The 556,017-nt window shown below is 45.8% G+C and overlaps 8 protein-coding genes, 7 long non-coding RNA genes and 4 pseudogenes across 34 annotated transcripts; 7 read left to right on the top strand and 12 right to left on the bottom strand.

The window, feature by feature from the left end:
- The first annotated feature begins 3,035 nt into the window (after positions 1-3,035).
- On the top strand, positions 3,036-30,566 carry ALDH5A1 (aldehyde dehydrogenase 5 family member A1). 2 transcript variants are annotated; one of them, XM_058732846.1, is made up of 10 exons: positions 3,049-3,455; positions 7,008-7,091; positions 8,723-8,893; positions 10,251-10,367; positions 15,694-15,837; positions 17,717-17,860; positions 19,905-20,063; positions 24,438-24,607; positions 26,189-26,247; positions 27,226-30,566. In XM_058732846.1, the coding sequence occupies exons 1-10, from the start codon at positions 3,138-3,140 to the stop codon at positions 27,429-27,431; spliced, it is 1,572 nt and encodes a 523-aa protein (XP_058588829.1). In that variant the 5' UTR covers positions 3,049-3,137; the 3' UTR covers positions 27,432-30,566. The 2 variants fall into 2 exon arrangements, with proteins under 2 accessions (XP_058588830.1, XP_058588829.1); XM_058732847.1 differs by lacking the exon at positions 10,251-10,367 and having other exon boundaries at positions 3,036-3,455.
- LOC131513690 (uncharacterized) lies at positions 15,424-34,763 on the bottom strand. Of its 6 annotated transcripts, XR_009262719.1 has the most exons (5): positions 34,368-34,763; positions 32,512-32,641; positions 31,339-31,461; positions 25,568-25,739; positions 24,475-25,288 (listed from the first exon to the last, which is right to left on the bottom strand). It is a non-coding gene; the product is annotated as an uncharacterized LOC131513690 (long non-coding RNA). The 6 variants fall into 6 exon arrangements; XR_009262718.1 differs by lacking the exons at positions 24,475-25,288; positions 25,568-25,739 and adding an exon at positions 15,424-16,146 and having other exon boundaries at positions 34,368-34,755; XR_009262715.1 differs by having other exon boundaries at positions 24,475-25,739; positions 34,368-34,755.
- Positions 34,764-36,846: 2,083 nt separating this feature from the next.
- Positions 36,847-91,651, bottom strand: KIAA0319 (KIAA0319 ortholog). Its single transcript, XM_058732845.1, is given in 21 exon segments — positions 36,847-36,942; positions 37,510-37,695; positions 40,079-40,170; positions 42,424-42,514; positions 44,906-45,014; positions 46,693-46,849; positions 50,254-50,417; positions 50,960-51,085; positions 52,717-52,865; positions 56,573-56,721; positions 57,380-57,512; positions 59,594-59,717; positions 62,454-62,682; positions 82,691-82,727; positions 82,730-82,815; positions 84,255-84,351; positions 85,408-85,513; positions 86,598-86,686; positions 88,155-88,247; positions 91,289-91,475; positions 91,560-91,651. Coding segments are annotated over 20 exon segments (2,406 nt in total). The 5' UTR covers positions 91,569-91,651; the 3' UTR covers positions 36,847-36,942; positions 37,510-37,516.
- Positions 91,652-100,434: 8,783 nt separating this feature from the next.
- Positions 100,435-101,574, bottom strand: LOC131515240 (small ribosomal subunit protein uS15-like; annotated as a pseudogene).
- Positions 101,575-106,621: 5,047 nt separating this feature from the next.
- On the bottom strand, positions 106,622-109,204 carry LOC131513688 (uncharacterized). The gene is made up of 3 exons (XR_009262713.1): positions 109,013-109,204; positions 108,174-108,236; positions 106,622-107,741 (listed from the first exon to the last, which is right to left on the bottom strand). It is a non-coding gene; the product is annotated as an uncharacterized LOC131513688 (long non-coding RNA).
- A 56,595-nt stretch (positions 109,205-165,799) lies between these two features.
- On the bottom strand, positions 165,800-180,662 carry TDP2 (tyrosyl-DNA phosphodiesterase 2). The gene is made up of 7 exons (XM_058732840.1): positions 180,458-180,662; positions 180,293-180,378; positions 176,685-176,858; positions 175,678-175,769; positions 173,850-173,968; positions 172,043-172,213; positions 165,800-166,944 (listed from the first exon to the last, which is right to left on the bottom strand). Exons 1-7 carry the CDS (start codon positions 180,620-180,622, stop codon positions 166,663-166,665), a joined length of 1,089 nt encoding a protein of 362 aa, XP_058588823.1. The 5' UTR covers positions 180,623-180,662; the 3' UTR covers positions 165,800-166,662.
- A 131-nt stretch (positions 180,663-180,793) lies between these two features.
- ACOT13 (acyl-CoA thioesterase 13) lies at positions 180,794-194,497 on the top strand. Its single transcript, XM_058732843.1, has 3 exons — positions 180,794-181,086; positions 191,399-191,583; positions 194,247-194,497. The coding sequence occupies exons 1-3, from the start codon at positions 181,006-181,008 to the stop codon at positions 194,446-194,448; spliced, it is 468 nt and encodes a 155-aa protein (XP_058588826.1). The 5' UTR covers positions 180,794-181,005; the 3' UTR covers positions 194,449-194,497.
- A 2,859-nt stretch (positions 194,498-197,356) lies between these two features.
- On the bottom strand, positions 197,357-213,667 carry C6H6orf62 (chromosome 6 C6orf62 homolog). 2 transcript variants are annotated; one of them, XM_058732842.1, is made up of 5 exons: positions 212,563-213,667; positions 208,711-208,887; positions 207,777-207,899; positions 203,331-203,465; positions 197,357-198,783 (listed from the first exon to the last, which is right to left on the bottom strand). In XM_058732842.1, exons 1-5 carry the CDS (start codon positions 212,602-212,604, stop codon positions 198,658-198,660), a joined length of 603 nt encoding a protein of 200 aa, XP_058588825.1. In that variant the 5' UTR covers positions 212,605-213,667; the 3' UTR covers positions 197,357-198,657. The 2 variants fall into 2 exon arrangements, with proteins under 2 accessions (XP_058588825.1, XP_058588824.1); XM_058732841.1 differs by lacking the exon at positions 212,563-213,667 and adding an exon at positions 211,197-212,554.
- A 111-nt stretch (positions 213,668-213,778) lies between these two features.
- On the top strand, positions 213,779-215,073 carry LOC131513686 (uncharacterized). The gene is made up of 2 exons (XR_009262712.1): positions 213,779-214,142; positions 214,283-215,073. It is a non-coding gene; the product is annotated as an uncharacterized LOC131513686 (long non-coding RNA).
- A 171-nt stretch (positions 215,074-215,244) lies between these two features.
- On the bottom strand, positions 215,245-269,048 carry LOC131513675 (protein numb homolog; annotated as a pseudogene).
- On the bottom strand, positions 239,434-241,938 carry LOC131513677 (AP-3 complex subunit sigma-1-like; annotated as a pseudogene).
- A 24-nt stretch (positions 269,049-269,072) lies between the features above and the next one.
- On the top strand, positions 269,073-278,937 carry GMNN (geminin DNA replication inhibitor). Of its 3 annotated transcripts, none has more exons than XM_058732837.1 (7): positions 269,073-269,181; positions 271,047-271,104; positions 275,028-275,105; positions 275,660-275,807; positions 276,328-276,410; positions 276,719-276,829; positions 278,535-278,937. In XM_058732837.1, exons 2-7 carry the CDS (start codon positions 271,054-271,056, stop codon positions 278,691-278,693), a joined length of 630 nt encoding a protein of 209 aa, XP_058588820.1. In that variant the 5' UTR covers positions 269,073-269,181; positions 271,047-271,053; the 3' UTR covers positions 278,694-278,937. The 3 variants fall into 3 exon arrangements, with proteins under 3 accessions (XP_058588820.1, XP_058588821.1, XP_058588822.1); XM_058732838.1 differs by lacking the exon at positions 269,073-269,181 and adding an exon at positions 269,590-269,692; XM_058732839.1 differs by lacking the exon at positions 269,073-269,181 and having other exon boundaries at positions 271,082-271,104; positions 275,033-275,105.
- Positions 278,938-281,116: 2,179 nt separating this feature from the next.
- Positions 281,117-281,293, top strand: LOC131515648 (U4 spliceosomal RNA; annotated as a pseudogene).
- A 7,336-nt stretch (positions 281,294-288,629) lies between these two features.
- Positions 288,630-295,848, bottom strand: ARMH2 (armadillo like helical domain containing 2). 2 transcript variants are annotated; one of them, XM_058732834.1, is made up of 3 exons: positions 295,711-295,848; positions 291,424-292,931; positions 288,630-289,120 (listed from the first exon to the last, which is right to left on the bottom strand). In XM_058732834.1, exons 2-3 carry the CDS (start codon positions 291,686-291,688, stop codon positions 288,693-288,695), a joined length of 693 nt encoding a protein of 230 aa, XP_058588817.1. In that variant the 5' UTR covers positions 291,689-292,931; positions 295,711-295,848; the 3' UTR covers positions 288,630-288,692. The 2 variants fall into 2 exon arrangements, with proteins under 2 accessions (XP_058588817.1, XP_058588819.1); XM_058732836.1 differs by having other exon boundaries at positions 291,424-291,781; positions 295,711-295,807.
- On the bottom strand, positions 295,677-530,252 carry RIPOR2 (RHO family interacting cell polarization regulator 2). Of its 10 annotated transcripts, XM_058732832.1 has the most exons (22): positions 358,529-358,655; positions 356,730-356,885; positions 355,971-356,049; positions 352,983-353,006; positions 351,841-351,894; positions 348,287-348,436; positions 344,524-344,587; positions 336,049-336,092; positions 334,163-334,288; positions 333,763-333,911; positions 332,112-332,241; positions 331,596-331,745; positions 326,511-327,188; positions 323,107-323,288; positions 320,234-320,405; positions 317,418-317,553; positions 315,222-315,383; positions 314,050-314,208; positions 311,594-311,796; positions 306,023-306,106; positions 301,949-302,039; positions 295,677-297,421 (listed from the first exon to the last, which is right to left on the bottom strand). In XM_058732832.1, the coding sequence occupies exons 1-22, from the start codon at positions 358,627-358,629 to the stop codon at positions 297,321-297,323; spliced, it is 3,195 nt and encodes a 1,064-aa protein (XP_058588815.1). In that variant the 5' UTR covers positions 358,630-358,655; the 3' UTR covers positions 295,677-297,320. The 10 variants fall into 10 exon arrangements, with proteins under 10 accessions (XP_058588815.1, XP_058588807.1, XP_058588811.1 ...); XM_058732824.1 differs by lacking the exon at positions 331,596-331,745; XM_058732828.1 differs by lacking the exons at positions 301,949-302,039; positions 331,596-331,745.
- Positions 409,349-415,308, bottom strand: LOC131513679 (uncharacterized). Its single transcript, XR_009262709.1, has 2 exons — positions 410,605-415,308; positions 409,349-410,352 (listed from the first exon to the last, which is right to left on the bottom strand). It is a non-coding gene; the product is annotated as an uncharacterized LOC131513679 (long non-coding RNA).
- LOC131513681 (uncharacterized) lies at positions 432,103-448,146 on the top strand. The gene is made up of 3 exons (XR_009262711.1): positions 432,103-432,338; positions 439,643-439,743; positions 447,909-448,146. It is a non-coding gene; the product is annotated as an uncharacterized LOC131513681 (long non-coding RNA).
- Positions 518,794-525,000, bottom strand: LOC131513680 (uncharacterized). Its single transcript, XR_009262710.1, has 3 exons — positions 524,371-525,000; positions 518,996-519,169; positions 518,794-518,911 (listed from the first exon to the last, which is right to left on the bottom strand). It is a non-coding gene; the product is annotated as an uncharacterized LOC131513680 (long non-coding RNA).
- A 17,884-nt stretch (positions 530,253-548,136) lies between the features above and the next one.
- Positions 548,137-550,748, top strand: LOC131513673 (uncharacterized). The gene is made up of 2 exons (XR_009262708.1): positions 548,137-548,362; positions 549,898-550,748. It is a non-coding gene; the product is annotated as an uncharacterized LOC131513673 (long non-coding RNA).
- The last annotated feature ends 5,269 nt before the right edge of the window (positions 550,749-556,017 follow it).

The raw sequence follows: 556,017 nt of genomic DNA, 5'->3' as shown, positions 1-556,017 counted from the left end.
TCAGGCATCGTTTCCACACGCGTATCAGGTGCCCTGCCTCCTTGGCCTCCCAAGCCACAAGTGCTGGGAAAGCTTTTATGACAAACAGCTGGCACCAGCTTCTCTTTCAGTATTTGGCAACAGATACCAACACCCGCAAGGGGATTACACAACAGCAACCACTCCTGGTCTCTCCGCTTCTGGTCGCTCTTACGGGGCTTATCTCGAGCCTGTTGCACGGTCAGATTCCTGCACCCCAAGAAAAGATATCGATTCCACCGGGGGCGGGAGACGTGGGACCGATTTAAGACTGGGAAACAAGAATTCAGAAAATGCTAGGCTCAGAATCCACCTGTCACGAAGGATCTAATCTACAGCACTTAATCCATGGGAAAAATTACGTGACGCTCTCAAAGCTCAAATTGTGCATAAGATACGGGAAAAGCAAGGAAGGAGATCCTAAAAGGGTGGGCAGAAACCATGCTCATGCTCAGGTGAGCAAATAGAGAAGAATAGAATGTGGGATGATCTGAGATCCTTAGATGTCTGCCAAGTTTCCTCTGTAACCTTAGCTCAGCCACCGGCAAGCCCCAGAGAAAGGAAGCCCACAGCTGTGGGCTCAGCCATGAGGGCCTTGGGCCGGGCTGCTTCTCACTGCTTTTCGGCCAGAGACCTTTAACTGACATGGTTTGTCTGGCTAACAGGGTGCTTTACAAACCTAGGTCTAGGCTCCTCCTTACTCCAAGTGGGGGAGTGGATGGGCAAAGGGGAGAAGAAGGTGGAGGTGCCCGGGACAAGGGCACGTGACAAAGAAAGGTTCTGGGTACTGATGGTCTTGCCCTCGAGGGCCCTGGTGAGCAATCACACCCATCCAGGCTCTGGGGGACATCCTAGGCAGCCCAGGAGCAAGACAGGAACCAGGGGGGAATGTGCTCCCACTCTGAACGGGGGATTGCACAGGGCACTAGACAGTCAGAGAAGGGGAGGCCAACAGCATGGAATTTCCTTGGCCTGAGGCCTTTATGGGCCCCTTCCTTCATAAAGATAGGCTAATGCCAGTGTAAAATCTAATTTTTCTAAGTATTAATACTTATTACTTATTAATAATTAGCTATTAATGGTTAATATTAATATTAAAGTTCACTTTTTTCCTGATTTTTATAAGAAATAACAGTTTTGTGTGCCCCCAAAAGTATCACGGGCTCTAGGCAGTGTGCCTTTTGGAGAAGTGAGGGGACACTGTTGAAAACAGAACCTTACAAAGATAAGCAGACAGGGGTGCCTGGGTGGCTCAGTTGGTTAAGTGCCCGACTTCGGCTCAGGTCATGATCTCGCAGTTGGTGAGTTTGGGTCCTACCTTGGGCTCTGTGCTGACAGCTCGGAGCCTGGAGCCTGCTTCAGATTCTATGTCTCCTTCTCTCTGCCCCTCCCCTGCTCACGCTGTGTCTCTCAAAAATAAATGTTAAAAAAAAATTTTTTTAAAGATAAGAAGACAAACCGCAAGAGTCTCTGTAAGAGAACTGAGGGTTGTTGGAGGGGAGCTGGGTGGGTGGGGATGGGCTAAATGGGTGATGGGCACTAAGCAGGGCACTTTTTGGGATAAGCACTGGGTGTCATATGTAAGAGATGAAACACTGGATTCTACTCCTGAAGACTATACTGTATGTTAACTTGAGTTTAAATTAAAAGAATTTTTTTAAAAGATAACCAGACTGACTTGGGGTGGAGAGAGGCAGTCACGGTTGCCCTAACAAAACGCGTTGCCCCAAACCCAAGACAGCAAGCTGTCAGTAGGGCTCCCTCTGCAGGCGGCAGGTGGAAATACACCAAGTCCCCAGTCCCCCATGACCCCTACCGGCCAGCACTCCCTTCCAGGGCCCCTCTCTCCCGTTCCTTCGGAATACAGAAGGAAATAGCGAACCCACACACACAAAAGATTAAACTCCGCCGTTCCCACTTCTGCTAGATGTGACGGACTCAAGACTGAGTGACGCCGACTCAGAAAAAACCAGAGTCAAAATCTAAATGCCTGGGCGTTTTGCAAATAAGAACCCAACGTCCTAGAGAAAGGTGAAGGGCCCACAGGCTCCGGAGAGGCCACCAAGAGACTCCACTCGGTAGGTGGGGAGAAGCAGAGAGATGCCAAGACTAGGGGTCCTAGATCAATGCATAGAATGGGGCTTCCCTTGAACCCACAAATTCCGAAGATAGCCCTATTTCTGTTTGCATCCTCATGAATGCGGAGGCTCCCTTGCTGCCTCTGGAGTTGTATGCTCTTGTCTACTTGTGACTCTACCTCGGTTGATTCGATTCTGACAAATGGTCCCACTGACGAGTCGGGGAGGCCTAACTTTAATCGTAGCAGTGGCTTGTCCAAGGGCAGCTAGCAGGACTTTGAACGTTGTGCCCGATTTATTGCAGTAACTCTCCTAAACAATTACGTTATCTCGCAACGAAAGAACTTTCTACCCAAAAAACAAAACCAAAAAAACCTGAGGTTAAGTAATTTGTCTAAGGTCATACTGCCTGTGGACAACAGACTCGGCTTGGGGCCAAGACGGTCTTCAGAGGCACGGCTACAGATCACGGCGGGGGGGGGGGGCGGTGACCCCAATTAATGGAGAGAATATGTAAACACACACCCAGAAAAACGTCCAGGCACAACACGGAGCCACACTCGCCCCGCGCACGGGACCCTCGGCCCAGAGCCCGAGCGGGCTGGGCTGAGGCGACGAAGAGCCGAGATCGCGCCCTCAGCGGTTGGGGCAGCACCGCCGGCGCATCCACGGACTCGTACAAATTCCGGTGGCGGGGGAGGCAGGTTGGGGGGGGGGGGGTGGCTCGCGGAAGAGGGAGCAGGTGTCCTGCAGTAGTTGGGGGCCTAAGGAATAATTACAGAAGAGCACTCGGGGCGGGTAAGGTGCGGCCGGTAGGTGCGTACCCCGGGGAGGCCTCCCAGGTCTGGCGGGGCGCGGAGCTGCTCGTCGCGGAGGACCCGGTGCAGCGCCCAGGGCGCGGGAGAGGGCGCTGCTCCGCGTCCCCGCGTCCCCGCGTCCCGGGCGCGTCCCCGCCGCCGCCGCCTCGCTCCTCCCGCCGCCCCGACCCTTGCACTGGGGCGCGCGCTCGCTTGCCTGCTTCCTGCCGCCGCCTCCGGGGCCATGGCGACCTGCCTGCGGCTGCGGAGCTGCCGGGCCCCGCGCCTCCCGCCCGCGCCCGCGGGCCGCGGCCTGCGCCCCGGCTGCCCCGCGCAGCCCCGCCGCTCTGCCGGGGGCCCGGCCGGCCTGTCCGCGGCGCTGCTGCGCACCGAGGGCTTCGTGGGCGGCCGCTGGCTCCCGGCCGCCGCCGCCTTCCCCGTGCACGACCCGGCCAGCGGCGCCCAGCTGGGCTTGGTGGCCGACTGCGGGGTGCCCGAGACCCGCGCCGCGGTGCGCGCCGCCTACGAGGCTTTCTGCAGCTGGAGGGGCGTCTCGGCCAAGGTGAGCGCGCTCGGGGGCCCGGGCTTGCCCCATAGGGAAACGGGCCGCGTCGCTCCCCCCTCCCCGATGCGCCGGGCACGAAGTCGTAGAAAGGAGAGCAGAGGCGAGCCACGGGGAAGTTTGGAGCGTCGTCGGCGTGGTCCCGACCGCGGTGCGGGGGGCTGGGGCCAGGCGCCGCCCTCCAGCCTCTGGAAACGTCCAGCCGGCCAGGCAGAAGCCGGACGAGTAACATGAAATGAGCAGCGAGCCGAGGGTGGGGTGAGCAGGTCGAGGGGCCTGACCGTGGGCGGGGGCCGGGAGGTGAGCTCAGGTGGCTCAGCCTGGGTCGTCCGGCGTGGTGCAGGACCGTGCTCCAGGTTTCGGCCTGCGTGGAAGGGCGCTGCGCTAGCGGGCATCTCCTGGGCCTGCAGGTGGTCGTCTTCACACGACCTTCCCTCTCTACCTGTGTCCTTACCTTCTTCCTGTAAAGACGCTAGTCGTGTTGGGTGAAGACCCACCTGTATGACCTCGTTGAACCTTGATAACCTCTTTCAAGATCCTGTTCTGAGATACCGGGGGCACAGCAGGGGGAGACACAATTCAGCCTGCGCATCAGGGTAGCTTCCCAGAGGACACGAGCTGCAATGATAAAGGCAGGGGAAGGGAATTCAGCTGGACCAAGATTCCCGAGTCAGGAGCGTGCCTGACCCATTTGTAGAGCAGCAAGGGGGTGGGGAGGCTCTGCAGGCGGGAGAGTCAGGGGATGGCCTGCTGGATCCACAGGGGAGCGTGGACTAGGTTTTACCTTGAGGGAGGTGGGGCACCGTCCCAGGGTTTCAAGCTGAGCGGTGATCGGGTTTGCATTTGGAAAGGGTACTGGAGGCACAGCACGGAGAGGGAGGGGCGGTGGAGGCCCCTTAGGGGGCTGGTGGCAGTGACTGAGGCTTGAAGCAGGGCGGTCCGCGGAAGGGTCTGTTGTGACCGTGCAGGTAACTGGAGTCCCTGGCGGTGACAGGGTGTGAGAGAAAGAGGGGTCAGCCGGGACCCCGGGGTCTCTGGCCAGAATAGTGGGCAGGAAGGAGTGACCACCAGCTGAGACGGGGAAGGGGGTGGGCAGGAGCTGGCGGTGTTACAGGTGTCTGCAGCTCTTCTGCCCCCCTCTCTGATCCGGTGGTTGTTTGAGCCCGGGGCTGGTGCCCGGACCGCTCACTGACACAGTCCCCGGGTGTTCACGTCACCCACCTGACATCAGTGCCCTTGAACGTGAACGCGTGGCATCAGCTTGGCCTCAAGGAGCTCGGGCCTTCTCTCCTTCCTTCTTGGAAGGATCTCGGAGCATTTTCCTGAGGAAGTAAGGGGCTCCGCCTTGCCTAGGAAGACAGGCCCACCTCTGCAGCTATGAGACGTGGGCTCTGATACTGCTTGTGTGGCCACCGTGACCCTCCCTTCTTGTCCCCAGGCCTGTGCCGTCCACCCCCGCCCTCAGCTGCTTTCTGCCCGCTTCCCTAGGCCTTCACGTCCCGCCCGCCCGCCCACCCGTTGCGGAGGTCGAGTTCACCTGTTGATTCTGCCGTTGGGCCCATCCCAGCGAGCTCACAGCCTCACTGTTCTCCCTTCTCTCAATAGCACAGGTCTTGCATTTCCTGTTGACATTTTTTTTGCCTCACAGCTTTCTTTTCACGTGTTTTAGGACCTCCTGGAGGAGCTCAGGGGAGAAGGGAGCTGGGTACTTACAGGCGCCTCATAAGCCGGCGCGTTGGTTTCCTGTGGCCGCTGTAACAAATTACCACAAACTTCGTGACTTCACACAACACAAATGCCCTTACTATTCTGGAAGTCAGAAGGCCAAAATGTGTGGACAGGGCTGTGTTCCTTCTGGAAGCTCTAGGGGTTTCCTCACCTTTCCCAGCTTCTTGAGGCAGCCCCACACTCCAGCCTCTTTTTCTGCTACTACTTGGTCTTTGACCTTCCTGCCTGTCTCTTATAGCGACCTTGTGATTACCTTGGGCCCACCTGGGAAATGCAGGCAACCCTCCTCACCTCGAGGTCCTTAACGTAATCACACCTGCAAAATCTCTTTTGCCACGTAAGGTAACAGGTTGACAGGTTGCAGTGATTAGGGTGAGGCCGTCTCTGAGGGCCCTTACGGTGCCTGCCACATCTGAGTACTGTTCTTGGTGCTTAACAGGTGCTTCCTCTAGTCCTTTCCATGGCTCTATGAGGTAGATACTCTATCCTTGTTTTGGATGAGGAACCTGGCTGCGAGAGGCTCAGAGTTCACCATCCACCACTCACCCCTGCTCAGGTGGGGGTTCTGGGACTTGAGCCTCACGTGACTCCGTGCATCGTGAGCCTCCCTGCCGGAGCCCTGCATGCTCACACAGCTCCTCACAAAGGCTGTGGAAGTTTCTGGGAGCTGCCCCACAAGCCTGATGGTTCAAACAACAGAAACAGATTGGCTCAGTGCTCTGGGCTAGAAATCCAAAGTCAAGGCTGCTTCCTTCTTTTTTTTTAATGTTTGTTTATTTTGAGAGACAGAGTGAGAGTGGGGGAGGGACAGAGGGAGAGGAAGACCGAGAATCCGAAGCAGGCTCCAGGCCCTGAGCTGTCAGCACAGAGCCCAGCATGGGGCTCGAGCTCACGAACCATGAAATCATGACCTGAGCTGAAGTTGGATGCTTAACTGACTGAGTCACCCGGGCGCCCCTGCAACATGTGTGTTTTGGGCGGAGCCCATTAGCCCGTAACACAGGCTGTGCATACTGACGATGGTTCGTCGCCTCCCCTGGTCCCTGGGGTTCGGCCTGGACGTTGTGTTTTCTGCCACCAGCAGAATCCACTTTGTATTCCTGCAGTTCTTCTGCCATTTCCCGTTCTTCTCTCGTTCTCTCTCAGGCAGAGCGTGTGCTTTACATCGAGCAGACCATGTGCTCGGATATTTGATTGCTTTCTCCGAGCTAGGCCCCCTAGAACATAGTCTTTCCTCTCTCACCCAGAGGCAGTGCTGGCCTGTAGTCACCAGCTTCCTACCTGGCAGAGCACAGGGCCAGCAGGAAACTGTACCTGTGTGCGGTGAAATTGTTCATATTTGCACTGTTCCACAGAAGCTGCTTTTCTCTTTCACAGTTTATGACTCTGCATACGCCTTTATGTGCAACTTGAAATGGAATCTCATTACTTATCAAAGAGGGGCCTGCACACCTGAGACTAACATAACGTTATATGTGGATTATGCCTTAAAAAAGAAAGGTCAAGGGGCGCCTGGGTGGCGCAGTCGGTTAAGCGTCCGACTTCAGCCAGGTCACGATCTCGCGCTCCGTGAGTTCGAGCCCCGCGTCAGGCTCTGGGCTGGTGGCTCGGAGCCTGGAGCCTGTTTCCGATTCTGTGTCTCCCTCTCTCTCTGCCCTTCCCCCGTTCATGCTCTGTCTCTCTCTGTCCCAAAAATAAATAAGAAACGTTGAAAAAAAATTAAAAAAAAAAAAAAAAAGAAAGGTCAAGTTGTGTCTCCCCGGGAGTGAGGGGACACGGAAGGTTATTTTGTATGACTGTTGCTCTTTTTATTTCCTCGGCCAGGAGAGGAGTTCATTACTTCGGAAATGGTACAACTTAATGATGCAAAATAAGGATGACCTTGCCAAGATCATTACAGCTGAAAGTGTAAGTTCAAGGTCCTAACTTGTTACCCTAAGAAAATGCCCTGGAATTCTCAGGCAAAAGCTTGGGAAAGCCTCTAACTTCAGGGCTGTTCTGCAGCTAAAGAAAATGGGAATTCTTCACCTAATGGTCAAATACCAACTAATCCTTTTTTTAAATGTTTATTTATTTATTAAAAAAAGTTTTGTTGATGTTTATTTATTTTTGAGATGGCGGGGGGTGAAGGGAGCTGTGGTGGAGGTGGGGAGTACAGACAGAGAGGGAGACGCAGAATCCGAAGCAGGCTCCAGGCTCTGAGCTGCCGGCACAGAGCCCGACGCGGGGCTCGAACCCACGAGCTGTGAGATCACGAGCCAAAGTCAGACGCCTAACAAACCACTCAGGCACCCCCATAGGTACCAACTAATTCTTGTGGCCAGCATCAACAGTTGCTAATGAAGCCAGGCCCTCATCGCTGCTAGAACTGTTTGTATGTTGCACGCTTGAGTGACATAGAGAAACACGGAAGGAGCTAGGGAGTGTTACACTAAGTGAGATAAATCAGTCCAAGAACGACTGGCACATTTTATGATTTCCTTCTATGTGGAATTTAAGAAACGGAACAAACAAAGGAAAAGTAAAAAGGACAAAAAGAGGTTCTTTTTTTTTTTTTTAATTTTTTTTTTTTTTCAACGTTTTTAATTTATTTTTTTTTGGGACAGAGAGAGACAGAGCATGAACGGGGGAGGGGCAGAGAGAGAGGGAGACACAGAATCAGAAACAGGCTCCAGGCTCCGAGCCATCAGCCCAGAGCCCGACGCGGGGCTCGAACTCACGGACCGCGAGATCGTGACCTGGCTGAAGTCGGACGCTTAACCGACTGCGCCACCCAGGCGCCCCAAGAGGTTCTTAAATACAGAGAACAAACTGTACTGAAGGTGGGAGGGGAGGTTATAGTGATAACCATAACACGTGAGAGATAGATTTTGAGTGAAACTACGTGAATAATGCTTTCTCACCGTTCCCAGTTGTTTCCATGTGATTGGTACGGTTGATTTTTTTTTTCATGTTGTTTTTGTACGTTGAAAACGAGCCTGTAGCTTCTGGTAGCTGTAACAGTCATGTGACACCAGGGTCCCACCCTTGGGAAGATGTTAGGAGGAGAATAAAGGAGGAGAGGCACTTGCCACTATCTTGGACGCGAACAGGATTGTGGTTTGGGTGGGGCTCGTTGCTTTCTGTCACCGTTTGTAACTCTGCTTTCTAAGACTTCTGCTGGGGTCACCGGTTTCTCAACAACCACGTGGGTTTTGTGAGGGGCAGGAGACTTGTCTGCCGTGCATGCGGCCTGGAAGAATTTCCAGGCGCGGAGTCAGGCTTTTGTGGTTAGAAGGCAGTGAATGTGTCCTTTTCTTTTTTTAATTTTTTTAAGTCTATTTACTTACTTCGAAAGAGAGAGCACAAGTAGGGGAGGGGCAGAGAGGAGAGACCGAATCCAAGCAGGCTCCATGCTGTCAACACAGCACAAAGCCCAATGCGGGGCTCGAACCCGCGATCCCCTGAGATCATGACCTGAGCTCAGATCGGGAGTTGGACGTTTAACGGACCTTGCCACCCAGGCGCCCCTGAATGTGTCCTTTTCCGATCCGGTCCAGGGGAAGCCGCTGAAGGAGGCGCAGGGGGAAGTTGCCTATTCCGCCCTTTTCCTAGAGTGGTTTTCAGAGGAGGCCCGCCGCGTCTACGGAGACGTCATCTACACCCCCGCCAAGGAGAAGCGGGCGCTGGTCCTGAAGCAGCCCCTCGGGGTGGCCGCGGTCATCACGCCGGTAGGTGGACCGACGGGATGGGCAGGGGCCTGGGGTAGGAGACGCAGCGAGGGACAGCTCGCTCTTCCTCGGGGAGACGTGTGCTCCTGCCGGGGGCTGTCACCTGCCCTTGCTCCCTGATTCCCGGTGTGGGGTGGCGGCTGGGGAGGCCTGTTTCTAATGCCTGCAGAGGTGGGGGGACCCACGGCAGGACCCAGTGGCTTTTCTGACGTGGCTTAAAGTCTGCTTCATGGCAGGGGCTCTAGCACATCTGCAAAGGTCTTTTTTCCTAGAGACAGGATGTGACACATTGAACGTGCTGTGGTTTGGGGACATTTTTGTGCTGAGTTTATGGTTATCATCAACAGCCAAGTGTTTGCGTGCAGTGGGCCGGGATCTGCAGGTGAAAAGGCTAAGAAATACAACATTGTGTCTGCCTGGACAGAGCCACAATACGCTGGTAGGGCACCCAGCCCTGTCTGGGCCACCAGAGGGCCTGCTGCCTGCCAGGCCTCTCGTGTCAGTTCACCTGGAGTGCCCGCTGGTCCCGAGACCGCTTTCTTCCCTGGCTCAGCAGAGTCACAGGCTGACACCCCCCTGTTCCGTGTGACCCGGAACTAGATGTTCACAAGCTGTGTGACCTTGGGCAAGTTACTTAACTGCTCTGTCTCAGTTTTCCCCAACGGATGTCCTCATTGTCCTCCAGGATAGTAATACTGACCTCAGTGGGTGTTGATGAGGATTTCATTATAATTTAAAAGTGCTTAGAAGAGTGCCTGGCACAGAATCGGCACTATGCAAGTATTTGTCAAAATAAAATAGGGAGAGGTCTACAAATATAGATCTGTAAATAGAAGGAAGTAATAAATCGCCTGCCATTTGGAAAATTACCTTTCCTAATGTTTTCTCCTAGAGGGTCAGGCAACTACAGCTTTCAGGCCTAACCCAGCCCTGCTGCCTGTATTTGTGAATAAAGTTTTATTGGGACACAACCACACCCATCCCTGCACGTACTGTCTATGGCTGCCTCCACATTAGAACCACGGAGTACTTGAGACAGAAACTGTACATCCCCCAGAGCCTAAATTTTTACGATCTGGGCCTTTACAGAAAAAGTTTGCCAACTCCTGGTGTGGATACTCTTGTACTGTTTTAAATTCTGAAAATGTTCCCTGTGTTGGCGAGCCTTTGTCCCCAGAGTCGCCCGGGAGGACAGGTGTCAGGTGTTCTGAGAGCTCACCTGTGCAGGAGGAGCGGGAGCACTGCTTTGGGAGTCGGTGTGTGCAATGGCATCTGTTGACTGACTTCCCGACCGCCTGCCTTTGAACGACCGGGCGGTCCAGCGTCTCTCATCTCCTCTCTGCTCTTCTCACCCCAGTGGAATTTCCCCAGCGCCATGATCACCAGGAAGGTGGGGGCTGCCCTGGCCGCCGGCTGCACCGTGGTGGTGAAACCCGCTGAGCACACGCCCTTCTCCGCCCTGGCCCTGGCCGAGGTGAGCCTCTCCCCCGCGGTCGTACGGAGCTGACCAAGTCCAAGCAGCAGATTGAAAACCTGCCCCTTTAGCTGTGTCTCATGCTAGATGGTGTTGGGTTTTAACTGACTAGCAGTTATTTTAAGTCTGACGTTTGAGAAAAAGCAACGATGGGGGACTTTCTGACATCTGTACACATGTTTTAGGCTGCCCTAAAGATGCTCTCTGTCCGGGGCGCCTGGGTGGCTCAGTTGGTTAAGCATCCAACTCTCGGTTTCGGCTCAGGTCATGACCTTATGGTTCATGGGTTTGAGCTCCGCATCGGGCTCCAGGCTGACAGTGCAGAGCCTGCTTGGGATTCTCATTCTCTCTCTCTCTCTCTCTCTCTCTCTCTCTCTCTCTCTCTCTCTTCCCCCCCTCCTGCTCTCTCCGCTCCCCCCACCCGTTCCTCCCCAACTTGTTCTCTCTCTCTCTCTCTCTCACTCAAAATAAATAAACTTTTTTTAAAAAGGTGGGGGCACTTGGGTGGCTCAGTCGGTTAAGCATCTGACTCTTGATTCTGGCTCGTGTCACAATCTGGAGGTTCAGGCTCTGTGCTGGCAGGGCAGAGCCTGCTTGGGATTCTCTCTCCCTTTCCCTCCCCCTCTCCTTCTCCCCTTCTGCCCCTCTGCCCCTCTCCCCCTCTGTCTCTGTTCCTCCTCCACTTGTGCTGTCTCTCAAAATAAATAAATAAACTTTAAAAAGGTGTGGGGCTCCTGGGTGGCTCAGTCGGTTAAGCATCCAATTGCTGATTTGGGCTCAGGTCATGATCTCTCTGTTTGCGAGTTCGGGCCCCACATCAGGCTGTGCCCTTGCAGCTTGGAGCCTGCTTGGGATTCTGCCTCCTGTCTCCCTCTTTCTCAAAAATAAACAAACGTTAAAGAAAAGATTAAAAAATGGTATCTGTCCATCACTTGTATTAAGTCAGCAGGCATACGACTAAAATGTGGGCATTTCTCACATCCAGGGAACCTCTTATTACCTCTCCCTTCTCCAGTTCAATCAGCATCCCATCAGATCTCGCCATTCTTCTGTTTAAAACCCTCCAGTGGCTTCTCCTGTCACTTGGAGTGAAGCCCCAACTTCTGCAGTGGCCTCCGAGGCCCTATAAGATGCCAGCCCCTAGCCCTAGTCCCCTTCCCCTCCCGGACCTTACCTGTCACTCTGGAGCCCCATCCCCCTCTGCTCTAGCTACTGTGGCCCCTGCTGTGCCTGAGACCACGCCACCCAGCTCACCCCGACTCAGCTCTCTCTCTGCACCTGCTTTTCCTCCTTCCAGCAGGTTCTTCCCCAGGCACGCCCAGGACTTGCTTCTTCAGATGTTACTCAAATGCCACCTTCTCAGGGAGGCTCCGCTGGCCACCCTGTTGGGAGAATCACAGCGTTGCGCTCCTGATCCCCTTCTCTGCTTTATTCTTGTTCCCTGAGATGCCGTCCTCCTGCCACAGCCGGCATTTCACTCACCCTGGAACGGAAGTGAAGATGTAGAGATTGGCACCTGCCAGAGCCTGGGACGGTGCCTGGGTCCAGGAGGCACCGGGGACGTGCTTGTGGGAGGCAGGGCTCCCGTGCAGGGAGAGCCACTCGTGAGCATGGCTGTCAGGATGTGGCCTCGTCACCCCCATCCCTCCTGGGCCGGGACCACCTCCCCCGGGGTCCCTGTGCTGCTGTCTCTTGCCCTGCGGTCAGAGGGAGGAGCTTCCCAAAGGCAGTGGCTGTTACCACATTACTGCGTTTGCCATTCGAGGCCCCTGGGACCCGCTGTGGCTCCAGACCCAGTGGCCAGAAGCTCTCATTCTTTAAGGGCGTCCCCCCGCCAAGGGCACCTTATCTCAGAGACCAACAGGAAACATTAACTGAACGGGAGGCTTTTTTTCTAGATGAGCTGTTATAGTTTTCCTTGAAATAATCCTTAAATCTGTACGATGTGTGTACGTGAACCTTCTCATTAGGTTCCTCGGGCGAAGGTATAGGTTAATGGCATGGTTCCTACAAATTATGGTGTTCGGGGCCAGTTCCTATACAGCCAGTAGATCCGTCCTGCTTACGAAACTTATTCAGAAACACACATCTGTGTCGATTGGAAAGGCTCAGGACCACGTTTCTAAAAACCTCTGTAAACTTCGTCCAGACACCTCATCGGACTTGGGTTGGGTCTCCTGGTGTCCTGTTAGGATGCACAGTCGTCTCTGGTCTTGTGAGGTTGGCGGTGGGCGGGGGGTGGGGTGCTGGTCAGTGCCGCCTGGTGTGTTAACTGGTTACGAGTTACAGAAATGGTGATCTTTGAATTCTTTCATTTGTTCTTTTTTTTTTTTTTTTTTTTTTTAAGTAATCACACCCATCATGGGGCTCAAACTCACAACCTGGAGATCAAGAGTCACACACCCCCTGGACTGAGCCAGCTGGGCGCCCCTGAATTTTTCCATTTCATTTATTCACTAGAGCATTTCTGTAACACATCCTCTCGTTATCTCCTGCTTGGTCACCCAGCAGTAAATTCACATAGAAAAAGACCACATACATGCCTGATTTCCTTCTTTCTGTTTACCAGTGTCTCAAATTAATAACCTATTCATTCCTACCAACTGCCGAAGGTCACCAAGTCATCTGTTTTTTTAAGTATCGTGGATTTTAATGTATTTGATGAGTTTAGATCCCTTGCAAGTATTGTCCTTAATGAAGCCCAGGTTGTCACATTTTTGGTCGATGGCGGCCTCCTGGAGTCGGCTCCTGGGCGTTTGCACTGAACTCATGTCGTCTCTGAGAGCTTCCTTCCTGGGCGGTTTTCAGAGTTTGTCCTTCACCCGTGGTCGGTTTACTTCTCCAGAAATTCCTATCATCCCCGTGGTCAGTCTTTTTTGTCACTCTCTTGTACCCTTTTTCATCGTCTCCGTAAACTTTTTTTTTTAAGTTTACTCATTTATTTTGAGAGAGAGAGAGAGCACAAGTAGGGGAGGGCAGAGAGGGAGAGAGAGACATCATTTCCCTAATCTTTAAGAATATCTTCTTCTTGGGGCACCTGGGTGGTTCAGTTGGTTAAGCACTCGGCTTCAGCTAGGTCAGGATCTCACGGTTCATGGGTTCAAGCCCCATGTCGGGCTCTGTGCTGATAGTTCAGAGCCTGGAGCCTGCTTTGGATTCTGTCTCTCCCCCTCTCTCTGCACTTCTCCTCATTCTCTCTCTCTCTCTCCCTCTCTTGCAAAAACAAACACTAAAAGAATTTTTTTTTTTTAAGAATATCTTCTTCACCTTCTGTTTTCCATAAAGGGATTATCCGTTAGGTTGTTCTTGAGTTCCTTCTGGTTTGCTTTTCATTTCTGAAATTAGTTTTTCCTTGTATGTCTAATTCTTTCCTGCGCTCCCTTACCTCATTTCCAAAATTTCTCTAATTTTATGTTGCTGTTTTGTATCTTGTTACAATTAAAAAACTTTTTATTTCATAGTAAATTACAGGTTTTTAAAAAAATTTTTTTCAATGTTTATTTATTTTTGCGAGACAGAGACAGTGTGAGCAGGGGAGGGGCAGAGAGAGAGGGAGACACAGAATCCCAAGCAGGCTCCAGACTCTGAGCTGTCAGCACACAGCCGGATGTGGGGCTCCAACCCATGAACCATGAGATCATGACCTGAGCCGAAGTCAGACACTTCACCGACTGAGCCACCCAGGTGCACCAGTAGTAAATTACAGTTTTAATCTGCTTGTGGGCACATCTTTCTGGAATGCTCTTGTCAAAAAGGAGGCTTTCTGCGCCTCATGCTCTTTCTTTTTTTTTCCTTTTACTAGCGTTGTATGGGATTTGGATATTTTGGTGAGCACTCTATTTTTATATGAAGTTAGTTTCCCTAAACTTTTATTCTTTTTTTAAAGTTTATTTGAGGGGCAGAGAGAGAGGGAAAGAGAGGATCCCAAGCTGACTCTGCACTGTCAGCACAGAGCCCAACTCCGGGCTTGAACCCACGGACTGTGAGATCATGACCTGAGCCAAAGTTGGACACTTAACCAACTGAGCCTCCCAGGCGCCCCTGGTTTTCCTAAACTTTTAAAAGGAGGCCTGACTCTCTAACTCCATAGAGCACCTTTTTTCTCTCGGAGATTCCTGGCTGCACCACTCCTTCCCGCTGTAAACTGGGCCTTCTGCCCCTTATCACACGCTCCCGGGGCCGTGCCCAGCACCTCTCCCCCTCCCGCCCCCCCCCCCGGGGCCCTTTGGTCTTCCCCCGCGCCCGTCGGTCCTCCCGCGCCCGCCCCCCCAACCCCCCTCACCCCCGCCTCCGTCCTCTGTGCGGAGTCTCTGGCCGGCACCTGCTGCTGCGCTGGGCGGTCACAGCGGCTGCTCTGGGGGCGCCTGCCCTGCGTTCCGCGAGCACCTGGGGGTCGCTTGGGCTCCTCCGAGGCCCGCCCGTCGCACGGCTTCCGTCCGCACCCACCGGTGGGGCCGGAGCAAGCCGCCAGGCTCCTGGTTCTCCCACAAGGCTGCGGGGCGGGTGCCCGGTGCCCGCGCAGCGGGCGGGGGCGGCCACGCGGTTGTCCCGACTGCCGTCTTCGCGGCGGACGGCCGGGCAGTCGGACGGGTGAGCGCAGCGGCGCGGTAAGCACGCCGACCGTCCTGCGCACGCCGCTGCCCATCTCGTCCCCGATACTTCGGTTTGGCCGTGTCGTCGCCCTCGCTGGGTTTACGAGGGGACTCAGAGAGGGTGCAGCACTCTGCTGTTCCCACCGTCTTCCCAGAATCCCCAGTCAGGTTCCTGCGGTGTTGACTGTTCAGGAGGTTCGGACGTGACGGTGATTCCTGCAACGGCTGACCCAAGGAGGGTCAGTGTGGAAGGAGCGCGGGGTCCGGGTCCGGGCCCGGGCGCTGGCGGGTGGGCGTGCTGGCTCCCTTCGGCCCTGGTGTGCGGCCCGGACGTCGCCTCCCTTTCCTCGCCGCTGCCCTGCGAGGTCACCTGTGGGCGGCTCTGCCCCCTGCGCGCCTTCTACAGGTGAACCCCAAACTTCTTGAACTCTCCTCCCATTTTTCAGGGAAGAAATCCAAGGGGCTTTTTTCGGTTTTGTTTTTTCTCTTTATTTTTGAAAACAGAAAGTGGCATGAAAACTCATGCCGTAAAATAGCTCAGTGTGTGACAACACAGTATCACCTTGGCATGAATAAGGATCTCATTTCAGGCCCAAATATATTCTTATTCTGTCCCCAAGGTCAATTTAGTATTTCCCCCAGTACGTTTTGGATTTAAACAGCTGTTTCTCTCTTCCCGGTTCCGGTTTGATCACGTGCTGCACCCCCCCCCCCCCCCCCCGCCGTTTCTGTAGCTCGCGGACCAGGCTGCAATTCCTCCAGGCGTGTACAACGTCATTCCCTGCTCCAGAGCGAAGGCCAAGGAAGTAGGAGAAGCACTTTGTACTGACCCTCTGGTGTCCAAAATCTCCTTTACTGGCTCAACAGCTACCGGAAAGGTACGTGACTTAAGTGTCAGAGAAAACAGATGTCGTTCTATTTTCCTTGGAGACTGTGAAAATACTAGTTCATCGTTATCAACCTCTTAAGGAACATTCTCAGCAGAGTGTTGAAAGGTTTGTTGCATAATGTCTGATCATCCTCTGGAGACATTTTTGGATAGTGTCCCTTACTGTGAACCTGACCCAGGCTTCTGACCATACGGAGGGGTTGGCACAGCTGGAGCTCTCAGGATTTGTTGCCTGGGAAGTGGCTGAAATCTATCCGTTGTGTTTCCTCAGTTGTGAGATGCGCATTTCTTTCATGATCTGGAATAAAGTTTCCAGAAACATACAACTGATGTTGGAATGGAGGTCTTGGAATTGAACAAAAATTGTAGGTAGTAGAAAGGTCCTTACAGAAATAGAAAGGCCTTTTTGTTCGTTTCCTTAAAAAGCTTTACAGTTGTGCATCGTTCTACAAATTTATACTGAGAGAATAATTGCAGTGTTATTTTTAACAGCAAGGAATTAGGAAGCTAAATTTCCAACAGATGGGGGCTAAATAAATTTATGAAACAGTCATGCGATGGAATAAAGGAATGTTCTAGGGGTGCCTGGGTGGCTTAGTTGAGCGTCTGACTTCAGCTCAGATCATGATCTCACAGTTTGTGAGTTTGAGCCTCACATCCGGCTCGCTGCTGTCAGCCCAGAGCCTGCTTCAGATCCTCTGTCCCCCTCTCTCTGCCCCTCCCCTGCTTGCGCTCTCCCAAAAATAAATATTAAAAAAAAGAATGTTCTAGAAACATGTACTAACATAAGAGAATCTTCACGTTATAGTGTTACACTAAAGGAATATGGTATAAAGTGCTATGAAAGTGTTAAGATGCTCCAGATACGTGGTTAATTGGGAAGATAAAGGTTACAAAACTGTGTAAAGCTACCATTCTGTTTTCTTTATAAAAAAAAAGAGGAAGTACATATATATGAACTTGTGTGTGTGACCATATTCTGAATCAGTATACCCCAAAATTTTATCAGTGGTAAGCTATGGGCTATGGGATTCTGGGAGATTTTATTATCTTCCCTCTATTATGATTAAGCCAATTGTCCCGTAAAGTTTTTTAATTCTTTTATTTCTTTTAACATTTATTTATTTTTGAGAGAGAGCGAGAGACAGAGTGTGAGTGGGGGAGGGGCAGAGAGAGGGAGACACAGAATCTGAAACAGGCTCCAGGCTCTGAGCTGTCAGCACAGAGCCCGATGTGGGGCTCGAACTCATGAGCAGTGAGATCATGCCCTGACCCGAGGTGGGACACTTAACCTACTGAGCCACCCAGGCGCCCCACCACATAATTTTTTAATAGGTAATACACTTAGATGGTTCAAGAAGCCAGACGATGTAAACACGCTCACATTCAGAAGGCTCTCTCCTGCTCCTGACTCCCTCCCTTCTATAAGTAAATACTCTTTGTTTGTTACCTTCCTACTGTTCATCAAATAGAGATATGTGTTCTGTCTTATTTTTGAGAGAGAGAAAGAATGTGTGAGCACCAGCGGGAAAAGGGCAGAGAGGGAGAGAGGGAGAGAATCCCGAGAGAGAGAATCCCAAGCGGGTTCTACACTGTCAGTGCAGAGCCTGATGCAGGGCTCGATCCCATGAACTGCAAGCCCTGCGCCGAAACCAAGAGTCAGACGCTTAACCGATTGAGCCGCCCAGGTGCCCCTAGAAATAGATGTTCTCATTTCCTCCTTTTCTTATACAGACACTCATCCCACGTACACTACCGTGCGCCTGGCTTTTCCACTGCTGGGGAGTTGTGGGAAACAGAGGCTTACCGGTGCGGGTGGTGGGTGGCTGCTCCTGCCTGGTGCTCACGGAGTCTGTGCTCTGGTGCAGATACTGCTGCACCACGCAGCTGGCTCTGTGAAGAGGGTCTCCATGGAGCTGGGCGGCCACGCCCCGTTCATCGTCTTCGACAGTGCCAACGTGGACCAGGCTGTCGCGGGAGCCATGGCATCCAAATTTAGGAACTCTGGACAGGTGAGTCCTGCGGCGATTTTCAGGGTGTGTGTGTGTGTGTGTGTGTGTGCGCGCGCGCGCGCGTTTCACAAGGATCTTACCACCTGACTCACCTCCTGGAAGGAGACTTGTAGGTTCCTTCCGTAATTCTTTCTTTACTCTTTGGGCACGTATTTCTTAAGGCCCTCTTTTTGCCAGTGACTGTTCTGGGCTCAGAGGTCCAAATGGAAATAAGGTGTAACGAGGAATTTCATGAACGGATTTTTTTTTTTTTTAATCAAACTGTTCTCTTCCTACTCGTCAGTTATTCCCTCACCTTAGTTATTATCTTCAGTTTTCCCTCACCAGGCTTTTCTCTGCTGCGCAGGTAAAGTCATCTCCTCAGACACAAAACAGCCTGAACAGCTGGGGTCTGAGGCCCACAGTCTTAAGAAAAAGAAAGTAGGAAAATGTTGAGATGGTTCTGGAAAAACTCAAAGCCCTGCTGCCTGGGTCTCACTGTCCCTGAGGTGGAGGCGGCGTGACAGGCACACGGTACAGGTGCCCAGGGGGTGTCCAGGTTGCCATCGGAGTGGCGGCCCGAGTTCACACCTCCAAGGAAATCTCGGAATAACACATCTGGTGTGGACCTTCAAAGTGACCTGATACAAACCCTGCATTTTATAGATGAGGCAACGAAACTCTGGAGAGACTGTTTGACTTGAAGTGTTACGTCCCTGGGTCATAGTGCCAGCCAGTACTGCTAAGGAGCTGGGACTGTGGACCAAGGGGCCTGTCTCCTGGTTTCTCTCCAGGCTGTTGCCAGAAACCTGGCTTCTTACAAAATATCCTTAAGCACTTTGTCTCAGAGTACCATCAATAAGTGGTTTTATTTTTTTTTTTAAGTTTATTTATTTATTTTGCAAAAGCTCATGTGAGTAGGGGAGGGGCAGAGAGAAAGAGGGAGAATCCCAAGCAGGCTCCATGTTGGCAGCATGGAGCCCGACTTGGGGCTCGATACCATGATCCATGAGATCATGACCTGAGCTGAAATCAAGAGTTAGACGCTCAATGGACTGAGCCACCCAGGTGCCCCAATAAGTGGTTTTAAATGCATTCCAGAGACAGAATAAAAACTCCCTGAAAGGTTATATTGTGGGGGAAAAAAGGTGAAATCTTGTATAATACTCTGTATCAAATAGTTTTCATCCTTGTGTTGACCTTTGGTAATTAATTTTTCCCCTTTCATATAACCTTAAATAGCTTGGTTGTCTCCGAAATACCTGTGTTTTCTTTTAGAAACATAAAATGCCAATATGTGTAACCTTCAGAGTTATAAAGCTACAACTTTGAGGTATGTTGATTTAAGCCAGTAAAAATGCACAGGATGCAAAATTATCTATCTATATATAAGTAGATAGTTTCTACTAGAAAAATACATGATTAAGAAAAACATACGGGAAGAAAATCTATCAGTGATAACTGCAATTCCTATAATGTGGTTGTATTTTATAATTTTAAAATATTAGGTCTAATTAGGAAAAAATAAGCAAAGGTCTTTTCAATAATTTAGGTTGACATGGAAGAACGGCCATTTTCAAAATGTCAAATTCAGCCAAACCCTTAAATAGTTTAATAAGCTAGGAGATAGAAGTCAGTCTTTGACTGCCTTCCTTCCTGCTCCTGCTCTGTCACTGCAGCATCACTGTCTCTCGTGGAGTTACTGTTTTTTTATGCTCCTTTTTTCTTCCTGTTTGTTTCATAATGGCTTACTTAACCCTTTGGAAAAAACTTGAGTCAGGTGGCTTTCTCTTTTTTGTGCAGATGTTTGTACTTGCTTACTTGTCTAACCTCGAGGTGAGGCAGCTATGGACGAGGTTGGAGAAGAACGAGCACTTTGTGCATTCGTCTTCAGGGCCCCGACCCCATGGGGAGGAATATGGCAGGTTGGACACAGGACAAGAGCCACTTGGGGAAGTGTTTTCACATTGAGTATCTGATAGCAACAGTGACACGTTTATTGGTTGGGTCAGTAGCTTCTGACAAATGGTCTTGTGAATTTGGTGTGGGTTTTTTTTCTGTCCAGACTTGCGTTTGCTCAAACCGTTTCTTGGTGCAAAGGGGTATCCACGATTCCTTTGTGAAGAAGTTTGCCGAGGCAATTAAAACGAACCTGCATGTGGGTAATGGATTTGAGGAGAGAACTACTCAAGGCCCATTAATTGATGAAAAGGCGGTAGAAAAGGTAAGTTCATTTGCTTTTCTGTTAAATTTCATGGTTTCAGTGTCAAGAGCTTTAACTAGCAAAAAACACTTTAGTAAGGTGCCCAGCAAGGCTGTTTTGGAAACAATGGAGAAATCAGAAAAAAGTGAATTTCTGCCCATTTGCATGAATTAAATAAATGATATCATCTGGCTTATAAGCTTTTCTGGCTCTGTCATTACACTGAGCGCTCGTGAGATGTCACTTTATTTTTAATGTTTATTTTTGAGAAAGAGAGAGAGAGAGAACACATGCACGCACATGTTGGGGAGAGGCAGAGAGAGAGAGGCGGACACAGAATCCGAAGCAGGCTCCAGGATCCAAGTTGTCAGCACAGAGCCCAACACGGGGCTCAGACTCGAACCATGAGATTATGACCTGATCTGATGGCAGACGCTTAACCGACCGAGCCACCCAGGCGCCCCGAGCTCTGTTACTTTAGATCTCCTACTGCCCTCCCTAAATTTTCTCTGATAGTGGTGATCATTCTATCCCTGGCTGCCTCAGGAATTAGGATCTTGAAAGACAAAGTTCTTTAAATTTTTGAACAGCTAAAAGGAAAGGAAGACTGGTTTTATTTTTGAAATCATGGGTGTTTCAGCTGAAATGCTGGCTTCCATTGACAACAAAATGCCCTTCAGAAGAATCCTTGGCAAAAGCATCTGGTAGGGAGATGCAGAGGAACAGAAGCCACACCCAGTATTTACAAATGCCAGGAGAGAGAGACTGCTTTTAGAAAGGATCTGTTTGTTCAAAGAAAGTCACGGTCTAGATAGATCACTAGCTGGGCGAGAGTTCTGCCCTTGGTGTTTTAAAACATAATCTCCTGTTTTAAAACATAATCCTTTTAAATAAAGAAGATGTACTACATATATACAACGGCACATTACTCAGCCATAAAAAAAAAAAAAAAGGAATGAAATCTTGCCATTTGCAACAAATGGATGGATCTAGAGGGTATAACGTGAAGTGAAATAAGTCAGTCGGAGAAAGACAAATACCATAAGATTTCAACCATATGTGGAATTTAAGAAAAAAAAACAAAGAAATGACTCAAGAAAAATCAGACTTTTAACCACAGAGAACACACTGGTGGTCACCAGAGGGGGAAAGAGGTGGGTGAAATAGGTGATGGGGATTTAGGAGTACACCGATCATGATGAACACTGGGTGATGTCTGGAACTGTTGAATCACTATATTATATACCAGAAACTACTAGAACGTGGTATGTTAATGACCCTGGAATTAAATAAATAAGGGGGGAAAACCTTATCCTTTTTAGAGTTACTTGCAAGGAACTTTCTTGTGATACGAACATCCAGTATGCTCTTTAGATAAGTCTCTATTAATAGAAAGGATTTTAATGGAATAATTTAAGTTGGACAGAAAATGGAGGCTGGAGATTGATGTGCAGGGAAGAAAGGAGGTGGCCCAAAGACCCACGTCTGTTGCCTCACCCAGCGGGAGCCAAGGGGAGCACTGAGGTTTGACAGAGCTCTGATAACTGTCTAGTGATTGCCTTGGCATTGCCCTAGTAGAGAACATGCGTTAAAGTGTATGCTGGCACCACCTGCATTTTTGATGTGACTTTGGACCCTGTGCCTTGATTGCCAGTGGAGACAATTTGGGTCTGAACTAGCTGTGGCTCGAGGGACAGAGTGCTGGTTCTTAACCCGCCCTGTGCCTTTCACAACTGCAGATGCCAGAGTCCTTCCCGAGGAGACGGGGTGTGAGTAGGGCCTCAGCACTGAGAGTTTTTCAAGTGCCCCCGCTATTTTTAATTTGCCAGCCTGGGAGACCACTGTCCTAGAGATTTTGGTGTTCCTGCCAAAGTGAAGGTGCAACCATTGGCCTCTAGAGGGCGCTGTGTCCCAGGACTTCGAACAAGGAAGGTGAAGGATGTTTTTCAGAGTTTAGTAGAAAACCTCTCGTCTGCAAAAATCCATTGTGCCTGCTTTAGTATACCCACAGTCACAGGGTAAATTTGGGTGGGGGGGGACACTGCACATGACATCTAATATGACCAGAAAAGGGCAGACCATATTCTCTCTGGGGGCAAAGAGGTGGACCTTGTTAAATATATTAGTTTTCGAGCTATAAATCATGGAAGGTAAGCCATGACGGCTAATGGGGTTTGTTGCAGACAGTGGACCCTGAGAGCATGTTAGGGGGCGAGGGATTAAAAAGGGTGGTTCTGGAGGGTGGAGTGTGCCCCAGCCAGTTTTCACCTTTCCTGAAATCCCGTGGCATATTCTGCCAAGAATAAAAGTCCTCCCCTGGGAGGTCTCCGGGGACCAAAGGTTGTGGAGAACTTCTGGAAGGAGGAATGGATGGTGCTAATACAAAAGTCAAAGCAGAAAAAGCATTCCCAGGGGAAGCCTGTAGGGGAAGTGGGTGCCATTTTTTAGGATGGAACTTTCTAGAAGTGGGTAGGGTAGGAATGGGAGCAGGGGAAACATGGCGCCAACTAATTATATTTTGTACAGTTTTCTGGGCCGTCCCTACACCATTGCACCTTGCAGCCACCACCAGGAGAGTGTAGGCATTTGCTCTGGGCAGGAGGTGAGCTACAGCTCCAACCTCAGTTGGTGTGCCTTTGCCCTCTGGGGACAGGGGCTGTCCCTAACGTGAAGCCTGCCAAGTCAGAATAAACCTGAGCTTGCCGTTGTCCCCTTGTTCAGGGGAGAGACCGGAAACTGTAAAGGCCACCCACGTCACCCAGCCAGTCCTTCACGAGGAAGGTGAACAGCCAGGGTTTGGAGCAAACCCTCAGCAATGAGAGGAACACCTGACCCTCAAGGAAGCAGATGAGTCTGGGAACAGAAAGGAATTTTCTGAGGATCTCAGAGCGTCATCCGTGTGCTTCTGAGAAGATAGCGCATCTACAAAACAAAAGCAGGTCCTGTGAAAATTGAGGCAGTGAGAACAAGAGAGTTTTCAGAAATTAAGCACATGATGGCCAAATTTTTTTAAAACATCAGTAGATGAAGACGGAAGGCAGAACCAAGGAGAATTTAAAGCAAAAGATAAAGAGATGAGGGGCACCTGGCTGGTTCAGTCTATAGAGCATGTGACTTGATCTTGGGGTCATGAGTTTGAGCCCCATGTTGGGTGTAGACATTACTTAATAAATACAAGTTGTTTTTTTTTTTTAAAGACAAATGAAAAATATGACAAATTTGAAAAGAAATCAGAATTAATCTGAGGTGAGAGGCATATCCATTTTAGCTACAGGAACTCTAGAACAGACATGGAAGAAGTAGCATTATCAAAAAAATGAGAAATGAAAACTCAGAGCCAGGGGGGAAAGACTTTACCAACTGCCAAGTGGAAGGAAAGCAGAAAGCCCAGATCCGTTCTGCTCGAACAGTGGAGTGTCAGGAACAGAGAAGATCCTGAAAGCTTCCAGAGATGGGGGAAAAGCTACCTGCCAAGGAGCAAGAACAATTTTTGAAGCGCTCTTCAACAACACTAGAAATAGAGACGTGTGCTTAGCGTTCTGAAGGAAAATTGGATGACAATTCCACCACCAACCGACACAAGGTAAAAACATCAGACATGGCAGGCAGCTCTTCCTGCCCATGGGTCCTGTCCCTGTGCTTTCAAAAGCTACTTTTGCACCCCCCTAAAAAAAAAGAAACAAAAACAAAACCGTGAGACACGCAGTGTCAGGAAACTCAGGAAGCACACCATTTTCAGTGCACCTTTTTCAAAATGACCACTTGAGAAGAATGTATTAGAACAAAGTGAAAGTGAAGAGGACAGCATGGCACCCAAGAACTCGGAGCCAACTCAAGAGTGTGAGAACAGAGGCGCCTGGGGGCTCAGTCAGTTAAGCATCCGAGTCTTGGTTTTGGCTCAGGTATAACCTCACGAGCCTTACGTTGGGCTCTGTGCTGACAGCGCAGACCCTGCTTGGGAGCCAGTCACTCTCTCTCACTCTCTCTCTCTGCCATCCCTCGCTCTCTTTCTCTCAAAAGAAATAAAGTTAAAAAACAAAAACAAAAAAGAGTGCAAAGAACAAATGTCAGGGCAACTTCAGGGTGCCAGGCCCAGAAGGACATCAGGTCATACCAGACCCTTCAACAAATAGTAGAATGGAACAGCAAAAAACAAAGAGCAGGGGAAGGCGGCATTGCACCTGCCACATGCCCTCCTCCTGCCTCTGCGTCTCCACGTATTTGGTTCTTTCTACCTAGAAGGCATCAGGGCACCTCGTTCTCAACCTGTTTTTTTAAGAAAAAGAAATGAAGAAAAGCACAGTTTTCTGCAGATTTAACATTCTAAGAGATTGTATCCTCTCCAACGTATCTTCAAGCCCGCTGTCCCGGGCTCCTCCTCTTCTCTTCACGCAGGTAGAGAAACACGTGAATGACGCGGTGTCCAAAGGCGCCACTGTTGTGACAGGCGGGAAGCGACACCAACTTGGAAAAAACTTCTTTGAGCCCACACTGCTCAGCAATGTCACCAGGGACATGCTCTGCTCTCACGAAGAGACGTTTGGGCCTCTGGCACCAGTTATCAAGTAAGACCACCCAGCGGGTGGATTGGGGAAGGAGGACACCAAGAAAGGAATGCGGTTCGAGTGCCGTTTCAAGGCCCTGGGGCTGGGACGGGGGGCTGCAGAGGCAGGGCTGTGTAGTGTCAGCAGAAGAACAACTCCCATTCATGGTTCTAAAATAATTTGTTTTTATCATTGCCTATGCAGAGCACAGAATTCAGCAGCTTCTTTACTTTGCCTCCTGACTTTTGTGTTTTCTGCTGAAATCATTTTTCTTCTCCTCAGAGCACATCCTCAAAGAGTTCTTTCAAGGGAGTTAGGGAAATGCACTCACTGCGCTCTTAGGTGATGTTGTGTCTCACGTTCAAAAGTCAGTAATAATCAACCTGGATAAACTTCTAGGTTCAACGCTGTATCATTTCTCGGTCTCCTTATTTCTGGAGTCGTTACTGAGAAAGTTGGTGTCTGGTTCTTGTTTCTTTGAAAAGGATCTAGTTTTTCTTTTTTGGAGACTATGAAGATTTCTCATGGTCTCTGACGTTAAGTTCTACCGGTGAGGCACGTCATGAGCGTCTGCACGCTGCGGTCCTAATGTCTTCCTTGAATATCTAAGGTGTGTGTCTGGTCCCGGGAAATTGCCGGTCACTGTTTCTCCAGCAGGTTTTTCTCTCCCCTCCATTCGTTCCATAACGGCCTCTAGGAAGTCTGTGATAGAGACACGTCCGCGTCACCCCACTCCTCTTCGCTCTGTTCATCGTACCTCCTCATCTGTTCCCGACACCTTCTGGGACATCCCCTCCCTGCCACCTGCCCGCTGAGCCATCCATTCCTGAGATACATACACTGGGCCACCCAGCCCACCCACCGTGTTCCTTCAGTTACTGTCATCCATGCTATCTCCACTTTTTTGTTCTTCCCCATAATGGAGTCTCCCCACTTCCTCATTCTCCCTTGTTTTGCTGTGGATGCTTATCCGTTTCTTACATCTTTTTCTGTCCCACTGTTGCTGCCTCCTGGCTTGTAGATCATTCTGTTTGTTATCCTTCTCCGTCTCCTCGAGAGAGATGGCTGGCTCCTGCTGCTGGCAGATCTCTGAATTTAAGAACTGGGGTGCTCAGAGCCCTTTGCCCCGGAAGAATGCTTCTCAAATCTTGTTCTGGAAAGAAAGGGATACAGCTGGAAGGGGCCGCAAGGGGCTTTGGTTTCTCTGCTGTTCATCTCAGGGAGGAGCGCACGCACGCAGAGCCCTGCCCCCCCCCGTCCCCCCCCCTTCCTGGGGACAGCTTGCTTCTAAAGTGGTTGCTGATTGTTACAAAGTCTCGGTAGGCAGCAAGAGCAGTGATCCTTTTTGAAGGCATTTGGTTTGACGTTCCCGAGTCGCCGCTGTTCCGTATGGCCAGCCTGCTTGCCTCTCGTTCTCACCAGAGAGGAACCGTGTGTGTTGAGCAGCGGGGCTCTTTGCTCCCGTGCTCGGCCCTGGGGTCTCTGCAGATCTCCCGACTTACCCCGTGCCATTATTCAGGAAACAAGTCAGGAGACCAGAGAGCCGGTTTTCTTTGCCCTCTCCCCTACAGATTTTGCTGACAACCCCTTTAACTCTGGCAGGTTCGACACAGAGGAGGAGGCTGTGGCGATCGCTAACGCAGCTGACGTCGGGCTGGCAGGTAGGCGCTCCCGGCTCTGCGGGAATCAGAACCACTCCTGGAACCGATGCTGGTGTTTGCCTTTCAAACATCCCCCTGGGTTTTGAGTCAGAAACGCCATTGTAGCATGTGTTCTGCTGCTTTTCGGGGCACGAGCGGGTCGGTGCAAGGTCATGGCCTCCTGTCTGGTCCTTCCCACATTTGGGAGCTCCTGGTGAGAGCTGGGGGGCAGCTTGTGGGTGGAGAAGCGCACACCCCAAAATTCCCACGTTCTCAGATGCTTGATGCCTGGAAGTTCACGTCTTTTTCTTCCACTCCGCCTGACTCCTGGCGGCCTGAACCAGACCCAGGGGAGCTGCAGGGACCCTGAAAGTAGCAATGACCGTGCGTGCAGACGGAGCCTGAGTGGCCACCGTCCTTTTAGTTCGGAGATGGTCAGGGTGGCCACGGGACGTATCCCACTGCCGGGACACCAGCGTATGCACATAAATGCACTGGCAAATCTGCATTTAGCATCCGCAGTGAGGGGAGCTGAGGGGAGCGCGCTGAGGAAGATACAAAGACATAGAAACACTGTTGCTCGGTCGCAGCTTCCCCTCTGGGGGTGAGCGAAGTACGTGGAACTGGAGGAAGGCCACGCACACTGGGGAGGCCCTTCCCCCAGCTGCCTGTGCAGACCTGTCACGAGGCTGCAGTAGGACGTGTGCCCGAGTGCCTCGGTGACACTGCGCCCAGCGCGCCTTTCGTCCCTTCCCAACAGGATGCGGGGAGAGGAGGCCGCAGCCTGCACTAGGCCATCTGTGTTAGGCAGAGATGGGAGGAGAGAGATTCTGGGCCCGGGGGCCACATGGGTTCAGTTCGTAAAGGGTGGTGGCGATGGGCGTGATGAAAGGAAACGCTGAAAAGGACTAGACAGAGGTCGCCTGTGGCACCCTCTGCTTTAGACGCGACGTCTGTAACGACTGTATAAGCTGCGTGTGCCCTTTCTTCCCCTGACAGGTTATTTTTACTCTCAAGACCCAGCCCAGATCTGGAGAGTGGCGGAGCGGCTGGAAGTGGGCATGGTGGGCGTGAACGAGGGGCTGATCTCCTCTGTGGAGTGTCCTTTCGGCGGGGTGAAGCAGTCTGGCCTCGGGAGAGAGGGGTCCAAGTACGGCATCGACGAGTACCTAGAGCTCAAATACGTGTGTTTCGGGGGCTTGTAGGACTCGTCAGTGCTTTAAAAAATAAAAAAAGGAAGCTGACGTGCACATACGGGGACATGCCATCCATTATTCTAGGTGAACTTCTAGGTTAGTGGAATTAGGGATTTTTCAAACTCCTCCAATACTCATGATCTTAAGCACAGGTGAGCCCCACCCCTCCCCTTACCTAATGAGGGACCAGCAGATGCCACACGTCTGGGGCGCAGACCCCCCAAGAACCAGCACTGCGTATATAGAGCGAAGCCCTGGGACTCCACCAAGAGCTGGGTGTCCCATCCCAGAGGCTCATCACTGCCTGGGCCATGACCATCTCCCCTGTGGCTCTGAGCTCACACCAGAGAGGGCTGCCCGGAGGACCCCTGAGCATGAGGACAGGCCAGGCAGAGGTGGGCCCACCGTCCCTGTCAATCTCCTGGCTCAGCTCTACACGCCCGTGCCGTGTATTCCTAAATGTTGCCACAGAGACTGAATTGATCATTTTTAAGACTTCGAAGTAGCACAGAATCTCCTGTGTTTCTGTGAGGAAAGAAGGAACACGCCTCTTTTTCTGGACCTTTTTTCTTAAGCTTATTTTTCAGTAATCTCTACACCCAGCATGGGGCTCAAACTCACGACCCCAAGGTCAAGAGTCACGTGCTCCACTGACTGAGTCAGCTGGGCGCCCCGGGACCGTTTCAGTTAAAGCTTCATCATTCTAAATTTACTACTTAAAGACCATGCTCTCATCTCCATCCTGCTTTCCATTTCATTTCCATTTCCATTTCCATTCCATTCCATTCTCCTTCAGGAAGTCAGCCTAGGCGGAAAGCAGAGAGCAGCAGAGGCAGCTGGGAGAAGGGAAGGCACAAAGGCGTGGCCCGGCAGCCCTTGGGGGGTGGGGGGGGAGCTTAGTTCCCGTAGATGCGCCATTCAGCAGTCCGTCCCTCATGCAGAGGAGAGATGCTGTATGTGGCTTGCTTAGTTCAATGGGAGATTGCGAGGCCAACAGAAACCGAAATGTTTGCAAAAAAAGAAAGAAAGAAAATTCGGTGCCAGTAAAGGGACCATTATTCTTAGTAGCGGCAGAGCCCCTCCCTGCCCCCCAATCCAGCTGTGGCTTTGCAAGGTGAGGAAGGCTGGGGCCCACCTGCACTCCTACCCAAGACTGAGCAGCTGTCGCCCGCAGCCTGCCCTTCCCGTCCTCACCCCCAAGAGCAAGCAGCCTCCCCACAGTGATCCCAAGAGGAAAATGAATTTCCATAATTGCCAGTCCACCTAATGGAAGAGGCGCGAGGCCTTTAAATTCAGGCATGTCTTCTCCAGTAAGTTTTTACAGCTCATTATTTGTAACAAAAATGATGGTGTTTCCTTTCACTTGGAAAGAGGAGCTCTGATTAAGAAAATTCTAGGCCTTTCTGGACATGTCTCCCATGCATATGGATACACTGAGGAAAAGGAATAAAGGCTGTTCCTGGCTGTACAGGCAGAGAGGAAGCTCTTTCCCTTCCTACTCTCTGTGTGCAGAATCCACTGACACTCTGTGGGTATTCTGGGTAGTCGAAGGAAAAAGTAGTTCCTACCCCTCCCCCCATTTCCACACTGTGACTTAGCATTTGTCCCTCCGCCACGGGGAAGCCTTGGGTAAGTCACTAGCGGTCCAGAATGCCCATGGGGACGGAGGAACTTAGAGCCGGTGCTGGAGCTCCCTTGACTTAGCCTGCCTCACTCCAGCCACATCCCGATACCCACAGGAGGAAGGACCAGAAATCTGCCTCCTGGTGACATGCCTCCCCCGGGCCCTGTCAAGAGTCACATCCGCAGCATATTGACAGCTTATTTCTACCTTTTGTTTTTATAATTTGGGGCTTGTTTTATAGAACATTCTAATTAGGATTTGGGCATGTCCATCTGTTTTCTGTTAATAAAATTCCTATAATGTTATTTGTTAGAAGTCAGGAACACGGATGCTTGGAGGTGTTGAGAGAATACGCTCAAAGTTACATGTGTCACTTTGCAAAACCAGTGGATCCCTTGGCTGGGTGGCAGATTTGAGTTTTCTTGTATATTTGGCCCACCAGGTAAATTCAGGTTCAGAGACTCATTGCGGTATCTTTGATTAATTTTGTAATTAAAATAATTTGGGAAGGAAATAGGTTGCTGTTTAGTAAAATTGTTCCGGGTTGTGGGAAGAAAGAAAAGTGTCTTTCAGGGTTTGTTTTTCAACAACATGAGCATGTGTGGCCAGGAGCTGGCAAACTACAGCTCACAAGCCAAGTGTGGCCTGCCACCTGTTTCTGTACAACCCGGAGCGGAGGATGGCGTTTGTGTTTCCAAATGACAGGGGGGGGGGGGGGAGGGGGGGGTCAAAAGGACAGTATTTCACGACACAAAATCATGTGGAGATTCAGATTTTCGATTCTATCCATAAAACTCTATTGAAACACAGCCACGCCCATTCGTTTCACATTGGATCCATGGCCACTTTGTGAGCAGAGCTGAATACTGGCGCCCGAGCCAGTAAGGCCTGCAAAGCCTACGTCATTTACTCCGACTCTTTACAGAACACGTTGGCTGTCCCCTGATCTAGAGATCCCGAGCCTGAGGGAGATACTGATCCTCCTGCGTTTACCAGGCATTCTCTTATTTTATTGAACACCTGTGTAAGAAGCACTTTTCTGGGCATCGCTCCAACGAGTTCTCACCAAGAATTTGCCAGCAATTATCGAGGACTCAGGTGAAATTATCCAGATAACACAAGTCTGGCGGCCTAGAGAAAACTCCTCAGTTTCCTTTCCCCAGCTGGGCAAGGATTCTCATTGCAACGACCTATCTTCATCTGTTGTATTTACCCCTTTGAGTGGCTTTCAAACACGATTTTAGGCCACGTGTTGTGTCTTTTTTCCCTTATTCTCATGGAAAGACTCCGTGAAAAGAGATCAGAAGCACAATGCAAAGAAATCTATTTTATTGGTAACTTACTAACTTTCGATTGTAGCACGTGACTGCCTTCTCAGAAGGCTGGAGACCGGGATTTTAATTATTCATGTGCAGCTATGTGAGACAGCATTTTACTTGAATAATAGTTATATGGTGATTTGTGTGTGTGTGTGTGCCATATGTGTGTATGTTTAATTAATAAATGTTGTATGAACAGAATTTCCTGTTTCTGCGTTAGGGTCTCTGGTGGTGGTGGGTTTTTTTTCCTTGCCGGTTCATTTTCAGTTTACATTGGATATTATTAGACCAGTTCAGATATGTATGAAGACTCTTAGCAGACTACACCATCCCAAGCCTGCTGCTTTGGCATAAAGATTATTGTGAGCTGAAGATGCCCTGGAGAAGCAGATGCCAGAAAAGCTCTCTGCCTTCCCCCTATTTTCTTAAAAGCCGGACCTGTTTTCAAAGGTGCCCCATCCTCTAGGAAGGACTGAGGTTGGTCTCTGGAGATGACTCAAGACCCAGTCAGCCTGGAGAGGGCACCAAAGGAATCTATATAACAGATTTTCCCAACTGGCCTTTATCTCCCAACTGGCCTTGAAAGCCTACGACTGCTTCCCTCTGTCCTGCCAATTCTCTGCACACTGATCGTTCTTTGTTGAAGGTGCTCTGTAAGCCAAAGGGTTGAGCCACCTCTCTGTTCCTCATTCTCCCCCGTGTCTCCCATGTTTGCATGAGGCATGCCTGTTCATCAACTTCTGTGTGTTTCTTCCTTGTTCCTGTAGATTTCAGGGCAGGGGGCTCAGCCAAGAACACAGAAGCATAGATGGAAAGTTATTTTTCCCCTCCTTCATGGGTAAATAGAGCTCCCTCCCTGGAGACCTGTAGTCTGTGAATGCCTCAGGCCAGGAGCCTGCAGATGAAATTTTGTATCCCGACCTCTGTCCTGTGTGCCTCATTAGATGTTTGCCAAACTGAACGGAAAACATACCTGGTTTGTAAGCGTGGCCACGTAACAGCATATTCTCCAGCTTTCCACATTTGCCAGCCTCACTCTTCTGCTCTTCCTGTTAATCCATTATGTACTTTTTCCCAAGTTTGGGTTTTTCCGATACTGAAAGGTATGGGGAAGAAATTCCCTGAAACTCTGCTCTTCAGATATAATCACTGTTAATTATTTTAACAATGTATATTTTCACCCACTGTTCGTTTATATTTTAAGAAATTTCATGTGACCTTGCCGAATGTGACATTGAACAAAGGTAGATTTTTCATTAGAAGAAAGAGCAGTGCCACTGGATACGTCTCTTTGTCATTCCACTGATCTCATGCATTTCTTTTCACCTGATTTGATTTTTTTAATGCTTATTTATTTTTGAGAGAGAGACAGAGCATGAACAGGGGAGGAACAGAGAGAGAGGGAGACCACAGGACCCAAAGCAGGCTCTAGGCTCTGAGCTGTCAGTGCAGAACCTGACGCAGGGCTTGATCTCACAGACCATGAGATCATGACCTGAGCTGAAGTCGGATGCTTAACTGACTGAGCCACTCAGGCGCCCCATCACCTGCTTTGATTTTTAAAAAAAATGAACATGGGGGGCGGGGCGCCAGGGTGGCTCAGTCGGTTAAGTGTTGGACTCCTGATTTTGGCTTAGGTCACGATCTGACACTTTGTGGGTCAGGTCCCCACACTGGGCTCTGTGCTGACAGCATGGAGCCTGCTAGGGATTCTCTCTCTCTTTGCCCCTCCTCTGCTCTCTCTCAAAGTAAGTAAATAAACTTAAAAAAAAAATGAACATATTGTAGTATTGTATTTAATTCATTCATGAGGAACCTGGTAAGGGTATTATAACCAGTGGAAAGGAGAAGCCAAAAGCTCCCCAAACTTGTATGGATGCACAACACTGAAACGGACGAGAAATGGAAACACACTGTGTAGGAGGGAAATCAGTCAAATCCTAGGACGGACAGAATTTGCATTTGGCACCTTTCTTCTCTACAATGTTAAAGTCAGAAAATGCCTCCAGGGCAATGAGTGTGAGAAGCAGATAACCCAGGAAATAACCCTTTGCTGTGTATAGACAATGCATAGTTTTCCACTGAAGCTGTTTTTGATTTTGATTTTTAAAATTACTTCATTACCAGCAGAAAACTCTCCACTTACCTCTTAATTTGTGGGGTTTTTACGTGCTCAGCCTAGGCCATTACTTAGAAGCGTTATTTTCCATCTTCCTACCTTTCCTTCCATTCACTCAGTAAAGGTTCACCTGCTACGGCTTTGTTTCTAATTTAGCCTGCAACAAATTAAACAGCAAATTAGTGTGGTCTTCATTTATGAGGTCTGGGAAACCTCTCTGGAAAAACAGCAGGTCCTACTTATTCTGAGAGTGTGGAAAAGCTAACCAACATATGCTATTTGCACATGTTATTTATAAATGAATGGAAATGGGTTTGGAAATCAGCAGTCTGCAAGTTTACTTCTCATCTATTTTTATCAGCTAACGAGAACGGTATCGCCACAGGTTAGGCCACAGACAGTCCTCTGTCCCAGTGTCCGAGGACACGGATGTTTTTGCAGGTACTTGGTCAGATTAGGGAAGACTGAGCTTTCTCTCTGTTGTGCTAACGACTCAGGCCTTCAACTCTGGGCTCATCACCTTCAGGAGGACAGAGGTGATAATACTAAGTAGGCTTCAAATACAGGAAATTTGTCCATTCACTAAACTCATCTCAAAAAGGGAGACTCTCTGTTTAGCTGGAGACAAGCTGGCTTTGCATTTTTGTTTAACCTGTTCCTGACATTAACGGAAAAGCTTTTAGCATTTCCCTGTTAATCATGAATCTGTTTCCTCTCAACATCTTTCCACCCTTTATTCTGAAATAATTACAAATTCACAAGAGGCTGCAAAAGGAACAGATTCCTCTGTAACTTGCACCCATTTTCCCCCAGAGGCTACTGCTTACAGAACCAATAGCAGGAAACTGACATTAATTAGTATCATACTATTAAGTCAGCCCTTCTGCCAGTTTGCCCAGTTTTCATGTATGTTTAGATATGTGTGATCCAACTTAAGCACATTAGTAGGTAGGTTTGTGCAGTCACTGCCATGATCAAGATACGGAGCTGTTTCACCCCCACCAAGGAAATCCCTCCTACTATCTCTTTATACTTAGCTGGCTTTGAAAGTACAGTCACTTGGCCAGGTTTCTTGTTAAATTTTCATTCAAGTGTAACGTGCATGCAAAGAAAAGCGTATGTAAGTGAACTCGCTGAATCTTCACAAACTGGGGACACCTTGTGACTGGGCACCAGAGAAAGAAATGGAGCACTGCCAGGCCCTACCTGCAACCCTTTGGAATGACCAGTTTTTCAGGGAAGTCTTTGGACTACAGCTCTCTCTCTAGATGCCAGAAAATGTTTCACTTTCCCCCAAGATCAAAAGGAAAACATTTCTGCTTTGGGGAAGCTTTAAAGTAAGAGTTTATGCTAAGTTTCAGGTGGGCTCAGACTGAGAGGTTTTTTGTTTTGAATGTATTTGCAATAGTGGAAAGTCATCACTGTTCAGATTATAAAGATTTGACGCAAAGGGCAGTTTGGGTCTCTCAGTGAATGAATACAGAGCTCTCGCAGGACGGAGGGCGACCTTGGAGCCCTGAACCTAGTTTAGGTAACCACAGTAGTCCCATCCCCATTACAGGGCTCTTTTACTTCAGCAAGTATTTTCCTGGTCCAAGTTGCTAATGGATTCATTTAAATGGCTTGGAAAGGAGGAAACGTGACGGATAAAAAGCTCCAAAAGTGGATGTATACTATACGATCCCATTTATATGAAACTCTTGGATACTCCAGCTAATCTGTAGTGACAGTGGATCGGCTTGCCTGGGGAGGGAGAGGTTACCAAGAGTCAGAGAAAATTTCATCTCAACCGTGGTGACGTTTTCCCGGTTGTACACACACCAACACTTACCAAGCTGTACTACGTGTTTGCAGTTATTATGAGTCCGCTATACCTCACGTACCATTTAAGTCAACGAAGCTTTGATGCCAAGACTTCTACCCCAACCCAGTGGCTGGCTCGCTCATAAGCAGCCCATGTAACAGGCAGGCACGGCTGTGAGGCTTTAGGGAACCGACAGGTGACACGCCACCGTTCCAGAGTTCACAGCTGGGAACGCGACCACGCGGGAGGCACACAGTCGAGGTACACAGAAAACACGCGGGTTCCGCGGTGGGGAGAAACCGGGTTGGGGGCTAAGGCTTCGGTCCGCACACCTTCGCCAGCTGCAGGCCTCCTCCGGCAGGGAGCGCTCGGCCGTTAACGTCGGGGCAGAGGTGGGGGCCTCGCGCAGGACGAGCAGGCCCCCTGCGGGACGGGCCCTCCAGCGCCCCAGAACCGGCAGGGAGCTCTCTGCAGGCTCACGAGGGACCAGCCCCGCCCCCCCCCCCCCCGCAGGGTGCCCCGGGGGAACTCACAGCGGGGGCGGGGGCAGAGCTGAACTTGCAGTTCCTCCCGCGGGGGGGGGGGGGGGGGGGGGGGGGTCTGCGGCTGCGCGCATTGTTCCGTGAAGGGCCTGGAAGTGGGTGTGTGAAGTTGGGGCGGGCTCCGGAGACCGCTCTCCGCCTTCTTCAGTCACAGACACCACTGGCCCCGTAATGCGGAGCTCACGTCCTCCTCCACGGACTGGAAGCCAGCGGTGACGGTCTCGCTGGCCGGCTTCTCCATCGCAGCTGCCGGGGAGCGTTCCCTCCATTGGGGACGCGCAGCGCTCCCGCGCCCCGAACGCCGCCCTGCCGGGCCTCCGATGCACCTGCCATCAGGGTCCCCCGTGGTGGAAGGGAGGCAGAGGAGGTCAGGCACAGACCAGGGGCGGCGGAAGCAACTTTGAAACCCAGAGCCGTGGCGCAGGTGTGACCGACCCAGGGCGAGAGACGAAGGAGGCTTCTGTCTTGTGTCCTCACCACCCGAAGAAATTCCTTTGCATCCCAGGAACAGATGGTCCGAAAAGGCCACCGAAAAGTTGCCCTCCTAACAGTTGAGGGTGGGAGGTCTTTGGGTAGTGAGGGAGGTGGGAGGAAAGATGGGCTTTACAGCTTAAAATTTTCACATTCGGTTCCCGGATCTACCACTTTGGGGCTGTGGTCCTTCCAAGGTGGACTGTCAGTCAGGACCGGTTGGGAGTACACAACACACGCATTATGCACACAAAGGTTTTAGCAAATGTGCGCTTCCTTTTTCACCCCTGCCCTCTCCCCCCACCTCCTATTTGGGCTTCATTCCCCGGTGCCAGAAATTTCTGGTCGTGCACAAAATTATGCAACTCTGTTCACGAGGTTATGGCACACATTAACGAAGATAAAGATCGGTGTAAAAAACATCACAGCTTCCTTCCAACATCACAGGGTGTGGCTAGTAACACAGAAAGTGGAAGCATAAGGCAAAGAAATTATTTTTTCAAATAAAATTATAGCCTTAAACTTTTTAGTTGTGCCGTTCCCCATAAAATACAGTAATTAAAAACAAGATGATCTCATAAGGATGACTATTACCAGAGAAAACAAAAGCATCTTGAAAGCTTAAATTTGTTTCAAAGACCCATGGGACCTTTTCTCACTTGTTGCCACCCTGATGGTTTAAACCTGGTGGTTTAATCGTAGTTTTACAGAAACTTGTACATCAGGATATTATTTAGATGCGTGCATTCACACCCAAGGCCATGACATTGGTGCTCTGTGCTGTGATGGATCTCACCTCTCTTCTAATCTTCCCAAAGAATGCCAAGGGCACCAGCCTCAAGACTATGGATGGAGAACAAGCACGAACCAACCAGCTTCTCAGGCTACAGTTCACTCTAGTTCACTGCCCTGGGGTGGTCTGCAGTTGGGGATGGCTTGAGGGTTTTTTTTTCCCATATATTTTAAAAGATTTATTTGGTAGAAAAAGTAAACCACTTTTTCTAAATATACTTTGTAGACATAAATACATTTTTTAAACGTATGAAGCGAATGTCTATATCAATCCGTTATTATGGAAAGTATCTGTAGGGGCCAATTATCATAGCCATAGCATCCTAATTAAGACTGACTGTATTTCAGAGTTTGGGAATATATACAAAGTTGCTGAGTCATTATCACTATCTATGGCCCTCCAAATGCATGGCTTATGTACACACTCAACAAATGTTCCATGAGTTAATCAACACTTTTATCATGTTTAATGGAAACTGGGGCTAAGAGAGGCTTCAGTGTTGTTTGTTTTTCTAGGAGAAAGAAAAGGCCAGGAATGTTAACATGCTACCTTCAACTTTCAACCTACTGGTCATTTCTCCCCACTCCCCTTTCTATCTCCTCTGGACCTCATAATAACGATTCTTACTTAGCTTACAGATTTCTAGGACCTGCTGTCCACAGAGAACACAGAAAGCTGGCTACATAGAAGACAACCCACATCTCAGAGGAACCACTTTAATATAGACAGCCATCTGACTGTATGGGTCCTACCAGAGAAAGCATGTTCCGAACGTCGTCTTGAAAGGCCATCACAGCTCCTAAGAGAAATCAGCCCTCTTTAATCCGTGTTTGACGTTATCTAAGGGTCTGCAGATAGAAACAGGTGTTAATCTTTAACATGGGTAATATAAATACTGTGCCAGCTACAAAACACAAACTCTTTTAAGTATATACCTAGTATCTTACCCAACCTTTATCCCTATTAACAAGCATCTTTGTTAAAAGAGCAATGTTTCGGGGCACCTGGGTGGCTCAGTCAGTTAATCGGCCGACTTCAGCTCAGGTCACGATCTCGCGGTCCGTGGGTTCGAGCCCCATGTCGGGCTCTGTGCTGACAGCTCAGAGCCTGGAGCCTGTTTCAGATTCTGTGTTCCCCTCTCTCTGACCCTCCCCCGTTCATGCTCTGTCTCTCTCTGTCTCAAAAATAAATAAACGTTAAAAAAAATTAAAAAAAAAAAAAAGAGCAATGTTTCTGTTTTGTTTCGTGTCTCAAACACCCCAAGAAAACCAATCTTTTAAATTTAGGGGCACACATCCAGCCCAGTGTGAAAGGACACTGATGCACAATTCTAACAAGAGTTAGTTCTGTGTTTGAACTCCCACTGACTGGTCCTGGATTACAGGGTTCCTGTGCGGGGCCTTCGGGTTTACAACCGCTCCGTCATCTGTCCTCGGAGCCATAGCTGAAGGAAGCCCCGTTTCTGACAGAACCATTCATAGAGCCTTTTGGATCCCCTCTCTCCATCCGTTCTCAGCTGAAGATTGTGTCCCGATCACTGTCAAACTCAGACTCGGACACCATCAGGCTGGAGTTGTGCTCCGTGCTTTGGTGTTTGATACCTGGGGAGCAGCAGACAGACACATCTTGGGGGAAATGGCCTTTCCACTCTCAGCTGTCATTCCGGCTGTAGGTCCCACGTACCCAGCTGTGCTCTCTGCACCTTCAGAGCATCACTCACAACACAGCACGGGTTGGGGTTCCTAGTGAGCATCGACATGGGCTGTGTCACACCTGAGCTTGAGCCCAAGCTGTGACACTTACCAGCTGTGATGCTGGACAAGATGCCTAACCTCTCTGGGCTTTCAGTCTCCTTCTCCATTAAAACCTGGGAGACCACAAAGCATCTACTCCACGGGGTTTTTTTTTTTAATGTTTATTTACTTTTGAGACAGAGAGAGACAGAGTGTGAGCGAGGGACGGGCAGAGAGAGAGGGAGACACATAATCCGAAACAGGATCCAGGCTCTGGGCTGGCAGCACAGAACCCGATGTAGGGCTCGAACTCACGAACCTCGAGATCATGACCTGAGCCGAAGTCGGATGCTCAACCGACTGAGCCACCCAGGCACCCCTGCTCCACAGGTTTATGGTGAGGATTAATGAAACAGTACGTGTGAAGTTGCTGCCCAGTATTTAGTATTTGGTAAGCACTCAATGAAAACTCTCATGATTTTGCTCTTTGGTTCAATCGAATATTTTTGGTAGAATATGTGACTGCTGGGGTCAAAATAAGAAACAGAACTGGTATAAGATCTGATCCCTGCTCTCAGAGAGTTTATAGTGTCTAGATAAGGGTTTAAGACAAAGACTCATGAGAAGATGGTTCAAAACAGGTAAGGAAGTTTTAAAAATAAATCTTACACGCAGCAGTAAGAGGTAAGCATGCACTGGTGTTGCTTCGGTGATATTTCACAAAGGATGCAATGAGGGGAGTAGGGGCTTTGGACAGGAGGACAAGGGAGGCATGGGGTGTGCAGACAGGCCCCAGGAATACTGGGAGAAGCAGACGGCCTGGCCCAACCCACCACGGGCACTCGCCAGCTCTGTTAGGCAGGTGGCTAAATTTTTCTGTGTCTCAGTTTCGTCTTCTGTGAAGTGGGGATAATCATAGTACATCCATCACAGAGCTATTGTGATATTAAATGGGAGAAATTAAATGGGTGATGTGCCTGAACAGGGTGCAGTACAGAGGAAATTCATGATTACCATTAGTGCTCTTAGTCCAGAGGGGAGGCTAGAAGGTCTGCAGGGCGGTAACGACGCTGTGGGCGGAGGGACGAGAGACTAGGCAAGAGGGTGGGTGGCACGGGAACAAGGCACTCCTGACCAAGCACCAGCAACTGGGGCTCAGAGCCTGGTAATAACAAGCATGGGGGTTCTCTGAATAGAAATGGGGATGTCAGAAGGACAGGTGCACGTCAGAAGCAGGGTGGGTGAGATAATCCAAGTGGAAAGCACTCTGCGCTCTTAGGTACAAAGCTGCCTTCTAATAAATGACGTGATGTAAATGGTGAGCACACACACGTACTGCGTGTGCAATCGTCTATACTGCCCATGAAGCCTGCCCCCCAAAGTCGCTAACCACCCTCTGTAGGCCGTCAGTCTTTCTGGGGCATCGTCCGTGCTTTGGTAGGTCTTGTGCTCTGACACGGTCACCCTCTCTGGGCTGTCAGCGCCTATAAAGAGGGGCACTGGGCTTTGTTCCCCCACCTTCTGGGCCGCAGGGTAAGCACTCAAAATTCATCATGGGCGTTTTGCACCTCGCGACTTTGAAAGTGATTATGTCCCTCTGTAGGAATGTAGTTATGACAAAATCCGTGCTAAGCAGCCTCGGGGGGCCAGAGAAGGGTTACTGAGTCTCTAGGAGTTAATGCAGGGGAATCAGAAAGCTAACTGGGGTGAGGCGTTCTAAGCACAGGGGTCTGTTCACTTTGTGAAGAAAGTCCACTTTCTGGGAAAGCTTCGTGTTCGTCCGTATCTGGCTAACCACTAACAGAAATGCCTGACGCTGAAGCCCACGTGTTATTCTGCTGTGTTTCTCAGGGAGCAGACGGGCAGGCACAGCGTGTGGGAGATGAGTTGGCGGGCAACGGCGTCCCATGCCCCACGCCCCCAGCGCGAGGAGGAAAAACCTGTCGGGACATGTGTTTGAGGAGCAGTCTCTGCCTGCAGTCCCCGGGCAGGAGCCCAGCTGGTACCAGGCACTTCACGTCCCTCACGGGTTAAGGCCTCAGAGCACTTCACCACACTTTCGTGCAACTCAGAACACAACACGCCTCCCGGTCACAGACCCTCGGGATTGGTGTGGGCGAAGCCCAGACTCAGCCTTCCTTCCCAAGTAGAGTGCTGGCCCCAGCCTGCTTCTCCCCCCTTCCTCAAGGTAACTCTCAGGCAAACGTCTGGATCTGATGATTTCACGGTGCCCGCCTGGAGCCTGCCTTACCGTTTTTGGGCCTCAGCTCCATTCTGTCCTGGTCATCCATGTTATCCAGGATGGTGTACCTGGTGTTCTTCCTTATTTCGGTCCTCTCTCATCTGCGAGGAAGAGGGAAAAGCTCAGGTCAGATTCTCAGGGAACTGGGAACCAGGAACTCAAACACGTGGAGGAATGAAGAGTCCGCACTTGTACGAATGATGTGCACACATGGCCAGGTCTGGGTTCAGCGGACTCAAGTGCGCCGTGCATCTTGGGGAAACATAGGAGCAGGACAGCCACCAGCACCCACGTGACTGCAGGCTCCCGGCTGAGCCTCGGGCCAGGCCCCTGGTAGGAATCCTCAGCACCTGTGTGTTTGCACAACAAGCTTTTCTTCGTAATTCTTCACTCAGAAAAACCTGGAGGGGCGTCTGAGTGGCTCAGTCAATTAAGCGTCCGACTCTTGATCTGGGTTCAGGTCATGATCTCAAGGGGTTCCTCAGTTCAAGCCTCCTAGATTAGGCTGACAGTTCGGAGCCTACTTGAGACTCTCCCTTTCCCTCTCTCTCTGCCCTCCCTACTCTCTCTCAGAATAAATAAACTTTAAAAAAAAAAAAAAAGAAAGAAAGAAAGAAAGAAAGAAAGAAAGAAAGAAAGAAAGAAAGAAAGAAAGAAAAGAAAGAGAAAGAAAAAAAGAAAGAGAAAAAGAAAGAAAAAGAAAGGAAGGAAGGAAGAAGAAAGAGAAAGAAAGAGAGAGAGAGAGAGAGAGAGAAAGAAAGAAAGAAAGAAAGAAAGAAAGAAAGAAAGAAAGAAAGAAAGAAAGAAAGAAAGAAAAGCCTAGGTGCACATGTTTTCCCCTGAACCTATACTAGCCTGGAATGTCCAAAATGTAGAACGAAAAGGCAACATAAACTAGCAACCAGAAAACAAAATGAAAAGCAAACAAACAAAAAAACCAGAAATACAACAGATCCCCCAAAACTAATTAGCAATAACCCGGTTTTTCATTTTTTCACAAGGCATGAAAACCACTGGGTGTGCGTCATCCTAAGCTGCAGGGGTTCTTTGAAAGTACACTTCAAAGCCATGGGAAGGTGTGCTGAGAACAGTTTCATGGCACTGAATCAGCTTTTTTGATTGGTTGGTGACCAAGACCTTGGGCCTCTAATCCTTGATTTAGTGCTTGCTAGCTGGGCAACTCTGAGATAATTTGATTGCGTCCTGACTCCATGTTCCCACCTGTAAAATGGGAGTAAAAACAGTCCCTTTTTATAAAGTTGGTGGGAGGATTGGGAAATGTATGTAAAGCACTCAGAACCACTCATCACAATGGCAGATACTTAATAAATGGTCACAGTCAACCACTTTATCATGACCGTATCTGCTTGATATGTCACAAAACTGCAGAATTTGTATTTTTTAAAACTTTCAGAGAAGTTTTACTATGGGATTGAGGCCTCTGAATACCTGTACCCACCCCACCCCCTTTCACCAGCCTCACCTTTGGGAAAGTAATCACAAATAAAACCAAGATAATGGAAGTGGTTTCAAAAAGTAACTATTATTTATGATACATTTTTTTAAAATCATACCTCCCTTGGAGAGCATTTAGTGTTTCGTATAGGAAGTTGGGTCATCCCACACTGTCTTCTAAGGACTTGGTTAATCACTGTCTCTACAGATCCCCTCACACAGGGCTGGGCACAGAGTTCTGGAAGATTCAGTCAATGAGGTAGCTCACCGCCTTCTCAGTGGTCAGCTCCATGGAAAAAGAAAGAAAAACCTGAAGTAAAGCTTCTCTTTAGTGATCACATCGCCTTGATGAAAGTTTGGCATCTATTAAATAGAACTCAGATAGATTCTACTGTTGCTTCACACAAAAGAATCAAAATCTAAATTTGCTTGAGTGTTCTAGAACCCCTAACTCTCCTGAGGGCTGGCTGATCAGTCAGGCTGCTCCGGGAGTGTTAGAATGCACACCATGTGAGACGACACCAAGCAACATGAGATTGGATACAGAATTGCTGAACCTTCTAGGAAATAAGAAGCTGCCTCTGCCATTATTCCATTTATCTGGGCACATACGCCTTGTGCGGGGCAGCGCCTCATAAAGGATTTTTTCTAAGTAGTCTCCACACCCAATGTGGGGCTTGAACTCACGACCCTGAGCTCAAGAGTTGCACATTCCACCAACTGAGCCAGTCAGGCACTCCTATAAAGGACTTTTAAAGTCTAGTTTGTCCCATAAAAAATGCGGCTATCGTATGGGTCAGCAGCTGAACAAAGCCCAGCAAAAGCGACTCCAGCTATCAAGTCCCGTTTGATGAGGTGTCTTGATTTCAGGTAAATACACAGACAAGCAGCCCAGGTACCTCTTGCAGCAGAAGATACAAAGCCAGGACAAGCCCCCTGTTAGTGTCAGAAGGGTGAGAACCACGGAGGTTACGGAGACTATACTCCACTCTGAAAAACAAGAAACCCAGAGTGGACGTGGTTACGTACGACTCTCAGAACAATGTTCTCTCAGTGATTCACAAAGAATGTTTCTGAGTTCTTACAGGCACAGGCCATCTGTGGCCTGTGATTACACCTCATGGAGCCAGTGGCAGGGCATGAGCAAGGTCAAATACAAATCAAGAATAACATGAAAGCACCCTACTTTCGTCCAATCGCTTCGGGGACCTCATGGAACGTATTTCATGCTGACTTAAGGTCAGAATTATCTGAAAAAAAAACAAATGAATTAAGAAGTAATTGCCGGAAGCCGAGCTATCGAACCAGCCTGATGGCAGGGCCCGGGCAGTGGACGGATGGGGACTGCAGGGTGGCCCACAAGTACAAGTGAAGCTTCTCGTGCTCCCGCTTTTATGTAATTTGACCTTAGCGTTGGTCAGGGCAGCCCACCTACCAATGAAAGTACCTGGGGAATTGTCAGTTGGGGAATTGCCCATGACGGGCTCTCCAGGAAAAGAACCATTGGGGAAAGAAACTGTCCGCGGGGAAATTGTGCGACCCCACATCCAGCCCTTGCCACCCCCTATAAAGACTTCTCTACCTAAAGGAAGGATGGGCCCATATATTTCCCAGCCAAGGAGGGGGACAAATGGGTTCGAAATCCCCACTCCGGCAACAAAGGAACGTATCTATGGATACAAGTTACTCCAACCCCTAGGCCCGCTTGGCCCCCAGGAGGCATTCCAGATGATAACTGGACCTGGTGGGTTAAGGTACAGAATGGTTCATTAGTTCCTAGGCATACATTGTTTCTCTGGGAATGCATTAAGCATGGGTTCCCAGGGCCCTCTTGGCTCCCTCCCTGCACCCCAGACCAAAGCGAATACCTTTGTTCCTTATACAGCAAATGGTTCAAAGGAACAATTAAGAAGTCATGTCGCTGTAAATGTTCCACTTGAGGTGTTGAGAGCTAGATGACCTTTCATGAAAATAGCAAAGCAAATGCTTTATAGACAAATGTAGATACATAATGAAAATAATATGAAGAAATTAATCAATAAGCAAAAGGGCACAAGGGAACGTTACAAGAAAATAGATATTGTTCCTTAGTGGGTGATTACACAAAGGAATGTTTTTAGAATTAGGTAACGCCGAGAAACACAGATGACGCAGCTACAAGGAAATTGCTAACCAACATAATGCCACGTTTGCCACAATAAAGCGGCCAGTCGAACCCACTGCTGTTGTCTATGTCCATTTGTTATTTTCTGTGACGCCGTTCATCCTTCGGGAACCCCTGGACCTGCTAGGGCTGGACCCCGGCAAATAATGCCACATTGGGCGTCTGGGTGGCTCAGTCGGTTAAGCGTCCGACTTCAGCCCAGGTCATGATCTCATGGTTCGTGAGTTCAAGCCCCGTGTCGGGCTCTGTGCTGACAGCTCAGAGCCTGGAGCCTGCTCAGATTCTGTGTCTCCCTCTGTGTCCCTCCCCTGCTCGTGTTCTGTCTCTCCCTCTCAAAAATAAACATTAAAAAAAAAAAGTGCCACAGACACCTAGGTACGGCGTGTCAAAATAGTCACGCCACAGGCACAAGAAAAACAACCCTCCCCCCAAAGTAGGTCTGACTTGGTTTTCCTAAAGCAAATAACATATCTGTGGGGCTGCCTGTGACACGCAGACACTTTTCAGAGAGCCAGACAGCAACTCAGAAACTACCTGATCTCTATTCCTTCCACATCCTTGCAAATGCCAGTGTAAAAAGCTCGGCCGTGGCAATTCAGGAGCAGAGAAACCAAGGGGCCAAAGACACAGGCTTAATTCCATTAAGTGTTATACCTGCTCCTTGGAATAATGATCCAAGGGCTGACTATTTTCAAATTTTTCTGCCAAATATGTCCATCTGGATCTCCAAGGCAACGGAACTACCCTGAGAAATCGACTGCCATTAACATAGTTTCCTCCCCAGAGGAGACCTGAGGGCACCAGGCTGGCCAGCTAAGAAGGTGGCTCCAATTTTGGGTGCCTGCCCAGCCAGACATCCAGGAAGAGAAGGCCAGATTCTGTCCTTCGGAGATACTTCACCAGAACGCCAGCGGAGCCCAAGCCACGGCGGGTGTGACCTGAAAATGGCCCGTGTGGCCCAAAGCAAGTGTCTCAGCCGAGCTGGGGTCGTTTGCGAAATCAGCTCTGCCAAAGTGACTTTCCCCATCGGAAGTCTTCCGGAAACGCCTAAGCACACCTGCTCTGGTGGCAGGTGGGGAGGATCTTAACTCACTACTCCTCGGCTTCAGGTGAGAAATGGGTGAATTCTACAGCCGCAAAGCGGGGCACACATTTCTGGTATTCCCGAACGGCACGACCCGGCGCCCCTCACCCGCAGCTGCACCCACAGAACTCACCACAGTTGCTCTCCCTGTCCCGGAGGTAACATTCCATCGGGCTCTCCACCCACAGTGGAGAGCACACACAGAGCTTTGTGACGGGGTCACAGTGGCCGTGGCCGGAGGACTCCAGAAGGCAGTGTGCAAAGAGGGGTTGGTGGCTGAGGCTACCAGGGTGGGCAGGGGGTCCCGGCTCCTTCCTCCTGTGGACTTTCACTAGCACAGGCCCTGCAGGGATGCATCCTGCTGACTTGAGAGCCTCTTACGGTACCGCGAGGGTGCCAGGAAGTCTCTCCCATCAGGAAGCAAACGAAAGGAAAGAAAAAACCAATACGTACCAGGAAACAAAAGCCTTAAAAATGTAGCAGAGACGTAGTACCCTCTGGCCTAAGCAAGATAAATTCTAAGAATCCATCCAGTGAAGACAACTGAGATGTGCACAACAACTTACCTATGATTACAGCATTATTTAAAGTCAACCTTAAAGTCCATGAGCACAGGACGGGTTGACCACATCCAGGATCCAGGACCACGCAGCCATAAATATCCTACTGAGGGAGAATCATAAAAAAATCTGAGAAAATGGTCATTGTACGGTTTGAGGTTTAAAAGCAGATTAGAAATATCTATCCAATTATCCTCATTGTGTCACAGGTTTCTGGAGATGGAAGAACTGGACGGAAATGCATCAGAATATTAACAAAAGTTAAGTTTAGAGACAGGGGATTCTAGGCTCTAGAATCTAGAGGATTGTTTTAATTTTTTTGTGTGTGTGCCTTTCTGGATATTCTAAATTTCCTACAACAGATAGATATTCCTTTTGTAGTTAGAAAGAAGGGATTATTAAAAAAATTAAGTCAGTGCATGTCAGCACTGAGGACGTCAACCGCGCACAGACACGTCTCTGACACAAGCTAAGTGTTATGACGCGACGTCGTGTGTCCCTTGTAACGCTCACAGTCCTCGGCACCTGCTAGAGGACGGGTCATGTCCCACATCGTGAGGGAGTCATGTTCCTCCTAAGGTAACAGAGAACGTGAACAGAGAGCACGTTTGCACCCACACCCGTGATTCAGGCTGGTGCTGGGACAGGGCAGAAGCCAGGGACTGTGACAAGGAGGTACAATGGAAGGCACGTAGCGTGTGCCCCCACTTCCAGGGGCGTATGGGACACCATCGTCACCCCACCCCGATGTCCAAGGTAAAAAACCATGTGAACGCAGCTTTTCCGGTCCATAATGCTTCTCTGTCCTTAACACTGTTCTGACGGCTTAAGTACGACATTTCTGACAAAGACCATTGTCTAGAGTATAGTTTTAACAACTGACTCATGAGCCCTTGCTCCTCAGAGACAGAGAGCAGTTGGCAGATGTGCTGGAGGAAATGCCCTGGAGAGATACATGCAAAACAAGTCTCCGGATGCCCATGAGCAAATGCTCGCACGCCACGCTGCTTTCGGTGGCAGCAAAACTTAGCCACGCCTGGCCAGTGTCATTCTTTTAGAATACTCCCCAGAGGAATCATCCTGTAGGGATATTCTTGGAGGAATTAGGTTTAATATTTAATTTCTAATTAGGAAGATAAATTTTGGACTTTGTTCCCACACAGCCCAAAGAGACTATGAGACCTCACCGCTGTCCTGTCACACCGGAAACAGATCTCGCTTCTCCTCCAAGAAATCTGTTGCTTTAACCTCAACGGGCAGTTGTTCATGTTTCTGGGAGAATCTCGCTGCATTTATCTGACCGCATGTCTCGCCCAGCACCGCACAGTTCTGAACGGACAAGTATTTGCATCACGGGGACTCTGGAAAATGCACCTGCTGTGTCAACCCTCAAGACTGTGAAAAGCAAGAAATCCTCCTTCTCCTCGGGGAGCTGTCTGTGCAGACCCTGCACCACATCGGCAGCTTCGAGAACCGTGGACGGCGGCCCGGTCTGTACAGAAAACACAGTCGTGGTGCTGCCAAGGAGACAAGGAGAGAGGACAGCCACGCGGTCAGGCAGAGACCGACGGGACACGTCCACGCTGGCCATGTGACCTGTGAGAAGGGGCACTGTCACAGCTGCGTCGTCTGGCAGGGGCGTGGGGCGCATCTTGTGGGCCAAGGAACTGACCTGTTTGCATTTACAAATGAAGGCTCTTCAGTGGCAGAGCCACGGGGTCACCTGATGACAGACCTTTACATAAGGAATGTGACAGGCATATGGGTACAAACAGACTCACCCATGCACAGGGTGACATTGTTATCTTTCACGGAGGTAGAATTTACTTACTGTGAAAGTCACCTTCTAAAGTGTATCACTCATGGCTTCTGGTCTATCCCCTGCCACCATCTGACTCCAGAACACTGTTGTCACCTCAAGAAGAAAGACTGCGCCCATTAAGAAGCCACTGTTGGGGCGCCTGGGTGGCTCCGTCGGTTGAGCTTTGGACTTCAGCTCAGGTCATGATCTCACACTCTGTGAGTTCGAGCCCTGCATCGGGCTCTGTGCTGATGGCTCGGAGCCTGGACCCTGCTTCAGATTCTGTGTCTCCCTCCCTCTCTGCGCTTCCCCTGCTTGGGCTCTGTCTCTTTCTCTCTTTCAAAAATAAACATTAAAAAAAAATCTAAGAAGTCCTTCTTCATTCCCTCCTCTCTCCAGCCCCTGACAACCACTAATCTACTTTCTGTCTCTCTGGATTTGACTATTCATTCGCTATGAATGAAATACACGTGAGGCATTTTGTGTCTGGCTTCTTCCACTTTGCAGGATGTGTTCAGTGTTTGCCCAGGTTGTAGCATCGATCGGCACTTCCTTCCTACTTTCGAATGATAGTCTACCGTATGGACAAACCTCATTTAATTCACGCATCCATCAACTGCTGACGTTCAGGTTGCACCCACTCTGGCTGTATGAATAATGCTACCGTCCATGTTCACGTGCAAGTTTCTGCGTGGACATACGTTTACCTCATCTCTTGGGCACACAGGAGCGGAATTGCCAGGTCATATGGTAGCTGCATCCAGCATTTTGAGGTACCGCTACACTGTCTTCCACGGTGGCTGCACCATTTTCTATTCCCATCAGCAATGCGGAGGGTCCTGCTCTTTCCACGTAATCACCAACGCTTTGTTATGGTCGGTCTTTTGGATTACAGCTATCCTAGTGGGTGTGAAGTGATGTCTCAAAGGGGTGTTGACTCACATTTCCCGATAAGTTCATGATGTTGAGCATCTTTTCACGTGCTTATCAGCCATTTGTATGTCTTCTTTGGAGAAATTTCTCTTCAAATCTGTATTAGTTTTCAAGGTTGCTGTAAAAAGTACCACAAACCCGGTGACTTATAACAGAAATCTATTCTCTTGCAGTTCTGGAGGCCAGAAGCTCAACATCAAGGTGTAGTCAGGGCCATCCTCTCTCTGAAGGTTCCAGGGGAGAGTATGTTCCAGGCCTTTCTCTCACTCCCGGTGCCGCTGGCAGCCAGCTTTCCGTGCTCATAGATGCATCAATCCAATCTCTGCCTCTGTTATCACATGCTGACCTTCCCATGTGTCTGTCTCTGTTTCTCTTCTTATAAGCACTCAGTCACACTGGATTAAGGGCACCCTACAGCAATATGACATCTCAACTAATCCCATCTGCCACAACCCTATTTCGAAATACGGTCACACTCACAGGTCCCTAGAGGATAGGACATAAATGTGTCTTTTGAGGGGACCCAAAATCGACCTACAAGTTTTTATCATGAAAGGCTGTTGGATTTCGTCAACTGCTTTTTTCTGTGCCTACTAAGATGATCATATGGTTTTTGTCCTTTATTAATACGGTTTATTACATTTGTTGATTGACCCACCCTGCATGCCTGGGATAAATCCTGCTTGTCCATGGTGTCTACTTCTTTTAATATATTGCTGGATGTAGTTTCAAAGCACTTTATAGAGGATTTCTGCTTCTATATTCATAAGGGACAATGATCTGTAGTTTTCTTGTAGTATCTTCATCTGGTTTTGATATCAGAGTAAACACGGGTCTGATAGAATGAGTTGGAAAGTGTTCTCTCCTCTTCTACTTTCTGGGAGAGTTCGTGGACTGGTTTGTAGACTTCACCAGGGAAGCCATCACTCTGGGCTTTATAGGAAGTTATTGATTACTGATTCACTCTCTTCACTTGCTATAGGTCTATTAAAAATTCTAATTTCTTGGGGCGCCTGGGTGGCGCAGTCAGTTAAGCGTCCGACTTCAGCCAGGTCACAATCTCGCAGTCCGTGAGTTCGAGCCCCGCGTCAGGCTCTGGGCTGATGGTTCGGAGCCTGGAGCCTGTTTCCGATTCTGTGTCTCCCTCTCTCTCTGCCCCTCCCCCGTTCATGCTCTGTCTCTCTCTGTCCCAAAAATAAATAAAAAACGTTGAAAAAAAAATTAAAAAAAAAAAATTCTAATTTCTTCTTGAGTCCTTCGTTATAGTCGTGTCTTTCTAGGATTTTGTCCATTTCATCCAGGTTAACTAATCTATTGACACACAACTGTTCATGGTATCAACTTTTTTATTTCTACGTGATTGTAGGAATATCGCCTTTTATTCCTGATTTTAGTAGTCTGAGTCCTCTCTCTTTTTTCTTAACCAATCTAGCTAAAGGTTTATCCATTTTGTTGATCTTTCAGAGAAATAGTGTTTGGTTTTGTTGATTTCCAGATGTGTTTGGTTCAGTGGTTGATAGTTTGTAAGTAAGGGAAATCTGTGATCTGTTTTGAAAGAATTCTATAATAAAAATAAAGTTTTTTTTTTAACTTGGTATTTTTCTAAGTAAACTTTAGTTATCTGGAAAACAAACCCAAACAGAGTGACTGACAATAACTGGCAAATAGATTTACTGTGAACGGTAGGTTTTCATTCCCATATTCTCTCTCCTCCTTCCCTATTCTATTATTCATAGATTGGATAAAAGTTCAAAAATAAAAGCTCAATTAAATACATAAATCTTATAGGAGACAAAGGACCAAAGTTTAGCCTCCCGGGCTCCCAGAAGACAGAAAAGGTAATCAGTGGTCCTCTCGCACCGAGAGAAGCCTCAGTCCTGTGACTATGGGCAGGACTGAAGTCTGGCCATGAGACATCCTCTGTGAGAGCCCCAGGCCATTTGCATGCCCTCTGAAGATAGCAGAGCTAACAACCAGTCCCTGCTGGTGTTTGCTACCTCCTTCATTCAGAATGTTCTTGGTCAACAAACATTCACTGAGACTTGTAGGAAGGACCCGCAGTGATGTCGTCCTCACTGCTGCCCTTGGAGGAAAAGAGCGTATGAACGTGGTACAAGCGCGTGCAAACAACAGAGAAGCAGCAAAGGAAATGAACGGCACGACGCCGGGCTGGTGTGCGGCTCGCACCTGAGACCCGAGTGGGCCTGGATCTCCTGGACCTGAACGTCCACCGTCAGCTGCCTCACGAGCATGTCCTTCTGCTGCCCCGTCAGCTGCCCCACGCACACCTGCAGGACCAGCTTCACCAGGCCACTCTTCCTGGGGTCTGGGAAAGACCGCACACAGGGTCTCTGCCGGGAAGACGATCGAGGGAGCAAGGGCTGTACGAGAGCTTGAAGAGCTTAAAAGGATCCCTGGTGATTTCCTCACTTGCGTTTCAGGACCCGGATATATCTTTGCAAACAGGACAGGGGTTGCTGTCTGAGAGCACGTCTTCCTTGTTGACAGTTTTCTTCCGGGAAGACAATCAGAGTACCTACACGGCCTCTGGGGCTCATAACACCGCACGCCCTGCCCCAGGCCTGGATGGGGAACACTGCCCAGGGCACGAGGCAGGTTGGGCCTCACGCCCCCTCACCGGGGCTGCCTCCCTCCGCGCTTCCCAGCACCAAGGCCCTGTGTCCGGCAGGAAAACAAAAGTGAAGTGAGATTTGCTGCCACATCCAAGCCCCCTCTGTGAGTCTGGAGGCTGAGACCGTTTGGGTCAATGAAGTGTAGAGACAGCCACCAGGTGGCTCTGGCCGGGAGCTGAGGCCGCAGGGGCGTCCCGCCCTGGCTACCCGACAGGGGACCGCCCAGCTCAGTTAACCCAGGGGCAGAAGCCCGTGAGCACCCCGGTGGCAGTGTCCGTGTCCGCGGTCCCCTGGCTGTCAGCCACTTGCAAGTGGAATGTGTAGACGCCCTCCACCAGATTGGTAAGCCGCAGGGCTGCGGTGCGGTCAGAGCCACCAATGGCATCCTGCAAAATCACACGATTCGTGAGCCCATGGTCAGTTCCCAATGACCGGTCTTCTGTCGGTCCCAGGAGGGATCACCCACGACCGCAAGATCATGCCCTGAGCTGATACATCAAGTCAGACGCTCAACCGACTGAGCCACCCAGGCGCCCCGGCATGTGCATGATGTGAAGGGGCAGGCTGGAGGGAAGAGGGGTGATGGGATAGCTGCAGATGGGGGTGCCCCTGCGCTCTCCCGCAGAAAAGACGGGGGACACGGAGCGCTCGCTCAGTGCTTCCTGAGCTGCGCTTAACCAACGGCTGTCCAGTCACTACTAAATCATTCATTTTGTGCAACAGAGGGAAAACCTGTTGGAATCAGGGGGAAGCACCCTGAGGAGTTTTCTGGGCCTTCTCTCCAAACAGAGTTCTCCAAGCATCTCCTCTTGGGCCTCCCCCCAGGATATCACATTCCCCTTCTCAAATGACCCAAGAGCCGGAGTAGATCATTTCTGCTCTGGAGGCTCGAGGCTCCAAAGAGCCAGAGAAGAATGCCAGCCCCACCCCTGCTCTGCACTGGCTCACAGAAGAGGGCGGTAACCAAAGGGGACGAGAGCTGTTACAGGCAGAAGATCCACCCTCTGGCTGACGAGTGTCGGGTCCAGAGGGACTCGTTCAGTTCCTCCCCTGCAACCACTTGTTTGGTGCATCTCCAAGAGCAAACCTGTGTCTCTCAAGTCCCAACAATGGCAGGAATGAAGATGTGCCTACATTTATACCCTAAGAGGTGGAGGAATCTGACAGGGAGAAACGTCAGTAAGGAGCTGAAAACTTGGGTCTGGTTTGGTTAAGGACGAGTTCGCTCACCTTGGCCAAGTCCTCTGCCATCTCTGTGTGAAACGGGGACAGCGCCCTTTGACCTGCTGACCTATCCAGCGGGAAGTGAGGAAAAGGGAAGAATCCACTTGGACCCAAATAAGAACAGTGGGGACGCTGAGGAGTAGAATGACTGCCAAGGGAGGACTCGGCTTCGAAGCACCCCCAGGCGATGATGCCTTTCCCCATCCAAAGTCTGCAGTCTGCTCAGGGAAAACTCAGAAAGGACAGCTTTCATTTGAATCTGAAAGCAGCCCGCTGCCTCCAGCACCCAGAGGAGACCTAGAAACATGAACAGCTTAGTGGGGAACACGAGAAGGGAGACGAGGTCATAAGAGAAACACCGCTACAGACTGAAGTGTGTTGCCTCCAAATGCCGATGCTGAAGCCCAAGCCCCCCAGTGTGACTGACCGTATTTGAAACGGGGCCAGCGAGGACATGGTTAACGTTAAACGAGCTCCTGAGGGTGGGGCCCTGATTCCACGGGGTTAAGGTCCTTACAAGAAGAGACACCACGGCAGAGCCCTCTCTCCCTCTCTGCCATGTGGGGACATGGGGAAAAGGCGGTCACCTGTGAGCCAAATGGAGAGCTCGCCCCACGTATCGAATCACTCAGCACCTTAACCTTGGACTTGATGGGCTCCAGAACTGGGAGAAATGTCTGTCTCATGTGGAAGCCACTTAATTCACCCATTCGTGGTATTTCCTTACAGCAGCCCAAGCGGACTAAATGCACGAAATGACACGTGGGCCTGGGACAACCCGCTGAGCACTCACCCCGGCTGGGCTCTGGCCATCCCGGATCCACATGTGGGACACAATCCCTTGGTCGTCGGTAGACCGTGAACCGTCCAAAGTAATGTGGTTATTGGGAAGCACAAGCACATGCCAGCCACCAGCCTGGGCTCTGGGAAGGCTATTATTTTCTAAGTCAAATACAACAAAAATGAAAGCAAAGAGATCGATTTAAAACACCGGTGGTAGAAACATGCCATAAAATACAAAACTGTTCCACCTCGCAGCTGTGTAGATTTAAAATATCCAGGAGGCATTATTTTTCTACCCATTAGATAATAGACTTTTTTTTTTTTTTTTTTTTTTACATTTATTTACTTTTGAGAGAGACAGAGAGTGAGCAGGGGAGGGGCAGAGAGAGAGGGAGACACAGAATCCAAAGCAGGCTCCAGGCTCCACATGCTGTGAGCACAGAACCTGATGCAGTGCTCGAACTCACGGACCATGAGATCATGACCTGAGCCGAAGTCAGATACTTAACTGAGCCACCAAGGCGCCCCAGGATAAGAGACTATCTTAGAGCTCTGTTTATGCTCGGTTAGTTGTAATTTGGCAGCCTCTATAATGGGAATGTTTCTACTACTGTTATGGTTCTTTTCTTTTTAAAAAAGAGAAATAATGACTTTAGTTACCAGGGTCCAGAAAATGAAAATATTTTAATTTAAAATATATTCTGAATCATTATGTACTGGTCCACACTATGTGGCCATAGAAACATCTACTCCTACTACTGCCAAATCTTGCTTAAGTAAGTTAAAATTCGAGTCAAAAACAATTAGGTCTTGGGGCGCCTGGGTGACTCCTTCGGTTGAGCGTCCGACTTCAGCTCAGGTCATGATCTCACGGTTCATGAGTTCGAGCCCCGCGTCAGGCTCTGTACTGACAGCTCAGAGCCTGGAGCCTGCTTCCAATTCTGTGTCTGTCCCTCTCCCCCTCATGCTCTGTCTCTCTCAAAAATAAACGTTAAAAACAAAACAAAACAAAACAATTAGGTCTTCACTCCTCCGACTGGGTGTTAGATGTACATGAACAACGTAAGAACCATTTCTGGTATTATTGCCTCAGGAGAGAGGGGCCAGGGAGAGTTGGCAGCCTGGGGTGCGGGAGGGAGAACATAATATGACCCAGCCCCGCTTCGGGGGGTGAGGCTGCCATGGGGGAGATCCTGCTTGCTCAGGTGGGGCTCTGGGGCCCTACCGGCCCCTGGCAAACACCCCTCAAAACAAGTCCAGCTACGGACATGGTATGAGAATAGCCACATGTTGATCCAAGGGAGTAATGAGCATCCCGTCAATCCGTTGCCGCTTTCCCCCTAAGACCCCAGAGGTCAGAGCAGAGGTGACGGTACCACTGTCAGCGTTTCCACACTGTTCACCATGCTGCCTTTTGGGGAAAGCCCGTGCTGGCGAGAACCTGTGTGCAGGAGGCTGAATTCTACTGTGGACAGAAGGGGAGGCTGGAAACCCCAGAAATAGACCGGCAGCCGACAGAGTAAGCCCAAAAACGCTTCTGTGAAGAACGATGACTAGACCCTCTCTGGCTTCAAGACTGGACCTTAAGGCGGCCTCTTCCTTTCATGCTTATATCCCCACGATCCTGATCTCCACTCAGGGGGCTGCCCCGGCACCTCTCCGGACACTTGGTCGCCGCAGACCCGCTGCGGCTCTCCCAGGACTGGTGCCCCCACCCGTCCATGTGCTGAAGTCACGGTTCCTCCATCACATAGACACCCTCTTTTTTCCCTCTGGAACCGTTAAGGCATCAAGTCCTGAGAACTCGGGCTCTAAGAGGTCTTGCCAGTCTATCGTTTTTTCTCTGCTCTCCCTGATTTTGGCCCCACCAGACTGGGGTTTCCTTTTGGAAAAAGCCAACTCTCTCAGGTAAAATGACATGACGCTAGGGTTTGCTTTAAAAACTCCAACTAAATATATGCACAATGGAATACTACTCAGCGATCAAAAACGAAACCCTGCCATTTGCAACAACAAGTTCCATCCAGGAACTACAGGGTATTATGTTATGTGAAATAAGTCAGCCAGAGAAAGTAAATATCACAGGATTTCACTCATATGTGGAATCTAAGAAACACAACAGTTGAACATAGGGGAAGGGAAGGAAAAATAAAATAAAAACAGAAAGAGGGGCAAACCATAAGAGACTCTTAACTACGGAGAACAAACTGGGGGTTGCTGGAGGGCTGGGGGGTGTTGAGGGGATGGGTTAAATGGCTGATGGGCATTAAGGAGGGCACTTCCTAGGATGAGCACTGGGTGTCATTGTAAGAGATGAATCACTGGATTCTACTCCTGAAACCAAGACTACACTGTATGTTAACTAACTTGAATTCAAATAAAAAAATAAAATACCGCAACCAAAGTAAAAGAAAGTATGAACTGATAGATGACATAAGATGAGCAAACTGATGATGGCTGTTGAAGCTGGGTGATGGGACATAATCATCCACTGAGACTATTTTCTCTACTTACATATATGGTTGAAAATGTCCACAATAAAACATTTGAAAAAATCAAAATCTATATCACTTTGCTGATCAAACTGCTTCAGCATCTTCCCCGCCGGCGGCAGATACGTCCCAGCTTCCTCAGGACGCGTGACGCACACCAACCTTCACGGGTTGAGGCAGATGCTCAGCCACTCCCCGGGGCACCCAGGCCTGGCTGGTCTACAGTCCTGGACGTTTCCTATGCACCATGCTTTTTTACATCTCTGTACTTCCACACAGCATAATTGTCTGTCCTATCATCCATTCATCCATCCATCTATCCATTCATCAATCCATTGATACATTCATCCATCCATCTATCCACTCATCCATCTATCCATCCATTCATCCATCCATGTATCCACTCATGCATCCATCCAACCATCCATCCATCCATCCATCCACCCATTTATCAGTCCATTGATACATTCATTGATCCATCTATCTACTCATCCATGCATCCATCCATTCATCCATCCAATCATCCATCCATTCGTCCATCCATTCATCCATCCATCCATCTATCCATTCATCAATCCATTGATACATTCATCCATCCATCTATCCACTCATCCATCCATCCATTCATCCATCTATCCACTCATCCAACCATCCATCCATTCGTCCATCCATCTATCCACTCATGCATCCATCCAACCATCCATCCATCCATCCATTCATTCGTCCATCCATCTAGCCATCCATCCATCCATCCATCCATCTAACCACTCATCCATCCATCCATCCATCCATCCATCCATCCATCCATCCACCTATCCATCCATTCATCCATCTATCCATCCATCCATCCATCCATCCATCCATCCATCCATCCATCCATCCATCCATCCCAGTACCCAGCACTTGCAATTTTCCCTGAGCCACAGAGGACACAGAAGTGTCTTGACAAAGGTCCTCGAGCAGCTCACAGCCACAGGACAGGACAGGACAAACAGACGAGTCCCTGAAGCAGAACAGCACAGGACTGGACCACAGATCTAGAAACCACACGGAATGTGAAAGCACCTCTGCTGGTAGGTTCCCGGGCAGAGAGAGAAAGCAGAATGCTGCCACGTGGACACGGTCGTTCACCACCAGTAGTGACAGGAGACTGGCCCCTGGAGAAGAGATACTCGACAAACAAAAGGAGACTCTGTTTCTCTGCAGAGGGAGACGAGGAAACAGCTAACACGGATGGACGGAAGAAGAATGAACTCAGTATCCACTGGGAACAAAGAAGCACCACCATTTCCAAGTAATCACGGCCTGGTTAGGGTCTCGTGAGACCGAAAAGCAGCAACAGTCCCCCTGCCCTACCACTGAGCTGGGACTCACCCTTCCTCACGGCCACAGTGAGTATGCTGGCACTGCTCAGCCCCCGCCGGCCTGTCACCATCAGGCGGAAGCGGTGCATGCCCACTGGAAGCCCGCTCATGGTGGTGACAGCCTTGTCACTATTCCCCATCTCCACCGCCGCTTGACCTCTGTAAAGCAGGGGCGGGAACAACAAAAGCAGAGGTATTCTGACTGCGGCAGGCGGGACATCTGTGTCCTAACACAAGTCCCCCTTTACAGCCAAAACATATGCCGTCTACGGAAGTCTACAGTAACTTTTTATCCACCTAAATTCTCTAGGTCAGCATATGGGTCGTGAGGCAATGCCAATTTTAGACTAAGCCTGGGATTCCTTTGGGAATAGTTATTATTTACTTCTTAAGAGCAGATTCAGGATCCCAGGAGTTTGAGCATGCAAACCACAAAGACTGTCACATGACACAGGACCCCCTTAAGCTCTTTATCTCTTTGGTCTAAAGATGGTTTAAATGAGTGTAGATGGGGGGGCCTCGTGAGGGCCTCACACAGGTCCTCCCCACACCTCTCCCGTCCTGAAGCTCACCCACGGCAAGATGGCCCTTCCGCCTGGCATGGCTCCACTTCCCCCCCAAAGCCAGCCAGCATCTATCCTGTCCGTCCACGCTATTGTGTCCACTCTTCGGCAGCCGTGCTAAGACACTTCCAGAAAGGGGCTGAAATCCCAAGTCCCCGGCACGCTCAAGCTGACTGTTTAATGTGGAGACAGGGTGATGCTAGCCCAGCGCCAGGGTGTGAACCCCACCTGCAGCTCAGTGACAGAGGGACTACCTGACGGGCTCCCGGTGGTAAAGGGCGATGCCCTGGTCGTCTCTGCTCCTGCTGCCGTCCAGAGTGGTGCTCCCCACCGGGAAGACCAGCTCCTTGTCCGGGCCGGCCACGGCCACTGGGGGCCTGTTGATTTCTAGAATTAGAGAAATGCTATGAAAAATGGTGATCTCTTTGCATTAATCTGCAGTCCCCTGATTTTTTTAATGTTTATTTATTTTGAGAGAGGGAAAGAGAGAGCGTGCGCGCATGAGTGGGTGAGGGGCAGAGAGAGAGGGAGTCCCAAGCAGGCTCCACGCTCAGCACAGAGCCTTACGGCAGGGTTCGATCTCACCAGGAGACCATGACCTGAGCCGAAATCGAGTCGGACACGTAACCGACTGAGCCACCCAGGCGCCCCTGATTTCTTGATTTAAGCCAATTACTCATGTCTGGATCAGGCAGTGTCCTGAGGGAACCCTGGGGGGGACCACTGCAGGCCTGCGGCTGAGCCAGGACTACACCGTCCCGAGGGGGAGACCAGGGGTCCAGACAGCAGGTTTGGTTCTTTAAAAGACCTCAACAGTCATGGAGACAAGAGAGAAGGAAAAAGAACGAGGATGGGAAGCTGGAGGGAAGAAGGACTGGGGACAGAGTGGGGGAGGCAGGCAGGAAGGAACTGGACGGAAGTTAGTTGACATCTATGTGAACACACCTGCTTTGTCAGGCAGACTGACCCCGCCTCCCCCGCCCCGTCTTTGTAGCCCCAGGCCTATCACAGTGCCGGCTAAGTGATAAATGCTCAAAACATTTTGGTTACACATTGAACAAAAGGAAAAGACGTAAGGGGCACCTGGCTGGCTCAGTCTGTACAGCACACAACTCGAGCTCAGGATTATAAATTCAAGCCCCACAATGGATGTAGAGATTACTTAAAAACAAAATCTTAAAAAAAAAAAAAGATTAAAAAAATAAAAGGTATAAAGTACCACTGATACTGATATTGAAATAAATAGATTTTCTGTTAAAAAAAAAAAAAGTCAAGTAGTCAAAAACTTTAGTAGCAGTTACCCAATATCTGGACCATGTCCCACCCTCACTGTCCTACTCAGTAAAGTTCAGTGGTCCAGGGGCCTCTCTTGCCCTTAGGATAAAACACGTACATGAACATCCATTTGCAAAGCCCTTGACGGTGGGCCCCTGCCTCCCCACTCCAGATCACCCGCAGGCATCCTAACCCCTGCCCCTCACACGCCCACATCCTCACTGCTTTCTCTTGTTCCACTACATTCTTCTTAATTCTTTGGACTACCAGACTCTCATCCCACAGACTTTCTCCATACTGTTTCCTCTGCCTAAAAAACTCTTCCTCTTGCCCTTCTCTCCCCAAATTCACCTGGCCAGATACAACCCAGAGCTCACCTAAGACTCTGCAGATGCCTCAAGCCCAGATAGGTGTGTCCTTTCCCTGGGCTCCAGAAGCACCGTGTCCATCCGCTAGAAATGCACTGATCATGAGGTTTTTACCCATAAGCCGCAGGAGGACAGAGCCCAAATCTATCTTGTTTAATACCACATCCCCAGCATCTAACCCATAGCACCTACTACGTATTAACTGAAAAAATAAAATTAAGTAAAATAAAAAATAATAAAATAAAATAAAACAATAAAATGCATTGTCTACAAATTGAGTATATTTTCAGTTGCCAGGACACTGGACGGTTTACAGGGACCAGCAGCATTTTCTAGGAAAGTTTGAAAGCCAAGACCATTGGCAAGCAAAAACCCAACTACCCTTAGGTTATTTAAATGTGTAGGAAGGCAGAGTCCTGGATTTCCATGAGACCATTACAGGATTGTGAGGTGACCTGGGGTCAATTCTTCAACATCTGGATGTAAGCCATGTGAGTATCAGGCCACACATCACAATCAGCCTCTGCAGCAGAGTAGAACACATGTGGACATGTCCACCTGGCAGGTGGAGCCCTCGAATGGCCCTGAGGATGTCCATCTGGTCCTCCATACCATGGTGTAGATGCACATTCAACACAAGATTCAGAACCACAATGGAAAACTGGCTTTATATTAAGTTTTAGCTCTTCCAGCCCCTACTTCTTCACAGTTAAAAGATTTAGAGAATTTGCCACCAAATTTGGCTTGTCTGAAGCACAGAGGCCCAGGTGTCATTTCTACCTTAATCTCTGGGGCCAAATCCCTTTCCCATCCCATCCCACCTACCAGGCTGGACAGTCACAGTGACCACAGCAGTGGACTGCTGTCTTGAAGAATCTCTCACCATCAGCTGGAGCGTATAGTCTCCTTCCTGCATTTCAGACAAATGAAGGTATGGTGTCTCGATGCCCTGATACCAAAGAGAAAAGAAAAAAGGAAAGAAAAAAAGGAATTTTAAGAAGTAGTATGACATAATGAAAAATGAATAATGTTGTTAAATATGGAGATCCTGCTTGAAAAAGAAATGTGTGTGCCCCAAGAAAATGCAATCTAAAGTTCACTGTGTATCCTCATGTGCTTCTTGAAGAAGTATAGATTAATATAGCCTTTTTGGAAGCCAATCTGGCAACATCCGTTCGCATGGCAAACGAGCATGCTCTTTAACCAGCAATCCCACTTGTCTCTGCCTCCACCAGAGAGAGCCCACGTGCACAAGGAGGCTCACACCGGACCCTGAGGAAGCATGGGCTCTGATAACAAAAACTGGAAACACTCTCAACGTTCATCAGCGGGGAGTGGCCAGACCCGCCATGATACATGATACAATGCTGGTTTAAAAGAGATTAATTTCGGGGCACCTGGGTGGCCCAGCTGGTAAGCGTTCGACTTCAGCTCAGGGCATGATCTCACGGTTCGTGGGTTCGAGCCCCATGTTGGGTTCTGTGCTGACAGCTCAGAGCCTGGAGCCTGCTTTGGATTCTGTGTCTTCCTCTCTCTCTGCCCCTCCCCCACTCACGCTCTGTCTCTCTCTCTCTCTCAAAAATGAACAAACATTAAGGTAGATTTATAATGAAATGGAAAGATGTCAAAGACATACATCACCAAGCAAAGAGAGAAAGTTGTGGAACAAGGCATATAGTGCGCCAGATACTGTTACGTGTCCGTATACATACACACGCAAGGATTCTGGAAGGACGCACATTAAACTGACCAAAGTAATTTATCTCCAATAAGGGGACTGGGGCGGGATATGGGTTGTATTTGCACTTTATCAGAAGTTCACTTTTTTTTAACCATAAGAAGCAACTCACGTATTATTCTTATAACTAAAAATAATTTTTTAAAATTCTAAAACAAAACTTTTCGATATTTTTTTTCTATTGAGTATATCATAGCTACACTTGTCTCCAAGTTAATAACCTTCCATTTTGTTGCTGTTTTGTTGTTGTTGGTAACATTTCCAATTATTGCTTAGGTCTGAAGTTCATGGCAACAAAGAAAGGATTTTTAATCTTAAATCCTCTTATACTTCACTTACTTTTATAGATCCCGAGATTGACTAAAGATAAATATATCTGCATGTATTTGTTAAAGGTTTTAATGGAAAATTGAAAAAAAGATGATAGAAAACCAACTGTGTTGGCACAAGGGGAACTTGTGAAATTTGAAATATATACTTTTAAGAACTTAAAAAAAAAAACACTGAGGTTTTTTTCCAGTTTTTGTTATCGGCTTTTCTTTTTTAATATTTATTTTTGAGAGAGAGTGAATAGGGAGGAGGGGCAGAGAGACAGGGAGACACAATGCGAGTTGTCAGCACAGAGCCCGACATGGGGCTCAAACCCACGAACCGCGAGATCATGACCTGAGCTGAAGTCAAACATTTCACCAACTGAGCCACCCAGGTGCCCCTAAGTTATCTCTTTTAAACCAGCATTGTATAATGTATCATGGTGGGTCTGGCCACTCCCCACTCATGAACACGGAGACTGTTTCCAGTTTTTGTTACAGCTTTTCCCTACTTTTTAAAAAAAAATTTTTTTTAATGTTTATTTTTGAAAGAGAGAGACAGAGTGTGAGCAGGGGGAGGGGCAGAGAGAGAGGGAGACACAGAATACGAAGCAGGCTCCAGGCTCTGAGCTGTCAGCATAGAGCCCAACGTGGGGCTCAAACCCACAAACTGTGAGATCATGACCTGAGCCGAAGTCAGAAGCTTAACCGATTGAGCCACCCAGGCTCCCCTCCCTACTTTTGACTAAATAAAGTGAAGCATTTTTCTCTGAAAAGCTTTACAGAAGTATAACTTCCTAGTCCTTACTTCAAAATTACTACAGTTACATGAAGGCTTATGTACCCAGCACAGGGAATGTTGTGGCAGACGGGAACTGGGCAGACCAACACGTGTCACCTGGTGCCCACAGAGCCACCCCATCGGAATGCTCCGTGGGCTTCCCCATCCGGAGCAAAGCTGCAGCAGGCTGCCTTGCATGACGTTTCCACGAATATAAGAGTCTGGTTTACAGTCGTCTTTGCGATTTTCCAGTTAATAAAAAGTTCACCCCTTTTAACATCTTAATCTGTCAACCACGAGACAATAACCTTGTTACTGCAGATAAGGAAAAAATTACTGATAACAAAGTTTATATTGGATTATTTCTAAAGTTTCTCCCAATACTAAAATAAAATAGTATTTCCGTAGCAAATGCTGGGTCAGACTTTCTCTAAACTAGCCTCAAGATCAAGCTGTCAACACGGGACCCGCTTAGTTGCTATTCCGGGCTTATAGAGAATGCATGAGGGGAAAGGACGTAAATTTTGAAGATTTGTGAATTCCAGGGCTCTTCCAAGAGTTGTAATCTATCAGATAATCTTGTAAAACATATTTTCTAGATATAACTGCCCCCCACACACATAGCAATACTTTAGGTAGGTAGGTAGGTAAATGTGCGAAGAGATAAACAGATGGACAGATGTACCGATGGATGGATGGATGGATGGATGGATGGATGGATGGATGAGCAGGCAGATGGATAGCTGCATGGGTGGGTGGATGGGTGGATTGATGGACGGATGAGTACACGGTTGGGAGGGCAGGTAGGTGGATGGATAGACAAGTTAAAGACTGAAGGCAGGCTAGAGAACTTGCCTGCATGGCCACCTCTTTGCTCTCACTCCCAGGACCCAGGGACCACTCATAGAGGACAATATGATGATCTTCACTGTTCCAATTTCCATTCAAACAGATGGAGTTTTGGGGCAAAGTTATGGTCTGATTTGGTCCTGCGTTGGCAACCGGCGGATGGTCCACAGCACTGCTGACCATGAGGACTGCAGTCGTGGAGTCAGTGGCTCCATCCGAGTCTGTAACAGTCCATCTACAAGAAGAAGAGGAGGCCATCATGCTGCAGGAAGATGCCAAGTCTGAGAGCAAATGGCCAATTTAGTCGGCTTGTGGCACCTTTCTCAGAACTCAGAACGGGTATAAACAGGAATTTGAGAATGAAGCTGAGAAAAGAAGAGAGACTTGAGGATTTCTTTTTATTTGTTGCTGTCCATTCACTTTATTTTTAGCTAGTGATCTAGTCACATGATGGAGTTTTATCTTATATGGGTTTTGAGATGCTAGATGAAGAAATCTTCCTCAGCCAACACAGGAGCCTCTCTCTCATACCTGAGACTAAGAATGTGTCGGGTTTAGGTCCCACCTTCAGGTCTGGCCATGTAGAGACAGTAGATCACTCATCAATTTTCATCTACAAAGCTTTTGAATTTTTCTTCTTTTATAGAGGACTTAATATAATTATGTTTTCAGGACACTCCTTTCAGGCAATTTTAGGATCAAGCACTTTTAAGTAAAAATGGACGCTAGACCTACACAAGCCAACAACAAAGAGAAGTGTACTGACCCTCATGTGGTAAACTCGCTCCTGATGTGGTAATGGATTGGGAAATACGGTTGCTTCATCCTTTCGGGGTAAAGATGTCAGTTCTGAACAGCAATGAGTGCGATTTAGGTGTTAATAGGAATCTGACCCTGAAGCCACAGGAAGAACACAAGCCTTGCTTGTAGTAAGGGTGTGTGCGGGGTCCGTGTGTACAGGGCCGTGTACTCTGTGCACCCTTTCTCACTATCCTGCAGACTCCATACAACCAAGAGCTGGATGCCGGTTCTGGCTTTGACAGTGAATCAAGCATCCCGAAGTCCTCCCTCCTCAGCCAGGCTGTCAGGACATGTGCTGGGCCCCTAAGGGAATTTCACCCTAGTAAAATGGGGACAGCAGCAGCAACCTGCCTCAAGCAGACGATGAATTTAGTTAAGTATCAAATCATCCTCAACACCCATGAAATCGATCTGAGGACTGACGGAACAGACCACACAACTAGAGGGAGAGAAGAGGCCACATCGTGGAAGGCAAAAGGTGCGGAGACATGATTTGGGAGAGAAACAATCATGGGTGCTGCAGAGGGGAAGAAGCCCTGATCATGGAGAGGGACAGAGAGAGAGAGAAAGAGAGTGAGAGAGACAGAGAAAGAGAGAGAGAGAGAGAGCGTGGCACACAGGGGATCACACAAGAAAAGCACTCCTCCAAAACCACTGACTGGGAAAATGAGAGGGGCTGATTGCTGGGAGTCTGTACAAGCAGGAGAGCTCAAAGACTGGAGTTTTAGTAGAAGTCCGGGTCGTGGCTGGTGTGGAGCCCAGGGGGCACAGCGGCGCTTCTGATGGGGAGTGGAGGCCCGGGAGCAGACAGTGCAGTCTGAGGGTCATGCTGGGAGAGACAGGTCCCCTTCTTGGAGTGCATTTGGGAGAGGCAGCAATGCCTCTCCGGGGCCAAAGAGCCCTTGGGCTCCACTGGGCCGCCCAGTTCATTAGCACAGGTGCAAAGACACCTGCTGAGGGCAGCTAACCTGGAGGCCAGCTTCTTGCCGAGCTTTACCCTAAACTCTAAGTGCCTGTGAGTTTATGTGACTGACCTTCTGGGACAAACCAGTACCAGCCCCAGAGCAGACACCCTCACCCAGAGGGTCAGCGTGGGTCCCTAAAATTCTGGAACTCAGCTGGTGCACTTGAGATAAAACACACGCCTGCTGGGCAGGCAAGGGGCCCGGACACAGACAGGGTGAAGGCAAGGATCTGAGGGATGCCTGGGACACATGAAGGGAGATTGTTCACTCTTCTGTGGAGGCTTCCTGGACAGTGGCAGGTGCAAACTCCCGTCTCTAGCGACAAGGGAGAGGGCAGGTGCCCTTTTTCTCCTGCACCCATCAGCACTGGCAGACCAGGGAGCAGCAGCCCACAGTGCAGGCGTGAGCCACTTACACCAAGCCCTGCCCCGCTGCACTCTGCAGCTGCTTCTGACCTAGGGCTATGGGCCCCTCCCCCAGAAGACCAGCACAAACACCCCCACCTGCACGCACCGAGTCTACTGACCACAGAGCGCTGCAAAGATTCAGCTCTAGTGGAAACTGGGTCTAGCTTCTTTAAGTAAGCAGACCAAAGTACACATACTTAAAACTCACCACACTCTGGCCAAGGGCAAAACATTGCCCATGGCAGGCAAAGAGAAACTCTGCAGAGGACTGACCTGAGGGAAGGAGCAGCCAAAACACAACAGCAGAGTGCACACAGCATACACCAGACACAACTCCTGAAGCACCAAGCTCTGGACAGTATATGACCTCTTCTTATAGCCATTACTTTTAAGAGGAGAAAACATAACAGGGTTTCCTAACACACAGAAGACAGAGACTTAGACAAAGTGCCAAGATGGAGGAATTCATCCTAAAAGAAAGAACAAGAAAAGGTCACCGCCAGGGACCTAATTGAAACATATATAAGTAATATGCCTGATTCAGAATTTAAAACAATAATCATAAGGATACTAGCTGGGCTTGAGACAAGCAAAGAAAACACCAGGGAGCCCCTTACTACAGATAAAAGATGCAAAAACTAGTCAGACTGAAATAAAAAATGCAATAACTGAGATGCAAAACCAACTGGATGCAATGACCACAAAGAGGGCAGAATCAGAGGAACAAATAAGTGATATAGAAGATAAAATTATGGAAAATAATGAAGCTGAAAAGAGAAAGAAAAATCTTAAATCACGAAAGTAGACTTACAGAACTGAGTGACTCCATAATAATAACACTCATTATCATAGGATTCCCAGAAGAAGAAGAGAGGGTAAAAGATGCAGAAGGTTTATTTGAGCAAATAAGGGCTGAAAACTTCCTAATCTGGGGGAGGAAACAGATATCCAAATCCAGGAGGCACAGAGAACTCCCATCAAAATCAACAAAAGCAGGCCAACACTTGCAAAACACAGAGATAAGGAAAGAATCCTAAAAGCAGCAAGGGAAAAGAAATTCCTAATCTACAAGGGAAGAAAAATGCAGTTAGCAGCAGATCTCTCCAAAGAAACTTGGCAGGCAGAAGGGAGTGGCATGATATATTCAAAGTGCTAAAGGGGAAAAGTATGTAGCCAAGAACGCTCTATCCACCAAAGCTGCCATTCAGAATAGAAGAGATAGAATTTCCTGGACAAACAAAAACTAAAGGAGTTCATGACCACTAACCCAGTCCTGATGAAATATAATTGAGGACTCTCTGAGCAGGAAAGAAAAACCAAAAATAACAGAGAAAATCCTCGGAAATGACTTTACAGGCAATATGCTGGCACTAAATTTGTATCTGTCAATAATCACTCTGAATGTAAATGGACTATATGCTCCAATCAAAAGACATAGGGTATCAGAATGTATAAAAAACAAGACTCATCTGTATGATGCCAACAAGAGACTCATTTTAGACCTAAAGTCACCTACAGATTGAAAGTGTGGAATGGAGAAACATTTATGTTAATGGACGTCAAAAGAAAGCCAGAGTAGTTGTGCTTATATCAAACTATATTTTAAATCAAAGGCTGTAACAAGAGAGAAGGGCACTATATCATAATAAAAGGGTTTGTCCAACAAGATCTTACAATTGTAAATATTTATGTGTCCAACGTGAAGGCCCCATATATATAAATCAATTAATAACAAACATAAAGAAGCTCATTGTTAATACTATAGTAATAGTAGGAGACTTTAATACCTAACTTACAACAATGGACAGATCATCTAAGCAAAAAAACAACAAGGAAACAATGACTTTCAATGACACATGGGACCAGATGGACTTAATAGGTATATTCAGAACATTTCATCCTAAACCAGCAGAAGACACATTCTTTCCAAATGTACCTGGCACATTCTACAGAATAGATCACATACTGGGTCACAAATCAGCCCTCAACAAATAAAACAAGATGGAGAACATACCATGCATATTTTCCAACTACAACACTATGAAACATGAAGTCAAACACAAGAAAAAATTTGGAAAGACAACAAATACATGGAGGTTAAAGAACATCCTACTTAAGAATGAATGGGTTAACGAGGAAATTAAAGAAAAAAAAATACATGGAAGGGGGGGAGGGGCCAAGATGGCAGAACACCATGGAAGTTTTTTTTTGCATCTCTCATTCCTGCAATACAGCCAGATCAACACTAAACCGTCCTGCACACCTAGAATACTGATTTGAGGAATAACACAACACTCTGCAGAACCTGAACTAGCAGGTACATGGCACGGAGAGGTGAACTGGGGGAGAAAGCTGAAGAGGGCAGGGAGCTGTTTTTGCTTGCAGAGAGAGGACAGAGCCAGGGGCAGAGTACGGAAAGCATCCCTCATGCCTGAAAGCAGCTCGAGAAATAAGAAGAGTATGCAAGGGACTGAACAAAAGAGGGAGGTACCGCCTGGCAACATGACAGCTTGATCATGGACAGTGTAAAAGCAGGGTGTGGACAGAATCCAGGGACAAAGGAGGGGTGTGCAATTGCTGGTCGGGGAGAACACAGAGTTCTGATACTAGAGACTGGGTAGCTGGGTGACACCATTTTCACCCTTCCTGCACATGTGCATACACAACTACAGGTGCCACAACAATCCACCCCAGTAAGCTAAGCAGCACCATCTAGTGAGAAACAGAGCCGTAACACTAAGCCCTGCCCAACTGGGACAACCTCGCTCTTCAGGAACACCACAAGTCTCTTCTGCCTGCTTAGTTTACGGACTATAAAGTGCTTCCTACTTCCACTTTTAGGGGAAACTGATGTAATTTCAATCATACCTCAGTCTGTTTACTGGTCCATCTATTCAATTTTTTTTCCTTTTTTTCTTATAATTGGATACAGAAACAGAAAAAATTTATTTTTATTTTCCATTTCTATTAAAAATATTTTTCTCTAGTTTTTTACTGTATTTTTTACTGTTTTATAAGTTTTTAAAATTCTATTTTTTACTTCCATCATTTCATTTTGTTCTATCTCATTGTATTTATTTTTTTCAAAGTTTCAAACATTTTCCTTTTTTTTCTTATCTTTCCCTTTTTACTCTAATCTATCAAGCTCCTTTCAACAATCACACCAGAACACACCTAAGATCTAGCATCCTTTATTTTTTTGTGTTTTTAATTTTTTAATTTTAATTTTTTTACCTTATTAATTCCTTTTCTTCCTTCAAAATGATGAAATGAAGGAATTCACCTCAAAAGAAAGAACAGGAAGAAATGACAGCCAAGGACTTAACACAGATACAAGCAAGATGTCTGAACCAGAATTTAGAATCATGGTATTAAGAAGACAAGCTGGGGTTGAAAACAGTTTAGAATCCCTTTCTATGGATGTAAAAGCTAGTCGGGATGAAATAAAAAATGTTATAACTGAGCTGCAATCTTGAATAATGCCACAGCAGCAAGGATGGATGAGTCAGAGCAGCGAATCAGCAATATAGATGACAAACTTAGGGAAAACAATGAAGTAAAAAAACAAGGGAGACTAAGGCAAAAGAGCACGATTTAAGAAAGAGAGAAATTAGTGACTCATTAAAAAGCAACAGCATCAGAATCAGAGGGGACCCCAAAGATGAAGAGAGAGAAGAAATGGTAGATAGGTTTGTGAGCAAATCACAGCAGAAAACTTTCCTAACTTGGGGAAAGACACAGACATCAAAATCCAGGAAGCACAGAGGACTCCCATTAGATTCAACAAAAACCAACCATCAACAGGGCATATCATAGTCAAATTCACAAAATCCTCAAGCAAGGAAAGAATCATGAAAGCAACAAGGGAAAAAATTCCTTACCCTACAAGGGAAAACAGATCAGGTTTGCAACGGACCTATCCACAGAAACTTGGTAAGCCAGAAAGGAGTGGCAGGATGTATTCAATGTGCTGAACTGGAAAAATATGCAGCCAAGAATTCTTTTTTTTTTTTAATTTTTTTTTTCAACGTTTTTTTATTTATTTTTGGGACAGAGAGAGACAGAGCATGAACGGGGGAGGGGCAGAGAGAGAGGGAGACACAGAATCGGAAACAGGCTCCAGGCTCCGAGCCATCAGCCCAGAGCCGGACGCGGGGCTCGAACTCACGGACCGCAAGATCGTGACCTGGCTGAAGTCGGACGCTTAACCGACTGCGCCACCCAGGCGCCCCAGCCAAGAATTCTTTATCCAGCAAGGCTGTCATTCAAAATAGAAGGAGAGATAAAAAGTTTCACAGACAAACAAAAATTAAAGGAGTTCTTGATCACTAAACTAGCCCTGCAAGAAATTTTAAGGGGGATTCTCTGAGAGGAGAAAAGATGGGGGGGGGGGGGAGAAAAAAAGGACCAAAAGCAACAAAGACTAGAAAGGAACAGAGAATGCCACCAGAAACTCCAACTCTATAGGCAAAACAATGGCAATAAATTCATATCTTTCAGTACTCACTCTAAATGTCAAAGGACTAAATGTCCCAATCAAAATACATAGGGTAACAGAATGGATAAGAAAACAAGATCCATCTATATGCTGTTTACAAGAGACCCACTTTAGACCTAAATACACCTTCAGATTGAAAGAAAGGGGATGGAGAACCATCTATCATGCTAACAGTCACTAAAAGAAAGCCGGAGTAGCCATACTTGATATCAGACAATCTAGACTTTAAAATAAAGAGATGAAGAAGGGCATTATATCATAATTAAGGGGTCTATCCACCAAGAAGATCTAACAATTGTAAACATTTATGCTCCAAATGTGAGAGCATCCAAATGTATAAATCAATTAATCACAAACATAAAGAAACTCATTGATAATACCATAACAGTAGGGGACTTCAACACCCCACTAACAGCAATGGACAGATCATCTAAACACAAAATCAACAAGGAAACAATGGCTCTGAATGACACACTGGACCAGATGAACTTAACAGATATATTCAGAACATTTCATCTTAAAGTAGGGGGAATAAGCTTAGGAATTCCCTGAGCCTGCACTGATGGGTTAACAAGGCATAAAGAATTACAAAGCCATAGCATGCTCACACCCAAGCTTGCATAAACAAGATTAGACCCACAGGATAGAGCAGAGGGGGGGCAAAGGCCCCCAGAATAGGGTAGGGGGGGCCAAAGCCCCAAGGATGGGGGGACAAGGCCCCCAGAATAGAGAGGGGGGAAAACACCCCCATACAAATGTATATGAATTGTAAATTTATATGTTTATTTATAAATAACTTTATAAATGCTTATAAATGTATAAGCAAGATTAGGTATTCAGGGCAAAAGCGCCCCCTAATTTAGTGCTATAGCAGAAAGCTGCTTTCATGGGAAGGAAGGACCAAATCAGGTAAATAGGGCTATTAACCACTGCAGGTGAAGCTGCCCAGATGGGAGCTGATTAGTAAAAGAAAAGGTGCCTTGTTAACCCTGAGGTTACTTGCTCTGTCTCATCCCCTAAGCTAGCTAAGACAAACAGACATGGCACCTCCTGTCTGTCATTAACAACCATCTGCCCATCTGCCCAGCACCAGGATTTTTTTTCTATTGACCCAAACCCCAAACACTGTATATCCTCAAAACCCCTTTTCCCTCATACCGTTGAGTTAATGTTCAAAGATTCATTGTCTGTTTGTGCAGGCCCATCACGTTTGTAAGCACTCTGATCTTAATAAATATGGATCAAGGACCCTTATTCGGGGCTCTTGTCTTTTCCCAGGCATTAGCCATCTCTCGGTTTCAATCTCGCATCCACTCTCTTGCTGGACAAGAAAGAAAGAATGTTAGACTAAGAGTCTATGACACTAAAGCAGCAGAATACACATTCTTCTCCAGTGTACATGGGATGTTCTCCAGAATAGATCACATACTAGGACACAAATCAGCCCTCAACAAGTACAAAAAGATACAGATCATACCGTGCATATTTCAGACCACAGTGCTGTGCAACTCGAAATCAAAAACAAGAAAAAATGTGGAAAGATAACAAATACTTGGAGACTAAAGAACATCCTACTAAGGAATGAATGGGCTGACCAAAAAGTTAGAGAGGAAATTAAAAAGTACATAGAAGCCAATGAAAATGGTAACACCACAGCCCAAAACCTCTGGGACACAGCAAAGGCTGTCATAAGAGGAAAGTATATAGCAATCCAGGCCTTCCTAAAGAAGGAAGAAAGGTCACAGATACACAACCTAACCTTACACCTTAAAGAGCTGGAAAAAGAAGAGCAAATAAAACCCCAAAATGGAAGACAGGAAATAATAAAGATTAGAGCAGAAATCATTGCTATTGAAAGTAATAAAACAGTGGAACAGATCAATGAAACCAGAAGCTAGTTCTTTGAAAAAACTCACAAAACCGATAAACTCCTAGCCAGTTTGATCAAGAAGAAAAAGGAAAGGACTCAAATAAATAAAATCAAGAATGAAAGAGGACAGATCACAACAAACACAGCAGAAATATAAATAATAGTAAGAGAATATTATGAGCACTTATATGCCAAAAAAATGGGCAATCTGGAAGAAATGGACAAATTCCTAGAAATATATATACCAAAACTGAAACAGGAAGAAATAGAAAATTTGAACAGACCCATTACAAGTAAAGAAATCGAATTAGTAATAAAAAATCTCCCAAATAACAAGAGTCCAGGGCTGGATGGCTTTCCAGGGGAATTCTACCAAACATTTAAAGAAGAGGTAACACCTATTCTCTTGAAGCTGTTCCAAAAAATAGAAATGGAAGGAAAACTTCCATAGTCTTTCTATGAAGCCAGCATTACCTTGATTCCAAAACCAGACAAAGACCCCACTAAAAAGGAGAACTATAGACCAATTTCCCTGATAAACATGGACGCAAAACTCCTCAACAAAATACTAGCCAACCAGATCCAACAATACATTAAAAAAATTATTCACCATGACCAAGTGGGATTTATACCTGGGATGCAGGGCTGGTTCGATATCCATAAAACAATCAATGTGATACATCACCTCAATAAAAGAAAGGACAAGAACCACATGATTCTCTCAACAGATGCAGAGAAAGCATTTGACAAAATACAGCATCCTTTCTTCAAAAAAACCCTCAAGAAAGTAGGGATAGAAGGATCACCTCAAGATCGTAAATGCCATATATGAAAGACCCAACGCTAACATCATCCTCAATGGGGAAAAACAGAGCTTCCTCCCTAAGGTCAGGAACAAGACAGGGATGTCCACTCTCACCACTGTTATTCAACATAGTATTGGCAGTCTTAGCTTCAGCAAACAGACAACACAAAGACATCAAAGGCATCCAAATCGGCCAGGAGGAGGCCAAACTTTCACTCTTTGCAGCTGACATGACAGTCTGTATGGAAAACCCAAGATTCCACCAAAAACTTGCTAGAACTGATCCATGAATGCAGCAAAGTTGAAGGATATAAAAATCAATGCACAGAAATCGATTGCATTCCTATACACCAATAATGAAGCAACAGAAAGAGAAATCAAGGAATCGATCCCATTTACAACTGCACCAAAAACCATAATAAAATACCTAGGAATAAATTTAACCAAACAGGTGAAAAATCTGTACACTGAAAACTATAGAAGCTTATGAAAGAAATTGAAGAAGACACAAAAAAATGGAAAAAGATTCCATGCTCCTGGATAGGAAGAACAAATATTGTTAAAATGTCAATACTACCCAAAGCAATCTACATATTCAATCCAATCCCTATCAAAATAACACCAGCATTCTATACAGAGCTAGAACAAGCAATCCTAAAATTCATATGGAACCACAAAAGGCCCTGAATAGCCAAAGTAATTTTGAAGAAGAAAACCAAAGCTGGAGGCATCACAATCCCAGACTTCAGGCTGTATTACAAAGCTGTAATCATCAAGACAGTACTGGCACAAAACCAGACACTGAGATCAATGGAACAGAACAGAGAACCCAGAAATGGACCCACAGACGTATGGCCAACCAGTCATATGTCTGTGACAAAGCAGGACAGAATATCCAATGGAATAAAGAATATCCAATGGAATAAAGAATATCCAATGGAATAAATATCCTCTTTGACAAAGCAGGACAGAATATCCAATGGAATAAAGACAGTCTCTTCAGCAAGTGGTGCTGGGAAAACTGGACAGCTACATGCAGAAGAATGAACCTGGACCACTTTCTTACACCAGACACAAAAACTCAAAATGGATGAAAGACCTAAACGTAAGACAGGAAGCCATCAAAATACTAGAGGAGAAAGCAGGCAAAAACCTCTCTGACTTCGGCTGCAGCAATTTCTTACTCAACACGTCTCTGGGAAACAAAAGCAAAAATGAACTATCGGGACCTCATCAAAATAAAAACCTTCTGCACAGTGAAGGAAACAATCAGCAAAACTAAAAGGCAACTGACGGAATGGGAGAAGATATTTGCATATGACATATCTGGTAAAGGGTTAGTATCAAAATTTATAAAGAACTTATCAACTCAACACCCCAAAAATAAATAATCCAGTTAAGGAATGGGCAGAAGATGTGAAAAGACATTCGTTAAAGACATACAGATGGCCAACAGACACATGAAAAGATGTTCAACATCATTCATCATCAGGGAAATGCAAATCAAAAGTACAATGAGTTATCACCTAACACCCATAAGAATGGCTAAGATTAACAACACAAGAAACCACACATGTTGGTGAGGATGTGGACAAAGGGGAACCCTCTCAGACTGTTCGTGGGAATGCAAACTGGTGCAGCCACCATGGAAAACAGCATGTAGTTTCCTCAAAGAGTAAAACATAGAACTACCCTATGACCCAGCAATTGCACTACTAGGCATTTACTCAAGGATACAATAATACAGATTCAATTGAACTCCAATCTTTGTAGCAGCATTATCAACAACAGCAAACTATGGAGAGAGCCCAAATGTCCACCAACTGATGAATGAAGAAAAGGTGGTATATATACACAATGGAATACTACTCAACCATGAAAAAGAATGAAATCTCGCCATTTCCAACGTGGATGGAACTAGTGTTTTATGCTAAGCCATTTAAGTCAGTCAGAGATAAACAAGTATCATGTGTTTCATTCATATGTGAAATTTAAGAAACAGAACAGATGAAGATAAGGGAAGGAAGAGGAAAAAAGAAAGGGAAACAAGCCATAAGAGACTCTTAACGATACAGAACTAAGGGTTGATGGAGGGGGAGGAAGGAATGGGCTAGGTGGGGGATGGGTATTAAAAAGGACACTTGTGATAAGCACTGTGTGTTGTATGTAAGTGTTGAATCACTGAATTCTACTCCTGAAACCAATATTGTGCTCTATGTTAACTAAGTACAATTTAAATAAAAACTTGAAAAAAAAATGAATCAAAAGTACCTCGCAAAGTGACATTTCACTATACATAAATTTTATCCCAACAAATAAGTGCTAGAGAAAGGCTTTTAATAATAATTTTTCTGAAGTTCGCACAAGATTTTATATGATGAAGCTCTCCCACAAGTCTACCTTAGTAAAACCCTCAGATAAAAGTAAGCAATGATTTGGCAACATATGACAAACTCCTTAAAAACATACAGGACTCTGACCGGAGATTTTACTTGTACTCGGATGTTAGCCCAAACACTGAATAATGGGGCCCAATTTTTTTTTTCTTTCCTTTTATTTCTTCTTTCTCTTTATTTTTTGTGTATTTATTTATTTATTTATTTTTCAATATATGAAATTTATTGTCAAATTGGTTTCCATACAACACCCAGTGCTCATCCCAAAAGGTAACGGGGCCCAATTAATAAAATACAATGTATCAGCACAGCACCAAACATGATGTTACAGAATATTTACTGACGTGGATATTCATGATATATGGAATCCAAATGCAGACCCACACACGTGTGAGAAATTGACAGAGTTGTGACCTGCAGACTGGGAAAAGATATGCCCAACCGGCCAATAAACAGTACTGGGACAACTGGCTGATTATGCATATAGGGAAAATTAGACTGGCTCTCACAACAGTATAAAAACTTAGATGGGAAAAATAAAACATTTAAATTTTCATTAAATATAGGGGCACCTGGGTGGCTCAGTCAGTTAAGCACCCGACTTCAGCTCAGGTCATGATCTCACATTTCGTGAGTTTGAGCCTGCATAGGGCTCTGTGCTGACGGCTCGGAGTCTGGAGCCTGCTTTGGATTCTGTGTCTCCCTCTCTCTGCCGCTTCCCCACTCATGCTCTGTCTCTGTCTCTCAAAGATGAATAAACATTAAAAAAAAAAATTTTAAACAATTCCAGAAAATCCTGGAAGATTTGCTCCATGTGCATGTAATCCACACATCAAAAAAAAAAAAAATCTAGAAGATAGCTTCTAAACATCCTATACATTTTGATCTAATAAGAAAAAAAATGTTTTAAGTTCACGTAGGTACAGAAAAAAGACCATAAACATAAATGCCATACAGTTAAGGGTGTTTATTTCCAGACAGACTTATGAGGGATATTTTTTCTTTCTAATTATAGATACATGATGAGTTTTTAAAAATTTTTATGGCAAATGTGCATTATTCTCTTTTAAAGGTTTTTTTTTCCTTAAGTTTATTTATTTTGAGAGAGGGAGAGAGAGTGGGACAGGGACAGGGGGAGGGGGGAGGGAGGGAGGGAGAGAGAGAGAGAGAGAGAGAGAGAGAGAGAGAGAGAGAGAGAGAATATGAATCCCAAGCAGGCTCCACACTGTCAGTACAGAGCCCAATGCAGGGCTTGAACCAACAAACCATGAGTTCGTGACCTGAGCCGAAGTCGGATGCTCAACCGAGACACCCAGGCACCCCTGCTTTATTCTTACCATAAGAAGAAAAGTATATTATTAACTTGTATATATATTGTATATATTAACTTGTATATATAACAGGTATATTATTAACTTGTCTCTTGAAACCCTGTATCTCTTCTGGATCAAGCTGTGACTGCCTTGCCAAGGGGGTAAACTAAAAATAAACACACAGACCCCGCCCCAGAGACATGACGAAGGCAAACAGGCACAGGAAAAGAGGCCCCACCTCACGTCGTCATCGGAGCAAATGCAAATTAAAACAACAATGAGAGAGCACCACACACCTGTGTGGCCAAAGTCGAAACACTGATGGCACCCAGTGCTGGTGAGGGTGTAGAAAAGCTCTCCTTCACTGCAGGTGGGAAAGCCAAAGGTCCAGCCACTTTGCAAGACAGCTTGCTGGTTTCTTTCAAAACCTGAACATATTCTTACCGTATGATCCAGCACTCACACTCCTTGGGATCTGCCCAAAGGAGCTGAAGGCTTAAGCCCACACGAAAATCTGTACATGGATATTTACGGCAGCTTTATTTGCATTGGGTCAATGGAGAAATAAACTGTGGTCCATCCAGACAATGGAATATGACTCAGTGCTAAAAAGAAATGAGCTATCAAGCCATGAAAGGGCAAAGAAGAGCCATAAAGGCACTTTACGAAGTAAAAGAAGCCAATCTGAGAAGGCTACTGACTGCACAATTCTGAGTATATGACATTCTGGAAGAGGCAAAACTATGAAGACAGTAAAAAGATCAGTGTTTACCAGAGAGGGGGCAGGGGAGACAGATGAATTAGTGGAGCACAGAGGATTTTGGGGGAGAGAACACGATAGATACCTGCGCGATATCGATGTATGAGATTATGATAGCCATCTGCCATTGCACATTTGTCCAAACCCACAGAATGTACAACAGCAAGAAGGAACCCTAAGGCTGTAGGCTTGAACTATAGGCTTCAACTGATTAGGATATATTAGTGTTGACTCATCCTGGGTAAAATACATACAATGCTTGCGAATGATGTTCATGATGGGGGCAGTTATGCATAGGTCGGGGCAGAAGGCATGTGGGGAATCTCTGCACCTTCCTGTCAATTTTACTGTAAAACCTAAAACTGCTCTAAAAAAATAATAAAGTTTAAAAAAAAAACAGACACACATGAACATTGGATGCCCCATGTGGCTGCTCACCCAGCTTTCACAGAGCCTACAGATTCCTCGGGATCCACTCTTAATAATAAAATAAGCTTTCAGGGGCGCCTGGGTGGCGCAGTCGGTTAGGCGTCCGACTTCAGCCAGGTCACGATCTCGCGGTCCGTGAGTTCCAGCCCCACGTCAGGCTCTGGGCTGATGGCTCAGAGCCTGGAGCCTGTTTCCGATTCTGTGTCTCCCTCTCTCTCTGCCCCTCCCCCGTTCATGCTCTGTCTCTCTCTGTCCCAAAAATAAATAAACGTTGAAAAAAAAAATAAAAATAAAAAATAAAATAAAATAAGCTTTCAGAACTAGCTAAGTCTGTCTGTCTGTCATTCTTTGTCTCTTTTAGTATGGTGAAGAATATATAAAATAAAAAGTACCATTTTAACTATTTTTAACTATGTAATTCAGTGGTATTAAGTACATTTACACTATTGTGTAATCCCTATGGCCATCCATTTCCAGAACTTTGTCATCATCCCAAACTGAAACTCTGTATCCATCAAGCACTAACTCCACATTTCCCCTCTCCCATCCCCCCCGCCCAGGGCGACCACTATTCTGCTTTCTATCTCTATGAATCCGTCTACTCTACCTCATGTAAGTGGGATCGTCTGTCCCTTGTGAATGGCTTCATTCCCTTCACCTAATGTCTTTAAGGTTCATCCATGTTATACTATATGTCAGAATTTCGTTTTCTGAGGCTGAATAATATTCCATTATATGCGTGTACCATATTTTGCTGACCCCTTCATCTGTGGATGGACATTTTGGCTGTCCCACCTTTTGGCTATTATGAGGAATGCTGCTATCCACATTGGTGCATGTTCCAGACTGAATATTTGTGTCTCCCGCCTCAAATTCGTATGATGAAACCTAACCGTGATGTGATTGGTACTCTGAAGTGGGGCCTTCAAGAGGCGATTGGATCATTAGGGCAGAGAATGGAAACGAGACCTCAGAGAGCTCCCTCACCCCTTTCTCAATCCTTCTGCCATGTGAGGACACAGCGAGAAAGTGGCTGTCTATGAACGAGGAAACGGACCCTCACCAGACACCCAAGCTGCCGGCACCCTAATCTTGGACTGCCTAGCCTCCAGCACTATGAGGAACAAATTTCTGTCATTTCTAAGCCACCCAGACTCTAGTACTCTTGCTGTAATCGTCCAAACAGACTAAGATGGTATGCAAGTACGAATCCTGCTGCCAATTCTTCTGGGTGTACATACCTACAAGTGAGACTGCAGATACGGTCATTCTAGGTTTACTCTTTTGGGGAACTGCCAAACTGTCTTCCAAGCAGCTGCATAACTTTACACTCCTACCAGCAATGCACAAGGGCTCCCATTTCGTCATATCCTCACCAACACGTGCTATTTTCCAGTTTTTAAATGATAGCTATACTAACGCAGTAGAGTGCTTCTTAAACTGATATTACAAATAAACCAAAACAGAAGTTTTCACAACATACAAACAATTTAAAATGCTCCAGAGATGAATCCAGTCAGATGCTTGGGAGCTTCTTAACCTAGTCAGACTCTGGCGTGACTGGGTGGCTCAGTCGGTTGGGCATCTGATTTCAGCTCAGGTCATGATCTTGCAGTCCCTGAGTTCAAGCCCCAGGTCAAGCTCTGCGCGTACAGCTCGGAGCCTGGAGCCTGCTTCAGATTCTGTATCTCCCTCTCTCTGCCCCTCCACCACTAACACTCTGTCTCTGTCTCTCTCAAAAGTAAATAAACATTAAAAAAATATTTTTTAAAACATCCTAGTCAGACTTCAGAAGATTTATAAATATATGGATGCATTGATAGACCCATGGATGGGTTTCACAGAAGTACGAGTATATGCTCTTTCTTTGAAATCATTGGATTCTTAAAGTGGTATATGAGATCTTAAAAATGTAGTAAACCAAAATGTTTATGATACAGGCAAATAGTGGAGGAAAATTATAGTTTTAAAAGCTTTATAGACATTCAAGGAAGATCTAATATGAATGATCCAAGATTCTGGTCTAAGAATTTATAAGAAGAGCAAAGTAAACCAAAGTAAACAGAAGTAAAGAAATAGTAGAGATAAGAGCAGAAATTAACAAATTAAAAAACAGACAAAATAAGCAAAGCTCTAGTTATGTTAATGATTAGTTTGAAAATATAAACAAAATTAACAAAAACCTTAATCACACGGATCAAGAAGAAAAGAGAACACAAATCACCAATGGTGGAAATGAAGATGGGGTTATCACCACAGACCCTACAGACATGAAAGGATAATATGAAAATACTTATGAAATCCTTTGAACCAACAAATCTTTTTTTTTTTTTTTTTTTTTTTAACGTTTATTTATTTTTGAGACAGAGAGAGACAGAGCATGAACAGGGGAGGGTCAGAGAGAGAGGGAGACACAGAATCTGAACAGGCTCCAGGCTCTGGGTGGTCAGCACAGAGCCTGACGCGGGGCTCGAACCCACAGACCGTGAGATCATGACCTGAGCCGAAGTCGGACGCCCAACCGACCGAGCCACCCAGGCGCCCCTGAACCAACAAATCTGACAATTTAGATGGAACAGGCAGAATTCTTGAAAAATGCAACTTACCACAAACCACAAGAAAAAAAACAAAAACAGAAAACCTAAACAGCCTTACTACTATTTTAAAAACTGCATTTGTTACCCAAAACTTTTCCAAAAAGAAGGGCATCTGGGTAGCTCTGTCCATTAAGCATCTGACTCTTGGTTTTGGCTCAGGTCACGATCTCTCAGTCCATGAGATTGAGCCCCACGTGGAGCTCTGTGCTGACAACACAGAGCCTACTTGGGATTCTCTCTCCCCCTCTCTCTCTGCCACTACCCTGCTCACACTCTCTCACTCTCAAAAAATAAATAAACATGTAAAAAAATAATAAATAGCATCCATTTAAAACAAAACCAGAAAAACTTTCCCAAAAAGAAAATTCCAGGCCCAGGTGATTTTACCGGTGAATTCTATAAAATATTCAAGAAGAAATACCACCAGTTGTTCACAAATGTTTCAGAAAGAGAAGAAGGAATGGATCACTAGCCAGCTTGTTTTAATAGGCCAGTGTGATCCTCAGACCCTAAGTTAAGAAAGACATTGCAAGAAGAGAAAGGCATAGACCAATACCTTTCATGAAGACAAAAAACCCTTAGCAAAATAGTAGTAAGTTTAATCTAAGGCTAAATGAAAAGGATATAATGACCATATAGCATTTAACCCATGAACACAAGGTTGATTTAACATTCAAAAATATCACACAATACATAAAAATAACTCAAAATAGATCCTAGATCTGAATATAAAACCTAGGACTACAAAAGTTCTAGGAAAAAACCATACGAAATCTTTGAAGTCTTGGGATAGGCAATGGTTACTTAAAACAGAACACAAAACGCATGAAAAAAAAGAAAAAAAAATTGATGAATCACACCTAATAGAAATTCAAAACTTTTCCTCTTTGAAAGATTAATAAAAAGTCATATACTGGCAGGAAATATCCACAACACATATATAAAATAATAAAGTTGTTTCAGGGCACCTGGATGGCTCAGTCAGTTAAGCAACCAACTCTTGATTTCGGCTCAGGTCATGATCTCATGGTTCATGGGATTGAGCCCTGCATCGGGCTCTGCGCTGACAGTGCAAAGCCTGCTTGGGATTCCCTGTCTCCGCCCCTCCTCTGTTCCCTCACTCTCTCAAAATAAATAAACATAATGCAATAAAATAAAACAAAACGAAATAATGAATGTACTACTTCAGAATGTATAGACTCTTACAACTAAATAGGAACAAAATTACAATTTTATTTATTTATTTATTTATTTATTTATTTATTTATTTATTTATTTATGAGAGAGCACGTGTGCGTGAGTGTGAACAGAGGAGGGGGCAGAGGGAGACTCTCAAGCAGGCTCTACACTAAGCGCAGAGCCCCATGCGGGGCTTGATCCCATGACCCCTGGGATCATGACCTGAGCCAAAATCAAGAGTTGGACCCTCAACCATCTGAGCCACTCACACACCCCAATACAATTTTCAAAATAAGAAAAGGAGGGGCACCTGACTGGCTCAGTCAATAGAGCATTGAAACTCTTGGTCTTGGGGTCATGAGTTTAGGTCCCACATTGGGGTTAGTTTACTTAAAAAAAATAAAAGGGTATTTAAAAAATAAAATAGGAAAAGGATACTTCCCAAAAGAAGTTATACGAATGGGGGCGCCTCGGTTGAGCATCCGACTTTGGCTCAAGTCATGATCTCATGGTTCGTGAGCTCAAGCCCTGCGTCAGGCTCTGTGCTGACAGCTCAGAACCTGGAGGCTGCTTCAGATTCTGTCTCCTTCTCTCTCTGCCCCTCCCCTGCTCACACTCTGTATCACTCTCTCTCTCAAAAACAAATAAATGTAATAAAAAAAAACCTTAAAAAGTTATATGAATGGTCAATAAGCACCTGAAAATATGCTTAATACCATCAGCCATCAGGAAAATGCAAATTAAAACCATAATGAGACACTACCACCCATCAAATTAGATGAAATTAAAAAGAGTAAGTATACCAAGTACTGGTGAGGATGTGGAGACTGGAACTCACACACGGAAGGTGGGATTGTAAAATACTACAGCCACCTCAGGAAAGAATTTGGCCATTTCTTAAAATACTAAACTTAAACTCACCACAGAACCTGACCTTTCCACTCTTGGATGCCTTACCCCCCTGAAATAAAAATATCTGTCCACACAAAGACTTGTAACAAATATTAATGGCAGCTTTATTTGTAATAGCTCAAAGCTGTAAACAGCCTGGGGTGCCTGGGTGGCGTAGTCAGTTAAGCATCCAACTTGGGCTCAGGTCATGATTTCACGATTCATGGGTTCAAGCCTCACGTCAGGCTCTGTGCTGACAGCTTGAAGCCTGGAGCCTGCTTTGGATTCTGTGTCTCCGTGTGTGTGTGTGTGTGTGTGTGTGCGCGCGCGCACGCGCGCGTGTGTGTGTGTCTCTCTCCGTGTGCCCCTCCCCAGCTCATGCTTGGTCTCTCCCTCTCCTTCAAAAATAAACATAAAAAAAAATTTAAAAAATGTTTTTAAGGCTGTAAACAGTACAGATGTTCATACTATCCATACTAGATGGAAGGATAAATACATCGTGGTACATCCGTATGTTGGAATAGTACTCAGGAATAAAAAGGAACAAATCACAGGGGCACCTGGGTGGCTCAGTTGGTTAAGTGTCTGACTCTTGATTTCGACTCAGGTCATGATCTCACAGTTTGTGACTTCAAGCCCCACTTTGGGCTCTGTGCTTACGGCGCCGGAGCCTGCTTTCCCTCTCTCTGCCCCTCCCCTGCACATGCGTGCACGCTCTCTCTCAAAATAAGTACACTTAAAAAAATAAAAAATATGAGTCATGAAAAGAAACAGAGAAAACAGATAAATCATACGCTGCCTCACTTTGACTCTGAAGACACAAACTTTCTCTTACAGAACTCGACACAGCAAAAAGATGTGAGGGGCGCCTGGATGGCTCAGTAGGTTAAGCATCCGACTTCAGCTCAGGTCATGATCTCGCAGTTCATGGGTTCAAGTCCCACGTCGGGCTCTGTGCTGACAACTCAGAGCCTGGAGCCTGCTTCGGATTCTGTGTCTCCCTCTCTCTCTCTGCCCCTCCCCCACTCACACTCTATCTCCCTCCCAAAAATAAATGAACATTACAAAAAATTTTTTTTAAATATGACAGCAACATACCATTCCTGACAACCAAAACCGAACACCTCCAACAAGCCAGCACTTATAATACACATCCATCAGTGAGGACTTCAGTCTCAAGTCGCTGCCACCCAAAACCCCCAAGGAAACCAAATCCACCTCGCCTCACGACTGAAATGAGAAGCAGCACAGTATATTTTATAGGCATCGATCCAAGGAACTACTCAACACATAAGTATGAGAAAGCACAGTAAAGGTGGGGGAACCACTTGCCTGAAAGTATAGTTTCCGGGAACAAGGTTAGACAGACTAAGACGGGGGACTTGGCGGGGGTCTCCTCTCTGAAGGGGCCATTAATTCCTTTCCAGCGATAACTCACTATTCTCATGTCGTCTGTACTTTCTAGAAAGATTTAAAAGTGAAACCTAGAATGAAATGCAAGAACCGTACAATTTTGTAATTTACAGTCCTCATACTTCAATTTGTTTTTCTATGAAATCGCATAATTACACAGAAATCAATGGCCGTGTATTATGTGCTACCAGGGGGATTTCTTCTTCTCCCTGGACTATCATCACTGCTGTTCTCCCGAATTTCCACCAGATTTGAGAGGGCTGTTTGCGCTCGGTTGTGAATCTTAAAAAACACACTGACAGGTGCTATTGCTTTAAAAAAAAAAAACAAAAAAAACAAAAAACAGGAGTCAAACAGATGCAGCACACTGAAATGCTTTTTCTACTCACCCCACCCTAGAACATGATACCCTTCTGATAATCTGACAGAGGTATCTGAACTGACAGATTCATAAAGAACTAAGAGACACTTATACGTACTTTATGAGACACCTTTTACAACCCTAATCATTGAGGTGTAAATCCAAAGAAAGGTAGTACCTTATAAGAAAACTGCCCATTTCTGCTTCGAAAGAGAACAAAACAGCCCACACAGAATCACAGACATTTAGACCCGGAAGGGAGTCAGCTGCATTTAATTCAGTTAAAGAAAGAACTAGTTGGTGCGACACATGAATAATCCCAGTTTCCTGTACCTGAGTCGTCCTGAATTAGAGAAATCAAAATGCAGTACATGTCCTCATGTAAATAGTTTCATCTGAAATATGCTTTTTTTTCAGGTTGTGAAGAGGGAAATGTGGATAGTGATATCTGAACAGACACAAATGATCACGTCAGTGGGAATTCTGTATATTTGCAAAATGGAACAGCATTAGCGGCTGACAAGTACTCTCCTTCCAACAACCAAGGATCTATTCTTCACAGGATCTGGTATTAGCTTTGTGATTAACTGCACACACATGCAAATACCGGTCACGCTGAGACTGATCATACTTTGTCATACGCTGTCCTATATCTTGATCTATCTACACGAACATACTGTCAAACGTAGGGGATGTTTACCATCCACTGTCATTTGCACGAATGCCTCTGGTCACACAGGGGCCCCTTCCACGTGTAAGAAAAGGAATGAACTCTGACTGAATTAACACAACACAACCCACCCTGGACGAAGGCAACCCCTCTTGTGTGCATTAAAGTGATTTTCCTGTTGCTCATCTCATTCGCTACGTCAAAAGGAGATGTGCTAACAGTGGCTTTAATTCCAAATCCAATGGCTGGGCCCCGAAGAAGTTTCCACAGGCAAGTGGGACACACATGAGACAAAGGCCGTGACGAGGCACCTGAAGGGCTGGGAGCTACATGCCCCATGAGGAAGACGCTCACGCATCCACACTGGTGTGCGAGGTCTCCCGGCCTCCACAAGGAGCACCGATAAACCTCGCGGCCCATGGGGCAGAGAGACCGTGACTTGTCCCAGATACCCATGGCTGCCGTCGATGAAGGCTGACGTCAAAGGCAGGGTGAGCACTTGCACCTGGGGAGAAACCACTGCCGTGGGGGGCAGGTTGACTCTTCTGGCTGTATGACAGAGAAAGGGACACTGGCTGAGCCTGCTATGTGTGTGTATATCATAACCCCAGTATAGCGTCTGCTTTTTAAAAGTTGGTTATAGGGGCACCAGGGTGGCTCCGTCGGTTAAGCGTCCGACTTCAGCTCAGGTCATGATCTCAGGGTTCGTGAGTTCGAGCCCCGCGTCGGGCTGTGTGCTGACAGCTCAGAGCCTGGAGCCTGCTTCTGATTCTGTGTCTCCCTCTCTCTCTCTCTCTCTGCTCCTCCCCCACTCACACTCTGTCTCTCTCTCAAAAGTCAATAAACATTAAAAAAAAATTTTTTTTTAAGTTGGTTATAAATGTCCTGTCAAGGAGGTGTCTGGCCCACAGGCCTCAGCTGTGGAGAGTACTTCCTCAAGTTTTGCAACCTTCCGGTCAATTTAGCAGCTTGTCTGCAGGTTTACATTTTTGCAGGCTGAGTCCCGGCTCAGGGGACATGGTGATAACCAGGTAATAACCTGGGAAATAACAACCCAGGGCTTCATCGCGCAACGTGGACAGTAGGTGCCGAAAGGGAGCAACGGAGTACGGTTCCAGCTCCTCCGACAGAGGGGAGTTTTGAGCCCCTGGGGGAACGGCTGGGAGGCAGAGCCGGCACACAGGTGGCCCACCCGGACGAGGGGCCACCTGTCTCTAATTCACACAGATGCACTGACCCGGGGGCTGGTGGCAGCCCGAAAGCCCACTGCGTGCCTCCCCTGACCCCTCGGGGGCTCAGCCGACTCTATCTGAAAAAGCCTTCCGCGGCAGGTAAGGCAGAGTCATGAGGAAGGGGGTGGAGGGGTGACTGGAGCAAATGCTGGACAGAGAAACCTAAGGGCAGCCTTAAATAGCAGAGTTGAGCCAGTACTGAGAATCACACAGAATAGAGAAAGGAAACCAAAAAACACACCACATCGTTGTCGCTTATTTTCTCTATAGTAGAGCCAAATGTAAAAATAAAAAATCCATTACCATTTTATTCGGGCACCAAAAACAGAGATACACCTGTACGACACGAGGCCATTCTCCTACAGGGGCCTACCTGGCCGAACAGTGACACTGACGTATCCTTCTCCAAAGGCATTTTCACCGGAAACTGCTACTTTGAACGCGTCAAGTCCTGCTGACAACTGCAACAGAAATAAAAGCTACACAGGTAAACGCTCAAAAGACATAATGGGACCGTTGCCTCAAAAGTCCTAAGATACTGGAGCACATGGGTGGCTCAGTCGGTTAAATGTCCGGCTCTTGACTTCGGCTCAAGTCATGATCTCATGGTTTGTGAGTTCAAGCCCCACGGTGGGCCCCGTGCTGACAGCTCAGAGCCTGCATGAGATTCTCTCTCCTTCTTTCTCTGCCCCTCCCCCCACTCGTGTCTTCTCTCTCTCTCTCCGTCAAAATAAATATACTTAAAAAAAAAATCCTAAACTATCCACGAAGCCATTCCTCCTGAAGTCAGTACAGCACAGGGGCTCAGGACACAGCCTCATCGGAGCCCTGCAGACATGGCCACAGGTGTGAAGCCTGTGCCCCGTCGCACTGAAGAGGCCATCTGCCCCCCAGAAAGGCCTGCAGCTGAGCTACAGGTGTTCCCGGGCTGTACCGAGGCGTAAGTGAGGGGGGCTGGCCGAGGGGGGCAGTTCTTAAACTCGTGTGCAAGGGAATCGCGCCTTTTTACTCGCTCTGGTGAGTCGGCCATCAGCAGTCTGGGGGCCACACTCAGAGGAACCATGCCCAGTGACTCGAGGCCAACGTGAGCTTGCACAGCACCCACGGCTGTGCGGTCTCGCGAACAAGGACGAGATAATCACAGGTGGGAAACCAGATCCTCTAGCAGCTGAGGCAGTTCATTCATCCTTCCGGGCCAGGAAGGGGGAGCGTTTCCTCTCGTGAGGTGCTGACATCTTGGAACAGTACGTGATGGCCAAAGCATCCGTGTGCGGGAATCAAACCGCTGGCAGTTCTAGAAACGTGGCTGCTCGCAGGGCAGAGATGACCAGAATGCCTCTACCTCTACCAAGAGAGGGAGACTTAGAACACAGGCTTTTTAACCTCAACAGAGATTCTGACATTTCACCATCTGCCATCTACATGGTTGTGACCTGACTCATTTATATCCTCCTTCTGATCTCAATCGTAAAACAGACTTCAGGGTTCAGCAGCTCAAGTGTGAACTGAATTCTGTGGCGTGCTGTCATATCCGGCCAGTCTCCAGGTACTTATTTGAGAGACATTAAGCATTTGCATGTGTCTTTCGTTTATTTCATCTCGGTAGTCTACCGGGTGGCTTAGCAAGCTCCATTCATAGCTGTACGTGGCCTCTGAGAGCAAAAAAGGAATACGAGTGAGCAGTCATAAATTCTGAAAAGTTACTATATACAATCTGGGCAGAGCAAAGGACAGGACGGCCCTAATTCCAGCAGAAGAGATGCCGGACATATCCTGAAACCAGCTTTCAACTAAGAAATAGCAAGTTTCTCTATCTTTCTAATGGAAAATTTCTGTTTTAGTAGGGAAACACACAGCTTACAGAAAATTCATGAAATGTGGAAAGTAGAAAAAAAGAAAAAGGAAAAAAAAAATCTCCCTGATCCCACAGTTAGCATTTGATGACTTTCCTTTCTTTTCAGGGTGACTATAGAAACAAAGAAAGATAGATAGATAGATACATAGATAGATAGATAGATGGATAGATAGATTTCAACACAGTATATAACCCACTGTACTTTTTCTCCTTTTAATAAAAGGCAAGGAGATTTCCATTTGTTTCATCCGTCACGGGGACTTACTGAAGGACGTAGAAACAGATTAAACTCTTCTGTATAAAGATGAAGTTGTCTCCCATAGTGAAATGCTACTTCAAGTACGAAGTATCTCAGTAACAGGATTAAAGGAAATGCCAAATATTATCATCTCTGTTTAAATTTTGACCCATATGTGATGGGGGCAGGGGACAGATGAAGGGACTAACCTGAATGAGAAACCTCCAACACCCTACGAACGAATATACCTTAAGAAAGAATGTCTTTGACAGGTCAGAGGGATGGCTCCCATGTTTGCTGGACAGTAGGGCATAGGACAAGCAGAAGAAAGGGCATTTTGAGAAACATTTTTGGAAGAGCTGGTGTGAGGCATCCTGAGTATCTGAGAGCTCCATTGCCCACACCGCAGTAGCTGAAAACAGCTTCGTGCCCCCTCCCGCCCCCTCTCCGCAGGGGGTTACCACAGGTTGGACTCTGGGATGTGGAAACCTCTCCTGCTCTAACACGTCTCTTGCTTTGCCTCTTCAGTAATGCATGGCTTTCCGTCTGGACCAATTAAGGGGTGTGTCCTATATGAGTTTCCCATACTCTTCCTCCATTTTAAACCACTTCAGTATGGTGTTTATTTTTTTAACATTTATTCATTTTTGAGATAGAGAGAGAGAGAGACAGAGCATGAGCGGCAGAGGGGCAGAGAGAGTGGGAGACACAGAATCAGAAGCAGGCTCTAGGCTCTGAGCTGTCAGCACAGGGCCCGACGCGGGGATTGAACTCATGGACCACAAGATCATGAACCGGGCTGAAGTCAGACGCTTGACCGACTGAGCTACCCAGGCGCCCCTCAACTACTTCAGTTAAGGTTCAATGCTTATGACCACCAAAGCCTCGCCACGACTCCCAAACCTTCAGTCGTGACCTCACACAGTGTTGTGAAAATGAATCCCTGCTGTAAAGTACCTGTAAAGACCGGTTAAGAGCAACCCAGCTAAGGGGCCCCTGGGGTCACACAGGAAAGTCAAACTCTCACCTGCGGGAGGCGCTGGCACAACAAAAGCCTTCAGTTCAACTTCATTTTCTGGTAAAGTTATTAGATTATCTCCAGTGGACACCAGTTGTTTCACTAAAAGTTGGTTAGAAATAGTACATTCCTTTATATATGATAGTGATGTTATACTGCTTCCCTGCAACAGATTATTTCTTGGTAGCCACAAGATAAAATAACATATATTTTTCTAATAGTTCCTCCTGTGATTTATCGAAGACACTTTTTTCCTCTGGCTAGGAACTGAGCCATGACTCACATTCTGTTGCAGAACAGACTTCGTAAATTTTAAGCCATCTGTGAGTTGACAAGCTGAAGAAAATAATGATTTGGATTGAGTGAGCACGGTGTTGGATAACAAGGTTGTACAGAACAGGTCGGGTACTGTGGGTGGAATCTATTTTCCTTCCTACCATCAAGCTCCTCTTACCTCCCTGGTATGTGTTTTTATTAAAAAATGGAGTGTAATCATGAGTGTTTCTGTATCATTAGTCACACACCGCTCAGTTCTTCTGATAGCAGCCTCATGAATTGTCGCTAACGGCCTTGCTCTTGGAACCTTTCTAAGAGTAAACCCGGTCAACCTCCATATGAAAGAGCTATTCTAACTCAGGCAGCAGGAACATTCACTCTCATCAAAAGCACTTACCCACTAGATCAGCACTCAGAACACTATTCATTTACCGTCTCCATAACCAGCAGAACACTGATGTATTCAATTGGTGAGACGCCACTGGACGTTAGTCTCACTTGTACAATACAGCCGAGAGATGTCAGGATGTCACAGGGAGAAAAGTGAAGATTTTTTTTTTTTAAAGCTGAGTGCTCTTTAGAGATCTTAGGTACGTGGAGGCGTTGGATGGGTGGCTCACCAAATCTGCTCCTCTTCTGTCTGTCAGTACCCAGTCCTTCCAGTACCTTCCTGCACCAGCTGCAGGCGCCTCCCGAGCTTCTCTGCAGATCTCCTCTTACCCATCATTTCTACTGATTCCTTGCCCTGAAAGTCAAGCAACTGTGGACCCAGAGGGGACACTGGTCTAAACCTATCATGTTACAGATGCGGGAACTGAGCCCTAGAAAGGCAAAGTAATTACACTGCTCAAGGTTGTACGAATAATTAGTAAAAATAGAGCCACCAGGGGCGCCTGGGTGGCGCAGTCGGTTAAGCGTCCGACTTCAGCCAGGTCACGATCTCGCGGTCCGTGAGTTCGAGCCCCGCGTCAGGCTCTGGGCTGATGGCTCGGAGCCTGGAGCCTGTTTCCGATTCTGTGTCTCCCTCTCTCTCTGCCCCTCCCCCGTTCATGCTCTGTCTCTCTCTGTCCCAAAAAATGAATAAAAAACGTTGAAAAAAAAAAAAATTTAAAAAATAGAGCCACCAAAACTTAATTATTTTAAATGTATTTACTTCAACAAACACACAAAGCAGATCACACTGTACCAGGCACGGTCCCAAGGGCTTTAAAATGATCAATTCGTCTAACCTTCCAGCAGTTCCATGCAATAGTGCTATTAGAACCCACAGATCCGGGGCGCCTGGGTGGCTCAGTCAGTTAAGCACCCGACTTCAGCTCAGGTCACGATCTCACATTTCGTGAGTTTGAGCTTGCGTAGGGCTCTGTGCTGACAGCTCAGAGCCTGAAGCCTGCTTCAGATTCTGTGTCTCCCTCTCTCTCTGCCCCTCCCCTGCTTGTGCTCTGTCTCTCTCTCTCTCAAAAATAAACAAACATTAAAAAAAAAAAAAAAAAAAAAGAACCCACGGATCCTAATTCCCAGCTGGTGTCCTTTCCAATATACCACACAGCTTCTCTTCTGCCATTACCTTCCTGTCTACTGACGCCGAGGACCAAAGTAAGTGAACAGGCAGAGAGGGTCACCCCAGGGTACAGTGCCCACAGAATGGCCTAGGAAACAAGGTCTCCAACACCTTCCTTATTAGGGAATCTCATGGGAGCTTTTCAGCACTCGCCCTGATCCCTGCGGCCTCTGGCTCTTTCATGACCTCTTCCTACTTAGAAGTCTCTCTTTCCTTCCTGCTGTCCATGCCCTTCTCTTGACGTCCTGCTTCTCTGTAGGCTCCTTCTGTTCTTCCAACTCCTAAAGAAGGGAGGTCTCCAAAGTTCCTCGCAGGCCTCTCCCTAGCTCACCCACCAGCCGCCCCGGAAGGTCAGATCTGGGCCCTAAGCCTGCAGTAGTCACCTCTATGCCAATGGCTGTTGGTGCTTCGTCTTCAGCCGCTCATCGGTCTCAGGGTCCTGCTTCTTTTATCCTGCCGGCCAACCACTCGTCAAATCCCACTGACTCCAGCTGATACCGCTCCAATCTGGTTTCTTCTCTTCAGCCCTGTAATCACCCCCTCCGGTCCTCAGGGATCTTCTTGCCTCCAGTCAACTACTTTCTTGAAACAATCTGATCATTTCATTTTCCTGCCTAAAGTCATTCAGAGATTCTCTCTACTTACCCAATGAAGCATAAATTCCTTAGCACAGATTACAGATCTTTCAAAATCTTGCCCTGCTCACCACTGTAGACTCACGCCTTGGTTCCCTCTCATTCGCGTAAATCAGTTCCTGCCAGAACGGCCTCCTTACAGCTCTCCCAAAGTGTCGCCTGAGCCCCCCTGAACTTCGGCTCTCTTCCACAGGCAACGAATGAGGTGATGGGAGGAAATGCTAAGCATGGCTCCCAGCGCTCGGTTAAGTGCTCACTGAACAGTCATCGCTATTATTAGACATGTCGCCACCTTGACCCGAACAATGCAGCGACCCCATTTTAGCTGGCTGGCTCTACCCTGGCGCTACCGCCTCTGGAAAGGCTTCCCGGCCCTTCTGAGAGGGCAGGCCGGGTGCCTCCCCTGCTCCCTCAGCTGCCTGTCACAGCACTTACCAGGTGATAGGAAAACCGTCCATTTCCCTGTCTGTCAGTCTCACTTCCTGCACTGTATATCACAGAGGGAAAAGACAGCGTGTGTTCGTCTTTTCATGCCTGGTGTGTAAGCACCATTTCTAGGACACACTCAACGATGCGCCTGGGGGGAACGAGTAAACTTTAAAGCTGTCACGACTCTCCTACAGCACGTTTTTGTACTTTTCTTCCGGCTGTACTAGGAGCAGTACTGTTACCTGTCCTGGGAGCAGCGGTGGGAGACACAGGTGGCTCAGATGGGGTGGACGCCGGGGACGACGCTAGTGGGAAGGTTCGGGGTGCAATGCTCTGCGCTCCATGGGGGGCCAGAACTGGCCTCTTCTCTATGGAGGCTGGGCACAACTCCGGTCTGGCTGGAGGAGGATCACAGGAAGGCATTAGAACCTAGGAGATCAATTACAAAGACAAATTGTTATGAAAGAAAAAACAAAAATGGCTGCCCTCGTCAAGCAATACAACGTCACTGACCTTTCTCATAAATTGGATTCAGTGGCATTGGAAAAACCATGTCTGATATCACACAACAGTAGAATTCTACACCATCTCTTTAAAATATGCTCATTAAAAATGAAAGAAAAAAGAAAACTGTGGGTTGGACAATTATTGTAAGTGAACATGCACACCCAAAATCACTCAAGATGAAAAGAGAAAAAAAAACCAAAAAAACCCTCCACAGCCCCCGAACTATTCAACAAGGCAGTAACTGAAGACAATCAGAACAAAGACCAGGCTTCTAGAGTAAATGATCTCTAGTCATACCATCTATGTGCATAAACTGTAACTTAAAGTTACAGTTAAAGTTAGCCAACCTAGTTTTTATTTTTATTTTTTTTTTTTTATTTTTTTTTTTTATTTATTTTTGGGACAGAGAGAGACAGAGCATGAACGGGGGAGGGGCAGAGAGAGAGGGAGACACAGAATCGGAAACAGGCTCCAGGCTCCGAGCCATCGGCCCAGAGCCTGACGCGGGGCTCGAACTCACGGACCGCGAGATCGTGACCTGGCTGAAGTCGGACGCTTAACCGACTGCGCCACCCAGGCGCCCCCCTAGTTTTTAAATTAAGCATTATGTGCCAGAGGGGAAAGTCTCATAAAATGATATCAAAATTATCTTCTGAGCTTAAACTGCCAGTGACTATAGGGTCCAGGTAAGTAAAAGTCAGGCTAAGAACACAGGAGACCCAAGGGGGGAGGTGCAGGGAGAAATCCACAGAAAGAAAAGCTGTAAGACCAATATAAACCAGGGAGGGGACCTCAGGTATTTACTGAAATCACAAACTGGTGTCTATTCTGCAGTTGAGGAAAGTAAGGACAGAGACATTTTGTGACTGGGCACCAGATAACTGACTTCACTGCTGATATTAACTAACTACTAGATACTTTAGTTCATACAGTTCAGATATTACGAGGCAACTGGTAAACCCCTTCAACAACAAATTTCAGGAACCAAGGCTGAAAGAAGATGAAGCATAAAATTTTAAATATATTGACCAGACCAAGACAAAATCAACTGACCAACATCTAAAAACTAGGTAGTAGGTTACAGGGAAGGAAAAAGTTCTCCCTCCTGCTCTCCAACCTTTCTGCCCGATACCTCCACTCCCCGTAACAAAAAGGCTGATTAACAGAGGAAAAACAAATTGAAGTCTTGTGTGCCAGACGTACGCCCAGGTGCCCAAGAAAGAAAGGAGGTGCAAAGAAGGGAACAAAACAGGAAGTTTAATACATTTTAGGCAAAGAAACAATAGATTTGTGAACTGAAAGGACAAAGGGATTTGAACTTGGGGTAGTTAATGGTGAAGAAGTAATAACAAGGTGTGTTTGTACAGGCTTCTCCAGCACGGTCTTCTCTCTCTAAATCCCCGTCTTTGGGGCTAAGGGTGCCCTCTCCCCTCCTGGCACAGGGAGGCTACCTTGCCCATGGCAGACTTCCGGCCTGCTTTCGGGGACCACAGTGGGGGCGGTGTTCTTCTTGCACGGCACTTTCCCAGGTACCATCAATTCAAAATAATCAATATGCCAAAGTGCCATGTTGGATACTTTGAATCCCTACAGGGTCTAATTTTGAGATGCTCAGCTTGAGGTTTCAGGCATTGAGGTGTGGAAGGGAGTGCTGATACAGGAGGCTGGGCCTCACATCTGTGCTGACAGTAGTACGAAGTTCAGAATCCCTGCGACCAGAGTGCCAGCACATGGCAGTGGGGCCTCTTACCAAGTCACTACCAAGTTGAAATAAAGAATGGAGTCTACGGACAGTGGTCGGAAACATTAAGGTATCTGTCAAAGGCTTCCCAGTAACCAGGGGCTGGCTGAGGGGGATTACAACTCCTCCCCTCCCTCCTGCCTACACAATCAGCTTTCCACCATGCTGCCTCTCTGGGCTGTTAGAGCAAGCCGGTTTTTTGCTTTCACTCCCTGGCTCCCTCTCCATGACCTTCACAGAGAACTGCTGGCTAAGTTATTGGTACTCAGGTTCTCTCTGACACACCCCACCCAAAGAAAATGGATCCTCCAGGGAAACAATGGACACCCCCACGCCCCCATTACAGCCTAGCCTGGACAACGGGATCCTTGAACGGCTCTTGTTTCTTTTTTTCTACCCTTAACTACTTTGAAACAACTTCTTTTAGGTGCATCTGTCTGGTCTTGCCCACTTCAAAACAAAACTGCAGAAAATGTCATTTATCCTCTACGAATTTAATCTTGACTTGTTTCGAATTTCTTGAATTTTCCTATTCAGTTGCACTACTTGGTGAATAATGCTTCTATATACATTTGTGCACAAGTCTTTGCATGTACCAGTGTTTTGCTTCTCTTGGGTAATTACTTAGCAGTTCAAAGGGGGTTTGGGTCCTAAGGTTTGTAGGGCTCTGTTTATCTTTCTGAGGAACTGCTGGACTGTTTTAGAGTGCCTGTGCCATTTTAGTTCCTACCAGCAATGCCTGAGGGTTCTCATCTCTGTGTGTCCTTACTGACACTTGTTCCCTTTTTGTCTTATTCTAGCCACACTGGGTAAGTGGTATCCCAGTGTGACTTTCATTTGCATTTCCATAAAGATCAATGGTCCTAAATTATTTAAACGAGGAGACCTTTTGACCGAAGACAGAGATGTTGGAGGTGGGGGCCAGTTATGACAGGTTACCTTGAAAAACACCGAAAACAAAGGTAAGGTTGTTACACAGATTTCAGTCCCCTCCTTCTCCAAGGGTAAGAGTTTCTACTGACTTGGAATCATTCTCTTCCTGGCTCAGAGGAAGAGACACTTAACAAATGGAGATTTCCCTTATAAATGTAAATTTCCCTGACAAAAGGGACTACAGATAAATTCTACTGTTTTTAGAGCTTCTCTCCTTAGTGCTTTCTCTCAAAAATAATCAGTTCAAATAATCATTTTACCAAAGAGACATATTTTGGGGTCACATATTCTGATACCCTTCAATCTATTTTGAGTTAATTTATGTAGCTTAAGGTAGGGGTCTAAATTTCGTTTTCATATGGGAGTATCCTGTTGTCCCAGTACCATTTGTTGATGAGACTATTCTTTTCCCCATGGAATTTTCTTGGCGCCTGTATTAAATACAATTGTACTATTTATAATACGTTTTTGGTGAGGGAAGAAATCTTTGGTTTCGTCATTAATTCCAAACTTTGTACTTCGGCAGAATAAAATTATTTATGTCTTATGCTGCAGAAATAATGTTTATCAACACTAATTCAAGGATTATCTATGACTCAGTTCGGTTCAAAAACACATAATGTGACAGTAGGGCAAAATCTGTATTTCAGTGGAAAATAAAACACTGTCTAAAGGATCTCTTGGTTATCTAATTCTAGTCTTTCTTGTATTTCAGCTATTTGACAACTCTATCAGTTGGAGGTGACTTATAACAATGCAAAATAACTTATTTATAGACAGATGTTCCCCTATACGAACCAGTCTGGCCTCCAGTTGCACATTTATTTCAATGTTCTTCACCTATGTTCTTCAGATTCTCTTGTAAAACAATACAACATTGATTAATGACTAGGATAAAAGCTAATGCATGTTCATTTTATATCTGTATAATTCATGACTGTACCTTTCTTTCAAAATTATCTTTTAACATAACCAACTTCAAAGAACTAATGAGCCACGTTTAATACACACTTCCATCCATAGAAGCTATAAAATCAAAGACTTAGCAACATAAAAGAAAGTAAACTGTGTTAATATTTAGTGATAGAAAAACATGGTTAATCTTTGGTAATTTCAGATTATTTTTCAATTGGAAGCTTTTAACATTTTAAGACAATTACAAGTTTAGAAAAATCTAGAAACTTTGAAAAGTAATAGCAGGCAATGCAGTCACTTGCACTAAGCCCCACATCAGCCAAACAAGACTTAACACCTAACCTAACTGTAGTTACAACCCTCCCAGGAATGCAGTCTTAACCTCAGTCTGGAATGTTCTGGTCAACACCAATAGGTAAGCTGCCTGTCCACCACTGGTAAGTTACCTTAGCTTGTAACAACCCATTCTTTTCCCCCTTCCACCTCCAAAAGTCTTCCTTCTTGTACAGCTCCTCAGAGCTCCTTTCTATTGCCGGATAGGGTGCTGCCCGATTCATGAATCGTTCGATAAGGTCAGTTAGATCTCAGAAACTTCCTCAGTTGAATCGTCGTAATTTAGCAGATTTGGCCCAGGAACGGAGGGCTCTGAACTGCACTTCTGAAGGCGTTCAGGGACGACGAGAAACACAGGCGTGGCACCCGTGAGCCCCTTTCTGAGTTGTCTTTCTTGCCTTTCCCAAGGGCCCTGCATACGTTCCTCCCGGTTCTGGGCTCTGCCCTCCTTGCCCTGAGCTCCCGATCTCACTTGCTTTCCAAAGTTCCCCGTTTGTCCGAAATCACTCGCTCCACATGGGGGAACTGCCAGCAGTGTGGACACGATCCCCCAGGTGACTGGAAACCCCGGTCCTCGGCTCTGTCCCCACAGTCCACGTCGGGCGCTGCCGCTGGCAGCTGGAGCCCCCGTTTGTTGGGGTCCTGCCGAGTCAACCCCTTCCCCGGCCCAGACTCCACGCTGGGAAACGTTGGAGGTGCGCACAGGACTTCTCTCGGCCAGGACACGGTAACAGCACTCGGTGACTGCACGTTATTCGGGCGCACAGCCTTGCTTGTCTTGTCAGATGAAGGCTGGCGGAAAGACAAGGGCTCTCTGCATTCTGAAGAGTTAGGCACGTGACCTCTGGCGCACCTGCTTATCTTGCGTCTAAAGGATGGCAGTCCCGGGAGCTAAAGCCATCTCTACAAACGGCAACATCTTACTAAAACCACCTAGAATCGCAGTGGCTGTTACGAGGAACGTTCCAGTTAGAGAAGATCACTTAAGAAGTGCACTTGGGGGGCGCCTGGGTGGCGCAGTCGGTTAAGCGTCCGACTTCAGCCAGGTCACGATCTCGCGGTCCGTGAGTTCGAGCCCCGCGTCAGGCTCTGGGCTGATGGCTCGGAGCCTGGAGCCTGTTTCCGATTCTGTGTCTCCCTCTCTCTCTGCCCCTCCCCCATTCATGCTCTGTCTCTCTCTGTCCCAAAAAATAAATAAAAAACGTCGAAAAAAAAATTTAAAAAAAAAAAAAAAAAAAAAAAAAAAAAAAAAGAAGTGCACTTGGCAGCCAGGATTCCCAAATGAAGCAAACAGGCTGGGATACGTTTTTTAATCGGCAGGCAGAAGCCTCCACAAAGGTTCAAAGTTCCCAAATAGCTTCATTCAAAGATTCACTGTGAAAGGTTATTACAAAATTAAGTAAGTAATTTTTACTGCTTCCCTCTACCCTCCTTTAAATCCTCTTTCTAGTAGTCTTATGTCTGCATTGCCTTTACAGGACTGTAAACAAAAGTCAGCCAAGTTAATGACCTTACAGACACCTTGATTGGCCAAATTGCCAAAGGTGAATACAAAAATCAGGGACATAAGAGGTACCTACAACAAAGACTGTAAGACTGACAGATGTGACTGCCCACAGCTCCCCTCCACCCTCCTTGGTCCGATACCCATTCCGGGGATCCTCTGTCCGGACTGCCTTTCCACTTGAAGAGACAGTCAACTTTCAAACTACCACCACCAATGTCACAGCCTCCTCTCCCGCTATCTTCCTCTCCTAGTTCAAAGGCTGATCTAGACATCATAGTTAATGAATTTCCTAAATCCAAGGAAGATCCTCAAAAGTTTTTAATACACAGATAACCTCCTGAGATTAATGGACTAATAAAAAGGCAGAAAACAGGATAGGAGGCCACCGTTCATGATCATAGCTGAGGACTCAGAAAAGACTTAGAACCAAGCCTGTAAATGGCCAACTTGATGGCCTTACAGACACCCCCATATTTACCTCCCAAGGAAGGCCTCTGCTCGGGTCCACTCCCAGTGTTGACAAGACTATGAAGGGTTTTCGGGTGAACTGCTATGAGTCCCTTAAAACAGCCAAAGGGAAACTAAAATTAAAATTAATTTTTAAAAAACCTTGCCAAATTTTGGTAAATCCCCCAGCTACACTCTCCACTTTAAATTCCACTCAGGACCTACAGGTGGGATCCTAGAAAAACAAGGACCCGGCTAACGGTAAGATTTGTACCACAGTCAGCTCCCCCAGATCTCTGCCTGTGGTGCCCCAGAGAAAAATCAAAATAAACTATCTTTTGCACTGTCTCTGGGAATGCCTCTTCAGTCCAAGGGGTCATCCAATACTCCCAGAAATATTTGTTTGTCCTGACCGAAAACTTCCTGGAGGAACTAACATTCCTTCCCTGTCCCTCTGAGAATCAAACGTTCTATAAACTTCAGTGAGGGAATTATAGGAAAACAAAAAGGGTAATGAAAAATCAAATATTGGTAGAAAAAGTTTTAGCTGTCTGAGCAGATAAACTTATTCCAACGGATTATTCATTGGCCTAAATTTTAAATAACTTTTCCCCCTTCTGATCTTTTATGGTAAATGAGTTTACATTATGATATCTGTCTCGGGACTATATTTTTTAATTTACTTATTTACTTATTTACATACTTACTGATTTATTTATAGGCTCCCTACCCAGTGTGGGGCTTGAACTCACTACCCTGAGATCAGGAGTCATCTGCTCTATTGACTGAGCCAGCAGGTGCCCCATCATGGCTAAAGTTTTAAAACAAACATATGAAGTCTCTGTTTGCATCTGTCTCAGTGTTCATGTAGTGTCATAGATGTGTGTTATTTTCTATCTCTGGATGACAATATCAAAATTTATTTGTAATAGAGCTCTGTTTAATTGGCTTAAACAAATAAACACTTATATAAACTAAATTCTCAAAATGTAATAGAAAATAACCCAAATGCTTTTCAGGTTCATGTGATCTAAGTATTATATGATATAAACGCTAGTTTACGTTTGCCGGTTGATTGAAAATAGGCATGTCTCCAGAGTTAACAGCATTGCAATTCCTTCTGGGTTTAGTAATCGGCTAAGTCTGTGATGTCTTTGTTACAAACTCTGTCACCTAGAAAAATAACCCAGGATGATGACCGAAGTTGTCTAACATCTAATGAAGTGTTTGTAGTTAATCTAAACATAGTTGTTAACAATAAGTAAATTAAACGGATGTAAGTAAGATAAAAAGGTTTTAGGTACATTTCTGAAACAGTGTCTCCAAATTTTTTTGTAACCTAAAACCTTAAAGTTTCACTAAGTTAAATTTGACTATACAGATCATTTCCTAATAAAATAAAAACACTGAAACATTATTACATACAGGTTTATGCACTTTTTCTTCCTTTTGTGGAGGATTAAAGCTATCTTAGTCTAGTACTAAACACGTTTTATTCCACATTGGGAAATTTTCCGTGAAAAACCACGTTTCTAGAAATTATAAAGCAAAGATGCTAATGTAAAAGATAGTTCATTATTGCATATTTCTTAATTTTCATGAAAAATTAAAAGAGGTTAAGGGTTAAAAATCTAATATATGTGATTAAAACTACCGGAAATAATAGGGAAGGGAGTTTTAGGTATGATCAGGACTAAGATTGGAATGAATTTAATTAATGAGTTTTACTTTCATAACTAAAATTAGTACAAAACTAGAATTCGGTTTTCTCTTTGTTAAAAGGACCAAGTTTTCTTGGACAACTGGCCTGCTCTTGTTAAGAGATTATGGAAGGTTTTTCTTTACCTTTTTCAGTCATCTGCCCAGAAGAAAGAAAGATTTTGTGTCTTGTCCAAGCAATTTCCTGTGGTTCATGATCAGGTCTTTTGTTACCTAAGAAAGCTATATCTTCTCTATTAAAAGAGCTAAGTTTAGGGGCTCCTGGGTGGGTCAGTCCGTTAAGCGCCAACTTCGGCTCAGGTCATATCTCACAATTCCGTGGGTCTGAGCCCTGCATCGGGCTCTGTGCTGACAGCTCGGAGCCTGGAGCCTGAAGCCTGCTTTGGATTCTGTGTCTCCTGCTGTCTCTGCCCCTCCCCCACTCACACTCTGTGTGTGTCTCTTTCAAAAATAAATAAACCTTAAAATAATTTTTTTTTAAAGGCTAAGGTTTTTTTTTTAAGTTTCTATATTTGCCTATGAAACCTTTAGTTGTTACTATGGTAATTGGATAACTAAGTATTACTTCATTTAGGATTTGACTAAGTGTTCTAAAACCTTTTGATATTTTTTGACAACCTTCCAAAAATCAAATTCTAAATGAAGTCCTTTTGACCTCAAATTAACATTGGGATTTTTCCAGAGCATCCTTGGAAAAATCACACCAAAAAAGTATTCTCCCTCCTTATACAAGAGAGCTGTTAAACTAATTAGGCTCATTTGATATATTAAATTACAAGTAGTGTCAAATAGTAAGTAATACTAAGCTTTCTTATATTTACACAAATGTTCTGGAAATTTTATGAAATCCCAAAGTCGGATATACCTTTTTTTGGTTTTGTTGTTTTAGAGAAAGAGAGAGTGAGCAGAGTACAGGGGCAGAGGGAGAGAAAGAGAGAGAATCCTAAGCAGGCTCCACACTCAGTGCAGAGTCCAACTCGGGGCTCGATCCCACAACCCTGGGATCAAGAATCAGACGCTCATCCAACTGAGCCACCCAGGTACCCCAAGTCTGATGTATCTTGGTATAATGTTATCAGTCATAACTTAGCTATTATCTTAAAATGTATGTCACAGAAGAAAACAAATTTCCTTGTCAATTCCATTAGAAGGAACTCAATCAGATCTCTTAACAATTACTTTTTAAAAAGGCTGTTCTAAGTTATTTATGACAACTATCGTTCTCTTCTGATACTTTTGTTTTTCTAGGTAGACAATGATTTTATTGCTTGAGTACAAAGACAGATTTATACAACCAGGGCAGAGGCTGAGGCTAACTCGTATTTCTAACTAGGGGAGAGGACTCTTTTGGTCTTATAATACTGAAGCAACAAGTGACTACGGCTCTCGATCAGAATCGGTCGTAACTTAGCATCCTTATCCTTTCTCTTCCTCTCAAGATGCTTTCAAACAGCAACAGCTTTCTTAATCAAATGGTGGAGATCCTCAAGAAGATCAGGAGCAAGTCCTTTAAGAATTCTCAAGATTTTGGGGCTCCTGGGTGGCTCAGTCGGTTAAGTGGCCAACTTCGGCTCAGGTCACAATCTCGCCGTCCGTGAGTTCGAGCCCCACGTCGGGCTCTGGGCTGATGGCTCAGAGCCTGGAGCCTACTTCCGATTCTGTGTCTCCCGCTCTCTCTGACCCTCCCCCGTTCATGCTCTGTCTCTCTCTGTCTCAAAAATAAATAAACGTTAAAAAAAAAAAAAATTAAAAAAAAAAAGAATTCTCAAGATTTTATTGTCACAGAACGTACTCGAGTCTCTCTGGGTCACACCTACTTGTGAGGGAGTCAGGCCCTACTTGCCCACTTTGTGGAGCTGCTCCTTCATGGAGTCAGATGTCAACTTCAACCCGGCAGGGGCACCGCAGTGGTAAGGCAGTAGGGACTGGGACACGCCCTTCCCAGGAGTGAGGATGCGACCCATGATGGTGGCGGTGAGGCAGCGAAAAAGTGATCTTTTGCAAAGGTGTTCCTGCCAAAGTATTTCATCTTGAAGCAGAGTCAAAGAAAGGACTTTGGACAAGCAGAGGTTTCCAACAACCAAAGTTAAAATACCGTAAAGCAGAACTGGTAAGAATTTCCAGAACTGATGGAAAAACCGGATTCAAGCAGAACAAGAATTAATTACATGGAACTGAATGAGCTGAGGAGGATGATTATGATTTTTAGGACTTCTTGTTTGAAACAGTGCTGTCTTTCCAGAATCAAAGAAACCTGTTCTCTGAAGCTACCTACGTGTCTCTTCACCTATAGAATGTATACGGTTTTGTGACTGGTACATTCCATTTGACTGATAACAGACCCCACTGAAAGAGTCACCTTTTTAAGCCAAGTGGCTTGCCCAGTGATCTTAAGGGAGTGAGTTTCAGCACAGACCCCTCCTTGTTCAGCTAAAAGATAATCCAGGCCTCTCCTATTATCACCCATTAACTTTGGCCACAAAGTCTAGCTGTTTTTGCCAGGCAGGCATTGTTTCCAGCAGCAGGCTCTGGAGCGTGTTCAAGGGATGTTCTGGGTCATAGCCCCATCTGCACTTTTTCCAGCCAAGGAAACAGTGATCTACCAACAGAAGCTAATTCTGAACTCTGAATGCCTCCCGGTCAGCCTTTTTATGTCAATGATATAAACTCAGGGACGTTGAGCCATGAGGTGTCTCAGTCTGTTTGTGAATAGTCAGGGGCAACGGGAGATATCCTAAGGGGTGGTGTTTGGTTACGCCACCCACCCAAGCATTCATGGGCCTAAGGAGACTGAAAACCACTCCAGACAAAGACAAACTGTGAGGGCACAGACCATTCCTGCTGAGGTGGTTCTGTGAACAGACTCATTCACCGGGATTGTTACATTTCCCTGTTCAAGCCAGCGGTCAGCCTGGGTTTCAGTGCCTTCAGCCTGAAAGGAAATGTTCTAAGGTTGAGGTTACCCACGTTAGCAGTGGCCGGGGACACACACATGATGGCGTTGTTTTCTGGACCAGTGTCAGAGTACAGGACAGAAAGACAGGAAGGGAGGGTTTCGTTTTAAAGTATGAAATATCTGGGGCACCTGGGTGGCTCAGTCGGTTAAGCGGCCGACTTTGGCCCAGGTCATGATCTCGGGGTCCGTGAGTTCGAGCTCCGTGTCAGGCTCTGTGCTGACAGCTCAGAGCCTGGAGCCTGTTTCAGATTCTGTGTCTCCCTCTCTCTGACCCTCCCCAGTTCACGCTTTGTCTCTCTCTGTCTCAAAAATAAACATTAAAAAAAAAAAAATTAAAAATAAATAAATAAATAAAGTATGAAATATCGATCTGGCCTCTTGGGAGGAAGCAGTCCACCTCGTGTCCACCGCTTCTCTTCCTCATCAAGTCGGTTCAGAGGCTTCAGAGTCTGTACAGAACCAGATGTCAGGCGCGGCCTTCTTCAGCTGTGACACACGTATCCAAAGTGCAAGTCCCTGAACGTCAGTGAGGACGACCTGGTACAGGACCTTTACAGGAGATTCAAGGGTGGTCTTTGTTCTCAGTGGTCCCAAATCAAGGTGGGGGAAAACTGGAAATGGTAGTTTGGTGAGTCCTAGCCAGATATTTGAGGAAACTAGAAGAATTCAGGATCAAATCGCATTTACAGGTACAAAACAAAACCTCAGAGACAATTAACAGGACTACAGTCTAATGTCTACACAAGTGCAAACATAAGTTTTCTCTCTACAATCACCCCCATTTCTTTATCAAAGATAATAGAAAAACTAATTTGTTTGCATTAAACATGACCTAATTATCTACCTAAGTGCAGCAAGAGCAGTGATTGAACATAAAAGTTCTTTTAAAAATTGTTTTGTTGAGGGGCTCCTAGGTGGCTCAGTCGGTTAAGCGTCCGACTTCAGCTAAGGTTATGATGTCATGGTTCGTGAGTTCAAGCCCTGCGTCAGGCTCTGTGCTGACAGCTCGGAGCCTAGAGCCTGCTTTGGATTCTGTGCCTTCCTCTCTCTGTGCCCCTCCCCCATTCACAGTGTGTGTGTGTGTGTGTGTGTGTGTGCGCGCGCGCGCCTCAAAAATAAACGTTAAAAAAATTTTTTTTTCAAAGTATTGTTTTGTTGATACCTTTTAAACAAGGTGCCAGATGGAGGTTCTTTTCACCAAGGGGCTTTACTGGATCCATAAAGTCAATTCCAGTTCTCTAAACCTATCTCGTCCTGAGTCTGTGCACATCTCTTTCAAATATGATAATGCAGTCAAAGCCTTGGTAACATAACCAGTGTTGTCACTTGTGTCCTGTTACAAGGAGAACAGACCTTATGCAAACTTTGTCCTTTTAACAGAGAGAAAGCCAAATTCTAAGTTTGCACCAAGTTAGTTTTGATATTAAAATTTATTTAACTTGTTTAAACGTATTCCAATCTTAACCAGCCAGCCCTGTCCACGCATAAAATCCCTCTCAGAAATTCCTTTTCTACAAACCTTTGACAACTTTTTTCTCAACAAAAATGCATCTCCATTTCTCATACTGTCTTTTACTGAAAAGATACATCCTACTTTCTTTTCACACAGAGATGTTTCCTTTATTATTTCTAGTAGGTTTAAAAATATAGTAGCATGTTTAACCGTAAGTACCCTAGTTTTTAGTAAAAATAAAGAATTAATTATGAACTATTATGTTAACATTCTGTGGCTTAGCAAAATATTTTAAATAGTTTTTATTATTTCTAGAAATACATGCTTTTTCATAGTAAAGTTTTCAGTGTGACAAATGACGTTTACTAAGGGACCCATTTATCCTCTGCTCTTTTGCAGAAGGAAGCCTGGGTTTAGTAAATAGTGTGTTAGTATTTTATCTTATTTGGAAATGATCTGGATAATCAATGACTACCCATTACGTAATTTAACATAGCAAAACTTTAAAGTTTCAGGTTACCAAAAAGATCTGGAGAAACTTTCTAAAAATTTCACCTGCACACTTTTGTATCCTATTTACATCTATTTGCTTGTTCTTAATTATGTTTAGACCACCAGCAGAAACTTCATGAGACATTAGACAAAGTCAGACATTATCCCAAGCTGTGTGTCTCTTTTCCTTTTTTTGAGAGAGAAAGCAAGTGTGCAAGTGGCAGACAGGGGCGGGGGGGGGGGGGAGAGACAGGGAGAGGGAGGGAGAAAGGGAGAGAGAGGAGGAGAGAGGGAGAGACAGGAGGAGAGAGGGAGAGACAGGAGGAGAGAGGGAGAGACAGGAGGAGAGAGGGAGAGACAGAAGGAGAGAGGGCGAGAGGAAGAGGTGGAGAGAGAGGGAGACAGAGAAAAAGAGGGAGAGAGAGAAAAACAGGGACAGAGAGAGAGGGAGGGAGGGAGGGGGAGAAGGAGAGAGAGAGAGGGAGGGAGACAGAATCTTAAGCAGGCTCCATGCTCAGCACAGAGCCTAATGAGGGGTTTGATCTCACAACCCTGAGATCATGAGTAGAGCTGAAATCAAGAGTTAGATGCTTAACCAACTGAGCCACCCAGGTGCCCTCCCCAACTATGTTTCTTGATGACAAATTCCATAAGCAATAACAAGGACTTATTTGATAATAAAACCAGGTAGAGTAAAAGTTGTATGTATTATATTCAACGCTGTTGGTAACTCCAAAGACATGACCATTTTAATTAAACCAACAGACTTAAAATGGCTTTAATACTGAATATTAAATTTATATGAACACTTACTTGTTTAAGCCAATTAAGTAGAGTTCTTTTACAAATTAGTTTTGGCAATAGCATCGGGAGATAGAAAAATCCCACACATCTGTAACATATATGTATGGATACGTATAAACATACAGATAGGGGCATCTGGGTGGCTCAGCAGGTGGAGCGTCCAGCTCTTGATTTTGGCTCAGGTCATGATCTAACGGTTTGTGGGACTGGGCCCCTCATCGGCCTCTGTGATGAGCCTGCTTGGGATTTTCTCTCTCTCTCTCTCTCTCTCTCTCTCTCTCTCTCTGCCCCTCTGCTTGCACATACACGCGCACACACTCTCTCTCAAAATAAATATACATTTAAAAAACACAAAAAGCAACAAACAAAAAAACCATACAGGCAGACATAAACAAAGACTTTATAGCTTCATTTTGAATTCCATGAATCAGGTACAATAATACAAAACTTACCAGTTATGAAAGAACAGTTAGAATAAATTACGATTACCCTGCTCTAATGTTAAACCTTTTTCAACTAATATTTGTGGAGAAGACACTTAAGATTTGTATTTTTCTTTGACAAGTAACCTATGGAAGCCATGGAGAAGTCTGTCTTTTTTTTTAAAGTCTCTCCCTCCCCTCTTTTGCTTCCTTCAGGTAAAAATTACCTCTCTGAAGTTTGATTTCATGATCCCAGGGTCGTGGGATCAAGCCCTGAGCCGGGCTCCACACTGACACCATGGAGCCTGCTTGATAGTCTCTCTCTCTCTCTCTCTCTCTCTCTCTCTCTGTCTGCCCCTCCCCTGCTCGCAGGAACACACTCTCTCTCTTTCTAAAATAAAATTTAAAAGAGAGAGATAGAGAGAGATGATCAAGAGTTCACCTTTATATCTCACAGGCACAGGGAAAGAATCTAAGTTCCTCCAAGAGGAACGTGGGTTCCTAAGGACAATACTTACAAGCCTTTTGAGATAAATACGGGAGGATCTGGGATTGGTAAAAAGGACAGGTTGCCTATGAATTGTGTGTGGGCTGTGTGTCTGGGTTTGCAAAGATCTGTGAGATACAGCGAATGGTTCGCTCTTCCTCAAAGACTTGGGTCTCCTCGCAGCCTAAACGAAAGCCATCGCAGCTTGAACCACCCATCCAACCACGTTATCCTTAGTTTGCTTTTTGTATCAGGGAGATTTCCAACTGGGAATCAAAAGATTTCTATGTTCTGGATTTTTTTTTAATTTTTTGTCTTAACATTTATTTTTGAAAGACAGAGACAGAGAGAGACAGAGTGCGAGCATGGGCAGGGGAGAGAGAGAGAGAGAGGGAGACACAGAATCCAAAGCAGGCTCTAGGCTCTGAGCTGAAAGCACAGAGCCCGATGTGGGGCTTGAACTCATGAACCATGAGATCATGCCCTGAGCCAAAGTTGGAAGCTTAATCGACTGAGCCACCCACGTGCCCCTATGTTCTAGATTTAAGAGTTGTCTGCCTTTGGAATGTTTCTAATCAATTTTCCACAAAGTCTTCAGAATGTTTTCTTTCCCTTTGTCTACATTTAGCTTAAGGAAAAGGCCTAAAAAAAATATCTATCAGGCTCTGAATATCAGTTTCCAATCTGGCCCCCCAAAATTTTTTTTAATGCTTATTTATTTTGAGACAGCAAGAGAAAGCTCCTGCTCTCAAACAGGTGGGGAAGGGGCACAGAGAGAGGGAGAAGAGAGAGAATCCAGCACAGGCTCCAAGCTCAGCATGGAGCCCAACAAAGGGCTTGATCCTAGGACCTCGAGATCATGACCTGAGCTGAAATTAAGAGTTGGATACTTAACCAACTGAGCTACCCAGATGCCCCTCCAATCTGGCCAACTTTCTAATCACAGAGTCATTAAATCTTTTCAAATATCTTGTCAGGTTTCAGTCAGGACAAACGGTAAATATTTCTGGCAATACTAAACAACCCCATGGGCCTCAGAGGATGTAAAAAAATATATATACTATCTTCAAAAACTCTAGAGTCACTCCCAAAGATCAATGCCCAATGGCCTGGATTTAGAAAGGGACACTGTGAAGTTTATTCTCTTTCTCCACCAGGCACTACACTCAGAGATCCAGGAGAGCTGACTCTGGGAAGAATCGTCACCCTTAGCTGGTTTGTCCAGTTTTCCGGGGTCCCATCTGTAGATGTGGTACTTAGCACAATTTGGCAAGATTTGTCACTAATTTTTAATTTCCCTTGGCCGTTTAAGGTAGCACTTTACCAGAATGTAAGAGTTTTGTCAACTCTGGGAGGGTCCCCTATGGGGCCCTCCTTTAAGAGGTGATATCAAGGTGTCTGTAAGGTCATTAACTTGGCTGACTTTTGTTTACAGTCCTGTAAAGGCAATGCAGACATAAGACTACTAGAAAGAGGATTTAAAGGAGGGTAGAGGGAAGCAGTAAAAATTACTTACTTAATTTTGTAATAACCTTTCACAGTGAATCTTTGAATGAAGCTATTTGGGAACTTTGAACCTTTGTGGAGGCTTCTGCCTGCCGATTAAAAAACGTATCCCAGCCTGTTTGCTTCATTTGGGAATCCTGGCTGCCAAGTGCACTTCTTAAGTGATCTTCTCTAACTGGAACGTTCCTCGTAACAGCCACTGCGATTCTAGGTGGTTTTAGTAAGATGTTGCCGTTTGTAGAGATGGCTTTAGCTCCCGGGACTGCCATCCTTTAGACGCAAGATAAGCAGGTGCGCCAGAGGTCACGTGCCTAACTCTTCAGAATGCAGAGAGCCCTTGTCTTTCCGCCAGCCTTCATCTGACAAGACAAGCAAGGCTGTGCGCCCGAATAACGTGCAGTCACCGAGTGCTGTTACCGTGTCCTGGCCGAGAGAAGTCCTGTGCGCACCTCCAACGTTTCCCAGCGTGGAGTCTGGGCCGGGGAAGGGGTTGACTCGGCAGGACCCCAACAAACGGGGGCTCCAGCTGCCAGCGGCAGCGCCCGACGTGGACTGTGGGGACAGAGCCGAGGACCGGGGTTTCCAGTCACCTGGGGGATCGTGTCCACACTGCTGGCAGTTCCCCCATGTGGAGCGAGTGATTTCGGACAAACGGGGAACTTTGGAAAGCAAGTGAGATCGGGAGCTCAGGGCAAGGAGGGCAGAGCCCAGAACCGGGAGGAACGTATGCAGGGCCCTTGGGAAAGGCAAGAAAGACAACTCAGAAAGGGGCTCACGGGTGCCACGCCTGTGTTTCTCGTCGTCCCTGAACGCCTTCAGAAGTGCAGTTCAGAGCCCTCCGTTCCTGGGCCAAATCTGCTAAATTACGACGATTCAACTGAGGAAGTTTCTGAGATCTAACTGACCTTATCGAACGATTCATGAATCGGGCAGCACCCTATCCGGCAACAGAAAGGAGCTCCAAAGGGCTCCAGAAAGAAAAAGGTTTTAAATGCAGGACAAGGAAATTATAAAGAACAAAAACAGGACTATTTCAGGCAAGATGGCCTCCCTTTGGGGAACAAAAGGGTCTCATTAATGGATGACCTCACTGGTGCAGACGGGGGAATTCCAGAATGACCTCTTAAGATCAGTCCTGGGGAAGGGTGAACTGCAACTGGGTTAGATACTAGGTCCCAGTTTGGCAAAGTGGGCCTAGCCCAGGTGACTCCATCTGTGGTAACCACGGGCTATGTATGTGGGCCGGCTCCAGGGACGTCTGCTAAATCATCGTTCCCCTGAGACACTGGCAGAGGCACCCAGAGGGTGAAGCACTAAAGTCATCATTAGGTGGCTGACTGGTGAAGGCAGAAACACCATCTATTCTTATAGTGTCTGGTCCTGACAGGACAGGAGAGGAAGGAGATGTTTTGTTAACCGGGAAGGCGCTGGGAGCCACCTCCCTTGCTGCTGCTGGAGGCGGGTGCCCTTAGGAGGCACCTTCTTTTCTATTCTATTCTATTCTATTTTTTGAGAGAGAGACAGCGTGTGAGTGGGGGCGGGGAAGAGACACTGAATCAGAAGCAGGCTCCAGGCTGCCAGCAAAGAGTGAGGTCATGACCTGAGTCCAAGTCGGATGCTTAATCCACTGAGCCACCCAGGCGCCCCAGGAGGCACCTACTTGTGACGGTACAGCCTGTAGTGGCGACTGGCGACCTCAGCACCCTGTCCCTCAACGACCCCCCCCCCAAGCACCCCCACCCACCTGGTCTCCAGAGCTCTTGCTGGGTGGTTCCTGGGGCAGAGAAATCTCCTTTCCCAACTCCTCTCCTGCAGGTGGAGTCCTCACGAAGGTGGGAAACAGCCTACTCCGGGAAGAGTGTCTGGGGGCCGGGGTCCCTGTGGGCTCACTCAGCGGCGGCCCCCAGCCGAGGAGGAGTCGAGGCCCGCCAGGGCGCCCCCCCCCCCCCACCCCCACCCGGGGCTTCTGCCTGCTGGGGGACACGAAGAGGTCAGGCCCGGGCTCCCCGTAGTCGTCCGTGTCCCGCTCTGTGCCCAGGAAGGGGGGGGTCCTTTCCGAGATCTTTGGGGGGGGTGGTCCCTCGCCCCAGAGTCCCGACGCCGCGTCCCCGGTCAGCAGCGTCTCCCCGCCGTGCAGCCGCCACCCGGGCCTCCGGACAAAGGTGAGCGGGGACCCGACGGGGCCCGCCCTGCGGGGCTCACGGCTCTCCGCGCGAGCGCGGGCGGCTCACCAGGTAGCAGCGGCCCCCCAGCCCAGGTCACAGGCGGGCCGGCGACAGCAAGCGCCCGTGCGGTCCCCCGCGGGATTCTAGTAGTTTCCACGTCGGGCGAAAGGACGGCGTTGGCGTGCTTCCTCCCGTCAGCGCACTGGCCGCGGGCCCCACCTGCAGACAGAGGTCTCCAGTGAGGAATGTGGCGGCAGCCAGCGTCCCCTACAGAAAGCGCCCCCCTTCGGCCGACAGCCCAGCCGCGCCCCCGCCGGCCGCCCCGCCCCGGACTCTCCCCCCTCGCCCATCGTACCTTCCAGGCCCTGCTCGTGTCATTTCACCACGTGAAATTACTAAGCAGTCTTTCCCAGCTGTGTATGGCTTTTACACTATTTGTGGTGCCGTGCGCCTCACCCAAAATTCACGTGTCAGAGGTTTACCTGAGGAACACCACCATATTCCTGTTGTTAAACTGATTTTTTTAGTCTCACAGGGGATTCTGATGACAGATCACTTGCCAGGGAAGTCTCAAAGGAGAGAAAAACCTGTCCTCAGTCTAGGTCTGTAACAACTAGCTCTTTTTTTTTTTTTTATTTAAAGTTTATTTTATTTATTTTTGAGAAAGAGAGAGAGAGGGAGGGAGAGCATGCACACGTGAGAGAAGCAGGGGAGGGGCAGAAAGAGGCAGCCAGAATCCCAAGCAGGCTCCATGCAGTCAGCACACAGCCTGATGCGGGGCTTGGACTCATAAACCGTGAGACCGTGACCTGAGCCGACATCAAGAGTCGGACCCTTAATGGACTGATCCACCCAGCTGGCCCTAAACTGATTTTATTTTTTTGTCTCACGGGTGATTCTGATGATTGATCAATTGACAGGGAAATCTCAGAGGAGAGAAAAACTTGTCCTCAATACATTGGGTATGTAACAACGAGCTTCAATCAGACTCTAAATAACGAGCTACAAATGCTTTCCGTCGGCAAAGACGACAGGTATCAGGGCCGTGCCACCCCCCGTGTGGCCTGCAGACACGGTGGTGCAGGGCCACAAGTGTGGTGACCCGTCCACGACAAAATGACAGAAACCGAGACTTTCAGAACCTTCGGCAGCAGTTTGTCATTCCCTGAAATCCAAGGGCAAAGTCACTTTTTTATTCTTTTTATGTATTGATAGAGATCTCTTTCCTAGTGCGGGCTCTGTCGGGAACCTGTTACTTTCCTCATGGTGATAGTACTTCTAACTGGAGGTAAGAGAAATGGTTAAATACAGTGGAAGAGTCATCTCTACTTTTACCTGTACACACATCAAGTTTTTGACAATTGTTCGGGGCGCCTAGGGCGGCTCCGTTGGTTACATGTCTGACTTCGGCTCAGGTCCTGACTTGGCGGTGGGTGGGTTTGAGCCCCATGTCGGGCTCTGTGCTGACAGCTCAGCCTGGAGCCTGCTTCGGATTCTGTGTCTCCCTCTCTCTCTGCTCCTCCCCTGCTCATGCTCTCTCTCTCAAGATAAACATTAAAAAATGAATGAATGAATGAATGAATCATTCAATGCCGGGGCACCTGGGTGGCTTAGTCAGTTAGCCACCCAACTCTTTTTTTTTTTTTTTTTTAACGTTTATTTATTTTTGAGACAGAGAGAGACAGAGTATGAACGGGGGAGGGTCAGAGAGAGGGAGACACAGAATCGGAAGCAGGCTCCAGGCTCTGAGCCGTCAACCCAGAGCCCGACGCGGGGCTCGAACTCACGGACCGCGAGATCGTGACCTGAGCCGAAGTCGGACGCTTAACCGACTGAGCCACCCAGGCGCCCCCCAACTCTTGATTTCAGCTCAGGTCATGATCTCACAGTTGTGAGATGGGAGTCTCACGTTGGGCTCTGTGCAGAGCATGGAGCCTGCCTGGGATTCTCTCTCTCTCTCCCTCTGCCCCTTTCCTCTGAGCTCGCACGCGTGTACTCTAAGTAAATAAACATTAAAAAAAATTGTTCAGTGACTCTAGAGGAAAGTCTAATTGGTCCCATTTAATAGGAATTAGGTATAATAGATATGCATCTTTCCCCATGAGTAAGCTAGCAACAAACTATTTTTTTTTTATTTTTTTTTAACGTTTATTTATTTTTTTTTGAGACGGAGAGAGACAGAGCATGAACAGGGGAGGGGCAGAGAGAGAGGGAGACACAGAATCCGAAACGGGCTCCAGGCTCTGAGCTGTCAGCACAGAGCCCGACGCGGGGCTTGAACTCACGGACCGTGAGATCATGACCCGAGCCAAAGTCGGACACTTAACCGACCGAGCCACCCAGGCGCCCCCAACAACAAACTACTTTAATTCAACTGAAATGACATTTTCTCCAACGCAAATCTACTTTTTAAAAATTACCTTAATAGTTTTAGCCTTTTATTTTCTGACAAAAAGCTTCACCTCAGATATAGAGAGGGAAACAACCTCCAGTTGAACATAAAACAAAAACTAGCATCTCTAATTAAAATCAGGAGATGGTGAAGGGTGTAGAACAGACAGATAATCTTGGACTCCCACGTCTACTCTGAAAAATATTGCCTTTATTTGTAAAGATACCACTATGTCCCTGAATGGCCTTTAAATGAAGACCCAGTCTAGAAATTTCTTTCAGACACATATGGTAGGATAGACTTTATTTCCCTTGAGAACCTGTTAGGTCATCTCTTGAACAGAGTGATCCCTAGAAGCTGCCCTGTTTCCTTTCTGGCGTGGGCCACCAGGTGGCCCAAATGCCAACTTGTAAAACTGTGTCAAGGAAACCACCGTACAGAAAGAAGGCTGTAATCCTGGAGCAAGTGGCTGAGAAGAACTTTCCAAGGCAGAAGCCTTGACACAGCTTAAAGCAGTTTTCAATCAGGTACAGACTTCCATCCACTCCTCGGGTAGACCACCTGTTTGCTCTGCAAAAACCACCTGAATGGTCTGTATAGACAGACATACCTTCTGCAGAGATCTTAATGCTAAATAAAGAAGTTTGAAAAGGTTTCCAGCAACTAACCATTCTTCCGTGAGGCCAAGTTGCCATAATTACTTCAGACTCTAGAAGACTCACTCAACACAGCTCGTGAAGAGACCAGAGAACACTCTCCCATGTTCCTACGTTCTCCACAGTCCCAGCCCGATCTGTGACGGTAGAAGGAACCCCATGATGGTTGCAAATCAATGAAATCATCATCAGCATTTTGTCAAAGGTACAGAGGATAGACAGGGAAGACAGGCAAACTGCAAATAACATTATGGGGGCTCAGGAACGCAGGAATTTTAAATTAATGGAAGAATCACAAGAAAAAGACAAAGAGGAATGCAAAAGTGGGGATTTGTGAGAAAAAAAAAGAGTGCCTAAACATTAGTAATCCATGAGGAATGACAGGGCTCTTCCAGTGATAGCATTTCCTGCAGTAGCCCCTATATACTCTACAACAGTGCTCGTAATAAGTCAGCTGCTTCATGGGGCGCCTCGGTGGCTCAGTCTGGTAAGCGTCCAACTTCAGCTCAGATCATGATCTCACGACTCATGAGTTTGAGCCTCATGTCAAGCTCTGTGCGGACAGTGCAGAGCCTGCTTGGGTCTCTCTCTCTCTCTCTTTCTCTCTCTCTCTCTCTCTGTCCCTCTCCTGCTTGTGCTCTTTCTCTCTCAAAATAAATAAACTTTTAAATAAATAAATAAGCAAGCAAGCAAGCTGCTTCAAACCCTTGAGCCACACCCTCTAGGCATTCTAGTTCAATAGGTCTGGATGCAGATAAAACATTTTATTTTTTTTTAATTTAAGTTTATTTATCTTGAGAGTGCACGCAAGAGGGGGAAGAAAAGAGATAGAGAGGGAGAGAGAGCATCCCAAGCAGGCCCTGCCCTGTCAGCACAGAGCCCACGGGGCTCAATCCCACAAACCATGAGATCGTGACCTGAGCCGAAATCAATGATTTGGCCGAAATCATTAACCAACTGAGCCTAACAGGTGCCCCAAAGCTGTATTTTAACAAGGGTCACTCTTGGTGTTGACAAGAAACAGGACCCAAATGGAGTCACTTATGTTAAGACCCACTGAGACTAACTACCTAATTTAACTGCAGATTCAGCCTCTTCCACTGAGTATAATTTTAAACCAATCAGTCTGGAACGTCCTGATCCCACGAGTGAGGTCATCTGCATGATAAGATTCCCTGACTTCCCCCAAAGGAAGGTGATCTCACCTCCTCCTGCCTATAAAATCCTTCCATTCTGTACAGCCCCTTAGAGCTCCCTTCGGCCTGCTAGAAGCCTTCTGCCCAATTCATGAAGCCTCAGACAAGGCTAATTAGATCTTTACATTTACTCAATTGAAAAAAAAATAACTTTTTTTAACCCAGGTAAGCCTTACTATGGCTTCACCACACTTTGATAAACTCTGGACACAAAATCGGTTTCCCTGGCCATAGCTCTGCCCTCAGTCCTTGGTAAATTCAAAGGGGCCCTAGCTGGCCTGGCCAGGACGTGGGTTAACAGAACTGCTGCTCAACAGTGACTTCATATCATGAGTGAGTCCACAGTAGGCAAGCAGAATATATGAAAATAAAGATTTAGGATAAAAGAGAGTGTGGTCATTTGCTCTCCAAAAACATCACCTATTGTGATTATTTTAAATAAATATATAAAGTTTTCCTAGTGTACATGAAATGGAACTTTATCTTTTCAAAAATAGTCATGACAGTAAAAAACTATTTAAATTCCTGTTTCCAGAAAACCACGCGTGCGTGAGGGCTGCCTTCCTGCCTTTGGCCAAATGATTCTGTTGCAAAGCAAACACAGAGCCCCTGCATTCCGTGCTGATCTGAGTTGTTTAGGCCAAAGACAGGAAGCTCCTGTGTGATGCTAGCGGCGCCAAGGGAATGGCTTCCTACCTGCGATGGTCACCAGAAACAGCAACGGAGACCGCACACTCGTGGGGGGGTGTCATTCTGTCCCCACACAGCGGATGGATGCAGGCTTCCGGGCACATCCTGAGAGGCCTCTGGTGCAGGCTCCCTTTGATGTTTCCTAGGAACCAGATTCGGCCTCAGGAACCTCAAAGGAAGATCAGAAAGCAGACAAGAAGGAAGAAAAAGAATAGGCAGATGAGGAAACACACAAAATTACTTCTATCGTTTATTCATGTCAGTGGGAAGCCTGCCCTGTTAACACCATAGGGCCCTATCCCAGGCAGACGATCCACCCCAATTCTGTTCAAACAGCAAGGACAGTTCCTAAGAAGAGGCAGAGGGTTTCATGCTCTGATAGGGGCCCACGGCAGGCAGCCCCCAAATGGGCCACTGTGCCATGAACATTATTTTGAGTTAAAAGCAATCCAAACCCAGCAGATTCCGGAAAAGCTCTTTATCCCCCCTCAACTGCCTGCTTGTACCGGGACGAGAGCTATGAACAAAGATTCCTCTTTGCCCGAGAAACTTCTCTACGTGACAGGGCACCTGTGTTTTCCAAACACCTTCCTTCACCCTCCTGCTAATGGTCTTTCTCCCCGTGGTATCCTCAGATCCCTACCCCTCTCTTCAGTTCATCTAAGCCTCATATTGCCTGACTGCCTTTGGAATTTCATTGTCTGTGTGGATTCCCCACATGTACATACACTATTGAATTTGACTTCTTCCTATTAATCTGTCTCATGTCAATTTGATTCTTGGTCTAGCTAGAAGGACCTTAAAGGACAGAGGATTCTTCCTCCACAACACTTTCTCCCCTTACAAGCCCAAACCTATGAAATAATATGAAATGATACTACTGTATTTCATCAGTTCTAACAGGTAAGCATTTCCATATGTGTACCATCCCTGAAATCAAGATGTCTTAAGATAGCCAAGCACTGGACAGGAGACAGATGCCACTGCTTATGTGTGTGTGTGTGTGTGTTGATAATGCAGAACTGGTCTCAAAGGCTCAGAAGAAAGATAATATGAAGCATTCTTTTAAGAAATATTGCATCCCTGGGGTGCCTGGGTGGCTCAGTCGGCTAAGCGTCCAACTTCGGCTCAAGTCATGATCTTGAGGTCTGGGAGTTCAAGCCCCCGTCAGGCTCTGTGCTGACAGCTCAGAGCCTGGAGCCTGCTTCGGATTCTGTGTCTCCCTCTCTCTCTGTCCCTCTCCCACTCGCACTCTGTCTCTCTCTCTCCAAAATAAATAAACATTAAAAAAATTAAACAAAAAAAGAAATATTGCATCCCCAAACGCTCATGATGGTACACAGGCAATACTGTATGGGGGAAATTTGGCACTAACTAGCTTGACAAGTGATACCGCAGAAGTGGGTCAAGATGGTGAGGAAAGTTAAGAATGCCTTAATTTCTATTCACTTACAGTTTCTTTTTATAAATTCGTAAGAATTATTTATGATACAAAACAATCTGCCTAAATAAATCTATTTCAACGTGCAGAAATTTTCTAAATGACAAGAAACTGCTGTGCTGTGTGTAACAGACAGGAGCTTCTTCTTCCTTAGTGTTATTTCAAAAAATGATGCATCTTATAATCACTGCTGTCTTAGAGTCAACGAACTACAGTAACATTGAAACTTTATCTTTGTCTGGCACTTTCTTCAGTGTGATCTTCATAACAACCCAGGCAATATTATTATCTCTGCTTTAAAAATGATGAAATTGAAGCTCAGGAAAGTTCACTGATTTGCCCAAGACTGAAAAGCCAGTACTAGTGTTACCAGTTATCACTAACTCAGGAAAGGAACGGGTGAGCCCTGGTGTGATGCATCAGCCAACTGTTCCCCCACTGAGGGGGCTGGACAAATGGAAAGCACCACTGCAGAACAAAGTCAGATAAACTCGTTGTAAGAGGAGCCAATAACCCAAGAGAGGAGGGTCTGGAAAAGAGAACGGGAGAGATTTACTTTGGGGGAGGTGGCAGGCTCCAGCCTTAACAACTGACCTCTCTGCTGGCAAGATGGACACCAGGAGTTTTATAGGGAGAGGTTCAGGGGGTACACGCAAGAGAGCAGGCAGAGAGCACGTGATCATGGCTGGGAGTCAGTAGATACTCAGCACACGACCATGGGCAGGGAAGGGGACCTGTGGGGTATGGTCTTCTAGGCATCCTCCCCACTACCAGGGCTTTTCTGGCCTGGCAGGTGGAACGTTCTGGTCATTGCAAAACATCATCAATGCCTCAGAAATAAGAATGAGCTTCAGGCAGAGCACAAGTTAAGGGGTCTTGTCTATTCCTGGTTTTAACTGTTGGGGTCTATGGTTGAACAAGAGGACTAGCCGACTAGGAGGTCTAGACTCCCAAGTATTTGTTATTTCAAGTACATAACAAATCCCCCGCGGGTAAGCACACGTGGAAAAGGGCTTCCTAATGAGCGTGTCAGAACCCTGCTGTGGGTTGCAAGTTGCTGTGTTCCTGTGAACTACATTGGAGTTCCAGTCTACACCACTCTTGCCCCACCCACACCTTCCTTTCCTCACTATTCACAAATACACTCAGCCTTTTGTGAGAACACAAGACTCTTCGTCTTCCCTCCTCCCACCACCTTTTCTAGAAGCAACCCAGTACCTTTAGAAATTCATGAGCGTAGGAGGAGGGATAACAAAGAATGGGTCACACCTGGACACTGGCCTCTGCAGCCAGTCATTCAATGATGTGGTAATCTAAGGAAGGTGAGAGATACGAATGACGAAACTACAACAATTTCAAAACAAACTTGATGTCCTTTATTCAAGGGAAAACAGTCCATGGACTAGGGGCCATTTAGTGCCTCACAGGCTCTGGAGCACTCTTCCCGAGGGATTTGGGGTAAGAGCAAGTTTAACAGAGAATGAAGGGGGGCTTTCGGAAATAGGCGGCGTAGGAGGACGCTGGGCTCACCGCATCCTGCTGATCACTTACGTTCCACCCACACCTGCCTAAATAACCCAGAAAATCGCCAGAAGACCAGCAGAACGGAGTCTCCGGAGCCAAGCGCAGATGAGAGGCCCACGGAAGAGGGGAGGAAGGGCGGCGAGGCGGTGCACGCTCCACGGACTGGCGGGAGGGAGCCGGGGCGGAGGGGCGGCCCGCCGGCCAAGGGGAGCCCCCGAGTCTGGCTGGCAAAAGCGGAGGGGCCGGACTGCGTGGGTTCTGACAGCCAGCGGGACTTAACATCCGGAAGGTTATAAGTTAACAGCTCTGCTCAGAGAGCGGGAGGGCTGGAGGACAACGGGTGGGAGAGTTGTGGAGCCCTGGACGACAGAGCTCAGCTTGGCGGGGAACAAAGGCGCTCGCCAGCGCCATCTCCCTCGCCCATCCCCCAGCCAAAATCCCAAAGGGAACCGGTTCCTGCCAGGGAACTGGCTTGCACGGTGCAAACAACGAACGCTGTGCTTCTGCGGATCCATCCCTCCGGCGGCGGGTCTGACTCCCTCCCGAAGCAGATCACCGAAGGAGAAGCGAGCTGAACCTGCCCCTCCCGCCCCTGTGCACCTTGCCTATCCACCCCAGCTAATACGCCAGATCACCAGCACCACAAGCCTGGCAGTGCAAGGTATTCAAGACAGCACAGGGGAAGTGCCCCTCAGTTGGGCACCACTCCAGGGACTATCCAAAATGACGAAACGGAAGAATTCCCCCCAAAAGCATCTCCAGGAAATAACGACAGCTAACGAACTGATCAAAAAGGATTTAAACAATATAACAGAAAGTCCATTTAGAATAATAGTCATAAAATTAATCGCTGGGCTTGAAAACAGTATAGAGGACAGCAGAGAATCTATTGTTACAGAGATCAAGGGACTAAGGAATAGTCAGGAGGAGCTAAAAAAATGCTATAACCGAGCTGCAAAATAAAATGGAAACGACCACGGCTCGGATTGAAGAGGCAGAGGAGAGAATAGGTGACCTAGAAGATAAAATTATGTTAAAAGAGGAAGCTGAGAAAAAGATTAAAAAAATCCAGGAGTATGAGGGGAAAATTAGAGAACTAAGTGATGCACTAAAGAGAAATAATCTACGCATAATTGGTATTCCAGAGGAGGAAGAGAGAGGGAAAGGTGCTGAAGGTGTACTTGAAGAAATCATAGCTGAGAACTTCCCGGATCTGGGGAAGGAAAAAGGCATTGAAATCCAAGAGGCACAGAGAACTCCCTTCAGACGTAACTTGAATCGATCTTCTGCACGACATATCATAGTGAAACTGGCAAAATACAAGGATAAAGAGAAAATTCTAAAAGCAGCTAGGGATAAACATGCTCTAACATATAAAGGGAGACCGAAAAGACTCGTGACCCATCTCTCTACTGAAACTTGGCAGGCCAGAAAGGAATGGCAGGAGATCTTCCATGGGATGAACAGAAAAAATATGCAGCCAAGAATCCTTTATCCAGCAAGTCTGTCATTTAGAATAGAAGGAGAGATAAAGGTCGTCCCAAACAAACAAAAACTGAAGGAATTCGTCACCACTAAACCAGCCCTACAAGAGATGCTAAGGGGGATCCTGTGAGACAAAGTACCAGAGACATTGCTACAAGCATGAAACCTACAGACATCACAATGACTCTAAACCCATATCTTTCTATAATAACACTGAACATAAATGGACTAAATGCTCCAACCAAAAGACATAGGGTATCAGAATGGATAAAAAAACAAGACCCATCTATTTGCTGTCTACAAGAGACTCATTTTAGACCTGAGGACACCTTCAGATTGAGAGTGAGGGGATGGAGAACTATCATGCCACTGGAAGTCAAAAGAAAGCTGGAGTAGCCATACTTATATCAGACAAACTAGACTTTAAATTAAAGGCTGTAACAAGAGATGACGAAGGGCATTATATAATTATTACAGGGTCTATCCATCAAGAAGAGCTAACAATTATAAATGTCTATGCGCCGAATATGGGGGCCCCCAAATATATAAAACAATTACTCACAAACATAAGCAACCTTATTGATAAGAATGTGGTAATTGCAGGAGACTTTAACACTCAACTTACAGAAATGGATAGATCATCTACACACGGTCAATAAAAAAACAAGGGCCCTGAATGATACATTGGATCAGATGGACTTGACAGATATATTTAGAACTCTGCATCCCAAAGCAACAGAATAGACTTTCTTCTTGAATGCACATGGAACATTCTCCAAGATAGATCACCTACTGGGTCACAAAACAGCCCTTCATAAGTATACAAGAATTGAGATCATACCATGCATACTTTCAGACCACAATGTGATGAAGCTTGAAATCAACCACAGGAAAAAGTCTGGAAAACCTCCAAGAGCATGGAGGTTAAAGAACACCCTACTAAAGAATGAGTGGGTCAACCAGGCAATTAGAGAAGAAATTAAAAAATATATGGAAACAAACGAGAATGAAAATACAACAATCCAAACGCTTTGGGATGCAGCGAAGGCAGTCCTGAGAGGAAAATACATTGCAATCCAGGCCTATCTCCAGAAACAAGAAAAATCCCAAATACAAGATCTAACAGCGCACCTAAAGGAAATAGAAGCAGAACAGCAAAGACAGCCTAAACCCAGCAGAAAAAGAGAAATAATAAAGATGAGAGCAGAAATAAACAATATAGAATCTAAAAAAACTGTAGAGCAGATCAACAAAACCAGGAGTTGGTTTTTTGAAAAAATAAACAAAATTGACAAACCTCTAGCCAAGCTTCTCAAAAAGAAAAGGGAGATGACCCAAATAGATAAAATCATAAGTGAAAATGGAATTATTACAACCAATCCCTCAGAGATACAAGCAATTATCAGGGAATACTATGAAAAATTATATGCCAACAAACTGGACAACCTGGAAGAAATGGACAAATTCCTAAACACCCACACTCTTCCAAAACTCAATCAGGAGGAAATAGAAAGCTTGAACAGACCCATAACCAGCAAATAAATTGAATCAGTTATCAAAAATCTCCCAACAAATAAGAGTCCAGGACCAGATGGCTTCCCAGGGGAGTTCTACCAGATGTTTAAAGCAGAGATAATACCCATCCTTCTCAAGCTATTCCAAAAAATAGAAAGGGAAGGAAAACTTCCAGACTCATTCTATGAAGCCAGTATTACTTTGATTCCCAAACCAGACAGAGACCCAGTAAAAAAAGAGAACTACAGGCCAATATCCCTGATGAATATGGATGCAAAAATTCTCAATAAGATACTAGGAAATCGAATTCAACAGCATATAAAAAGAATTATACACCATGATCAAGTGGGATTCATTCCTGGGATGCAGGGCTGGTTCAACATTCGCAAATCAATTAATGTGATACATCACATTAATAAAAGAAAAGAACTTGGGGCGCCTGGGTGGCGCAGTCGGTTAAGCGTCCGACTTCAGCCAGGTCACGATCTCGCGGTCCGTGAGTTCGAGCCCCGCGTCAGGCTCTGGGCTGATGGCTCGGAGCCTGGAGCCTGTTTCCGATTCTGTGTCTCCCTCTCTCTCTGCCCCTCCCCCGTTCATGCTCTGTCTCTCTCTGTCCCAAAAATAAATAAAAAACGTTGAAAAAAAAAAATTTTTTTTAAAAAAAAAATAAAAGAAAAGAACCATATGATCCTGTCAATCGATGCAGAAAAGGCATTTGACAAAATTCAGCAACCTTTCTCAATAAAAACCCTCGAGAAAGTCGTGATAGAAGGAACATACTTAAACATCATAAAAGCCATTTATGAAAAGCCCACAGCTAACATCATCCTCAATGGGGGAAAAACTGAGAGCTTTTTCCCTGAGATCAGGAACATGACAGGGATGTCCACTCTCACCGCTGTTATTTAACATAGTGTTGGAAGTTCTAGCATCAGCAATCAGACAACAAAAGGAAATCAAAGGTATCAAAATTGGCAAAGAGGAAGTTAAGCTTTCACTTTTTGCAGACGACATGATATTATACATGGAAAATCCGATAGACTCCACCAAAAGTCTGCTAGAACTGATACATGAATTTAGCAAAGTTGCAGGATACAAAATCAATGTACAGAAATCAGTTGCATTCTTATACACTAATAATGAAGCAACAGAAAGACAAATAAAGAAACTGATCCTATTCACAATTGCACCAAGAAGCATAAAATACCTAGGGATAAATCTAACCAAAGATGTAAAAGATCTGTATGCTGAAAACTATAGAAAGCTTATGAAGGAAATTGAAGAAGATATAAAGAAATGGAAAAACATTCCGTGCTCATGGATTGGAAGAATAAATACTGTCAAAATGTCAATACTACCCAAAGCTATCTACACATTCAATGCAATCCCAATCAAAATTGCACCAGCATTCTTTTCGAAGCTAGAACAAGCAATCCTAAAATTCATATGGAACCAAAAAAGGCCCCGAATAAGGCCCCGAATAGCCAAAGTAATTTTGAAGAAGAAGACCAAAGCAGGAGGCATCACAATCCCAGACTTTAGCCTCTACTACAAAGCTGTAATCATCAAGACAGCATGGTATTGGCACAAAAACAGACACATAGACCAATGGAATAGAATAGAAACCCCAGAACTAGACCCACAAACGTATGGCCAGCTCATCTTTGACAAAGCAAGAAAGAACATCCAATGGAAAAAAGAGAGTCTCTTTAACAAATGGTGCTGGGAGAACTGGACAGCAACATGCAGAAGGTTGAAACTAGACCACTTACACCATTCACAAAAATAAACTCAAAATGGATAAAGGACCTGAATGTGAGACAGGAAACCATCAAAACCCTAGAGGAGAAAGCAGGAAGAGACCTCTCTGACCTCAGTCGTAGCAATTTCTTACTCAACACATCCCCAAAGGCAAGGGAATTAAAAGCAAAAATGAACTACTGGGACCTTATGAAAATAAAAAGCTTCTGCACAGCAAAGGAAACAACCAACAAAACTAAAAGGCAACCAACGGAATGGGAAAAGATATTTGCAAATGACATATTGGACAAAGGGCTAGTATCCAAAATCTATAAAGAGCTCACCAAACTCCACACCCGAAAAACAAATAACCCAGTGAAGAAATGGGCAGAAAACATGAATAGACACTTCTCTAAAGAAGACATCCGGATGGCCAACAGGCACATGAAAAGATGCTCAACGTCGCTCCTTATCAGGGAAATACAAATCAAAACCACACTCAGATATCACCTCACGCCAGTCAGACTGGCCAAAATGAACAAATCAGGAGACTATAGATGCTGGAGAGGATGTGGAGAAATGGGAACCCTCTTGCACTGTTGGTGGGAATGCAAACTGGTGCAGCCACTTTGGCAAACAGTGTGGAGGTTCCTCAAAAAATTAAAAATAGACCTACCCTATGACCCAGCAATAGCACTGCTAGGAATTTACCCAAGGGATACAGGAGTACTGATGCATAGGGGCACTTGTACCCCAATGTTTATAGCAGCACTCTCAACAATAGCCAAATGATGGAAAGAGCCTAAATGTCCATCAACTGATGAATGGATAAAGAAATTGTGGTTTATATACACAATGGACTACTACGTGGCAATGAGAAAGAACGAAATATGGCCCTTTGTAGCAACATGGATGGAACTGGAGAGTGTTATGCTAAGTGAAATAAGCCATACAGAGAAAGACAGATACCATATGTTTTCACTCTTACGTGGATCCTGAGAAACTTAACAGAAACCCATGGGGGAGGGGAAAGAAAAAAAAAAAAAAGAGGTTAGAGTGGGAGAGAACCAAAGCATAAGAGACTCTTAAAAACTGAGAACTGAGGGTTTGATGGGGGGTGAGAGGGAGGGGAGGGCGGGTGATGGGTATTGAGGAGGGCACCTTTTGGGATGAGCACTGTGTTGTATGGAAACCAATTTGACAATAAATTTCATATATTGAAAAAAAAAAGAATTAAGGGGAGCAGAACCTGTCACCCCAAAGCATGCCACTTTGGCATGAGGATTATTTTAAGCTAAAGGTGATCAATACCCAGCAGATTCACGAAAAACTCTTTACTTCCTCCTCAGCCGCCTATATTTACTTTGGAAAAGGAGCCTCTATGAGGAAGAGAGCTATTACCAGAGATAGCTTTCTACCTAAGAAACGTATCTGTATGAGGGCAACCTTTGTTTTCCAGATAGACCCTTCTCCTTTCCTGTAAATGGCCTTTCTCCCCCATTGTGTCCCTAAACCCTACCCCTTTCCTTACCTCATGATGTTATATAAGTTTTAACTACCTGGCTTGCTTTTGGAGTCTCATATTTTTATGGGGCTCCCACACATATGAAATAAGGTTTTCTCCTATTGATCTGCCTTATATCAATTTGATTATTAGACCATCCAAAGAAACTAGAAGGGTAGAAAGAAACTTTTTCCACCCCTACAGGCATTAGAATGGGCAACAAGAGAAGAGGGCATGATTGGCTAAGAGATGGGCAGACTCCTCCTAAGGCTAGTAGGAACTATTTTCTAGCATAAGGTAAGCTTGCTAAAGCTGTTTGAAGATTGTGATTGGTTTATTAGGTGTTCTTGAACAGATGTTTCCCTAAGTGCAGGGTGACTTAGGTTTAGATTTGTGATGGGCTGGGCCACTGAGGCAGCCTCCATTTTGTGGGTCCTCATAAACAAATTAACTTTACCAGAGGCAACTGGAAAGAACAAGCAGCCTATAAACAATATTGAACACAGCATTCTGTGGAAGGGGAGTTTTGGAACTACCAGACCTTGCTTTTGAGTTTTCATCAGGAAACAAATCACAAGAATGCCTCCTGTTCAACTTCACTGACAGCTGTCCTTGACGACTTGGAACAAGGCTGCTGCCCACCCTACAACCATCACGGGCCAGTCGCGGGGGGTGGTGGTGGAAGGGGGCCTGAAAGGTGTTACTGAGTGTAACTCAGTTACTCAGTAACAGCTAGTGTTACTGAGCTGTTGTGGACTAAGAGACTGGAAAGGAGTGAAGGTGACCTAAGGTAAAGTCAGGAGGTGGCTATAACACTTCTGGATGTCACAATAACAGAGGTCGTCAGAACACTAACTTCCCTAGGACAAAGTGAAGAATGTCAACATTTAGGGGCGCCTGGGTGGCTCAGTCGGTTCAGCGTCCGACTTTGGCTCAGGTCATGATCCCATGGCACGTGGGTTCGAGCCCCGCGTCGGGCTCTGTGCTGACAGCTCAGAGCCTGGAGCCTGCTTCGGATTCTGTGTCTCCTCCTCTCTCTGCCCCTCTCCCATTCATGCTCTCTCTCTGCCTCAAAAATAAAACATTAGGGACAAAAAAAAAAAAGAATGGTCAACATTTAGTTAAGAGTCCCATAAGCTTCTTGCCTAAGACCCCAGAAGAACACCTGGTACTACAAACAATTTGCCATCTCACCACTTGAGAGGCAAGTGGACAGAAGGGTAGACTGGCCATCTTCCATCTGCAGGAACTGACCACTCTCTACTCAAAAGGCAAAAGAACAGCTGCATCTCCGGTGATAGCATTCAGTCAGCTGCCCAAGATCCTGCCCCAGAACAGCAATGCTGCTGGCGGCCAGGGACAGTTGGTCAAGAATCCCATGGATAAAGAACAGTCCCCTACCATAATGCTGGGTACCTCTGGCCAAATTAAGAAAAGGCACCTATCTGGGCAGACACCACTCCAAAGGCACACAGCTTGGCAAATGGACTGTGTACCAAAGTTCCAACCCCTTGGCACTGCGACAGCTACCCTTGTGCAACGTGCTTCCACAACAATGCTGTAGCTGGACAGCAATTCATTGTCATTTTCTCTGTGCAAACTTACAGTGCTCAGCAACAAGAGTGTTTCCTATTCTTAAGATCATAGTTAAGATTCTCTCTCTTTTAAGTTTATTCATTTATTTTGAGAGACGGTGTGTGTGCACAAGCAGCGAAGGGGCAGAGAGACGGGGAGAGAGAGACTCCCAAGCAGGTTCCACGCTGTCAGTGTGGGGTCTGATGCGGGGCTCCAACTCAGGAACCGAGAGATCATGACCTGAGCCAACATCACAAGTCGGACACCTAAGTGACTGAACCCCCCAGGTGCCTCTTAAGGTTCTCTTTATTCAGTACATTTATATGAGCAAACAACGGATCTCCTGTTCTTCAACATTAACAGGCATGTGGATCAGATGTTATCAAAAGTCGTCTGGGCTCTAACAGTTTATAAGTTTTGCTTTTTTAAATACGTAAGTAGTACTTTGTGGGTTAATTCACGTTTTGACACATTTTTCTATTTGATGCCCGTAACAACTCTCTCTGAAATAGTTCCTCTTATTCCTATTTTAATGAAAGGAAACCAAGTTTCAGAGTCAGATCTCAAGCTCTCTCTGTAGCAGCCCCAATCCACCCCTACGGCTCTACAAAGTAAGCACATTCCAGTCCGGGCTCCGTAACAAGACCTTCCCCAGTCTCTGAACCCTCAGTTCCTGGCTGGAGCCAGGCCCTCTCCTGCTGTTTGCCTTATTCCCACCTTCTCGTTGTTTTAGGTCTTCATGGAAGGGGAAGAAAATGATTAAGAATTCACATACAAAGCCTGTCTACCTTCCAAAAACTTTTTCCATTAAAGGTGGAGTTGCTTTTGAATGATAAAATAGGACTTTTAAAGTAAGGCTTCACAAGTTCAAACTTCTCTTAAAAATAATATTTCATGATTTTTTCCTCTTCCTTGCCTACCTGTATTTTCTTTCTTTTTTCTAAATGGAACACATCTTGGGGCGCCTGGGTGGCGCAGTCGGTTAAGCGTCCGACTTCAGCCAGGTCACGATCTCGCGGTCCGTGAGTTCGAGCCCCGCGTCAGGCTCTGGGCTGATGGCTCGGAGCCTGGAGCCTGTTTCCAATTCTGTGTCTCCCTCTCTCTCTGCCCCTCCCCCGTTCATGCTCTGTCTCTCTCTGTCCCAAAAATAAATAAAAAACGTTGAAAAAAAAATTAAAAAAAAAAATTAATAAATGGAACACATCTTACCTTTGCATTAATAAGATACAATTATAATCTTCATTTTTAAAGAAGACTTCGGTATCTTGACAAGGTCGTTCTAACACAGAAGCTTTTTCAAAAATTACAAACAGGTGTATAGAATGGATATTTCTTGCTTTTTTTTTTTTTTTAAGATTTTATTTCTAAGTAATCTATACACCCAATGTGGGGCCTGAACTCACAGCCCTGAGATCAAGAGTCCCTCTACTCTTGATCTGACTGAACCAGTCAGGTGCCCCTAGAATGGATATTTCTGACCCCGACACTGCTGGATTGATCTTGTTCTTAAACCTCACTCCTTCTCTGAGTATCTTATTGTCCGTGACCGCTAGACCATCCTGGAAGCCTCACCCCACCCTCAATCTTTCTCTTTGGATAGTTCAGAGATGGAATAAGTAAGGCTCAGGGACAAGATAGGAGAATGGATAAGATGCAGGAGTGGGGTGAGCCCAGAGCTGGGCCAAGTACAAAAATGTATCCAATAAGCACCAATGGAGCACTTCTTGTGCCAGGATCTGGACAAGAAAGGGGTGATGAGGGCCAAGGGTGCAGAAAGAGAGGCTCAAGATAAGGTGAAGGTGACTATGGTCAAGACGGCTCATGTGTACGCAGTGAAAACGATTCCCTTATTCCTTAGTAATGAGACTCAGGTTGTTATTTGGAGCACCAGGGTACCCAGCTAGAAGACTCCATTTGCAAACCACCCCTCCCCGCCCCCACCAACCTGTAGCTTAATGAGGTCATGTGATTCAGTTCTTCTGGATCACGTATAAAGTCCCATTGGATAGGACTTCCAGGGAAAGCTCTTTTTTGCCTTCCTCCTCTTTCCCTCTTCCTGCTGCCTAGAAAGAGCACGAGGGCTGGCGCCCCAGCAGCCATCTGTAGCTATGAAGAAGCTTTGAGAATGCAAACCAGCGCTAACAAGCATGGACATGGAGCACGGGGGCCACCCTGGGCTGCCAACCTGAGTTTTTCTGAGAAGGAAGTAAAACTTTTATCTCATTTAAGCCACTGCCTCTTATCTTGAACTTTCCGTCATAAGGAGCCAGATGTCCTTTTAGTTGATAAGTGACATCAGTCATTTTTGTTGTTCAGCTTATGAGCTATAAAAGGCTTAGGTTCAGATAAGCTCACAGCAGAGACATAGTGAGTCACACAGTGGAATTTCAAATGACAAAAATAATGCAGTTTGGGGGCACCTGGGTGACTCAGTTGGTTGGGCATCCGACTCTTGATTTCAGCTCAGGTCATGATTTCACGGTTCATGAGATCGAGCCCCGAGTCCAGCTCTAAGCTGACAGTATGGAGCGTGCTTGGGATTCTCTGTCTTCCTCTCTCTCTGCCCCTCCCCCACTCTCTCTCAAAAAAAAATAAATAAACTTAAAAATAATAATAGTGCAATTTAGCAGTAAGTTTGAGGTCCTTAGGTCAAGAGAAAACAATCCACGGATTGGAGGAATACAACGCCTCACAAGCAATGTTCTCAGGAACATTCTTCCTGAGAGACTTTGAGTGAGAGTGAGTTTTATTCAGCATCGGAAGCAGCAATGTGTAAAAGGGCACGAGGGGGTGGGAGGTTAGCTGGGAGGCTGGGCGTCTCCTTCTAAGGCTGGCAGGTCTTGTTTTCTAGGGTAAGGTAAGTTGGCCAAGGCTGAGTTGGAGGACTGTGATTTGTGTGAGAACTCCTGGACAGATGTTTCCTGTAATTTACAATTAGATTTGTGATGTGGGCTGGTCCAGGGGGCAGCCTCCATTTTCTGGGTCCCAGTATATGAATTACCTTTATCAGGCGATTTCAGATACTATATAAGACCAAAACTTTATGATAACTTAGTAATTTTTTTAAGTGGCTGATATGCCCATGAATTCTGAAACCACTTACATGCCAGCTAGCATATGCTTTCTTATGGGGGCAATGAACTTTTCCAGGTATATGCATATTTTCCCTCTAACTAAATGAATAAACTTGAGGAAAGAGATCAATCATAAAACATAAGTTGATGTATTTTGACTTCTAGCCTACAAATTTCTCACCTACTAGCATTAATGATTTAAGGTTTTAAAAAAGTTAAAGTTTATTGTAAGCATCCATTTTATTTAATTTTAATTTTTAATGTTTATTTATTTTTTGAGAGAGACAGAGACAGAGCAGGAGCAGGGGAGGGGCACAGAGAGGGGGAGACAGAATCCGAAACAGGCTCCAGGCTCTGTGCTGACAGCTGTGCTGACAGCTGAGCAGGGTTCGAACTCACAAACCGTGAGATCATGACCTGAGCCGAAGTCGGACGCCCAACCGACTGAGCCACCCAGGCGCCCCGTAAGCATCCATTTTAAATAAAGACATGGTATTTTAGTTAAAAACATTAAAGTGACATTAAATAGGATTAAACAGCGTTGCCGGTATGCATGACAAATAACTTTGCAATCCCTCACGGTGAACAAAGAAGATACCTGTCTATTGTTAAACCTCAAGGAGCAAATGATTAATTTTAAAAACTAAACATAAGATTAAGTTGTGTCTACTTTTTCTTAGAATTTTTACCATTCACAATAATCAGAAGAAATAATGGGAGAATATGGCAACAAGAAAAGAACGTAAATGACATACCATAAAATAGCAACAACAGCAAACAAAAATAATAAAAAACAGAAGACGTAGGAATGAATTCACTACGATATTTGCCCTTTTTAAAACTTTAAAATGGGAAGTTGTTGGGAACACAAGAAATAAATGGAGAAAAACATGAATGAATGTCCATTCATGAATGAACATGAATGGATAGATAGGCTTAACATCAGAAATAGGTCACTTTTTCCTAAATTAATCTATTCATTTCTATCTTCCCAATAAAAATAATGCTGGCAGAAATTTCAATTGAGGGAATAGGAAACTAAACAAAATGGATTATAAAATTCACGTGGACAGGGGCGCCTGGGTGGCGCAGTCGGTTAAGCGTCCGACTTCAGCCAGGTCACAATCTCGCGGTCTGTGAGTTCGAGCCCCGCGTCAGGCTCTGGGCTGATGGCTTGGAGCCTGGAGCCTGTTTCCGATTCTGTGTCTCCCTCTCTTTCTGCCCCTCCCCCGTTCATGCTCTGTCTCTCTCTGTCCCAAAAATAAATAAAAAACGTTGAAAAAAAAATTAAAAAAAATAAAATAAAATTCACATGGACAAATAACAAGAAGGGGAGGCCAGAATTTCTTGGAAAGAGAACTCTGATCTCAGAAGCTAAGCAGGGTCAGGCCTTCTATGGCCATAAACCCTAACCATGTCCAATCTCATCTGAAAGAGAAGAGAATTAAGGGGAAATTAGTCCTACCAGACAGTGAAACATATTGTGAAGTGACAGTCATTAAAAGAGAATGGTATAGGTGCGAAGAGAAATTATTAAATAAATGATACTGGAAAAATGGGTAGCCATTTGGAGGGGGAAAAAAAGTTGTATCCCTACCTCATACCTTACACTACTATTGGTTCCTAATGTAAAAAACAAAACTGGGGTGTCTGGGTGGCTCAGACAGTTAAGTATATGACTTTTGATTTCAGCTCAGGTCATGATCTCTTGATTGGTTAGTTCAAGCCCCTATGTTCTGTGCTGCTGGTGCGGAGCCTACTTGAGATTCTCTCTCTCTCCCTCTCTTTCTGCCCCTCCCCCTCCCCCCACACACGCATGCTCTCTCAAAATAAAGAAACTTAAAAAAAAAAACAAAACCAAAATCATAAAAGCACTATAACAAACCATGGGATTGATTTTTGACAAAGGTACCAGGACAGTCCACTGTGGAATCCAACAAATGGTACCACAATGACCAGGTATCAACATGCAAAAGAATGAAATTGGACTTCTACCTCACACCATATACAAAAATTAAATCAAAATGGATCAAAAACTGAAATGTCAGAGCTAAAATTATAAACCCACTAGAAGGAAACACAGGGGTAAATCTTTGTGACTTTGGGTTAAACAAAGGTATCTTACTACAACAGCAAAATAAAAACAACAAAAGAAAAAAATAGATAAAATGGACATCATAATTTAAAATCTGGGATTGAAAAGACACTAACAAAAAAGTGAAAAGACAACCCATTTTATGGAATGAAATTTTTGTAACTCAAATAATATATTATCTTATTAGATATCTATATCTAGAATACATAAAGAACTGTTACAGCTCAATAATAAAAAGACAAATAATTTTTCAAATAGGCAAGGGTCTGAACAGACAGTTGTCCAAAGAAAATATACAAGCGGCCAATAAGCACATGAAACATGCCTAGCATCATTAGCTATCAGGGAAATGCAAATCCAAAGGACAAGAAGATACTACTTCACACCCACTAGCACAGCTAATATCCAAAAGGCAAACAATGAAAAATGTTGCTGAGGATATGGAGTGAGTGAAACCTACATACACTGCTGGTAGAAATGTCAAATGATGCAGCCACTCTAGAAAACAGTTGGTCAGTTCCTCAAACAGTTAAACATACTTACCATATAAGCAAGCATTTCTACTCCTATGTATATATCCAAGAGAAATGAAAACCTATGTCCACTTAAAAATCTGTACATGCGTGTCCACAGAAGCATTATTCACAATAGTCAAAAAGTAGAAACAACCCAAATGTCCACCAATTGAAAAATGGATAACATAATGTGACATAGTTAGTGGAATATTATTCATCAATAAAAAGAAATGAAGTACTGACCCATACTTGATAACAGTTATGTTAAAAAATGAAAATATTATGCTACATGAAAGAGCCAATCAGAAATGACCACAAATGATGCAATTCCATTTATATGGAACACAGACAGAAAACAAATCACTGGTGGCTTAGACTGGGGAAGAGTGGAATAAAATGGTGAGTGAATTTGGATGTGCACAGGATTTCCTCTGAGGTAATGAAGAAGTTCTAAAATAGACTATGCTGTGGGGCGCCTGGGTGGCTCAGTCGGTTGAGCGTCCAACTTCAGCTCAGGTCATGATCTCACAGTTCGTGGGTTCGAGCCCCGCGTCGGGCTCTGTGCTGACAGCTCGGAGCCTGGAGCCTGCTTCGGATTCTGTGTCTCCCTTTCTCTCTGCCCCTTGCCTGCTCACACTCTGTCTGTCTCTCTCTCAAAAATAAATAAACATAAAAAAATTTTTGAAAGGAAAGAAACTATGGGAGAATACAATCTCTGAGTGAGGAAGACCTAGGCATATGAATTCAGAAGTCACAACAGAAAAAAATAGGTATTGTATTCATTAATAAAAGATATGGATAAATAAAAATTTTCATAGAAGCATCACCATAAAGTCAAGGTGTCAACAACAAAGTGGAAAAAATAGTTGCAACTCTCATCACAAAGAAATAATTTCCCTAATAAATAAGAATGCCTTCAAATCAGTTGCCATCCAATAGAAAAAGTCCATCAATAGACAGAACACGGAAAATATAAATGCATTTTAAAGACCCCAAAAGATGCTCAAAGTCAGTAATAAAAAGGGGAACACAAATTAAAACTAACATAGCACGTTTTCACCTACGAGATGGTCATATATGGAAAAAACGTCCTACTCTCCTGTGTTGAGAATATGGCTACGTGGGCATTCTCAGTCCTTCCTAACGTCATGAATCTAAGTTGGTACAGTCTCTGTGGAGGGCCGGTGGCACTATCCACTTCCAGTGACCCCACTGCTGGGAATTTACTTGGCAGACATGCCTGGGCACTTACGAAATCATGAGCACACTAGGTTGCTCCTGGGCACAACACTGGTTATCAGCAAACTTCTGTGAGCAGGGAACTGGTTCAATGAATTCCAATCTTGCCCCTGTCTTGAAATACCCTAGTTTGTGAAGAAGAAAGAGAAAGCTCGTTGCACGCTGCTATATAGCAAGACCTACTATTAGGTGAAGAAAGAAAACGGTGATTTTGGTATTTACCGTTTGTTCAAAAATGGAATAGGGTGGGGGAGGAATATAAATATGAACTTGCTTGAGAATGAATTACCTCTGGAAGAATATACAAGAAGTCATTAATATTTTTTATGACTAGGGAGAGGGCAGGAACCGAGATCTTTTTTTTTTTTTAAGCAAATAGCCTTTTGTACCTATTGAGTCATGTGAACGTCTTCAATATTTTATAAATAAAGAAATTTAATGTACTTGGTGTGATGCTCGGTCACTGGAGGCTGAGATCCACTCAGTACCAAGAGCCTCAGTAAATCACAACAGCAATAGACATTCAGGAAATGCATGTAACACAGAGGGACAGGGATGAACAAGGCAGCCAGACTTAGCAAAGACGCAAACAACATTCCCGATTAAATGTGAATTTCAGACAAATCACTATTTTTTTATTGTACGGTATTTGGCACATATTTACACTGTACTTTATCAGGCAACCCTAACTAGGAGGAAATAAACGCCCAGGCTGCCCTGGGAAGCTAATTAGCAACACAACTAGTGTATGTCTCTCCCCAGAAGGAGGTCTACACACACCAACACTAGAGAAAAGGGGTGGACATTTATTCTTCAGCCATGGAAGTGACAGCCTGACCTAGTCATTATGCTGAATCCGCACGGATGTGTGAAATCACTTAGTTTATGAAGAAAGGACACAAGGAGTTACCATCATTCTTCATCATTCAAGTGAATGAAAGAACCAAAGGGAGGGAAAGACTTAGGAAACAAGTCCGTGAGAAAAGGCAACGTTTTCATATTTTAATTTTCAACTCAATCCCAATTTCAAAGAGATACAATGACCACGGTTCTCAAAGGCAGCTGACAGCTTTCATCTCAGCTGGAGCTGCAGGTCTCAACAAAGTCAAATCCTGTGTGTGACAGCCAGAACCCAACATGTCTGATGTCTATTTCTTGAGTGTGTTGGGTTTTGGTTAAGGTTTGCCCAGAGATACCCTGTGAAGAACAGGAGGTATCTATTGTTCATATAGTTCTCCTTCCTCTTCCCTGCCGTGGAGTCCACTTTTGATCCTGGGAAATGTCACTGCATTAGCTGTCACCAAAGAACTCGGGTCAAGTAAGAGCAGCCCCACTGGCCCAGCGGCAGGACCCCCAGGACTGGGATGGATCATGTACATGTCACACAGGTTGGCTCAGGTGACAACAAGTCATCCCTGGACAGGACAGCAAATTCTCCTTGGCCTCCTCCTCCCTGTCCTCTTTCTGACATCCACCAAGCTCCCCACGCTGCCTCCCCTACCCTGCCAATATCTGCCTCAAAAGCCTGTTGTAAGATGCGTTCCTCAGCTTCCCAAACACAGCCTCCAAGCTGAAGTCATTGGGAGATGTCCCAGAACTACACTATCACAAGTATAACACTGTATGAAAAATTCAGTTAACACTGTAGAAAGTACCATTTATTTCATAATGTTCCCAACATTGTACCTGCATTATTTTTAGTGCTCTAACCTCCCGTTATGTTATTATCATCCCCATTTCACAGATGATGAAACTGAGGCCCAGAAATATTAAGATGTCAGCAAAACTAAAAGGCCACCAACAGAATGGGAGAAGAGATTTGCAAACGACATATCAGATAAAGGGTTAGTGTCCAAAATCTATAAAGAACTTATCAAACTCAACACCCAAAAAACAAATAATCCAGTGAAGAAATGGGCAAAAGACATGAATAGACACTTCTCCAAAGAAGATATCCAGATAGCCAACCAACACATGAAAAAATGCTCAACATCACCCATCATCAGGGAAACACAAATAAAAACCACAATGAGATACGACCTCTCACCTGTCAGAATGACTAACATTAACAACTCAGGCAACAACAGATGTTGGCGAGGATGCGGAGAGAGAGGATCTCTTTTGAATTGTTGGTGGGAATGCAAGCTGATTCAGCCACTCTGGAAAATAGTATGGAAGTTCCTCAAAACACTAAAAATAGAACTACCCTATGACCCAGCAATTGCACTATTAGATATGTATCCAAGGGACACAGGAATGCTGTTTTGAATGGGCACATGCACCCCAATGTTTATAGAAGCACTATCCATAATAGCCAAAGTATGGAAAAAGCCCAAATGTCCATCGATGAATGAATGGATAAAGATGTGGTGTGTATATATGTGTATGTATGTGTATATATATATATACAGATGTATATATATACAGATGTGTGTGTGTGTGTGTGTATATATATATATATATATATATATATATATATATATATAATGGAGTATTACTTGGCAATCAAAAAGAATGAAATCTTGCCATTTGCAACTACGTGGATGGAAGTGGAGGGTATTATGCTAAGCGAAATTAGTCAGAGAAAGACAAATATCATAGGACTTCACTCATATGAGGACTTTAAGACAGAGAACAGATGAACACAGGGAAGGGAAGCAAATATAATATAAAAACATGGAGGGGGAAAAAACAGGAGAGATTCTTAAATATGGAGAACAGAGGGTTACTGGAGGGGTTGTGGGAAAAGGAAATGGGCAGGAAGGGAAATGGGCTAACTGGGTAAGGGGCATTAAGGAATCTACTCCTGAAAGCATTGTTGCACTATATGATAACTAGCTTGGATATAGATTAAAAAAAATAAAATTAAATTTTTAATTAACAAAAAAGAAATATTAAGATGTCCAAGAATTAGAACCCAATGCAAGTGTGTCTGATACCAGAGAATATGTTCCTTCCGCTACTGTGTGATGCCTTATGTTTCTCTCTGAACCGAAAAAAAACGTTATTGAGATTTCCCATAATTTATGAAAGCGATAAATATTTATAATAGAAAATCTAAGGAACTAGGTATAGCAGAATGAATGAGCCCTCTCCCCATCACTTGCTCTCTGCCAAGTGACCTCACGATGCCATCATCACTTGGCATCCCCAAGCCCAGTTCCCATGCATCACATTGTAAATGACAAGGGCAGGGACTTGGTTGTGGTGCTAACCCCCTGGAAACTAGAAGAGAGGTTAGAACATGGGAGGAGCTCAGATTTATTGAAAGAATGGATGCATGAATCAACGAATGGTAAATCTCTCCTTGAGTAAGTTAACTGCGATACATAACTTTAAAATTCAAATTATTATAGATTTTTAACATTAACTATTTCACATTACACATCTTTTTAATTTTGGTTTTTATTGGCATACATGCAAAATGATACATGTACATTGCAGCACTATTAATAGTAACAAAAGTTTGGAAACACCCCAAATGCCAATGTCAACTGACAGAAGACAATAATTTAACATATTATGATTTATCCAGGTAATGGAATTACTATGCAGCTTTAAAACAGAATTTTACAGACACACTTACATGCAATATATATATATACACTATATGGATACATACATGTATATACACTATATATGCATATATAACATATTATATAGTACATATGCATAGACACGTGCATATATACATATATGTATACATTGTATAATACACATATACTAGATGCAAATATACATAAAATATATATATACAGGGATGCATATACACACACACTAACCTATATATTATATACACGCTGGTATTATTGAAAGATCTTTAGATATGAAATGAAAAAAGCAAGCAAAGTCAGTGTGTATCATACGGCACCTTTGTGAAGAAGACAGGATTCCTACTAGCTTCTACTGGCAAAAAGAAATCACGGACACATACGAAATAAAGAGAAGTGGCATCTGTGAAGGGCGGGAAAAGGAAACGGAGCAGGGAGGAGACGGAGCATACTTCTACACAGAGTATGCTTTCATACACTTTTAATCTAGATCATAGGGTGTTACCTCTTACTGCTTTTTCAGTTAGTTTTTGAGGCAAGGGCCCTACAAAGCAGCCCCCTCCCCATCTCCAAGGCTGGAGGTGCAACCGGCCATTTTGAACACTGCGGCGTTTCTTCCTGGTATTTGCCTTCACCCCTTAAATCTCAGTTTTTATCATTATTTCTTGAGTTTTCCATTTCAAATGATCTTTTTCATCTTTACACTGGTGCACATGCACTTTTACATTCAGCGCACATGCACTTTTACATTCAGCGTAGCAGAGAGGGAGTCCTTCTTCACACAAGAAAGAATATGATAAAAAATACACGTTTCTCCTATAAATCTCATGAACAACTTCTAAGCACAGCAGTGCTTTCTAGGAGGACCAGAAGTGCCAGGAAAGCACGGTCAACGTGAAGAGTTTCCAGACTCCTCCACAGATGACGTTATTTGCTGTATGTTAATGACCCTGTGTCTCATATTGTATTATATGCTTTTGAAAAACTGTTCAGATACAAGGCTTTACAAAATTTGGCATGAAAATTGAGGACTTTTGGGGCGCCTGGGTGGCTTGGTGGGTTAAGCGTCCGACTTCGGTTCAGGTCATGATCTCACGGTCCGTGAGTTCGAGCCCCGCGTCGGGCTCTGTGCTGACAGCTCGGAGCCTGGAGCCTGCTTCAGATTCTGTGTCTCCCTCTCTCTCTGCCCCTCCCCTGTTCATGCTCTGTCTCTGTCTCAAAAATAAATAAACGTTAAAAAAAAAAAAATTAAAAAAAAAAATTGAGGACTTTTTAAAAAATGTTTATTTATTTTTGAGAGAGAGAGAGAGAGAGAGAGAGAGAGAGCAGGGGAGGGGCAGAGACAGAGAGGGAGACACAGAATCCAAAGCAGGCTCCATGGTCTGAGCTGTCAGCACAGAGCCCAACGCAGGGCTCGAACCCATGAGCTGCGAGATCATGACCTGAGCTGAAGTCAGATGCTTAATGGACTGGACCACCCAGGCGCCCCAAGGATATTTTTTAAATTGTATCCATTAATATAAAAGATGAACATGATCTTCTCAAGGTATTCTTTAAAATTCATTATATTCAAACACCACAAAAGCTCAATTTATCTTGATGCTTTTAAGATGGATACTTTATAATTTCTTACTGCATGGATTTAAAAAAAATTTTTTTTAATGTTCATTTTCGAGAGAGAGAGAGCGCGTACGCAAGTCAGGGAGCAGCAGATAGAAAGACGGAGACTGAGGGGCGCCTGGGTGGCGCAGTCGGTTAAGCGTCCGACTTCAGCCAGGTCACGATCTCGCGGTCCGTGAGTTCGAGCCCCGCGTCAGGCTCTGGGCTGATGGCTCAGAGCCTGGAGCCTGTTTCCGATTCTGTGTCTCCCTCTCTCTGGCCCTCCCCCGTTCATGCTATGTCTCTCTCTGTCCCAAAAATAAAAATAAAAAACGTTGAAAAAAAAAATTTAAAAAAAAAAAAAAAAAAAAAAGAAAGACGGAGACTGAGGATGAGAAGTGGGTTCTGCATTGACAGCAGTGAGCCCAACGCGGGGCTTTAACTTAAGAACCTTGAGATCATGACCTGAGCTGAAGTCAGACGCTTAACAGACTGAGCCACCTGGGCGCCCCTGCAGTGGATTTTTAATAAGGTGATTTATGTCAGCTTATTTTCTAAAAACCCATACATGCAAAGTAGACTTTTAAAATAACTTTTATTTTCCATGTGTTTAATTTATCATCACTATGTAAATATTCTTCATGAATGAACTACATATAATAATCGCACATCCTTCTTTTAAAAACTTTTGTCCTTCTGTGGTTAATAAATGTCTTGGTTGCTTGTTTAGTTTACTTTTGTTTTCAATTTTTTTTAACGTTTATTCATTTTTGAGAGACAGAGAGTGAGCACAAGCGGAGGAGGGGCAGAAAGGGAGGGAGACACAGAATCTCAAGCAGGCTCCAGGCTCTGAGCTGTCAGCACAGAACCCGATGCGGGACTTGAACTCACAACCTACAAGATCATGACCTGAACCAAAGTCGACGCTTAACCGGCTGAGCCATCCAGGCGCTCCCGTTTAGTTTCCTATATACCTGTCACTTATCCTTTCCCAAACATGATGACAAAGGTGCAAAATGTTTTGTAGTCAGTGAAACTTATCATTCACATTATGAAGAACTAAAATGCCAAACTAAAAACGAACTTAAATCACAGGGGATTAGACGAAGGGATGGTCAAGCAAAGATATTTAAACAGATGAATAAAAAACCCAGTTTTCTGGGAATGCAAGCTGGTGCAGCCCCTCTGGAAAACAGTATGGAGGTGGGGCGCCTGGGTGGCGCAGTCGGTTAAGCGTCCAACTTCAGCCAGGTCACGATCTCCTGGTCCGTGAGTTCGAGCCCCGCGTCAGGCTCTGGGCTGATGGCTCAGAGCCTGGAGCCTGTTTCCAATTCTGTGTCTCCCTCTCTCTCTGTCCCTCCCCCGTTCATGCTCTGTCTCTCTCTGTCCCAAAAATAAATAAATGTTGAAAAAAAAAATTAAAAAAAAAACCAGTATGGAGGTTCCTCAAAAAACTAAAAACAGAACTACCCTACAACTCAGCCATTGCACTACTAGGCATCTATCCACGGGATACAGGTGTGCTGTTTTGAAGGGACACATGCACCCCCATGTTTATAGCAGCACTAGCAACAATAGCCAAAGTATGGAAAGAGCCCAAATGTCCATCGATAGATGAATGGAAAAGAAGATGTGGTATACAATGGAGTCTTACTCGGCAATCAAAAAGAATGAAATCTTGCCATTTGCAGCTACATGGAAGGAACTGGAGGGTATTATGCTAAGAGAAATTAGAGAAAGACAAATATCATATGACTTCACTCATATGAGGACTTTTAGAGACAAAACAGATGAACATAAGGGAAGGGAAACAAAAATAATATAAAAACAGGGAGGGAACAAAACAGAAGAGATTCATAAATATGGAGAACAAACAGGGTTATTGGAGGGGTTGTGGGATGGGGGATGGGCTAAATGGGTAAGGGGCACTAAGGAATCTACTCCTGAAATCATTGTTTCACTAAATGCTAACTTATTTGGATGTAAATTTAAAAAAATAAAAAGTTAAATTAAAAAAAGTTTCCTATCATTTCATCTAAAAAATTGATAATTTAATAGCATAAAGTAGGAGAGATATAATCTCATAACAAAGAACAACCTTTCAAAGTGAATAAATTTAGTGTTGTTAGTAGTTAAAGCTACATTATTAAGTTGAAATCCCAAATGTCCCATATTAAGGTATGATTATTATTATAATATTCACGTATTACCATGTAGTCAATGACACAATATTAACATGAAAGATGCAGACTGTGAACAGAAAATATATGTATGGAAAAAGTCTGGATCTCTGTGCCTAGCAAAATGGCAGCACAGTAAACTATTGAGGTTGCTGGGGAAAATATAATACAATATGACACATTTTTATTTATTTTTAAGTTTATTGATCTAATTTGAGAGAACAAGACTGAGCAGAGGAGGGGCGGAGCGAGAATCCCAAGCAGACTCCACACGTCCATGGGGCTGGATCTCACGCACTGTGAGATCATGACCTGAGCTGAGATCAAGAGCTGGATGCTTAACCAACTGACCCACCCAGGCCCAACACCCTTTTGAATACATAGCTGCACTCACAGAGAATGAGCCCTAAACCAAACAGGCAGCTGCAAAGCAGAGTGGGAAGCCAATGTTTTTGCAGCAGCTGTCAGAGATATCGCAGATTTCTAGAACCCAGCCGGAGACCTGAGTTTAATAATGCAAAGAAGGCACAAGTCAGAGCCATGGGCCCATTCAAGTCTGGGGGTTGGAAACAAAGTGCCTCATGGAACCAGGGACCTTTGAGAGAGATCCCTGACGTGGGGTGGGGGGGTTGGAGAGGTGAGTGAGAAAGAAAAAAAAAATCTCGCCAGGGGGCTCTGTGAAGAAAAAAATTCTCCCCCAAGAATTAGCAAATGCAGGTAGGTTTGGGCTCAACTTTTCATTGCCAAGTCGGGTCCCTGAAGGGGAGAAATTAACTTGAAGTGGTCCTGGCTTGGTGCTGACCATGGGTACTGGCAGAGGCAATTATAAATCTTTTCTGGAAGAGCTCTCCTTAACTCCCAGAGAGAACCCACACAAACCTGAACTTAGAATTCAAGTTCATCACAAAACACACAGGCACCCTCAAGAGAGGCAACAGAAAAGACCAGAGAATTAGGTTCCTAAGATTTTCAGATACCGGAATTCTGGCATACAAAAAATGTAAAATAAGATGTTTAAAATGTTTAAGGAGGGGCGCCTGGGTGGCTCAGTCAGTTGAGCGTCCGACTTCGGCTCAGGTCATGACCTCACAGTTTGTGAGTTTGAGCCCCACATCGGGCTCTGTGCTGACAGCTCAGAGCCTGGAGCCCGCTTCAGATTCTGTGTCTCCCTCTCCCTCTGCCCCTCCCCTGCTCATGCTCTGTCTCTGTCTGTCTCTCTCTCAAGAATAAATACATATTTTTAAAAAAATGAAAAAATAAAATAAAATAAAATAAAATGTTTAAGGAAACTAAATCAATAATAAGGTATAAGGTTTGTACAACAGGAAGCGCCTGACAAATTTGAAAAATAGCGAAGCACAAATTCTAAAAATAAGAAGACATCGCTTTTGCTATCAACAATTCAACAGATGGGGCGGGGGGGGGGGGGCACCTGGCTGGCTCTGTCGGTAAAGCAGCAGGTGACTCTTGGTCTTGGGGTCATGAGTTCCAGCCCCACACTGGGGGCAGAGTTTACAAAAAACTCAATGGACGGGTTAACTAGCAGATTAGACATAGCTGAAGAATTAAGGAACTTAGAAGGTCAGGCTCCAGCAAAGACTTAAAGAGAATGAATCTTGAGGGGCATCTGAAAGAAGAGGAAATGAATGCGAATACTTTGAGGAGGGAACGCCCCTGCGTTCCAGGGACAGCAAGGAGGCCAGCCTGGAGCGAGGGGAAGAGCAGGAACATGAGGTTAGGGAGGCAGGGGAGGCCACACTGTAGTCTGTAGATCAATGTAAGGGGTCCCTGGCTTTTCCTCTGAGCCGGCAAGTGCTGCAGGATCAGCTCCCGCGGCGGCCACGTCGAAGAGTGGGACAGGGTCGAGGGCATAAGCAGAGGGACAAGGTGAGAGGGCCTGCGGTGATCCAGGTGGATGGGGTCTTGAGGCAAGGTGGTGGCAGTGCAGGTCCTGAGGAGGACTCAGGGCCCACAGCATTAGCTACTGGATGGGGGGAGGGTAGGAGGCGGAGGCCAGAGGCCAGGATGACCGAGCAACTGGGAGAATGCCGTTGCCTTGACCCCAAATAATGCAAGACATCCAATCCGAGCGGGGCTGCCGGAACAGGGCACGCGACAGATCCATCCGGAGCTTAGAGGACAAGGAAGCTGGACGGTCACGACCGTAGAGCTGATGCTCAAAGCCACAAGCCTCGTTAACAGCACCGAGGGCATGTCACTACAGTAGTCCCCCCGTTATTCGCGGTGGGTACGTTCCAAGACCCCCCTCCTTGGAGGCCTGAAACCTCGGACAGTACCAAACCCTACAAACACCGTTTTCTCCTACGCATGCACATTATAAAGTTTAATTGATAAATCGGGCACAGTAAGAGATTAACGACAACTAACTAATAAAACAGGACAATTATAATACACTGTAATGAAAGTTGGGTGAATGTGATCTCTCCTGCAAAACATCTTCTGTGCAGTCCTCACCTTCACCTTCTCCTTGTGATGGTGTGAGACGATAACATGCCCACGCAGTGGGATGAGGCCTGGTGAAAGGCGCTGGCATTGTGACATGCCGTTCGGCCGCTCCCAGCCTTCTGAGGTCACAAGGAGGGGCGCTTGCCTCTGGAACAGGAGGACTGAAACCACAGACAGTGAAACTGCGGAGGGTGGGGTGGGGACCGCAGTAGGGAGAAAAGAGAGGGGAGAACTGCCCCAGCGATGAACTTGCACGCCAGAGAGGGGATGTGTGCGAACAGAGGGACGCCAGGGCCTCAAACGATGCCATTAACAACATTTCTACACTGTCGGATGGACCTGCGGGAACACCTTAATGTGCGGTAGCGGGGGGGTGGGGGGGGTGGGGGGGGACTTAAAGTAATGCCACACGGTGCTGTCAGCACAGTGCAGTTCACACAGCAGCTGCTTCAGCCGGGCAAACCCAACATAGCTCTGGCCTGAGTAAAAGTACCAACTGACTGAAAAGACCATTAAGTGGATTCTAGTCACTGCTAATTTTTTTTTTAAGTTTATTAATTTATTTTGAGGGAGGGATGAAGAGAGCGAGCGAGCGAGCAAGCGAGAGAATCCTAAGCAGGCTCTGTGTTGCCAGCTCAGAGCCCTATGCGGAGTTTGAACTCATGCACCATGAGATCATCACCGAGCTGAAGTCAAGAGTCAGATGCTCAACTGACTGAGCCAAATGCTGCTGATTCAAACACTGCCAGATTAAGTGGTTTAAAACCCTGTTCTGTGTTTCCCCTGATTAATAATATACCCCGGGGTGCGAAGGGGGAAGTTAGCAATTTATTTTCAACCTGTTTTTTCCACATTGTAGTGGGGAGTACCAGAGTCGAACTTCTTGAACTCCACATTCGGACATGCAAAGATCCACAATTCTACTTGAGACTTTAAAAAACAAAACAAAACAAAAAACATTTGTGCAACCAGGGCTGCAGCGTTCCAGAGCTTGGTTTGAATCTTAGCTACTTAGATTCCAAATATGATGGCCTGTTCAGTTTGACCCTGAAGGAAAGGCTGACAATGCAGAATGGTGTTTTGCTTTTCCTACCCTCAACCTATCCCTACGGAACTCCCAGCCTTACGCCTGTCCATGCAAAGGACTCATTTCCCACCGCCACCTCTCTCTGGTATTTTATTTCGCAGCAAGAGACAGACACAGTATGACACCGGCCAGATCTCACACAGGACCCTGAGAAGAATAGAGTTATGCTTATCTCTCCTCACAGGGGCTCTCACTAGGGTCCTCCTCAGCCCCTCCATCAATTCCTTTTGGTTTCTCTAAATCCAAGCTTCTAGGAAAGGTGTTGGCTATGATTACTGTTGTTGTTGTTGTTTTAATTGTTTTTTAATGTTTTTATTTATTTTTGAGACAAAGAGAGACAGAGCATGAGCAGGGGAGGGGCAGAGAGAGAGGGAGACACAGAATCCGAAGCGGGCTCCAGGCTCGAGCTGTCAGCACAGAGCCTGACACGGGGCTCAAACTCATGGACTGTGAGATCATGACCTGAGCCGAAGTCAGACGCTTAACCGACTGAGCCACACAGGCGCCCCATATGATTACTGTTTAAGCCTTATGGTCTTGTTTCTGGGGATGCTAGGTTCCTTTGAGGAAAACTGGCTTTCCAGAGAAATGATGAACCTCATACCATATGTAAAATAAATTATAGATGAATTAAAGACCTAACTGTGAAACACAAAGTAAGATTATTAAAAGAAATTCTAACAGAAATATCTTTACAATTTCTAGTTAGGAATAGTTTTATTAACAAGACCCAAAAAGTAAAAAGTAGGAAGAATATATAAATGACTATATAAAAATGTATTCATCCTCAAATATTTATTGATTCCTCAACTTGATAAACAGAATCTGTGAAGACTCATCACTAACACCATATTCAATGGTGAAAGACTGAAGGTCAGAAACAAGGTAAGGATGTCTGCTCTCCCTACTTCTATTCAACACTGTACTGGAGGTTCTAGGTGGGACATTAGTGAGAAAGTAAAATAAAAGCACCCAGATTGGAAAGAAAGAAGTAACATTCTCTCTACTTGCAGATAACACAATCTGGTATATAGAAAATCCTAAGGCGTCTACTGGAGAACTACTATTAAAGTTCACCAAGGTTGCAAGATAGAAGATAGATATATGAAAGTCAATTATGTCTCTATAGCAATGAACAAGCAAAAATAAAATTAAGAAAACAAGTCTCTTTCCAATAGCATAATAATGAATATTTAGTAAGAAATTTAAAAGGTATAAAATTTGTACAGTGAAAACTACAAAATATTTGAAAGAAATTAAAGAAGATCTGAGTGAATGGAAAGATATGCTATTTTATGAATCAGAGTATTGAATATGATTAAGATAGCAATATTCCCCAAATGGGTCTACAGATTCAACACAATTCCTGTCAAAATCATGACTGTCTTTCCCCCCCCCCAGAAATTGATTCTACCATTCATACAGAAATGCAAGGTACCCAGAAGACCAAAAAAATCTGGCAAAAAAAGGAACAAAGTTGGAGGATTCACACATCCCAAATTCAAAACTTACTACAAAGGTATAGTAATCAGGACAGTGTGGTCCTGTCATAAAGACAGACAGATAGGGGCGCCTGGGTGGCTCAGTCGGTTAAGCCGCCGACTTCGGCTCAGGTCATGATCTCGCAGTCCGTGAGTTCAAGCCCCGCATCGGGCTCTGTGCTGACAGCTCAGAGCCTGGAGCCTGTTTCAGATTCTGTGTCTCCCTCTCTCTGACCCTCCCCCGTTCATGCTCTGTCTCTCTCTGTCTCAAAAATAAATAAACGTTAAAAAAAAAAATTAAAAAAAAAAAAAAAAGACAGACAGATAGATCAACGGGACAGATCTGAGAATCTAGAAATAAACCCTTAGATTTATGGCCAACTAATGTTCCACAAAGGTGCCAGAACAATTCAATAGGGAAAGAACAGCTTTTTCAAGAAAGGGTTCTGGGAACTCTGGATATCCACACGCAAAAGAATGAAGTTGGACCCCTACCTCACACCATATACAAAAATTAACATGAAATGAGTCACAGACCAAAATAGAAAAACTAAACCTATAAAACTCTTGGAAGAAAACATATATATGTATCTTTGTGACCTTGAATTAAGCAACGGTTTCTCAGGTATGGGACCAACAGCAAATGTAACAAAAGGAAAACCAGATAAAATAGACATCACCAAAATGTTAAATACTTATGTTTCGAACCATAGTATTGAGAACATGAAAACGCAAATGACAAATGGGAGGAAATATTTACAGACCATATATCTGATAAAGGACTTCTACCCAGAATTACAACTCAACAATAAAAAGACAAATAGCTAAGTTAAAAAAAATGGGCACAGGATTTGAAGAAACATTCCTCCAAAGATATACAACTGACCAATGAGCCTGTGAAAAGATGCTCAGCATGATTAGTCATTAGAAAAATGCAAACCCATCGCTTCTCAGCCTTTTGGCTAAGATCAAGTGAAAAATGTAAACCCAGCTACAATGAGATACCATTTCACACCCGCCCAGATGGCTATCATCAGACATCTATAATAAAAAAGGCACTATAACAAGTGTGTAAGATGAGAAGAGATTGGAACCCTTGCACATTGGTAGTGAGGATGTAAAATGGTACAGGCACTTTGAAGACAGTTTGGGCCATTTCTCAAATGGTCAAGCATAGTTACTAATTCCATTCCTAGATATATACAACTGGAAATATGTATCCACACACAAACCTGTTCACAAATGCTCATAGTAGCATTCCCAGTAGCCAGAAAGTAGAAATAACCCAAATGTACACAACATAAGAACAGATAAACATGTGGTATATCCATACAATGGAATGTTACTTGGCAATAGAGAAGAAATATGTTACCTGCTATGAGACATGGATGAATCTTAACAACACTGTGTCAAGTGAAAAAAAAGCCAATCACAAAAGGCCTCATACATATTGTATGATCCCATTTATACGAAGTGTCAGAATAGGCAAATCCATAAAAATAGATAGTAAATTAGTGGTGCCAGGAACCGACAGGAAGGACTGCTTCGTGGGTAGTGAGTATGAGGTTTTTTTTTAATGAGGTGATGAAGATTTCTGAAATTAGGGTGATGTGTGTATATCTGTGAATATACTAAAAACTACTGAATTTGTGGTAAGTTATATTTCAATATGGCTGTTATTTAAAAGAAAGTATATCGAGCACCTCCATATGCTATAGCAAAGAACAAAAAGATCCCTTGAGGAGCTTATATTCCAGTGGAAGGTCCAGATAAAGTGTGTCCCAAGATACACAAAGAATTTACAGGTTTGACTGTGCAATCAGTCTTGGTAAATTATGCAGAATTATATAGAAAAAGAGAGGTTCTAGGAGGAAAACAGGAGGTTCTTGGAGGCTTCTAAGATAAAACTTCTGATTTTCAGGAAGGGAATGAAGGGAATTTCTAGAAATTGCAGATTGAGATCCAGATGCCAAACTCTAGCAACACTGTCCAGTGAGACACTGAAGGAATAATTCATGACCACTTCAAAAAGGAGGCAATGACAAACTCATAAGTGTGGTCTTTTTTTTATGTTTATTTATTTATTTTGAGAGAGAGAACCCCAAGCAAGTTCTGCGCTGTCAGCACAGAGCCCCACGTGGAGATTGATCCCACAACCATGAGAACATGACTTGAGCCAAAATCAAGAGTCAGGGGCTTAAAATGACTGAGCCACCCGGGCACCCCCTTTATCTTCTTTTTACTTGGCTATTGTTAAGATGCTGTTAGATCAAAAGAATGCTATAAGCATGATAGGATGACAGGCTATAACAAGATATCCCACGTACGCAATGCAGAAATGCACCGTGGGTGATGTAACAGTGAGAGACAGCTGTCAACTGGAGGTGGTGATTTCCTGTCCAAAATTTCTGCGGATGACTTAGAGCTCAGTCCTGGCCATGGAGGGAACCACAGTGAGAATAAACTGGGAGGGAGGGTGGTTAGGTCTGGGTGAAGCTACGTCTGTCCTTCCGTCTGTCTGTCCTTCTTCCTTCCTTCCTTCCATGAGACATGATCATTGTCTGATAACAGATCAGGATGAAGGAATAAATGATGCAGTCAGGGAACCACAGCAAAGAGCCTACCTAAGTCATGAGGTGTAGCCCTGGCAGAATTAAGTAATCAACAGGATATATAGCCTAAAAACTGGGGTTTACATCCAGGACCATGGTAATTCTGGCGACTCAGTAACTGGAAAAAGAGGCCACGACTCCAGCAATCTATCTGCTAGTTCCAGTTCAGGGACAAACATCATGGTTTTAAAACTACATATAATTATCTGACAAACCACTGGTTAATTCCCATAGATGATCTGGAAGAGGAACGTTTAATTGTGTAGGTCATGTATATTGACTATTCAAAAATATTAAAGACCACAGATAACAGCATCAAAGTTTGCCAGAAGTAATGAAAAAAAAAAAAAACCCTTATCTAAGAGCCTTCCAAATACAGCTCATACTACATGAACTGAGTAATTGTCTTATCTAAAAATGAGATGTTCACCACTGTTTCCAGGTTTTGTACCAATTCTAGCACAGGTAACTGGAAAGCATTAATAACAACTGTAGAAATAAGCAATGAAAACATCACACAGTGGCATCCAGCTTCCTCCTAAAAAGCAATTATTTGTAAATATCTAAACTTCCTATGTAAATAAATTAGTGAATTTTTGCTTTTATAAAGTCTAACTTGTTTTAGAGTAAGTACTGGTCACAAATGTCTGCATTTTAATTTTCACTTTTTATTTTTTTGCTTTCAATGCAATAATTTTTCCAAGTAACCCTGTTTTCCTGTTTCCTAGCTTCAAAGTTCTCTTCTTTAAATTGCTTTAATTTAAGGGGCGCCTGGGTGGCTCAGTTGGTTAGGCGTCTGACCAGCTCAGGTCATCGTCTCACGGTTTTTGAGTTCGAGCCCCACGTCAGGCTCTGTGAGGACAGTTCGGAGCCTAAAGCTTGCTTTGGATTCTGTGTCTCCCTCTCTCTCTGCCCCTCCGATGCTCATGCTTTGTCGCTCTCTGTCTCTCAATAATAAATAAACGTAAATAAATAAATAAATTGCTTTAATTTTTTTACTTTTTTTGTTTTTAATTTTCGTTTGGAGACAGAGCATGAGCAGGGGAGATGGGCAGAGGGCAGGTGGGAGGGGGGAGGGGGAGGGAGAGGGAGAGGGAGAGGGAGAGAGAGGGAGAGGGAGAGAGAGAGAGAGAGAGAGAGAGAGAGGGAGAGAGAGAGAGAGAGAGAGAGAGAGAGAGAGAGAGAGAGAGAGAGAGAATCCCAAGCAGGCTCCGTGTCTGACGCAGGGCCTGACCCCATGACCTGGGGATCATGACCTGAACCAAAATCAAAGGTCAGACGCTCAACTGACTGAGCCACCCAGGCGTCCTTAATATGCTTTCATTTTAATACATCATATTTGATTCATATAAAAAATATGAAACAAAAGCATTCTGCAGGTTCTTAAAAGACTGGCCAGGTCCAGAATGTCTATTTCTCCATCCCCATCAGGTACTCATCAAAGTACTTATTTACTTAATACAACCCTTGCATTTTACCACCTGTTTCCTGCGGCTGCTGTAACAAAGTATAACCAACTGGGGGTCTTAAGACAGGAGAAATCCATCCTGTCAGAGTTCTGGAGACCAGAAGTCCGAAATCAAGGTGACAGCAGGGCCGTGCTCCCTCGGAGATGGGGCAGAACCCTTCCCTGTCCCTTCCCAGCTCCCGGTGCTGGCTGGCAAAGTCCCTCCCATCTCTGCCTCTGATGTCACATGGCATTCTGCCTGGGGGCCTCCGAGTCCAAATTTCCCTCGTTTATGAGGACATCGGTCACACTGGATTAAGGGCCCATCCTCCTGACCGCATCTTAACTTGATTCCATCTGCAAGGGCCCTATTTCCAAATAAGGTCACATTCCACTGGTAGACAGGTTAGGACTTCACCACATCTTTCTGGGAAGACACCGGTCCAACCTGTAACACCATGCTTTGTACTTTTCAAAAGATGGGCTTTCTAAAACTTGCCGCCTTGTCCCGTTACTAACCCCCGGAGTCCCTACAGCAGAGAGCATTTTCTAAGGGTAAAGGTGAAAAAACCCAAATATCTAACGGTGGGAAGAAAGAATACTGGGGGTTTTCTTTCATCTCTACAGGCCAAGTCAGACCAAGGTGGATCGACAACAAAGGACCTGAGCACGTGAGACATCCATTCCAGAACACGGTCCTTTGTCGCCAGAGGCTGTAGGTGCCGAACGGCCATGCTTTAGCATGGCTGCGACCAGTTCTGAAATACAAAGCTAAGCTATGAAAGACACGCTTGGCATTGAAACTTGGCTGTCCTGTGGCGGCTGCATCATATCTGAGCTAACATTCTTGATCAAGGGAGTAAGTATGACTTTTAAAAATTATATTGCAAAACCGTGAGGAGGAATACGCTAGAAACACTGCCTTGTATTGGTTGTATCTGTGTCCCTGGGCTCCAGCATAATGCCTGGATGGAGGTTGAATGGGCGGAATAAATAATTCTTTAAACATCGTAACAAAAATGTACACTAAAAAAATTATAATCGAATCACAGTGACGCACGACCATTTTTTCTTTCAGGTTCTCCTTCAATGTATTCAATAGGTATACACCTACTTTAGCAGAGTGAAATTAATCTTAACATAGTTCTTATTTTCACTTAACATTCGATCTCCGCGTAATTATTCTCGTTATTTTGCAATATTCCATCAGGTGATTTATTATAATTTACTTCACCATTTCCTTATTGCTAAACAATTAAGACTGTTTCTGATTTTTGACTTCTATCAATAAGGCCAGAGTGAGACGCTTCTGCAGGCTCAGTTGCAGTGTTTCCGTCTGAGGGAAAAGAAAACTGCCCGAAGGGGTCAAATGCATTTCTGGGCAGCATTTTCCTACCGGTGGTACCCACAGGCCGGCCCTTCTGTGGTTTACGGACTAACAAAACAGAGTCGGCAAACTCCTACTTTCTGACCCAGTGAGCTGAAGCCAAGTCCAAGCAGTTTCTATTTCGCCTGAGGCTGCCAGGGGCGGTGGCTTCTTTGTTTTGGTCCTCTCTTACTCTCCAGTCTGCCGAGGTGGCCTTTAACCCCAGGGAGGACTGCAGTTCCAGGGGTGTGCCCTGAGCCGCCTGGATTCAAGGAACACGGTGATTTCCTGCTCACACTGGGGGTGACTGGATGAAACAGATAAATGAACAATTCAAGGACATATAGAAACATTCAGTGACAGGGGATAAGCTGGGAGGAAGAAAAGGTAATATTTATTTATGCGTATCTAAGGTATATTTACTTACGTACCTACTGGCCAAATGCTAGAGTAAATATTTTCCCATCTTTTCTAAACTGCTGCAAAATTAAGACACTGCCTCACAGCCTCTACACTGCAAATAACCTCCGTTTTCTCCTCCTGGAGACACTCTTTCTACATTAAGAAGAAAAATTCCATCAGGTAGAGAGCCTTGAGTATGTATCATGGGGCTTTAAATCATCTCCCTCATTATGGGAATAGCTTAGTTCTCAGTTGACTCAGCATTCTATTTCTCTCTGAATTCAATTTCTTCCTAATGGGGTCACCACTGCTACCTAAGTGCTTTGTCCTGTGCTGTAATGATTAAATTAGCACCTTTAGAACACCCGGCAAGGGCAGGCCGGTGACTGTTCGGGGAAGCCTCATCAGTGCTAGGTGACAGCCAGGTCCAGCGGCTCAGTGCCTGGCGTGTCGATGAAAGCGAATCTGCGTCGTGCCAAATTCTGAACACAGCTGGTGATGACTGTTGTCCGAGGGCAAGCTGCCCCAAAATGTGCCACTTACTTTTTTATTTTTGAATTTTTAAAAAAATTCTATTCTGTTCTGTTCTGCTCTATTCTATTCTAGAGATTGAGAGAGAGGGCACGAGCAGGGGCAAGGGGCAGAGGGAAAGAGAGAATCTCAAGCAGGCTCCACACTGGAGATCATGGCCTGAGCCGGTATCAAGAGTCAGACGTTCAGCTGACTGAGCCACCCAGGTGACCTGGCCATTTATTTTCAATGTAAGTTACTCAAGAGACAGCCTACACAACCAAGACCCTCAGACCTTTCTCCATCCACCCGAAAGCAGGAAATAAATGTCCCACGTGAAAGGTCCCCTCTCTGGACCAGGAGGTAGAGAGACAGCCTTATCACCAGAGACGGGGAATTTAGAACCCAGAAGCCTGTATAAACACTCCTTGTTACTTTCTACTCATTTATTACCCCAGCCCAAATTCTGTTTAGGATTCCTTATAATCAAAGCTCCCAGAGTTCAAATTTCTTTGTCCCCTCAATTTCTCAAAGATTTATTGTCTCGTTGTCTAAAAAGCATAAAACCCGCCTACTTTGGTCATTTCTTTAGGGCTCAATTTCATTATTGGGCCTCCATGTACACATGTAATAAAACTTGGATTTTTTTCACCTGTTAATCTGACTCTTGTCAGTTTAATTCTTAGTCCAGCTGGAAGACCTTGAAGGGTAGAGAATTTTTTCCTTCCCTTCGTTACCGAACTTCTGAATCTGGCAAACCATTCATCAATTCTGAGATTGCCTAATCTTTAAATTCTACTTGTCAGCAGGCCTATGATCAGTTAGACAAAAAGTTTTCCTTTAGAACTTAACTTTCTGGGGGAGACTGGCTAGCTCCGTTGGTGGAGGATGAGACAGATCTCAAGGCTGTAAGTTTGAGCCCCATGTTGGGTGTAGAGATTACTTTTTTTTTAATGTTTATTTTTGAGAGAGAGTGAGAGAGAGAGAGAGGGAAGGAGGGGCAGAGAGAGAGGGGGACAAAGGATCTCTGCGCCGACAGCAGAGAGCCTGATGTGGGGCTCGAACTCACGAACCCTGAGATCATGACCTGAGCCAAAGTCTGACGCTTAGCCGACTGAGGCAACCAGGCACTCTGGGTGTAGAGATTACTTAAAAAATAAAATACTAAAAAGAAAAAAAGAATAACTTTCTGGCATTAAGTAAATAATAGTTCACTTATTTCCCTATGGAAAAGGGAAGAAAGTAGAATATTGTCAGCTATTAATCTATCCTGCTAACAACAAAGAAATAAATGGTTTGTAAAATTTATCATCACCATCATCAATATAATAGCCACTTATAATAGTCCTTTTATTCACAGGGCAATTGTATGTATTTCATATTATCTGAGCCTCCCAAGGGGCAAGACAGAGACATATCCCCAACAAGTGCACAGAATATTCTGGCTGAAGTTCTGTGGCTCACCAGTCAGAGGTTAGTTTCCAGTTTCTCCAAAACAAGCCTCCACATTTCAACGGGTAGGGAATATTGCCCTGATCTTCCTCAATTCCAGCACTCTCTCTTGACAAAGCAGGTGGTGACTTGTTCGGGACCCACACCCCTCCACCATTGACCTGCCCAAGCCTGGAGAGAGGTGTCAAGAAAAAACAGCTCAGAGAGCACCTTCAGGAGAAGCCAGCCACTGCTCCTGCATCTACAAGGGGCTCTCAGGCACACAGATCCTCACCAGCAAACAAAGAAGACAGTAGGAAATCCAGACAATACATTCAACTAGGGGCCAAGCCAAGAATTTTAAAACTTAGCAGTTTTTCAGTACTGTATTCTGTGCTCTCACTTTCTCCACTGGAAGCTGATAAAGTAAAATAAGTTAGAGAAAACCTGTGCCAATAAACACAGAGGATTATCCAGGAATTTACTGCCAACAGAGAGAATGCTTTTCAATTACAGTATAAAATGACTCCCTATTAGGAGATCAAGAAGAATTAAGGGAAACGCAATCCTGCGTTGGTTTTTAAGCACAGGGAGAGCACCAGTGTGGAATGGGGAGTAGCAGATCCTGTAGGGCTCCGAAGGGCAGATCAGGGAAGAAGCGGACGAAAATATAGGCAGAGAAAAAGGGACAAACCCCTCCTTTATCAGCTTTCTAAGAATCATACTGGTGAAACAGTGGAAGAGGAGCACAAGAGTTTTCCTCGTCATTAAATCCACCACACCAAGAAGAGAGACACGGACATTAGGGTTAGTACAGCCAGGCTGGAGAAGATTAGCAACTTCCTAGAAGCAGCAGCATCTCTGAACATGGCAGACAGATACACAGACGGAAAGGCACGAAGGAGAGAGGTCCTGTCCCCAGGGGTCGCCAGAAGCATTACAAAGATGTGACAGAGAATAAATCTTTCTTTTATTTTAAGAGTTTATGTATTTAGTTTGAAAGAGGGAGAGAGAGAGAGAGCATGCACATGAGCAGGAGAGGGGCAGAGAGAGAGGGAGAGGGAGAGAATCTCAAGCAGGCTCTGCATTGTCAGCACAGAGCCTGACACAGGGCTCGATCTCACCAACAGTGAGATCATGACCTCAGCTGAAATCAAGAGTCAGATGCTTAAGTGACTGAGCCACCCAGGTGCCCCCCTCAATATCTTTTTAAACATAATTATGAAGACTGTACGGAGAGAGATGATGGAAGAAATGAGTAAATGGGGGGTGAACTGTGGTTTAACCTGGAAGGGTAACACGTCAAAGATGACAACGTGTTACGTTCACAAAGAAATGGAGTATGAATTAAAACTCAGCAGAATGCTTTAAAGTACTTAATAAGATTCATTTGTACTAAATAAACAAGCAAAAATATATAAGGATGTTTGGGGAATGAAAAGAAAAAACAAAGGTAGATTCTAATACTCATTATAAAAAAACATCTAAAATATAAAATTAAAATGACTTTTTTTTTTTTTTTTTTTGGGACAGAGAGAGGCAGAGCATGAACGGGGGAGGGGCAGAGAGAGAGAGGGAGACACAGAATCGGAAACAGGCTCCAGGCTCCGAGCCATCAGCCCAGAGCCTGACGCGGGGCTCAAACTCACGGACCGCGAGATCGTGACCTGGCTGAAGTCGGACGCTTAACCGACTGCGCCACCCAGGCGCCCCTAAAATGACTTTTTCTTATGGCTTACTCAATAACAAAGTAGGAGTAAAAAACCAAATGGGATGGGAATTACGACTTAATACATGCTACCATGACGACTGTATGTTACTAGTCAGGAGGAAGATTTACCTGAATGTTCCAAAGAACAACAAATTAATTAATATGAATAGTTAAAAAAAAAAAAGAAGGAAAGAAAACAATTTGGGTTCCATGTCTATTTATAACAGACAGAGAGAGAGACAGATACAGAGTGTGAGCGGGGGAAGGGCAGAGAGAAAGGGAGACACAGAATCCGAAGCGGGCTCCAGGCTCCGAGCTGTCAGCACAGAGCCTGATGCGGGGCTCGAACCCACAAATGATGGGATTGTGACCTGAGCAGGAGTTGGACACTTAACCAGACCGAGCCACCCAGGCACCTCACCACGGTCTCTGGTGAAAGACAAGCATCCTCCTCTCCAGGACGTACCAGAAGTTCTGAGCAGGTAGAATGAACCTATTCCTACACTCACTGAAACAAAACTGCACAACACCAAAGACAAACAGTAAATCTTAAAAAGAACCAGCAATAAGAGACAGAGTATTTCCCCAGGAACAAGAATTAGAAAGGTGGCGTGTTCCATGGGCAACACCATAGATGCTGAAAGATAAGACAGTCAAAGTACTGAGGACAAAAACTGCTAACCTAGAACTCAGAACTCACCCAACCAGCATTCAAGTGTAACATTCAAGAGTGTCGCTTCCCCAGCACATAGAATACCAAGAAGAGTAGCCTAGCCCATGTGCACAAGGATGATATGCAACTTCACGAAGTATCCCATGTTTTTTGTACTATATTGCATGTTATCGCTTTGAAAAAATGTTAATGACCTCAAATAAAAATTGCAAAACAGACTAACAATGAAACAAAGATTTTTTAGCTAAACACAGAGTATACCACCCATATATCCCCACTAACACAGGTAGAAAAGGGATACTGAACAGAGGGGATGGAAAAAGAATCGGTATGCGAGAAACTGACTAACATGAGTCATAAAAAAAATATCCCAACAAAAATGTTCAATGATAATAAACTGGGAGATGAGGGAGGGGGAAACAGAAATTTTAAATGTATTAAGGTCTTAGAATTCTTTTGAAGAAGAATGGAAATATTTATTAACGAGATTTTTTTAAAAGCAAACATGCATGTTAAAAATAAAACGAGGTGCCTGGGTGGTTCAGTCGGTTGGGCATCCGACTTCGGCTCAGGTCATGATTTCACAGTTCGTGGATTCGAACCCCATGTTGGGCTCTGTGCTGACAGCCCGGAGCCTGGAGCCTGCTTTGGATTCTGTGTCTCCCTTTCTCTTTGTCCCTCCCCTGCTCGCTCTCTCTCTCTCTCTCTCTCTCTCAAAAATAAACATTTAAAAAAATTGTTTTTAAATAAAATAAAACTGGTCCCAGGGCACCTGGGAGACTCAGTAGGTTAAGTGTCTGACTTCAGCTCAGGTCATGATCTCGTCCTTCATGAGTTCAAGCCCCACATTGGGCTCTCTTCTGTCAGCACGGAGCCTACTTCCAATCCTCTGCCCCCTTCTCTCTCTCTGCCCCTCCCCTGCTAGAGTTCTCTCTGCACTCTCTCTCTAAAAAAATAAACAAAAAATAAAAATTAAAAAAAAATACAATTAGTCCTTGCTCTATAAAAACCCATACCGTATGGGAACAGGATGAGGGACACATTGGAAGCACACCCACAGAGCTTGATGCCAGGGGCCGAGGGCAGTAGGAAAGCCTTCAGAAGTGTCACACTTAAGCTCCATCCTGAGATGACCTGCTACGCGCTGAAGGAAGGAAAGCATTCCAGGACGTGGGGAAGGAAGGAAAGCATTCCAGGACGTGGGGAAGGAAGGAAAGCATTCCAGGACGTGGGGATGGCCCGCACACCGAAGCAGGAAACCTCGCAGGAGCTGGTGTGTCCGGCCTGGGTCCGTGCGTCTGGAATGTGGAATGCGTACGGGAAATGAGACGGGAGGGTGAAAACACAGACCAAGAAGACCCAGGGAAGGACCGACCACAGGCTACACGGAGGTCCGTACTTGGTTGGGTAGGCAGTGGAGACACACTAATCTTCTCTTTATTGTGGTGAAACACGTATCACAGAACATTTTCCACCTTAACCGTTTTTGGAATATACGGTTTGACGGCATTAAATACGATCACACTGTTGAGCACCCGTCATCACTGCCTTCAGAAGTTTTCCTTCACTCCAAACTGAAACTGTACACAAACGACATCTCCCCTCCCCCCCCAGTTCTGGGAATCACTGTTCCACTGTCTCCATGAATTTGACTATTCCAGACATTTCAGGCAAACGGATCCACAAAGTTTGTCCTTTTGCCTCTGGGCTCATTTCGCTCAGCATCACGTCCTCAAGACTCATCCAGGGGCGCCTGGGTGGCTCAGTCCGTTGAGTGTCTGACTTGGGCTCAGGTCATGATCTCGCAGTCTGTGAGTTCAAGCCCCTCGTCGGGCTCTGTGCTGACAGCTCAGAGCCTGGAGCCTGCTTCATTCGGATTCTGTGTCTCCCTCTCTCTCTCTGCCCCTCCCCCGCTCATGTTCTGTCTCTCTCTCTCTCTCTCTCTGTCAAAAATAAACATTAAAAAAATAATAAAAAAAAAAGAGACTCATCCATGTCGTGGCATGAGGTAGATTCTCCCTCTTGCGGGAGGCTGAGCAGTATTCTACAGTGTGTGTCTCCTACATTTTGTGCATCCATTCATCCACCGATGGACGTGACACTTCCAAGCGGGGGAGCGACATGCCCTAAGGTAACCCAGGAAGGAGACTGAAGGACGCTCTTATGAACCAGGAGAGGAACTTGTTTCAAGAAAGTGAGGGGCGCCTGGGTGGCGCAGTTGGTTAGGCGGCCGACTTCAGCCAGGTCACGATCTCGCGGTCCGTGAGTTCGAGCCCCGCGTCGGGCTCTGTGCTGACAGCTCGAGCCTGGAGCCTGTTTCCGATTCTGTGTCTCCCTCTCTCTCTGCCCCTCCCCTGTTCATGCTCTGTCTCTCTCTGTCCCAAAAATAAATAAAAAACGTTGAAAAAAAAAATTAAAAAAAAAAAAAAAAAAAGAAAGTGAGTGGTCACCCGAGCGGGAGAAGGCTAGTAAAACAAGGTCAGCAAAAGTCTCTCCGGATTTGGGGACAGTAGGTCCAACACCGCAGGGGCCAGAAAAGCCCAAGCCCGTGGAGTGAGCAGAGACTCCTAAACACGCATGCGCACGGGGAGAAGTCCTTCGCTTCAACAAAACGTGAAGCGTGTGGCACCTAGAATTTGGATGATTCGTAGCTTTTTAAAGTGTATTTATTTGAGAGAGACAGAGACAGTGCAAGTGGGGGAGGGGCAGAGAGAGAAAGAGCGAGGGAGGGAGGGAGGGAGGGAGGGAAGGAATCCCAAGCAGCTCTGCACTGCCAGCACTCAGCCCGAAGCCCTGAGGTCATGTGACCCGAGCCGACCCAAGAACCTAGAGTCCCCCGCTTAACCGACTGAGCCACCCAGGCGCCCCAGGAGGTTTTGCTGAATTAACCAAATATTTCGACTTCCTGATAAATACAAATATACGGAGAGAGATGGTAAAGATAAGGGTTCTTTTAAAGGGAAGACACCTTCAGAGGTTATTTTGAAGAAATCTGGAAGGCAGGCAACTGTGTTGTATTGACCAGAGGGCAGTGCAGCCAGACGTCCTGTACTTCATTGTAAAGACAAAAGCAAAGAAAAAAAAAAAAGGTAAGCTATTCTGACAGTCACAACCCCAGAACAATAGGATCATCATCCCAGAAAGGAGCAATCCTTACTTCCTCATCACATGAAAAAACATATTGCAAAATGGAATACCTAAAACGTGTGGGTGGCAACACTGAGGTTAATGTCCCCCCCCATACTCATCATTCTGGTGCTTTCAATTATGGCATGGAATGACCCCACCTTCAAAAATTCACTTGGAGGTCTGAGTTATCCCCTTACTCTAGCAACACTGCTTAAATTAAACAGACGTGTATTAGAATCCCTTGACTTTTTGGAACTTTGGGAAAAGAATGGGCAGCAGGCTGGACGTACGAAAACTCTCCAACAGGTAGCATAATTCTACCAACGTCATTTGAAAGGGAACAGAGCTAAACCCCCGGCACTTTCTTTATCTACCCGCGTATTATCCAAGAAGCTTTACTCTGAAACTCAAACACCTGTGGTTAAAAGACTGAAAAACGATGCAAAAATAGATGTTATTTTGGCCCAACCCTTTTTACCACTTACTAGACATACAAATAAGATAATTTGTCACTATTGAATTCACATGAATAGTGTCGAAAAATAAAGATTAAAAAACAAAAAATGGAACAAGAACCTACTAATTACTCCAGGGCGGCGCGAGCAAAACTTGGTCCTTGCATCGTTCAACATAATGACCTGGAATGACACGCCTTTAAGACGGTGTTATCTGATGAGGGCTTGTAAGACAGGCTGACAGGCGGCAAACACCGCCCCCAACTAAGTGGGACATGTGTGACATTCCTCGGGCTCCCCTGGCTGCCCAAGAACAAAGGAAAGGGGAGAAACAAGTGGTAACTGACAAGAGATCACAGTCCTGCTGGACCCGGTCTCCATCTAGTTACAAATATCTCCGTAAATCACAAGTAAGAGGCACTCTTATCAACAGCCTAATCTCCAGAAATCTATCGACTCCTTTTCCTGGAGCCCCAACATCACCCCTCCATGGCGAAGTAAGAAACAAAGGCAGAAGGAAATGGCAGGTAGAACTAAATTTCCTTATAACCTGCAGCCCATTGGCAACTACTTGGGGCTGGCAGAGTAAAATGCTTCTCCAGGACTCCCCACGGTCTTAATGCTAATACTTTGCTAGAGGGAAAAACCACCTCAGCTTGACAATAGCTAGGCCTCCACTATCCTGGGAGTCTTCTTTACCATATGAAAACCTCACTGGAAACTTCCCCCGGACTTTACCTCCCCAAGCCCCATAGTATATAACCTGTCTCTTCTCATGGTCCCAGGGCCACAATTCCTGCCCACGATCCTGTCCCCATGCTTCAATAAAATCACCTTTTTGCACCAAAGATAACTTCGAGAATTCTTTCTTGGTCGTCGGATCCAGACCCCGCGAACCCTACTGCCCCCCTCTCCAAAAAAACCCTCATCAATATTTATTATCGCTGTTTTGTTGTTATAATGATGCTGCAAATAAAAATTATGAATTTTATGGGGCGCCTGGGTGGCGCAGTCGGTTAAGCGTCCGACTTCAGCCAGGTCACGATCTCGCGGTCCGTGAGTTCGAGCCCCGCGTCAGGCTCTGGGCTGATGGCTCGGAGCCTGGAGCCTGTTTCCGGTTCTGTGTCTCCCTCTCTCTCTGCCCCTCCCCCGTTCATGCTCTGTCTCTCTCTGTCCCAAAAATAAATAAAAAACGTTGAAAAAAAAATTAAAAAAAAAAATTATGAATTTTATGATGGTTTGACATTATACATCACAACAAGCTTCTGTCACATCAAAATAATTCTATGTTTAGTGCCAAGTTGTTTTTCCTAAGATTTTATTTTATTTTATTTTTAATTTTTTTTTCAACGTTTTTTATTTATTTTGGGGACACAGAGAGACAGAGCATGAACGGGGGAGGGGCAGAGAGAGAGGGAGACACAGAATCAGAAACAGGCTCCAGGCTCCGAGCCATCAGCCCAGAGCCTGACGCGGGGCTCGAACTCACGGACTGCGAGATCGTGACCTGGCTGAAGTCGGACGCTTAACCGACTGCGCCACCCAGGCGCCCCTAAGATTTTATTTTTAAGTAATCTCTACACCCAACGTGGGGCTCGAACTCAAAACCCCTAGATCCAGAGTCGCATGCTTCACCGACTGAGCCAGCCAGGCACCCACCCCAGTGCCAAGTTATTTTGAACACCTAGAAAATATTTCCTGAAAGGAAAACTTATTTTAACAGTACTAATACGTTTTATTGAAGGGTTACTGCATGCCAGGCAGTGACCAAAGTACTCTTACATGTATTATTTAATTCTTATAGGAATTCCACCAAAGAGGTCCTGTTATTACCCCTATTTTACAGATAAAAACCCGAGGGTTAGGGGGGTTAGGGAATTTGCCAAATGTGACACAGCCACTAAGTGGCAGAGCCATGACCAAAACCAGGCCACCTGACCTGGCAATCACATCAAATGCCCCCAGAAAGAGTTATGCCTAGTTCTACAGATTTATTTACAGAGAATGCTTCTTCTCTGCTCGACTAGAAAAAAATTAAGTCGAGAAAATTTAACAGCAAATCCATTCTTTCACATTAATAAGTTACTGAAGCTCCCTTTGACTATTGGTTTTAATATTTATATTGGGGGAGAGTGCAAGCGGGGGCGGAGCAGACAGAGGGGGGACAAAGGACCGGAAGCAGGCTCTGGGCTGACAGGCAAAGCAGGGAGCCCCACGTGGGGCTGGAACTCGCCAACTGTGAGATCATGACCTGAGCCAGCAGCGGAGCCTCAACCAACTGAGCCACCCAGGTGCCCCTTGACTATTTTTAATAAGATTTTGGCTGAATTATTTTTTATTTCTGAACGAAAATTAAGTCCCTGCACTGGCACTGTATACGGCAAGGTGTGATGAGACTACTGTGGTGCTAAGAAGTCTTGATACACGCTCACCCTTCTCTTTCGGATTACAGAGGAATTCAGCTTTCTCCATGATTCAGTCGGTGGCTGAATCGCCATTTCCAGCATTCCTCGTTTATGTGAAAAGTGATGTAAAATAGCAAATACAAAATAAAATACTATATTTGCCGTAATGTCAGTAGTGTCCACGGCCGTGGTCTTCTTATAATAAACATTCTGAGTGTTCGGACAGTGAGCATGCATTTCAGGAATAAAGCAATAAATACGAACGTTCACTTCAAAAATTCTTGTTTTCTTGAGAGAGGGGGTTGTCTACAATTTGGGCTTTTTTATTATCAAAAACATCATCTAACTTCTCTACTTAAGCACTTTTTACAACACTAACATTTAACCCACAAACAAAAATGATTAAACACACTAGCAATAAAAATGGACATGAGTATGCATATAATATTCTTTTCTCTCTCCATAAAAGTAAGAGAATGATGGAAAGAATGCTGACTCTCCTAAGGCTTATGCTCTTGATGAATAATATCTTGATTCCGTGGAGCGAGTTCAACGGGAAGGAGAGAAAAGCCATTCGGGGGGTTTCAGCCTCAGATTACGGTAAGGTCCAGAGACAAAATGAATTTAGCAAATGACAGCAACTATCTCATAAATATCACCGAACGGAGTTTAAAGGACACGACTCTACAGGGCCAAGAGATGCAACTGGCGAGGTTGGGAGGCGTGGTCAACGTCCCCGACCCCGCCCTGCCCAGAAACACCCCAGCCGCGCAGCAGTCGGGTAACGCCTCTCCCCGCGGTCCCGGAGAGCCCGAAGGCACTCACCTCCCCAACTCGGGGCGCCCGCCCCCACCCCCCGCCTCCTCGCCGCCCCCCCTCCCGTCCCTCGGTCCGCGCGCCGCAGGCGGTGCGACGGGCTAGCGGGGAGGTGCCCCTGCCGTCCCACCTGCTCCCCGCCGTCAAGTGCCGGCCTCGCCCACTCACTCACACGCGGTGCCCGCCCCTCGACTGCAGCCCCGCTCCCGCCTTCTCTCCCCGGGGAGAGAGCGCCCGAGGGGCGACCCCGGTCAGGACCCGGGACGGGTGAGGCGGCCGCGACGCGCTTACCTCCAGCCGCGCACGCGAGCCCGGCCGCCGCTCCGGCGCCCCGCCCCGCGCAGCCGGGTCCGCGGGTGGGCAGAGCGGTCCGACGGGGACGCCCGCCCGGGGACCCCCGCCCGACGCCCGCAGCAGCTTCCGCAGCAGCCGGGGCAGCGCGCGCCCGTGATTCCGCGCCTTTCCGCCGCGCGGTTACCACGGCGACACGCGCGCGCGCACGCGCCCCTAGGGAGGGGCGGGCCGCGGGCCCTGCGCAGCTGGCGGCGCCCGGCTCACCTTCTAAAAGGTGGGTTCCCGGGTGGCCCACTCCCAGCAGAAGGCTTTCGGGGTCGAGGGCGACCCGTGTGCCCACCTCCTTTCGTTCGCCAACCTTCTCTGTCGCCATGGCCCTCAACGGTGTAGGGACGAGCCCCCTCCCCCTTCCAAATGCGGGGACCAGGCAGGTTCGAGGCATCCGTGAGCGCACTACCTGGGTTAAAGACCCTTTGCGAATGTGTCCCCCGAAGGAAGTCACCCCACATGCACGGGACCCACTCCTCCAGCGGAAGTTTCTTTGGGTCCAAGACGTCCTGAGCACCTGCTACTTTCTGAGGTTTGCCCAGTCTGGGAGGGGCCCATCACCTCCAAGCTTTCGAAGTGAATGGGGTGCCATTCACCTCAGTATTTACACTCCATTTTGTCTAGGGGATGGTGATGATCTGAACTACAGAAAACTCACGAGGAAGACTCTTGAATTTATTCTGTTTTCTTACAAGATGCCCACGCATCTAGGTAGGGTAACATAGAGCAGAAAAGGAAGCCAGGGCCTTCTGTGAGCATCCCTTGCACATTCCCAGGACTATGAAACACAGCGCCGTACCCAGGAAAGAGTCACCCAGACCCGACGAGCAAGCCCCTACGAGGCTTCTCACTGGCTATGGACAGGCCTTGTAGGAGTTGCATAATCCTGCCAAACCTCAGTTTCTTCATGTACAAGGTGGAGATAATAGCACTCTTAAAGGACGACTGTGGGGATTAAATAAGATAATAAACACTGAAAGAAAAACCCATCCAGGACTGAAACAGTATGTGGGGAAATAGTTTCCACTTACATAAATGGGTCAGAAAAATGCTTAGGGCCGAAAACTGCCACCACTGGGCGTTTTTGCCTGAGGTGAGCTAGCAAGATATTGTAATGGGATCACCAGTAACTTGTTAGATCACCTGCAGGAAGTTACTTTCCATCTGGTGCCAAGGTACCTTGATCACAAACTCCACTTTCCCCCCCAAACCCTTTGCTTCTTACACACACAAGTTAACGATTATTGTCTGATTGTTTTCTCCACATTCACTTGTGTTCACTTGTTTTCTTCACATTCATCACGTGGGTAATATCTTGTGAGCTCAATAAATACACATGAAACCCCTGTTTGGGGCTCTTGTCTCCTCCTGAACATTAGCCTCTCTTGTATTCAATTCTGCATCCACTCTGTTGCTGGACAAGAGAGAACTTGACTCATAGTCTGCGACAAGAATGGAAATCAGGTTGGACCACAGAGAAAAAAAGTGACCTTGCCATTGATGAGGCTGGGAAGACACAGATAAAGCCAGAAGCAAAGTTCACAGGAAATAATGTTTCTCCCAAAGTCATGCAATTGGGATGACTTCCCCAGATGTCCAGAAGAACCTGAAGAAACTCACCTCCTAGGGGCACCCAGGGGGCTCAGTCTGTTAAGCTTCCCACTCTTGACTTCCGCTCAGGTCAGGATCTCAGTTAATTCCAGCCCCACATCCAGCTCTGTGCTGGCTGACAGCCTGAGCCTGCTTGGGATTCTCTTTCTCCCTCTCTCTGCCCCTCTCCCACTCACTCATGGTCTCTCTTTCCCTCAAAATAAATAAACTTAAAAAAACAAACAAACAAAAAAACCCTCCCCTCCCAAGCTCAGGCCATAAAAAACATAACAATCCCCTTTGTGAAGAACTATTACTTTCTCACCACAGAGGCCCCCTTTGCTTTGCTATTCCCACTCCTAACTGGTGGGGCCCAATTGCTAAACTCTCCTCTACTCATGATAGAATCCAATCTTGAGTCAGCCCCTTTCTTTTCCTAGTCTACCTCTGAAACCGTAAGGTACAGGAACCAATCTCCGAATCCAAGACCTCCCCAGAATCCTTCAGCAGGAACCTAAACCTCACAAAAGGCATTGCCCTTTGTCCTCTCACTTGGCCTTCCACAATACCCTCAGAGTGCCCTCTCACTGCACCAACAAATCCAATTTCGACCACAGGCTTGTTCCCAGAGATCTTTAATATACATGGGCTTAGCCCAGAATGTTAGAGTTTAATCTTCTAACTCAAGTGCCATTACAATGAATGCCTATTTTGATATATATATTCATACACACATGTTATATATATATATATATATATATATATATATATATATATATATAAATATATAAAATATATATTTATATATAATTATATTATTATATATTATGTATTTATTATAATATATATAATGAATTTAGTATCTATTTTGGCACTACATGAAAAAGTCTGCCTCCCTAGGACATTAATGTTAGGCCACTGTCTCTGACTTCTCTTCGGGATTTAATGGGCATTTATTGAGCTCCTGCATGTACACCCGCCAGAGACTACAAGAACTATTAAGGTAAAATTAGGTATCCTTAGTATAGCTTTTCTGGCTTCATTTGCTCTTGTTACATGCTGTTGGCTGAGACATTTGTCTTAGCACAAACTGTACAGGAAAGGCAGAATTATCCTGTTTTGAAGGTGGGAGAAACTGAGGTCTAGCAAGCTTCAAGTACATTCCACATCAGTGGCGAAGATGGTATTTAGCCTACTGAAATAAACACAAGATTCTGAGTTGGAATTTCCCCCAAGGAAAGTAAGGCACTCAGATACACCATGCTGGAAAATTTGAAATCCAAAGTAAAAAAAAAAAAAAAAAATCCAAGATATTGCAGATTAGTTCCTTTTTCTTTTTCTTAAAATTTTTTAACGTTTTATTTATTTTTGAGAGAGACAGTGACAGAGTGTGAGCCGCGGAGGGGCAGAGAGAGAGGGAGTCACAGAATCCGAAGCAGGCTCCAGGGTCCAAGCTGTCAGCACAGAGCCCGATGAGGGGCTTGAACTCATGAACTGTGAGATCATGACCTAAGCCGAAGTCGGATGCTTAACCAATGGAGCCACCCAGGTGCTCCATCTTTTCCTTTTTTTTCTTAATGAGCAGGCCATTCTTGGCAATTTTATTTACTTTTATAGTTTTATTTTTTTAATTTACACCCAAGTTAGTTAGCATACAGTGCAATGATTTCAGTAAATTAGTAAGGTCTTAATTCTTGGGAAAGCTGACTAAAATTGGCCTAATTGTTCCTATTCCCATCACATAAAACTTCTTAGATTCTGTCACTATGAACAGCAAATGGGAAGGTATTTCACTTGAATGCTCGGTCATGTAAAGGGATTGGAGTTCCTTTCAAGGTTTTCAAACAATCTGATAACTCTTTATTTATTTTGAGAGAGAGGGTGTGTAGGTGATGGGCAGAGAGAGAAAGAATCCCAAGCAGGCTCTGCACTGTCATCACAGAACCCGATGTGGGGCTCAATTTCACAAACCATGAGATCATGACCTGAGCCGAAATCAAGAGGATGCTTAACTGACTGAGCCACCCAGGAACCCCAGTGAATATGCATTTTATGCCCCAAACATCCTTTTCCTATAAAAATGAACTACTGCCTCCGTAATGTATGCTACAATATTAGCATTTTCATTCTAAATGCCTAAATAAGTAACATATAAAACTCCTTTCCATCGTCACTACAAAGAGAATATCATGCATAAATTGTTTGTCTTTTATCAGGTGGTTTGGTTGTTAATTTTGATACCCCTGCTGAAAATGAGGCTCATGACTTCTCATTCTAACCATTCCCACTGGCTTTCCTTTTTTTATACTGAGGACATCAACGTGTGTTTGGTAGTTCTTGGTGGGAGAAGCTTCATAGAAGCTGTTTTCTTTCTCAGAGAGGTGAGTAGCAGCAGTCAGAAACAGGAAGAGTCAAAAATACGAAGCAGGTAAAAACTTCAATCCCATCGTGGACACAAAAGCATACTAAAACTATAAACAAGTATAATTCTTTATTTAAAGTACACTTCTATTAAAAGTGTTTTTTTAAAGCACAGTTAAAAGTGCTCCTTATCCCTCTCCTGTAAAGTAATTCAATTTTATAAGTAAAACTAAAAACCGATTTCTCTTTACACATTCATTTTTCTCTTAGAAAAGATATCCGATGCAGCTATAAAACTGACTTTAATCATTATCAGGTCTAACTTTGCCTCTGTTGGCAACACAAATGGCGACGCTGACAAACATGAATTTTAAAAAGTTGAGAAATTTCACGTCCTAAGGTTTCACTTAGAGCTTAGCAAATATGTACTGTTAGCTGACGAAAACAAAGTCTATGGTGGGATAGCTATCATCTACTTAAACGTACATAATCATGGCTTTTTCATTTACAATTATCTGAATTTCTAAAACATAATGAAAAGATCTAATCCCCCAAACTCAATAACCTCTTATTTTTATTTTTAAAGATTTACTTAAAATATAAACTCTTTGGTGCCTGATCTTAAAAATCAACAAATTACAAAGGCTAGCCCAGATAGAGACGTGGCCCTGCTTGAGAACCAGCTGGTAACTCTGAGCACTATGAAAAGCTCCAACGGTCCTGGTGGCCTTTTATGAAGTCTCATATTCTGAACACCAGGTAAGCTTTAATGTAAATAAACATCAATATTTACTTCTGAAATATGAGGACACAGTCCACAAAATAAAATCACAGTAGTGTTTTCTTCTGTTACAGTGATCTAGTACATTAATTCCTCCCTATTAAGCCTACCTTTCTAGACAGATAAAATTACATTTGGAAAAACCCAGAATGAAGTTACTCATAAGATGCAAAACTCTTATTTGAAAGGTATTTCACAATATCACATCTAAGTTGCACAGAAGACCCCAGTGATCACTAGGAAATCTGCCACAATCCAGTTTTTCCAACCCAAGGAGGTCCAAACTTTGGGGAACAATATGACCACTTTCTGCTGCTGTTCTGAAAAATATTCGATCAAAACGAAGCTTGCAAGTTGCAGATATTCCAAGATTAGAGTTCATCTGTGTGTCCCACGTATACTGGCAATGCTTAGGTTTGCCCAAAAACTCCCAGACATCCAAAATGTTGCCGGGTAAACCACCACATTTGGTAACCTGAAAAGAAAAAGACAATTCTTTAAGATTCAGTCCTTCTTCTCCTAAATTAAAAAGGTTTTTTTCTATGTCTAAGACCAACATTTCAAATCAGAATGTCATAAATTAATGCAAGACTAGATATTATAATTAAATATATTCTAAAAAATATTTTGCTGTACAGTAATAAGTAGGTAATATAAAAATAATCAAGATAGCCTGAGAGATCTGAAATTTGCCCCTTCTCTTCTGTCATAAATAGACTCCTAACTTTGGATATCAGACAAAACTTAGAAGGTTGCAAGCCCATAGCCTCGGTTATTACTATTTATTTTTTAAAAATGAACACAAGTAAAAAGTAGGCAAAACTGTTACTCTAGTGTAGAAATTTAGACATATCCCATTTATATGATCCAATAATGTGAGCTGCCTTCACAGTGTCATTTGAAATTTACTATCAATTCTTCCTTCTATTCACACTCCAGGATTTAAAGATTTTGCATTGTGGTAAATAAAATAACACACGTACTTCCTCTTACCGCACTCCACCTTACTGCGCTTCACAGATACTGTTTTACAAACAGCAGGTGTGTGTGGCCACTTCGCTGGCAGCGAGTCTATCAGCGCCATTTTCCCAACAGCATCTGCTTACAGTGCGTCTCCGTGTCAGGTTTGGTGATCTTTACATTTCAAACTTTGTTATTATACACCGGCTACGGTGATGTGTGATCGGGATCTTTGCTGTTACCGTTAATTGTTTGGGGATGCCACGAACCGTGCCCATAGAAGACGGTGAACTTAGTATTTGTTGTGTGTGTTCTCCCTGCTCCACATAACCTCTTCTCTCCCCTCAGGTCTCCCTTTCCCCTGAGCCACAATACTGAAATGAGGCTGTTTGATCAACCTACAATGGTCGCTAAGTGTCCAAGTGAAAAGAAGAGTCATTTGTCTCTCACTGTAAATCAGAAGCTAGAAATGATTAAGCTCAGTGAGGAAGGCATATGTAAAGCTGAGACAGACCAAATACTAGGCCCCTTAGCCAAATTGTGAATACAAGGGAAAAGTGCTTGGAAGAAGTTAAAAGCCCTACTCCAGATAACACAGGAATAACAAGTAAAACAGCCTTATTGCTGACATGGAGAAAGCTTGAGTGGTCTGGATAGATCAGTCACAATATTCCCTTAAGCCAAAGCCTCATCCAGAGCAAGGCCCTGACTCTCAATTCCATGAAGGCCGAGTGAGGTAAGGAAGCTGCAAAAGTTTAAAGCTAGCAGAGGTTGGCTCGTAAAGGTTAAGGAAAGACACGGTATCCATAAAAGTGCCAGGGGAGGCAGCAAGTGCCGAGGCAGAAGCCGCAGCGAGTTCTCCAGAAGATCCAGCTAGGAGAATTAATGAAGGTGGCTACGATAAACAACAGATCTTCAACATAGACAAAACAGCCTTCTACTGGGAGATGCCATCTAAGACTTCTACAGCTAGAGAGAAGTCAGGGCCTGGCTTCAGAGCTTCAAAGGACAGGCTGACTTTCTTGTTGGGGGCCAATGCAGCAGCTGACTTGAAGTTGAAGTCAAAGCTTGTTTATCATTCCAAAAATCCTAGGGCCCTTAAGAATTATGCCGAATCTGTATGAAATTGTTGAGGCACTATAATGTACACCTGACACTATATAACACTGTATGTTCACTATACTGGAATTAAAAACTTAATAAAAGAAGGATGAGGCTAAATCTACTCTTCCTGTGTCCTACAAATGGAACAAAGCCTGGATGACAGCACATCTGTTTACAACATGGTTTACTCATTGCTGAAACCTACTGCTCAGGAAAAAAATCCTTTCAAAATGTTACTGCTCATTGACAATGCACCTGGTCACCCAAGAGCTGGTGGAGACTGACAGGAAGATAAATGTTTTCACGCCTGCTGACACAACATCCATTCCGCAACCCACAGGTTAAGGAGTCATTTCCACTTTAGTCTTATTATTTAAGAAGTACGTTTCATAAGACTATAGCAGCCATATACAGTGATTCCTCTGATGATCTGGGCAAAATCAATTGAAAACTTTCTGGAAGATTTTCCTATGATTCATGGGAAAAAGTCAAAATGTCAACATGAACAGGAAGGACTTTGGAACAGGTGATTCCAACCCTCACGGGTGACTCGGAGTTGAGGTTTTCAAGACTTCTGTGGAGAAATTAAGGCAGATGTGGTGGAAACAGCAGAACTACAGTTAGCGTGGAGCCTGAATAAGGGATGGTATTGCTGCAGTCTCAGGACCAAACTTTAACGGATGAGGAGGTGCTTCTTACGGAGGAGCAAAGTGGTTTCTTGAGATGGAATCTACTCGCGGTGAAAACTGTTGAGATGACAACCAAGTACTCAGAATATTATGTAAATTTAGTTGATAAAGCAGTGGCCAGCTTTAACAGAAATGACTCCAATTTTGAAAGGTCTATTGTGGGTAAAATGCTATCAAAAGGCAGAGCAATGGTACAGAGAAGTTGTGAAAGGAAGAGCCCGTCAAGGCAGCAAACTTCATTGTCTTATTTGAAGAAATAGCTACAGCCATCCCAACCTTAAGCAACCACCACCCTGATCAGCCAGCAGCCACCGACATCAGAGCAAGCCCCTCCACCAGCACAAAGATTATGACTGGTTGAAAATTCAGGTGATGGTTAGCATCTTTTACCAATAAAATAATTTTAATTAAGGTATGTACATTGCTTTTGAATGTACATACCTTTTTAACAAGTACATTTCTTTTTAATAAATAGACTACAGCAGTATAAACGTAATTTTTGTACACACAGTGGGAAACTAAAATTCATTTGACTTGCTTTGTTACGATATCCAGCTTAATGTGGGGGTCTGGATCTGAACCTGCACCTCCGAGGTAGGCCTGCATACTACAATTTCCCATTTTAATGTGTACAGTTCCATGGCACTAAGTACATCGCCATAATTGTGCAACCATCACCACCATCCAGCTCCAGAACCTTTTCATTTTCCCAAACTGAAACTCCATACCCATTAAATCCTAACTACCCATTCCATCCTCCCCCAGTCCCTGGCAACCACCGTCCTACTTTCTGTATGAATTTGACTACTTTAGGAAATTCATAGGAGAAAACATAAAACGTGTCCTCTTTGTAACCGGCCTACTTCACCTAGCATAATGTCCAGGACTCATCCATCCCACAGCACGTGTGTCTCCTTCCCTTTTACGGCTTAACGATGTTCTGCTGTAGGCACGTACATTTTGTTTACCCACTCACCTGTCAATGGTCACTTAGGTGCTAGCTACAGTGGATGATGCTGCGATAGGGGTGCCTGGGTGGCTCAGCTGGTTAGACAGCTGACTTGATTTCAGCTCACATCATGATCTCATGCTTCGTGAGTTCCAGCCCCGTGTCAGGCACTGCGCTGACAGCACGGAGCCTGCTTGGGATTTTCTCTCCCTCTCTGCCCCTTCCCAGCTCGTGCTTGCTCTCTCAAAATAAATAAACTTAAAAAAAAAAAAGTAATGCTACTATCAACACAGGTGTACAAATACCCCTTCGAGACCCTGCTTTTACTTGTTTGGGTACACACCCAGAAATGGGATTGCTGGACCACATGGAAAGGGTTTTAATTTTTGGAAGAATCAACACACCACTTTCCATGGCAGCTCTACCATTTTATCCCCATCGCAAGGGTTCCAATCCAAACCCTCACCAATATGTTATTCTCTGGTTTTCTGATAATACTCATGTCAGCAGACGTCAGGTAACACCTCGTGATGGCTTTGATTCACATTTCTCCAATGATCAGTGACGCTGAGCATCTTCTCTTGTGCTCACTGGCCATTTGTAGGTTTTCTTTGAAAAAATGTCTATTTAGGTCTTTTGCTCATTTTTAAACCAGGTTGTTTCTTTATTGCAGAAATTCTTTATATAATATCAATATTAATTATGTTGATATTACTCACTTGCTGGACACATGATTTGCAAAACATTTTTCCCATTCCATGGGCTGCCTTTTCAATCTGTGTGTCCTTTGATGCAGAAAAGTTTTTCATTTTGATGAAGGCCATCTTTTTTTTGTTGTCTATGCTTTTGGTGTCACATCCAAGAGGTCGTTGCCAAATCCAGTATCACAAGGCTTTTCCCCTTTGTTTTCTTCTAAAGGTTTTATAGTTTTAGCTCTTGTAGGTCACTGATCCATTTTGAACACACTTTGTATAGGGTATAAAGTAAGGATCCAAGTGTTTTTTTTTTGCATGTGGATTTCCAGTTTTCCCAACACTTGTTGAAAAGCAGGATTTTTCTTTTAACCCGATCAACCAGGTATCACAAAACAGCTACCATGAAGTCACTGATTTGCAAATAGTCCAATAGACCATCTGATTTTCTTTAATAATCTGTGTACAAGGACACAAAATCACAAAGAGAAGTAGAGCACCACCTTCTTTATTTAGGGTATTGCCCTCACTTTGGAAGTAAGTCCTGACATGGTTTCATTGCTCGTTTCACTTCCTCCACTCCTGGAGCGTTCAGCAGTGAAATGAACACTTCTAATCTGATGTGCGTTCAGCCAGAGTTGGGGGAAAAGGCAAGGCCGGCTTACCATTTAATATGATCTAAGTCTACAGAGGCCCTGAAAAATCCCAATGTGTCTCAACTGAACTAAAGGAAAGGACAGCGTTTCAGACCTAGGCACGGTCGCACCAGGAAAAGGGAGTAAAAAAAAAAAAAAAAGTTGAAAAAAGAAAACCGGAAGAGAAGTAGGGACAACTGTGATGGTCAAATCTTTCTGTTCTTCTCATCTTGCAGCTAGAGACACAGCAGATAAACTGGATCTTTTCTAAACTGTGATTTATTATTTTCTCTATACCCCTCTTTTTAATCAACATGTATTGCTTTGTGTTGTCTGTTTCAAGTGCAGTATTTGTGTTTTTCCCAATAATCTAAGGGCTCCTCCTGCTTCTGCAACGCTAGGCTCACAGCACAGGCTAAGTGAATATTTACTGAATTGCATCTACAAGACCGCTTACACATTTTAACAGCTTTGGTCAGAAGAAACCCAAATTAGTCTCCACAGCAGTAGCGCCCAGAAGCACGGAACATACTTTGTCACTCACTTCGTGATCCCTTAAATTTGTATCTCCTGCAAATATAACTGTAGCTGACGCTGGAACCTCTTGCATTTTCTTTAAAACCATTTTTAACTGATTCATTCGCTCCTTAGCATGCCCTCTGGTGCTCTCCAAGTGAGAAGTCATAAGGCAAAGTTCGTTTCCCGACACACTTGCCTGCAACAGGATAAATACAGTTGTTAAAATTACTCACCAACCACTAATGCAGAAATTTGATAACAGAATCAGCCAAGTACTCGGCTCATTAGTATGTATTTGCTAAAGCAAAACTATATAATCAGCACTGTGCTCATCTTTCTAGGTCAAGGTATAAAGTGCTAATCCTGCTCCCGAAGAAGACTACTTAGCAAACAGCCACTAGTACTTCCAGACCTACCTCAAATGTCACCTCCCCTGTGATCCTTCCTCAGCATCCCCAGACAGTGGCTCCCTCCTCTATACTCCTATAGCATACTCGAAAGACTGTTTTTAAAGTTCCCTAGGCTGAATTACAGCACAGTGATTTCTCTCCTACAAAGTCATGAGTCATCTGAGAGCAAAGATGGTTCTTTTATTTTCTGCTATTATCAACAGCCTGGCACATAGGCACTCGAAAAAGATCAGTTAAATGAATGAATGAAAATCATTTACTACTTAGATACCGACAATGCAGGATCTGTCATTATTCAAACTAAGTGCCCGCAGAATCAAGTCCAAATTCTTTCATACTGGGTATTCGTGACCTTCTGTAATCTGGATCCAACCTACTTTACCAATCTCTTATCACACGACCCCTTTTCATGCTGTCTACACCCAACTGAATACAATGCTTATTTATACTCCTGTATGTTCTTTCTCATATAGATCTACGTCCAACTGAATACAAGGCTCATCTTCGCTCCTGTATGTTCTTTCTCACATAGACCTATGTACACACACACATCCTGCAGTGTGCAATTTGCAAAAGTTTGCTCACGGTGGTTCTGCCACCTGGACTATTCTTAACGCCTACCTCTGACATATTTTTCAGGGCCCAATTCAAATACAACTTCCTTCATGAAACTTTCACTGAACAACCTAGCTGATCTCATCACACACACACAAAACTTTTGTCACTATATATGGGGATAGCTGTTAGCTGGATTTACTGTGGTGATCATTTTACAACATATACAAATATCGAATCGTTATGTCGTACACCTGGAAGTGTATACTGTTGCGTCAATTATATCTCAATGAAAAAACAAAAAACCATCTAGCTTAAGGTTATCTCTAAACTCCCATGGTCAGCATTATATTTCCTCCAGTGGCATTTATGCTTTTCCTTTATTTTAGTTACTATACAACATAATCTCTCTCTTGCTAACCTATAAATGCTACAAGAGCAAGATCTTTGGATTCATTCTTGTAAGGCTTACAGAGTACGGTACACTATCATGTAGAATGCATTTAGGAAAAAAAAGAACCACTTTAGGAAGCAATGTGGAATGCTCCCCGCCTAACACGGGGCTCAAACTTATAACCCCAAGATCAAGAGTTGCGTGCTCTACCTGGCTCTACCCAGACAAGCAGCCCTAAATTCTTAAATATTCTTTGGAAAACATCCAATGGATCAGGGTTTTATATTCACAAATTTGTATTTGTAATTTATGTAAAAACTTAGTTTACAGTGTTCTTTAAGACTATTTAAAAGAATTTAGAAAAGAAAATTTTCTATAAAGGCAGATTATTTTTTTTAAAAAGATACCACAGTGGAACTGTAAGAAACCACTCATTTAAAAAAAAAAAAAGTCAATTTTAAAAAATTACTTACATACACACACAAAAGGTTTCTCATCATTTTTGTATTTGGAAAAGGGATAATCTCCTGGCTTTTAAATTTCACTCTCGATTTCTTCAACATTATAGCTGTGAAATATCCTTCTTCATGACCTTCAAATGTTTGTGGAAAAGAATTTAGGCTGAGAAGTCAAGAATATCCCAAGTTTATCCCAAGTTCTCCTGCTGAAGATTTTATAACAAGTAAGTACAGATATTTAAATGGGTATGAATCTTCAAAGTAAACTATTATTTCAACACAGCTAAAGATGGCCAATCGAGTCCCTATGTTTACCTGCCCCTTCCCAAAATGTAGCTTGATGTATGGAAGAAATATAAAAATAAAAATGAATTCACACAAGTGCCCAAAATAGTCAACGATGCTGGGGGCACCTGGGTGGCTCAGTTGGTTAAGCCTCCAACTTTAGCTCAGGTCATGATCTTGTGGTTCATGAGTTCAAGCCCTGCGTCGGGCTCTGTGCTGACAGCTCAGACCCTGGAGCCTGCTTCGGATTCTGGGTCTCCCTCTCTCTTGGCCTCTCCCCTCCTTGCACGAGTGCTCTCTCTCTCTCTCTCTCTCTCAAAATTAAATAAACATTAAAAAGAAATTTTAAAAATAGTTAATGATGCCAATATCAAATAAAAAATTGAGCAATTTCTGAAAAAGTAGATGAAACTTACACTGAGGCAAACTGACATGCATTTACTTCTCACTCTGGAAGCACCAGAAAAATGATAAATGAATAAGAAATTTAGAAAGGTATAAAGTTGTGAGAAGAGAAGTGAAGTAGAGGGGCAGTGAATAAAAGCTTCCAACTGTTTTTCAGAAAATAAAGTAGCTGAAGAAGCGAGAAGTGGTTTATCTAAACAGAGAAAAACCAGGAAAAGTGGAAAGGGAGAGAAGGGAGGAAGAAAAGGAGGGAGAAGGTCAACAACAGCCACATGGACTAGAAACCTGGCAAGCAAGGGGGCAAGCTGGTAGGGGAAAGAGAGGGGGAGGGGGAGAGGGAAGAGAAAAAGGGACAGAGAAGGAGGAAGGGAAGAAGAGGAAGAGGAAAAGAATTTACCAGAACTGAATGTCACAATCCTCCAGTTTGAAAGTTCCTACCACGTGTTCAAGCACAATAAATCAAACAGTCTAATAAAACGAGGAAGAAAACCAAGAAGGAGGAAAGCATGGGATTCAGAAAACAAGAAATCCAAAACAGAAGAAAGTCAAAAAGAATCCCGAAGAGAATGCAGGAAAGTTGTCCCGTGAAGACAGAGAGAAAGACAAACACAGAGACTGAGAGAGAACCCTCTGCTTAGCAATTATGAATTTAGTAATAAATCAAAATTACAATTACATACTATGTAAAAACGAAAGTCAAAGAAAACACAAGATTTAGCCAAATATCATGGAATGTAGCCGGTCTGGTATATTAAATGTACTCATTAAGAACAAAATAGATGGAAAATCAAAAAACTATTCAGGGCAAAAAAGCTAGGAAAAAAACCCAAATCAATTAAAAGGAATGGAGTTTTTGAAAAAGCAATTATCACACTTCAATTTAATAAATTTATTTTACCAAAAAACTACTCAAGGTCTCATATTTTTGCAATTTATATTTTCCTGAAAAACCATCCATTTCAACCACCACTTTTCACATATATTAAGATGTATAACATATCCTCCTACAGTTTTCCTAGTACCCTGCATCTGGCTTACTTTTCTCAAACTTACTTTTGCTTTTTCCTGTGTGTGCTCCTATGGGCTAACTTTTGATTCACCTCTTTCACTGACTGTTTTCCAGAGACAAAGACAGTAAGACGAAAAGTGTTACCTGTAATAATCTCATAACTACTTGCTCTCTTCTTTAGGTAGCTACAATACGGGGGGATGACTTCCTGGAGAAATATCACATCCGGGCTATACCTAATTCAAAACAGCAATTTATGATAAATACCAGGTAAACGATTTCATGTGCTGCCGCTTAGATTAGCAAAATATCCTGCCCCCTAGGAGATCTAATACTCAATCTTTACACTGACCTTTGAGAACTATAAAATCAGAAAGATCTGTGCCATTTAATAAACACTGTAAACATCAAATTAAAAAAGAAAAACATACATAACACTTTAAACTGAAAAGAAGTGGAACCATAGATAACAGAAATCAGTGTACTGAGAGCCTAATAATGGCCCATGAGATGCTTTATTTTATTTTATTTTTTAATTTTTTTTTTTTTTCAACATTTTTTATTTATTTTTGGGACAGAGAGAGACAGAGCATGAACGGGGGAGGGGCAGAGAGAGAGGGAGACACAGAATCGGAAACAGGCTCCAGGCTCCGAGCCATCAGCCCAGAGCCTGACGCGGGGCTCGAACTCACGGACCGCGAGATCGTGACCTGGCTGAAGTCGGACGCTTAACCGACTGCGCCACCCAGGCGCCCCTATGCTTTAAAAGTTACTAATCCTCAGCAGTTATTATCCACGATGAAGGAAACTGAACTGCAGAGAAGTTCAGCAGCTCACAAGTGATTATGTCAGGTCACAGAGCCAGTGTGTAGCAGATACGGTTCACCTTGGTAATTTTATTTTCACAGCAATAATTACATACAGGTTTAGAAAGGAAAACAGTACTAGAAGGCTGCTAACAAAAATCAGCGTTCCCTCCCCTGCCACCCACGCCGAGAGGCAGTCACTCTCCGCTCTTTCACGTGTGTCTTCGGAGAGTTGGGTTTTGAACTCAGATCTGATGCCAAGGCCCACAACCTTGACCTTTACCCTTTTTGTAGCCGGTAAAACACATGATCATGCTACCATTACATCTAAGTAATGATACTTACAAAGTTAAATAGGAACACACTCCTCGAGCCCTCTCTTGCAGATTGTTTAGATCTAGTCCATCAACATTCCAGGTAATGAAAGAGAGCGTGCTGCCATCCTCTTGCTGAACACCCTCAGATGTGCTGGTTTTAGAGCTAATGGAATCTGTTGTTTCTTCATTTGTTAGATCAACACTGGCAAGATCACAAGGAAACACAACTTTGCAAATCATCTCTATAAACTGATTAATGCGAAATTATTTTCTAACTATTTGTAGCCCTCATTTTACAGACAAATAAATTTTAAGAGCCCTAAAAGTATCTGCCTATATAAGAGAAGAAGCCATACAACTGCGGAAAAAAGATTCTTATTGTTATCTAAATATTGTTCACTTACATAATTATAGCCAACTCAATATCCCTCAATGTCACCAAAATGACTTAAAAAAATTTTTTTTAATGTTTATTTATTTTTGAGAGAGCAAGAGACAGAGCGTGAGCAGGGGCGGGCAAAGACAGAGGGAGACCCAGAATCCAAAACAGGCTCCAGGCTCTGAGCCGTCAGCACAGAGCCCGACGCGGGGCTCGAACTCCTGGATGGCGAGATCGTGACCTGAGCTGAAGTCAGATGCTTAACTGACTGAGCCAGTCAGGCACTCCTAAAATGATTTTTTAAACTATGACCTGAAGTCAGACTGAGCAATATAAGATTTCCAAATGCGGGTTTATTTTACATCGTAAATGACACAGAGGAAACCTATGAAGTAAGATCTCTTTGTGAATAACAGCTGCAAATGTGTTGTTACCCCCTCACTGAAAGGGGAGGTCCAACAGCTCTCTCCCTGAATCTTTGCCTTAGTGATTTGCTTGACCAACAGAATAGGGTGGAAAGGATGTCCTGGGACTTCAGAGCCTTGGTCATAAGAAACTTTGCAGCTTTCACTCGAGCCTTTTAGAACGCTCTCTCGCGAGATACCACATGAGAAGTCTGAGACTACATGCTGGAGAGGCCAAACATATAAGCTCCAGTCCGCAGTCCTGAGAAACCATTTCACACCACCTCCACCAAGGCCCAGATATTTGAGTGGAGGCACAAACCACTATTAAAAGTTGATTGCTAAGCAGTTACATGCCACACATAGATTTCAGAAATAGGCTTTCACATTTACAACTTCAATAAATTTAATGCCAATATTTTAACTTCTTAACTAAAACTTTTTAGTGAGATATAATTGACATATAACATGATGTTAATTGTTGTACAACATAATGATTCAGTATTTGTAACCACTGTAAAGTAACCACAATAAATCAAGTTAACATTACTTTAACATATTTTTAAATAATTTCAGACTTTCAGTAAAACATTAGAAAGGGTAAAAAGAATTCTTTTCATCATTCACCCACACAAACGTTACCATTCACTTACTTAACTTGCTTTGCTTTTTATTGTGAAATGTTTGCATCAATACTTTTGTATGTATTTCCCAGAAACAAGGACAGGCTTACATATATACCCAAGCATTACTAAACGTCAGAAAATTATCATTGATACGACATTATTGTATAATTTTAAGACCTATTCAAATTTCGCCAATTAGTGCTACCAAAATCCCAATTTATAATTCTGAGAGGGACTCCAAATGCCCTTCCGTTCCACCATTACTCAGCTGGATTTCACATTTTTGAGGGACTATTTTAGGGAATCCACTTCCTCTGTTCTGCTTTCAATATTTTATTTTTTTAATGTTTTTTTATTTTATTTATTTTTAATATTTATTTTTGAGAGAGAGAGAAAGTGCACATGCAGGGGAAGAGCAGAGAGAGAATTCCAAGTAGACCCCGACGTGGAGCTCGATCCCACTGGCCTCGAGATCATGACCTGAGCTGAAATTAGAGTCTGACACTTAACCAACTCAGCCACCCAGGAGCCCCTAAGATTTTAAGTAATCTCTACACCCAACATGGGGGCTTGCACTTACAACCGCAAGATCAAGAATTGTGTGCTCTAGGGGTGCCGGGGTGGCAGAGTTAAGTGTCGAACTCTTGATTTTGACTCAGGTCATGAACTCATGGTTTGTGAGTTCAAGCCCCACATGCGGCTCTGTGCTGACCACAGGGATCCTGCTAGGGGTTTTCTTTCTCCCTTTCTCTGCCCCCCCCCCTTTTTCTCTCCCAGCATGGGGCTTGAACTCACCACCCTGAGATCAAGTGCCTCTGTTCCAATTTCTTTATTGGTTACAGTCTAGATTCTAAATGGCATAAATTAACTCAGGCTGGTTTGAGCAAACTAGAGGAATTTAGAAGGAAACAGAAACATGCCACAGAGCCAGGTGCTGGAATGCAGCTGTCTCTCCATCTGACTCAACTTCCCTCAGCCTCATTCTGCCTCTTGCAAACCAGCCTTCTCCTCTTTCCCGCACAAGTTCGAAGTTAGCACGTTATGGTTCCAGCTCCACAGGAAGATTTAGACTGAACTCTCTTTAGCCTAATCTTGAAATCCCAGGAGAGAAGATCTGGCTGGCCAGCTTGGGCTAGGTGAATACTACAACACGGGAGGTACAGCTCTGTCACTGTGGACGGGTGGACAATTCCCCCAGTAAGAAGCTAGGCAGACAGAGGAGCCTAATGAAATGATCACATCTGGAAACTGGTGCAGCCGAAAAGATTATCGGGAGAAATGTGTCTTCGCTATGAAGCTAACTCTACCAGCTGCTCACATACCGGGGAGAACTTTATACATGTTTATGGAGAGCTTATTACATGCCAAATATTGTATTCGACTTGGGAGATTAACAACGTATAAAACAGATACGGGCTTCACCAAATGGGTAGCCTAGTGGGAGATATAAAATATTAAGTAGCAATTAGAATGTGAACTTAGTTACTATGACCGGGATCCTGCAGGATGCTGTAAGATTACCTAAGAGGAAAAGTTTCTTGGAGGTAAGTCATGTCTAAGACGGACCTTACGGTAAATACTACTTAGCATGAAAAGAGTCCAAGAAAAGGTTCAGGGCAGAGGTCATAAATATCTTTACAAAGGTTGAAAAGAGAAAACGGCCCGCTGGAGAAAACGAAAGTCTGATATGCCTGTTAAGTTTTTGTGGGGTCAGAAAGAGAGGGTGAGAGGAGACAAAACTGGAAGGATGGGCAGCGGTCAACCTGGAGGGATGCGTAAGGCATCTGGACGCGAAGGGCAGCAGGGCTGGAATTGGGGAGGCAAGCAGTGGAATTACAAGGCGGGTGTGCATTAAAAAAAACAACTACGTAGGTAAACCGCACCCGAAGCCAGGAGACTTCCAAGTTACCGTCCTTCAACAGAGGATTTTGCCTCATTCATTTATTTCGAACCTCTCACATAGTTCCTAGATCTCGAGTCAAAAAGGACGCTTCGAAGTTTTCCTTCCCGGACTACACTACGTCGGGGTGACGCGTTCGCCCCGCGGCGGGGGCGCCATCTGCACCCCAACCACCTGCACGAGCCCCTCCGAGAGACCACCCAGCCCCGCGCACACTCACCAGGACCCGGGCGCCGCCGGGGCGCATCTCCGCCCGCAGGCAGGTGCTCGAGCTCCCCCGGAGCGCCCGCCCACCGCCTCGGAGGGACCCGCCCGGCGCTCACTCACCAGGACCCGGGCCCTGCCGGGGTCTCAGGGCGGCTTTCCAAGGCGCTGTTCTCCACTGGCGGCTCGAAGTACGAGTTCAGCGCTCTCTGAAAAACAGACACAGCGGTGGGACCCGGGCGCTTCCCGGGCCGAGATATAGAGGGGGGAGAGAGGAGCGAAGCCTACTTCCATCTCCCAGTCGTTCTCGGCCAGGTAGCACTGAGCCACGGCGGAGTCGCACGTCGCGACCGAGGCAAACTCCACACAGAGAAGCCGCCGCTTCTTCGCCTCGGGCTCGCCCTCTTCCCGGTCCGCCTCCAGCGTGACCTCCGAGCCGCCCGGCCCCTCCATCCGTTCGCCGCGGGCCGACGCCCGGCACTGCGCAGGCGCCCGCCGCCCCGGCGCCCTCGCGTCACCCGCCCGGCGGGAAACGCGCTCCGCCCTCCGAGGGCGATGGGCGTGGCCACGCGGGGGGAGGGCGGGCGGCGGCAGGGGCGGGAGCGGATATAACAGCGCTTGCGCGCACGGTCACAAGCAGGGTCGGAACCTCAGAGCGCGAGTCTCTGACGGCTTGGCAGCCGGAGCCCGCGACGCCGGACCCGGAGCGCACAGTGGGCGGGGAAGACGGAGATTTCTTCGCCCTGCTCGCCCTTGGTGTTTTGCGAACACATCGGGGCTCCCGGCTCTTGCAAGGCTCATTCGTGTGCGGTGCCCAGAAGCAGGAACGGTCCACGATGAACCGCTTGACACAGCACGTGCTGGAGCTGTTGAAGAGGATGGGCAGTGGTCGCGATTTTGATAGAGTTTTGGAAAAGGTATTGGAGTCAAAGCCTTGGCTTCTAGCGGAAGTACGATGCTTGGGGCGGGTTGCGCTGAAAATTAGTAGCTCTCGCTAGATTCTGTTGGACGCCCCGGTAAATTCAGCAATGATGATTACTACTGTTATGGAGAGCCATTATGTGCTGGGTCAAGTGCATAGTTTATTTCATCTAAATGTACATAAATACAGGTCTTCATTGATTTCCGAGTGGGCTACGTCCAGATAAACCCATTGTAAACTGAAAATATGGCATGTCCAAAGTGCATTCAGTATACCTAGCCTACATAGCTTACTTAGCCTAGCCTATTTTAAATTTGCTCAGATCACTTCTTAGCCTGCAGTTGGGCAAAACCATCTAACACACAGCCTGTTTTGTGAGAAGTGTTGAATATCTTATGTAGTTTATTGAGCGCTGTACTGAAAGTGAAAAACGGAATGGTTGTATAGGTACAGAGTAATTTTAAGTATAGTTGCTTACCGTCCTGGTGGAGGGCCTGACTGGGAGCTTCCTGCCACTGCCTAGCGTCAGGAGAGCATGGTCCTGCATGCATGTAGCTAGCCTGGGAAAAGATCGAAACTCAAAATACGTCGTCTCTATTGAGTGTGTATCGCTTTCACGCCATCGTAAAATTGAAAAATCCTAAGTCAAACCATCGTAAGTCGGGGACTGTTTGAATGATTATCACTTGTTCTGGAGACACAGTTGCTCGGTTTCAGAGCTAGAAAGGACTTTAAAGTTCAACCCTTGAACAAACAAATGCCTGTAGTGCTCCGGGGGGGAAAGTAATCTATACCATGCACTTGCAGCCTAGAGCGTTTGATAGTAAAAACTTGCAGTCAGGGAGGAAGGACAAGTTCTGGTGGAGTGGCCCTACAGAGTTAGGCAGGCTAGCCCCTGTCCCCTTTGCCACATGAACAGACTAGCCCAGATTCCTAGTTCTCACAGTCTGTGTAGAAATCCTGTTCCATAGGAGTCATTTATAAATAAGCATGAATAACAGAAGCCCTTGGTTATGTCAGATTTGCAAGACATTTAACAACCTAAGAACTTTTAGGTTTTTTTCTGAATATTTTAAAGCATGCATGCCTGTTTTCCTTCTGATTAGGAAAGAGTTTGGGGACATTTGGAAATAGGTCACTTAAAAGTGGAGTTTAAACACAGACCAACTGCATTCATTGGAAGAATGTGGTGCATTAGACCAAGGTCTTCCTCCTGGAAACAACACCTGGGCTGTATTTTCAACATGTAAATAACTTTCCCTAATTATCTGTAAAGGCTTTTGTGAAAAACAGAGGAAATAATACTTAGGCAAATGTATTTAATGTTTTCAAATAGCAAACACGATAAAATAACAAACACAATACACTACTTTATAATTAACCCTTTGAGAGATCTCTTATGCAAAGAAAGAAGTATTGGACTCGGGGGGAAGTTTGAATTCCTTAAAAATTCTGGAGCCATTTTCATTGTTAACCTTTTGGATGTGTGTCCTCTCATGATAATCTTGTCATGGGTTGGATTTGCCTTTGAGTGTCTGATTAAAATTCTCTTAAACTTCGTGTGTGCCTGCCTGAGTCGGCACTGGTGGTAACTTGCCTTCCAAGAAGATATGCCTGTTCAACCAGATGTGTAGAGTTTCTCAGATGTTGCAGTTTAAAGTTGGGTAGTGTTGGGGCGCCTGGGTGGCGCAGTCGGTTAAGCGTCCGACTTCAGCCAGGTCACGATCTCGCGGTCCGTGGGTTCGAGCCCCGCGTCAGGCTCTGGGCTGATGGCTCAGAGCCTGGAGCCTGTTTCTGATTCTGTGTCTCCCTCTCTCTGTGCCCCTCCCCCGTTCATGCTCTGTCTCTCTCTGTCCCAAAAATAAATAAAAAACGTTGAAAAAAAAAATTAAAAAAAAAAAAATAAAAAATAAAGTTGGGTAGTGATACCAATTATTCTAGACCCAGCACTGTCCAACAGAGATACAGTGCAAGATACAAGTGCAAGCCACATGCATCATTTTAGATGTATAAAATTATAAAACAAAAAGAAATAAATAAAATTAATTTTAGTAATATATTTTAAGCAACTCATTATATCCAAGATAGTGTTTTAGTATGTTATCAATACAAAAGAGTATTATTTTGGGGGGACTTCATCTTTGAAGTCCAGTGTGAATTTTACACTCAGAGCACATCTCAATTCATACTGACGATGTCTCAAGTGCTCAATATGGAGTTGTGGATAGTGACTGTCATACTAACTGCACAGGTCAATACCATTGTAGGTGCTCTGTATTAATTTGATCTAAAATAGGATTTGTGGTTGTTTTGTGTGGGCAGAGTTGCTAGGGCTAACATATATATATTTATGCAGGGGGCGCCTGGGTGGCTCAGTAGGTTAAGCGTCAGGCTTCTCACGGTTTGTGAGTTGGAGCCCCGTGTTGGGCTCTGTGCTGACAGCTCAGAGCCTGGAGCCTGCTTCGGGTTCTGGGTCTCCCTCTCTCTCTGCCCTTCCCCTGCTCATGCTCCGTCTCTCTCTCTCTCTCTCTCTCTCTCTCAAATAATTAACATTAAAAAAAAAAAATCCCCCAGTCCAAAGGTCAATAGTGCTGATGTCGAAAAACCTTTTTAATCACTCACTTTGTGCTGGGTTAAAACTAGATAAATTGCTACTCTCTCGTTCCAAGTTTGCACTGAATTTTGAACCGGTTGTTCAGATCAGACTTCCACATGTCTTGGTATAAGACAGAATGTGGTCTCTAAGTCTCTACTAACAATTATTTGTATTCTCTTTGTTGAAATAACCAGTGTGTTTTCTGTTGCGTCCCTGGACCTTGGCTGACAAAAGTATTTTATGTCAAATAGTTGTCCCTTTGGTTAAATATGACACCAGAGATTTTTCAAGGCAAGGATGCTCATTCTTAAGCATTTAATGCAAACGCCTTGTTAAAACTAAATTGGAGTAAGGATGCTATGATCTTTCAGACACGCCTGTGTGCTTACTTCACTGCTTTTGCAAAGATGAAGAGGGATGATGTTTCTTAATATTAACAAGCGTGAGAAGCGGTGGTGCAGTATCAGTGCTCTCCGTCTGTCCCTTGCCCCGTTCCCACAGTGGCCCCACAGGTGTTCCATAGGAATCATTTATAAATAAGCATGAAAAACAGAAGCCCTGGGTTCTACCAGATTAGCTAACTACCCCAAGAAAGAGAAACACCTCATCCAAAGACAGTTGCGTTTTTTTTTTTTTCTTGATTATATGGTAAGAAAATTCTGTCCTAACCTTTGATTCTTTTAATGCCAATGAATTAAATAGAAGAACACTTGAAAATTTGGCTGATAATATGCCAAGGGGAGTTTTGGTTTTTGGACAGATATTGTACCCCAGCATATAGAATCTGCTAAAGGATGGTGACTTTCTGTTCTTCCCAAAATGACCTATTGAAGAAGGCACCTTCCTATCGGTCCTGGTACAGATGTCAACCTTGTGCATGAGATCTTACATTGGAGCTTCTTTATTTTAGCCTGTTCTAAAAACAAAAAAAACCACCTCTGGTTTATTGATGTTTATAGATACCCACAAAACCTATCTTTTGTAAAATACTGATAGAGAAGAACCAACGCTGAAAGTCCTGCTCTTGCTATAAGATCACTTTAAAATCAGTCGACAAACCGAGTACTGTGAGATGATGAAGAACTACCAACCACAGTTCCTTGCCTTCTAGGAGTTTATTATCCAGGAGAGGAGAAAAGTGGGATCTAGGGAAGTACCAGTCCCATCAGCCGTCCCTGAGAAAAAAGAGTCCCATGAATAAAAAAGTTCAGGAAACATTGATGGTGGATCCCCCCACTTTTTTCAGTGTATTTATTTTAATGTTTATTTTTGACAAGAGAGCACAAGCAGGGGAGGGGCGGAGAGTGAGGAGGACCAAGGATCTGAAGTGGGCTCTATGCTTGACAGGGATGAGCCTGGTGGGGGCTTGAACTCACCAAGCACGAGATCATGACCCCAGCTGAAGTCGGATGCTCAGCTGACTGAGCCACCCAGGTGCCCCATATCCTCCCCTTTTTAAAAAAAAATTGCAGCAAAATATACATGACATAAAATTTGTCATCTTAGCCACTTTAAAGTGTACAATTCAGTATTAATTGCATTCACATTGTTGTGCAACCATTAACCACCATCGACCTAAATGTCTAACCATAGGGGAACTGGTGAAAGAAATCCCTTATAGCTCTATGTAAAGAAGGCACATTTTAAAAAATGACTTCTTATCATAGGAGCATGTCATTAAATGATGCGTATGACTTTATAAAATTAGAAATTGTTATATTTATTTACAATATTAGCATTTACTATGTGTCTGGCACTGTGCATTTCACTAATTTAAACTCTTTATGGCAAGAGATACAATAAATGTCGAAATCCAGGGCACCTGAGTGGCTAGCTCAGTTGGTTAAGCATCTGACTCTTGATCTCTGTGTCATGGGTTCAAACCTGGTGTTGGGTTCCTGGCTGGGTGTAGAACCTCCTTTAAAAAAAAAAGTGCATTAAGGAATCTACTCCTGAAGTCATTGTTGCACTATATGGTAACTCACTTGGATGTAAATTAAAAAAAAGAATAAGGGGCGCCTGGGTGGCTCAGTCGGTTGAGCGTCCGACTTCAGCTCAGGTCACGATCTCGCAGTCCGTGAGTTCGAGCCCCGCGTCGGGCTCTGGGCTGACGGCTCAGAGCCTGGAGCCTGCTTCCGATTCTGTGTCTCCCTCTCTCTCTGCCCCTCCCCCGTTCATGCTCTGTCTCTCTCTGTCTCAAAAATAAATTAAAAACCTTTAAAATAAATAAATAAATAAATAAATAAGTCAAACTACAACTATCTGGAAAAGAATTAAGAAAAGTAGTCAGCCAGTAAGCTGAAGGGCTGTTCAGCAGCACCCATAACCTGGCTAATGGCAAACTTAAACCATGAGACACTGTGTTATTTTGCCCATCATATTGTAAAAAGAGCAATTATGAGTAATAATATGCATTCCTGAGGATGAATTAGGGAATGAGGCACTCTTACTCAGTGGTTTTGAAAAGTAATCTGGCAGATTGGTTAAAAATTTACATTACCTTTTACCCAGCTACCTAATTCTGGTAATCTGTCTTCCGCAAATAAAAGCATCTTTGTTTGTAATGGTAAAAAATATTCAAAGAACATATATCAAGCAATACTTTAATAAATCTAATATAGTCAAATACTAGGGAATCCCACAAAGCAAACAAAGAAGATTTCTGTGATATGAGCTACAAGCATGACTAATTCTACCAGGAAGAGAAAAATGAAAGTTGCAAAGTAATGTGTATCATGTGATCCCGCCTTTGTAATTTTATACAAAGAAAGGAAAAAAGCCTTCTATGTGCATATATGTTTGAAAAAGTCTAGAGAATGATATTGCATGATACGTGGCACTGAAGGGGTGGGAGGTAGGAAAATGCATCTCTACACCGTTTATTCATATGAAATGATCGTTGCAGTTAAAAATCTAATAAAGGGGAGGAACGTGGCAATTTAGATGGCTCAGAGATAGAATTTAAGGAGTCAAGATACAATTAGTGAAATCATGGGCTCAAGTCAAGAGTTCATCCTCCTGGCAGTGCTGTGACTGTCATCCCCGTTTTATACATGAGAAAGTCGAAGCTTACCTTTTCTAAGCCCTTATGGCTAGTAATTGGGATCTTAACCGACGTGTCTGCCCCAAAGCCCATGCCATTAACTCTATTATAGTGCCTAACTTTAGAGAACCTGTCCTCTAACCTTCTGAGGGAAACTGAAAGCCAGTGTGGCCTTTGGTGGTCTCATGAGGCCGGATGATTAGATGACCCTAAGACTCGGGTGGGCGGTGCAGAGTAAGAGCCAGCAAAGGGACTGTGTCACTCCACAGAGGAGGAGGAAACCCAGGAGAAGGTGGACGTGGGAGTTCAGGGAAGGCCAGGAAAAGGTTTGGATGTCTCGACATGCTGAGAGGTCAGGTAAACAAAGGCCTGAAAAATATCCACTGAATTTAGTCATGAGGTCATTCAGTGAATGAGTTTAGTAATTGGAGAATTCTAAGTTCCAATCGGGCGATTTTAAGAAAAATCCATGTGAAACTATACAAACCGACTTGGGGTTTCACAGTTGTGTTCGGGTCCCAACTTTACCAAGGATGAGAACTGAAATGTCTTGATCCCCCATGATATGCTGGGCCGTGTTCCAATTGCTTAATTTGAATGTTATCCTGCTCTCGACCACAGTTAAGGATCTTGCCTCAGCCGGGCTCCAGAGCTGATGCTCTTGCCTATTGATCTAAAGCCACCCGTGCGATTAAACTGCTAAAACACACATTATAAAACCCAAGTGCTGGGCGGCTACAGCACACGGTCGAGCCACAGTACTTCTGTAGCATATGCCCTCTTGGGGCCCTTACCGTAACTGGCCTGTTTGCCGCTGTGCCTCCCGCCTCCTTACTCTTCCCTCCTTTCCTGCTTTTATGAAGGTACATTTATACGTTGTCCTCAGACACTTCCTTCTGGTATCTGCACTGCGTCACATACGAAATCCGCAATGTCTGTCATCAGGACAACTTGCTTGAAAACAACCTCTTTCACAAATGCATAAACTTCCCATTCACTGACCTCCTCTGTTCTCGGTGCTTTTGCGTGTTAAGCGCGTTCTTTCGTATTCAGCGTCCTTTCGTGGCTGACTCGCGTGGCTACATACACAGATTTTCTCCGGCCACGTGCCACGCTCCTTTAGGCCCGTGGCAGACACCCTCACTGAGCCAGAGACACACACGTCTTCATTCATTAGCAGAGGCAGGGTGGTGAGCGGCACAGCGATCACCAGCAGTCACAATGATGACTGTGGACCAGGACCAGGACCAGGATGACCGGAAACGTCAAGGCCTAAGGAGAACTCTGGGGTTCGCACGGAGTTTCCTGTTGGGGGCCATCTCCTTCGTGCTGATTATCAGGCATTCCTTCTCCCTGCCTTTCCTGAAAAGGTAAGGGAGGAACAGGGGAGACGGTTATCGGCGATGGAATCGGAGCCTGGGTGTTCGGGGTGAGGAAGGAGGGTGCCGTGGCGGCAGGAGCCATGGGAACTCGTGTGAACGCATGAGGAACCGAGGAGAGGCAGTCCGCTGCAGGCTGTGCAGAAAAGGGACAGGTGATCGTATGTGTGCACACGTACGTAATTTTTCCTATAAACCGAGGAGCCCACGTGTTGGACTGGGCTGAGCCGTAAAGGTTCTTGCCATCGTACCGCGGTGGCCCGGAGAATGGAATATATCTGGGTGCTTCTCAGCATTGTTGGTTTTGGCCTCACTGCATCGTAACAGGCGTGGCAGCTATCCTTCCACGTGACACCCGGCGCATCAGGACCAAGTTGCCCGCAGCAGTCCAGGTGAGCCGTGAAGGGAGGTGATTCTGCAGAGGAGTTAAACCTGAGATGTGGGAGTCCGATGAAAACAACAGGACCCACTTCAGAGATCTGGGCGGGTGGAAACAATGTGTGCAGCGTCGCGGAGTGTGGTCTCGAACCCAAAGTTAGCCGTAGTTAATAACCGAATAAACAAGCGTGTCCCCTATAACCCGTATCTTGACTGAGACCAAGATCATTTATGCTCTCCTTTTTAACAGGCTTCTCCTCATACCCGCCTTCCTCATCAGAGAGAGGTTAGCTCTCCGTGGGCCTCTTCCCCAACAAGACTATTGATTAGCTTTGGGGGCTGGCTCGGACAACCCTTTGTTAGCTTCCAGTGGCTTAATTCCTTTATTTTACCCAGGGAGATGACAGAGGGCGACACATAAAAGCATTTCTTTTGCAGGATCAGGCTGATGGGAACAAAATTCTCTCTACTCCAATGTGTATTTTAAACCACTCGTGTGTACCAGTGTGTCCTTTGGCCTTTCAAGTTGGGGGAAAGAAAAACAGTCAAAAACTGTATTCTGCAGTAGAAAGTCAAGCTGACATTTGCATGGCCTCCTGTCACCCACCCCCGAAGTCAGATAATCACTAACTGATCTCTACTCAACACGCGACGCCTTCACATGGCACCCAACTGCCTTCAGTTCTCTTCCCCTGAACTGTCTGGCTTGTTCCCCATCTTCACTTGGCTCACTCCTCCCTGTCCCTCAGGAGGCCTTTCCTAATGTCTGTTCTCTAAAAACATACTCCATAAAAGTTAGATGCCCTTCAAGCAACCTGTACTCTCTTTTCCAGGAACCCTCCCACTGCAGTGGTCTGCGTACGGTCTCTTCCTTTAGGTTGCGAACCCCTTGCGAGGAGGGATTTGATTTCATTTGTCTTTACGTTGTCAGTGCTTAACATACTCGTGTAAATGCCCGAATGAGGGCAGTTTACATGTTGGTCCTGTTCGATGTGTAGTTTACGAGGACATCTTGTGGCTACATCATTTTTCGTGCGGATAGACTTGATCCTGTCTAACATGATTTGCCATTGACTTACCTGTTATGCAAAACATGACATGATATTGTTTAGGATGGTTTATATTGTGTGGCTGTGTTTGTTTTACCTCAGGGCCTAGTTCTCCAGGGGAAAGACAACAGCAAAATCACTAGAGTTGTGGTTTGTGAAACTCCAAAGCGTCTTCCTGGTGGGAGCTGTTAAAGGCCACTGCAAATCCAGAGACATTATAGTGTCTAGGGAGACTTGAAGATAGACAGACCTAGATCTAAATTTCAGGTCTGTCCCATCACGGGTGACCCCAACAACAAACCACCATGAACTTCAGTTACCTACTTAAAGGGGCAGTGGAAACTACCCCTTCCTTATTACATAGTATTTAAGTGTTTGGCACAGAGCCTAGCATAGGAAAATGCTCAGTTGAGATAGCGGTTATCTAGAACCTAATCATTTAATGCTCGAGACACGCCACACCCCCAAATACAGCAGATACACCAAATACTCCTCTGTGTTCTGCCTGAACACCTCTAGCAACAGCAAAAATGACCATTGCTAAATGTAGCACATCCCATTCACAGCTCAGTTCCAATTTCTCAGTCTTATACTATGACGTTTTTCCTAGTAATTTAACTAGGATATAAAAAACATATTTCTATTATTTTTCCAAAAGCTTTTTTTTTTTTTTTTTAATTTTTTGACAGCGTGCATGCGAGTGGAGGGGGCGGGTGGTGCAGTGGGCAGAGAGAGGGGGAGAGAGGATCCAAAGCAGGCTCTGTGCTGACAGTAGAGAGCCCCATATGGGGCTTAACTCACAAACCATGAGATCATGACCTGGGCTGAAGCCAGATGCTCAACCAACTGAGCCACCCCAGGGTCCCCAAAACTTTCCTTTTGAAAGATTTTGATATAAAAATTGTAATTCATTATTTCCCTTTTTATCTTTTATGTACTTATTTTTCTTTATAATACCATAAATGGGGCAGGATCTTAAAAGTAGCAGTTTAACTTCTGGATTCTGTGAAACTTTGTATAGTAAAATGGGTTTATGGTATAAGTTTGCGAATTCTAGACACTCAGTGAATTACTGAATTTCTTCCAGTCTATTCAAATTATTTTAAACTGTTCATTACAAAGTCATTATAAAAGTTACTCTCTGCAAAAACTAGGGAACGTCCAAATGAAACCTATCGTGGGTTAACAGATCACAGGGACCAGCTAGCTTTCTTGGTCTAAAATTCTATGGAGACATTGAGATGTCAGGTTGTAATACATAAGGCTGGAAAGCTTAGAATATTTGATTTCTGCAGTGAAGATTAACAAAAACTACTGTCTTTCCCCTAAATATTCCTTTTTCTTCAAAAATAATTTATATATGAGGGGCACCTGGGTGGCTCAGTCGGTTAAACATCTCTGATTCCAGCTCAGGTCATCTTATGTTTTGTGGATTCGAGCCCCACGTCGGGCTTTGTGCTGACAGCTCAGAGCCTGGAGCCTGCTTCAGATTCTGTGTCTCCCTCTCTTTCTCTGCCTCTCCCCTGCTCATGCTCTGTCACTCTCTCAAAAATAAGTAAACGTTAAAAAAGATTAAAACAATTTATATTTGGGGTAATTTCTATCAGAGAGAGATTGGCAACTTATTTGAATTTCTGCCCAACTGTTTTGGGGTGACTTAGTTTAAGATTTTAAGTAATCTCTACACCCAATGTGGGGCTCAAACTTACAACCCCAAGATCAAGAGTCACACGCTCCACCAACTGAGCCAGTCATGAGGCCCTGGGGTGAGTCAGTTTAATCGGACGATAATTCTTGATGGGCTGTTTGGGCTTTCCTAATACCAAAGCATGTTCAAAATTCTTTTTTTCTTTTACATTTAGGTGACTCTGGTCTCTGCTACCCCTGGGAAACTGATTTGTGAAATGAGAGTAGAAGACGACCATGCCAATAAGTACGGCACTCTGCATGGTGGCATGATAGCCACCTTAGTGGATAACATATCAACATTGGCTCTGGTGTCCACAGAAAGGGGAGCACCAGGAGTCAGTGTCGATATGAACATAACGTATGTATCCAAACTGTACTACAAATACCTTTTTATAATGTGAAAACTCATTTCAAACAATGAGACTATGTACAATTGTAACATGAATAAAACTGGAGGTGCCCCGAGCTCATCATGCTTAAGGGCAAGTATAGCTGTGCCCAGAATATCCCAGAGCCTTAGAATCTAGAATTGGAGCAACTGATTTCCAAATGCAGTATGTATGTATCCGGAGGAAAGGGGTAATGACCTAAACATTCAAAGAAGCAAACATTTGGCTTCTGTTATGTTATGGGGAAAAAACTCCCGGCTTGTAACCATTGCACAAAGTCCTGAAAAGTGCCACCCGTACAAAGGTCTTAGGAGGGTTGTATTGAGTGCGTATAGAGAAAAGCCTGAATAAAAGTCAGAGTTGGATGAACCTTCATAAAGTATCCATCGCCATTGCCTTGTACCAGAGTGAACACAAAATGGCCAGTTTTGCAATCCTGTATCTCTCCCTGCAGCTGCCACCAGGCTCCATGGGTATAAACTGTGTGGTCAGGAGGCAGCACCCCAGATGTCAGGCTGTCACTCACTCTGGTGAAAATGCCTGCAGGGGTCAGACGTTTCCAAATGTAAAAGATCCAGTTCCAGTTTTAACCAGTACTGGTGCCAGTCCGGTCACTAGAATGCAGGGCGTGGGGGTTTTGTTTCAGTATGACTGCTTTTTCCACCTACACAACGGAAGAATGATTTTTACTGGGGGCACCCGAAAGCCAATGTTATGCAACATGAGGGCAGTGGAAATAACGTTATCAGATTTGTAGACAATCTAAATCTTTTATTAGGCTCACTTCAGAAAATTCAGCCCGCGTCTACTGTGGAAATAAATGGAGGGTGCCATTCACAGGTCACAGGACAAGGGCAAACGGTCTTGAAATTAAGATCCACGGAAAGAACAGTTTCCGTTCGTTGTACTGCCGAGCAGGCTGGGCGGTCCTTACCTTATTCCGTGAGTGGGGGTGGGACCCGCTGATGATTCTACTGGGCCTTGGGTGCCTCTGCCCAGAGCACGGATGCCCCAACCTGGCACCTCGGGATCTTGTGAGATCCTACTGCTGCTATCGTCAGCCTAAAGATTCTTTAGGAAGTCAGACAGCTTCCATCAAGAACTGCCGGAGCTTCAAAAACTGACCCACTTGAGCAGAAAGAGTCTCAAAGGTTTACTGTCGATATTTCATAAAGAAACAACTTATGAATATATACGGCTCATCACCAGCATTCTAAGAAGTTCGCATTAATTAATTCCTTATAGTTCTCACATTAGATCGTTTTAGGTGCCGTAAAGTGCAGAATTTACTCAAGTGCAGTTGAGTGAATTCTAAATATTGATAGAAGATAGAGTAGGCCCCTCTTACCCATGGGGATATGTTCCAAGACCCCAGTGGGTGCCTGAATCCACAGGTGGTACCGAACCCTATACATACACACGCGTGATAAAATTTACTTATAAACTACGCACAGTAAGATTAACAAGGATAACGATAATATAGAACAAGCGTGATATAGTATGTGAACGTGGTCTCTCAAACTACCTTCTTGTACTGTACTCACCATTCTAGTGAGGATGGGAGAGGATGAGACACCCAGAGCAGCAGACGCAGTGAGGGAAAGACGTAGGCAGGGACGCAGCGTTAGGCCACTGTTGACCTTCTGACAGATCAGGAGAATCATCTAATGCTTTATGGACCACAGGTCACCCAAGCTATGGAAAGTCAAACTGCAGGTGAGGGGGAACCTACTGTGTAGACAGACACCAGGAACACTTCACCCAGGACGTTCCCAAATAAAGATGAAAGAGGAAGCTTGAAGAAGGGGGGGGGGGGGCTTCTCATATTTATGGGAAAAGAAACTCGTGGGGATATGAAATGGGGAAGATGAACTTGGTCAAGACCAGCCATTCAAATCTGACAGGACAGAAAGCTTACGGATACCATTCTTAAACTCTTGTAGAAGGAAAATAACATCTAAGGGACGCACACAACTTCCCGTTTTAAAAAATGTTAAGGTGCACCTGAGTGGCTCAGTTGGTTGAGTATCCAGCTTCAGCTCAGGTCACGATCTCAGTTTGTGAGTTCTGCTGTCAGAGCAGAGCCCACCTCGGATCCTCTGCGCCCCTCTCTGCCCCTCCCCTGCTCATGTTTGCTCTTTCAAAAATAAATACAGAATTTTTTTTTTTTTTTTTTTTTTATATTCATCTTTGGGACAGAGAGAGACAGAGCATGAACGGGGGAGGGGCAGAGAGAGAGGGAGACACAGAATCGGAAACAGGCTCCAGGCTCCGAGCCATCGGCCCAGAGCCTGACGCGGGGCTCGAACTCACGGACCGCGAGATCGTGACCTGGCTGAAGTCGGACGCTTAACCGACTGCGCCACCCAGGCGCCCCATTAACATTTATTTTTGAGACAGAGAGAGCATGAACAGGGGAGGGTCAGAGAAAGAGGGAGACACAGAATCTGAAACAGGCTCCAGGCTCTGAGCTGTCAGCAGAGCCCGACGTGGGGCTCGAACCCACGGACCACAAGATCATGACCTGAGCCGAAGTCGGATGCTTAACCGACTGAGCTGCCCAGGCAGCCCAATAAATACAGAATTTTAATAAAAAATTATTTGCTGTTAACTATATTTGTTTCCCTTCAAGGTACATGGCACCGGCTAAAATAGGAGAAGATATAGTGATAACAGCCCATGTTCTGAAGGAAGGAAAAACACTTGCATTTACCTCCGTGGATGTGATGAAGAAGGCCACGGGAAAATTAGTAGCACAAGGCAGACACACAAAACACCTGGGAAACCAGAACACCACCGGCCTAAAGATATCCAACAGCGAACACCAAGTGTAAATTTGACTTGAACAGATGTAACTTTCAAAATAAATTAGCACAACCAGAAGTGGTGAAGAAATCTTTTCTTTGGAGAAAATGACATAGACAGTGAGTGAGATGCTTTTCATCTTAAACCTCTTCAGTCTGTAATCTATGTATGGTAATTGGGTGAAAACATTCTTAGCTGAAAGGGTCTCTGAAAACTTAGGTAAAGCAAAGAAGCTAGCAAGGACATTTTGAAATGAGATTACTTTTTTTTTTAATGTTTATTCATTTTTGAGAGACAGAGACAGAGCATGAGTGGGGGAGGGGCAGAGAGAGAGGGAGACACAGAATCCAAAGCAGGCTCCAGGCTCTGAGCTGTCAGCACAAAGCCTGACATGGGGCTTGAACTCACAGACTGCGAGATCGTGACCTGAGCTGAAGTCGGACACTCAACTGACTGAGCCACCCAGGCGTCCCGAAATGAGATTACTTTTAAACTAAAGTCCAATACTAAGCTATTTTAAGCACTTAGGGAAATATAAATGCTTAATCTGAATTTATGTCCTTCTCAGCTTTTAAAATAACTGCTACATTTTTTTAAAACCCAATTTCAAGACTATGGAACTTCAAAATTAATGAAACATAGCTCATATTGGAAAATAAAATAGATTGAGCTGTATAGCCTAAAATAGTCCTCAACGAAGTCTGAGGCAAAGCACATTAGTGACATAGGAAATAGTCCGATGGATGTGCTGTTTTTCTCTGATGGAGAATTTATTGAGGTGCCTGGGTGACTCAGTCGAGCGTCCAACTCTTAATTTCGGCTCAGGTCAAGATCTCGTGGTTCGTGAGTTTGAGCCCTGCATTGGGCTTCAAGCTGATAGTGCAGAGCCTGGTTGGGATTCTCTGCCCCTGCCCACCCCCCCCCCCCCCAACTCTCTCAAAATAAACTTTAAAAAAAAAAAAAGGAAAAGAAGTTATCATAGGACTGGCATATTTTGTACTAAGGGCAGGGAGAAAAACATACTATTACCCCTTTTCTAGTACCTAGAATAAAACCATGCAGATCACAAAATGGGATCAGAAAGATTAAATCACAAATCACTTAGTCCATTTCTCAAGTTCTGTTGAACGTGGCATTCTTAGTATTTCATTTCTGCATCATGAGGTCTTCTGAACATTTCATTAACTAAACATCAAAAAGAAAGGAAGCAACTTTAAATAAATTTGGAAACACTATCAGCAGTTAAAGGCTGAGTATTCTTTGCTTGTTCAGGAATACGTGCTTCATCTGTGCTCAACAGAGCAGACTTCCCCGGAGCAGTAAGCACACAGGGCACCCAGTTCTTGATTTCCGAGATTTCCCTCTAAAAGCACCCTGGGCTCCTTGGAGAAAATAGTGGATTCCATGGCTACGGGGCTGAGATAGGGAAATTGACATGAACATTTCTTGTGCTTGAAAGTAAGCAAGCGTTCAAGTTCAAATAGAGGCATGCAAACTATGCAGTTTTGGGAAAGAGGAATTGAATCTACACCATGTAGGTAGATAATCCATGGCAGAGCTGGGAGGGCTCTTCCTTACAATAAAATGCTGATATATGTGGAGGGAGGAGTAAATAATGGAAAATTACCAATTTGTAGCTATCCCAGTGAAAGACTGGTTACAGCAAAAATCAGAACTCCTCAGTAGAGCACCTGATGAAAAGCAGGGTACTTCCACGTTGCTCTCCAGATTGCTTCTTGGTTTCAAGGGGGTAAAACATTAACTTTACAATGCAGAAACAGGCCTTGGTCAATCAAAATTAACATTAACAAAGAGCAACTTGACAGTGCACTTCTGGATTGGGTGCTGGCCAGAATAATCCCCAATTTAACTGTGGAAAAAGAAACAGCATTCAAACGCAAAATGAGGAACACCTTATATTTTTTTAAAAAATTAGCCTACTCTTCAAAAATGTCAAGGTTATTAAACAAAGGCTAATGAACTGTTCCAGATTAGAGACTAGAGATGTGACAGCTACATGCAACGGTTTAAAAAAGACTTGAGGATATTAGGACAATTAAAACTGGAATATGGACAGGTGAAGGTGTATCAACACTGCATTTCCTGGATTTGGTTACGTCACTGTGGTTACACAAGAATATCCCTGTGCTTGGGACCTAGGCTGAAGCACTAGGAAGTAAGGAATAAAGATGTACCCATGACATATGTACCAAATGCTCAGATCGTTCAGAAAAGACACATAAATATATATATATGTATCTAGAAAAAGTGGGAAAAAATGTGGCTAAGACACGGGTAAAGGTTATACAGGAGTTTTGTGTATTACACCTTTTCTAAATTTACTCTAAAATAAAATTAAAAACTGACTTACTGAATACATCCAGTATAATTCAACATAGTACAACAATGAAGAGTCTGGATCCTACAGAGTCAGCTGGCCTGGTTTTAAATCTTCCCTGCTCCGCACGTGAGCTTGGGCAAGTTACTGAACCTCTGCACCTCTTTCCACTCAGGCTTGTGAGACCAGAGCTTCAAACAGGACCTGGCCATGATAAACATTCAAAGCCATGATTTCAAGTAGATTCTAAATTTTCAATTGATGAGAAAACGTGGAAGCATTTTGAAATTAGTACTTCTTGGGGCGCCTGGCTGGGTCAGGTGGTGGAGCATGCGACTCGTGATCCCAGGGATGTTGAGTCCAAGCCCCCGGTCGGTGTGAAGCCTACTTTAAAGAATATTTTTTTTTCCATGAAGCAAGGAACAAGGCCAACCTGATACCTGTTAAAGCTTACAAAACGTCTTTGATTCCTATTCTTGAAATTGCAAACGCAAATGGTTTTTGTCCTGAGTTTACCGTGTGCTATGGACTGTAACATAACCCCCAAGGTCATCAGTAACACCACCCAGCGACTTGGAAAAAAAAAGTTACCACTTCAGTTTTGTGTATTCACCTGAATAGTCAGGGAACTTTCACCTATTTTATTTAGGTTTTCATTTTTTTCAAATTCCAACCAGAAGCTAAATACATTTGGAAACCAGTAAGCACTAAGTTTTACTCCAAAGGAGTAGGATCATTCAGATTTACTCCATAAAAGTATGCAACCCTTAAGCAAAGCTTTTCTTCATTAAAAAGAAAAAACAAAAAACTATACAGTAGTCTTTCCTTATGTTCATTGCACAAAATGAGTTCTGCTTTTAGAGCTTTGACACTCAATGTTTTGTTTTTTTGTTTTTTTTTTTTTTTAGCAATTTAAGATGCCAACTTTAGTAACTTTTTTCTATTCCAAGAAACCCTCCTAAGTTTTCTTTTAGGATGGTGTAGAAACCAGTATTTCTGCACAATTCACTGCATTTTCTTTGTAATATAAACCTCTTCTCTTTAAAACCAAAAAACAAAAACCAAAAAGGAAAGTCCTCTCCCTATCATGATTTCTGCAGCTATGCATGGATTTCTCAGTTTTACAGCTGCGTTAGCTACTTCAGACTCCAGATCTGCTTTAATGTGTAGAACTGTATCCACATTCAGCAGAATACTCTTTTATAACAACAACTTGGGGAAAGAGATCTGGAAATAAAATACATACATTTATTTATGAGTACCAGGAAGCAAACGTGGCCCAGTAAAACATGAGGCAAGAATGCCTACAATGAGATGCTTTTTTTTTTCTTAAAAGATTTCTTCCCCGTGGCTGTATTTTTTTTTTTTTTTTTTTTTTTTTTAAACAACCACTTGTCATTAGAATCTGACAGTGCTCTGGAACGACGGTGATTACGGCAAAGCTATTCCGTTTGTTTCAATGCTATGTATACCTTTTACATTCCCTTCTCACCCTCTAAATACTGATGGCAGATGTCAGAGAGGCAAAAACCAGCATAAATGGAAAGACCATCAAAAAAGAGTATCACCTTGTGCTTTCAGATACATTTAAGCATTTCAGTGTACAACTGTCCTTTCACTTCACATTTTTAGCAGAATGCTGATGCAGTGCAGCAAATATGCAAAGCATCTTCTTTCACACAGTCCGTGCAGAAGACACCTAATTTTTTTTAAGTTCTGAGACACAAATAATTAAAAAAAAAAAAAAAAAAAAAAAATCCAGGATGAACACGTTTCAAAATGCATAGTGTTCTGTGCATGAGTCCGTTTTCTTTAAACTCTGAAAGAATAAAGTGTAAGAAAACAAGGAAACAAAATGCTGCTGCGCTCCCTGATCCTTTCCGCTCTGCTGGTCAGTCCCCTACTCCGGCATGTAAGGACGGAGGTGGTCCTCTATGGTGCCAACCGCCCAGTGCGTAAGCTGTTCCTGCGGCAGGTAGAGGCAGATGCTGCATAACTTGAAGATTGTAGCTTTGTTTTTCGGAGTCTGCAAGGGGAATCATTTTAATCTTAATAAAGAAGACCTTTACATAACCCATCAAGTGTCACATGAAGTCAATCTCCCATAATTCTATCAAGCACTTACACACAGCAATAAAGCACACAGATCAAGGGAACAGATTACAGTCTGTACCCACAGGGACCACAGTCTAGTTAGGAAGACACAACCTTGCCATATAAAATACAGAAAGAATAAGCATGATTATAAACTAAACAAACATTTAGAGAGTTTATTCAAACAAAAAACTGAAGTCAGAAAAGTCAACTTGGGACAACTTGCTAAAGGAAAATAAGGTTAAAGGCCATAGAGACAGATCTTAACAGAAGTTTGAAGTCATGTCTGTATATACAAGGACAACAGAAGTGTCATAGAAGTGAGGGCAAAGATTTGAAATAGAAAAAAGAAAGATTGAAGCATAACCAGGGGTAAAGAACTGGAAGAAAGCAAAAATATTACCAGAAAAATAAAACTCGAAGTATTATTTTTAGAAAGTAGTTACTTGGGGACACCTGGGTGGCTCAGTCAGTTCAGTGTCCAACTCTCGATTTCAGTTCAGGACATGATCTCTCCGGTTTGTGAGTTCAAAACCTGCATCGGGCTCTGTGCTGATCATGCAGATCCTGCTTGGGATCCTCTCCCCACCCACCCCCCAACATCTCTGACCCTCCCCAGCTCTCTCTCAAAAAACAAAACATTAAAAAAAAAAAGTCACCATTTACCATCTAGCTTATGGCAAGTGTGCTAGGTGCTTTCACAGATCACCACTGCCAGTAAACGGAAGACGGAATCTAAAACCCTTGAACTGCCCGCCTTCAAAGTTCTTTTCACTTCAGCACCTTTAAAAAAAGCAGTCTCTACATATAAATAAACCACATAATGCACATATATTTTTTTACTTTAAAGACATTTCTTAAGGTTATTTATTTTGAGAGAGAGCATGAGTTAGGAGGGGCAGAGAGAGGGAGAGAGAGAGAATCCCAAGCAGGCTTCACACTGCCAGCACAGTGCCTGACGTGGGGATCGAACTCAGGAAACCACGAGATCATGACCTGAGCCAAAACCAACAGACACTTAACCAACTGAGCCACCCAGGTGCTATTTTTTCACTTTAAATGCTACAACAACCTTATGAATATCGTTTATTCAATTTAACAAAAAAACACACTCTCTGAAGTTACCTGTCCAAGATTTCATAGCCAGTCAGTGGCTGCATGTGGATTAGAACCCAGATTCCAGGCACGTGCCTCTCTACCACATTCCCCTCCAAAATTATCATTTGGTCTAGCTCTTTCCATACATCTTGCATTATGATGAAGGACATACAATCTCTGCTAGATGACTGTGATCAAGTTCTTTAGTTTCCTGATTTCCTCGCCTCTAAAATGGGAGTAAGAAGACCTACGCCTCCCAGGACTGTGGGGAGGATGACGTGAGCTCATGCCTGTACGGCTCCTTGAGGCCGGTAAGTAACGCACCCTGCATCGGCCACCCTGTTGGGTCCCTCGATCCTCTTGACAGGGCAGGTATGGCAACACATCTCCGGGTCAGGAAGACCAGTAATGACCGGAGTGAAAGATGCACCTAAGAGCGCAGGAGACCAGATGCATCTACAGTCAGGGTTGACACCAGCCATCGCACTGCCCACAATTAAGGTTCCTAGGACTTGGGACTTTCAATGCAAAAATCAGGGCATTCCAGACAGACAGACAGACAGACAGACTGCTGGTCACCCTACCTACAACATGAACTTAGCTGACAAGCTTACAACTTTCTTTTCATTAAAAGGATTCAAGCTATTTGCTTCATAAAGCATAAACATCTGACTTTGATATAAAACAGAAGACGATTTCCTACTTATTTAGCAACGTTACTCCTTCAAGCCACTAGCCGTTTCCATATAGTATTATTGACCTGTACATTTGCGTGATAATTGGGGTGTCTGGGTGGCTCAGTCAGTTGAGTGTCTGACTTTTGATTTCCACTCAGGCCATGATCCCAGGGTTGTGACACTGAGCCCTGCGTAGGATTCTGAGCTGAGTGTGAAACCTGCTTAAGATTCTCTCTCCCTCCCTCTGGCCCTCTCCCCAGCTTACACTCTCTCAATCTCTATTGTGGATTCCATAATAGAAGTCAACAGCCTGCTATCCAGTATTATCTAAGTAAGTTACTCAAATGAAAGTACACTACAAGTAATTAAAAAGGAAAACTAAGGCAACTTCAAAATATCCACCATAGGAGAGCTAAGGTAAAGATGAAACAGAAAAGAAAACCCCAAAACCCACCCAAGTCGTATGTTTTTTGTTAGTTTTATGAAATGCCTCCACTGAAATTAAATTTCTTCCCACAGTTCTTACTTGTATCTATAATACCATATGTGTTTTAAAATGTTCTTACAAGATACAAAGCCAACATATAATCTTCCTAAGGAGTCTTCAGTTCCTTGAAGGTAGCAGTATGATTCACCTTCATGTTATTACTGTCACACTCTCTAGTAAAAATAAACGATGTTCTACAATGCATAACTAGTATCATAAATACTTTCTAAATCACCTTCCCGGTGAGGCCTTCTCTGATGACACCATTTAAGAACTCCGACCCAATGGCTTACGTACCCCGCACCATCTTCTCTTAGCACTCATCACAAGTGAGTTGCATACTATACTTCTCTGCTGCTGGGCCTCCCCTACCATGTAGTGGGAGTCCCTGATGACAGAATTTCTGTCTAATGGGTTCGCTGTTGCACAGCACCTGGCACATAGTAGTAGGCATTCATTTGTTGAATGAATGGTAATTAAAGCGATGCTATTTTTAAAGGTTAATAACAAAACATGTTATAAATTCTAAGTGATGATACCCAGGTTTAGGTTGATGAGATAAACAACGTTCTACAGAATAAAAAAGAATCTGGAATACCTGCATCACTTAAATTGAAAGTGCTTATTTAAAACACATTTGGATCTTTTAAATACAGATGTATTTTATCCCTTCAGATTTTTAAAAAAATAATCTTTTTAATTAAGTTTATTTATTTTTGAGACACAGCGTGAGCAGGGGAAGGGCAGAGAGAGAGGGAGACACAGAATCCTAAGCAGGCTCCATGCTCAGAGCTGTCAGTACAGAGCCCGATGTGGGGCTCCAACTCACAAACTGTGAGATCATGACCTGAGCCGAAGTCGGACGTTAAACCCACTGAGCCACCTAGAAGCCTCCAGATTTTTATTTATAAGATCTAAGGCTAGAGCGTCTCAAAACATAATCTGTGTTACTAACCACCTGAAGATTTTGTTCAAAACATAGATTCTGATCGAGTAGGATTGGGGTAGGGCCTGAGAGTCCACATATTTAAGAATCTGCTATGATCTGTTGACTGTACTTTACTTAGAAAAGCTCTACCGCAGGGTTTCTTAAAACACTGTTTTGGGGCGCCCGGGTGGCTCAGTCGGTTGAGCTTCCGACTTCAGCTCAGGTCATGGTCTCACAGTTTGTGAGTTCAAGCCCCGCGTTGGGTTCTGTGCTAACAAAACAGCTCAGAGCCTGGAGCTTGCTTCGGACTCTGTCTCTCTCTCTGTCTCCCCCTCCCCCACTCATGCTCTGTCTCTCTCTATCCCTTGAAAATAAATAAATGTTAAAATTTAAAAACAGGGGCGCCTGGGTGGCTCAGTCGGTTGAGCGGCTGACCAGCTCAGGTCACGATCTCGCGGTGCGTGAGTTCGAGCCCTGCGTCGGGCTCTGTGCTGACGGCTCAGAGCCTGGAGCCTGTTTCGGTTTCTGTGTCTCCCTCTCTCTGACCCTTCCCCGTTCATGCTCGGTCTCTGTCTCAAAAATAAATAAACGTTAAAAAAAAAAAAAAAATTAAAAACAAAAAAACCACGCTGTTTTAAGTTCACTGGAGTTTACTAGAACCATGACTTTTAAAAGCTCTCAGGCAGTTCTAATATGCAGCAAAGCTTGGGAACCACTATTCTAGGGTGAGGCCCAGGGTATCTTTTGATTTTTAAATAACTTCAAAAATAATGCAGTTTTTAAGTGGCAAAACAGAATTAATTAACGCATATGGAAAAATAATTTGCTGGGTGCCTGGGTGGCTCAGTTGGATCTCCCCGTTTGTGAGTTCGAGCCCCACATCATGCTCTCTGCTATCAGTGCAGAGACTTCTTTGGATCCTCTGTCCCCCCTCCTTCTGTCCCTACCCCGCTTGCACTCATTCTCAAAAATAAACATTTTTAAAAAATCTTTTGCTAACAAGTTTTTTTTTTTTTTTTTTAGTTTATTTATTTTGAGAGAGAGAGCATGATTGGGGAAAGGGCAGAGAGAGAGGGAGACAGAGAATCCCAAGCAGGCTCCACATGGCTCAAACTCACAAAACTGTGAGATCATGACCTGAGCCAAAACCAACAGTTGGACACTTAACCAAATGAGCCACCCAGGCACCCCTAACGAATAAGCTTTTTAAATGAGGAGTTAAGTGGAAGGAAGGAAGGCAGGCAGGCAGGCAGGCAGGGAAAAAAAAATTAAAATTAAAAAATGCTTACCTGCAAGTGCTGTCTGTCAATGAAGAGAAACACTGACTGGTTAGGATTGTTGACAACAATTCCAGTCTTGTCCTTGCGGCTCAGTACATGCAGAAACTGTTTTTCATAGTCACCGTGATGAAACTCAAATTTGGCCTAATTAAGAAACACATTTACATGTAAGTACAAAGACGTTACCCTACTTGAAACATCTACCGCATCCATAGGCATCGAGTTGTGCCATCCAATGCGGTAGCCAACTGTGCCTACTCAAGTTTAACATATTAAATGCATTTTAAAATTCAGTCCTTCGCTAACACTAGCCACATCTCAAAGACTCAATAATCACATGTGGCCAGTGGCCACCATTCTGAACAGTCTGTTGAAATATACAGCATTGCCTTTATCACAGAAAGTTCTAGTGAATAGCACTCCATTACAGAATTTGACCTTCAAGAAAAACACTGCATCAGGGTGACTAGATCCTCATTCTCAATGATTTTAGGCCAAATTCTATAAAACTAGATTTTCAAACCTACGTGGCTCAAGACTTCCAACATATGTGGCGTCCCCCAACGTAATGCTTAAATAAGCCAAATGACACCTCCCTCCTTTTTATTATAAAGAACACAGTACAGATAGCTTTTACGAAGAGATGTATTCCAATCTCAGCAGTACATGTCACTACTTACGTGACCTTGTACATATCCCCTAACTTTTCTAAACTTCAGTTTCATCTCAGGTTCTAACCCATCAGGACAGTTAAGGGGATTAAATGATACATAAAGCCCACACCTGAAAGGTATCCAGTCCTAACATAGATGGATTTGAGGATGTTATGAACCCCTCAAAATTTTAAAGATGTTTTTCATGTGGGGTTTTTCAGATTAAAAAAAACTTTAAGTTAGGAAGAAGTATTCTCAAATCAGAACATCCTTTTACTCTTTTAACATGAGGAAAATCAACTCCATCCTCCCACAAAACGTCCGTGGAGACACTAAGTGCTGGGTGAAACAACCAGGCTAATGGAGAATTCAAAAAGCAGAGAAATCTTAAAGATCTCTTTATTTATATAATGTTCAATTATTTTAAGAAAGACTGTTAGTCCATTTGACTCAACTTTTATCTTCTTATGTCAAGACAGCAAGAAACACTGACAAGGAAAAACCAGTTCCTGCGATCTAGAATTTGACTGCCTAGCTTCTCTTATAAGCCATAACACAAAGTGATATGCTACCCCCACACTGGTACATAGAAAAAGGATATTCGACTGTATCTCTGCACAAATTCAAATATTTATGAATATGAAAATAAGGCTACTAAGGCTCTGACACGGCTCAAAAGGACATGCACATGCGAATATAAAACCTAACTTGCTTCAAATCTTTCCTAGAATAAGCTGAGGTTATCTGTAAAACCCTAAACTGAGTTCCTATCTTCAGAGTGCTACGTGAAGAAGGGAGAAATAATTAACACAGCGGGTGCTGTAGGCAGTATTAGCAAATGATTGTGGATTGGGCCTTGAAAGAGGACAGTAATTTTCCCCGGGAAAGCGCTAAGAAAAGGTAATTTGGAAAATGCCATTCCAGGAAACAGGGCCAACATTAAGCACAAATGTGTCAAAATTAAAATACTATTCAAGCAAGTGGGGCACCCGGCTGGCTCAGTCAGTTGTGCATCCAACTTGGGCTCAGGTCATGATCTCACGGATCGTGACTTTGAGCTCCGCATCGGGCTCTGTGCTGACAGCTCAGAGCCTGGAGCCTGCTTTGGATTCTGTGTCTCCCTCTCTCTTTCTGCCCTCCCTGCTTGCACTCTGCCTCTCTCTCTCAAAAATAAACAATTATTAAAAAACTTAAAAAAACAAAAAACAAAAAACAAAAAACTGTTCAAGTAAGAAAGCTTCAAGTATTCCAGTATGGCAAATACCAGGGAGAGACTAGAAGAGGCCAGTAGAACATCACACTGAAAAGAGATTTCAGTGAGACTGAAAAGGGCTTCTATGTTTCTGTGGCATTTCAATTCTATCCTATTGAATACATAAAGGTTTGGGAAGGAAGGAATAGTCCCCACCAAAAAGAAAACCCTAATAAGCAGCATGAAAGCAATGCTGAGAAGTAACAAAATATTTGAACAGTGTGATGAAGAACTAACGCAGCAAGAGCATTTAGGGACAAAGAGGAAAGAAGAGAGATTTTAACGTGTACCTCCTAGTACTTTGAATATAGTAGGAACTTGTTACTGAAAAACAACCTTTACTCTGGTTCCTACTAAATCTCATTACTATTCAAACTTTAAAGTGCTTCAAGGGGCGCCTGGGTGGCTCAGTCAGTTGGGTGTCTAACTTCGGCTCAGGTCATGATCTCGCAGTCCTGGAGTTTGAGCCCTGCATCTGGCTCTGCTGACAGCTCGGAGCCTGGAGCCTGCTTCAGAATCTGTAACTCCCGGGGCGCCTGGGTGGCGCAGTCGGTTAAGCGTCCGACTTCAGCCAGGACACGATCTCGCGGTCCGTGAGTTCGAGCCCCGCGTCAGGCTCTGGGCTGATGGCTCGGAGCCTGGAGCCTGTTTCCGATTCTGTGTCTCCCTCTCTCTCTGCCCCTCCCCCGTTCATGCTCTGTCTCTCTCTGTCCCAAAAATAAATTTAAAAAAATGTTGAAAAAAAAAAAAGAATCTGTAACTCCCTTGCTCTCTGCCCCTCCCCCCACTGACGCCTGGTCTCTCTCAAAAAAAAAAAAAAAAAAAAAGTTAAAGTGCTTCAAGAGTCAAAGAATCAAAAAAACAAAAAAAGTTTTCAAATTAAAGTTTATCTTTCCTTCTTTCATTTACCTCAAGAACTAAATTATTTATATTTATGACCTCTCATTCAGGATACTAATTTACTTTAAATTACAGGGGAAGTAAGTTCATCTTTACACTATTAACTTGTTTCCCGCAGCTGAACTCTAAACTTACCTCTGTCCTATATAGTGCTTATACTCAGTCCACCTCTACCCTATATAGTGCTTACACTCAGTCCATAATATTAGGTTTTTATAATACAGGGCACTTCCCACAGTACAGAGTAGCAAATTCTGAGCGTAAGCTTTACAGGATTTACGTCTTGACTGCCACTTAACTGCATGACCTTGGGCTGTTTAGCTAATCTCCAACTGCCTCAGCATCTTCCTTGGCAAAAGGAGGCTCCTGTCTGCATCGTTATTGTAAGGATGAAGATTAAATGTATATATTCAGGAGACAGCCTAGCACAACTCTCAAACACCATTATTTGAAAAAGTAGTGCTTGACTTGAGACAAGACTATTTTAACACAACTATCCCAAATAAGGTCTCAGAGGAAAAGAGAAGAGAATTGGAAATTTTTAAAAATACAGGGAGAAGTGAACCAGAGTTTCCCAGTGAAAAATTCTGAATGAAAAAAAAAAAAAATCCTTCCAGTGCTTCTGGACAGCAGTTACAGCTGATGCGTAAGACATGCTCTGATAACTACAAACACGCCCCATCATTCCTGGTCTTCCTGCTTGTCACATTAAACTTCTATTCTCCAGCACATTCACGTGAGTTAGTATCATCCATTAAAGGAAAACAAGAATACGCAATACTTTTACCCACATTTAGGGCTGTATGTTAACTTTAGAACTTATTTCTGTCAAATGAATCTTAGAAAAAGAATGATAATTTGAGCTGTTGTGCAGAACATTACCATGGGGACAGGGGGAGTATACCAATTTGTTCATACTCAAAAGCACCATAAAGATATTCATAGTAATGGATAAATGCAAAATTTTTTCAATCATAATTTTCGCTATTTTTATTATAGATATAAGTATGATTGATGTATTTATGACATTTACATATATGTAGAATAAAACTTGGCCACACCTGACCTAGAAGTAACCATATTGGTATTTCAGGGGAGATTACTTTACTTTCTCCTATGCATATAAAGCTACCATACATAAAATTAGGATCACTGCCTCAAGGGCAAATGCTCTTCAACACTAGAAACTAGTACATCAAATGACAAGCCAAAAGTTAGCAGGGATGTCCAGGAAGATTACTTCACCACCACTACCAGATTTACTCCTCTCTTGTATGGTTTTATACACAAATCTACTTTTAGGAGAGGATTTCTTATATCAGACTCCTTTGAGAACCAGATGGTTAGGTATACTATTTTGGGAGTACAATTTCAGAGGAGAGATCACCTGAGTTCATTCATGGGCCCCTCTGTAAATCTATCCTCAAAGATTTTCTCTAGCCGTTATTTCAAAGACACACTGGAGTAGTTAGGACCACCTCTCATTCTCAAGAGATTCTGTCACCCAAATGCTTTCTCCTCTTGCATCACAATATCCAAACAGACGAGAGCAACTCATGAGTTAAAACTGATTAGAACGCATATTCTCAAAAAATTTAAGTTAGGCCCTATTTACTCACTTAAGTGCACACCACACTTAGAATAAAATACCTGAACAGGCCTAAAAGGCTCATCAGATTCCTTCCACCTAGAAAACAGGAGACAGACAATTTTTTCAATATCATTCCGAGGCCAAAGAATGAAATCCATCTCCTGAGTACAGCCAATTACATCCTATAAAATGACCAAAAAAAAAAAAAATTACTTTCAAAGAAACAAAGCTGTAACAAGCAATGAATGTCACCAATTACAGGTTTGATTACAGAGACATTTCACAAGTACAGAAGGTGCGTGAAGTATCATTTTATGTACTGAGGTAAGAGGAATAGAACAGTACCCAATCTGACTAGCCCATGGCCTACTTCTAATCTTTATCTTGCAGAGTCCACATACTCAGTCCAATGTTGCTCATATCAAGACCTAGATTAATCAGCACATGGTGAAAACTCCAACTCCGGCTGATTTTTCTGGTTAAGTCCCAGTATTTTTTATTCCCATTCTTCAAAAGCGGAACCTAGTTAATATATAAGCAAAGCTGTCTTGGTATTTTTATTATATACTTACACAAAACCATTTACTCCATTCTTGTTCCTTATTATCCTAGTCCAGCGTATTAATTTTCAAAGGCCAGGAAACCTTTCAGACCAGTACATGGTTGTTTCTAACCTTCCCCCACGCCACTAATTGTGGGGATCTCCTGTTCAAATAACTTCCAAAGAGTTGCAGAAATTTAGAAGATTGACAGCAGTAATTCCTTCTACTTTAACTTATAAGGAGCACGTCAGTTCTCTCCCCAAAGAAGAAAATCCAATAAACAGTAACATAAAACATTATTCACGGCAATAATACACACCGCTATCAGCCTAACACCACACACAAAAAGTCATCCATCCATGTTTTATTTGAAGTCAACTTCATTCTTAGGGGGGAAAAAATGCAAGTTTAACTTGTAAAAACTTACCAAATCAGGACAAACAGAACTTACCCTTCTCATAGACTGGTATCGAGGAGCATGGAGCTGTACCACATCCTTCTGTAAAAGCTCTATGGAACTTTCCAAGGAATAGCTAGAATCTCGCACACCTTTCAGGATATTTTCTTCGTAATTATTTGTCATAACTGGTATAACCTCAGACACTTCAAAAAGTGCTGATTTTTTCTTCTAAAAGGAAAAAAAAAAGTGTATTAACCCACCAATAGTAGCACATTGTCTTTTAACACCCAGTTCATATTACAATGTCATATATCCTTATTCTAGTATTAACTGAAGTGATTTTTTATAATGAAATGCCAGATTTTCAAATAGGTGGATCCTTCTGTTCTTCCTCCAACCCCCATCACTCCCGTTACCCCTACCACACACAAACAGGCTATAATAAGAATGTTTTACTGCACGCTCTTACAGTATCCAGAACAGGTAACTAATTTTAAACAGTAATATTTCTTAAACATGGTGAGAGATAAACACTAGACGCACCTAATGCTAAAAAAAAAAAAAAAAAAAAAAAAAAAAAAAAAAAAAAAAAAAAAAAAAAAAAAGTGATTTACTCTTGATGTACTTTCATTTAACTGATTCTACATAGTTAAATTAAAATCTCAACAGTTTAAAAACAAAGCTGTACAAACTACTGTTTTTTAACTCCTTAAAAGAGTCAAGTATCATTACCACTTTTACGTATTACATAAAAGTGTCAATATACGAAACAAGAAAAAAAATTAAAAGACGACCAAACTGAGTTTCAAATTTACTTGTAACCAAGCACTCATCAATTTAGGTTATAAAATTCATGAACTACTCAGGACAATTGCCTGGGTACTGTCCATTCAGAGTAAAAATGGGTTTTCATGGTGTTAAAGAACTAAATGGTACAACTCAGGGCATCTTCTATATTAAATGAACTAACCTCACCAAGTATATCTTGGATTTAGTTCTACTGAACTTATAATACCTTCAATTAAAATCTGATCTTCTCAATTCTGCAGTCAACATATTAACAAAAAGACAAAATGGAAAAGTCAATCCCTAGTACTACCCAATCTTGTGATAATCACTTCAAAACAACCACTCTGAAATCACTTTGCAATGCTATATACTCCAGCAGCCAAGAGCATCCTTAAATACAGGCATACCTTGGAGATATCGTGGGTTCAGTTCCTGACCACAGCTATAAAGCTAATATCACAATAAAGCATGTCAAATTAATTTTTTGGTTTCCCAGGGCGTATAAAAATTATGTTTACACTACACTGTAGTCTATTAAGTGTGCAAGAAACATTATGTCTTAAAAAAAATAATGTACATACCTCAACTGAAAAATATTGCTAAAAAATGTTAACGATCCTCCGAGCTTTCAGCAAGTAGTAATAACTGATTGTAGATCACCATAACAAATACATTGATTAAAAGAAAGCCTGAAGTACTTCTAGAATTACCCAAATGTGACACAGAGGCATGAAGTGCACAGATGCTGTTGGAAAATGGCGTGGACAGACTTACTCAATCCAGGGTTGCCGCAAACCATCAATTTATAAAAACCAAAATACCCACGAAGCACAGTAAAGTGAAGAGCAATAAAACCACGGTATGCCTGTACAAATACTCTTCCAAGAGTTAAGAGTGGGGTAAATACCCAGGAAACTTCCAAATATTAAATAGATGCCACACTAAGAATCTATTTCTGGTCTGAAATTAGCTCACAACTTCGGTGCAACAATTAAAGCAGTAGTTCCTTATACTCATAACCTAATCTCATGTCAAACAGATCACGGAAGAAACTGGCCATTTTAAGTTGCAAAAAAATAAATACTGCTTTTATAATGTTCTCTTTGACTACTCACAACTCAGTTGTTTGCTATTTAACTGTGGAGTTAATTCTGATTCCATTCACCACCCCCCCTTGAAATTTCAATGTCTTTAGGTCCTTTTGAATTTTAATAAATTGCATTTCTAAACACAAATTAACCATTACAGTATTTAGTTGTTCCTAAAAATTAAAGTGTATTGTAATCCATTAAATGTACGAAGAGAAAAGGTATCTTTAGCAAGAAGTTGAACAGACTAGTTTCAGCACATAAACATCTTGATTCTAATTTACCACTTTCAAACGTCCTGCTTTATAGACAATCCTTCAATTAATAATGTTCTCCATGTAACTCTACATAAATGTAATTTATTGTAAAACAGATATGCGAGTTTTACAACGTTGCTCCCCCCAGGTTAACTAAAAATAGACCCTACTAAGCTTTAGAGTATTTCCAAACCAACAAGTCCTCCAGCCTTCCACGGGGAGTTACCCGGCCCGGCACCAGCTCGCGCAGAGAATTCCCCATAAGGGTCGAAGTGAAAGCACATACGTAGACTTCTGTCAACCACTCTTTAACCTAACACGCAGGTATTTAAGGGTAACAAATAACTTAATATACACTTACAAAAATCACTTGTGCTAATTCACATTAAGAATTTTAAATTACCTTCTCCTTGAATACAAAGGCAATATACATCTTGAAGTCAAACTGGTCAGCTAGAGATTCTTTTTTCTTTCTAAGCTGAGCACGTAGTCTGTTCAGAGCTTGTTTCTTCCGGGAGTTTGGGTCCCCCATTTTGAAATACAGGTGGTACTAAAGCCTTTGGAAATTGTCACTAAACTATGGGCACTTTTTCTTAAGACTCAAGTACAACAGAAACAAGTCATTTTTTTTCCTGCTAATATGATTGAATAGCTAAAATCACGACTGTAACCCAAAAACTGCACCTTCTGGCAATATTAGCAGACTGTCATATTACAGGGTCAAGAAACAAAAGCTGCTGTCCAGTCATGTTTGGACAATAACGTTTGGGGTTATGGGGAAAGAGGAAGGGGAGGAAGGAAAGACAGAGAGGAGAAAATACTTGGAACTAACTTTTTGGAAAACGCATTTGGCTTAAATGCCAAAATAAAGGCTTTGGGGGGAAATGAAAAGCCTATTATCAGGATTTAGGTGTGCAATAAAACACAGCTGACACCAGTCCAATCCTTCAAATCCATCCGGATTTTTCCCCCTCTTTAGAGAAGGGATTATGATAAGGAACGGGGGGGGGGGAGTGTAATGATCCCTGCTTTCCAAATACCAAAACAAAAAAAAATTATAAAGGGGGGGAAAGAAAAACCCAACCCCCCCCCCAAACACCAAAACAGGGTAGGTGAAGGAAACCGAAATATCCAATTGGGTTTTACCCAGCCAGACCCATGGCTGCAGTACCTAATCAATTCTTAAGTTATTCCAGATTTCACTATTGCTATGTATTGCCAGTGCTTGTTATTGATTACACTTGGTGGTGAGCAAAGAGAAAAGTGCAAAATCGGTAGAGAAGGAAGGGGAGAGGTACAGGGTTTCCCTGCAATCAACTACAGTGTATACCGGGGGCGGACAGGTGGTGCCCAAAGGAGCCGTGAGAAGAAACCGCAGCGGAGTCATTACCAACTTCCCCATCACCCACATTTTCACCCTCAGGCGACTGCTAACGCTGCTGCCATGGAAAATCATGATGGCAGAGAGAAAGGGGGTATATATAACACGATATAACAGTTATTCCGGCTCTGTGGCTGGACCTGATTAATGCCCGGGATCCCAACACCCCCAGCCCTGCAATGAGTCCTACATTCCCCAAGGGAGCCTTCCCTAGGAATCTGGCCCCGTTCAAGATCGTGGGGAGCGCGACTTATCTTCTTGCGAGCATTGCTGAGGCAAAGGCGGTGGGCTCTTCTCCCAGACAGATCCCAGGCAGCGCCCAGGGACCACCTGCCTTCCACCCCCCAGGTCCCACCCCCACCCTTTGCCTTCAGCGGCAGCGACTCACTCGCACCACGGGAGACACAGGATCACTCGGGTTTTCACTCATTTCATCGTGGAAACAATTCCCGCCCGGGTAGAGGAGGCGGGAGAGGGAAAATGGGATGGGTCAGTGGGAAAAAAAGAAAATAGTTGTGTTAATATGAATTACTTTTTAAAGTACGCCCAGCCCACCCCCCCCACCGGAAAAAAAAAAAAAAAAAAAGGCCCTGAAGTTCCCGGATTCCGGATTAAGCTCGCTCGCTCTCTCTCACGTTGAACAGACCATGTTTCCCGAGTTTGGCTAGTTTAGGGTGGGGTCATTAGTTGGTTTCCCGAGGGGGCAGAGGGGTGGAACCGAGGCAGCTGGGACGGGGGCGGGTGACGGGGAAATGCCCTCCCTGTCCCCGCGCAGACCGGGACTCACTGACCGACGCTCGGGCGGGGTTCGGGCCCTCTAGCCGCAGCCTGCGGGCGGAGCGGTGGCGGCGGCAGAAAAGGAGGCGGCGGCGGGGGCGCTGCTCGCAGCACGGGCAGGAGCCATGTCAAGAGAAAACCACCAGCCAACTGAGCCCCTCCATCCCCGCTGCAGTGCGCACTGTGACCGGGCCGCCCGCGCTGCTGCCGCCGCTCAGCCCCCACCTGGGACCCATAGTCTGGCTCGGCGCCCCGGGCGGCGGCGGACGGAAGGACGCGGAGGCGGCGGCGGCGAGAGAGAGAGAAAGAGAGAGGAGAGAGAGAGAGAGAGAGAGAGAGAGAGACCGAGAGAAACGAGAAGTAACGAGGAGAAAGAGGGGTGGGATTGGTACTGGCGGCGGAGGGGGAGGGGAGGAAGGGGAGGGGAGCCCTGCGCTACGGGGTCTGTCAGCGAAGCAAACCCCCCAAAATAAAGTTATTTCAGTTCAAGCATCTGCTCTCGAGTCTTTCTTCCCCCACGGTCGGGTTCCGGCTCTCAGGAAGGAAGGTCGAGGAGACCCGGAGGGGGCAAAGCCGAAGCGGAGGGTGAGAGCCCGCGGTGGCACAGCCTCGTTTCCCCCCCCAACCGCAGGCTGCGGAAACGGCGGCGGCCTCGGGCGCCTCCCGGGTCCGGGGCAGAATCGCGTTTGAGGAGGGGAGCGAGAACAAACAACTTAAAATGGCAGCGACGGCCGCTGCGTCACACGCCCCTCGCCGGCGCCGCCCAGAACTCTCTGCGGCTGCGCACCGCGCGGGCCGCCACCATCTGCACAGAGCGAGGGGGGGAGGGAAGGCTGGAGGCGGAGAGTGTCCCGTGGTTATCAAGCAGAGAGGAAAGAAGGACAGCAGGAGAGAGTATGAAGAAGCTTTCCAAAGGATGAGTCTTTGAAATTAAACTTCTTAGTTGACATTCCCGACTCTAAGGAGAGTTTGAGAATAGAGACTCCCCTCCCGAGCAGCATGGAGTTTCCACGGGGCGTGGCAAGTTGCAACCCATACTCCCGCCGCCCCCTCGGTCTGGCTATCCCAGCTCCTGAGTTGGCTCCTCGCCCCACCCGCTCACGGTCGTCATAAAGCCACGCCCTTCCCGCGCCCGCACAAAGCACCCGGATGGAGTCCCTCTTCCGGGGTCTCGGTCGGCCCCCGCGATAGGTCTGGCGGCGAGTCTGAGCTGAGCCAGCGGGCTGAGAGTCGGCGGAGGCGGGGGCGGAATGAGGGAGGGAAAGGGAAGTGTGATGGGAGGTCGGGGACGATCCCCGTTTCACCTCACTGTGCTTCACTTCTAACTACAGGGTCTGCGCGCAGGGTCTTGCAGCGAGAAGCTGACAACTCCTTTCCAGCGCCTGGAATGTCAGCCGCGCGCTGCGGAGAGTGTCTTCCTCGGGTCCCACGTGGCTCCGTCCCCACCTCGCCACGTGCGCGGGCAGGGAGGGCGGTCCTCAGGCTCTGAGGAAGGTCACCGTTGGACGCCTTTAGAACGTGGCTGCTGTGACTTGGGAGAACGACAGTTGCACCTGCGGATCGTCCCGCGTTTCAGAATACAGTTTCTACTGGGATCCCCCAGGACCTGAGAGACCTAGTGCCCTATGTAGTTCACGGTCTTAGGAAAATAGGAAGAGGGTACTGTGGGACGTTTGCGGATGAATCAAGGGCGTTGAGGCCCATTTTTCAGAGCTCTGATGTGCTGATAACGCAGTTATAAGTCGGTAATCAGCAAAAGTCAATGCTCGACAGAAGTAAAGCTACACTCCTTTATGAACTCTACTCAGTATGATGAAATTTAGAAGTCCCTCGGATTACTGCCCTTCACTTGGGAAAATCAAAATAGAGTACCTGCAATACCCTTTTTTTTCACCCATGACCCAAAAGAATTATTTGTGAGCTACCATTCCATATAAATTCTTGTCCAGAACTGAAAGATGAAATTCCTGCTACTACTTCCCTGATTTTCACAATCACATACTGATAATTGTAAATCATCACTATTGAAGATTTAGGGTAGTTTATGACATTTAATTACCAAAAAAAGATATTAAAAAAATTAACACTGGTTCATGTCTTTTTTTTCCCTACGAAGAACATTTTTTGTTAAAGCAGATTGTAAGTTAAGCTTTTTAAAATAATTTTTTTTTAGTTTATTTATTTTGAGAGACAGAGTGAGCAGAGACAGAATCCCAAGCAAGCTCCATGCTGTCAATGTGGAGCCCAACTTGCCGCTCAAACTCACAAATATGTAAATGCATGAAAATAAGGATTTTGGCTTTTTTGATACAGATTTGTTTATTCTTACTCAAAGTGGAAGCTCAACTTTACACCTACAATATACCTAAAGATACACCTAAAATCTGCTGGACAACTGCTGATGTGACCTCCTGGGAATCCTGGCAGCATAGCCTGCCTATCTCTTGTCCCCAGCCCAAGCGCAGGCCACCACGTTCTTGGGCTCTAAGACAGGCCAGCACTGAGGGGCGGCAGGCAAATGGCATGAAAAACAAAGGGAGATGGTTTTGCTTCCCCTACTGTTTTATATTCCAGTAAATGTGCTTTGAATACAGACTCCTGTCCGTATACTTCTGCCTCTCTGCTGTCCAAGATCTGTGAGGGACTGCAGGAGCAGGAGGTGGACAGAGGGCAACATTTCCTTGACTTCTTTAGCCTAACTGCAAGACATCTTTTCTCTAGAAATGTTCCTGCCCCTTTCTTTTCAAAAACACCCTTCACAGAACCCTGTGCCTGGACATGCTCCTTTGGACCCTTGGGATTAGTGGAAAGTAAACTGACAGGGAAGGCAAAGTTCCCTTTGCTCCTTTGACCTCTGCCCCTGCCCTTGCCTAGGTACACACAACATACATAAGCCATACAGACTGCTTAAAGTTCAATTTCAAACATCTTCTGTAAGTCACTGGAGGAAGGGTTGGTGGGTGAGGGGTTAGTACGCTGCCTGGACTTGCTTCCTAACGCAGCCCACCGGGTTTCGGAAGGATGCACTGGACAGGTGCCTGCAGGAACCTCCGTGTGCTCATCTCATGAGGCCAACCCGCCATCGTCTACACCGCTGAAAGCTACAGAACCGTTGGGGTGCTGAGCAGGAGGCTTAATGAAAGACTGGCAGTGTTGTAGGAAAGTGGGCTTGTCCCCTACTAAGGGAATGTCTGGGGCTTGACCGGGCTGGGAGGCTGATGGGGGTGGGCAGCCTGAGGGTGGCCCACAGTGTCATACACATTGGCTGCCATCGGGAGGGAGTGATGCCCATCACAGACACATGAGGTGCCAGATAGGGCATCCCATTGGCCACAGGATAGGACTGGGCAGGGACAAAGGCTGGCTGCAGGGGTGGGACCAGACCACTGGCACAGGCTGGGAGGTGAGGAATGAGTTCCCTTGGAAAGGCGGTGCTGGTTGGGTGATGGCAGTGGGTGCGGGAGGCTGGAGAACTGACCGCAGAAGGGCAACTGAGCCTGGACACTCTTGAACCCCTCTTCTAACCAGCAGTCCGCCGCAGGGGGAGTGTGTCTGTGAGCAGCCTGGACGAGACCTGGAGAGGCAGCACCGGAAGACTGACCGCCTCCGGCCCCGAGTGCGTGGCTGCAATTCCCCCGTGAACAGCATCAGGGCCCAGGGCTCCAGGGCTGGCTTCATTGCTGTGGCCGCGAGGGCGGTGCGGGCTGGCTGAGCCGCAAGCCCACGGGAGGCCGAGTCAGGGCCACTCACTTGAAAGGCAGGAGATGGTGATGCTACCGCTGTCACCGGCGTGGTCACTGGGGCAGATGAGAAGGGACCCTCGCAGGACATGCTCCATGAGCACAGGGAGCTGATGCTGTCTGCTTCCCACCACTCTGGCCCTTTCTGGACACCTTGGGTCTGTTTCATGATTGCTCTCATTCTGCGTGCTCGGTGGCTGTTGTGACACGGAATGACCCTTCTGTTGTACAAGTGGTGCGACTAGCATCAAAAGTAGCAGTCACCCCACATTCCTTCTCCAGCTTCTGCTTCCTCTCCTTCATGCTCAATCTTGCACCCATGACCTTGACGGCCATGGAGCAATGACAGATCGGCGCCAAGCAGTGCCATCACGACATATGTCAGAGAAGCCTCTATCAAGTTCCTACCCGGGACACAGGAAGTAACTTTTTTTATTGTCTGGTCAACTATGAGGTCCTTAGTATTTTCTTTTCTTTTTTTTTAATTTTTAAAGTTTATTTATTTTGAGAGAGACAGAGACAGTGTGTGCGGGGGGGGGGGGGTGCAGAGAGAGAGAGAGAGAGAGAGAGAGAGAGGGAGAATCTCAAGCAGGCTCTGCACCGTCAGCACAGAGCCTGATGCAGGGCTCGATCTCACAAACCATGAGATCATGACTGGAGTCAAAATCAAGAGTGGGTCGCTTAACCGACTGAGCCACCCAGGCACCCCTTAGTATTTTCATCCACAACTGGGGGTCCACCTGCTGAAACCCACAGGACCGCCTTCCAAAGAAGCCTTTGAAGAACTTCTTTCAGCTTTCAATCTTTTGACAGCATCTTCACAGCTGTGCCTTCCTCTGGACTCCTTAACTTCTATATGGCCAAGGTACTCAACCGGGAAGCTGCATTTTCCAGTACAAACCCCTTCTTCATCCGCCTGCCCCTGATGTGGACGACTGGCTTGTGGATCACAAACATCTTTCTTTCCCCTAAAACTTTGCTGTAGTCTGTTCATTTTAATTTTGACAACCCACTCTAGTCTTGGCTGTGTCCTTTACAAACTGTGTGACTTTGAACAAGTTTTGTAACTTCCCCAGGCCTCAGTTTCCTCATCTGTCTTCCAGAGGCGTCTGAAGATGGCCGGTACACCAATACTCCAATCGAGGGACGAGAAGTAAGATCTTGGGTCTCAACAGCAGCTCTGCTGGACGTCCGCCCTGGAAGAAGCTGCAGAAGCCCCAAATCTGCTGCCGACCCCAACCAAGTCCAGTGTCACTGCCTCTTCCTTGGCCACCGGTAGCCACCAAGTGCCACCACCTCCCCCATGACAACAGGCCCCTGTCTTCTTGATCTGCCCCTGATTTGTACCCTTGATCACTTCCATAGAAGAGTTTTTTAAATAACAGCTACAAGTATGATTGACGTAGCATAAATTCACCTATTTAGAGTGTGCAATTCGATGGTTTTTAGTATTTTCACAGAGTTGTCTAATCACAGTTTTAGGATGTTTTCGTCACCCAAATAAGAAACGCTGTGCCCATTAGCAGGTACTCTCCCTTATCATCTTCCTCAGTCTCAGGCAACCACTAATCTATCTTCTGTCTCTCCAGAGTTGCCTTCTCTTATGGTTCATATCAATGGAATCACACAATATGTGTCCTTTTGTGACTGGCTTCTAAGTGTAATGGTTCATTCATGTTGTGTTGTATTATATCTCAGTACTTACTTCCTTTTTAATGCTGAATAATAGTTCACTGCATATTTCATATTTTTTATTCATGTAAAATTGGTACACGGCATTATGTAAGGTTCAGGTGTACAACATTATAACTCGATATTTGTATACACTACAAAGAGTCTAGTTACTGCCCTTCACCATACAGCTGAGCTCTTTACCCATTTCGTCCAACCCCCAACCCCTTTCCCTTCTGGCAACCACCACTCCATTCTCTATATCTGTGAATTTGTTTTTGTTTTGTTGGTTCGTTCGTTCGGTTTTTTAGATTCCACCTAGAAGTGAAACCACACAGAATTTGTCCTCTTCCATCTGACTTACTTCACTTACCATAATACCCTCAAGGTCCTTTCATGTCGTTGCCAATGGCTAGATTTCATCCTTTGTTATGGCTGAGTAATATTGCATCGTATGTATCTCCACATCTTCTGTATCCACTCGTCTACGGACGGACACTTGGGCTACTTCCAGATCTTGGCTCCTGTAAACAATGCTGCAGTGAACGTAGGAGTACAGAGATCTTTTCAAATTAGTGTTTCATATTCTTCAGATAAATCATCTTTTGTTTATCCACTCACCAGTTGATGGATATTTAAGGTTTTTTTCTGCTCTTTGGCTATGAATACTATTGCTATGAATATGAATATTTTGGCTATGAATAATATTGCTATGAGGATTTGTATACAAGCTTTTGTGCAGACATGTGTTTCCCATTCTCTTTGTCGTGAGAAATGAATTCACCTGGCAGTGACGTTACTGGGGGGCAGATGTTAACTCTATCTTTAACCATCTGAGAAACTGCCAGACTATTTTCCGAAGTGATGGCACCGCTTGACATTCCCACCAGCAGTGTCTGGGGACTCCTTCTCCACATCCTTGTTGTTATCTCTCTTTCTGATTATAGTTACCCTGGTGCATGTGAAGGGGTATTTCACGGGGGTTTGATTTACCATTCCCTGATGGTTAAGGGTGCTAAGCGTCCTTTCATGTGCTTTTGGTCATCTTTCTATTTTCTTTGTTGAAATTTCTACTCAGAGATTTTGCCCATTTTTTAGTTGGGTTGCATTTTTATTACTGAGGTGTATTAGATACATGATTTGCAAATATTTTCTCCCATCCTGTGAGCTGTCTTTTCTCTTTCTTGGTGCTGTTCCTTGAAACACAAACGTTTTAAAGTTTGATGCAGTTCACTTTATGTATTTTTTCTTTTGTTGTCGCTTGTGCTTTTGGTATCTTATCTAAGAAACCACTGAAAAGTTTTTACACTTACCCCAATCATCAATCCTGAAAAACTAGGATGGAGGAGATGTCAAGGTAAAAAATGCAGTTTTCCATTTCAGCTACTATGCCATAGAACTGGAGATTCTTGGTCACAGCTGAACAAATCCTATGACCCTGTGTGCAGGGGGTCCACGTCTGGTCTCAGTGAGATGAGCCAAGAAATATCAGCAGTGTGCTCTGGGGGAAGAAAACACTTCTAGCTCAATCTTCTCTGCAATTTGGAAGGGCTGTAAAATGGGAAGGATAATCAAAGGAAAGAAATCTTTAAAATGCCATGACCATAATGTTCTGATGAAATTCAGATAAAAGTCAGATAGGACTCAGTTAAAATTTAGCTTTAACTACGGGAAAACCACTCAATCACGTTAGAATTGGCTTCTTTGAGTTAGGCTGCTTCAAACAATGGGATTTGTGGAATGATGATGGTGGGCATCTTGATTAAAAATATCTGCTTCAGTGGGGCGCCTGGGTGGCTCAATGGGTTGAGGGTCCGACTCTTGGCATCAGTTCAGGTCGTGATCTCAGCAGGGTCGTGAGATAGAGCCCTTCGCTGGTCTCTGCACTAAGCCTGAGATTCTCTCTCTCTCCTCTGCCCCTCTCTCCTGCTCATTCTCTAAAAATACATTTAAGAAGAAATTTTTTAATCTGCCTAATTTCCCCTTGGAGGGTTTAAATTGCATTAGAGGGTTAAATTTACATTAGATACATTGTAAAACATTTTCTTAGTTGAAAAGCAGGTGCCATCCCAGTTTACATTTTTAATAAAATGACACTTTTTGAAGATTCTGTGCCAGCCTCCTCCCCGAAGAAACAGAATCCAGGGGGCTCCAAGGCTAACCTCCTCCAAGCCAACTCCTGCACGTTCAGTCCAAGTTAGGAAATGATTACTCAAGTGAATGCTTACATTGCCTAAATATATGACAACAAGAAATCCAATAAAGTATTTAACAATTGTTTACTATTCTAAAAAGAACCAAAGAATTTCCCTTTAAGATATACATTGTCTACACACACATTCTTTTCTCTTAGAAAAATCTGGTTTTCTCAACAGCTCTCCTCATATTTATGGTCAGCAAGCATGCTAGATTTTTCAGGAATTCTCAAATATTTTATTCCTTCATAGTGCTATTTAGTTTATCAGATATGGTCTTGACTGTTGGTCATATTTATTATATAAAAATTAATCAGCACAATGAACATCTGCACAGGACAAGTTTATGCTTAGACAATCCAGGCCTGGAGAATTAGCTCTATAGTTTGATCGTATATGCAACAGCACCGCGAACCTGGTCTCCTAAATTCAACCATACAGGCTTATCATTTAAGGTATGTATGATAACATGGGATTTAATAATAAAATCTCACAGTCCAACAGGGATTATTCAAGGCACATACAGCCCTTCCGTCCACAATAGAGTCATACGGTCACTAAACAAACGTGATATAAATTTTTTTTTTAACTTTTTAATTTATTTTTGCGACACAGAGAGAGACAGAGCATGAATGGGGTAGGAGCAGAGGGAGAGGGAGACACAGAATCTGAAGGAGGCTCCAGGCCCCGACCTGTCAGCACAGAGCCTGACGTGGGGCTTGAACCCACAAACTGTGAGGTCATGACCTGAGCCGAAGTCAGATGCTTAACCGACTGAGGCACCCAGGCGCCCCTAAACAAACATGATGTAAAAAGGAGAAAGAGACTATGTTTTGAGGTCTTCGCTGGGGTAGCAGTGAGTTGATGAATTTCTCCTCTAGTCCTGGCCTCATTTCACGGGGGCCCAAGCTGTGGAAGCCAGTACTCATTTGCTGACTGATAGTGGACTATTTATTTCCTGAAGGCCCAAGGGAAGCCACAGGCTTAGAAAATGAGATTTGGCCAGATAACCTGCATTGTCCCCAAGTTTGGAACATGGTTAAGAATCCAAGGACTATGCACGTGAATACTCACATGGCTCCATGGATTTTCTTCATTTTTTAGCCTTTTTTCATTCCCCACTCTCTTTCTTTCTAACTTTCCTTTTTTATTTTCTATTTCTCAGGCTTTATGCCTACCAGTACTATCCAAAAATCGTTTGTTTATATTTTGGGTTAATTTATTTATATTTTGGGTTAAATACATACAAACTGCTATGCAAACTAATCAGCTGATACCATTTGAGAAGGAATTTTTTACCCATTTTCTTTGCCTGTTGGTCTCAATATGCAAAAGAAAAAGCAAATGCCATCAGGAACACTTTTATTCAGTTTTCCTTGAAGCCTGCTTCCTATGGACTTTTGCCTCTTGACTATTCCTTAATTTCATTTCAAAGGTCTTTCTTCATTCCATATGTCACTCTTACAATTCCAAATGTTATTACTAACTGTTCCATTTAATGTATATATAAAGGTTATAGTAGTTAATTGGAAAAACCTGGCTTCTGACACTTTTGCATCATCACTTAGAAATGAAATAATTAAGTACTATGAGCAGTTTGCTCCATTCATTCTACCCTAATCCTGCATACAAAGAACTTAGGGTAAACATGAGCAGTTACCCTATCAAGAAATACTGAAATATTAGGAGTTTCTTTTCCTTCCTTCTCAGAACACATTTCACCTGTATTCCACAAAGGTTCAGTGTTAAAAAGGAAATGGGAGAGATCTATACATGTATAATAATTTCTTCCCCAGGTAAGATAACCTTATCTATATTCACACAAGTATACTATAATTATGGAAGTCCACAAATTCTTTGTCCAGTAATAAAATAGTAAAATAATGTGCATGTGTCTGTAAAATCCCACAAGCAAATACATAGATGTGTAAGTATACAGAGTACGAGGATATTTTTTCATTTGAATATTGCATTAATTATCTACTTCTGAATAGCAAATTACTCCCAAATTTAGTGTTAAAACAACAAATGTGGGGCGACTGGTGACTCAGTCAGTTAAGCACCAGACTCCTGATCTCGGCTCAGGTCACGATCTCACGGTTCGAGTTGGAGCCCCACATTGGGCTCTGAGCTGACAGCGTGGAGCCTGCTTGGGACTCACTCACTCTCTCTCTCTCTCTCTCTCTCTCTCTTTCTCTCTGCCCCTCCCTCTCTCTCTCAAAATAAATATTTAAAAAACTAAAATAAAAAAAGAAATGTTTATTATCTTATAATTTCTTCTAAGTCAGGTCTCCAGGAGTGGCTTACCTGGGTGATTTGGGCTCAGAGCACTCATGTAGTCAACACCTTGGCTGAGGCTGCAATCATCTGAGGGCTTGACCCACATAACTGTTGTCAGGAGGCCTCGTTTTCTCACCATGTGGCTTCTCCCTAAGGCTTCAAGTGCCCTTGGAACATGGTAGTGGCTTCTCCCAGAGTGAGTGGTCTCAGAGAGAGGCAGATGGGAATCACACGATCTTTAATGACCCAAACGTGGAAGTCACACTCCATTACTTCCACATTGGTTACATGAGTCAGCCCCGCTCAGTGTGGGAAGGAAGTGCACAGAGATGTGAATAGCCTTGTGTTCAGGGTTGGGGATCACCGCTGCCATCTTGGAAGCTAGCTAGCTAGGTACTATATCTTTTGTGTTGTGTACAAAACAGGAAGTAGCCGTAAAAGGACACTTATCAAAGACTTTCAGTTCTGTCAGAGTTAGGATACCCTAGGTCAGAGGTCAACAAGCTTTTTCTTAAAGAGTGATAGTAAATATTTTCAGCTGGCAGGCCATATGGTCTCTGTTGTAATTAGTCAATTCAGTTGTAGCATGAACGCAGACACAGACGACACAGAAACAAATGTCTTCCCTACGTTCCAGTAAAATTTTATCAAAACAGGCAACTGGCCCACAGGTGGTGGTTTGATGAGCCTGAACAGCAATCGCTTATACTCAGTGGCTTAAACAACAGAGGTCTGTCTCTCACTCACACTCTTTCCATCACAGATCTGCACACAGACTGTTCACTACGTACTTTCAGGAGTTCAGAATTACGGAGTATCACGTGCTTCCATGATCACTCAGGCAGAAATCAGGAATATGGCAAATCCTTCACTGGCTTTTAAAGTTTCCACCTGAAAGTGACACCACATTCACTCTCATTTCTTTGGCCACAGCAAGTCACATGGCTACCCCCAACTTCACTGGATCAAGGCAGGACAAAACTACTATGTGCCCAGAAGGGTAGGGAAGCAGACATACTTAGTGAACAGTGGTAATTACTACCAGAAGCACATTATTTCTTATTATTTGTTCTTTTTCTACCACTAGACCACTTTCCTTTTTAATTGAAGATGACATTGTTAGCAGTGTTACAGAAATTTAAATCTATAAATAATCGATTTTAATTTATTTTTAACTTGCTTATTATTTTTATTTTAGACAGAGAGAGCAAGCAGGGGAAAGAGGCAAAAGGAGGAGGGGGGAGAGAGAGAGAGAGAGAGAGAGAGAGCGAGAATCCCAAACAGCCTTCATGCTCAGCATGGAGCCCAATGAAGGGTTTGATCCCACAAGGCTGGGACCATGACCTGAGCTAAAATCAAGTCAGATGCTCAGCCCACTAAGCCACCCAGGTGCCCCTAAAGTCTATTTTTAAATCACCTTTTGCTATTTTGCTTTTCCCAAACCCCTCTGACCTCAATTGCTTCAATTTTGGTGGATCTGTCTATTGCCATGGCTTTGAGCAGACATTTATGCTATGTAACTTAATATAGTTATGTATTAACTTAGTGCAGAAAAATCAGCATTCCTTTTGCCTGAAACAGAACATCCCCAATTCAGCTTTCAATTAAAAGACTCATGTCTTACTGTTTCCAGAAGAAAGAAATACAAGCTATTATCTATCTTCTTTCTTGCAAATAGTAGGGAAGCTGATCAATTACAAATACTTATTGAATACCTATTAAAATGCATACTGTGCTGCGTATTTTGAAGGACAGAGAAAACTAAATGCTTGTCCCGAAGACTTTTTAATAGTTACCAACATAATAATAAACATTTGAAATGAGAGTGACCAATACTACACTGTATAATTAAGAGCTGAATTGTGAACAAGAGGCATTGAGTTGAGTAACAGTAAGATAAAAGGAAGGCCAATCAAAGGTACTTTAAATAGATGGGATTCATGGAGGAAGGACGTTCAAATTAGCTTCAAGAGTTGGGAAGAATTTCACTAGGTTAAGGTGGGAGAAAAGAGGGATAAGAAGAAGAAAGTTTCTGGAAAAAGGAACACAATAACTGAGGGCATGAAAGTGGATGCTAGTCTGGCATAGCCACGAGAAAGTAAAGATATGGACCCAAATCCAATGAAAGATGCCATTCAGAAAGAGCAGGAGGGGCACCTGGGTGGCTCAGGTCATGATCTTGCGGTTTGTGAGTTCAAGCCCCGCGTCAGGCTCTGTGGCTGGAGCCTGCTTCAGATTCTGTGTCTGCCCTTCCCCTGCTCATGTTCTGTCTCTCTCTGTCTGTCAATAATAAATAAACATTAAAAAAATAATTAAAAAAAAAAAAGAGCGAGCAGGAAATAAATAATTTGAAAGATAGAATGAAGCTTTAGTTTTATTATTTTTTTTTAATTTTTTTAATGTTTATTTATTTTAAGGAAAGAGAGACAGAGTGTGAACAGGGGAGGGGCAGAGAGAGAGGGAGACACAGAATCCAACAGGCCCCAGGTTCCAAGCTGTCAGCACAGATCCCAACATGGGGCTCAAACTCAGAAACCATGAGATCATGACCTGAATTATAGTCGGTCGCTTAAGGTTATGGCCCTTGGTTTCAGCTCAGGCCATTATTTCAGGGTTCATGAGACAGAGCCCACATCAGGCTCTACACTGACAGTGCAGAGCCTGCTTGGGATTCTCTCTCTCTCTCTCTCTCTCTCTCAAAATAAGCAAATAAACTTTAAAATAGATAGATAAATTTCTCATCTCGTGAGAAATGAGAAAAGGACAATCAGCAGACAATAGCTTTTATACAATACTGATGAACCAATACTAGGGGGGTGAGTGGTAGCAGCCCAGCAAAGCCCTCCTCTCTCTGGCTCTCCATTTTTTCATTGTAACAGGAAGTCTTCCTGTGTAGCAAGCTCTGCTCATGAACACAGAACTTCCTGTCAGCCTCTTCTGGTTTCTGAGTAATTAGCTAGCAGGAAAACCACCCTATATGCAATAGTAGAGGAAACACATCTAGAAAAAAATCAGCTTATTTTGCTTTTTTTAAAACTATAAAAAGCACCCCCCATATCACTGGGCACAGGAGGGAAATCAGCTACATAAGAAAGAAAGAAAAAAAAAAAAACAGAAGAAGCAAAAATAAATCTGACCTCACAAGAACCAATTTAAGTAACAGAAAAATAAATTTTCAAGCCTCTAATTAATATTTTTGGAGATATTCTAGATATAATAAATACCTAAAGTAAAAACAAGATGTTATAAAGAAGAAACAATTAGAGAACAAGAAAAAGTACTTGGAAATTAAAAATATGCTTGCCACACTATAATTGTTTCTAGAAAGGTAGAAATATGACATGAGAAAAATGAGAAAGACAAAAAATAAAGAGAAAATATAAAAGACCTGGAGGTCTAATCCAGGTCCACAATACAACCAAAATGTGTTCTAGAAAGAGAGCCCAGAGAAAATGCAAGGGTAGAAGTTATGACAGAAATCACTGAAGAAAATCTACCAAAGCTAAGATCGCTATGAATCTTCAGATCGAAAGAAGGTACTGAGAGGTTGGCAGGATAATATTAGATGTACTAAGGAAAAAAGAAGATCCAAAAAGCACTTAGAGAGGGAAGAAATCAGTCACCTTCAAGGGAATAAAAATCAGACTTGCAGCAGGCAATCTGCAATTATTAGATATCAGAAAACATTAGAATTTTTGTTAATGTCTTAAAACAACTGGATATCCATAGGGGAAAAAGAAGAATCCTGATCCCTACCTCAAACCATACACATAAACCGAGATGAATTCTTGACTAAACATAATAACTAAAACAAAAAGATGGAAGAGGGGTGCCTGGGTGGCTCAGTTGGTTGAGCGTTTGACTTTGGCTCAGGCCATGATCTCATGGTTCATGAGTTTGAGCCCCGCATCAGGCTCTGTTCTGACAGCTCAGAGCCTGGAGCCTGCTTTGGATTCTGTGTCTCCCCCTCTCTGTCTCTCCCCTGCCCATACCCTCTCTGTCTTTCAAAAATAAATAAAAACCATTAAAAAAAAGATGGAAGAAAACACAGAAGAATATCTTCATGACTTGGGGTAGGAAGGACGCTGAAAGCAAAAACATAAAAGGAAGAAATGATAAATTCATCAAGTTTTAAATAGTTCTGTTTCTTATAAATACATTTATAAGACAATGTATTGTTTGGAAAAAATACTTAAAAAACATACTTGAGAAAGCTCAAAATCCAGAATATATAAAGAACCCTGCCAACAACAAAAAAAGAACTGTACAGTTCAAAAAAGATAATCTGATGCAGCTCTCTCTCTAGCTCGGCTGGTCTCCTATTTTGAGAGTGCACTTTTTGCTTTAATAAACTTTCCCACTTGTGTTTAAAAAAAAAGATAATTCATGTTTTTAAATGACTGAAAGATTTAATCAAATACTACCTAAAGGAAAATACACAAATTGCACATGAAAAACTGCTCAAAATCATTAGAAATTAGGAATTAAAAACTAAAATCAAAATGAAACACTACTATATGACCAATATGACTGAAATTGGGAAGACTGACAACAAATGTTGGCAAGGGCTGTGGAGCAACCAGAATTCTCATGCTTTATTGGAAGGCTGTAAAATAAGATGATCATTCTGGCAGAAGATCTGGCAAGGTCCTCAAAAAATGAAACCTACAGCTACTCTATGACTTCACATCTCCACTCCTAGCACTTTGTCCAAGAAAAATGGAAACTGTGCCTACAAAAAGATGTGTGCAGGGGCGTCTGGGTGGCTCAGTCGGTTGAGTATCTGACTCTTGGTTTCAGCTCAGGTCAAGATCCCAGGGTCTTAGGACTGAGCCCTGAGGTGGGCTCTGTGCCAAGCATGGAGCCTGCTTGAGATTCTCTCTCTTCCTCTGCCCCTCTCTCCTCCACTTGCACGCGTGCTCTCTCTCTCTCTCTCTCTAAAACAAAAAACCAAAACAAACAAAACAAAACACAAAAGATGTGTGCAAGAATGTGTGTAGCAGCTGTATTCACAATAGCTGAAAACTAGAAACAGTCCCCATGTATTTATCAGTAGAAAAATGGATAAATAAACGGTGGTATAGCTATACAATGAAAGGGATGCAGACAACAACATGGATAAGTGTAAAAACATTATGCTGAGTGAAAGAATCCTTACACAAAAGTGCGACTGCTGTATGAGTCCATCTACAGGAAGTCCTAAACAGGCATAATGAATCCACGATGAGAAAAACAAAATTCAGAACAGCGGTTACCTCTGCAAGGGGGCAGGTGCAGGGATTTCCTGGGAAGGGACACGAGGGAAGACGCAATGTTCTATATGTTGATATGGGTTTGGGTTTCAGTGTCAAAACTCACTGAATGGTACACTTCAAATTTCTGCATTTTGTTGTATAAAAATTTTAGCTCAAATGAAAAAAAATTGTAAACAAATATCAAACCGAATTGAATATCGGTAATGATCTGCACGCTGAAGTGTCTGAGAGTAAAGGGCAGCGGTGTCTGTGACTTACTTTGAAATGCCTAGAAAATAAGATGGATGGATAGATGAGCAGAGGGATGGATACGTGGAAAGGTATTTAATAAAGGAAATATAATGTTAATTGTAGAATCTAAGTGACAGATCTATGGGCGTTCAGTATAAAACTCTTCCAATTTTTCTGTACTTTCAATTTCTTTTTGTAATGTTGGGATAAAAGAAAATAATGAGATATTACTGTCAATATTTTGGAAGAAAATTATAAATTTCTTCCAAAATTTCTAGAAATAAATTTCTTCCATAAAATTTCTAGAATTTTATGTACAGCTGTCAATCAAGCTATTGATAAAGCTATTTTCAGTTTTGCAAGGGATAATGTGATTTTTTGCCTACTTAGAATCTCTTAGGACACCATCCCTTCCTCATCCCTGGGGTAGGGTCATCCGACCTCCCAACATTCAGGGCGGGCATGCGACTCAAATTTGGCCAAATAAGCGTACTTCATGCCCTGGGCCACAGTGATTGTTCAGAGATGAGCCAAGCAAAGTCCTTCAGAGGTATTTTACTGGAACCATCAGTAAAGTAGTTTTCATTTTTGCTAGGATCACAATCTGTGAAGAAGACTTGAGCCTGGAGAGATGTTGGAAACTACGTTGTCAGCACATGAGGTAAGCTTGCAGGAAAATGAAGCTGACACAGAAGGAAACAAAGGCAGAGCACGGAGAGAAAGAAACAAGGCAGTGATGACAATGTTTGAGTTCCTGGACTCATTTTGGACCATAACTTCCTCTCACCGTAGCTTGTGGTGGAGAAAATATATATATATATTTTTTGGTAGGCTCCATGCCCAGCATGGAGCCCAACGTGGAGCTTGAACTCATGACCCCTGAGATCAAGATCTGACCTGAGATCAAGAGTCCAACATTTAACTGACTGAGTCACCAGGTGCCCCACAGTAGAGAAAATATTAATAATATAGTGAGAAAATCATGTTTTCCCCTTGTACTGTGTTGAATAGTAGCCCCCCAAAATTCATGCCCACATGGAATCTCAAAATGTAACATTATTTGGGCATGGGGTCTTTGCAGACATAATTAGTGAAGGATCTGGAGATGAAAGCAGCCTGCATGTAGCGGGGCCCTTATAGGAAGAGGAGAGGACACACACAGAGTCACAGGGAAGGAGAGAGAGGCAGCTGTTGGAGTATTGAGGCTGCAAGGCAAGAAATGCCAGGATTACTGGAGCCACCAGAAGCTGGAAAGAAGGAAGGCTCTTCCCCAGGGCCCAGAGAGAGCATGATCCGGCCGACGTGGACTTCCAGCCTCCAGAATGGTAGGACAGCAGCCCTAGGAAACTAACATACTTCTCAATAAGGAAGAAATAAATTACAAACTCTAAGAGCAAAATGTCCAAATGTGAAGGAAACTAAAATGTGGCAAGATTTTTGAGCAACAGGTAGAATGAAAGAAAAGAGGATGTATTTGTACAGATGTTCAGAGCATATTATTTTGAACAGTCCAGGGATGGTTAACAATGGATGTTACAGGCAAAATTTCCTCTGGCACAATATTCACATAGTCATAATAACGTAAGCCCTGTGTATTGACATCACACTTTTAGAATAAACCTATATGCATATAGCTCTTGGATACTGTCATGCACAGGTTATAAATGCAATCACCCTTAACAATGTGAGATTAAAGATCTACCTGACAGAAACCGTTGGTAGAGTGTGCGACTCTTGATCTCGGGGTTGTGAGTTCGAGCCCCACAATGGGTTTAGAGTTTACATAAAAAATAACAATAAAAGTAATAATAGAATTATCCTCAATAAAAAAAATTCTTAAAAAAGAAGTTGAAAAGTGAAAAGAGAGGGAGAAATGGAAGAGCAAGGGCACTAGTAACCTCATTTTACTTTGTGAGGAATTAAGAAATACTCTCAAATGTTGATGGCAAGGACCAAAAATAATTTATAACTATCAAAAATTGGGCGGTGGGATGAGGCAAGGTGGTATGGGGTAGTGCCTCTGAGCCTAACTCTTATTCTTCATAAACAGTAGAATGTCTAGGGGCGCCTGGGCAGTTCAGTCAGTTGAGCATCTGACTTTGGCTCAGGTCATGATCTCACAGTTGATGGGTTCGAGCCCCGCATCAGGCTCTGTGCTGACAGCTCGGAGCCCGGAGCCTGCTTTGGATTGTGTGTCTCCTCGCTATACCCCTCCTCCACTCACACTCTGTTTTTCTCAAAAATTAATAAAAACGTAGAAAACATTGTTTAAAAAAGGTAGAATGTCTAAACTGGTAGATACAATTCGATATTGCACAATATTATTATTGCATAATATTAAATAATATTGTATAATATTATTATTTAGGATTATGGAATAACCAGCATGGCAAGAAAAAAGAGATATGGTGGAAAGTAATTTTCTCAAGCATATTCTAGATCAAAGAAACTACATGAAGGGGCGCCTGGGTGGCGCAGTCGGTTAAGCGTCCGACTTCAGCCAGGTCACGATCTCGCGGTCCGTGAGTTCGAGCCCCGCGTCAGGCTCTGGGCTGATGGCTCGGAGCCTGGAGCCTGTTTCCGATTCTGTGTCTCCCTCTCTCTCTGCCCCTCCCCCGTTCATGCTCTGTCTCTCTCTGTCCCAAAAATAAATAAAAAACGTTGAAAAAAAAAAAAAAAAAAAAGAAACTACATGAAGCCTACATCTGGGCATTGGGCCTGCGTTTAGGGCTGAGGCTGTTTTTTCTTTTTTTTTTTTTTTAATAGTATCATTTCTATTTTTTTTATGTACGATTGGCTTTGGTAAAAATGCCAACAGATGAGGTGGATCAGATTATAGAGGGCCTTATAAAGATGAGGCAGGAAAATTTTTTACTAGATTAAGGCCTGACAACGGCACTTGGGAATGGTGGTAAAGAGATCGATTTAGTATTTAATAGGAAAAGTCCAGAAGACTAAATGTCTGGGTAGAAGATAGAAGTCAGTCAAGAAGACAGTAAAGTTTTTGGCCTGGGTGACAGTAATGGATTGAATTACCCTCCTCCCCATTTTTATGTGAAAGCCCTAACTCCAGTACTTCAGAAGGTGTCTGCGTTTGGAGATAAGGCCCTCAGAGGCACAACTGAGGTTAAATGAGGTCATTGGGGTGGGCTCTAATCCAGTACGACTGGTGTCCCTCTAAGAGGAGAGAGAGGACATCAGGGATGCATGTGGACAGAAAAGGCCATGTGAGGGAGGACACAGCAAGAAGGTGGCCATCTGCAAGCCAACTGGAGGCCTCAGGAGAAACCAGACCTGCCAGCACCTTAATCTTGGACTTCTAGTTTCTTCCAGAACTGTAAGAAAGTAAATTTCTGTTGTTTAAGACACCTTAAATGTCGTTTCTGTGGGTTCTTTTTTTTTTTTATTGTTGCTGTTGTTGTTGTGGTTATGACAGTCCTATTAATGAGGTTTAGGGGTGATGGTGGGGTTCATGGGGTTCAGAGCTGATGGCCAAGAAAGAATTGTTGAAGACGTCTTTGGTACAAAAAGGTGATTTTATTGAAGCATGGGGACAGGACCCATGGGCAGGAAGAGCTGCACTGTAAGTGTGGGGGTGACCAGTTTATGGAATTGGAGGAGACAAAGTCAAGAAAGAGTTTCTAAAGACACGCTGACATTCTAAAGACGTACTGGAGGCCCAGCTATGGTCAAGCTAAGGTTGTTTTTTCCTCTAGCAAAGCATTAACATCAGACAGTAGGGAATTCAGGCTGTGGATGGGATTGCCTTTTTCTAGTAAACTGGTGGAGACACTTATCAGTTTAACCGTTTGTTTTTTTGTGCTTTCCTGTTTTGGGGTAGCTAGGAGTGTCCAAGGAGTAACATACATGTCCCACCTTGGTGGGGGGGGGGGGGCGCGCTGTGAGCCTGCACTTTGCCCTCAGCTAGCCCCACGCTCCTTCATCGCTATCGAACTAACACAGGGACAAAATGACCATGCCATGACCAAAGGCAGGGCAATGGGGAGGAGGAGCCAGTTTGGGAAAGGAGATAGGTCCAAATTACAGTAGCAGTGAAATACCAAGAGTAGATGAACAGTGAACACTGAGGGGCTAACGTGTGAGTGAGAAAGCAGCACAGGCCTTTCTGGCACCGACGGAACAGCCGTAGGAAAGATGCTGCGTGTTAGAGTGAAAGAGTAAAGACCGACTAGAGTGCCAAGGGCTGAAAAAGGGAGTACCCAGTAAAGGGGTGGCAAGAGGGATAGAAGTAATAAAGACAGGAGGAATTGCTAGCAAACAGAACGAAAGCCAAGGAAGAGAGAGAGCATTTGAGGTAGGAGAAATCATTTGTGTGTGTGTATGTGTGCATGTACGTGTGTGTGTGTGTTTAACGTACCAGAGAGGTCAAGAGATCGAGAAACCAGAAAAGAATAATGGATTTAGCTAAAAAGAGGTCATTGTTGACCTTATAAGAGAACAGCGTCAGTGTAGCTGTGGGGAAGGAAACCGACTGCCAAATATGCAGCAGGAGAGACTATGGACAGAGGGAGGTTCAGGAGATGCGGGAAGAAACAGCACCGTGGGTGGTGGGTGTGTGGGGTGACTACCCAGAGCCCCGCTGCAGTAAACGGGGAAGAAAGTGGTGAGGTGGCTCCCAGAAAAGCTGGGAGCACGAAAAATGAATCTATTTTAGAAAGGAGGGACAGAGAGCCAGTGGGGAAGAGGGCCTGGAGATCTTTGGAACTAGGAGTGAAGACAGTCGTAGAAGCTTGAGCCTGATTAGGAAGTCAATGAATGCCAGGGAAAGGGAGGGAGGAGGGGCCTCGGGGGAAGGGAAGAAAGTCTACCGGAGAGATTGTGGGTTTGGTAGAAGTCACTAAAAAATCAGCAAGTGGTGGGGCGCCTGGGTGGCTCAGTCAGTTAAGCGTCCGACTTCGGCTCAGGTCATGATCTCAGGGTTCGTGGGTTCAAGCCCCGCATCGGGCTCTGTGCTGACAGCGCGGAGCCTGGAGCCCTGTTCGGATTCTGTGTCTCCCTCTCTCTCTCTGCCCCTCCCCCACTCGCGCTCTGTCTCAAAAATAAGTAAATATTAAAAAAAAAAAAAAAAGAAATCATTGAGAGATACCAAGCGGGAGGAACACTCAATGTGTTCCTATAGGAGCTTAAAGCATTCATACAAGCAAGGAATTAAGGGCTGTCTGGAGCAGTTTACGCCCTTAGTGTGACCTCAAGAAGCTCCTCCCTGAATCAGCTTCTGTTATTGCACGGCTATTTCCAGTGTTCCGGGATTCCATCCCACAAGCCCAAGGCCATTTATATATACTCCAGGGCCAGGAAGATTCTCTGCTGGGAAGATTTTTTAGTACAAAATCAACTATTCTCTGCTCCAAGTGAAATACCTAAGCGGTCTACGAAGACAGCTGGCCAAAAGCTTTTAAGGAATGTTTTGCTAAGCAAGATGAACTGAGACCTCTTTCCATGCTAGGCCTGAAGAAATGAACGATGGAGGTAAAGATAGGAGTCACTCTGCAACTTTGGCGGTTGGCATTCATTCAACAGCTCAATAGTGTCCTCAGTTCACAGGCTCCTTCTGCTGGGACACTCCTTATTCTTGTTGACTCAGGAACTCAAACTGGCTCCTGTGGTTCCCAACCTCTCAGGTGCATTCAAAGGCAGAAGAGAGGGTAAAAGCCTTTGTCTTCCTGGGGCTACTCTTAACAGGGGAAAAGATTTATTTTCCAGTAGCCCTACAGATGTCCCCTCAAATCTCACTGGCCATGCAAACGGATCATATGCCTGGCTACTCTTAGGTGTCAGGGAGGCTGACAGGAGGCCTGACCAATAGTGAGTCATGCCAAGGGGCTGGGTATATCGCCCAAACAACAGCAAGGGGAGAGCTGTAGGGTAGGCAACAGTGCCTGTCACAGCGAATCCAACCCACATATGTAAACATTTGGTCTTAAATCTGCATCACATTGTGTATAATGTTTTCTGGGTTTTTGTTTTGTTTTTCTAACATTTTAAATCTTTCACTACATGGACTATTTTCTTGTATGGATGTGACTATAGTGTCTCTGGGTGTTTTTCCTAATAAGTTATAAGAAAATACCTATTTGTATTTTAACTTTATAAATATAAGTTTCTATATTACACTTAATCCTGTTTCTTTAGGTAAGACTGACTGCTTACTCTGAGTACTTGTGAAACTAGTATATTCACACTTCCTCCCTCTTTCTGCTCTTTTTAGTATTTATTTTTATATCTTAAAATATACTTCTTCTATACTTGATTTATTAGTTGCGGGTTTTTTTGAACTTTTTTTAAATGTTTATTTATCTGTGAAAGAGACAGTGTGTGAGTGGGGGAGGAGCAGAGAGAGAGGAAGACACAGAATCCAAAGCAGGCTCCAGGCTCTGAGCTGTCAGCACAGAGCCTGACGCGGGATTCAAATTCATGAACCATGAAATCATGACCTGAGCTGAAGTCTGACGTTTAACTAACTGAGCAACCCAAGTGCCTCTATCAGTTGTGGTTTCTTTTTTATTAAAAAAAAAAAAATTATTTTTAGAGAGCAAGAGTGAGCAGGGTAGAAAGAGACAGAGAGACAGAGAGAGAGAGAGAGAGAGAGAGAGACAGAGGGGGCGGGTGGGAGAATCTTAAGCAGGTGCCATGTTCAGCACAGACCCTGACATGGGGCTTGATCCCACAACCCTGGGATCATGACCTGAGCTGATGTCGAGCTGGACACTCAGACAACCGAGCCACCCAGATGCCTGGATTTACCAGTTTTAAGGGATCTATTTTCATCACTGACTATTAAGAATGACTGAATGAGCACAACTTAAATGACTTCCCTCTTTCTGTCACTTTTCTTCTCCCAGCTGTTGTTCACTATGGACTTTGTCCAAATGGGAATTGAGATATAGGCACTTGAGACTTCCAGTGATGTACAGGGGAGACTTTCTTGCTGGGGAGATTGGTACGAAGATGGCTTTTCACTGTGATATGGAACTAGATCTGGGCCCAGTCACGAAGGAGGGACCAGCTTCCGGGCCAAGGTTATCCTGCCGAGATATACAAGTAATGATGGCATCTTGTAATCAAGATGTGTGTAGAACTGGACATTGAGGAAAGTCTAGTAGCAGAGTCATTAGCTTTTCTTCAGCAACCTTCAGAGGAGTTAATCTGTGAGAATGTGCAGTTCCCCTCAGGTCTGCATTTTTATTTAAAACCAATTTTTTTTTTTAACATTTATTTATTTTTTAGAGACAGAGACAAAGCACAAGTGGAGGAGGGGCAGAGAGAGAGGGAGACAGAATCTGAAGGAGGCGCCAGACTCTGGGCTGTCAGCTCAGAGCCCGACGCGGGGCTCGAACTCACGGACCGCGAGATCGTGACCTGAGCCGAAGTCGGATGCTTAACTGACTGAGCCACCCAGGCGCTTCAGGTCTGCGTTTTTAAACTTGAACTTTCTTCCGGCGGCGCTGGTAGGTTTGGACCTAAGGCTATCCAACCGAGAGAGCAGTGTTAAAATGGGGCAATCCCCTTCGCCCCAAGATTAGATCTTGGGTTGGGTATCACCTTGTTTTTCATGCAGCTCCTGCTGCAAACTTTGACCCTCTAGACTCTGCCTAGACCACTCGTACCTCAAGTCTCCCGTTCCTCAGCTGACTTCTTAAGATGCGACCTCCTTTCTGTTAGATCACCAGGACCTGCCTGGCCTCTTCGGCCATATATCAGCTCCTCTGGTACTTGACATCTTACCTTCCTGAGTGTTAGTGTCTGCCAGATCTCTCCTGGTTAGCTACGCTTTTAGTACTTTCCTCGCGACACCAGCCCTGCTCACGGCTGCTTAAATCCCACAGTGGCACTTGGTTGGAAAGCCAAGAAACGAGAACACTGTTCTGAAAACAAACAGGGAGTGTGTGTATGGGGGAAGTTGTCTACCACAGATCGACAAACTTTTTCTCGAAAGGCTCAGATAGCAAACATTTTTAGACTTTGCAAGCCATACAGTCTCTGTCACAACTACTCAGCTCTGCCTTTGTAGGAGGAAAGCAGCCACAATTTTATGGTGTATTCCAGTAAGACTTTAATTACAGATGCTGAAGTTTGAATTTCATTTCATGTGCCACAAAAGATTCTCCTTTTGGTATTTTTTACTTCAATTATTTAAAAATGTAAAAACCGGGGCGCGTGGGTGGCGCAGTTGGTTAAGCATCCAACTCTTGATTTCGGCTCAGGTCACGATCTCACGGTTCGTGAGCTGGAGCCCTGCGTTGGGCTCTGCGCTGATAGCTATGAGCCTGCTTGGTATTCTCTCTCTCCTCACTCTGTTCCTCCTATGCTCACTCTCAAAATAAACTTAAAAAAAAATTGTAAAAACCATTCTTAATTCATGGGCTATTAAAAAAACAAAAAAGACAACAGGCCAAATGTGGCCCATGAACTGACTGTTGTTTGCACTTGTCTGGTCTATAAGACTGAATGTCAAACACTGAGGTGGGACCGACGAGAAGCCTAATGGACACAGGGTCTTTCTTTCTGTTTATTTAATGAGAAGGCATGTGATATCCTTAATGAAGTCTGCAGAATTATTTATTGAAAGAACGCTATACCTCAGTGGGATCTTACCATTGCTGTAACTTCAGGAATATACAAATACCAGAAAACGGAGAAAGAAGGAACACATAGACATCTGATCCCCGCAGTTCTTTGTTTTTCTTTCCAAATGAACCAGAAATGCAGGAGAAACTGGCAGATAACAGCTTTCTTTTGTTCAAATGGCCTCATCTAATTTATTTTAGCCTCAAGAAAGAGTATTTCTAGGTGTCCTAAGTACCCAACACATTAAAGAACTGTTCTTAGTCTGATTGTGCTTTCTTGATTGTTAATTTAGAATTGATAACCTGAGCTGAATATTTTCACATGGAACTTTCTTGAAAAATGTCACATTTTTAATTTACAAGATTTATTCATGTGTAATTTTCATGATTATAGTCGTCACTGGGGTAATACTGAGCAGATCGTTATCCATACATCCATTGCTATACTCAACATCGTATGTTAGGCTTTGTTTTTTCTTCATAAACTTATTTTAGAATACTTTTATATTTACAAAATGTAACAAAGATAAGACAGAGAGTTCCCACATAATTGTCATCCAGGTTCCCCAGCGTTAACATCGCACATTACTGTAGTATGGCTGCCAAACTAAGGAACCGACGTTGGTACGATACATTAGCTAAACTCTAGGATTCTTTCGGACTGCGCCCGTGCTAGACTTTTGATAATGAAATCAGAGTAAATTATTACAACTCCGCTACCATTTTATAATAAGAGATTAATAATTAGTCTTTCGTTAAAATAAAAGTATGTTATATAATCACAGGATATATATCTTTTTTTTTTTTTTTTTTAATTTTTTTTTAACGTTTTTATTTATTTTTGAGACAGAGAGAGACAGAGCATGAATGGGGGAGGGGCAGAGAGAGAAGGAGACACAGAATCTGAAACAGGCTCCAGGCTCCCAGCTGTCAGCACAGAGCCCAGCACAGAGCCCGACATGGGGCTTGAACTCACGGACCACGAGATCATGACCTGAGCTGAAGTCGGCCACTTAACCGACTGAGCCACCCAGGCGCCCCAAAGGATATATATCTTTTTAACTATTCTTTCCTCTTAATCATTTTAATTCATAAGAAGCCCCGTCAATACTATTTTCTTATTAAAGACTTCCACATGGGATCCTTTAGCTAGATATTTGACACTGTTCAATATGTAATATGGAATAGAAAATAAAAAGGGCAACCATTTTGTTTTAAAAAGCCAACCAAGACCAAAACCAATCTGTGACTTCTATTAACATCAGCTGTTTTACTTCTATTAAATCAGTAGCCGCCACAGGGCAACCATATTTGGGAAATAACAAAATTAAAAAGGAAACTATCTTCCTTTAAGCTAGTTCCTTTTCTTTAAACTTATCTTTTCCAATAATAAACACATACTGCTTATTAAGGATCCTCTTATATGCTAGTTAATTTTCTGCATTGTGTTGATTTAAGCAATAAAAAAGCCCCACCACGCACTAAAGGACTCAGGGAGCTTCCTTCCCTGTTCCTTATCCGACCCGTCAGCACCATATACTGCTCTTTTTCTCTCCCAGTCTCAAGGTCCACTTCACCTCAGCTCCGGCTTCCTTCTCAGCATAACTGAGACTGTACCTCAACAGCAAGGAACTTCTGAAGGCAACACTCACCTCTCATTCAAGTAATACAGGCAGTTAGAGTTAGTTGAACAAACTTTCCCCTTTCCCCTTTGGACACTAAAAGGGCTGGATGCAGTCTTTTCCAGGCTCTGTGAAGCCTTGAGACCAGAAATCAATGTGTACTGTGCGTATTTAACCTGTTAATGGGGTGTGTAATCGTCAACTTTTAAATTATCTGTGGGGATGGGGGAGGGGGGGATAGTGACATCCCACAATTTTATAACTGAGAAAGATGACATATTTTTTAAATGTTTATTTCTTTTTGAGAGATAAGAGCGCAAGCAGAGGAGGGGCAGAGAGAGGGGAACAGAGGATCCGAACCTGGCTCAGCGCTGTCAGCGCAAAGCCCAATGAGGGGCTTGAACTCGCTATCTGAGCCAAAGCCGGATGGTCAGCCGACTGAGCCACCCAGGCGCCCCAGAAAGACGGTATTTAGTCTGCGTGAATCTCCACCAAATCTGTCCCCTGCATGCCTTCCTGGGAATAGCTTCAGGGTATAGTTTACAGTAAACATGCAAAGGCCAGAAGATCTGCAACTGGGAAGATCAAAAGGAAGGAGCAGAAGTAGTTCAGGAAGCAGACATTCTCATGGGCTCTCCTACACCAAGCAATTTCTCTCCATCTTCTGATGACCGACAGGCCTTTAACAAGGGACACAACGTTCTAGTTCTTAATTCAAGATAAAGGACAGAGCTGGAGCCGTTTTAGAACAACACATTCAAGGGCCAAGCAGAAAGGGGAGCTGTTGGGGGGTTCTGAGCAGGGACACTGAAAAACTCAGGAGGAGGAGGGAGCAACAGAAGGAGCAAAAGGGTCATGAATACTTTCAAGTTGTTGAACCTAGATACTGGGCACACAGACTTTCATACTATTGTTCTGTCGATCTGCACAGATATACGAATTTTTCAAAATAAGAAGGATGTGAGAAATCTGCATGTATGTTTGAAGTTTTTCTTTTAAAACTATTGGGGGTGGGGCGCCGGGGTGGCTCAGTGGATTAAGCTTCCGACTTCGGCTCAGGTCACGATCTTGCGGTTTGTGAGTTCGAGCCCCACGTCGGGCTCTGTGCTGACAACTTGGAGCCTGGATCCTGCTTCAGATTCTGTGTCTCCCTCTCTCTCTCTCTGCCCCTCCCCTGCTTGTGCTCTGTCTCTGAAAAATGAATAAATGTAAAAAAGAAATATCTCGGGGGATATCCAAATATGATGTGAACATAAAATCACAATGGAAAAGTTATGGTTAAGAGCACCTGCCTGGCTCAGTGAGTGTGCGACTCTTGATCTTGGGGTCGTGAGTTCAAGCCCTACATTGGGTGCAGAGCCTACTTAAATAAATAAATGAAATTGAAAAGTTATGCTTAAATGTTCGTTGTCATACCTAAGGGAATGTAGATCATAGAGAGGTACGGCCCAACTGAAACTGTTCCACTTGAATTTTTTCCCCCCCAGTTACTTTGGCACTTATTTAAGCCAAGAGAAAAAGGTCATACTGTTTTCATGCAACATATACTTGGTTCTTTAAATAACAACCATGACAAATAGTAGAAGGAATTAAAGAATGCTGCGCTTGTAATCCATTCAAAACACCAACATTTGGGTTGTACGTAATTAAAGAATATGTAAGATGCTTTTTGAATACCGTAGCAGCCGGTATGTAGAGACAGGCCTTCAGCGGACGCAGGAATGCAGATTAGGAAAGACAAAAAAATCACGCAGGAACTTGTCAATGTTATACAACTTCTATACAGTATTTTGACTTAAATCCAAGACTCTCCCCTATTTGTGGTGAGCAACTGCATGTAACATTAAATGCCGTTTCCCTCTGGATTTTACCCTGGAGGAGCCCAATTTTGTTTTTTTAGCCTTGCGAATCATTTACCGAAAAGAAGGCAGCCTTGCCACTTTTACACGAATGCTATCAATGTCAGTATTTCTTGGGATTGCAGGAAGATTCACATTCTTTACAGCTGATACAGCACAGGTTGGAGCTCCAGCGATGCCCGCCTCGTCAGGGCTGTCTTCGGGTGTTTTTGTGCATCAACGAAGGGAACAATCTCATTCATGTTGGTCTCCAATACCGTTCCCCGCATCCCTGTTTCTGCAAGCATACCATCGACCTTGTCTACAGGGAGAATTAAATCCGGTTCAGACACTTTCAAAAATACTTGTCTAATGTCTCCAAGAATACCAAATTACATTTCAAATGCCAACTTCACTCTCCGAAGAATCCACATGGAAGACAAAACAGAAGGCTGTGTGTAACGTCCATACATCAGTTTGTTAGAGCCTCTAAGTAATGATCCTCCTTCTAGGAAACTGCAAACATTTTCATCTTCCTTGCGTGGCAACCGGAAAATCTCCCTGATGGTTTGCTGTTGTGGGTCTTCACGGCAGGGCAGGCAGAACGTGCACAGCCACTGCTTCCTGTGCTTGAAGACGAGGAGCGCCTGCTCGTGGCTGGGCTGGGCAGGAGTGACCTGGCGGGTGCTGGGGGCCAGGCTGGGGCAGGCGAGAGGGCCTCCCCGGTGCATCTTGCTAGTCACCCTCTCCCTACTTGTATTTTTTAGTTGTCTTTTTGTTCGTTGTTGCCATTGGTTTGTTTGTTTGTTTTGATCTTGAACTTTTCAAGTAAACACAACAGTGGAGGTAATGAACGGGCATAGAAAAGAATATGTGTGTGGTGAAATACCACCAACTCATCATCCACTTTCAACAATTACCAACATCTCCCAGGCTTGTTCCATGTATTCCCCTCACTCAGTTTTTTTTTTCTTCTGAAGTATTTAATTTTATTTTATGTTTATTTTTTATTTTTGAGAGAGAGAGCCCGCACGCACACACAAGTGGGGTAAGGGCAGACAGAGAAGGAGACAGAGGATCCGAAGCGGGCTCTGTGCCGATAGGAGAGAACATTCTTCCAGAACATTTTAAAGTAAATCTAGAGAGACATTTTTGTAACGTGCCAACAGTCATCATCACACCTAACAAAATTTATGGTGGTTCCTTAATAGCCTGTATTTTGGAGTATGAAGTTTCCAATAATTCTTAATATAATTTTGGTTGAATTTTCTTATTTTATTTATTTTTGAGGGAGAATGCACATGCTCGTGGGGGAGGGGCAGTGAGAGAGAGAGTCCCAAGCAGGCTTATGTGGGGCTTGATCCCATAAACCGTGAGATCATGACCTGAGCCAAAATTAAGAGTTGGATGCTTGGGGCACCTGGGTGACTCAGTCAGTTAAGCTTCCGACTTTGGCTCAGGTCATGATCTCACAGCTCATGGGCTAGAGCCCCATGTCAGGCTCTGTGCTGACAGCTCAGAGCCTGGAGCCTGCTTTGGATTCTGTCTCCCTCTCTCTCTGCCACTCCACTGCTTGCTCACTCTCTCTCTAAAATATAAATAAACGTTAAAAAAAAAATTTTTTTTTTTTTAACGTTTATTTATTTTTGAGACAGAGAGAAACAGAGCATGAACGGGGGAGGGTCAGCGAGAGAGGGAGACACAGAATCTGAAACAGGCTCCAGGCTCTGAGCTGTCAGCACAGAGCCTGACGTGGGGCTCGAACTCACGGGCTGCGAAATCATGACCTGAGCCGAAGTCAGACGCTTAACCGACTGAGCCACCCAGGCGCCCCAACATTAAAAAAAATTTTATTAAAAAAAAAAAAGAGTCGGATGCTTCACCAACTGAGCCATCCAGGTGCCCCTAAATTTTTTTCTAAATTTTTTAACATTTATTCATTTTTGAGAGTGAGAGAGACAGAGAATGAGCAAGGGAGGGGCAGAGAGAGAGGGAGACACAGAATTGGAAACAGGCTCCAGGCTCTGAGCTGTCTGCACAGAGCCGGACGCGGGGCTCAAACTCCTGGAGTGCGAGATCATGACCTGAGCCGAAGTCGGACACTCAATCGACTGAGCCACCTAGGCACCCATCCCCTAAATTTTTTTTTTCAACGTTTTTTTTTTTTTTTTTTTTTTTTTTTAATTTTTATTTTTGGGACAGAGAGAGACAGAGCATGAACGGGGGAGGGGCAGAGAGAGAGGGAGACACAGAATCGGAAGCAGGCTCCAGGCTCCGAGCTGTCAGCCCAGAGCCTGACGCGGGGCTCGAACTCACGGACTGTGAGATTGTGACCTGGCTGAAGTCGGACGCTTAACCGACTGCGCCACCCAGGCGCCCCTAAATTTTTTTATACTCTTAATTGGCCTTGTAAAGATTGAACTAATACAATACTGAAGAAATAAATATCTACATTTGCTACGGACTGAATGTTTGCATCCCGCCCCCCCCCCCCCCATTCATATGTTGACACATACTCCCAAAGTGATGTTATGTGGAGGTGAGACCTTTGGGAGGTGATTAGGTTATGAGGTAGAGCCCTTATGAATGGCATTAGCGCCCTTATAAAAGGATCCCAGACAGCCTGGCTGGCTCAGATGGTGGAGCATGTGACTCTCAGGGTCATGAGTTGGAGCCCCGTGTTGGGTGTAGAACTTACTTTTTAAAAATACATGTGTACCTTTTTTGGTAAAGTTTATTTAAGTAATCTCTATACCCAACATGGGACATGAACTCACGACCCTGAGATCAAGAGTCACATGATCTTCTGACTGAGCCAACCAGGCACCCCAGCTTATTGAAAAACAAAACAAAACAAAACAAAAAACCACAGGTGGTTCAGTCCGTTAAGCATCAGACTCTTGATCTCAGCTCAGGTCATCTTGAGGTTTGTGAGTTCGAGCCCCACACTGGGCTCTGTGTGCTGACAGTGCAGAGCCTGCTTGGGATTCTCTCTCCTCTCTCTCTCTCTCTCTCTCTGTGCCTCTATCCCACTCGTGCTCTCTGTCAAAATAAGTGAATAAACTTGAAAAAAAAAAACCCACAAAGGGCCCCAGAGAGCTCCCTTGCCCCTTCCAATCATGAGAGGATGAGCATGAATTAAGAAGCAGGTTCTGGGGCGCCTGGGTGGCTCAGTCGGTTAAGCATCCGACTTCAGCTCAGGTCATGATCTCGTGGTCTGTGAGTTCGAGCCCCGCGTCAGGCTCTGGGCTGATGGCTCAGAGCCTGGAGCCTGCTTCCGATTCTTTGTCTCCATCTCTCTCTGCCCCTCCCCCGTTCATGCTGTGTCTCTCTCTGTCTCAAAAATAAATAAACGTTAAAAAAAAAAAAAAAAAAAAAAAAGAAGCAGGTTCTCACCAGAGGCCGACTCTGCCTGCCCCTCGATCTTGGGCTTCCCGCACAGCAGGTCTGTGAGAAATCCATTTCTACTCTTTATAAGCTGCCCACTCTATTTTGCTACAGCAGTCTGAAGCATAGTAAGACAACACTTATGCAAAGGCCTTTAAGAAACTGAAATTCAGGGGTGCCCGGCTGGCTCGGTTGATGGAGCATGTGACTCCTGATCTCAGGTCCTGAGTTCAAGCCCCACGTTGGGTATAGACATTACTTAAAAAAATAAAATCTTTAAAAAAAAAAAAAAGAAAAGAAAAGAAAAGAAAGAAGGGCACTTGCGTGGCTCCATCAGTTAAGCGTCCGACTTTGGCTCAGGTCATGATCTCAGGGTTCATGAGTTCAAGCCCCGCGTCGGGCTCTGTGCTGACAGCTCAGAGCCTGGAGCCTGCTTCCGATTCTGTGTCTCCCTCTCTCTCTCTGCCCCTCCCCTGATCATGCTCTGTCTCTGTCTCTCAAAAATGAATAGATGTTAAAAAAATTTTTAAAAAAAGTAAGAAATTGAAGTTCAACAGTAAACATTGTCTGTAATAAAAGATGAATGACAGCACTGGTGCTCAGAAAAAATAAACAAGTTAGGGGACAATTTTAGGGAAAATCCCAAAAAATATTTGACACGAGAGTATTGCCAAAACAAGTATTGTCAAACAAGTATTCTCCTAGCTTATCGGCGGGCATGTAAATTGGTTGGTGTACCAGCCAGATGGCATGCTAACAGGGTTTACTGAAGGAAGTCTGATAAGAGGATTATTTATAGACGTGCCCAGGGCCGAGGAGGCCTACAAGGGTTGGTGAAGCGCCCAGGGACAAGCCGCCACAGGAAGTGGCAGCCACCAGGCACATCCAGCAGGGGGAGGGGGCTCTCACTGAACCGTGAAGGGAGTGGATAAGGAGGAGGGAGGAGCCACCCAAGTGGCTTCTGGAAAAGGGGTGTAGCCACAGCCACCCAGAGGCCCGGGGCTCCTACCTCCCACCCCGTCTTGCTGCCTGTGTTTCTCACAGGGAAGCTGACTGGGAGTTGGTGGGTAGAGATGTGATCTGATACGGTTTTACAGAGGTCAGCCCCCAAGGGCACAAGAGTGCAGGAAGGTAGTGTCTGGTCACCTAGAGGGGCAAACATGACTACCCGATGCGGAGACAAGTTAACACTGGCTACCCGCTTTAGATGTACACCTTAGGATCTCACAATCTGACCCCTAAGAATTCACCCTACAGAAAAACTCAAATGTAAATAAAGTTGGAAAATAAAAAATAGGAGTATTTTGTATTTGTTGAGAGCTTACTTGTTAGGTATGAGGGACCAAGCAAGGCATTTTACATTTAATCCTCACAAGAACCCCTCTGAGTTCTGCACGATTAGTACTGACATTTTACACTTAAGGAAATTAAAGTGGAGTAAGGCTAAGCCGGGACCACAGAGTTAGCAAGTGACAATACTGGGACCCAAACGCGGTCACTCTGACTCCAGTGTTGGAGTTCTAAGGAAATCCATGGCAGCATCGTCCGTAAAAACAAAAGACTGAATACAACCTAAATGACAGACAAGGCAAATACATTATGGTACATCTACACAATGAAATACTACGCAGCTTAAAAAAGAATGGAGTAGGGCACCTGGGTGGCTCAGTCGGGTAAGCATCCGACTTCGGCTCAGGTCATGATCTTATGGTTTGTGAGTTCGAGCCCCCACATCAGGCTCTGCGCTGACAGTTCAGAGCCTGCTTGGGATTCTCTAATTGCCTCTCTCTCTCTGTCCCTCCCCCAAACCAGTCAAAAATAAATAAATATTTTTTAAAAATGTGTTTTCTTTACTAAAAAAAATTTTTTTAATGTTTTTATTATTTATTTTTGAGACAGAGAGAGACAGAGCATGAGCAGGGAAGGGGCAGAGAGAGAGGGAGACACAGAATCTGAAGCAGGCTTCAGGCTCTGAGCTGTCAGCACAGAGCCTGACGCGGGGCTTGAACTCACGGACTGTGAGATCATGACCTGACCTGAAGTCACATGCTTAACCAACTGAGCCACCCAGGCACCCCAGAAAATGTGTTTCTTTAAAAAAAAAAAGAAAAAAGAAGAATGGAGATCGACATGTGCTTATATGGAAAGATCTCCAAGATACACAGTTTGTGGCGGGAAAAAAACCAAAGTACAGAACATTGTGTCCATTTGTACAGAAAAATGAAAGGTCCTGTTTTAATCTTTTTTTTTTTTTTATTTTTTTTTTCAACATTTTTTATTTATTTTTGGGACAGAGAGAGACAGAGCATGAACGGGGGAGGGGCAGAGAGAGAGGGAGACACAGAATCGGAAACAGGCTCCAGGCTCCGAGCCATCAGCCCAGAGCCTGACGCGGGGCTCGAACTCACGGACCGCGAGATCGTGACCTGGCTGAAGTCGGACGCTTAACCGACTGCGCCACCCAGGCGCCCCTAATCTTTTAATACAAGTATAATTTTTCAATAAACATATGTGATAAAAGGTCATACATATACATATGCCAACATACACAAAATGCCCAGAACTGAACAAGAACAGGTAACATTTATAGAGCACTGATCTAAATGTTTTGTAAGTACGATCTCTGAATGTTCAAAAGAACTCTATTAAGTGAGTAGTACTAACACTCTAATTTTTTAATATAATTCTTTTTTAAGATCTTATTTTTAAGTAATCTTTGGATCCAACATGGGACTTGAAATCACAACCCTGAGCTCAAGAGTTGCGTGCACCACTGACTCAGCCAGCCAAGTGCCCCAACAAAAATCCTTTTTTTTTTTGTTGTTAACTTATTGAGAGAGAGCATGTGAGCATGAGGTGGGGGGGCAGAGGGAGAGAGAGGGAGAGAATCCCAAGCAGGCTCCATGCTCAGTACCGAACCCGACAGGGGGCTTGATCTTGTGACCCGGGATCAGACCTAAGCCAAAATCAAGTCTGATGCTTAACCAACTAACTGAGCCACCCAGGCACCCCCAAAAATCTTGGGTTTTTTTTTTTTTTTTTTTTTTTTTTAAAGCTAAAAATTCTCTTCACGTGTATTCTAGTTAAAAATGTCAACCTGCTGGTTTGGAATTGAGATTCCAGCCTACATAGACATGAACCTGTAGCGAAGGCACTATGTGTCCCTTCTAGTTTTTGGATAATCTTTAAACCTGGTAAGTACACCTTCTGTGCCAACATGTGGTTACTGACAAAGCTCCTCAACGGGGCAGCGACGGACAGACCCTACGAGACACCCCCTGGACAAGCGGACTCTGACACATGAACTCATCCGCACGGCGTGTACGGTTTAGGCTGCGGATTCACCTGTCACCATTTCTTCGTCTTGTCCCCAAGGACAACACGCTAGGTCTTGTTCATCATCTTGCTGGAATTACTGCTTTTATTCCATTGATTTACCACTATAACTGTACTCCCATCCCCACCCCCTTTTGTAAGAGAGTCTGGATTGAAAGGACTTGTTTAGGCAACACGTGTGGGCTTCCATTACTATCTCTTTCTCACACTCGACTCTCTAGTGCTGTTTGCTCGCAATTTTACCAACAATTTAAATTTCAAACTTACTAGTCCCGATTTTGAGGATTAAACTTTCTTTCTATTTCTTCCCCCCAAAATTTGTGATTTTCTTTGCCCAGTTGTTTGGTTTCTCCTGTGTCCTAGGATTACTCAAAGACTAATTACAAAGACTCAGAGCACATGTGCAATTTCCTACATTATCCTATTTTGTACAGTTCTAGACACTTGGAGTCATTTTAAACACCTGCATTATTACCTGACTCTCTTAGACACTCTTCTTCCCTTTGTTAAAACTTCTCAGATGACCATAACCATCGCTTTCCGAAGGAGGTGAAGAAAAATAATCGGCTGTTTTCCTTGCTTATTGGGATCTCTTGGCATTTATGCCATCAAATTCCATCAAAGCAGCGGAGAATACTGCTCTCCTGTTTCTTTTTAAGTCCAAATATACTTTTAAAAGCCCCTTTCCTCTCATTGGTGAGGGGCGCCGGGGGAGCTGGAGAAAGTCTGCCTTTAGTCCCCTCCATCCAGTTGCCTTCTTAGAAGAACATCTGGGACAGGGACTGGGGTGTCTGCCTGTGGGAGAGGTCACCACACGGCACTCTTCTACTTCTCCTGGCTTATCTGCTGCCCTCTAGGCAGGCCAGACATTTGCTGTTTTTCTCTTCTCCATTCACACTTTAAACCCTCAGGCATTCTCAGTTCCTGCTTGGCAGAAAGATCTGGGTGCTGGGCCTCAGTTGTGTCCTGCAGCCCAGTGCACCAGAGAGCCACAAAGGCGGCTACAGGAACCCACCGCAAAACGAAGGGGAACCTGCTAGCGGGTCCCATACACTGTATTTGACGTCTCCCTTTGACAACCTTAAAGGAAGCAGGGCGGGTTAGACAGCGAGGGTTCAACAGTCCTGCGTCCTCCGGCAAGAACTGTCTCATGAGTGTGCGCCTACCTGAATGGTTTGCTCAGAGCAGCCCTGAGCTTGGTTTTTATCCTGCTCTTAGCATCTTGAAATTATTAGCAACTTTTGTCGTTATTGTTGTTGTTTTTAGCACCGAGACTCTCACATTTCATCCTACACTGGAGCCCCCAAGTTACGCAGCCAGTGCTGACCCAGCCCTGATAGTTGAGTGCACCCAATCCCAGCGCCTCTTCTCACCAAGCCTTCGGCTTCTAAGGGGGAGGATGTAACTCTGCTTGTTCTAGGTTTCCGAACACCATGTGTCGGTTTTGGCTGATATTGCGTTCGTTCCGAGGGAGGTAGTCCCCCTTTTATCTTTTGTATATACCTTTTAAAGTCCTGAGCTCCTGAGGGGCGCCTGGGTGGCGCAGTCGGTTAAGCGTCCGACTTCAGCCAGGTCACGATCTCGCGGTCCGTGAGTTCGAGCCCCGCGTCGGGCTCTGGGCCGATGGCTCGGAGCCTATGGCTCGGAGCCTGGAGCCTGTTTCCGATTCTGTGTCTCCCTCTCTCTCTGCCCCTCCCCCGTTCATGCTCTGTCTCTCTCTGTCCCAAAAATAAATAAAAAACGTTGAAAAAAAAAATTTCAAAAAAAAAAAAAAAAAAAAAAAAAAGTCCTGAGCTCCTGAGAATGTCCCCTTCCCTTTCCCACTATCACAGATATGGACAGTTTTGTCTGGAGCTGGGTTTTCCCGTTTTCTTACACACTTTGGAGACTTACATCCAAAATAAACATAGCTGGGGATAGACTGCGCTTCTTTTCATTGAAGTCCTTTTTCAGTCCATTTTCCACAAATCTATTTCATATCTACCCCATAAATCCCCCACACGGAAAAAAGATGCATCAGCAAACCTGGAACTCGGGGCAGACCCTGTAACTTCCCCTACTTCCGCTTTCCGCCGAGGGCCGTGGCCGCCCATCAGTCGTACCCCAGCTCTCTCACCACAACACTCTTCTCTTTTCACTCCAGTAGGAACAAAGTGACTCTTACATGCACCCAGTTCCAAATTATTTATCAAGTCTTTTGCAAGAAAGGCTCCTTTCTTGGGATGGTAGAGTCGCTTCGCTCTATCTCTGATAGGCTGCCTCCCTGTGATTTCTCTTCAGTTTAAGAATGGGTCAACTATCTAGAGTCAAGTCAGCAAAACATGGTCTTCAGGCCAAATCCGGCCCATGGCCAGTTTTTCTCCTGCTTGACAACTGGGAATGGTTTGTATTGTTTGTTTGTTTATTTATTTTTTAATGTTTTTTTTTTTGAGACCATGTGAGAGACGGAGTGCAAGCAGCAGAGGGGCACACAGAGGGAGAAACAGAGTCTGAAGCAGGTTCCAGGCTCTGAGCTGGCAGCCCAGAGCCTGACGTGGGGCTTGAACTCACAAACCGTGAGATCATGACCTGAGCCAAAGTTGGATGCTTAACCAGCTGAGCCACTCAGGCGCCCCATGGTTTGTCTTGTTTTAAGAGGGGGGTAAAAACAGTATGCGGTAAAGAAAGACTAAAATACTTATTACCTGGCCCCTTCCAGAAGAAAGTTTCCCAGCCCTGGATATAGACAACAGTTAACAATCTGCCTTCCTGCCCCCACTGAAGTCAACAGAAGTTACTCTAAGCTTCGGCCAAAGTGGTCTCCAGCCACCAGTGGGTCCTGAGTCCTCTGTTTCCTTTCTGTTCTTTCTGCACAGCAGCTGTTTCTTCTGTTTCTACTGAGCCTAAGAGCATTCCACCGGGCGATTAGATCTTGGCCCACAGGACCTTCTGAGGAGAGTAATCCCCAATAGAAGCTTTCTATGTAAAACATTTGGGGTTTGTGCTATCTGCCAGACACCAACCCTGCTACCTGGGGAATGGCTGCAAGGCAGCCAGGGCAGGGGAGAGCCTCCCCTCAAAGAGGAGGGTACGGTGGCTCTCTTCCCAGTGGGGATGCCTGTTCTGGGGAAGACAGGCAGACCCACCCATCAGGCACTGTCTTCCAGTGCCTGCAAATGCTTGGGTTGTGCTCAGAAGAACCTCAAAAACTCAGGTTGTTGGGGACGCCTGGCTGTTTCAGTCAGTGGGACATGTGACTCTTGATCTCAGGGTTGTGAGTTCGAGCCCACGTTGGCGGGTAGAGAGAACTTAAAATAAAAACTCACGTTCTCCATTCAGTTCTCAGAGGCCTGTTGCCTATTAATGCATCACTTGCCTCCTTTTTTGTACCAGAGTGACTGGTCAGCCGCAGCGGGGGCTCCTACACCATTCCCGGGCCCCGCACCATCCTGCAATGTAATTCCATGTGTGTCTTTCTTGCAACGTATGGGAGCCTTAATAAATGCACCGCCCACCACAGCTGCAGCCCTGCCTCGGTTTGCCTATCTCTAAGGGGGTCTTGCCCCTACCACCCCTGCCTCAGCAGCAAACCTGCCCTTGCTAAGCTTCATTTCGGCCTTTCCTTCTGCCACCGGGAAGCACATCTTTGCGGTTGACCTAGGGGGACGCGGTGGGGCAGTCAACCCAGGCACAGGCACCAGGGCTGTGTGCGTAGTGATTTAAAAACAAACTGTGTAGGCGCACCTGGGTGGATCAGTTGGGTGAGCATCTGACTCTAGATTTCAACTCAGGTCGTGATCGCAGGGTGGTGACATTGAGCCCTTTGTCCGGCTCTGTGCTGGGTGTGGAGACTACTCGGGATGCTTTCTCTCTCTCTCTCTCACCCCTCTTCCCTGCTCTCTCTCTCTCTAAAATAAAAAACAGTAATAACAAACAAAAAAATAAATGAAAACAAACTGCATTGCTGGTCTTCTAACCATCACCATGGGCTGAAAATTCCAAACAATGTCAGATAAAATACTCCTTCCTGAAAACAATCTTTTGTTGGCCAGTTCTAAACAACTTAGCAGTTATCGTTGGGCTCTCTTAACATACGTGTAAACTTGAAATGCGCACTTTGTATTGTTCCTTTAATAAACATTGTGCTCTACATGCAGGTGGTTCAGAGACCTCCCGGGTGTAGGGCTGGCGTCCAGCAAACACAGCCTCAGCCACACACAGTGGCTTGGAGAGTACGGATCCCATGCAATCACTATAGTTCATTTTGGATACGATTCCTGTCTCCAGTTCCTGGGGGACTATATCTTTGCTTTTAAACACTAGATTGAGGGGTGCCTGCGTGGCTTAGTTGGTTGGTTGAACATCCGACTTCAGCTCAGGTCACGATCTCCCGCTTCTTGAGTTACAGCCCCGCGTTCGGCTCTGTGCTGACAACTCAAGAGCCTGGAGCCTGCTTCAGATCCTGTGTGTGTGTGTGTCTCTCTCTCTGCCCCTCCCCTGCTCGTTCTCTCTCTCTCTCTCTCAAAATAAACAAACATTAAAACTAGATTGAAAAAAAATGACAGCATAGTGATTACAGATGGAGAAATAGAACTCGAGTTACTTCCATTCTGTCATTATATTTTGTGACCCACCCCTCATCCCTGGAATGTTTATGTGTTTAAAGTTCAAAACTGTCAAACACAGCAAATGGAGAAGTAGGATATGTTTGTGTGGTAAGGACAAATTCTAGTTCATACTTGAAACATTTTACTGAATTTGAGTAAAATCTTTAAAAGTTGACATTTCCTTTTTTTTAATTGTTTAAAAATGGACAGTGACTCAAGATTATATCCAATCAGTGGTACGATTTAGCAATTTTCCCTAAATTGTATCTTACATCTAATACAAAAGTATTAATGCATTGTTTGCCTCCTTTTTGTGCACTTTAATTTTTTTTTAATCAGAAAAAGGTTTTTTTTTACTCACATATGTCCAAATTTCAAAACAAAAAGTTTTCACTCTCTGCATTTACTTTGTGGTCATTTTACTATTTGTTTCATTTCATGATTCCTGAAAATAATGTTTGCCAAAAATGATCCACTCTAAACGACCTGGTACATCCAGACAATGGAATATTATTCAGGACTGAGAAGAGTCATAAAGAGACATGCAGTGAACCTTAAAAGCATGTTAGTGAAAGAAGCCAGTCTGAAAAGGTTACATACTGTTTACTTATTTATTTATTTTTAACGTTTATTTATTTTTGAGACAGAGCATGAATGGGGGAGGGTCAGAGAGAGAGGGAGACACAGAATCCGAAGCAGGCTCCAGGCTCTGAGCTGTCAGCACAGAGCCCGACACGGGGCTCGAACTCACAGACTGTGAGATCATGACCTGAGCTGAAGTCGGATGCTTAACCGACAGAGCCACCCAGGCACCCCGGTTACATACTGTTTAAATCCAACTATACGTCATGGCAAAACTGGAAAAGGGAAAACTGGAGACAGGGGTCGCTGGGGCACCTCAGTCAGTTAAGCATCAACTCTTGATTTCGGCTCAGGTCATGATCTCACGGTTCGTGAGATTGAGCCCGAGTCAGGCTCTGTGCTGACAGTGCGGAGCCTGCTTGGGATTCTCTCTCCCTCACTCTGCCCCTCCCCCAATCATGCATTTGCTCTCTCTCTCTCTCAAAATAAATAAATTAAAAAAAAAAAAGGATCAGTGGTTGCCAGGGTCTGGGGAAAGGGCAGGATGAGCAGGTACAGCACAGAGGTTTTCAGGGCAGTGAGAATATGCTGTATCACATGATGTAGACACGTCAGGACACATTTGTGCAAACACATTGGTGCAAACCTGTAACCAGGAGTAAACTGTAAGGTAAACAAACTTTGGACTTTGGATGATAAAGATGTGTCAAAGTATACTCAGGAATGGTAACAAATGCACCACTCTTTCTGCTAACTCAAAATTCCTCCAAAAAAGGTCTTTTAGAAATCCCCTCTGGGTGTTTAATGAGCTCAGAACACCCCTGGGCACCCCTCCTCCAGGCCACTGCGTTAGTCCCCAGGCTCTCCAGCCTTCCCAGCAGCCACCCTGGCTTCGAAGGCTGTTTTTCCCGAGCCCCCTCCTGGCTCCTTCTAGCAGCATTTGAATGTGCTCAACACTTTCCCACCTTGTCTTCCATCCCCTGCCAGATCCCTTTAGTTTCCTGTACTTGCTGGCTTGACGGGTTCACCTGCTAGACTCTATCATCAACCCACAGCGGTGTGACCACTGCACCCACCTGGTCACAGAACCTTCTCTTACCCAGTCTAAAAGCAACTTATCAATCAATTAATGCTCACTTTTGAGTATTTATTATTTAAAAAAAATTTTGTTTGAATTATTTTTGAGAGACAGAGCATGAGTGGGGGAGGGGCAGACAGAGGGAGACAGAGAATCTGAAGCAGACTCCAGGCCCTGAGCTGTCAGCACAGAGCCCGACGTGGGGCTCGAACTCATGAACCGTGAGATCATGACCTGAGCCAAAGTCGGACACTTATCCGACTGAGCCACCAGGCGCCCCTCTTATTATTTTTTAAATATTTTATTTCATTTATTTTTTTTAAGTAGTATCTACACCCAAAGTGGGCCTCGAACCCACAACCCTGAGATCAAAAGTTGCACGCTCCACAGACTGAGCCAGCCAGGTGCCCCAGCTGTTTCTTAAATCACTTGACTTTTGACAATTAATCAATGCTTAGCTCTTAAACTGCTCGCCTCCAAGACGCCAGGCTCGCCTGGTCCCTTCTGCCCCTTGGGCTGCTGCTTCCCAGCCTTCCTTGCTAACTCTCTTTTCTCTGCCTGTCTCTTTCCTATCAGAGGTCCTCAGCCTTAGATCCTGAGCCCTCTTATCTCCAGCTCCACAGTGTCCCCGAGTGATCTCACTCACCGTCAGAGTGAGGACACCTAGATCAAAGAAGTGGAGAAGTCTAAGGTCACACTGTGTGACAGCATTTAGAGTGAGGGTGGTGTTTAATCTAAGTCGACTATGAGCTAGACACTGTGTTGGGGATACAGGTGAGAATAAGATGCTATTTCTCCCCTCCAACTTTTGAACCTACATAGTCCTTCCCTTCTCCCTGCTCTGCCTGTCTAGCTTCAACTCATCTTTAGGTCTTAGTTTAAAATGCCACTTCACCTGGGATGTCTTCCCTGACTACTCTTAAGACTGGCTGGGCTAGGGCGCCTGGGTGGCGCAGTCGGTTAAGCGTCCGACTTCAGCCAGGTCACGATCTCGCGGTCCGTGAGTTCGAGCCCCGCGTCAGGCTCTGGGCTGATGGCTCGGAGCCTGGAGCCTGTTTCCGATTCTGTGTCTCCCTCTCTCTCTGCCCCTCCCCCGTTCATGCTCTGTCTCTCTCTGTCCCAAAAAAAAAAAAAAAAAAAAAAAAACGTTGAAAAAAAAAATTAAAAAAAAAAAAAAAAAAAAAAAAAAAAAGACTGGCTGGGCTCGTGCTGTCCTGTGTGCCTCACAGCACCCTCCACCTACTCCTTCTAACGATTACTTGTCTATTCTTCCTCACTGGTGCCTCCCTTTCTTTCGGTTGTAAGATCTTTCCTCTGCTTGAGCTGCGAAGAGCAGAACCAGGAGCCTGCCAACTCTCCCATCTTGCCAGGGAAATAGGCACTAAGCTCATCGAGAGCAGTGGGGCTGTGCCTGCATGCACCGTCACATCCACGACACCCAGTGCAATGCCTGGTGGATGGTAATTGCCCAGAAACTGTTTGCTCTTCGAAGAATAAATGGATAAATGAATGAATGAACCGCTTGACTTTATGCTAATCGTTGGAACAGAACTTTGAGAAATGTCCTATTTCTTGGGCAGAGGAAAGATGATAGAGTAGGAGGGCTATTCTGGAGGTCCCTACCAATCCAGTGATTCTGAATTTGGAAATAGGATCTATTTTTCTTTGTCACTAAAATTCTGAAGAACACTACTTCACAGAGATATTACCGAAAGTACAGTTTGCTCAAAAGGTGAGAAAACCAATATAGTATACAGCTTGTCAGATGCAGGAGTCTTTCAAATTCAAGTTCTGCTTTTAGTTAGAATAGTATTGCCACCTAGTGGGTAATAAAACATTCTTCCTGGAACTGTATGCCATGAATACTTGGTAAATTATTGTGAATAACGTTATTAACATTCTGAAACTGAATCTAAACAGGCTATTTCAGGAAGAATTCTGTTGGCCTGGTATTTATTGTAGCCTAGGGGATTTGACTGACTGCTTATCATGAAGTTAATGGAAATTTCTAATAAGGAAAGGTTTTCAAGATTTCTTTGAAGCTTTTCGTCCTTAAAATACCTTCCACTAAGAGTGTACAAGATACTCTGTTCAAAATGTATTTGACTTAGTTCTTTTCTCTGTGTGGTTACATTACCAACTTAATACACAGGATTGCTTTAGGGTTCGCTTTTGTTCATGTATTTTCATTTAATTTTTTCCAATGTTATTACAAAATTTTCAAACAGTTAAGGCTAAAAGTTTTACAGTGAACATCTATACACCCACTACCTGGATTCTACCATTAGCCTTTTGCTATATTTGCTTTACCACATCCATCTAAATATCCCCATATTCATGCATGTATTTTGTTTTTGAAGCATTTCAGAATAAACTCTAAATACTTCAAAATCTGTATCATTAATACAGTTTTTCTTTACTGCATTTGTGAAACATTCACATAGTTCAAAAGTAAAAAAGGATTCACTCAAAAGCCTCACTCCTATCCCATTCCCCACTCCCATTAAGTAACCATTTTCCATTTTCAGTACTTTGTTTCAGCCTGTTTCTTTTTTATGAAAATATAGGTACAGACACAGATTCTCATTGCTTTCTTCACTAAAGGCAGAATGCTATATATACTCTCCCATTCTACTCTTTGAATTTAATGATATATCCTGGGAATTCTCTATTTCAAATCTTCTTTTTTTTTTAAGTTTTTAAATTTGTTTTGAGAGAGAGAGAGAGAGAGAGAGAGAGAGAGAACACAAGCAGGAGAGGGCAGTGAGAGGGACGGGAGAAACAAGAATCCCAAGTAGGCTCTACGCTGTCAGCACAGAGCCTGATGTGGGGCTCGAACTCATTAACCGTGACATCATGACCTGAGCCGAAACCAAGAGTCGGATGCTTAACTGACTGAGCCATCCAGGCACCCAGGTACCCTGGAATTCTCCATTTCAGAGATCTCCCTAATTCTTTCTGGGCTTCATAGTACTACATTGTATATAGATAAACCATAATTTATTCTACCCACCTCCTATGGATATGCAATTTAGCTTGTTTCTGACACCTTGGCATTATAAATAATGATGTAGTAAAAGAGGGCTAAACACAAGCTATTTTAAATTTACAGTGGCATACCTTCAGAGTAAATCCCCAACAGTGGAATTACTAGGTCCAAAGTCAGCATGCATATAGACACTGTAGAAATGCACCGGCACGTAGAGCCAACTTCCACGGGGCTTTGACCTTCTGCACTCGCATTAGCCATGTGTGAGAGAGCTTGTTTCTTCCAGTCTCACCTAGAATGTTCTATTAGTATTGTGTCGTCACGCTCTTAATAGCTTAAGATCAAACATTCACCGTCTCATAGTTTCTGTGTGTCAGCAGTCTGCGAGCTGGGCCCTGTGCCCGGGGTCTGTTTACAAGGCTGTAAATGAGGTGTTGGTCAGGCTGTGCTCTCATCTGGAGGCTCCACTGGGGAGGACTCTTACTATGAGCTCATTCAGGTTGTTGGCAGAATTCACTTCTCTGGGGCTGTAAAACTCATCGTGGCTCACTTCTTCAAGGCCAGGAGGAGAAGGTCTCTGCCGTCAGGAAGGTCTAAGTCCTCTGTTGAAGGGCACCCTACTTGTAAGTCAGGGCCACCAGGATAATATCCCTTTTGATTAATTTAAAACCAACTCACTGGGACCTTAATTACATTCATAAAATCCAACTGCCTTTTTTTCATTTACTATAACTTATTCCAGGGAATAACTCCAGAGATCAGATATTAGTGGGGGGAGTGTTTTAGAATTCTGCTTACCAGAAGTACACTTGTCAAGCTTTTGGATATTTGCTAATCTGCAAGGCGAGAATAGTTTCTCAGTGCTCTAATTTGCCTATCTCTGATTAAAAGTGAAGTTGAGGGGCGCCTGGGTGGCGCAGTCGGTTAAGCGTCCGACTTCAGCCAGGTCACGATCTCGCGGTCCGTGAGTTCGAGCCCCGCGTCGGGCTCTGGGCTGATGGCTCGGAGCCTGGAGCCTGTTTCCGATTCTGTGTCTCCCTCTCTCTCTGCCCCTCCCCCATTCATGCTATGTCTCTCTCTGTCCCAAAAATAAATAAAAAACGTTGAAAAAAAAAATTAAAAAAAAAAAGTGAAGTTGAGTGTTGTTTCATACATATAAGAACCATTTGTATATCTTCTTCCTTGAACTCTCTGTTCCTGTCTTTTGCCCATTTTCCCATTGAGTTGGTGGCTTTTTCCCCTTCAATGTTTTTACAGCTCTTTATGAAATAGGGAAATGAGGCCTTTATCTGTGAAATACACTGCATACATTTTCTCTTAGCTTGTCATTTGTCCTCTGTCTCTGCTTACGGGAATCATCTGATTTTTAAGATGTTGACAATAAATTCAGTTTTTTAAGACAATGTGTAGACCACTACTCTGTAGGCTAAACAAAACAGACCTAAAGGCCCCCATACAGCCCACAGGCCACCATCCATATCATCCTCTGTCTTTTGCTTCTGCACCAAGAGTGGACCTAGGCAGCTAACTATATAGAAACATATATATTATACTTACAATTTTTAACATCACTGGAGCAATAAATTGTGGACCTCCATTGGTAATATATTTCACTAGCTCACATCTCTTAGCTGTGCTTACACTTTTACTACATAGAATGGTTTGTCAAAAAATGGTGTAAAAGTTCATGGTTGCCAAGGTTTTTATGGCCAAATATTTTCCAATATTTCCACCTCCTCACTCCTCATTTAATCACTTTTAAGTTACTATTTTTAAAAAATTTATTATTTAGAGTTTCAAACACATATAAAAACAGAGGGGACTAGGGCTCCTAGGCGGTTCGGTCAGTTAAGTATCCAACTTTAGCTCAGGTCATGATCTTGTACTCATGAGTTCACACTCCACATTGGGCTCTGTGCTAACAAGTTCAGAGCCTGGAGCCTGCTTCGGATTCTGTGTCTCCCTCTCTCCGCCTCTTCCCCACTCACACTGTCTCTGTCTCTCAAAATATGAACAAATTAAAAAAAAAACCAGAGGTGACAGAAGAATAAATTCTCATGTATTCATATATGCTAACCTTGGCAGTTACCAACACAAGGCCAATACTGTTTTATTTATACCAATGGCTCTCAACTATGGGTGACTTTCCCCAGAGGGGTATTTGTCAATGTCTGCATTTTTTTGGTAAGATTTTTTAAGTAATCTCTACACCCATTGTGGGGCTTGAACTCACAACCGCAAGACTAAGAGTCACATGCTCCACCCACTGAGCCAGCGAGGTGTACCTCAATGTCTGCACTTTTGCTCCTCACAACTGAGGACAGCTCCTGGCAGCTAGAGGGTAGAGACCAGAGATGCTACACAGGACAGCCCCCACGACAAAGAGTTATCTGGCCCCAAATGTCAGTAGCATCCATGTGAAGAAAGCCTGATTTAAGGGGCACCTGGGTTGCTCAGCAGGTTAAGCGTGTGACTTCGGCTCAGCTCATGGTCTTGCAGTTCTTGCATTTGAGCCCCGCATGGGGCTCTGTGCTGACAGCTCAGAGCCTGGAGCCTGCTTCGGATTCTCTGTCTCCCTTGCTCCACCCTTCCCCTGCTCGTGCTCTGTCTCTCTCTCTCAGAAATAAATGTCAAAAAAAAGAAAAAAAAAGCCTGATTTATATCTTTACCTCTCCTTCCTACATTGATTATGTCAAAGCAAATATCAGACATACCATTAATCTATAAATACCATTTACAAATAAAAACCATTATGATAAAAACCACAATACTATTATACCTAATATCTTAACATTAGGTATATCTTATATATATTAAGGTATACCTTAATATCTTAACATCGTAAAATATATAGTGTTCAGATTTCTTAGTTCTTGAAAAGTTTTTTTAAGTTTATTTATTTATATGAGGGAGAGAGAGTGAGCACACACACACACAAGTTGGGGAGGAACAGACAGAAGGAGAGACAGAATCCCAAGCAGGCTCCGCACCATCAGTGCAGGGCTAGAACTCATAAACTGTGAGACCATGACCTGAGCTGAGATCAAGAGTTGGACACTTAACCGACAGCCCCCCAGGAGCCCCAGGATAAGGACCTCTAACTTCCTGGCAGCCTCTGAGCAATTTGGACCTGGTCTCTTGGGTATGAAATACTGTGATAAACTCCACTCTAGGGACACTGGAAGCACAATCTGATTTAAAACAAGTTATTCGGGGGGCGCCTGGGTGGCGCAGTCGGTTAAGCGTCCGACTTCAGCCAGGTCACGATCTCGCGGTCCGTGAGTTCGAGCCCCGCGTCAGGCTCTGGGCTGATGGCTCGGAGCCTGGAGCCTGTTTCTGATTCTGGGTCTCCCTCTCTCTCTGCCCCTCCCCCGTTCATGCTCTGTCTCTCTCTGTCCCAAAAATAAATTAAAAAGTTGGAAAAAAAAAATATTAAAAAAAAAAAAAAAAAAACAAGTTATTCGGGGGCACCTGGGTAGCTCAGTTGGTTGAGCATCGGCTTCAGCTCAGGTCATGATCTCGAAGTTCTTGAGTTTGAGCCCCACATCGGGCTGAAGTGAAGACACAACGTTTTATAAAATATTTTATAGACACAAATGTTAAGATAGGATTAAAATTATATGCCTTTAAAAATAACATAAGAAAATAAAATAAAATAAAATAAAATAAAATAAAATAAAATAAAATAAAATAAAAATAAAATAAAATAGCTTTAAGGATGCCTTCCCTTGGCTTCAAGAGCTCTGATGCTATCTTTGTTGACTTTTCTCAGGCTCTGGGCCACCTGAGGTTTTCCTTAGCTAAGCTGTTTCCTCTGGTTTGTCACTTGCTGTAGCATATAGGGTGGCTGACAAGGGGCTCTAACCTTCTAGGAAGGAGGGGGTTCTATCTGTAATCTCAGCACCCCGGCGGTCTCTCCTGGGGTCCTGCCTGTATTACCTTAGTTTTTTTTTCTAGCTTTATTGCAATATAATTTACATTCAGAATTCACCTATTTTAAGTGTACAGTTTATGAGTTTTGGTTAATTATAGACAGTCTTGTAACCACCACCACAGTCAAGAACATTTTCTTGACCCTTGAAAAGCCTCCTTGGCCTCAACTACTCTTTAGAGCTTGTGTTTTCCAATACTCTGGAATCACTCAATACTGTGTCTCACTTTCTGTGCTGGTCACCTAGTCTCATTTTCCTGAGAAGCATCTCTGTTTTCATCCTACTTCGCAGACAAGAAGTAACTGACAGGCTTAGTGGTCAGTGACTAAAGAACATTTCCCTGGCTCAATTAGAAGGTCCATTCTAAGCTCTTTTGTGGCCATTTCACCTCCAACCTTTAAGTGTGGTGATCTTTAGTGATCTTGTTATATTTGTGAATACCAGAAGGAGCCCTCACAGGGACACAGAGACGGTCACTGAAGCTGCATCACATGAACAGCAGGATCCTGGAGAGACAGTCTCCCCAGAGTTGTCCCCATGGTTTCTTCCCTTCCCATCCCAGGGACATCCCCCTTTTTCCTAAGCTAACCACTTTTATGAGATATATAACCTGAGATATTCTGCTAAACTGAAACTTATAATAAGAGATATAATTTCTCCCAAGAGGTGGATTAGAATTGTTCTCTTACTGGCTGCTGGAAACCTATTCCCAAGAGCTACTGAGACCGGAAAATGTAACATGGTTAATTGACCAAGCTTCCTCCTGGACTGGGAAGCCATGTGCACAGAAGGCCTCCTTCCCTTTCCTGAACCCAAGTCTGACCACTTTCCTTTCAGCTAATCTTTATTTTATTAATTAATTAATAAATAAATTAAATAATTAATTAATTAAATAAATAAGTTAATTAATTTTTAGAGAGAGGAGAGAGCACATGCGTGCAGCTGGGGAGAGCACACGCATGTAGCTGAGAGACAGTGGGAGAAAGAGAACCCAGGATCCACGCCCAGCACAGAGCCAACGTGGGGGGTGATCCCACAATCCTGGGATCATGACCTGAGCAGAATCAGAAGTCAGACACTCAACCAACTGAGCCACCCAGGCACCCCCCTTTCAGCTAGTCTTAAACTGTTCCTCTATCTCAAGATTTTTATGGTTTTTTTTATATATGCTAATATTTTCATTCATCTTTCATGATCCTCCCGCTGTTTCCTAATGTCCAAGAATACAATCCTGTATCTCCTGTATTATTTCTACATTTACCAAAAATTTTCTAACGAATTTGTTACTGGAACACATGTTGTGTGTTCATAAACATATTACCAGAGAGGACAGAACTTCCTGAGATTGGTGATGTATAATATCAAAATCTTAAATTCTGGGCTTCATATATCAGAAATCACTCAAAAATTATTCTTTTTGGGGCCCCTGACTGGCTCAGTTGGAAGGGCATGGGACTTGTGATCTCAGGATCATGAGTTTGAGCTCCACATTGGGTACAGAGATCGTTAAAAAATAAACTTAAAAATGTATTATTTTCATTAGGAACAAGATGAACAGATTTTTTTTTCTTCTTTTTTTTAAGATGAACAGATTTCCAAAGAAAAGGTTTTTTCCTGGGAATGCAAGCTTGTGCAGTCACTCTGGAAAGCAGCATGGAGGTTCCTCAAAAAACTAAAAACAGAACTACTCTACAACCCAGCAATTGCACTACTAGGCATTTATTCAAGGGATACAGGTGTGCTGTTTAGAAGGGACACATGCACCCCCATGTTTATAGCAGCACTAGCAACAATAGCCAAAGTATGGAAAGAGCCCAAATGTCCATCGATGGATGAACGGATTAAGATGTGGTATATATATATATATGTATATATACAATGGAGTGTTACTCGGCAATCAAAAAGAATGAAATCTTGCCATTTGCAACTAGGTGGATGGAACTGGAGGGTATTATGCTAAGTGAAATTAGAGAAAGACAAAAAATCATATGACTTCACTCATATGAGGACTTTAAGAAACAAAACAGATGAACATAAGGGAAGGGAAACAAAAATAACATAAAAACTGGGAGGGGGACAAAACAGAAGAGACTCATAAATATGGAGAATAAACTGAGGGTTACTGGAGGGGTTGTGGGAGTGGGGGTGGGCTACATGGGTCAGGGGCACTAAGGAATCTACTCCTGAAATCATTGTTGCACTATGAACTAATTTGGATGTAAATTAAAAAAAAAAATTAAAAATAAAACAAGTTAAAAAAGAAAAAAAGAAAGTAGGAAAAAAAAAAAAGGTTTTTCTCCTTGAGTGCCCTTTTAAACTTTTTTTTTTATTTTTTAAGTAATTCTATTCCCAACATGGGGCTCAAACTCACGATCCTGAGATCAAGAGTCACACGGGAGCCCTTTTAAAATGCAGGAACTGCCTAGCTCTGCTCTTAATACAAAAAAGTTGAAATGAAATGACCATAAGAAGGAAAGGTCACACAAATGGCAGGATGGCTTAGGTACCTGTCTGATCAGCCCAGGAGTGTATGCCGGCTGCTCCCACTCTGAGGTGAGGTGCAAGCAGCTGAGGAGGGCAGAACGGGAAAGCTGAAAAGCTTTCAGTTATGGTTTGAATTGTGTCCCCTTCCTTCCTCCCCAAATCCACAGGCTGAAGTCCTAACTCCCTGTACCTCACAATGTGACCTTATTTGAAGACAGGGTCTTCACAGAGGTAATCAAGTTAAAATGAGAGGGTGGGGGCACCCGGGTGGCTCAGTGGGTTGGGTGTCCAACTTCGGCTCAGGTCACGATCTCGTGGTCTGTGGGTTCAAGACGCACGTCAGGCTCTGTGCTGACAGCTCGGAGCCTGGAGCCTGCTTTGGATTCTGTGTCTCCCTCTTTCTCTGCCCCTTCCCTGCTTCCCCCCCACCCCCAAATAAATAAACATTTAAACAAATTTAAAATTTTTTTTAAATAATAAGGTGGTATTCAGTTTGGACTGTTATGGCAAAAATACCACAGACTGGGTGACTTGAACAGTAAACAATATTTCTCACAGAGGCCGGGAAGCATGGGTTACGGTGCCTGCAGATTACGTCCAGTGAAGGCCTGCTTCTTGGTGCCACCTTCTCACTGTGTCCTTACAGGGCGGAAGGAGTGAGGGAGTTCTCTGGGGTCTCTTTCCTAAGGGCACTAATTCCATTTATGATTACTGCCCAAAGGTCTCCACCTTCAAATACTACTGTATTGGGGATTAGGTTTCAAAATTTTGGAGGGACACAAACATTCAGTCTGTAGCAGATCCTAATCCAGTTTGACTGAGGTCCTTACAAAATGGACACAGAGACACATGCGGGAGGAGGAGCACAGAGAAGATGGCCATCTCCAAGCCAAGGGGACAGGCTTGGGAAAGATGCCCCTTCAACAGTGCTCACAGGGAACCAATGTCTGCCATTTGCAAACCCCTGCAATCCTTCATCTAAACATAACACTTAACAATTTTTGGTTCCCTTTAAACTAATGAGACATAAGACTAATTTTCTCTCTCCTTCACACAAGATGTCCCTCTTAACCCATCAGCTGAGCATGGGTGGTAGTGTACTTCTAGGCCTTCCCCTTCCAAGGGAATCCAAGCATATCCTGGGCAAGGTCCAGGCAAGACTTCCTTTCCCACTATGATGGCTAATTTCAAGTCAACCTGACTGGGCCATGGGGTGCCCAGATATTTGGTCTAACATTATTCTGGGTGTTTCTATGAGGGCATTTTGGGATGAGAATAACATTTAAATAAGTAAATAGAGTAAAGCAAATTGTCTTCTGTAAAATGAGTGCACCTCATCCATCAAGTGAAAGTCTGATTCCGTACCCCCATCCCTCCAATCTCCCCCAGGAAGAGAGAATTCTCCCCACTGATGGTCCTTCAACTGAGACATGGGCCCTTCAACTGAGACATGGGCTCTTCCTGGCTCTACAGCAGGTTCAGGCCTTCAGATCCAAAGTGGGATGTTGCCTCTGCAGACTTTGGACATGCCAGCTGACATAATCACGTGGGCAGATTCCTTCTATCTTATCTACCCTATTGGTTTTGTTTCTCTTGAACAAATATCTAATAACACCTGTCCTCCCTTATGTAGCCAGCCATTCATTCTCACCATATAAACTGACTCAACAAGTTAACTTTTGTAAAATTAGCACTGGGAATTTTGTGAAAACTTTCTCCATGCCCAAATCCTTTCAGAAATGGTCTGGGTTAAAAAAAATAACATATAGGGGCGCCTGGGTGGCTCAGTCGGTTTAGCGTCTGACTTCGGCTCAGGTCATGATCTCACGGTCCGTGAGTTCGAGCCCCGCGTCGGGCTCTGTGCTGACAGCTCAGAGCCTGGAGCCTGTTTCAGATTCTGTGTCTCCCTTTCTCTCTGCTCCTCCCCTGTTCATGCTCTGTCTCTCTCTGTCTCAAAAATAAATAAACATTAAAAAAAAAAATAAAAAAAAAATAACATATAAATAAATATCAGAGGACAGAGAAATTAAGAAGAAAATTTTTGCCTGGAATGCTCTTGTTTTGAAAAAGGAACAGTGACCACCCACTGTAAAATTTCAGCAGTTTCTTTATACAGATGACAACTAGCAGACTCAGCTTTGTCTTGTGTAAATAATTAACTCTTTAGGACCAATACTCGCTGTTCTGAAAAGTGAAAATTAAAACATTCCTTTGGGGCGCCTGGGTGGCTCAGTGGGTTAAGTGTCCAACTTCAACTTTGGTCATGATCTTGAGGTTTGTGGGTTTGAGCCCCATGTCAGGCTCTGTGCTGACAGCTTGGAGCCTGGAGCCTGCTTTGGATTCTGTGTCTCCCTCTCTCTCTGCCCCTCCCCTGCTCACACTCTGTCTGTCTCTCTCAAATAAATAAACATTAAAAGAAAATCGCAAACATTTCTTTAAAATACAAATACACTGGGGCGCCTGGCTGGCTCAGTAGGAACAGATTCAACCCTTGATCTCAGGGTCTGTGTTTGAGCCTCACACTGGGTGCAGCAATTACTGAAATAAAATGAACTTTATAAAATACACTTTAAGAAAAATAAATAAAAAATTAAAAATAAAATACAAATACAATGAAAACAAAAAATTACATATAATGGCTTAACAACAAGGTTTATGTTCAGCATGGATTGTATTCACTATGTGTTTTATTTTTCATTTACTTGGTACCTTCTAACCGCCTGTTTACTGCCTTTTACCTTAAAGCTGATGTATCATCATTAACATTAATATATGTCTCATATCATTGATTATTAAAATGTTACCTTAAAAATAAAAACCCCAGGGCGCATGGCTGGCTCAGTTGGTAGAACGTGCTACTCTTGATCTCAAGGTCAGGAATTCAAGCCCCACACTGGGCGTAGAGCCTATTTAGAAAAATAAAAAATAACAAAACCCCTAATTCCGATACATTGTTTGAATCTGGACTTTTTTCCTGCTTTGTTTTTCACCTTTGTGCATGTCTCAGGTAACCTAAAATGTAAATTCAACTACTATTTGAATATGATCCAGCGCTTTTTGAAGAGAATGCAATGAATTGCTATTTGTTACCCCAGGGCAGTTTTCAGAAAAATAAAAATTATCATATAGTAGACAATGTCTGAACTCTGGCTAAAAACCTTGGGTGCCCGGGTGGCTTAGTCAGTAAAGCATGTGAGTCTTGGTTTCGGCTAGAGTTGTGATCTCACTTGTCGTGAGTTCCAGCCCGGCATCAGGCTCTGCGGGCTCTATAGGTTCTGGGCTGGCAGCACGGAGCCTGCTTGGGATGCTGTCTCTCCTCTCTCTCTCTGCCCCTACACCACTTGTGCTATCTCTGTCCCTCTCAAAATAAAAGTAAACTTTAAAAAAAAAACAACTTGGGAATTTAGCTTAGCCTTAATAAATGATAAATTGTAAAAAGGTACATGCCATCTCAGCTGGTCCTCTTGATTTTCATTAGCATTTTAATCTGTCATTATTCCATGTTAAATGACTTGGTTTTGTTTTTCTATTACAGTACATTACTGCGTTTCTTTCTTCTCTTTTCACAATCTGATTATAAATGTTCTTGGGCAAGATACAAACAAACAGCTCTATAATGCACAGCAATGGAGTTTGTGCTTAGCTAGAAGTGGCTAAGAGAGAGATCACAGAAAAATATCCATGATTTTGTTTAAAGTTGTATAATGTAACACTGCAATAAACTGAAGGATTTTACAGGAGCCATTATTACTGCATAAAATTAATCCTATCAATACCCAAGGTTTCCTTACTGCAGATAAAACTACAGTATATTTGGATGCCTATAGAAAAATTCTGATTAAACGGCAACCACTTGTAACTTTTTTCTAGATCTCTACAAATTCGTTTTCTCTGAGTGCGTCCTCAGAAACAGTATGAAAGCATACATTTTGCAGACATTCTCAGTAGCTTAGGGGCTGGAGGATCTTCTGTCTCTGGAGAGAGGAGTATTTTCAGAACCTCTCTTTCTACATGTGGACTTTCAGTCAGAAGGTCTGAAGTCTCAGTCTGTCACTGCCTACAGGTCTGAGAGGTTGGCATGTAACTTAGCCTCTCCGTCTTGTGAAGAAGGGAGTGGAAAGCATCTACGTGACAGGGCTACTAAGAGGATTCAGCGGGATGGCATATGTTATTTTAGAGCGGCCGCATCTCACTGAAATATAACATGAGCCACATCCGTAATTACATTGTTTTCAGGTAGCCATATTCTAATAAGTGAAAAAGGGGGGTGCCAGGAGGCTCAGTCGATTCAGTGTCCGACTTCGGCTCAGGTCATGATCTCACCGTTCATGAGTTCGAGCCCCACACTGGGCTCTCTGCTGTCAGTGCAGAGCTGGCTCTGGATCCTCTGCTCCCACCTCACCCCACCCCTCCTCTGCATATGGGCATGCTCTTTTTTTTCTCTTCCTCTCTCAAGAAGAAACATTTTCTTAAATTTAAAAAGTAAAAAAGAAACCAGTGAAATGAATTTTAACAATACATGCATTTAACTTAATATATCCAAAGTATCATTTCCACAGGTAATCAATACAAAAAAATATGGAAATGGCTTACATTCTTTAGTACTAAATCTTTGACATCCAGCATATATTTTACATTATAACATTTCGATGACGACTAGATACATTTCAAGTGTATGACTAGTGGCCACCCAACTGGATAGCACAGGTACAGATGTGAGTTAGTCACATAAACTAGTTTTCATTTAGCAGGCAAAGCAGAATGGATCTAATCTAAGCTGGTAAAGTGGTTGCTTCAGATTTTGGGAACTTCACGATTTTTTCCTAAAATAGGCATCATCTCCTTTGGTATGTTGAATTTAAAAAAAAGCAATACAGAACGTATACAGTAAAAGTCTCCCTACACCATTTCAAAACTAAACAATACTATTAGCAACTACAGATTACATTTGGGGAAGTGAGCTTCATGATACTATTGGAAAATTACCAATTCTCTTACTGCTCCCTAGGTTTTTAACTTTGGTGACCTCTAGATTCTGCCTCTCTGGTTTGCTTACCATTTTCATGTGGAAGAGATTTCTTTTCCAGCTTTTTAAGTCTGTTAAGGAACAGCACGAACTTTGCTTTACACCCTACATAATACAGGCTACCTGAACATTACTTTTTATATACTTTTGAATATATACTTACCCATTTTGGGTCTTTCCAGTGATCCCTTTTCATCACGTGTCTGAGTCAAGAAACTGGTAGCCAGAACTACTATTTTGACTGGCTGGTGTTTCAGTCAAATGATGCCATGCTGGGTCGCCTGGGTGGCTCTGTCGGTTGAGCATCTATCTGCCTCTTGATTTCAGCTCAGGTCATAGTTTCATGGTTTGTGGGTTCGAGCCCTGCATCAGGCTCTGGAAGCCTGCTTGGGATTCTCTTTCTCTCTAAATAAATAAACAAAAAAATGACACCTTGTTTGTACTTGGTACTGGTCATCAGAATTCTCACTTTGGAAATCCAGTCTGTTTTCCAATCAATGGACCGTTTCCTTTATGAATTTAGCCTTATTTCTAACCAACAAAGCCAGGACCACATGACTGCTTTGTACCTTGTGAGCTCGGTCAAAAAGACATTGGTGAGATAGGCAGGGGGGCACGTGGGCACGCAGGTGAGAAAGCGCTACCTGAAGGCGGAGGCCTGCGTGGCTGGTGATATTCCCTGAGAATGTTAATCCCCTGGAAAGTTAAATGGGAAAACAGACTCGTAGTACCGTAGATGTAAACAAAAGACGGAACTTGGCGAACCCAAATGTGTCCACAAGCAGGCTGAGAATTTTGCAGATTAATGAGAAAACAAAGCTAGAGGTGTTGCTAAGGTGTCCCTGCCCCCTGAAACTGCAGTGACGTGTTCCCCCGCCTGGACCGACCCCGGGAGGGTGAGGGGCTGCAGGTCCGCGGCCCCCACCGCACCACAACACGGGAGCCCTCCACACCATTAGGAGTGCAGGAACCAGGGCTGTGCCGACAGGTGAGTCGTGCACTACCTATAGGAGAGCTTGTTCTCCCGGTGTTTTCCGTCTACCGGGGAGAGCTTCTTCCTCCCGCGCACAGGGCACAAAGAAGACCGCATTCCACGCCCAAGGGCCTTCCGAGCGGAGGTCGGAAGGCAGCGACCTGGCGGGAGCAGAGACCTCCGAGCGTCCCCACCCCAATCCGCGCTACTCCCACCGCGCAGGCGCGGGAAGGGGTGGGGCCGCCCGGGCGGAGGCGGGAGGCGATTCGCTGGATTCGTCTCGCGTCAACGGGTCACGTGACCATCGCGCCAGCCGGGCGGAGTTCGCAAGCTTTGCCGGGGGCGGGCGCCAGCCACTCCAGCGGCTGCGAGCTCTGTGCGAGGTGTTCCTGCCACGGCCTCCCGCGTCCGCCACGGGGATTGGGCGCTCCCATCCGGTAAGTGTGAGGGAAGTGGGTACGCGGGGGCCGCTCCCCGACGGCTGCCGGGCGGCGGCGGGGGGTCAGGGTGGCTGCGACCGGGGCGTTGCGGGGGCCGTGGCGGGGGAGGCAGGGCCGGCGGGCGAGGGTCTGCCCCATTGGCTGGGTCGGTTTTGGCGCGCTCCGCCGTCCGCCCTCCCTATTGGTTGGCGGGCGTGTCCCGGACGCGTGCGCCGCGGCGGGAGCTCCGGGTCAGGCCGCCGAGTTGCGGGTCCCCGGCTTCCTTTAGGGCTCCTGGTTGCGGCGCCGTTGGGCAGCCGGTGCCTTGAGAGATCCGACTTGCGCGTGCCCTGCTGTCGGGCCAGGCGGAACCCCCACCCTCTGCGGCTCCTTGGCCGGGATCCGAGGGGTCCGCATCCTATCCGAGGGGTCCGCATCCTGGGCTCCCGGGGGGAGGTCTCTGGACCCTGCGATCCCTGTTTGGTAACTCTGGTGTCTCGGGTCAGTCAGCGTTTCCCACGCCGGAGAGGTAAGGGTGCAGGGTGCTGACCACAGTTTGATAAACACGCAAAAGATTGCACTTGGTCAGTGACCCTCACCTGTTTTAACCCTGACTCTTACTGAAGCGCATTTTACATCGCAGTTTAGGAGCCAAACAAAGACATTAGACGTTTCAGGAGGCAGTACTTCGGAGCTCACACGCTGTGCACTCTGATATCTTCTCGTCTCTTCTGTCCTGTTCTAAACAATGTTCATGACCTAGTGAATGATTCAGGGATCCCAGGCTGCGACCCGCACTTTGAAAATAAACATTGCTCAGGGTAGTGGGTCCCCGCCCGCATTGGCTCAACCTGAAATAGGATAGAAAATAGCATCATACAGTTGGGGATTGTGTGTGTGCTGGGGCACAGGAGGTGTGTCATTGTCAAAGTTTGAAAGCCACTGCACTGAGTAAAGGCACACACCACAGAAGTCAGGGAGATCTATTTGGCTGGTATAGACATGTATCGGAGAGATCTATTTGGCAGGTATAGACCTATCCAGGACCTTCGAAGGTTGGATTTGGAGTGAGTTCTGGCCCTGTGGTCTGGTTAACCACATTGCGTAATCCCTTTATCTTCTCCCTCTTTCTTCCCTCAATGTCTCACTCAGTTCACGGTGGTGGTTAAACATTCCCTACAGATGTAATTATATAATCTCATTTGATTGGATATTAAATCATTACTAACTGCTGGTTACCAGAGCCAATTTTATTACAGCTTAAAGCTGCCTTTGAAACAGCAAAGTTAGAATGCTATTCTTTTTTTTTTTTTTTTTTTTTAAGTTTATTTCTTTTGAGAGAGACCCGAGACAGAGCGAGTTAGGGGAGGGGGAGAGAGAGAATCCCAAACAGGCTCTGTGGTGGCAGCACAAAACCATAAGATCCTGACCTGAGCCAAAACCAAGAGTTGGATGCTTAACCCACTGAGCCATCCGGGGGCCCCTAGAATGCTCTTCTTAAGGATGGACCTGAGCATACCCAAGTACCTGGTGACCGTATTTGCTTCTCTTGGTGACCATTTCTCAGCTCTTTTCTGTATTTAATCCAGGACAGAATAGTGTTTTGTAAAACTGTTTAGAATACATAATTTTCCTGTTGTAACAAGATGTTTCCAACCAGAGTTATTTGTGTGTATAATACAGATACTAAGAGTCACTAACTTTAGACACTTTGGTCATCGATAGGGCTGAGTTTGGGTACCGTGAGATGAGATAGTTCCACCATACAGTGGTAGGATTTCTATGGTCGTTAAGTATTTTCAACAACAACAAAAATCTGCACTCCACCTTCAGGTGCAAACCATTTTCTGCTTATGAATTACTAATCTTTTTTGCTTCACCAGGTGTATCATGAATCCCAATATGAAGCAGAAACATGAAGAAATCAAAGAGAACATAAAGGTATGTGATAGGATCACTTTTGTTTTAGAAAGCATGTGGTTAGAAGTAGTTTGACATAAGTTTAAAAAATTTTTTTTAAGTTTGTTTATCTTGAGAGAGACAGAGAGCACCAGCAGGGGAGGGGCAGAGACAGAAAGAGAGAGAGAATCCCAAGCACAGTCAGTGCAGAGCCTGACATGTGACTCGGACTCACAAAACCATGAGATCATGACCAAGCCGAAATCAAAAGTTGGGGACGCTTAACAGGCACCACCCAGGCACTCCTAGTTTACATAATTTAACAAAATTTAACCTGGCTGTAATTTCTATAAACTTTGAAGTATCGAACTTTTTAGCCAGAGGACAGGTAACAACAGAGAACCTTGAAAAAATTAATTATGGTGAAAAGTAAGTTTTATGATCCATGAATGTGCTATGTTTTTTCCATTTATTGAGGTTATCTTTAAATTTCTTTCAATACTGTTTTGTAATTTTCAGAGTATTGAGTTTTATGCTCCTTTTGTTTAATTTTTTGCCTAAGTATTTTATTAATGCTATTGTAGATAGAATTGTTTCTTGCATTAAATTTTCTGTGTGCTCATTGCTAGTGTATAGAAAACAGGTGATTTTTATATTTTGAATTTGATGTGTCCTGCAACCTTGCTGAAATTGTTTATTAGATTTAATAGTTTTTTAGTAGCTTCTTTAGGATTTTCTGTAAGATTGTGTTGCTTTCTTTCCACTCCTACGTTTTCTGAAATGATTTTTATTAAAATCCTTTGTGTCTTTGAGCACAGAGACACATCTTGCATTATATCGTACGTGTTTTCAGAGTACATTATACTCCTTACCATCTAACCTGCTTGTTTTGCTACACTTTTTGAATCCCCGTATAATAGTGTCACTGGAAATCTTATCCCAGATATTTATTCTATAATAATAAGAACAGAGTTTAATTTTGAATTTGTAATTTTGACTGACTTTGCTTTTAAGGTTCTAAATGAATTGACAACTTCACTAGGTTCTGCTGCACAACTTAGCTGCTGAGGATTCCTGAGAATGAGACATCTTCGGGAAATCTATCAGTTTGCAGATTCAAATTAAATAGAGTAAATAAAAGCTTTTCATAAGGGATAGCAGATGCTTGCTAATAGGTGGTTGACCTTGCCTTTGTGTCCTTACATTATTTTTCTTAATACCGTGCATTGATAATTTGTATAAAAATTTTTAAATACTCAGAGTCAGTAGTATAATACTCTCAATTGACAGTTACCAGGATATTGCCAGTCTTGTTTCATCTACATCCTCGTTCACTCCTTGAGTCACCTAATTATTTTGAGGCAAATCCCAGATTTCAGCAGATCCTTCTATTTAAAGAGGAATCTAATGTTTACTAGCTAGAGTAAAACTATCTTGGATATAAAAGGATTAGAGTTCTGGTTGGTTCTGATTCGGCCTCGAAAACTGTGACCTTGGGTGAATTTATTTATTTACTTTTTTAATGTCTATTTTTGAGGCAATGCGAGAGACAGAGTGCAAGCGGTGGAGGGGCAGACAGAGAGAGACGCAATCTGAAACGGGCTCCAGGCTCTGAGCTGTCAGCACAGAGCTCGACTTGGGGCTCGAACTCATGAACCATGAGATCATGACCTGAGCGGAAGTCGTTTGCTTAACCGACCGAGCCACTCAGGCACCCCTTGGGTAAATTATTTAACATTGCAGCCTCTGTTTACATCTATGTAAAACAAGAAAATTAGACTAAAACTAGATCTATAAAGGGTGCCAGGGTGGCTCAGTGGTTGAGCATCCGACTTCGGCTTAGGTCATGACCTCATGGTTCATGGGTTTGAGCCCCACATCTGGCTCTGTGCTGAAAGCTCAGAGCCTGGAGCCTGCTTCAGATTCTGTGTCTCCCTCTCTCTCTGTCCCTCCTCTGCTCAAGCTCTGTCCCTGTCTCTTAAAAAAAATAAAACGTTAAATTTTTTTTAAATAAAAATAGATCTGTAAGAGTGAATTATGGTTGCTCATGGATTTCTTACCAGTTGTATGCAAAATTCCCTGTGAGTAGTGCTTTTGTGTGTGTGTGTGTGTGTGTGTTTTCTTTTTGAGGGAGAGAGAAGGGTTCACAGAGTCTTAAATTGTTTTATAAAAACATTATGGCCCATTAATGTATAAGAATATTTTGGCTCTAAAGAATCTGTTATTCCAGTGTATAATCTGTATAAAGAAAATGACAATAGCAATATTACATCTTTGGGGCTGGATGCTTAAAGCTTACATGTATAAAAGTTAATCTTGAAAACTCATTTTTTTTCTGACAGTGATTTATCTGGCTTCTTTGGCCATTATAAGTAGCAAGCATTTAAATAAATTAACACCTCCCATTCTTAAGGATCCCAAGTTAGGTTTTCTTCTGTTTGTCTGGGGGCTGGTGACTAATCTATAAAATGACATCTGCAATGTTGGTGTAATATTTGTTCTCAGAGTGGTTGGCATTTGTTCTTCGGTTAAACAGTGAGATAATGATCAGCGGTAGAAAGTTTACCGTGGGAAAGGCGAGCTCTTGCCATGTGAACTGCAGTATGGAATCGGTAACTTTCTCACGCTGCTTTGGTGTCATGTTCTTGCAGCCCTTGTTCGAGTGTGCACCTTTGTTTGCTAACCCATGGTGGCAGTATAACTAATGATTTTTTGCGAAAACAGGGCTTTCAGGTCAGGAAATCTATGGGAATCTATTTACATATTTTAAGGAGGGGTATATTTTTTTCAAAACTGGAGCATGGGCCTTTTACAGTACCCTGGCGCCTCCAGCACTGCCATTTTGGCCGTCGCCGGATGAACAGGCTTGAAGCAAAACTGCTTCTGCAGTCAGGTCCTCTTACAGGTGTATTTGGTTTTGTGTAAAGTACGTTCTTGAAAATTATATTCCTGGGGTGCGTGGGTGGCTCAGTCAGTTGAGCCTCTGACTTTGGCTCAGGTCGTGATCTCATGGTGTGGGAGTTTCAGTTTCAGCCCGCTCCCCATCCTGTGTCTCCCTCTCTCTCTGCCCCTCCCCCCCCAACTCTTTCAAAAAAAATGAACATTTAAAAAAAAATTACATTCCTTTGGTAAATACATACAAGTGTGTTAGGAAATGTTCACTATTTAACGGAAGTCTGAGATGAATCCTTTTGTTTAGGGAAAGAAGTATTTTGTGGTGTAAATAATTAATCTTTTTCCTCAATTTCCCTCTTCTGTGGGTTTCTACCGTAAATGCTAAGACATCTTTGTGGCAGATCTTTTTAAGAGGGAATACAAGTACTCCCGTTGTACTGGAATTCATCACATATGGTTTGAAGTATTAGAGCTTAGAAATTTTGTTATATTTTTGTTCTAACTAGATGTGATTAGTTGACAAAATGACTGTAATAACAGCATATATTGAAATGGAAGGAGGAATGCTACTCGTGTAGCAAACTCCTCGTGTAGCAAACTCGTGTTTGGGTAATATGGCCATTCTTAGGATTTTTTCAAACTTTATTATAATTTTAGGGAGATAACATGTTTGCTAGTTGAATAAACCAATGTGTTGCTCATATGCAACATTATAAAATTATATAGAAGAACGGGTGCCTGGGTGACTCAGTCGGTTAAGCGTCTGACTTCACTTCAGCTCAGGTCATGATCTCACTGTTGGTGAGTTCGAGCCCCGCGTCGGGCTCTGTGCTGACAGCTCAGAGCCTGGAGCCTGCTTTGGGTTCTGTGTCTCTGCCCCTCCCCCTGCTCACACTCTGTCTTTCTCTCAAAAATAAATAAGCATTAGAAAGAAAAAACAATAAAATTATATAGCAGAACAAATACTAGTGTTCTTAGTGTTTCTTTTTTCCTAAATCATAGCAGGAATAAAAGAGCAACAACCCATATAGCAACTCAGTAACCAGATAATAAATTATGTTGACTTCTAGAATAGTCCTGTCCCAAGAAGGACTCTGAAGATGATTCAGCCTTCTGCAGCCGGAGCTCTCGTTGGAAGAGAAAATGAGGTATGTGTTGCTGGGCTGGAATGGGGTTCTGATGAGCCTGCCTTTGCAGAGATGTCTAAATCATTGAAACCAGAGTAACAATTGTATGTTTCTCACAGCAGTGGTTTGTGTAGTGATGGTTGAGTTTAGGAAGTTCAGAATTGGTATGAATAATTAGTAGGACTGGGATGGTGTAGTAAGTTCTGAGTAGTCAACAGGAGTAATGTTTGATGTTTTGGGAATAAAATGTTAGATTTTATCTATCAGGATAGAATCACTGATGAGGGCTTCTAGACTTTTGCAAGGTTGAAAATAACCTTTCTGTGGCACTCCATTATTTAAACAATAAACATGATTTCAGCTAAGCCTTAGACCCAAGCCTAATCTAGTTGCTGCAAATAAGGTTTCTAAAATAACTATACATTTTCGTAGAGTTTTAAAATGTGTGATTTTTTAAAAGATCCAAAGATATAAAAAAGATGAGCACTCTATTCTTAATACATACTGACAAAACCGCCCAGCTTTCATTCGTTAAATCAAAATAAATGAGATTGATATATTTATTTTCATTATAGTTGGTTAAAGACTTGTCCAAAAGGAAACATTGGAACGACCAGTTAACATCTAAGAATTCCAGCGCTGGAGTTGTCATTGTCCCAGAACATAGTGAAAATAAAGATTTTAGTGGAGTTACTCAGGAAGCATTTGATCTTATGATTGCAGGTATGAAAATATGTATAACTTTTATCTTAAATTTCTTAATAAAGGTAAATATTTGTTGTCCAGTTATGAATTCTGCACACAACCTCTTAACCTGGAGACACAATTAGATATTTTACTCAAATGTTTTGGTAATTTAAAATTTCTTATGGTTGTAAATACACATACACTGTAAGCTTGGGCCGGCCTTACTGTTTGGTGAGATCCAGATGTGGATGGTAATGATTAATTAAGGGTTATAAAACTTGGAAATCGTCTTTTCAGAAGAAAAGTGTGTAGAGAATGGATTTGAAGAAAGGGATTTGAGTATGTCAGAAAACGAGGGGAGTCAGCAGAAACACGGCAAAGAGAGGGAGCCGGTTGGATCTACTAATTGTTGAATGGCAGTGGAGATCAAAAGGACCCTAGCGATGCTTTATAAATCTTGTGGAAGGATTTGTTTAGTAGAAGAAAGTAGTGTTTTTTTATAGCAGCACGTAACCTTGTCTTCAAGGTCTATATGTAAAACATTCATTTATTTTAGAAAACCCGTCCTCTCAATATTGGAAAGAAGTGGCAGAGAAACGGAGGAAGGCTCTCTATGAAGCACTTAAGGAAAATGAGAAAGTATGTACCAAATAGAATTTGTGGCAGTTTTTAACATTCCAGGAGGATTTTCCTTCTATTGCTTCACATGTTTGGTTAGAGCGATATAAATGAGCTTTGATGTTGGCCTAAGAAAGGTTTAATTGGAAGGGATTTATGCGTCAGGATTGTGATACAAAAGCAGCTTCCTGTACCGAGAGCTGAAGGCGGTGGTGGTGTTAGCAGCCTTCATGCTACGCGTGTCTATCGGATATATACTTGGAGGCGTATGGTCTGGGTTTGTAGCATGGCAGGTGTATGGAATACTGAACTCTACTTATATCGTACAGCTTCATAAAGAGATTGAAGAGAAGGACAATGAAATTGCCCGCCTGAAAAAGGAAAATAAAGAATTGGCGGAAGTAGCAGAACACGTACAGTATATGGCAGAGGTAATAGAGGTAGGTGTTTCAATGTTCTCCTGATGCAGAATCATCTGTTACAATGGGACGCGGTAGCGTAATCAGTAAGGGTTTGGGCTCTGGAACCCGATTTCCTGGATGTGAGTCTTAGCTCCCTGCCTCGCACAATAAAGTTTGTTAAATCAGGTAAGTTATTTATCTTGTCGGGCCTTCATTTTCCTCATTTGTAAAATGGGACAATAGTGGGTGCTACATGCTTGGTGTGAAAATCACGAGTTAACAATGATGAAAGTTCAGAGAAGCCCTTGCCCATAATAAGAGCCCAGTGATTGCAGATAATTCTCATGAAGCAACAGAACAGCTATTTTCTTGTAGAAATATAAAGAGATTTACTTACGTGTGAAAAATTTATGGAAAATTTTTCTATTTTACAGTTCAAAGTTTTAAACTGGTTTTAATTTAACTTTAATGCCAGTGTGACATTCCAGTCATATATAAAACTGTTAATTGGTGCCCTAAATGAGTTTGGTGGTCGTATCTGACTTTTCAATTTGGAAGAAACTAATGTGTTTATAAGAATTAGCCTGCAGGGCACCTGGCTGGCTGTCGGTAGAGCATACATGACTCTTGATCTTGGGGTCATGAGTTCAAGCCCTACATTGGGTGTAGAGGTTACTTAAAAAAAAAAAAAAAAAAAAAAAAGACTTAGGTTGATAATTGTTATTTTACAGTCTTGAGCTAAAAAAAGGTCTTGGGGAGCCTGGGTGGCTCAGTCGGTTAAGCATTTGACTTTGGCTCAGGTCACGATCTCACGGCTTGTGGGCTGACGCCCCGCATCAGGCTCTGTGCGGACAGCCCAGAGCCGGGAGCCTGCTTCTGATTCTGTGTCTCCCTCTCTCTGCCCCTCCCCTGCTCATGCTCGCTCGTGCTCCCTTGCTTGCTCTAGCTCTCTCTCTCTCTCTCTCTCTCTCTCTCAAAAATAAACATTAAAAAAAAAATAGGTCTCAAACTTACTTGTGTTTGCAAAAAATCATCTTGCTGGTAGGAAGAAAGTTTTTGAAATAAAAGCTTTTCTTGTACCGAATTGCTTACATTTTAAAGCCATGACAGAATTAATGTTTTAAGTTTTCGTTTGGAAGTACTGAAATAGCTCACTCTTTTTTTGTAATAGCTTTCTTAACTGCCATTGGTTCACAGCAGACTGGAAATTTAAAAACCTGGTCCTTCACCATAAGTAGCTTGAGAAGTGATTGGAGTTACACTGTGAAAGCATGCCAGTGCTTTAAAAAAAAAAAAAAAAAATGGGCCAATTCGGGGCACCTGGGGTGGCTCAGTCAGTTAAACATCTGACTCGATTTTGGCTCAGGTCATGATCTTCTGGTTTGTGAATTTGAACCCCTTGTTGGGCTCTGTGCTGACAGTGTGGAGCCTGCTTGGGATTCTCTCCCCCTGTCTCTCTGCCTCTACTTGCTCGCTCACTCACGCGCTCTCTCTCGCTCTCAGAAAAAAAGTAAACTTGAAAAAAATGAGCAAATATTAAGTACTGCGACTTTACTGAAATATGGTTTAGCATAGTAGAAGTTTTGATATAACATTTGATTGATTGTAGGTGACTTTAATGGGGAAGCATTACGAAAAGGACCTCATTAGAACATTGAGGGTAAATTATATCAGCATACTGCTAGTGGACTTGACTTGGGCTTTTAAGTATTTACAATAAATTGTTCGTTTATCCTTTTAAAAGAGACTGCATGATGGACCTCTGGATAACTTCGAATCACCAAATAGTCAGGAATTTGATTCTGAAGAGGAAACTGGTGAGGACTCTGAAGTGGAAGATTCAGAAATCGGTACATGTGCTGAAGTTGTATCTTCCTCTACAGATGCAAAACCACATGTGTGAAATTCTCTAATGTTTGACTCTCGAGAAATATACTGCCAAAGTTTGCCTCCACTATAGTTCTTTGTAGCAGAACAGACAAATGTATAATGCAAAGTTGGAATCAAAGTTCCTTGTGTGAATCCTGGGACCCTGTTGTATTAAAATAACAAATACTATGTATTTTTAATCTACGATGTTTTATGTAAATAGCATTTTCTCAGATGTCAGACACCACTTGTGTATATGATAAATAAACTTCAGTCTCGTGTTGAGTGTCGTGTGTACCTTGGAAGAATGAAGTATAAGCCGTCTGTATAGAAAATGTGTCCATTTTTGTGGTTTTTACGTTTTCTGTTCCTCTGCTATCTTGGAGGAAACAAGGAGAAAATGAATTTATCCCTCTTAATACTGAGATAGTTAAGGTTTTTACTCCCAAATTTGGTTGTACCTCAAGCTCATTGGGGGGACTGTTGGTTTCCAGATGTTCTTACTGGGTACTTTTGATCATTGAGTAGGAGACTTTAGTATCAAAAGCTCCCCACATAGATCAGATCAGCCAGGTAGAGGCTCAACTGCCTGGCATAATCAGACTCTTCTCAGAAGCTTAAAATGGTGATGATCGTGACCATCTTTTGGGGGGCGGAAGGCAGGTGAAATTGCACTTAAGAGATGCAGGGGGACAAAAGGTAAAAGTTCTGAAACTTTCTCCACACATTTCACATATGGGATAGTATGGAGTATATATTGAGGAATAAGCGAGTAAGAGATTAAGTTAGAAATTTCCCATAGGTGTTTTGAATGAAGAAAGGGACAAAGGGAATTGTTTATAAAGTAGCACTGGGATAGAATGTGTTCTGTGAGAAGCATACACATACCTTCGTGTAGACTGGCAATAAAGAGCACGGTCAAGCCTTAAATGACTATTTGCGGCAAGTTCTTTCTCCATATAGAATTTGATTTTTTTTTTTTTTTTAATTTTAATGTTTATTTTTGAGAGAGAGAGAAACAGAGCATGAGCAGGGGAGGGGCAGAGAGAGTGGGAGACACAGGATCTGAAGCAGGTTCCAGGCTCTGAGCTGTCAGCACAGGGCCTGATGCGATCACCTGACATCACCACCTGAGCATCAGGTGCTGTCACATCAACTGACATCACCACCTGAGCCAAAGTCGGACGCTCAACTGACAGCCACCCAGGCTCACCTAACGTTCTTCTCTCCTATGTTGAGATGAAGTCTGCCTCAGTGTTATTTGAGGATTAAAACCTTTACTACAGTGTCTTAACTAAATGCTTTAAGAATGGAAGTGATTATTGGGGCTCCTGGGTGGCTCGGTTCAGCATCCGACTTTGGCTCAGGTTATGATCTCCCGGTTTGTGAGTTTGAGCCCCGCATCTGGCTCTGTGCTGTCAACTCAGAGCCTGGAGCCTGCTTCAGATTCTATGTCTCCCTCTCTCTCTGCCCCTTCCCTGTTTGCACTCTATTTTTGAGAGCGATAAACTTAAAAAAAAAAAAAAAAAAAAAAAAGTGATTAATCTACAGCAACACTGTCCAGGAAACTTTCTGAGATGTTAGAAATATCTTTGCTGTCCAGTGTGATGACCAGTGAGCCATATGTGGCTGTTGAGGACCTGAGATGGGGCCAGTGGGAGTGAGGAACTGCATTTGTTTTTAAATGGCTGCATGAGGCCGATGGCTACTGTGTTAGTGCAGCTCTGTTTTAGGGATGGGCCATTAGCCCAAAGATGGAATTAAAGACTAGAGGGGCACCTGGGTGGTTCACTCAGTTAAGCATCCGACTCTTGATTTTCAGCGCAGGTCATGATCTCAGTTTGTGGGTTTGAGCCCCATGTAGGGCTTCACGCTGACAGTGTGGAGCCTGCTTGGGATTCTCCTCTCTCTGCCCCTCCCCAACTCATGCATGCTTTGTCTCAAAACAAAAAGTCACAGTAGGCATAAACAACATGGACAGATCTCCATGACGTTGAGTGAAAGAAACAAGGTAAGAGTACCTGCTGTATGCTTCCATTTAAATACAACTAGAATCTTGATAGAAAGCAAATCAGTTGCCTAAGGACCTTGAGGTGGTTTTGAGAGATTTCAAGAGGAAACTTGGGGTGATAGATTTTTAAGCCTAGCATTTGGGAACTAGTTGACAGAGAATTTGGAAGAATTACTTTTAGATGAGGAGTCTGATTTTCCTTTTCTTTTTTTCTTAGTGTTTATTTTTGAGAGCGAGAGGGGGTGTGAGTGGGGGAGGGACAGAGAGAGAGAGGGAGACACAGAATCTGAAGCAGGCTCCAGGCTGTCAGCACAGAGCCCAACGCGGGGCTTGAACTCACAAACTGTGAGATCATGATCTGAGCCGAAGTTGGACACTTAACTGAGCCACCCAGGCGCCCCAGGTCTGATTTTCAATTAGGTATCTAAAGTCAGAACACCTCAGTGAGCTTTGCGCAGTGGCAGTATCGTAGCCAATGAGGTTTATCCGAGGCGCGATTATTGCTAATTGAGAACACCTCAGTGAAATGCCTTGAAGACAGAGTCAAAGGTCCATCACATCTGGCAAGTTAGACTAACTTCTTTGACGTTGGCTTAAAAAAATTCAGGAGAGCTTCTGTAAGGATATCAATAGGTTAAGAATCTGTTGGAAAACCGTTAACGTGGGAAGCCTGGATTAGACTGAACTAATTTGTCAATATATTCTATACAGTTAGTATTACATACGAAAACTAACCAGGATGGCCCATAAAGGGTTGGAGGGGGAATACAGATGGAAAAATCCTAAATAAAATGGTAAATCTAATCCAGTTGTATCCTGGAAGATAAAAAATGATGACCAACTTGGGGTTTATCCCAGGAATGCAAGATTGTTCTAGTTTTAGTGCACGCTTGAAATTCTGAACGTTGAAGGCGGGGGGAAGCCCATAATCCTAATAAATAACAGCACGGATACGATTAAGCTTGGAAAAGAAGAAATTGCAACTTGATAAAACTATCTTCCTATGCCTAGCATCACATGGTGAATGGTTAAAGGCAAAGCTTTAGAAACTTGTAAGGTCATGAACTAGAGAAGAATGGACCACAATTATTACAAATTCTTTTTGCGGTCTCAGTCTGGTGCAATCAAACCAAATAAAGCTAATTATGGGAAGGAAAAAGAACTCATTTACATAAGAAACAAGAGCAACCAGAAACAAATTAAGTGGCCAGATTTTAAAATATCCCTACATTAATTGCTTTTCTATACACTGGTACAAGTTTAAAAACAGTGGGTATGGTCGCGGGGGTGGCGTGGTGAGAAGGTCTGTGAAGAAAGTGAAATGTTACTAAGATGTATGTAGAAAAGCTATTCTAAAAAATTTCTGAACGTGTCTCTTCTTGCCTTTCTTGGAGTTCTTTGTAAAACAGAGAAACTAATCCTGTCTGCCATGAACAAAAATGGGATTCATCAGAAGACTACAATGGTCCTGAGGAAGCAGAAGTCAGAGCGGCACTGGGGACCCCGCAGCAGGTGCTAATCGACGTTGTCTTAGTGCTGTTTGATTTTTCTCCCCTTTCCTGAGATGGCAAGATTGGCATAGCCCGGCTTATGTCACTGCTCCTCGGAAGGGCAAGATGGCTGGGTTGACGGTCTCTTAAGACTACACCGTGGATGAGATATCCCCTCAAAAGAAATGAAATGTCATCAGAAGAAAAATTGATTCTAACGAGCCAGAGCACCACACATGTCACTACGCAGCCTTAGGGCCCTTGAGACTTTGTTTAGAAAAACCACCCTGTGCCCACCCTGCCTCTTCCAAGATACCTCAGTCGAATTTTAGGTTTTAGCTGATGAGGTCATGATCTTTCGCCCAAGAAGGATAGGAGCTGGTGTGTCTGAGCTCCTGGGGCCTCTGGGCAGGATAACTGAGGTGTGTGCTGTGTATTTACTAGAGCAGTCCCTCAGTAGGATCACAAGTTCCCTTTTACCTAGAAAGTAACTTTTTGATAACACACCTTCTATCGGCTTTCTCCCCCACCCTGTTCTTAGTTCCTTAGGTCAATCTTGCAAATACGGTCCCTGCATTCAAATTCTTAACTGGAGTTCGCTTCTAGGAGAACTCAAATGTTGGGGAGAGATGCAGTTGTAAGGAGCAACCAAGGAAAGTAAAGTAACTGAGTGTTAACACTTTGGTAAACCAGTTTTAAATTCCAAGCTTAGCATACGAATGTCTCAAGGCCCGCTTCAGCCTTTTATTTTACCACCTTCAACTTCCACGTGTGCTAGAGTCCAAAGAGGAATCTGAATACAACAACAGAGATAGGCTGCCTCATAAGCTACGTTTCCATAGATAAAATGTTAACCAAAAGTTCTCTAAGCATTGTCAGAAGAGGGGCCTTAGCAGTTTCCGGTTAAGCATGTGAGTCAAACCCAGCCATTTAGCTACTCTGTCTCCCTAGACCCCATGAAAAATGACAGTGATCTATAACAGACATAATCTCACACTGATGAGTCAGTTAATAGCCAGGGAGGATGAAGGAAAAGTGACAAAACAGGGCACAGAAGGAAACTTAAAAATATGAGTATTGCTAAGCAATCCCATTTCTAGAAATCTATTCCACAGATATGTTCCCACACATGTGAAATGATCTATATTTAAGATCATTTAATGATCTATTTATCTATTCTATTTATTCTGTTTGTTCTATCTTATCTATTTAATAGATCTACTTAATGATCTATTCTTTAAGGTATAGAACCTAGACCAAGATAAAGTATTGGCAGATACAACACCATCTTTCACAGAACTAGAACTAATAATCCTAAAATTTGTATGGAAGCACAAAAGACCACGTATCGCCAAAACTATCTTGAGAAAGAAGAACAAAACTGGAGGTATCACCATCCCAGATCACAAGATACACAACAAAGGTGTAGTAATCAAGACAGTATGGCACTGGCACAAAGATGGACATATGGGCGAGTAGAACAGGCTAGAGATCTCAGAAATAAACCCACACTTTTCTGGTCAATTTATGATGAGGCAAGAATGTACAAGGGGAAAATACCATCTCTTCTATAAATGGTGCTGGGAAAAGTGGACAGCAGCATGGAAAAGAATGAAACGGGACCACTTTCTTACACCATACACAAAAATAAACTCAAAATGGGTTATAGACTTAAATGTGAGACCTGAAGCCATAAAACTTGTTAAAGAAATCGCTGGCTATGTGTTCTACATCAGCCATAAAAATACTTTTCTAGATAGGTCTCCTGAGGCAAAGGAAACAAAAACAAAATTACTTTGTTGGGACTAAACCAAACTAAAAAGCTTCTGCACAGTGAGGGAAACCAGCAAAACAAAAAGGCAACCTCCTGAATGGGAGAAGATATTTGCAAATGACATATCCAATAAAGGGTTAATATTTAAAATATATAAAGAACTTCTGTAACTCACACACACACATAATCCAACTAAAAAATGGGCAGGGGACCTGAATACACATTTATCCAGAGAAGACCTACAAATGACCAACAGACACATGAAAAGATGCTCAACATCACTCATCACCAGAGAAATGCAAATTAAAACCACAATGAGACATCACTTTACACTTGTCAGAATGACTTAAATAAAAAAACACAAGAAATAGCAAGTGTTGGCAAGGATGTGGAGAAAAAGGAACCTTTGTGCACTGTCGGCAGAAATGTAAATTGGTACAGATACCATGGGAAAGCAGTATGGAGGCTCCTCAAAAAGTTACAAATTGCAATTAACCATATGATCCAGTAATTCCATTGCTAGACGATTACCCAAAGGAAATGAAAACACTAATTTGAAAAGATAAACACACCCTCTCTTTATTGCAGCATTATTTACAATAGCCAAGATACGGAAGCAGCCCAAGTGTCCATAGATAGATGAATGGATAAAGGAAGTGTGGGATAGATGGCATATAGATTATAGATATGCAGAATAGATGAGTGGATAAAGACGTGAGATATAGATGATGTAGGTATATAGACAATGGAATATTACTCAGCCATACAAAAGCAGGAACTCTTGACATGGGCAACAAACAGCATGGATGGACCTGGAGGGTATTACGCTAAGTGAAATAAGTCAGAGAAGGACAAATACCAGATGATTTCACTCATGTGGAATTCAAGAAACAAAAAAAAGAGACAAACTCAAAACAGACTCTTAAATTCAGAGAACAAACTGGTGGTTGCCAGAGGAAAGATGGCGTGTGGGGGGTGATAAGTGAAATAGATAAAGGGGATTAAGAGTACACTTATCATGGGACACCGGGGTGGCTCAGTTGGTTAAGTGTCCGACTCCTGATTTCAGCTCAGGTCATGATCTCATGGTTAGTGATTTGAGCCCCGCATCAGGCTCTGTGCGGACAGTGTGGAGCCTGCTTGGGATTCTTTCTTTCCCTCTCTCTCTGCCCCTCCCCCACTCATGCTCATTCACACTCTGTCTCAAAATAAACAAAACAAACAAACAAAAAAAAACACTTGTCGCGATGAGCACTGAGTAATGTATAGAATTGTTGAATCATTACATTGTACACCTGAAGTTAATCTAGTATATGTTAATTATACTTCAATTTTTAAAAAGGTGAATACCAGAAAAAAATTGCTGCAAACAAAATGCTACTATATGTTAAAACAAGACTAAGAAAAGGGATATATGTACATTTCCTTGTATACAGATAGAATACCTCTGGAAAGTATTCTTTCCAGCAGGGAACCTGCTACTTTTCTAAATCTGGTGTTTTCGGGCACCCGCGTGGCTCAGTCAGTTAAACGTTCAACTTCAGCTCAGGGCCTGATTTTGTGGTTTGTGAGTTTGAGCCCCGCGTTGGTCTCTGTGCTGATAGCTCAGAGCCTGGAGCCTGCTTCGGATTCTGTGTCTCCCTCTCTCTCTGCCCCTCCCCTGCTTGTACTCGGTCTCTCAAAAAGTGAATAAACATTAAAAAGAAAATCTAAATCTGAGGTTTTCTTCCAGGAGTGGGAAACCAGTCCTGTAACACTCCTGGTTTCAGCAGAGGTGAGTGACCTCACTGACTGTAGGCTTTGGGAAAAACAGAGCCTGGCTCTTCTCTTCTGAGGAGTGAGGACTTTGAGGTCCTCTGCTGCTCCTCCAGGGTCAGAGGCTGGCTGAAGTCAGATGATCCCTCCAGAAAAATAAACGTATCGTTGGAAATGGCAGATCTCCAAAAATTAACCTCCTCTTCATTCTTTCTGAGGAAACTAGTGTAAAACCCACTCCAAATTCAGATGTGGGAGTGAACCAGAAAAAGGAAAGCAAAAGTATGTGGGATCCCTCAATAGCATGTGGGATCCCCCAACATGGGAGGGATAGAGGGGATCCCTGGTGGTGAATGGAAATCCTAAAATCTTTGCTAGCCAGGTGGGAGGCCCAAATGGGAACAATAGCATGGTGGCATCCAGGATGGGGGTGGGGGTCTGTCTTCAAGAGGAAACAATTACTCGGCGTGTAAGTATTGGGTGGCTGAACAGTTATGGAGAATGGAAATCCGTGAATGAAACTAAGCAACACAACAAAGGAATCAGACTCCAGGGAAAACAGAGTTGTACGAGGAAGGAAATGATACTACACATACTACTTAGCCATGAAAAACGCTGAAGTACTCCTCTTGTTTTAATGGACAATTGTGGCACAATTATACTGAGAGACGAAGGGGAAACCCCAGCAAGGAACAGGGTTAGAACCTTAAGACCTTGTCAGTCATAGTAAGAAGTAAAAAGAAAATTACCTAAAATTGGGGGGAAAAAGAATTAGCAATATATGTGAACTACTTATTTTTTAATGTTTATTTATTTTTGAGACAGAGAGAGACAGAGCATGAACAGGGGAGGGTCAGAGAGAGAGGGAGACACAGAATCTGAAACAGGCTCCAGGCTCTGAGCTGTCAGCACAGAGACCGATGCGGGGCTTGAACCCACGGACCGTGAGATCATGACCTGGGCCGAAGTTGGACGCTCAACCGACTGAGCCACCCAGGTGCCCTTATGTGAACTATTTAGAACTAGGATAGTCATAATAATAAAACAATAATAATCATAAAAACCAGAAGAAACACACAAAAAACCTCAAATGGTCGTCTCTGGGAGTGCGAATCAGGAAGGGGTTAAGGGACTGCTATTTCTCAGTCTGAGTCATTGTATTATTTGACTTAAATTTTTTTTTAAATGTTTATATTTGAGAGAGAGCACATAAGCTGAGGAGGGGCAGAGAGAGAGGGAGACACAGAATCCTAAGCAAACTCCAGGCTCTTAGCTGTCAGCACAGAGCCAGATGCAGGGCTCGAACTCATGAACTGTGAGATCATGACCTGAGCCAAAGTCAGGCACTCAACTGAGTGAGCCACCCAGGCACCCCGCATTATTTGACTTTTTAAATTATGTTTGTGTATTACTTGGACATTACTATTAAAATTTAATTTTAAAGAGCATTAACAGGGGCACCTGGGTGGCTCAGTCAGTTAAGCGTCCGACTTCAGCTCAGGTCACGATCTCACAGTTTGGGAGTTTGAGCCCCGTGCTGTCAGCACAGAGCCCACTTCGGATCCTCTGTCTCCCTTTTGCCCCTTCCCTGCTGGTTCTCTTTCTCTCTCTCTCTCTTAAAATAAACTTCAAAAAAATAATAAAATAAAATAAAAAGCATTAACAAAAAGTAATTTCTGACCATGACCCAGTCTCTAAATGGGACTTCCAATTTTCAACCCTTAATCTACCACCATAAATGGGATTCTGGTTTGAGAAAGTCTGCATTCACAAAATTCACAGAGGATGAGAATACACAATTGCTCAGCAGAACACAGCTTTCTCTGGTTTAACACCTGAGAACACTTGTGCCAAGATCCCTATGAATCCGCGTGATGTGATCAGCCCTCCTATAAGAAATACAAGCAGGGATCACAGAACTGCATTACCATTTTACCGTCACATTGAAGCACAGCTCAGTCAAAGCCAGTTTGTGAAAAAGGTGAAAAATTCAACATCCACTGGCTGCAACTTAAGGCAACTGTCGATGTGCCTTTAGGCACTTGCAATAAATACTGCTTTTTGCACTAAAGCTTTTAATGAGACTGCGTAGCACAGAAGTCAAGTGCAGGCTTTCTGCTACTTATTCTCTAACCGATAATACAGGGATTGTGCACATTGTTGTAGGAAAACCCAAGAGCCTACCTTCAGGCTGTCTCTAGACGTCTGAACACGCGGCACCCCGTCTCCATCCAGAGTTCTACCGGTGGAGTTGAGTTGAGGTTTTATTGAGTGTTAATTGCCCCGAACTTTCAGCTGGCCTCACGTGTGAAGGGATCATGCTTTGGTGGCCAGAAAACCCTCTCAGATAAAGTCGTGGCAGCTGGATGATGAGAAGATCAGCACTGAGATAGGGCTAAAAGGGCACAGGTGGGGTAGTGTCCATTACAAGAGGTGGCTGTGGGCGAGGTTAGGGTTTGGCATTTCTAGGTGCCTTGGCTTAATGTCATCTGATGACCGCCCCCCCCAAACACACCATTGCTCCTAACAGTTGTATAGGTAATGCATCGTACACTGAATCCCCGTTTTATGAACCTACATTTTATGAGGTCATTTTTATTTAAAAAATTTTTTTTTAAGTTTATTTATTTATTTTGAGAGAGACAGAGATAGCACAAGCGGGGGAGGGACAGAGAGACAGGGGGGGAGAGAGAGAGAACCCCAAGCAGGCTCCGTGCTGTCAGCTTAGAGCTCGATGTGGGGCTCAAACTGATGAAATGTGAGATCGTGACCTGAGCTGAAACCAAGAGTCGGACACTCAACTGACTGAGCCACCCAGGTGTCCCTCTATGAGGTCATTTTAAACAGCGGTGCTTTTCATACGTTTGGTTATTTCGGTCACCGTGATGGTTGATAGAGAATTTTTCAACTGCCTAAAAGAAAACACTTTAGAGTACTATCTCGACTTGTTATTGTTTATTTCAGTTTTCCGGGTTAATGCAACGGTAGCTGCCCTTAGAGAAATTAATTCCTGTGAAAACCAATGAGGAAATATAGCACCTCTGCAAAATTCTCAGGCCACCCAGACCAATTCTCAGCCGCCAGTATTTGCAAATGATATTTCAGATTACCTAAGTCTCTAAGCTCCTTTATGCAGGACACATTATTGCAGGTCATGACAGAGAGAACGTAGCAAGCCCAAAATTTAACAAGGAGGTGTTTGTTGATTTCAGTTTTGATGACAGAATCGACTCTGTACTCAAAAATCCTCATGAGGATAGGGATAAACTTGAAATTCTTGGCTTTCCTCTGGCTGGTAGGATTTAAGTAACACCAGCAGGCTATACTCTGGAGCAGCAGAATCTTTACTTTCGGCGCCAGCTGGTGATTTTGCAACAAACTGGCCACTTCTTTTATGTGCTCAGTGGCGTATTTCCCAGCCGTGGGTCCTCCTGGAAAATAAGTATTTGCATTTCAGAAGTATTTGGTGTATCTAGGAGCTGGTGACATTTGAGTGCTGATGTGTCCATATTCCTTTTGCTGTATACTGACACTTTGGATGCTCTGAATTTTCCTTTTCCTTCCCCCCCACCCCCTCCTGGTGTGCTGCTGTGAACAGGAAAAAGTATGTTGATAAGCACAAAACACGAAAGGGACTGGAAGTTCCCCGCCTGTCAAAGTCTCCTCCCTGGCTCCTTTATTCAAGCACCTACTTGAGTAGGTGTCAGGAGTCAGTACTTCAAGATGAACCGAGCAAACAAAACGGAAAACCAAAACACTGCTCTGCAAAGCCAGGGTGTAACTCGTAAGAGAGGTTTTTCATGAGCCGTCCCTTGCTGTCCTGTTCTCTCTGATGTCTCATTTCTCAGCCCGACTCTTGCAGATCTGGAACCAACGTGACCTTATAAGATTGCTCTTGCTTGGGAACCCAACCTGGTTCCCAGACTGACCCCACCTGAACCCAGGCTCTACTTTCCTCGTATACTGGAACCCCAGATTGCCCGAGTTCAAACCTCAAACCCTAAGAAGGTACTGGCCAAGAAAACATTGGACGAAGACTACTCAGGTGGTGAGGAGTAGCTGGCATACTTGGCCAGATTCTAGCCACTGGAGTTTTGACCTGGCTTGGATTTCTCTTAGTGGCACTACCACAGTCCCGTGGACCCAAGGATGTTCTAGCCAATGTTAAAGCTTTAGCTGAAGCCTGGGCATAGGCTCTTTCCCTGCCTTCTACAAGTATAACTAAGACTGAGGTTACATACCATCAAGTTAAAGAATTCTGACTCTTTTATAACCACCCAGCTCTTCCCCCAAATGGTGAACAGAGCTCTACAGGGAACTTTCTCAAGTGGTGGGCGCCATTTATCCTTCCTTCACATGGGAATCCTCCAGCTTCTTTCTAGCTCTGTGCCACTGGTTCTCACCCATCCTGGCACCTAGGACCCCTTAGTTCTTGAAAACGGTAAATGTTTTCTCTCACGGACGCCATTCTTTGAAAAATTTAGTCTGTCAAATTACATCTCATTAAAAAAGAGATCAGTCACCTATGATACTTATAGCTACCAGAGCTTATCATCAAGAGACGTGTTGTTGAAGATTATGTATAACATTTCACTGCATATCCTGAAATTTATTGGAACAAAAAAAGTGGAGTGAGTTTAAACCTGATAATCATTAGAGTGGTGTGTGTTTGAGCAGTTTACCACGTAATTTTCTGGCCAAATATACATTCACGGTTGCTTTTCACTGATGCCCCAGTGCCTTCCTGATAGGTGTTTTAACAGCCTTAGGCTTTTAATGATTTTTCTAAGGTAGTTTCTGTGTAATGCATTTTTACAAGATAAAAAATAGGGGTGCCTGGGTGGCTCAGTCGGTTAAGCGTCCGACTTCGGCTCAGGTCGTGATCTCACAGTTCGTGGCTTCGAGCCCTATGTCAGCTCTGTGCTGACAGCTCAGAGCCTGGAGCCTGCTTCAGATTCTGTGTCTCCGCCCCCCACCCCACCCCACCCCCCAACCTCTCTCCTGCTTTCTCTCTCTAATACAAATAAACATTAATAAAATAAAAATAAAATATCCACTGGTATTACTCTGTGTTGGAATCATATCACTAAGTTGGAATTATATCAAGTCGGTTTAGATATTTTATTTTTTAAATAATAATGAGAACTTTGACAGGCAATTTCAGTATAGTTGTTTTTAACAAAAGTGGGAAAGTTCTTACTGAGTAATTTATTTGATGGACATTCTTTTTTAAATTAAAATTAATTAATTAATTTTTAAATTTACATCTAAGTTAGCATATAGTGCAATAATGATTTCAGGAGTAGAATCTAGTGGATGGACACATTATTTTAAAACATGAGATCCTTAAGGAGAAAATGATTAGCAAATATCTTTGGTGGTACAAAGACAAAAAACTAAAAATTTAGGCAAAGGAAATGTTATTGGAATTTTAAGATCAGAGCTATGAAAATCACTAACTTACAGCATTATAACAAGCAGAAGATTTTGAAAGACCTACATTAGCACAGCTGGTTAAATCAGTACCAGCATGGGGCTCCTGGGTGGCTCAGTGCCTCAGGTCATGATCTCGTGGTTCGTGAGTTCGAGCCCCTTGTGCTGACGGCTCAGAGCCTGGAGCCTGCTTCAGATTCTGTGTCTCCCTCTCTCTCTGCCCCTCCCCTGCTCACGCTCTCTCTCTCAAAAATGAATAAACATTAAAAATAAATAAAATAAATAAAAAATAAGTCCGTACCTGTGAAGGCCAACAGTCCGATTCTATATGCAGCCTGAGCCCTCTTCTCAATGGCTAGAGATTGATTCTTCAATACACGACCAAGCACCACGAATTTTTCTTTGTGAAAAATACTCTCAACCGAAGGGATATCTTCTTCCTTCTTCTTAATGAAAATGCGCCTAACAGTGACATTCCAGAACTTCTGGAGGCGCTGATACAGCCCCACAAAATACTGGTAGATCTGAGTTGAAAATTGCACATAATAAGTATGTGCCTTAGACATCGTATGAAAAAGGCCAGTGGTGCTTCAGTTATCCTTGTGTTGTGGCAGCTGAAGTCAACAGTCTAGAACTCTGGAATGTATCTCTTAGCGACACTGGAGAATGGAATACACAAATCAGGGGCAAGCAATGGAGGCCTAAATTCTTCAGGCCGCCATCGAAGGCCTTCTACAATTTCAGTCAAATCAAGTTCACTTACACGCCTCTGGTGCACGGAATCTCAGCGTCAACCACACTGGCTTCTCCTCACATACGCCAGGAGTGTTCCCGCCCTTGTCCCTTTGCTTGCACAGGATCTACGGGAACTTGCCTGTTCTACTTGGCTTATTCTGAATTTCCTTTCATAGCATTGTGGCTATTCTGCTTATTTGTCACGGAATCAGAGTTTTCCTCCACATCATGGATTTCCTATGTTGGTCCTATTTTGCTGAGAAAATAGAAGCAGTCGGTGGAAGGCATGGTTGCCTTCATTGCGTCTACCTATCTCCATCCGTGCACATATACTCCAACTGTCCTGTTGTTATGGACCCCTCTCCATTCCTGCAGTACATTTCGTGACTTGTCCCACTCAAGGAGATTGCCCTACAGTTCTTCTCTTCCTTAACTAAGTTTTCCATGTTGACTGGATCCTTTTCACATCAACAAGCACGCTGTACTTGTTCTCAAAAAAATAAAACACTCTCTTGACCTCATAGAACCCCTCTGCCAAGTTATTGCTCTGTTCCTGTTTATACAAAAACTTTTCTTTTTTAAATGTTTATTTTTGAGAGAGAGACAGAGCGTGACCAGGGGAGGGACAGAGAGAGAGGGAGACACAGAATCTGAAGCAGGCTCCAGGCTCTGAGCCATCAGCACAGAGCCTGACACAGGGCTCAAACCCATGAACTGTGAGATCATGACCTGAGCTGAAGTCAGATGCTCAACCGACTGAGCCACCCAGGCGCCAAAAACTTTTCAAAGAGTTGCCATACTTAGTGTTTCAAATATTCTTCCACTGTCTCTTGGATGTACTCCAAAGATGGATTTCAAACCCATGAATCTTCAGGCTCACCGATGACCTTCATTCTGCTGAGTCCAATTCTCAGTCCTCAGCATTGGATACTCCTTTTTCCTTGAAACACTCAATTCACCTAGCGAATAGCTTCTAAGATGTCACACTTGATTTTTCTCTTGCTTGCCACCCTCCATTTTCCTTTGCTGGTTCCTCTTCTCTCTATGACCTCCAAATATTGGGGTGTTCCAAGACTGTTCCGTCACACACACACACAAATATATTTTAATATTTTATTTAAAAAATTTTATTTACTTATTTTGAGAGAGAGAGAGAGAGAGAGAGAGAGAATGAATAGGGTAGGGGCAGTGAGAGAGGGAGAGTGAATTCCAAGCAGGCTCCATGCTGTCAGCTCAGGGCCCGAGGTGGGGCTCAAACTCATGAACATTAGATCATGACCTGAGCCGAGATCAAGAGTCAGATGCTCAACCGACTGAGTCACCCAGGCATCTCATATTTAACATTTTATTTTTTGAGTAATCTCTACACCCAACATGGGGCTTGAACTCACAGCCCTGAGATTAAGAGTCACACGCTCCCACCAACTGAGGCAGCCAGGCGCCCCCCTCCCCAGTTTTGTATTCTTAACTAGATTTCTCACCTGGACTCCAAACACATTCAGTCACCAACTTGACAGCCATCCATTTGGATGTCTACGTGGCTTCTCAAATATAACATGTCCAAATCAGAATTCGTGCATTTCCTCTCTAAGCCAGCTGCTGCTCAGGTTCTCTGTCTCGGAAGAGGGCACCCCGATCCTTCCAGCGGTTCAGGTTGAAATTTTTGGATTTATCCTTGGCTTTTATTGGTCACGCATCTCATTTCCAACTTATCGACAAGGCTCTACTGTCAACGTAGAAATTTGGACGGCGGGTCCCTCTCCATTCCTACAGTACATTTCACGACTTGTCCCACTCAAGGAGACTACCCTACAGTTCTTCTCTTGCCTTCTACAAAGTGTACCTGCCTATACTCTTCAAATATATCAAGATACGGAAGCTCAAGGAAAGGGGGAGTGGCTACTGTTGTAAGTGAGAAGAGCCTTAAAGAGACATGACAACTAAACATGTAATCCATGGTTGGAACCCTGTATCCATACGCGTGTGCATGCGTGTATGTGAGCACCTGTGCATGTGGGTATGCGAGCACGTGCATATGCATGTGAAGGCTATAAAGGATTATTAGTGGGACAACTGGGAATCATGGACATGTGTTGGCCAGCACGGCAGCCACATGTAGCTTTGGAGCACGTGAATGTGACTAATCTGAATTGAGCTGTGCTGTAAGTATAAACTACGTACTGGATTTCGAAGACTTAGTATGAGAAAAAAATAAAAAGAATGAAGGTGCCTGGGTGGCTCAGTTAAGTGTCCAACTCTTGATTTTGGCTCAGGTCGTGATGTCATAGGGGAAGGGGCAGAGAGAAAGGGAGAGAGAGAGAGAATCTCAAGCAGACTGCATCATCGGTGTGGAGCCCAGTGCAGGGGCTCAAACTCACCAACCGTGAGATCCTGACCTGAGCCGAAATCAAGAGTTGGTTGCTTACCCGACGGAGTCACCTAGACGCCCCCCAAAATGTATTATTAAAGTTAACTTCCCCTATTATTTTTACTTTTTAAAATCTGTCTATTAGAAAAAAAATTAAAAATAAACTGTGTCTGCTAGTAAAATCTAAAACCCCAAGCATGGCTCCTTTTCAAGTCCATTGTACTTATTGTTACCTCTTCTTCCCAGAGATATTCACGTGGTTCACCCCTCAGTTCCTCAGGTCGTTGCTCAAATGTAATTTTCTATTAGGCCTTCCTCGAACACCCTCTTCAAACTTGTGACCTTTGCCATGTCACTTCTCCCTTCCCTAACCTTGTGCAATTATGATCGCCTTCCCTGTCTTTCCCTCACCAGCATATGAGCCCTGTGAGGGCAGAGATTTTTTTTTTTTCTCTTCACTGCTGTATCTGCAGCATCAAGAACAGTCCCCAGGGGGCGCCTGGGTGGCTCAGTCGGTTAAATGGCTGACTTCGGCTCAGGTCATGGTCTCACCATTCATGGATTCGAGCCCCGCGTTGGGCTCTGTGCTGACAGCTCAGAGCCTGGACCCTGATTCAAATTCTGTGTCTCCCTCTCTCTCTACCCCTCCCCGACTCGTGCTCTGTCTCTCTCTCTCTCTCTCTCTTGCTCAAAAATAAACATTAAAACAATTAAAAAAAAAACAACGAACAGTCCCCAGTATATACCTTATTCATAGTAAGTATGCAAATAAACAAACACACAAAACTTGTTGAATAAATGAGAAGTTAGAGATCAGGTTTGTAGCAATTTGTTTCTCACACAAAGCATACTTAGAATTTCTCAAAATCAAGAGAATATTAATAAGAGATATTATCTCCAGGAAAATTTCAGGGATAAAAATATTTCTCTTTCTATTTGACTAATTTGCTTTTCGAATACAGTAAGAAGGGCTGGTGTTTTCTGCCGAGTTGGGGTTTACGGTTTTCCTTTACCATCTTGTAAAGTTAAGGAAGACAATTCAGTTAAACAGTATAGCAATAAACCTTCCTTGTAGGAGAAAATTTTTCCTGCTGACTCAAAGGAATCACTGGTATTTAATAGCGTCAGTGGGTGAATACTCTCCCAGCTGAATGCTGGGGGCTCCTCTGTGATGACACGTGTGGGGTGTGGGCTGGGAACACACAAATGAAGGCTCTTAGCATCCTCAAGGGGCTCGTGGTCTCTGCTCACAGATACCACAATTCTGAAACACAGCTCTTTTCCTCCAATTAGCTTTACAACACATTGAGAGGTAAACATTATTATCTTCATTTACAAGTGAAGGAATTTCAAGATGAGAAATTCAAGTTGCGAAATGAGGCACCCTGTGCTGTAGAAACGCCAGCTTAAGAAGGGCATGTGAAAAACAGAGCAGACTCTGTGCATAAGAGTAACAATTCAAAAATAATTTTTATTTTAACTTACATGATCGAAAGAGTGATGGATACAAATGCCACGAGACTAAAGGCACCCCCTCTGAGTGAAAATAAAATGCAGAAATGAATACAAAAGTACGTAATTAATTACTCATGCAATATTCAAAAAATTAGAAAACGAAAACAAAACTAACAAAAAACTGTAACATTTGTGATTTGACTTTCTACAAAAAGAATCAACCATCTAACAGAGACTATAGGCTACAGACTATACATGCTAAACTACAGACTGTACAATGTACCTTTAAAATGAAGGATATATGCATATATATAATATTTATAAATATACAAATATATATACACATTATAACTTCACAGTTGAAAGAACTATTCGCCAGGAAGTCTGGCAAACAATTCTTACTTTAAAATGGATTAAGAGTTGTTCTTAAAGGTCTTGCTAAAATGTAAATATTTAAAACGACACCTAAATATTTGATACGAACACATCCAGAATACAGTTGATATTCCACGGTTTAAATCACACTCACACATTTTATTTTGATATCTTGGCATATCCCACCGTGTATACTCTTAAGAGGAAGGAAAGTTAGTACGAGCTATCTAGTGGTCTTGTACTTTATTTAGTGGAATTGCTCCCCTGATACAGAAACAGTGAGGGGAGCTGTTGTTTTAACTATTTGGCCAAGAGATCCCACCCAGTGATGAGTGATTTCTCTGGGGCAGTAACTGTCCCTTGTGCCTCGTCCCTCGGGACATTCTTCCTCCTAATCTCATGGTAATTCCTGTAGAAGCAAGGACCACTTGTGAATCTCCTTCTGCTCCCGCCCCATTAAGATTCCTCCAAGTGCCCAGTTCTACGACCCCAAAGAGCATCACAGCTTTCTGATTCCATGAGTTTTTGTTTTGATTTGTCTTAGCAGCAAAATACCTCTGTTGTAAAAGCATCATAAAAAAAAATGGCTCGTGTTCACAAAAGCTTCAACTTCGAATGTCTTTTTTTAAGGAGTACGGGTATCATCTTAGACATCAACCTGTCTTTTATCCATCACGGAAACATGCTTTGGGAACGGTCAGGATGGAGAAAAGAAACAAAAGAGTAATGGAGGCTTGGAAAAAAAATGAAGTTAAAAAAAAATTTAAACTCTTACAATGTGTCATTTTACCGAGTTTTGCGGGCAAACTGTTATTCGAAGAAATTCTTTTTTGTGCTTTGCATTTAAGGTAAAATTAGGTAGCTGGTGGGGCCCCTCAACCCTCAGGACACGACGGGGAGACACCGCAAGGCATGTGACAGTCATCAAAGTATCATGTGACGATTTTAGGCTTAGAGAAGAACTTCCAAAAAAGTACAAAGATGGCTGTTTTAAAATTCCATACATACGAGATAAGATGGACTCTTTTACCAAGTATTGTCAGCGCAATCGACACCGTCATCTAGGGAGCCATATTGGCCCTATTCTATCGGCCAAAGGAAAAGTAGATAGGTACTATGACGCTCGACTTTGACTTCTATCCATGACGTGTTAAATTTCCAGACAACCTCAGCAGAACTCTTCAAGGTTTAAACACGCCCGCTAAATCCCAGCACCATCTTGATGAACAGGGCCATTTATTAAGATGGCTGTTGGGCAGAGCTCATTAAAAGGCCGTGGCAACTTCAGCCCCATGACGCCCTCCAGCGTTAACACGGTCTCGAGGAAATTTGTCCAGCTGTTCGTACGCCAGCCGCCCATCTTCTCCTGCGCGCAGAACATCAAAAATAAACACCAGTTTAACCTTCTTATTCATCACTCAGGATAACGAATTGAAACCAGTTGTTTGGGAATGGATTGCTATATTTGCTAATGTTAACTTTAGTAAGGAAAGTCATCTTCTGTAATTCTTAATTATGTTGTTTCCTAGGTACTGTTTAGAAGAGCCAAGAACTTTTTTTTTATACTCAAATAAAAAAAAAAAACTTCCAGGGGCGCCTGGGTGGCTCAGTGGGTTGGGCGTCCCACTTCGGCTCAGGTCACGATCTCACAGTTGGTGGGTTCGAGCCCCGCGTCGGGCTCTGTGCTGACAGCTCGGAGCCTGGAGCCTGCTTCGAATTCTGTGTCTCCCTCTCTCTGCCCCTTCCCCGCTCGTGCTCTGTCTCTCTCTCAAAAATAAATAAAGATTAAAGAAAAGAATTCCAGTGTAGTGAATATACAGTGTTATATGTTTCGGTTTCCGGTGTACAATACAATGATCCAACAGTTCTATACATTACCCAGTGCTCATCAAGATAAGTGTACTCTTAATCTCCCTCACCTATTTCACCCATCCCCCATCCCCCTCCCCTCTGGTAACCATCAGTGTGTTCTCTGTAGTTAAGAGTCGGCTTTTTGGTTTGTCTCTTTTTTCCTTTGTAGAACAACCAAGTACTTTTGAGTTAATGCCAGAGACTAAAATAATGTCAGGGTGTGGAACAGTTGAACTCCTAGGGGCATTCAATGGCAATAATTTCACACATAGATTTCTTCCTGAGAAACCATATGGATTATAAGTGTGTTAGAGATTTCAGAATGGCTGGTCCTTGACTTCAAGGCATTGAACTTTGATATAGCTTTTACTTTTTTACATTATATATTGACATATCTAAAGGGTCTTTTATAAAAGTCAAATTTAGCTAAAAAACTCTAGCTAAAAAAAATTACCCTTGGCCTTGGACACATGTGGTGATGCCATCTACCAGCTAGTAACTAGGTCACGTCTGCCAGTAGAACCATCCTGAACAGCCAACAGGTATTTGCAAGTTATCTGAACATTCCATTCTATTTTTTCCTATTTAAAACAATGATTAGGAAACGGGGAAAACAATCACAGAGAAGTAGTGATAAGAAGCAGGTTTTCACGTATTTAATACAAGAGAGACAAAGCTGGGAATAATGAGTTGTGGTCAATCAGAAGTTCATTAAGAGGGACACCTCGTGGCTCAGTCGGTTAAGCTTCCCACTTGGGCTCAGGTCATGATCTCACAGTTCATGGGTTCGAGCCCTGTGTCGGGCTCTGTGCTGACAGCTCAGAGCCTGGAGCCTGCTTTAGATTCTGTGTCTCCCTCTCTCTGCCCCTCCCCAGCTCACATTCTGTCTCTCTCTCAAAAATAATAAACATTAAAAATAAAAAAGAAGTTCATTAACAAAAAAAGTAAAAAAAGATTCATGAAACGCTAGAAATACATTGATGTGAGTTTTTGAAAAGCAGTGTAATGGTGGATTTTATAATATATCGTAGTCTCTGGAAACAGAAGCCTCTCGATCAACTAACGTTTGTCTTTTAGAGGGGTATATTTAATTTTTTCGGTAATACATCACATACCAAAGGAAGGAGACACCTGCACTTATAAGAACTTAGCGAACTCCTCTAGACAAAGGCCACCAAATTTTAGAGATTTCTGCAGATTGTTTTGTCATGCCTTGTTGACTTTTCTGAGGCAAATGCTATTTTTTCCCCTAATTCAGTAATTTTTACTTTTCTATTGCTTTGGGGTGGAATCCTTTTTTGAGACAAAATATTTGCACAAAACCCTGACATATAAAACATTAAACACAGCACCTTTCCAGGTGATGACAGCGGGGCGGGGAGGGGCGGGTAGAGAGAGACAGAGTTAGGCACATTCGTACCATGGCACACAGCCTGAATGGCTTGGGTAACTAACGCTATTTAGAACCCAGTGAATACCCGGCCCGTTCCTAGCGTGTGCATGGCTGTATCCCAATTTAGAGGTGTGCAGTCCTTCCCCAGAGTCCCGCAGACTGTAGGTGGGTCAGGATTCCATCGCGGTGCCCTACCGGGTCTGGGTGCCCATAAGTGAGTTATGCCTCAATGGGCCCTTCTGCAAAATGGGACTAACTGCCCTTCTCCCTCGTGGAGTCCTTCGGAAGATTAAATGCGCTAACTCATGCAGGTCCCTCAAAACAGTGCCCGGCACAGAGCGAATCCTCTACGGGTGTAACCCCACATCACTGCAGAGACACAACCAGAGCTGGGATGCCGGGGCCTCTTACTCTAACGTTGTTTTCCGTGGGCGTTGATCTGCGTTGGCCCCTCCTCTGGTCTGTCAACAGCCCTGGGAAGCAGGCAGGTGTTGGAGGAGAAAGGGCCTGAGCTTTGGCACATGGGGCAGTGTGCTTTCAACCGGTCTGAGGCCCAGCCGGACGGGTAGGTGGCCACAGCTACGCAGACAGCAGTGGGCAGCGGCCTCAGGTGGCGATTTACATGTGAACGGTAACGACTCAAAATTAAATACGGTTAACCTTCAGTTCCTCACTTACAGAAGCCACTAATTCCACAGCAGCCGTCTAGGACAAAGAGACCAGCCCCCAAATCACAGGGGGACCTACCAGACACAATTATCAACTCGGTCATCTGGGTGAGTTAAAAACACACCAGTGTTTGTGTATTAAGGTCAAAGGAGATTCATAACATCGGGTTCAAGCATCGGTTACATCTTAGAATCACCTGGGGGGCTTTGAACCGTCCCAGCACCCAGGCACACCCCAGCCCACTGAAATCAGAACCTTCGGGAGTAGAACCCCGGGCATGAGTGTATTTGAGAGCCTCCTTAGTGATTCCAAAGTGCCAACTAGTGTTGGGAACGTGAGCTGGTGGTGTGAGGGGGGCATGGGGACCGGGGAGCCCTGTAGGTGAAGCAGGTGTGACCATCGCTCCTGGAGATGCTGTTTGTGCCGCTGAAGTGACTCCTGGGGCACATCTGGAGGGGACAGGCTTCTCTGGGTCTGGATAAGGAAGTGTCTCTGAGCTGTGCAAACACTTGGCTTGCCTTCAGTGTTAGCCCAGAACACAATGGGATAAAAGAGGTTCAAACTAATAATACCCTGGGCATGTGTTTAGGGAATTAAAGTTGTATGCCTAAAGCAGCCATAAGGAATCACTGTTTTTAAAAAAAAAATTTTTATGTTTTTAATTTTATTTTTGAGAGAGAGAAAAGGGGAGGGGAGGGGCAGAGAGAGAGAGAGAGAGGGAGACACAGAATCTGAAGCAGGCTCCAGGCTCTGAGCTGTCAGCACTGAACCTGATGTGGGGCTCAAACCCACGAACCGCGAGATCATGACCTGAGTCAAAGTCGAAGGCTCAGCCAGCTGAGCCACCCAGGTGCCCCCTCACCCAAATTTGTTTAAAAATTTTTTTAACGTTTATTATTGAGAGACAGAGACAGAGCATGAGCAAGGGAGGGGCAGAGAGAGGAGGAGACACAGAACTCGAAGCAGGCTCCAGGCTCTGAGCTGTCAGCACAGAGCCCCACGTGGGGCTCGAACTCAAGAACCTGAGATCATGACCTGAGCTGAAGTGGGATGCTTAACTGACTGAGCCACCCAGGTGACTCAAGGAATAACTGTTTTATCCTTCAAACAAACATGTGCTGGCTTGGATTTCTGTGGATCAAATGATGTATTCGTTAGCAGAAGGAAGTGTCATTTAACCAGTAACTGTAAGAAAGAACACCTACAACAACGAATGTGATTTGCACGGTGATTATAAATGCCACGAGGTTCTGCCTTACGTTATTATGCGACTATAGCCAAACCAGGGTGGCTTCTTTCCAACTAGTATTATTAGCCGGATTATATTTGAGGACTTTTAGAAGCATAGTTTTTGCACATTAAGAGCGGTTGCAGTAGTAAAATTACAACTGTCTCTATCTTTTATGCAGGTCAGAACAGCCTCTCTCTGCCCCCTGCACTCCTCCGAAAGAACAAAGGCGTGAAACCTGGTAGGCAGCTCAGCCAACCGCGGCCCCCGGAGTCCCAACCCAAGCTCGCCAGCCCCCGTGGATCCCTAACTACTGCCTCTGCTTTAGGTTCGAGTCTACGTCCTGGCCTCCAAACAGTGCAGGCTGATCGGCCTGGCGGGGCTCCCGAGAGCGGCCCTCCCCCAGCTCCAGGCGGTGAGAACCGGGCATTGGACGGAGATGGGAAGCCACCAGTTCCTCATAGTGTGTGTGTGTGATTGTGACCTACCTTGTGTGTGTGTAACGTGCCCTGTGCAAGTGCGCGATGTACCTTGTGTGAGTGTGACCTCCCCTGTGTGTGACGTATGCCATGTGAGCATGCGTGTGACGTCCCCTGTGCGAGTGTGATGTCCCATGTGTGTGACGTCCCATGTGTGAGCATGAGTGTCAGCAGGGCCCCCGGGGGGAAGGTGCTCCCACGGAGCCCACGAACCGTCGGGGCCCAGCTCCCTTGGAGAGCACCAGAAGGAAACAACGTGTAAGCGAAACTCACCGAGAGACAAGAGGGTCTCCGAGGCCACGTTTCTGATTTCCTCGGTGTCGCACTGACACAAAGTCACCAGCATCTTAATGCTTTCGGTGGCCTGCGAGGAGAGAGCCGTTAGTGCTGCGACACCCACGGCGGGGCCACAGGGGCCGTACTGTCTTGCCCAGGGTTCCCTGGGCCCGCTGAGCGTCCGGCTCCTTAGGGGCTCTTTTAAAGGAACACATTCCGCGCCGTCCCTCCAAGATGCACTGGATTCGTCTCCCGGGATGGCGCCTGGGCCGCGCACCCGCAGGAGCTCCAACAACTCGCGTTTGGAAGCGGAGTGGCCAGCGTGTCCTTCCAGAACAGGATCCCCTTCCCCGAGCTCTTTCCCACGCGCCTCACTGGTTCCAACCCAGTGCTCAGCTAAGGACTCTGTGTTTGGCTTGTGTGCTCAACGGGAGGACAGCCAGAGCAGGTGGTCGGAACCCTCGTCTGTCCATCCCACACGTATGAGCGTCCCAGGGACCGGGCAGTCGGCCAGGCAGTGACTGGGGCTCGGTCCTGACCCCCCAGGGTTTCTGGTCCAGTGGAAAGACAGACGGTGGGACAATGACAGGCGGGGACACGGTGCTCGGGCAGAACAGAGCTGGGAAACGTCATCTGGTCTGACCTGGAGAGTCTTCACAGAGGAAGCGGTGTCTTAGGGCAATTAGCCACATTCAGGCAAGTGGTAGGTGTGTGTGTGTGTGTGTGTGTGTGTGTGTGTGTGTGTGTGTGTGTACGTGCGTGCACGTGTGCATGTGTTGGGCGGTGTGGGGCAGGAAATACATTCCAGGCGAGGGGAGCACCTCCTACCAGGACCCCAATCAAGGAGGGGCCTTACCAGCCACATTAAGTGCTTTGAACTTCATCCTTAGCATGGTGGAGAGCCACATAAGAGCTTTAGAAGCGGGATTTGTGGGGTGTTTTGTTTTTATTTATTGATTTTGAGAGAGGTAGAGAGCGAGCAGGGGAGGGGCAGAGAGAGAGAGAGAGCGAGAATCCCAAGCGGGCTCCGCGCCGTCAGCGCGGAGCCCGATGTGGGGCTTGAACTCACAAACCGTGAGATCACGACCGGAGCTGAGATCACGAGGCTCACCCTTGACCCACGGAGCTACCCGGGGCCCGGGACTCGTGCTGTAGTGAGAGCAGCCTCACCGCCGCAGAAAGCGCGCACGGAAGGCGGCTCCAATCGGGGTGGGCAGAGCGGGCTGCCTGGCGGTGGGGTCCGCGGGGCGGGGCCGTCGGGGGTGAGGATGAGGTGGGGGAGGGGCACGGACGAGCTGCACCCCCCCACTGAGGTGGGCGAGCTGGGTGCCGGTCGGAGGTGACTTCCCAACAGGGACGCCCCGCAGCCAGCGGGGCACGTGCCAGCGAGGGAAGACCCGGCCTGGCAACCGGGGCGGGGGGCGTCATTGGCCTGGGGAAGATGACAGATACCCCCGGGAGAGGACGCGTGCAGGCAGAGGAGGGCCTAGCGCCGCGTTTCCACGGACACCACGGCGTGGGGCACGCCTGCGGCCAGACCCAGATGCTTCCGCTGAGGTTCTGACGAGCTGAGGGACCAGATTGCGAGATGGCGATTCTCCTTCTGGAAGGAAGCCAGGCGCAGAGAGCCCTGGTGCCGGTGACAGAGGTGTCAGTGGCAGTGAGCAGCACGGGCAGACCACAGGCTCTTAGCCCAGAGAAACAGATGAGGGGCCCGAACTCCGAGGGCCTCTTGGTTTGAGGATCTTGATCTCTCATTTGGGTCCAGTTTGGTAACAGAAAAATGTGGTTGTCTGCTTGCTAGCATTAACTAAGTACTACTAATAATAGTAACGATAAAAATAAAATAATGATAATAATGATGATGATGATGTTTTCCCTGACAGGTTAGTTAGAGTTGATTGGTTTGGGTGGATGAAACCCCCGTGTCTACACTGTTTTTCACACCATGCTGCCCAGAGCCCCTTTCAGGAGTTGGGAGGCTGGGGATGGTTTAAAAAAGAGATGTTTTGGGGCGCCTGGGTGGCGCAGTCGGTTAAGCGTCCGACTTCAGCCAGGTCACGATCTCGCGGTCCGTGAGTTCGAGCCCCGCGTCAGGCTCTGGGCTGATGGCTCGGAGCCTGGAGCCTGTTTCCGATTCTGTGTCTCCCTCTCTCTCTGCCCCTCCCCCGTTCATGCTCTGTCTCTCTCTGTCCCGAAAATAAATAAAAAACGTTGAAAAAAAAAAAATTTAAAAAAAAAAATAAATAAAAAAAAAATAAAAAAGAGATGTTTTGTACAGCACAAAGGATCGTATCTTCTGGAAGAAAAGAGAACAGTGGAGGAATCGGGGCTCTCAGACTTGAGATCTGCTGGAGTTAAAACTGTTGCTTTTACTGTCACGTTCACACTGTGCAAATCCACAGAAGCGGACACAGTTCACTGTACCCTGGTGACTTTGTTTCCATTAGCTCTGTGTCACAGCCATCGTCTCTGAGATGTCACGGGCACCAGGAGGCCACTCAAATAAACAGCAGTCACTGTGGGCTCTCTTGGCCACATAAGGTATTTTTCAGCACGTGACAAGGAAGGCTATATTTCCCAGAGCTGTTTTTCTGCACAGGTCATGAGACTTCTTTTGAGAGTATTAACCCCTCTCTTCATGCCCATCCGGCTACAGGTCCTGCTCCTTGTCCCATGCGGCCATCCAAGATTTTAGCAAGTTTGAAGGTGTGACTTTATCTTTTTCTGAAAAGTGACTAGTCTTATTTTTGATGATTTAAGGTAGGTTGAACATTAAATCTTTCCTACTGAAAGGCAAACTTTCTTTTCTTTCTTTCTTTCTTTCTTTCTTTCTTTCTTTCTTTCTTTCTTTCTTTCTTTCTTTCTCTCTCTCTTTCTTTCTTTCTTTCTTTCTCTCTCTCTCTCTCTCTCTCTCTCTCTCTCTTTCTTTCTCCTTCCTTCCTTCCTTCCTTCCTTCCTTCCTTCCTTCCTTCCTTCCTTCCTTCCTTCCTTCCTTCCTTCCTTCCTTCCTTTTAATTTCCTTAAGTAATCTCTACGGTCAACCTGGGGCTCAAACTCATGACTCCAAGTTGCACACCCCTCTGACTGAGCCAGCTGGGCACCCTGAAAGGCAAAGTCTCTAATGTTGGGAATTCTCAGCCTTTGTTTCATTTACATTTTAGCCCTGTCACTGCTCAGTGACATGTCCCCCTGACACACTTAAAATGGGTGAGCTGCTGCTGGGGTGCCTGGGTGGCTCAGTCAGTTGGATGTCCAACTTCAGCTTGGGTTGTGGTCTTGGGGTTTGTGGGTTCGAATCCCCATTGGGCTCTCCACTCTTAACGAGGAGCCTGCTTCAGATCCTCTGTGTCTCTCTCTGCCCCTCCCCCATTTGCTCTCTGTCTCTCAAAAATGAATGAACATAAAAAAAATTTAAAAAAAAAGGAAGGGTGAGCTGCTTGTTAAAGCAGATAGATCATGAGGAAGCATCTGGGAATTTATCGGCACATTGAATTTCAGTATTTCCTTACAAATTTTATTTGTTCCTGTTCTTTCTTGTACACAAGAAAAATTGGTGAAATCATCCTATCAACTCTTTTTTTGGGATAAGCTATCCATTTCTGGGCTGTGGACTGCTGAAACACATAATTATTTCATTTGGAAAATGATCAACCCTAACGAAACAAAGTCACATTTAGCTACTATTTAAAGAAAAGACCCCCAGGGCGCTTGGGTGGCTCGATCGATCAAGCATCTGACCTTGGCTCAGGTCGTGATCTTGTAGTTGGTTCCCTTCATAGGTTCGAGCCCCGCATCGGGCCCTGTGGTGACAGCTCAGAGCCTGGAACCCGCTTCGGATTCTGTGTCTCCCTTGCTCTCTGCCCCTCCCCCGCTTACTCTCTGTTTCTCTCTCAGAAATAAATAAACATTAAAATAAAGTTTTAAGAAAAGACCCCCAAATGAATACACAGTTCCCACCGTGAAGGAGGTAAGACAGGTGCCCCCAAGTATGGGAAGAAAGCTGTTGGGTACACTTGGCCTAGACTTGCTCAGAGCTGAACTGCCGGGGCCTCGGAGACTGGATCTTACCTGCAAGCTTTTCAGGGCCAGGCAGGCTGCCTTCTGGAGCTGGGGGTTTGCCTTTGTCAGTGCCTCACAGTAATACAGCAAGGCCTGGAAGAGAGGGAGGGACCCCGTGAGGACATTTTGATGTGTTTGCAGTTTCAGAGGCATCACTTTTACTCCCGGACCTAAACTATAGATAAAACGAGACATTTCATATGACCTTCAGAGCACAAAAAAAAAAAAAAGAAAAAAAAATCCATAACAATTCATGTTTACTAAAAGAACTGTCTCTGAATTCAATCCATTACTCTATCAGGTCACAGACTCTGTGGACTATGAAGCTGGAAGGTCCAAAGTTACGTTTCCAGCATTCAACAGCCCCTGAGGTCTAGCGCAAATGCTAAGATTGCAGAAGGGTCTGTAGGGAAGGAATGTGTCTCCACAGAAGCTGCGAGACGCTAAGTGAATCGCGTGGAAGAAAGCCACCTTCCAAAGTGCCAGGACACGGTGCACGAAAATGATACTCGACCTGGACCGGGAAGGACGGGTTAGATTTCAGCCAAAATTAAGAGTTGGACGCTTAACAGACTGAGCCACCCAGGCGCTGCCCCCCCGCCCAATTATCTTTTAAGCTGGCTTAAGACCCGGGCCCTGCGTCACCAACCACTATGTGACCGGCTCTCTACTATCTTCCTGATTTCCTATGACTTACATTGACCTAATTATCATTACGTATGTACACATATGTACGCCTGTGTTTATATCTAATCCTACTCTCTCAACTTGCTCACACGTGCTTCTGGCATTTTACTTAACTTCCTGTGCCATAGTCCGTCAATCTGCAAAGTGAGTAGAATCAAAAGCCACTCACAGGCCTTTCTGATTCTTCCACATGGTGACACATGTCAAGGACTGAAATCCGGTCTTAGCACGAAGTAAGGCCTCGATAAATAGAGCTGTAGCGTTACTGTTATTCTTATATACATCTGCGTATTCATGTATTTGTTTATAGGAGATACAACAGTGACTCCTTTTCTGTTGAAGCTCCCTAAAAGATGGAGATCTTGTTTTTTTTTTTTTTTTTTTTAATCTTATTTGATTCCTTACAGCACCTAGAATGATACCCTGCGCTGAGTGAGCACCCGTCAACTCTGGTGCCACCATCGTGCCTGGATGAAAGAGCTTGAAAGTGTAACCAAACACCTGGTGATGTGTTTGCTCATGGGATGGCACCTAGCACTGTGGTGGTCCCTCCCAGTTGTGATGAGACACAGCCTAGTTTCTCAGTGCTGGACAACAGCCCCACCCTTAATTTTTTTTTACCGTTTATTTATTTTTGAGACAGAGAGAGACAGAGCATGAACAGGGGAGGGTCAGAGAGAGAGAGGGAGACACAGAATCTGAAACAGGCTCCGGGCTCCGAGCTGTCAGCACAGAGCCCGACGCGGGGCCTGAACTCACGTATCGTGAGATCATGACCTGAGCCGAAGTCAGACGCTTAACCGACTGAGCCACCCAGGCACCCCAAGAACAGCCCCACCCTTAAAAAATATGGAGATATAATTCACATACCATAATATTCACCCTTGAAAGTGTATGGCCCAGTGGTTTTTCATACACTCACAAAATATCACCACTACCTAATTCCAGATCATTTTCTTTTTCTTTTTTTTTTTTTTTTTTTTTTAGTAATAAAGTTTATTTTTAGTTGGTACTAAGAGAAAGGGACCAGATCATTTCCATGACTCTAAAAAGAAATCCTGTACCCTTGGGCAGTCATTTCCCTGGTCTCCTCCCTCTAGTTCCTGGCAACCACTGATCCTTCTCTCTCTCTGTATTTCCCTAGTCTGGACATTTTGCGGGAACGGAATCACATAACATGTGGCCTTTTACGTCTTGCACTTTCACTAGCCAGATGTGTTCAAGGTTCCTCCAGCACGAGTCAGAATTCCTTGTGTGTTGCATCATATTCCTCTGTAGGGACAGATCACATTTTGCGCACTCGTCAGCTGATGGACATTTGGACTGTTTCCACTTTTTGGCTGTTGTGAGTAATAATCATATTAAATGTCCCATTTCACTTAGGCTTTTGCGTAGTTATCATCAATGGGTTTTTGACCTCCAGGGCCAGCCCTTGTGAAAACTGTAAAGTGGATGAACTTTAGCACATGATGCTTCTCCATTTTCCCCGTCCATTTCCCTCCTGTACCCCTCCTAAGAGCTTCCAAGCTTTAACCACCTAACCAAAGTTTAACCCGTTGTGCAAAGCATACATTCCAAGGCTTAACTGGCCAAAAACAACTTAAATGGTTCTTCCTCTCAGGCATGTTTGCATGACACTGATTCAAGAGGGATGAAGTGCTGCATATGGGCCCGGTCAGTCCACCGCTGGTAATGGGATCTTTGTTTTGTTTTGTTTTAAATTTTTTTTTCAATGTTTTTTTGTTTTTGGGAGAGTGAGAGAGTGAGAGAGAGAGAGAGAGAGCACAAGCCACGAGCAGAGGAAGGGCAGAGAGGGAGACACAGAATCTGAAGCAGGCTCCAGGCTCTGAGCTGTCAGCACAGAGCCTGACGTGGGGCTTGAACCCACAAACCGTGAGATCATGACCTGAGCCAAAGTCGGATGCTCAGCCGACTGAGCCACCGAGGTGCCCCTGTTTTGTTTTTTGAATGTTTATTTATCTATTTATTTTGAGAGAGAGTGTGCCTATATGAGCGGGGGAGGAGGAGAGACAGGGAGAGAGAGAGAGAGAGAGAGAGAGAGAGAGAGAGAGAGAGAGAATCCTAAGCAGGCTCTGTACCACCAGCACAGAGCCTAACATGGGGCTCGATCCATGAACCGTGAGATCATGACCTGAGCGCAAGCCAAGAGTCGAACGCTTAACCAGCTGAGCCACCCAGGTGCCCCAGGAACAGGATCTGTAGATGGGACTTCTGGACCACACTGTCCCTGTGAGCATGAAGCCCGTAACTCTGCTGGCTTGAGTGGGAACTGGGCGCTGTTCCCTGGCCTGAGAAAGCATGTGGCACTTCTCTGTGCCTTGCAGAGATATACCATCTCACAGGACACGTAAGCAGCATCTTGCTCACTTGGGTTTGAGCAGTGGCCCAAGAAGAGGTGGCTGCTGTGACATTTGGATCGATAAGAGTTATTTTTTTTAATATTTATTTATGAGAGAGAGAGAGAGAGAGAGAGCGAGTGCACAAGCAGGGGAGGGGCAGAGAGAAAGGGAGACACAGAATCCAAAGCAGGCTCCAGGCTCCGAGCTGTTAGCGCAGAGCCCAACGTGGGGCTCAAACCCACAAACCATGAGATCGTGACCGGAACTGAAGTCGGACGTTTAACCGACTGAGCCACCCAGGTGCCCCACAATTGGTAGGAGTTCTAAGAAGCCAAGAGAAGGTGTGCTGTTAAGCAAGAAGTCCCTGACACTGAACAGGACAGCGAGCATCTCCTCTGGCAAGTCCCAGATGATTGGAGAAACAACATCCCAACACAACGGTACAACTGGAAAGGATGGACATCTTCTACTTGTTTGGGGTGGGGGAGCGAAAAGCATCAAAAGTGAACAAACCTACAACTTTTAGTTTCAGTAGCTACGGGTTTTCAAAGGTTCAAGATTTATAGAAACACCAGCTCTCACCTAGGTATTTTTATATTTGCTTTAGCCCTTCACATGTGAGTACAGAATTAATGTGCCAATGTTTGCTATTTTATACAAGAAAAAATGGAAAGAACTCAAGGTTTGGGCATGGTGGGTCCAACATTTCTAGGTGGTACCTAAGTTTCTAGCTTCTTAACTAGTGTGTCGTCTAAGCCATCTGCAAGGGGACACTCTTTCGTGGAAAACGAATCCAAGGGCATAACAATGAGAGCTGAACTGGAATAAAGAGAGAGCATGTGGCCAGTGGCATGTGCCCTAAAAGTAGAAGGCGCACACAGAAGAGCCAAAGAAGGGCTGTGTTGTAACTGCTGTGGTTGCTACTGTTTTCTGTGTTGTTTTTTAATTTTTGATGTTTATCTATTTATTGTAAAACTGAGAGAGCAGGTGGGGGAGGGGCAGAGAGAGGAGGAGAGAATCCCACACAGGGTCCACGCCGTTAGCACAGAGTCTGATGGGGGGCTCCATCCTATGGATCGTGAGATCATGACCTGAGCCGAAATCAAGAGTTGGATGCCCAACCGACTGAGACACCCAGGTGCCCCAGGCTGCCTTTATCTAAGGAGACGCTAGACCATGGGTCCTTGTCATGACCAACGGGCACTTGTCACGACCAAAGGGCACCATGATCCCACGCACAGAAGACTGTGTCTGTATAGGCTGCTACCAGCAGCGGTCACACGCCTTTAATTTTCCTCCTCTCTCTTCAGTAGAGTGAGGATGATTGGCCCATAGAACAGCCTGTTGAGCAAATCCCAGTAAAAGACTGGAGCTTTGTAGGAAAGAAGAACATGAAGTCCCTGCTCTTGGGCCCAGATGACCTTAGAATGGAAGGTCTTGTGGAGACACAAACATCCCACCATTCCCCAGCTTAGCTGACACCTCAGAGAAGTTAAGCTCTTCTCAGCTGTCAACATTTGACCTTTCCCAGGACAAGAAGGGGCCAACTTTGATTTTACTGAGCTGATCTGAGGGTGGGCATGAGCTGATTTTTAGAACAACTGTTCAGATTATAAAGGGGACCGAGCCGCTGTCTGTACGGGGCCCCTGCGTGCTTGAATTGCCAATGCCTGTTACACCCGGCTGGTACTGAATTAAAGCCACGGAGGGGTCAACCTCCTCTCCCCTGGCAAAAAGGAGTGATGGCTTTCGAAATTAAAAATATTCTTGTTCTTTGACTCAATGGTTTGATGACCGATGCCAAGTCACAAACTGTGTGTGCCTGTATGCTCATCATGATATTTTTCAGAGTTGGGATCTCCACAAAGGCCCATCAGCATGGAACAAGATAATAAATTATAGAATATCCATACCCTGAGATGCACATTCACCCCTCAAATAGAATGAAGTAGATCAACATGTTCTAACAAGGAAAATAACCATGATCTATTACATTTAAAAACTCAGTTATGCAACAGAACAGTGTGATCTCATTTAAGAAAAAAAATTATTATAGGGGCGCCTGGGTGGCTCAGTCGGTTAAGCGTCCCACTTCGGCTGAGGTCACGATCTTGCACTCCGTGAGTTTGAGCCCCGCGCTGGGCTCTGTGCTGACAGCTCGGAGCCTGGAGCCTGCTTCGGATTCTGTGTCTCCCTCTCTCTCTGCCCCTCCCCTGCTCGCACTCTGTCTCTCTCTCAAAAATAAATAAATATTAACAAAAAAGAAAAAAATAATTATAGACATTAGCATATGCGTAGACGAACATTAGAAGGAATGTACACCAAATCCCTAACAGTTTTCTCTGGGGGCTGGACTTATGGGCACTAAAATATTTACAGTATATTTTGTAGTTTAAATTGTGTTACAGGGTATGTATTATTAATAGGCAGAAGAAAGTTATTTTTTTATAAGAAACATTTGGCAAAACATTAATAGTAAATGATAGAAAATTAAAGAAGCTTCTGGCTTGATGTCCGTGGTTTGGGGCTTTACCTTTTCCCTGAAGTGCTCGTTTCTGGAGGCTGCGGTCAAGTACAGCATCACAGCCTCACGGGCTTCCTGGTCATCGCCAGTCAGCAGCACAGCCAGGGTCCCGAGTACTTCCTGCTGGGCCGAGAGGCTGCCCAATGCAAGGTCACTCATGGCCTGGAGCAGTTTCTCATCTCTCAGCGACTGCAGGGTCTGAATCAAGGAAACTAGCGAGTGAAAAGAAAGCAGAGTTCACTTTCTGATTGTAAGGTAACACACTCACTTTTTTTTATACGACTCAAGTATACGTGTAATAACAGACCCACGTACGCAAAGTCAGCATATGATGAAGGTGATGTTTTCAGTTAGTGAGAAAAGGGCATGATTCTAGTAACTCTATTATGGCAAATGGCAAACCTTAATAGGGAGTAGCGAAGGCAGATCTCCATCTTGTACAGCCACTAAAATAACTTCCAGATGAATTAAATAGTCAAATGTAAAAATATACAGCGAAAGAACTACAAGTAAAATCTTCCCGATGAGAGCCAACTCTGTTGCCGATCTTTTAGCCATACCCGTCTGGCAATCCCCTGGCCCCGAGTGACCCCAGCTTGATGTTCTCTCTGTCTGCACTCGGGCACCTGGGCCCCGATGGAGAAATCCAGCTGGTTGGCTGGAATATGGAGATGATATGATAAAAAATAAAATTCTGAGTCCCTTTTGGACAAACTGATGATGTTCCATGACCAAGGAATGTATTCTGATCCCTCATAAAGTACCCGGTGCAGGCATCTATTAGTCACCGAAACATTAGGATAAGAGTGTATCTGGTCAGTACAGATGGGAAACGATAACCTAAAATTCACGATCCATCAGTAGACAGCATCCACTATTCAATGGACACGTTAGTGAATTTTTGAGATTTTTTTTTTTTTTTTGGCTTTAATTTCCTATTTCTGCTGCTGGGGATGTTGTGGTCACTTCACTGCTTTTTAAATAAATGCCACAGCATAAGGTCTCGAGACAGTATTATGTATAACAATGGAACAAACAAATCATGGAAAACAACCTAACTGTTCAACAATCATCAACTATATTCGCATGCACCCAAATGCAGGGATACTACAAAACTAAAAAAACTTTCAAAGGATAAATGGGATATAATATCAAATAAAAGCTAGGACTGAATGCTTTATAATAGGTCATCACAGCTTTGAAATGTCAAATCCATGCATATCCAACTAAAAATACATTAAATTTTAAAAGTAAGATAGTAGGTGATTTGAATATTTTTAGGTGTACTTTTTTGTTTTCTAGTCTTTTTTTTTTTTTTAAATAATGAGGGCCTTTTTCTTATTTAAAGGAAGAAGAAAACAAAAAAGACATGTACAGGGTTAGGGTTTCTCCACGGTCCTCCTCCACTCCTACTGGTAAGTAGGTACGCCTTCCCCCGGGACCGTCGGGGGGAGGCTCAGGGATGTCAGCTGCTACTGATGTCATTTGAACAGTAGAGAAATTTACTCAGAAAACTGCTTTAGAGACAGTGACAAACTTAGAGAAGATAGGAAGACTATCCTCAAGTGAGATCCTGTGGTCTCCCGCCTCGGTTCTCCTTCTAGAACTCTGGACCAGCATTTACTCCTCATGAGGGCTACGTAGACTCTCCTGTGTTCGGGCTGGCTTAGGCACCGGGTCGGGGGGAGAAAGTGCGTCTTCTCACTGGGATGTGAGCTCTGTGACGGACCTGTCAGTGCAGGGTTCAGCGTTCTGGAGGGAAGGGCTAAGTCTGGTGCTGAGCCAACCCGTCTACTCCTAAAGAACACACTGCAATCCCACCCCCTTTCACCGGCAGCGGTGAAGTCTGGGTGGATTCACAGAGCACAGACTGGGGAGCCAGAACCCAGCCCCTCGTGCCTGGCCCCGCCCCCAAAGAGGTTTCCTCTCATTGCAGCTGCTTATTTTATTTTCAGCATGTGACACCACACGAGAAGCGAGGCAATCATGAACTTCAGGCCACCCCGCTGTGCTGGTGCCCGTTCTGCACCCTCCCCGGAGACACAGCCCGAGACGTGGTTTTCCATCTCCTTTCCTGACCAACATGTCGCCCCATCTGCCTTCTCGTGAATCCCATTGCGGACTGTTATGAAAGTGCCTCCACAAAGGGCAACGTAACACAGTACTGCCTGTAGGCTCGATCCCACAAACGGCAAATACGTTCGTGAAGAAATTACATCATTAAATCAGCTTCTGGTCAATGTCGTATCCTTGCTGGGTGATCAGGATGCTCTCGGTACACCCCTGGTTCATTGCCAAGAGGCTCACTACTGTTAGGGGTCCAGAAGTCGTTGAAAAGGCTGATCTCATCCCAGCTGTTGACTTGGGGGAAGAAATGGTTACCAGCCCGAAAAACTATGACTGAAAAGACCAGAGCTCACTCTAAATGGAGCCACCACACGGTGCAATGAAAGAACACGTCCCACCTTGCTTGGCCAGCTGGTTCAAGTAACTCTCTAGGTCGCTCACACCGTGGCTGGTGAAGTAACCGTAATACTGGAAAACGGTGATGACCTCCGAAGAGAGGCTGGAGGGGAGCAGAGGCTCAGCCTGGTCCAGGATTTGGGACACCAGGGTTCGAAACACTGTTTGGAAGGAGAAACACAAAGAGGCTTTGAAGTGCCACGAGCACTCATTCATCCACCTGTCTATCTTTGTACCGTGGGGTCCGGCAGAGCACAGTACGTGAGACGAGCTAGTCCTCAGTGAATAGCTGGATGATTGCTGGACGTACATATACATACCTGTGTAACTGCGTTGGGTCAAGAACAGAACACTGCCGGCACCCCCCCTGGTTGACTCATGCCCCCATCTCAGTCTGTAGATCCCCCCACCCCCACCACAGGTAACTAATAATCTGACTTCTATCACTAGGACTCAGCTTTACCTGTTCTTGAACATCATATAAACGGGATTATACAGTATATACTGTTTGTATCTGGTTCTTTTTACTCAATGAAATATTTGTGGGATTCACCTACATTGTTGCTTCCAGTTTATTCTTCTTAAAAATTGCTGTATAATAGCCTATTGTATGCCTGATGCTATAAATACACAATATATACATATATACAATATTACATACATACACATTATACACACACACACACATACACAACACATTTATTTTCTTGCTGGTGGGCATTTGAGTTGTTTCTGATTTTCAGTTCTTGTGAAGAAAGGTGCTATGAACCTTTTTTGTGACTATAAGCATCTATCTCCCTTGGCATATTTAGGAGCGGAATGGCTGGATCATAGGGTAGGTATATTTAGCTTTAGTAGAAATTGCCAAACTGTTTCCCGAGTGGTTCCACCATGGGACACGCTCCTGTTGGCAACATTTTAATGAAAAACATATACAGCCACCTAAACAGCAACACGGACGCACAGTGCTTTTAAAAGTCACCGCTGAGATTCTGAGTTGGAACACGTTCGTGCTCTTTCTTTTCTTAGAGTAGATGATGGACAGATGACGTCTTCTCCGGAGAGTCAGCCTTTTCTCCAGGGCTAGCTGCTGGGGAAGTGGTGAGGGGCAGCCCGCCAGTGCTCGCTCTCAAACCAAACGGCGGACCCCTTCCTCCCCGCCCCTGCCCTGTACCTGGGTCTGCGAGTCCCGGATATTCTCTGTTGACGGTTCTGGCAAAGCTGGCTTCCAGCTGCTTCATCACTCTGTCAGCAGAGCTGTGGTAGACCCCCACCGGGCTGCAGCACCTCGTCCAGAATGACAGCAAAGACAGCTTTTTGTGAAATTCTGGGATGGCTGGAAAAGAAGAGCAACCCCCACCCCCAACACACAGTTGGAACGAAGCAGATGAAGAGATGTGCCTGTTTGGGGGTGGGGCAGGCATCACTGGCCCCTCCCCCACCTTTTTTAAAGATGGTGGTTTTTAAAAGTTTTTTTAAATTTTTTTTTTTTTTTTTAATTTGAGAGAAAGAGAGAGAGCGAGCGGTGGAGGGGCAGAGAGAGAGGTGGGGACAGAGGATCCAAAGCAGGCTGTGTGTTGACAACAGAGAGCCTGATGCGGGGCTCGAACCCATGAACTGGGAGATCATAACCTGAGCCGAAGTCAGATGCTTAACCAACTGAGCCACCCAGGAGCCCCAAGACTATGGTTTTTACATAAAAAAAATATTTACTGATTTTGAGATACAGTGGGGGTGGAGGGGAAGAGAGAGAGAGAGGATCCCAAGCAGGCTCTGCACTGTCAGCACAGAGCCTGACACAGGGCTCAATCCCGTGAACTGTGAGATCAAGAGTTGGATGCTTAACGGACTGAGCCACTCAGGCGCCTCTAAATTTTCTTTTTTAAGTAGGTTCCACACCCAACGTGGGGCTTGAACTCATGACCCAGAGAACCACAGTCTCCTTGTTCCACCGAACGAGCCAGCCAGGCATCCCCTAAAGACTGTGGTTTAAAATTATTTTTTTAATGTTTATTTATTTTTGAGAAAGAGAGAGACAGAGCATGAGTGTGGGAGGGGCAGAGAGAGAGGGAGACACAGAATCTGAAGCGGGCTCCAGGCTCCGAGCTGTCAGCCGAGAGCCCGACGCCGGGCTGGAACCCACGAACCGTGAGATCATGACTTGAGCTGGAGTCGGCTGCTCGAGCAACTGTGCCACCCAGGCGCCCCTAAAGACTGTTTTTTAACTGGAACTACGAGATTCCTCTGTAGTTCGCAGATTTTCTAAAGGGCAAGGAACTTATGACCGGGAGCTCATCTAGCCCGGGCGGCAAAGAAAACACAGCAAAGGCAAAGCTGTTTGCTTTCGGTGAGAGAAAACCCAGCAGCCCTCCTCTCGGAAGATGCTCTCACCATCTCCCCCCCCGCCGTAACTTTCCTGCAAACCCGGCTACAGGATCAGAGAATCACCCCTCAGGAGATGTTTCTGAAGGGGCCGTAACACATCAGGAGGTGGGCTGGGGGAGTGTGACACCCGCCTGGGGGGGCCTCTCTGGCTGAAATGGCGAAGAGCACCGTGTAGGCAGCACACGGTCAGCGACCGTGGGGTCGTGACCTCATGCGGTTGGGACCATGAGGAGGTGCCTGGGAGCCGGGAGGACGCGAGTCACTTGCGTCCTCGGCTTCCTGTCCCCTTTTACGCCTCTCAGACACCTGCCGAGGTCACCGGCTCCCAGGAGGACTGGATGCGGGAGGCACAAATCTAAAACGGGAACCTACAGGGAGGTCTCTTCTAGGCTGGATCTGAGCGACCCAGAGAAGAGTCTGGCACCCCACTACCTCCACGGGATGTGTGCTGTGAACAAAGACCAAAACTCCTGTCTTTATAAAGAGCGCCGTGGCCAGACCACGCAAGTTCAAAGGCAGCTTCCCCACGTCAAGTTCTCCACCTAACCCTCTTGGAACCGGGGACTTTCCTGAGAGCCTGCCAGCGTATTTCTACCTTTTCCAAGGACAGCTGGGGAGTGTCCTGCCTTTGCCAGTCAGCTGCTGTGGGAGCTGTGTCTTCACCAGCAACACGGCACAAGCACGGTCCCGGTCGCCTGTCCCCCAAATGGAACCGCGCTGGCAGAAAAAGTCCGTGAGACTGCCTGCGAGGTGCACGCTGGTTCTGCTTAGACACGGGTGTCTGACTTCCGGAGGTGGGGGGCTGGCCCCACGGAAAAAACCGTGTTCTGCTGGTTCGACTCCAAAGGCTGAGGCGCAGTGTTAACGAGACGGAACCAGTCCATGCTGGTGGGCACTGGACACTGGCCATGCCTCCACTGTTATGCCTTCCTGCCGGCCCCACGGAGCAAGGGAGAGGCTGGGGGTGTGGCACACACGTGCTTACCTTCAATGACAGAACTGATGTTCCCTATGTTCTCATCGCTGACGGCTGACAGTTTCTCCATCACCTGGACTTGCCGAGAAAGCTTCTCCAAGAGGTTGCTCGCCACAAATGGGGTTTTACTCGAGAAAACAATTTGCTGATGAAACAAACGAAGCCGCCGTGTCAATCACGCCCACTGTCGTCAGCCGAGGTTTCCCGACCCAACCCCGTCCTTCCCCACACGGCCGTCACGCTAAATACACCTGCACGGTGTTCTGTGCCGGTGTGAGAACGTTCCTCGTTCTGTGCCAGTTACAACACCCGACGAAATCACACGTGTTTTTGTTGCCTCTCAACTTTTTCCGTGCCTGTATGGATTCTGGGATTTTTTCACTAATAGAGCCACAAGGTTATTATCAAGTTGAGGCTCTGTAAATCCTCTTTGAAACTTCGAAGGCATATTCAGGCTGCTTATCTGTGTGCTAACACAGATAAAAAAAGATTGCTTTCCCAAGTAGTAATTTTTCCCAGCACGGATTTCTTTCCTTGTTTTCAAGCTGGAAATGAAGAATGTGTGGTATAATAATCATGATTATAATCAAGGCTTTCTCATTCTAATTAACGAGTGCTGATTATGTACCAGGCACTGGTCTGAGCCCATGTATTAGCTCATGTCATTGCTTACCACCACCCTAGGAGGTGGGTACTGTTGATGTTCCATTTTATTGCTGGGGAAACTGAGGCACAGAGAGGTCCGGCAGCATGCCCAAGGCCACATAAATAGTAACTGATTTCATTTGAGTGCAGGTCACAAGAGTAAAGGGCATGAGAGAGGACAGAAGTCACTTGCTGCCTGAAGGTTCTAGACCTTTCTGTGTGCCTCAGAGACCTGTCCGGTCACCTGGTGGGTACGGATACAGGGAGCTGACCTGTACTGCCACCCTCCCCTGTCTAAACCATGTAGATTCTATGCACATATGATTTCCAATCTCCGAGCCTAGTGTAGCAATTATGTGCTGATGCCTTTCACATATGTAGATATGGTAGAAGTGAACTGACTTCAGGCATAACATATGGTCCACATGGGATGCCTGCTTTTTTCTCTTTGCAATTACATTCCGAATGAAGATGTAAACTCACCGATGCGGCAGTGGGTGTGAGCCAGAAATTACGTTTCTAATCCTTAATCCTTTACATCTCTGTATGTGTGCCTCTTCTGTTTTTTTGATGCTGATTTTCCCCACAGTGGGGCTGACTTGTTATGACCATGGTCTGGTCTGAGTATCGGGAAGAACACTGCACTGAATATTTTTAAATTTTTTTTAGTTTATTTATTTTTTGAGAGACAGACAGTGCACAGGGGAGGGGCAGAGAGAGAGAGAGAGAGAGAGAGAGAGAGAGAGAGAGAGAGAATCCCGAACAGGATCTGTGCACTGTCAGCACAGAGCCTGATGTAGGGCTCAAACTCACGAACTGCATTGCACTGAATATTGCTTGTCAATTAGTCTTTGAGAGAAAACATTCATTCCTTCATGGAAGAGAATTCTCTTATGTCTCACAAGATAATGACTTTACCTCTACAGTGCCAACAGGTAGTGTGCTCAGCACAGATCAGGCTCAGCAAGGATGAAGAGCTGTGAAAACCATCTTATTCAAGTGGTTGGATAGAGAATAGTTATAAGCAAACAACAACCCTTTCCCATTTTGGTCAGAAAAAAACCACTGGACCTTCTGCCAGATTGGTTGCCAGTAAATGGCTGGCAAATTCAACAGTCAACAGAAGAGATCAACTGGGATGTTGGCCAACCTAGCAGTAAGAGTCGTAATTGCCAACCAGTTTCCCATAGTGTCTGAGGTGACTCTGGGGTTGTTTGTTCATGGAGGAAAAGTATATTCTCCATCTCATCACAAGTGCATTATGGAAAAAGCACACTAACCCACTTCTGGCCTCTCTGGGACCCCACTCCTCCTTACCCTGCCTCTTGTCTGCCACTTGGTCCCATGCTGTTAGGAGCATGATTGATTGATTGATTGACTATTTATTTATTTATTTAAGTTTTGCACCCTTCCTGTCTGGCCAATCCCCCTGAAGACCATTACACATTTGCTTTCACATTCTCATCCTGTTCCCCACACATGCAAACAGGCTGGAGAAGACAAGCAACCAGGCGAGGAGGAAGTATTTAAGGAGATGCTTGGGGCAGGAGGTGGGGAGCACTTTGTTCAAGGGAGCTAACGCACTTCCTGCAACCAAAGAATTTCAAAATATCCGCTTCACTGTTGCAAAATCTTAACAGGTAAGTAGCCTGAAATGAGAAGAAAGACAAGTCCCATGGCGTCCCAGAACGAGCGCCTACCTGGCAACGATAATGGCCTCTGGAACTATTCTTTCTCGCTGCTAATACGTACTTATTCAAGATCTGGGAAACCGTGCTTATATCCTGCACCATTTCGCCTTTAGCCGTCCAGGTGGAGTGACAATATTCACACTACCGTGTGCCCTGTAACACTGGCTTTCGAAGTCCACCCATTTGTAGATGGCACAATGCAATTTTTTTTCCCTTAGTCATGTTACTCTTCTCTTTTGGCAAATGATTTGAAATCAAGAGCTAACCTATTGCATGTTCGAGTGCGGAGAGCTAGGTTTCAAGATAGAAAACCCAGGGTTCAGGGAGGATGGTCAGGGCCATCAGAACTTTCGAGTCGGCCCAAAGCGAAGCAGGCTTGTTCTCATATTCCTGAATGTTCATTTCTCTGGCAAAACTGAAAAAAGGCAGCACACATTCTTGGTGCATAAAGAGCCTGGGGTCTAAAACAAACATAGTCGCCGAGCCCACCTGAACGAGTTGGGTGCAATACTGAAGGTGTCTGACAATGGTGATGTCCAGGCTCTCATTTCCTGTGGTCAGGGGGAGGGGGCTTCCGGCCACACTGGTCCCGACTCCTGTGTCTTCTGTCAGCGCCTCGCTCAGGTGCCCCCTGGCCTCTGGGTGTACCGACCTGTAAGGGCTGAAGCAGGAAGGTGAGCGCAAAGTTAGCGGTTTCTTTCAGCGGGGAAACCCCAGGTCAACCCTACGAAGCTCCCAGAAGGCCCCAAGTAGCACCTACCGCAAAGAGGCTGTCGCTAGCCTACCTTGGAAAACCGAGAGACCTTTCAAAAGCTACTTCTTGATTCAGCCCAGTCACCAATGTGCCGTATTAAAAGATCACACAAACAAACTGCTTCCAGAATTTGCTTCTCAAGCACAGTGAATCAATGTTTAAAAAATTTTAATGTGTATTTATTTTTGAGAGAGAGAGAGCGAGAGTGAGAGCGAGAGTGAGAGCGAGAGAGAGCACAAGTGGGGAAGGGCCAGAGAGAGAGGGAGACACAGAATCCGAAGCAGGCTCCAGGCTCCGAGCTGTCAGCACAGAGCCTGACGTGGGTCTTGAACCCATGAACTGTGAGATCATGACCTGTGCTGAAGTCGGACGCTTAACAGACTGAGCCACCCAGCTGCCCCCAGCAGTGAACCATTTGTAAAGCAGGCTCACCAAGGAATCTGCTCTCATGGTGCACCTGTTACACTTTCTTGCTCTGGGGATGGGGCGCTTTGCCAAATATCCTGGGATTAAATTGTCCTCTATAGTTGTGGTTTCCCAAGAGCAATTCCATTAAGAAATAATGTCAAGGTGTTTTTTTTTTTTTTTTTTTTTTTTGGCCTCAGATCAATTGCTACTAGAAGAGAAGGAAAAAGGAAAACTGCCAACAGGAGGCATGATGTTCTACCCCAGACAAAGGCTAAAAGGCCTTTATTTGACTCTTCCAAGGCAGAGCTTGGTTCTGCCTCTCATACCTTGTTTACTCCCCGCTGGTGAACTGTCTAAACCTGGGATCGTGACGGGCACTTACGTTTACAAATAAATATGTTGCCTCTATGATCCAATTTTGTTCTTAAAATTAATCTGTGTGGGAAAGAGGGAAGAGCTGTCTCATTTCACACTGGGAGGACTGACGGGCAGAGGTGTTCCCCGTGGGGTCCTGTTCACACGGCTAGACAGCCACCGGGCAGCTGCTGGCTTCTGGGCTCCTGGCCTCCAGCCTCCATGATTTAAAGAGATCGTGAACCTGAGCTAAGAGGCACTGGACGCTTTACTCCACTGCACACCTGCCTCCAGGGGAAAGCACTGTGCCTGCATCCTGGCCATCAACACATATTTAATACACATGGGGGTGCCTGGGGGGCTCAGTTGGTTAAGCGTCCGACTCTTGGTTTTGGCTCAGGTCATGATCTCAGTTTCGTGAGTTCAAGCCCCGCATGGGGCTCTGTGCTGGCAACACGGAACCTGCTTGGGATTCTCTCTCTCTCTCTCTCTCTCTCTGCCCTTCCCCAACTTGTGCTATCTCTGTCTCTCTCAAAATAAATAAACTCAAAAAAAAAAAACACACAATTTTCACAATTTTCCCTAATACCACTGAGGACATATACTAAACTTGATCGATTCAGTCAATTTAACAGCAATGTTCTATAAAACGTACCAAATCTATGAGGTTTTTGTTGTTAAAATGCTTCTGAGAGCCAGAAGAACGAAGCTTAGACTGATGTCTGACTCTGACATATTATGTAACGAGGAGACAGATTTTTGGTTTTGCAGCATTTCACAAATTCGATCAAGTTGGAGAAATGTCAGCATAGAATGCAGGGGCATCGCTTAAACGTTGCATTCGTTTAGTAACTTTTGTTTGCCGTGTCCTCAGTTTGCTCAAAGCATAAATTCTAGTTCTCACTTTTTCTCTTCCTGGTTTTGGAAGAAGAAAGCCTCCAGGAACAAGAAAACCCCAAAACACTGACGTAACATCACCCACAGAGAGGTTTGTGATGGCGTAACTTGAAAACCTGTTTACATAACATGGCAAAAGTCAAGATGGTGAAAATCTGCCCTTTCCTTTGGGAAAGTGTGTGAGTGTGTGTGTGTAGTGAAGGTGAGCATATTCCACTGTGCTTGGTTTGCTTCGTTCAAGTTACAAAATGGACCCCAGACACTAGTGCCAAAGACAAGGTGTGGCCGCACACGGAAGGCTGATGGAGAAGGTGACAACAATCCCCCTTCCTCTTCCCTTCCCTCCCCAGAGAAGGCCTCATTCTCCACCTGCTGGGCTGCAGAAGCAGAAGAAATCGTTATCAGTTATTGGTCATCCCTGTTACATTCTGAGGCAATTATGTGCCTGGACTTAAACCTGGCATTGACGTGTGCACGGATGAGGTTAACGTACAGCAACTTTGCCAAAGGGAGCAAGAGATACAGGGGTGGAAAAAGCAAAGCACAACACAATGAAGACATAAGAAATAAGACACGCAAAGAGAGGAGAACCAGCTACAGGTGGATCATCCAGCAAGAGTTCTCCAGACACATAGCACGCTTAGTTAATTTGGAATTCATTGCACTGGGGGCAAGTTGTCGACCCCCGGAGCCTCCAAGATATCGGTGTGCACAAAACACATGCCCATACAAAAGTTTCCCCTTTATTGACAGCGAAGAAAGGTGATTCATTTTCCCTTCGACAACACAAGAGAGGTGAACGACATTTAAAAATAAGAGGGAATTGAAAGCCAGCTGGTCATTCATGTAGGGAGTTTTCTCTTCCTGGAGATGCGCACGGGTCCCGTCTGAGAGTAACAAAGAACCACTGTTCAGAAGAGAGGTAAGCGGACGCTGACTTCACACTTACCTATTTTTCTCCATCTCAGTGTCTGAAAATACCGAGTCCGTGCCTCCTCCAACAGTACAAACCTCATCACCATCCTCCTCCTCGTCAAAATCAGAGGTGTTCAGGAAATCAAAGCTTTCTAAAGCACTTTCGACTGTAAGACTTAAACTGGAAGACCGGCTGCGGTTTCCGGCTGGCTTACACTGCAAAGGCAGAAGGCATCGGGGAGAAGGTCAACATATCCAGAAGCAGAAACACAACAGGCAACACTCGATCTGAGATGCGACACTTTCTTTTTTTCCAAGCTTTTATTTTTTGTTGTTGTTGGCATTTAAAAAAAAATGCATTTAAAATCTTCGCATTAAAAAAAAAAACAAAACTACAACGATGGATTAAATGACACAGGATCTGGGATTTGTTCCAAAATGATCTAGAGGGAAATAAGCGGGGAGGAGAACAGACGGAACAAGACTGGCCGTGAGCTGACATCGTGGAAGCTGGGGGATGGGCGCACTGGGAGCTGTTACAGGATTCTCTCTACCTCTGCTTGAAAGTTTTTTAAGAAATTTTTTATTTAAAAAATTTAATGTTTTTATTTATTTTTGAGACAGAGAGAGACAGAGCAGGAGCAGGGAAGGGGCAGAGAGAGAGGGAGACCCAGAATCTGAAGCAGGCTCCAGGCTCTGAGCTGTCAGCACAGAGCCCGACGCGGGGCTCGAACTCACGGACTGCGAGATCGTGACCTGAGCTGAAGTCGGACGCTCAACCGACTGAGCCACCCGGGCACCCCTACTTCTGCTTGAAAGTTTAGAATAAAAAGTTGAGAAAACATTACAGCCCAGAAAGCCTTGGGAAACGGAACTGCCATACCCCTCTGCCTGGAGCTCAACTCCAAAGAAAATACAACCAGCAGACAAATCTAGAGAGTCACGGAGTCCGTGCCAAATAGTAACCAATCTGTAACGTGTGCAGTGTCCCGAGACAGGAGCTGACTGCCCAAGGAACCTGTTCTAAAGGATTAAAAAAAAAAACCCAACCCCAGGAAGAGAAAACTACTCAAACTCAGACTTAACTCATACTCCCTAGGCAAGTGGACTTCAATATTAATTTTACATTCACGGCATATCATTTTCTTTGAGTGCTGAGGAGAAAAGGAAGGGTACAGGCCCAGCAAGAAGGGTCCCTGCTTCCTCTCCGGAACAAATCCCGTCACTTCCGTGACTGGGCCCTGGGATACTGTGGGCAAACCCATCCTAGGGCCTGGGGAATTCTGTATTGCTAGACACAGACAGAAGCAAGACAAACAGCGTAACGCCAGTTGCTACGGGCACAGAGATGGAAAGAAGTCCTTCCAAATATTCAAGAGGACGGACGCTGGGGCGGACTGAACGGGACAAGTCTTGTGAGTCACAAGAACTACATGTCCACCCTCTCAGGCTCTCCTCGCTGACTTCGCAACACAAGGCAGGCAGCGCCTCGCAGAGAGCTGTCTCTGATTGTCAAGATGGCACAAAAGCACGGGGGAAACCGCCTTTCGGTCTTTTAAATCAGAGTTGTTTCCTTCACCCTCAGTGATCTCCGTCCCAGGGGCAGCATCATTTAGTTTCTGATCCTCAAGAGGCTTTAGCATCCTAGGAATGTGAAGGGGGGGAGAAAAGAGAAAGCTTTGTCCAGCTGACGCTTTAATTCTGGCTGGATCTAAAGCCATTTTCCCCAGCCCTCAACTCGAATGCTGTTTTCAGTCTCAGACAGATAGAAGGAGCCGGTCCAGACTCAACCCACCTCTAGGGTCTTCGTTCTTAAGGAGCTATCTGCTGAACTTGACCTGGCACGGTATGGATGCGTTTACATATCGATCATAACGAAGGGAGGGACAGTAAAGGATTTTAGAGGCAGGACCGTTCTGGAACAACAGCAGATTGAAATAACACTCTGGAAAGAAATCTGTGACCCCCAGGTTTTTATAAGACTAACAGATGGGGTGCTTAGTGTTTCCTGGTGGGCCCAGATACTTCTCAGCAATCCAGATGTCTGGAAATGGGAACTGGTATCTCCACTTGCTTTCTCGAAGGCATCTGCGAGAGGTGGGGTCAGTTGTCTTTAAATTGAACACCTTTCGCCCACTAAGCAAAGCTGGTCACCTATGCAGATAAGAGCTTGTTGGGGGGTTAGAAGATGTTTTCACTGGAGTACTAGGCAAGCAGCATGAACACACGGGTCCTGAACTGGCACTTTTATGTTTTACAAAAGGCAGATTCAGGGCGTCCTCTCAGAGGCTATACCAACAACTGAATTAGTCCGTCATGGGCACTAGACGATCTGCGGAGTTGGGATTGAAGTCTCATCTGCCCTGGGGACAAATCCCCCTCCAAGCTAGGGGAGCACGACTGAGAAGGCTAAGAGAGTCAGAGAAGCCTTGGAAATGTGTGGAAATGTACTTCCCACAGGCCACTGAGAAGACCACATCTCAAAAACAGTCATTCCAAGGGACACAACAGCCTTCTGTGGGTGGAATCTCGGCTCTCCACTGGCACCTTATTTTCAAGCCTATTTTATAGCACAGGTCACCAAAGAATTGCTGTTTCCTGGAAAAGGACCCGATTTCTTTCCTGTGTGGCAACCTTAGAGTAGCAAAGGACACAGAAGTGGCGTGGGATTCGGGACAAAATCAGGTCCTGTCTTCTTGTGCAGTGTTTTCAAAAGTTCAATCTGTATGCCCAGTGGAAACATACATTCCGGTGTAGCAACAATGATCCCATCGTTAGGAACCCCAGCCTGTGCGGAGATCATCCCTCTTGCTCTCTGCTCCCACCATGTCCACACTGAGCTGTCTGATCAGGAACAGGGTTGAGAAGGACATCTCTGGTGGACTTGGGGGTCCCTGGCTTCTAGAACACAGCAGATGACGATTGGTGCTGGATCTATCTCAGATTCCGACTCACTGGTTGGGACGAGTCTGGAGAAAGGACTCTTTGGAGGCAGTGCCCAGGGATGGCGGGGAGGCCTGTGGCGGGGGGGGGGGGGGGGAGTGCGGAGGGGAGAGACCCATGGCTCCACCCATGCCTAAGTCTTGATCAGTCAGGAAGGGATCCTATCCAGTAGCATCCCAGTGACATTATGATCATCAAAATGCCTCCGTTTCACATCACATCACATCACATCACATGGGTTTACAGTGACTAACTCTGGGACCAAAGGGGCTCAGCCACTCCTCAGAGCTGTTTAATTTAACTCCTGATCGTCTTAGGTACGTCGATCTGTTGTGAGGAAAAACGAAACTTAACCCGTGCTACCGGGGTGGAAAAGTCAGCGCCAAAGGATGGTTATCTATCGGTCAGGGAAAGATAGATACGCAACTTTGCACAGAAGCTGGCCTCAGACGCCTCTCTCCAAACCTAGTCTGGTTTCCCTGAAACGGTACTTACTTTCAGAATATCATCCAAATGCTTGACTTCTTGGTTCAGATCCTGAAACTCCTTATACTGCTCCTTGTGGGGCTCCAGCGCAAGGAAAAGCCCGCTGAAGGCGTCCTCCAAGCTTCCGTCCAGGAAGGATCGACAGCCTTCGGATTCTCCGCTGACCGAGCCCTCGGAGAGCAGCCTGTCCGCGGCCGCGGGCGCCTCGGCCGAGGTCAGCCTCTTCACCAGCTGCTTCGTGAGGTTTCCTTCAAAAGTGTCCAGTTCGACCGGCTTGAGCTCGGACGCCTCGTCGGACTCCCGCAGGAGCGCCTCGGCCACCTCCTTCTCCAGGAACAGGCGCTCCGGCCCGGCACCTGCCGCCGCTCGGCGCTCCGGGGGGCTCCTGGGCCCGGCTGGGGGCTCCTCCGGGGGCGGCTTGGCCTCCCGGCCCTCTCGCGAGGAGTTTCTGGAAGATGCTGAGCCGGAGCCTTCCGTGCCCTCGTTGTGGGAGGACGGGCCGCTGGGGCTCAGCTCTGCGGGGGTGATGGTGATTTCGGGGTTTGCCGCACCTGCGCTGGAGAGAGAGCCCGCTGGGTCCGGGGGGAGGGCGCAGTCCTCGTTGGGCAGGTCACCGAAGCTGAGAGACAGTGGCGTTTTCTCCTCAGCGGCCTTGCCGTTTTCAAAGACGTCATCGGGTAGATTAGACTGTGGATAAAAGGCTTCTCGTTATTATTTAAAAAATTTTTAATGTTTCTTTATTTTTGAGAGAAAGAGTCAGGGAGTGAGCAGGGGAGGGGCAGAGAGAGAGGGAGACAGAATCTGAAGCAGGCTCCAGGCTCTGAGCTGTCGGCACAGAGCCCGACGCGGGGCTCGCACTCGTGAACCGTGTGTGTGATCATGACCTGAGTCAGACGCTGAACCGACTGAGCCACCCGGGAGCCCTGACACCATTATTTTTAAATACAAATTATATGCTTGGTGTGGCTTGTGTGCAGACAAGATACGAGATCATTAAAATAAACAACCGGAACTTTCATGATATTAATGTTTCATTTGTTGACTGTGTGTGTGTGTGTGTGTGTGGCTGTGCGTGTGTGTGGTTGTGTGTGTGGTTGTGCGTGTGTGTGTGGTTGTGTGTGTGGTAGTATGTGTGTATGTTTGTGGTTTGTGTTGTGTGTGGTTATGTGTGGTTGTATGTGTGTGTGTGTGTGGCAGTGTGTGAATGTGTGTGTGGTTGTGTGTATGTGTGTGGTTGTATATGTGTGGTTGTGTATTTGTGTGTGGTTGTATGTGTGTGTGGTTTGTGTGTGCGGCTGTGTGTGTGTGGCTGTGTATTTGTATGTGGTTGTATGTGTGTGGCTGTATGTGTGTGTGGTGGTATGTGTGTGGTTGTGTGTGTGTGTGGTTGTGTGGTTTGTGTGTGTGTGGTTGTGTATTTGTATGTGGCTGTATGTGTGTGGTTGTATGTGTGTGTGGTTGTGTGTATGTGTGATTTGCGTGTGGTGTGTGTGTGTGGTTGTGTGTGTGGGGTTGTGTATGTGTGGTTTGTGTGTGTGTGGTTGTGTATTTGTATGTGGCTGTACGTGTGTGGTTGTATGTGTGTGTGGTTGTGTGTATGTGTGATTTGCGTGTGGTGTGTGTGTGTGGTGTGTGTGTGTGGTTGTGAGTGTGGTTGTACGTGTGTGTGTGGTAGTATGTGTGTATGTTTGTGGTTTGTGTTGTGTGTGGTTATGTGTGGTTGTATGTGTATGTGTGTGTGTGTGGCAGTGTGTGAATGTGTGTGTGGTTGTGTGTATGTGTGACTTGTGTGTGGTTGTGTGTGTGTGTGTGTGGTTGTGTGTGGTAGTATGTGTGTGTGTTTGTGGTTTGTGTGTGTGTGTGTGGTTATGTGTGGTTGTATGTGTGTGGTAGTGTGTGTATGTGTGTGTGGTTGTGTGTATGTGTATGGTTGTGTGTGTGTGATTGTATATGTGTGGTTGTGTATTTGTGTGTGGTTGTATGTGTGTGTGGTTGTGTGTGGGTGTATTGCGTGTGCATGGTTGTGTGTGTGACTTGTGTGTGGTTGTATGTGTGTGTGGTTGTGTGTATGTGTGATTTGCGTGTGGTTGTGTGTGTGTGTGGTTGTGTGTGTGTGTGTGGTTGTGCATGTGTGGTTGTATGTGTGTGTGCGTGGTTGTGTGTATGTGTGACTTGTGTGTGGTTGTATGTGTGTGTGTCTGTGTATGTGTGGTTGTGTGTGTGTGTGTGTGTGGTTGTGTTGTGTGGCAAGAGAAAACAAAGCTCTTAGAAAGGACTTCTGGTGTTGAATCTAGGTGAAAGTTCATTAGACTATTCTTGGGTTTAACATTTTCAAAAGAAAAGGGTGGGGGAGGGGAGACAAACGAGCCTGTTTCCTAAAACGCAGGATCTCACAATATTTGGCAGCTGTACTTATGAATAATGCTACCAATTTTGGGGGGGAGGCATTTATCTTAAAAGACTTTACAACATTCATGCTATTTCACTCAAAAGACGGGATGCTTTGTTCTGCTTCAATTCTCATAGATTATTTTAGAAGAATCTCTACCCACAAATCCAAGCCCTTGAAAATGTTCTCTTAATTCGGTAACCATGCCACAAATAACTGAGGCCAGAAATACACTGGCATAGCTTCTGTAAAAACGGGAGACTAATAAACTTGAACATCTCCCGCGATTGCACAGCCAGAGCTGTGTCTAGAAACAGCGAGTCCTCTTGTCGAGCCCACCCGGGCTGGGTCAAGTACACTCTGTGATCCATGAAGCAGAGCTCAGAAGGGGGAGAGGTTCCAAATATCCAGGTAACCAAGATAATTACTTTATGCGGGCATTAAAATGATTTCTAAGTCAGTTTTCCCTACGTTGCGGTCCGTGCGGGGTCTCGGTACCAAATGCTGCTCCGTGGAAAAAGTTTTCTGGGTATTTGGGACCAGCTCTTTCAAAATGGATCATTTCTCCTGGGTTCTGGATTTGATATTCTAGGTAAATGGTTAAGTACCACACTCATGCCTAATTACATGTAAAGCAAGGAATTACCATCATAGTTCTGGGAAACAAAACGTTCCAGCCAGTGAAATGGGAGCGGACGGAAAGGGAGCCCCTGTCCTCCCCAGCCGTGTCTCTGGTCCCCTCGCTGCTGGGCTGGGGCCGCCAGATGCCAGCACGTGCAGTCAGTTCAACCCAAACTTTCTATTCTCATCTGGTTAACCACAGGGTGAGCTGTGTCACTGGGGCACTCCAGGAACCTCTGCAGCTCAGTTTTGCCTCTAAAGAACGTTTTCTTCCGTGAATGGTCCCCGAGCGTGCTGCTCAGGGTCCTGGGGGTGCAGGGGCGGGAGTGGGCGGAGTTCTGGGAACCCCCCCAGGAGCCGCGAAGCAGCAGGTGGGCCCCCTGGGCTCTGGGGCTTGTCTCCTTCGGTGTCCTCTGTCCTCTGTCTGCCCCCCCCCCCCCCCGCACCTTACCCCTCTAGGAGAGACAAAGGGGGAGCTTCTGGTAGGATTGGAAAAGGGCTACCCCCTGGACTTCCTCCGAGGAGATCCCTCAGGCATCTCACAGAACCCCCGGGGCCCTGGCCGCACTGGGGGACGAGGGAGGCACTGGCTAAGGCAGGGGGTTGCTCCATCAGGATTCTTGCGGAAATTCCGAAGTCCTCACCAGCCGTTTCTCTCGGGCCTCATGTTCCCAAACCCAACGTGCACCTATACGAGTGGCCAAGGTTGAGTTAGACAAAGCCGAGGTGCTCTGCTCAAGGGGACTCCCGGTGTGCCAAGGGGAGCCTATAAACGGGCACACGACAGTATGAGCGCGTGTGCGATAACTGAGGTGTGACACAACAAGGCAGGACCCCCGCACGGGGATGGCTGCTGCCTGGGGAACAGGGGGTCCCAGAGCTCAGCCCTGGGGGGGCGGAGGCGAGGAGGAGGGAGTGCATTCGAGAAGGAACGTTGTGTGCGCAAATATGGCAGCTCGCGAAGGGTGTGGTGGGGTTGGAGAGCGGTGGGGAGGTCAAGGGGCTCAGGCAGAGGACGAAGAGCGGTCAATGGCAGGCGTGGAAAGCCGGGCTGAGGAAGAGCCGCTCTGAGGCGTCTGCCTTTATCCAAAAGGCTATAGGAAGCCATCAAACTCTTGTTTAAATTATGCTATTAAGATCTCTACCAACTCCCTCCACAACTTAAAGCAGGCGAACATGGATATACACGTGATATCCGTGGTTACGTATACAATTGTATCTGCTATATCGTTTTTGGGTCCATGTGTTCAGGCACATTTTCCTTACACGATCTTTCCGTTTTCCTCGGAAACTCCACTACTTTAGTCTGGTCCTTGTCACCTGGGATTTGTAATTCAACGAATTAGATGCAATTGTTATGATCATTAACCAGAAAACTTTTTAGTCCTTTCCTTTCTGGACATTCAAAGATGACTCCCCCCCGCCCCCAAGGATGACTTCTATATGTTCGTAAAGAACAGAATATTCCACGTACACGCGTACGTGTGTGTGTGTACGTGTGTCCTCTCTTGTGACCTAACGTCTACCACATACAATGTAGGTCACCTGTTGCATTCCTGGCTACAAATGAAAGAGTTTCTTTTGCTAAGGCAGCAAAAATTAACAAACACTACCATAAACTAAGGCTGAGAACCTCTTTAAATAAAAAAGGCTCTCATAAAATTGGTATGCATCCTTTTGACCTCCTCGAATGCCAGTTTTTGAGGTTACTCAAATGCTAAGTGCATCTGAATGCCGAAAGGCCTAGAGACTGTTACCGGTGATAAACTAGTTGGACTCGGGAAGGAACGTCTTTGACCGCAAGTGTAATTGTATTTTTAAAAGATGAAGATCTTGTTACCATGGATATCTTTGCCCCAGCGGAGAAAAACCACAGCACAAAAGCGGGGCTCGCCAAAGACAGGGACAACCACCTGGCGGACAGAGGCGCATGCGTGACCCAATTTCCCGCCCCAGGGACAGGACGGCTGTAACCGTCACCCCGTGAGCGCGGCAGAGAAGCGGGAAAAACGGACAGACCACAGCACACGTGCCACCAGCCCCCACGGCAAGCACTTCCCAGCGGGCAGGCCACCCGCACTCACATAAAACTCTAGCCCGGCCTTGGGTCTCAGCCGGAGGGAGGGCAGGTCACTGAGGGAGCGGCTGCAGTGCAGCTTGGCCAAGAAAGTGTCCTGCCAGGCACTCAAGACAGACAGCCGCCGCGGCTTGTCTGCCGGAGGGCGCAGCCACCGCTTGGGAAGTCAAAGCAAGACGCGCAGTTAGCGGAAACATTGGTTACCGTGTCTCGTTAGCTTTCGAGCCCGCGTTTCTGATTGGAAGTAGGAGGCCGCCGTGGACCCCCTCACTCTAAAAGGCTGAGCTCAGAGAGTCTTCAGAAAAGTCTGCGTGTTATCAGTGCGATCAGTAAAGGGGGGGTGAGGGGAGAGGAAAGACGGCAGGGGGCGGTCTACCAACGCCGTGTGCAGATGGCCAAGGGCATCTTGGAGCATTATCAGGAGTTACCGAGAACCCCTAATGCCGTGCCAAGCGTTTCACATACTGGTGCAAGCTCCACCTCGGGTTCAACGCGCCTCCTCCCCAGATCACCGTGAACTTACGAAAAAGGAGTGGTCCTTCAGGGTGGGCGTCTCTGGGGTCCCCTGGCTGTACATGGACATTCTCCTCTGCAGGGCTGCGGCCTTGCTCCCGGCGCCCGAGGACGGGGCCATGTCCTCCACGTCAAAGGGGCTGCAACACAACAGGTCCCCGTGAACGCACGTTTGTTAGGTCGCCTCTAACCCCTGGACTGCAGGCCGAGAAGACACCTCATTATACTAAAGTAAACTCAAAAAAGTGGGAACTGGGCTGGCCGGGCGGGCGATAAACCAAAATAAAACAAAGTGGAGCAGAAGACTGAGTCCAGACCCCTCCAGGGGCCAAGGTTATCATCATGGCATTAAGTGCAATTCACCTATATACCCAGCCATTAGATAAATCTGTTTCTTGGTTAATGTTAGACATGGAAACGTATTAATGCTTGTCCAGTACAAGATGTCAGTCTGTAAAGATTCTTTGAGCTTTATGTTGGCACTACAGGAGAGTAACGTGATTGTTCTAAAGAAAATGAACGTAGACTCCTGTTCGTTTCTGTCAACACAGAGCCTGTTGCGTGCGGGACAGTCTGTCCACCGTCACCCTGTTTATCATCATGCCATCTGGTTCATCCGGCAAGACAAACGATCTTGCCTTTGCCACACCGATGACTACAGCTGACGTGGAGGGAGGCCGGGCAAAAGGTGCCCACAGGCGTTCATGGACAAGATAACGGGGTCCTTGCTGCTTCCATACCTCACCCTCTATGTCGGAAAGAGGACCCTGAATATCGGTGCCCCGCACGTCATGCTTGCGTGGAAATATACCAGGGGCACAGTGTCAAATGTCATGGGCAACCAGTGTTTAGTGGCTTACGACTTTTCGCATGAGGTGACTTCAGAAAACCACCTTTAAGTTCACTGCTCTGACAAAAGGTATCTCTTGCTCTCTGGCAATTTTCTATCTCAGTAGAGTGTGAAAGATACCGAGAAGTTTCCCAGAGCAGCATACGGCACACGAGATAAAGACGGACAGGCAATGAAGACATTATAGAGAGAATCGGGATTTTTTCCAAGGGTGAAATATCTCCTTTGGACAGTTATTTTTCTTCCAAATTAGCTTAAGAGCTGTATTTCTGGTTTTTTTTTTTTTAAATTTTTTAATGTTTACTTATTTTTCAGAGACAGAGAGAGGCAGAGCACGAGTGGGAGAGGGGCAGAGAGAGAGAGAGAGGGAGACACAGAATCCCGAAGCAGGCTCCAGGCTCTGAGCTGTCAGCACCGAGCCCGACGCGGGGCTCGAACGCGTGAACCGCGAAATCATGACGTGAGCCACCCAGGCGCCCCAGAGCTATGTTTCTTTATATACATTGAAAGGTTGAGAAAGAGGGAAGGCAGCAGAATAAACAATTTTCAAGCAGAAAGTAGGAGAGGGGCAGACTGGTAAGACAGAGGCTTCTCCAGCTTATGGAGCTGACAATGTGCAAACGTCACCTGCTGAGCCGGCCGAGCAGAGCCTCGGGCCCGCGAGGTTCTGACACAGGTCTCGGTGGGAGCCGAGAGTCTCCTTCTGTGACAAGCCCCCCTGGGGATGCTGATGGTCCCCGTGCCACCCTCTGAACAACACTGGTCTGCAGCACGTATTTGTGACGTGGCAAAACTGAAAAGGACCACTTACTACCAGCTGATCTCCAGGCTCAGTTTGATGGTGCCAAGGTCATTGATGTCAACCGCCACCACCTGAGGTCGGGCGGCAAACAGCTCTTTGGTCTCGCAGGTCACACTGCCGACCAGGAGGTGAGTGGCGAGCCCTTTGAGTTCCGTGACCTGGTGAGAGAGGAACAGGGACGGCCTTACGTCGGGGGGCGGGGGGAGGGGGGTGCCGGACAAAGGCCAGGGACGCTTTCCCCTGTTCTGCTTGGCCCGCTCTGGGCGAGAGCCGCGGTCTTCACGGCGGACTCGGGGTGCAGAGGGGAGTCTGCAAGGCGGAGGGGCCGCAGGCGGAAGTCACGAACAAAGGTCCCCACCGACGGGGTCACCCATCCGTGCACCAGGATATGACAATGACGATACTGAACCTTGATGGAAATGAATCCGACGATCAGGGGCAGGAACACGACCTCCTCTCCATCCCAGCTCTGCTTGCCGTTGGCTTCTATTCTGCCTTTCAGTTTCCACCTCTGTCGGCCGTACTTCATGAAAATCTGGGGAGAAGACACCAAACCTTGGGTTCCAGGGGCCTCGCCCGACTTGCCACCCACACTCCGAGATACACGGCAAGGGAATAAATCAGCTGCTGCTCCCCCCTCTTCCGTCCTCCTCGCCCACCCCCTCCTTGTGGGTCTTTCCAATTCCCTGGGGTCTGGGCGGAGGGGCAGATGGTGAGTGGGGAAGAGGCTTTTAAGAGGGAGCAAGGTCTGCTCCGCCAGGCAGCGGGGGTGGGGGGCCCTCTTTGTAAAAGGTCAACCCGTGTCTCCTTGTTACCACGGTCACGGTGACCAGATTCTTCTCCTGGGAGAATACAATGCTTCAGTACATTAGCTGTTGGACCCCCCAGCTCCGTGAGTGGGAGGAGAAACCATCAGCTAAAATCTACTCAGCAGCCAGAAGCACGAAAAAAGACCTCCTCCTCCTCCTGGATGAGGGAGGCAGAACTGGACAAAGATTTTGAAATCCGACAGACCCCAGGGAGAGGGTCTCCACTCTCTTTGCTCAGACAGCTTTACTGTTTAGGGGAAGATACCCTTCCCTCACACCCACCCCAAGGATGATCATAGAGGGTTTTGGAGAAGACAGTTAGATGATTCAATTAGGGAAGTTCTCTTTTAAAGAGGGGAAAAGAGAAAAGCCTTTTTTACTTTCTGGAGTGTATCTTTATAAAGAAAGGTCTAGATACTAGTGTTCTTTAGTCCGTGATATTTATGAGCACTCATGATCCCGGACTGGCTCTTGCATCAGGAGAAAAGGCTGCTTTCAAGTACAACATTGGGACTGGGGAAAATACGAATATGGACCGTATGGCAAATGCCAATGTTAAGTTAGCTGCGTTGAGAGTTGCACGATCCTGATAGGAAAGCATGTTCTTCCATTTTGGGGAAAATAATTATGGGGCAAAAGGTCACTATGCCTGTGCTTTGGTCTAAAACGGTTCAGCAAAATAACGATCATAGTAGTAATAATAAGGCAAATGTGACATTATGTTAAAAATTGGTGTCTGCAAAAATAGATCTACCCTATGACCCAGCAATAGCACTGCTAGGAATTTACCCAAGGGATACAGGAGTGCTGATGCATAGGGGCACTTGTACCCCAATGTTTATAGCAGCACTCTCAACAATAGCCAAATGATGGAAAGAGCCTAAATGTCCATCAACTGATGAATGGATAAAGAAGTTGTGGTTTATATACACAATACAATACTAGTTGGCAATGAGAAAGAATGAAATATGGCCCTTTGTAGCAACGTGGATGGAACTGGAGAGTGATATGCTAAGTGAAACAAGTCATACAGAGAAAGACAGATACCATATGTTTTCACTCTTATGTGGATCCTGAGAAACTTAATGGAAACCCATGGGGGAGGGGAAGGGGAAAAAAAAGTTAGAGAGGGAGGGAGCCAAACCATAAGAGACTCTTAAAAACTGAGAACAAACTGAGGGTTGATGGGGGTGGGAGGGAGGGGAGGGTGGGTGAGGGGTATGGAGGAGGGCACCTGTTGGGATGAGCACTGGGTGTTGTATGGAAACCAATTTGACAATAAATTTCATATTAAAAAAAATTGGTGTCTGGATGAAGAGTATGTGGGGGTCTTCACCTCCAAACGTTCTCACTGGGGCTTCATTTTTCCCCCAAATAAACAAATGTAAAAGGAAAAAAAAAGGACAATGTAAGAAACCAAATAATGGCAGCTGACTCCTGTCCCTCAAATCCCCAATTCCAGCACGCAGATGGACACGATACTTACTTCATACTGATCTCCAGGACAGAGGCGAGCAAAACCAGCCAGACCTGTAAGCATGCAACAGAGACATGAGGTGCGGCATAGATTCCCCTTCACAAACCCACACTGGAACGTTAATAAACCAGAAGCGTCAGACCTTTGTGAAAGCTCATGGAATAGTTTTGAGGGACCACCCGAGGGGATGAGGGGACAGCTGAGAATCCCATCTATCACCGCTGCAGAGAACATTCCTGGCCGGGTTAACCAAAGATGGTGCTTTCTGGGGCAAAGAAGGCTGCTCGACAGGGACTAGAACCCTATGAACCTTTGGCCAATTAGAAGTCCACCCAGCTTCCAGGACTGGAGAATTAGGGTCAGAAAGATACATTCGTTTATTTACCCAAAATATTCCCATGCAAATAAACTGCTGTCTTGTTTTTCCTTCTGTTCCAAAGATTGGTGATTTCTGATAAGTGCCTCTCACTTGGGTGAAGATTCCATGGGCTTAGTCTGTCCCCCTTGCCTCTCCCCAGTTCACTCATTCCTGTGTTTTCCTATTCCTATCTACCCAGCATAATGATAATAGAGAGATAACTACGATAAGGACAACTAGACGGCATAATGCACCATCTAGTGTGTTATGAAATCACTTAAAACGGATTATCATCTATACAAAGGCAGTAATTAAGAAAACAAAAACAACCAACCAGATGACAACAACCCACTCTCCCCACGTGGAGAGGGGGCTTCCCTTCGATCATGCCATCAGCACGTCCTCCCCCGGCTGGATCTGCTCAACCTGAGATCCAGCCCCATCTCTGATGTAGCAGCAAGAACAAATCATGTCAGGCCACTGTCGTGGGACATCTCAGGGACCCTGAATTTAATCAGTCTCTTTCTTTCTGTAGATATTCATTGAGACTCCGTGTGGGGGGATCTGTGCATCGGGGTAATGATCTGGAAATTAAGAGAGAGGTCACCGATACCCAGAAAATAGAATAAAATGTGATTAAAGTCCACAGGGATGAAACAGACAAGGACCCGAGGCAGTAAGAGGGGTTAAAGCAGAAGGTGACTTCTGTTTTATTTACCAGAGAGCCTACTCTAGGTATCAACTCCAATTTCATCACCTCTAAAAGGGTGGGGAGGTCACAATCTCCACCTCAGAGAGCTATTTGTAAAGACAATCGATGGCCTCTGGTCCATAGTACGTGCCTAATGCATAGTAATGATTATATATTCAGGAATGGGGTCATACTATTCATTCATTCATTATTTATTTATTTATAGTTTATTTATTTATTTTGAGAGAGAGAGAGAGAGAGAGAGCGTGAGCGCACAAGCAGGGGAGGGGCAGGCAGAGAGGAGAGACAGAATCCCAAGTAGGCTTTGTGCCATCAGTGCAGAGCCCGATGTGGGGCTTGAACTCCTACAAATCGTGAGATCATGACCTGAGCCAAAACCAGGAGTTGGAAGGTCACCCGACTGAGCCACCCAGGTGCCCCAGGTCATACTATCTATTGAGCATGTGCCATACATGGTTCATTTAAAAGATGTTATCTATATGAAAAGGTAGCAAATCGATGCACATCAGACAGGGGGACAGCAATGGAGAGATAGTAAAAGGAGATGTTTTTCTATCTTTTGAATTTTTGTAAGAATGTGTTACTTAGGTGTAATTCAACAAGAAACTCTATCTCATTTAATGCAGGCTAGTTTCTTGGAGGAAGGTAGTATTTGAACAACAGAATTTCACCACAGGCAAATGAGGGCATGGGTAAGCGGGTACTTCTGGGCAAAGGGAGTGGCCTGTATTCACGCATCAATATTTCAGGAATGCCTACTGCGCGTCAAGTACAAATACAGTCGTGCGGAGGGAGAGACGCACGTCACACGTGCTCAATAAATGTAGGGACTAAACTCATCAATAGGGGCTTATCAGTAATCCTGGGTCTGCTTCCATGCCAACCACAAAGCAAAGTCTCTTACCCTAATAGGGACCCGAAGACACAGTTTTAATGAAGGAATGAAACAAATTTAATAAGAATGAAAAGCACCAATATAATTTTATGAAAAAAACCCTCCAGTTCAGAATTCACTACAAATGCTTACACACAATGGAATACTACAGAGCCATAAAAAAAGGACGAGATCTTGCCATTTGTGACAACATGGATGGACCTGGAGGGCATGAGGCTAAGTGAAATCGGTCAGGCTGAGGAAGACAAACACCGTATGATTCCATTTATATGTGGAATCTAAAAACAAAACCAACAAAATAAACGAGAAGCAGAAGCAGACCCATAACTACAGAGGACAAACTGATGGGTTCCAGAGGGGAGGCAGGTGGGGGGATGGGCCAAGTGGGTGAAGGGGAGAGTGGGAGGTACAAGCTTCCAGTTATGGAATAAGTCATGGGGATATAAAGCACAGCGTAGGGAATATAGTCAATGGTATGGTAACGGTGTTGTATAGGGAAGAACGGTACCTACAGTCACGGTGGACACAGCAGAACATATAAACCTGTGGAATCACTACATTGCACACCTGAAACTAATATAATATTGAGTGTCAACTATACTTCAATTAAAAAAAATTCAGTACAAATGTTTAGCTATCTTTAACAAGCTATTATTAATTATTATGTATGAATTATGTTACGATAATTAATATAAATATTAAAAATAATGGTCTCTGGTAAGGTGGGATTAAGAGGAAAATTAAACGTTTGGCATTCAGTAGTGATTTTTATTGGATTTTTTTTTCAAATATCATGTGTTTATAAGAAAAAAGACATAAAAAAGATCACGTATGTTGGTTGGCGGGCAGCATATATGCGGAGAACAGGCTGTTTGGATATTCATGACAATTTTTACAAAGGTTAGCACTAGATAGAGGGATGACATTATGACTTAAAAATTTTGGGTATATTTGCCAATGTTAGAAAAAAATTAGAAGGTACCATTTAAAAAATTTAAAACTGATTCGAGAACAATCCTGCTCTTTTCGTAGAGGCAGCCGGAGAGGAGATAATTTTGAATGGGTGGTATGAGAGCGGCCCTGGGACTCGCAGCTGCCTTCGCACACAGGGCGTGCATACGGCCAACGGACCCCTTGGTGGCCCAGTCTCCTCCAGCTGCTGTTTATGACCTTTGAGTTCCTAACTGTTTTTATGTGAGCGTAAGTATGGTTTTACCCGTGTAAAGATGACCGCGATGGTATCACACAGTGGATCTTGCCTTCTTTGAATGGCCCCGTTAAGCTGTGAGGCTGGAATGAATGACCGCCTCTCCCGGGTCCAAGAGGCACGGCCACAGTTAAGAGGATAGGGAAGGTCCATTTAGGCTTAAAAAAAGCACCCGCTGTTACCACTGTCTGTCAGTAGATGGCAGCAACTCACCACCTCCTTCTGCCTCCTTCCCCACCGAGCCAGGCCACTTAGGACTTTGCCAATAATTAGAACATAACAAGCCACTTAAAAAGATTTACTGAAATAAGAGCAGAATTTAAAAAGTCAATTTTCCCTCGTCATTTTCTGGAGGATTAGTCTTTTTTTTTTTTTTTTTTTAATACTTCGGGGAAAAAAAGCACAATTGACTGGTTTTTACAAATCAGGATAGGGCAGATGTGCTGATTCTAAGAAAATCCAAAGTGCCCTTGGGGCGCCTGGGTGGCGCAGTCGGTTAAGCGTCCGACTTCAGCCAGGTCACGATCTCGCGGTCCGTGAGTTCGAGCCCCGCGTCAGGCTCTGGGCTGATGGCTCGGAGCCTGGAGCCTGTTTCCGATTCTGTGTCTCCCTCTCTCTCTGCCCCTCCCCCGTTCATGCTCTGTCTCTCTCTGTCCTAAAAATAAGTAAAAAACGTTGAAAAAAAAAAAAAACAAACAAAAACAAAGTGCCCTTTAAAACCTGTGCAAATTAGGGCAGGTTTCATCCGCTGCAGGCTTACCTGCGCAAATACACCAGAAGCCTGGTTAAAAAACAAAAACCCCAAAACTGACAAGGTATGTAAAGGGAAAAATCCTTTGAAGGTTTTTTTTTCCCCTTTTCAAAATTACCGGGAATTTCCTATCTGAAGAACTTGTCTAATGGGAGAAAGGCACTTGGTACTGATGTTTTTGAGCTTATGAGCCCATGTTATTAAAGCAAAATTTCTTGAAATCGCTTGTGGCGCTATCACACTGAGACCCTGATTACAACCATAATGTAGCCAATTGGCAACAGGCAGGCAAAAAACAGGTCCCGCCCTCTGCTCCCGTAAGCCAATCACCGTACTGGCTGCAGAATTAGAACCAACAGCAGGCCAATTGTAGTTACAGCCTGAGGTCTCTGAGGCCCGGCTGGGGGCTTGCTGGGATTTTCACAGGTGGGGAAATCTTTATGCTTTCTCAGTGGTTTTGTGATTACCGTTGCACGGTCTAGAAAGCTTTCATTTCGGCCTCTCTAAGGACCACTGGGGGCTAGCATCCAGGGATGGGTGGGGGTAGGGGACTTTTATTTCTATGGTGCATCCTCCGCTACCTTTGGCTGTTTTACTGTAAAACCTACTACGGATTGAACGGGCTTCTGCACCCCATTTGAAAGGCCCAGACACTAGACTAGGCAGCCGCTCACCTTTCCTTCCTTTGCTCAGAGACTTATCTGCCAGAACAATGCTCCCCACCCCACGTTTTCTAGTTCTATGATGATCTTCCGCTCCAGAGATAAAAAAGATCACACGTGTTGACCGCATATACACAGGGAAAAGGGTGGCCGGGTATTCATGACACTGTGAACAAAGTTTAGCACCTGGTGGAGGAGTTACGAAGCTAAGGAAGTCACACTTTCTACTCCGAGGCGAAGAGCCAAGCAGCTGGCCAGCCAGGAGCTCTGCTACAGGCCTTCCTGATTTACTGACCAGGTATAAATAATGCAGATTTACTAGCCCACAGGGAGTTCTCCCCTCTGCTGAGGCCTGACCCGCCCTGCAAGCTGGACGGACAGGTGTAGGCGTGGGGACACACACCACCTGGGGGGTCACTGGAACAATCGCTGCGGGAGCTACTGTTCCCCAAGAGCCCACGTCTTTTCGTCACCGTCCTGGTTAACGAGACGCTCCCTCTTTAACCTGACATTCAAGGTGCTTTAAGATCCAGTGCCAACGCACGTCCATAACTCTTCTTCCAGGAAGCGGCTCAGCCCTGCCGGCCCACCTGTCATTTTCCACATGCTTTTCCCTCTTTGGTGAACGCCATTGCCTTGCTGTTCACGTGCCCAGAGCAGTCCCTCTCATTCGTGTTCAGAGGTGACACTGGGGAGCCTTCCTCCTTCCTCCCTGCTTCCGTCCCCCGAGACAGGTGAGTGGCACCCTTCTCCCCCCGCCCCCCCCCAGGCTTCTGAGATAATCCAGCCTCCCCGCTGGTCCAGCAGGTGATTCGTTCCACTGAATGAGAACACGCTGGCTCATACCTCTGGCTCACACCTCCATCTTCTCCAGTGGATGTGTGGAACTCACACCTGGGGCCAAGCATCGGGAGGCAGTGTAGGGCGTGGCCAAAAGCAGGGGCTCCCTAAGTGTTTGATCAGTTGTTTTTATCATCAATCCAGCCACACCCCCACTGCCACACACACACACACACACACACACACCCAAAATGGTTGTTTTCTTCACGTTGGGTGGGGCAAAAAGGGAAGTGTGGAAGGGTGTGGCAGGAGGAAGTCGGGTTACCAGGTCTGAAAATATTATGAAATATCCTCAGTTTATGTCAATATGTTTGTTGGGGTAGTTATGTTTTACCAGAAGGAATAACAGATAAGAAAGTAGCTGATGGTAAAGACATAAGACTTCTCGGCAGTGTGAGGACGCTTCCCTTTATCAAAAGAAAGGAAGATTTCCGTGCCGGTGTTACCTTTGAAAGGCTTCCTAGTTGTAGTTTCTGAGTTTTCATGTCAGATTAGGGAAGTGAAAGGCCATGCTCTGAGCCACAGTTTATAGCGTCTGCTTTGCTCTCTTAAACTGCAGTCCTCCTCATATGGGACTGAGCATGGGACTGGGAGAGGCCTGGAATTCAGTGTCAAGTTTGACTCCAACTTAGTGAGTACTAGGACAAGTCACTGAATGCCCACTTCCTGCCAATAAAATGGGGGGAGTTATCACCTCACCAATGATGGGTGCCCTGGAGAGCCGTGAGCACCAGAAATAGGGGAAACCTGGGACCCCCAGTAGGAACAGCGGGAAGATGTGCTGCCCGAGTTTCTCTCAGCGAGAGACAGACTAGTCTGCACAGGTGGTGACCGAGCATCGAGGGAAAGGAGAGGGAAGTGCTTGCTGCTAAACACTGATTCAGGGCAACTGTCTTCCAGAATCAGGCTGCTGCTGAAACCATCCTGAGAGTCTTAAAAAATCTTGCCACCCACCACCACACCCCCCCCCCCGCCCCCCGCCCCGACTTGCTGGGTCTGGGGCAGGGCCTGAGCGGTTTTGGAACCTCTGACTCTCGTGAGGAGCCAACATGAAGACAAGAAACGGAAAACTGAAAGGGCACAGATGCCCCACCTCGGTGGTACCGCCGGTGTTGAGATTTAACACCAAATCCCAAACCGGTTCACTCTCAGACCTGCCCAAGAGAAGAATGCAGCCATTGCAGACACTGAAGGTCAAGGTCACTGTTACTCCAGCAATAAACATGCAGAGCGGCTCTCGTGCTGTCACGGGGGGCCTGGTGTTAGACACAAACAGTGCCCTGCAGACTTAAATGACAGATTCCAAAACGAAAGTCTCCTGTTGAACACTTGAAAAAGTACCCCTTCTCTACTCCCTTCACTGCAAAAAGTAGGCAAGAGGGTGATTAAATTCCCATTAGCAACAAGCCAGGGATAAGGCTGCCGACGAAACCCAAGGACCGGAACCGCCTGCGCCCAGCCCTCGAGGCTGCAGTCAATGGGCCCAAACTCAAGACTCAACAGATTTGCCGCTGCTGATCTGAGAGCCCTGCCCTCGAGGCCCGGGCGATGCTCCGTCTGCTACAGCAGGCACGCCTTGTTTGTTCTGAAGATGCCGCGCTACAAATATAACCCCATCATGCTTCTAGGTTGGAACTTTCCAGAGCAAACACCACAGACGCACTGGGAAAAAGAGGAAAACGCAGAGACCTCTGTGGGTTTAACACTAGAGATGAATAAAAGGAAGTAACCGGTGGGTAGTTTACAGAAAACATGACTGCAAAGGAGTAACTGAAGTGACACCACAGAGAAGCCAGAAGACAAATCTAGGTGTGGGATACTCTATACAACGGTTTCTATGCCAAGTCGACGGTAGGAAGAAAATGGGAAGGGTCTGTGTTAGGTGATAGCAAGCCTAAGAGAGACACCGAATGACCACTTATGATGCCTGGACCTCATGTGGATCCCGATGTCAACATACCAACCATACAAAGCATTTTTGAGACAACTGGGAAACTTGTAGCTGATGGTAAAGACATAAGACTTCTCGGCAGTGTGAGGATGCTTCCCTTTATCAAAAGAAAGGAAGATTTCCGTGCCGGTGTTACCTTTGAAAGGCTTCCTAGCTGTAGTTTCTGAGTTTTCATGTCAGATTAATGTCAGGGAACAGATTAATAACAAAGGCATGTTCGTTTCATTAGACATGATAATACTGGGCATTGTGGTTATAGGAGAAGATGTCCCTATTCTTTTTAAAAAAAATTTTTTTTACGTTTTTATTTATTTTTGAGAGACAGAGAGAGACAGAGCATGAGTGGGGGAGGAGCAGAGGGAGAGGGAGATACAGAATCGGAAGCAGGCTCCAGGCTCTGAGCTGTCAGCACAGAGCCCAACATGGGGCTCGAACTCACGGACCATGAGATCATGACCTGAGCTCAAGTCGGATGCTTAACCGACCGAGCCACCAAGGCACCCCAAGATGTCCCTATTCTTTAAGGGATGCATATTGAAATATATACAGGCAGACTCGTATCTGGGCTATACATCATCAAAGGAAAAAACCAAATGAAGCAAATGTGGCAAAATCTTACTAATTATTAAATCTAGGTGATATGGGGCTCGCTGTAAATTCTCTTCACTTTTGTGTATGTCTGAGATTCTGCCATAATAAAGATTCAAGGATGCAGGCGAGTCTTAGGACCAGAAGGTTCTGGAACATCAATACATTAACATAAATGGGGAGGGGTAAAGGTGGCGGCACAGTGCCTTTGCAAGAAAAATAAAAATAGTGTGAGCTCTGTCTGTGGAGATGGCTCCTGACTCTCTGTGGGGGAAAAATACCTTTCATCTTTTTTTTAAGTTTATTTATTTATTTTGAGAGAGAGAGAGAGACAGACAGACAGACAGAGCGTGACCAGGGGAGGGGCAGAGAGAGAGGGAGACGCAGAATCCCAAGCAATCTCTGCTATCAGCACTGAGCCTGACACGGGACTCGAACCCATGAACCGTGAGATCATGACCTGAGTTGAGATCAAGAGTCAGACACGTAACTGACTGAGCCCCCCAGGCGCCCCGAGTACCTTTCATCTTGATGGAGAACTCCCCCAGCAGATTCTCCAGCTCTGCTTCAATGGCACACATGTTCTGTGGACAGTACAAAAGAGTGGCATCAGACCTAGGCTTCTCTCCCACAACAGCTCAAGCCGCACGACGTTCTCTCGGCCGCAAACAAGTAACTAGTGCTTGGATTCCAGGAGACTCCTGGAGGTCTCCAGCACTGCCGGAGAAGCCTGCTCGACAAAATGGTGCACGGGAAATTCAGAGCCCAGAACAAGTTCAATTATTTCCATGCGCAACAATGAGGACTGGGATGCTAGATAAGCAGGAGAGCAGTCTTCTCCTAAATGGAGAAGATCAAGGCCGTTACGTTGCTGACTCCGGGACCTACTGCAACAGAAGCCTTGCTGTGTTGCCTTCAGATGGCACATCAGTTATGTCATCAAATTATGCCATGGACAGACGAATCCAGAACATGACATGCTGGAAGAACTGGCCGGGATTCTATGTAGGGTCAATGTTGGGGGGTGGGGGGAAGAAGTTCTAGACAAAAGAGGCTAAAGAGACATAACAACCAGATGCGACCTGTTGACTTTCATTGCATCCTGATTTGAAGGACAATAAACTAAGACGGAAAAGACATTACTGGACCAAATAGGGGACGTCTGGAAATGCACAGGCTCTTTGATAACTCTGTTGAGTGGATTAATTTTCTTACTTGTGACAATGCTGTGTGCTTGTGCAAGGGATACACAGATTACACGGGTTGCCATTATGGGATCGGCGCTGAAATACTTACTGTAAAGTGTCATAATGTCTACTACTGACTGTCAAATGACTCAACAAGAAAAAAAAAAGAAAAGAAAAAGAAAAAATTGGGCCTATGTGAGAGAAGGAAAGCAAACGGGGCAAACTGTTACCAACTGGTCAACCGCCGTAAAGGTAGATGGTGTTTATTACACGAGTCTTGACTGTTCTGTCGATTGGGAATTTTTCTTAATGAAAATGGGGGGGGAGGGGGCGGCAAAAATAGCACTGTGCTCTATGAGTGACGCGGGGCTCCTGAGGTGCCCGGAAGTGATTCCTGGGTGTGACGAGAGTCCTCTGCTGACTCTGAAGTTGAGGGGACACTGAAGGCAGAAGAAGGGACACTATCTCAGTGTGTGGTTAGACCCGTCATTGCCCCCACCCTGCCTCCTCAGTATCTGATGACCCAAACAGAGCCACTGGAGATCAGAAAAGGAAAAGCACCCTGGTGGGGGGGGCTCTCCCCACGGGGCCCCTCTGCAGGTCGACCAGCTTGGGCTCTGGAGACCACCTCGGCTGCAGGAAGCAGCGGTGCCCATGCCCGCCCCCTCCCCCAGGCGGGGGCACCTGCAGGCTTCCCCCTCAGCAGTCAGCCTCCACGATGGGAGTGAGGGTGGGGGGGGGGGGGCCAGCCCAGGGTGCTGACAGGGATGGCTCCCTTTACATTTTGTTTGCTGAGAACTTCAGGACTGATCTGTAAGGCAACTGCTTCTCCTACTTGTTCCTTTGTTCTGCCCCAAAAGATCACTCTTCTGAACCGGTGCCTGAATGGGACGCAAAGAGAATGGCATTGTCTTTCCCCTTGTAAGCTCTTAGTGCCTGAAACAGCTTCGCAAACCTGGGGGAAACTTCCTGAAGTCTGAGCTCTGTGCTGCTCGAAAGCTTTGAAAGCAAACCCTCGGTATTATAAACCTCTTCTCTTAGAGCATCGTGCGTTTCTGTGAAAGAACACGTTACACTCTCCAAAAAGGCCAGTGATGTTATCATGCAAGCCAGGATTGGCACCAGTGTCCTCAAAAAAACCTTGGGGCCAGCTAGTCCAGCGGCTGAGGACCTCTGTGGACAGGATTTGCTTCCATCTCGCCCGTGCAGCGACTGATGAACATGGCCGCACCTGCGGAAGCATCCAGAGCCTTCTTGCCCTAAACATTCTTTGCTATCAAATCCTAGTTTTGCAGTTCTGGGAAGACACAAACCCACCCGATGTCAAGTGAGGTAGGGCCCTGCAGAAATCCGACACTTTCTTCTCTAAGGCAGAAGTCCCTCTTGCTGAAATTGTAATCTACATCTTTGAATTTGCGAGCAGACTGTGATGCCATGTTTTGGCACTTGACCAAGGGCAGGTGCTTCCAAAACGGCTAGCAAATGTTCCGGGACAGGAAGCTCCTGCCGGTCCGTTATCTGCTCGTGGACTCTGAACGACCTCTATAACTGCTCTTTTGATGTCATGAATACGGAGAAAGGTGGTCTCATGAACCAGGGCTGGGCTACTTCTAAGCCAGAGATCCTCAACCCCTGGGTTCACCAACTTGGACGAGGAAAAGAAACCCTCCGCTGTTTCGCAACCTCTAATTGAAACTTATCGTGTTGAAGTGTCACAAATGTAGAAAGGAATCCCCAGCAGTATGACCAGTACCTGTGACTCTGACACGGACAGAAATCACAGGCATGTTCCTGGTCACATCATTTGTTCTAGGTACCTTGAAAAATCATTTATACTTTTTGCTGCTTTAAAATCTTATAACTTCAAACAAGTAGAGACACTGCTAGATCTTATAACTTAATGTTGATGTGCTAATAAAGCGGCAGAACTAAAGCATAGCATGATAATCAAAATATTTTGCTTTTTAAGGTATTTTGACAACTGGACGGCTAATATTGAAATATCTGTTTCAGGATAATTGGTTTCTTTTGAATTCCTGGATTCTTTGTATTTTATTTCACGCATTTAAAAAGCGTTGTTCTGAAAGGGGAACATGGGTAAAGAAGCCCATTTCAGACCACGGAAAGGGACTAACGGTTCCGACCAGAGGCGCAGCTCGAATGACCATACAAAGTGACTCGTGAGGTCCCTCCCGCCGCAGGGCTGTGACAGACGCTCCGCTCTGGGAACTGTCCAGCAGACCCTCATGGGGCTGATGACTTCATTCATGGAATTCGATCGGTGAGCAGACTCACGGGCTAGTGAGACAAGCTGCTTTAATAATTCAGCTTTCATCAAAGACACTTGGTATCAGGTGACCCCAGGAGGACTGAAGATCTCCCTGTGTCATATGTTCGAGCCTCAGAGACAGAAGCCAGGAGAGCACACTTCTGCTCAGGGTTCTTTATCTTGCCTCCTTTAAGATAGAAGGGAACTTCCTTACAATAAAATAATCCTGGGCAGGAGGCTTAGCGATACCCAACATCCAGGGAAGCCATCTTACCCACCGGGTCTGTTTGACTTCCGGGAATAAAGCCAGATTCGACCACACGCTAGAAAATTTGGAAGCGCACTTAAATGTCAAAAACCAGGGCATCGCGGCTGACTTGCGCATTCACTGAAATTTCCGACAAGCGTTTGCAGCCTACGTGTGCAAAGAGTACAAGGCAGCACGAGCACACAAGAGCGAATGGCTTCATAGGATCTACAGTCTTAGGGTTTTACAAGCTTGTGAGCAAGCATGTTCCAAGGCACTAGGAAACGGGTGTCTGACAGGCGATGTTCGGGAACTGAGAAAAGCCAATAAAGGCTGCGGGGTCTAACGAAGACTCTGAACAAAAATACAACTGACCAAACTACCCAGCAGTCATCTTAAATAATTCCACGGACAGCCTCAAACCAACGCAAGAGAGGCCAACAGTAAAACATCTCCCTGAGGAGTAGCATGGGGCCAAAGGCTGCCGCTCCCCTTGTTGCTGGCGGTGACCAGCGATTCTGACAATCCCGGGGTGGGGGGCCTGGGGGGGACTTAAGCTGCTGAGAAGACCTGCGCGTACCTCCGTGTACTCCCTGTAGCTGCGACTGATCTCGGACAGACTCTCCCGGGCAGCTCTGCTGGCCGGGGAGGCTGCGAAGGCTTGCTTCATTTTGCTGGCACCGTCTTGGAGGCGTCTTTGGATACAGTAAGCTTCGTAGAGTTCGTCCACCTGTCAGAATCACAAGAGGGCACACAAGGGATGTAAACATTTCATCTCACTTGGAAGAAGTTACATAGGCCATGGCTACGTGCTTAAGGTATTTACGTTTCCGACCTCAACAAGGGGACTCTTGGCAGAAGCATCATCCTTTCAGACAGAGACCAATCGTTTTTGTTTTAGCCACTGGGATCCATTTTCCATTTTGAAGCAGATTTTAATCTGAGCTGTCTTTTCAAATGGCACAAAATGGAAATGAGCTGAACACCGGTGGCTGTGTGAGATGCGTACTGGATAACGAAGGCAGGAGTCTTCTTCATAAGCAAAAAAACGCTGGAAGCGTTTATACGAGGCTATTATCACTTTATTTTAAGAGGACTGTCACAAGGTGATATCCACACATGTAAATTTATCAATTAAAAAAAAAAAGAAATTGAGGGGTGCCTGGGTGGCTCAGTCGCTTAAGCGTCCGACTTCGGCTCAGGTCATGATCTCGCGGTCCTTGGGTTCGAGCCCCGCGTCGCGCTCTGTGCTGACAGCTCAGAACCAGGAGCCTGCTTCCGATTCTGCGTCTCCCTCTCTCTCTGACCCTCCCCCACTCATGCTCTATCTCTCTCTGTCTCTCAAAAATAAATAAACATTAAAAAAAATTTAAAAAAATTGAGCCAAGATTTTACAAAAATCATTTTCAGTAAAGAGCCTCACAATAGACGTGAGCATTTTCCTCCTACACCTCTACACCTATGCCTCTAGATGATAATAAACCTTCTGCAAATGACTATCAACAATACTCATTCTATAAGCCTGATAATCACTTGATGCCTCTAAGGCAGTGATGTTCAATCAACCCAAGGCTGTTTTGACACCCAGGGGACATTTGGCAAAAGCTGGGGCCGTTTTTTTTCCCGTGGCACAGCTGAGAGGTGCTACTGCTATCTGGTAGGTATAGAGGCCATGGATACTCAACATCCTGAGCAGGAGAGGGCAGCCCCCACAGCACAGGCCATCTCCAAACGTGCCTACACCGAGAGAACCTCGTTATTGCCGGTCACGTGTAGGTGCACAGGCTTGGACCGTCCTCCATTATCCACACGCTACCCAGTTAACTACAGCAGCTTGCAGGCAGATTAAAAGGACACTAGCACCAGGCGTGAGCAGAAGCAAAGGAAATCCATGAGACCAGGAAGCCTGCCTCGGACTACTTGTTTTCCTTTCTGTACGCACTTCACTGCCTCAAAAAGCTACAGAGCCAGAAGACGGTCGAGGTAAATGTCATGGGTTTTGGAGCTGAAGACTCCTCTTTGGTTCTGAAGGCGAGTTTTGGGGCGCTCGCTAAAAAGCATCAGGAGGACCCGCCAGTGGTGTGGTTTTCCCCAGTTGCGGTCTCTACATTAGACGTCATCGCACTCAGCTTAGAAGATGAACGTTAAGAGATTGCAAATTATTCTCTGGTTACAGGATTCTCTGTCGCTCTTCAACAGTTCACTGCGCTCTGCTGAGAGCAATTGCCAGACTCCGGGAAGCAGCCTTTCATCTTTGGGGCCGATGGATTCGTGCCTGATTAAGGGGGAGACCTAAGACTCAGGGGTGGTGATGTGCCGATAAAATCGTTGGGCTGGTGACCGGCACAGAAGGTGGTTCCCATACTTAAAAGTTAAACTCAGCCTTACTTGGTGAGCTCATTACCATGCTGATGGCCAGGCCCCACTCTGAGATGCTGATTCAGGAGGTTAGGGCTGGGCTGGGCATCTGAAGTTTTAAATAAACACTGCAGATCGTTCTGACACGGGAGGTCCCCACGAAACTCTTAGAAACGCAAGAGCTGATACCTCTTCCAGCGCAGGTCAGGCGGTTGTACCCAGGTAATCCCCTGGAAGCCCGTGTCTTCAACCTTTCCCCCCTGCGGCCGGGTTTGCCAAAAACTCCGAGTCTGTAATCCCGTCTACAAGGAAGCTGCTGGCGGGGTGCTGGTTTAGCCCTGATGATGTAGTCTATTACTTTGCATTTACAGATAAGTTAATTCTTTGTTTTCATTTCAATATCAACCTATCCTAGCCAAATGAAGTTCACCTTTAGGATAAAGGGTTACCAAGTACTCACCTGAGCGGAAACGGGCCCGTCTGTAGGCAAGCATCTGTCTCGACTCTAAGTCAGCAGCGGCTCTCATCAAATAAACGGACTGACTCACTCGGTTGACTATAATTTGTGAGGCATGCTGTATATAGGTGTTGCAAACAGACCGCTACCAACCTTTAGCAGCCGCCGGGATTGTTGTGTTTAACAACGATGGACACAAGATGGATAAATTCACTCCTACCTAATGCAGGGTTGTGCCTTCTTGCTGGGTTTCAATCTGCCAACACTTGCCGGCCACACGGATACCTTCTGATGGATGTCATTGTTTTATTTATTAACAGAAATTGGAGCGGTTTCAGATTTGCGGAGGGAAAAGGGATTTGTCAGAGTGGGAACGCACAAAGGCAGTTATAGATACACGTGCTTACGTGCGCATAAATCATCACAGAATTTTAAAATGAAGGAACTCTTAGGGTCATTTAGACCGAACACGTGCACCTCCCAGCCCCATTTCACAGAGTGGAACACTCAGGTCCACGTAGGTGATAGAGGCCAGAGAGTACACGCCTGGAATCCAGGGCTTCTGACTCCTAGCACAGAGATCGGCTGAAGCGTCCAGTCTCCGTACTTGGAAGAGAGGCTGCCGCGCGGGGATGCAGACAGGAATAGCCACTGGTGTGATTTAGCGGCTCCCAAAGGGAAATATTTCCAGGCTGTCCCGGTAACTCTCTTAAGTGCTCAGAACAAGGGGTGACAAAGTCCCACCCCACACAAGGCTGGCTGGACCATCAGTGAACTATCTGTAGGGTTCAGGGCTGGGTGTCAGGGAGCCTGGCAAAATGGCCCCCATCTATGCGGGCGACGAAGATGAAGAGGTCATGCGAGGAAGGGCAGAAGGAACTGGGCGCTCGACAGAGTTAGAGAGGTACATGGAAGCGTCCGTAAGTACTTCTACGGCCTTCACGAAGAAGTTTCCGGGGTACCGAGTTGTATGCGTGCCCAGAGGTCAAGTTACGCAAGTGTGAAGTTTCTCCTAGGTCCGTTTGGTTCACTCTTTACCAAGACTACGTGGAGACTAAAAGCCCAGCAGGAGGCACTGTGGGTGCCTCACGGGAAGCACTTAATGTCTGTTGAACTGAGTAGGGTCGGTACTATGCCGGACTGTCAGGCTCCTAAGTCTTGTTTGTCTCCATCTTTACTGCCTGTTGGAAGACTTAACTGCTAGGAGTCAATTAGGTAAGAAATTGTCCACGGACTAGACGCCACGCTTAGGCCCAAGGCGTAGTGATTAGTGACTGAGAACGGAAACACAGAAGCAAGACAACAGGAACTTCCATTACCTTACTGATGTGAAACTCCAGGCGTCTCATGTATCTTTCAATCGTTTTAATTTGCTGGAAATAAAAGAAGTTTGAAAAAAAATGCAGCCATTTACAGTTTAACCCATCTAGACTGGCAGGAATATCTTCTCCCCGCTCTCCTACTCAGAAGTACCAGAAAATGCCAACCATCCCCCCTTTCTTCCAATCTTGGCTATTTCAGAGACTCTCTATGAACAATTCGGGAAGTATTTTCTGAAACATGGAATAAATATTCCGACAGATGAACTCGAGCTGGTTATTGGAATCGTTGTGTGGAACATCGAGGGAAGCCAGTCAAATGGAACTCACTGGGTCTCTGGCAGGACGGTATCACGTTGGGCTAGACCTCAATCCCTCCATTCTATCACCTCTAAGATGAACTCACCCCCCTGCCTTTTAGTGTCTCTGAAACGGGGGTGCATTTTACAATCCCTACTGCCGGTGCACACTCCCAGATAATCACAGTAGTTCTATGTGTCATCCCTTCGTTTGAGTTATAAATACTGTTATTACACGCATTCAATTTAATTACCCTTTAAAATGTCTTCAAAAAAACCATCATACCATGATTCAGCATTAAAACTTTCTCTGCATCTACAGAAAGGCATGGGAAGGGGACAGCAGCATATTGAAAGAAACAAAAACAAAATCTACAACGAAAAGAAAGCTCGAAGAGCTTTGTCCTGAGGCATACAATACAAATTTTAAGTGAAAAGAAAAAAAATGGTGCCAGGATTTAACTGGAATCACTTTTTTCCCTCTTAGGCGCATATAAAACACCAGTGTATTTTCCAATCAAGGACGTCTCTGGCTTGATGAAACAGTATAGTCCATATTTAGAAGGGGCACAGGTAAGGTGCTTAAATACCCGGGAAGTCCTGAAACTCATCAGCACACCGAGAACCCTCCAACCAGGTGGCACTTTTATGGAAGTGACCTTAAAGACGGCATTGGAGCTACATGATGGTACCCCCTCATTAGAGAAAAGCATGACTTTTTCTAGGCTTAGAAAAATCCTCAGTTCTCTGAGGTCTTGTTATGCCTAAGAGGACATCACTGACCTCTATTCAAAGATTCAGTGCTTATTTTCCAGCAACTCTCAGCACAGAATGATAACTTACCTTGTCTAGGTCATACAGGACACCCTAAAATAAAAAAAAAAAGGAGTGTTGGGATTAAAAGTTATTCTCCTCAAAATTGTTACTGATATGAACAGAGGGGTTTAGTCTGCATTTCTGCATTACCAGTGAAATGATGATCAAACCTGCCAAGTTCTACTGGGTTATTTCAAATAGCGGTAAGAGTACTTTTAAGAGCCAATATTTATTTATACTCCGTGTCTCCAGAATTCCACCCCAATCTCTCTGCATGCTGGGAGCTTTAAGGGTTTCACTTGCTTTTAGCTCTCCTCTCTTACATATTGAGGAACACATAAATTCATGTTAACTTTTCATTTTTTTAATGTTTATTTTTTTGATAGAGACAGAGCATGAACAGGGGAGGGGCAGAGAGAGCAAGAGAGAGCGAGAGAGAGTGAGAGAGAGGGAGACACAGAATTTGAAACAGGCTCCAGGCTCTGAGCTGTCAGCACAGAGCCTGATGCGGGGCTCAAACCCATGGACTGTGAGACCATGACCTGAGCCGAAGTCGGATGCTTAACCGACTGAGCCACCCAAGTGCCCCCATGTTAACTTTTAAATAAAGAAGGGGCGCCTGGGTGGCTCAGTCGGTTGGGCGTCCGACTTCAGCTCAGGTCACGATCTCGCGGTCCGTGAGTTCAAGCCCCGCGTCGGGCTCTGGGCTGATGGCTCGGAGTCTGGAGCCTGCTTCCGATTCTGTGTCTCCCTCTCTCTCTGCCCCTCCCCCGTTCATGCTCTGTCTCTCTCTGTCTCAAAAATAAATAAAAAACGTTAAAAATAAAAAAAATAAAAAAATAAAATAAAATAAATTAAAAAATAAAAAATAATAAAAAAATGAAAAAAATGAAAAAAATGAAAAAAATAAAGAAAGAAAAAAGTTAACAGAAAATGCGGCAGTGATATATGTGTTAAAAGAATACTTGCCTTCCTGTTTAAACAGATAAAACTGGTGTTTAAGAGGTGTTCTGGAGGGCGGTGATATGCTTTTCACAAAATGTTTTTTTAAGCAAGTTCATTTCCCGTGTGCTCATAATATCACAGCATAATCAGTACACCATTTCCACAGCCCCTTCGGGAGGGGTTTTATGGGACACTAGGTCCTGGCAGAAGCCCCTCCATCCATTCACCATTGTTCTCCAAGGAGACACATTTGTTGCCATTGGGGATGGCCAAGGGCATAGAAGCCCATTCCATGAGGAGCCACTCCCCACAGAGATGGGGCAGTTCATACTCTAACATCACCAGGGTATAAAATCCTTAGCTTCGACAAAGCTTTTAACCTCTAAGCCTTCAAAAAAGGACACCACTACACTTTTTAGCAAATCTCCTAAAACAGAAGAAGAGAGTGGCTGTTAACGCACAGCTGGACCCTCTAGTATATGGAGACTTTTCCTGGGCTTTCCGAAGCCTCGAAACATTCTGGTGTAAGATCATTTAGAACGGAACTAAATCGTTTTTTAAAGTTTATTTCATTTATTTTGAGAGAGAGAGACAGAGAGAGACAGCGCAAGCAGGGGAGGGGCAGAGAGGGAGAGAGAGAGAATCCCAAGCAGGCTCCACACTGTCAGAGTGGAGCCTGATGCAGGGCTCGAACTCACGAACCCAAGATCATGACCTGAGCCAAAACCAAAAGTCAGATCCTAACCCACTGAGCCACCCAGGTGCCCCTGAACAAAATCATTTAAAATAGTGTATACAGGGGTGCCTGGGTGGCTCAGTCGGTTAAAGCATCCAACTTTGGCTCGGGTCACGATCTCACGGTTTGTGAGTTCGAGGTCAGCTTCGGGCCGTGTGCTGACAGCTCGGAGCCTGGAGCCTACTTCGGATTCTGTGTCTCCCTCTCTCTCTGACCCTCCCCCGCTCACGCTCTGTCTCTTTCTTTCTCTCTCAAAAATAAATCAACATTAAAAATAAACTAAAGTAGTGTATAGATTAGAGGCCCCTCTGCAAGCAGACAAGTCTTTACAGATTCATTGGACTAGAGGACATCTACAAACATCTTGGGCAGGAGGACATGTAACTAAAGTGGATGGGGGCCCCTCCAGCTTCTCATAACAGGCACCGCTGGAGCCTCCTTCCTTTCCCTCGTTGACGTTACTGAACTGTACTATTTTCTTAGTGGTTCTGGCTTCCAAATTCTGCACTAACAATATGCTAGGACAACCCCAATTTTGCATTTCCTTATATTACTGGGAGGAGGGGCAGAGGGGGTTGTGGCTGTTGTTTAGTATTTTTTCTTTTTTTTAAAATATCTTTTAAATGTTTATTTATTTTGGAGGGAGAGTATGAGCAGGTGAGGGGCAGAGAGAGAGGGAGACAGAATCCCAAGCAGGTTCTGAACTGTTAGCACAGAGTCCCCCGTGGGGCTCGAACTCACAAACAGTGAGATCATGACCTGAGCTGAAGTCGGATGCTTAAGCGGCTGAGCCACCCACGTGCCCCAGTATTTTTTCTTGATTATAAAGTCTACCTGCATAAACATGTTTGGAAAATACTGAAAAATATCAAGAATAAAGCATTAAGAAGAAATATAACCTCCTTCACAAATGTGCATCAGGAAGAGGATAGTAAGTACTTTGCCCCTTGGATCTGATTTTCTTTTTTTTAAAGATATTTCTATTTTTATTTTTTATAATGTTTTATTTATATATTTTGAGGGCGAGAAAGAGCAAGGGAGGGGCAGAGAAGGAGGGAGAGAGAGGAATTCCAAGCAGGCTCTGCACTGTCAGCACAGAGCTCAATGTGGGGCTCAAACCCACAAACTGAGATCGTGATCTGAGCCGAAACCAAGAGTCGGACACTTAAGCAACTGAGCCACCCAGGCGCCCCATGACCTGCTTTTCTTAAAGGTTCTTCCTTGTCCTCGTACCCTTCTCCATCTCCCCATTTCCATCCAGGACAAAAAGAAAAGGACACTTAGCCATAAAAAGGAATACTATGTTAACATCCTACTGGTTGAGTGACACCTACCAGGCGAGAGTTCCTTCTCATATCTTTTAACTGAGCTGTCAACTTGTCCAACTCCGTCTGGTGAACCTCCAGATACTCGCTGCAAAAAACAACAGGAAACACCACTGTGAGCTCTGTGCCTGGCGAGTGACATCTGGTGCCGGTGCTGACCCTGTCCTCCTGAAGGGGATTAAGAATCTGGTTCCTGCTCTGCAGAGGGCAAAGTCCGTGGGAGAGAGGCTGTGTGTTTCCCAATCTCTCAACTTTTGGAAAGCTCCAGCAGTTGCTTCTGGTACTATCCAGATGGTTAAAGAGGAGAACCCTGTGAGGCTGAAAGTCCAAAAAGAAACACCAATGGGGAGAGAAGGGGCAAAACACCTATGGAGTCTGTCCTGGGTCCAGGTTCTATATATAATATATATGACACAATATGACATAATACAACAACTTGGGAAGGTTTCAGAACTCTTCCTCAGCAATCACTAAAATGGAGACGTCTGTCCACCATTGTTTAATTAAGTGAACTCCAATTCGAGGCTGAGTTAAACACATCACTAGTTCAGATCTCCTTCAATGTCATGGATATGATGTGGAAACCCAATATATTTCATATGTCTGGGGCTCATTTAAGGCTTCCTCGGTTGCGGTGCAAGAATGAAATATCATTACAGAAATAGACATTTTAAAATGGTCTCCTAAGACTTTGCTGTGTGCCCCCACCTCCCCCGGGACTTTAGAAAGGAGAAACGTTCTAGGGTATTGTTGGTTCAATGTTCTTACTCAAGTCCATTTTTCAAGGCTCTGACGACCTCTTCTACCCTCTTAGGCTGAGGCTCTTTGGGAGGGTTATTGTTTTTGTGTCCTAAATTGTGCATTTTCTTCAGTTTGGCCTGAGGCTTCTTGAGAGCGGAGGGATTTTCGATAAAGGAGTTACATCTACGCAGAGAAAAAAGAAATTGTGAGTCTCAGCATCCAAAAGGACTTGAGCAAAGACATGTCTTTTTCATCATCTTGTGTTTGTATTAGTGTCTTTCGGGGAAGGTATCGGTCCCTTATATATGCACAACCTGAGCCATCCTGTGTTTAGTTTATCAGCAGATGTACTATCAGATTTATTGCCCTGAACTGGACAGGCTACCTGGCTAGCCCGTCAGGTACCGTGCTCTGCGTGGAAACATGCCACACCACTGACACCTTATGGAAAGCCAAGGACAAACACTTCCGAGGAAGTGAGGAAGCAGAAGGATATAATCCAATGGAAAAACACGTGTGCTATGTAACCTTGGGCACGAACGTCTACTAAATTCGTCTAGGATGTGAATGAACAGTTTTGGTTTTAAAACGTTTGTTGAGAGAGAGAGAGAGAGTAAGTGTGCAAGAGGGGCAGAGAGAGAGGGAGACAGAGAATCCCAAGCAGGTTCCATGCTGTCAGTGCAGAGCCCAAATCGAGGCTCGATCCCATGAACCATGAGATCATGACCTGAGCCAAGATCGAGAGTCGGATGCTCAACAGCCTGAGCCCCCCGGGTGCCCCTGAAGAGTTTTTAGATAAAGGTAAAAGCACGACATGTGGCTAACTCCAGACAGCATTAAAGAAAAGTCCAGGGGCGCGTGGGTGGCTCAGTCAGTTGGGCATCTGACTTCGGCTCAGGTCATGATCTCACAGTTTGTGGGTTTGAGCCCTGCAGCGGGCTCTGTGCTGATAGCTCGGAGCCTGGAGCCTGCTTCGGATTCTGTGTCTCCCTCTCTCTCTTTCTGCCCTTTCCCGGCTTGCACTCTGTCTCTCTCTCTCTCTCAAAAATAAATAAACATTAAAAAAATTAAAAAAAAAAAAAAAAGAAAAGTCCATGTAGCTGGGCCAATAGCTTGTTTTCAGCTTGATTTTGATGGAGTAAATTACCTTTAGGTAGAACATAAAACTTAGCGTCACATTAGTGGCAGGGAGTGCGGTGGGAAGGTGGACACCTGATAGCTTAGACCCAAACTACTGATCTGATTAGGAGACCAAGAGGCCAGAACCTCACAGGTCAGAGCACAAGGGCCCGAGAGCCTGTAAGACCTCTGCTGTGTCAGAAAAACCGACGACAGACCTACTCCATGTTACCTATTTCATTACCCGTGTGTTCCCCCAAGTCCTGGCGTAGATGAAGGGAGATTCCAGAGAAAGCGGAAGACTAACTTCCCAAGCCCGTATCCGAATGACATCTGCTTCCCAGAGTTGATGTGCAGATGCTGTCTTTACCGGCTGCGTAACTTTACACCCAACGCAGTCTCCCAAATCTGGATGCTGTGGGGAATGTGCTGCATGGGGCGTGGAGTGGGAGGGTGGGGAAAGCTATGCACAGATACCGCTGGCTTGTCCAAGATCCTCAGCCATCTGCTTTGCAGCAGGAATTTGAAATGACAGAAAAGAAACCACGGTCCTTAATTTTTGGTGCATTACGTCTGTTTCATGAAAGAGATTCAAATAGCACGTGTGTGTGTGTTTTGACAAGGCTGCGTGCTCACAGAGCCTCTCCAGGGCATGAGCTCACGTCCTTCTCGCGCTGCGTCCCGGAAGAGACCCGCACACGACTTGCCTGGATCGCCTCTCCTGAAGGCCGCTGAACCCCGCAAAGGACTGGCTTCTGATGATCCCATTGGGTCCCCCAGGTGAGAAGGACTGGGACCCTACCAACATGATTTCTGGGAGTCTGGCTGGTAGTCCTGTAAGACAGTGGAAAGATTATGGCAAATTACAGGCAGGTCCAGGCAGAAAAAACACTAAGCTTGTCAACAATGACAAAGGTGAGGTGAGGTGAGTCATGAGACCATTAGATGTTTGTAAGTCTTGTTTCCTAGGGCTCGTTCCTTTCCAGCCAAAGGATTCAGCTCGCGGGTGAAGAAGAAAAAGATACCCACCTACTGAGACAGAAATAAATGAAAATTGCACACAATTATCAGTCATTTTAGGTTTCTTTTCTGGGATTTTTTTTTTTTTTTTTTTTTTAGACAGGCTCAGATACACGAAACCTTTGGAACGTTTACCTCCATTCAACAGCAGAAACACACAAACAGGCCAAGTCAATGTTTCGGCCAGGCCCCGCATCCCATTCAAAACACAGTCAGGTCTCAGGGTAGGATTCTACATTTAGAAGTCAGATGGCTGAAAACACGAGGTTTCTTGAGAGATGAATTTACTTAAGCTTGTTCTCCTTTCTACCCTTAAGTATATTTTGAAAGATACGATCTCGCCACTGTTGTGGCCTTGCAAAACAAGACGGGTAAAGAGAGCATTCACAAAAGTGGGGATAATGTAGGTTATTAAATGAGAATACAGGAGGAGCGGGAGGAAAGGGAGGGGGAAATACAGCAGAAAGCACGCCCCCTATTTCAGTCTCTCGCTCGGCTTTTGTCAAGACTCACCACGCCAATGACTAAGAGGCATTGTCAAAACACAACTCTGGCGGACACAAGCCTGAGGTTAGTTCCCCCAAAGGACTGGCCTGAGCTGTTAGGTAATTCTACCCGCCTAGGTCAGGCAGAGTGGAAGCAGATACCATTGTCTTAGCAGGGAACCTCACTCCGGAGAGGAACAGGCTCCAGGAGAATGGGGAGGCAGCCTCTGGGAGGACTGAGGGCTTCCAGAGTGAGCAGACACCGGCCTGGCCTGTTCGAACAGCACCAGTAACTGTCCTTTAAAGACCCAGCAAGCAAGCAAGAAAAGCTAAAAGGCACAGCAGCAGAACTTTCCCGATGGGATGGAAGAGTCACTTTGCCAGGGCGTACTCGGACTGGCCCCCCCCCCCCCCCCCCCCCATGCCTTGGCTGGTTTCTAAATCCCCTCATTCGGTCTCTACCCCCTCCCTCCCTCTCTAGAAGAAAGCAGCTCTGGGATGTACAGGGATTCTTGCAGAGCCCGGGTGTTGACTCACCCGGCAACAGGCCTTACAACAGGCACCAGGCTTGCTGGATGGGACCACAGCCCCACCAGTTCCATGCCAGCTATGGGAGGGGGTGGGGGGGACGAGGGGGGTGGGGGTGGGAGGTTAAGTTTTGCTGGCGTTCTTTAGCATTTTAAAAGTGACGATGGAGGGGCACCTGGGTGGCGTAGTTGCTTGAGCATCCGACTTCGGCTCAGGTCCGGATCTCAAGGTTCGGGAGATGGAACCCTGGTCAGGCTCACTGCTGTCGGTGCAGAGCCCGCTTCGGGTGCTCTGCCCCCCTCTCCCCGCCCCTCCCCTGCTCTCTCCCTCTCAGAAAATAAATGAATACTTTAAAAAAAAGGAAGAAGATACTTTAGTTTGCGTTATTTCTGTACTCGACAGTTTTATAATCACCTTAAGGTCTAAATTTGGGGAATTTTATTAGTACTGTATCTCACTTCATAAATTATTGCTCAGTAGATCTGTTGTTGCAATTACGGGATTCTTCGATCATGGGGAAAGAATTAAAGCATTTGAAATATTTTAATGGCATGATCATTTTTTTAAGCCACAAAGATTTGTTTTCTCTTATCCATTCGATCGGTAGTTTCCACTAGGGGCATCTGGATCCTGTGGCCAGGCGTTCAATTTAATTAATGCGGAAGGCCACGTGGGTACTGGGGTTTTGCAAAGGTCCTCAACTGATTCTTAGGCTCAGCAAAGACAAGAAAAAAAAATGATGCCAAGTTGGTTGAAATTTTAAAACTTCAGTTAGAATAATCTTCTCAACTACAACTTTTAACGTATACCGTTCGGTCTTAAATAGGCTTCTCTTTGCAAAGTTTAAATGTCTGGTTAAGTGAATTAAACCCATGAACCGGATGGTAGAATAATTCACCTTTTCCCTCCGTTCAGCAACAGATAAGGGTCTTGAGAATAAAACACACGCCTGTCCAGGATTCTAGGACTGTAAAGTGCTTTGGGATGGGTAAAACCCTCGGAAGCTACATGTTGAATGGACGATCAGTAGGAACGTACTTGCTGGTCTGAGGAATGATCATTATCAGGCAAGAATTTGGCCGAGAGCTGGTTTAGGCCGAGATCTCTATCCTGCGGGTCAGCTGTCCCGAAGGCTGACAGCACAAGTGCACAGCCCCCCCCCCCCCCACACACACAAAGTCCGGCTGTTGGCGAAAGGGGTAGGTTGGGACTGGGGAGACAGAGGAGGAGGCATTTGGGCCACGTGACCACCCCGTCCCGCAACTCAGAAGGAGACAAGTTCTTTGCTACCAGCCTTCCGGCCGCCTCAGCTTCTCCGCACTGGCACATTTACCCGAAAGGCTCTGTTGCCTCCTTTTTGATGACCCCATTTCCGCCTCTGTGCTCTCAAAGTCTGCAGGCTCCTCCCTGGCTCCCTAAGAAGTCCCACGGTTGCAGTCTTCCCAGCTTCCAGCAAAACCACCCCCCAAACTGCACCGGTCCCTTTCAGGGCTCTAAGGACTTAAAACCAGTCATCCCCACCTGAGTCATTTACATTTTCCTTTTACATGCTCCTTTGGCCTGAACGCTTGAACTTAAAAAAAGAAAAAAAAGGCCACGTAGAACTGGAGTATCGATGCTGGGATGCTGGTAGGGATAGGGGGTTAAAGCTGGGTTTATCCTCCAAAGTTTGGAGGACGATTTGGACGATCTGTTTAAAAAGTAAAACATTTGGGGCGCCTGGGTGGCTCCGTCAGTTGAGCGTCTGGTTCTTGATTTCGGGTCGGTCATGGTCTCAGGGTCGTGGGATCGAGCCCCACATTGGGCTCCATGCTGAGCACGAATCCTGCTTAAGATTCTCTCCCACCCTCTGCCCCTCCCCTCTGCTCACCCTCACATGTGTGCTCTCTCTCTCTCTCCTCGAATAAATAAATACATAAATAAAATAAAAGGTTAAACATTGGTATCCTTTAACATGTCCTGTCTACTCTTCAGTATGTCCTGTAGAGAAAGACTCAAGTTCACAAAGGGGCATTTACAGGGATGTTGATGACAGGCAGTGGAACAGGGGAAAAACGGAAACAAATGCCAGTTTTTACAGCAACAGTCGATAATGCATCACGGCAAAACCCTGGGATAGAATACTACGTGGCAGTTAGAAAACAATAGGCCCGGGAGGCATCTGGGTGGCTCAGTCGGTTGAGCATCTGACCTCAGCTCAGGTCATGATCTCACGGTTCATGAGTTTGAGCCCCACGTCTGGTTCTCTGCTGTCAGCTCGGAGCCTGCTTCAGATCCTCTGTCTGCCCCTCCCCTGCTCGTGCTCTGTCTCTCTCTCTCTCCCTCAAAAACAAATAGACATTCAAAAAAGGACAAAAAAGGAACATATGTGATACGCGCTGGGCAACATATATACTTATATTGTTGTGTAGAAGTCTTGCAAAGGAGAAATCTGACTTCTAGGAAGCGATGTGTCAGGTTTCACAAATTCTCATTACACCAGAACAGTTCAGATTCCCCCGGTGACATCCTTACGAGTCCTGAGCTTTTTTTTTTTTTTATTTTTATTTTTTTTTTTTAAATTTTTTTTTTAATGTTTTTTATTTATTTTTGGGACAGAGAGAGACAGAGCATGAACGGGGGAGGGGCAGAGAGAGAGGGAGACACAGAATCGGAAACAGGCTCCAGGCTCCGAGCCATCAGCCCAGAGCCTGACGCGGGGCTCGAACTCACGGACCGCGAGATCGTGACCTGGCTGAAGTCGGACGCTTAACCGACTGCGCCACCCAGGCGCCCCACGAGTCCTGAGCTTTGTGCCAACGTCTTTATTTCATCTGCAAAACTTGTGTGTGTGTGGGGGGGTACTTAGCACGTGGGGCACCCAGCACGTGAGGCCAACGCTCTTCAGACACCATGCCTAGTAACCAAGAAACTCCTCGGAAAACAACCAACTCTTCTTTGGGTGCTGCTACTTAAAACTGCTGGGGCTCCGAAAAACGTTTGGACTCGTCGCCCAGTCTTCTGAAAGATGCCAACACCAGAGTTCCTGTGTACCTGACCAAACCCAGGCCGGTTTCCATTCTGAGGCAAACGGTCCAGTGCGGGTCTGGTCCTCACTCTGCTTTGTCCCAGGACACCCGGCTGCTGTTCCAGGCAGCTGTCCCTCCCCTGCCATCCCTCACTCCACGGGAAGCATGGGATGTCTCTGGAAAGAATCCCAAGCACCTTGCCTCGAACAGGGCCTGCCGTTCTGAGCTGAGCCTCTTGGAAAAGCAGCCAGAAAGCCACGGCTGCTTCTCTTCTCGACTCTTTGAAAAATGCAGCTTCCTTCTCTGCGGCACAGTGACAGGACCCGACCAAACACGGACCAGGGGCTTTTGCAATTAAAGCGAGTATCGGATTTTACACGTCATAACACGGGGATACAGGTACACTGGGCCTCGGTGGGCGCTGTGAGCCACCGCCCCCGGTGGAAAGTCCTGGGCTTGGTTTAGATTAGAAGGCTCTGATCAAATCGGCAGGCAGGTGGTGGAGAAGAGCACAGAGTCTGGAGGAGGCAGGGTCTGGGGTGGGGGCGGAGGCAGATAAAAAGAAACCAGGGGATGAAGAGGTCCCCGCTCACGCCGCCGGGTCTCCTGCCCTGTTTCGACCACAATATGAGTGTAACTCAGAGGGGGAAATAGCCGGCTAGCTGGAGAACGAAGCGATAAGCTGACTCTTAAGAATACATGAATGAGTGGGGCGCCTGGGTGGCGCAGTCGGTTAAGCGTCCGACTTCAGCCAGGTCACGATCTCGCAGTCCGTGAGTTCGAGCCCCGTGTCGGGCTCTGGGCTGATGGCTCGGAGCCTGGAGCCTGTTTCCGATTCTGTGTCTCCCTCTCTCTCTGCCCCTCCCCGTTCATGCTCTGTCTCTCTCTGTCCCAAAAATAAATAAAAAAAAAACGTTGAAAAAAAAAAAATTAAAAAAAAAAAAAAAAAGAATACATGAATGAGTGATATAAAAATCAACCCCGGACAGTTGCTTGCGGGGTGGGCAATACGAGCTTTTATCACACAGCAGGCCCGCGTGCAGCAGGGTCTACACTGCGGCGTGTGGTAGCTACACCAGCAGAAGTGGTAAAAGGGGAAGAAAAACTTGGGAAAAGTTCGGTCCTGGCGATGGGTCTGTCTCCCATTGTATCTTTATTACCCTGTATTCTGGCTTATGCTTTCTTGTGACTTTGATGAGCCCGAGTTGCAAGCCTCTCCTCCCAAACCTGAACCGTTCCTCTAGGGGACCCGTGAGGTCGAGTGCGCTAAGGTAAGGATCCGGAGAGCCCAGCTGCAGGCTGACCTCCTTGCAACACCTGCCCGGCCACAGTCTCCACACCGACCGGGTCAGGGAGGGGGGCCCGAGGCGTGGAGCAACCTGAAAGTAACTGGACAAACTGTCCAGTCAGCTAGAAGGAATGTGAATCAGATTGTTCGAGCTAAATCTACCGAGATTCGTTCAAGGAAATGGGAGTTATTGGGGTGCCCGGGGGGTTCAGTGGGTTGAGCTTCTGACTCTCCACTTCAGCTTGGGTCATGATCTCATGGTTTGTGAGTTCGAGCTCCGCTGACAGTGCGGAGCCTGCTTGGGATTCTCTCTCTCTTCTCTCTGCCCCCTCCCCCCCCCCCCCCAAGAAATAAACTTAAAAAACACAATGATTCTGAACATAATGCATGCTAAATTTTGCAACCTGCTTATTTTTATCAGGTTCTTTTTATAGGGCTCTGTCGAAAGGGTTATAAATCAGCTTTCTTCATAAACTATCTTCAAAAAGGGTACTTAAGGGGCATCTGGGTGGCTCAGACAGTTAAGCGTCTGACTTTGGCTCAGTCATGATCTTGCGGTCCGTGAGTTCAAGCCCCACGTCGGGCTCTGTGCTGACAGCTCAGAGCCTGGAGCCTGCTTTGGATTCTGTGTCTCCCTCTCTCTCTGCCCTTTCCCTGCTCACACTTTGTCTCTCTCTGTCTCAAAAATAAATAAACATTAAAAAAATAAATAACAATAAAAAGGGTACTTAAGTCTGCCCCGTATTCCATATGTTCCTTTGGATAATCAGTGGAAATAGAACCAGTCTGTGTGATATATGCTTTTTATTTCTGATTTTAAGATGTGGCCAAAGGCAAAGCGAACCCCTCTGATGGTGACCCCAGGGTTCTCTTGGGGAAATGGGGGACTAATTAGCATTAGTCCACGCTTGGCTTGTAGGACCCAAACATCGTGAAATTAAAACATGACAAAATGGCTGGACATCATCGCCCTAACCCTTGAAGAGAAAGCTAGTTTTTTTTTTAAAATGCGTATTTATTCTTGAGAGGCAGAGAGCACACAAGTGTGCAAGGGGCAGAGAGGGAGAGAGGGAGAGAGGGAGGGAGGGAGGGAGAGAGGGAGAGGGAGAGGGAGAGGGAGAGGGAGAGAGAGGGAGAGAGAGGGAGAGAGAGGGAGAGAGAGGGAGAGAGAGGGAGAGAGAGGGAGAGAGAGGGAGAGAGAGGGAGAGAGAGGGAGAGAGAGAGAGAGAGAGAGAGAGAGAGAGAGAGAGAGAGGATCCAAAGTGAGCTCTGTGCTGACAGCAGGGAGCCCGATGTGGGGGCTCGAACTCAACTATGCGATCGTGACCTGAACCGAAGTGGGATGCTTAAACCAACCAACTGAGCCACCCAGGCGCCCCTGAAGAGAAGGGTTTTTATGGCGTTTTCCTCTTTTTATGTAACCAAATCTAATTAAGAACACATACAGGTAAATCTGGAAGACTCCCACTGCTGATAGAAAATATAAGACATCTGTGATTTCTGAGTGACCATGGTAAGGATATTTCGGCTCTCACCGAGGCATTTCTCCTGAGGGGAGAGTGTCTACTTAAAAGCCAACTGTTGCCACAGTTTCAAAGCTACGTCCTCTCCGGAAGTTAGGCGAGACCAATCCTCTGGGACAGGATGATGACTATAGCAGGTCTGGAGGCAGGTTGCTGGGTGATGTGCTGGCAAAAGTAACAAATGCTAGAATCAATTCAAGTGTTTGCCTGGTGCCAGGACGGCAGCAGCCACAGGGGCAGGAGAGACCTCTGGGGGGCCTTGGGAGTGTGCCAACACTGTGTTGTGGTCACGGTCGGACAACCGCACACATCTCCTAAGGCCCATGCTGTACACTCGGGTGAGTAAATGCTACGGTATGTGAGTTCTACGTCAATAAAGCTCTTAAAAAAATCACTGTCAAGTTTTAGAAAAAGTCCCCACTCCTTCTGCAAGAGGAAGTGCCAGGGAATCAGGACTTGAAAGGGAAAAGCGGAATCGACGAACAACCGGCTGAGAGTTGACGCTTTTGTGATCCAATCCCGAGGCCGTGTGAGATGCCGCACGCAGCTCCCCCACCCCTGCACTTTCTGAGTCACTTCTGCAAGGCTGATTTGTGTTCCTTTCCTCTGCTTCTTAACATCACCATCCTGTTTATGCTCCCCCCACCATCTTGGTCAAGAGCAGAAGTATAATTCAGTTGTCTGAAAGAGGCATGTGGGCCAGATGTAAATAGCCTGCTATGCTAAATGATGATTTAAGATGAATCCTAAAAATAGGCGTCTGCTTATTATATGGTTGCAAGGTGCCTATTACAGAAGTTGACTAATCTTTAAAAAAAAAGTAGATATATTTAAGTCATTGGCTATTTTTTTTATGCAGTGCTTTAAAATAAATCAAGTCAATGCTAATATTTACTTCTTAGTTGTCAACATTAACCGAATAATAAATGCGCGCATGACACACGACACTAAGACAAGTAACCCGGATGGATTAAAAGCAATCTAGTGAACAATGCGCCATAGACTCACTCGTCAGCAAGAGAGGGCAGAACCAACGTGGCGTCTCGGGCAAGTGCCGAACCTGCTGGGTCTCCATTCTGGTGTCTGTGGAACGAGAGTGGTATTTCCTTCCCATAGTAACAGTTAAGCATTATAAGGTTCAACTGAGATCAATGCATCATTCAATCTTACCATTACAAGGCTACTTGGACATTTTTTTTTTTAAGTTCTACTTTTTCAAAGTTTTTATTTAAGTAATCTCTACCTACACCCAACAGGGCTCAAAACTCGTGACCCCAAGATCAAGAGTCACATGCTCTTCCAAGAGCCAGCCAGGTGCCCCTTCTGGGAGATCTTCTAACCTGACTTCTCATCATCCCTGCAGATGGCAGGACATCAGCCTAAAAACATACATAAGATAAAGGAGGGCTTTCTACAAGACCAGTGTGCTAACCCCTGAGGTATGGGGTCTTGGTAGCAGAGTGCTTTCTAAAAGGCGAAATGCTACAGAAACACAGAGATTGCGATAATAAAGACTTAGGTTCAATTAACTTGGGAGAAAAAGAAAGAAATTCATCTTCAGACTCGCTGTAAACCAATATTGATGGTTTTCTTTCCATGGTTTCTAAGACTCCATCCACCGGCACATAATTAAGTATATGTGATACGCTCAACACTGGCAGGATTCTGCACGTTGTCCAAGATCCAAAGAGAACCGGAACAGGTCTCTGATTTAAACAGCTTCAGTAATTTAATTGGAGAAGAGAATATGACTGTACATAAGCAGATGGGAGACAATTTGTGATGTAAGAAACACCAAGGGCAGCACCTGCTTCTCAGGGCTCCAGAAAAGTGCCGAGCAGAGATGCCAGGGGTCTGGGCTCGGTTTGCGTGGTTCAGCTTACAGCCATTTGAACTGCTGCAAGTTACTTCTCTGAATCCCGGTCCCCTCGTTTATATAAAGGGTAAACACTTGGAGGATCTTTGTGAGGGGCAAATGAGAGAGCATATATAATGCCTGGGATGTAGCAGGTGCTAAACAAGACTAGCTTTTGATAATAACGTCAAACATAGAGCATCATGGGTGGGAACTCACGGATGCAGGAACCTACTTGTATTATAACTGTTTTCCTGAATATCTCGTCTCTTCAACCAAGCTACAAACTTCTCCCAATAGAGAAGATCAGTGAGACAGTGGCCACCAGGAAGTTTCATAAAGAAGATAAAACCAGGGGCGCCTGGGTGGCGCAGTCGGTTGGGCGTCCGACTTCAGCCAGGTCACGATCTCGCGGTCCGTGGGTTCGAGCCCCGCGTCAGGCTCTGGGCTGATGGCTCGGAGCCTGGAGCCTGTTTCCGATTCTGTGTCTCCCTCTCTCTCTGCCCCTCCCCCATTCATGCTCTGTCTCTCTCTCTGTCCCAAAAATAAATAAAATAAAAAAAAAAAAAAAAAAAAAAGAAGATAAAACCGGCTACTTCGAGAATGGGAGTGAGCCAGATAGGCAAAAGTGAGCAAAGCTGGAAAATCACATTTTTCTGAAGATAGCAAGTTTTAGATCATTAAAAGCCACACTACTTTAAATACTGATAAGGACTGAACACATGAGTGCTTTCGAAGCCTAGTTCAAAAGTCAACTAAAAAAAACACACATGTGATTCTGAAATAATTTAAAGCTGGGGCGCCTGGTGGCTCAGTCGGCTAAGCGTCCGACTTCGGCTCAGGTCATGATCTCACAGTTTGTGAGTTTGAGCCCCGCATTGGGCTCTGTGCTGACAGCTCAGAGCCTGGAGCCTGCTTCAAATTCTATGTCTCCCTCTCTCTCTGCTCCTCCCCTGCTCACACTCGGTCTCTCTCTCCTTCAAAAATAAATAAAAACATTTAAAAAAAATTTAAAAAATGAAATAATTTAAAGCTTACAGAAGAGTTGTAAGAAAAGTACAGAAAGCTCTCCTATATCCTTTACCCAGATTCACTATTTAAAAAAAAATTTGTTAATGTTTTTTATTTATTTTTGAGACAGAGAGAGACAGAGCATGAGCAGGGGAGGGGCAGAGAGAGAGGGAGGCACAGAATCCGAAGCAGCCTCCAGGCTCTGAACTGTCAGCACAGAGCCTGACGTGGGGCTTGAACCCATAAACCGTGAGATCACGACCTGAGCTGAAGTCGGACGCTTAACCAACTGAGCCACCCAGGCGCCCCCAGATTCACTATTTTTTGACGTCTGCCACATTTTATGTCCTCCTCCCCCTATACACACACATACACATTATTTCCTAAATCATTTTGGGGAAATTTGCATATACATATTTATGCATATATTTGCTCTACCCCATTGAGCAATCGGCCAGTATGATGCAAATTTACTTTGAAATAGGTCAATGTGTATTTCCTGAGAACACAGACATTCACTGACAGAACAACAGTGTAGTGATCAATATCAGGAAATTAAACATGTACACAATACTATTATCTAATGTGCAGATCTCATTCAAATTCCACCAACTGTCCCCATAATGTACTGCCTAGCACCCCTACCCTCATGCCAGGAGCCGGTCCTGTCTCCTGTCTCTCTTGTCATGTGTCTTTAGCCTCCTTTAATCTGGGAGGGTTCCTTGCTTGACCTTTGTCTTTCATGACATTGGCATTTTCAGAGAGTACAGACCAGCTGTGTCCCAGAATGTTCCTTCGTTTGGGTTTGTCCGACATTTTCTCATAATTAGGTTCAGGCTCTGCATTTTGGGCAGTGACATCACATAAGTGGTACTGTTGTCCTTCTTAAGGCATCGCATCAGACGGCACGAGGACTCTCTTGGTCCCATTACTGGTGATGTTAACATTGATCACTCGGTTGAGGTGTTGTTGGGCAGTTTCTCCCCTGGAAAGTTACTATTTTTGCCTTTGTAATTGATAAGTGGTTGGTAAGGAGGTACTTGGAGGCTATGCCAATATCTTGTTACTCTGACCCAGGAGTTTTAGCATCCATTGATGGCTCTTGCCCAAATCAATTATTACTTTGATGGTGGCAAAATGGTCCTCTTTGAACTTAATAACTTTTTTTTTTCTACTGTAAGAAAGAGCTTTCCTTAATCTTTTTGTTTGTTTGCTTATTCCATGATTGTCAGGATAGTCAGGAGGGACTCATGGATTCTTATTTAAGGGATTTAATCCATTAATTCCTTAAATTTTTTTTTTAATGTTTATTTTTGAGAGAGAGAGAGAGAGAGAGAGCGAGCGCCGGTATCAGTGGGGGAGGGGCAGGGAGAGAGGGAGACACAGAATCCAAAGCAGGCTCCAGGCTCTGAGCTGTCAGCACAGAGCCCGACGCGGGGCTCGAACTCACGAACCGCGAGATCAGGACCTGAGCCAAAGTCGGCCGCTTAACCAGCTGAGCCCCCCCGGGTGCCCACATTGAACCCATTCCTTTCATTGACACCAAAGCCAACTGTCCTTCACAGCATTTTCTGAGCAGTTCACCGAGAGGCTCTTCCCTCTGCACCAAAACTCTGCATCACTGGCGGGAACTCACAGACTCGACCCAACTTGTTTGATGACTATTTTCTCGAACATCTCATCTCTTCAACCAAGCTACAAACTTCCGAGGGGAGGCTCCGTCTATCTGCACCAGCTTTGTTGACTCTTGGCACAGGGTAGGCGAGAAAAGCAGAGCCCTGGTGCCAGGCTGATCCAGGTTTCACCCAAGTCCACTGGTCCTCTCTACGCTCTAATTTTTCTCAATACAATGAAGACAGTAGTAGCTAAGTCACTCAGGCTGTTGCAGGGAGGAAGTGAGACAATGTATGTAAAAGGCTGGTGTGAGCTAATGTCTACCTGTCAACCAGAGCCTGCGCTTTGAAGATGCCTCTGACTTTTATCAATCAAGTGGAATGTATTATTTATAAAGCCATATGCGTTTTACAAGGGAAGAGACATATAGGAACGAAGTAATTTGACACGACTGCTTCCTTCTTTTTCGCTCTTTTATCACCCCTCAAAGCAATCACAGCAGAGCACGGGAAAGCTATTTTAAGGGTCTGGCTGACTCATCTGAAGAGTAGAGAAGAAATGTTAGTCGCATGTCTATTCACCGGGACAGTCAGTTGCAGTAGCTCTCAGGTGACTGACGCCGGTTCCGCCTGAGGAAAACGAAAACTCTGTTTCTTCCTCTATTCTGGCAGATTAAATAAAATGCAGCGAGCGGCAGCTGGCCTTATGATAATTGGAGGAGAAATGACTCAGGACGTAAAACCAGCTTAAATCTCAAGAGGGGTTGGGTGGATTTTAACTAATGTTTTCATAACTCATCGCAAAATGCAAAGTCTAGAATAGTCCTAGACCTTCATTTGGTGCACACGGCATGGCAGAACAGGACCAACGGTGTCCTGGTTGGAAGGAAGGAGCACTTTGTATTTCAGTGAAGGTTGAAGCTGTTAGCAATCACAGTACAGTTATACATATATTTAAAACCCATGCACATCAAAAGGGAACAATCTCTTGGGAAAGCTGTCCCCAGAGACAGCTTGGCTGATCCTGCTGAGAGAAACATACACCCACCGCAAACCCTCACTTTCTGATCGCCAGATTCAAAAACAACGCTCGCACATAGAAGAAAACGGCCCCGTGCCTAGCAGCACAATCACCTCCTCCAGGCTTTCTCCCATGTGGCCTGTGTATCCCAAGAGCTTGGCAACTCATTTCCAGCTAATGGTGAGTGTTGTTTCTCTACTTCGAAAACGCATCAAAGTGATACTCACATCTTCTGATGCTATTTGACTCTCCTAAAATTACCATTTTTGTGAGCTCGTATTTTTTATTGGTTCACTAGAACCGAGCTACATCTTTGGAAATCCTAAACAGAGAAAACAACAACGACATTAAGTTCTAGGAGAGGGTCCCCAGTAGTGTGCTGGGAAGCCTAGTTTTGCACAATGTGCTTGTTCTCTTGCCCAGCGCGTGTGGAGAACACCGGTCTTTACGAACGAGCATGAGACGCAGAAAAAGGAACAGTGCCTTATAATCAAGCTACGTGATACGTTTCATCCCAGAAAAAGGATAAGTTATCTTTTTTTCTTTTTGAGTAATCTCAACACCCAACGTGGGGCTCGAACTTACAACCCTGAGTTCAAGAGTCGCACGCTCCACCAACTGAGCCAGCCAGGGGCCCCGAAGGGCCGCATTACCTTTAAGCTTTTCAGATACATAATCAAACTAATAAGACATGTTTCGTCTGGTCAAGTCATTTTTTTTTTTTTTGGCCATCCACACAAGTAAACTGAATTGACTGACGGTTAAGTGACGGCAAATACAGCTAAAAGCACGGACTCCATTATGGTCATATCACATGATCACGGCCTTCATCCGAGCCAGGAGGTTACAGCGAAGCCCTCGCAATGCTAAGGGAACACAATGGACTTAAAACTAAGGCAGTTCTTTCAAACTCAGTCACATTCCTCGTCGTTTTATTCCTGTTGTTATGACAACACTTTTAAAAGCAGCACTTCAAATGCTTCGCATTCAGGCATCTCATTATAGACGTGAAAAACACCTGAGGGTACGCAGCGCCGCTCCTGGGGGCTTTAAGAGGCACGAAGAGATGCGGTTAGAACACCTGGACTCCTTCTCAGCGTTGGCCCCCGGGGTCCCTAACTTGGCTTTTTTCTACCAAAACAAGTAATGCGGGCTCATCCAGAGACGGGAAGCATAAAGAATTTACGTGGGCAGATACGCATTATTATTTACAGTCTCTGTTCGTAGTTGCAGCCACAAACAAGACATTCTTTCGCGACCTTGCATATTTTAGGCTCTTGGCGTCACGCAGCTGTTCCAAGTCTGTAAATGATGATGAGTTCTGATCAACCTACAGTTGCTTGCTGTTAGCTCTTGGAGCGCTTCGTTTATGCAAGTGTAAGTTTCCAGAAGGACTTCTCATAGCATGGATTTGCTATGAAAATTAACAATTGATCAAGGGACACTGGTATTGGAGTGAACCTGTTACATGCATCAGTGACCTGCTGGGTTCACACTACAGTCTGGGGAAAGCGTAGACGCGTTTGTTAGACTTTGTAATTTTTTTTTTTTTTTAAGCAGCCTACAAATAGAAAAATGTTTTGGCTAAGGAAATGAGCTAGCTGGGTATTGACATTTTCCAGTCATTATGTTTTAATAGGGAGAAACTGATCTGTCATGTTGAATTCTCCCTGCCCTGACGTACAGTTCTCTGATCATTTCACCTTGGTCTCCCTAAATCAGTGGTGTTTTACACGAAGGCACGTGAATTATTCCTAAGCAAAGTACAGAGGAAGTAAACGACACCAATGGATTCGTTTTGGAAGAACTCAGTGTCAAAAAGTTACTCTGGGATTCTAGCAGAAAAAGGCTGGTATGAACGAGCTATCTTCTGCCAGCAGCTTCAAAGTCGAGGGGCTTTTCAGAGGCCCGGACACATGTTCTCTGCATGGTAATTTTGGCAAATTAAACAGCTATAATAAGGATAGTCGTTTCATTACTGGTCCTCACTGCTGCATACCAAGAAGGTGGCCATGTGGATAACATCTGCTGAGTTATTTTTGGTTGCCAAAAAAATAATAATAATTTGTAATCAGAATGCAAAGCAGTTAGGTATAGCTAGATTATCAACAGAGCAGAAGAATTACATTCCTTTTTATGATACACCAAGAGTGGTCTATAATTTCTTACTATCCCTTGCTTTGTCCAAAGGATTTGAAGCTGTAAAAACGGCAATAAAGCAAAAAGCCCATCTAATCCTTAGCTTAAAGTACAATTTCATGCAAAGAAAGAACAAATGTTTATGGCTTCTTTCTCCCAAGGAACGACCCACACCAAAGAACTGCATCTTTCAACACGTGGTAAGTTTCTGACACCAAGGACAAAAGAATACATGAAGGCTTATTTGTACACGTGTGAAGTGCCACACTACTTGGATTCTGAGCCCAAAAGGCACCACCAGGATGCTTCCCCTCTCAGGTAGCCCACATAACGCGTGCAACCACACTGGGCTCTCTTAGTAAGGTAACTTCCACTCTTGGCTGTCAATGATCCCTTTTGCCCATTCATTGTCCTGAGCCAGTTTACCTAGAGGGGGTCAGATCCGTTTTTTTTTTTTAAGTTTATTTATTTATTTTGAGGGAGAGAGAGAGTGTGTGCAAGTAGGGGAGGGGCAGAGAGAAAGAGAGAGATAATCCCAAGCAGGCTCCACACTGTTAGCACAGAGCCCGACACGGGGCTTGATCTCATGAACCATGAGATCATGACCTGAGCCAAAATCAAGAGTCAGATGCCTGACCGACTGAGCCACCCAGGTGCCCCCAGATCCACTTTTACAGCATGAAAAGGAGGGGTTGGAAGACTTTTCCCAACCTCACCCGTCTCCCCTAATGCATCTCTCCACCGTCTCACTCTTACCAGCCTAAAACCCTGTTCTCTGCCAGACCTTCCCTATGATGGCTCACACATTTCCCTCCATTCTCTGGGTCACACCAGAACTGCGTGAAGAACTACTTTTATTTTTCTGGACTCAGGTCTTACTCTGCAATGCTTGGCCTTCCTTTGGCCCTTTTAAATTTTTTCTCTGGTTCACTGGTGAGAAAGTGGCTGTCATTCATTTTCTTTGGTCCTTTCCCACTGTCTCCCTCCGCCCCATCCCATCAGCTTGGGCGAGGTTATAAACAGAGTGAGAGCTGATGATTCTTCGGACAGACTGGGAGACATTGAACAGGGAACAGATTTCCCTGGGACCACTTCACAGGACCTCAGACTCCTTACTGATCAAATCATTTCTTCATGGGAAAAAAGAGAGGGGGAAGGACAGTAAGAGGCTCAAGAGACATACCAACCAGATGCAATGTGTGGATCCTATTTTGACCATGATGACGAACCAAGTGGGAAAAGGTCATTTTTGAGACACTCGGCACATTTTAATAGGAAGTAGATGTTAATAAGAAATATTGCTAATTATTTTGGTGTGAAATGGAATTAGGATTATGTGAGGAAATGTCCATACTTTTGAGATGCACACCAAAGGGTGTAGGAGTGAAATGACCTCAGGTCTAGATTTGCTTTAAAATCCTTCAACCATAATAACAAAAGGGAGAGACGAAGCAGGTGTGGAAAATTCCTTTTTTAAATTAAATTTTATTTTAGAGAGCAGAAAGAGAGATCGAGGAGAGGAGAGGAGAGGGACAGAGGGAGAGAGAGAGAATCTTAGGCAGGCTCCACACTGAGCCATGGGGCTGGATCCCATGGGGCTGGACCTTGGGATTACGACCTGAGCTGAAATCAAGAGTGGGACGCTCAACCGACTGAGCCACCCAGGTGCCCCAGTAGCAGGTGTGGGAAATTCTTAATAGTTGTTGCACCTGGTGATGGGTATTCAGGAATTTGTTATACCATTTGCTCTATTAAGTCTATTTATTGAATATTTTAATAATTTTAATAATTGGGTGTCTACTAGCCCAGTGCTGAAAAAAATGAGTCAATCCCAAGTAGCATGTGGGTATCAGGGCTCTGATCTCGCATAAAGCAGGCAAAAATGACTTCAGAGACAGTGATTCTTAACCTTTGCCCCCTTTCTGGAGCACTCTAGGACACAGTGCGTGAAAGAATGATGAGTGCAAGGTGGCTGCAACGCGGGATAACCCCTGTGTTCTTCAGATCCGGGTGCAGATCAAGGTGAGGTCATTGAGAAGGGAGATGTGTCTGTTTTCTCTAGAAAGAAAAGGAGATTTTGTTTGGCCTGTTAATTTCATGGGTCTACTGTATCCTACTTCAAAGCAAACAAGAAGTCTATAATTTGACCACAATGAAGGTGAAATCAACTGGCTTCCAGTTCCAAATCCACCTAATTTTCCACTCCACTCAGGCCAACCTCTGGGTAGACACGAGAACTCCAAACTGGGACCATGTCTCTCAGGCAAGGAACAGGCTCGCAGAAAGGGGAGTTGTGTGGTCGGGGAGCCTCAGATTTTGCCTCTGTCCTCTGGCTCATGGGGAGAAGCTTGTGGGAGCACTCCGGGGCTTTTCCCTTAGAGCAGGCGGCAGAACGGGCAGAAACGAATGCGTGCTTCAAGCAAACCGGAGCACGGGACTGGGTAAGAAGAGCCACGCCAAAACAAAAACATGAAATAATCTCCGTGCAGGGAAGGCAGGCCTTCAAGCCAATCGACAGAGAGTTTCTCCAGCATGTGGAGCCTCTTTCCAAAGAACTTAGTGGCAGGCGCTAAACTGAGAAGACTTTAGCAAAAGTGACCCTTTGGAAATAAAAACAGAACGGTCGCTCTTCTGGTGGCTCCGCAGCTGTGTGTGTGCCTCCAGTATCGCCAAAGGGCCTCGGAGAGGAGATGGACGATTACGTTTTATGTTTGCAGATTCCTCTTTTCCAAATGCTCTGACACCTCCTCCGTATCCTGAGAGCGACCCTATCAGGCATGACAGTTATCACGATCCCCGTCGTCCAGTAAGGAAACCTACCTGTATGCAACCATTCCATTCTGGAACTAGAATCCGACTTTCTCCCTCCCAGATGTGTCTTGTGTCTACCCATCTCCATTTCCTTCAGCGGAGAAGGCAGAATTCCTCTACTAGTTTTCTTTGCCTGTTTCTCTTTTTTTAAATGTTTATTTACTTTGAGGGAGAGGGAGAGGGAGAGGGAGAGGGAGAGGGAGAGGGAGAGGGAGAGGGAGAGGGAGAGAGAGAACAAGTGTGCTTGTGCAGGGGAGGGGCAGAAAGAGAGCGAGAGAGAATATATCAAGCAGGATCCACACTGTCAACACAGAGCCTGATGCAGGGCTCGATCCCACAAACTGCAAGATTAGGACCCGAGCTGAAATCAAGAGTCAGATGCTTAATCAACTGAGCCACCCAGGTGCCCTCTTTGTGTGTTTCTTTTTATTTTTTATTTTATTTTATTTTTTTTTTTATTTTTATTTTTGGGACAGAGAGAGACATAGCATGAACGGGGGAGGGGCAGAGAGAGAGGGAGACACAGAATCGGAAACAGGCTCCAGGCTCCGAGCCATCAGCCCAGAGCCTGACGCGGGGCTCGAACTCACGGACCGCGAGATCGTGACCTGGCTGAAGTCGGACGCTTAACCGACTGCGCCACCCAGGCGCCCCCCAAAAAAATTTTTTTTTAACGTTTATTTATTTTTGAGACAGAGACACAGCATGAACGGGGGAGGGGCAGAGAGAGAGGGAGACACAGAATCGGAAGCAAGCTCCAGGCTCTGAGCCATCAGCCCAGAGCCTGACGCGGGGCTCGAACTCACGGACCGTGAGATCGTGACCTGAGCCGAAGTCAGACGCTTAACCGACTGAGCCACCCAGGCGCCCCTCTTTGCGTGTTTCTTTTTTTTTTTTTTTTTTTTTTTTTTTTTTAATTTATTTTTGGGACAGAGAGAGACAGAGCATGAACGGGGGAGGGGCAGAGAGAGAGGGAGACACAGAATCGGAAACAGGCTCCAGGCTCTGAGCCATCAGCCCAGAGCCTGACGCGGGGCTCGAACTCGCGGACCGCGAGATCGTGACCTGGCTGAAGTTGGACACTTAACCGACTGCGCCACCCAGGCGCCCCGCTTTGCGTGTTTCTTAATGTGACTTTCCATCGCCCTGGAGTGGAGGGTCATCAGTGTTCAGAAGGCCCCACAGTACTAATCAAGTACTCAGATGGCTCAGGAAGAATGGCTAATACTTGTCTATGACCCCCTTGCCTTGTATTTTCTTATTCTATAGCCAACCATTCCTACAATGAGGTGCTCATTATGGGTTAACAACACAATGATAATGACAGCATGTTAGACTCAACAAAAATAAATGAGCAATCTTTGCTACTCAAGGGAGATGCCCTCCCTGGATCTTATACTCTTGTGGTTAAGTCCAGGAAATCACGACCACCCTTAGGAACTCAGTCATTGTGTTTATTTGAAACCATCTGCTACGCTGAAATAAATATTTAACCTCCCTCCCGGCTCCTGTAACTTCCTATCAACATAACTATCAATAACCTCTAGAAAAAGCCTAATATACTGGAACATCTAATCTAGAAGTTCCCAAACTTGGCTGCAATTAGAGTCACCTGGAGAACTTTTAGTTTCTTCTTCTTATTTATTTATTTTTATTTTTTTTACCTGGAGAGCTTTTTAAAACTGTCATTCTCTCCAGAGATTTCAATTTAGTTTATCTGGGGTGGGGCCTGGGGATAGTTATCTTAGAAAAAAAATCTTCCCAGGGTTTAAATTTTCTCTGCACACGGTATGCAGCAATCACTGATCACATCTCCTTTCCATTCTTTTTTTAAAAAGATTTTTTTAGTGTTTATTTTATTTTTGAGAGAGAGAGACAGAGGGGGGGAGAGAGGGGGGAAGGGAGAGAGGGAGGGAGGGAGGGAGGGAGGGAGAGAGAGAGAGAGAGAGAGAGAGAGAGAGAGATGGCATGAGCCGGGGAGGGGCAAAGAGAGAGGGAGACACAGAATCTGAAGCAGGCTCCAGGCTCTGAGCTATCAGCACAGAGCCCGACGCGGGGCTCGAACTCATGAACTATGAGATTGTGACCTGAGCCGAAGTCAGATGCTTAACCAACTGAGCCACCCAGGTGTCCCTTTCCATTCTTTTAATATCCAAAAAATTAAGTCATGCATGGGTCTCCAGTCATCTAATTCCAATTCCACTACACAAAATATTTGAAAAAGGCACTGTAAGTCTTCACTGGAAAAACAGCACGATTGTATCTTTATTTAATGGCAAAAGAAAAAAAAAAGAAAAAAAAAGAAAGAAAGGGAGAATGGTTCTGGGAATCGTAGGACTTAGCAAAACTTTGCCGTTGTCGTGAAGACTTAAAAGTAAAGCCTTCTACTTCTGGGCTGTTGGGACTAAAGAACTCAGCCGGCCTGGGTTTGTGACCAGCAGCACCGCTTTGTAAGTGCAGCTTTGACACGTTGCTTGAGCTCAGTGACCTCATCTGTAAAAAGGGGATGAAGAAAGGACAGAGCTCATAGGTTGCTGTGGATATTAAAGAGGTTAATGAACGTCAAATGCTTAGAACAGTGAATAAGCATTTGCTATTTTTATCGTTACAGGGATGAGAATGTATTATCAAGTCATTTTTAGTTTAATAAGATCTAGGTTGAGACTCCCTTGTGCACCTCCCAGAGGAGAAGAGCTTCTCAGGAGTTGATTTCGTGAGTTTCATAATTTACCTAGGCACTCGTTTGTAAGTCCTGTGCATTCTCTAGTCTCTTGAAAGTTGAATTAGTAAACTGAGCTAGTGAGAGACTACGGAATATATGCAGAAGGGGACAAAAAATTGATTTTCCTATTTAAAACATGTAGTTGGTGAGGGTGGGGGGTGGTGAGCGCCTGGCTGGCTCAGTTGACAAAGCATGGGACTCCTGATCTCGGGGTTGTGAGTTCGCGCCCTACTTGGGGCGTTGGGGAGGGAGACTACTTAAAAATAAAATCTTTAAAAAAATGCATTTGGTATTAAATATGGTACAGAACCCTCGGATATTTTACCCCCTGAGCAGGCAGTTTTAAAAGTTAAATTTCCGTGGTATGATTTGCTGGCGTTTTAGTCAACACCATCCAGGCAATCAGCCACTCTGAACATTTTCTTTTTTGAAGGATGTCATCCACACTGTATGTTTCTCAACCCTCTTCGCAGACTTTGGAATCGAAAGTACAGAGAACACTGAGTGTGGGTGTTGAGTACAATTGAAGGGGATGAGCACAATTCAGAATGTGAACTAAGTGACGTCTTTCAAAAATGACACAAATTCACATAAGAATGCATTTTGATCCCATGGAGGGATAGAATTTTTCTGTGCACCAAAAACACATCATTCGGCAGGATGGCTCTATTGTTTTTGTTAGCAATGCGGGCGTTCCAGCCCACGAGCAGACGCCCTCCAACTGTTCAGCCTGGGGTATTCGGGTGAAGAGGAGAGAGGACAACAGTGTGGTCAGGTGGCTAGACCCAGCCAGTCACCACATCCCAGCCCGCTGCCACTGTCCAGAGCTGGATTCCGGATTACGCTGCGTGCCATAATTAATAGAGAGTGCAGTATTAAATTTACAGTTATGTTTCCGTTAGTTTCTGGAGTCAAGGAAAACAGTTTACACGAGAGCATTTGTCCCAGCAAAGGAGCAGACACGTAAACGCCGTGGTTGCAAGTATTCTGCATTTCCAGAGAGTGGACTCAAGCAATTTCATGCCATCGAAGTTCAAGCTTGACAGAGGGTCTCAAGTCTTACGGGATCTTAGGGAAGGCCATAGCCGTTGTCTTTGTGAGGGGTAGAGAGAAGCGGCAAGTAAGAACAAGGAAGCGGCAGGATCCAGAAGCTTGAACACACACGGGCACACAAAGACACATCAAGTTGTGTGGTATGTGGTTACAGAACCGGTCTATAGTCACACAACTGGTGTGCATCTCCTCCTTGGGACAATGACCTCTGTTTTGTTTCCTCTTCTGTAAAATGGGGATCATTACACCTATCTCTTAAAGTCCTTGTGAGGATTAAGGGACGCCAGACCTGTAAAGCAAAATGCCAGGCACGATGTGATGTGTGTACTCAGGTGAAACTGACGGCTGTCACGATCATCACCATCATTGCCATCCTCATCAAAGTCAAGAATAAAGACACCAGCTGCCTTACCTAAAAATGAAAGTTTTGTGTTCTTACGCTCTGATTTATTTTGAGAATCAGGCTGGTCTTGCTAGAGCCCCAAATCTCACGTGGGAAATTCTGACACAGTAACAAGATTATTATGGACTTGCAACTCGGTCGTCTGAGCCGGGCTCCCCCGTGAGGGGTGCAGGGCCAAGCGGCGAGTCGTGCTCAACTGCCCCTGAAGACAAGATCTGATTAGGGCATGTAACTCTGCCCTAGAAAAGCAGGGTCACTGTTTTCCAAACAATACCAACTGAAGGCCAAGTATACATATTCTTTTTCTCCTCATGAAGTGTCCTTAGGTTGCCCCTTGGGATCTTTAGTGGAACGCAGTGGAGGAATGAGAAAACAGTAGTGAAGTTCAACACACGAGGTGTCGCCTTTTGAATTTCACCGCAAGGCGTTGGTTCGTTGGTTTACCTAGCTCAGTTTAACCTCCTCTACCTATATCGGTTCCCACAAGGGAATCCGCCCTCTGGGGGACCGCTGTGCTTTGTATGTCCGTTGTTCTGATAGCAGTAACTTCAGTGATCATCTACCGCGGACCGCCTTTTGCCTGGCGTCAAGGAATTCGGAGCAAAGCCTGCGGCTCAGTTGGACGTGAACATTCACTCAGAATACTGACGTCTGGCTCCTCCTTTTGGTACTTCTTCAGTTTTTAAACTGCACGTTATTGTAGCCTGTCTCAAATTTTTGCAAAAGTCATAGAGTATAATTTTTCAAGCAGACGTTTATCAAGTCCTGTTCTCTGAACGATTCTATACGAGTTTAAGCCGTCTACTGCTCGACAAAAGTCATGAGGATATTTCCATCCATGTCTAGTCAATGCCTCACAATTTGTCCAGATGCTTTGTTTTAGTTTTTGGAAGCCACTGGATCCCAGGGGTTCAGAGGCAGTGTGGAAGCTAGCGATCCTGGCTATAAATCCCCCATCAATGCTGACAAAGGAAATCATCATCATTCCCCCTGAATTATTCCCATAAAAGAAATTATACTCAGGGCCCGTCAAGATAACTTCCGTTGCACTGATTTGAAAAATGGGCACTTCTGGAAAAGATGAACTGGGAGTTAAGTCAGTAAATTAAAGCTATTGTTCTGGGAATCATTCAAATCCAGTCAGTCCAAATCTGAGGACTCTATTTGGGATGCAAATTGAAGGGAAAAAAAAATATCCCCCGTTTAACAAAGCAACGCAAGTTGGCATATCACACACTGTGGTTACTGCTTTAAATCTTTTCTCCTAGAGAGAGAAAGAGAGAGAGAGCGCGGCAAATCGTGCAAGGATTAAGCAGACCTGACACGATTCATTTTTCTTCGACTGCAGGTAATTACCCCATATAATTCTCGTCCTCATAAATTAAAACTGCATGAATTAACAATAATGCTGTTTTCCTACATTCAGTAACTAAGACAAAAGTGATCGGGGACGCTTTACCCGTGGGCATGGATTAGACAATAGTCTTTATGAAAGGGGACGAATGATTCCTTTTTTCTCTGCTTTTTCTCTTTCCCTCCCCCTCAGAGCGGTTCAGATCTCTGAGGCATCGCGAGGGTCGGTCTTGCGCCATGAGAAAGGAGGCTCGTCACTGACAACGGTGTAATCTACCAAGATGTACTGATCACTCAGAATGGTGTCTGTTTCATTTCTCCAGCAGAGCATCTATGCAGACGCACCGCTTACCTCGCTGGAATCGTGAACGCCACGGCTGCCTAATGTGAAACAGCTTCTCGGCAATTACAGCCGAATGGCGAGGAGTCTCATTAGTGCCTGGATGTCAGCTGAGAACCTTGGCCTGCAAACCACCTGGACAGACTCTGAGTTACTGAGTTGCTGCTCTAAGCGATCGGGTAACCGGAGTGCAGTTCAGCCGGCTTCCCGAGGGTGCTGCTAACCGACGGTTAATTTCTGTGGGAACTCTGAACTTGGGGGTCTTTGTGTATTTACATCCACAGCCACAGCCCAGGCTCGGAAGCCAGACGGCCCAGGTTGAAAACAGTGCTCTGCTCACACTAGTCTTGCTGGGCCTTATTTCTCTCATCTATACGCCGGAGATGATAATGGGAATGACCTCAGTTTATTATGAGGACTCAGGGAATTAATCCATGTGCCGGGCACACTGAAAATGCTACTAGGTGGTAGCTATTCTTATTAAGATGACTATTATATAAAATGTTTTTCTTTAGATTGTTTCACAACCTAAGGGGGGCTTTCTGTCAACACGCAATATCACATACATGTACGCGCATCTGTAAGTCAAGATTTGCATTTATTTTAAAAAATCGTGGGGCACCTGCGTGGCTCAATTGGTTGAGCGGCCAACTTCAGCTTAGGTCATGATCTCACGGTTCTCATGTTTGAGCCCCGCGTCGGGCTCTCTGCTGTCTTCTGATCCTCTGTCCTCTTCTCTCTCTGCCTCTCCCCTGCTTGTGTGCTCTCTCTCTCTCTCTCTCTCTCTCTCTCTCTAAGAATAACAAACATTAAAAAAAATTGCCATGACTTCAGACACTCCGGTGCCCAGCAAGGCCTGGCCTCTGTACCACATTCAGGATCACGTGATTTACCTACAGGGAGATGATGGAGGGAAGGTCCTTTTTGCCACGTGTAGAATCTATGTGCACAAGGTCAACCTGGGTCTATTCCCCCCCCCACCACCCTTGGATTGTAAAGGATGAAACTAGTTCCTTAAGTGAAAAACTACACATTTTCAGTACCTCTAGGTCGATAACCATATATTCGCACATATGGAAGCATCTTGAGTTGATGCAGACCCTTCGTCTCTTGCTTTGGCTATTTTCTTCCATCAGGGGAAAGAGCCATTTTGCAGTGATCAGAGCCAAAAAAAAAAAAAAAAAATTGCATCTGGAAAATATCTTATTGTGAAGAAACACACACTGAGGATCTTTTGAAAAAAGAAAACAAACAAAATAACAAACCCTTGAAAAAGAAACAGCACATGTCATTTCTATCCTATTTTAGGCCAAAGACCATTATGACAAAATTCAAAGGTCAAACTTTTTTCGAAATGTCATGGGAGCCTGAAACGAGAGCAGTTCCTGACCTTTCTGATGTCATTACAGGGGGCAGGTTTCCACTTGCAAAATAAAGTATCAGACTGAGAGCACTGGCCAGGTAACGAGAGACAATAATCAGACTTTGGGCTCCCAGTGAATTTGGTTTCAAATAGGCCACCTTTCGGTGACTGAAGGCGGCGGGCAGGCAGAACAAATCACCTCTCCCTCTCTCCAGCTTAACACCGATTTTGCTACAGAGGCTAGTTGAGTGGACATCCTGGGGCGGACAGACCCCCATGAGGGCGTGGGAACACTCAGTGCTGACCCAGCCCCTTCTGCACACGCACACTGTCATCTTGGACAAGCTGTTTCAACCTGAAGTTTTGTGTCCCAGTGTGGGGGGCCAGGAGCATTACTGGGAGTCCCGCTACATCACAGTGGGCTGGGGTTTAAGCGGGACACGATGATGAAAGCTGCTGAAAATTGCAAACATCCACAGAACATATGACGGTACCACTCAAGAGGAACGTATTACCATATTCTAGCATCAAGGGGGTCTTGAACTTGGACTTCAGGAACGGTAAACTTTAGGTATCAGGGAAGGAGGCGTGTGCAGAAAAGAAGTGGTTAGGAAGCAAGAAAAAGAGAAAAAGAGAAGGCAGCCTGTGGGGAGCAGGGCCTCCAGCGTGGCGGACCGTACCTTGGGGACCAGGTCCCCGGGGCCCGCCGGCTACTGTTCCAGGTCTTGTCCACCTCCTCAGAGGTCGTTCCCCAATTTGAGGACGCTCCCCCCCAGCACCTCTACTGGCCACATCGAGGCAGCTCTGCTTTAAAAAGAACTTATTTGGGGGCGCCTAGGTGGCTCAGTCGACTGAGCGTCTGACTTCGGCTCAGGGCATGATCTCATGGTTCGTGGGTTCGAGCCCCGCGTCTGACTTCGCCTCAGGTCATGATCTCATGGTTCGTGGGTTCGAGCCCCCGCGTGGGTTCGAACCCCGTGGGCTCTGTGCCGACAGCTCAGAACCTGGCACCTGCTTCGGATTCTGTGCCTCCCTCTCTCCCTGCCCCTCCCCCACTCGCGCTCTGTCTCCCTCTGTCTCAAACATAAACAAACGTCAGAAAAAAATTTTAAAAAGAACTTATTTGGATTCTTGCTCATTTACCTGCTGGCTTCGGCAGTTTGAAAACCCTCAGGGCTACCAGTCCCGTGCAAACAAACCAAAACTTTTGGCTAAAATGTGTATACATTTTAAGAATGAGTTTCTTAGGCTGATCTCCTACAGGAGAAGGCGGCTTTAGATTTAGATATGCTTCTACCGACAACTCTCGTGTTATCTCCTCCGATTGAAGAAATGTGACAGGAATAACACGAGACGGTTTTCATTTTCTGCATCTGACTGTTTGGACCAACGTAGGAAGGGCGTGTTGGGTGGAGATACGGTTGAAGACCCTTTGGAACATATAATGTGCCCTACAGACTGACCGTATACAGTTAAGAGTTAAGCTACAGAACGTCGATGTTTACCCCTAACACTGAGACACTTACGCACAATCTCTCCTTAATGCCACCCTGCCAACGATACATGACAAATCAGATAGTAACTTCTAGTATGGCAAACGGGCAACTATTCTGGTGCCTTTTCCTCCCCTCCCCCTCATGCTTTAATGTCTTAATAACATTTGTCAAGCTTCCTAAAAATCTCAGGCATCCACTTCTGTTCTGCCTCATGCCACAGTCCCTCAGAGCAGGACGGTAAGGAGTGCTGTGCCCCCCCTCTCCCCCCCGAGCTCCCCGTGACTTCCCACAGCAGCTGCACTGAATATACATGACTGGCACTCGACATCACTCCAGCCTTTGAGTCAGATGCCTCCCGACTGAAGCTGCGAAGCACAAAGGCGCATTTCCCAGAACCCCCTGCAACTCGGATCCCACACATGATGCAAGGGGGCTTCCCCCGGGTGCACTTGCACGAGATTTGAAGGCAGTAGTGATGGGGACGCTGCAGGTATGTTTCCTGTGGCTGATGTAACACATCAGTACACATTTAGTGGCTTAAGACGACACACATTTATTCTTTTATAGTTTCAGAGGTCAGAAGTCTGACATGGGTCCTGCTGGCTAAGATCAAGGTTTCAGCACACGGTGTGCCCTTCGGGAGGCACCAGGGGATTATCCATTTCCTTGCGTCTTCTGGCTTCTAGAGACCGCCTACACTCCTTCTCCGTGGCCCCCGGCTTCATCTCTCTTATCGCCATGTTGAATCTCATCGCCATGTTGAATCTCTCTCATCCTGCCTCCATAGTCATGTGACCACAGCTCCTCTTTTAGAGACCCATGTAATGGGACTGGGCCCACCTGGAGAATCCAGGGTAATCTCAAGGTGCTGGACTCAATTACAGCTGCAAAATGCCTTTTGCCACGTGAAGTAACACATCCACAGGTTCTGGGGAGCAGGATGTGGATATCTTTGGGGCGGGGAGCTTATTTTGCCGACTGTGCTGTACTTCTCCTCCTCTATGGTAACTACTGGTGACCACCCTCCTGGACCGTCTGGCTTTGCCGTGCTGCCTTCCCAACTGGCTGTTTTCTGGACCATGGCTGTGGCAGCCTCATTCGGGAGCTGGTGGCTTCTCAAATGGGCGGGCAGCGTCTTGATGATGGATCAGGCAGGGGCTCCATTAGTGACCCAACGTTACCGGGTGGCTTGGCGTGTGACCCAGCAGCTCCGTAAGCCATGTTATTTTATATCCTTTTCTGCCGAGTGGATCCTGTTGTCTGCATCTGAACCCAGACGCGTGGTCTCAGTGCTAGAACCTTGTGTGCGTCGCCCTCTCTCTTTTCTGAGCTCTGCTTATTTCCGAGGATGAGGCATCACCAAGACAACACGAAATCGGCTTAGCACTTGGGAAGGTAGGGATCATCCCAAAGTGGCTTCAAATGCTACCAGTAACCTTCTAAGCTAAAGGTAAGGCATTGCTGCTCAAGGGTTAGCAGCTGGCAGTTGGCCTGGAGCCTTCGTGCACAGGAGTTAACCTTGAACCTCCGCATACAGCAGGGCACCTACTGTGTGTCACGTTAATCAGAAGGTAACCGGCGCAGTTTAAGGCCAAGGCCACGTCACTCCAGGCCTTCGTATGTAGCAAAAAGTGGGGAACTCACAAGCTCCACTGGGAATAACCTCTTAGGAACTGCACTAGCTCCACGAAACTGTCACTTTGAATTTATCCCTCCAGTTCGGAGAAGGGAAAAAGCATGTGCCCCTGGTGTTCGTGTGTGCTGCTGTTGTGTTTATAAGGTGCCCTCCCCACCCCGCAGCAGGCTCCTGCCCTTGCCTCCCTTCCGAAACTCCTCCTAGAGGACAAGGACAGAAGGAAAGAAGCTAGAAGAGAATGGGGTCATTGTTCCTTCAGTTCCTTCCTGGACAATTTGCTTGAGAAGGAAGAGATCACCTCCAGGCTAGAGGTGAAGGCCAATGGCATTCAATTCAAAAGAGAAACGACAGAAACGAGAAGGAGTGACACCACACTGGCTTTCTGCGCGCAGGCTGCTTTTTGGAATGCTCAGCGCCGGCTTTGTTTCAGCATTTCTCGGCCTTATTAATAGCCCTGTTTCATAATTATTCCCATCTGACCTTCTCTGCCAGGCATGCCTCCGCACCGTCCCGAGCTTTCTTACTACCTTCAGTGTGGATCTTCAATCTGGGTCACGGGCAGTTGCTTAGTATTTGATGCCTGCCATTTGCTCCCCACGCATGCAAAGCCCCGAGGGCACAGGAACAAGGGAAACAGAGCCTCTGGGTCCTCAGGGAGCTCGCAGTCTTTCCTTTTCCATCCCATTTGTCTGTATGCCTACACCAGGCTCAGGAATGAAATCTCCACCGGCTGCTCCCATCACAGCCTTCTTCTCCTCCCCTGACCTCATAGCCCTTATTTCTAGGATGACCGTGTAACTTATTGTCCAAACTGGAACACTTCTTAGCGAAAGAGGGTGCTAGGAATAATTATGCTGCTGCGTCACAAGATGCGGACAGGGCAAACCAAGACGTGTGGACGGCACACTGCTCAACACGACTGGGTTCTTCCTACTTCTCTTCCAGACTGTGCACCCCCTGGAACCTACCTACAATCAATATCTTACACTTTTATACTGAATGCAAACTCTAGCTTCGGCCAGAGCCCAGAACAGTTGCTCAGTAAACAGGTGCTTAAATAAAAAAAAATTTAGCACTCCCCTACATTACGACATAACACTGCGGGCTTGGACTTCAAATCCACTCAGGAAATGAACATGACTGTTAATCACTCTATTATATTTTAGAATGCTGAACAGTGTGAAAAATATTCCTTTGTCTAAGACTCCCCCCTCCTTGCTCTAGCAGAGAGCGTGTTTTGGTCTCGCGGAACACAACACAGACACATTGCCCCTCCTCTGCTTTCACTGTTAAAAAAAATCTAATTTCCTTTTTAATTAGTGTAATGAACATGTGAAAATATTCAGTGTCACCTAAACAATGCACAATAAAATAAATTGGCGTGGCTTCTTTTCCTGATGGTGTCCAGCATTTTCAATGAGGGAGGGCAACCCAGCGTCGGGCCATGCGTCAAATGATCTTTTCTAGAGAACCTGCGAAACTCTAAGGAAAACATCTATGATTTTTAGGGAACATTTCCAACGGAAGTGATGAGTGTACTGTGACCAAAGAAAACAGCAACAACAACAACTCCTGGCCATTCACACCATTAACCCAGAGAGGAACTTGGTGGCTTCGGAGAGGAGATCCAGAGAGGGAAGTGGGCGTGTGGGTGTTTCCATATGAATTCACCGAAGATAAACGTGTCGAGTGATTCCGCTTAGTGGGAACTCGAAGGCTTCCGTGTACACAATGGTGAGGTTTTCATTTTCAGGGGGAGAAAGCTGTCTCAAGAAACGATAAGGATATGATTTCACAAGTGGGGAGAAATGAAAAGCCAGAGGTGGGTTCCCTCCAGGGAACGGGGAAAGGCACACCATCGTTTTCCTTTCTGAACAGATCTTTCCAATAATCACACTGTGGGGTGTTTACGTGACAACTGCTTTATGACACCATTCTGCATCCAGATTTGCCTTTGGGGAGCCAATTATGTGTGGCTGGTCTCTCCGTACCTCCTCTCCCCACCCCCACCCCCGATTCCCTTGTTTCATTGTCTGTTTTCAGCTGGTATTCTTTTCTGGTTGAATGGCCACAAACACAAGCTGTCCATCTCCTCCAGCTCCTGGAGTTCGGCTTGGCAGATGAAAATAACCTTGGTAAAGAAGCTGTTCAGAAGCACGAGGCCCTGCACAGGCCACCAGTGCAGAGGAAGCTCAGATGGAAAGTCAAATCTGTTGCCCCAAGGAGCACCCATCGTGTTAAATCACACGGACTTTCACTTCTACACCGCTTCCTCCCAAGAAAAGAAACTGGTTTTAGACTTCTTACTTCTTTCCAGAATGAAAACAAAACAGCTTTTTTATTCCCCCCGCCCCCACCCCTCCAACCCGCTGAATGCAGTGAACAGTAAAAGACAACACTGGTTTGCAAACCCTTCGGCCCAAGGGACCATTGTTTGCTTCCTGCAACCACTTACTATAAATCGTGCGGGCTGTTCCGCTCACTGTACATAACTGCCTTTGTCTGTGTTCTAGTCTCTTGACACTGAGGGATGAGCCAATAATCCGTGAATTAGACCAAAATATAACAGAGAGGTGACTTGGGTACATTTGGAAGTCGGCGAGTGGTTGGTATCACAGCTGGGCAGGGGTTTTGCCATAGTAGGGATGTTTCCACTTAGTGACCTCAGATTCAGGGCAAGACACCGGCAGTCATGGGCGGGACCCCAAGCCAACGGACTTCAATGCTAAAGAGTGGGATTTTTATGTGAGTTTAGCTACCCCCATGTATAGATATAAATAAATAGCTCCCTCCAGGCCCCCTTGGCTTCTCTAGGTCACTTGTGAAAGGGGATAGGTCCCTTTTCTGCTGGAAATAATTTTACTTCGCAGTCCACAAAAGGAAGGAGAGCCATTTCTGGAATCTGTGTCTGGGTACTCAGAGTGCCATGCGAGTCCTCAGCGCATGCTTTCGGTTTTTCCCTGCTCTAGCTTAGTATTTCTTTATATTTATCCTAACAGTAAGATATTCAGAGCAAAATGTCATGTTGGAGTATCAGAGACAGAAGCAATACTGATTGGGGGTCTTTTTGGAAAAGCCACATACACAGCTTGTGTTTACTAAACACATTCTCCAACGTTCAGGTTTTCAGATGTTTGGACAGACACGTGTTTTACCTTCTGGGGGAAGAGCCCTAGCTTGGCAGGATCTGAAGTGAAGGGCAGGCCAGTCACCGGAGGCTTGACCCTGAGGGCTGGGCTGGGAGGTAGTGGTGAAGAGGGGGGAGGCCCTTTTCCCTAGCTGCTGTTACCCTGGCTGGACCCACCCCTGCAATTTGCTCCTACAGAAGGGGAATGGTTACTGGCTGCTTCCTAAGTAACCACTGGAGAATAGCCTGGCCATGCTGGTTCTTAGAGTTCACAGTGACGCCACCTGCTTGTGACAGCCGCTAAAACAGATAGATGGAAACAATGGGGGGAAGCCGGTGGTTGGTAGCCGGGGAGCTCAAGAGTCTGGTCCAACAAGACTAGGGGAGCAAGAGCAAGCAGGCAGATAAGCCAATGCTGGGGTGGGGGTGGAAAGGAGAGGAGGAACATTCTCAGAGCCAGAGAAACCTGGCAGAAAACAAAAAGGAAGGAATGACCGTGTGTCAATCAGGTAACACGGGCGAATCCTGGCACAAGAAGCCCAGCCCCAGCCCCGCAGAGAGGGCCAAGTGCGGTGTCTTTGGCAATGGGGGCAAGGGTCAGTCGCAGTCCTAGAATGTCAACCAAGGACACGGATCTGAGCGTGTAAGAGGTGGCGGCAGGAGGAAAGGCAGCCCGACGTGATTTCTCACACTGTCCTGACGGTCCCCCGCCCCCAATCAAAAGCTTCGACGTTTCCGCTCGGTCACTCGAGCAACACGTGGGTATCTCTGGGACGAGAACCTTCGAGGCCGCCAATGCCTTCTCTGAGACCCTCCCCGCCCCCCCCCTCCGCCTCCATCGCCCGGCTCTCTGGGTTTTCCACCTGCTCTCCGCCCCCCGGGGAGCTGCCCCTTCGCACTGCGGACTCACATCGCGCGCTTCTGGCACCGTAACATCTGGGTGGCTTCCGCCTGCGCAATTTCAGGCAGCGCCCGCTCCCTTACACATGAGCTCTTCTCTCTCTGCTCCCTACCCCCCTGGGGAGGGGACAGGAGGCTACAGTGTCGCCGGTAACAGAGTTGCACTTGCTCTTCTCCTAACCCCTCCCAGGCCACGGGAACTTGCAGAGCGCTCCGGGTCCTCAGGTGCATCGCCCTTCCCCCCATCTTTGCAGACACAGGTCGCCCACCGCGCTCGCCTCTTCTCCCGTTTGTCACCTCGCCCACCCGCGCCCTCCCCACCCGGGCAAGGGGATTTCAGACACGCGGGGAGGAGGCTGGGTCATAGCCGAGCTCAACCCCGGCAGCCTCGGGACAAGTTCAGACGCTGGACACCGAGATCCCAGCCCCGAGCGGGACTCAGAGCGCCGGAAGTCGCTGGGTGACAGCGGGCCGCGGGACCCGCCCGAGGGCGTCCGCGCCCGCACCCCTGGGAGCCTCTCCCCCACCCCCCGCTCGTCCGGCCTTGCGCCCCCCCCCCCCACCCCGTTCCAGGAACGCCCCGGGACCCGGGGCACTGCCGCGGGCTCCTCACCGTCCCCGCGGCCAGTCCTCCGCTCCCCCCGGGCGCCCCTCGGCTCCGCCTGCAGGGGTGCGTGTGCCCCTGTTCGCTCGGCAACTTCGCGCCCCTCCCCTGCGGGCAGCCGACGAGCGGACCCTCCCGGGCGCACGGACCTCAGCCGGGCTGCAGGCAGACCCAGCAGCCGGAAAGAACCCGCGAGAGGTGCACATACCTAAAGACGGAGGCTCCTTGTCATGACCGGGGGACCGGGGGCTCTCGGGCGTGTGTAAGAGCCTCCGGCCAACGCGACGCCCCGAGCCGCGCTCGCCCCGCGGGGGTGCGGGGACAAAGGGCCGCGGGGAGCAGCGGGGACCCTGCGCGCAGACCCCAGCCGCCCTCCCGCGTCCGCTCCCGGCAGCTGCGGCGAGGGGTGCGCGACGCTGGCGGAGCCGAGCGCGCGGGCGGAGGGGAGGGGGGGGGGGCGGGGAGCCGGCGCAGGGGAGGCGCGGCCGCGGGCCCGGCGGCGTCGGCGGAGCGGGGAGGGGGCCGGGGGAGACAGCTGCTCGACAGTCGCTCGGGCCGACTCCGCCAGGCTGCGCTTTGCTACCCGCCTGCAGCCGATGGCGGGCGCGCGGGGGAGCCAGCCGGCTGCAGAGTGCACGGGGGCGAGAGGGCAGGGGAGGCCGAGGCGAGCGAAGACCCCTCCACCTCACCTTTGGGGATTTGGGAGAGAGGCTGTGCCTGGAAAACGCGCGGGGGTGGGGTGTGGGGCGGCAGCGGCGGTGTGTGTGTGTGTGTGTGTGCGCGCGCGCGCGCGTGTGTGGTGGGGGGTGGGGTGAAGTTGGTTGCTCAAGGTAAGAGTTGTGTTGGAAAGCCTCCCCAGGGGAGGTCGGCCTTGAGTGGGCACTGCCCTAGGCTTGTTTGGGTAGACAGATCCTGTAATGGTGGGGAGAAACGGGTTTTATTTTGTTTTGCTGGATTTGACCTTTGGGAAACACATTCCCATTTTGGAGTGGGAACTCTAGGAGACTGGGAGTCTCTAAGGCCCCAGAGATGAGGTCTCTGCCACCTGCTTAAACAGGGAACGTCTGCTGTGCTTCAGTTTCCTCATCCGTAAAGCCACCGTCCTGTACAAACTGTGGCTTTAGGATACGTGAAACAGAACAGCACCGCCAGCCCCAGCTTGGGCTTCGGTAACTTTGTGAGGGAGCTCGTACGAATGGATGAGCTTTGTGGCGCCTGGGTGGCTCAGTTGGTTCAGCTTCCCACTTCGGCTCAGGTCACGATCTCTGGGTCTGTGGGTTCGAGCCCCGCCTGGGGCTCTGGGCTGACCGCTCAGAGCCTGGAGCCTGCTTCGGATTCTGTGTCTCTCTCTCTCCCCCTGCATGTTCTTGCTCAGTCTGTCTCTCAAAAATAAATAAACATTTAAAAATTAAAAAAAAAAAAAAAGGAATCCATGAGCTTAGACAATGAGCAAAAGGGAACATTCCAGAAGACTGTGTCAACACCAGAACACCTATATCCAGTTGTGGTAAGGAGACAGCATATTCCCAGGCCCGGAGTAGGAACAGCCAAAAACACAGCCTGATCAACTAATCACAACCCACCGAAGGATACAATAGAAGCAGAGGGTGCCGGATGCCTAGAAAGGCCACCCAAGGGCAAGCACTGGTCACCGTGTCTCTGCTTTAGACCGGGAAAGGCAGTGAGTGCCTTGACGTCTGAGCCTTTGGTTTTTCAAGATACCACCTCTCTTTGCCCTTCTTTTGACTTAACAAAATAGTTTCTGACAGCACTCAGTCTTCCCACGCGGGCGCTCCTTCAGAGGAGAAAACGTGTGCACCACATGACAGGAACGTTCCAGTCTGCGTGGCCAACTAGTCTTTGTATGTTTTCAATAGTGGTATTCTTTTCTTTTTGAATTTTTTATTAAAAATCTTTTAAAAAAATGTTTATTTAGAGACAATGCGAGAGACAGAGCGCGAGCAGGGGAGGGGCAGACAGAGGGAGACACGGAATCTGAAGCAGGCTCCAGGCTCCGAGCTGTCAGCACAGAGCCCGATGCAGGGCTCAAACTCACGAACCGTGAGATCATGACCTGAGCCGAAGTCAGACACTCAACTGATTGAGCCACTCAGGCGCCCCCCTTTTTTTTAAGTTTATTTATTTATCTTCAGAGAAAGAGAGCCAGGGCAGGGCACAGAGAGAAGGAGAGAGAATCCCAAGGAGGTTGTATGCTGTCAGCACAGAGCCCGACACAGGGCTTGAACTCACGAACCGTTAGATCGCAACCTGAGCTGAAACCCAAAGTCGGATACTTATCTGGCTGAGCCCCCTGGGCGCCCCTCAATATTGGTATTCTGGTCAATAGGAAAGTCCCTCGTGAAGTTGGTTGACTTGAGCCAGTCCTTGCTATGTCGAACACTCCAGTTCATTGACGGGCTTCTTCTATCCTTGGGTTCGGAATGGGTACTTCACAGTATCATTTATTCCTGACTATAATTCTGCAGTAGGCATTATTACACTCACTTCATGGATGGGAAAACCAAGATTCAAGAGCGTTAATGTGACTTGTCCAAGGTGGTGTTTTAAACAGCGATATTTGTGACAATTTGTTATACGGCAGCAGATGACCAATACAGAAAGAGCAGTCTATTAAAATATGAATATGTTGTGGTCACTCTCCTGCTTAAAACCCTGTATTCCCCATTTCATAGGGTAAATCCCAACTGCATACAAATGCTCCCAAGTCCTTGCAGCCTGGGGTCCCCCCCACCCCCTTACTAAGCTCCAGCCACAAGGGCTTTCTTTCAGTTCAGTAAACAAGCCCGAGCCACTGCTCAGAGAGGTCTTCCTTGCCCGCCCACGTCTCTAAGTATATCCTTCCCTCCACTTATTCTTTTTCAAAATCCTCTTTTTTTTTTTTTTTTTTTTTAGCACTAATTATAAATTGTAATGGTCTGATTTGCCTTTTTGCTCGTTTCTTGTCTCTCTTTCCCAGGCCCGTGAGATCATATGGACGGAGAGCATTTCTGTCTTAGGTGCCGTAACGCAGCACAGGGCAAGAGCTCGGTACCTTCCTCCCATTCTGGAGCACTCCTTCTTCTTGGTGGGTCCTTTTATTTCCCTTGTGAACCCCGCCCTCCCCGGCAGCCTCTATCCATCTTTGTAATCTTTTCCCCTGTCCCCATATGGGATACTCATCAAGATCCAGTTTAAACAGTCCAGTCTGTTTCTGCTTTTCCGGGGTCCCTTGTCCCCCTTTCCTGCTGTCCTCACCACAGAACTGTCACAACATCTTAGATCTTAGCATCTCTGGACATGCAGTGCCCCTTGTACCTTGGGTTGTAGCTATTTGCGTAGAGTCCGATGCTTCCAGACATTTCTGCATTTACCTCACTCTGGACAAGAACACCTGGAGAGGAGCACAGAGGTGCAGTAGGAATTTGGGGAGAAAGGGGTAAAGAGCTATTGCACGTTAGCCTTGGTGCTGATAGGGCTGTGCGGTGGGGGGCAAATATCCACCCTTGGGGATAGTAGACTTCTCATCTCCCCCCCATACTTGTCCGCTCCGGCTGCTGTAACAAAATCCCACGGACCGGGGAGCTTAAAGGACAGACATTTATTTCCCCACAGCGCTGGGGGCTGGAAGTCCAAGATCAAGGTTCTGGCTGATGTGGTTTCTGGGGAGGACTCCCTTCCCCGCTTGCCGAAGGCCATCTTCTCCCTCCGTCCGCACACCGTCTCTCCTCAGTGCGTGTGCAGAGACAGCAGTGAGCTGTCTGGTGTCTCCCGCACGAGGAGACACGCTCGTCCTCGTGCATCGGGCTCCACCCTCACGACCTTATTTCCCTTCAACTACTTCCTTACTCCAAATACAGCCAGACTGGGAGCGAGGGCTTCAACATGGGAATCTGGGGGAACACAAATGTTCAGTCCACGACACCCCCTTCCCAACTCCCTGCCTTCCTGATGAGGCACGGGGCGGTTGTAGACGTCATACAAATTTTATGGGGGTGGGGAGGGAGCGGGCGGAGGATGAAAAGAAGGATCGGCATTGTCTCACTTGAGCCGACAACAATCCCTTTTTCTATTATGTCCCCATTTGAAAGATAAGAACGCTGATGCTCTGACAGGTTAGAAAGTAACATGGTGGCTGTCACAAAGGTGGGGCTGTTACTCACAGTCAGAGGTGATACACATTTGGCGCTCTGTGTGCTCTAGGACATTCTACTCCCCACCCTGGTTTCCGCCTTTGGGCTTGGGTATGTTTCTGGGGCTTGGGTGTGCGGGTGGGGGCAGGGGTGGGCACATTCAGAGCTAGAGGCCAGGGGACTGGGAGAGGCACGGAGGGACTGGGCAGCACAGGTCTACACAAGCAGGACACAATCCTTAGTGGAGTGTCTAGTGCGAATCCCAGAGCCCAAGGGCACATAACCAGATCGAGTCCGCACCAGGACCAAGGTCTCCCGGTGCGTAGTCCAGCCACCTTCACACTCCCTCTCCAATCACTGCCCCTGCTGTGGTCACTCCAGGGTTCATTCCTGGGTGGTTATTTCCCCTGTCTCCCCACTCTCTCTGTTAGAACACCACCTCGTTCTTTCAGGGATCCCTATGATAGCCTAACCAGGATGCTTCTATCTCAAGACGTCACTGATGCAAGCATTCGGAGACTCCTTGGTTGAGCCCTTGTAAGTTCGTCCAGGGACACAGCGACTCCCAGAGCTGGTCCGGGACTGGGGGTGGGGATATTAGAGAAAACTCTGCTAGTTGTGGGACTTTACATCACTCTTTCCTGCCAGTGGAGAGGCATGGTTCTCCTAGGGGAGAAAGAGTTTGACACAGACACCCCCCTCCCCTCCACTGATGTCAGTCCTAACTGAAAACACCCCAAGGTACCAGGGAGAGCTGTTGTTTCAACTAAGGGCAGGAGACACGGAGGGGGACACGAAGGTAACCCATCTCGTGGAGCGGGGCATGAGGACACTGTAAATAACTGGGGTGGGTGTTATGAGAGAGGAAGGAGTACGGATGCTATGGGAACAGTGATTATTTCTGGTTCCATAAAACAGGGCGTTTGAACTTCAGCAGTACTGACAGGGGTCTCTTTCAATCACTGAATTTTATCCCGCTTTTCCCTCATGGGCATTGGTTCAAGCCAGGTTTGGGTTGGGGAACGGCATTGGCCCAGCCAGCCTGGGGGTTCTTTCTGCCATCAGTCCATCCTCGTAAACACACAGTTCCTTAGGGAAAGCAGAGGAGCATCTAAAAGGCAACCAACTTATTTTCCGGACTTAGCGATTCAGATATGTAATACAGAACTCGGAGCACGCCCGGAGACCCGCTGGGGCCATGAAGCGACACTGATGGAAGGTGTCGGAGATTCTGTGACATCTAGTGACCCCTCTCCATTTACACTCCTCTATATTCCTTCTGCCCATGATGCTAGTGCATTCTGGCTTCTCCTCTTGGTCCAGGGGGTAGCCAGATACACGTGAGATCTAAACTCTCTTCATAACTGTGGTGCTTAGTATCCATGTGGACAGCAGATCTAACATCCTGATTTTGGAATTCCTTCTCTACTCTTCTGACCTTCCTCCATAGGCATCCGACCACCCAAGTGCATGGCCAGATCACGGCTTGGAAGGCTGCCAGCCCTAAGATTCTTGAACCCCTTCCTTATACTGTAACTCTCTTACCCCCTGCCTTGCTCACATCTGCTGAATTCTTCATTTGCTGCTCTGATCAATCTTTCTCTATTCCTTTTTGTTTTTCATTTGCTAACTTAGGAAGTGCATGAGAAGCACTGTGGGGAGGAGTTTAAAGTGCAGATTTTCGAGTTACCCTCTCTCCCGTTCCAATTTAGTCATTAAAAAAATTTTTTTTAATGTTTATTTATTTTTGAGAGACTGAGAGAAAGAGCAGGCATGGGGGAGGGGCAGAGAGAGAGAGAGAGAGAGAGAGAGACAGAATTTGAAGCAGGCTCTAAGCTCTGTGGGGCTCAAACTCATGAGCCGTGAGATCATGCATGACCTGAGCCAAAGTCAGATATTTAGCCGACTGAACCACCCAGGAGCCCCTCCAATTTAGTCATTTTAACAGGCGCACGGACAACTCTGGTGCCATTGTCTCAGAAGGCACTGTTCTGGATAAGACCCAAGCAGGTGCCCAGTGCACTTGGCACTATAGTGTGGTTCTAGAAGCTTCTTCAATACACCCTACCACCCTTAGGGCACTGCTGGCCCTGAGTTTGGCTCTTCCAGCTGTGCTCTGTGTCCAAGGAACAGCCCTGTAGAGAGTCTCGCACTTGGTGACGCTTAGGTTCTATTTTGGTTCTGCCAATAGAAAGCTCAGGGCAGATCTTGACCTTTGAAATCTCAGTGTCCTCACCTGTCGAATGAAGGGTTTGCCAAGTGTCCTTTCGGCTCTGACATTTGACATTTTATGCTGCCACAGTTTTTGCTCGAATTTCCCACTGCCTGGAAATTCTGAGAATCACCCATCGCTTTTTCTCTGACCTTTGATGTTTGTCTCTAGAAATCCTGCCTCCCCTATGAAGCCCTGTTCACACACCGCCTCCTTCATGGAGCCTTCCCTGGCCCGCCATGCTGTCCCTGCATTCTCCTGGAAGTACGGTGTCCCGTGAGCACAGACCCAGTCACATAATTTCTTTCCGTTACAGATCTTTGGTCCACTTCTCCTCATTAGTGCCTATGTCCCTTGATGTCGGGAACCATGCTGCTTTCAGTAGTGGAAGCTTTGTATTAACGGGTGTAGAGGACAGTCAGTAAACACCGACCGCGGAATGACAGCATAGCATGGGCCCTGCTGGCTTTCGTCACCGTTTCCCCCGGAAAAGAGCATAATATGCCCGCATTGATTGATGCCAGAACTATACCTACAGAAGCACGCTTCAGCTCGACAGATGACAGCCGGGTCCTGCTGACTGCTTTCTGAACTGCGGAGAGCAAGACCCCATTTTCCTTTGCCTGTGTCTGGAACTGATGATAAGGTTCTCAAGGGAGCAGACGTCTCAGGCTGTGGTTTCCTCACCATTGTCACACGTATCTGCTTGCACAATGGGAAACGTGTTTGGCCAACGTCCTTAGCGTTTGAGTGCATCCCAGGAATGAATGTCTCAGGGGTGCTGAAATCAGGCCTATGCACTTGGGCATCTGATCGCGACCCTCCACCCACCTCCACCCCTGCCTCTAGCTTCCACACCAGGTAACCTGGAAGGCGATGTGGGTAGGAGGTAGTGAGCAGAATGTTTCCCGGCAAGAAACAAAATGTGCCCTAAATGTAGCCAACAATCCCCTTCTATCCAGAAACTTGAGATTAGATGCTCAGACATTATGTTACAGTGGGACGTAATTCTCTGCTGTAATATCATTTGGATTAAAAATTTTTTGAAAACATTTATTTCATTTTTGACAGGGACACAGAGACAGAGCATGAGTGAGGGAGGGGTGGAGACAGAGACAGAGAAATGAAGCAGGCTCCAGGCTGTCAGCACACAGCAGGATGTGGGGCTCGAACCCATGAACATGAGATCATGAACGGAGCCAAAGTCAGATGCTTAACTGACTGAGCCACCCAGACGCCCCCATTATAATACCATTTGGACCAGCAGTTACCAATTTTTTGGTCTCAGGACCTATTACACAATAACATAAGCTAGACAAGTCATTTTATATTTTACATAATATGTATGTATATGTGAGATATATACATATATGTACATATATGTATATATGTATATATATATATATCACACACACACACACACACGTGTGTGTGTGTGTGTGTGTGTGCACATAACATAATCTAGGCCAAATCCCTTCACGTTTAACAAAATTATTGAGAGTGGTGCCTGGCTGGCTCAGGAGGTAAAGCATCTGACTCTTGATCTCTCAGGGACATGAGTTCAAGCCCCACGTTGGGTGTGGAGCCTACTTAAAAAAAAAAAATTACGGAGGACCTCAGGGAGCTTATGAAAGAGTGTTGGGAAACATTAGGGGTCCTCAGACCGCATATTGAGAAGCTCTGATCTACCCTGACCAACATTTTGGCAGAATGTTAACTTTGCAAATTCCTAGAGCCGCAAATACTTTAACGCGGAAGGTAAACAGCATACGTTTAATTCACTAAATGTTATTGCACAAAGATGTTAAACTATAAAATAATTTAAAAATGGCTGCAGAAGTGATTGGAAACCGTCAGCACATATGTGTAGACATAATGCTAGGCATTTGATACGGGAGCTTTCTTGAGGGTTCTAAATGGACTCACTTTAGAGGAAATCTGCCCCCTTTTCCTCATTAGCAGGGAAGCCATAAAAGAAGAGGTTTGTCCTTAAGGTTCTCCAAGGTGATTTATTGATTTACCTATTGTAAATAGTTGCCTATTGATGATTGAAAAAAATGTAAAATCTGCTTGTATTCATATTTAAAAATTCTTCTTTTTTAAAATATTATTTATTTTGAGGCAGAGAGAGAGAGAGAGAGAGTGAGCGGGGAGGAGCAGAGAGAGAGGGAGAGAGAGAATCCCAAACAGGCTCTGCATTGACAGAGACGGGGCTGGAACCCACAAACCATGAGATGATGACCTAAGCCCAAAACAGGAGTCAGCCGCTTAACCAACTGACCCACCCAGGCACCCCTCAAATTCTTCCTTCTGCAGATCACTCGTTTAGTTGTTGTCATGTCCCTTTCCATTTTAGGCCAGAGCCACTGTTGCACAAGACCCCGTTCAATCCCTTTCCTTCTTACCACCCCAGTTATGCAAAACACCTTCCCAGACGTCAGTCCCTCCCTGATTCGAAGAGCGAGACTGTTAACGTCAGGAGGGGACTTCAGGAGGCAGCACAGGCCGGGAAGCCACATTATTGAATGCTCTGTAAAGCCTCACCATCATCACGGACGTTACTTGGGAGTCCAGTTCGGTCTGAACCAGGTCCCTGTGAGCTGAAGCGAGTGGTCACCACTCCTGGAGCGCTGGAACAGCGGGGGACGCAGGAGAAAACCCTGAGGACCAGGCAGGTGCTCTAGACCCCGCTGGTGGGCTCCCAGCTGCCGGGCGGGAAGGCCTGTGTTCCTTCCTCCAGGTCTGGAAACCATTCGCCACCCTTGCTAGCTTCCGGGTCCACGCCTCTGTCCTTCCTACGTCATCCTTTCACAGCCTACGCCCCTCACCCCAATGCACATTTTACCCAAAATCAGGATCGTCCCCCACCCCCCACCCGGTTTCATCTTGTAGAGGTGAGAGTGGAAATCCCACTCCCCAGGCACAGCTGGCTCAACCCATAGAACCTTCTTTGGCAGCAGGAACCCGGCCTGGCCCTGTGTCCCTGCTTCCCTTCTTTGCTCACACTCAATCCACGGCTCCAGCGGCTGTGGATGGGGGCTGTGACGCCAGGACAGGGCGCTGTCCCCCTCCATAATTAGCCAGGCAGCAAGGCTGCTGCAATGTCCCTCCGTTGACAGTGCTCTTGAACCGAGTAAATTATTCACGCCACCAAAGTGTAATTGGCTGCCACGTTCAAAATAGGTCATTCACACTCAGGCTGCTGGAGGCGAAGATTTCGCGGCGATGGCAGCAAATCCGAGCACTTAGGTTTAAGCAAATCTCCAGAGAAAGTGGCTTCTCCAAGCAACCCCCCCGCCGTTACATATCGTTCATCGAATCCTGGTGACGTTCATTAGCGGCAGCGCAAAGAGGCTGAAACAGCTATCTGCAGGCAGGCTGGGGTGCCCGGGGTGCGGGGTGGGGGTGGAAGGCTTTGTTCAGCCTCTTCCTGCGCTGACACTTTCTCCGTGAGCCTCGAGGGGCTCCTTGGGGAAAAGCAATGTGAACACGTGCTCGTGTTTGTTCTTTGCGCCCAAGACGGTGGCCAAGTCAGAAGGAGGATGTAACCGCTGGGCACCAGCAGGTTTTAGAAGCGTGAATGTACGTGCACAGGCCTGTCCGAGGAGTGCCTCTCAGCCCCGGGTGAGAATTCAAGGTCAACAGCTGTGGCTGCGTGCCCCTGCGTTTCAGGTCCGAATTCACAGACATTTGGGCCTCTTTGCTGCTCAGAATACACTTGCCCTCTTGTTGGCACAGATGTGCCATTCAGCTCAAGTGCCTGCTGGAGTCCAAATATTTGACCGGCTATTTGAGTGTTTGGAGAGTTGCTCATGTGTTGATGCGTTCCTTTAGTGGTTTTTGAAGATACCACAGATTATCTTACAGGAGGAAGAACATTTCCCCCCAGGATTAGAACAAAGAGAAACAGTTGAACATGTAGCTTGGGGGGTTTGACTTAAAATAAAAGCGATTGCGCTGGTTGCTAGCTCTTGACTGAGAAATGGATGTGTAACTGAGAAAAGCTGATAAATCTCCTTGGGGAAGGGAAAGAAGAGAGTTTAGCAGTGGGATTGACCCCTCGTCTGCCTTCTATTAGGAAGATAGACTGGAAATCTCTTCAGGTCTCCTCCGGCAGAGGTTCTATGCATGTGTAGCCTCGGAGCAAGACGGAGAGAAATGCAAGCGTTTCACTTGGTAAGCGTAGCACCCAATGTCAGGGGCCACGTTTGGACACGCCTCCACGACTGTCAGCTTCGCAAGGGCATCAAGCTCTCGCCTTCAAATACGCACCTGCAAGAAGTCTGCCCTGATCACCCAGCCCTTCCCCTCTGATCTGCCTTTTAATCTCCCTTTCGTGTTTGTAAACACCTCGTATTGCGTTCTTGAACGCCTGGTTTTATGGAACAGCCTGTATAGGATCCTCTTAAGCTAGAGATGTGTCTGTGAGTAACTTTCAGTTATGCATATGCCGCTCTATCGTCAACGGTGCCACAGATGTTTCCTGAGTGCCCACTATCCTGGGGCCTTGGAGTGGGACTTCGTCAAGTCAGCCACTATCTATACACCATGAACGTCACTGTCCCGAACTGGGCTCCCGATCCCCGGCCATGGCCTGCTCTTCCGCACCTCCAAGCCCCCTCCTCCGGCAGCCTTCCTCCTCTGAGTAAAGAGCCCCGTGATCCTTCCAGATGCTTGGGCCAAAGCCTTGGAGTTGTCCTCGGCAACTCCCCCCCGCCCCTCACCTCCAGAATTAGTGTCAGGCCTGGGAAGGGCCCCGTCAGCTCTCTTCTGGAATATCTCAAGTCTCCCAAGTGGCCTCCCTGCCTTTGCCCTCCAAGCCCCCACCTTTATTTTCAAGACAACAGTCAGAATGATCCCTTTGAAACGCAAAGCAGATTATGGCACTTTGCTCAACACCCTCTAAAGCCTTCCATCCGCACAGAGCAAAACCTCAGACCCTTACAACGGCCTGGAGGACTTTACAAGGGCCGGACACCCCCCTCCACCTCCACCGGCCACCCCTGGATCTCATCTTCGCTGCTCTCTGCTCGTGCATGTTTTGCTGCAGCCTCGCCGGCCCCCGGCTCCTCCTAGAACACTCTGCCCCAGAAGTGCGGGACAGACCTACAGTTCATCAAGCCTCTGGGTCTTTGTCAGCAAAGGCCTCCCTGACCACCATGTGCTATCCTTCTCAGCCGGCACTCAATTTTTCTTCATAACGCTTCTCTCCTCTGACACATCCTATCTTTACTTGCTTGTCTAGCGTCTGGCCGCCTTTCACTACAATACAACTTCATGAGGGCTGGGCTTTGTTATATTTCACTGCTGGCCCGGGAGCCGACGAGAATTGAACCTAGCGCATGGTAGACATTCAATACATTTTCTCTAAACAGCCAAAAAAGTAAATCTTATATGCCTCCATGGTTCATAACCTCCTGAGGGGGACTGCCTCTTCTGATGATTGCGACTCCTTTCAAGAGCTTCCTCAGGAAGTGCTCATCTCAAAATATATTTACGCAGAGATTCTAAAAACTGATTCCCAACCAGGCAGAAATTGGTGGAAAGAATTCCCATACCTGACTCTTACACATTTGTTTCGAAGAACACAGTCTTTCTAGGATTGTATCAGGTACGCCCAGCCGTGGTCAGAATCCGCTCCCCGGAACCACTTCTGTCTCTCACGGAACTTCTGTCCCTACGTTAAATTTATGCGATTCAAGAAAAGGCAACTGTTCTGCAGACTTTCAGGAACCACCTGGTACTTCGCTGTCTTGTTTGTTTGTTTTAGTGTAGCTATTCCTAACTCTTTTTTAAAACAATGTGGAGATATATACATGTGGTAAAATACACAGAAGACTAACCATCTTAATAATTAAGGGTACAGCTCAGTAATATGGAATACATTCACGCTTTCTACCACCCTTCTCCAGAGCTCTCTTCATCCTGCAAAACTGAAACTCTACCCTTAAACAACCCTCGATCCCCGCTTCCCTGCCCTTGGCTACCGCCCTTGCATTTTCTGTTTCCAGAAATTTGACTATTTTAGATCATATAAGTGGACTCATACAGTACTTGGTGGGGCGTTATTTTATTTTTGTAACTGGCTTCTTTCACCTAGCTAATGACCTCAGGGTCATCTATGTTACAGCCTATTTTGGAATCTCCTCCTTTTTTATGACTGAATAATATTCCATTGCATATAGACCACATTTTGTTTGCCCATTCAGCCGTCAATGGACATTTGGGTGGCTTGCACCTTTTGACTATCGTGAATAATGCTGCTATGAACTTGAGTGTGCAAACATCTCTTCAAGACCCTGCTTTCAACTCTTTTGGAGGTGTACCCAGAAGTGGAATTTCTGGATCATATGATAATTGTCATTTTTTGAGGAGCTGCCATACTGTGTTCCATAGCGGCTGCACCATTTTACATTCTCACCAACAGCGGACAATGGCTCCTTGACTGCTTTTAACAACAAGATATTTTCCCTTCCAGCAAGTTAGAACTACTCAACGCTGCCCAGTAGAGCTAAATATTCCTGCTGCTTCTCATGCTTAGCAACCAGGAGCCGAGTGGTCCCACTAAATGTGCATAAGTGTGTGGGGTGGTGCTTTTCCCTTACTCCTTCATGCCCATTTTGAAAAGGCTTCCTTGTCCTCCAATTAACATGCAGGCTAAGTGGACACACACTGGTCTGCATTACAGACAAAAGGCCGTGGACAAGAGCCAGCACTGTTTTGGGATGATCAAAGCTCTGCTAATCCCATGTAATCTTCTCATGCCAAGGTAATGTATTTCCACTCGTGATTTCTTTGAGTGATTCTACCCATGATGAACTGGGAGACTTGGGGTGATGTGGGGGGAAGAGCTGAGAATAGGACTGGAGTCATGCTCACACATCAGTCGTTCCTTACCAGGAGTTCCCAAGGGTTCCAGACCTTGGACACATGTGAACCCAAAGAGTCAAATGGGGAGAAAAATCCTTTGAAGTGATGCAGAGGTATATAGGTGGAAAGGACCCGGGGCGCCTGGGTGGCTCAGTCCATTAGGCGTCTGACTTTTGCTCAGGTCACGATCTCACGGTTGGTGAGTTTGAGCCCCGTGTCGGGCTCTGTGCTGATGGCTCGGAGCCCAGAGCCTGCTTCAGATTTTGTGTCTCCCTCTCTCTGCCCCTCCCCGACTTGCACTCTGTCCCTCTCTCAAAAGTAAATAAACATTAAAAAAAATAAGTGGAAAGGACCCTGGACACCCCCTGTGTGCTACTTTCTTTCACCTCATTCAACAATGGGCTGGGAGAACATGTCCCTAGTTCCACTGCGTCTCCTGCTTGAGTGGTATTGCCTTCTCTGGCCTCCCCAACCAGGGCACCCTGTCGGTGACTTTGCCTTGGACCACAGATTTTTCATCATCCTTCCAGTTGGTGTTACAGAGCAGTGTCATATGCTGCCATATATTCTCTTAAAAAGAATATTTAAAGCAATAAAAGGGGAATAGAGCTCCTCTTAAATGGGGGTTTAAAAATGCTAAGACCTTCCCGGCACATGTGAAAAGGGGAAGAGCTGGTGGGAGACACAGTTAAGAAATCAATGACCTCAAGAGGCAACATGATTTGGAATTTTGGTCACATTGGCTTTTTCTGTGAAGAGCCATACAGCAAATATTTTTGGCTTTGTGAGTCAAGAGGTAAAAACAAGGAAATTATGTAGATACCTCCACATAATGAGAGAAAACAAAATTATCGCATATTTTTATCGACCAAATTTAAAATGTAATAATTGAGTACTTTTTTTTGTTTCGCAATACTGGTCTGCTTAGGAGAAGAATGGAATTCTTCTTCTTTGGGATAACATTTCACCTAATTGGAGTTCAGTGTTTAGTGGTCCCCATCATCAACTCAATTGCAAATGTTCTTCTGTAAAAACCATTCTTTTCTTGGAGGCTGTGTGCAGAAACAGGCAGCGGGCTGGGAGTGGCCTGCAGGCTGTAGTTTGGTTGACTTGACTTCTGAGTAGGTCAAGATGGGGTGGAGGGCCACTGACTCACTGCGTGCGGTTCTCAGCGTTGCCTAGTAGGTTGTAAAGGCGTAAGCACCTGTCTTTCTGAAGTATCATGAGTGTTAGGAAGATGCACGGGGCTTTGTCCTCTCCTCTTCGCTGTAGCCTGTGTTGTAAATAACAGAATGTGTTGCTTTTCTCATGCAGATGACGATGCTCTTGACCCACCATCATCTGTCTCTCCAGGAGTGGGGAGGATTTGAGTTGACCCATCACTAGTCTACCCTGCCACAGCGGGTACAGTTTCTGCCCTCAAGGATCAGTTATGTGCACTGGTCATAACTTTCAGTGAGTGGTGCTCAATCAATATTTGTTGATGAGTTCACAGCAGGTTGATCATATTAATTGTTCTCTAACCCGTGTAGAATGATTATTGAGCAACCGAGCTAACATTTGTTCTCCTGTGCATGTGTGTGCACATTCAGATATTTATAAAAAAAATATACACAAAGAGATCACCACAGTTTCTTCCAGGAGGTTTTATCATTGAAAATATTTTAGGGGCGCCTAGGTGGCTCAGTCAGTTAAGTGTCTGACGCTTGGTTTTGGCTCGGGTCACAATCTCTTGGTTTTGTAGTTTCGAGCCCCACATCGGGCTCTGTGCTGACAGCATGGAGCCTGCTTAGGATTCTCTCTCTCTGTCCCTCCCCTTCTTGGGTGTATACACACACACACACACACACACACACACATACACACACACACTCTCTCTCTCAAAAAAAAAAAAGAAAGAAAAAAGAAAGAAACTATTTTAAAAAGCAATGGAAATAAGAACCAAACAAAACGCCACTAGAAGGGATGTTGTAGAAGCTTCATTTAATTGCTATCCTGAAATATTGTATGAAATACATGTATGTAATTCAAATTCCAATGGATGTTATCCTTAAATTAGAAATGTTTTAACAAATAAAGAGAGCCTAGCCTTTCTAAGATTACTGAGATGGGGGAGACAGTGTGCTATGTTTACTGCAAGTAAATATTTATCCGGGAAATAGAGACTGTATATTATTATAAATACTGGTAGAGACATGATTTCTGATGTCCAGAATTCCTGGCCAGGGCAAGGGGACTCTCTCCACAAGAAAACTGCCGTAGCGTATATTACTCTTCAATACTTAAAGAATTTTCAGAGGGAGACCAGACTGGCTAACAATAAACAAAATGGGTAGGAAGTCACATACTTATTCTGTGCCAAATGATGGGGTTATTCTGAGTTCTGCTTTGGTTACACGGTGGAGATCAGAAAGCAGCCAGGCTTGTTAATTCATGAGCCAGACACACCTTTGTATTCCCAGGAAAGCATTTGAAATGCACTGTCTAAATAACTCTGCTCTCATCAGCTTGTGTCTTTGTTGATCACAGGCAGTAGGAGAAGAAGGGAATTGCACAGACCTGGGAGGCTGGGGCCTCAGTTCGATAATAACTGACATTTACATAGTAAGCCCTTAATGGTTTCCATTACCTCATACATTATCTCCTTTAACTTCACAGCAATTTTCCCTGGAGGTGACCATTACCAGCATCATCATCACCAAGACCACCACCGTGGCTGCCACGGTCATCACCACCACCATCATCATCACCATCATGATGACCATCATCATCATCATCATGACCGTCACCATGACCACCATGACCATCACTATCACCATCACCATCATCACCCCAACATCATCCTTATCACCATTATTATCATCATCCCCACGTGGAAGAAGGTAAACGAAGCTTCCGAATGGTTAGGTAACTTTCCTAAAGTCAAACTACTAGTAAATGGAAATAGATCTCTTGAGTCCAAAAATTTTGCTCTTTCTACTATGCTACCTGCCCTCAGTTTTGAAGTCTGAATAGTAACAATCAAAGATTTAAAAATGATGGTGGCTTCAAATTCTACGCAAAGTACTTAATATAGCAATATGGCCAGAAAAGGGGTTTGGCCCTCTGCTAGAAGCTGTTTGCAGGGCGAGCATACAGTTTTACACACGGAGTTTAGATCCTTCAAAATAGCCATGTTTTCTGAAAAAGGTTTTTCATCGTGCTTTTTATTAAGACTTAGAATTTGAACTTAAGTTTCAGTTTTTAGGGATACCAATGGAGATTAAAAGGGAGCTGAACATGTCCCACTCCAAAGACACCCCTGGTACCCCTCACTATATCCACCAGAAGCTGAAGGAGAAAGGTGTGTTTTTCCTAATATTTCAGTCATATAATTTATCTGAAAGTGGTTAAAAGTGCCTTCCACAAATCACGTCTGCATATTTGATTCTCGGACATACTTTTCTTCAAATACCATCTATCAGTTCATTGTGCTGTTACAGATAGGAAGAAAAATCCCACCACGGAAAATATTTTCATATTTTCTCTTTCTCAGAGTTTCCTGAATGCCAATTTATAGAGAAAAAAAAATTAAATTCAACTGCTCAGCCAGCTGACTCAAACTGTGATCTAAAAGTCAAGTTACTGTCTTCCTGCTTCTTAGCTCATTACATCTTAATACTGAATGGATGGTTTAGAATGAAGTCAAGAGGGAGAAGGGCCCAGCTGGTTTTCCCCTGTTGCTGTTTGAGTTGTAAAGTATACATATTTAAACTTTTAACCCCAATGATACAAAGACTAAGAAGGAAAACACTGCAATGAGAAGATGGCACCATAATCTCATCGCTTTCGAGAAGACGGCATCTTGTTCTTTCTTCTATTTAGAAATGTTCATTTCCTAGGGTTACAACTCCTAATACAGCAGAAGATAAAACACCCTCAAGATGACTTCTCTGTCTGCTAGGTTATCTATTACTGAAAATCTTTACAAAGTTGACAGGGTTCTTTTTTTTTTTTTTCCTTCCACAATTGGGAAAACAGACATCTCATGCCTCCGAAAGTTTACATTTTTCTCACTTTTATATTTCAAGGCCCGCGATTCTTACTTTGAATCCATCATTGACCTTTAAGTGTCTTCTGCCTGAAGCATTTGCTCAGCGAGGTAAAGCACGAAAAAGTGTAAGATGTGGAAAGTCCACGTGTGAGAGATACTGATATAAGTTATTAATTTGCCCTCCATAGTAAAACTGGCCTTTATTCCCGCCCTTTGCTGTCCCGGCATGGGTCAAAATCTTTCTCTTAAAAATATCTAAACTTGATCAAGTAGATTGTTCTTTTTCCTGGAAGGGAAGTTCTAGATGCTTGATGAGATACGTTCTGTCTACACAGCACAAAGGGGTTTTTTCAGCTTAAATAACCTGGTGTATCTGCCAACAAGGAGCGAACACTTCAGATTCTCATCAGATGCCTCCTTCACTCCAGGTTGGACACATGCTGTCGAATCATCACCCTCACACGCAGCCAGGTACACTCACGTTTCAGCCTCCCCAGAAACCAGCCCCCAGTACGGCCTGGAACGTACTGAATAGGTCAACATCCCACCGGCACCTGCGCGTTTGGTTTCATTTTCTTTTCTCCATTTTACTTGCTTGCTGAGACTGGTCACTATTTTTTCTCCCCCTTCCTCTCTAACTCTTCTCTGTCCTGGTAGCTGAGATAGTCATTGCAGTTTGACTCAGCGAATACCTCTTCCTTCTGTAAAACCTCTTCTGAAATCCACTGAATCATAAACGTCTTTGTTCGACATCACAGCTGCCTGGCAAACAATCAATAGGCAAAATGTAGCCGTCCAAAAAATAAATGAGAAGTTGAATGAGCGGACACTCACTGAGCACAATAAAACACGTGAGGAATAGTTAACTGGAGAAACCACATCTCTAGTGAACATGTTGACTTGAGTAAGTCAAGTGACTTCTATCAAGGGGGGAGGGTAATACTACCAATTTATTTCACTGTTTTGGCCATAATAACTACACATTTCTTTGCTTCAAAGCATTTTTTTTTTTTTTTGGCTACACAGACAACGGGTATGCTCATAACGTTTCGCTCTCATGTCCTATAAAAGATATACGTGAGCATATCTTATACCATTCCTAAAAAGACTTGGCTGGCTGCCTCATAAAGATATTAGATAAGCATTTAAAATGCTTTATTTGTGCCATTGGGCCCCTTTGGCTTTGGCCTGATCTAAATAGGTCACTCTGAGGTCACTCGAGACCATAAATCAAGGGTGGGGGGGGGGGTGGACCTGTGGTTAAAACAGCCTGCATAGCTTTCGTGCGAGGTGCTATTTTCGTTTGTCCCTGAAATGACACCATCCATTCGGCACCAAAGAAAGCTTCCTAGACATCTATGGGAAGGGAATGTTTTGCAATAATCCAAGACATAGGTCACAGAGGCATGAGTTACCAGGGGGAGGTCTGTGTCGGCTCCGGAGCCGGTGGTGACAACATAGGAAAAACGACTTCCCAAGCGAAGCATTTATCCAGGACCGTGAGGAGGGGGACCTGACCCAAGCCGACTTGGCAAATCACGACAGCCAAGAGTGACCGGCTGTTTTCGACTCTGGAAACTAGGGCAACCTCTTCCTGGCCGCTTTCTAATCCCACGTGAGGACCCCAGGTACGGACTCTCAGAGGAAGGTCCAACATAGCTGATTAGCAATTATATTTATACAACGTAAAATGTGGCATAAGCAGACAAAAAGCTCCGCCTCCTCCCGGCCGAGACGCATATCTTTACGTTCTATCTTTATGTTCGTATTTTTATGTTCCATCTCTTAAGACTTTTTCCACAGAGGGCATGACTTCACCAGACTGAACTTTTAGGGTTCATTGCTTTTGTACGTATTGGGAACTGAATCTCTTCTTCCTTTCTTCTTTCTCTTAATCTTAGAAAGGGCACATGTGATTCAGTAAACAACTTCCAAATATGCCAGATTAGAAAAGACTGTTATTGTCGACCTATTAAAAAGTATCTACCTGGGGCGCCTGGGTGGCGCAGTCGGTTAAGCGTCCGGCTTCAGCCAGGTCACGATCTCACGGTCCGTGAGTTCGAGCCCCGCGTCAGGCTCTGGGCTGATGGCTCAGAGCCTGGAGCCTGTTTCCGATTCTGTGTCTCCCTCTCTCTGTCCCTCCCCCGTTCATGCTCTGTCTCTCTCTGTCCCAAAAATAAATAAACGTTGAAAAAAAAAAAAATTTAATAAAAAAAAAAAAAAAAAAAAAAGTATCTACCTTGGCTTCGTAAGCAGTGAAGACAGAGAATCAGCATCCGCTCCACTCTACTTATAGTTCTTCTTTTCTTTTTCTCCGATAAATCGTTTGCAGTTTTCTTGCTCTCTCTAAGCTGCAATGCCTTTTGAAAGGGAAAATGTGCTAATTGACTTGGCGTGGGGAAATGAGAGAGGTTTGGTTCAAAGTGAGTGGTATTGCTTCTTAAATATCTGCTGGTCTGCTTAAGAGCAACAGACAGCTCGGGGTGCCTGGGTGACTCAGTCAGTCGAGTGACTGACTTTGGCTCAGGTCGTGATCTCCGGGTTCATGAGTTCGAGCCCCGCATCGGGCTCTGTGCTGACCATGCACAGCCTGCTTCGGATCCTCTGTCCTCCTCTCTCTCTGCCCCTCCCTGCCCCTCCCCTGCTCATGCTCTCTAGAAGAAATTTTTAAAAAATGAGTGCTCTCTCCTGTCAGCTCATCCGCACCTGGGAAGGGTCCCCTCCTTTGGGAAGGTTGAGAGCTTTCTTAGACACAGTGATCCAGGATGGGAAATTTTCTCATGCTATGCTGCCTTGTACCAGCTCCGAAGAACATTCGACGGTCTGGCAAAAGCTTTGCCGTTCCCTACGGTCTTTCTAGAAGCAAGATCTTATGAGGCATGTGAGTGTCCTGGGAAAAAGGAGCCTGAGAAATATTTTGCACGCGTAACTGAGACCCCGTGGTGTGTTATTATTCTATCCATTGCACTTGACGGCAGATTATTGAGCAGGGCTGAAAACAGGGCAGTGACTTGTGGTTCTGAGGAAAACGGCAGCTACAGCTTTAACTTGGGCCAAGGAATAATTTCGGCTGCTGAACCAGCCACTGACCACCACCTGGGGAACTGTTTCCTCCCACACGCGAATTCCATTCTGTTCCTGAAAGCTGGCCAAGGGCCTCCATTGTGCATGAGGCTTTTTTCTTTTTTTCTGTTATTACTATTACCACCGCCATAATTGTTAGAGTTATCATGACTATTATTATCCATCCAGCTAGGTTCTACTAACATACACCAGCCTGTCAAGAAGGCACAGTGACAAAACAGATGAAAGCCTTTTAATCTGATAAGTTTGAAATAATGACGGGAAAAGAGCATCTGATTCCACTGACTGATTTTTCAATACTTTGGTAATCAAATCAATCATTTCCCCCCAAGAAAGAACAAAGTCTACCTGGTAGTAACCATTTTCTAAAAGGCAGGATGGTGTTGGGGTTATTCGGAAAGCCAACCTGAGGCATTGTGTGTGTGTGTGTGTGTGTGTGTGAGAGAGAGAGAGAGAGAGAGAGAGAGAGAGAGAGAGAGGAGTAAATATAGAAATATTGGGGTTTCTGGAGGGTAGGTAGATTACTGCTTCTCTCTCTCACTAACCATTTGCAACTCTCCCCTAGAACAGAACAGAATTATACACCAATGCTTCTCACTTCTGTGAACCTTAACATCTTCTTTAACCACAGAAAACAATAGCTGAAGCAAACAGGATTTCAGAAAGGCAGTTAAAAAATATTGTGAGCATGACTCATTTTTTTTTTTTTTGCCCAGGTCCATAAATCGAAATGGATTTATATATACTTTTAAGCAAGTGGACCCAAATTCTAAATTTGTGTCCCTTTAGGGGGAAAGGGTTCTTTAAACATGTGTCCATTGCAAGGAAATATGGTTGCCTTAGTAACGAGCTCCTGGGCATTTTCCTTCCGTTATGTTAGAGAAAACTCATTGTACCGAAAGCTTTCTGCTTTCATAGGCAGGCTAAATGAGCCAAAAGCTTGGGTGAAACAGAGCAAACATGAATTCTTCTAGGTAGATGTATGCCGCTGTGCAGAGAAGATTGAGCGATAGAATGCTGGAATTTTTAAAACCGAAATCTTACAGGATGTGTCATCGGCCCTCTCGTTTTAGATGAAAGGTAAGACTCAAAGAGATGAAATGATGTCCAGGACCCCACACGCCTGTGACGGCAGGGGCAGAGCTCCAGGCGAGCTCCTAGCAACCTGCCTGATGTGTTTTCACCATATCATAACCTCTGAAAAGTTGCTTATAGGCTGAAGTTCTTTTTTTAAAATTTAAATCCAAGTTAGTTAACACGTAGTGTAATACTGATTTCAGGAGGAGAATTTAGTGAGCCGTCACTTCCATACAGCACCCAGTGCTCATCCCAACAAGTGCCCTCCTCAATGCCCGTCACCCTTCTAGCCCATCCCCCCACCTCCCACCAGAAACCCTCAGTTTGCTCTCTGTATGTAAGAGTCTCTTATGGTTTGTCTCCCTGTTTTTATCTTACTTTTCCTTCCCTTTCCCTATGTTCATCTGTTTTGTTTCTTAAATTCCACATGTGAGTGAAATCATATATTTGTCTTCCTCTGACTGACGTATTTTGCTTCGCGTAATACATTCTAGTTCCATCCACGTTGTTGCAAATGGCAGGATTTCGTCCTTTTTGATGGCCAAGTAGTATTCCACTATAGGTGGCTATCACATCTTCTTTATCTGTCCATCAGTTGATGGACATCTGGGCTCTCTCCCTACTTTGTATAAGCTGAGTTCTATAAATAAGTCCTAGGCTGACCCAACATGTACAAAAACTGTTCTACATCACCTTGTAGCCTCTCTATAAACCCATTTTTGTGACTACACAGTAGGAACGAGTATTTACTGAGTACTTACAATGTTGTGGACGCTATTCCAAGCACTTCCCTGTAACTGGCTGTGAGGTTTGTACTCCACTAAAAAAAATTTTTTATGTTTATTTTTTGAGAGAGAGACAGAGACAGAGACGGACAGACAGAGTATGAGCGGGGGAGAGGTAGAGAGAGAGGGAGACACAGAATCCGAAGCAGGCTCCAGGCTCTGAGCTGTCAGCCCAGAGCCTGACGTGGAGCTCAAACCCACGAACCGTTGAGATCATGACCTGAGCTGAAGTCGGACGCTTAATTGACTGAGCCCCCCAGGTGCCCCTGTACTCCATTTTATCAGTGAGTAAACTGAGGCACAGAGCAATGAAGTAACCTGCTCACAGTCACAGAGTGATTCAAGTGGCAGAAGCCAGGCGGTTTAACTAAACAGCTGGGCCCCCTGTTGACTGTCACTCCCAACAGAACTTGCTTAAATGAGTCACCCGCCAGACAAACGCTCGCATAAACTGGCCAACATGAGCCATAGCTTGGAGTACTGAATAAAAATAACACCGGACGTTGGACCTAGAAGCATTCTTTCTCTCATCTTTGGAGATGAAGTTAGGTGAGAAATTGAGCCCAGAAAGTATAAAGCATATCACGGGTGAAGTGCAATGCAAACATTATGAACCTATTTTGAAGACGGTTTACAACCCAGTAGCTGGTACTGTGCCATTTTACCACTGAGGAAACTGAGGTTCGGTGTAGCAAGTTAAAGGACTTGCGTAAACCACAAAAGTAGTTCATGGCAAATGAGAATTTCAATCTGAATCCTGTCTGACTCCCAACCTGACTCTTCACCATGCTTGTCGAGGCTGAAGTACTCACCTTAATATCCCTGCATATTCATGGGAGAGCTCCTACAAGTCACGGAGCCCTGCTGTACTGATATCTCAGCCCTCCTTGGGGGTGGGGGCCACACATAAACTGTAGTGCGGCGCACTGGACTGTAGATGGCGCTCATTAGCACCACAGTTACCCGCAAAAGCCTCCCTTTCTGGGAAGGAAATGTGGCCTGGGCGTTTTGGGGGCTGGGTGAAAAATGACCAGATTGTCCAGTCTAGGTTTATTTTGCTAGTTGTGAGCCTTTTTATAAGTCCTGATGGGAGTAAATATCTGAGGCCAAAGTTCAAGTGGCTCTAAATAGCTGTCATCAAACTAAAGCAACGGACTGAGTTTGGCAAGCACCAACGAAGCTTGAGCTGGTATTCTTAAACCCGATTTCAGTTATGATGCAATTCCCATCAGGATTTTAAATATTTCTGAGGCCAGAGAAAAATAACAGAAAGATACACTGAAACACTCAGAGTGTCCCTGAGTCCACGTTACCATTTATTTCGACCATTTCAAATTCTAGAAAAGCTCTCACCTATGGCCCATATCATTGGTAGCATTTGACCAAGACACCTGTAGGTTACTAGATTAGCTAATGAAAATCACAACCCTTACAGCCAAACCCCCACCGCACAGGTCTGCTCGTGGAAGAGCCATGAAGTAAGAGGGGAGACCCATATGGTACCAGTGGGTATTAGAAGCTAGCATCCCAGCCTGGAAGAAGAGGAAGAGGGCATGGACACCTGGGGTGCCAAATGTGTCTGAGGAAGAGAAAATGATCCAAGAGGAAAGGGAGAAGGGGGAGAGGCAGCGAGCGCAGGTCAAAGCAATATGGTACCACGGACAACCATCCCTGGTCCACTTGTCCAGCTGCTACCTTAGCAGCTCTCCTGGGTGCAAAGCACCATGACAGCTGTCCCTTAAGGTGTTAGCACAGAAGAGGGACAAGAGACATAATCTAGTACTACCTTCCTCCCTAAACTAAACCTTTATCTAGTCATGACTTCCCCAAACAAGATATTTGGAGGAACCACTCAACTCCCTCATCTCCTGCTTTGCCTGGTATTCACTGGTGCCCAGATGATATCCACAACCACCAGGATGTTTTCAAAGTACCCAAGCTGGGCAAAAGTTCCAAAGCGAAGCAAAGTAGACCGGAATGGTTCCTGCCAGAAAGACGTTTACCTTCACCAAAAATGTCATCCTCTTCCTCGCCCGGGAGCTCCTCGGGGTCCAGATACTGCATCTTGGAGAGGGCGGCAGTCAGCGGGTGACGGCAGGTGTGCAGCCACGACCGTTCCCACCACCACAGTGCGCAGGGGCAATTTCCTCTCTGAGGGTTGCAGAAGCCCTCAGGGAAGGCAGCTTCCGCATCTGCCCTCCGAAAGCAGCTTCATTCATATGAATAGGCTCCCTGAGCCTTTCCAAGCCTGCATTCCAGGTGGGGTAATTCTCACCCCCCCCAACCCCCCCCCAGAAGAAAGAACTTCTTTTGGAAGGGGGCTGCAGATCCGGTTGGGTCTGAACACAGATAGAACTTAAAGGCCGAGCGCAATGAATTCCTTCAGAGCGACAACTTTCATATTTTCTTAAGGAGGAAGGTGAGCTTTCAACTTTCGTACTTATGAATTTGAACACAATGGGTCGTGTTGAAAGAGACGGGGTTCACGTTTCTCATATCTTGGTTTTGCTTCAGTGACAATTTATCTGAAAGCAAAAGCCGCCGCGCTGCACCAAAGAGGCACCTGCAGGGACGCAGCCTCGGTTTCACTCCGAAGAAGTTGCCTTTTTCCTTTTTCCAAACCTCTTGCCTTTGGGGCTGAGAAACTCTGTAATGTTCCAGACCAGCTCAGCACACATCTGGGCTCTTAGCGGCTCAATTCAATCTATGGTCAAGCAACAGAGAACTAGTTTGGGTCGAATGACTTCCATTTCACCCTATTTACCCAGCCTGGGTCTTCAGACTTTATCGTTAAAGAAGAAAGAAGAAAATGTGACTCAAAAGGGCAGCTCCTCCCAGAGGCAGGAGTAACCAGTGAGCTTTCACAAGAGTGTGGGGGCGGGGGCTGGCATCGCCATATGGAACCCCCCAAAGTGTGCTACGTTCTCCATGGCTATTCAAACGCCGACCTGAGTGATACTGCGATTTCATAGTGGGGGGGGGGGGGTGTTCCCAGAGCTCTCCATCATGTTGCCAGACCTCACAGATGGTCAGAAGCCCAGAAAATGCAAACAGAGATAATGGTGAGGAGTTGGTAGCCCCCAGTGTTTACTTCCGGCAACTTTATTTCCTGAGTAGGGTTTTAAAACAAATAAATAAATAAATAACATTTTAAAGTTTATTTATTTTGAGAGAGAGGCAGAGAGCGCGAGTGGGGGAGGGGCAGAGAGCAAGGGAGGGAGAGGATCCCAAGCAGGCCCAGCACTGTCAGCGCACAGCCCAACCCGGGGCTCGATGCCATGAACTGTGAGATCCTGACCTGAGCCGAAACCAAGAGTCAGTCGCTCAACTGACCGAGCCCCCCAGGCGCCCCAAGAATATATTTTTGATAGACTTTATTTTTTTAGAGCAGCTTTAGTTTCACAGCAAAATCGAGAGGCAGTAACGGTTTTCCCATATGCACCCTGCTCCCCCCACATCCACACCCTCCCCCACTGCCACCCCCCACCGTCATCCCCAGCATCCACTGTCAGAGAGGCACATTTGTTACGACTGGTGCATCTACACGGACACGTCATGATCACTCAGAGTTCGGAGTTTACCTTCGGGTTCACTCTTGGTATTGTACACTCTGTGGATTTTGACAAATGTTTAACGACATGTATCCACCATTAGAGTATCATCCAAAGTAGTTTCGCTGCCCCCCAAATCCTCTGCGCTCTGCCTGTTCAGGCATCCCTCCCACCTACCTCCTGGCAACCACTAATCTTAAAATACTGTCTCCCAAGCTCTGCCTTTCCCAGAATGTCATATAGTTGGACTTACACAGAATAGAGACTTTTCAGACTGGTGTCTTTTGCTTAGTAATATGCACTTAAATTTCTTCTATGTCTTTTCATGGCTTGGTAGGTCATTTCTTTTTTTTTTTTTAATTTTATTTTTAAAAATTTACATCCAAATTAGGTAGCATCTAGTGCAACACTGATTTCAGGAGGAGATTCCTTAATGATCCATTACCCATTTAGCCCATCCCCCCTCCCACAACCTCTCCAGCAACCCTCAGTTTGTTCTCCATATTTATGAGTCTCGTCTGTTTTGTCCCTCTCCCTGTTTTTATATTATTTTTGTTTCCCTTCCCTTGTGTTCATCTGTTTTGTCTCTTAAAGTCCTCATATGAGTGAAGTCCTATGACTTTTGTCTTTCTTTGACTAATTTCACTTAGCATAATACCCTCCAGTTCCATCCACGTAGTTGCAAATGGCAAGATTTCATTATTTTTGATTGCCGAGTAATACTCCATTGTATATATATACCACATCTTCTTTATCCATTCATCCATCGATGGACATTTGGGCTCTTTCCATACTTTGGCTATTGTTGCTAGTGCTGCTATAACCATGGGGGTGCCTGTGTCCCCTCGAAACAGCACACCTGTATCCCGTGGATAAATGCCTAGTAGTGCAATTGCTGGGTCGTAGGGTAGTTCTGTTTCTAGTTTTTTGAGGAACCTCCATACTGTTTTCCGGAGTGGCTGCACCAGTTTGCATTCCCACCAACAATGCAAAAGAGATCCTCTTTCTCCGCATCCTCAACAACATCTGTTGTTGCCTGAGTTGTTAATGTTAGCCATTCTGAGAGGTGCGAGGTGGTCTCTTACGGTGCTTTTGATTTGTATTTCCCTGATGATGAGTGATGTGGAGCATTTTTTCATGTGTCGGTTGGCCATCTGGATGTCTTCCTAATAGGTCATTTCTTTTTAACACCGAATAATATTCCACGGTCTGTATGTGCCACAGTTTCTCTACCCATTCACCCACTGAAGGACACCTCTGTTGCTTCCGGTTTTGGCAATTACAAAGAAAACTGCTATGAACACCCCCGTACAGGTGGTGTTTGCCTGGACACAAGTTTTCAACCCCACTGAGTAAAGACCCAGAAATGCAGTTGCTGGGCTGTGGGGTAAGAATATGTTAAGTTTTGCAGGGAGCCTCCAGACTGTCTTCCCAAGGGGCTATGCCATTTTATCCTCCCACCAGCGATGAAGGAATGTCCTGTGGTTTCACATCCTCATCAGCATTTGGTATTGACAGTGGTGTAGGTTTGGGCCATGCTCGTAGATGCGTGCTGGTTTTTCACTGAGTTACTGAGTGCTTTTGAAGAGACTGCTGGTGCCCGCTGCAAGCTAAGAACCTGTCTCCTCCTCTATTCACTGCCCTTTTGAAAGGACACCAGCTTCTCCCAGCAGAGAGCGTGTGAATTGGGGCTGAAGAGTCCAGCCACGAGGAAGTGTAACCAAACTCAAGGGGTTTGCCAATTGGGGTGCATTAAATCGAACACAACCCGAGGAAACGTTGAAAGCAAAGAACTTTCTATTCCTTGTTACAAGTGAGGAGAGAGAGGGGTAGCTCTCAAAACCCTGACTCCCCCTGGGATGAGTGGGGGGACGCTTCCCCAGTGGGGGCTGGGGCGGGAGCCAGCACGTGTGTTAAGGAACTTAGGCATATTCGATTACCTAGGTGCTAGGGCTCAGTTGTACAAGCCTAACGTGTCAACATGCTGGTGCACACTTGGCATGTTGAAAAAGTGGCAGAAAACCCCGCCCACAGAAGGAGATCTTCACGTTACAATGAGCTAAAGGTAAGTTCAGGACAACGCAGGGGGGCTTGGGCACAAGTCCTCAGCTCCAAAGGCGCTCACACTGGCTCACATGAAGGACTATCAGGTGTCTCACTGGAGGGAAATGCAGGTTCGGCCAAACACAGCACATTCCTTCCCGGCTTTTGTCCCTGCCCCCCTCCCTCCCTCCGCTGGTGGCTTCCAGCTCCCCATCTGAGTACCTCTGCGTTGCATCCCAGCTCAAGGAGGGTCAGTGAGGAAGGGCTACTGACGCCCCTGCGGCCGTCTGGTTGCTGAGGGGTTCCCAGAGAGAGCACACAGCTCGGGGGCTGCTGGAACCTTCCATCGCCCTCAACCAGGGCTGGGGCCATCCCGAGGGGAGGTTCTGGAACTATGTGAATGTTTGGGGGTGCACGATGACTGCGGGTCTTACTGGTATTTAATGCCTTGGTACTCTTCCTGCAACGCGTGGGACGGTGGCTCCAGAGGAGGAACTTCCAGTCCCAGTGCCAAGAGTGCCCCTTCCCCACGTGAGAGACACGGAGGGGAGGGGCGCCTGGGGGGGGGGTGCTCAGTCAATCCTCTGCCTGCCTTCAGCTCAGGTCATGATCTCATGGTTTGTGGGTTCAAGCCCCGGGTCGGGCTCTGTGCTGACAGCTCAGAGCCTGGAGCCTGCTTTGGATTCTGTGTCTCCCTCCCTCTCTCTCTGACCCTTCCCGGCTCATGCTCCGTCTCTCAAAAATAAACATACATTAAAAAAATAAAAAAAAATAGGGGTGCCTGGGTGGCTCAGTCGGTTAAACCTCCAACTTCAGCTCGGGTCAGATCTCACGGTCCATGAGTTCGAGCCCCGCGTCGGGCTCTGGGCTGACGGCTCAGAGCCTGGAGCCTGCTTCCGATTCTGTGTCTCCCTCTCTCTCTGCCCCTCCCCCATTCGTGCTCTGTCTCTCTCTGTCTCAGAAATAAATAAACGTTAAAAAAAATTAAAAAAAAAATTAAACAATAAAAAAAATTAAAAAAAAGAAAGAAATCCTGAAGGGCAGACAGCCAGAGATGATGCCTTCTCTGTCTCTCCTTCATTTCCCTCCTTTCTGGCCCTTCTGCCATCATCCCCCACCCAGATTCCCACTCGAATGACTTTTCTGGTCGAGGGTCGTACTGAATTAACCTAAATTAAATTAATAAAAAATGGGCCTGAATTGTAAGATGCTGCAGCCACTATGGGACACAGTATGGAGATTCTTCAAACAATTAAAAACGGAACTACCATATGATCCATCCATCCCAATTCTGGGTATATGCCCAGAAGAATCGAAAACAGGATCTTGAACGGATCCTTGGTCTGCCATGTTGCTACAGCATTATTCACAATAGTCAAGATGTGGAAGTGAGCGAAACGCTCACTCACAGACGAATGAAGAGAGGAAGTGACATATGTATATATATTCATATATATATAATATCACATGTCTTCGTGTATCTCACATATATGAATATTACTCAACCTAACAAAAGAAATAAGTCCTGTCACACGCGACCACCTTGTATGGACCTCGAGGACGTGACGCTACGTGAAAAAAGCCAATCACAAAAAGACAGATACTGCGTGATTCCCCAAGTAGTCAAATTCACAGAAATGGAAAGAAGGGTGGTTGCCAAGGCCCGGGGCTGGAGGAAACGGGAGGTTTGATGGGTATAGAGTTCAGTCCTGCAAAATGGAGAAGTTCCAGATCTGCTGCATAACAACGCGTTTACAGTCAACGGTGCTGTAACACACACTTACAGCTTATTAGGAGGGTGAATTTAGGGTACTTGTTTTTTTCCCACACACAGGCAAAATGGGCCCAATTGCAGGAGATCTGGGTTCGGACTAGCTGGGAGGAAGGGCGGGCTATCAGTTTTGAACGTTACTACGTTTCTTACCCATCGTCTCCATGCCCTTTACCCTTCACAGCCCTGTGAGGGGGATGCCGTTAGTTCATTTTACAGATGAAGCCGTGGGACTCTGAGAGCTTAAGTAACTTTCTGAAGAGCACGTAGTGGGTGAGGGGCAGATGTGACCAGCTCCAGCTCACTCCGTTACCTCTGGTCTAAACAGCTTTGAGGATGATCTGGGTCACCACAGCCTCCCATTAGCTCTTGGGGTTACCACACTAGGGACCCCCCATCATTCCGCATCGTGATCTCTCTAGGCCTATTTGCTCATGTATAAACGGAGAAAATAACATCTTCTGGTGATGGGCTTAATTGTGTCCCCCGGACCCTCCGGAAATTCATATGTTGAAGCTCTAACCCCAGGACCTCAGAATGTGACCTTGTTTGGAACTAGGGTCATTGCAGATGTAATTGGTTAAGGGGAGGTCATACTTCAATAGGGTGGGGACTTAATTCTAATACGAATCATCCTTATGAAAAAGGGGGATTTACACAGAAACAGGCACACAGAGAGGACACCACGTGAAGACGAAGGCAGGGATTTAAAAGCCAAGGATTACCAAAGATGGCTAGCAAACCACCAGAAGCTATGGAAGAGCATGGGACAGATTCCCCTCGCCCCCCTCAGAAGGAACCGGCCCTGCGGACACCTTGACCTTAGACTTCTAGCCTCTAGAACCGTGAGACAACAAATTCTGGTTATTTAAGGCACCCAGTTTGGGGTCCTTTGTGATGGCAGCCTTAACAACCTAATACACTTCCTCATTTGGCTTGTTCTGAGGATTAAATAGGTTAGTTCATGTAAAGGAGCTGGCCCAGTACGTGGCCCACCATTCACATCCAATCATAATTATCCAGCTCAGATCTCTCACGGGGCAGCTTGGAGCCATTTCTCTGGCAGAAGCCTCAGTGGGGGTAGAGAATGAATGATCACCATGCTCGGTATGAAATCTCAACAGCCCTTGGTAAGTTCCCCTCAGTTTTGTCTTCTCCAATTTAGATACTCTAAAAACAGCTACTAGTCTCAAAGAACAAACCGCAGATGCCACCAAGAACACCTTGAAACCAAGGAATATAGAAAACATGGTCCTTGCTCTTAGAGAGATAATGCACACACGTGTGATGTATTAGCTCAGCTGGAAAACTAATGAACTACAGGGCAAACATCAATACGGATAGATTTCAAAAACACAATGTTGACGGGAAAACCCCATAAGAACTTAAATAGTATGATTCTATTTACGTAAATGCCAAAAAATGGGCAAAAGGAAAAACCACGTAACAGCTAACACTGCTCTGGTGCCAGCCACAGTTCTAAGTCCATTGATTCACTGAATTCTCACGGCAACTCTGTGAAATTGGTATTATCTTCATTTTACTGTAAGGCCCCAGAAGTAAAGCAACCCACCCAAGGTCATGCATCCTGTGGTGGAGCAGAGTTCTAACCCAAGCCCTCGTCTCACCCTCACTCGCCATGTAACATAGTCTCTCATCTGTGTAAAACATAAGGGACGGCTGAGACACCCACAGCTCCCCAACGGTAGACGCTCCAGACCTTCCCTTATGTGGCTCCCCTCCTCCTGTTTGCCCTCCCAACTTGGGACACATCCATTCACCTTTCAGAGTTTGATCTAAGGGCTACCACCTCCATGAAGCCTTCCCTGATATCTCCAGGTGGAAATGCTTGTCCTGATCCCTTGGTCCACCCATTTATTTATGTGCCTATGTCACCCCTGCCCTTCCCTCCTCAAGACAAAACCTATGTCTTCGTAAACTTTGTATCTCCATTCTCCTAGGGTATTACCAGGAAGAAAGTCATTGATCGATAAGCATTTTAAAAATGAGTAATAATGATGAAGTGAAAGGCGGAAAGCTCTAATGTGAACTGAATACGAGGGCAAAAATTCTTACTTGGGAAGTCACCCTAGAATCTACAGGGGAGAAAAAAAACCCCTTTCCCGTATCCTTTTAGGTCTTAAACTGGGACCTGTGAATTAAACTGATGAAAGACATATTAGCAGTAGAAAGAGTGTACAAATTTTATTAACATTTCTATGTGCACAGGAGCTTCATGGAAAAGAAGTGAAAATCCCAGAGAAGTGGTAACGCTTGGTCTATATATCATTTTAACAAGGAGCAGTAAGTTGTGGGTCAGTGACGAGACAAAGGAAAAAGGGAAGGTTTGGGCTCCTAGGGGTGGTAAGTTGGGGGAGGGTGACCAGGAAATGTGTGATCCATAAGGGTTGTTTAATAACATTTGTCATGCACACTCTTCATTGTCTCCGGTGATAAAAGTGGTCTTCAGTGATGAAGAGTCCTTCTCTCTCTTATGGAAGAGACCAGACCTTTGCAAAGAGGGATGTGTGCCCTGTATTTAGGCAGGAAGGGAGAGGGCAGAGAGTTCTCCTGTGTCTGCTGTTTCTCAACTGCCATCAGCTAAAAATAATCCTAATGCCAACGTGGCATATTTTTGGGTGGCCTATTCTGAGCCTCTTCAAATCCGTACTAGAATAGAAAGACTAAGGCTAGAGAATCTCAGTGCTCACAGCTAGGCAGTTAGGGAGGGAGAGTTTACAGGGTGTAGGTTGCAGGGAGTCATTTGACTAGATAGTAAGAGGTGAGTCTGGAACAATAACCAAAGGACCTTGCTTTCAGTGTCAGAGGCAAACAGCTCTGATCAATGCATTTGGGGTATAGAACAAAAGTAAGCATGAGCCCGTACGAAGCAACTATTTCGTGCAAAGACTGTTTGTGACAATCTGGGTTATGTGTAACAATGGAACCTCGTCAAGGTCAAAAATGCAGGAACTTGGCAAAGCTTTTTTTTTTTTTTTTACGACTCTAAACAGTTGGTGCCCCCTTTGTGCTATACGGGGTGTTCGAAGTTCAAAGACATGCAAGTCCTTGTCCTTGCTTTGAGGAACTTTACTCACCTGTGGTCATCCATCGATCCTTCCCTTCACTGAGTCATTCATCCACCTATCCATTTGAAAAATAGTCACGAATGCCTACTCTCTGTCTGGCACGGTGGGAAACATTTAAGTAAATGTATAAGTGACTGTGCATGTGTTACGCTGAGCATGTGGAAACCAACACAATACAGTAAAACCTTGGATTGCGAGTAACTTATTCTGCGAGTGTTCCACAAGACGAGCAAACATTTCTGATAAATTTTTTTTTTCAACGTTTTTTTAAATTTATTTTTGGGACAGAGAGAGACAGAGCATGAATGGGGGAGGGGCAGAGAGAGGGAGACACAGAATCGGAAACAGGCTCCAGGCTCCGAGCCATCAGCCCAGAGCCGGACGCAGGGCTCGAACTCACGGACCGCGAGATCGTGACCTGGCTGAAGTCGGACGCTTAACCGACTGCGCCACCCAGGCGCCCCTCTGATAAATTTTTAACTTGATAAACGAGCAATGTCTTGCAATATGAGTTGTACATAATGCAAGGCATCGTATGATCACAACTGACCCAATGGTTCTTGAAGTTTGCTTGGATACACAAGTGCTTTAGATCACAAGTGTGTTTGTGGAACGAATTACACTTGCAAACCAAGGTTGTACTGTATTATTATTTTGTGGCATGAGAATTTGGTTTACATAATGATCAGCTGTTTACTTATTAAACAATTTTTTTAATGTTGATTTGAGAGAGAGAGAGAGCACATGTGTGTGCACATGAGCAGGGGAAGAAGAGGGAGAAAGGGAGAGAGGGAGAGAGGGAGAGAGGGAGAGAGGGAGAGAGGGAGAGAGAGAAATTCCAAGCAAGCTCCAGGCTCTGAACTGTCAGCACAGAGCTTGAAGATGGGGCTCAAATTCATGAACCGCGAGATCATGACTTGAGCTTAAGTCGGACACTTAACCAACTGAGCCACCCAGGCGCCTCTATTTATTAATTTTAAACATTTTTTCAGGGCTTGCTCTTGCGAAAAAGACACTTCCACCTGTGAAGAAGCGCTTTAAGGCAGAAGCCATACTGGTGGGAAAATGTCACCATCCAACGCGAGCTTTCCTTCCAATAGAGAATGAGTATCACAGTCTTTTCTCTGTACCTACTTCTGGAGAGTTTCCCAGTCCCTCTAGAACATGTTTTTGATGTTCAGATACAAAAACTGCAGAGCAGTGAAAAGAATCTGAAATAATTAGGGGTAAAATGTTCTCCTTTCAGAAACAGAAAGGAGAACAAAGTAGGAGAGAGGAATTGAAACTGTGGAAGGGCTGGAATCAAGAAAGAAAAAGGTGAAGAAAACCACAGAGCCAGAAATCATCTTATCTTTGGGTACCCCTGCCTGTAAAAATGCACATGAAATGTGTCTAACCGCACAGGGCCGTGACCAAGGAGCTGAGACTAAAGGAACACAGTTTCTAACGATACTCATGTTTTCACGTTGCCAAGAGGAGGTGCCCACCTCGTGGGATGACAGCCCAGATGCTCTGGAGCCTTCCGGCACGCACTCCCCGGTTTTGGGTGTATCTCTTGGCCGAAGGAGCACACTCGGGGTCACTTGTGGGGGGGTGCTGGGGAAGCCTCCAGAACAGGCTGACCAAAGCCCTGGATGGTCCTCTTCCGTAGGACTGAAGACAGTGAGGATAACTGCCCGGTGAAGGCATCTGCTCACTCCTCTCTGGAAGGAGGGAGGAGAGCCCAGCAAAAGCACTCTCTGTGGCCAGACTCACACAGACTACGGCTTGTGCGCGTATAGCCTTGGGCTTTGGGTATGATTCCTGGGAGTGGTTAGTCTGCGGCTAGTGACTTTTAAAAATGGCATGAAGGGCACTGGGTCTGGGATCTGACAGAACTGAGTTTCAATCCTGGCTTTGCTACTACTACCAGCCCTCTGACTGAAGTTATTGAATCCGACTCTGTGAAATGGAACAGTAATCTCGAGTTCAGCCCTCTCTCCTCAAGCTGCCCCCAGTGAAAACACAATCCTCATCAATACTTTGTGCTAACTATACAAACACGACTGTAAGACTCGGTCCCTGGCCTGTACACTCTGGCTCAACCAGAATATAATCCCGAGGGCTCTCCAGCATAGAAAACTTTTGACTCCACTGGATAATAACATTTACCTCCCGGGGTTGTGGTGACACGAATTGAGATGGGAATCCCTCTCTGGGACTCTGCCACCCACTTTAGAAGAGTAACCAGAGATCACTGTGCAGTGTGCCCTCCTCCCCCTTTCTAACCTCAGGACCACTTTCTTGGTATGGGAGCCATGGAAAGCTGCACATGTGGTCAGGAAAAGAAACTCTGAGAGGGCGGAGAGAACCAGTCCTTTGCGTCTGTGGGAAATTTAGGGGGGCTTTTAAGGGAGGTTGTAATACTCCCTCCCAGACTGTGACTCCAGACCCAGAAGGGCATTTCTGTCCACAGAAGGGAGGCCAGATGAGGAAGCGTGACTTTCCGAACTTTGAAAGCAAGGTACACCTCTCACCATCCTAAATTTTATGACGAGAGGTTGCCCTGTGGTGCGTAAATCACCGGGTGCCAACTCCAGGGAGAATATGAAATATTGTTGTTCAAAACATGAATGACACTAAATGATGGGTACTCAGTCCTTTGGCAGGTCACAGTTTTTCCAGCAATTTCCAGAAAATTGAAAGAGGATCTCGTTGAGTTGTTACGGGTAGATTAATAAGCACGATTTTTGATGGTAAGTCACTATGAGATTTTTGGTACATGATTAAGAAAGGTCTGAGAGAAAAATGTGGTGGGGTAAGGACCTTCAGAATTCAAAAAAACCCTCTCTTCACTGAAAGCAAAAAGGAACACCAGAAAAATTGCTGATTGTCAGCTATTTTGGGACTCTGGAACATTTAGTCAAGAAAAACAATGAAATTTTCATAAGAACAATGAGTTTTGTGGCATTTTAACATATGCTATTCCCACCTCGTCCCCAGCTCTGTGGTAGCCTTGAAAACCAAGAGTCTGCAATCACAGTGAAAACAGACTGGCAGTCATCGGAGTGGTTGGAGAATAGGGCTGGAGTTTCTTCAAGGCCCCAATCCCAGAAATGTCATGATTTGACCCGTCTTGACCCCATCGACAAAGCTGTCTTTATTTAACCTGACTCAGAGTTGCCCAATGTGAACACCTTTCCACTAGCTAGACCTGCTTGTTGAAAAGAATCAGAGGCCACTGCTAAGCAACGAAGCTGCCTGAGGTGGTGGTAAGAACAGTAGGGGGTAATCGGTAAACCAAAATCTTAAATAGGAAAAGCTGGTGGGCACCTGGGTGGCTCAGTGGGAAAAGCGTCTGACTCTTGATCTCAGCTCAGGTCATGATCTCACAGTTCGTGAGATCGAGCCCCACATCGGGCTCTGTGCTGACAGCATGGAGCCTGCTTGGGATTCTCTCTCACCCTCTCTCTCTGCCCCTCCTTTGCTCATGGTCCTTCTCTCTCAAAATAAATAAATAAACTTAAAAACAAAAAAGGGAAAAGCCAGGGGAAAAATGGTCTTAGGGGGCTTTGGAAAGTTCTGACATATTTCTGAGAAGCTAGAAGGCCAAACATGTTTACGGCTGTGTGCATGCCCCGGGCTGTGCACATGCTTACAGAAGACGCCTGATTGGGCTATGAATTCTCACCACTGCCTAATCTTGAGGCTCTGTGGAAGCAGGAAGTAAAGGATAAGGCAGAGTTGTAAAGTACCTAGCTAAATGTGGAAGGTATGTCCCAGCTTATACATGGAGCCCCTTGGCAAAAACTAAGACTTAGTTCCAAGCATTTAAGATATCTCTGTCCAACATCAGCTGACCACTATGCGACTAAGCAGAGATCTCAGTGGCTGCGCGTGACAGAGATTGTAGGCTTTACAGAGCAAGTCCAGAAAAATCACTAAACAGCAACAACAAAAGCCCTAGGGAGGTGGGAAAATCTGATTTCCACACTTCCCGCATGTATTATTTCAACTGTCCAGTTTTCAGCAAACAGTTTTGAGATGTGTGAAGAAGAAATTATGGCCCACACACAGAAAACAAGATAAAACACAACCAGTCAGTAAAAACTGCCCCTGAAGAAGCCTAGATGTTGGTCTTACTGGGACAAAGACTTTAAGTTATCTATTTAGAATATGTTCAAAGAATGAAAGGAAACTAAATGTAAGAACAATGTCTCAACAATGTAGAATATCAACAAGAAGGTTAAAACTACCGGAAGAAACCAAAAATACTAACTTGAAAAGATATATAAACCCCCACGTTCATTGTAGCATTATTCACAATAGCCGAGATATGGAAACCAAGTGTTCATCAGTGGATTAATAGATAAAGAAATTGTAGGAAATCTTTGTGTCTGTCTGTCTACCTATCTACCTACCTACCTATCATGTAATATTAGTCATGAAAAAGAATGAAATATTGCCATTTGTGACAACATAGATGGACCTTGAGGGCATCATGCGAAGTGAAATAAGTCAGACTGAGAAAGATGAAAATCACATGATCTCTCTTATATGTGGAATCTAAACAAACAAACAAACAAACAAACAAACAAACAAAGATCATAGATACAGAGAACATACTGGTTACCAGAGTGGAGGGTGAGGGCTATTAGAAATGGGTTTAAGGGGCACCTGGGTGGCTCAGTCAGTTAAGCATCTGATTTCAACTAAGGTCTTGATCTCAAGTTCATGGGCTTGAGCCCCACATGGGGCTCTCTGCTATCAATAGAGAGCCCGCTTTGGATCTTCTGTCCCCCCGCTCTCCCTGCCCCTTCCCTGCTCACATGCACACACACACTCTCTCTCTGTAAAATAAACACTTAAAAAAAATAAATGGGTTTAAAAAGAAAGCCAGAAATTACAAAATAAAGAAGCAAACAGAAATCCTGGAGATGAAACATATAGTGTAACTGAAATGAAAAATTCACTGGAGATGCTCAACATCAGATTTGACCAGGTAGAAGAAATAATCGGCGAACTTGAAGGAGATCAACAGAATAACAGAAAGGAAAAAAAGAGTAAGGAGAAATGATCAGAGCCTCATAGAACTTTGGATACCACCGAGCATACCAATGTATATATAACAGGGCCCTCCGAAGAAGAGATAAAAAGAAGCAGAGAGAATATTTGAAAAAGTACTGGGCAAAAAGTTCCCAGATGTGATGTGAAGCATTAATCTATACCTTGAAAAAACTCCACAAACTCCACATACATAAGGTTAAAGATATCACACTTAAACACATCATCAAACTGTCAAAAGCCAGAATCAAGGGACAGTCTGAAAGCAGAAAGACATGACTCACCACATACAAGGGAGCCTCTATAAGGCCAACAGGTGAGTTTCTCATTAGAAACCACAGAGGGCAGAAAACAGATAAAATATTTAAAGTTCTGAAACGACAACAAAATATCAATCAAGAATTCTATATCTGGAAAAACTATCCTTCAGGGATGAAGGATAAATGGATATGTTTCCGGATATACAAAAGCTAAGGAATTTCACTTATACAAGAAGTATAGTATAGACCTGCCTCATAAGACCTGCTAAAGGGAATCTTTCAGGTTGAAATGAATGGACATGAGGCAGTCACTTGAAACGTTACCATCAAGAATGTATGTATGTGTGTATATATACATGTACACATGTGTACATGTATATATACACACATATATACATATACACACATATATATACATATATACACACACACATATATACATATATGTGTATGTGTATACACACACATATATATATTGTTATGATCAATTTGTACTAATGAATGCAATAATTCTATCCAGACAAAAATTTTAATGCTGAAAACCACTTAGTCACAGGAAAATGATACATACATATGCATATTTTCTTCTAACAGAGAATTGTGATAGAATGAGAGAACAAGACTTCCGAGTATAAAAATACATTACATTGTAAGAAAGGCAATTGTCCCACACTTGGGCTGAAGTAAAACCTTGTGGTGTGGTGGGATCAGCATCACCTTCTGGGATGCGTCTAGCATTTCTAATAAAATATGTCATCAATTTTCTGATAGATTTTAAAGAAATGAGTCCATCTGAAATACTGATTGATCCTATTTGTCTAACTTACAGTCTTAGAGTGAACCTAACGACCTTACACTAGAAATTGTTAAAAAGCAGAGTCTAATATATTAATGACCAGCTGAATATCTTTTGTTTCTTCTTTTAAATATCTTAATAGTTACAGAATAGTTATGGTAGCTCTCTCAGGAATGATTCTCTTGTGACAAGTATAAAATGAAACTTTGACAATGTATCTGAGAAGTTGCCTTCACGATTAGGATAAAATTCTCTCGAGGTGGAGGAATGGAATAAAAATACGAATCCAGAAGGAAAAAGGAAAAATGTAAAACATTTCCAAACCTCAAAGAATATTATCATTTAGTTTTTTTATGTGGATGATGGAGATATACATATTTGTATTATATATTACACTCTTTGTAACTTGTAAAACTTATGATAATAATTTTAGATATGCAAGGGTACATAATTTTCCAAAATTTATATTGGTTTTCAAAAACCTAGACAGTTAAAGACCACTGGTACAGACTCCACATTAAATGGCACAGGACCTCAGCAAGCCCTGTAGGCCAGTCATCAGGATCAGTGACCCTGGAAAAGCATATGGCGGCCGGAGGCCCATGGTGGCTAGGCATTACAGAGGGAAAGCCTGGTAGATCCGTCCCTTTCCATGGACTAACTCTGGGTTGTGACCCCCTTTACCTCCTGACCTGTTTCTTCTTAGCCTCAAAATGTCTTCTTTGTAGAGACAGCAACAGAAACAAGGGTCTGAAATTGGGATTTGTTATGTTCTGATTTTGACCAAATGTTTTTGAAAACTCTTCCCACCGTGGCTTCTCTTTAATATATACATCTCAGTGACTTCTGATTTCAGAGAGGACAGAAAAATAATTTGGGTAAAGAAATCTTTCAATGACTACATTCCAGAAAAAAAAAAAAAAAAGAGGAAGGACGGAAGGAAAAAAAAATAAGGAGGACATGTTACCAATCCATCTATCACAGCCACTAACTCAGGTAATGAGCAGGTGAGCCTTGGTGCCCTGCCCTGGCCAACAGCTCCCTTCCTGGGAATCCCCACGAGTCCTGGACCAATCAAAAGAACAGCTCCTGGCTGGGTTTGCTAACTCTGTTGCAGAACAAACTCAGATAAACTTGTTGGCAAGAGAAGCCAATCATTCAAGAGATGAGGACCAGGAAAGGAGAATGGGAGAGATTTCAGGTGGCAGCAGCCAAGGGAGATGACAGGCTCAAGCCTTCATAACCAACCTCTCTGCTTGCAAGATGGACGCCTAGAGTTTTATAGGGCAAGGTTGTGTGCGTATGTGTGTGGGGCCGGGGGTACGTGCCCAAGAGCAGGCACAGAGCACGGAGTCATGGGTGGGGGTCCGTATGTGTTCAGCGTACGATCATGGGCAGGGAAGGGGACACGTGGGGTGTGGTCTTCTAGGCATTCTGTTGCTATCAGGGCTATTCTGGTCTGGCCTGGTTGGTTGTCCTGGTCATTGCAAAATATCTTCAGCAATGCCTCGAGAAGGTGTGAGAAGAAATAAACACGATGGGTTTTAGTTAGAGTATGAGTTAAGAGTCTTGCCTCTGGTTTTAACTGGTGGGGTCTATAGTTGAGCACAAGGGCTCGCTAACAGAAGGAGACAAGAAAAGAAAGCATGGGGGGGCAGAATATTTCTTTTCTGGAAGGAAAATACGTCCAGATTGCATCTGGGTGTTTTGAGGGGGGGAGGGTTGCTGTTTGTTTTGTTTTGTTTTAAAGTTCCATGGGAGAATACGCAGAGATACTCTTGGATTTGAAATTTCAGCCTTCGCGGGGCACCTGGACGGCTGAGTCGGTTAAGCATCCAAACTTCTGCTCAGGTCACGATCTCACAGTTCATGAGTCCCCCCACGTCCGGCTTTGTGCTGACAGCTCGGAGCCTGGAGCCTGGTTCGGATTCTGTGTCTCCTTCTCTCTCTGCTCCTCCCCCACTCACGCTCTGTCTCTGTCTCTCTCTCTCAAAAATAAATAAACATTAAAAAACACTTAAATGCAACGCCCGCGGGTGCATGTAGCCTGGAGGAGGGCTCAGCCTCCTCCTCTCTCAGGCAATTGTGCCTGGGAGCTTGTAGTTATTAGTCAGTTTGCAACTTCCAAAAACAATTTCCGCCCTCAGGTGTGAGCTCAGGTTGCCCGCGGAGAAGCTTTGTTATCACCCCTGGGTCTTGACCGGCAGGCCGGGGTTCCCCTTCCCTGTCATGCTCCGTCTGGTCCCTGTCATCTGATTTCTGTCAGCTGAGAGTGTGAAAAAACAATCTACGGTTTGTTTCACCTCCACACCCGTGTCAGGCCATCCTACAAACATCCTCCTCAAAGCAAGACCTTTCTTTCCCTTTCCTAGAACTCTGCTGTGCGAGCAGGCCGCTCAGTTCCACCCATCCTCTCTGAGACCGCAAACAGAGCTGAACAGAGAACCGAGACTTATAAACAGGGGTGTAGGCCAGTGAGTGTGGTGGGGTCAGGGGAGGAGGGAAACAAGCCAGAAAAACAAAGCCCTGCAGCTTGAGGTAGAGGTGAGCAGAAAGCAGCCAGGCCTCCAAAAAAAAAAGTGTCAAAAAACAAAACTCAGGGGCGCCTAGGGTGGCTCAGTTGGTTAAAGCCTCCGACTTCGGCTCAGGTCGTGATCTCGTGGCTCATGGGTTCGAGCCTCACCTCGGGCTCTGTGCTGACAGCTGGGAGCCAGGGGCCTGCTTCGATTCTGTGTCTCCTCTCCCTCCCCCTCCCCCGCTCACACTCCATGTCTGTCTCTCAAAAACAAACAAACATTAAAAAAATTAAAAAAAAAAAAAACCCAACAAAACTCAAACCTCATGTAACCGTCATGAGGTTGAAGGCTTTAAAAGTTGTTTCTGCTGCAGATTTTGGAGGCTTGTTCTCTTAGCCAGAGGCACCCGAGTGTTGCAAACCCGAATCCTTACAAGTTCAGTGTTAAGCTGTAGGGGGCAAGGGAGGCGCAAGCCTGTTTCTCTGCCTTGAAGGGTCTCGGTGCTTCTGAGGACACCGCGAGGGTCACGTCTTGTGGGATGGGTGGCTCAGGCCAGCTGTCTGGGGGGCTCTCATCTCTGCCAGTGAATAAACAAGCCAATGTGGAGAACACGGGCCAGGGGTAAATGAAGGCAGAAGGCAGGTGCAACCTAAAAGGTCAACTTCCTGTCTTCTCCTATCATGGAAACCTGAGGTGGGGACGGGGCGGGGGTTTTGCTAACCACCCCGAGGGGAAAGAGAGGCCCCCAGACACCAGACGCTGGGTAGCAAGAATTCAGGGGGGTAGGATTTCTGCCTCTTCCTTCAGGGAAAGCCCTGGGGTACCCCGGCCCACCCCGCAGAAGGCGTAGCTGTGGGAGAGGCGTTGGAATGACAGGTGAATTCTTTTCTTGCAAAATTTCATGAAGAGTTGTATTAGCAAAGTACACAAAAGGGGAGGCGGCAAATGCAGTGTGTGGATCAGATGGAGGGAGGCGGGAGGGGCAGGGGCGGGTAGGCTCTGTCCTCACTCCTTAGCCTAAGTGTGGCTTCATGTAAAACCCACTCAGCCAGCTGCCGGCCACACCCAGTGGTTTGGCTGTTATTTGTAGAAGAGGAGAAATGTCCCCGGTGCTGGTGGGGAACGGGGTGCCGAGCAGAGCGCCAGGCACGCCTGGAACAGCACTTCTCTCACTGGACACTTCCTAAACAAAAAGCTTTTGCAAACATAGTAACTATTATGATTCTAGATGTTACCCGATCATAATAATTCTGTACCAGTTCCTGTCTCACCCAGATAACTCTGCGGGGGGGGGGGGGGTTGGCGATACATGTCCAAAAAGCAAGATTCTTTCTCTTCTCTTCCTCCCTCCCTCCCCCCCTCCCCCAGCCCCAGGAAAATCGGGGCCCTGTGGTAGCCATTGCTCACGTCTAGGATCTCCTGGTTTACTTTACGATGACAACGTTCAGCCCAGCAAGGGCACATTTCTCCTAAGAAATTTGGGAATGGATGTCACCTGGTCTTCTGAGTTCCTTCCGAGGTAAGGAAGGTCAGGGTGACCGTCCTCACTTTCTTGATTAGGGAGGAAGAGCGGGAGGGACATTTGTGACGTGGCTGAGTGGCTGCAGCAAGCCAAACGCTCCCCAAGAGCGGGCCAGTCCAGATTGCCAGGCAAGTGCTCCTACGGACCACCGCAGGGCTCGGTATAAATGAAAAGAAAATGTATTCGTGTAAAAACAAAAACAAAACGCCACGGTGCAGATATCCAATGGGCAAAGGGGACAAGGCTGGGCCAGGAGGGTTCGCAGCGCTGGGCCTGATTTCTCGGGTCTCTCATTCTCTGTGAGCTCGGCAGTCGCCCAGAACACGGTCCAGCCATACGACTCGAAGCCATAGGATCTAGGCCACGTTTTCTCAGTCTTCAGTCAGCCGGTCCTACTCTACACGGAGCTCCCAGAAGGGCAAAGGTCAAGTACCATCTTCCCATATTTGTTTGAGGCCTGATGGGAACCAGCGCTCCAGAGACATTTTCTAAATGAATGAGTGACTGAGCCCCCGCCGTGACCTCTCATCTGTTCGGGGAGTGGAGGCTGTAGGAGATTCCTATCAGCACAGAAATGGGGGAGTGGAACCCGGGAGAGCTGGGCGGTCGCCAGGTCCTGGGGTGGTAGGAGGTTGGGAACACCCACCCCTTTGCTCCACTGTGACCTTTATCCCAGCTCTGGTTCCTGGTGGGGGTGGGGGGGGTGGGGGTGGGTGGGAGGAACCGTTATCACACAGGACCTCAGAGTGCTTTTCAGGTCTGGAAGGACTTGTGTTGTCTACCCCAGGCCCCGGAGCGGAGCGAGAGGGACAAATAGATGTTTTCTCATGTAAAGCAATCAGCTAATTCGTGAGTTTCACAGTTGAATAGGTGTCTCTACCGTCATGTTATCCGAAGACTACTGGAGGGCTTCTGATTTATTGACATAGATAAGGCTTCCTTCAAAGGATCCCCTTGAAAGCTGTTTAGTGAGGGATTCCAAAGCAAGGTGTTTATAACAATAATAAATGTTTTTCCACCACTTTGTCCCAGGTTTGTCTGCTCCTAGTTCTTTTTCCCGATTTCTCTCCTTTTCTAAATTTATTTTTATTATTTTTTAAGTTTATTTATTTATTTTTGAGATGGGGGCGGGGAAAGAGAATCCCAAGCAGGCTCCGTGCTGGCAGCACAGAGCCTGATGCAGGGCTCAAACTCAAGAATGGTGAGATCATGACCTGAGCCAAAATCAAGAGTCCGAGGCTTATCCAACTGAGCCACCCAGGTACCCCTTGCCTCCACTTTTTAATGCACTAAAAGAAAGCTATATAAGAGACCCTTAAGAGAGACATTTAAAACTGGTATAAGGGAAATTTCACAGTAGGGGATATTATGAAGATTGGGTGAGAAAGAGTTCAGACCTTGCTTCTTGGATGATTTTCACTGAGCCCTAGTCCACAGAACCCAGGCAACTTTAGTAGTAATTTTTAGTTCCCCTTTCTTTATGCTTACTGGGATAAGATGGTATCTGGGAACGGAACTTGTGGTAAAGAAAACCTTGCTACAGAAGGACCCCACCCTTGCTTACCTTCCTCTGGAGCCAGTGGCAGTATGTAGTGAATGGTAACTGGGGGGCTTCCTGTATTCTGCAGTGGGCATTGCTACACCACTGTCTCCAGTGGAATGAACCAGAATACAAAATGTATGCCTCTTTTGAAATGTGATGAAGCAATACACAATTCAGAAATAGGGTGACCACATTTTCTGTACTATGTTGCACTCTTTTGCACAATGTGTAAGAACACAACGTGAGAAACCTACGAAAGAAGGAAATAGAACAAGTGAGGTTGTTGGCTGGGTAGGTTCTGTAAGGTAAAGGCAGAATACTAAACACTCTGCCTAGCCAACATCCTCTTGGCTATTATTCCTGTTTCCAAACCTCTACCACTCTCTCCTCCTCCATTATTTCCCATCATCCATCCATCCATCCATCCATCCTTCCTTCCATCCATCCATTCATCCATCCTTCCATCCATTTGCCATTTATTGGGCACCCTGTCATTCTAGCTGCTGAGAATATAGACATCAGTGCCAAGCCAGTAAAGGTTAAACCACCAGGGTTTGCTGACTTTCATAGTGCAAATACCCATACCCCGGCTGATCTCAAGCCGCCAACATCATGTCATTGAACACAAAGTGGGGAAGAGATCATCAGAAGCACTCAATTATATGGTGTTTCCAACATACAGCTAAAATGGATGCCAAGAACCTCAAGTACACAGATAATGGTTAAATTGGTCATTAGGAAGTGATAAGTTTTGAGTAGTATTAAGTTTGCTGTCAATATAATTTATTTAATTATACATTTATGTAATTTAACTTCAAATAATGGCTGTCTTAACAGCTCACGACCTTTATGAAAATTTAACAGTTGGCTCTTATGAGCAAAAATGAGTTGGCTCTAGCATACCACTGGACGGAGAGAAATAACGTATGATATCTGCTTTATGAAAATGTTTTATCTAGAAAGTGAGAACATATATGTATGAAAGTGAGTAGTAGTCCTTCAGTTGGGGAAAATGCTGGGCGTAGAATTAGTGGGGATGTACCGTGAGATCCCCTGAAATAAAACCACCTTTAGGAGAGGGTAGTTACTTGGACTCTATGCCAGCACCAAAGAACACAGAGCCCAGCAGGTGGCTCTTTCCAGGTCAATAATAGTTTCTCTCTCAGTCAGCGTCCTTAGACTCAAACATCCTGGGACAACTGTCATCTTTGGCAGGGTGTTGACTGCCGAAGGGAAAACTGCAACTTAGTAGCTTAACCCTGGACACCCCAGCAGGGCAGGGGAGGGCTGGGGGGAACGGGGACCCCTCAGTGCACAGAATCACACCTGTGGAACTGTGCATGTCTGGGCTTCAACATTGACCTCTCGTGGCAACGAGATGAATGGCATACATTGGATTAATGACATTTTCCAAGTTCCACGATTCCTGGAATCAATAGCAAAACGTATGCCCTTTGGCATGAGAAAACCCCTGAGATATTTAGATAGTTTGGTGGCTGGCAAGAATTTAAGGGAGGTCCTCCGACTGTGGCATATGCGGACTTGAGCAAATAGCAAAAATAAAAGAATTAAGAGTTATGGCCATTTGTATTCTGATTTGCAGAGCAGGTCATAGGGGATACAATCTGCCATGTATACGTGTGTGTGCTTAGAGAAAAAGATGTTAGCCAAAATCTTAACAAGTGTTTATCGCCAGATGGTAATGTGTTTGCTTTTTTGCTTTTGTTTTTGGTGCCGACACCTGAGATCTGAGCTAGACGATAAATGTGGAAGGAGGATTAGCTTTTATAGATTTGCTTGCGTGGTTTAATAATTTCATCTATTTCTTGTCAAAAAATTAACCAATAAATCATATCTGCCAATTGTAAAAAAAAGCAAGTAAGTTTAAAGAAGGAAACAGAAAAATCCAACCGTAATTCCAACAGCGAGAAATGCCTACTGTTAATATTTTGGTGTTTAACCTCTAGACCTTCTGCTACGTGTGATGTATTTCCTTTGCACCTTCTCATCAGCCTTGGGTTAATCTGCCTCCTGACCTATGCTTCTGAGCATGGGGTGGGGGCAGAAGGCTCATAGCTCATAATGTTAAATTAGGTTTTTCAACAAAGTAGCCCCTCAGGCAGGCTCAGGCATTTGTTTTTAACCTTTCTCAGCCACTTTTCATTCCCTAAAACTATTTCACAACTTAAACCATCCTCTCTGCTGCTTACCTCCCACTTCAGAGAAAATACAGACCATCATATATGATTTTTTACTTCTGTAGGGGCCAAAGGCAGGCTAACCCAAGATGGGCCACTTTGACATGAACATCATTTTGAGTTAAAAGTAATCCAAACTCAGAAGATTCAGGAAAAACTCTTTATCTCCCCTCAACTGCCTGCTTGTACCAGGACAAGAGCTATTAACAAAGACTCCTCTTTGCCTAAGAAACTTCTCTGCATAACAGGGCACCTGTGTTTTCCAAACACTTCCCTTCACCTTCCTCCTAATGGTCTTTCTCCCCTTGGTATCCTCAGACCCCTACCCCTCTCTTCAGTTCATCTAAGCCTCATATTGCCTGACTGCCTTTGGAATTTCATTGTCTGTGTGGATTCCCCATATGTACATACACTATTGAATTTGACTTCTTCCTATTAATCTGTCTCATGTCAATTTGATTCTTGGTCTAGCTAGAGGGACCCCAAAGGGCAGAGGAAATTCATCCTCCCCAGCACTTCCTTCCCTTCTACCTCTAAATCTGTACCTAACTTTTCTTCCCTCTGTTTTAAATGAAAATCTACCTTTTACCCTGACCAAGTGAATGCTGTTTCTTAAAAAAAAAAAAAAAAAAAAAAAGAGGAAATCACAGGGTTTTTTTCTGTCTTCACAGGTAATCACATCCATATTGAAAAATTCAGAAATATAAGGGGCTCCTGGGTGGCTCAGTCGGTTAAGGGCCGACTTTGGCTCAGGTCATGATCTCGCAGTCCGTGAGTTCAAGCCCCGCGTCGGGCTCTGTGCTGACAGCTCAGAGCCTGGAGCCTGTTTCAGATTCTGTGTCTCCCTCTCTCTGCCCCTCCCCTGTTCATGCTCTGTCTTTCTCTGTCTCAAAAATAAATAAACGTTAAAAAAATTAAAAAAAAAAAGAAAAATTCAGAAATATAAGACAGCACATGAGGGGAAAAAATAAAAGTCACATGTAATTGAAACAAAAAAGACACTCAGTGCTACCATTATAAATTCCTGGTTTTTTTCCATGCATGATTGTAGGTATCTGTACATTAAGTATTCTTTACACAAAGAAATTATTCTGTATATGCTATTTCATGAGTCTCCTTTTCCTCTGATAATAGATCATGAATATTTTTTGTCTGACGGCAAATATTCTTCTACAATGAGACTTTAAAATAATTTTTGAAAGTTAAAAATCTGGGGCACCTGGGTAGCTCAGTCGGTTAAGCATCTATTTTGGCTCAGGTCATGATCTCGTAGTTTGTGAGTTCAAGCCCCATGTCAGGCTCTGTGCTGACAGCTAGGATCCTGGAGCCTACACTGGATTCTGTGTCTCCCTCTCTCTCTGTTCCTCCCTAGCTTGTGTTCTGTATCTCTCTCTCTCTCTCAAAAATAAATAGAGATTAAAAAAATCACTTCTGTGGGTTTCTTATTTTAAAAGCAGTGTACAATAATTAGAAGATTTGTACAATAATTTGTACAATAATTAGAAGATTTAATTAAAAGGAAGAAAAACCTAGATATCTGTAATCCCATCTCTGAGATATGACCAGTTAACAAATTTTATTTAAAATTTTGATTTATTTTTTACATTTTTATATTTATTTATTTTTAATAGACAGAGACCACAAATGGGGGAGGGGCAGAGAGAGAAGGAGACAGAATCAGAAACAGGCTCCAGGCTCTGAGCTGTCAGCACAGAGCCCAACGCGGGGCTCAAACTCACAAACCATGAGATCATGACCTGAGCTGAAGTTGGACACTTAACCGACTGAGCCACCCAGGTGCCCCACATAACTTTATTTAAATCTATCTTACAAAAATAGGCTCATAACCAGCTGACATAATCTTATATAAAAACTGCCTTATAAAAATAGGCTCACCCAGATATCATTCTATGTCATTTTTGATATACAAATATTACCTCATTTAATCCTCATAACACCTTATGTGGTTGCTATTATGAAGATAACCTCCATTTTCCAGATGAGGAGACTGAGGCCCAGAGAAGCTAAGAAACGTGCCCAAAGTTGCATAACAGCGAACAGCAGAACTGGGATATGGACGAAGGCTGTCTGCCTCCAGAGGTTGGTTGCTAACACCTATAGAGCTCTCAACTTATAGAGAACATCTTTCCATGTTGATAAACACCACTCTCTGTGCCATGCTTATAATGATCTACCACACCTCAAATATTGGGGTTTGCTTCCTCGTGGTTCTTTTAAGATTTTCTTTTCCAGTTAATAGTTGCATATGGCATTATTTTTGTGCTGTGAATGGATTCTCACTTCAGCTTTTTCTGTATGGTTAACCAATGATCCAAGTTTTACTTATTGAATTACCTACCCTTTCTTCACTAATTTAAAAGGGTGCCTTTGTTTTTGCTTCTCTCTTCTTGCCTTCTTTGGAAACCTGCTTCATTTATTATCCACTATCTCCCCTGGATCTTGAAAATATGAGCTAGCTCTGAGCTAATTATACATTTTCTGGGTTAATTGATGTACTTGTTCACTTAGGAAATTTATAGGGGTTGCAACAGTGCATAAAATTTTAAAAACTTTCTCCTGGGGCTTACAGCGTGTAGCTAGATATGACACTTTTACAAAACGCTTGAATGTCACAATTACAATGTGCTGGGCACTGTTTTTAGTGACTTACAAATATTATCTCATTTAATCCTTGTAGCAAGTCTTTCAGGTAGGTACTATTTTTATCTCCATGTTTCATGTGAGAAAATGAAGCATAGAGACATTAAGTAACTTGCCCAAAGTCTCTTAGTGGATAAATGGGGAGCTGGGGAAAACTAGCAGGCAATTCCCATTTAATGCAATAGATGTTGTATATCGTGGGGGAACTACAGGGTTCTTGATGGGGCCATGAGGCTCAGGAAAGACTTTTGCCAGGAGTGGCGTCCAAATGATTCCTGAAGAATGAGAAGGAGTAGGCTGGTGAAGGGAATTGGGGGTAAGAATATTTAAGCTGGAGAGGGCAGTGGTACAAAGTTCTAGAAAAGAGACAAAGAATGTTATTTCCTAGGAGCTGAAAGAAAGGGAGAAGTGTCACTGGGAAGGAGGGTGGGGTAGGGTGGCCGGGAGGTGAGAAGTCCTAGACTTGGAAGGGTCGGTAGGAGCCCATTGTCTTGTGAGTCTCTTGAAGGAATTTTGACTGTAGTTTAAATGTTGGAGGAGACTCTGAGGGGATTTAAACAGGAGAGAGATTACTCTGTCTGCCACATGGGAGATGGGTATCAAGGGGACAAGGGTGTGGGCGGGGCAAAGTGTTAGAGGGGCCGTTCCAACAATCTGGGTGAGAAATGATGTTGCCTTCAGAGCAGTAGCAAGGGGATGGTGAGAAACAATTGGCCTCAGGTGCTCCCTTGAAGGAATTTGGTTGGATGGGTCAAAAGGAGGGGAGTCAGTGATTATAACCTGGCTCTTGCCTCAACCAGTATGTCTCCCTGTTACCAACTATGGCTGCGATGAAAATCAGGGTAATAAATAGTCTAGACTTAATATGCAGAGAAGAAAAGATAACTTGCCTATGGTCTAATCATTACATTCCTATGACGTCCCCCTTTAGCACTCACCAAACCCTCACTGAAGGAGGGCTGCAAAGTTTGTAAATAGGGCGGGTGTTAAGAGTATCATTTCTGGTGGTAGGATAAGGCATGATTAAATAAAATTTTTTTTGAAACTTTACTGAGGTATATTTCCTATACCATAATATTCACCCACTTGAAGTGGGTGGTTCAGTGGTTTTTAGTATATTCAGCGTTGTATAGTCATTACCACAATCTAATTTTAGAACATATTCAATACCTCTGAAAGAAACTCTGTACCCATTAGTAGTCACTCCCTATTCCAGGTTCCCATCCTCACCTCAGCCCAGGCAGTCATTCATCTGCTTTCTGTCTCTCGGACTTGCCTATTCTGGACATATGACATAAAGGACGTTATAATATACAGTCTTTTGTGGTTTGCTTTTCACTTAGCATAATGTTTTCAAGGTCCACCCTTGTTAAAGCTTGCAACAGAACTTCATTCCTTTCAATGGGTGAAGAACATTCCATTGTATGGATATACCACATTTTGTTTATATATTCATCAGTTAATGATCATTTGGGTTGCTTCCGCTCTTTGGCTATTAAGCATATGCGTCCATGAGCACTCATGTACAAACTTTTACACGGGCACATGTTTTCCAAAGCCACCACACCATTTTACCTTCCCATCAGTGATGTGTGAGGGTTTTAATGTTTCCAGATTCTCTTTAACACTTGTTACTGTCTGTCTGTTTTACTTTAGCCATCCTAGTGGGTGTGATGTGGTATCTTCGGGTAGTCTTGGTTTGCATTTCTCTAAGCACTAATGATGTTGAACAATTTTTCATGTGTTTTTTGGTCATTTGTAGATCTTCTGTGGGTAAATGTCTCTGCAAATTCTTTGCTCATTTTTAAATTGGGTTATTTATCTTTGTAAGGGTTCTTTATATATTGTGGATACAAGCCCCTTGACTATATTGATTTGCAAATATTTTCTCCCCTTCCATGGGCTGTGCTTTCTTAATGATGTCCTATGATACACAATATTTAAAATTGATAAAATTCAATTTGTTTACTTGTTATTTTTTTTTGTTACTTATGCTTTATAAGAAACTATTGCCTAACCTAAAGTTAGGATTTGCTCCTCTGTTTTCTGCTAGAAATTTTATAGTTTCAGGTCTTACATTTAGGCTATAACCCATTTTGAGTTAATTTTTGCATATGGTGTAAAGAAGAGTTTCAGATTTATTCTTTTGATATGGATAACCAGTTGTCCCAGAACCATCTGTTGGAAAATTTCCCCACTGAATTGTCTTAGCACGCATAAGTTATATCTTCCTTTGCTCCTTATATCTTCCTTTTCTCCAAAATTACCCACCCCCCCAAAAAGAAAACTAAGAAAGAAACAAAGGAAGAAAAAAGAAGAAAACTAAATCCATGATCTTTTTCTTTCTTTTTTTTTTTAATGGAAGGTGCAGTAAGTTTTGCTTGAGTTGAATTTAGCTGGGGATCTTTTCTGACACCAGATTATATCATCCCTTTTTCTTTGGCTCATTGTTGAAACAGCCAGTCTCCTCTCGAGCCCCACTGATTTAGAGTTTGTGACAGCACAACTATCTGGTGAATTTTAGCTGTATAAGTAAAGTGAAAGGCCCATAAAAATAGTTAACAATTTTCCCAAGCACTCAGATACGTGGGAGAAGTTACTCTTCCCCTGAGGCAGGAAACAAATGTAGTTTAGTTGCATGAGTTATTTGGTTATAATGCCAAATTAATTTTTTTTTTAATTTTAAGTAATCTCTATGCCCAAGGTGGGGCTTGAACTCATGACCTCTAGATCAAGAGTCACATGCTGTACTGACTGAGCCAGGCAGGCACCCCTATAATGCCAATTTTAAAAATGTTTTCAAGGCTTATGAAGAAACGCGTGATGTTTGGTATTATACATCTGCCAAATGAGACTTTAAAAATATTTAAATCATGGGGTGCTGGGATGGCTCAGTCGGTTACGCTTCCGACTTCGGCTCAGGTCATGATCTTGTGGTCTGTGAGTTCGAGCCCCATGTCGGGCTCTGTGCTGATAGCTCGGAGCCTGAAGCCTGCTTCAGATCCTGTGTCTCTGTCTCTCTCTGCCCCTCCCCTGCTCATATTCTGTCTCTTTCTCAAAAAATAATCATAAAAAAAAAACAAACTTAAATCCTTCTGATAACATTGTGGTATGGTCAAATGCCTGAGTCTTTTTTTTTTAAGTAGGCTCCACACCCAGCACAGAGCCCAACACAGGGTTTGAACTCACAACCTGAGATGAAGACCTGAGCTGAGATCAAGAGTCAGACGCTGAACCAACTGGGCCACCCAGGAGTCCCAACCTCCTAAGTCTAAGAGAGGCATGATGATACGAAACATACTGTTAACATTTCCACCCAGTAACATCTTTTGGAAAATAACCGAAGGAAATATTCTAAAAGAAGGAAAAACTACAAAGATGTATTACTTATCATAGGCAAAGGTGGAAAACTATTTCAATGCCCGAAAAGCTAGAGGATGGATAAGCAAACTATGTTCTACGGGAAAAAGCTAAAGAGCTCAAAGAACCGTGGTTGTTAAGGGTGGTGTGCTAACACGTGCTGAAGTGAGCAAAACAGAATTTGCATATATACCTTGACCGAAAAGGGCGTAAGGGTGGATGGGTGCTGACAAAGGTCAAAATTAATTTAGCACAATATCAACACCCGTTAGATTTATTTCCACAGCACACACGAAAGTCTCCCTAAATGGAAAATGGAAGCTGAAACCAACTTTTCTGAGAGCCAACTCACACACCTCTGTCTTTCTGCCACGTATCTTTTTCTTAATGATTTTCCTAATTCATTGAATTCTTCTTTTTAATACCTAGGGGGGAGGGAAGCATAAGCCCTTGGAAAGAAGAAATTCAGGATTTCTCAGAAATTAGCTATTGAAATGATTATTCCCGTGGAGGGGAACCGGTGTCTTAACGAAGCATTTTTCTCTGAGGCTTGATGAGACACACTGAGAATGCATCTGCCCATAATGTGGGTTGAGGAAGAGCGAACTTTCGGTCTTGGGCATTGGGTGGGGTACTCATTTCCTGGGGCTGCCGTGAACAGAGGACCACAACTGGTGGCTTTAAACAACAGAATCTTATTTTCTCATGGTGTTAGGGGTTGGAAGTTTAAAACCGAGGGGTTAGCAGTGTTGCTTCCCGCCGAGGACTCTGAGGGAGAATCTGTTCCTTGTCACTTGCTCGCTTCTGGTGACTGCTGTCATCTTTGGTGTGCCTTGTCCTGTAGACACATCACTCTGGTCTCTGCCTGTCTGTGTCCTCTTACAAGGATGCCAGCCATATTGCATTATACGCCCACCCTACTCTTTTATGGCCTCATTTTAAACTTGCTAGTCATATTTATGATAACCTTATTTCCAAATACGGTCACAATCTGAGGTACTTTGTGTTAGGACTTCAACATATCTTTTTGTTTTTTAATGTTTATTTATTTATTTTGAGAGAGAGCATGTACCTGCACATGTGCATGAGTGGGGCAGGGCACAAGAATCCCAAGCAGGCTCTGTGCTGTCAGCACAGGGCCTGACGTGGGGCTTGATCTCACGAATTGTGAGATCATGGCCCGAGCTGAAATCAAGAGCCAGATGCTTAACCGACAGAGCCACCCAGGTGCCCCTCGACATATCTTTTTAAGGGGACAAAATTCAACCCATCACTGGTGGCCTTGGGTTAACTTAATAAATGTACTGTTTTGATTAATTCCAGAGCAAAACCTAGGCTTCCCATGACAGGTCCTAGGAGGATCCACTCGGGAACAGTGGTTGGTAATGGAGAGAATGGTGTCACGATAGTGGGATACATTGCTCTCATAGACTGTTGACCTTTCTCCCTGAGAGGGAGGCCTCACTCCTGGTCGACCATGAATGTAATGGCCAAACCCAACTGATGAAGACAGAGGCTGTCGTGTGGGGGAATCTCTTGATTGTACGTTTCCACACGTTAGAGAAATTCTCCCGTCCTCATCACTCTCTCCCTCAGCCTCCTCAGTGGATGAAGAGTGACTCAACGGATGGGTGTACCAGAAAGATGGCTCTGAGCATGCTCCAACCAGCCCCTCCCTCTCTCTGGAGCCAGCTGCCTGCACATTCTGTGTTCTTTCACACGCTAAGTTGAGCTAAGTGTGCCACGGGGAGGTCAGCGGTTGCCCCCGTGCTGCTTTTGACTGGGTGGGTGAGTCTGCCTACTTCTGAAGGGTCAAGATGAGCCTATCACTTGACTAACAGATGCAAGACCCATATCCACCCTGGCCTGTACCTATATTGGAAGTGTGTCTGCGTTTCCTGTAATATAGGTGATGTTTTGGTTTTCTTCAGCCCAGCCCTGAGTCTAAGTCACAATTGGTTCCAGGTTCGGGGCGGGGGGGGGGGGGGGAAGAGATGCCCATCTAGGTTTCTTTGAGTTTCCAGTTGTTTCCAGATGCCCCCCCCCCCCCCCCGTAAGAAACAGGTGTGGAACAAGGGAAGATATGGCAGGTGCGTGAAACGAGCTCATCACCTCTTCCTCTGCACAGTCGTGAGCGAGGGCAGGGTGTGCTAACGCCCGCAAACGGGGCAGCGGCGAGAATAAGGGGACACTCTGTCCATTTCTAGCTGCTTTTGTGCTCATTTCTCAATCAACGCACATTTAAGGGGCTTCTGCTCTGGGCGAGGCGCCATCCCAGTCCCCGCCAGGGACACAAAGAACCGTAAGGCCAACAGGGCCCATCCTCAGCGGATTTACAGTCTTGCTGGAGAAACAGGCGCATTAAAAAAGACAAGTGACAATGCAAGACAGGATGTGGTCAGTGCCAGTGAGTTTTATGGGCAATTAAAGTGCCATAAAAATTCAGAAGAGGAAAAGAACATTTTGGGACACTTTGAACTGATAAGAAACGGGGGGGGGGGCGGTACTTGTTGGAGAGGAGAATTTTCCAGGCCAGGGGTACAGTGTGTGAAAAGGGCCCGGATTTAGAATGGTTAGGATATTTTAGTGAACAATTCGAGCAACATTTGAGTCCCTGTTGTGTGAAGAGCCAGGGACGTGGTGGACAGGCTCAGACGCCAGCCACGCAGACTGGACTTCCAGCTCAGACTCTCGTGATTGGTGTGCTCTGGGGCCAGTCACTTAACCTCTGCCCGCCTCAGTTTCCCTATCTGTGTGAGGGGTGTTGCCATAGACACTGAGGATACAGTGGTAGGGAAAGTCCAGTTTATAGCATGCTCACTGTAGGGCATAGGCTGTGTTCTAAGCCCTCTTTAAAACATTTTTTTAAATATTTATTTTTGAGAGAGATACAGTGCGAGTGGGGGAGGGGCAGAGAGAGAGGGAGACACAGAATCCGAAGCAGCCTCCAGGCTTCGAGCTGTCAGCACAGAGCCCGACGCGGGGTTCGAACTCATGTCTCTGAAGTCATAGGCTTAACCAACTGAGCCACCCAGGCACCCCTATATTGTTTTTTTTTAAACTTTTTAATCTTATTTAATTATTTTGAGAAAGAGAGAGAGAATGTGAGCAGGGTAGGGACAGAGAGAGAGAATCCCAAGCAGGCTCCATGCTGTCAGCACGGAGCCTGACATGGGGCTTGAGCCCACGAAACGTGAGATCATGACCTGAGCTGAAGTTGAAGTCAGACGTGCTTAACTGCTTAACTGACTGAGCTATTCAGGTATCCCTAAGCCCTTAAAAAAATTTTTTTTAAAAAATATTTACTTATTTTTGAGAGAGAGCGTGCGAGCAGGGGAGGGGCAGAGAGAGAGGGAGACACAGAATCCAAAGCAGGCTCTAGGCTCTGAGCTGTCGGCACAGAGCCGGACGTGGGGCTTGAACTCATGAACCATGAGTCCGTGACCTGAGCCGAAGTTGGACGCTCAACCCACTGAACCACCCAGGTGCCCCACCCTAAGCCCTTTTTAAATATGAATTCATTTAATCCACAGAGTAACCCTGTGAGGCAGGTACTTTTCTTGCAAAGTGTGTTCCAGAGAGGCTAAGCACCTTGGAAGCAGAGGCAGGATGTGCACTCTGGCGGGTCTGGCACCAGAAGCCGTGCTTTGAACCACTGTGCGAACTTGCCTTTGAAAGGGAGGGTTTGGTGCAGGGTGTGGGGGGGGGGGGGTGGGGGAGACATGTGCTGGGTAGCTCTGGTGATGACCTTCTGCGCTAGAGCGAGGAAAATAAGAACATCTCGCAACTGGAATGCTTTTCATTTACTACTCTGCTGCTTGAACAAGCTGTTTGGATTTAAAATTATAGGTTCCATGTGGCCATTGAAAGCCTTACAGGAGAGAGAAATTAAAAAAAAAAAAAAGAACCAATTTTTTTTCCTTATGACATAAATTGTGGGTAGAGGACGAGGAGACAGCTTAGAGGTAAGGGGGGGGATGCGTCTCATCAGAAGGGGATGATAAGCCTGGATCGAGGGCAGAACTGACAGACGATCCTAACGGACGAACACTCAGCTCAGTAACAACGTTGAACACACTAGTCTGGCCCAGGATTAATACCAGCGCCGTGGTTCTTAAAGGACTCGACAATCACTAACTAATTAATCCATCCCACTGGGAGGTATACTTATCATTAAAGGGAGGTAGCTGATTTCAAAGCTTCGTGCCCTCCTTTCACGGTCCAGCTTTATATTTGTTTTCCAGAGGACTATGTGTTGCCTGGAGAGCTGGGAGAAAAGAAACCTCATGCTTGTTTTCTGCAGTTGGTGTTGAGCCTGCAGCTGCTTATTCTTTAAGAAAAAGGACACCTTAACTTGTTGGGATGAGCACTGGGTGTGGTACATAAGCGGCGAATCACGGGAATCTACCCCCCAAAACCAAGAGCACCCTGTGCACTGTATGTTAGCCGATTTGACAATAAATTAAATTAAAAAAAAAAAAAAAGGAAAACAAAAGAAAAAGGGCACTTTATAGCTACAACAGGAGATCGCAGATTGGCTTATGGAAAAAGGTGATCGAAATCTGGCCACATTAGCGCTCTGAAAAGCTCTCAATGTAAAGAATGATGTAGATGTGCCCATCTTCAAGAGAGAGATTAGAAAGTCACGAGCTGTATCTGCTTGAGGATTCAAGTGCGATTCAGTAATCTGGAAATGGAAGAAGGACTCAAAATATTTTCGTTCTGATTGAGACCAGGTGGGAGAGAATTTGAGCTCTAAATCCCGCTGGGGCAGGACCGTCTAATCCTCTTTTGTTTGGTTGGTATGGAGACTTCAGCAGAGATGGCTCAGGGTTCTTCACCTCACTGTCCAAACCTACCACACCGTCAATAATTAGCACATGTGCTATGCTCAGCAACGTGAGGAAAAGACATTGCTCATTCTTTTCATAAAAATTTCAGTATCGTCTCAAATCTCAAGAATCCCAAGAACAAATGTAAAGCAAGACAGGATACTAGGTAGCCATTTATGAGATGCAGCAATATGTACGTGCTCACGTGTGAGGCATTTTGCTGGGAAGACAAAGGATAAAAATGGCTCTGATGGAATTTGCATCGGAAGGAAAAGAAGCCAGCTGCGGAAGAGTTTTGTACAGCACGGTCCCATTTTCTGTTTTCAAAAAGGTGTATGTGTGTGTGTTTGTGAATGCACGGGGATGTCTCTGTGTACTCAACTTCCTCAGGATTCATTTACCTTCTTGGGTAAAATACCCATCTGTTGTGGAAAATTCTCACACCTTATGTTTTCTTTTTCTCAATTTTTATTTGGAAATGATTATAGATTCCCAGGGAGTTGCAGAAAACAGTACAGAGAGGTCCTATGTACCCTTCTCTCAATTTCCCCCAATGCTTACACTTTGCGTTGACAATAGCACAGTAGCCCCGTCAGGAAATCGACATTGGTGCGCTACGTGTATAATTCTACGTTGTTTCATCGGATGTGTAGATTCCTGTCCCGACTGCTACACTCAAACCACAACACTGTTGCATCCCCACAAAGGTGTCTTTGCCTCTTTATAGCCACACAGACCTCCCTCACCTGCCTGTCACTATTCCTAATCCCCGGCAGCCACTAATGTGGCATAAAATGTTTTACAACAGTTGAGAATGTTATCTCAATAGACCCACAGTGTGCGTCCTTTGGTGATTGTTTTTTTCCACTGAACACGTTGCCTTGAGATCCGTCAAGTCCTATATGCATCAATACTTCCTTCGTTAAAAAAAAAATTTTTTTTTTACATTTATTTATTTTTGAGAGAGCGAGACAGAGCATGAGTGGGGGAGGGGAAGAGAGAGGAGACACAGAATCTGAAGCAGGCTCCAGGCTTTGAGCAAGTGTTCAGCACAGAGCCCAATGTGGGGCTCGAACCCGTGAACTGTGAGATCATGACCTGAGCCAAAGTGAAACACTTAACTGATTGTGCCACCCAAGGAGCCCCAATATTTCCTTCATTTTTATTGCCAACTAGTAGTCCACGGTTGGATGAGCCATGGTTTAACCATTCACCTAGGAGAGACATCAGTAGGTTGTTTCCAGTTCTTGGCTACTACAAATACAGCTGTTATGAATATTTGTCTCCAGGTTTTGTGTGGACGTAAATTTTAATTTCCATGGAGTAAATGCTGAGGAGTGGGTCTTATGGCAAGTATGTGTTTAAGGAAATGTCAAAATAATTTCCAGAGTGGCTGTACAATTTTATATTGCCACTGGCAATATATGAAATATCCAGTTTCTCTATATCTTCACCAACATTTGCCATCGTCAGTTTTTATTTTAGCTGTTCTAATACATGTATAGTGACAATTTATCTTAGTCTTGTGTTTTTCCTAAGGACAAGTGATGTTGAACAACTTTTTATGTGTTTGTTTGCCAAATGTAACTCTTCTTTGGTGACGTTTCTGTTCAAATGTTTGCTAATTTTTAATGTTTTTATTTTATTATTTTTAAGGGTTGAGAGTTTTTGCCCTATTGTTCTCTTGCTTGAGCTACTGGTTTCTCTTGGGATTTTATTTCTGGAGCTTCCTTGAGGCTCTGGAAAAAGGTGGGTTCCCTTCAGAACATTGTTTCTGCCAGGTACCTAGAGCCACAATCAGCTTGGACTCTTCTAAATTAAATTCTTGGCTTGAGGTATTTCAGTACCTTCAGGTGCTATGAATTTTTCCTGCCAACCCTTAGTACAACCAGCTTCTGGTTCTAAATTCTCATTTCTTTCTTTCTTCCCATAGGTTCCAAGGTTTGACATAATTCCTGGTCTTCCCAGAAGGGGTGGGTGTGGGTGTGGCGATAGGGTGAGGGAGCTGGTTTTTTTCCAATTCACTTTTATACTGAGAGTGAATCCTTTGGGATACCAGCTTTGTACGGGGTGGAGTTGGGTGTGTGTGTGTGTGTGTGTGTATGTGTGTGTGGGGGATGGGGTGGGGTGGGGAGATCTATTAAATCTTGGGAAGGTCCTGGGTTTTGTTTGCGTGTGAATATATTTTTACCTTAGATGCTTTTTTCAATCATGAGACTATGGAAAATGAGATTTAACTTTCCTTTTATATGTCAATTTTTTTAATTAATTAAAAAAATAGGGGCACCTGGGTGGCTCAGTCAGTTAAGCATCTGACTCCAGATTTCGGCTCGGGCCATGATCTCATGGGTTTGTGAGATCGAGCCTCGCATCGGGTTCTGAGCTGCTTGGGATTCTCTCTCTCCCTCTCTTTCTGCCCCTCCCCCACTCATGGGTCCTCTCTCAAAATAAGTAAATAAACTTAAATTCTTTAAAACCAATAAAAAAATATTAAAATGAAACAAAAGGTGAAAATGAACAAAACAAACCTAATTTTTTTTTTTTGAAAGGTGGTAACATTAATGAGAGAACGATAGTTACTTATCCAACTAGGTATATTTAAGTTTACTATTTAGGAAACAGCTATTAGTAGGACAGTGCTAAACAGTTCTAGGGAATAAGAAATCTTCTTTTGGTAAATGTTTCTATTAAAGAGCCCGGAAAGCCCAAAGCCCTTGTGTAGAGGAAGGGGAAGAGAGGGCGGTCTTACAGAGGAGGGAGGGCAGCTGCCACACCGGTGAGCTTCCTATCGAGGGAAAGTGTGTATTAGTTTCCTGTGGCTGCTGTAACAAATTGTCACAAATTTAGTAGCTGAAAACAACACAAATTTATAAGCTTACAGTTCCAGAGGTCAGAAGTCTGAACTGGATCTCACCAGGCTCAGAGCGAGCTGTCAGCAGGGCCACATCCCTTGGGGGGGCTCTAGGGGACAATCAGTTCTCTTGCCTCCTCCAGCTTCTAGAGGCCGCCTATGTCCCTTGGCTTACGGGCTTCTTCTGTCCTCCGAGCCAGCAGTGTGTCTAATAGGATATTCCAGGATAATCTCCCCATCTCAGGGTCAGCTGATTGACATCCTTAATTCTATCTGCAATTTTAATCCCCCCTGACCATACAACGAAACACATTCACAGGTTTGGTGGGTTAGGACATGACCATCTTTGGGGGCCGCGATTCTGCCTAACATAGCAGGAGGAGGTTTTCAGTCACTTGGTCCAATTAAGATGGTGGGAGCTTCTACAAATCACCTGCAGATCCATGCTTTTTAAAAAAGAAAGCAAAACACGCAAAAACGAATTTGCAGCTCGTGACTTTTTACAAGGCAAATGCTACTGTAACTTTCTAGAAGGGAAACTTTGACAGCTTCCTGCAGAAGCACCTCCATGTGCCCAGTTCCTGTCCCAATCGGATCTTCCAAAAATTATGTATCACGTGGTAGACACAACTCTGCATAAATTAATTTTCCTGTGTCCCACAAGGGCTTCAAACCCTAGAATCTGTAGGGTCTCTGATTATGACAATGGAACGAACAGGGTCCCTCGAACCGTGTGCAAAATGAACTGGCAGGAAACAGTTTGCCTCCCGTAGAGAAACAGTGGGATTCAGTGGAAAGCATCCAAGGGGTTTTGCAATCTTACTCTTTCCTCCTTTGGCTCTGGTCCAGTTTCTGCTCTTTAGCTACAGAGAAGCAGCAGAAGCTATGAAACCATGCTTTCCACCTGAGGCTTTCTTTGACTTTAAATGTGATGTCAAGATCTCAACCTGGGGCCCGGGGGCATCAGTCAGCCCATAAAATCATTTGGACAGACTGCCACGAAGCTCTCTGCAGGCTCTGAGCTAACGCATCCTGTGAAGCTCTTTATATAACAAAAACAATACTAATAACAATATAATTAAAGTATACATGTACTTGACCGATTCTTTCTGAGAATAAAATATCCAGCGGGGCAATTTCTTGGGGGCAGCGAGAGTATTTTTCATATCTGAGCTGCTGAAGTAAGTCAGCACTGGGGAACTCACAAACCAGATTTGCATGGAGTTTTACTGCGACAGACACATCATCCTTATTAATATGGTATTAAGTTTACAAAATTACCTAATCCTAGCCCCAAATGCTTTAACACTGTGTTTTTGATCCCTGGATCAGACAGCTGGGATGCCACGTGTTGGGGCCCTGCCGAGTTGGGAAATTATACAGTCGATGATTATGAAATTGGTCTCGATTGATTTAATCACTGTAATCATTGGCATTGTGAGATAGGCAACCGGGAAGTTTTCATTCCCACAATTACACACGATGAAGTCACGTTATGTGGGAAGCTCATCCCTGTGTTTATTTCTGTCTAAATGGGAAGAAGGACGAAGAGAGGTCCAGGCATGATCCAGGGTACAGCCGTGGCGGGGGCACCCACGTTACGCAGCCAGGGAAAGACGGGGTCGAGTGATGAGCTTAATGCGGTCACTGCGCTGTGCCTGGTTTCCCCCGGACTTGGCCGTGGAAGAGAAGTTGTATCTAATTAAATATATACTATGTCATTATCCCGCAAGAGGATTAAACAGACAGAGTGCCTGGCACACGATAAGAACCCCATAGGTATTAGCTTCCCTGTGACATCATCAAGGGGACGCAGGGAGGTGTGCAATGGTGGGATGCTCCTCCTTTCTAGCCACCCCGTAGTCTAAACCCCCCAACTCTCCCTCCCGGGGCTGGACTGGAGGGGAGCAGGAATGCCTTCCTTCCTCCTGGGTCTACAGACTGATTCAAGTTGCTGGCCAAAGGAGTGTCTCCCCATCGGGAAGCTGTGCTTAATTAGGGGAGCTAGTCCGTCTTTAGGGGAGGCTTTGACGGGGGCCTGTAGAGTCTACACCAGAGTCTCCACTCATCATGGAGTCTCAGAGCTCTGGCTCGGGAAGGAGCAGGCTGCAGGAACACCGGCTCCTCTTCACAGACTTCGGGATGGTGAAGTGGAAGGAAGGAGGCAGCGTGGGGGAGTGTGGAAGTGGCAAACAAGAAGCGAGAAGGATGCGGGGGGGAGAAGGTGGGGTGAGCTAGCGTCCAAGCGCAGAACAGAGGACAAAGACCCGCTGTCCGCGGCCTCCACGCACAGAACCCGGTAGAAGGAAGGAGGACTTTGGAGACCATCAGCTCCAGCCTCGTCATTCTGCTGACGAGGAACCGGGACCTGGGGAGGGTGACCGGGATCCCTCGGCTGGGGACAGGGCAGGGGGTCCCCCGGTCCCAGGGTCGCTGGCTTCCTGAGGCGTCCCGTGCGCCCACCTCTTACAAGTCCGTTCACAACGTACAACTGGGCCCGCTGCTAACTGCCGAAAAGCTTCCGTTAGGGCCGAAGTGACTGGATGAATATAAAGAAAATAGTAGCTGTTTTCCTGTGAGATTAATGCACGACTTAGTTTAATCCTCTGGACAGGTAGCCCCGTGTGGTAGGTATTTTCACGGTTTTCTTTTTATGAGCGAGGAGGCTGCGGCTTCAGAGAAGTTGTGGCATTTAGGGATTAAGTGGGTGGGAGGAGAGCCCAGGTCCCTAGACCCTAGACCCTGGGCCGTTCATCTCAGGTGCAAGACCCCAATCCGGCCGTGTGCAGTGAGCTTCTGCCGTCGCATCGTGATCCCTCGGCCTCAAAGGCAGGCTTCAAGTGCCTCGCGTGTATCTGACAAGGATTTTGAGGCCCCTTCCGCCTGGCGGGGCATCTCTGGGGCATGTTTAGCATCTGCTCCTGATGGTGTGGGTCTCTGAGGAGGGCAAGCACCATCCACACCCAGCCCAGCCAGAGGTCCCGTGGATTGGAAGCTCAGTCTGGAACAAAGCCCTGTGCTTTCCGCGGTGCCGAGAGCGGTTCTCAGCTGGGGCAAACAGCAGGGGCACTTGGCAATGTCCGGAGACGCTCTCCGTGGTCCAGAGGAGTGACATCCCAGTGTCCTGAGACTGGAAAAGAGGCTGGTGAGACCCTGTGGGTGCCTATTTACGGAACAGAGGGGCAGGGAGGAGGGAGGCGATTCTGAAGGCAGGAAGTACTGTACTGTACTAATGGAGTTTATGGCGTTGCTGTGGAGTGGCTAGGAGCTTATCCTTTGGGGTCAGATGGCCCGGGCTCGAGTCCTGGCATTGCTCTCAACTAACTGTGATCTTGGGCACGTTGCTGAGCTTCTCAAAGCCTCGGTTTCCCCATCTGAAAATGGGGGTGATAACAGTATTCACCTCATTGTGCTAGTGTGACCACCCTAGATGGGCTATCCTTGCAAAGTGCCGGAACGGTGCCTGGAGCACGGTCAGGGCCAGCTCTGGCAGGGCTGGTGCTATCGGTCTGGCAGTTGTCGAACAAAATACGAAAACGGGCTGTTAAAGGGATGACCCGTAGAGACTTAGAGGAGGAAACAAAGACCATTAGTGAGGGGGGCACTCGCCACATTTGAAAACAGGTTCAGCACAGACTCCTTCCATTTGGAGGGGACACTGGCCATCGCCATGACATGGGCTCACACAGAGGCCAGGCTGACATCACTGCTTTATTTGCCAGGGAGACCCAGATCAGGGAGATCGGGGGGACAGGTGGCATCTGGGTCATTGACACGCACTTTCGGGATCTCCCCATGGACGAGATGGAGACACCCGTGCCGACACAGGGATGACTGAGCTGCTGTGACCACCTGAATGCCTACCTGGCAGGAAGTGGCGGGTGGCTGTGGCTCTCTTCTATCACTGGCCCTTTCAAAATTTTTAACCCCTAGTTCAGAATGCATATTTTGCAAATTTATTGTTGGGAGCATTATTTTGCTCTGTATGCATTGTGAAGAGAGAGCCCAGCGTACAAAAGCGGAAACCAGTGCTGCCCTGACTGAAGGCTCGGGGGACACCGGAGAGGGTACCCTTCATGTCCCGAAGCAGCTACGGAAGCTTGCGTACCCTGAGCTAGAGTGGAATCACGGAGTTCACTCTTGCCAGATTTGCTGATCCGAAGGCAGGAAGGCAGCAGCCCCGCTGGCCCGGGGCCCTGGGCTCCAAAGCCATGGGGAGTAATATGGTGGACTTCCTGAGAACTTGGCCTTTGAAGTCAGCAAACGTGGGTGTGACTCAGAGAAAGTTAATTAACTGTGCCATCTCGGTCCTCCCATTCCTTTAAAATTTTTTTAATGTTTATTTATTAAAAAAAATTTTTTTTTCAACGTTTTTTATTTATTTTTGGGACAGAGAGAGACAGAGCATGAACGGGGGAGGGGCAGAGAGAGAGGGAGACACAGAATTGGAAACAGGCTCCAGGCTCCGAGCCATCAGCCCAGAGCCTGACGCGGGGCTCGAACTCACGGACCGCGAGATTGTGACCTGGCTGAAGTCGGACGCTTAACCGACTGCGCCACCCAGGCGCCCCTAATGTTTATTTATTTTTGAGAGAGAGACAGACAGAGGATGAGCAGGGGAGGCACAGAGAGAGAGAGGGAGGCACAGAATCCGAAGCAGGCTCCAGGCTCTGAGCTGTCAGCACAGAGCCCGACGCGGGGCTCGAACCCACAAATGGGGAGGTCATGACCCGAGCCGAAATTGGGCGCTTAACTGACGGAGCCACCCAGGCGCCCCCTCGGTCCTTCCATTCTAAAATGAGTACCCACCTCACGGAGTGTTTGTAAGATTCAAAATGAAATAATAATGAACGTAGAGCTTTTGAATTAAGAATTGAATTAAGAATTCTTAATTGAATTAAGAATTAAGAATTATTATTCTTAGTATTATTATTATCATTAATTATCTTTGATGGAACCAAATTCAGCAAGATGGCATGTATCAGGGTAAAGATAAAAATTCTGTATTTGAATCCTACCAAGACATGCAGAAATGCAGAGATGGGGTTCATTAGCAGTTCAGGTATGAAAGAAAAAGTAGGCATTTTAGTTGACGAGGAAACTCCGAGTGACAGGCAACCCACAGGATAGTCAGCAACAATAGCCAAAGGGCACAAATGCAATCGCAAACTGCATAGTTTAGAAAATGTCCATCAGACTTGCTCCTGGCCAGCCTGGGAGTTGTGCTGGGTCAGGGAAATAAGAGAGTCGGACCGTTCACAGATGGTTGGTGAAGCCCCCATTCAGGATCCACAATTCTTGAGGGACAGTTGGATAAATCATGATGTTTACCTCAAAGAAGAGAAATCTCGAAGACATAGGATAGAGGATTTCACATATGTGGGTGGGCCTCCGGGATTTTGTAATAACTCAGGGGGTGGAACTGGGATGTGGAAGCTTCAATGAAGTAGATTTAAGCTCAGGCTAACAAAGAACGCTCCAGGAACAAAGTTCTTTGTCCAGCAGTACAATGAACTGCCTCAGGAAGTAATAAATTCCCTGTCATTGGATGTGGGCATGATTTGGCAGGGTAGATGACAGGAAGAACTCATGGGTACTTAGGCTGGGTGAGTTTTAAATGCCCCTTCAACCTTGAAAACTATGTTTTCCCAATAAGTTATGAAATGCTGAGTAACGACTTTATTTTGTGGGTGGAGACAGGAATAAAATCTCTTTATAGAAAACATATGTTAATGTGAATCCTGGGCCAGTACCCAAGCTGGATGCAGGCTTGTTCATCTGCTGGGGGACACAGGCACATTGCAGCTCTTTGACTGTCTGAAGGCACAAATTTGTGAATAAGTAATGGAAGGAGAGGAAGGAAGATAAGAAGGGAGGGAGGAAAGAAGGAGGAGAGAAGGAGGCATCTGTCAAAATACAGTCATTTGATCTGAGTAGACATTTCCTCAAATAAGATATTTAAATAGCCAATTAGCACATGAAAGGATGCTCAACATCATCATTCATCCGGGAAATGGAAATCAGAACTACAATGAGATACCACTCCATCCCCACTAGGATGGCCACATCACACACACAGAAAATGACAAGTGTTGGGTAGGATGTGAAGAAATTGGACCCCGCATCTGCTGCTGGTGGGAATGTAAAATGCTGCACGAGCTTTGCAAAAAACAGCTTGGCACCCCTCGAAAGTTCCCATCTGATCCACCAATTCGATTCCTAGGTATATACTCAAGATAAATAAAAACACAAGCGAGCACAGGGTGATGTACAGAAGTGTTAAATTACTATATTGTATACCTGAAACTAATATAATACGGTGTGTTAACTATCTGGAATTGAAACAAAACTGGAAAAATAAAAACCTACGTCCACACAAAAACTGGTACCAGAATGTTCACGGCAGCATTATGTATAACGGCCAGAAAATGGAAACAAATCAAAGGCCTACAGATTGTGGAATGGACAAGTAAGTTGTGGTCTATTCACACAAGGCAAGATTACTTGACAGTAAAAAGCATACAGGGCACATGCTAAAGCCTTCACAACAGTATGCGAAGTGAAGGAAGCCAGGCACAAAAGACTACATATTACAGGATTCTATCAATATGAAATGTCCAGACATAATCCAATCTATAGAGACATTAAGTAGACAAAGGGTTGCCAGGGGCTGGAGAGAAGGGTAAAATACATAGCGACTGTTAACGGGTATGAGGTGTTTTTGGGGAATGATGAAAATATTCTAACCTTGATTGTGCTAAAATGGTCGTACGACTCTGAATATACTAAAAGCCATCAAATTGTATCCTATAATTTTTTTTATGTTTATTTATTTTGAGAGAGACAGAGATAGTGTGAGTGGGGGAGGGGCAGAGAGAGAGGGAGAGAGAGAATCCCAAGCAGGCTCCGCGTTGTCAGCACAGAGCCCAGTGTGGGGCTTGAACCCACGAAACCATGAGATCTGAATTGTATACTTTAAATTGGGGAATTATGTGGTGTATGAACTATAGCTCAATAAAGCTGTTGTATATATCCCCCCCATATATGTATACACACTACACACACACACACACACACACACACACACACACACACACACACACATACACACTCCCTTGAAAATTCTACCAAAATATTAACCTCTGACTGTGAGGGGGAGCAGAATGCAGCAGCCCAAAAGATACTCATTTGGCGTATTGATTATTTTAAGTTCAAGTCGCTTCAGAAATAGCTGGCACAGGAAGGACACTCTGACCCTCTTTGTCCCTCTGAGAGCAGGAAATAAATGTCCCATGTGAAAGGCACCCTCCCTGGACCAGGAGGTAGAGAAACAGTCTTGTCACCAGAGATGGGGAATTCGGGGCCAAAAAGGCTGTATAAACAAATCTTGTTGCTTACTAACTTACTACCCCGCACTCAAACTTCTGTATCGGGTCAGTTCTTTACAAATTTATCATCCCTTTGTTTAAGAGGCATAAAAGCTGCCCGCTTTGGTCACTTCGTAGAGTCTCCTATTTCTATCAGCTCCCGTACACAGGTATGAGATTAAGTTTGTTTTTCTCTCGCGAATCTATTGTATTCAATTTAATTATTAGGCCAAGGAACCTGAAAAAGAAGAAAAAGTCCTCCCCTACACCCGTAATAGTCCAACTAAACATAAAGAATTTAGAAATATTTATGGCATGTGTCAAAGAGAATGGGAAACAACCTTTAACAAAGAACTCTTTCACGTAAAATGAATAAATATAAATTAAAAAGAAAAAGATGAACAGTTAAAAAATGGGTTAAAAACACAGGGTGCAAAAGAAGTGTAGGTGAAGAATAAACTGAGAAATGCATCAAACTCATTAACAACTAAAGACACCAGTGGAAGAAGGGTGGTTGGTCCAGACTTTTTGGAGGGAGAATTGATCATACGTTAAAAGACTGAATGTCTAACAATAAGGAAATGGTTACAGATGTTATGACATATCCATACTTTAAAATACTGTGCAACCATTTAAATTGTGTTTTTGAAGAAGACTAAATTATACTAGAAAATGCTTATAATATAAAGAAAGAAGAAAAAAACCCACTGTGTGTATAGTATGAAACAAATTTTCTGGTTAATAACCCATACATAGGGGAAAAAATACACCAAAGCCTGATAGGATTACCAATGGTTTCTATTTTTTGCTTGAAACTACTCTGAACATTCTAAAAGGTCTACAGTCTACAATGAACATGGATTCCACTTTTTTTATATTTCTTTTTAATCATAATAAAGATAAATGTTAATTTAAACAAAGACATTTAGAACATGAAGCAAACCACTAATTCTTTTTAAGAGCGAGGTCTATCTAGAATGTTAGAGGAAATTGAGACCAAATATTTATGCCTCCCCCCAAAAGCATAGTACTTTCATATTTAAAAAATGTTTATTTTTGAGAGACAGAGCGCACGTATGCGCGTGCTCGTGCACGAGTGGGGGAGGGGCAGAGAGAGAGGGAGGCGGAGGAAGTGAAGCGGGCTCCAGGCTCTGAGCTGTCAGCACAGAGCAGGATGTGGAGTTCGAACTCATGAACTGCAAGATCATAACCTGAGCTGAAGTTGGATGCTCCATCGACTGAGCCACCCAGGCACCCCAGTAGTTTCACATTTTATTGTTCAAATATAAGAAAAGTCAGGGTGAATCATATTAACAAATATCTTCTCGTTTTGACAAAAAACTTCATGATGGGAGGTAATAGTGAGGTCTAGCCTCTGGCACGTCAGCAGTGGGAGGGTAGCTATTGCTCCTGCTGAAAGGCTGACCTGATTTTTTGGTGGATTCTAGAAACATCTAGAAAGCCTAATTAATCAGCGTGTAAATGTTTTGAGACTAAAGTCTCAAAAAACATTAGAATGGTTTCTTCAACTGCATACAAAGCTTTCCTGCTCACTCCAATTTATAATCTAAAGCTGCTTAATCAACAGTGGGTTTTGGGTAACCAGCCTAAGGTTGGTCAAAACTCGGCAGACAAGTGGGTAAGCTAAGGGTGATCAGGGCTGCCTGCTTATTCTGGAATGAACCTGGGAAGGAAAATCAGGGCTCAGCTTGGCAAGCTTGAGAACTGGAGCTTCTCTGCAACTCCAAGAGTGAGGATCTGATATCTCAGGATAAGTAAGAAAACGCTTTTAAGGGGGAAAAAACGTGTTCAAAACAACTGTATTGCCCAAATATGACTCTAGTGTGAATGAGTCTTTCCCCTTCTATATAGCTCCATTTTCCAGGCCAGTATACTGCAGTTTCAAAACTATTTTGTTAAACTAAAAGTTGCCACCTGGCTGGTTTTGGGCACATCCCGTAACTTCTCTGAGCCCAATTTTCTTCATTTCCAAAAGGAGGTAATTTCAAATTTTAAACTTACACAATTCACTGAAACTACCACTTTTATTCATACACACATGCACATACATCATAAGAACATATAAATATGCAACACTTTAAATGACTGGTTGGGAAACATAGTCTTATTTATACCAGAGATCTCTGAAGATAGAAGCCAATTGATATATGAAAAACCCACAGCTAACATCAGCCTCAACGAGGAAAAGCTCGGAGCTCTCTCTCTCAGGTCAGGAATAAGACAAGGATGTCCACTCTCACAACTTTTATTCAACATAGTACTGGAAGTCCCGGCCATAGCAATCAGAGAAGAAAAAGAAGTTAAGAGGCATCTGTATTGATAAAGAGAAGTAAGTTGTCACTGTTTGTAGACAACATGATACTATACATAGAAAATCCTAGAAAATCCACCAAAAAAGCTACTAGAAGTAATAAATGAATTCAGTAAAGTGACAGAATACAAAATTAATAATACCTGGAGATAAGTGGCATTTTTAAAAAAAAAATTTTTTTTAACGTTTATTTATTTTTGAGACAGAGAGAGACACAGCATGAACGGGGGAGGGACAGAGAGAGAGGGAGACACAGAATCGGAAGCAGGCTCCAGACTCTGAGCCATCAGCCCAGAGCCCAACGTGGGGCTCGAACTCATGGACCGTGAGATGGTGACCTGAGCTGAAGTCGGCCGCTTAACCTACTGAGCCACCCAGGCGCCCCAAGTGGCATTTTTATACGCGAATAATGAAGTAGTAGAAAGAGAAATTTTTAAAGAACACCATTTACAATTACACCAAAAAGAGTCCTAGGAATAAACTTAACCAAAGACGTGAAAGACTCTGAAAGACTCTGAAAACTAGAAAATACTTATGGAAGAAATTGAAGATGACACAAATGGAAAGGTATTTCGTGTTCAAGGGATGGAAAAAAAGTTTTGTTGAAATGTCCTTATTACCCAACGCCATCTACAGACCCAATGCAATTCCTATTAAAACACCAACAACACTTTTCAGAAAACTAGCATAATATTAAAATTGGTATGGAGCCCGGATAGCCAAAGCAATCTTGAGAAAGAACAAAGCTGGGATTATCACAATCCCAGATTACAAGATACACAACAAAGGTGTAGTAATTAAAACAGCAGGGTACTGGCACAAAACTCAATGGGTCAGAATAGAGACCCCCAAAATGAACTCACAACTATATGGTCAATTAATCTATGACAAAGAAGGCAAGAATATACAATGGGGAAAAGATGGTCTCTTGAATAAATGGTGTTGGGGAAACTGGACAGCTACATGTAAAAGAATGAGGCTGGGTCACTTTCTAACACCAGAGACAAAAATAAACTCCAAATGGATTAAAGAACTAAATGTGAGACCTGAAACCATAAGAATCCTAGAAGAGGGCACTGGCAGTAATTTCTCTAATATCAGCCATAGCAACATTTTTTAAGACATGTCTCCTAAGGTAAGGGAATCAAAGGCAAAAATAAATTATCGGGGCTACACCAACATAAGAAGCTTTTGTATGGCAAAGGACACTGCCAACAAAACAAAAAGACAACCTGTCGAATGGAGAAGATATTTGCAAATGATATATCCAAAAGGGAGTTAATATCCAAAATGTATAAAGAACTTACACAATTCCACATCAAAAAAATAATCCAATTAAGAAATGAGCAGAGGACCTGAATAGACATTTTCCAAGAAGATATCTAGATGGCTAACAGACACATGAAAAGATGCTCAACATCACTAATCATCAGGGAAATATAAATCAAAACCACAATGAGATATCACCTTTCACTTGTCAGAATGGCTAAAATCAAAATGATAAGAGATAACAAGTGTTGGTGAGGATGTGGACAGAAAGGGACCTGTGTTGGGTGTCTGGGTGACTCAGTTGGTTAAGCAGCTGACTCTTGGTTTCAGCTCAGGTCATGATTTCATGGTTCGGGAGATCAAACCCTGCGTGGGCTCAGCGCAGAGTGCAGAGACTGCTTGGAATTTCTCTCTCTCCCTCTCTCTCGGCCCCTTCCTGGTTCTCTCCCTCAAAAGAAATAAACTTTAAACAAAAAAGGAACTCTTGTGCACTGTTGGTAGGAATATAAATTGGTGCAACCACTGTTAAAACACTATGAAGTTTCCTCAAAAAATTAAACATAGAAATGCCCTATGATCCAATAATTCCACTATTGGGTAAAATTTAGGCAAAGAAAATGAATATAATAATTCAAAAAGATATATGCATTCCTATGTTTATTGCAGCATTATTTACAATAGCCAAGATATCAAAGCAGCCTATGTATCCATCAAGAGATAAATGGATAAGGAAAATATCATACACACACACACACACACACACACACACGAGTATTACACAGTCATAAAAATGGATGAGACTGTGCCATATGAGACAATATGGATGGACCCAGCAGGTATTATGTTAAGTAAAATAAGTCAGTCTGAGAAAGAGAAATACCATATAATTCCACTTATAAATGGAATCTAAAAAAAAAAAAATCAATAAAACAAAGCAGAATCAGAACTATAAATACAGAGAACAGATGGTTGCCGGAGAGGAGGGAAGGGAGGGATGGACAAATCGGGAGAAGGGGAGAGGGAGACACAGGTGTCCAGTAACGGAATGGGTAAGTCACGGGAATAAAAAGCAGAGCATAACAGTGAGGTGACAGGATAGTAGCCACAAGTGCGCTGAACACAGCATAATGGATAAACTCGTCAAATCCCTGAGTTGTACACCTAAAGCTAATGTGACATTGTGTGTCAACTATACTCATAGAAAAAGCCAATTGGTTCAACCAAAATGCCCCGAAAAAATCCTCCTTCCCTCCTCAGCCTCTGGTGTCATCTCATACCGGAAAGCAGGGTCTGAAATCCCACGTTCAGAGATTTTTTTTTATTCAGGAGTAAGTTTGATCCATGTTTTGTCACTAACGCTGTGCGGTGAATGATGGCTGGAGGCACGTACTCTATGGTCAAAGAGTCTGGGCCAGAATCCTAGATTCCACGGAGCTCCAGGAGTTGGGCCGGCTAGGTAATCACTCTGTGCCTCAGTGTTGTCACTGGCAAAACAGGGCAAACATCGGTACCTTCCTCACAGGGTTGTGGCAAGAGAGAATTAAATAAGGTGACGCGTCACATTTCCAAGAAGTGTTCAACACTATTCCTTTTGGTGGGAGAATTTCACAGCAATGTGAGAGCTCGGGGCGGATGAGAAAAGGCCCCAGGATGGACGTTGACAGAATGTAGCTGACACAAGCCTCACCTTCTAGATGCAACCCTAGTGAGATTTACACATTTTTGGATAAAGCAGGAAGACGGTTTCCTCTACTTGGCGAACGAATTCTTCCCATCCCCAATTCCCTTCTATAATTGACCTCTCAACACTTTCTGTTGCTCTTTACGGAACAATTAGAAACAACGGGCTTGGTTTTCCTCTTTCAGGGGGGTGTATCTTAATTATGGTCACAGAGAACCCCACTCTGCCCATTCCCCCTGGGTCTATATCTGGATGACCCCAAAACCATGGGAGGAACCTTCAATGACGGGCGAGTTATTTGCAAAGCTGTAGATTTTATTTACTTATTTACTTTTCTGGTTTCTTAGCCCTAACATGACATTCTTCTCCCTGTTTTTAAAAGTCCTCGTCGGGCTCTGGGCTGATGGCTCGGAGCCTGGAGCCTGCTTCCGATTCTGTGTCTCCCTCTCTCTCTGCCCCTCCCCCATTCATGCTCTGTCTCTCTCTGTCTCAAAAATAAAAAAAAGTTAAAAAAAATTTTAAATAAAAAAATAAAAGTCCTACGGTAAATCTCCTGTCCCTGGGAGGACCAAACGCCATCTAAGTCACACTACCTTGCGCATACCCAGGTAAAAATGTGTTTTCTCTCTGGGCACAGGGAGCTTCCCATTTGAAAAAGATCCTGATGAGATTAATGTGAGTGGGATCTTACTCTTCTTTCCATAACCCACTATCTGGTGTTTAAAAAAAACAACAACAACGACATTTTAGGTTGATGCAAAGCCTTTAGTTCCGCTTTTCTGGGGAAGGGAAAGGCCAGTTCTCAAGACTTCCTCTGCATCGTATTGGGACCAGAGGCAAAGGGATGACCCATCTGTCCTCCATATGACATCTGTCCTCCATGTGACTAGTTTTGATTTGGAAAGTTACAAGCCTGGTCTGAGTACTGAAGGCAAGTTGGTAGTGTATCGTGGTGATTAAAGGCACGGGTTTTAAAACCGGCAGATCTGGGTTCAAACTTCTGCTCAGCCACTCACAAGTGTCTTGTCCACACTCCATTCGCAAGGTGGGAACAGAATTACGTCCCTCGTAGAAATTAAATGAGGTTAGATGTCTGGCACATGGTAAGAACCGCATAAGTGGCAGTCAATTTTATGACGGCTGCTGGTTGGCCAGTGACGTTTCTGACCACCAAATCCTGGAGGGAGCAGTGCAGATGGGCAAGAGAGAGCCTGTGAGCAGCCACGTCCCCAAGTAGAGCCTTCCTGCCAGGATGCATCAGGGAGGTCCATCCCAGACAGGCTCCGTGGCCTTGAATGTTTAATGCAGTCCAAATCTCTCGCTTTTCCACAGCCTCAGCCTTGTTAATCCTGGAGCTGCTGAGAAGCTGCCGGGATCTCGACAGACACCAGGAACTACTTGGAATTACTCTCTTGGCAGCTTGGCCCAGATTCAGAAATTCAGGAAGCAAGGAGAGCATTTCCTCGTTCATCTATTGGAACCATTTGGGTTGAGGCTCTTATAGCGGGGATGTGTGTGCCCGAGGTAGCCGGACATCCGCACGCCTTTTACGTGCCACCACCAGCGAGCAAAATCAGGATGCCTGGTCGTCGTAAATGTGACCCAACAACGTAACATTTTACAAAGATGTGCATTTTTACCCAAATGGATTTTGAAAAATAGAATCGTGAACTTTTCCCCCCTGTGAGGACAACGGCTATGCCGTGGGTTTCCTTCTTTTCTTGTTAGGGTCACAGGAGCAACAATGGCTTGAGAGTGAGGAGGCAGTTGTCCCCTCACGCCCGGAAGGTGAAAGGCGAGTGAAGAGAGACGGGGGCGCGTAGCTCTCCAAGTGGACAGGGGCACTGTCGATTCACAGGTGCCAGTGGGATACGGGCAGGAGTGCCGGGGAGTCAAGGAGGGAGGCGCTGAGCCTCGCTGCAGCCCTTCAGCCAGCCTCTCTGCCCTCCCCCACCTCTACCCTGCTGAGGCTGGGCTCTAGGGGGAGAAGGCACCTCAGTCTGGATCGGGAGAAGCAGGGTGAAGCTGGACAGGGCCCGCAGAGAGGGAAAGCATCCTTTCTCTGGTCCCTGAATGAGCACATTCATTCATTGTCCCAGGCTTCTATCTCGAATTCCTCTGCTTTGCTTCTCTGTGGGATAACTTTCTGCACCTCTGCGTGAGATACAAAAACAGGGGTGGGTCTCAGATACTTGAAATTCTTTTCTATTCGCCACTGCTTTTGCTCTCCTCCGTTTGAACAAAAGGGTGTAGAGTTTGGATGAAAAGCAACAGGGTTATAAAGCCTTTTATCTTTGGATAAGACTTTCCACGGCTGCTTTCTGCGTCCTGTGAGACCAGGGTTGCCTCACGAGTAAGTGGAAAGCACTTATCAACCCCAACAAATATTTCCCCGGGTTCCCCTTCCCCGTGGAGCCGCACCGGGTTCTACGGTGAAAACAGCATAAATTCTTGCTTGCCCTGCAACTTTTTCCTCCGCCAAAGCAGAAGGAGTTGTGAATTTCGGAAGGAAGGGGATGAGATTCAAAGAGGAAGGATGAAACATGATGGAAGGAAGGGCTTTCTCTCTCCCTCTCTCTCCCTCTAGGGAACATGTCCTGGCACTCTGCCAGCAACAGGGCCCTCCCTCGCTTCCTCTGGCTGCAGCCGTGGCGCATGAATCTGTGCTGAGTAGGCCCGCGTCCTCCTGGCCAGCCCCCAATGCTCGCTGCGTCTCGTGTCACCTGCAGCCCCGGATGTTTGGCCTAAGGGGATGATGCCGGAGTACCTCGCGCAGCCATGTTGCCTGGAGTCTCAGCCCTGCTTCCACCCTTTGTTGCTAACTGTGTGACCTTGGGCAAGTCACTTAACCTCTCTGTGCCACAGCTTTGCCATCTGTAAAACGCAGGGTACAGCAGCACCACCTCCCGGGGTTGTGGAGAGGATCCAGTGAGGTAATACTTGTGAAATGCTCAGAAGGCCTTCTAGCACTTGTTAAGTGCTCCATGAATGCTAATTATTATTCTCTAAGCCCAAAGTAGCACAGAGAAGACAGGGCTTACTCTGGCCCTTGGCATTACCGAAACTGAGTTTGCTCCAGACATGGCCCCTGAGGCTGGGCCTCCACTATTTTTTTTAACAAAATATTTATTTTTGGGAGACAGGGAGAGCACAAGTGGGGGAGGAGCAGGAAGAGAGAGCCACAGAATCCAAAGCAGGCTTCAGGGTCCGAGCTGTCAGCACAGAGCCCAACACGGGGCTCAAACTCACGAACCGTGAGATCACGACCTGAGCTGAAGTCGGATGCTCAACCAACTGAGCCACCCAGGCATCCCTCCACACTATTTGACTTCTGAGGAAGGAACTGATTAAAAAAACCCAGTCCAGAGCGTTTGCCTCAGTATCAACCTCTCAAAGGTTAATAATGTCTTAGCAAAATCTTTGACTTTTTCAAAAGATTTCCTCTTCCTTTCTTTTAGGAACAAAAGGAAAACATATCTGTGGTAAAAAAAAAAAAAATCCATATAATTCTAAAGTATAGGAAACGAAAACCAAAAGCATTTCTCCACAAAACCTGTTTTCCAAAGACTGTTAGTAATTATCGGCTTTGGACAGAAATAAATAAATAAAGTGAAATGAAATGAAATAAAATGGGTAATAACGACTGTTCCTATTCCAAGATCCAGATTCTTTTAGTTTCGCTGTCTCTTGATGCAGAATGAATTATTCAGTAGTTCTGTGACTAACATTGCCCATTCGAACCATACTAATTCAGTGAAGTTTTCTGTTTTAGTTCGAAGTGACTCAGTTTGCCTTGTTCCTCTTGCCCTGGTAAGATTCATTCTCAGCTAGTGCTGTGCTTTGCTAACCCCCCTTTCCTAGGCCAGGTGGGATTATCACTTATTCAGGCACTAAATATTTATTTCTAGACTCAAAAAAGTCTCTTAGTATCTAAATGTTTTTAGACATTAAAGGAGAACATTTGATCTCAGTGACTTGCTCACTGTGTCATTTCCTGGGAAGCACATATAGTACTTGGCTGGTGTTCCTGTGTTTTCTCTGCATATAAAATGGGCACAACGTATTAGTTTGTCAGACGGTCCTGATAAGGGCTTCCATGTGAAATACGTCCATTTGAAAGTAGTTACTGCATTGCTGAAAATTGTTCAATTGCACTTCATCGAAATGAAAAACTTCTCTTTTTAATTTTTTAACGTTTCTTCATTTTTGAGAGACAGAGGACAGAGCGTGAGCAGGGGAGGGGCAGAGAGAGAGGGAGACACAGCATCCCAAGCAGGCTCCGGGCTCTGAGCTGTCAGCACAGAGCCGGACGCGGGGCTCGAACTCACGAACCCTGAGATCATGACCTGAACTGAGAACCGACTGAGCTACCCGGGTGCCCCTAAAACTTGTGCTTTTTGAGAGACACTGTTAAGAGAAGGAAAAGACGTGCTACAGATTAAGAGAGAGAGAGAGAGAGGTAAAAAGGAACAGACTATGGGTCCTTACCTAAAACAACATGGATTCATCTCGAAATAATTATGCTGAGTGACGGAAGCCACATCAAAACACGGTATGTTTTATCGTGTTTATGCGGAACTCTAGAAAACACAAATAATCAATAGCCGTAGAAAACAGATCAATGATCCCTGGGGGAGGGGGTCAAAGAGAGGCAGGAGGAATGCATTATAAGGGGCACATGGAAAGTGTTGAGGAGGAAGGAAATGTTCATTCTCTCGATCACAGTAATGTTCGCATGGGCGCGTGTGTATGTCAAACTTGTCAAATTGTACATCTCGAATATGCGTGGCTTATTGTACATCAGTTAGTCGATTATACTTCAGTAAAGTGGTTTGAAAGGATGATGTGGTTCTGGAAATACAGCTTCTCAGTTCCACCGTACTGTTCCTTCTTGGGGTCTGGGGACCTCGTGAAATTTCTCCCTAATTTTTCTGCTTGGAGGCCAGATTGTCAGGAACGCTAAAATACGCATATAAGCTTTGGAAGCCGACTGACTTGGGTTCTCATTGCAGCAAAGACAGCTAGCTGTTCCCCAACACCCATTCCCCCCCTTGTTCCTTAATATTAGAATCCCTGAGTCTTAGCTGAGCACATGGCTGTCTGGAACAGATATATTTTGCTGACCCTTTTTGCAGGCAGGTGTGGCCATGATTAAGTTCTAGCCAATGGAATACAAGCAGAAACATTATGTGTGACTTTGGAGAAGTGTCTTTAAAGGGTGGGACACACACTTCTCTGGCCTTCCCCCTTTCTGCTGGCTGGAATGAGGTTGTGAAGGCTGGAGTGTGAGCGGCCCTCACGGACCCTGAGGAAAAAACCACATGGGAACAAAAATGGGTGACCACATGGACAGAGTCCCACATCTTGACGCCTTGGAGCACCACAGCAGCCCTGCATTATCTATTTCTGGCCTATTAATACAGGAAAGAGAAAAAAGAAATCCACTGGTACACATTTTGTTTAAGTCTCCCTGTTTTCTAACGCGTACAGCTGGGCCTAATCCTACATATTGGACAAATTACTTACAATTTTCTAACGTATAAAACTTGAATGCTTTTATAATAGTCTCCGTCTTTAAGAGTTAATTGTAAGAGAGAGAATAGGTTTAAAGCACTTGGCCTTTCGCGAACGCTCAAATACAAGCTTCAGTTACTGTTATTACTTATATGAACTCACCCGTGATTTAGGAAATGAAATCCGCCCTAAGGTCTTAGCTCAGACACTGATTGGCAGTAACAGGTGTCTGGGCATCCCCTGGGTCCTGGCACCCTGTGGGAGTTGCACTGGTAGTGTGCACACACATCCCACGGCAGCTGTGGACACTGGCACTGGGGACCGGGTGGGGACCCCCGCAGCCGCTCTGCCAGCCAATCCCATCAACTCAACGAGCACAACTCCAAGTGCAGTGAATGTGGTCAGCGTGCTCCCCTCCCCACCCCCCGAAAACGCTCTCGTGCACAGCACATGGGATGCCACCCATCCTCTCTGCTGTGAACAATTCCATGCTGGGAGGGACCTTCACTTTTCCCAGTTGAAAGTGGCACATTGACTGAAATCCACAAGGAAATTGCACTCTGGGGACCGTTATCATTCCCTCTGTATCTTCTGCAGGGACCTCCATCCTGGGGACGCGCCCGTCTTTGTTTCAGTAAACTTGGCTGTGCTGGTTTAAGAGGAAAGAAGGCAAACTTTGCCGGGAGCAAAGGGGTCAGTCACTGCTTGCAATTCAAAAGCTTCCTCTCTCCCAACATTGCCAGCAAATGACCAACACAGCAGTTGGAGGTAACCTGGGTCCTGAAAGGCAAGAGGTAGAGCGAAGTGATGGAAGAAACAACAACAACAACAACAAACAAGCCAAGAAAACCAACAACAAAAACCCACTGAAATGAAAGAGAAGGCTGTAAGTGAGCAGAATCACTTGACAATAACAAGTTGCTGACTGGCCCCGAATCTCTCAGCAGGAGCACATTGTCCCAGGAAATCCAACCAGACTGGATGATAAGCCTGAGAATGTAGGCAGTCACTCAGGACAGCCAAGCCGGCCCTTGTACCTCCACTTCTTCATCGCATGAGGTGACCAGATGACTCTGTATCCCGTCCACCCCCGCCTCTGCCACGCACACTTCCCATCCCAGATGAGTTAGGAATAAGAAGTAGGGAATTCTGGGACCAGCGGCTGGTCGACATGGATCCTATACCCGAATGTTTACAGCAGAGCCGTCTACAGTAGTCAAAGTACAGCGAGAGCCCAAATGTCCATCGAGTGACGAATGGATAAAGAAGATGTGGTTTGTATATACAATGGACTGTTACTTAGTGGTCAAAAAGAATGAAATCGTGCCATTTGCAACAATGTGCTTTGAACTAGAATTTACGCTAAGAGAAATGAGTCAGAGAAAGACAAATATCACATGATTTCACTCCTATGTGGAATTTAAGAAACAAAACAGATGAACATAGGGAAAGGGAAGGAAAAATCAGATAAAAACAGAGAGGGAGGCAAACCATAAGAGACTCTTAAATGCAGAGAACTGAGGGTTGCTGGAGGGGACGTGGGTGGGGGGATGGGTTTAATGGGTGATGGGCACTAAGGCGGGCGCTCTTTGGAAGGAGTGCTGGGTGTTCTACATAAGTGATGAATCACTAGGTTCTACTCCTGAAACCATTATTACACTATATGTTAATTAACTTGGATTTAAATAAAATTTCAAAAAAAGTTGTAATCTAAAAAAAAAAACAAAACCATACAAATCCTAAAAGCATCCATAGGTCCCAGATAAAGCGATGTCTGGGCTGACGCAGAGGGTAACTGCAGATAACTGTCTGCAAACTAGTCTTGCTCATAGTGGGAAGTCACCCTGGGAAACTTCTATTGTATTTTGCATCGTTTGCAACGGTAGTTCACGGAATCACTGACAGAGCCCACACTCGGGGGCTGCAGAGAGGCTGGAATAATGTACTAAAAACAGGGCAACATACATCAGCCACAGATTATGAAGTCCTGCATTCAAGTTCCAGATATCAAGCGTGGACAGAGGCTGGAAAAAGTCTTAATAGTTCAACGTGATAAAGATGACAGGAAACCCAGTCCAAACAAACCCTCTTCTACAGGATTCTCTTTTAGGAGGTTCACACGGTGCGTTGCATAATTCATGTTTTGCAAGGACTTATTACATACTGGGCATCGTGGTGAGACCTTCCTGTATATCTGCTCTTTAGCCCTCCTGACGACCCTGTGTAGCCAGTGCTGTTTTACTGTCCCAGTCTGCGGATGGAGACACTGACGCACAGAGTGGTTAAGTAACCTGCCCAAAGTCGCACAGCTGTCAGAACTGTGACCTGAGCCGGTGCCCATGTTCTTCATCACTACGTCGTAGCGCCTCTTGGCGGACACATCAGTGAAGAAACGGGTTGAACTTTCAATTAGAATCTCACATACCTGCTTGAGTACCGAACGCTTTTTTTTAAGGCACCCCGAGTATGTCTGGTAGACCAGTGTTTCGTGACACGACCATTTGGGAAATAGTGCTAAAGTCAGCTGACCCCGGTGAAGGCCAACAATATGTTACAGCTACCAGAAAACTGAAATAACACCGTGTGGCAATAGAAGTATTCTGCTCGTGAGATGCATCTGTCCTACTGTGTGCTCTGTGCTTGTCTGACCTCATCTGGACCACTCTGCTCAGCGCTGGGCATCGCGTTTTATCATCAACCCAAGATGGCCAAGAGTCTGAACAGCACTGTCCTATGAGGACCAGCGGATACTGCTAGGTGTGTGCGGTCTGGAGGGGAGGAGGGACGATTAATTTCTTCAGCCGTGTGAAGACTTCTTTGAGTTCGTTCATAGCACGGAAGCAGGATCAGCGGATAAAAGCCACAAAGAACCAACTTTCCACTCAGAATACAGGAGAATTTTCTAGACTAGGAAGAGCATTAAGTGTTCAATACCTGACTCTCCAGGATGGCTGAGCAGGAGGCAGGCTGCGGGCCCGGCCAGGGTAGCAGTGGTGGAGACACTGACGTCAGAGGACCAGGTCCTACCCTGCTCCTCACCAGCTACGGGACTGACCTGCCAGCTGGCCTCAGCGTCCTCAGCGGGCCAACAGATGCGTGACGTGGAGTGCGTGGCATCCCGTCAGCTGAGGCCAGGGTAGAAAGAGGTTTAATGGCAAAGCGACTAACGGGTGGTGTCGTGTGGGAGATCACCTCGGCACAGAGGAAAGTTCCCAGGTAGACGGGACAAATGATCCCACGGGTCACGGAGCAGAGAGGCTCACAGGCCAAGTTTAGAAGCGCAAATCACATATTGCATTGAATCGTGTAGAGAGCACAACGAGATGCACGGGGAACAAGATGGAGTACATTGAAATGCTTATGGAGGGTCACAGGCACAGTCTAGTTACGGTCTCGGGGTGTGCAATGTTCACGACGTAAGGACTGGAACCAAACCGACTTTGTCCCCAGGCGCAGATCCCCTGGTCACCGGGGGTAGGCACAGCACGAACCTTCCAGGGAGAATCAGAAGGCCACTGGACGTTTGTCACTGGCCTCCCTATTCACAGTACCTGACCCATACCGATCATGTTGAGTAATAAATATAATAAAATAACCAGGCCTAAACTGTCTTGTCATCAACAGATGGCTCCTGTCTTCCTCCTCACGCTCGTCTAAAGCTGCTTGCTACAAACCACAGCTCTGAAGTTGAATGTTTTTGAAGAACCATCAAAGACTCAATATCAGACGGTACCTAACGCCCGTCAGGTTCTACCCGAGGGCCGGGTCGGGATTTTCAGGACTCTTTCCGTCCAGAGGCAGGCCCCAAGGAGCAGAGCTTAACCCGAGACCAACAAAACAAGAATGAATTAGCTGGGACTGAAAGAACAGATTTGATCGTGGTTCATGCTGCCTTGTGAATTGCCTCTTAATCTCACTTTATCTCTCTGTTGAACACTGAACACACTTTCAATCGGTATCTTGTTTCAAATTTCCCCTCAGATTTCAAAAACTTATTCTATAAAAACTCTTCTGGTACATTTTCCGAAAAACCTCAAAGAACAGTGATTTTGCAGAAAAGATGTCGTCTATTGATTAGTCATACTAGTCAGAATCACATGTAAATACTCTGCAGGGGCGCCTGGGTGGCTCCGTCGGTGAAGCATCCGACTTCGGCTCAGGTCATGATCTCACGGTCCGTGAGTTCGAGCCCTGCGTCTGGCTCTGTGCTGACAGCTCAGAGCCTGGAGCCTGTTTCAGATTCTGTGTCTCCCTCTCTCTCTGCCCCTCCCCTGCTTGTACTCTCACTCTCTCTCTCTCAAAAATAAACATTAACAAAATTAAAAATAAATAAATACTCTGCAATTGTATTTACTAAGTTTCTTTTTGTTGTGATGCAGCTATTTGCCTAGGGTTCATTACTCAATATCTCTTATTGTACCAGTGTAACTAAAACAGGCCAAGTGCAACATCAGAAATAAAGCGTTGAGTCCCGCAGTCCTGGTTTTTGGACATTTTCTCACAGTGAGAGGGCTGGCTTATGTAAAAGTAAATGATGCATACAGTTATATTGTGACATGTTTCTAGACTATGCTTCAGTGCACTCAAAAGATAAAAGTCTTAGCTCCTGGACCTGTCAGAAGACAAGAGCTAATCAGCTGCAGTAGACAGATATTGGAAAAACATCACAAACAGCGCTTCTGATGAGGATGCACAAAAGAGAAGTCAAGACCAAAATAGGAGCGTGGACGTTGCAAAGACAGTAGGGCAGGTGGCAAAGCGATGCGACCTGGATGCCTGGAGCTTCGGGTGGCCTCATGGTCTAGGGAAGCTGACGCAAGTCACAGCCCTGGCTGGGGCTTCGGAAAAGACTGGGCTGAGCGGGCTCACGTTCACACGGGTGCGTTGTTTGCTGTTTCCATATTGTTTACTATGATAATGATGGTTTATAGTTTTACCTTCTCTGTCTGGCGTGCCAGAGGGAGAGAACTGAGTATTCTGGGGGTGACGGGTAGTGCGTAATTGTTGCATTGTTGAGAACATTGTCATTCTGGAGAAAGAAAACACCATATGGGATGGATGAAACTCATAACACGTGCTAAGTGAACCTAAGCAGTCGGGAAGCAGAGCACGTGTATGTTACACGTAGATAGAAAAGAATGAACACACCACCCTAGTGTTCATGAAATACTATACGTGAGACATTATGAAATGCTAACTGTGCAAGAGAACCCAAGTACTCAGGATATACAAACTATGCAGGAACCCTCCGTGTCCAGAAGGCCTTAATTTGGCCAACCCCTCGTGGGTTGGTATCTATCACCCCTCGTGGCCTATCACGTTCTCTCTCCAAGAAATAGAAATAAAGTCCATGGTTGTTCAATAGGCTGATAGGCTAATCAACGAGCTACAGCTGGGGCCGGGCATACTTGTCCTTATGCCTCTATCTGTCGGAAAAGTACGTATCATCACATCTGGGAAACTTCTGCCTGTGGACCGCCCTGTGCAAAGCTCAGTTGCCGTTGTGACCAATCAGAGCATCAGTGGTGAAGGCTAATGTGGCAGAAACAGAGAGAAAGACAGGACAGGGGAGTTTTAAACTTTAGGATTCAAGTGCTATGGTTCTTTTACCCCATCCGCACCTTGTTTTGTGTTACCTTATGAGATCGCTTCCCACTTGCTTCTTGCATTCTATTTTATTTTATTTTATCTTATTTAAGAGAGAGAACACACAAGCAGGAGACAGGGGTAAAGGGGGGAGAGGGGGAGAGAGGGAGAGAGAGAGGGAGAGGGAGAGGGAGGGGGAGAGAGGGGGAGAGGGAGAGGGAGAGGGAGAGGGAGAGAGAGAGAGAGAGAGAGAGAGAGAGAGAGAGAGAGAGAGAGAATCTTAAGCAGGCTCCATGCTAAGTGTGGAACCTGACGTGGGGCTTGATCCCACAACACTGGGACCATGACCTGAGCCAAAATCAAGAGTCAGATGCTCAACTGACTGATCCACCCAGGCGCCCCATGCTCTGTATTTTAAATTGACTTGATAGCCTATGTGATGTAAGCATTTTAATTTAATCTGTGAGCCTTTGTATTGTGTGACCTCTGGGACGGTTGCCTGGTCGTGCACTAGGAGGTATATACTGCACCAAGGTGATTTCCTACCAGATAGATGAGATCCAGGATTCTGGAAACCTTGGCCAGCTAACTGTTATGATCAAGTCCCCTGTTACACTCCCAAGGGAAATCTATATACATGTTTAAGGGCCATCCATGGAATCCCGCCTGTGAATTTGGGCCCATGAAATTCACCATGAGGCCTTACTATGGGCTCCCGGTGTGCTGGGCCATTTGGAGCCATGAGAGGTCCTTCTGCTCAGGCTGGGTGTCCATCCAAACTGACTAAGTGTCCTCCTTATCCCCCAGGCCCATAACCAAAGTTCAGCTCAAAGGGTCAAGGAAAAAAAAATAGCGTCCTGGAGACGGCAGGTCAAAGGGTGGGAGCGTAATCTGCTCGCTCCAGGCTGCCCCAGGGAAGCCGTGACCCTCTTCCTGTGCCTGATTTCTGGGATAAGAGAGGATTCCATAGACAGAGTTCACCATATGGGCTGAGTCCTTTTTGTATCTACCATAACTATTCCAAAGTTCAAGGCCATGGGGGGCAAGACTGGGAGCCTAGCACTCCACCTGGTGGTCAGAGTGGTGTACTAATGCCACAGCAGGTTTTTGCAAAGAATCTGTGATAATTTTTTGTTTTCTCAAGGACTCTGGGAACGGTCACGAGATCGGATGCTCTGCAAGGGGACGCTCCTTTGGAGGCCGGAAGGCCCTGGGTGACTTTTAAAGTCCATTCGAAATATTAGGTCTTAAGAAGCTTTCATACTTTGTCTTGTCACACAAAAGACAGGTTACAGGTTGTTCTCGCTTTGCACGGCTCTGATTCACAGTGACTTCAGTTTTCATGATGTAGTTAAGAAACACCAGTCCCTCAACTACCCGGTTGCTGGGGTATGTTAACTGTAAGTGATCATGTTAAGCACAAACAAACTTCATTTCTAGCTCCACCCACAAATCACTTACGAAAATGACCGATGTGCATTTAGGATCAGTGACCAGTGATGTCAGACCACCGGAGCACAGACAGCAAAGCGTGTGGCTTTGTGGCCTTCTTTATCTCCTGGTGACAAACCACGTGACGTGTTACAAAAACGGGCCACTGAAAGAGAGAACTGGTCCGCAAAGATGAAAATGCAGGGAAGAAACAGAAAGCGGTTAGAGGGAATGTGGCATCCAGCTGAGCGCAGGGTGAGTTACAGAAGTCCTAACTGCCCGTGGGGGTGACGGTCTAACTAAGGGAGCCGTAGCCAGAGGAACTACACGAAGGCAGACTCACTGACCTGTCAAAACTTCCCGTTACAAAACCTCTGGGATACGTTTCACGATGCGGAAGGCACAAAGGATAGAATTTTGGAAGCTGACCCACCCTTAGAAAGGATCATGACACTTCGCCAGGTCGTAGAAAAGACGGGGCGCCTGGGTGGCTCAGTCGATTAAGCGGCCGACTTCGGCTCAGGACACGATCTCACGGTGATTAAGCGGCTGACTTCGGCTCAGGACACGATCTCACGGTTCGTGGGTTCAAGCCCCGCGTCGGGCTCAGGTTCGGATTCTGTGTCTCCTTCTCTCTCTCTGCCCCTCCCCCGCTTGCGCTCTGTCTCTCTCTCTCAAAAATAAACATTAAAAAAGTTAAAAAGAAAAGATGCTTACTGCACGTGGTCAATTATGATGGTCGGCACAGTTTAAACTACTTCTGAGAAGTTTTTACAAAGAAATCAAACACTTTCCTCCTCGACGTTTCGGATGTTTAAACTCCAGTGTACTGAATAAACATTAGTGTTACATTTCCCGCCACTTCCTTGTATATAACTGGCGCTGGAAGAGTTTTTCATGTTTTGATAAACATTTTTAAAGTTTATGGAACAATCATCGTTTTCCTATTGATCATGACGACCACGTTGCACGGTTTCCGCTCGCTGGGTTGTTTCCAGGGTCCTGGACAACCATGCAAAGTGCTCCTTGTCTGCAATCTTTAAAGCAGGATTGCAAACTCAAATACCCACCTTCAGGAGCCGGGAAAGGAAGGTAAATGAGAGAAGCAGGAAGATAGAAGGTGATATATGGCAATGAACTCCTTGGCTTTCGTGGATAAAGGTGGAAACCGTGCCCTTTCTGGAAAGGAAGCTTTATCCTGGCTAACGAGGCCAGCCTCTACCCACCGCCGGGAGAAATGCCGGCCAAGGTGGGCAGATCTTCTAATTCCTCAGGAGATGCCTGAGATCTGGATTTATGCACACAATGTCACAATTTCAGAAGAAGGACAGTTTGGACGGGGGAGAAGTCAGATGATTAAGAAGCAATAATGCTCCTGCTCACTTCCTCACACAGTAAAGCTGAGCTTCCCACCGTTGCGTCCCTGGAAGACAGGGGGCTGTTTGAACGCACACAGGTTGGGCAGGGCGCCCAAAATGGGGGAGGCGATGAAGCACATGTTTGTTGTTATCACATTAGCAAGAAGGCAGGACTCTCAAAGATAGAAGCAGGGGGGCCCCTGGGTGGCTCAGTCGGTTAAGCGTCCGACTTCGGCTCAGGTCATGATCTCACGGTCTGTGAGTTCAAGCCCCGCGTCAGGCTCTGTGCTGACTGCTCAGAGCCTGGAGCCTGTTTCAGATTCTGTGTCTTCCTCTCTCTCTGACCCTCCCCCATTCATGCTCTGTCTCTTTCTGTCTCAAAAATAAATAAACGTTAAAAAAAATCTTAAAAAAAAAAAAAAGATAGAAGTAGGGAAGTTTAAAGGATAGAAGTAGGGAAGTTTTGCTGGGTGGGAATTGAAGGCACAGAGTATACCCGGCTGTTGCTGGGGTGATGGGAGGGCTGCAGGCACCAGGGCCCTGCAGGTGCCCACAGACTTGGCAAACTACTACTCAGACTGGTTAATGGGACTAGAAGTTGTCAGATTGATTTTTGTAACAATTCTTAGATATTGGAGGGAGATGAACCATCTGGAATTTCTATTTAGACAAGTAACAGCAACTTTAGCTTGTACAAACGAGGACGACGCATTGGAAGAAATCCTAGCAGCCACTTAGTCAGTACCTCAACCAAAGCAAGAATTTCCCTGCAAAACTCCTGGCCTGAGACCAGCCAGCTCCTGCCCACACCACTTTCAGGGACTTGCTTCATCTGTAGTAATCCGACTGGCGTCCTCTCTCACACGCTTCTGACATGCAGGAACAAGACAGATGCTCAGCCAAGGGCATGACCGCCATCTTGCTCAATGAGAAGAGACAGTTTGCGAATATGGAGGGTTTGACGTTAATGTGGCACAGTGGCAAAAAGGGGATCTGGAGGGCAGATGTGATCAGAACATATCACTGTTTTCAGTTTGAAGAGAATAAACCAGCTGGTAAGGAATCCTTCACGAGTTTTGAGAGCTAAACCCAGCTTATGGTGAAGGTGGCCACGAACCAAGAAAGCCACTGTTCTTCTGGAGTAATTTTCTTTGTGTCTTTGATGCTAAAAGACATTGCTTCCTTTAGAAATTACATGAACAGTATTATAGAACATTTAGGAAAAACATGCGTAATCCTATACACGAATATACCTTTTCTCTTGCATCTTTCTTTTTGGCCAACCCTTGCTTGAATGCACACATAGTTTCACACAGTTGTCATCAAAGGGTTCACATCATTTGATTTTGAGGACGACTGTCACTTTCCCCCTAAATGTCCATTTCCCCCTTCTTTCTTGTTAATAGAACTCTTATCTTGCCTCCTGTGTGGCAGTGTGCTCAGTCCCAGACGGTGGTAAACCAGTTGTGGCCATCCTGTTCCCCATTTTCCCCTACAGCATCACAGAGGGGGTGATCTGTGAGCCGGTTTTGGCCAAAAAGACATAAGGAATGCCTGCTATGGGGTGCTTCTGGGAACATTCTCATTTTCCTCATTAAAGGGAATTCTCTTATCCCTTCTTCCTGTATTGATCATAGACATGATGACTGCAACTTTGGCAGTCATCTTATCACTAAGAGGAAAGCTCTGGAGACTCACAGATGTGTTGGCCTTGAACCAACGATAAAACTGGATTTCTTGATTTCTAAGAAAAGTGAATGCTATTTGAGCCATTGTGTTAAGCTCATCTGTTACTTGCAGCTGAATATAATCCTCATTGATCAAAGCATTCTGTGTATACTTAATTTCTTAATTATTCTCTGTCACAGGTCACCATGTTCAGTTTAGTTGATATGTCGTAATTTAAGCTATTTTATTACTGAGGATTTAGGTTGTTCTTAGTCATTTGATATTATAGCTAATGCTTCAACAAGCACCTTTTGTGCATTTAGCCTTGATTTTTTTATCAGTACTGTGTTAAAGGCTGTGAATATCTTGATGGCTCTTAAATTGTTTTGCAAAACTGCTTTTCTGAAGGATTATATAAATGTACCATGCCTCCAACAGTATATGAATACATTCATTTCACCACAATTTTGTCAGCAGTGAGGACTACCATTATTCTTTGGCCTGCTTTGTATAGATAAGATGCTACTCCAAGCTTGCTGTAGTTAATGTCTCAGTTTTAATAGGAAGAGATTAGTGATTTGTGTGGGAGGCCTGGGAACTAGGCCAGAGCTGTCTGCATATGCAGGGTGTTTGCTCCCCTCTGTGCATCACCTTCTGTTTATTAGGAGGGTCTGTGCTGGAGAGCAGGACCCCAGGCTTAGTAGGCCTCTCGACTCTGCTGTGGGTCTGCCCTGTAAAGGGGATGCCTGTGAGTCCACAGAGACCTTCCCTGATGTTGACTGTGGCTGCGGAGGAGACCGGAGGCCTCAGGAACAGTCTGCTGAGGAGGGAATGAATTCTCTGAGTGGGTCCCTGAGGAAAGAGGAGAACGGTCCCCCCGAGAGCCCATCTGGAGTGACGGCATTGGGGTGGGCGGGGAGTAGGCAGGTGGCCATGGGGGGCGGGGCTTGAGCCAGCCTGGCCCGGTCCAGGGAACCACCAGTCCCGAAGGGCCAATTTGGCCCTTTGTCAAGCTCATCATCCACTAGACTCTGCACTAAGCAAGCCTGGGGCCGAGAGTCCGGGAGCGATGATATTGCAAAACCCAGGGGCTCTGGCCACATGTAGCACGACACCCAAGGCTCCCCTGCTCAGTCCGCTCGTGGACTGTGTGACGAGGTCGTGTGTGATCACGGTGAGCTAACCTCACCTCACATCTTGGCCTAAAAACCATCACTGGCTCCCTCTTGCCTGTATAGCCCAAACCCCAGAGTGCAAGGTCTTTTGTGAACTGGCCGCACTGACTCCCCAGCTCTGGGCTACTCTCCTCTCTTCGCCACCAATGTATCTGCTTCCTTTAATACCAGATGGCCCAACCGTGCCCATATGCCTGACACTTCCAAACAGCACTGTTCACTTTCCACACCCAGCTCAGAAGTTGCCTTCTCTGGGAACCCTTGCCCCAACTCCCCCAGGGCCCCCCCTGGGGAGAGCAAACCACTTCTTTCCTTGTGATACTTCCCTGGTGCGACCCTGACACTTTGCCTGTCCTTCTGCTCCAGCCCTATCGTCTTGTACACTGGGGGTGTCTGCATGCACTGGGTGGTCCCTGCAAGGCAGAACCCTCAAACTTCTTTAACTTTCTGTTCTTAGCCCATCACATAATACACAACTCACACATACCACCCAATGAATGTTTGCTACGTGAGGGATGTCTCACGGGCCTAACTCATCTCCGGATGGAAGGCTTTCTTCAGCTGCAACCATATACATGGTCAAGAGGCTACACATGTCTCTTCCCATTCCCGTACTGTCAATTGCTGGGTCCCCAGCAAGGTGGGATGCCAGTGGTTCTCAACCCTGGCTACATCTGGATTGACTCTCGGAGCTTATCGACATCACTCATCATCAGGGAAATGCAAGTCAAAACCAGGAAATGCAAGTCAAAACCATGATGAGCTATCACCTCACACCTGCCAGAGTGGCTAAAATTAACAACTCAGGAAACAACAGATGTTGGCGGGGATGTGGAGAAAGGGGAACTCTTTTGCACTGCTGGTGGGAACGCAAACTGGTGCAGCCACTCTGGGAAACGGTGTGGGGGTTCCTCGAAAAATTAAAAATAGAACTACCCTACGACCCAGCAATTGCACTACTAGGGATTTATCCAAAGGATACAGGTGTACTGTTTTGAAGGGGCACATGTACCCCAATATTTATAGCAGCACTATTGACAATAGCTAAAGTATGGAAAGAGCCTAAATGTCCACCAACTGATGAATGGATAAAGAAAATGTGGCTTATATACACAATGGAACACTACTCAGTGATGAAAAAGAATGAAATCTTGTCATTTGCAACAGCGTGGATACAACTGGAGGGCATTATGCTAAGCAAAATAAGTCAGCCAGAGAAAGATAAATATCATATGACTTTACGCATACGTGGAATTTAAAATACAAAACATGATCGTAGGGGAAGGGAAGGAAAAATAAGATAAAAATAGAGAGGGAGACAGACCATAAGAGACTCGTAAATACAGAGAACAAACTGAGGGCTACTGGAGGGGGATGGGGGGGGGGATGGGCTAGATGGGTGATAAAGGAGGACACTTGCTGGGATGAACACTGGGTTCTCCTCCTGAAGCCAGACTACACTGTATGCTAACTAGTTGAATTTTAAAATGACCACAACAACAAAAAACCATGAACCAACAACTCTCGGAGCTTACAAAACTCCCACCAAGCACACCAGCACACAGAGCAGGTAAATCAGAACCTCTGCTGGTGGGACACAGGCTTGTGTGATTTCAAGACTCCCCAGGTGATTCTACTGTCCAGTTTTGAGCTGAGAACGACTCCTTTACACCATTTGAGACGTTAATGTAAAAAAGCTTTTCCAGGGGCCCCTGGGTGACTCAGTCGGGTAAGCTTCCGACTTCAGCTCAGGTCACAATCTCACGGTTTGTGAGTTCGAGCCCCGCGTCAGGCTCTGTGCTGACAGCTCAGAGCCTGGAGCCTGTTTCAGATTCTGTGTCTCCCTCTCTCTCTGACCCCCCCCCCCCCCACCATTCATGCTCTGTCTCTCTCTGTCTCAAAAATAAATAAACATTAAAAAAAAATTTAAAAAAGCTTTTCCAGTGTGCTATGTGACCAGCATTTGGAGGCAGGGTGGGGTGTGGCGGGAGGTGGTGCCTGCTTCCCAGGGAGGGGAGCCCCAGATTCTCTATTAGATATCGCACTTGCCCGAAGAGACTGCTGTCGTCACAATTGTGAGGTCTAAGAGGGTGTCTAAATCGTATGGTATAGATCAAGGTTTCACAACAGTGGCATTTTGGGTTAGACAATTCTTCGTGGGGGGCCCTGCAGGATATTTAGAAGCATCTCTGCCCTGTACCCTCTAGATGTCAACACCCCATCACCACCATTTATAACAACCAAAAGCTATTTCCAGAGGGGATCCGAAGGCCCCTGGGAGTAAAATCAGCCCCTGGTGAGAAACGCTGATTTTGATGTAGGTGCTGCCTTTGGCTAAGACACGTAGGGGATCCGTGTGCACAATAAAGCTTGAGAAGAAGCACCAGGCTCGAGTAGTGGTTCTCAAAGTGAGTCCCCGGGTCCCCAGCAGCATCATGTCACTTGGGAGCTTGATGGAAATCTCTATTCTGGGGACCCGTCCCAGACCTACTGCATCCCAAACTCAGTTTTAGGTCCTCCGGGTGATTTTCATGGACATTCGGTTTTCAGGGCTCCCAACACGTCTGGAGAGGAAAGAAAGAGTGGATCCTTTGACGAAATTCTTAGGAGAGCAAAAGTATTTCAGGTGAAGAAGGTGGCAGGAGGCCAAGATTTTCAGGTAGAAAGTAGCCTTAATTTCTCTCCCTTAATTTTTCTGTTATAACTTCCTCTGTTGCTTTCTTTTCATCATCATTTTTTTTTTTAACGTTTATTTATTACCGAGAGACAGAGCACGAGCAGGGGAGGGGCAGAGAGAGGGGGAGACACAGAATCCGAAGCAGGCTCCGGGCTCCGAGCCGTCAGCGCAGAGCCCGACGCGGGGCTCGAACCCACGTGCCATGGGATCGTGATCTGAGCCAAAGTCGGACGCTGAACCTACCGAGCCACCCAGGCGCCCCTCTTTGCCCTCTTATATTTTGGATAGAAAACTATTTTCTCTGCAATTTATATTCTGTATAAATTAAATTCTGTATAAATATAAATCTGTTCCCCAGCTTGCTCCAGTAATTCTTTGGGAATCTCAACAAAACACGTGCTCACGTACACAAACACAGGAGTGTGTTTTTGAAAAGTTGTGCACAAGCGTATGTTCACTGTTGGACATACGTACCAGTCAACACATATTTACAAATGTGTTTCTCACTTGCATGTTTTTGTGAATCAGGTTGACGTGTTTGTATCAGCCCAGATGTTTTTACGGCAGATGGAACATCCAAGATCTATCCTGCAGCTGGAGTGAGAATTTCTACGCCAAAAAATCGAATCCTTTCACTCCCTTAAAGCCTTCTGTTGTTTTCCCACGGCCCCAAGGACAACGTCCAAAGTCCTTAGCATTTTTCAGAATACGTTGTGCTACCTGACTCCTACTTCTCTTTCTGGGTTCATCTATAGATTAAATCATGGGCAAAAAAAAAACAAAAAAGAAAAAATAAAACAACCCCCCTCCCCCCCCCCCCCCCCAGCCGATGAACAAGATAGAAACGGGCTGTCCGTGGCTATTTGATTTTATGGCCCGGTGTTATTATGTGATGAGAGCCCTCATCAGCCCAGGTTGGGCCCTGCCCCGCCGTGTTATGGGCGTTGACGGCTGTGCAGCCAGACGGGGCAGGGAAGGACTTGATAGGTACTCCTGTGTTTTGACTGTAAAAGCCTGTAGTCCCTTCTTCCACTCGGTTGGACTTGGGAGGACACTTCTGGGAAAGGTGTACACGGGTGACATGTTTCCTTCTGCCTCGGGCTCCAGCGCAGCCGTGCGTGGTTGTGGTTGTGACTTGGGGTGTCCCACTCTCCTGTTCCGTCCCAGAGATCCAGAGGGGGCCGAGCAGGGGAGCTGGGGGACAGCGGCGCGGGTGACAGGGACGGAGATTTGGCCAGCTCCAGGGGTGCCTCCCCCCGCCCTGCCCCCCCACCCCCCCGGCTCTGGCCATCCTTGGCCACGTGTGCATCCCTGTCCTTGTGGTCTGGCTCCGCTCCAGGCCTTGTACCGCTGGCTTCTGCTGCCGAGACGTCCTTGCCGCAGTCCTTCAGCCTGGCCAACTTCTGCTTCCACTTCGGTCTCGATCAGCCGTCGCTTCCTCCAGAAACTCTTTCCTGGCCCCCAAGGCTCCAGGACGCGGCCAGCTGTCCCTCCTGTCTGCGCAGCCCACGTGTGACTCATTCCCAGCTCCTCGGAGGGATGTGCCCTCTAATCTCGCCCACTCGCCTCTCTCTCCCCCCTCCTGGACTGCCCCTTGGATGCTCGTGGAGCCCCCCCTCACCCCAAGCCGAGCCCGGCACCTGGCACCGAGTCAGTGCTCGGTTAGCCCTTTACTAAATGGATAAATGAGCAAAGGAATACCTGGCTCGAACAGGAGGGGCTTGTAAGCTAGGATGAACACCACACTTCTTCCCTGAAACTAAATGACAGCCGTGCCGGCCTGCACTGTGTGTAATTTAAGTGCCCCCAACGTCTGTCTCTCCGTGAGGTCTTTTCTCATCCACTCTGGGAGGTCGTCTGAGTCCCCCCCGCGGGAGAGTGCATGGCAGGGCATCACCAGGGAACTGCGTGCCTGTGCTCAAATCCCCTGCTGACTTTGTTTCCCCCTCCTGCTCGGCGGCCCTCCCACACCAGCGGCCAAGCCCTCGAACACCCTCACGGAAGTGCTTTCTCCAGACACAGACCCGTAAGTTAAAGACACAAAGAGCACACTTTCTAGATCTCCATCAGGCACGACTCGCCATTTCTGGGGGGGAGAACCAATAGGATATGTTCGGGGAAGGGGCTGCCGACCTCAGTTTTTTGAAATTGTTTTGGTGTTTATTTGTGTTTGAGAGACAAAGAGAGATCGGGGGAGGGGCAAAGAGAGAGGGAGACACAGAATCCGAAGCAGGCTCCAGGCTCTGAGCTGTCAGCACAGAGACCCATGCGGGGCTCGAACTCACGCACCATGAGATCACGACCCGAGCCGAAGTCAGAAGCTCAACCTACTGAGCCACCCAGGCGCCCCACGTCTTGAATAGTTGTAATAACGTTGGCAGGTACTGGTCCGTTAAAGCGCTCTCGGTATAAGATGGGCTTGCAGTCACCCGTATCTCCTCATCCGTTCAGGGAGCTCTCAGAGAATGCAAGCTTTTTGATTTCCTGCACTTCTCCGTAGGAAACACAACCCATATTTCACGCTTTCCCTTTACAAGTACCGGAAGAAACTGCCGAAGCAACAGCACCCTTTAAAGAGAATCAAATCTTTTAGATGGATGGCAGTTTACTCCTTTCTGGATCACATTCAGTTTTTGGCACACAACCCCTTGGCCAGAGTGACACCTGACTGTGCCCAGCACAAGAGCAATCGGGTACAGCTCGTGTGGAAGTGACGGCGGTCACGGGAACCACACCCGGCTGCCTGAGGCAGGCGATGTCACGGAGAGAAATGACTGAGCATCGTCAAAGCCGAGAAGGAGTAATCCCAAATTAACTAATTCATTAATCCCATTCACCCTGAAATCAGATATGTGGCTTATCGCCCTCTCAGCCAGACCACCTTTGGCTCAAAAAAATTCAATTACAACAGTGGCTTAACGTCCGACTTCAGCTCAGGTCATGATCTCACGGTTTGTGAGTTCGAGCCCCGCGTCGGGCTCTGTGCTGACAGCTCAGAGCCTGGAACCTGCTTCGGATTCTGTGTCCCCCCCCCCCCGCCCCTCCCCTGCTTGCACTCTGTCTGTCTCTCTGTCTCTCAAAAATAAATAAACATTAAAAAATTTTTTAAAGAAAAAAAAGTGGCTTAAGAATTTTTCCCAGAACATGTATTTGTAAAATACAATACCTATCATCCAGCAACTGAAGGAAATCCACAGAATGTATTTTGATTTCAGACTTTAAGAGTATCTTTGGGTAAGAGAGGTTTCAAGGTTTAATTTTTTTTAATGTTTATTTATTTTTGATAGAGAGAGACAGCACAAGTGGGGGACGGGCAGAGAGAGAAGGAGACACAGAATCCAAAGCAGGCTCCAGGCTCTGAGCTGTCAGCACAGAGTCCGACGTGGGGCTCGAACCCACAAACTGCGAGATCATGACCTGAGCTGAAGTCGGTCGCTTAACCGACTGAGCCACCCAGGTGCCCCTCAAGGTTTGTTTGTATTTAACTCTTCCTCCACGTTGGTTGACAAAACTCTGTCTCAGAATCAACACACCCCAGTTACTCTCATCGCCTTTAAACGTAATGTTACTGGTTATTCTGAGTCTGACTTTTTTACACCTGCAGTCGAAAGCAGTCTTTCTCCAGCCGCAGGTGTTTCCAACAGGTAAGCGTGAAGTGCAGGTGCTTATGTGTTCAAATAAGAAGTGGATCCAAGTTCAGAATTCACTTCTGAGTTCACATGCTACAAACATCCTGATCGATCTGACCTCAGTGCAGTTGTGTGTTCTTTTGTCTGTGAGGCTAGGGAACAAAGAGACACAGCTGTAGTTGTATTTTGTAAGCCCCAGGCACGAAATAGCGCCCTTCTTGGGACCGCGAGCAGCACCCACTGAAAAGGAGTAGCTGCAGAGCAGCACGCTAACAGAAGTCGGAGCAGTGATGTGTTCGCTGTCTCAGCTGCCCAGGACTTACAGTTTCTGAATATCACAGAAGAGCCACCAACGCGCCAGATAAAGCCACAGTGATATCCAGTCCCAAAAGAAAGAAAGGAAAGCTGGAAATTAAAAAGGAAGCTCTGGCAGGGTCTGGTTGTTGAACAAGGGAGCCGAAAAAGCATCGACTAGCTGGTGAGCACAGGCAGGGTGTAGACAAAGCTGAGCGACCAAGCACCAGCCAATCGGAGGCGAGCACAGCGTCCTTCTATTTCATCGTATCTGCCTGCGCCCCCCCCACCCCCCCAGCCAGTGTGCCCCTGCTGTTCTGTTCAGGCTGGAGGGGACAGCAGATCTTCTGTGGCCGACCACGCACGCTGGGCTTGTCTCCACCCGCCCTCCTCCAGGTTTTCTCCCGCCAAGAAGGAAGATGAGTGACGGATTTGACAGTGGTCCCATCAGGATGAGGGAAAGTGCCTGGTCCCTGCGTAGCAGGATGACCACAGATCCCATTATGCCAGGGGCCCCCGAGGGCCTATTACCCACCCTGGGGCGAGTGGAGGCAGAAAACCGAGGGATGCTGTTTTAGACTTTGCATGGGTTGTTTTTGGAGAGAAGCCATGCCAATTTTGTGTCTGGCTGGCACCTGGGGTGTGTGTGTGTGTGTGTGTGTGTGTGTGTGTGTGTGTGTGCGTGTGTGTGTTAATCTTCTACCTTCAAAGGGAGACAAAAACTTTTCCAGTTTTTTTCCTTACGTGCTTTAGAATTCTCACATTTTAATTTCCCCCTTCGGGTTGGCATAACTGCCATTCAAATCGCCAAAAATAAGCTCGTTCCCCCAAATATATTCAAACAGCCTACACACACGCATGCGCACACACACACACACACACACACACACACACACACACCTGTATCACCCACTCCATTAAACCCAACATCATGGTATTCCTTAGTGTACTCTTACGCCTGTACGCCATTGCTGATAGCTTTGCACCAAGAGAATTCCTCTGTTTATTTCCCCATTTGGTGGAGCCAACAGGAACCAGAACGTCTACACCTGTAGGAGCTCTGTCACACTGTCTGGTCACCAGAGGTTGGAAAAAAGCCCTGGATTCTCATCTATGAAGGCGAAAGCTGTCTGGGTCATCCCTAGACTCGGGCCAGGTTCTCCTGCCATCACACCAGACGTAGCTCAAGGCATTCCTGTACCAGACTATGCAGCAACTTATTAGACAAAGCTCCCCTTCCCCTTTATCTTTGTGTCACGGGCCACCCACTTGCACAGGTCTCCAAAGAATTTATACAATGTGATTTTGTGCTCTTTTTCCTACACGTTCATTCGCAAAATATCCCCCAAATGACTAGGGTTTCTAATTTTTCACTTAAAACAAGCACAGGAAATCTAGCTGTCTCTTAGTCAATGAAAAAAGTATTCTTAACCATGAACAGAGAAGCAGAAAACATAGCCTCTCATAAGAGGGATTTGAAAAATAAAATCCCTGGGGCGCCTGCGTGGCTCAGTCGGTTGAGCGTCCGACTTCGGCTCAGGTCATGATCTCACAGCCCGTGAGTTTGAGACCCACGTCGGGCTCTGTGCTGACAGCTCAGAGCCTGGAGCCTGTTTCAGATTCTGTGTCTCCCTCCTTCTCTCTCTGACCCTCCCCCGTTCATGCTCTGTCTCTGTCTCAAAAGTAAACGTTAAAAAAAATTTTAAAAAAATAATAAAATCTCTGTGGACATTTTTTTTCACCAAATGAAAAATATGCCATTGCTGAGCATGTCACCTGCTTCTCCTCTTCAGTGTGATCTTTTCTTTATGGTTCATGAACTCTGCGAACCCAGCCCCTAGAGAGTGTAGGTCTCCTATCATGGTGACTCACTAACTTGGCGCTAAAAATCTGTGTCTCCCTAAATTCATATGCTGAAATCCTAACCCTCCTCCCCCACAAAGTGATGGTATTTATTTGGAGGTGGGCCTTTGGGAGGTGCTTGGGAGGTTAGCAGCGTTGCAAAAAAGACCTCAAGGGGGATCCCCCATCCATTTTTCCACGTGAAGACACAGCAAGAAGGATACCACCTATGAACGAGGAAGTGGGTCTTCAGCAGACAACGGCGCCTCGATCGTGCACTTCCCAGAACTGTCAGAAAGGAGCGTCTGTTGTTTATAAACCACCCAGTCTGTGGTATTTTGAGAGAGCAAATGTGAACAGACTAAGATACTTGTTGCTCATTAAAACAGTTTTCAGTTGATAAAAGCAATAGAACATTTAGAAAATGAACAAAATGAAACTCTGTAATTCCACGCCCAACACAAAACTGCTGTAAGCTTTATATGCTGCCTTCTGGATTTTACATTTTTGAATCTTTACTTGAGGGTATTTATATTAAACAAGAATGAGAGCTAATTATGTTTTTTTTTTTAATTTTTTTTCAACGTTTTTTAATTTATTTTTGGGACAGAGAGAGACAGAGCATGAACGGGGGAGGGGCAGAGAGAGAGGGAGACACAGAATCTGAAACAGGCTCCAGGCTCCGAGCCATCAGCCCAGAGCCTGACGCAGGGCTCGAACTCACGGACCGCGAGATCGTGACCTGGCTGAAGTCGGACGCTTAACCGACTGCGCCACCCAGGTGCCCCAAGAATGAGAGCTAATTATGGAAAAATGAGGATATCACAGAAAATCATAAAAGGGACAAGTGGAGTAGGAGTAATTTCTAATCTCTGTAACCAGAGATAAACACAGTTAACATACATAAATCCTGTTTTTATTTATTCTTTCATATACCAATATATACTTTTTTGAGGGAGAGAGAAGAGAGAGCATGTGTGCGAATGAGGGGAGGGGGAGAGGGAGAGAGGGAGAATCCCAAGCAGGCTCCATGCCCAGCGTGGAGCCTGATACAAGGCTCGATTCCAAGACCCTGGGATCATGACCTGAGCTGAAATCAAGAGTTGGATGCTCAACTGACTGAGCCAACCAGGTGCCCCTATCAATATATACTTTTTAAAAAATGTTTTTATTTATTTTTGAGAGAGAGAGAGAGAAGGAGGGAGAGAAGGAGGGAGAGAGAGAGAGAGAGACCAGTGGAGGGGCAGAGAGAGGGGAAGAATCAGAAGCAGGCTCCAGGCTCTGAGCCATCAGTACAGAGCCCGATGCAGGGCTCGAACTCATGAGCCACAAGATCATGATCTGAGCTGAAGCTGGACGCTCAGCTGAGTGAGCCACCCAGGCACCCCTACCAATATATACTTTTTAAAAAATGTTTTTATTTATTTTTTTGAGAGAGAGAGAGAGAGAGAGAGAGAGAGAGACACACACCAGTGGAGGGGCAGAGAGAGAGAGGGAGAATCAGAAGCAGGCTCCAGGCTCTGAGCCATCAGTACAGAGCCCAATGCAGGGCTCAAACTCATGAACTGCAAGATCATGACCTGAGCTGAAGCTGGACGCTCAACTGACTGAGCCACCCAGGCACCCCTACCAATATATACTTTTAAATGGATTATTTCCTGATGCTCTTATGTCTGTTCTCCCTTCATTCGTTCATTCAATAAACATTTACTGAGCACCTATTGTGAACCAGCCAGCACTTCACTGGGGTTAAAACAATGTGCAGGGGTACAATAACCCCTCATGGTTCTCATGATGCTTGTGGCCCAAGGGAGAAGGTGGATCTTCAACAAATAATTACTAATTTTTCTCTGAGGAACAAATTGTATTTGTCTGTTGGCCTTAACGTTTCATCTCCCTTTCAAACCTCTCCCACTGTCTCGCCCCCACACATTCTAATTTCTGTCTACTTCTTGTTCATTTAATCCCCGGCATCACAAATCCAGTGACAGATGCCCTGGGACTCTCTGTTCCCGCTTGCACATCTCACCCCATGGTTTCCAAGGGCAGGTGAGTCACTGAGCTGGGAGGTAGCTCTGTAGAGGACAGACTGTACCCTGAGCGGCCTTGCAACAGTTTCTGATAACACCTAGGAGAGCTTCGAGATTTCTGAGAAGCACAGTAACAAGAAGGGAGGCTTTGGAGCAGGAAGTCAGATAGAGTGACTGCATCCAACACAGCCATCTGAAGAGCTGGGCTGAGAAAGAAGCAGCAGCTCCTCGTTTTGGCCGCTACACGGCATTTTGCTTTGGGGAAAACAAACAAATTTTTCCCAGGCTGAGAGCCTGGAGGGTCTGGAACTCAGATTCTGGGAGGACCGCTGCCCTGAGTCCAGCGGCCCTGGAACAGAAACTGCGTGGCTCTCCATGCCAGCCCCCTTGTCATCCAGAAGCTGGGTAGAGTTCTTCAGAGCCAAAGGCCTGGGGCCATCATCTGCTTCCTTCCACCCAAGTGTCGACTCTGTGTTGGCTATGCAGACGTGAACCTTTTTTGTTTTGTTTTGTTTTTTTTTTTTAAATTTTTTTTCAACGTTTTTTATTTATTTTTGGGACAGAGAGAGACAGAGCATGAACGGGGGAGGGGCAGAGAGAGAGAGGGAGACACAGAATCGGAAACAGGCTCCAGGCTCCGAGCCATCAGCCCAGAGCCCGACGCGGGGCTCGAACTCACGGACCGCGAGATCGTGACCTGGCTGAAGTCGGACGCTTAACCGACTGCGCCACCCAGGCGCCCCGACGTGAACCTTTTTTGAAAAAAATATCTTCCTAACACTGCTGAGGAAAGTGGCCAGTATCTTAAAGTTTCCTTTTTTTTTTTTTTAGTTTTTTAAAGTTTGTTTTACTTATTTTTGAGAAAGAGAGAAAGAGAGAGCGGGCACAGGAGGGGCAGAGAGAGGGGGAGAGTGAGAATCCCACACAGGCTCCACACTGTCAGCACGGAGCCCGACGCAGGACTCGATCTCACAAACCATGAGATCATGACCTGAGCCAAAATGAAGAGTCAGTCACCACCCAGGGCATCCCTTAAAATGTTCAGTAGATAAGAGGCTATTAACTGCAAAGCACCGTGAACAGAGGATGCCCCATGCGGATGGAAACCTGGCCCTCAGGGTCTACCCGAGTCACAATCTGCACCCCAGAGGACCTCGCTTATCTCTTGACACCTGTCTTCCCCACCGGTGGCACCACTGAGCCCAGAGGACCGGCCGATTTGTTTTTGCGAGCTCAGTGCTGACACAGCACCTGGTGCATAGTGGGTACTCGACACCACAACAAATCCTGATGTGACAGACTGGGCAGAGGACACACTGACAAATGCCAGCACGGAGTGAGCGGGTGCCCGCGGACACATAAGAAACAAGATAATGGTCCAATAAAATTGCACTGTACCTCCAAAGCAATTATTTGTATCCTCGTTATTTCCTTCTCTTTTTGCTTCCCCAAACACCCTCCGCTTTGTTACCTTATTTCTCTTCCCCACACACTTGTATCCATCGCCCCTCCCTGCCCACTCCCATCTCCTTCAACTACGACTGTGTTTCCATGACTTCGCAAATGTACATCTAGGCCCAAGCTCTTCTCCAGGGCTCCAGATCCCTTCTTCCCGCTGCCTTGGAGACCTTTCCACACGGTCGGGTCTTTGGGAGGGGCCTCAGATATCACATGGCAGCATGGGGGCTCATTATGTCACTGCCTGTCCCCACCCCCAATCTGCCCACCACCTCTGTTTCCTGTCGCCTTTGGTGCCGTGGCTTCAGGCAGCCGAAGCTGGAAACGTTGGCAACAGCTCCTTAGGGATGTCAAATGTTTTCTGTCGAGCTGCCGGGACAAGTGTGACACGCTGAATAACGGGCCCCTCCCGACCAACCGCGGCCGTGTCCTAATCCCCAGAATCTATGGAGATGTTGACTCACACGGAGAAAAGGACTCTGTAGGTGTGACCGAGGATTCTGGGACGGGAGACCCCTCTGGATTCTCCTGGTGGGCCCAACGCCACCCCAGGGGCCTTTGTCAGAGGTATCAATCAGGGAAGGACGAGCGAGGGCATAAGCAGAGTTTGGACTGATGAAGCCATGAACCCAGGAGGCTCTACAAGCTGAAGACAGGGACGCAGGCTCCCTACCTACCCCCTCCCCTCCGCCCCCAGAAGGATGTAGCCTTTGATTTTAGCCCCGTGAGATCCGCTTCGGACTTCCGACCTCCACTGGTGCAAGATAATACAGTTATGTCATTCTGAGCCTCTGAGTTTGTGGTGATCTGTTACGAGGGCCAGAGTAGACGAGCGCGGAGATTTCCAATACCAAGGAGAGTGGGAGACAGGCTGCTACATAAAGTGGCCTCTGATGTTGGTTTCAAGGATCCAGGTGATGGGAATGGGTCCAGGAGCAGAGGGGTTGGGCGAAGAGACCTGCAAGGTGGTGGCTCCGGGGGAGCCGGTGGCGTCTGTGGGTCTCCTCTCCCACAAGCCTGGCCGAGGGGCTTCAAGAGCACGGCTGGGGAGGGTGGCAACGTGCTTCCTGCTGTGGGGACCCGTGGGCCACTAGTGCTTGGCCTGGCCCTGCAGAGGCTGAGGCTGGCCGAGGACGGAGTCCCACCCCACTGGGAAAGGGAGAGACCCCTGGGGTCCGGAAATCCAGGGAAGAGAGAAGACTGGAGAAGGGATCCGGAGGCCAAGGCATCAGGGGTCCCCTCGGATCCAAGTCGGTCCCTCAAGACAGGGGGAGGGTGGGGGTCCTGTGTCCCTCGGGTCACCTGGAGGGCACGGCGGAGTGGAAACGTGGCCGGGGACCGGCAGTGGAGCTGGGGGGAGGCGGGGCGGGGCGGGGGGAGGGAGCGGCAGGTGCCGCGAGGGAGGCGGGGATCCTGAGCGCAGCCGGGAGAGGGATCCGCCTGCCGCCGCCCCTTCTCCTCCGCGGTTCTAGTCCAGGGGCCTGGACCCTCGAATTGCTGCATGGAGCCGATTTCGTGACTGAAAGCAGCCAGATGCCAAGTCTGAGGGTGACCAGGAAAGCCTTGCAGAGGCCGCCGCTCTTCCCCAGAAACAAAGGGCGCCTCCCGGCGGCGGCAGCGGTGTGGAGGGGGCCCTGGGGGGGGGGAGGACACCAAGGCTGCATTGCGCCCCCGGCGCCACCGTCTGCGGGGTAGCCGGGCTGCCTGCCGCCCCTGCGGAGGCCCCTCCGCACTCCTGGCCCAGGTCCCACCTCTGCCGCGCCTGTGCCCCCTTGGCCTCCCTGCCTCCGTCGCCCCAGGCCACCCACACCGCCCAGCCCCTCCTGCAACAGCCCCATCCCCAGACACCCGGGACCTCCCTGCCCGCCAGCAGGACAGCATGTGTCCTGCCGCTTTGTGTGTCTTTCAGGGCCTCCTCGACCTCCCTCCCTCACCCCGTGTGCCCTGGCCCCACCACTGGGACTGCTTCCGCTATCAGAGCCCCAGGACCTTTGCGCATACTCTTCCCGAGTCCCCCTCTCCTCTGCCCCCTCACGCTTCCTTCTTTGTGGAAGTCCTACGTCATCCTCTGTAGTGGCAGGTCACTCCTCACCAAGCCACGGCCACTGCTCCTGGGCAGAGCCCAGCCTCCCTCCCTTCCTCCTGACGATGCACCTGCACTTTTTTCACGTCCAGCGAAGGGTGTTGTGTTCCAAGTGGGATACCGGGGTAGGTGAGACGTGGCCTTGTCCCCAGGACCTTCGGGACACCGGGTGCACGGAGAGCTGACAAGCATAGAGGCATCAGCACCGTGGCAGTGACAGGAGTGCGGGTCAAGCCCAGTGTGACTCAGGCTGCAGTTATAATACACGGTTAGGGGATGCGGAGGACACACATCCCTCGCTATGTAGTGAGCCGGCTGGTCCAGGACCCCGCCGGGGCCAGGATCAGGTTCTCCTCCCCCGGGCCTCCTCCGGGACACCCTTCCACACAGTAGACCCCCCCACGAGGGGCAGTTTACACCTTTTACAACTCCACTTTTAAGTTGTGCGGTGACTTCGAGGCGTCAGAGCTCATCTGATGCTCTCCTCCACCACCGTGGCTCTCAAGTTCAGGTCCTTTCCAAAAACGCCGTTTCCCAGGTCCCAGCCCCAGACACACGGCTGCAATCACTCAGGCGTCTGCATGTAAGAAACCCAACCTTTCGGTGCATGGCCCCACGGCCAGGATGGAGGGGCGCCGCTCTCGGCCGTGGGGCAGTTGTGACCTCCGCGTGATGTGGACAACGTGGTTCAATAACGCGCTAGAGCTCGTGTGGCTCCTGGAGGGTGGATCAGGACGGCTGTGGCCCACGCTTCCTGCCGCCTCACCTCCGGGAAGGCAGCGGATGGGGCTCTGATGAGTGTCCGGGGTCCTGCCGGGGTGCTCTGCCCTTCCTTGGAAAGCCCCCGCGGAGCTGGCCGCCAGGAGAAGGCTCGCCATCCGCCGCAGGAAGCGTGGCTTCCTGGGGCCAGTGTCGAAAACAAGACCAGACCCGCTTCCGCGAGACGGGTCAGACACAATGCAGCGTGCTCTCCCGCCGGCCTCTTTGCCTGAGAGCTTTGACTGTGATTCGTGGTTTCTCTGAATTCACTTGCCCTCTCCCAGTGACTCAGTCGTCGATCCTCCAGCCTGAGGTGCTCATCTGGTTGGTTAAACAGAAGGAATCTCTTAGGAGTCATCTGAAGACTCTGAAGGCCAGGTTGTCCCAGGAACATTCACTTCTGCCAGATTCCAAGGCCCACGAAATAGTTCCCCAATTTTAACTTTGATTGAAATTTGTTCAAAACTATGAAATTAAAGGGAGAGTAAGAAACCATAAACGTAGTTACCACCTAGAGAGCTTCTAGGTTATGAATAGCTTGAATTCCAAAGTTTGTAAATCAGTTGTTTAGAATGCATGATAGAGTTGCCCAAAGAAATTGTGTTTTAAATGGTGGTGAAGTTCTCAATCTCCCCCATAAAGTTTGTGTAACTTAGGAGAGAACAAGGAATATTGAAAGAGTAGGGAGAATCCAGAAATTCTCCATGATTGTTTTGTGGGAGAAAAGCAGAATAAAGAGGGGCGCCTGGGTGGGTCAGTCGGTTGAGCGACCGACTTCGGCTCAGGTCACGATCTCACAGCTCGTGAGTTCGAGCCCCGCGTCGGGCTCTGTGCTGACAGCTCAGAGCCTGGATCCTGCTTCAGGTTCTGTGTCTCCCCCTCTCTCTGTCCCTAACCCACTCACATTCTGTCTCTGTCTCTCTCAAAAATAAGCAAACATTAAAAAAAATTTTTTTTAAAGAAAAAAAAAAAGAAAAGCAGAATGAAGGAAGAACTATCATTCCTAAGGAGTCCTCTCAATTGTCTCCAAGCTATTGACAAGCTAAGGGAGCATGGCCTTTGGCCATCCGAAGTTGGATGGAAATGCCGGTGGAAATGTGGCCACACAATTTTTTGTGTTACAAATTGAGTGTAGACACATACCTGTATATATGTATACATACAATCCTCCCACATATACACACATGTACACATGTATACACACATGTACATGTTTACACACACACCGATTTAGGGGTCAAAGGATCTCTTGGAGAGGAGCAGTTTCCATTTCCCAGGATTCAGTCTTTGAGTCTCTGGGTGAGACACTGGGGATGAGACAAGGATGGCCCAGACTCCACACATTGATGCCGCCATTACTTTGGATCTTTTATCTGAGCCCTTGAATGTATGTATTACATACCCACAGAGCCACATTTTAATCTGCTCCTCTGCAAGATAAATGTTTATCAAAGAACTCTGTGTTACACTATGATGCATGAGGTAAGCTGCACGGTCTTCTTCTGTATCGCATGGAGAATCCAAGCAAAGCTTTCTTCCCTAGGATAGGATCTGCATGTTTTGTGTTCCTTCATAAAGCTCATGCTGGAGCACAAGTCACATGAAACAAGTTCTTAACTATGAGAACCAGACTGCATGTCTCTGCCTCACACCATATACACAAATCAACTCAACATGGACCATTGGCCTAAATGTTAAAACGAAAAGTATAAAACTCCTAGAAGAAAACATGGGAGTAATTCTTTGTGATCTGGGATAGTGGTCAGGTACTGGTTTCTTAGATAAGACACTGAAGTCACAAAATGACAAGAGAAAAAGTAGATGAATCGAGCTTCATCAGAGTGAAAACCTTTTGGGCTTCAAAGGACGTTGTTAAGCAAAGGACATGACCCTACAAAATGAGAACGGCTATTTGCAAATCATATGTTTGACACAGGATTTGTGTCCAGAATATAAAGAGATCTCTTACAACTTACAATAACAAGATACGTAACCCGATTTTTAAAAATGGGGTATAAGTTTGAATAGACATTTCGCCAAAGAAGATATCCAGATGGCTAACACAGACATGAAAAGATGCCCAGAGTCATTTGTTGTTAGGGAAATGCAAATCAAAACCACAAGGGGATACTAGTTTGCACCCACTCGGATGGCTAAGCTGAAAGGGACAGACAATGAGGAGTGGAGGTGAGGATGTGAAGTTGGAACCCTCCTACGTTGCTGGTGGGAATGTAAACTGGTGCAGCCACTGGGGAAAATGATTTCGCAGTTCCTCAAAAAGTGAAATACAGAATTACCAGATGATCCAGTAATTCTTCTCCGAGGTATATACCCAAAATAAATGAAAACAGATGCCCACATAAGCACTTGAACATGAATGTTCATCAGAAGGATCTTCCATAATAGTCAAAATACAGAAACAACTCCGATGTCCACAAACTAAAAAATGGATAAACATAATGTAATATATCCATACAGTGGACCATTACTTGGCCATAAAAAGGAGGTAATGATACTTGCTACGTGAATGAACCTTGAAAACATTATGCTAAGTGAAAGAAGTCAGACATCAAAGGTTGTACATTATGTGATTCCACTGATACGAACTGCTCGGAATATGCACATCCATAGAGATACAAAGCAGAGTAGTGGTTGCCCAGAGCTCGGGAAGGAAGAGGCAGAAATGGGGGGTGTTTGCTGATGGGGAAAGGGGCTTCTTCTGGGGGTGATGCAAATATTCTGCAGTCAGGTAGCAGTGATGGCTGAACAACTTTCTGAACATGCTAAAAACTGTGGAATTGTCTGCTTTAAAAGGGCAAATGCGATGGGATGTGAATTATGCCTCATGGAACTTAAAAGAAAAAAAACAACCAGAACTCACAAGATCCCTGCTTCCATGGAGGGGGAGACCCCGGAGCACCACTTACTCTGTTGTCAGCAGAGGGTGAGCTGATTAAGTACCACCCCCACTGCAATCACTAGAGACCTTCCATTCCCCGCCCCCTCCCTGGTTTGTTTCAGAGGTAAGCGTCTGCAGATCGCGATCTGGCAGCGTGAGGAGTTCGTGAGAACACACAAGAATAGCATCCCACCTACTGAATATCTGTCATCTCTGTTCAGATGGCTTTTCCCTCTCTCTCCCTTTAAAAAATGATTAAATGCATACGGATCCCCAACAGAAAGCTCTAGCCTTTGATTTGGTCTTTGATGTGGATCTTCTGGGTCATCTTCTCTGATAGCTCAGTGAGTTTTTCCTGGAACACTGATACTTCAATGGTGGTCCGGAGAAGGTGGGTGGTCCCTGACTAGCCAGCAAATCAACTCTCTTGGTGGCAAGGCAGGGTGGGGAGGGGAACAGGATCCAGTGGGTGGGGGCAGGGGAGCCCTCCTTACACCCAGCAGCCACAGCAGCAGCAGGGGGACTGTGACCTGGGATAACAGAAGCTGGAAATCTGGATGTTTTAAATGTAAAGTCTTCATTTTTTAACGAAAATTTTAAATGTTTACTTATTTTTGAGAGAGAGAGACAGACAGCGTGGCACACACAAGTTGAGGAGGGGCAGAGAGAGAGAGAGAGAGAGAGAGAGAGAGAGAGAGAGAGAGAGAGAAACAATGAATCTGAAGCCGGCTCCAGGCTCTGAGCTGTCAGCACGAGCCAGATGCAGGGCTCGAACTCACAGACCATGAGATCACCTCAGCCAAAGTTGGACGCTTAACCGACTGAGCCACCCAGGCTGGGCTTCTTAAATGTAAAGTCTTCCTTTTTAAAATGCCTTTTTTAAACAGAGCATTTGTGGGCTGAGTTCCCACCAGAGGCCACAAATGTGTGACCTAGGTTCCAGGCCCTGCACTGGCTCGTTTGTACAATGGACATCAAGATGTGAAGTCAGAAAGGGTGCGTTGAAATGGCCTGGGAGTTCATGTGGTTTGACCGCCTACCCTATGTTACAATCCCTCCTACACCAGATGGCCACCCTGCATTTAAGTAAGTTAATAATTCAAGCCAGAAAACATGCAGTTTTTTTTTTGTTAGCTTCTTAATAAAAAAACAAAACTGGGGGGCATGGGTTAGATGGGAAGACGGAGCTACAGCTGCCTCGAGGGGGGCAGGACTAACGCACGGGGCTGGAAGGGGCTTCAGTGTTGATTTTGTTTGGATGTTTCTCTCTCATGACCAGCCCTAGCATTTTCTTTTAAACTCTCATTCATTAAAGCGTATCAGCATGTTTGGGGCTTCGTTTTCCCAGAATTCCCAGAGGGAAACAGAATTTTCGACCTGGAGTGGCTCTCCGAACTACTGGGGTCTGACTCCCTCATTTTACACCTAACAGAACTGAGATCCTGAGGCTTGAACTGTTTGCTTGAAGACCGTCAGACATCGGCGACCAACTCTGACTGCACGTTTAGCCTACAACTTGTAACTCATAACCAGGATCCAGTGTAAGTGTGATGCTTTGAAATTTCCTGTAGCCTTTTGTAAGGGACTCAAGAGCACTCGTGTTCTTATTTTTATTTTTTTACATGTTTATTATTTTTGAGAGCGAGAGTGAGTGAAAGCGAGAGAGCGAGCAGAGCACAAGCCAGGGAGGGGCAAAGAGAGAGGGACAGAGGATCTCTATCCTGACAGCTGATGGCCCAATGCAGGGCTTGAACTCACAAACCATGAATGAGATCATGACCTGAGCCGAAGTCGGACGTTTAACCGACCGAGCCACCCAGGCATCCCTATGTCTTTAGAGATAAAAAGATTTACCAAAAAAAACCCACAAAAAACAAAAAACAACAACAAAAAACCCATACACAAAAACCTCCAACAAGCAATAACCCCCACCCCCTGCTATTTGGTTCACTTTCCAAGCTACCTTAATGGAATCGTGAGATAACTCACAATGTTATCTATACGTAGAACCCACTAGAGATTACTCAGGATTCTGAAGACAGGGTTGGCACAAACCACAGCGATCCCCACGACTCATTTTACCGGTTCCCCATCTTCCCGATAAAACCCTCTCGAGAGCTGCCGCTACGTTTTGAATTCACTTGTGTTTGGCTGCCTTTATTTGCTGTCTCCATGAGACTTGGCAGATAGCGGGAAGGCCGAGGAGGAGAAAGGAAGGACTCCAAGAGCCCCCGAATTTAGTGAATGCATCCCTAGATAATTGAAAACTGTGTCATTTGGCACAGAACTCTCGGAGTTGAATTCTTTTGGTCACTAGGCATGAGGAGAAACAGGGCCCAGCAAGTGGGTGGAGAAGGGCCTGCGTGATCATGCCCTTGGCTTGCACTGTGGGGTCCCCCCGCCTTGGTACAGCACCTACATACGGATTTGACAAGCCAAACTAGGAATAAAAACACAGGCAGCAACAATGACCCCTTATTAAATGCAGAGATAGTTATGAGTCCCATTAAAAGTCAACAGAAGCCTCCGTTCCGGTAATCATCGAGATTCCCTTTTCCTGCATTTGTGCTCGGCCCTTCTCTTTAATTATACAGAGTTGCCCCCACAGGCCCTCGCAGTGACGGGCAGGGACACCATTACTTCAGCAGGGGATCAGAGCTTTTGAGATACATCGTGCGCCCGCCTTAGCCAAATGCGAAATTTCAGCCTGCGTCTGCGCTAAGTTCGGTCGGTCAGGAACCTTCTAAACCTTTTGTGCGAGTCCAGGAGGGAAAACAGTCTGGCAGATTCTGACAAGCATCTCTTCAAGAGCACATTTGTACGGGGTGAAAAAGCCCAGGCCGGCTGCTGCTGGGTCGTCATGGCAACAGACATACACATCATTGACGCGTCAGCTTCTGCAATGAGCACAAAGTAAGGAAACCTTCCCCACATGAGGGCATGTGGAATGAAGGGATGCGTCCTCCGTGCAGCCTAATCACGTGGTGTTTTCCGTCCTTCCAAGGGGCTCGGGCGGGCACGCGGCCCTCTTTATGGCCTAGATGTGACCCAGGGGAACATTCGCAGATCTCCCCCCACCGCTCTGTGTAGACTTCAGGACGTCAGTCACGTTTACCAAACCCTCCTTTCCTTTTTGAAGCCTGGTTACTAATTGATGGCAAACAGTATGATAGTAACTGGGGAGGAGAAGGAAGGGCCTCCTTCGCTTAGTCCTTCTGGAAAGAAATTTCCCTAGCTTTCCATGGAGGTTGTGTGGGGCGCTCTTATGTACTGAGGCAGGGGGTGGCCTTTCACAGGCCTACAGAAAGAGAGGTGAATCGTGGCTTGAAAGCCTTCTCTTGGAAATGGAGTTCTAAAAATAATAAATAGCTATTCACTCAATACTTCCCGAGGCGAGGGCTTCAATGATGCACTGGAGCTGTAGGAATTAAGCCCAGAGGGGTGGAAAATTTAGACCGAGGGGAAGCTGAATCCCTGAAGGTAAACTTCAGTGATTTCAAGTGGAGAACAAGGATGAAATGTACCCCCCCCCCATTAGTCTCGAAGGAAACCCACAGGAGCTCTATTCATGAGAAGTAAAATTAGCTTTATGTTCAATTTGCATGACATTTATGGCAGTAAGCATTCCACAGCATGACTTAATTGTGGCTGAGACACCTAACAGGAAAGGAGAAGAAAAGGAAAAGAGAGGGTTTGATCCGTTGAAGGACAAATAGTCACGAATCCAGGAACATTTAACGACCGGGTGACGGAGTGTACCTCACAAACAACAACCCACGGCTCACAAAAGTTCCACTGACGGTGATGAAGTTTCCTCAACTGTTTCATTACTTCTTTCCTTCCTGTAATTATGAACATTCGTCAAATAAGCGCTGACTTTAAAATGTCAAACTGTCTCCTTTTAGTTTTGCTTTTTTTACTTTGGAACTTAGAAAAACATTTTTTACCGATTCCGATTTTTATTCTGGGTCGTCTTTAAAAAACCATCCCTGGGAAAAAAAAACCCTAGGGTAAGGATCCCTTCCCTGTACGGAGGGGATTATAATCCCTGCTAGGTATTGCGCTTAGACACGGTCGATCAACAGCCTAGAGGCTAAAGAAGCTTGAAGAAATTAGCTTTTTTCCCCCCAGAGATTTCACACTGGTGTCCAGTCAGGTGGCAAACATTTTGGGGAGGGAGGAGGGATGGAGGGGCTGACACAGTGTTAAAAGAAACGACATAAATGCCTATTAGGCTTGGGGCACCTGGGTGGCTCAGTCGGTTAAGTGTCCAGTTTCGGCTCAGGTCGCGATCTCATTGTTCCTGAGTTCGAGCCCCGCGTGGGGCTCGGTGCTGACAGCTCGGAGCCTGGAGCCCGCTTCGGATTCTGTGTCTCCCTCTCTCTCTGCCTTCCTCTGCTCATGTTCTGTCTGTCTCTCTCTTAAAAATACATAATAGACATTAAAAAGATTTTTTTAAGTGCCTCTTAGGCTTTTGTTCTGCAGTTTTGCTACAGCGCCCCCCCCCCCAATTCTCCAATGCCTCCCCGCCCAGACTGCCCATTCGCTTAAGCTGCCTGCTCGAAGGCTTGGGGGTCCCGGTCTTGCACACATTTGCTCATGCTTTTCTGCTTCTCTTCTTTTTGGTAGGCATTCAGACGAAGTCCCTTCTTCAAGAATTAAGTCAGGTCCTCCTCTTCCGGTCTGCTGGTCTCCCCTGGCCATGCCTACCACCCCATGCCAGCGTCCTCGCGTTTACTTCTCACTTGTTCTCTACTTGGGTCCTGACGCTGAACAGGAAGCAGATGGTAAACTCCTGGGGGCTGTGATTTGCCGCTCTCGTGTCCTAACCCCGGAGAGCGGTGGCTGCGGTGTGGGAGCCCAGGAAAACGAGCCCGGGCTAGGGATGGATGGAAATGTGGGGGCCAAGACAGAGAGAGCATGCGCATTGGCACAATGTGGGAGCCGAGACAGAGAGAGCATGCGCATTGGCACAATGTGGGAGCCGAGACAGAGAGAGCATGCGCATTGGCACAACGTGGGAGCCAAGACAGAGAGAGCATGCGCATTGGCACAATGTGGGCGCCAAGACAGAGAGAGCATGCGCATTGGCACAATCTCATCTGGACTCGCTTCCGAAGAAGAAGGGAAATGACTGGGGAGTGTTCAGAGCTCCTCGTGAGGGGGATGGTTCTTTTGGGAGTTGAGATTCCTCTTTTGGTTATTAGAATACTTAAACTACACAGTTCTGCTTAAAAGCCATACATAATTAGGGTTGTCAGAAGTGGGATGCACAGACCCCTATAAGTAATTGCATAATGTCACCCAGAGAAGCCATGGGAATGGATAGAAGTCTTTGGTGACTGCATCAGTTTCCTGTGGCTGCTGTAACAAATTACCACAAATTTAGTGGCTTAAACAAGAACACGTTTGTTGTGAAGGTCAGAAATCCTCAAATCAAGGAGTCAGCAGGGCCACCTTCCTTCCGGAAGCTCTAAAGGGAGATCTTTTCCCCTGACTTTTTAGTTTCGAGAGGCCACTTGCATTCCTGGGCTTGTGGCCCCATCCTCTGTCTTCAAAGCCAGCCAAGCAGCATCTTGAACTTTTCTCTTTGATTATCCAGCCTCCCTTTTATAAGGACCCTTGCGATTACACTGGGCACAAGCAGATAATCCAGAATAGTTTGCCTATTTTTTTTTTTCTAAGTAGCCTCCACGCCCAACATAGGGCCTGAATCCAGGACCCCAACCAAGATCAAGAGTCGCATGCACACCCCACGGGTTGAGCCAGCCAGGGGCCCTAATTTCCGTATGTTGAGATTACTTGATAAGCGTCATTAATTCCCTCTGTGGCCTTAATTCCCCTTTGCCATGGAACCTAACTTACAGTCCCAGGGACCAGAGCAGACTTCTTCGGGGGGCATTCTTCTGACTGCGGCCATGAGAAGCATGTAATAATAAGTGAACACCCAAGAAAATGACTGGTTTTCCTGGACTAGGTGAGAAAGCTACCCTATAATTCTGGTTTAACATAGGGGCTCCTGGGTGGCTTGGTGGGTTAAGCATCTGACTCTGGATTTTGGCTCAGGTCACGATCTCCTGGTTTGTTAGTTGGAGCCCCATGTCGGGCTTTGTGCTGAGTGTGGAGCCTGCCTGGGATTCTCTTCCTCTCTCTGCCCCTCCCCTACTCACTCGCTCTCTAAAAAAAAAAAAAATCCTAAAAAAACTGTTGTATTCCATCTACTGATATTCTAAAATTGCTTATAGAATTAAAGAGCCTTTAACAAAATGCTACCATGATGGAGACACAACTGGTTTTGAACATTTTTTTGAACATTTTTGAACATTTTTTTGAACATTTTTGAACATTTTAAAAGAAAGGGGATGATGCAGTGAGTTAAAAGAGTGCTGCCAGAAAAACTAAAGAGTAGAAAGAAACTAAAACTTCAAAAATCAAGGTACACCTCTCATCCCCAATCCGCACGCACACACATTTAATTCTTGGGACTCCACACCCCTGAACTGTTTGTGTAGAACCTAGAACCACTCCATCCATCATTCCCAATTCTCCTGGTTAAGCACCATTTCTTGTGGCCATCCACACAAAACATGCGTGCTACTCTATTTGGGTGGGCCAAACCCATTTAATCTCTGATCCGGGCTAGACCGGGCAGAGGGGTGGCAGGGCTTTCCACATAGAAAGTGGGGATGGGAGACCGAGAAGAAAAGGAAGATGAATGTATGTCATCCAGGGATTTTTAAGTGGTTGCAAGGAACTTATGTCAAAGTAGCCACAAAATTGTTCAAGGAAGGGCAAATGAATGTGAAACCATGTTTACCCTTAGAAACCCAAGCTTTATCTGAAATCTTGGATTTATGGGGAGGGATGGAAGGAGAGCATATCTGTTTATTCCCTGATCCCTTTCTCTCCCCCTAATTTCTGAATGTGGGGTGTGGAGGCCCCATTACTGGAGGATGTTTCTTAAATGGTTAATTTTGCCCTACGGGCCACTTCCTTTCCCCTTTTGTCACTTCGGAATACATGCCAACTCTCTCCCCCCCTCCTTTTTTCTCTGAAAAAATGAAATGAATATATACTTATTGGTGCTGAAAAAAACCCAACGTGCAGACAGAAGAATGTGGTGATGTTTACTGTCTGCTTTTCCTCTGCAGACTATTGTATAGAGGACATCCGTAATTGATTTGTCCTGAGGCTCTATTATATGGAGAAATGGAAAAATGTCTCATCTTGGCAAGAAAGATAGCCATGGCAGGAGGAACTCAGATTTACAACACGTAGAGTTGGGGAGGCACTTCATACCCTTCCTGATTCTGCGGTCTCTCTGTGTACGCATGCTGAGCTACCGTGAAACAATGTTGCCAACCATAGGTTACATAGAGGAATAAAATCATATTTGTCTCCAAGAAGCTCACCATACGGAAGAAACAAACATAATTTCATTATTGTATAGTATGAAGCAATGTTTTCAGATGTATATAGATCCTGGGGAAATCCCAAAGGTGAGAAAAGAACTACATGTTCTTGAGAAAAAAGTTTGGTTGGACAGTCCTTAGAAACAGTTATGTTTAGTGACAAGGGTCCGTGAGTGGATTTAGGTTTGTCAATAAATGTTAAAGTTTGATCATTGTACAAAATTACTCAGTTGGGAGCTATGGTTTTATAGAAAAGATGAGTGAATAATGTGTTATATCCTTATTTCTTTCTGTTGAAGTCAGAAGAGATGTTTGATGTTGGGGGTCAGAAAAAAACCCAAAACTAGAAAGTGGCGCCACCTTGTGGTTACTACCCAAACTGCTTGAATTGACCTTTTGCAATTTCAAATACAGTGATGTCATCTTGACTAACTCAGAAGTCTTCTTATTAATGCTTTATATAAAATTTGCAAACTGATATATATTCTCAGAAAATCAGAAACATAGGGACAACATTTAAAATTCTGGCCAAAGAAAACCCAGTAATACCCAGAATAATCTACCACCAAAAAAGAGAGTTTGTATAGAATATTCGTTGTATGATATTGGCTTTCCATGATGTAACAAATAAGACTTTCTTACTCTGTTATTTCTTCATTTTTTAAAAGCACAGATTCATCCACACAGAACTTTTCAACATCAGTTGATCACACTGCCCTCCCCCAGTATTTCCGTCGACAAATACTATTTATTTGTTGAAAATTTATCCTATAGAACTTTCCACATTCTGATTTGGGCTGATTACTTCTTCAGGTGGTTGATTAACTTGTTTTTCTATTTCTTATATTTCCTATAAACTAATAGGAAGATCTAGATTAGATAAAATCTTGATTAGATTCCAGTTCAATGTTTTCAGTAGGACTGCTCACAAGTGATGCTGTCTGCTTCCTCTCTGTCAAATCCCGAGGTACACATGTCACTTGTACCATTCGTAGTGATGTTAAGACTGATGGATGAGCTCACGTGATGTCATTTGGATCCCTCCATTATAAAGGTCCCCAACAATTTCTCATTGAGAGTTTGGACATCTACTAATGATCATTGTCTCTACCCATGATTTCATGAGGACTACAGAATGATGATCTCATCAGCTTCTTCACAGCAAAGGAAACAATCAGCAAAACTAAAAGGCAATCGATGGAATGGGAGAATATACTTGCAAACAACGTATCAGATAAAGGGTTAGTATCCAAAATCTATAAAGAACTTATCAAACTCAACACCCAAAAAACAAATAATCCAGTGAAGAAATGGGCAAAAGACATGAATAGACACTTCTCCAAAGAAGACATCCAGATGGCCAACTGACACATGAAAAAATGCTCAACATCACTCATCATGAGGGAAATACAAATTAAAAACACAATGAGATACCACCTGACACCTGTCAGAATGGCAAACATTAACAACTCAGGCAACAACAGATATTGGCGAGGATGCGGAGAAAGAGGATCTCTTTTGCATTGTTGGTGGGAATGCAAGCTGGTGCAGCCACTCTGGAAAGCAGTATGGAGGTTCCTCAAAAAACTAAAAATAGAACTACCCTATGACCCAGCAATTGCACTACTAGGTATTTATGCAAGGGATACAGGTATGCTGTTTCGAAGGGACACATGCACCCCAATGTTTATGGCAGCACTATCAATAGCCAAAGTATGGAAAGAGCCCAAATGTCCATTGATGGCTGAATGGATAAAGAGGATGTGGTATATATATATATATATATATATATATATATATATATATATATATATATATATATACACACACACACACACATACACACACAATGGAGTATTGCTCGGCAATCAAAAAGAATGAAATCTTGCCATTTGCAACTATGTGGATGGAACTGAAGAGTATTATGCTAAGTGAAATTAGTCAGAGAAAGACAAACCTATGACTTCACTCATATAAGGTCTTTAAGACACAGACCAGATGAACATAAGGGAAGGGAAGCAAAAATAACATAAAAACAGGGAGGGGGACAAAACATGAGAGACTCTTAAAATATGGAGAACAAACAGAGGGTTACTGGAGGGAGTAGGGGGGGGATGGGCTAAACGGGTAAGGGGCATTAAGGAATCTACTCCTGAAATCATCGTTGCACTATATGCTAACTAATGTGGATGTAAATTAAAAAAATTTAAAAAAAAGAATGATGATTTTATCAATTTTTATTTTCCTTTCACATTTATAGCTACGATTCCCGCATCATCTTTTTAGTTAGTCTGAAATACAGTTTGCACAGGGAAGAAAGGACAGATGTGTGATTTCTTTAAAGTATATTTTGAAGATCATAAGGTGACAATGATATTTTCTGTGTTTCATTGTGAATTCAGACTGTTATATACTTGATGTATTTCAACCATGAGTGGGCATTTTTCTTTTGGTGCTCAAATCATCCCACTTTTGACCACTGTGTAGATTTCTAACACAAATACTCTAACAGGTGGTACAGTTGTCGAGAAAACAGGCAAACTCTTACACTGTTAGTGTAAATTTATTACTTTCAAGGAGGGCAATTTAACAACATGCACCAGGAGGCTCAAAAATGTTTATACACTTGTATCACACTTAAATAAATCTTTTCTATGAAAATAATCAGAGATGGGGCTCCTGGGTGGCTCAGTTGGTTGGGCGGCCGACTTCGGCTCAGGTCATGATCTCGCGGTCCGTGAGTTCGAGCCCCGTGTCAGGCTCTGTGCTGACAGCTCAGAGCCTGGAGCCTGTTTCAGATTCTGTGTCTCCCTCTCTCTGACCCTCCCCCGTTCATGCTTTGTCTCTCTCTGTCTCAAAAATAAATAAACGTTAAAAAAAAGAAAAAAAAAGAAAATAATCAGAGATGTGGACAAAAATTATACAAAGGTATTAATTCTAGTGAACGATTAGAAAGAGATGTCAATAGGCTTTGTTACATTTGTGTGATGAAATACTACATATACCATATTAAAAATCCAATTTTTGAAAAATTTTTACTATCAGGGGTACATTTTTTATGATATAATAATAACTGAAAGACTACCAAAATCTTATACATAATATGATCCCAGTTATTATATATAAATATGTATATAAACTAAAGACTAGGAAGACATACTTCAAAATGTTAACAATAGTTGTACCTAGATGATGGTATAATAGAATATTTTTATGTATCCTTTGTACTTCATTTTATAAGTAACCTCCAATGATATGTATCACATTAGATCTTATTAAAAAGCAGCTCGTATTGAAATTTGTTGTGAGTCAAATGGATTTGTTATGCTCTGAATGACAAACCAATGTAAATGTCTCCTTTTGTACTAGTGCAAATTGTGCAAGAAGGAAAACATTTTTTTCCCCTTAACCAAAAGATGGTTGTGACTTGGTTAAAGAATGAAAACAGAACTGAGCTGTAGTTTACACGAAACACAGGACAGGCGTGGTGAGGTCTGTTATATTTTCCCTCCTAGGATCTGCTCATTGCAATTAATTACACTTCTCTGAGAGTCAATTTCCCTGTGCTCTCCAATGAGTCAATCTGATATTTCAGCTTGATTCTTACTGTGAATGAGGAGCACCAATGCAGATTAACATAGATGTGTCTGCCGTTTGTAATGGATTCCACAGGCCATCTCCTCCCACCAATTTCTTTTTTGATAGTGACAATTTCTGATTTTTGACATCCTAATGTCTAGTTGTCACTTTCAAAAGTCTGACAATCTCTGGTCCAAACCACTTATTAAGTCCTTAATTTCTGCTTTCCCTTCTTATTACCAGTGTAATAAGTATTCAACATAAAAAAAATAGATAACCCCGATGAGCTGAAAGAATATACAATTCACAAATAATTCTGTCAAAACACTTCTAATATGTTGGCATAAATTCTATTTCCTGGATCTATATGACTTAGCTTATCAGCTCTTTGGGGAAAAGATTCCTATCTAGTTTATGGTCTCCTTTGCACATAGGACACACACTTCCTGGGTATTTACTGATGCTGGAAATGAGCTTAGGTAGAGGAAGAAGAGAGCGAAAAGGAAAGCCCTTCTGGACAGGGCAACAACAGGGAAAAGGCACAGAGGGAGGAGTGAGCTCTGAGTGTTTGAGGCAGGGGGAGACCAGTCCTGCCTGGTAAGAGGGATCATGTGGGGGCAATTACGGGAGGAAAGTGGTAGCAAATGTGGGAAGACTATGGCTGAGGATTTTGTTTGTAATACGAGTTGGTAAGGGACCATATTGAAATCTATTCTATTATATGAAAGTCCTTTATTCCTTAATTCCTTGAATCAAAGAATTGGTTTATAATGAAGGTTTGTGGCAAGGGGACCTGTGTAGAAATGGACCCATAATTTGATGAAATTAGATACATTTCTCTTGGGGGGGGTATAATTTACACAGGGTACAATTACCCCTTACAGCGTACTGTTCTATGAGTTCTGACAAATGCAGACAATAGTGTGACCCCCATGACAATCAAGATATAGAAGACTTCCATCCAAAAAAAAGATCCCCTCAGACCTCTTGGTAGTCAACCTCTCTATCCAACCCTTGGTGGCCAATGATTTGTCTTCTATCCTTACAGTTTTGTCTTTCCCAGAACTCCATGTAAATTGAATCACACAGTATGTAGCCCTTTGAGGCTGGCTTCTTTCACTTAGAATAATGCATCTGAGCATAATCCAAATGCATGTATCCATTCCATTCTTTTTTATTGCCATATATATGCCATGGTTTGTTTAATCATCTACAAACCATAGATACACCATGGTGTGTTCAATCACCTACAACTGAAAGGCAACACGTTTCTTTTTAATATAACACATATAACTAATATTATACCTTCAACCTGCCAAAATGAGATTTCAAAGTTTCAGAGATTTATTTACTAATTGTCAAAAACAGTTGGGGACAGGAAAAAGAGAAAATCCAAGTAGAGCATAAATTAATTTTAAAAATATGGATGTCACTATCCAGCAGATTCACTTTTCAGAGCAGTTGGAGAAAGAATGACTGAAGGTCTCCAGGCCTGTGTCCTGGAGTAGCCTCACTGATGACTGAGCAGAGAGGAAGGAGGGCCCTTGCCTGTACCCCCCAGAGCATTCTCTAGAGCCACCTCCCCTGCGGGAGGACCCCGCAGAGTTAAAAGGGCATTGGGATGAGCAACAGCTGACGTTTCTAGATCTTGCCAATGTCTTGTCTTCAGTTCTTCTCTATGCTCATTATAATCCATGGATATCCTTCCTACCACAATATCCTTTGATGGCACAAAAAGTGGTTTTCTATGTTTCTAGCTACTTATTTGAAAAATGAAGTTGCTATTATTTCTGCCTCACAACATTCTTGGAGGCCAGGTTGGTGACTCTGGGTTAAATCTCCCAGTTAGGTGAGTAGTTAGGCATGATAAAATGGGAAAGACAGAGAAGACGGGGAGGAGGGTGGGTGTAGGGAGGACAGAGGTGATGAGTAGAGATGTCTGCCTATTCATCTAACTCTAAGGGGAAGCCCTCTCTGCCTCATGCCCATTCCCACCTGCAGGTCCCGGTGTTCACGTGGCTGGTGGGAGCTCAAATAATCTGATTTAAGGTGTAGGCAGAGATGGAAAAAGGTTATTTAAAAGCTTCTACTTATTACTCTAGGGTCCTTCTAGACAAAGAAATTCAAGTAAGTGCCTGGTATTTTTTTTTAATTTTCTGCTACTTGGAAATAATACCTTGGATTTATACAGGGAGTATCTACTGAACAACAGTGCTCTGGGAGGCCAGAGCTAGGGAAACGCTGGGTATCATGACAACGAGACTTGTTAAGGGTTAGAAATGTAAAAGCAGCATGGCATTTAAAAACGACAGGAACAGGGGCGCCTGGGTGGCGCAGTCGGTTAAGCGTCCGACTTCAGCCAGGTCACGATCTCGCGGTCCGTGAGTTCGAGCCCCGCGTCAGGCTCTGGGCTGATGGCTCGGAGCCTGGAGCCTGCTTCCGATTCTGTGTCTCCCTCTCTCTCTGCCTCTCCCCCGTTCATGCTCTGTCTCTCTCTGTCCCCAAAATAAATAAAAAACGTTGAAAAAAAAAATTTAAAAAAAAAAAAAAAACGACAGGAACAAACTTCTGAGGAATGGTAGAGTAGGAAGATCCTAAGTTTATCTTGTCCCATGGATACAACTGGATGATACCCACATTAGTGTAAATAATTGAGAAGCAACCCAAAGACTGGCAGAACAGACTCTCGATAGCTAAATGTAGAGAAGAGACCACATTGAAGAGGGTAGGAAGGATGGAGATTGGTTGAGAGCTAAACGTACTGTCCACGAGAGGGAGGGATGCTGTGACCATCGAGAGGGGAGAGAAATAGACCCTCACACCAGGCACTCCAGGCACAGGGAACCTGCACAGGGAAGAGGAGTTCCCATAACTTTTGGCTGTGAAAAACAGAGAGGCCAAATTTGGGGTGTTCTTACCATCAGTAGGGCTTAACACCTGGAACTTCAAAAATCAGCAAGCTGGGCTCCGGGAGAGGCAGGAATGCAAAAGGAAACTGAGTCCCTGCCATTAAAAGGACAGCTTGACAAACAAACCACTGAGATACAGCATAGAGGCAGCGATTTGAAAAATGCTTGGGTTATTTGGGAGGGAGATTTATTTACTAATCTCAGAATATGTGCTAAAGGGGCAGGGATCTTTTTTTTTAAATAAAATTTTTTATTGTTTATTTATTATTGAGAGAGAGACAGAGAGAGAGAGACAGAGAGAGAGCGAGCATGAGTGGGGGAGAGGCAGAGAGAGAGGGAGACACAGAATCCGAAGCAGGCTCCAGGCTCTGAGCTGTCAGCACAGAGTCTGATGCGGGACTCGAACCCACAAACTGCGAGATCACAACCTGAGCCGATGTTGGGCACCAAACTGATTGAACCACCCAGATACCCCTAAAGGACATGGATCTTTGGGAGACCTCTCCAAGAACAAAAAAGACAGTGGGTACCATTTTTTCCCCTGCTCCCTGAGAAACAAGGGCCCCTTAGGGAACCAGCACAGCAGGAACATTCTCTGTCTGGCTTTCCAATAGCATGCCTTTCCTTGCTTCTGTGAATCCACCCACTGCAGCCTCTAAGGTGGTTCCAGGTCCCTTCACAGATTAGACATGCAAAACTTTGCTAGAACCATGTCCCCTCCCCCACTTCTCCTGAAGACCTTCCCTCTCTAATATGTCCTTGGCTGGAGCCCATCCAAAGCAATACCACAAGCCTATAGTGTGCAAGCATCCCCAATAGGGGGCCAGCACCACTCCAACGTGACTCTAGCCCCACGAAGAGGGGAAGATAAGCACGTACATCAGTTTGACTGTGGTCCCAGTAGGGGGCTGAGGCAGACATCTGTTCTGCCTGCTGACCCTGCCCACCAGTGAAAGATTCTCAGGGGAAAACAAAGGGAAAGCAGCCTGCAGTTCAGGGTTACGACATCTCTGCCAACTGTCTTCTCTGATTTAGCTCAAGGCCAAGGCAGCCTCAGACCGACCTGCTAATAACACAGGGACCAAACCTTGTTCACAGAAGGCAAAGAGAGCTATCGCAGACAACTGGACTGAGGGAAAATGTGGCTCAGTCACAACAGTTGGGTGCACCCAACACACACAGGAGACACTGCTGAAGCGCCAGGTTCTGGAGAACAGGGGACTGTGTACCATAGGCGCACAGGACCTATTCTTCACAAGGCCACTGCCTTCAAGGAGACATAGCTGACTTTCCTAACACATAGGAACAGACACAGAGAGCTAGTCAAAATGAGGAGACAGAGGAATATGTTCCATATGAAAGAACAGGGCAAAATCACAGCAAGAGAACTAAACAAAATGGAGAAATATGCCCAATAGAGAATGGAAAGCAGCAGTCATAAAAATACTCAATGTACTTGAGAAAAGAGTGGAGGACCTCAGTGAGACCATCGATAAAGAGATAGAAAACATGAAAAAGAACCAATCAGGGATAAAAAAACTCAATAACTGATGACAAAAATACACTAATCTGGGGGAAGGAAACAGAAACCCAGGTCCAGGAGGCACAGGGAGCCCCAAACAAAATCAGCCCAAGAAGGTCCACATCAAGACACATAGAAATTAAAATGGCAAAAAGTAGTGACAAAGAGAGAATTTAAAAAGCAGCAAGAGAAAAGGAAACCATTACCTACAAGGAAAAGCCCACAAAGCCATCTGCTGATTTTTCACCAATAACTTTGCAGACCAGAGGACATGGTGTAATATATTTAAGGGGCTGAAAGGAAAAAAATCTGCATCCAAGAAAACTCTATCCAGCAAGGTTATCATTCAGAACAGGAGAGATAAAGAGTTTCTCAGATGAACAGAAGTTAAAGGAATTCATCGCCACTAAGCCAGCCTTAAAAGAAATGTTAAAGGGGACTCTTTGAGTGGAAAGGAAAGGCCATAAATGGGAGTAAAAACAGTAGGAAACACAAAGGCAGTAAAATTAAGTATGTCTTTAAAAATCATTCAAATAATACACAACATAAAAGGATGTAAATTATGACACCATATCCCTAAAACATGGGGGAGAGGAGTAAAGAATGGGTTCAAACTTAAGCAACCATCAACTTAATGCAGACTGATAGATGCGTCAGATGTTAAATACAAACCTAATGGTAACCAAAAATTAAAAGCCAGTAACAGATATGCAAAAAATAAAGACAAAAGGGAATCCAGGTATATCACTGAAGAAACCCATCACCCACGAGAGAAGCAAGAAACACGGAACTAAAAAAACAACCCAAAACAAGTAACAAAATGGTAATAAGTATATACCTATCAATAATTACTTTGAAAATGGACTGAACACTCCAATCAAAGATATAGCGTGACTTAATGGATAAAAAAAAAAGCACAAGACCCATATATATGCTGCCTACAAGAGACTTATTTCAGGCCTAAAGACACTTGCAGATATGAAAGCAAAGGGATGGAAAAGATTTCATCATGCAATCAGAAGTGAAAAGAAAGCTGGGTAGGAATACTTAGATGGGACAAAATGGGCTCTAAAACGATGACCGTAACAAGAAACCAAGAAGGGCACTATATATTAATAAAGGGGACAATCCATCAAGAAGAAATAACGATTGTAAATATTAATGCACCCCACACGAAAGCCCCAAATACATAAAGCAACTAATAACAAACATAAAGGAAGTAATTGATACTGATACAATAACAGTAGGAGACTGTAACACCCCACTTATGTCAATGTAACTTCTCTGACATCGAATGTAGCAGCATTTTACTAGATATGTGTCCTGAGACCAGAGAAGACAAAAGTGTCAAATTAAAAAAGCTTCTGCACAGCAAAGAAAACAATCAACAACAACAACAACAAAGACAACCCATTGAGTGAGAGAAGATATTTGCAAGGGACATATCTGATAAAGGGTTAGTACCCAAAATATAAAAAGAACTTATACAGCTTGACACCAGAAAAGCAAATAATCCAGTTAAAAAGTGGGCAGAAGGCATGAACAAACATTCTCCAAAGAAGACACAGAGATGGCCAACAGACACATGGGAAGATGCTCAACATCGCTCATCATCAGGGAAATGCAAATCAAAACCACAATGAGATACCACCTCACACCTGTCACAAGGGCTAAAATAAAAAAAAAAAACAACACAAGAAAGAGCAAGTGTTGGCGAGGATGTGAAGAAAAAGGAGCCCTCACGCACTGTTGGTGGGAATGCAAACTAGTGCAGTCACTGTGGTAAACAGTATGGAGGTTCCACCACAAATAAAAATAGAATTACCGTATTATCCAGTAATGGCGCTACTCAGTATTTACCCAAAGAATAGGAAAACAATAGCTCAAAAGGATATGTGCACCCCTATGTTTCTTGCAGCATTATTTATAATAGCCAAATTAGGGAAGCAGCCCAAGTGTCCATCAACAGATAAATGGATCAAGAAGTGATATATACAAGAGATACTAGCCATAAAACAAAGAATGAAATCTTGCCATTTGCAACAACATGGAGGGATCTACAGAGCATAATGCTAAGTGAGACAAGTCAGAGAAAGACAAATACCATGTGATCCCATTCGTATGTGGAGTTTAGGAAAGAAAACAAATGAACAAAGGAAAAAAAAAACAAAGAGAGACAAACCAAAAAAAACAAAAAAACAAAAAAAACAAAAAACAGGCTCTTAACTATAGAGAACACACTGATGGCTACCAGAAGGGAGGTGGGTGGGGGATGGGGGAAATAGGTGATGGGGATTAAGTACATTGATCATGATGAGCACCGAACAATGTATGGACTTGTCGAATCACTATATTGCACACCGGAAACTAATGTAGCACTGTATGTTCACTATACTGGATTTGCAATTTTTTTAAATGACAGGAACAGGTGAGGAAGTTCCTTCTGTCCCTCCACCCCTCCCCCAACCCCCCAGCAATGGTTGTGCCTTAAAACAAAGGAAACGTAAACAGTTTTTGTTTTAATTTAAACTGAATTTCTGAGGATAGCACCTTAAAAAAAAAAAACAAACTCTTTTGAGAATATAATTGATCAAAATAAAAATGGGATGCTGGAATGGAGAAGACCATACAAATTAACTAAAGATAATGTGCTCAAGGCTTTAAAAAAAAAAAAAAACTATTTCCTGTGATGTGATGAATATGAATGTTCCAACGTGGCTTTGGAAACACTGTGGACTTTGGGGAGCAATCATTCTCCTCACTGAGTCCCTCTAGTGAGTTACTGTTCAGGGAGAGTCAGAAGCTGACTGTTCCTAGAGGGGAAGACTCTGGAAACTAATATAATACAAGGGCTTGAGTGGAAGAAAGGAATGTGTCCTAAGCTTCTTTATGACCCTGAGGGATGTTTTGTTTATGCTTTATTCAACCCTTGGTATCTCAAAGCAAATTGTAAGTACATTCATGAACAAAAGAAAACTGAAAAAAAAAAATTGCGTGAGATTAAAAGCTCCAGAGATTGTTGGATTTTGAATCATAGACGAGTCATTTTTGAAAACATGGTGTTCAGAAAGACAGTTTTATACATGAATGCTATTTACAGGTAAAACGAAAGGCGAAAAGCCTCTAGATGCTACCCAGGAGGGTATGGGATTAATCAGGGCTTTCGTGTGCAGAAGAGGGAAATTGCCTCCATTTGTTGTGTTTGGCTAATAGTGTGGGTTTTATTAGGTGTTTATATTAGTGTGCATTTTGCCACACGCATAAAGGAGAGCCGAGTTTTATTACGTGAGGCCTCGCGAATTCAGATTTATGCTCAACATTACGTAGGCTGAAGAGCATCTTTGCCTAACAGAGGAAACATGAGAGACCGAAGGGTGGAAGGAACAGATCAGTCTTCTAAAAACACTTTGGGAGGTCAGCTCGTAAACAGTGGGGACACGAACCGTCATAAGTCCTTGTTCTTCCTCAAAAGTAAAGAGCCTGAGAATTTCTACAAGTCAGTCCTCGTTAGCCTGTTTTGAGTTACCATCTATTTTCTTTCTGTTTTCTGTACATTTTTAAAAGTGAACAAAAAACGGGTGCCTGGGTGGCTCCGTCGGTGGAGGGTCCGACTTCGGCTCAGGTCATGATCTCTCGGTTGGTGAGTTCGAGCCCCACGTCGGGCTCTGTGCTGACACCTCGGAGCCCGGAGCCTGTTTCAGATTCTGTGTCTCCCTCTCTCTCTCTCTCTGCCCCTCCCCCACTCACTATCAAAAAAATGTGTCTATCAAAAAAAGGAATAAACGTTAAAAAAATTTTTTAAAAGGGGACAAAATGAATGTATACTGGCAAAAGAAACCGGTGGTATGACTTTAGAACATGAATTCCCCTGCGATGTCTTTGAACCGGTGACCTTCGCGGCATAGCGGAGGTCACAGTGGTCTTCAATGCAAGACTATGACAATTTTAAAGAGAGCAAATGGGGGGACGTCGGTAGGTATATTAAACAAGAGGAAGCCCTTTAAGAGCTTTTTGATAAGTTATATGTATTTTTATAATAAACTGTGTTTACCATAAAGAATAAAACTGTAAAGGTACGCCCTAATGCGCGTTGTATCGTTGTGCAAGCTGACGAAACATTTTCACACGCACCGTCGTCCCGAGTGATCGGGACCCCAGCGAGCAGGGGATGCCGCCCGCCCGCTTGGCAGGTGAGCCCGCAGAGGCTAAAGCGCACAGTGTCACCGGGGGAGCGGCCGGCTGCCGCCGGGGGAAGGGTTGGAGCTCTTCGGGGAAGCCCGAACGCCTCCCCAAGGTCAGAAGGGAAAGTGTGGGGGGCGACCTTGATGGGAGGGGTGGCTTACCGGGTGCTGGCGCTGCACGAGCCCTGGGGGGCACAGAACCGGAGGTGTGTGCAGCCCAGGGAGGGGGTCACCGGTTTGGGGACGGCCTCTTACACACGGTGACCCAGGAGCGGCTGGAGTTGGGAGGCCCCGGTGGGTCTGGAGGAAGGCATCCTCTGGCGAGCCCCAGGGGAGTCTGCGACTCTGTGCTGGGGAGGAAAGGGGCCCCCAGGGTGGGCCACCGCATCCTGGGGCCATGGGAGTTGCCCTCACCCGCCCTATTCCTCCCTTCAGCTCAGCCTCTGCACAGATGTGGGGAAACACAGTGTCAGAAGCCACCAGCAGGATGGGAACCGACTGAACAAGTAGGGAGAGGCGACTTTCAGGGGTCAACAGATAGCCAAGCAGGACTGGCACCCTGGAGGAGGCAGCCCTGGTCGCGGAGGGTGAACGGAGCCGGCCTGACTTCTCCCAGTTCTGGAGGGGGCGCAGGGGTCCCGGGTGGTCCGGTTGCGGTCTCAGTGGTCCCGACCACCCTTGTCTGGCATAGAAAAGAAACGGGGACTCAGGATAGACGTTCCATCACGATGTGAACATTCTGTTAGTGTTTTCCTTGCATCTCTCAGATTCCCGAGCCTCTGGCACAGCTCTGGAGACGCGGTTCGCAGGGGATACCGCACGTCCCTTCCTCTGCGGTCAGACAGTGGGGTTCCGGAGTCGGCCTCTGGGGGACACCCGCAGCTGCGTGCATTTCATCTGGGCCCAGACCTTGAGACGTGGGGAGACACGGTAAGGTGAATTTCCGGAACAGGCAGAAACGGGCCGGACTGAGCGTCAGTGAAAGTGACTCACGCAGCAGCTGGCCTGGTGCCCGGCGCGGGTCCCTTCCGGAGGAGGGAGCGGTGTCCCCTCGTGTTCCCTTCTCTCTGAGCCTTCGTCCCCACGCGAGCGAAAGGGCGTAATACAGATCTTTCTAGCTGACAGGGTAGCTGGGAGTCCGAAGCGGGAGGATGCAGGGGGAAGCACCTGGACCCACAGAAGTGTGAGATTTGGGTCATTGCCATGAGGTTGACACACTGGGACCCGTCCCCTGGGCCACGCCAGCGTCAGGAGGCTGCGGAGAGCAGTGGGTTTGGTCTGGTGTGGGAGGAGGCGAGGCAAGGCGCTGAGAGCTGGGCCGTGTCCCAGGCCGAGGGGGCAAACGCCGGAGGCACTGGGGTGACCCGAGGCGCAGGGCACTGGAAGGGAGCACTGAGAAAAGCCGGTGCCCAAGAGCCCCAGGGCGGGAAAGGATGGCTGGACACCGACAGGCTACGTGCTCTGAGCGGCTTCTCACAGTTGACCCGAGGGGAGACCTGGAAACGAGTCCCGCGGCCGTGGTGGGGACGTCATGGGCCCCCACATCACAGATGACACAGAAATGCCGCTGAAGGCGAAGAGAATCTGTAGTCTCACCTGAGGACTGGGTTTCTCATCTTACAAAACCAAGCAGCTTTGTTTTAACTGTGAGGTTAAATTCAACTTTGATCCAATGTGATTTAACTTCTATTTAGAAGGAAATCGAGTTGTTGTCCTTTGGGGGAATTATAACTATGTCTGGGCTAGTCTTTTAAAAGCTGAATTAGGGGCGCCTGGGTGGCTCTGTCTGTTAACTGTCCAACTACAGCTCAGGTCATGATCTTACGGTTCATGGGTTCGAGCCCCGCATCGGGCTCTGTGCTGACAGCTCGGAGCCTGGAGCCTGCTTCCGATTCTGTGTCTCCCTCTCTCTCTGCCCCTCCCGTGCTCGTGCTCGTGCTCATGCTCCATCTCTCTCTTTCAAAAATAAACAAACATTAAAAAAAAATAAAAGCTGGATGAAAAGCTGAAAGCTAACCTACATGATTTCCTTGAGAACTCAAGACATTCCTTCACTCTTTTCCTTCTGGGCGCAGGATTTATTTGCTCTTGATGCAAAACACAACATTTTAACTCAAATTAGGGAGAAAAAATGGAGAGGGGTAACAGGGCAGCCAGAAAGCTCCTGGACCCCAGTAGGACTCCTGGGGTCCCTGTAACTGTCTCTTACTCTCCGGGGCCAGGACAACCATGCCCCGGCCTCTGCTCTCCAATGTCGGTCTGACTCTGGGTCTCACCCTGGGCAAAGCGATATACAGCTTCTACAGCCACATACAGTGTCATAGAAAAAAGAATGTAGCGTTGACAACTTGTGTGACACATTCTGAACTGTAATCATTTCCTACTGATTGAATATAGTACCCGAGAAGGTCCCACTGATGTTCCCAGAGTGTAGATGAGGCGTCGTGGGACTCCAGAGGGGTTCATTGTCCCTGATTTGCTTAGAGCTTCCCCTGAGAGGGGAACAGGTATATGAAGACCATTGAGATCTTGGGCGTTGTCCACACTGATGTCTACCCATGTAGCCCATGTAGCCCTTGGGGACTGTCTACCTATGTGTTTTAAAGTTTATTTATTCATTCTTAGAGAGAGTGTGTATGTGTGTGCAGGGAGGGGCAGAGAGAGAGGAGAGAGAGAATCCCAAGAAAGCTCCATGCTGTGCTGTTAGCACAAAGCCGGATGCCGGGCTCACACCCGTGAACCACGAGATCATGACCTGAGCTGAAATCAAGAGTCAGACACTTAACCGACGGAGCCACCCAGGCACCCGTGCCCATGCTTTTTGCCTAGAGACCTTGTCACCTGCAAATGATCCTACCCTATACAAATACGCCCAATAATGGGATACTACTCTGTAATGAAGGACAAACATTCACGCAACAACATGGGGGAACCTCAAACCTGTTAAGCTAAGTGAAAGAACCCAGACTCAAACGACTACAGACTGGAGGAGTCCATTTATAAACTATTCTGGAAAAGGCAAAACCATAAGGCAGGAAGCAGATCGCCGGCTGACAAGGTCTAGGGAGGGGCTTGACAACAAAGGAGTAGGAGGGAAGGTTGGGGGGTGGAACGTCTAGATCTTGCTTGTTGAGGTGGCTGTACAGCCCCAGATGTTGTCAACACTGATGGGACTATATACCAAGAAGTAAAAGTACTCTCTATAAAAAGACACTCTGCAAATTATGCCTCAATGGATTTGACCAAAAAGAAATGTTTTTAAAGAACCATTGACCAAGAATGGGTGACACAGATGTTGAAGTGAAGAGTCAGTCATGAAAAAAATAAGATGTATTGATGGATTTATAGGGGAATGTATGGACGGCTAGATAGGAGATAAAGCGAGTCCAGCGAAACTCAGTGGCAGAATCCAGGGGGTAGTTGTATATAGATGCTCCCACTACAATTCTTTCAACTTTTCTGTATGTGAAAATTGTTGCCAATGAAATCTTGGAACACATTTAAAGAACACATATCCTTCATGATTGGTACCATTTAGAGGGGGCTTGCAAGCCCACAAAATCCCTTCCATGCCATGGCCTCTGATGGGCTCAAAAGAGCATATTTTCTGATCTTTTGAAGCCATGCTGATGGAAGTAAAGCTTCCCCTTGTCCAGAGGGGAAGTCTCTCGAGGTTCTTTGCAGGCTCCTTTACATGTGTTTACTTGTTTTCCTTTCACACAACGTTAGCAAGTGAATCCTCTAGGCTTTGTGTCACTTGCTCGGAAATTGAAGGATTGGATTAATTTGACTCTATGGATAACAAGTCCTCGGGGAAAGAAACTTTGGGCGGCAGAAATTCAGAGTCAGCAAATATCCCAGACCCTGTTTTTTCGGGATCTTGCCCGGCTATGCAGTGCACGGCCTCCAGCCCTAGATGCCTCTCTCCATTTTGTGACGGGGACAAGTGTCAAACCACCCACTCACAAGCACGAGAACACCTCTGGTGCCTTGGAAACCGGGCACCATGGGACCAGCCCGCAAGGGGACAGGGAATGGTCTTGTTTCCCAGTCGGCATTCATTTTGGCGGGGGTTGCAAAGATTCACTCTTCCGGGAGCATGTGGGGACTAGTTCCACCCTACATTACCATGTGGGGACAGTGGGGGCAGTGTGGCAAAGCTACAGAGTCCCAGACTCCAGGCGAGGTGAATAGTTAAGTGGACACTCCAGTCCACATCCAATACAATCCCCTTTTACAATTATGGTCTTTATGTGTGTGCGTGTATTTGAGTGAATCAGATTAGATATACTCAAACTGCCCGAACCCTGCAAACCTTCGTGTGCATTTATTTGGCCGTATGAACCCCGTCTAAAGAAATTCAAGGCTGCTGATGGACACAGAAAGGTATGCAAGTTAGGTGGCTACATGAGACGAGCAAGTTGCAGAACAGATCCGAGAAAACAATATGTTTAGTATGTTTTAGTCCAAGAAATGAGAACACTATGCTGTATGGTCGTGGGCTGGGGGGGGGGGGGGGGCGGGTTCTAGATGACTTCCCCCCCCCCCTTATGTGTTTGTATATTGCTTGATTCTTGCACCACAGAGACGTGATGGTTTTGTATCAGCTCAAAACGGAATGAAGATGTTTGTTTTCTAGCGTTACTGCCCAAGCTCGTGGTCTTCACAGCCTTGACAACTGGCGTGTGTGTACATGCACACACACACACACACACACACGCACACACATTCATATGGACTTAAACAATTTCCGATCTTGCTGTTTCTGAGGAAAACCCGGCACGCACAAAGTGGGTGATGTTTGGCTCACATATTTCAAGATGGTTTTCGTCTCCTGGAACCCTCCTCCCCCTGCCCCCACCCCCAACTTAATACGCTAGCTTCACGTTACCCAGAAAATGTGCTCTTTTGCTAATTTTCTGCTTTTAAGCAGAGACCAAGTTGTTATTCTAGTGAGTAACTTTTGGGCTCTTTTTATCTGTCTACAAACAACCAATCTGAGAATAAAAGGCTTTGGGATCTGTCACCAAGCCCTGAGTTCTCTAATCCCTCTGCAGTTTTCTGCCTTTCTTTCTTTTTCTTTCTTTTTCTTTCTTTCTTTCTTTTCTTTCAAATTTGTGTTCATTGTAGTAGTGTTTCTTCTTCCTCTCCTTCCCTTTTCCCTCCACACCCTCTCTTTTGTCCGCCCTTGGCTGAACACAGCTAAAATATCTGTCCAGATCAATGTACATACAAAGAGAGCACTTTTTCAACCAACAGAACCCCCTTGAATTATTCAAAGTATCTCCCTTTCTCGTGTTTCCCGTCCTTTTTTTCCCTTGACAGTAGGAGCTGGAATGAGGCATTTGGCAATAGCACTCCCAGACTCAGTCATTAAGGCAGAAGAAGGGTGAACCTTCTAGAGAAGCAATTACTCTTCTGGACCATGAGAAAATAGGTAACGCCACGTTTGAAGGTATATAAAGGACTCGTACATCAGTGGGAATGCGAGGGTCCCTAAACAAGATACAGCTGAATCCTCTGAAACTGGCAGGACTGTGGGGTAAACAAGATGTGGGACTGGGGGGAGACTCGGACCTGGGGGGGGCAGGGGGGGGGGCAGCCTGCCTGTTGTCTGAGCTGAGGCTGTTAATGGACAATTTTAGCAGGTGGATAAAATGGAGCCTAGAAGAATGTGTAACTTAGGGATTGCAGGGAATATTCTAAAAGGCATCTTTCTTCAGTTTTTGTACTTGGGGCGCCCCCTCATTTACCGGCTCCCAAATCTTTAAGCTTACGGCTTTACAGCAAACAGACACCACCACAGGGATTCTCGGGTGGGGAGATGGACCAGAGAGGCCCAGCCCGCAGCGGTAGCAATGCCGGAAGGAACAGACACTCAGGGCGATTCCGATGGCATCAGGGCAGCAGCCTGGCGGGTACGAGGCAGCAACGTGGCTTCTGCTCCTCTGGGATGTTTGAGTGTCTGTGCGCTGAGAAGCCAGCTCGGGGCTTCCCCAGGCCAGACTCCCAGGGGAGGGGGCGCAGGGAAACGTGAGAGTGTCCAGGCCCAGCCCGGCCAGCAAGCAGGGAGCCAGTGCCGAAAGCCGATAGTAAGCGGGCCTGCTCTGTAAGCTGACGCTGGATCTCAGGCAGGCAGGGGCCATCTGCGCAGTGGTGGCCCCGTGGGGACAGAGGCTGCCAGGAAAGGCGCCCCGCGCACCTTCCGTAGGCCTCTCTGGCTCCCCGGGACCTGCCCGGGGCCTCGGCCCTCGGCCTGAGCTCCATTGGAGCCACCTGTTATTTAGAAGAGACTCCGAGAGCTTTCTAGGGACCAGAGTGCTCCCCAAAGCCACGCGGGGTGAGGAGGAACCGCAAGGAGTTCTTACCTCCTTGTGCGGAACTGCACGTCCAGGACAGCCACGGACGGGAGAGCCCTCCTTCGAAATCTCGCCCGCGCTCCCAGACACGGTCCTGAAGTCTCCCCGCTGCCCGCAGGCCCCCAGCCGCCCCGTCACAAAGAAGAATGCCACCCACTGAGCCAGGAGAACGGGCAGAGGAGCAGACCTGACAGCCGAGTCACGTTACCCCTGGGAAGGAAGTCGCCAGTGGTATCTCTGAGCAGCATCCCTAATCTCAACCGTGTATCAGCTTTGTCACTGCTGTCTTCCCAGGGACCCAGGGAGCTGTCACTGGGGTCCGCGAGGGTGCCATTCTGCAGCCTTGTCCATCAAAGTTCCACCAGACGGGGAGGCAAAACCTCTGGAGGACACGAACAAGACGTCCTCGGGCTGTGTCATCTGGATGTTTTTACTGGTACGGAGAACGGCCTGGGGATCCACCGTTGGGGAAAACGCCGGGTTTTCCAGAAGAAAGGAGTTGTCACACCCCCAGAGGCCAGAGTGGTTTTCCTGGGCGCGGCTGGACCCTCCCGCCTGCGGTGGTGCCCAGGGCTGGACGTGCGGGCGGGTGACGCCAAGGCTCAGGAAGAAGGGCCACCTTCCCCAATGCAACATTTACCCCCCCAACCGCCCAAAAGCACTGGTGGCCCCGCTGCACTGTCCCACATGTCACTGTCACCACTTGTGTCCTCTCAGATGCCAGCAGCCACCACGGCCATGTACCAGGCACGGTGCAAGGAGGGGACACAAGTCATGTCTTTTAACCTCCCCAATAGCACCGTGAGGCTGGTATTGTAACATCATCGTAACAGCCATGTTGCGGTCAAGGAGGCGGGCACCAGGGAGGTACAGGGACCCCCCACAGGCCAGTAGCTAAGAAGTCTCCCTGCTGTCAGAGCGTTACCCTTGCCAGGGGTCCCGTCCCTCAGTGTCCCCTAACTGTGGCAGAGTAAAGGAAAGGCAGGCTCACGGCCAGCCCAGACGCTGCTGTCCTCGTTCAGAAAGTCCAGGCGTCCATTGAGCTATTGGTCACACCCCTCTTTACCTGGGGGTCTCAGGTAGGCAGCCTGGCAAGGTTTCCGGGGTGTCAGAAGAGCCCCTCTTCAGCCTGCCCACCATCGTGGATTTGGGCCTTTCTCTGGTGGCCCCTCATAAAATGTAAATATCCCAGGGGCACCTGGGCGGCTCAGTCGGGTGGGTTTCTGACTTTGGCTCAGGTCACGATCTCGTGGTTTGTGGGTTCGAGCCCAGAGTCAGGCTCTGTGCTGACAGCTCAGAGCCTGGAGCCTGCTTCGGATTCTGTGTCTCCCTCTCTCTGCCCCTCCCCAGCTCATGCTCTGTCTCAAAAATGAATAAACATTAAAAAAATTTTTTTTAGGGGCATCTGGGTGGCTCAGTCGGTTGAGCGTCCGACTTCGGCTCAGGTCACGATCTCACAGTTTGTGGGTTCGAGCCCCACGTCGGGCTCTGCTGTCGAGCTGTGCTGACAGCTCGGAGCCCGGAGTCTGCTTCGGGTTCTGTGTCTCCCTCTCTCTCTCTCTCTGCTCCTCCCCTGCTCACACTCGGTCTCTCTCTCAAAAATAAAATAAAGATTAAAAAAAAAAATCTAAAAAAATTTTTAATGCAAACATCTCTACGAAGGGTAACATGTTGTAACTCTCATACCTTGGTACCATTATGTGGCACGCCACCCTACTACAGACCGTAAACATCTCATTACAGACACCGGGAGTGAAAAGCAGCAGCCAGGGGTAGTAAGGGAAGGTGGCCTTCGGGAGTCATTGCTTTAATAAGAATACAATTTTGCTTGAACTCAAGCCTTTACTGAGTATTCTAGGTGCCGGGCATTTTGCGGAGTTATAGGCCTGTCCTAATGTCTGCAATTTACTTTAAAATACTTTGGCAGGAAGTAGATAAAGCGAATATGGCAACATGGTAACGATTGTTAAGTTTAGGTGATGGGTGTATGGGATTCGTTATATTATTTTCTCTACTTCTCTGTATCGTTGAAAATTTTCATAAGAAGAAGAAAAACAAAGCTTTCCAGTCGCTCAGAATCCATCTTCTACCACAAGGATGACAGGTTCTGTGGTAAGCATAATTCTAAGATGGCCCCTGACTCCTGACCCTGGCACACATGCTCTGTGTGATTCCCTGATCTCCAGTGTGGGAAAGACCTGGAATATGATGAGATTTTACTTCCATGACTAAGTTATATGGGCAAAGAAGGATTTTACAGATGTAATTAAGATCCCTGATCCCTGATTTTGAACTAATCAAAAGGAGATTGTCCTGGGTGGGCCTGGCCTAATCAGGAGAACTCTTTGCAGGAGAGATTACACGCAGTACCCAGATACTCTCTAGTTGACCTTAAGAAAACAGAACTGCCATGGTGGAGAGAGGGCCCTGTGGGTAGCCTTTTCTTGCTGAGGGCCTCAGTCCTACCACAAGGAACTAAATTCTGCCAACAACCGTTGAGTTTGGAAGGAGACTCTGAGCCTCAGAGGGTTCAGCAGTTATGGCTGACACACCGACCACAGCATTGGCTGACCCTGAGTAGACCCAGCTGATTCGTGCCTAGTCTCCTGACCGATGGAAACCGTGAGGTAATAAATGGGTATTGTTTGAAGACAATAAGCTTGTGGTAACTAGCTACAAAGCAACAGAATACAAATACAGGTTTTTGCTGTTGAGGCAGGTCTAATTGATGCGAAATAGTACTGGGTTGGAAAGGATTCCAAGACTGGGCCTGGCTTCCCTGGGTGAGGAGAATGGTGGTCGATTAGCAATGCCTGCATGGGCACGGGGGTGCAGAGTTGATTAGCAACGCCTGCATGGGCACGGGGGTGGAGAGTTGATTAGCAACGCCTGCATGGGCACGGGGGTGCAGAGTTGATTAGCAACGCCTGCATGGGCACGGGGGTGCAGAGTTGATTAGCAACGCCTGCATGGGCACGGGGGTGCAGAGTTGATTAGCAACGCCTGCATGGGCACCGGGGTGCAGAGTTGATTAGCAACGCCTGCATGGGCACGGGGGTGCAGAGTTGATTAGCAACGCCTGCATGGGCACGGGGGTGCAGAGTTGATTAGCAACGCCTGCATGGGCACGGGGGTGCAGAGTTGATTAGCAATGCCTGCATGGGCACGGGGGTGCAGAGTTGATTAGCAACGCCTGCATGGGCACCGGGGTGCAGAGTTGATTAGCAACGCCTGCATGGGCACGGGGGTGCAGAGTTGATTAGCAACGCCTGCATGGGCACGGGGGTGCAGAGTTGATTAGCAACGCCTGCATGGGCACGGGGGTGCAGAGTTGATTAGCAATGCCTGCATGGGCACGGGGGTGCAGAGTTGATTAGCAATGCCTGCATGGGCACGGAAGTGCACAGTGGTGGCATGTGTATCTCCTATTGCCATTCAAGGTCCCTTTGTGAATTTGGGGGAAAAGGTTATTAACTTATTTTTTCTCAGTAACAGAATCACCCCGAGGGTTACTCTTGGGTGTCTGAGTCAGAGGGGATGCTGACCTGTGAGAAAAGCCTCAGAGAAAGGGGACAGAAAAAGTTATCAAAGACCGAGTTTAGCAACTGCAAAACAATGTCTAGGGCCAGCCTTGTAGGCTGGTGTTTGCAGTGAGAAACTTCTCCATTGTTCTCGCTTCAGCGTCCTCACTCTTTTCCCCTTTCCATGGCCTCTACTCCTCGGCCTCCAAACATGCACAGGTGTTCCATGAGTTGGCAAAGTCCACCCCAGGCAAAGTCACTTGATCTGCTGCTGATTCTGACTCACACTGACTCTCTAACACGGCGGGCCTCTTGACCACTCTGGAGGAATGTCAGAAACCCACCCCCCACCTTCCTCAGACGCTTATGCCAAAGAGGTCGGGACCAGCCTGCTTAATGTCAAACCTGGATTAAGCATTTGTTAACACCTCATTGTTTCGTATTAAAACCATGCAGAAACCTTCTCCAAAGTCCAGGCGTTAGTCCCATAATTTAAGTACGATCGCTGTCATGAAACCGGCCCTCCTCCCAAGTTCTTGCCGGTGGAGGGCAGGCTGCCCCACCCCCACCCCCACCCCATCGCTATGCAACAGCACAGATCATACTCGACCCTTTCTCAGCGACACGCCCCACACCGGAGGTCTTGTCCGAAATCGGCGGGACCACAGCTCTTTCCCCCACGGACACAGAATGAAGGCTCGCAAAAGCCAGAGTCTGAACTCGAGAAGTTCAGGTGAAAGACGCAGAGGAGTAGGAAAGTTGCTAACGGCTGTTCCATTATATTCAAGATTCTGCTGCGTGCGATTCCTTGCACGTGGGGTGCTATTTGAAACCCAAGCAGCCCAGCTGGGCCCCCCACGCTAACACATCGGCACCGTTTGCTATTTACCCTCCCAAACCCCTCATTCCTCTTAATTCAACCGTCCTCACCGGGGGCTCCTAACACGTGAGAAAGTCTCGCCGACATCTAATGAGGCTGAAACAGCACCGTGTGATGGGCCTTTAGCGAGAGCGACACCCAGCCCTTAAACCGGGGCCCGGGGGTCCACAGTGGTCACACTCCGTGTCACGGCCTACTGTCCGCTGGTGAGTATGTAAAGAGTTAGCGGCTCGTGTTTAGACTCGAGGGCTTGGACTGAGAAAGTAGCGTGTTTTTGTTTTCTGGAAAAGTCAGGAAACCTGGCCACGTGGGCCTCCGCTCGTTCCTCATGAAAACAACGTGACGACAATATGGTGCCCTCTTATGGGGGGCACACGTGTTCCCCATTTACCACAGTCTCTACCGTTCCCCGGTGCCTCTTCAGGCCGAGGCCGGAAGTCACTGAAGCTCGTCATCATGGCTTTGCTGTTGTTTTTCTCATGACAGACACGAGCGCTGTGAAAACAGCCCTTGACCCACTCACGTACCTCAGCAGCCTAGCCCCTCGATTTGAACTTGCTGACACGTGGGGTTAAATGACCCTCCCCGGCAACAGACACACACCAGTATGGTACGTATTGGGGGGTGATGGTCCCGGCACATATTAGGAACGCTCTTTCTTTCTCAGATTACTTCAACACTGAACTCTCCCTTTTGGTTAGCGTTTCTGTCAACTCAAGGGGAACCTCAGTGAGAGTCTGAAAATTTAGGAAACACACGACTGGTCCTTTAACGGAAATGTGACTCACCCGAGTCTCACCCGCTCTAGCTACCTGCCCGTGTGAGCGGACATCTGGCGCCTGGCCTCCCCCCCCCCCCCCCCCCCCGTAGAAAACGAAAGTTCCAATTCACACAACCCCTTGACTGGTGTCAATACTCATTTGTAGTTTCCATCTAGATGCAGAAATAAAGAGAGAGGCCCTCTCTCACCTGCTACTTGAAACAAGGCATATTTTGTTACCTCTAATTAGGAGGCAGCTACAGGAAGGAAGGGGGAAGGAGGGGAGGGGGACGACTAAGGTCTTGGCGAGAGGGTGCCCTGGACGAGGAGGGGGCAGGGAGGGGTGCGGAGGGGAGGCCAGCACAGAGGAGGGGCGCAGGCCACACCCTTGGGACACTCACGGTTGAGCTGCCTTCTCCGGATCCTGTCCCTCCATGGCCTGCTTCTGACCCAGTGTAATCGTGAAGGTAGCACCATGGTCCCGGCCTGAGCCTTCTACAACCTTCTCATGGCAGGGAGCAAAAGGGCGCCGGGGGATACGGAAGCCAAGTCCACTTGTATCAAAGAAAAAAAAAAAAGCACCCCAAACACAAACCGTCTTCTCTTTTTTGTATCTGAGGCTTCCGTTGACTTCTTTATCTTCTAACTTGCTTTTTCCTTTCCTTCCCTTCGCTCCCCGCTGGCCCGAAGGCGGCTGCCGGGCCGCGGGGCCGAGCCTCTCCCGGCCTCCTGTGCCATGTTTTATGCATGAAGATGATGGGGCGGTAATTTATTCTAGAGGAGCTCCTGTGTCCGCCCCGCGTCACAGCAGCCGGGCGCTGGCTGGGGGAGGGCAGGTGGCGGGTCCGCGGGAAGGACGGGCTCCCGCTCTGCAGGCAGGATTGCGGAGCGGGGTGGGGGCCGGGGCCCTCACACCTTGGGGCACTGATTTATGGGTCTCTGGCACCAGGCACAGGGCGGATGAACAGCACATAGTTGGTGAATGGATGCACGGTCCCGTGATAACCGACGTGAGGACTTCTTTGTGCCCCCGGGAGCCCTTTGCTCCAGTTAAGCTGCTGGCCCCCTGCCTGCTCGAACCTTCCCGCCCGTGTCTCTCCCTGTACTCCCCCACCCCCTCCCCACTGGAAATCTTGTTTTCCTGTGAAGCATTCCTGAGCCCACATTGACGGGGCCAGCCCCCGTGCACCTGTGCCCCTCACGGTCCTCTGGCCCGTGGCCAGACGGCCCTCATCCGTCAGAGCTCTTCTCCGTTCGCTGGTTTGTTTTAACGCGCGTGTCCGAAAGGGAGGCAGCTTCTTGGTGGCCGGAAGTATAGTCCTTTCCCCGAGCTGCCGCGTGCCGCGGTGCGCATGGGAAACTGGTGGCATGAAGGAGTGGCTGGGACAGCCGGCCTCCCCGATCTCCGTAGCCCCTCCTCAGACCACCCTGAATGAAGACACAGTGTAAGGAAATACACTGTGTGGGTGATAAAAACGCAGCCTCACGCGGGGCCCGCAGGTGCGGCCCCTCTAAACAGATGGCTTTCTGGAACAGCCCTCACGCAGACGTGGCAGAGCCTCGCCCGGGAGGGAAGCTCTCCCTGATTGCCCTTCCGGACGCCCTGTCACGTTGCCGCACACAGCCTACCGTCAGTGGTCAAGGCCTTAGGAACAGCCTTGCCGTGAGGCCGGGATCGGGAAAAGTGACACTCAGGTGCCCGGACTGAGCCCAAGAGAATCCACCAGCTGGCTGAAGGCAGGGTCCCTGGCATCTCTTCGGTGTCTCTCGCGGGCCACAAGCTGGGGGGACAAGTGACTGTGGACAGATCGGAGTCGGGAGGGCTGGAGCGGCCCCCAGCCAGAGCTGTGGCATGGGCACGGCTTACTCCCAGAAAGGAAATGACCCACAGACCTCCCCAGGGTTGTAAAGACGCAGTGAGATAAAGTAACTCTAGGGGTGGCAGCACATTGGACCACTCCCGGGGAGCTCAGTGGCTCTGGGCCCGGTGGGGCATAGAGTACCTTCCGAAATGTCTGGGTGCAAACTTCGGTAGCCTGCTGGCTAGCTTCGTGCCTTGAACATCACTGTGCCTCAGTTTCTTCATCTGTAAAGTGGGGAGAAGAATGACAGCCGCTGCCTTCGGGTTATGCTGACGTCATGAGTCGATACACGCAAAGGACTTAGATTGTGCTCAGCATAAAAGCATTGCTCCTGGTTGTCAGCGTCTACTGTTAATTAGCAATGTGATTTCACAAAAGGGGGCAAATTCCCTGGGCCTTTGTTTCCTTAGCTGCAAAATGGGGCGCGGGGTGAGGGGGGGGCGGGAGCTGGGGTATATTATGTCAAGAATCTGGAGTATTAGTTTCCTATTGCTGCTTTAATTTATCACCACAAATTTAAAAGGACACCAATATCTTACAGTTGGGGAGGTCCAAGTCTGGAATGGGTCTCACCAGGCGGAACGCGGGGCTGGGTTCCTTCTGGAGGCCCTAGGGGGACGATCTGTTCCTTGATTCCAGGGGCCTCTGGGGGCAGCTGGTTGTCCTCGAATCTACATCCAGGGGTCTCTGTGAGCCTGGGGGATCACCACCCCAGGGCCCTTTACACCAAACATAGTGACTTGGTTAACGAGGGTCGGGGTGGCTTGGCTGGTCTACACAATCACCGCCGGGCCCTGGTGGGTCTGTATCTCGAGCTTCGTTTTCCAAAGCAGGGTGGAGGGTGGAGAACAAGATTTGCACAAAAACCTATGTAAGGTAGCCACTGAGAAGGTTTTATTGGCTGTTGCAAGGGGACACAATCCCCTAGAATGACGAACGCAGGACGAGAAAACCAGGAAGCCTAGGAAAGGACGTTCTCACAGTCTTGTCTGCCCTTGACCTCCACAATCATTCGCTGCAACACGTCTCTGCTCTTCCTGCCACTAACGGTAAATCAGATCGGGTGGCCGCCAACCAGGCAAATGAGAGAGGAGAGGATGCTCCCTTCTGCCATCTTGGTTCACCATTGGCTCTTCAAAGTCTGTGCCCACAATGAACTTGAACCTACAGTATGTGATACAAAATGAAGCACTTTTTTTTTTCTTTTTTCTTTTTTTTGCAGTCGGTATCAGATCTTCTTTCCTCCTCCTGAGGCCACACATTTCCTCAGGCCTGTGCTGCCTGAGTCACTGCTTTTCTGATGCACATAATTTACAACAGCAGATGAGGGAGAACAGCGGGCCAGGGGGGCGGAAAGTACAGTTAGGTCTAAAATGAGAGGCAGTTGAAAAGTTTGCATTTCCTCTTCTCTTGTGCATTGAAATACAAATCATACCAGTTGATTCCTGATAATCACGGAGAGACTGGTGGGAGGGGGGGCGGAGCCAGAAGCAGAGGACTTTCCATCATTCTTGCCAGTTCTTTCCTGTCACGTTGGCCGTGCTGTGGGCCCACGGCTCATACCGAATGGTTCCCCTTTCTGACTCCTCAAGCTTTCCCTTTTCTTTCACTGAGCACACATTTGTAAACGGTGGGAATAAGTGTCTGTGGAGAGTGTCACCCTCCCAGGAGACATTCTCCTTTGCGCTACGGGTCGAATCTCAATTTCTGACTCTCCTCTAGGCTCGTGCTGCTATTAAACTTTCATCGGTTGCAGGATTTCATGGCCAAACAGATTCTGCCAGGAGCAATATGTTTAAAAGAACATGAAAAAAAAAAGGGGCATAATTATGAGATCCTTTCTTCATTCTCCCTTCAACTCATTTTCAATAGATGGAGACTAGATGCTAGGTTCAGGAGAAAGCCCACCAGCGGGTTTATTTCTACTTTAAAACAGTCCTGGGGAGAAACAGACTTTCAAGGCCTCAGTGGAGAATGGAAACCACTGAGCTAAGGCACATAGTGCTACTTTTAAAGCCAACCACTGAGGAAAACTTGGTATTATTTTTAAATAAAAGCTTATCAAACACCAGGAGGAAAGAACAGCACAGCACGGTATTTATTTCTCTCCCGCCACAAACACACATTAAAAAGGACATAGGGCTCAGCTTATTCCCTGGAACCGGGAAGGGAGCGGGAGCCAGGTCCTGGCTGTGGCTTTCTGGCTGGCTATCAACCCACATTGACGGAGTGCTTACCAAGAAATAGGCTTTGTGTTGCATGCTTTGAGTAGATATATGCTTTTGTTTAATCTCCCCCATGTTCTTATTAATAAGTAGCTACAGTAATCTCAATTTTTTAATATTTATTTATTTTTGAGAGAGAGAGAGACAGAGCATGAGTGGGGAGGGGCAGAGAGAGTAAGGGAGACACAGAATCCGAAGCAGGCTCCAGGCTCTGAGCTGTCAGCCCAGAGCCTGATGTGGGACTCGAACTCCCAAACCGTGAGATCATGACCTCAGCCGAAGTTGGCCGCTCAACCGATTGAGCCACCCAGGCACCCCGCTTCTCTTCTGTTTACCCCAAAGTAAAAATGAAGAATCAGAACCTCCCAGAACTTCGGAGCTGCAGAGAACTCGGGGATCACTGCCCGACCCCTTCACATCACGGGAGGGGGAGCAGAGACTTAGAAATGTCTCCTCAGTGGCACCAAACCAGTTAGTTCCTGAGGCAATCTTAATACCCCATTGTTCCTTCCACGTTCACAAGCCATCACAAGCCTGACTTCTCGCGTATGAAATGCATGCATTGTCGGCAATGTTTTGAACATTATGTTTTATGTGTGAGCAAACAGCATCGCAAGAACTGCATTTTATTTATTTATTTTTTTTCCAATATATGAAATTTATTGTCAAATTGGTTTCCATACAACACCCAGTGCTCATCCCAAAAGGTGCCCTCCTCAATACCCATCACCCACCCTCCCCTCCCTCCCACCCCCCCATCAACCCTCAGTTTGTTCTCAGTTTTTAAGAGTTTCTTATGCTTTGGCTCTCTCCCACTCTAACCTCTTTGTTTTTTCCTTCCCCTCCCCCATGGGTTTCTGTTAAGTTTCTCAGGATCCACATAAGAGTGAAAACATATGGTATCTGTCTTTCTCTGTATGGCTTATTTCACTTAGCATCACACTCCCCAGTTCCATCCACGTTGCTACAAAGGGCCATATTTCGTTCTTTCTCATTGCCAGGTAGTACTCCATTGTGTATATAAACCACAATTTCTTTATCCATTCGTCAGTTGATGGACATTTAGGCTCTTTCCATCATTTGGCTATTGCTGAGAGTGCTGCTATAAACATTGGGGTACAAGTGCCCCTATGCATCAGTACTCCTGTATCCCTTGGGTAAATTCCTAGCAGTGCTATTGCTGGGTCATAGGGTAGGTCTATTTTTAATTTTCTGAGGACCCTCCACACTGCTTTCCAGAGTGGCTGTACCAATTTGCATTCCCACCAACAGTGCAATTCTAAAATTCATATGGAACCACAAAAGGCCCCGAATAGCCAAAGTAATTTTGAAGAAGAAGACCAAAGCGGGAGGCATCACAATCCCAGACTTTAGCCTCTACTACAAAACTGTCATCATCAAGACAGCATGGTATTGGCACAAAAACAGACACATAGACCAATGGAATAAAATAGAAACCCCAGAACTAGACCCACAAACGTATGGCCAACTAATCTTTGACAAAGCAGGAAAGAACATCCAATGGAAAAAAGACAGTCTCTTTAACAAATGGTGCTGGGAGAACTGGACAGCAACATGCAGAAGGTTGAAACTAGACCGCTTTCTCACACCATCCACAAAAATAAACTCAAAATGGATAAAGGACCTGAAAGTGAGACAGGAAACCATGAAAACCCTAGAGGAGAAAGCAGGAAAAGACCTCTCTGACCTCGGCCGTAGCAATCTCTTACTCGACACATCCCCAAAGGCAAGGGAATTAAAAGCAAAAATGAACTACTGGGACCTTATGAAGATAAAAAGCTTCTGCACAGCAAAGGAAACAACCAACAAAACTAAAAGGCAACCAACGGAATGGGAAAAGATATTTGCAAATGACATATCAGACAAAGGGCTAGTATCCAAACTCTATAAAGAGCTCACCAAGAACTGCATTTTAAAATGGTGCTATGATGGGGCGCCTGGGTGGCTCAGTCGCTTGGGCATTGGACTTCAGCTCAGGCCATGATCTCACAGCTCGTGGGTCCGAGCCCCCTGTCAGGCTCTGTGCTGACACCTCGGAGCCTGGAGCCTGCTTCAGATTCTGCGTCTCCCTCTCTCTCTGCCCCTCCCTTGCTCATGCGCTCTCTCTCTCTCTCTCTCTCTCTCTCTCTCTCTCTCAAAAATAAAATAAAAACATAAAAAAACATTTTTTTAATGGTGCTATGAAACCAGAGCTTCCCAAAGGTTTCACGCATGTGGTTCCCAGAGGGATACTCATCTGGGGGCACGTATATTTTTATACATTTTTAGGATGGAAAGGGAAGAGAGTGGAGCGAGATAAGGAACACAGTGAGGGATGGTCTCTCCTTGATGTCTCCGCCGAGGGTCCTGGACCCACAAGAATCTGGGCGCCTGCTTGAGGGCAGTTGTCCAAGCAGCCTGGAGGTGTTGACTTCACTAGGTTAATCCGATTCAGATTTTTTAGATGTTGTCGGCACTGGCCATATAAAGATGAACAATACGTGGGTTTGCTCCGGAGGACCTAAAGTCCCGGGGGGAATGAGGACCGATTCACAAATCACTCCATTACTGGATCCGACACGGTGGGGTTGGAGCAGGCCCCGTGGAGCCATTTGGGAGCCCAGATGATAAAGAAATGATTCCAACAGGAAGGGGGCATCCTGGGCAGGTTTGGGGAGGCGGCAGCATCCGAGCTACGCCCTGAAAGACTGGGGGATGTCAAGGCGGGGAGAGGAATGAGAAAAAAGGCCTCGCAGGCCCAAGACTCATGTGCACAAAGGCTGGCGGAGGGGGGTGGGGGGAGTGGGGGGTAAACGCCAGGGAGCCCTGGAAGGAGGGGAGGTCCGGGGCAGGGAGAGTAGCCTGATGGGGTGGCGGGAGGCCCCACGGGGGGCGGGGGGAAGACAGACCCTCCTAGTCCAGAAGGAAGGGGACTTGTTATTCATCCAGGGCCTCCCTCATCACTGGGGTGTCTGGCCTTGTCCTCAGGAGTCCGTGGGTCTCACGCCTCCTCTCTTCACCACGCTACCTGGACAAAGAAGAATCAGAGATGCCCATGGATGCCGCAGGGTGTGGCCCCGCAGGGACGCCAAATAAGGTGGTCTCGAGAGCCCAGAAGCTGCCCCTTGGCGTCTCAGAGAGGGTGGGCAAGGGCCTTCGTGGAGTCATCTTGTCCCAAGCTGTGGGGTTGAGGTCCAGGGGCTGAGAAGGCACCCAGGGAAGACCGTCTCTGGGAACTGTGTCATACCAAGCAAAACCTCAACAGAAAACTAGAAATCAGAAAGGAAAGCTGTTAACGTACAAGGCAGAAGAAACACTTGCTGAAACACTTTGGGTTACCTGGCCGACATATTTAAAAGTGAAACAAACGTTGAAAATCTAAAAGATGTAAGCATTTACTGAGGGCTCGGTACGTGCCAGACGTCACGCCAAATGATTTGGGGGCATTATCTCCTACAACCCTGGAGAGCCTGATTATAACCAGAAATTCGCTGGGTGAGAGTAAAGTCTACACCGAAGGGGTTAGTTGGTTGATGGCAAAGGTTAGCGTCATCGAGTTGGGACAACCCGTTCATCCTGGGTTGCCAGAGGCTTTGCCGGTTTCGGCACCACAAACCTCACGTCCGCGGAACCCCCGGTCCTGGGTGAACTGGGATGGCTGACTGAGCAGAGTCTCTCTCTCCTCTTTTTGGGTTTATGCGTGGAGAGGACTGGACAGCTGGGCCCCTTCTCCCCAGGACGACATTGGATGAATACTGCCAAACTCCAATTTCTGTATCTTACTGTTCTAGGTCCTCACCCTGTGCCTTCCTCCTACATCTGCTGCCATAGGTTCATCTTGAGATGGTGAAGCAGAACTATGATCGTTCCCTCTTCCAGGTGCCTTCCTGCGCCATGGTGGCGGGCAGGTGCCAGCATGGGGCACACTCACCTGCCTCTAGAGCTCCTCCGGTGACTTACATCCATCAGGCAGGTGCACCGATGTGAGTCTCGAAGGAGCGAATGGGCAAAAGCAGTTGTTGGCCTTGTGTCAGGAGAACGGACTGTCTGGCAAGCAGGTCGACCCAGAAGCTTCCTGATCATGGCAGAGGCATGGTGCTTCCGGGGCCTTAGGCGGCCCCGGAAGTTTAGACAGTGTACCCTGAGTCCTTGCAATGATATTATGAGCTGTCGGTAACCATTCCTAAAGCTCCTTTTGCATAAATTAGCCAGAGGATTCTGTAGTTTGCAACCCAAATACCACAGACAGAGATGGTAATTTGGATGCCATTACCAACCTCTTCACAGCAGCCTCCTGGAGTTGCTGTATTGGAAGGAATTCTGAGGCCTCGTCCAGGCTCAGTGAGAACACCCACTCTGCTGGATTGAGGCCACCGTTATGGCCCCGGAGAGAGAAGAATTACAGTTGTGCCAGACTGTGGTTAAGGCGATTGACAGAAACATGTCTTTCTTCTTTGGTTTTACAACCATACCGTCATGCGTAAGGTGCCTTCTGCTAAGGTGTTGACGTTGTAAGTTTAACTCTGGAAATCCGAAATTTTAGACATATTTCTTTACACTTAGTTTTTTTTTTTTTTTATTATTTTTAAAACTAAAAATTCAACATTTTTTATTTATTTTTGGGACAGAGAGAGACAGAGCATGAACGGGGGAGGGGCAGAGAGAGGGAGACACAGAATCGGAAACAGGCTCCAGGCTCCGAGCCATCGGCCCAGAGCCTGACGCGGGGCTCGAACTCACGGACCGCGAGATCGTGACCTGGCTGAAGTCGGACGCTTAACCGACTGCGCCACCCAGGCGCCCCTACACTTAGTTTTTAGAAGTATAAGCTACGTTTGTCTCTGACGTCGAGGGTTGAATGATTGTTGATTGAAGTTCTTGAAGAATGGGAATGTTCTCTTGAAAATTTCTTGCTCCGCCAAGATAAAGGAGATTCAGAATATTTACGTTCTAGTATACATTTTCACTATATATGCCTCTCTATATTATAGTAGGTATGTATTACATTTAAGGAGTAGGATAATCAATGTGGCTAGAAAGAAGGAATTAAGATCTTGCTCGAGTTTAAATATGTATGTATGTATTCTATTTCTTACAACTTGCCTTTACTATTCATAGTTTAAAATAAAATTTTGTTGAATCCTCCATAAAGGCTGTAATGTGTGCTGGTGATAGGAAATTACATTTGTTGCATTGGCTGTAGAACATGACTATTATAGGAGACAGAATCTTCTTAAACCGTAAACGAAGTTAGCAGCCTTATGCTATCTTCTCTTCCACTATGTATATCTCTCAGGTTCTCTTGTTGGACAGAGAGGGCATCCACTGGCCCCTCTTACAGGTGGAGAAAGAAAATAAAGCCACTCTGCCTGAATCCACAACACAAAGCATGATCTCTTTGACAATTCCTAGAGTTTGGGGTTCCTCATGGTCTCTCCCTTGTCCCACGTCCACCTGAAAGGGCTCGTCCCCTGGGGGGTTTTCTCTCCAAGGGGGACTTTTACTTTCCAACTCAGAGGTGACAAAGTTAAGGCTGTAGTGAGGACAGTAGAGGCCATCCAGCCACTACTGTCTCATCACCCAGGCACGACCTGTTCTGACACCTGTTGCCACAAGTTGAACAGACCTTTTTTTTTTTTTTTTAATTTTAAAGAGAAAGGAAAAGAGTTTTTTCTTTGACCCCAAGTTAAGACAACTGCCCGGGATACACAGTCTTTACAAAAAAAGAGACCATTGTAGGGAAGGAACTTTTGGTGCCGGGTTATATATGTTTGTTTGTTTTACATAAAGAGTTACAAATCATCATGACGAAAGACATTCCAGAAAGTTACAGACTTTATCTTAGTGTTTTTAGTGTGTGCAGAGCTGTAGGACTCTAATCTTATGGGAACCAGGGAGGTTTGTTTTCTTATCTTTATGTTTGGAATGCTCCGTTTTGGTTATTTATTTTTTTTTAACGAAGCAGATGTACAAGTGTGCTCCGGGCAGAAATAGAGCCCCGGCTTTGAGGTCTTGCCGAGTCATTCCGACCTTGATAAATGTCAAAGTATAGCTTCCCTGGGAGCCCAGGAGCAGAACCCACCAACATGGAAAGTTGAAAATTTCCTTTATCGCACCCAAGAGTCCAACCTGGGTGAGACGCCTGTGCACAGCCAATCTGAGGCATGAGGCCAGGAAAGGGAACTTTTGGAGTTGGAAAGAGCTGGAAACAAACTTTGGTTCCTCTCTCCTTTCATCAAGAGCAGGTGTCCTTCCAAGGGTCTCCTTGTTGCAAACATAGCAATTCACTGTAAACACAACCCGAGTGTGGTTCTTTTAAAGCAAGGGGAAGGTATTTATTATAAGATGCTAGGACAGGGGTGTCTAGGTAGCTCGGTGGGTTAAGTGCCTGACTCGTGATTTTGGCTCAGGTCATGATCTCACTGTTTGAGGTTGAGCCCCACGCCAGGCTCTGCACTGACAGCATGGGATTCTTGGGATCTTCCCTCTTACTCTCTCTCGGGCTCTCCCCTGCTCATGTGTGTGTTCGCTCTCTCTCAAAATAAATAAACTTTAAAAAAAAGATGATAGGACAAACGTTTCAGGCAGGTGTGTGAGGGTGAGGACCACCACTGAGAACCCTGATGGCAGTGAATCAGACTCTGCCTGGCCTTGACTTACCACAAAGTCTAATCCGGGCTTCTGGGTGCTGGGGTGCCCTCCTGGCCCTGTGGGCAGCCCATGGCTCTGGAGAACTGAATCCCGAAGACTGAATCCTGACTGCACCCCTGGAAGCTGCCTGACCCTGGCTAAGCCACTTGAGACATGAGCGCCCTCGACCTTGGATGGGAACAGCTTTCGCGCCTCCTCCTCCGGGTTGCGGTGAGGACCGGATGAGCTCATCCTGTGAAAACAGTACCTGGTGCGCAGCCAGCACTTAATATTTATTAGCTATTAATCTGGTCGGACGCTTTTCTTTCTCCCCGTGGATCGGTTTCCTCTGCTTCACTGGGCCTGCGTCCAAGCTCGGCCACCCCATGATGGCGACCCCACTGGTAAGTCCGCACCACCCCAATCCGGGCCAACAGCCGGACTGAATGTGATTCCCTCAAGTCTCCAAACCACAATCTCAGCAGAAAGCAGAAAGAAGCTTCTTGATGGGCTGCGGTCAGGGAGGCGAATGAACTCAGCTGTGGAAGGTTGAATTGTGTGCACGCGGGAGTCAGGGCGGAGAGCGGAGGTGGTAGAAAGAAGGGGCGTCTTTATGGCTGGTTAATCTTCCCCAAAGGGGTGAGCCCAGCAGCCCTGCATTTTGTGGTCTTTCGTGATAAGCCTTTCATGAGCAGTCTTGGGCCCATCCCAGATACAGCGTGTCCTTTAACCACATCTGTGTGTGGGTTTCCCTCCTTTCCCCGCTTTGTGCTTTGGCTCACAATTGCCCTTGATCTACAGTCATTCTGCTCACAAGTGCGGAAAGCCTGGGAGTTTCCCGGCAGAGCCATCCACAACCAGAGACTCCGACTGCTGGTAAGAGAGTCTGAAAGCCCAGCATCCTTGCCCTGGTTGGGGACACAGGTCCCCTGGGTGGCTCAGTCTGTTAAGTGCTGGACTTTGGGTCAGGTTCTGATCTCACGGTTTGTGAGTTTGAGCCCCGAGTCAGGTTCTGTGCTGACAGCTCGGAGCCTGGAGCCTGGTTCGGATTCTGTGTCTCCCCCTCTCTCTGCCCCTCCCCTGCTCGTGCTCTCTCTCTCTCTCAAAAAGAAACATTAAAAAATTTTAAAAATAATAATAAAAAAGTAAGACAATCCCACGGATCCAAAAACGAGCCTGAACTTAGTCGTGAGCCATTAATGAACATAACTGCTGTCCATGTGAAGAAGATTCTTTCAGTCCTCTGGGATTGGATTCTGTTTCTCATCCTTGTAATTCTTCCTGGGTCCCACCCACCGAGAGGGAGCCCCATCTCTCTGCCTTCAGAAAGTGCTCTTCTTTCAAAGAAAACAAGGACAGCCACTCGTATTTAAAAAAAAAAAAAAAAAAAAAGGAAAGAAAAGAGAAGGTTGGTCTGGTATGTGACCTGATCTTGTCTGTTGCCCCCCACCCAACCCAGCACTCGAAGCTGGAAGAGCAGTTTTAACTTTCAGAAAAACAGGCTCTTGCTGCCAAGTGCGGCTGCCTGTCTGAAGCGGGGGACCGGGAGACGGAGGGAGGGTGAGAGACGGTGGTTCTAGACAGGCTGACACCCCAGCTGACGCTCACGTGGGAGCACTCCCCGTCCCTACTGTGCAGGCTGCTGCCACTGGTTTTAAGGGTGGGCCATCCGTGTGGCCTTCCACGAGAAATGTGCTCGCAGGGAGGGGTCCCGCCTCAACAGCCAAGGGGCTCTGTTGGGCTGACAGGTCAGTCCTTGGAGCCGGGCTGGCCTCAGCGCCAGGCAGGCACGACTGTCACGGGTGGGGTGGGCTCTGAGCCAGTCTCTGGTGCCCAGACCTGCGTCCAAGTGCTCCATCCATTTTTGGGGCTGAAGACATGTCTATTGTTAAAAATGCAAGCCTTTCAAGAGAGAGGACACATTTCCCTGTTATATTAACCAGGGTTCTCTGGGTTGCAACAAGAACTTAATTCAAAAATAGCGTGCACATTGGGGCGCCCCAGGGGGCTCAGTCGGTTGGGTGTTTGACTCTGGCTCAGGTCATGATCTCACAGTTCGTGAGTTCGAGCTCCGTGTCAGGCTCTGTGTTGGCAGCTCGGAGCTGGATCCTGCTTCAGATTCTGTGTCTCCCTCTCTCTCTCTCTCTCTCTCTCTGCCCCTCCTCCACTCCCATTCTGTCTGTCTGTCTCTCTTTCAAAACAAACATTAAAATTTTTTTAAATAGCATGCGCATAAAAGAGAATTTATTTGGCTCAGGAATTAGGTTTGAAGGGGTTCAAACACAGCTAGATCAGGTGCCCAAACAATGTCATCATAAATCTATCTTCTTACCTCTGCCAGCTTTGGTTTTTGTCTGTGCTTGCTTTGTTTTTTAGGTGGCAAAGACAGCCTCCAATAAACCCCTACGGTGCTAGTAACCTTAAAGGAGGGAGTGCCCCTCCCCCATCAGCCCGGCAAAAATCTCAGGACTGCTTCTCATTGGCTCAAGTGGAGTCATGTGGTCTCCGTGAACCAATCGCCGTGGCTCTGACCTCAGTTGCGTACCAATCGCTGGAGTTGAGGGGCCAGCCCCACCCAAAGAGTGGGAGCGAGTGGTTCAGCAAAGAAAACGGAAGTGCTCTTACCAAGAGCGGAGAGCATGGGTCATGGGAAGATAAAGCTAAAACCTTTTTGCCGCACTTCTGCTCGGACTTTCATACCTCCAGCGTAATGACAGGCAGCGAGCAGGTCCCTGAAACATGAGGCACAGCAGAAATTGAAAGACAAGTCGGAGCAAGGGTCACCGTGCTGGGAAACCAGGCTGGGGCGGGGGACCCTGCATCAGGGCTCCCTGAGGCGCTAGGGGGCAACCCAGATTCTCCGAGACTCTAGTGGTCTCTTCTTAGAAGCTGAGCAAACGTCCAGGCCCTGTGAAGAGCGGCAGTTGGATTCCAGAGAGCTTGATGGGTATGGGGCGGGCGGCCGGTACCGCAGCTCACAAGTCATACCCACGGGCGTCCCTCGCCTTGTAAGCTCAGCCTTCAGCCTTGTTTACCAGGAATGAAACACTCCGTCGGGATCTTCTGCCTCCTAATCCCAGGATCCTTCATCATGCTTCGTGTGGCATGTTGGTGCCTGGCAGGGACACCTGTGATAAAACCAGGGACTCCTGTCTGATGAGCGGGACCACCCCGTCATCTCTTTTTCACCACTGCGACCGCCAGGCGGCTGAGGTCTCCTGAGCCCCACGTCGTAACAACCTCGCCAGAGGGTCTCCTGTTTCCTCTGCAGATGAGGAAGGGCTTGGAGAAAGGGGAAGTGATTTGCCAGCCAGCGAGCGGTGGCCCGGGAGAGAGACCCCCAGAGCCGACGTCCTTAAACCCCAGGCCGCCACCAAGAATCCGAAGCCGGAAGTACCGGGAAGCAGGGAGGGGTGAAGCCTACAGCAATCGGCGATGTGGGGTAGGGAGGACGCCCAGGCGTGCAAGTCGTGGCTGCTGACGGTCTGCGCACAGGGCAAGGAGCCGGAAGATTATGAGAACATGCCGCCTCTTTGCTGGAGATGGGTTCGACTCCGGGGGGGCGGGGCGACCACATAACCGATCGTCTCAACCGACACCGTTTGAGAGTGGCAGGGCACTGTGAATTATTACCCACGAAGGGGCACCTGGGTGGCTCGGTCGGTTCGCCGTTAGCGTCTGACTGGGGCTCAGGTCATGGCCTCGCCCGTTCGTGCGTTCGAGCCCCGCATCAGGCTCTTTGCCGCTAGCTCGGAGCCTGCTTGGATTCTGTGCCTCCCTCTCTGCCCCCCCCCCCCCCCCCCCCCCCCCCCCCCCCCCCCCCCCCCCCCCCCCCCCCCCCCCCCCCCCCACTGCTCATACTCTGTCTCTCTCGAAAATAAAGCATTGCAGGGTGGCCGGCGAGGGAGGTGTCAACCGGCCTTGATCTTTGCAGCCCTGGGCTCTAACCAATTGAGTTCATCTCCAGACACAGTGGAGATGAGGGACAGAAGACGCGGTGTAAATGATTAATTATTGAATCGAGCCAACGACAACGAGCACCGACAGGCACGGCGGCGGCGCAAGGTGGTTAGAGGGTTCCCCTTTGAGCTTTGGGTTTGGATCTTGCTCCGTGAACTCGGGCAAGTTCCTCTGAGGCTCAGATTCCTGATCTGTAAAATGGGGACCAGAGCACAGAACGCCCGAGCATTTACTTTGTCTCAGGCACTGGCTAAGCCCTTTATGTGGATTACTTAATTCTGGCATCTCAACCTCCCCGGGCAGGCATTATTATTATGTCCATCTTGCAGACCGGGGGCACTGAGGCCCATGAGGCTACGTAACTTACTCCAGCTTGTGCAATTAATAAATACTTGTCATATGGGGGTTGGTTTGGGTGATTAAATAAGACAACACTTATTAAAAACTTAGCATATTGACTGAGAGCCGACAGAAGCCCTGGATAAACCGTTCGTCCTGAATGATGATAATTCGGCATTCAATGTATTGTTATCTTACATTTGGAATTTGGAAGGCAGTAGTACGGATCGTATTTCTCCCTCACCATATGGCAGGACGATCCTCTGAATAAAAACCTTTAATACTCTTTGATACCCTAAGAGGACGGCATTGTTGACATGACCCGTCTCTGAGAACCCCAAGAATCTCAAACATCCACATGGTTCTTGCTGCAGCTGGGAAAAGGAAATGTCTACATGCATCCTTAGACCCAGACAGTTATCAAAAGAGAGAGAGAGAGAGAGAGAGAGAGAGAGAGAAGAAGAAGAGAAGAAGAAGAAGAAGAAAGAAAGAAAGAAAGAAAGAAAGAAAGAAAAAGAAAGAAAGAAAGAAAGAAAGAAAGAAAGAAAGAAAGAAAGAAAGAAAGAAAGAAAAGAAAGAAAGAAAGAAAGAAAGAAAACCAAAAGGTATCCTCTGTGGGGAGAAGGCAGATGTGCAGAGAGAGAAGAGTTGCCCAATCATCCGTCCCAGTTCCTCCCAGAAGGAGGCTCGCGTGGTGGGAACACATTCCCAGGCATCACTCCAGTCCCACGCAGCTGCTCACCTGCCTCCAGAAAAGCCTTTAGCCTCGCGAAGGACAAGTTTATGGGGGGTACAGGCTCACTCTACACGCCTGCCATCAAACCTCACAAAGGTCCTGAGGCCCCATTAGGTCATTTGAACCACCTCCCTCGACCCCCGAGGGCTGCTGAGGTGGAAGGTTCAGGAGAAGCGCTCAGCTACGGACAGAGTCCACAGGCGTCCGGTCCGTGGACCAGTGAAGCAGCACCCGAAGGGTGAGGGCTCTTCATAGGCAGGAAGAGGCAAGTTCAAGCTTCTCGATCCAAACAGATGGTGTGACCTTGGGCAAGTTAGTTAACTGGCTTTGGGGGCCTTGGCTTCCTCGTTGGTAAAACAGGGATAACGAAACCTGGCTTGTATCTTTTAGGAAGCAATGTATGTTGTGTGCCTAACAGAGCACCTGACACTTGGTCGAGTCGCATGCTAACTGTTGTTACTGATAAGCATGAATTGAAATGGCACCGTATGAGGCCGTGTGACCATAGAAATCTAGAGTCCCCAACCTGGCAGAGCTCGCAGACAGAGAAGACCAGACTAAGTGCCGTAATATGATTGGCTCTCCGGCAGGTGCTCTGTTGCGCGGGGAAGATGGGGGAGGAGTCAGAGGCGGCGAGGCGGGAGACGGGTGCAGGCCCGAGGCGCCCAGCGGGTCAGCGGTGAGGATGCTTGGGGTCCGGACAGGTGCAGGGAAGAAAAAGCTCAGCGGAAGCTAGAAGGAGGGCCTGGAGGGAGGCGTGCGGAGGAAACAGGGGGAAAGGGACGCAGAGCAGTCTGGAAGGAAACCAGGGAAAGCCAGCTGCTGCTCCCACACCCGGCCTGCCCCGCGCTGGGATCCAGAGGCCCCCTCTCAAGGGTGAGACAGATGCCCCGACGGAGCCCTCTCTTCCGCCACCACGCAAGGATTCACAACTCACAAGCCTCTAAAAACCAGCGTGGGAGTCGAGAACGGCCGACTCCACGCTCTGGAACAAGGGCTGGACACAGGTTTCTCGCAGTGACTTTGAGCATGACCTACGACACATTGCGAATGGTGCTGGGAATTTCGGATGCGCTCATTCGTTTCCAGTCTACACTGATGAAAAACCTTGCGCTGAGTGTGGTGATGAGAACGAACCCTGCTGAGGTGGGTTTCTGCCGCTCTCCAGCTATCCAGTTCCTGCCTCCTCTGTGTCCACCGTGACTCTACCGGGGGCTCAGTCTGGATAAACGCACAACTATCTAATGACTCCTCAGAGAAAATTCTTCCTTGTGGTATAGCCCTGTGAGTTCAGAGTGCTCTGCAATTACATGCCCAAGGAGTTCTTGCTGTCTTTAATGAGCTTTGCAAACTGTCAGCCTAGGATGAGGTTTGATCCCTGGAAGGATTTCTTCCTTTACTTGTCCAATTTTGTTTTGTTTTGTTTTCTTATATATATTTTGTTTATATATATATATATATATATATAATATATATATATATATATTTGTAATTTATTGTTATGTATATAGTTATATATAATTTATTGTTATATATATTGTTATATATATATGATATACATGTCATATAGATATATAATTTATTGCCACATTGGCTAACATACAGTGTGTAAAGTGTGCTCTTGGTTTTGGGGGTAGATTCCTGCGGTTCATCGCTTCCATACAACAGCCAGTGCTCATCCCAACAGGTGCCCTCCTCGATGCCCATCACCCACTTTCCCCTCCCTCCCACCCCCCCCACCACCCCTCAGTTTGTTCTCTGTATTTAAGAGTCTCTTATGGTTTGCCTCCCTCCCTCTCTGTTTGTAACTATTTTTCCCCTTCCCCTCCCCCATGGACTTCTGTCGAGTTCCTCCCTCAAGATCCACATACGAGCAAGAACATACGGTATCGGTCTTTCTCTGACTTATTTCACTCAGCTTAATACCCTCCTGTTCCATCCATGTTGCTGCAAATGGCAGGGTTTCATTCCTTCTCATTGCCGAGTAGTATTCCGTTTACTCGTCCAGTTTTGGAGCACTGCTCTTTCTCCTTAATCATCCAGTCGTTCTTTTCTGCCCCGGGTCACGATGGGAGAAGAGAATGAATTTTAGTATTTCGTTCTGCTAATGGGAAGAGTAAATTCCAAATGGTTCTCTTTTAGGCCAGGAATACAGGGCCATTTTCCTTGGGTGATGTCACCAAAGAATAGCCTATCTGGCTTCCTCCACACTTGGTAAAAAGAGTACAGGGACGACCCGATACCAGTAATCATGATTATCAGGCATGTGCCATTTTCAGGATCCACTCCAAGTTCCCCAGAGCTGCACTGGACAGCTGGTGCGGTCGGGGCCGCTGAGACTCACTGTCAGAAATGGTCTGGTTGTTCCAGATATCTACTTGAACTGCGTGCTTAATAATGTCTGTCTGCCCAGAGGGCACTAGAATGTCCCTGGCCTGTCGAGGCCCCTGATATTTCCATTTTTTTCCAGAGAGCTATTGGCCTGAGGCCCCCGGAAACATTGCTTCATTGCCCGGCCTTGTAAGAATTTGCCTGACCTATTTCGTGGAGGCAAATTAACCCTAGTCTCACGGTTGTTTCATGCAAAAGGGAGAAATGAAAGTTTTTACCGCTGTGACTGGGTCCCATTTGCGTGAGTCAATTACAGCCACTGAAATGGCCAGTCCTATAAATGCTCTTTTAATGGAGACAAAGTCTTCGTGGGTCTAGATTGGGTCGATCTGGGCCTCAAAAAAGGACAAATCCCCTTCTTTAGTTCTGTGGCTGGATTCTTGGGTGGGGCCCCCCTTCTGTGAGCATCAGACTGCTAGTAACACATGGGTGTTCACACCCGAACCACGCCCTCGGTTGTGTGATGTCTGTGGTTACACGGAGCGGCACAGCCCTCCCATCGTGGTTTGTCACGGAAACCGGAGGAAAAAAGCTCCCACCTTCTCCTCCTCCCATAGACTGAGGCTGGGGAGGAACTGAAGAATCTAATGCCTACGAGATGACATTTCCGAGTTAAGGGAGCCTAGTTTTTGTGTTCCTGAAGGGAGTGCTCGCCGAGAGGGAAACGCCTCAGACGTGAAGACAGTTCTTACTCTGGGTCGGCTCAAAGACGCACGCTGCAAAAGGAAGGGTGGGATGGGGGTGCCCTGTGATGATGTCGAAGACAAGAGGTGACGTTCTGAACAGTAAGAGAACTGTGAACCCCACCGTTTGGCAAGTGAGGAAAACCTCCCTTCCTTCTTAAAATCTGAGATGGTTTTCTCAGAAAGTAAAGATTTGTTTACTGATTCAGCTGTTATGGCACGTTTCCCTGGAGGACGATTTGTCTCCAGCAGAACCACCCTAAGAGTGCTCACGCCTGCCCGGGCACTGGGAGGCCTTGAAGCCAAAGCCGACAGGACCCCTCCCACCCGCCCCCCACCAGTGTCGGCCAGGGGTCTGTAGGTCTTGGTGCAGTGAAGCCTGGGGCTGATAGCCTGAGACCCCTGAGGAACTACTGGAGTAAATATTCCAGGCTGAAGGGAATGTACTGCCTGGGAGCAGGCATGGTCCTGGGCTCAGTTTCTATGGGTAGAAAGGGGTCCCCCAAAGGGAGGGTGAGCCAGGGATGAGGGTTTAAAATTTTTCTTTTTCTCCCACGTATACATATGTATGTATATGTATATATGTGTGTATATATATGTGTGTGTGTCTCTGTATATATATATTTTATATATATGTATATATGTATTTATATTATATGTACATATACATACATATAAATTTTAATATTATATATTATTAATTATATTTATGTATTTATTATTATTTAATATTATCTATTATATTAATATACATTAGGTTTTCTTGATTTGAAAGCAAGGAAGACCGAATAGGAATTGTGTGCACTTCACAAGTCTCCTTGTAAAGGATTTAATGTTTTAGGTGTTTTTCCTCCCAAACAGGGAAAAGGCATGTCTGGCCCAGAACTTGAAGTTCTAGCCTCCTGCCGGGTAGTTTCCTAAATTCCCCGAGCGCTGGGAGGGGGGAAGCGTGCCAGACCTGCAGCGCGAGGCGCTGGGAGAAGGGGGGCTCAGGCCTGGGAGGGGAAGCCCGGCCCGGCCTCGGCGAGGGACCACTGAGGATGCAGATGAGACCCCTCTGTTCCTGGAGACGCCAGAGGAGGCGGACTCCCGAAGGCGTGAGAGCGGCTGCTCGGGGTCCTCGGAGGTCCCCGCCCACACGAGGTGGCCCACGGGGAGGGGTGGGGGAAACGCGTGGCGGGCTGGGATGTGGTCCTCTTCCGCCACCTACCGACGGCATCGCTCCCTGCGGCTTCCGGACACACTTAGTCCGCCTGTTCCCTGGACCGGGGCAGGATGGGCACCGACTCAGAAAAACGAAAACTATTCAAGGCACGTTTTCTGCATCCAAATCAAAATAGATTTGCTGAGTCCGCAGGGGAAAAGACGTGTCCTGGCAATCTAGGTCACCTACTTTACCGGGTGAATTAGCTTTGATTTTCAGCTGCTGAAATAATGTATAAGCATAACGGGAGGCAGAATTCAGTCTTCTTTCTTCTGTTAGGTTAATGTTTTGGAATACATAAAAGTATTGCATGTTTTTAAGATTTGTGTCGTTGCTGGTTTTTAGAAAATAGGATTACCCTGAAGGTATTGAAGGAGTTTTCAGAAGAGAAATAATAGAGGACTACGGTCTGCAAGCAAGGAGTGCCAAGTGTCTGCAGAGGCAACAACACTACGCGGCTCCGTGGGGTGTGCACGCGCAAGCCGAGCGTGGGAGACTGTCCACCCGTCACACTTGTACTTTCACTGGAACCTGGAGAACATGCTACCCAAAGCGCAACTGTTCATCCGCTTCCTTTCAGCGATCCAACTTCAAGAGTTCTGTCCCAAGAATTCAAAACCGTGAGAAAAGTTGTGCGGACGACAGTCTCCCGAAGGCCAGTCACTGTTCCGCAGTAGAAGAAGAAGAGAGGTCAAGTCATGGTCCATTCAGAATATGGAATATTACGGAGGCACGGGGATTATTTTGACAGGTGGCAGTATGTGAAACCCACCCCCACGAAGATGTGGACTAGGAGATAGATACAGGAAGATTGCAGAAAACCGGAAAAGAAAGCGGAGTTCGGGGGCAGGTGACTCTAACGAGGTGTTACGTGACGCATGCTCACATTTCTGTTTTCCTAATTACGTAACCGATACAGGGAAGCTTTCCGGTCTTAACATATTTAAGTTATACGGAAGCGTGTTCAGTAGCAGGTGGAGGACGCCACCAGGTGGCTGCTCCTGGCTTGTCTGCTCCCCATTAATCAGACGGTGTCAGCTCTCTGTCTTCTTCCTCAGAGGCACGCGCTCGCGCAGGCGCATTATATGTGGCATTATTTTAACATGAAAGTGATAATATTGTATTTCTTGAAACTCGGTTCTTTTAACAATATGCACTCTAGGTCTTTCTGGATCAATAAATATAAATCTACCTCATTGTGGGGTTTTTTTTTTTTTTTAATGCCTATTTATTTTTGAGAGAGAGAGAGAGAGCAAGGAGGGGCGGGGCAGAGAGAGAGAGGAGGGGGGACAGAAGGTCCGAAGTGGGCTCTGTGCTGACAGTAGAAGAGCCTGATGTGGGGCTCAAACTCAAACCACGAGATCATGATCTGAGCTGAAGTGGGCCACGCAACCGACTGAGCCACCCAGGTGCCCCTTTTCAGTTTCATTTTTAAAAAATGCTTACCTGGGGCACCTGGGTGGCTCAGTCGGTTGAGCGTCCAACTCTTTGTTTGGGCTCAGGCCATGACCTCACAGTTGCTGAGTTCGAGCCCCGCATTGCACTCTGTGCCGAAGGTTCAGAGCCTGCTTTAGATTATGGCTCTCTCTCCTCTCTCTGCCCCTCCCCTGCTCGTGGTCCCTCTGTCTCAAAAATAAACTTAAAAAAAATTTTTTTTTTTAAATGTCCATGTTTGCCAAAGGAATTACAGGAGAAAAACTATTTGGGTATAGATTCTGACATACTTGTTTAAAGAAAATAGTTTTGTTTCTTTGAAATCATTTTATTATATTTGTTTATCTCATTTTTAACCGCTATTTAATGTGATCTACTCTAATTTACTTTACTATTTCACAATTGATCCTTGTTTCTTCTCATTTTTGATTTTTTTAAAGTTTTTATTTAGTTTTGAGACAGAGAGAGACAGAGCACGAGTAGGGGAGGGAGAGAGAGAGGGAGACACAGAATCCGAAGCAGGCTCCAGGCTGTGAGCTGTCAGCACAGAGCCCGATGCAGGGCTCGAACTCACAAACCATGAGATCGTGACCTGAGCTGAAGTCCGACGCCCAACTGCTCAGGCACCCCACTTTCTTCTAATTCTTAAAATGATAATAATTCTGCAGATGACCCCTTGTATATTTATCTTGGAACACCCTGTTAATGAATTTAAGCTTCTTTTCATTCTTTTATTGGTCATCTGTATTTCCTTACAGAATTTCCTATTCATATGTTGTGCCAAAATTTGTTTCATTGCTGAAATTTTTATTGTTGATTTGTTAGGGCTCTTTATGAATACAGGGATGTATTAGATTATTTATTGCTTTATTTGTCGAGGCTTTTTATGAATATTTTAGATAGAGATTTGTTGGGGCTTTTTATGAATACGGGGGATGTTTTAGATTAGATTTACTGAGATTTCACCGAATTTAGAGACTGGTACAACATAGAATATTTCTGTCTAGGATATATTTTCCTATTTATTCTAGCCTTCTTATGTATTCTTTGGCAAACTGTTATTGTTTTCTTTATTTAAATCTTGCGCACTTGTTATAATTTATATTACATAACGGAAGACATTTTCAATGGCTATTTACATAAGTAAAATAATTTTAATGGAAATAATGACTAGCTCCAGCTGAAATCACAGTTTTTGTTTTAAAGCTGTAATGATCTGTCAAGTAATAACTCCACGAAGTATAATGATGAGCCTACTCATTTGCTTGTATACAAGGAAAATCAATAGATTGATTTCATTTCCTCTAACAGACAAAAAACATGATTTAGATACCAAAAAAATAAAACATCGCAGAGAGAGGAAAAACCACAGTTCGGGAATACTAAGTCTTGCCTTTCTTTTTGGGTCAGCTACTTACGCCGTGGCAGTACGCAAAAGGCTGGGGGTATCCTGCCTTGGGCAGCTGGCTCACCAAAGAAAATAACTTCAGTTACTAATGGTCTTCAAAACTCCTTGAGCATTTGAACTGTGAAGTCTTCCCATCAGGACATCTCAGCGTCACCCCGTCCCTTTCCTTCTACGCCTGCCCCTCCATTAGGCCCGGCCTCACCGCACCATTTCCCTGCTTCGAATCTCTCTAATCCCCACCAGATGTGACTAAAGTTGCTAATGATAATTTGTCCAGTACAACGTGTTTTTCAAAAACAAGCTAGAGCATGAGAAACCGACTTAAAGTTCTGAAAAGAAGATGTGCGGGAATGTCCCATTGATAATGTGGATGAAAGAGAGCAGTAAGAGAGGATTCACCCCGCCTGCTTTCAAATGAAAACAATGAGAACAGCGAGACACTGGTGCAGAACGAGATTAAGTCGATCGATGGAACAGGATGAGTTGCCCTTTCTCAACGTGTCCTTGGCGAGTCTACTAGGCCGGTGGACGCTGGGACGCGCCGTGGGTCTGCCAGTGAGCTGCCCGCATGGAAAAGTTTTCCCACATTTCCATTTCTACTTGAACACTCAACGTAGAGCAATACGTTAGAAGTTATTTCTTAATTTCAAAACACATGGTGACCTCATAATTATCTTGCTGATTTTTATCTCAGTCGTGCTGTCAAATGAGAACACACCACACGATTTAAATCTTTGAAATCTTCAGAGCTTTGCCTTACAGCTTAGGGTATCACCATTTTGTGTAAAAGACCTGTGTCTTCCTGAAAAGAACGGATATTGGGCAGGTGTTGGGGGCACGTTTCTCTAGATGTCAACGAGGACTTTGTATTTAATTGTATTGTTCAAACCGTCCGTGTATTCACTGAGTTTGCGTGTGTGTGTCTGGTCGGTTCATCATTGACTGGAGGCATTTTCAGATACCTCGCTATGATTTGACTTTGTTTCTTCATTTAGTTATGTCATTCTTTGCTTTATACATTTTGAGGCTATGCCATGATATACATACAAATTTAGATTTTTATGTATTCCTGGTTAACTAGAACTTCTATCCTTGTGGAGACTTCCGGGGAAGATGGCGGAGGAGGAGGATCCTACGCTCACTTGGGTTCACAGGTACGACTAGATAACACCCACATCAGTGCAAATGACCCAGAAAATGGCCTGAATCCTGGCAGAACGGAGTCTCCATGGGTAAATGTAGAGAAGAAGAGGCCACGTCGAAAAGGGCAGGAAGGGTGGAGACTGGATCAGGAGTCAAACTGACCCCTGGGTCTGGTCATCTGATCCTGGGAGGGGATGCTGCAGGTGCAGAGGGAGAGGAGAGAGGAGCAGATCCCACGCCAGGCACCCAAAACACAAGGGACCTGCATTAGGAAGACAAATCCCCATAATGTTTGGGTTTGAAGACCAGAAGGCCTAACTCTGTGGGTTCTTACAATCAGCGGGGCTTAACACCTGGAACTTTAAAAATCAGTGGGCTCGGCTCCAGGTAAGCCAGAGGAGGATGGGAAACTGAGTCCCTGCCCTTAAAGCGACAGCGCAAAAAACAGCCCCGCTAAGATGCAGCACAGAAGCAGCAGTTTGAAAAATGCCTGGGGTGTATGGGAGGGGATTCGTTCACTAATCTCAGAGTGGGTGCTGGAAGGGCAGGGGTTGTCGGGAGACTTCTCCAAGAGCAAAAGAGCTGGCAGGTGTGGTTTCCCTCCCCCGACCCCCGGCCAAGATACACAGACACCTGCGAGAACCAAGGAAGTGGGAACGGTCTCCACCCAGCTTGCAAACAGTGTGCCCTCCCCGCCCCTGCTCAAATCCCACTCATCTCGGTCTCAGCAGGAGTCTTCCGGTTAGTTGCAAATCCCCTCCCACGGCAGACTGGCACTGGCCTTGATGGCACTGCGTCCCTGGTCCCAGTTATCCTGTGGCCCCACCCTCAGGAAAAGTCCATCCAAAGCAGAGCCACAACCCGGCAGTGTGCGGGCACCCCTGGTAGGGCCCAGTGTCACACCAAACTGACCCCAGCCCCAAGGCGAGGGGAAGATAACCACCTACGGCCGTCACACTGTGGCTGACATCTGGTCTAACTGCAGGCCCCACCCACCAATCAAAGGTCCTCAGGGGACAACACAAAGGAAATCCCCCCAACATTTTCTTCTACTGCATCTCTGACAAATGCCTGATCTGACTCAATTCAAGCCCAAATCGGCCCCAGACTGGCCTGCTAACGACACAGCGATCAAACACTGCCCACAATCAGGCAGAGGGAGACATTACAGCCAACTGGACTAAATGCAAACACAGCCCGGCCACAACTGCAGGGCACGTGCAACACACAGGAGACATTGCTGAAGTGCCAGGTTCTGGAGAACGGGGGACATCACACGGCAGGCGCACAGGACCTGCTATTTACAAGGCCACGGCCTTCAGGAGCAGGAGACGTAGCTTACTTTCCTAACACATAGGAACAGACACAGACAGGGAGACGAAATGAGGAGACAAAGGAATATGTCCCACATCTCAGTAAGAGAGCTAAATGAAATGGAGGTAACATGCCTGACAGAGAATTTTAAGTAACGGTCATAAAGACACTCACTGGACTCGAGAAAGAGTGGAGAGACTCAGTGAGACTTTCAAGAAAGACACAGAACACATGAAAAAGAACCCATCAGGGATGGAGAACTCCATGATTAAAATAAAAATACACCAGAGAGAATAAACAGTAGAGTGGAGGGGGGGGGGGCAGAAGAATGGACCAGTGAACTGGAGGGCAGAGTAACTGAAAGCAATCAAGCTGAACAGGAGAGAGAGAAAAATCACGAAAAAATGAAAATAGATTAAGGGAATGCAACACCATCAGCAAGGAGAATGACAGTCACATTATAGCGATCTTGGAAGCAGAAGAGGAAAAAAAAAGGGCTGGGGGAAGAAGATGTATTTGAAGAAATAATAGCTGAAAACTTTCCAAATCTGGGGAGGGAAACAGAAATCCAGATCCAGGAGGCACAGAGAGCCCCTAACAAAACCAACCCTAGGAGGTCCACACCAAGTCACAGTAATTAAAATGACAAAAAGTAGTGATAAAGAAACATTTTAAAAAGCAGCAAGAGAAAAGAAATCAGATACATACAAAGGAAACCCCATAAAGCTATCAGCTGATATTTTAGCAGAAATTTCACAGGCCAGAAGTTAATAGAATGATATATTCAAAATACCAAAAGGAAAGAAAAACTCTGCAGCCAAGAATTCTCTATCCAGCAAGGCTATTATTGAGAATACAAGGAGACAAAGAGTTTCTCAGAAAAACAAGTTACAGGAAGTCGTCACCACTAAGCTAGCCTTACAAGAAATGTTAAAAGGGACTCTTTGAATGGAAAGGAAAGACCATAAGTGGGAATAAGAAAAGTAGGAAGCACAAAAGCAATAAAAACAAGTATATCTATAAAAATTAGTCAAGGGGTTCACAAAATAAAAGGATGTAAAGTATGACACTATATAGCCAAAACGTGGAGGGGAGAGGAGTAAAAATTTAGTGCTTTAGAATGGGTAAAAACTTGAGTGACCATCGACTTAACACAGACTGCTATA

The sequence above is a fragment of the Neofelis nebulosa genome, chromosome 6 (assembly GCF_028018385.1).
Source record: "Neofelis nebulosa isolate mNeoNeb1 chromosome 6, mNeoNeb1.pri, whole genome shotgun sequence".
NCBI lineage: Eukaryota > Metazoa > Chordata > Mammalia > Carnivora > Felidae > Neofelis > Neofelis nebulosa.
This window is presented reverse-complemented; position numbering and strand designations above follow the sequence as displayed.

Bases quoted from the DNA above. Each gene is read 5' to 3' on its own strand.
- ALDH5A1 (XM_058732846.1), top strand. From the start codon at position 3,138: ATGGCGACCTGCCTGCGGCTGCGGAGCTGCCGGGCCCCGCGCCTCCCG. The intron at 10,368-15,693 runs GTGAGCCTCTCC...CCGTTTCTGTAG, and splicing joins CCGCCCTGGCCCTGGCCGAG to CTCGCGGACCAGGCTGCAAT. The intron at 24,608-26,188 runs GTAAGACCACCC...TAACTCTGGCAG, and splicing joins CCTCTGGCACCAGTTATCAA to GTTCGACACAGAGGAGGAGG.
- TDP2 (XM_058732840.1), bottom strand. From the start codon at position 180,622: ATGGAGGGGCCGGGCGGCTCGGAGGTCACGCTGGAGGCGGACCGGGAA. The intron at 180,379-180,457 runs GTAGGCTTCGCT...TCTGTTTTTCAG, and splicing joins AGAACGACTGGGAGATGGAA to AGAGCGCTGAACTCGTACTT. The intron at 173,969-175,677 runs GTAACACTTTTC...AAACATTTGAAG, and splicing joins TAGTTATGAGATTATTACAG to GTCATGAAGAAGGATATTTC.
- ACOT13 (XM_058732843.1), top strand. From the start codon at position 181,006: ATGAACCGCTTGACACAGCACGTGCTGGAGCTGTTGAAGAGGATGGGC. The intron at 181,087-191,398 runs GTATTGGAGTCA...TTTTACATTTAG, and splicing joins TTGATAGAGTTTTGGAAAAG to GTGACTCTGGTCTCTGCTAC. The intron at 191,584-194,246 runs GTATGTATCCAA...TTTCCCTTCAAG, and splicing joins AGTGTCGATATGAACATAAC to GTACATGGCACCGGCTAAAA.
- C6H6orf62 (XM_058732841.1), bottom strand. From the start codon at position 211,325: ATGGGGGACCCAAACTCCCGGAAGAAACAAGCTCTGAACAGACTACGT. The intron at 208,888-211,196 runs GTAATTTAAAAT...TTTTCCTTTTAG, and splicing joins CCTTTGTATTCAAGGAGAAG to AAGAAAAAATCAGCACTTTT. The intron at 198,784-203,330 runs GTAAGCATTTTT...TTCCCCTTGCAG, and splicing joins TTGACAGACAGCACTTGCAG to ACTCCGAAAAACAAAGCTAC.
- GMNN (XM_058732837.1), top strand. From the start codon at position 271,054: ATGAATCCCAATATGAAGCAGAAACATGAAGAAATCAAAGAGAACATA. The intron at 275,106-275,659 runs GTATGTGTTGCT...TTTTCATTATAG, and splicing joins TCGTTGGAAGAGAAAATGAG to TTGGTTAAAGACTTGTCCAA. The intron at 276,411-276,718 runs GTATGTACCAAA...TATATCGTACAG, and splicing joins CACTTAAGGAAAATGAGAAA to CTTCATAAAGAGATTGAAGA.
- ARMH2 (XM_058732834.1), bottom strand. From the start codon at position 291,688: ATGTCTAAGGCACATACTTATTATGTGCAATTTTCAACTCAGATCTAC. The intron at 289,121-291,423 runs GTACGGACTTAT...CTTATTTTCCAG, and splicing joins CGGACTGTTGGCCTTCACAG to GAGGACCCACGGCTGGGAAA.
- RIPOR2 (XM_058732823.1), bottom strand. From the start codon at position 529,999: ATGGTGCTACCTTCACGATTACACTGGGTCAGAAGCAGGCCATGGAGG. The intron at 358,656-529,923 runs GTGAGTGTCCCA...ACTGTCTTACAG, and splicing joins CCGGAGAAGGCAGCTCAACC to GACTACCAGCCAGACTCCCA. The intron at 348,437-351,840 runs GTAATGGAAGTT...TGATTCTGACAG, and splicing joins TGGAGTTTCACATCAGTAAG to GTGGACGAACTCTACGAAGC.